Source organism: Rhinoraja longicauda, chromosome 33 (assembly GCF_053455715.1).
Source record: "Rhinoraja longicauda isolate Sanriku21f chromosome 33, sRhiLon1.1, whole genome shotgun sequence".
NCBI classification, from domain to species: Eukaryota; Metazoa; Chordata; class Chondrichthyes; order Rajiformes; family Arhynchobatidae; genus Rhinoraja; species Rhinoraja longicauda.
In genome coordinates this window covers 26,866,370-27,383,098 of record NC_135985.1, presented here as the reverse complement: position 1 = coordinate 27,383,098, position 516,729 = coordinate 26,866,370, and the positions used below count along the sequence as shown (strand labels likewise).

At 46.5% G+C, this 516,729-nt stretch overlaps 1 protein-coding gene and 1 long non-coding RNA gene across 2 annotated transcripts; one reads left to right on the top strand and one right to left on the bottom strand.

Annotated features, from left to right (window-relative positions):
- The first annotated feature begins 120,368 nt into the window (after positions 1 to 120,368).
- Positions 120,369 to 432,751, top strand: agbl1 (AGBL carboxypeptidase 1). The gene is made up of 23 exons (XM_078427109.1): positions 120,369 to 120,434; positions 138,864 to 138,927; positions 142,239 to 142,385; positions 143,444 to 143,575; positions 149,089 to 149,182; positions 172,595 to 172,632; positions 173,696 to 173,904; positions 178,929 to 179,103; positions 181,646 to 181,728; positions 185,949 to 186,065; positions 198,201 to 198,826; positions 205,176 to 205,253; positions 207,680 to 207,772; positions 210,226 to 210,374; positions 215,188 to 215,275; positions 222,124 to 222,268; positions 228,659 to 228,809; positions 254,058 to 254,238; positions 331,715 to 331,844; positions 332,999 to 333,130; positions 336,842 to 337,018; positions 360,136 to 360,290; positions 429,573 to 432,751. Exons 1-23 carry the CDS (start codon positions 120,369 to 120,371, stop codon positions 429,709 to 429,711), a joined length of 3,369 nt encoding a protein of 1,122 aa, XP_078283235.1. The 3' UTR covers positions 429,712 to 432,751.
- Positions 350,825 to 414,271, bottom strand: LOC144608892 (uncharacterized). Its single transcript, XR_013549251.1, has 3 exons — positions 414,203 to 414,271; positions 402,562 to 402,692; positions 350,825 to 350,864 (listed from the first exon to the last, which is right to left on the bottom strand). It is a non-coding gene; the product is annotated as an uncharacterized LOC144608892 (long non-coding RNA).
- Positions 432,752 to 516,729: the final 83,978 nt, after the last annotated feature.

The following is a 516,729-nucleotide window of genomic DNA, read 5'->3' as shown; positions in this document are numbered from 1 at the left end:
GACGGAAATGACGACCTCTCCCCTCCCCCCAACTGCGCACGCGCAGTCACCCAGCGGCCATCTTACGTAAGTGTAGGCTCTGGTCTGACGGCCATCTTACATGAGGACCAGCCACCAACTGCGCATGCGCTGGTTTTAAAAACCTTAAATGTGAATAACTTTAAAAATATAACACCAATTTCAATAAAACTACCATTTTTACCATTAAAGTGACGACGGTGAGTAAGGTTTTAGATTTTTAGATTTAGAGATACAGCGCGGAAACAGGACCTTCGGCCCACCGAGTCCGCGCCGCCAGCGATCCCCGTACATTAACACTATCCTACACCCACTAGGGACAATTTTTACATTTACCCTGTCAATTAACCTACATACCCGTACGTCTTTGGAGTGTGGGAGGAGACCGAAGATCTTGGAGAAAACCCACGCAGGTCACGGGGAGAACGTACAAACTCCGTACAGACGGCGCCCGTAGTCAGGATCGAACCTGAGTCTCCGGCGCTGCATTCGCTGTAAGGCGAATTTTAGGTGGGCCTAAAATTGTCGCGCTATCGTGTACCGTTATGGCTGAAGTTCAGTCACAAACAAGATAACAAACGAGAGTTTTAGTATATAGATAGATGGCGAAACTGATGGGCTGAAGTGTGTTTACTTCAATGCAATCAGTATAGAGGGTAAAGCAGATGAACTTGGAGTCTGGACCAGTGCTTGGGACTGTGATGTTTTGGCCATTATAGAAACATAACCATGTCGGAGGGAAGAAATGGCAGCTTGAAGTTCCACAGTTTCAATGTTTAGACGTACAGAGAGGGAAGTAAGAGATGGAGGGGATGGTTTACAAGTCAGAGGGAATGTCATGGCAACATTCAGAGGGTACATATGGGAGACTTGGTCCACTGAGGCACTTTGCATGGAGCTCAAAAATGGGGAAGGCGCAATCACTCTAATGGGATTATACTATGAACCTCTCAGTAGCCGGCGGGAGATAGGGGAACAAATATGTCAATAGTCAATAGTCATTTATTTGTCACATACACATAAATGTGTAGTGAAATGAAAAAGTTACCGAATAGAGAGATATAAAAGTAAATCGAATAGAGAGATATAAAAGCAATTTTCCCAACATAACATAACATGTAGAATAGCATAGCAGGGGAAACCGGTCCTTTGGATGTTCATGCAGAACATGATGCCAAGTTGAAGTGATAGCTTCTGTCTGCACATGATCCATATCCCTCCATTCTCTGATATCTTTGTGCCTTTCTGAGAGCCACTTAAATGCCACTATTGTATCTGCCTCTGTCAACACCTATGGCAAGGTATTGCAGGTACTCACCACAGACTATTTGTCCCACACACTTCCTTTAAACATTGCCTCTCTCACCTGAAAGTCATCTTTTAAAGGCTAGCTGATCAGAGTCCGGGACCAACTGATCAGAGTTAAGGAGGAAGGATGAGAGACTAGTGAGGTAAGGGAATGTTGAATGACCAGAAGTTGTAAATTTGGACAAAATGGAAGTGCATGTAAGGTATAGGGATGAGGTTGTGAAGAGTGAATATCCCACCCCTTGACAGGTGCCATTGTAACAACTTATTCAATGTTATTCACTTTACCCGTCAGTGGTCATAATGTTAAGGCTGATTGGTGTATATACATACGTATCTGAGATTTGGTTATGGAAATACAGCTAAAATGTCGCGCTTCTCTCCCCTCCCCACTCACCCAGACCCACCGCCGCCCACTTCGAGTAGTCCCACCTCCGCTGCCCGACTCGATAGTGTCCCACCTCCGCTGCCCGACTCGATAGTGTCCCACCTCCGCTGCCCGACTCGATAGTGTCCCACCTCCGCTGCCCGACTCGATAGTGTCCCACCTCCACTGCCCGACTCGATAGTGTCCCACCTCCGCTGCCCGACTCGAGTAGTCCGGCGCTCCCTCCTCCTCCCTGCACGCTCAGTAAGTGCCTTTCGCCGCCAACGGCTTCACGGAGGGGAGTGGACGTGGGGGCTGAGTGGGTGGAAGGAAGGGTGAGGGTGTGAGGGGGGGTGAGGGTGGGAGGGGGGGGTGAGGGTGGGAGGGGGGGTGAGGGTGGGAGGGGGGGTGAGGGTGGGGGGAGGAGAGAGTGGGGGAGGCGGGGGGTGCGGGAGGAGAAAGAGGGGGTGGTGGGGAAAGGGGGAGTGGGGGAGAGTGAGAGTGGGGCTGGGGGAGGAGAGAGTGGGGAGTCTGGCGGGAAGTGGGATGACGAAAATGACGACCTTCCCCCCCAACTGTTCACGCGCAGTCACCCGGCGGCCATCTTACGTAAGTGTAGGCGCTGGTCTGGTGGCCATCTTAGATGAGGACCAGCCCCCAACTGCGCCATCCTTCTGGAGACCTCTGAGGTCATGCAGACCTGTGAACCCTTCTGAATTTGGTAGAAAGCTTCTGCCTTCTTATTTCATTTCCATTCTGATTTTGCCTCACATTTTTCTGGAAATCACATGCCTTGACACTTGCCTCGCCGCGCCTGTTGCCTTGCCTCGCCGCTCGCCCAGCGTCACCAGTCCGGGCCGGACTTCGCCGTTCACCATGCCTCTCTCGCCGTTACGCTTGCGGGGCCGGGCCTTGCAGCTCGCCGGGCCTCAAGTCGCCTCGCCGCTCGCCTGCCAGGCCTCACCTCACCTCACCGCATGCTGGGCCTTGCCTCGCCGCTCGCCGGGCCCTGCCTTGCCGCCTGACAGGACTCTCCGCTCACCGGGCCGCACCTCGCCGCTCGCCGGGCCCCTGCCTCGCCTTGCCTCGCCGCTCCCCAGGCCCCTGCCTCGCCTCGCCTCGCCTCGCCGCTCCCCGGGCCTGGCCTCGCCGCTCCCCAGGCCCCTGCCTCGCCTCGCCTCGCTGCTCTCCGGGCCTAGCCTCGCCGCTCCCTGGGCCTCGCCTCGCCGTTCCCCGGGGCCTCAACTCGCCGCTCCCCGGGCCCCTGCCTCGCCTCGCCTCGCCGCTCCCCGGGCCCCTGCCTCGCATCGCCTCGCCGCTCCCCGGGCCCCTGCCTCGCCTCGCCTCGCTGCTCCCTGGGCCTCGCCTCGCCCCTCCCCGGGCCCCTGCCTCGTCACTCCCCGGGCCTCGCCTCGCCTCGCCGCTCCCCGGGCCCCTGCCTCGCCTCGCTGCTCCCCGGGCCCCTGCCTCGCCTCGCCGCTCCCTGGGCCCCTGCCTCGCCTCGCCGCTCCCTGTGCCCCTGCCTCGCCTCGCCGCTCCCCGGGCCTCGCCTCGCTGCTCCCCGGGCCTCGCCTCGCCGCTCCCCGGGCCCCTGCCTCGCCGCTCCCCGGGCCCCTGCCTCGCCTCGCCGCTCCCCGGGCCTCGCCTCGCCGCTCCCCGGGCCCCTGCCTCGCCGCTCCCCGGGCCCCTGCCTCGCCTCGCCTCGCCGCTCCCCGGGCCTCGCCTCGCCGCTCCCCGGGCCCCTGCCTCGCCTCGCCGCTCCCCGGGCCCCTGCCTCGCCTCGCCTCGCTGCTCCCTGGGCCTCGCCTCGCCCCTCCCCGGGCCCCTGCCTCGTCACTCCCCGGGCCTCGCCTCGCCTCGCCGCTCCCCGGGCCCCTGCCTCGCCTCGCTGCTCCCCGGGCCCCTGCCTCGCCTCGCCGCTCCCTGGGCCCCTGCCTCGCCTCGCCGCTCCCTGGGCCCCTGCCTCGCCTCGCCGCTCCCCGGGCCTCGCCTCGCTGCTCCCCGGGCCTCGCCTCGCCGCTCCCCGGGCCCCTGCCTCGCCGCTCCCCGGGCCCCTGCCTCGCCTCGCCGCTCCCCGGGCCTCGCCTCGCCGCTCCCCGGGCCCCTGCCTCGCCGCTCCCCGGGCCCCTGCCTCGCCTCGCCTCGCCGCTCCCCGGGCCTCGCCTCGCCGCTCCCCGGGCCCCTGCCTCACCTCGCCTCGCCGCTCTCCGGGCCTAGCCTCGCCGCTCCCCGGGGCCTCGCCTCGCCTCGCCGCTCCCTGGGCCCCTGCCTCGCCTCGCCGCTCCCCGGGCCTCGCCTCGCCGCTCCCCGGGCCTCGCCTCGCCGCTCCCCGGGCCCCTGCCTCGCCGCTCCCCGGGCCCCTGCCTCGCCTCGCCGCTCCCCGGGCCTCGCCTCGCCGCTCCCCGGGCCCCTGCCTCGCCGCTCCCCGGGCCCCTGCCTCGCCTCGCCTCGCCGCTCCCCGGGCCTCGCCTCGCCGCTCCCCGGGCCCCTGCTTCGCCTCGCCTCGCCGCTCTCCGGGCCTAGCCTCGCCGCTCCCCGGGGCCTCGCCTCGCCGCTCCCCGGGCCCCTGCCTCGCCTCGCCTCGCCTCGCCGCTCCCCGGGCCCCTGCCTCGCATCGCCTCGCCGCTCCCTGGGCCCCTGCCTCGCCTCGCCCCTCCCCGGGCCCCTGCCTCGTCACTCCCCGGGCCTCGCCTCGCCGCTCCCCGGGCCCCTGCCTCGCCTCGCCGCTCCCTGGGCCCCTGCCTCGCCTCGCCGCTCCCTTTTGGCGGCATTCTTACCATTTGTTGTAGCGATATTCAACAACTCCTTCCTGTTGTGAAAAGGGGAAATGATGCTGATGTTGAAATTTCCTGCATCAAGAAATCCTATTAACGTTCAAATTGTTATATTTTGTTATTCACATTTTAAACTTTAATAAATCCCTTTTCCACTTGCTGTGCCCGTCAGCCGCCCATGCGCAGTAATACCTCCATGTTCCACGTCACAATGGAAACCCGATGGGCGGGAATGGCGGCGCCGCTAGAGAGCCCCTAAGAATGGAGGGGGGGATAAGGGGGGATGGAGTGGGTGACTGGGGGGGGGGGGGTGGGAAGGGGGGAGTGGGTGGGGAAGAAGAGGGATTGTGGGGATGGAGTGACGGAGGGGAGGATGTTAGACCAATGCATAAAAAACCCACCATGAGATGGGTTTTTTAAAGCCATTTATTTTAAAGAAAAAAGTGCCATTTTCCCACATCACAATGTCAACCCAGTGAGTTGTGGGCCCAACGGGTCCACTTGGTCTAGTATTCCTTAACACCTCCTTGCCAGTCCCTCCTTGTGGAACAGAGCTCTGGGGCTGAGGGTGTGGGATGGCTGTAAGGCTGTAAAGAATTGGAGGCAGGCACGGTGGGGATGGATAGAGTTAAACCTGAGAACGGGAATTTTAAATGAAAGGAGCTGATGGTCCTCAATGAAGAATGATCGTGATGTTCTCAGAGGGACAAGGAGGAATTCAAAAGCAATGCTGATAATAAATTATTTTAACCTCCTTCTAAATTCAGGATGTGCAAGCCAAAATTAAATCACATGGTACTTTCTTGTTGATAATATTCGTGTTTACTTCTGGTCAACGGAATGATCTCAGAATAGTTTATGTATCGGTGTAATGGAATAATGTGTTAAGAACTTTAGACCACAAATTACCCTGACACTACTAATCCTCTCCATCTTTGGTCATTATTTTAATATCTGCTGCCTTGGTTTCAATTTCATTGACCTGAAGTTCACCCACACACAGCACGATGTGAGTAGGTGAATAATACAGAGAGTGAATTTTAATGGGTGATGGTCAGGAAAACATAATGTATCTAGTGATCTGCAGTTTGCACTGGTCTGTTCCTCTACCCACTGAGGTCATAGAGTCATATAGTGTAGCGACCATAGAAAGTGGTCCTAGTTGTCGAACCCTCAGATTGGCCAGCAAGGTCACGTGTGGGTGCGACCGTAGGGATTGGTCCAGAGAGCGACACCGCTGATTGGACAGCATGGTCATGTGCGCTTTTGGCGCCCAAAAAGAGTCAGTTGGGAGACGTCTTCGAAGAGAACAGTGAGTTTTAATGGTTGTCTGTAATCTTGTTAAGAAAACTTTGTAATCGAATATTGCTGTCACAATAAACTTCTTCAACAAAAACAAGTTTCCAGACTCGCCATATTGGTGACCCCGACGTGATCCAGCCGATCACTTACCATGAGTGAATCAAACGCCTCGTTGATGGTTCCTACGCCCAGCACACCGGAGCTAAGCACGGTCAGCATTCCCCTTCCGTCGTTTTGGATAGATCAACCACAATCTTGGTTTGTCCATACCGAAGCCCAGTTTCACTTAAGAAACATCTCAGCAGACGCAACAAGGTATTACTACCTCGTCAGCGCTCTACCGCCGGAGACGACCGCGCGGGTGATGCGGTTCATCATCAATCCTCCGGCAGAAAACAAGTACGAGGCCATGAAGGCACTGTTGTTACGGACCTTCGGGTTCAGCAGGCAGGACCGAGCTAAGCGTCTTATGTACCTACCGGATCTCGGAGATTGGCTGCCGTCCGTTCTCATGGCTGAAATGTTAGCGCTAGCAGGTGAACACACGGAGTGCCTCATGTTCGAGCAGGCATTCCGAGAGAAGCTTCCCGAAGATGTCAAACTTATGCTCACGGATTGTTCTTTTAAGGACCCCGTGGCATATGCAGAAAAAGCTGATGCGCTCATGGCGTTCAAATCGAAAGAAAGAGGTTCGATCAACAAGGTCTCGACATCAGCGGCCGCGCCACAGCGACATCAAGATGGCGCCGCGTCTCCCGCCATTTCTCCAAAAGCCCGCCAAAAGGATCCGCACAAGCGCGGCTGGTGCTATTACTATCTACGATGGGGTGGAGAATCCCGCAACTGCCGCTCGGCTTGTACCTTCACGGGAAATGCCTCGGCCGATCATACATAGAGGCAGTTGCGATTGGCCAGAACCGACGCCTCTACGTCCGAGACCGATTCACGGACACAGAATTTTTGGTTGACACGGGAGCCATTGTCAGTATCGTACCGCCGACCGACCTTGAGACCAGATCGGGTAAGACAGGTCCTACCCTCATCGCGGTTAACGGCAGCCCCATCCACACGTATGGTACGCGGAAAATGTCCCTGGTTTTAGGCCTCCGCATGTATGAATGGCCATTCATTATAGCAGACGTCAGCCAGGCGATCCTAGGCGCAAATTTCCTCTGGGCCTTTTCACTAGTCCCCGATGTCCGCGGTAACGACCTCCGACCCTCCACCAGCAACGATGAGCCCGCCGCTCCGACAACCGCCACCCCGCCCAGCCCGACTGTCCAGGCCGTCGTCGCGGCCCCCGACTCGTATGCTGAGGTCCTGGCGGAGTTTCCAGAGCTGCTCATCCAGCGTTTCGACGCCCCTTCGGCCAAGCACGGCGTTGTCCACCACATCCGCACCGAGGGCCCCCCCGTTTTCGCTCGGGCCCGGAGGCTACCGCCCGGCAAGCTGGTGGTGGCGCGGGCGGAATTTAGGAAGATGGAGGAAATGGGAATTGTCCGTCAGTCCGATAGCCCGTGGGCCTCGCCGTTGCATATGGTCTCCAAAGCATCTGGGGGGTGGAGACCATGTGGCGATTATTGGCGTCTCAACACTGTCACCTCGGCTGATCGCTACCCCATACCGCACCTGCAGGACTTCTCGTCTGGGCTGGAAGGTGCGGTGGTGTTCTCCAAGATCGATTTGGTACGGGGATACCACCAGATTCCTGTGCGGCCGCAGGACATACCAAAAACTGCCACGATCACTCCGTTCGGGTTGTTCGAATGGTTGCGCATGCCTTTCGGTTTAAAGAACGCGGCACAGGCTTTCCAGCGACTGATGGACCGTGTGGGTCGGGATTTGCCTTTAGTGTTTATTTATTTAGATGATATCCTGGTCGCCAGCCCCTCAGTGCAGGAACACCGGGCCCACTTGCGGGCCGTATTCGAGCGGCTCCAGGCACACGGGCTCGTCATCCAACCCTCCAAGTGTCAATTCGGCCTCCCTTCTCTCAATTTCTTAGGGCACAGAATCACCCCTGCCGGCGCCACCCCTTTGCCCGAGAAGGTGGAGGCTATCCGGGCGTTTCCGCGGCCCACCACAGTGAAAGGTCTGCAAGAGTTCGTAGGCATGGTTAACTTCTACCATAGGTTCGTCCCGGCAGCAGCGCGGGTCATGCGCCCGCTCTTCCAGTGCCTTGCGGGTAAACCTGTAGAGTTGATGTGGTCCCCGGCCGCTAAGGCGGCTTTGGCAGACGCCACCATGTTGGTCCACCCGAGCCCCTCCGCCCCCACAGCCCTGACGGTTGATGCCTCTGACGTGGCGGTGGGTGGGGTTTTGGAGCAGCAGTTGGGTGGCTTTTGGCAGCCCTTGGCGTTTTTCAGCCGGCAGCTGAGTTCGGCTGAGCTGAAATATAGCGCTTTTGACCGAGAGCTTCTGGCCCTCTATTTAGCTGTTCGTCACTTCAGGTATTTCCTTGAAGGCCGCCCGTTTGTGGCCTTTACGGACCATAAAAGCATGCCTAATCAGCCGTTGTCCACCTAAATGCATGAATATCCTATCCCTCAGAATACTCTTTAATAACTTTCCGACCATAGATGTTAAATTCACTTGCCTATAGTTCCCTGCATTTTCCCTGCAGCCCTTCTTGAATAGAGGCACAACATTTGCTTCCCTCTAGTCTCCCAGCAACTCTCCTATATTTAAGGGCAACTCATAAAATTTAGCGAGGGCTCCTGCAATTTCCCTCTGGTTTCCACAGTGTCCTCGGATATATCTGATCAGGCCCGGCAGATTTGTCTATCTTCATACACGTCAGGACCTTCAGCATCTCTTCGACCATAACACTGACTGCTCTCAAGACACTTCCAGTGACTACCTTGTGATCCCCTTTCCTCCTGTCTTTCTCCATGGTAAAAATGGAGCAGAAATGCTCATTGAGGACCTTGCCCATCTCCTGTGGTTCCACACAGAGTTGACTGCTTTGATTCCTGAGGTATCCCAATTTCTCTCTGGTTACCCTTTTTCCCTTCATGTGCCTATAAAATCTCTTGGGTTTATTCCTTGAGCTATCTCCTGTCCCCTCTTTACCCTTGTGATTTTGTTTTTTAGCCTACTCCTTCGTTCCCGAAACTCCTCCAGGGATACACTTGATCCCAGCTGCCTATACCTATCTCATGTCTTACTCTTGACCAAAACCTCAATTATCAAAGTCGATAATCTCACAAAGGTCCCCTTGTAGAACCATTGCATGAGGCTTGGCTATGACTGGATCATTGGGGCCCTGACATTTACAAACATTCACAAAACTGTTCAAAATGCAATATACCATGAATGAAAAATTTAAAATTAGCAACAATTAAAGACTCTAGATGACATGTTGTAACCTTTTGAATGGAATCATTCGGAGTCATTGGTTGAATTAAGTCTTTATTCAAGGAGAAACATATTCTCTTGGAGACTCTCACTGTAGAATCTCCAAACTCAAGGTACATTGAGGTTACATATATTTTAAACACAGAATTAACAAAAAAATGATTAACTAAAAACCAGAGAGTAACCAAGGAGAAGGTAGGACTTGAGTATAAAGGAGGGAATTTGTGCTCGGAGTCAGAGGATGCAGGTGAGATATTAACCAAGTGCTTTGCATCTGTATTCACCAATGGGAAGGACATGGAGGACATGGGACTTGAAGAACATTAAGGCGAGTGAATCCCCAGGGCCTGGTGGGTTCTCCCCCGTAATTAAAAGAGACAAGAGAGGAGATTGCAGAAGGTCTATGCATCTTCGCAAGTCGTAGGCGAGGTCCCAGAGGATGGAAACACAGCCAGTGTTCTTTTATTTATGAGAGAATCTGGAGAATTATAGGCAGTGGGCTTCACATCAGTGGTAGGGATGCTTTGGGATAGGATTTACTCACATTTAATAGAGAATGGGCTGATTAGGGACAGTCAGTGTGGCGTAGTACACAGCAGGTCTCACTAACGATCAAGTTTATTGAGGAAGTGATGCAGGTGATTGATGACGGTAGGATGGAGGATGATGTCTACGTAGATTTCAGTGAAGCATTTGATAAAGTCACCCATGGTAGACTGTGTAAAGAGACGTCCTTTGCACACAGAGTCTTTTACTGGATATTGTTTATTAATTTCACTACACACATGTTGTGCCCTAGCTGTCCGTGGTCATCACTGGAACTAGAGAGCGAGCTGGAGGTGGGGAAGCTACAATTATACAAGAGACAATGGGGAGTGGTTAGTAGTGGTGAGGTCACTATGTTAAAGGAACATGCACTGATCTACATCCTTCCTCTTGGAAACAAAAGTGACCACGGCTCATGCGCTAGGCTCAAACTACAAGCAGGGAGCAGATAGAATGCAGCACAACACAGACTACTCGTACACACCGTACCGGACAGGCGGCCTGACCACTCTCCCAGAGCGGGTGCGCAACGCACCATCCCCTCCGGTCGAAGGAACAGCATGGACGGGTGCGGGTACAGAGGCTGGGGAACCAGGGGAAGGAGGAGGACTGGGAAGCGATACACGCGCAGGCAAGGGAGGGGAAGGGGGCTGGGGCGACTGCGGATGTACCGGAGCAGGAGGCACATCAGGCACCGGGGACTGGACGGGAGGTGAATACGGGACCGCGGGAGGCGGTGCAGGCTCGTTTACCAGCATCAGGTGCTGGCGGGTACGACGATACACGGTGCCCTCGTAGTTGACCAGGTACGACCGTGGAGAGTCAGCATTGCCGACGACCACGGCCAGCCGGTGGTGACCGGAGGTGGACTCCATCCGGACAACCTGGCCAGCGAACAGAGGTGGAAGGGGACGGGACGATTTGTCAAAGGAGCGCTTCTGAATGAGCTGCTTTTCAGTGAAGCGCTCCCTGACAGCGGCAGGGCTCCGAGCCGTGGGTTGCAGGGATTGCTGGGAGACGGGGATAGGGGGTCTAGTGGTGCGGGACATGAGGCGCTGGGCAGGGGAACCGAGCGCGGGGTCCCGGGAGATGTTGCGGAGGTTGAGGAGGGCAAGGTACAAGTCCGAACTGTCAAGCCGGCAACGTTCCATCAGTTCCTTAGCGCTGCGGACAGCGCGCTCTGCAAGTCCATTGCTTTGCGGGTACTCGGGGCTGCTGGTGATGTGGCGAAAGTTCCACCGGGTGGCGAAAGCAGCAAACTCCGCGCTGGTAAACTGGCTGCCGTTGTCGGACTGGAGGGATGCCGGGGAACCAAAGGTAGAGAAGTGGCGGCGAAGCTTCCCGATGACGGCAGCAGACGTGAGGGACGGCAGCAGGTCCACCTCGAACCAGCTGGAGTAGGAGTCCACCAGGACCAGGTAGTGTTTGCCACGCCACTCGAAAATATCAGCGGCAACAGCCATCCACGGCAACTCGGGAGCCGGCTGCTGCAGGAGAGGCTGGCGCTGCTGATGAGGTAATAGGCTGTTGCAGGCAGCGCAGGCGGAGACCCTGTCCCGGATGTCCTTGACCATGCCAGGCCAGTAAAACTGTGCTTGGGCCTGGGATAACGTGGCCTCCACCCCTGGGTGTCCATTGTGGGCAGTCTGGAAGTAGTGATCTCGCAGCGCAGCCGGCACCACAACCTTGTGACCCTTCACCACCACGCCCGCGTGCAGCACCAGTTCATCCCGAACCAGGAAGTAGGGCACGGCACCAGCCGGCAGGGAAGACCGTCGTTCAGGCCAGCCACGGCGGATGACGCCCTCAAGCTGTTGAAGGTTCGGATCAGCGGCAGTGTGTGTGACCAGTGACTGCATCTGCCAAGATGGAACGATGTTGACGTTCAACACCATCAGGTCAGCCGATTCGTACGGATGGCGGGAAGTGGAAGGTAGTGGGGCACGGGACAAAGTGTCTGCCACGAACATCTCCTTGCCTTTGCGGTACACGATTTTGAATGTGAAACGCTGCAGCTGCAGCATCATTCGCTGCAAGCGGGACGAGGCTGCGTGGATGGGCTTGTTTAAAATAGAGACCAGCGGCTGGTGGTCAGTTTCGATGGTGAAAGTTTTTCCAAGAACGTAGTCTCTGAATTTGGAGCACGCGAACACCACGGCAAGGAGCTCCTTTTCTATCTGGGCGTAGCGCTGCTCAGCAGGGGTCATTGTGCGAGAGGCATAGGAGACGGGCAGCTGTCGGTCGTCGTAGAGCTGCAGGCAGGCAGCACCAAGGCCGAACCGAGATGCATCGCAGGTGAGGACGATTGGCCTGTTCAGGTCGAAGAACTGCAAAGTGGGGGTCCGTGCGAGTCTGGACCTCAGGGCCACGAAGGCCGATTGGTGGTGCGGGAGCCAGACCCAGGCATTGTCCTTCTTGGTCAGCTCCCTCAGGGGGGCACTCAGTTCGCTGAGGTCGGGTATGAACTTACCCAAGTAGTTGACCATGCCCAGGAAGCGCTGCAGGCCGGGCACGTCAGTGGGAGCGGGCATTTTGGTGATCGCCGCCGTCTTCTCGGGGTCTGGCTTCAGGCCCCCCGCCGTGAAAACGTGGCCGACGTAGGTGACTTCCTCAACGCGGAACCGACACTTCCTTCGATTAAGCTTGAGGTTGATCTCACGAGCCTTGTCCAGGACTTGGCGGAGGTGTCGGTCATGCTCAGCGACGTCCCTCCCGTACACCAGGATGTCATCCACAATGATGGCGCACGGCAACCCAGCAAACAGCTGCTCCATCGTACGCTGAAAAACCTCGCTTGCCGAGTTGATCCCAAAAGGCATGCGGAGGAAACGGAACCTGCCGAACGGTGTGCTGAAGGTGGTCAGGAAGGAGGAACGTGCATCCAGCGGGATCTGCCAAAAGGAGCTCTTGGCATCCAGGACCGAGAAAACTGTGGCTGGACCGACCTGTGCCGCGACGTCCTCCACCGTCCGCATGGGGTAGTGCGGGCGTTTAATAGCCAGGTTCAGGTCCTTGGGGTTGATGCAGATCCTGATCTCGCTCGCGTCCTTCTTGGCAGCGACCACCATGGTGGAGACCCACTGGGTGGGGGCACTCACCTCCTTGAGGATGCCCATGTCCACCATGCCACGTAGTGTGGACTCCACGCGGCCCTTCATGGCAAAAGACACACGGTGGGCCGGTCTGACCACTGGGTCGACCCCCGGGTCCACAACGATCTTGTAGGCACAGGGCAGCTTCCCCAGGACGTCATCAAATCGGTCAGGGTACTCGATCAGGGGGTCCATGGGGGCCTGCACCAGGTGGATGTCGCGGTGGAATGAGACCAAACCAAAGTCCTGGCATGCACGGGCGCCCAGCAGGGTGACGTTGTCGGATGCTAGCAGGAGGAACGTGAGGGGCCGAGAGGTCTCCAGAACAGTACAGATAACCGTTGCCTTTCCCACGGCAATCAGAACGCCTCCCCCATAGGCATGGAGGCGGGAGTTGTCAGGAGTAACCCTCTCCCCCGAGCTTATCTGCTCGAAGAGGCCCACAGACATAACATTTGCAAAAGCCCCAGTATCGACCTTGGCAGGGAAGGAGTGTCCATTGACTGTAACATGCACGGATGGATCCGTTATCAATGCAGGTGCACCCAAAAGCGAAAACAGCATAGAGTCTCCATGGGAGGAAGTCGTATCTGAGCCATGGAGTTCCTCATGTTGGTACCGGGAACCGGTTGCGCTATCATCGGTCGCAAGGTTGTTTAGACTCCTTCTAGGAGCAGGGACAGGTCTCCCACGAGAACGACAAGCTGCAGAAAAATGGTTCTGCCTCCCGCAGGAATTACAAGTTTTGCCCTGCGCTGGGCAAACGTTATACCTGTGTGACGAGAAGTTGCAGTTTGGGCATCTGCGAGGGGTGACCATAGTGGGCGCGGAGGGGGTGACCCTGGTCTGCGGGTCATTCAATCGCCGGCGGCCGGTGAAATTTATGTCCTGGGGCGCCGGCCGAGATACTGAGCCAACAGCAGAGGCCATGCGTGCGGCATGTATGGCGTCCGTTAGCGACAGGTCAGGCTTCATCAGGAGCTCATCCCGCAGCTTAGAGTTTAGGAGACCGTTGACCAGGACGTCCCTGATCATCTCGTCGGGTGTAATCGTTTGAAGGCGGCACCGCCGAGCCATATGTCTTAAGGATGCAATGAAGGCGTCAACGTGCTCCCCTGGAGTCTGACGCCGCGAGAAAAAGTTGAAACGTTCGATAATGTTATTGGTGGGTATATCGCACAGGGCAGTGAACTTAGCCATGAGACATACCGGGTCGTTGCGGTCCTCCGGAGGGACGAATTCGAACGACGCATAGCGTTCCATTGCCTCCGGACCAGCCAGGTTGAGGAGCAGGTGAGCTTTTATCGCAGCAGTTGCATCAGGATGGGCAATCGCTATATAGTGCTCGTAGTCCCGCTGGAAGACAGTCCAGCGGTGCACTATGTCCTCATCAAAAACAAGCGTGTCCGGACGACGACACGAGGGAGCCATGGCAAAGTGGAAGGATGGGACACAACTGGGACGAACAAATGCTAAAAATAAAAACCCGATAAACAGGAGACGCAAGTCTACCGCTCTGACACCATGTAAAGAGACGTCCTTTGCACACAGAGTCTTTTACTGGATATTGTTTATTAATTTCACTACACACATGTTGTGCCCTAGCTGTCCGTGGTCATCACTGGAACTAGAGAGCGAGCTGGAGGTGGGGAAGCTACAATTATACAAGAGACAATGGGGAGTGGTTAGTAGTGGTGAGGTCACTATGTTAAAGGAACATGCACTGATCTACAGACTGATCCAGAAGATTAAGTTGCATTGCATTCACAGTCAAGTCAAGTCAAGTCAAGTCAAGTCAATTTTATTTGTATAGCACATTTAAAAACAACCCACGTTGACCAAAGTGCTGTACATCTGATTAGGATTCCAATGGGAAAAAAAAATGAAACAGTGACATGGTCATATGGATCAAGAATTGGCTTCTTCATAGGTTGTGGTGGAAGGTCGTTATTCTGGCTGGAGGTCTGTGCCTAATGGAGTTCAGCAGGGATCTGTGCTGGGACCTCTATTGCTTGAGATATATATAGAACATTTAGCATAGAATGATACAGCACAGGAACTGTACTGAATGATACAGCACAGGAACTGTACTGAATGATACAGCACAGGAACTGTACTGAATGATACAGCACAGTCCAATGTCTGTACTGAATGATACAGCACAGTACAATGTCTGTACTGAACATGATGCCAAGTGAATCTGCTCATTTGACAGTGACTCTCTGCCAATTCTCTGAATGCATTCAAGAGAGAGCTAGATAGAGCTCTTAAGGATAGCGGAGTCAGGGGGTTTGGGGAGAAGGCAGGAACGGGGTACTGATTGAGAATGATCAGCCATGATCACATTGAATGGTGGTGCTGGCTTGAAGGGCCGAATGGCCTCTTCCTGCACCTATTGTCTATTGACAGTACATAATCCACATTCCTGTTACTTGCACTTCAATGTGCTTATCTAATAGCCTCTTATGTGTCACTATCATAACAGTAGCTGAAACCCTCTAATCCTGGCAGCATTCTGGTAAACCTCCCCTGCACCCTCTCCAAAGCCTTCACATCCTTCCTGTATAGGGTGACCAAAACTGCACACATACTCCAATTGTGGCCTAACCAAAGTCTTATAGAGTTGCAACATGACTTCCGGTCTAACATTTGCATATGGCTTGGACATGTGTAAATTATGAAAGTGATTGATGAGGGTAAGATGGTGGATGTTGTCTACTTGGATTTTAGTAAGACATTTAATCAAGAAACTGAAGATGAATAGAATTCACAGTGACTTAGTCTGGACTGGAATCAGAACTGGCACACTGATCGAAGACAGAGGATTGTGGTGGAGGGGCTTTGTTCAGGCTAGACATCTGAGACCAGTGGAGTTCCTCATGGACTGTGCTGGGACCACTGCTGTTGGTGATATATGTCTATAGATGGGTTGGTTAGTAAGTTGGCACATGACCCCAAGATTGTTGGAGCTGCGGACAATGAGGAAGGTTGTCAAAGTAAACAGCAGGATAGCGATCAGCTACAGAAATGAGTGGAGAAATGGCAGATGAAGCTGGTGTGAAGTGTTACAACCTTGGGAAGTCAAATATAAGGAAAAAGTGTGCAGTTAATTGCAAGACCCTAAAGAGCTTTGATGTACAGATGGACCTGGGGTCCAATTCCATATCACCCTGGAATTGGCAACATAAGAATATAGAGTCGTAAAGAAGGCTCAAGTCAAGTCAAGTCAAATTTATTTGTCACATACACATACACATACACGATGTGCAGTGAAATGAAAGTGGCAATGCCTGTGGGTTGTGCACAAAAAAGAATTACAGTTACAGCATATAAATAAAGTTAATAAGTTACTATAGTGTAGACAAAAATGTAGTCTCTGGGGTTATAAAAGTTGACAGTCCTGATGGCCTGTGGGAAGAAACTCTGTCTCATCCTCTCCGTTTTCACAGCGTGACAGCGGAGGCGTTTGCCTGATCGTAGCATCTGGAACAGTCCGTTACTGGGGTGGCAGGGGTCCCTCATGATCTTGCTTGCTCTGGATCTGCACCTCCTGATGTATAGGTCCTGCAGGGGGACGAGTGTAGTTCCCATGGTGCGTTCTGCCGAACGCACTACTCTCTGCAGGGCCATCATGTCCTGGGCAGAGCTGTTCCCAAACCAGACTGTAATGTTGCCGGACAGGATGCTCTCTACAACCCCAGAGTAGAAGCAATGAAGGATCCTCAGAGACACTCTGAATTTCCTCAGTTGTCTAAGGTGGTAAAGGCGCTGCTTTGCCTTACCCACCAGTGTGGCAATGTGCATTGCCCACGTCAGATCATCTGTGATGCGGATTCCCAAGTATTTAAAACTGCTCACCCTATCCACAGTAGACCCATTTATCTCCAGTGGCGTGTACGTCCTTGGATGTTTAGCCCTTCTGAAGTCCACAATCAGCTCCTTCGTTTTAGTGACATTCAAGAGGAGGCTATTGTCCTGACACCAGAGTGCCAGATCAGCCACTTTATGCTTGCATGCATTGGTTGGGCCATTGAGTGCAAAAGTCAAGTAGTCATGACACAGCTCTACAAGACGTTGAGAAGGACACATTTGGAATATTTCTGCAGCTCTGGTTGTTTCATTACAGGAAAGATGCGGAGGCTTTGAAGAGGGCGCAGATTTACCAGAATTACTGCCTGAATTAGAAGGTACTAGCTGGAAGAAGAGGAATGATTTCTCTGAAACACCAGAGATTGAGAGTATATTAAATTATGAGAAGCATAGAAAGGGCTGACTGACTTCCCAGGGTGGATATGCTAAAGACTGGAGGGCTGAGCTATAAGGTGAGAGGAGCAAAGTTCAAAGGAGATTTGCGGGACAAATCTTTCTTAATTGCACAAGGAATGGTGGGGACCTGGAACACACTGCCAGGGATGGTGAAGGTTGACACGACAATAATGGTGTTTGCGAGGCTTTTAGATAGGCATATGGATGCGCAGGAAATGAAGGGATATGGATCCTATGCAGTCAGATGAGATTAGTTTACCATGACATCATGTGCCGAAGGGCTTATTCCTGAGCTGTTGTGTATTCTATGTACATTTTCAGAGGCGCACAAAGCCAATTATAAGCAATTAACTAGTTTAATTGGCCACAATTATAGAAACATAGATAGAAACATAGAAACATAGAAAATAGGTGCAAGATGGCTGATCATCCACAATCACTAACCTGTGCCTACCATCTCCCCATATCCCTTGATTCCGCTAGACCATAGAGCTCTATCTAACTCTCTTTTAAATTCATCCAGTGAATTGGTCTCCACTGCCCTCCGTGGGGCAAATTCACAACTCTTTGGGTGAAAAAGTTTTTTCTCACCTCAGTTTTAAATGGCCTCCCCTTTATTCTTAGACTGTGGCTCCTGGTTCTGCACTCCCCCAACATTGGCAACATTCCTGCATCTAGCTTGTCCAGTCCCTTTATAATTTTATACGTTTCTATAAGATCCCCTCTCATCCTTCTAAATTCCAGTGAATACAAACTCAGTCTTTCCAATCTTTCCTCATATGACAGTCCCACCATCCCAGGGATCAATCTCGTGAACCTACGCTGCACTGCCTCAATAACAAGGATGTCCTTCCTCAAATTAGGAGACAAAACTGCACACAATACTCCAGATGTGGTCTCACTAGGACCCTGTACAACTGCAGAAAGACGTCTTTACTCCTATACTCAAATCCTCTCGTTATGAAGGCCAACATGCTATTAGTTTTCTTCACTGCCTGCTGTACCTACCTACATGTTTACTTTCAGTGTCAGGTATACAAGAACACCCAGGTCTCGTTGCACTACCCTTTTACCTAATCTGACATTGAGATAATATTCTGCCTCCTTGTTTTTTTCCGCCAAAGTGGCTAACCTCACATTAATCTACATGACACTGCATCTGCCATGCATCTGCCCACTCACTCAGCCTGTCCAAGTTACCCTGCAACCTCCTAACATCCTCTTCACAGTTCACACTGCCACCCAGCTTTGTGTCATCTGCAAATTTCCTCGTATTACTTTTAATTCCATCATCCAAATCATTAATATATATTGGAAATAGTTGCAGCCCCAGCACCGAGCCTTGTGGTACTCCACTCACCACTGCCTGCCATTCTGAAAAGGACCAGTTTATTCCGACTCTTTGCTTCCTGTCTGCCAACGAATTCTCTATCCATGTCAATACCCTACCCCCAATACCATGCGCTTTAATTTTGTCCACTAATCTCCTGTGTGGGACCTTAAAGTCTTTCTTAAAGTCCAGATACACTACATCCATTTTACTTGTCACATCCTTAAAAAATTCCAGATGATTAGTCAAGCAGGATTTCCCTTTCATAAATCCATGCTGACTTGGACCAATCCTGTTACTGCTATCGAAATGTGCCATTATTACTTCTTTAATAATTGACTCCAGCATCTTCCCCACCATCGATGTCAGGCTAACTGGTCTATAATTCCCTGGTTTTTTTCTCACTCCTTTCTTGAAAAGTGAGATAACATTAGCTATAAAATAAAATTTTATAGATATGTGAAGAGAAAAAGACTAGTTAAGACAAATGTAGGTCCCTTGCAGTCGGAAACAGGTGAATTGATCATAGGGAACAAGGAGATGGCAGACCAATTGAACAACTACTTTGGTTCTGTCTTCACTAAGGAAGACATAAACAATCTGCCGGAAATAGCAGGGGACCGGGGGTCAAATGAGATGGAGGAACTGAGGGAAATCCAGGTTAGTCGGGAAGTGGTGTTAGGTAAATTAAATGGATTAAAGGCAGGTAAATCCCCAGGGCCAGATAGGCTGCATCCCAGAGTGCTTAAGGAAGTAGCCCCAGAAATAGTGGATGCATTAGTGATAATTATTCAAAACTCTTTAGATTCTGGAGTAGTTCCTGAGGATTGGAGGGTAGCTAATGTAACCCCACTTTTTAAAAAGGGAGGGAGAGAGAAAACGGGGAATTATAGACCAGTTAGCCTCACATCAGTAGTGGGGAAAATGCTAGAGTCAGTTATTAAAGATGTGATAGCATCACATTTGGAAAGTGGTGAAATCATTGGACAAAGTCAGCATGGATTTATGAAAGGCAAATCATGTCTGACGAATCTTATAGAATTTTTCGAGGATGTAACTAGTAGAGTGGATAAGGGAGAATGTGTTATATCTAGACTTTCAGAAGGCCTTCGACAAAGTCCCACATAGGAGATTGGGGTACAAACTTAAAGCACACGGTATTGGGGGTTCATTGTTGAGGTGGATAGAGAATTGGTTGGCGGACAGGAAGCAAAGAGTAGGAATAAACGGGTCCTTTTCGGAATGGCAGGCAGTGACTAGTGGGGTACTGCAAGGCTCAGTGCTGGGACCCCAGTTATTTACAATATATATTAATGATTTGGACGAGGGAATTGAATGCAACATCTCTAAGTTTGTGGATGACACGAAGCTGCGAGGAGGATGCTAGGAGGCTGCAGAGTGACTTGGATAGATTAGGCGAGTGGGCAAATGCATGGCAGATGCAATATAATGTGGATAAATGTGAGGTTATCCACTTTGGCGGCAAGAACAGGAAAGCAGAGTATTACCTGAATGGTGGCCAATTAGGAAAAGGGGAGATGCAACGTGACCTGGGTGTCATGGTGCACCAGTCATTGAAAGCAAGCGTGCAGGTGCAGCAGGCAGTGAAGAAAGCGAATGGTATGTTAGCATTCATAGCAAGAGGATTTGAGTATAGGAGCAGGGAGGTTCTGCTGCAGTTGTACAGGGGCTTGGTGAGACCGCACCTGGAGTATTGTGTACAGATTTGGTCTCCTAATCTGAGGAAAGACATTCTAGCCTTGGAGGGAGTACAGAGAAGGTTCACCAGATTGATCCCTGGGATGGCAGGACTTTCATATGAAGAAAGACTGGATAGACTAGGTTTATACTCGCTGGAATTTAGAAGACTGAGGGGGGATCTTATAGAAACATATAAAATTCTTAAGGGGTTGGAGAGGCTAGATGCGGGAAGATTGTTCCCGATGTTGGGGAGGTCCAGAACCAGGGGTCACAGCTTAAGGATAAGCGGGCAGTCTTTTAGGACCGAGATGAGAAAACATTTCTTCACACAGAGAGTGGTGAGTCTGTGGAATTCTCTGCCACAGAAGGTAGTTGAGGCCAGTTCATTGGCTATATTTAAGAGGGAGTTAGATGTGGCCCTTGTGACTAAAGGGATCAGGGGGTATGGAGAGAAGGCAGGTACAGGATACTGAGCTGGATGATCAGCCATGATCATATTGAATGGCGGTGCAGGCTTAAAGGGCCGAATGGCCTACTCCTGCACCTATTTTCTATGTTTTCTGTTTTCCCTCCAATCCATAGGAACTGATCCTCAATCTATAGAACATTGGAAAATGATCACCAATGCGTCCACGATTTCTAGAACCACCTCCTTGAGTACTCTGGGATGCAGACCACCAGGCCCTGGGTATTTATCAGCCTTCAGTCCCATCAGTCAACCCAATACTATTTCTCACCTAATGCAAAATTCTTTCAGTTCCTCTATCTCCCTAGATCCTCTGTCCTCTAGTACATCTGGAATGTCGTATGTTGAAAGGCTGGAGCAATTAGGCTAGTATACTGGAATTTAGAAGGATGAGGGGGGATCTTATTGAAACATATAAGATAACTAAGGGATTGGACACATTAGAGGCAGGAAACATGTTCCCAATGTTGGGGGAAGTCCAGAACAAGGGGCCACAGTTTAAGAATAAGGGGTAGGCCATTTAGAACGGAGATGAGGAAGAACTTTTTCAGTCAGAGAGTGGTGAAGGTGTGGAATTCTCTGCCTCAGAAGGCAGTGGAGGCCAGTTCGTTGGATGCTTTCAAGAGAGAGCTGGATAGAGCTCTTAAGGATAGCGGAGTGAGGGGGTATGGGGAGAAGGCAGGAACGGGGTACTGATTGAGAGTGATCAGCCATGATCGCATTGATTGGCGGTGCTCGCTCGAAGGGCTGAATGGCCTACTCCTGCACCTATTGTCTATTGTCTATTGTCTATTGTCTATTGTCTATTGTTTATGTCTTCCTTAGTGAAGACAGAACCAAAGTACCTGTTCAACACTTCTGTCATTTCCTTGTTCCCCATAATAATTTCACCTGTTTCTGCCTTCAAGGGACCCACATTTGTCTTTACAAATCTTACTCTCTTAACATACCTAAAGAAGCTTTTACTATCCTTCTTTATATTCTTGGCCAGCTTACCCTCGTACTTCATCTTTTCACCCTGTTTTGCCCTTTATGTTACTTTTTGTTGTCCTTTTTATAGTTTCCCAATCCTCTGGCTTCCCGCTACTATGTTATACATCTTTTCTTTTAGTTTTATTCAATCCCTAACTTCCCTTGTCAACCATGGTTGCCTCCTACTCCCCTTGGAATCTTTCATTCTCTTCCTCTTCCGGATTATGCCCAGAAATTCCTGCCATTGCTGTTCCACCGTCATTCCTGCTTGCATCCTTTTCCAGTCGACCTTGGCCAACTTCTCTCCGATGCCTTCATAGTCCACTTTGTTCAACTGCAACACTGACACTTCTGATTTAACCTTCTCCCTCTCAAATTGCAGATTAAAACTTATCATATTATGGTCACTACCTCCTGGCGGTTACTTTACCTTGAGTTCCCTTCTTAAATCTGGTTCATTGGACAACACTAAATGTCACAGTCTGTCCAGTTCACTCACCTGCCAGCCACGCCCACCACGTTAAGCCACGGCCACCACGTTAAGCCAACTCCCCTCACCTGTTCACTCACCTGCTCCAGATCACCAATCAAGCTAGCTTATAAGCCTCTCCTGCACACACACACTCTTTGCCAGATTGTTCTTAGCCCTGATGCAAGACTCTCCAGCATTCTCTATCGGACTGATTTCCCGTTGCCGACCCTGCCTGCTCCATACCTTCATGCCTCGTCGTCGCCCTGGTGAACGCCTCAGCCTTCTGTCCTCGACCACAAGCAGGTAGAAAGAAAGCTCTTTCTAAAAACTATTTCATTGGTTCCGTGTGCTGCATTTGGGTCTACCTGCGGTCCGTTACATAACCGCTCCAACAGCAGCAGGAGGGTTTTACCAACGCTCTCGCTGATACTCGCCGGCGTGTTTCCGTCTTGGAGCACACAATGACCACATTAGATAACCAGATGCAGCAGTTGACCGCGGCACTAACGCAGCTGATAGCTGCAGCTTTAACGGCTGCTCCTCTGCCACCTGCACCTGAGCCCTCACCACCCAGGGACACCCCTGAACCCATGGTGGGGCTGCCGGAACGCTATGCCGGAGATCCTGAAGGCTGTGGACCTTTTCTCACAAACTGTTCGATCCTGTTTTCCCTACAACCCCGTACCTTCGCCACGGAGGAGGCGAGGGTGGCCTTCGCCATTATCCACCTGACAGGCAGAGCACGGTTGTGGGGAACAGCCGAATGGGATCGTGGGACGCCAGCCTGTTCTTCCTTTCGGGCTTTCTCTGAGGAGCTTCGCAAGGTTTTCTGCCTGGGGCCTGAGAGCTCGGACGCGGGTCGAGGCCTTTTTCACCTGTGTCAGGGGGTTTGGACCGTGGCTGACTACTCCATTGATTTCCGTACACGGGCTCGTCGGAGTAACTGGAACATTTCCGCTTTGTGTGACACTTTCCTGCATGGATTAGCTGACTATGTTAAAGACGAGCTGGTCTCCTATGAACTACCTGCCACGCTCGATGAGGTCATTGAGCTCGCCACCCGGGTTGACCTCCGGATTCAGACACGGAGACGGGAGAGGCGTCAGGGGCCCGCAGAACATCATCCCCGGGGCCGCCCCTGGGTAGCCGCTGCCTCAGCCAGCACAGCCAGACCAGCCCAACAACTGCCTGAGGGGGCAGAGCCGATGCTGCTGGGTTGTTCCCACCTGTTTACGGAGGAACGACAGCGCTGGCACCGGAACAACCTCTGCCTCTACTGTGGCCAGGGCGGCCATTTTCTCGCCAGCTGTCCGATAAAAGGGAGGGGTCCTGACGCCCTGTCCCGCTGCTTCCCAGATGAAGAGGGGCCTTCCCCGGAGCCCGACCTCATCCTTCCTGCTCCGTGCCTGGTTGCTGCAGTTTTGCGTGTGGCGGACCGCTACACGGTAGCAGCCAACAGACGCTGCTCTCCAGGCCCCACCTACCAGATTGGCCAGAAGGTTTGGCTGTCCACCCGAGACCTCCTTCTTCAGGTGGAGTCCAAAAAACTGGCACCCAGGTTCATCGGTCCCTTCGAGATTGAGAGGATCATCAACCCAACGGCGGTGAGACTGAAGCTTCCTCGGACCATGAGGGTCCACCCGACGTTTCACGTCTCCAAGGTGAAGCCGGTCCAGGAGAGTCCCCTTTCACCAGCAGCTCCGCCACCTCCACGCTTCATCGATGGGGGCCTTGTCTACACGGTTCGTCGCCTGCTGCAGTCCCGCTGCCGAGGGAGGGGCCTGCAGTACCTTGTCCACTGGGAGGGGTATGGTCCAGAGGAGAGGTCCTGGGTCCCTGCTCGACACATTCTCCACTCCCGACTCATCAAGGCCTTCCATCTTCAACACCCCGACCAACAGGCTATGCCCACTACATCTTCCAGAGGGGCACCCACGGATAACCTCGCCGTCTGTTGCTCCAGATTCTCCGGAGGAAGAAGACTCATCTGGTGACGAGGAGATTTCCAGTCCCGGGCACACTAGTGCTGGAAGTCTCGAGGGGCCATCCTCTGATGAGGATGATTCCCCCCACCAGTCACCTGCCTCCCACCCGGTTGAGACTATGGAATGGGATGGTGTCTCCGAAGAGTATTAGCCCACCTCCAGCGCCCCTCCTCCCACCCGGTTTCTGTTTATTTACTTTTGGGGACGTCAGGAGCTGTCCCTTGAGGGGAGGGTTCTGTCACAGTCTGTCCTGTTCATTCACCTGCCAGCCACGCCCATCATGTTAAGCCAACTCCCCTCACCTGTTCACTCACCTGCTCCAGATCACCAATCAAGTCAGCATATAAACCCTTCCTGCACACACACTCTTTGCCAGATTGTTCTTAGCCCTGATGCAAGACTCTCCAGCATTCTCTCTCGGACTGATTTCCCGTTGCCGACCCTGCCTGCTCCGGACCTTCATGCCCTTCGTCGCCCTGGTGAACGCCTCAGCCTTCTGTCCTCGACCACGAGCAGGTAAAAATAAAGCTCTTTCTAAAAACGATTTCATTGGTTCCGTGTGCTGCATTTGGGTCTACCTGCGGTCCGTTACACTAAATCCGAATTGCATTCTCTCTGGTAGGCTCCAGTACAAGCTGCTCTAAGAATCCATCTCGGAGGCACTCTACAAACTCCCTTTCTTGGGGTCCAGAACCACTCTGATTTTCCCAGTCTACCTGCATATTGAAATCTCCCATAACCACAGTGGCATTACCTTTGTTACATGCCAACTTTAACTCCTGCTGCAACTTACACACAATATCCAGGCTACTGTTATAACAGCATGGATATAGGGTGCAAGTTGCAGCAGGAGTTGCAGCAGGGGGCTGAGGATAACTCCCATTAGTGTCTTCTTACGTTTACAATTCCTCAACTCTATCCACAGCGACTCTACATCGCCAGTCTCTATGTCACCCCTCGCAAGGGACTGAATTTCATCCCTCACCAACTGAGCTACCCCACCTCCATTGCCCACCTGCCTGTCCTGTAGGATATATAACCCTAAATATTCAGTTCCCAGGCCCGATCTTCCTGCAGCCATGTCTCTGTAATCCCCACAATGTCATATCTACCAATCTCTAACTGAGCCTCAAGCTCATCCACTTTACTTCTTCTACTTTGGGCATTCATATACAATACTTTTAATCCATTACTCACTATGGGGTGTGTTAGTTGGCCTACATCAAACCAGAAATCTGCAGTTTGAGTTATTTCACACCATTGTGATAGAGATGACGGCTTTCTGACCAGACTTACTTTACACTTGGCACATCAAACATGGTCACACACATAATGTCTATCAATATTTGTGTACTGCTGAAAACTAGCCCCACATCGGTTCCTATTTCACTTGGCCAATCTCTCCTATCCATTTGTAAGCTTTCTGTCCCATTAATTTTGGGGTCTTTCTTAACTTTTCCTATACTCTCTTTCCCTTTAACTCCATCCTTGTCTTTTCCATTTGTCTCCTCCCCCCACCCCCACCCCACTCCACTATTTATTTTAAACCCACCCGTGTAGCAGTGGCAAACCTGCCTGCCAGAATGCTGGTCCCCCACCTGTTAAGGTGCAACCCGTCCCTTTTGTACAATTCCCCCTTACCCCAAAACAGATCCCAGTGATCTAAGAATCTAAATCCCTGCCCCCTGCACCAGCTCCTCAGCCACACATTCAAATCCCCATCTCCCTGTTCCTGCCCTCACCAGTACGAGGAACTGGAAGCAATCTTAATTATTTATTAAGGTTTAACATTACGAGTGTAGACAAGAACCTTTGCAGAATTACATGTTTACAATGAGACACCTCTGAATATTCGCACACCCTTTCTGGGACTTCATAATTCAAATGGATGGTATAAAGGCTTTTGAGGACAGGGAACCCAGACACCCACCATTACTGGTGAGGGCTAGCTTTCAGGAGTACACAAATATTGATAGACATTATGTGTGTGACCATGTTTGATGTGCCAAGTGATAAAGTAAGCCTTCATCTCTATCACAATGGAGTGAAATAACTCGAGCTGCAGATTTCTGGTTTGATGTAGGCCAACTAACACACCCCATAGTCTTACCTTCAGCTGATGTAAACAACCACAGGTCATGGCCATGTGAACAGATAATCTGTCTGTTTGCAAATCTGTAGGAACGAATTGCAGATACTAGTTTAAACCAAAGATAGACACAAAAAGCTGGAGAACTCAGCAGGACAGACAACATCTCTGGAGAGAAGGAATGGGTGACGTTTTGGGTCGAGATCCTTCTTCCCGATGATGCCGAGAGACTGGAAATACACGCTTCAGCAAAATCTGGACTGCACTCGTGCATGGGGTTATACAAGCAAACAATATTCCTACTGCCAGGTGTGAAGCAACAACCTGCTGCCCCAAGAGGAATCAAATCATCTGAAATGGCAACCAATGTTATTACCATCACTGAGTTTCCTGCCATTAACATGGTGGGAGAGTACCACTGACCACTGACAGACAATCATGTACCAAAACACTGGGCTGGAAAGAGCCCTGTGAAAAATAGTCCAGAGGCTCCCCCTTTTCCATCATCCACAGAACATGGCAGGAGTGACAGGAACTGCCCATTACCTTGTGGAGTGCAGCTGCTGTATGAAACCAGAGGCTGAACAATTTCAGTACAGTCACTAATTTGATGGGTACTAACATTCCCTCCAATGTCAGTGCACCATATGTGTATGTACAAGGTACAACATCTCCATTGGACTTCCTGTAGCAGCAACTCAGAAAGCTAACCTCTACCATCTAGAAGAGGAAGGAAGGCAGGAACATCGATCACTGTAACCTCCAGGGTACCTATAACCCTGATATTAAAGTGTGTATCAAATCTTTCATTATTTTTTGGTAAATAGATGGGTAACAGTACTGCAACAATGAGATATTTATCCAAAGAGGAAGACAGATTCCAAGGGGAGAATAAGACAACCATGGCTGACAAGGTAGGTCAAGGCCAACATAAAAACAAAAGAGAAGGCATATAACATTGCAACGATTAGTGGGAAGCCAGAGGACTTGGATGTTTTTAAAGAACAACAAAAGGTAACTAAAAAGACAACACGGAGAGAAAAGATGAAGTACGGATGTAAGCTAGTCAAGAATATAAAAGAGGATAGAGGGTCTCTACGGATATATAAAGAGTTAAAAAAATGGAGTGGATGTTGGGCCGCTGGAGAATGATGCAGGAGAGGTGATAATGGGAAATCAAGAAATGGCATAGGAATTGAAGAACTTTTTTGCATCAGTCTGCACAGTGGAAGACAATAGACAATAGACAATAGGTGCAGGAGTAGGCCATTCAGCCCTTCGAGCCAGCACCGCCATTCAATGCGATCATGGCTGATCACTCTCAATCAGTACCCCGTTCCTGCCTTCTCCCCATACCCCCTCACTCCGCTATCCTTAAGAGCTCTATCCAGCTCTCTCTTGAAAGCATCCAACGAACTGGCCTCCACTGCCTCCTGAGGCAGAGAATTCCACACCTTCACCACTCTCTGACTGAAAAAGTTCTTCCTCATCTCCGTTCTAAATGGCCTACCCCTTATTCTTAAACTGTGGCCCCTTGTTCTGGACTCCCCCAACATTGGGAACATGTTTCCTGCCTCTAATGTGTCCAATCCCCTAATTATCTTATATGTTTCAATAAGATCCCCCCTCATCCTTCTAAATTCCAGTGTATACAAGCCTAATTGCTCCAGCCTTTCAACATACGACAGTCCCGCCATTCCGGGAATTAACCCAGTGAACCTACGCTGCACGCCCTCAATAGCAAGAATATCCTTCCTCAAATTTGGAGACCAAAACTGCACACAGTACTCCAGGTGCGGTCTCACCAGGGCCCGGTACAACTGTAGAAGGACCTCTTTGCTCCTATACTCAACTCCTCTTGTTATGAAGGCCAACATTCCATTGGCTTTCTTCACTGCCTGTTGTACCTGCATGCTTCCTTTCAGTGACTGATGCACTAGGACACCCAGATCTCGTTGAACATCCCCTCTTCCTAACTTGACACCATTCAGATAATAATCTGCCTTTCTATTCTTACTTCCAAAGTGAATAACCTCACACTTATCTACATTAAACTGCATCTGCCATGTATCCGCCCACTCACACAACCTGTCCAAGTCACCCTGCAGCCTTATTGCATCTTCCTCACAATTCACACTACCCCCCAGCTTAGTATCATCTGCAAATTTGCTAATTTGACACCAGCAGTGAGCCTGCAAGCCTAGAGAGTCAGGGGGTGGAACGTAGTGGAGTGGCGATTAGTTTTTTGAGGATGTAACTAGTAGAGTGGATAAGGGAGAACCAGTCGATGTGTTATATCTGGACTTTCAGAAGGCCTTCGGCAAGGTCCCACATAGGAGATTGGGGTACAAACTTAAAGCACACGGTATTGGGGGTTCACTGTTGAGGTGGATAGAGAATTGGTTGGCGGACAGGAAGCAAAGAGTAGGAATAAACGGGTCCTTTTCGGAATGACAGGCAATGAATAGTGGGGTACCACAAGGCTCAGTGCTGGGACCCCAGTTATTTACAATATATATTAATGATTTGGACGAGGGAATTGTATGCAATATCTCTAAGTTTGCGGATGACACGAAGCTGGGTGGCAGTGTTAGCTGCGAGGAGGATGCTAGGAGGCTGCAGAGTGACTTGGATAGATTAGGAGAGTGGGCAAATGCATGGTAGATGCAATATAATGTGGATAAATGTGAGGACTCCTAATCTGAGGAAAGACATTCTAGCCTTAGAGGGAGTACAGAGAAGGTTCAACAGATTGATCCCTGGGATGGCAGGACTTTCATATGAAGAAAGACTGGATAGACTAGGCTTGTACTCGCTGGAATTTAGAAGACTGAGGGGGGATCTTATTGAAACATATAAGGGGTTGGAGAGGCTAGATGCGGGAAGATTGTTCCCGATGTTGGGGAAGTCCAGAACCAGGGGTCACAGCTTAAGGATAAGGGGGAAGTCTTTTAGGACCGAGATGAGAAAACATTTCTTCACACAGAGAGTGGTGAGTCTGTGGAAATCTCTGCCACAGTAGGTAGTTGAGGCCAGTTCATTGGCTATATTTAAGAGGGAGTTAGATGTGGCCCTTGTGGCTAAAGGGATCAGGGGGTATGGAGAGAAGGCAGGTACAGGTTACTGAGCTGGATGATCAGCCATGATCATATTGAATGCCGGTGCAGGCTCGAAGGGCCGAATGGCCTACTGCTGCACCTATTTTCTATGTTTCTATGTTTCTATGTAAGGAGAAGGTGCTAGGAAAACAAAGGTCTGAGGGTAGATAGTACAGAAATAAATAAATAGAGTACAGAGGAGATTTACTAGAATGTTGCCTGGGTTTCAGCACTTAAGCTACAGAGAGAGGTTGAACAGGTTGGGTCTTTATTCTTTGGAGCGCAGAAGGTTAAGGGGGACTTGATAGAGGTTTTTAAAATTAAGAGGGACGGACAGAGTTGACGTGGGTAAGCTTTTCCCTTTGAGAGTGGGGAAGATTCAAACAAGGGGACATAACTTCAGAATTAAGGGACAAAGGTTTAGCGGTAACATGAGGGGTAACTTTTTTACTCGGAGGGTGGTGGCTGTATGGAATGAGCTTCCGGTGGAAGTGGTGGAGGCAGGCTCGGTTTTATTATTTAAGAGTAAATTAGATAGGTATATGGATGGGAGGGGATTGGAGGGTTATGGTCTGAGAGCAGGTAGATGAGACTAGGTCGGAAAAAGTGTTCGGCATGGACTAGAAGGGCCAAACTGGCCTGTTTCTGTGCTGTAATTGTTATATGGTTTATATGGATAAGTCACCTGGACCGGATAGACTGCAGCCCATGGTTCTGAAGGAGGTGGCCTCAGAGATTGTGGAGGCATTAGTTGTGATATTTCAAGAATCACTAGTTAGGAGTGGTTCCTGAAGATTGGAAAATTGTGAATATCACCTCGCTGTACAAGAAGGGAGCAAAGCAGAAGAGGGGAAACTATAGGCCAGTTATCCTGACTTCAGTGGTTGGTAAGATTTTAAAGTCAATTATAAAGGATGAGGTTATGCAGTACTTCGAAGTTCACAATAAAATAGGTCGAAGTCAGCATGGCTTTGTGAAGGAAAGATCTTGCTGGACAAATCTGCTGGACTGAAGGGAGGCTGTTGATGTTGTTTACCTAGATTTTCAGAAGGCCTTCGATAAGGTGCTAGTGAAGATGAGAGCCCATGGTATTAAAAGGAAGATACTAGCATGGGTAGCAGCGCGGCTGGATGGCAGAAGGCAAAGTGTTGCAATAAAAGACGATTTTTCTGGTTGGTTGCCAGTGAGGGCGGAAGTGTCGGCGCCTAACGGCTGCGGCTCGCTAGCAGTCTGTTCGTCTTTTTTCCTTTTTTTTTGTTGTGTGTCGGTGTTGGGATGGTTTTTGTATTTTTTTTTGGTTGTGTATGTGTTGGGGGGGGGGGGGGGGTGGTGCAGTGGGTGGGGGAAACTTTTCTCTTCCTCACGGCGCGGGGTGCGGCTCGGCTGCGGGGCCTAACATCGCCCGGTGCGGCTCGGCCGCGGGACTTTACATCGCCCGGTGCGGCTTGGCTGCTGGACTTAACAGTGCCCGGTGCGGCTCGGCCGCGGGACTTTTCATCGCTGGTGCGGCTCGGCCGCGGGACTTAACATCGCCCGGTGCGGCTCGGCCACGGGACTTAGCTGCGCAAGGCTCGGTCGCGGGGCCTTTCATCGCCCGGCTCGGCCGCGAGACGTTTCAGCGCCCGGTGCGATTCGGCCGCGGGGACTTCCATCCCCTTGCGGGGACTGTGCGGGTCGGTCGGGGACGAGCTGTCTGTCCGTGGGCGAGGGGAAGAGAGTGGAAGTTTTGTTGCCTCCATCACAGTGAGGAGGTGTTTGGAGTCACTGATGGACGTTTGTGTTGGGGCTATGTGTCTTGTGTTCTTTTTTTCTATGACTGCTATGTAGTTTCGTTTGGTACTTCGGTACCGAATGACAAATAAAGCTCTGTTATACTGTTATATTGTTATACTGTTATAATAGTGGAGTTCCGTAAAGGTTGGAGGGCCGCTACTCTTCACGTTGTATATTAATGATTTGGATAAGGTGGTTGAAGGCTTTGTGGCCAAGTTTGCAGATGATGCTAAGATAGGTGGAGGGGCAGGCTGTGTAATAATAATAATAATAATAAGCATTTATTTTATATAGTGCCTTTCCAGAAGCTCAAAGCGCTTTACATAAACAATCATAACATAAAAACAAACAGACAAACTATCCTAACGGAGAAGCGGCGAATAAACAGCGCCAGCGTCCTCTCACGTCAGGGTCCGGCAGTAGACAACAAAAAGCACAGGACACAGATACAATTTTTACACAAACAGCCATCACAGTGATTGCTCTAGGCACACCCTCACTGTGATGGAAGGCAAAGTCTTATCTCCTCCTCATTTCTTCTCACGTGGTGCCACGAGGTGATCGAGGCTCCCAACTTTTTGAAGCCCCCACCGGGCAATGGTAAGTCCCAGGGCCGAGCCAAGCAGGCCGATGAAGGTCCTGAGGAAGCAAGGAATCTACAGAAGGACTTGGACAGGTTAGGAGAGTGGCCAGAGAAGTGGCACATGAAATTCAGTATAGCAATGTGCAGAGTCATGAATTTTGGTAATAAGAATAAAGGCGCATATTGTTTTCTAAATGGAGAGAGAATCCAGAAATTAGAGATGCAACGGGACTTGGGAGTGCTGCTGCAGTAATCCCCAAAAAATATTCTGCAAGTCGAATTGTTTGTAAGGAAGGAAAATTGAACCTGGCTTTGATGCACAACGAGTAAGGGTGAAGTGAGGCAGAGTGATAATGATAGGAGTCTTGTTACTTAGGGCACAGACTGGAGATCCTGTGGCTGTAATTGAGACTCCAGGATAGTGCGCTGCCCCCTTGATGCCTCAGAGCGGCTGCATGACCTTCTCAAGGGGGAGGGTGATAAGCCAGAAGTCGTTGTGTATGTTGACACAAATGATATGGATAGGAATAAGGATGTGGTCATGCAAAATGAATGTAGGGAGTTACGCAAAATATTTAAAAGCAGGGCCTCAAGGGTAGTGATCTCTGGATTGCTCCTGATGCCATGTGCTAGTGAGGGTATAGACAAGAAGATACGGCAGATGAATGCATGGCTAAGGAGTTGGTGCAAGGGGCAGGGATTCAGAATTTTGGACCATTAGGATCTGGGGCAGAGGTGACCTGTACAAGAGGGATGGGTTGCATCTGAACTGGAGTGGGACCAATATCCTGGACGGCAGGTTTGCTAATACTGCATGGGTGGGATTAAACTGGATTGGCAGGGGGTTGGGATCCAATGCAGGTCTAAGGCAGATGAGAAGTTAGAAGTTGGAATGGAAAATGGTAAAATACATTTAAGTAGACAGGATAGCCTGGAGCTTGACAGCAAATGAGGAAGGACTGTTGGATTGAAATGCATTTGTTTTATTATGAGAGGCCTGACAAGTAAGGCAGTTGGACTCAGGGCATGGATAGGTACGTGTGACTGGGATGTTGTAGCTATTATGAAAACCAGGCTAAAAGAGGGAAAGGACTGAGAACTTAATGTTCCAGGGTTCATAAGACATAGGAGAATGTCAGAATTAAAGGGCGCTCTTTTAGGAAGGAGGTGAGGAGGAACTTCTTCAGTCAGAGGGTAGTTAATCTGTGGAACTCATTGCCACAGAGGGCTGTGGAGGCCGTCAGTAGATATTTTTAAGGCAGAGATCGAAAAATTCTTGATTAGAACAAGTGTCAAGGGTTACGGGGAGAAGGCAGAAAAATGGGATTGGGAGGCAGAGATCGGCCATGATTGAATGACAGTAGACTAGATGGGCCGAATGGCCTAATTCTATTCCCATAATGTGAACGTTGTAGCGACCATAGGGATTGGTCCAGAGAGTCGAACCCTCGGATTGGCCAGCAAGGTCACGGGGTGGTTTTGGCGCCCAAAACCAGTTAGTTGGAAGAGGACTTCGATGTGAATAGTTTAAGTTTAATGGTCGTCTGCAATCTCGATTGTTATCTTTGTAACTGAATATTGCTACCGCAATAAACTTCTTTGACAAAGTTACAAGCCTTCAGACTAGCCATAACGTAAGCAGAGTTAGGCCATTTGGCCCATTATGTCTACTCTGCCATTTAATCATGGCTGATCTATCTTTCCCTCTCAACCTGCCTTCACCCCATAACCTTTGACAACCTTGTTAATCACCTGCTGACCCACTGAGTTACTCCAGCATTTTGTGATACCTTGTTAATCAAGTACCTGACAATGTCCACTTTAAAAATACCTAATGACGGCCTGGTTTAAACCGAAGAGGCAGAAAATGCTGGAGTAACTCAACAGGGCAGGCAGCATCTCTGGAGAGACGGAATGGGTGACATTTCGGGTCGAGACCCTTCTTCCAAAGTGGTCAGTCAGGAGGTGCAATTGGACGCACCTCCCACAGGTGTAGTACACGGGGACACTGGAAGTCTTCCTGACCTCCCATGGCCTCACAAAGGAGCACAACACAGCCCTAACTGCCGTCTTACCCTGCTCAAGACCAGGCCTTGCCTTATCTTGCCATCAACCTTTGCTCGGCCTCCGTGTTGAAGCCTCTCAGGCCAAAGCATCTACACTCACGCACAACACCCATCATTAACGCACAGCCTCTCCTGGCACGGTCACTCCCAAATGACCACTCCACTACTGCCTGCCTTCCTCTATTCACCATGACGAGCACTCACACTGATGCTGCTGTTTTTATCACCCGCCCTGCACCTCCTCTCGGGTGCTCACTCCAACTTTAGTGACACTAAACTAGTGTGATACTAAGGTGGCAAAGGTAATCCTTTGCCATCTTCTCACGGGTGTTAGGGAAACACAATAAAAGACAGACTTCCTAATGACACGTGTCCTAATAACTGAAAGCAAAAATAGATAATGAGAGTGGCTGGTGGAAAATATAAGATTGGACACGAGAAGGTAGGGATTAACACGATCAAGGAAGGATTAATTTATTTTACTGCTCTTGTAACTGAACCTATTCTCATTGATGTGATTGAACCTTTGCCATTTTTAACCTGACCATTTAGAGTCATAGAGTGATAGTGTAGAAACAGGCCCTTCAACCCAACTTGCCCACACCAGCCAACATGTCCCAGCTACACTAGTCTCATCTGCCTGTGTTTGGTCCATTTCCTTCCAAACCTGTCATACATATTTGAAGTAAGATTGCTGTCCTGTTTCTCATCAGCTGTGGGGTGATCTTACAGAGGTGTATAAAATTGAAGTGAATAGATAGGATAAACCCGTAGTCTTTTAGCGAGGGTAGGGCCATCAAGGGCAAGAGGTCATGGGTGTAAGGTCCCAGGAGCAAGATTAATAGTGTAATACTTGACAGTTCTGACGGTAGATTATTAGCCCAACAAGGTGACCCATCCTTGCTCCACAGATGTTGTGGGTGTTTCCAACATCCAGTTGTCTTTGTCTGGGTCCTGCAGAAGCAGCAGTACTTTATTTCCAGATTGACCTTTCGTGTCTCCCTGCTTTGCAACTTCCTTTCCTGTTGGGTTGAAGATTGACAGGGGCAGGCCTTGGTTGATGACAGTAATGGATTGTGAAAAACGATTAAAACCATCTCTGGTCCGTATTCATTTCCACTAGTAGCTTGAATTACTTGGGAATAGGTCAAAAATCTCGGGTTGTACATTAATCTGCATGTAATGTATGCCTGTCAAATGTCCCCGCCTATATATTTATCCACTTTAGAATCCTTCTGATGTAGACTTCTCTTACAGTTTGCTAAGGACAACATTTTATTAAAGGCTGGATAGTTTATAAATGGGACACAGTTAAAGTTTGAAAGTCATCAATATGATTTAGTTAATTACATTTCTCCTGAGCATTCATTTCATGCATTTCTAAATCAAGGAATTTGCAAGGGCACCATTGTTTAGCTTAGTTTAGTTTAGCGATAGTGCAGAAACTGGCCCTTTGGCCCTTCGGCCCGCTGAGTCTGCACTGACCTGTGATCCCATTAACGCTATCCTAAACACTAGGAACAATTTTACACATACCAAGCCAATTAACCTACAGACCTGCACGTCTTTGGAGCGTGGGAGGAAACCAAAGATTTCGGAGAAAACCCACGTGGTCACAGGGAGACCGTACAAACTCCGTACAGACAGCCCCCTTACTTGGGATTGAATCAGGGTCTCCGGCGCAGCAATTGCTGTAAGGCAGCGACTCTACTTCTGCGCCACCGTGCTGCCCTAACTAGTAATTCAAGCTGCTGATGGAAATATACTTGGAAAAGAGATGAAAATATAGAGTAATAAGAAATATTTTCCTAAGGTTAAGACAGGCAAAACTGGTGAGGAGTTTGGTGTTCACATTCTTTGCAGAAATAAGATTCTGATAAAGCACTTGGGCTACAGGTTCATATGTGCCTTGTTTCATCTGTGTGTTGGGCATTTGTGTGCTAATTGGAAGGCCTAAACATTGTCCATTGGCTGATAAGAAGTTAGATCATGAACTTAAACAGTGTGCCCTTTGTTTCGTTGATTGACAGATCCAGCATGAAAACAGGCCATTCGGCCCCATGAACCTTAGACGGGTCAATAGACAATAGACAATAGGTGCAGGAGTAGGCCATTCGGCCCTTCGAGCCAGCACCACCATTCAATGTGATCATGGCTGATCATTCTCAATCAGTTCCTGCCTTCTCTCCATACCCCCTGACTCTGCTATCCTTAAGAGCTCTATCTAGTTCTCTCTTGAATGCATTCAGAGACTTGGTCTCCACTGCCTTCTGAGGCAGAGAATTCCACAGATTTACAACTCTCTGACTGAAAAAGTTTTTCCTCATCTCCGTTCAAAATGGCCTACCCCTTATTCTTAAACTGTGGCCCCTAGTTCTGGACTCCCCCAACATTGGGAACATGTTTCCTGGGTCAGTGGCATAGTGTTGCTCTCCCAAGGTTATGGTGTGTATTCCTTGGGTCTTTGAGGCAGGATGGATGGTGTTCAAAGCTGTTGACATTGATCAGCAAAGAGGAATGGCATTTGGCAGAGTGTTGGACAGATTGAATTGCAGAGCTTTTAGAGAAATACATGGCAAATAGCATGCTTATTAATGAAAATTGGACCATTGTCATCGCTAATAAATGACACTTGGGCCATCATATTTTATTGTAAGAATAACAAAGTGCAAGCTCCATGTTTATTAAATCAATAAAAGCAATTACTGGGGTAAGTTTCCTTCTAAAGAGTGCCCTTGAACATTTTACTCAGCAAATGCAATTGTATTGCAGAAGTTTGAATGGCCAGAATAAATGAAGCTGCTTCAAACACCCTTCCTATTCTGGCTGCATGTCATTGATCTGGAGTCTTTCTATGCCTAAGCAGCTGTGGTGAGGGGCAGCAGCAGTAAATGGATGTTTGTAGCCTTCCACTACTGGGGCACTCTACAATTAGTTGCACCAGTGAGGTCCTGACTTGGTTTTGCTTTATTTGTTTTTAGTGTTTTTAGTTAGAGTCAGAGCCTTACAGTGTGGAAACAGGCCCCTTGGCCCAACCTGCCCACACCGGCCAACATGTCCCATCTGCACTGGTCCCACCTGCCTGTGTTTTGCCCATATCCCTCTAAACCTGTCCTGTTTGCAGATGATGCAAACCTAAACCTGTTGCAGATGATACAAAGCTGGGTGGTAGTGTGAACTGTGAGGAAGATGCTATGAGGTTGCAGGGTGACTTGGACAGGTTGTGTGAGTGGGCGGATGCATGGCAGATGCAGTTTAATGTGGATAAGTGTGAGCTTACTTTGGTGGTAAGAATAGGAAGGCAGAGTATTATCTGAATGGTGTCAAGTTAGGAACAGGGGACGTACAACGAGATCTGGGTGTCCTATTGCATCAGTCACTGAAAGGAAGCATGCAGGTACAGCAGGCAGTGAAGAAAGCCAATGGAATGTTGGCCTTCATAACAAGAGGAGTTGAGTATAGTAGCAAAGAGGTCCTTCTGCAGTTGTACAGGGCCCTAGTGAGACCGCACCTGGAGTATGTGTGCAGTTTCGGTCTCCAAATTTGAGGAAGGATATTCTTGTTATTGAGGGCGTGCAGCGTAGGTTTACTAGGTTAATTCCCAGAATGGCGGGACTATCATATGTTGAAAGACTGGAGCGACCAGGCTTGTATACACTGGAATTTAGAAGGATGAGAGGGGATCTTATCGAAACGTATAAGATTATTAAGGGGTTGGACACGTTAGAGGCAGGAAACATGTTCCCAATGTTGGGGGAGTCCAGAACAAGGGGCCACAGTTTAAGAATAAGGGGGTAGGCCATTTAGAACTGAGATGAGGAAAAACTTTTTCAGTCAGAGAGTTGTGAATATCTGGAATTCTCTGCCTCAGAAGGCAGTGGAGGCCAATTCTCTGAATGCATTCAAGAGAGAGCTGGATAGAGCTCTTAAGGATAGCGGAGACAGGGGGTATGGGGAGAAGGCAGGAACGGGGTACTGATTGAGAATGATCAGCCATGATCACATTGAATGGCGGTGCTGGCTCGAAGGGCCGAATGGCCTCCTCCTGCACCTATTGTCTATTGTCTATTGTCCATGTACCTGTCTAAATGTTTCTTGGACGTTGCAATAGTACTTGCTTCAACTACCTCCTCTGGCAGCTCGTTCCATATACCCACCACCCTTTGTGTGAAAATGTTAGCCCTCAGATCCCTATTTATCTTTCCTTCCTCATCTGCAAGCTATATCCTCTGGTTCTTGAATCATCTATTCTGGGCAAGAGACTCGGTGCGTCCACCAAATCTATTCCTCTCAATTAAACTGGCGCAAGTCTGTTTAGTAATGTTCTGCTCATAATGGAGGAGCATTTTATGGAACTGCCTGGTAACCCTGATGTACCCAGAGCAGCTCTTTGTGGCTTAATGACAACATTCACTTAAAGATTCAGTGGTGAACACAGAAATAATATGGCGAGTCTTTGTGTATTTTTCAATGTGCAAATAATGGCATAGTGGTAGAGTTGTTGTCTTGCAGTTCCAGAGACCCAGGTTCGATCCTGACTATGGGTGCTGTATGTAGAGAGTTGGTACATTCTTCATGCATTTACTCCAGGTGCTGCGGTTTCCTCCCACGCTCCAAAGACATACAGGTTTGTAAGTTAATTGGCAGTAAAATGGTCAATTGTCCCCACTGTGCATAGGATAGTGTCAGTGTGCGAGAATCAATGGACGGTGTGGACTCGGTGGCTGAAGGGTCTGTTTTTGTGCTGTATCTCTAAACTAAACTAACTTAAACTAAATCAAACTGCTACGCCATTGATGGATGATAGTGAGCGGTGTTTGCTTAATCCTTGGACTTCCAACAAGCACGAACCATTCTGGAAAATGAGCAGAAGTCACGTGAGCCCTTTTCTAACTAACAGATATTGTTACCAGCGACACTTAAAAGAAAGAGATGAAACTTATGGCATATATATTAAAACACACCAGTCCTTCCTTGAACAGAGACCCACTCAGTTCCTCTCTACTCACACTCTCCACTGCATGGCAGAACTTGGCCTCTCCCCCAACTTCTCTTTGGACTCCCCTCACTTTCTTCAAGTCAAAGATGAAGCCATTGACACCAACTCCGCTTGACATTTTGTTGGTTATGTTGGTTATGCAAACTCCTGCATCATGGCAGAACTTGTTGATGTTATAAACAAACTTTAACCCTGCCCTCAAATCTACTTGGACTATCTCTTCCTTTCTTGATCTGTCTCCATCACATGGAACAAACTATCGCCTGACATCTACTGCAAACGTACTAACTCCCACAGTAATGTAGACTCCTCCTCCACCTCCTCCACCTCCTCCCTGCCTTGCCTCTTACAAGATGTCATCCCACTCTCTAAATGTATCCGTATCCGTCACATCTGCTCCCAAGATGAGTCTTTCTGTTCCACAACATCCTAGATGTCCTTGTCCTCCACCAGTAAATGTGGAATCTCCCTTTTATTGCAGATGGATCCCTCGCCTGTTTCTTTTGTATCCTGTAGTTCTGATTTCACTCCTGCCTCTCGAACCCCCAACGGAACAAGGATAGAGGTTCCCAGGTCCTTGCCTTTCACCCACTGGTCTCTACATTCAACACTTTCTCCAGCATTTCTACATCCAGCATTTCTACATCCACGCATCTGCCCACTCACTCAACCTGTCCAGGTCACACTGCAACCTCCTAACAGCCTCTTCACAGTTTACACTGCCACCCAGCTTTGTGTCATCCGCAAACTTGCGAGTGTTGCTTCTAATTCCCTCTTCCAAATCATTGATATATATGGTAAACAGTTGCGGCCCCAACACCGAGCCTTGCGGCACTCCACTCGCCACTGGCTGCCATTCTGAAAAGGACCCGTATACTCCTACTCTTTGATTCCTGTTTGCCAACCAATTTTCTATCCATGTCAACACCCTACCCCCAATACCATGTGCTCTAATTTTACTCACCAATCTCCCGTGTGGGACCTTATCAAAGGCTTTCTGAACGTCTAGATACATTACATCCACTGGCTCCCCTTCATCCATTTTACTTGTCACATCCTCAAAAAATTCCAGAAGATTAGTCGCATGATTTCCCCTTCATAAATCCATGCTGACTTGGACTTATCCTTTTACTGCTATCCAAATGCACCATTATTACCTCGTTAATAATTGACCCCAGCATCTTTCCCACCAGCGAAGTCAGGCTAACTGGTCTGTAATTCCCCGTTTTCTCTCTCGCTCCTTTCTTGAAAAGTGGGATAACATTAGCTACCCTCCAATCCACAAGAACTGATCCTAAATCTATTGAATATTGGAAAATGATCACCAATGTGTCTTTCTAGAGCCACCTCCCTGAGGACCCTGGGATGCAGACCATTAGGCCCAGGGGATTTATCATCCTTCAGTCCCATTAGTCTACCCAATACTATTTCTCGCCTCATGCAAATTTCTTTCAGTTCCTCTACCCCCCTAGAACCTCTGTCCTCTAGTACATCTGTGAGATTGTTTGTGTCTTCCTTAGTGAAGACAGATCTGAAGTACCTGTTCATCTCTTCTGCCATTTCCTTGTTACCCATAATAATTTCACCTGTGTCTGCCTTCAAGGGACCCACATTTGACTTTGCTACTCTTTTTCTCTTAACATATCTAAAGAAGCTTTTACTGTCCTTCTTTATATTCTTGGCCAGCTTCCTCTCGTACTTCATCTTTTCAGCCCGTATTGCCCGTTTTGTTACCTTCTGTTGTCCTATCAAAGTTTCGCAATCCTCTGGCTTCCAGCTACTCTTTGCTGTGCTATACATCTTTTCTTTTAGTTTTATTCCATCCCTAACTTCTCTTGTCAGCCACGGTTGCCTCCTACTCCCCTTTGAATCTTTCTTCCTTTTTGGAATGTCTTTCCTATAACATGGTGACTGAAATTAAACACAATACTCTAAATAAGGCCTCACCACTGTCATGCATCTGCAATATGATCATGACCTCCGAACGTCTATACTCAATAATCTGCTGAATGCCAATGTGCCAAATGCCTTTTTAGCATCACTACCTACTTGCGATGCGACTTTCAGGATTTTTTTACCTGCACTTCTAGATCCTTCTGTTCTACAACACTCCCCAGAGCCCTACCATTCACTGTGTTTTTGCCCATGTTTGACTTCCCAATGTGTAACACCTCCATATAAAATTCCATCAATCATTCCTCAGCCCACCTGCCCCACCCAAACAAGATCCTGCTGCAATTTTTCACAACCATCTACAATACCACCCACTTTAGTGTCATCAGCAAGCTTGCTAGTCTTGCCATGTATGTTATCATCCAATTCATTAATATAGATGACATACAGTAGCGGGCACCGAACCCTGAGGCACACCACAGCACCGAACCCTGAGGCACACCACTAGTCACAGGCCTCCAGTCAAAGAAGCAACCTTCCACCATCGCCCTCTGCTTCCTTCCATGGAGCCAATTTTCTATCCATTCAGCTCCATTGCTTGGGTCCCATGCAATCTAATCTTCCAGAGCAGCCTACCATGCAGAACCTTGGCGAATGCGTTACTGAAATATATGTATACAACATCCACAGCTCCTCCATCATCATCCTTTTTGGTCACATTTTCAACAAAAAAAACTATCAGATTTGTGAGACACTACCTTCCAAGTACAAAATCATGCTATCCCTCATCAGCCCTTGTTTTTCTAAATACACATAATCAGAACCCACAGAATACACTTTAGTGACTTTCTGACATTGACCTGTAGATCTCAGGCTGCAACTCTTCTTAAAGAGAGGCACAACATTTGTCACCCTCCAGTCTTCTAGTACCTCACCCGTATTCAATGATGACTGATATATTTTAGCCAGGGCACCTGCAATTTCATCTCTTCTCTTCCCACTGTGTCATCGGATATATCTGATCAGGCCCGGGAGACTTGTCTCCATATGTGTCAAGACCTTCAGCACCTCCTTGACCATAATACTGACTGCTCTCAAGATGCTTTCATTGATTGCCAGGAGTTCCCCAGTTCTCCTTTCTCCACGGTAAAAAATAGAGGAAAAATACTCATTGAGGAACTTGTCCATCTCCGATGGCACCACACAGAGGAGAATACTTTGAGAAATCAGAGAGGAAATTGCTGGACCCCTGGTTGAAATTTATGAGTAGTCTTTAAATACAGGAGTGGTGCCGGAAGATTGCAGGGTGGTAAATGTTGTGCCTCTATTCAAGAAGAACTGCAGAGAAAATGCTGGGAACTATAGGCCGGTGAGCTTAACATCTGTGCTTGGAAAGTTACCAAAGAGTATTCTGAGGGAACGATTCTACAGACATTTGGATGGACAAGGGCTTTGGATGGACATGGACAAGTCAAGATAGTTTTATACATGGGCGGTCATGTCTCACAAATCTGATTGAGTTATTTTAAGATGTGACCAAAAAGAACGATGAGGGCAGGACTATAGATTCAAGATTTGACGATTTCAAAATCTTGCAATCTCTTGAAATTTTGAAATCTTGATTGACTTATTTCAACACGTGATCAAAAAGGTCGTTGAGGGCAGGGCTGTAGCTGTTGTATACATGGATTTCAGGGGTCTGCTGGCTCAGCGTATCATAAAGTGGCACAGGCACTTTGGCCCGGCTGATTCTTGCAGGATACCTCATCTAGGCTAGTGCCAGGACTGTCACTGGAGCTTGTACAGTCTCCCTCTGACTACATGCTTATCCCCGCAATGCTCATTTTCCCTCCTGCACTCCAAGGATGTGCCAGATAGTAAGTTGATTGGTCACTCTGAGTTACCCCTAGTGTAGGTGGCATTCAGTGAGAAAGGCAAAGTTTAAAGGAGACTAGACCAAGTGGACCCATTGGACCCAAACCACTCTTGCATTGGTACACCACCCTCTCCTCCCCCACCCCTCTCCCCCCATACCCCATCCCCCCCTCCCTCCCCCCCTCCCTGCCCCCTCTCCCTCCCCCTCTCCCCCTCCCCCTCCCTCCCCCCTCCCTCCTCCCTTCCCTTAAGAGCTCTATCTAACTCTCTCTTAAATACATCCAGTGAATTGGCCTCCACTGCCTTCTGTGGCAGAGGATTCCACAGAATCACAACTCTCTGGCTGAAAAGGTTTTTCCTCATCTCAGTCCTAAATGGCCTCCCCTTCTTCTTAAAGTGTGACCACTGGTTCTGGACTCCCCCAACATGGTGAATATTTTTCCTGCATCTAACCTGACCAATCCCTTAAGAATGCTCTATGTTTCTCATCCTTCTAAATTCCAGTGAATATAAGCCTAGTCGTTCCATTCTTTCATCGTATATATCAGTCCCGCCATCACGGGAATTAACCTGGTGAACCTACGCTGCTCTCCCTCAAGAACAAGAATGTCCTTCCTCAAATTAGCAGACCAAAACTGCACACAATACCCCCGGTGTGGTCTCGGCAGGGCCCTGTACAACTGCAGGAGGACCACCTTCACTCAAATTCTCTTGTTATGAAAGCTAACATGCCATTAGCTTTCTTCGCTGCCGGCTGTACCTGCATGCTTACTTTCAGTGATTGATGTATAAGGACACCTAGGTCTCGTTGCCCCAACCAAGACCATCACTTGTCTACCTGCACATAACCCGTATCCCTCCGTACCCTGCACATCAATATGCCTATCAAAAAGTATTTTAAATGCCACTAAGGTATTTGATTCAACCACCTTCGGCTGTGTGTTCCAGATACTAACCACCCTCTGTTGTCCTACATACCTCCTTTAAACTTTGCCCCTCACATTTTAAAGCAATGAAAAAGTGGTGTTTAAGCTGTTTTTAGATAGGCACATGGATATGCAGAAACCTGAGGCATTTGGATCATGTGCAGACAGAAGAGGTTAGTTTATATTGGCATGATATTCACTACATTGTGGGCTGAAAGGCCTGTTCCTGCGTGGTACAATTCTGTTTTATGTTCTACGCGACCAAGTGGACCCGTTTGGCCCAAACCTCTCCTGCATTGGTGCAGCACCTTCTCCTCCCCCCCTCCCCTCTCCCCTCTCCCCCTCCCCCCCACCCTCCCTCCTCTCCCTCTCCCCCCCACCCTCCCTCCTCTCCCCTCCCTCCCCCCTCCCCACCCCCCTCCTCCCCACCCCCCTCCCCCTCACCTCCCCTCCCCTCACTCCCTCCCCCTCCCCCCTCCACCCCCTCCCCTCCCCTTACCCCTCCCCTTACCCCTCCCTCCCTCCTCCCCTCCACCCCCTCCCACTCCCCTCCCCTTCCCCTCCCTCCTTCCCTTCCCCCCCTTCCGCTCCACCCCACTTCATCCCCCTCAACCCCCCTTATCCTCCCCCCCTCTCTCCACCCCCCTCCCTCCCTCCCTCCCTCCCTTCCTCCCTCCTGTAAGAAGTGTAAATGGATCAATCCGCCTAGGGGATTGATCTACACCTCCCTCCACCCTCCCTCACTCCCCCCCACCTCCACCTCCCTCCCCCCTCTCTCCCTAGGAGATAGGGTTAAACTTTAAAATGTGAATAACTTTTTAAATATAACACCAATTTCAATGAAACTTCTTCCATTAGCACCAAAGGGACAACGGTGAGTAAGGTGGGCCTAAAATTGTCACGCTATCGTGTACCGTTTTGGCTGTAGTTCAGGAATAAACACACAAACAAACAAGAGATTTTTAATATAGATATCACAGGAAAGGGGGTACCAAACTGCAATTGTAAAGTTTCAAAAAACCATTCTTAAAAATATAGAAGCAATGACCTGTTTTGTTTTATTTCAAGCATATGGTGCAAGCTCTTTTTGCAATATACTTGGTGGAATGCTCCTTGGATTGTATGTGGGCGTTAATCTGATCCCTGAAAGCATTGTATTGTATAAAAGCACATGCTCAGCTGTGTGCCCTGTTCTATTATTGTAAGGTTATTGTCAACTGTTATTGTTTCACTTATTCTGTTCCATGATTTGTCATTAAAACCAGCTCAGCTATTCCAAGGATGGTAAGTGCTCCGCTAATATAACATCTATGGCTGATGGACAGATCACAACTCATTCTCACAGGTCTGCATCTGTGGAAAATATCATTGCAATTTCCAACTGGATTACATATCAAAGACTATCTTGCAATACAACTTTCTCTGTTTCATCTTGACAGGGACAAATTGTGTTTACTCAGTTGTTCAGGTTCCAGTAGTTGACTTTAATTGACCTGTGCTAGTAAATCTACTATAAAAATGCCCCTGCATGGAAATACCTACAGGGCCGAGATCAGGCAACGTTAACCTTTACAATGTATTATATATCAGCTCTCATAAATAACAAAACATTTTGTAAGTTATTAATTTCAATGGAGTCTTGCATTGTTATCAGAGCAGCTGGTAACGGGGCCTCACCCAACACTATTCCTATTACTGGGCATACCAGACTTCATTCCCACCATGTCTGTGTTTATTTTATTATTTTTATTTATTATTATTTTTTTTTAATATATTTTTGTTAGAAGTAAGTACAATAGTGTGGTACTTGAGTACCTAATACATAAATACATATTTCCATTCTTGTACAACTTCATACTTTTGATTTAATAATAAAAGAACAGTGAGAGAAGAAAGAAATAAGAAATAAAGAGTGTCGGAATAGATAGTCAAGCGAGTAGAAACAGAAAGCAAAAGAAATAAAGGATAGAGATGAAAAGTTAAAAGATTGAAAGAAAAGAAGACAGTAAAGAAAAGAAAGATTAGGGGAGATCTACCTATCTCGTATTTTTGCCCATCCGTCACCCGGTTCTAAACCGTTTAATTTCTAAGGTTATGTTATGTTGCACCATATGCTTGCAAAAAATTGATAAAAGGAGACCAAATCTTTAAGAATTGGTCTACTTTGCCTAATAGGAGGAATCTCATTTCTTCAAAATGTAACGTTTCAGACATGCTTGAAATCCACATTTTGAATGTTGGCGTAGGTGCGTTTTTCCAAAATTTGAGTATTAGTTTTTTTGCTGTTATTAGACCGTAATTAAGAAAAGCTTCTTGGAATATAGTTAGTTTACTTCCCTCTTCCATTGATCCAAAGATAATCAATTCTGTACTGGGGTTCAATTTTGTGTTAAATAGTTTTGTAAAAATTCCAAAAATTTCATTCCAAAATTTATACAGTTTTGTACAATAGACAAAGGAATGTGCTATAGTGGCTTTTTGAGTTAGACATTTGTCGCAGATGGGGGAAACATTTGAAAATATTTTATTCAGTCTAGTTTTCGAATAATATAATCTATGTAAAATTTTAAATTGAACTAGGTTGTGTCTTACATTCATTGAACATTTATTTACATATAATAAATTTTTATCCCATCTATCGTTCGGAATTTTTATCAATAACTCTTGTTCCCAGTCCCTTCTAATTGCCTCTGTCGTTGGTGTTTCTATATTTAGAATTATATTATATAAGTAAGATATTAAATTGCTTGATTCTGCCTTTCTATTCATTCCTTCCTCCAATAAGTCTGGGGTTGAGGTTTGATATCCTTGTATATATTTTTTCAAATAATCTTGAATTTGAAGGTATTTGAAATATTGATTACTTTTCAAATTATATTTTAATTGTAATTGTTGGAATGGTAAAAAAATTCCCATTTCATACATATCTCCCATCGTTTTGATTCCTATTCTTTCCCAATGGATAAACGTTGTATCAATAATAGATGGTTTGAATGAAGGATTATTAGCTATTGGAGAAAGAAACGATAATTTTCTTAATTTTAAAGTTAGTTTTATTTGTTTCCAAATTCGTATTATACTATGAATAATTGGATTCTTCTTATATATTATATTGTTCAGTTTTATCGGGGAAAGAAGGATCGCTCCTATATTGTAAGGGGAACAATCCTCTTTCTCCATTCTTATCCAATCTACCTGTTGGGCAGAACTGTCCAACCAGTAGATTATATTTTTAATATTCACTGCCCAATAATAATACAATAAGTTAGGGAGTGTCAGTCCCCCTGATTCTTTAGATTTACACAAGTGTTTTTTTTTAATTCTGTGTGATTTATAATCCCATATAAAATTTATAATATCAGAATCCAATTTTTTAAAGAATTTTTTAGGTAAGTATATTGGTATTGATTGAAATAGGTACAATATTTGTGGTAAGAAGATCATTTTTATCGCGTTTATTCTGCCTATTAGAGACATTGGCAGTGTTTTCCAAAATTTAATCAACCCATTTAATTTAGTTAATAAAGGCATATAATTTGCGTTAAGTAATGATTTATAGTTCCTAGTAATTTGGATGCCCAAATACTTAAATTTTTCTGTTGTAATTCTAAAAGGAAATTTCAGCAAATGTGTCGACTCTTGAGGTTTTATCGTCATAATTTCGCTTTTGTTCCAGTTTATTCTATATCCTGAAAAAGAACCAAATTCCTCTATTAAATTTAGTATATTTGGTATGCTAATTTGCGAATTTGTAATATATAATAATATGTCGTCTGCATATAATGAAATTTTATTATTTGAGTGTTTGGTATTATATCCATAAATATTCGGATGACTTCTTATACTTTCAGCTAAAGGCTCTATCACTAGTGCAAATAGCAGGGGCGATAACATGCACCCCTGCCTATTGCCCCTTGCTAATTGGAATTTCGGGGATAATATATTATTAGTCAGTATTCTAGCCGTCGGCTTATCATATAATAATTTTACCCATGAGATAAAATTATCTCCCGTGTTAAATTTTTCCAATACTTTAAATAAATATTGCCATTCTACTTGATCGAAAGCTTTTTCTGCATCCAATGAAATAATTGCTAGTTCTTCTTCAGTATTATGTGAGTACATTATATTAAACAGCCGTCTCAAATTGTTAAATGAGTATCTCTTTGGTATAAACCCTGTTTGGTCCGGATTTATTAATTTACTAATATATTTACTCAATCTTCTCGCTAGGGTCTTTGCTAATATTTTTTGGTCTGTATTTAGGAGTGCAATAGCTCTATATGAGCCTGGGTCTTCTAGATCTTTATCCTTTTTTGGTATAAGTATAATAGTTGACTCAGTTAGTGTTTCTGGTAGTTTATTTTCTTTAAAAGCGTATATATATAAATCTTGCAACCGTGGAGAAATTATCTCGTAGAATCTTTTATAGAATTCATTACTAAAGCCATCTGGTCCTGGCGTTTTGCCATTTTTCAACGAACTTATTGTTTCTTCTATTTCCTGTAGTGTAATCTGAGCTCCTAATCCCTCTTGTTCCACCATATTTAATTTTGGAAGATTACAATTGTCTAAGAAATTTGTAATTTGAGTATTATTTGCAGAGGTTTTCGATGTGTATAAGTTTTGATAAAATTGAGCAAATCTTTTATTAATATCTTTAGGTAATGTTAGTAATTCCCCTTTGTCTGATTTAATTTTAGTAATTGTATTTTCTGTTTCCCGTTTTTTCAGTTGGCGTGCTAGGAGTTTATGTGGTTTATCACCAAATTCAAAATTTTCTTGTTTTGTAATTTGAAATAATCTTATTATTCTGGCCGATAAAATTTTATTTAATTTATATTTTAGTATTGTTATCTTATTATGTTTATCTATAGTTGGCTCTTTGGCATTTTCTAAATCTAGTTGTCTAATTTCTTGTTCTAACTGCGATTGTTCAGTATTATTCTTTTTATTTTGGAAAGCTTGATATGAGATTATAGTTCCTCTAATAAATGCCTTAAAGGTTTCCCATAATAAGGAGGGTGAAATATCTGGTGTATCATTTGTCTCAAAGAAGAATATCATCTGCTCTTTTAAATATGTACAACCTTGTGTGTTGTTTAAAATTTGGGGGTTAAACCTCCAAAACAAATTTTTATCAGGCATTCCTTCTAATTTTAAAGAAAAAGTTAACGGGGAATGATCAGAAATAATACTATTATGATATTTAGAATTATATGTATATGGAATTAGTTTTGTATCCACTAAGAAATAATCTATACGTGAATATGTTTTATGTACTGTTGAATAAAATGAATATTCCCTACCTACTGGGTTAGCGATCCTCCATACATCTGTTATATTAGTATTTTTCATATATGTATTTAGGAGTTCACTAGTTTTAGATTTTATGTTAGTCCTTTTTTGTTTTGCTGATTTATCCAAATATGGATCTAAAACACAATTCAAATCTCCCCCTATTATCACATTTTGATGGTTAAGTTCTGAAATTATATCCAAAATTTTACTAAAGAATTGGGGGTTGTCAAAATTAGGAGCGTAAATATTTATCAAAGTAAGCGAAGTAGAATAAATTTCTCCCGTAACTATGACATACCTCCCCTCTTTATCTGCTATTGTATTCTTTAATTTAAATGGTATACCTTTACGAATGATAATAGCCGTGCCTCTAGATTTAGAAGTAAATGAAGAGTAGTATGTTTGCCCAATCCAATTTGCCTTCAGTCTTATCTGTGTTTGATATTTCAGATGCGTCTCTTGTAAAAAAATAATGTCACTGTTTAAGGCTTTTAATTGGGCAAAGATCTTACCCCTTTTAATTGGTTCATTAGCACCCCTTGTATTCCAACTACAAAATGTGATTCCTCCAGTTTTCTTTTGTTTATCGTCTTGTATTATGAATCATGTTAATACCTTTACTTCATATGGTGCAACCAAAAACCTTATAACTCCAGATGAAGGATGGTCATCCCCAACTGTTACGTTTTGTTGGCATCTCCCCTTCAGAATAAACCTTGAAAAAGACCAGAAAGTGTAAAGTCGTGGAAAGATAATTAACAAACAAAAAGTGATATTATAATATCCAAAAATAAAGATATTATAATTAAAAACAGACCACCAACAGGTGGTAGAAAAATTCTTGTTGACTTCCGTAGATGTTTTTATATGTTTCGCTCTGCCCCCTTTACCAATTATTATTAATTGGAAGAGAGAGCGATACAAAGTTCAAAAATATATATATAAAATAAAACGCACTCCAATAGCTAGATTAGAATGTATCTTCAAAGAGGTTTCCAACATTGAGTATATACTTAGATATAACAGTAATTATATTATTTATATATCCATATCTATCAGTATACCTAGATTTATTACCATTAAGTCTCAAACTTTTGTATCAGACAACAGCGGGTTCCAAGGGGTTAACCAGATTCAGACCCTTGGATGTCTTCCAAGTATCTGAGTCTCCTCCCCCCCTTTACGCACAATCTAGACTAAGTCTACTATATCCATAAAATATGTTAGCATGTTATTAATACTTATCAATCATATTTAACTCGTTATTCTTATTAGCAAATAATTAACATCATGAAATATACATCATCTATAGTTAAGCTATGCCTTAATATTACAGTTTTATTAATTATATTCTATGTTAGTATGTTAGTATGTAATTATATGTTTCTTAAATCATAATTTTCTATATGCAAGTCCACTAATAGTATTCTATATTACACTATATTCTCAATTTATTCTCAATTCTCAATTTATTTTCCCCGCCACAGTTTCTCGTCCTCGTCTATCCTTTATTAAAATGAAACATAAAATCCGACCTTGAATTAACATTCCAAAGATAAAATGTCTAGACAATGCCTCGAGGAAGAATCACCATTTTAACAAGAGCAGTCTTTTTTGTATGTTAAAAAAAAGTAAAAACAGAAACACAATCCTTTCTTTGTCGTTTCTCCTCGGTGTTATTGTAGGAGACCAACTCATAATGATCAGTAGTCCTCCTTTGTGATACTTTGTGCATATTTAAATGCCTCTTCTGGATCCGTGAATGCACGTTCAACATGGTTATAAGTAATTCGCAATTTTGCAGGATATACTATCCCATATCTCACTCCCTTAACCTCTTTCAGTAGCCTTCTCGTGTTTGTAAACTTGTCCCTCTTTTCCATGACTTCGGCTGGCAAATCACGGAAGAATCTTAATTTGTCTTCTCCAAACATCAAATTCACCCCATATGGAATCTTTTTCATAATTCCTTCCAGGGTTGAAATGTCATAGAATTTCAGAATAATCTGTCTTGGGGGGGAAGTTAAGCTTGCTTGAGCCTTACGTCGGACCCGGTGAACCATATCTATTCTCGGGGCTTCAGACAGATCAAGTACTTGTTTGAGTAAATTGGCAGCAAACTCCTGAAAGTTTTGTCCAGTCTCCTTTCCCTCTTTTACTCCAATTAACCTCAAATTTTGTCTCCTTGATCTTGCTTCCAAGTCCGTACATTTATACTTCATTTTAGCAAGCTCCCTCCCAGTACTTTCTTGTTCCTTTTTTAATCTCTTTATCTCCTTAGCCATCTCAATTATCATATTGTCCATTCCTTCCATAGACGCCTCAGTAGATTTTAGCATTGCATCCAGTTTTTTATTACAATCCTTATCAACCCGCTTAATCTTCTTGTTTAAATCCTCCTCAACTTCGACCACACGTTTGGTTAAGCACCAATTTTCCCCATCAGCGTATCATTACCTTGTTTAATTTTTTCAGAGAGGCTTTTGTCCAGCGCGAGATTCTCCTCTCGTATCACTTTAGAGATAACTTCAGTGACTGAAGCTAATACTGACTTTTCCATTTGTTCCCTGTGTTCCTCCATTAAAGGCAATTCTGTAGAAGGATTTCGGAAATCAACTTCTCCTTCTGAACTTCCAGCTGATGTTTGAGGGGATTGAGGAGTCTTTTCAATTTTTTTTTTCAAGTAGGTTCTTGTAGCAGGTCTTGAAGCGGCTTTTGCAGGTTTCTGGCGAGATTTCTGTTTTTTCATTTAAAACTGCAATTATTCCCTGTTATCAGCAGGGTTTCTGATAACACACAATTAAATAGCAGCTCCGGTAGTTATTTTCAGAACTCCCCCTGTCTTCCAACTCATATTTTAGCACATTTTAAACATTCTTTGGGAGCAGAGCGAAACAGCGACGTCCTCACACCACCATTGACGCCACCATTGTCTGTGTTTATGATGGTCATCGCTAATTAGCGGGTCAATATGAAAAAAGTTGATGTAAAAGCTTATGGCTTTCTTTGTTAACCTTGCTGCATCCATAAATAAAGCAGATTTGCCAGCCAAGAGAAGGTGCCATTGTCATGCCTCTACTGCCCAGGTGATAGTGGGTCGTCTGAGAGTACTGTTAAACACAGTGTGAACAGGAGAAACTGTCCTATAAATACCTCAACCAGTAACAGAACAGCTCCGTTCCCACTGTCATCACTGCAATCTCTTGAATGGACCTCTCACAAACTAGGGAATGTCTCTGACTAACTCTGTGAGTCTTGCACCTTCTCTGTACCTGTAACACTATAACACTCTTTGCCCTAACTGTGTGGTTTTCATTGAAATCATGTATGATCAGTCCTGGATGTTCAGTGCTTGTGATAATAAATCCAAAAACAAAGCAATACTAATAATCCACATGGTCGATCTTTAGTGTGGATTAGAATGGGTTAAGTTTTAGGGTGGATTAAGTTTCTAGACAACTAGGAAACAGAAATGAAAATAAAATAATGGACCGGGAAAGACTCAGCTGGTCAAGCAGCATTAGAGGGATTGAAAACGGGGTTAACATTCCAGGTTTATGAGAGAAAACAGGCAACTTTAATTTACAAATGGATCAACAGAGCTTGTACAGAAACTTTCATGCAGCAAACTTTTCGAGGTCGGGCAGTTATTGAACGTGTTGCATAGCAAACCATGTAAGGAGATGTTGGAGCTGCTGGTTAAACATTTGCTCATGGTCCAAACAAATGATAAAAGAAGAGAGAGGGAGGGTGAGACGTTTAGGGAGAAAATTGCAGCACAAATCGAGGGCTCAGTTTCTGTTGTGTTATGTTACTACTTTTCTTGCTTAAGAAAATGGTGTGCATTTCTTCTTTCAGACTTGGTATAGTTTTGAGAATGCCCAGCATCTCAGCTGTGATACCATTGTTCCACAAGATACAGCATCTGCACTTTCTGGTGTTGCCATCATCGCTGGTAGAAGTAGCATTGACTCTGTCCAATTAGAAATTAAAATTAAGTTGTGGCAGATATCTTGCAGGGTTTAGGTTAGTTTAGAGACACAGAGATTAAAAGAAACATGCCCTTCACCCCTCCCCCCCTCCCCGTCCCCCCTCCCCTCCCTCCTCCTCCCCTCCCTCCTCCCCTCCCTCCTCCCCTCCTCCCCTCCTCCCCCCCTCCCTCCTCCCCTCCTCCCCTCCTCTCCCCCTCCCCCCCCCCTCCACCCCCCTCCCTCCCCCCTTCCTCCCCCCTTCCCCTCCCCCTTCCCCCACTCCATCCCCTTCAACCCCCCCTTATCCTCCCTCCTCCCCCTCTCCCTCGTTCCCTCTACTCCTTCCTTCCCTCCCTCCCTCCCCCTCCCTCCCTAGGAGATAGATTTAAACTTCAAAATGTGAATAACTATAAAAATATAACCGATTTCAATGAAGCAAAACAGGATAATACGGATGAAACGCAGGTCTGTATACACGCAGCAGCTCAGCCAGCGAAAATGTTTAGCACGAGTGACCTATGACCTGGGCATGCGCAGTCGAGATACCAAACTCACTTTTCCAATCATACAATACTTTAGCACAGAGACCCTTCATCGGTTCCTGCATGCCCTGAGCCTGTGTTTTCTGACATTGATTTACAATTACATCAAGAGTTTATTTAGTATTCTGCACAGAAATTGTTTTGATTGGCAGGAATTTCCAGATTACCTTTCAGAAATGATTTTGAATGACCACAAGGTGAGAGTGAGAATGTGCGAACCCAGGTCTCTGGTGCTGTGAGGCTGCAGTTTTACCAGGTCTGCCACTGTGCTGCTGCCCTGGTTGCCTCCCAAGACGTGTGGGTTTGTCGGTTGATTAGCTTCTATACATTTTCCCTAATGTTTAGGGAATTGATGAAAAAGTGGGATAACATAGAACTGGTATTCATGGATGAAGATGGTTGGTGTGGAATAGATGGATCAACAGGCCTGTTTCCATGCTGCACTAAACTATGACAACTGAGAAACCGTGTAGACAAAAGGAACTAAAGATGCTAGTTTACCAAGAAAGATCCATAGTGTTGGTGTAATTCAACGGGTCAGGCAGCGTCTCTGGATAACAAGGATGAGCAATGTTTCGGGTTGGGACCATTTTTCAGGTTGATTGTAGTATGGGGGAGATAGCTGGAAGATGGAGGAGGTCCAGGGCAAAAGGGCAGTATGGGAATGGGAATGGGAATGGGAGTTGTTTCAGGTTTCAATTTATTATTGTCACATTCGCCGAGGTACAGTGAATAGCTTTATATATTTCTCAGCATTGCAGCACATCTGTTTAGTTTAGTTTTAGTTTAGAGATACAGCGCAGAAACAGGCCCTTTTGGCCCATTGGGTCCGCGCCGACCAGCGATCCCCGCACATTAACACTATCCTATACCTACTAGGGACAGTTCCACAGTCCAATATCCGCAATGGTGCAGCGGTGAATTGGACAGAACCCTAACTTGTGGTAGGACGGTTCAGAAGCCGGATAACACAGGGAAAGAAGCTGTATTTGGGTGTGTGGTACATGCTTTTTAACCTGTGTACTTTACATAGAAAATAGGTGCAGGAGGAGGCCATTTGGCCCTTCAAGCCAGCACCGCCATTCATTGTGATAATGGCTGATCATCCACAATCAATAACCCGTGCCTGCCTTCTCTCCATGTCCCTTAATTCCACTAGCCCCTAGAGCTCTATCTAACTCTCTCTTAAATCCATTCAGAGATTTGGCTTCCACTGCCCTCTGTGGCAGAGAATTCCACAAATTCACAACTCTCTGGGTGAAAAAGTTTTTTCTCACCTCAGTTTTAAATGGCCTCCCCTTTATTCTAAGACTGTGGCCCCTGGTTCTGGACTCACCCAACATTGGGAACATTTTTCCTGCATCTAGCTTGTCCAGTCCTTTTATAATTTTATATGTTTCTATAAGATCCCCTCTCATCCTTCTAAACTCCAGTGAACCCAAGCCTAGTCTTTTCAATCTTTCCTCATATGACAGTTCCGCCATCCCAGGGATCAATCTCGTGAACCTACGCTGCACTGCCTCAATTACAAGGATGTCCTTCCTCAAATTAGGAGACCAAAACTGTACACAATACTCTAGATGGGGTCTTACCCGGGCCCTAGACAACTGTAGAAGAACCTCTTTACTCCTGTACTGAAATCCTCTTGTTATGAAGGCCAACATCCCATTAGCTTTCTTCACTGCCTGATGTACCTGCACACCAACTTTCAGTGACTGATGTACAAGGACACCCAGGTCTCGCTGCACCCTTACCTAACCTTATTCTACTGAGATAATAATGTGCCTCCTTGTTTTTGCCGCCAAAGTGGATAACCTCACATTTATCTATATTATACTGCATCTGCCACGCATCTGCCCACTCACTCAACCTATCCAGGTCACCCTGCAACCTCCTAACATCCTCTTCACAGTTTACACTGCTAGCCAGCTTTGTGTCGTCTGCAAACTTGCTAGTGTTGCTTATAATTCCCTCTTTCAAATCATTGATATAAAACATAGCACAAAAAGTAAGGAAATTTGTGTTTGGTAGATTATTTCTTTGTTGTAACAATGCTTCTTGGCAATAAATCTTATACCGTTGGAAAGCCTGTTTATTTCCCTTTTAAATGGTGCCACATTTGTAAGGAACATGCATTTGTGGGATGAGCAGCAGAGCTGAGTATATGGGTTGCGCCCATGAAAAATTTGCCAAATCTTCTCTGCCAATGCCAAACAGCTTATTCTGCTGTTGCTATTGACTCTTGTTTTGAGCTTCTGGTACCCCCAGGTGCTGACAATCAGGTGCCTGATTGGCACCTGATTGGCAGCATCTGTGAGCATGGGCCCTGCTACAGTGGTCAGTAGGTGTCTCCTCCAAGAATCGGCATGCCACGTTTGACTGATCTGGATAGGGCCCGTGCGATAGGGCAACTTCAAGCTGGTGTTCCGCAAAACCAAGTTGCGGCATTATTTGGAGTGAGCCCTAGTACCATCTCCAAAGTGAAGGCCAAGTTCCATATAACGGGGGATGTCAGAGACAGGCCGCGAAGTGGGCGTCCCAAGAAGACGACCCCCGAAGAAGACCGTTTCCTCACCCTGTCAGCACTTAGGAACCGTAGGCTGTCTTCTACAGATTTGCAGTCAAGGTTGGCAGGACGATATGGCCGACGGCTCTCTGCCCAGACAATTCGGAACAGACTGCACGCAGCCGATCTCCGGTCTCATAGGGCTGCCAGGAGGCCTGCCATGACTGCCCTTCACCGTCAGGCCCGTTTGCGCTGGTGTCGGCAACACGTGCACTGGAACTGTCGTTCGTGGTTACCGGTGTTCAAAATGAAGCAGATGACACAGAGAATTCTTCAAGAAGTTAAAAGCCTTTATTTGCAAACAACGGCTGGAACAATCAGGATGTCAACCATCTGACTGCCCACTTAGTACACCGGGCAGCCTATTTTTATAGGATTCTTCCAGCCTTATCTTCTTTTCCTTGTCTCGCCCTCATACTCCTCTTTACAGTCATTCATCTCTTTGCAATCACCCTGTTTACCCTGCCACCATTAAACCCCACTCATTGATGAATGTCTGTATTTCTTCACATGTTGCCTTCCACTCTGCCACCATTAAACTTTCAAGTAATCACCCCACCACTCATTGATGAATGTCTGTATCTCTTCCCATTCTGCCACCCTTGTCTTCTATCCTGGTTCATCCATCAATGTTTCTCCTCCTCCTGAGCAGCAGTTACAGACACATGTCAATAGACAATAGACAATAGGTGCAGGAGTAGGCCATTCAGCCCTTCGAGTCAGCACCGCCACTCAATGCGATCATGGCTGATCACTCTCAATCAGTACCCCGTTCCTGCCTTCTCCCCATACCCCCTCACTCCGCTATCCTTAAGAGCTCTATCCAGCTCTCTCTTGAAAGCATCCAACGAACTGGCCTCCACTGCCTTCTGAGGCAGAGAATTCCACACCTTCACCACTCTTTGACTGAAAAAGTTCTTCCTCATCTCCGTTCTAAATGGCCTACCCCTTATTCTTAAACTGTGGCCCCTTGTTCTGGACTCCCCCAACATTGGGAACATGTTTCCTGCCTCTAATGTGTCCAATCCCCTAATTATCTTATATGTTTCAATAAGATCCCCCCTCATCCTTCTAAATTCCAGTGTATACTAGCCTAATTGCTCCAGCCTTTCAACATACGACAGTCCCGCCATTCCGGGAATTAACCTAGTGAACCTACGCTGCACGCCCTCAATAGCAAGAATAAGGAATGTCTAGAGCGCCTTAATTAGTTACAGAGAGGCGCCTAATGCCTAAGTAGTTACAAACCTTAAACAACAATGTCTAATGTATAAAATAATATCGTATTATCTCCCATAGAACCTGAACATGTGGAGGAACGTTATGTTCAGCGATGAGTCCAGATTCTGCCTACGGCAGTTGGATCATAGGGTCAAAGTGTGCAGAAGACGCGGAGAACGCTATGCTGATTGCTGCACCGATAGAGTAACATCTTTTGGTGGAGGCAGTGTGATGGTGTGGGGCGGCATCTCCCTCACTGGAAAAACGAGGCTTGTCATCATTGGAGGCAATCTCAATGCAGAGAGATATCGAGATGAGATTCTGCAACCAGTGGCAATCCCATATCTCCACAGTCTGGGACCGAACTCTATCCTCCAAGATGACAATGCTCGCCCCCACAGAGCAGGGTTTCTCAGAGACTGCCTCCAGAATTTGGGAGTGGAGAGGACGGAATGGCCTGCCAGCAGTCCTGACCTCAACCCCATTGAACACTTGTGGGATCAGCTTGGGCGTGCTGTTCGTGCCAGAGTGACCAACACAACCACGTTGGCTGACTTGCGACAAATGCTGGTTGAAGAATGGGATGCCATCCCACAACAGTGTGTGACCAGGCTGGTGACCAGCATGAGGAGGAGGTGCCAGGCTGTTGTGGCTGTGTATGGTTCTTCCACACGCTACTGAGGCTCCTGTTTATTAAATGAATAAATTGTTAAATTGCCAATATGTCTTGTTTCTTCAGACTTCAATCATCCAATCCACCAAACAACACCGAACAAGAGTCAATGGCAGAATAAGCTGTTTGGCATTGGCAGAGAAGATTTGGCAGATTTTTCATGGGCGCAACCCACATACTCAGCTCTGCTGCTCATCCCACAAATGCATGTTCCTTACAAATGTGGCACCATTTAAAAGGGAAATAAACAGGCTTTCCAACGGAATAAGATTTATTGCCAAGAAGCATTGTTACAACAAAGAAATAATCTGCCAAACACAAATGTCCTTACTTTTTGTGCTATGTTTATATGGTAAACAGTTGCGGCCCCAACACCAAGCCTTGCATCCACTATTTCTGGAGCCATGTCCCCGAGTACCCTGGGTTGCAGAACATCAGGCCCTGGGGATTTATCAACCTTCAGTCCCATCAGTCAACCCAATACTATTTCTCGCCTAATGTAAATTTCTTTCAGTTCCTCTATCCCCCTAGATCCTCTGTCCAATACTATTGGGACTCGGTGGGCTGAAAGTCCTCTTTCCGCACTGTTTCTCTAAACTAAACTAAACTAAACTAAACTAAACAAACCACTATACACTTCTTTGGAAACACAGCCACATAATTAAGGATGTCCCAGTGTCAGTCATTCTTCCACCTACATGCATCCCTCTGGCGGAAAGTATTCATAACGAGAGGATTTCAGTATAGGAGTAAAGAGGTTCTTCTGCTGTTGTATAGGGACCTGGTGAGACCACATCTGGAGTATTGTGTACAGTTTTGATCTCCTAATTTGTGAAACGACATCCTTGTAATTGAGGCAGTGCAGCGTAGGTTCATGAGATTGATCCCTGGGATGGCGGGACTATCGTATGAGGAAAGATTGAAAAGACTAGGCTTGTATTCACTGGAGTTTAGAAGGATGAGAGGGATCTTATAGAGACATATAAAAGGACTGGAGAGCTCTAGGGGCGAGTGGAATCGATGGATATGGGGAGAAGGCAGGCACGAGTTACTGATTGTGGATGATCAGCCATGATCACAATAAATGGCGATGCTGGCCGAATGGCCTTCTCCTGCACCTATTTTCTATGTTTCTATGTTTCTATATTTCTATGAATCCGTGCCAACCAGCAATTCTTACACATTTACACTATTCCACACACACAAAGTACAATTTACATTTATTCCAAGCCAATTAACCTACAAACCTGTACGTCTTTGGAGTGTGGGAGGAAACCGAAGATCTTTGAGAAAACCCAAGCAGGTCGCAGGCAGAACGTACAATCTCCATCCAGACAGCAGCCAATCTGAAGAAGGGTCTCGATCCGAAATGTCACCCATTCTGAGGTACTCCAGCATTTTGTGTCTATCCTCCTAACATAGGATCCATTGTAGGAGACCTTGTTATCTAATTGTATCTGAGATACTTTTTGGGCCAGGGAGATGGTGTCTGCTGTGGACCTGTTGTAACGTAAGCAAACTGCATTGGATCGGTGCTGGCTGGGAGGCTGGAGTTAATGGTCCAGGATAGGATGATAGTGGTCCATTTGAAGTAGGTGGACACCTCAGATTGAAACAATGAGAGGTTAAAGATGTCCGTGAATACTTCTGTCAGCTGATCTGCACAGTAACCCACGGTACTGGCGCATCTGAGACTGGCAGGGCAGGTGGCATTCCACCACCCACCTTCTGATCAAAGTGGGTGTGGAATACCTGTTGTTGCCAGCGATACTGCCCGCCTTCACTTTGTAGCTCGTTACAGGGTGCAGACCCTGCCACAATCTATGGGTTTCCGTCTCATTGCCTCGAGATCCCAGCTGGGGCCGGAATTCCCTCTTGGCTCTGTGAAGGCCGTAGATAGATGTCTTGCATGCTCAGTGTTGTTTAACTTGAACGCTGCTGACTTGGACTTCACCTTGGAGTGGACCTCATGGTTCATCCATGGTTTCCGGTTGGGGAACACACATATCATCTTTGGTACAGAGTCCTCTACACACTTGCTGATGAAGGCTGTGACAGCACTGGCATATTCATGTAGGTTAGCCACACAATCCATGAATCCTTACCCATGTGAGGAGACGGCCCCACCAAATCCAAAGCAGTCACAAAGGATTAATTTGTTTCCTCAGACCAGCACTGTACAACCACTGTACCAGATCCTCCCGCTTCAGTTTCTGCTTATAAGCAGGGAGAAAACGCACAGCCAGATGATCCAATTTACCAAAGTGTGGTCTGGAAATGGAGCAGTATGTGTTTTTGATGGTGGTGTAATAGTGACAATGATGTGCTAGATGTGGACGGTCTAGGATAAAAGATAAGGACCAGAGGAATTCTATCTTTGATCCATTAGGGGGACAGGGGATAAAGAGAAAAACTATGGAAGACAAGGGTGAGAGATCTATCTGTGAAAGAAAGACGTTTACTAAAGAAAGAGGATATCTCCTATGTTCCTGAATGAAAATGCTCTTTGTGGGAGCAGATGCAGCAGAGATGGAGATATTGAGAGGAGGTGGTGGTTAATAAAATCAAAGAGGTTCTTCACATGCAGGAGGCAGTCCCAATGCAGTCATCGTTATAGCGGAGATAGAGTTAAAATCTGGCTTAAAATATTTGCCAGTGTAATTCAGCCCATTGCGCTTTATGGTAGTGAAGTATGGTCACCACAGCTATACTAAATGGGAAAAACACACAACAGAGGCCCTACATGTGGAATGTTGTCGGAACATCCTCCGCATCCAAAGGAAAACACCAACAAACGCATGTAGGGCGGAATTAGTTAGATACCCACTGATTATAAATATCCAGAAACGAGCATTAAATTTTTGGAATCACCTTAAATCTAGTCCCCCAGACACCCTCCAGTTCAAAGCCCTCCAAACCCAAGAGGGGAACTCAGAAAAGAGGTCCCTGTGTCAGTTGGTACTGAGACTAACTACCCCTATTCAGCTAAACCTTGACCAGTCTCAGATCAACACTGTTAGAGTGAACCAAATTATTAAACAATGCAAAGAAACCTATTTGGAACATTGGGATAAAGTAACCAAAAGCCAAAGCAGATTAGAATGCTACCGTGCCCTAAAAAGAGATTATATAAATTGGCAGACTATCTCTCAACTGGTAGAGATATAAAGCAGAGACAGACCCTCACCAAGTAGAGTTGCTGCCTTACAGCGAATGCAGCGCCGGAGACTCAGGTTCGATCCTGACTACGGGCGCCGTCTGTACGGAGTTTGTACGTTCTCCCCGTGACCTGCGTGGGTTTTCTCCGAGATCTTCGGTTTCCTCCCACACTCCAAAGACGTACAGGTATGTAGGTTAATTGACTGGGCAAATGTAAAAATTGTCCCTAGTGGGAGTAGGATGGTGTTAGCGGGGATCGCTGGGCGGCACGGACCCGGTGGGCCAAAGGGCCTGTTTCTGCGCTGTATCTCTAAATCTAAAAAAAAAAATTCAATTTGCACTAAGAAAATTAATATTGATCTGCTAAACTTGCTATACTGCTTACAACTGCAAGAACGAGTAGCAATCGATAAAAGGCTATAAATGTATTGCGTGTATATACATATATATGTATATGTACAGGGGCATATCTACCCATGCATTGTATACTTGTATTTATATTCATGCATTTTAAATATGTATGTTATGTTCTATACTTTACGATGTATCTTATCATGCCAATAAAGTTTTTAAATTGAAAATTGAATTGAATTGAGTCGGGTGATGGTGCCAGTGTACATTTGAAATAAGGACTGTTTCTCTTAACCAACAAAAAGCCAAACGTAGCTGGGGCCTCTATGAATGCCTATGGCTACTCTTTTAACTTAAAGTAAGTGGAAGGAAACAAATGAGAAGATGTTGTGGATGAGGACAACTTCAAGAAGGGTCTCGGCCCGAAGTGTCACCCATTCCTTCTCTCTAGAGATGCTGCCTGGTCCACTGAGTTACTCCAGCATTTTGTGTTTATCTCCAAGGATGAGGACAAGTTCTGCCAGGCAGAGGAGAGTTTTAGTGGAGGCAAACTGATTGCGTCTCTACTCACAGAAGAACAGTGGACTTCGAGATCTGCCCGGTGGGGAATGGAGGTGTCGGAGAATTTGACATCCATAGGAAAGATAATAGACAATAGGTGCAGGACTAGGCCATTCGGCCCCTAGCCAGATGAGGTGATAGGGGCTGAAAAATTGAAGATTATTAAAGTTGAATGGCGTTTGAGGTGTCTCGGATGTAAATGGGGATGGGCAAGTGGTGATAGATGGGATTAAAGTATTTGGAGATCAGTGGGGCAGGAACAAGCAAAGATGATGGGTCAATAGACAATAGACAATAGGTGCAGAAGTAGGCCATTCAGCCCTTCGAGCCAGCACCGCCATTCAATGCAATCATGGCTGATCACTCTCAATCAGTACCCCGTTCCTGCCTTCTCCCCATACCCCCTCACTCCGCTATCCTTAAGAGCTCTATCCAGCTCTCTCTTGAAAGCATCCAACGAACTGGCCTCCACTGCCTTCTGAGGCAGAGAATTCCACACCTTCACCACTCTCTGACTGAAAAGGCAGCTCAGTTTGTGGATTTTGGGAAGGAGATGGAAGTGGCCAGCATGGGGCTGAGGAACGATAAGGCTGGAGGCCGTGGAGGGGAGATCACTAGAGGAGATGAGTCTGGAAGATGATGGCCTGGTGTTTGACAGTGGGGGCATTGTCAAGGAGTAAGTTTGAGGAGGTGTCCGAGAACTGGTCTGCCAGACCACCAGGGCACCTCCCTTGTGGGCAGGTTTATTAACAATGTTGGGATGGTTATTGAGTGAAGGGATTGTGCGTTCGGAGGCCATGAGGGATTGTGCATTTAGAGGGGGTGAGATTGGAGGGGTTAAGGGGAGTGGAGAAGACAAGATGGTTGATGTTGTGTCGGCCGTTGGGGAGTTCCAGAGAGGTTAGATAGCTGGCAGGGAGAGTCCAAGAGAGGGTGGAATGTTGGAAATGCGAGAAGATGTCGTCGCTGGGAGGTGGGAACTCCTTACCACAGAAAAAGGCCCGGAGGCGAGATGCAATGGAAGACAAGCTCAACGCCTTGGCAGGCCCGGAACTTGTTGAGGTGTGGGCATTGGGAAATAAAGTGAAGGCATCTGCTGACTGTTCTGCATCGGAACGGGGGAGGTCAGGGGGATGGTGAAAGGGCAAGAGTGACGAGGGCTTGGGGGAGGGCAGGGGGTGTGGGGGATATTCTCTGGGAGAGATTGGGGACCGGACAGGATGGGGTTATAAGAGCTAGTGTAGGAGAAGTGGCTGAGTTGGTATAGGGGGACGGCAGCAGTACTCAGTGGTGCTGTTATTGAGAATCCCTGTTGGAAGGGGGTCAAGTCAAGTCAAATTTATTTGTCACATACACATACACGATGTGCAGTGAAATGAAAGTGGCAATGCCTGCGGGTTGTGCACAAAAAAGAATTACAGTTACAGCATATAAATAAAGTTAATAAGTTACTATTAGTGTCGACAAAAATGTAGTCTCTGGGGTTATAAAAGTTGACAGTCCTGATGGCCTGTGGGAAGAAGCTCCGTCTCATCCTCTCCGTTTTCGCAGCGTGACAGAGGAGGCGTTTGCCTGATCGTAGCATCTGGAACAGTCCGTTACTGGGGTGGCAGGGGTCCCTCATGATCTTGCTTGCTCTGGATCTGCACCTCCTGATGTATAGGGCCTGCAGGGGGATGAGTGTAGTTCCCATGGTGCATTCTGCCGAACGCACTACTCTCTGCAGGGCCATCCTGTCCTGGGCAGAGCTGTTCCCAAACCAGACTGTAACATTGCCGGACAGGATGCTCTCTACAGCCCCAGAGTAGAAGCAATGAAGGATCCTCAGAGCCACTCTGAATTTCCTCAATTGTCTACGGTGGTAAAGGCGCTGCTTTGCCTTACCCACCAGTGCGGCAATGTGCGTTTCCCACGTCAGATCCTCTGTGATGCGGACTCCCAAGTATTTAAAACTGCTCACCCTGTCCACAGTAGACCCATTTATCTCCAGTGGCGTGTACGTTCTTGGATGTTTAGCCCTTCTGAAGTCCACAATCAGCTCCTTTGTTTTAGTGACATTCAAGAGGAGGCTATTGTCCTGACACCAGAGTGCCAGATCAGCCACCTCCTCCCGGTAGGCCTTCTCATCGTTGTTGGAGATCCGGCCCACCACCACAGTGTCATCAGCAAACTTGATGATGGAGTTTGAGCTGAACCTGGCCCCACAGTCATGTGTGTACAGGGAGTACAGTAGGGGGCTAAGGACGCAGCCCTGGGGGGATCCTATGTTCAGGGTGAGGGAGCTAGATGTGTGTTCCCCCATCCTGACCACTTGGGGCCTGGCAGTGAGAAAGTCCAGGACCCAGGCACACAGAGGGGTGCTAAGCCCCAGTTCCAGCAGCTTCTCAACCAGTCTGCTGGGGACTATTGTGTTGAATGCTGAACTAAAGTCAATGAACAGCATCCTCACATAGCCCCCCTGGCTGTCCAGATGAGAGAGAGCGGTGTGTAGAACCTGGGAGACCGCATCATCCGTGGACCTGTTCGGACGGTATGCGAACTGTAGTGGGTCCATGTTGCGAGGAAGGAGGGCGCAGATGTGCTTCTTGACTAGCCTCTCAAAGCATTTCATGACAACCGAGGTGAGGGCCACCGGTCGGTAGTCATTTAAACACGCTGGAGAGGCATTCTTTGGCACCGGTACAATAATGGATCTTTTGAAGCATGCAGGGACCACGGACTTTGCCAAGGAGAGGTTGAATATTGTGGTGAGCACTGGAGCAAGCTGAGTAGCACAAGACTTTAGTACTCGCCCAGATATACCATCTGGGCCTCCAGCTTTCCTCGTGTTCACACGCGTCAGAGCCCACCTCACCTCATGCTCGGACACCGAGAATGTGTGCACATCCCCGGGGGTGGATCCCCCTCCAGCCTCGCTAGCCAGCGCCCCTTCGGTGCTGTTTTCAGACGGCGAGCTGGTGGTGTTACCCGTCTCAAACCGTGCATAAAAAGAGTTCAGGTCATCAGCTAAGGAGGAGCCGGCACTTCCGGTTGAGGGGGTGCTGGACCTGTAGCTAGTTATAGTCCGTAGCCCCTGCCAAAGGCGCCTGGTGTCCTGCTGCTCCATCTGTGACTCCATCTTGTCCCGGTACCTCCTTTTTGCATCCTTCACTGCCCTTCGCAGTCGGTAGGACTCTCCCTTGTAGTGGTCCATGTTGCCGGATGCCAGACCGGAGTTGTAAGCAGCGGTGCGAGCATTCAAGGCCACGCGAATAGACCTGTCCACCCAGGGTTTTTGATTAGGGAAGATACTGACCCTTACCGTGGGGATGATGGTATCGGCTATTGTGGCAATGAAGTCCGTAACCGCTTCCGCAAACTCATTTACGTCTCTGGAACTTGCTTGGAACATGTTCCAGTCGACTTCGCTCAGTGCATCCTGCAGCATGGCCTCTGAATGGTCAGACCACCGCTTTATGTCCCTCGTCACTGTCGCTTCCCGTACTATCCGTTGTTTGTACTCCGGCAGCAGGAAAATGGCAGCGTGGTCAGATTTCCCAAAAGGAGGGAGAGAAACGGCCTTGTAACCTTTCCTGAACGGCGTGTAGCAGTGGTCCAAAGTTCTTTCCCCCCTGGTGACACACGTGATGTGTTGGTAGAAGTTGGGCATGACCTTTTTGAGATTTCCCCTATTGAAGTCTCCAGCCACCAGCACAGCCGCATCAGGGTTCTTGTTTTGGTGTTGACACAACACATCGTGTAGGGTCGACAGTGCCACGTCGGTGTCCGCATGCGGTGGGATATAGACGGCTGTGATGATCACCGAGCTGAACTCCCGGGGTAGGTAGAATGGTTGGCATGAGATAGTTAGATGTTCCAGGTCCGGCGAGAAGGAACGAGAAAGCGTCTTAATATTTCCAGGATTACACCAGTTATTATTGGTCAAGAAGCAGACTCCTCCGCCCTTGGATTTCCCGGATTCTTCCGTTCTGTCCGCCCGGAAAACAGTGAAGGACTCGGATGGGCAGATCACCTGGTCAGGCACCAGTGGGGTCAGCCATGTTTCAGTCAGACAAAGGATGTTACAGTTCTTTATGTCCCTCTGGAATCTGATCCTTGCCCTGAGGTCATCCAGCTTGTTCTCCAGGGACTGGACATTGGCCAGAAGTATGCTGGGCAGAGGTGGACGTAAGGCTTGGGCTCTCAGCCTGTTCCGAATCCCCCCTCGCTTCCCTCGGTGTTTTTTCCGACTTTCCCCACTGACCTGCGGCCCCCACTGACCTGCCGCCCCCACTGACCTGCCGCCCCCACTGACCTGCGGCCCCCACTGACCTGCGGCCCCCACTGACCTGCCGCCCCCACTGACCTGCCGCCCCCACTGACCTGCGGCCCCCACTGACCTGCCGCCCCCACTGACCTGCGGCCCCCACTGACCTGCGGCCCCCACTGACCTGCCGCCCCCACTGACCTGCGGCCCCCACTGACCTGCGGCCCCCACTGACCTGCGGCCCCCACTGACCTGCGGCCCCCACTGACCTGCCGCCCGCGGTGCGCTCCTTTGATGATCTCTATCGGCCACGTTGATATATCGGTGAGTAGTGTACTGTTTAATAGTGCTCCGGTAGCGTTCGAGTTTAATTTTACGAGCGTTTCCCGGTCGTACATTGGTTAATGCTAAGTGCTAGCACACGCTCGAGCACTTAGGGATAATTTTAAAGTAAACATACCAGTTGAAAACGCACAGTTCCCGCAGAGCTACCACGACTGGACCGCGCCACCGGCTCAATCTGGGTGCAGTAGGACCCAGGAGAGTGGGCAATGGGCAGTGGGCAATGGGCAATGGGCAATGGGCAGTGGGCAATGGGCAGTGGGCAGTGGGCAATGGGCAGTGGGCAATGGGCAGTGGGCAGTGGGCAGTGGGCAATGGGCAGTGGGCAGTGGGCAGTGGGCAGTGGGCAATGGGCAGTGGGCAGTGGGCAGTGGGCAGTGGGCAGTGGGCAATGGGCAGTGGGCAGTGGGCAGTGGGCAGTGGGCAATGGGCAGTGGGCAGTGGGCAGTGGGCAGTGGTCCAAGTGATGTTGTTGCAGCTGACAGTGTGGAACCCGGTAAGTCGACGACCCCAGCCTGCCGTTGGGGGGGGGCATGGGGTGGGGGGAGTTGAAGGTGAGGATCAATGGAGTCAGTGGTCCTTGCCTGGAACAGTGTCTGAAACCCATGTGAGGAGACGGCCCTCCTGGTGGGGAGGCTATGAGGTGCTGGTGGGGAGGCTGTGGGGAGGCTATGAGGTGCTGGTGGGGAGGCTGTGGGGAGGCTGTGAGGTGCTGGTGGGGAGGCTGTGGGGTGCTGGTGGGGAGGCTGTGGGGTGCTGGTGGGGAGGGTGCTGGTGGGGAGGCTGTGGGGAGGCTGTGAGGTGCTGGTGGGGAGGCTGTGGGGTGCTGGTGGGGAGGGTGCTGGTGGGGTGCTGGTGGGGAGGCGGTGGGGTGCTGGTGGGGAGGGTGTGGGGTGCTGGTGGGGAGGGTGTGAGGTGCTGGTGGGGAGGGTGCTGGTGGGGTGCTGGTGGGGAGGCGGTGGGGTGCTGGTGGGGAGGGTGTGGGGTGCTGGTGGGGAGGGTGTGAGGTGCTGGTGGGGAGGGTGCTGGTGGGGTGCTGGTGGGGAGGCGGTGGGGTGCTGGTGGGGAGGGTGTGGGGTGCTGGTGGGGAGGGTGTGGGGAGGGTGTGGGGTGCTGGTGGGGAGGCTGTGGGGAGGGTGTGAGGTGCTGGTGGCAGTGGTCCTGGCGTGTGAACATCCGGGGAGGCAGTGAACGTGGGCCCGGCATCTCCCGGTGGCAGGGGGGCTGTGGGTCGCAGCCTCGTGGCGGCTGGCCGGGTCCAGCGGGTCCAGCGGGTCCAGCGGTGAGCCGCAGAGTCAGAAGCTTTCTCCCAGAATGTAAATATCAAATACAAGAGAGCACAGCTTTAAGGTGAGAGGGCAAAGTTTAAAGGGAATGTGCGAGGCACATGTTTTGCAGAGAGTGGTGGGGACCCAGACAGAATGCGCTGCCACAGGTACTGGTGGGGTCTAAGAGGCTTTGTGATCGGCACATGGATATACAGCAAATGGAGGGATATGGATTATGTGCAGACCGATACGAGTTCACCTCGGCATCATGTTTGCAACAGACATTGTGGGCTGAAGGATTGGTAGATGGGGAGAGTCGGTGGAGGAACCGGTCTGGAGGTGAGCAAGCTCAGAGAAGGTCAGGTAGGTGAAGAGGCCTTGATTGATGGTGTGGATTGAGCAGGGGGGAAATAGAGCAGAGGTCCATTGTTGGTATGGGGGAGTGACCTAGAGCTGCTGGAGAGACCAAGTGGTCTTTGAGCAATGCAGTGGAGTTCTATGATGCTGAACAGGACTAGACAGAGACGCCAGAGACTCAGGTTCGATCCTGACTACGGGTGCTTGCCTGTACGGAGTTTGTACGTTCTCCCCGTGACCTGCGTGGGTTTTCTCCGAGATCTTTGGTTTCCTCCCACACTCCAAAGACGTACAGGTATGTAGGTTAATTGACTGGGTAAATGTAAAAAATTGTCCCTAGTGTGTGTAGGATAGTGTTAATGTGCGGGGATCGCTGGGTGGCACGGACTTGGTGGGCCGAAAAGTCCTGTTTCTGCACTGTATCTGAAATATGAAAATAAATAATATGAAATATGAAAATGCCACTTCCATCCTTCTGCAGGATTCAACTACGCACCTCCTGTCCGTTCTCCATTCCTGCAAGTAGCCTATCCCCATTGAACCTGCCACCTGTCAGTACAACCTATAAACACTGGGTCTTGGAACCCTACTTGAAACCTGCTACCTCATAGTACACATAACATAGAACAATACAGCACAGGACAGGTCCTTTGGCTCACAATGTCTGTGCCAAACATGATGCCAAAGACCAACTCTTACCTATCTGCACATAATCCATATCCCTTCATTCCTTATCCCTTCATTCCTTATCCATATCCCTGTGCCTATCCAAAATTCTCTTAAATGCCACCTCCACCCCTGGAAGTGCGTTCCAGGCACTCACTACTCTATGTAAGAAAACTTGCCTCACACATCTCAATTAATCTTTGCCTTTCTCACCTTAAAGCTATGCCTTCTAGTATTTGTTCTTTACATTCTGGGTTCTATCTACCCCATCTATGCCTCATAATTTTATATACTTCTATTTGGTCCCCCCTAACTTCTGGCGTTCCAAAGAAATGTTCCAAAGAAAATTAATCCATTTGTGTCATCTTTCTCTGCAGCTATTACCCATAATGCAGGCATCTTTCCAGTGAACCTTCACCCTTTCCAAAGCCTCCACATCCTTCCTGTAATGGGGTGACCAGAACTGCAAGCAATACTTTAAATGCAGCCTAACCAAAGTCTTATAAAGATGCATTATGAGTTCCTGACTGTTCTACTCGATGATCTGACAAATGAAGGCAATCATTCTGTATGTCTTCTTTACTACACAAGGTAAAAGATTTAAAATGTAAGTCTTCTCTTCCATGGATAAAGGGAAGGCAAAGAAAACCAATGTGACAGAGAAGTGCACTTATCTACTTGCAGATTTAGAAACTAGCCTGGTGTTTGTGCAAGATAGTTATTGTGTTGAAGTATTCTGATGTGATTCATGTTGAACATGTTCATTTAGCAGGAACCTGTTACTTGTGGGGATACACTGCATCACCATGCAGTCACCACATGATGCTGAGTGGCTACAATTGGAAATAAACATGGGGTGTGAGCAAAGGTTCGTATGTTTCAGAGCTCACAGTGTATGTGACCTTCCACTCGTGTATGTAAGCTTCCTGCTAGTCCAGTGACAAAGAGCTCAGCGTCCAAGCTGTGAGTGACTTATGTCTGAAGATAAATCGGTTGCCAGTATATAATAGGTATAATAGGTGTGTAAAATCATGACAGTTGTATATTGGTATAATAGGTGTGTAAAATCATGACAGTTGTATATTTTGGGTGGATGCACAGTCTATTGCCCAGAATGGAGGAAACGAGAACCAAAGGGTTTAAGGTAAAAGAGGAACGATTTTATAGGAATCTGAGGGGTAACGCAAAGGGTGATGGGTGTATAGAACGAGTTGCTGGAGGAGTTAGGCTGGGACTATCACAACGTTTAAGAAGCAATTAGACAGGTACATGGATAGGACTGGTTTAGAGGGATATGGGCCAAATGCAGGCAAGTGGGACTAGTGTAGATGGGATATGTTGGTCGGTGTGGGAAAGTTAGGCCGAAGGGCCTGTTTCCATACTGTATGACTATGACGCGTTATGACCGGTGAAAATGAAATGCAGTATTTCTATTGTGCTTGTAGTTTTGCGATGACCTTTTGTCGAGATCCTATGGACCTTATCATTAGTGGCAGCTTGACAAAGGTACCGATTCATGAAGCTGATGTTAGAAACTCTGAGCATTGTCTTCTAGCTTCAGGAGGCCAAGTGAGTCCAGTTGGACTACAAGTTAGGGTATTTCCCAGAGCTTCCTCTACAGCCACGGCAGGCTCAGGGTGACACAGTGATGCACAAATAGAGCCACTGCCTCACAGCGACCCATGTTTAATCCTGAATTATATGCTGTCTGTGTAGAGTTGGCCCGTTTTCCCTGTGACTGTGTAGGTTTACTCTGGGTGCTATAATGTCACAAAGACATGCAGTAGAAAGGCTGATTGACCACTGTGAATTGGCCCACATACAGGCAGTGGTAGAATCTGGGGGATGTGATCTGAATGTTGGGAGAATTTTTTTTTAAAGGATTGATGTAAATTAGTGTAAATGGATGGCTAGTGGTCAGCAAAGACTTGATGGGCTGAAGGGCCTGCTTCCTTGACGCATCTTGCTATGACTCTAATTAATGTCATGTGATCTTTCATAAAACTTTTCCAGAGAAATATTAGACTTAGTTCAAAATGAACACCAAATCTGCACACAAAAGAGAATGAAATAAACAGATTTATATTGTGTTCCTGTCGAACAGCAATTTTCATGAATTCTGTTTGGTATGTATTATTTATACAGGAGAACTTTATATATGCATATTCAATATAAAGGCTCAGTAGAAATGTGTAGGAAGGAACTGCAGATGCTGGTTTAAACCAAAGATAGATACAAAAAGCTGGAGTAACTTAGAGGGACTTCTGGAGCAAAGGAATGGGTGATATTTCGGGTCTTAACCTGAAACATCACCCATCTCTCCAGAGATGCTGCCTGTCCCGCTGAGTTACACCAGCTTTTTGTGTCTATCTAAAGGCTCAGTAGAAATGGTTAATTACCTATTGTTTTTTAAATTGCAGAGAAAAATGGGTAAGTAGGTCTCTCAATGATACAAGGCTTTGCCCAGAGCACTGTGAACTATTTAGTTTCCTTGTGTTCGTGCCTTGGAGCCCACTGAATTGATTCTTGAGATACGACGTCTATCTGACAAGGACAACGTGAGTCAAAAGGGCCATTATACTTATTTCTGTCTTGGGTCTCCTCCATTGTCTGAGTGAGGCCAAACACAAATTGGAGGAACAGCACCTCATATTTTGCTTGGGCAACTTACAACCCAATGGTATGATATTGATTTCTCTAACTTCAAGTAACTCTTGCATCTCCGCTCTCTCCATCCCTCTCCCACCCAGTTGTTGTACCAGTTTCAGTCATCTTGTTGAGTCTCATTGTAACTCAGTTTCACCTAGCCCACAGCTAACAATGGCATATTCCCTTTATCCAGGAGCTAGATACAGCTCTTAATGATAGTGGAGTCAGGGAGTATGGGGAGAGGGCAGGAATGGGGTACTGATTGTGAATGATCAGCCATGATCACAGTGAACGGCAGTGCTGGCTCGAGGGGCCGAATTGTCTATTGTCTATTGTCTATTGTCTATCATCATTACTTTTTTGCTTATCTTTCTTTCATTTGTTCTCATCTCTCTACATCACTATATATCTTTATTCCCTTTCCCCTGACTCTCAGACTGAAGAAAGTTCTCGACCCAAAACATCGCCTATTCCTTTTGTCCATAGATGTTGTCTACACCACTGAGTTACTCCAGCCTTTTGTGTGTATCCTCAGTTTAAACCAGCATCTGCAGTTCCTTCCTGCACAAAAGGAAGGGAAGGATTAGTGGAGCAGCCAATTGGGAGTGGCCTTATTGAGGTGAAATGCTGTGTTGAGGCTAAGTGCAGAACTGTGGTTTTGGCTGAGGTTTTGGCGAGACGAGTTGAGGAAAGGGGAACAGCAGGTTGAGATAAGGACCGAGTTTCTGTGTAAGTCTGTTAGTTTGGATGTTATTGAGACTGCAGGTGGGATAGTGGAATGTTCTTCCTGCAGGATGTGGGAAGTCAGGGGGATTTCCAGTGCCCATGTGGACTGTCCCTGCAATGTGTGTTCAGCTGCCGCTCCTTAAGGACTGCGTTTGGGAACTGGATCTGCAGCTGGATGAGCTCAGGATTATCGGGGGGTGTGAGAGTGTCATAGACAGGAGTTACAGTGAGGACATCATGTCTACGATACAGGCAGCAAGTAGATGGGTGGCCGCCAGGTAAGGGAGTCGGCAGAGAGTGCAGGTCTCCCCTGGGCCGCTCCCCTCCACAACAGGCCTGCTCCCCTGGACAAAGACGGACAGACTGCTAGTCAGCCGCTGCCGTTAGGCGCCGCCACGTGAATATAGTGTTGTGTAGGATGCCTAGGATAGTAATCTCTGGATTACACCTGGTGCTACATGCTAGTGAGGGTGGGAACAGGAAGACAGGACAGATGAATGTGTGACTTGGGAGCTGGTGCAGGGAGCAGGGATTCAGCTTTTTAGATAATTGGGATCTGCTCTGGGGCAGTGGTGACCTGTACAAGAGGGATTGGTTGCATCTGAACTGGAGGGGCACCAGTATCCTTGCACGGAGGTTTGCCAGTGCTACTCAGGAGGGTTTAATCTAGAAAGGCAGGGAACCTCTAGAGAGGTTGGGAACCAGAGTAGCAGATCACAAATTGGAGGGAGTGATGAGAAGGTTCAGGTTAGGGCCATAAAGTGTCAACGGAAGGATGGGCAGGGAGAGGTGAAGGAATATGCTGAAGCTGATAGGCTGAAGGGTGTTTATTTCAATGCAAGGAGTATTGAAAGAAAGCAGATAAACTTACAGCCTGGATCAATAATTCAGACTTTGATGTTGTGGCTATTATGGAAGTGCAGTTGTAAGAGGGTCAGCTTAATGCTCTGGGGTTTCATTGTTTCAGATGTGATTGTCGTGATTTGAAGTTGCACCTGCACTTCTTACAGGAAAAGTGTGAAGGCTTTGGAGAAGATATAGAGGAGGTTTACGAGAATGCTGCCTGGATTAGAGGGTATCAGCTACAGAAAGAGGTTGGGTAGACTTGGATTGTTTTCTCTGCAACATCAGAGGTTGAGGGGAGACTTGACAGAAGTATATAAAATTATGAGGGACACAGAAAGGGTAGATAGTCATAGCCTTTATCCCAGGGCGGTGCAGCGGTAGAGTTGCCGTGGGTTTTCTCCGAGATCTTCGGTTTCTTTCCACACTCCAAAGACGTACAGGTTTGTAAGGTAATTAGCTTAGTATAAGTTTAAATTGTTCCTTGTGTGTGTAGAATAGTGTTAGTGTGCGAGAATCACTGGTGGGCCGAAGGGCCTGTTTCCACGCTGTATCTCTAAAACTATAACTAAAACTAAAAACTAGAGGGTACAGCTATAAGGTGAGGGGAATGTTTAATGAGATTTCCAGGGCGTCTTTTTACGCAGTGATGCAGGAAAGTTTGAAAATTATAAGGAAGATGAGTAGTTTGTAACCTGTTTTAACGTTTCCAAACACTCCACATCCTTCTTGTAATGGGCCAACCAGAACTGCACGCCATACTCCAAATGCGACCTAACCAATAGCCTACAAAGATACATCATAACTTCCTGACTTATACTCAATACCTCACCAGTGAAGGCAAGCACACCGTACACTATTGGGAAGTTATGGATTTGAACCTCAAGATTCCTCCGTACATCAATGCTGTTAAGGGTCTTACCATTAGCTGTATACTTTCCCCTTACATTCAACCTCCCAAATTGCAACATCTCACACTTGGACAGGTGAAATGCCATTTGCCATTTCTCCACCAATTTGGTAACTAATTTATATCCCATTGTTTACTTTGACAACCTTCCTCCAAGACCACCAATTTTGATGTCTTCTGCAAATTTACTCACCAACCCATCTGTATTTACATCCAAGTATTTTATATATAGCAAAAACAACAGAGGTCGCAACATAGATCCCTGTAGAACTCCACCAGTCACAGACCACCAGACAGATTAACATCCTTCCTCCACAACCCCTGTCTTCTATGTGTTAACCAGTTCTGAACCCATATGACCAGGTCACTGGACCCCATGAATCCTAATCTTCTGCATCAGCCTACCATGTGGAACTTTATCGACTGACTTACTAAAAATCCATTTAGACAACATCTATGCCATACTCTCTTTGATCACCGTCATCACTTCCGCAAAAACCCAAATCACGTTGGTATGACGTGCTAGTATGACACAAAGCCCAGCCTTCCTGATTAGCCCATTCGCTCCTAAATATGAGTAAAGCCTAACGAAAAGATAGCTTCCCTGCCCATGATATCAGACTCACCGGCCTATAATTCCTGGATGTTCTCTACTTTCCTCTTGAACAAAGGGACAACATTGGCTTCTCCGTTGTCCCTTATTCCGAGTGATCTTCACCCCCCTCGTTGTCCTCTTGTTTTTAGAAACAGAAACATAGAAAATAGATGCAGGATGAGGCCATTCGGCCCTTCAAGCCAGCACCACCATTCATTATGATCATGGATGATCATCCACAATCAACTTCTCCCCATATTCCTTGATTCCACTAGCCCCAGAGCTCTATCTAACTCTCTCTTAAACCCATCGAGTGATTTGGCCTCCACTGCCCTCTGTGGCAGAGAATTCCACAAATTCACAACTCTCTGGGTGAAAAAGTTCCTTCTCACCTCAGTTTTAAATGGCCTCCCCTTTATTCTAAGATTGTGGCCCCTGGTTCTGGACTTGCCCAACATTGGGAACATTTTTCCTGCATCTAGCTTGTCCAGTCCTTTTATAATTTTATATGTCTCTATAAGATCCCCTCTCATCCTTCTAAACTCCAGTGAATACAAGCCTAGTCTTTTCAATCTTTCCTTATAGGACAGTCCTGCCATCCCAGGGATCAATCTCGTGAACATACGCTGCACTGCCTCAATTACAAGGACGTCCTTTTTCTTACTTATTCTGAAAAACCCAAAGTGGGTCATTAAAAATAAAAAACAATATCTTAAAAATCTTAAAGGTTAAGGTATGATACCATCATATTAATATTCTGAAAAATAACAATATCTTAAAAAACGGAAAATTTAAGATATGATACCATCATGTTAATGTTCCAAAAAATAATAAAAAATAACTCATCAGGTTAAATTCTTAATTATTTATGAAATCAAACAATTGAAAAAAGGATAACTATAATAGTAAGAGAAAGAAGAAACTAAAATATAAAATCGTAATAAACATCCAATGCAGCAATCTTCGCATCTCTTTCCTGACCCAGGATTAGCAAATTAGCAATTTATTCTTTCTGTTCGCGAGACTCGGCTTGTAACACACTCAGTTTGTTTTCAACTTCTTTCAGCTTGTTTCCAACTTCTTTCATTGCTTGCAAGCCGCAGAAGCTTTTATCTAGTTTATCACTCAGTGTCGCTATTGCTTCTAAAGTACTGGGATCTGACGCCATGCCTTCACCACGGTCTTTTTTTGGAGAACCTTTTTTACCTCTTGTCTCCATCCTTTGTAAGGTTAAAATGTATAAAAGTGTTATCAACACTTTAAAAAAAGTTATTCCGTTTCTTGAAATCAAGTAATATTGAAAGAGTGGTAAAACAGGGTTAAAAGTTAAGGGACCAAGCAATATGCAACCTTACTACATGCTGCCACTAGAGACACTTGTTGAGAATCCTATGGTCGTACAGTACATCCATTTGTCCCACTGAGTCCATGCTGAATCAAACTAAAATCCAGACTAATTCTATACTCATCCCTTTTATTCTCCCCACATTCCCATCAGTCACCTCCCAGTTCTAATACTCACTCACGTAGAACATAGAACAACAGGCCATTCAGCCCATAATGTCTGTGCCGAGCATGAAACATAGAAACAGAAAATAGGTGCAGGAGGAGGCCATTCGGCCCTTCGAGCCAGCCAGCATTGTGATCATGGCTGATCATTCACAATCAATAACCCGTGCCTGCCTTCTCCCCTTATCCCTTGATTCCACTAGGCCCTAGAGCTCTATTTAACTCTATTTAGCTCTATTTAAATCTCTCCATCCAGTGATTTGGCTTCCACTGCTCTCTGTGGCAGAGAATTCCACAAATTCACAACTCTCTGGGCGTAAAAGTTCCTTCTCACCTCAGTTTTAAATGGCCTCCCCTTTATTCTAAGACTGTGGCCCCTGGTTCTGGACTCACCCAACATTGGGAACATTTTTCCTGCATCTAGCTTGTCCAGCCCTTTTATAATTTTATATGTTTCTATAAGATCCCCTCTCATCCTACTAAACTCCAGTGAATACAAGCCTAGTCTTTTCAATCTTTCCTCATATGACAGTCCTGCCATCCCAGGGATCAATCTCGTGAACCTACGCTGCACTGCCTCAATTACAAGGATGTCCTTCCTCAAATTAGGAGACCAAAACTGTACACAATACTCCAGATGTGGTCTTACTAGGGCCCTATACAACTGCAGAAGAATATACAACTGCAGAAAAACTGCATGATGCCGGGACCATCACTTATCTATCTGCACATACAGCATATCTCTATATTTCCTGCATATCTATCTGGCTATCCAAAAGTCTTTTTAATGCCACTAATGTATCTGCTTCAATCACCACCCCCGTCAGTGTGTTCCAGGCACCCACCTTCTGTGTAAAAACTAAACTTGCTTCACACATCTCCTTTACACTTTGCACCTCTCACCTTAAAGCTATGTCCTCCAGTTTTTGATTTTTCCACACTAATAATGCTTCACATTGTTATATATACTTTTATCATGTTCACCCGCAACCTCCAGCATTCCAGAAAAACAATCCAAGTCTGTCCAACCTCTCCCTGTGGCTGATGACCCCTAAGTCAGGATAATTCTGGTCTCCCATTTACCTTCAGCAAAGCTACCTAAAATAATTCTATGTAAATGTGCATCATGGATTTAAATGCAATGTAGTATGACACCAGCCATTGCTGTTGATTGAGAGTTCTATACCTTCAATAACAGTTGCTTCATTCAGAGGTTCACTTGCACCTCCTCCAACCTCATCTACTGTTTCCGTAGTATCCGCTGTTCCAGGTGTGGACTCCTATACCTTGGCGAGACCAAGCCCAGACTGGACGATCGTTTCTCTGAACACCTCCACTCAGTCCACCTTGGACAACGCAATCTCCTGGTTGCCAAACTCTTTAACTCCCCCATTCCCACACTGACCTTTCTGTTCTGATTACACCCTAGCAGTATGAATATTGATTTCTCTAACTTCAAGTAACCTTTGCATCCCCTCTCTCTCTGTCCCACCCCCACCCTAGTCATCGGGCTAGTTTCACTGTTGTCTGTTAAGTTTCACTGGCTGTATAATTTGTTACCACCAACAGCCAACAGCCAACCTACAGCCACCATTGTGGGTTCCAACTTTCTTTGATATTCGTTGCTTTTGGCATATCTTTCATTCATTTGTTCTATTTACCTACTATATCTCATGTTTTCCCTTCCCCTGACTCTCAGTCTGAAGAAGGGTTTCGACCTGAAATGTCACCTATTCTTCTCCAGAGATGCAGCCTGACCCGCTGAATTACTCCAGTATTTTGTGTCTAGCAACACAGAGATTGCAGACACTATAATGAGGGTGTGGCATGTTGATCTTGAGTTAATCTAGTTTACAAAGGTCAGTTGGATGATATCTCTTCTAGGTGGTGTAGATATCCAAGTCACCAGTAACAGTTGGGTTTGCAAACATGGCAGCGGAGGTGAGCCCAGAAACCAGAAAACCTCGTCACCATGATGAGTTGCTGCCTCACAGTGCCAGAGACCCAGGTTCGATCCTGACTATGGGTGCTGTCTGGGTTGTACCTTCACCCCGAGATCTTCGGTTTCCTCCCACAGCTTTGTAGGAAAAATAACTGCAGATGCTGGTTTAAATCGAATGTAGACACAAAATGCTGGAGTAGGTTTGTAGGTTAATTGGCTTGGTATAAATGTAAATTGTCCCTAGTGTGTGTAGGATAGCGTTCGTGTGCGAGGATTGCTGGTCGGTGCAGACTCGGTGGACCATAAGGGGCAGTTTCCACGCTGTATCACGAAACTAAACTAAACATGCTGGAATCCTTTCCCTGATCATCAGTCTCTTCTTAACACAGGTGATGGGGTATGTTCAAGGAAAGGACACTGCACAGTCAAGAAATCACAGAATTGTGGGTATCACAAAATGCTGGAATAACTCAGCGGGTCAGGCAGCATCTATGGAAAGAAGGAATGGGTGACGTTTCGGGTCGAGACCCTTCTTCTGACTGATGTCAGGGGGGGCGGGATAAAGAAAGGATATAGGTGGAGGCAGGAAGACAGTGGGAGAACTGGGAAGGGGGAGAGAAAGAGAGGGACAGAGGAGCTATCTAAAGTTAGAGAAGTCATACCACTGGGCTGTAAGCCGCCCAAGCGAAATATGAGGTGCTGTTCATCCAATTTGCGGTGGGCCTCACTATGACACTGGAGGAGGCCCATGACAGAAAGGTCAGACTGGGAGTGGGAGGGGGAGTTGAAGTGCTCAGCCACCGGGAGATCAGGTTGGTTAAGGCGGACTGAGCGAAGGTGTTGAGCGAAGCGATGGCCGAGCCTGCGTTTGGTCTCACCGATGTAGAGAAGTTGACATCTGGAAGAGCGGATACAATAGATGAGGTTGGAGGAGGTGCAGGTGAACCTCTGCCACACCTGGAAAGACTGTTTGGGTCCTTGGATGAAGTCGAGGGGGGAGGTAAAGGGACAGGTGTTGCATCTCCTGCGGTTGCAGGGGAAAGTGCCTGGGGAGGGGGTGGTTTGGGTAGGAAGGGACGAGTGGACCAGGGAGTTACGGAGGGAACAGTCTCTGCGGAACGCAGAAAGGGGAGGGGATGGGAAGATGTGGGGTCCCGTTGTAGGTGACGGAAATGTTGGAGGATGATTTGTTGGATCCGCTGGCTGGTGGGGTGGAAGGTGAGGACAAAGGGAATTCTGTCCTTGTTACGAGTGGGGGGAGGGGGAGCAAGAGCGGAGCTGCGGGATGTAGAAAAGACCCTAGTGAGAGCCTCATCTATAATGGAAGAGGGGAAGCCCCGTTTCTTAAAGAATGAGGACATCTCTGATGCCCTAGTGTGAAACACCTCATCCCTGGCGCAGATGCGGCGTAGACGGAGGAATTGGGAGTAAGGGATAGACTTTTTGCAGGAGACACGGTGGGAAGAAGTGTAGTCCAGATAGCTGTGGGAGTCAGTGGGTTTGTAGTAGATGTCGGTCACTAGTCTGTCTCCTGTGATGGAGATGGTGAGATCCAGAAACAGTAGGGAGATGTCGGAGATGGTCCAAGTATGTTTAAGGGCAGGATGGACATCTACTACTGGATATGGATCAAACACTGGGGGTGGCAGCTGTGTTGATAGGGCCTGTTGGTCGGCATAGGCAAGTTGGGCTGAAAGGCCTATTTCCATGCTCCATGACTCTAATGCTTCTAAAATCGTCCTTGCCTTAATTTAGGACCTTAACATGGGCCAGTGTCTTCATAACTAAAACTAATTGAATCACAAAGAGGTGGATATCAGACACGTGCCACAGACCAAGTGTAGTCTCCTAATCAAAAGAAATTTGAGGGCAGCACGGTAGAGTTGCTGCCTTACTGCGCCAGAGACCCGGTTTTGATGCAGACCACGGGTGCTGTCTGTACAGAGTTTATACATTTTCCCTGTGACTGTATAGTTTTCTCCGGGTGCTCTGGTTTCCTCCCACACTCCAGAGATGTACAGGTTTATAGGTTAATTGGCTTCGGTAAAAATTGTAAAATTGTCCCAGTGTGGGATAGTGTTAGCGTGCGAGGTGATTGCTGGTTGGTGCGGACTCAATGGGCCGAAGGGCCTGTTTCCATGCTGTATCTCTAAAGCAGCTGTGGCCCTCATTCATAATAGAAACCACTGACAAACTGAAAGTTTAAAACAAATTCCAGAGGCAACTAACGTTGAAGAGACAATATAAAGAACATGAATTATGGGATTGGTGTGGGGAATCTAAAACCGCAACATCAATGATGGCCGTGATGTACTGAATCTAAACTTGCCAGTATGAATGATAGCATTGGTATGGTGAATATGAATATCATGATGGCTACAGTACAGAGAATTTGAAATTTCAGCATGAAAAATGACATGTGGGATCAAAGCTGTGCTAGAACGTGGAAACATAGCGTCACCCATTTGGTGGTGGGCACTGCAACGCACGATGATTGCAAACACATTCTTGTCTTTGTAAGAAGTTTTCCATATTTATCTGTACTGTGAAAGTGAGCAGACACTCGCAATCTATTGAAGCAAACAGGACTGCAGGCGCAGCAGTAGGGATTGTCAGATGGCTTAGACTGCAGAGAGCAATGAGTGAATATCTTAATCGTGGCACGCATCTCCAGTCCCGTACCAGATCAGAATGTGAGCCCAGCCCACACCATGTGTGCCTGAAACTGCTCTGGAATCTTTCCTGCTTAATATTTTTAGCTACAGAGATTAAATGGTCTTCATCCCACAAATCTCCACTGCAAACATATACACATGGTGTAGAATTAACTGATATAAAAAGAAGCGTTTGAGTCTCTAATGCATATTTAACATTGCGTGCATGTTTTTTGACCTCTATAAATATATTATAAGCCTCTATCTGCTGGAGTTGGCTATTTGCATTAATTGTAAGAAAAATATTTTAATTCGTCCTAGATTTCTAATTTAATAACAGCAGAATGTTTTTAAAAAAATAGAAATTGAACTCCTGCGATTAGAAAGTGGAGCATTTTACCCTGAAAGATCTTGTTTTCATTTTTGACCTTGCAATTGCAGCATCAACCACCAGAAATTTAGCACAAAATGCTTGTCCATCAGGAATGACGTGGCCTCCTGAGTTTGTAAAGGGTAGTTTTCACTCACTATTAGTGCAAAAGGAGACCATTCAGCCCATCAAATCTATCCTGGCTCTCTATGGATCAGAATCCATTCCATCACTCACGATGGCTCTGTAGGTTCATTCTCCTCAAGTGCTCATTCCGTTTCTTCTAGAAATCCTTGATCATCTTTTTTTTCCTGCTGAATTCCAGGTCAATGCCAGTCACTATGGACAAAAAAAGATTAAAACTCCTTAAATCTAAATCAGCTAATGGGACCTGATTGACCTTGTCTACCTTATCTAACCTGTCATAACCTTTGTCAAATCTCATCTCAACCTTCTTTGCTTCAAAGATGAGCTGGCATAAAATGGGATGATTTGAAAATACAACTTAAGGTTGTGGATACCGATGGAGGATCTGAAACAGGAGAGGCGGAGTTGAGACCATACCCATGGCAGACGCATCAATGTATTCATATAGCATCTTTAATGATCTCAGGACATCGTAAAGGGCCAATGTTGTACATCTCGTATGAATACCTATACTTGGAGTGCATTTGGAACCTTCCACCCCTTGTTGATTTGTGAGGAATGAGCTCTACATTTGACGCCATTTGAAATTGTCTGATTTGGCTAATTTTGAACTTGATTGGTGTACTGGATGTTGTGTTGGTTGGGTGGGTTTTATTCATTCATCAACAGAACCTCCAAGAGTCAAGAGTCAAAAGACAAGCATCAAGTGTCCAGAGGCAGGAAGGAAGAGGAAAGAGACAGAGTGTTCTGAGCTATAGAGAGAGGTTGAGCAGGCTAGGACTACATTCCTTGGAGTGCAGGAGGCTGAGGGGTGATCTTATAGAGGTGTATAAAGTCAGGATGAATGCTTACAGTATTTTACCTAGGGTAGATGAATCATGATCTAGAAGATATATGTTTAAGGAAAGAGAGGCAAGATTTTACAAGAACCTGAAGGGCAATATTTTCACTGTTTGTGGTAGGTATATGGAACCAACTGCCAGAGGAAGTAGCTGAAGCAGGTACAATAACAACAGTTAAAGTGCACTTAGACAGGTAGATGGACAGAAAAGTTTTAGAGGGATATGGGGCAAATGGGACCAACTTTGAAGGGGCATCTTGGTTGGCATGGACAAGTTGGGCTGAAAGCAATGAAAAAATTAAATTCTTACTTACAGTAGCAGGTCTATTTAACAGGCCCGTTAACACAACATGCAAATAAATACACAATAACCAATAATACGATACATGAATAATTAGTTATAAGTAACCATAATAGTGCAAACCAAAGTATGTAGAGTCAGAGAGTGATACAGAATGGAAACAGGCCCTTTGGCCCAACTTGCCCACATCGACCAACATGTCCAGGCTACACCATTCTCATCTGCCTGCATTTGGCCTATATCCCTCCAAACCTGTCCTATCCATGTATCTGTGTAACTATTTCTTAAATGTTGCAATTGTCACTGCCTTAACTACCTCCTCTGGCAATCAGATGTGCAGCACTTTGGCCAACGTGGGTTGTTTTTAAATGTGCTATACAAATAAAATTGACTTGACTTGACTTGACTTGACCCATCGCCCTTTGTGTGAACAAGTTACCCCTCAGATACCTGTAAAATATCTTAAATGTTGCAATTGTCACTGCCTTAACTACTTCCTCTGGCAGCTGGTTCCATACACCCATCGCCCTTTGTGTGAACAAGTTACCCCTCAGATACAGGCGGCACGGTGGCGCAGCGGTAGAGTTGCTGCCTTACAGCAAATACAGCGCCGGAGACTCAGGTTCGATCCTGACTACGGGCGCCGTCTGTACGGAGTTTGTACGTTCTCCCTGTGACATGCGTGGGTTTTCTCCGAGATCTTCGGTTTCCTCCCACACAAAGACGTGCAGGTTTGTAGGTTAATTGGCTGGGCAAATGTAAAAATTGTCCCTAGTGGGTGTAGGATAGTGTTAGTGTGCGGGGATCGCTGGGCGGCGCGGGCCCGGTGGGCCGAAGGGCCTGTTTCTGCGCTGTATCTCTAAATCTAAAAATCATACCTGTAAAATCTTTCCCCCTTCACCTTAAACCTATGCTCTCTGGTTCTCGATTCTCTCACTCTGGGCAAGAGACTGTGCGTCCATCCAATCTATTCCTCTCATAATTTTATACACCTTTATAAGATCACCCTTCAACCTCCTGCGCTCCAGGGAATAGAGTCCTAGCCTACTCAACCTCTCCCTTTTGGTCAGACCCTCGAGTCCTGGCAAAATCTTTGCAAATCCTTTCTGCACCCTTTCCAATTTAACATCTTTCCAACAATGTGCAGCCTAGAACTGAACATAATACTCAGTGTGGTCTCACCAACGTCTTACACAACTGCAATATGACCTCCCAACCTCTGTACTCTTTTCTCTGACTCTTGTGCCAAAACCTTTTAAACTACCCCATTTACCTGTGACGCCAACTTCAAGAAACTATGTATCAGCACTCTTAGATCCCTCTGCTCTACAATACTTTCCAGAGCCCTACCATTTACTGTGTAGGTCCTGCCCATGTTAGACTGGAGCCCTTCTTGAATAGAGGCACAACATTTGCCACCCTCCAGTTTTCCGACACTTCACCTGTATTTAATGACTCATAAATCTCAGCCAGCTCACCTGCAATTTCCTCACTAGCTTCCCACAGTGTCCTTGGATAGTGCAGCCAAAACAAAGTCCACAGTACTTTGAGGCTGTGTGGAAGAAAATATTAATATCCTTTCTTACTTAATTTTGATTGGAATTGAACAAGGTAACGAAAGGGTGCTTGGATGTGATCATTGGCATCTCTCGCTCACCAGGTGCAGAAGAGGTTCGTGGGAATCGGAAAAGTAAGATTAGACATATTACCTCTTGTCTAGGAATGTGTTGAAGGGTGTTGAAGGGAGGATGGTAAATGTAAACATGAAATATTGGAGGAGATAACGAAGCTTGTTTTCCTTTGTGAGAAGTTACAGTACCGCTAGTGGCATAGAAATGTTACTGTAAATGGGGAGGGGATGGTGAGATAGAATATTGTCGTTGCCCTTGTATTGTGTTTGACTTGCCTTAACCATCTGTTGTTGAATAATAGACATAAACAAAAAGAATGTTATGACTAATATTATGACAGTATATTTTCGTAAAGTTGTATCTACCAAAAATCAAAAGTTGTTTACTGCACAGTATAACTGTCGGCTAATTCTGCTGTGAAATCAGAGACCAGGTGGGCAGTTTACTGCCGCCATCTCTCCATGATATCATGCAATAAAGTCTCTTGAAGCAAACCTGCAAAGTCTCCTCTTTTCATTTTCCTTTAATTTCCCTCTAAATTAATTTCTTCCACAGAATTTGGCGCAGTCGGTAGGATCCCAATTGTAATGTGATTCGAATAAATACAAGTGGGCAATAAAAGGGAATGATAAAATAGTCCTAACTGAAAGGGGACAGGAGGGCTTGTCAGAGAGGAGGGAGAGCCCCCAGGCAACCTAGCTTATCTTGCTGGTGACTCACGCTGAGCCCCCAGACAACCTAGCTTATCTGGCTGGTGACTCACGCTGAGCCCTGTGGGGTGAGGCCAAATAGCGGAGAAGATTAATTTACTCATGCTGGGCGTAGAAGATAAATTGAAGCAGGTGCTGTAAAGCGTGCTATAGAAATTGAAAGGTGACTTCGATGTTTGCGGATGGAGTAAAACCTGTGAATAGAATATTATAAGACATTGCTCGCGGAAACCTAACTTTTCTTTTACAGACTTATGAAAAGAATACGGGAGACAACAGTAGTTAATCGGAGAAATCTGATGGTCCAGGAGGGAAAGATGCAGATAAGAGAACATTGCCAAGGTGATAAAAAATACCATAAGACACCGGGAAGAGGTAGGAGATCCCATTGTTCCACCGGTATCGCCAGCAAATGTAGTCATCAAAAAGAACGAAGATGACCAATGTGGGGTAAATTTTTGTGGTAATCTAACTGATCAATCAAACGATTGGCCGGATGGGGGAAGTTATAAGCTGTCTCTGTCCTCCTCATCTCTAAAAAAGATCTCTAAAAAAGAAATGGTTTGGTGAGATGGGAGCACAATTAATATTTGCAGTGGCAGTGTTATTAGTTATAGTTGGAGTGCTGTGTATAACTTTAAAATTGATGGAAATAATAAGGAAATGGGTGGGGATGGAAAGAAGACACCAGCTGAAAAAAAAGCTGAAGGACAAACAATCAATTCATGTTTTAAAGTTACCAATGGCAAAAGGAGAGGTCCAGATTGACTTCTTTAATGACACAGAAGGAAAGATCACATGGGTCAGAAAGGAATGGGACACTATTTTTGAAAAGCAACAGCCGTCTACTGAGGATCTGTCAAGGTTACCAATGGCTCTGGTCCAAGTGCCCTCTGAACTATGAAAAAGACCGGTAGCCTATAATTCCGCGGCTTTACTAGCTGTAGTAAATGGCATGCCAGCCTGCCCGTGAGCTGTAGTGGCAACAGCTATGATGATAGAAAAATCAATCCCTATCGTTCTTCATCACCCGTTCCTCATGTTCCTCATGCCATGATGTTATTATTGAACTCAGCAGCTACACAACATTTCACAGCCACTAGAAGAACAGGATATGAAGTTATCCTTTTATCACATCCGAACTATACTTATCAGCGATCACCTGCTATAAACCCAGCTACCTGTACCACTGCCAGAAGAAGGATGTGACCAAGATTGTCTATTGCTTGTGGAAGCCACTGCCATTCCCCGGCTCCCCAGAGTAATCCGATTGATAACCCTAACCTGGTCCTATTGGCTCTTCACACCGACCTAGCGATGATCGATTATCAGCGGGATATGCGGTGGTCACGTCACACCAAGTGCTGGAGGCAGATACTTTACCACCTGCTCAGGCAGCTGAGCTGTATGCCCTGACTCATGCCTGCATATTGGCAAAAGATCAAAGTGCTAATATCTCCACCAATTCTCGCTATGTGTTTGGGGTTGTACATGACTTTGGGCAGTTATAGAAAAATAGAGGGTTCATCACATCAACACGAAAGACTATTGAGCATGATAAACTGGTCTTACATTCATTGGATCCCATCCAATTGACAAATTGCAGTTATTAAATGTGAAGCTCATGCATCATCGGATGGTGATGTAGCAAAGGGAAACAATATTAAAATCCTTTCTTACTATAATATAAGTGTTGATCATAACCATCAACAAGGAGGGATCTGTGGAAGAAAATATTAATATCCTTACTTAATTTTGATTGGAATTGAACAAGGTAACGAAAGGGTGCTTGGAAGTGACAATTGGCATCTCTCGTTGATCAGGTGCAGAAAGGTTCGTTATATAGACAGCTCCTTTATTCCTATGGTTAAGAAAATTGAATATACTCCCATAGTAATATCAGGTCACTCGCCTGTGATACTGGACCTAGATTTTCCTTTAAACATTAGAGAACGACCTCTTTGGAGACTCAACTCCTTTTTGCTTTCCAATGAGAAATTCTACAGTTTTGTATTGGCTAACATAGACACATTCCTTGAGACTAATAAAACCGAGTCGGTATCATGCTCTTTACTTTGGGAAACTTTAAAAGCTTATTTGAGAGGTCAAATCATATCTTATACCTCATACGCCAATAAAGAACGTAAGAGGGAAATGCAAATCCTGTCACAATCCATCTTGGTTCTGGATAAGCAATACTCTGAGCAACCCACTGCTGAATTATATAAAAGCCGTGCTGATTTACAAGCAAAATTTAATTTTCTATCTACTAACCAATCAGAGCAACTAATTCTCAGGACTCGTGGTCTCTATTATGAATATGGTGACAAGGCGAGCCGGCTTATGGCTCACCAGCTGAAACGACAAGCCACATCACGACTTATTCCTCAGATAAAAGACACACACCAAAATATAATAAGCAATCCAAAAGAAATTAATAATAATTTCACAGCCTTTTATTCTTCTCTTTATACCTCAGAATTCCCCTCAGACACAACGAATATGGAACGTTTTTTAGATGATTTGGAAATACCCACTCTTGAACCAGGAGAGGCAGAAGATCTAGATCAGGCTCTTGGGCAGGAAGAGATTAATAATGCCATTATGGCGATGCAGAGTGGTAAGACCCCGGGCCCTGACGGCTACCCATTAGAATTTTATAAGAAATTTAAGGATAAGCTCACACCAGTTCTTTTAAAAATGTTTCAAGAATCTTTGGAAAATGGTTCCTTACCCCCCACCCTTTCACAGGCATCTATTTCATTTCTTCTCAAACAAGACAAGGATCCGACTGTGGATCATATCGCCCTATCTCACTTTTGAATGTAGATGTAAAGATTTTGGCTAAGGCACTGGCTCGCCGTTTAGAACGCCAACTTCCCAAAATAATCTCAGAAGATCAAACAGGTTTCATTAAAAATCGTCATTCCTTTTCTAATATCCGTCGACTGGCCAGTGTGGTTTATTCGCCCAGTGCTTCTCCGCGTCCGGAGGTTGTTATTTCTTTGGACGCGGAGAAGGCGTTTGATCGAGTGGAGTGGCCATACTTGTTTAGAGTCTTGGAGAGGTTTGGACTTGGTAAAAAATTTGCAGCCTGGGTCGAGCTATTATATCACTCACCTTTAGCATGTATACAGACAAATTATTGGCGATCTGAGTATTTTCCATTAACACGGGGCACTCGCCAAGGCTGGCCACTGTCTCCACTTCTTTTTGCGATTGCAATTGAGCCTCTTTCTATTGCACTTAGATCAACCACAATATTTCAGGGCATTAGGAGAGGAAACATGGAACATCGTGTGTCTCTATACGCCGATGACCTTCTTCTTTATGTGAGCGACCCTGCAGCTAGCATCCCTGCAATTGTGTCATTGTTAGATCAGTTTGGAACTTTCTCTGGCTATAAACTAAACCTCCAAAAAAGTGAATGCTTCCCCATCAACCTAGCCCTACAGATCTGACAGGAATCCTTGCCTTTTCCCTTATCTCAAGATGGTTTTGTATATCTAGGAATACGCATTACCCGCTCTTTTACATCTCTGTTTGAAGCTAATTATACGCCTCAAGTTAGCCAAATGAAGGCTGACTTTGAGATTTGGCGTAGTCTACCACTTACTATGGCTGGGAGAGTACAGTCGATGAAGATGACAGTACTTCCCAGATTTCTTTATTTGTTCCAGTGTTTGCCAGTCTTCCTATCCAAGTCATTTTTTAACAAAGTTAACCAATCTATAACCTCCTTTATATGGGGCATAAGGTTCCAAGGGTTAATAAGTGTACTCTCCAAAGAGGTCGTGAAGTAGGTGGACTGGGCCTTCCCAGTTTTATTCATTATTATTGGGCATCTAATATCCAAAAGATATTATTCTGTCTCCACCGACCAGATGCAGACTGGTGTCTGCTTGAGTCAGTCTTGTTACTCCTCGTCTCTTCCAGCTTTAGTATATTCCTCCCAGCCATTGAAATCCTCTCGGTTCACATCCAATCCTGTCGTACTATCCACCCTCAAAATTTTTAATCAATTTCGCTGTCACTATAAGTTCACATCAGCTTCAGTTCTGGGTCCCGCTCACAGTAACCATTTATTCTCCCTCTCTACACTTGACTCAACCTTTAGACAATGGGGTTTGAATGGTCTTAAGTGCATTAAGGATTTATACACTGACAACATATTTGATAGTTTTGATAACCTGTGCAGAAAATATAACCTCCCACATAATCATTTCTTTAAATATCTTCAGATCCGCCACTTTGCCATGAAAAAATGTCCTTCTTTTCCTGATCTCCCGTCTGTCACAGGGTTGGATAAACTCACTCTTACCTTTGCAAATAAAGGACTGATCTCTGTATTATATTCTCAATTGATGTCTTTAGGGGATCAAAACCTGAACAAAATTAAAACTAGGTGGGAGGATGACCTTGGTATGGATCTGTCTGAGGAATGCTGGACAGAAGCACTGAAAAGAGTTAATTCCTCATCATCATGTGCAAGATTGGGGCTTATATAATTTAAAGTTTTACACAGGGTTCATTTAAGCAAAGCTAGGCTTGCCGACATATATCCGGGGACAGACGCTGGCTGTGACAGGTGTTCCTTCTCTCCAGCCAATCTAGCTCACGCATTCTGGTCATGCCCCAAACTTGGTGACTACTGGACAGTGGTTTTTAAAACCATGAGTGAAGTCCTTGGGGTGACAGTGAGGTTTTGCCCACTTGTAGCAGTATTCGGCGTAACAGATGGAACTTTGGGTTTAAATGCAAACCAATCTGACATCATTGCATTCACATCACTTTTGGCCCGTAGGAGAATTTTGCTGGTCTGGAAATCTACAACTCCTCCATCAGCTGCCGCTTGGCTAGAGGACGTAATGTTTTTTCTAAAACTAGAAAAGATCAAATTTACACTGAGGGGGTCTGTGAAAAAGTTTTATTCGGAATGGGAACCTTTTCTGTCATACTTTGAGAATCTAAAAGAACCACCCACTGACTGAGGGCACTTGATTGTAGTTGGGGATCTGCCTTTAATTATGTTTTACTTTTATTTATTTACTTATTTTTGTTTACACAATTGCCGATTACCTCACAGGATGGCTGATGCATAATGAATGAGAGAATCCTGAACCATCTGACATGTTGTAGATATGTATGGGCCTGCGCCTTGGAAGAATGTAGAGGTTTTGCTGTCAAATTGTGCATTTGTATTTGTAATATGATGTATTGTGAACACATCAGCTGCAAAGGGTTATTTTTGTTGTTATATATAAAGAACAAAATAGAGGGGAATGTAATGCATTACGTTTTTCGTATTGTATCTTTCCTTCAATAAAAATAAATATTAAAAAAAGAAAGGTTCGTGGGAATCGGCAAAGTAAAATTCTTGTCTAGGAATGTGTTGAAGGGTGGATGGTGAACGTAAACATGAAATAGTAGAAGGAGATAAGGAAGCTTGTTTTCCTTTGTGAGAAGTTACAGTGGACCAACCGCACCCCCTATCGCTAGTAGCATAGAAATGGTACTGTAAACGGGGGCTTATGATTGGCTTGGAGAGGGGATGGTGGCGCGGTCCGCTTAAAAGGTGAGATAGAATAATGTCAAGTTGCCCTTGTATTGTGTTTGACTTGCATTAGCCATCTGTTGTTGAATAAGATAGACATAAACAAAAAGAATGTTATGACCAATGAAATAATTGGTACCCATGTAGTAGATAGTAATTTTCGTAAAGTTGTATCTAACAAAAAACAAAAGTTGTTTACTGCACAGTATAACTGTCAGCTAATTCTGCTGTGAAGTCAGAGAACTGGTGAGCAGTTTACTGCCGCCATCTCTCCATGATATCATGCAATAAAGTCTCTTGAAGCAAACCTGCACAGAACATAGAACAGTAAAGCACAGGAGCAGGCCCTCTAGCCTGAAATGTCGGTGCCGAACATGATGCCAAGATAACCAAATCTCATCTGCTCAAGCATGACCCATATTCTTAAATGTGTGGGAAGGAACTGCAGATGCTGGTTTACACCGAAGATAGACACAAAATGCTGGAACAACCATACTGGAATAATTAGAGATTGGCGGCATCCCTGGATAGAAGGAATGGGTGATGTTTCGTGTCGAGAAGGGTCTATCTTCTTAAAGGTGTGGTCACGATTTTCAGACTCCTGTACCTTCTTCCCAATGGTAGCTGCGAGATGAGAACTTGGCAAGGTTAAATGCAAGTTTGCAGATGACACAAAGCTGGGTGGCAGTGTGAACAGCGAAGAGGTTGCAGGGTGACTTCGACAGGTTGAGTGAGTGGGCAGATGCATGGCAAAAGCAGTATAATGTAGATAAATGGGAGGTTACCCACTTTGGCGGCAAAAACAAAGAGGCAGATTATTATCTCAATGGTGTCAGATTAAGTAAAGGGGAAGTGTAACGTGACCTGGATGTCCTTGTACACCAGTCACTGAAAGTAAGCGTGCAGGTACAGCAGGCAGTAGAGAAAGGTAATGGCATGCTGGTCTTCATAACGAGAGGATTTGAGTATAGGAGCAAAGAGGTCCTTCTGCAGTGGTATAAGGTCCTGGTGAGACCACATCTGGAGTATTGTGTGCAGTTTTGGTCTCCTAATTTGAGGAAGGACATCCTTGCTATTGAGGCAGTTCAGCATAGGTTCATGAGGTTAATTCCTGGAATGGCAGGACTGTCATATTGAGAAAGATTGGAAAGACAGGGCTTGTATTCAATGGAGTTTAGAAGGATGAGAGGGGATCTTATAGAGATGTATAAAATTATAAAAGGATGATGCAGGAAAAATCTTCCCAATGTTGGGGGAGTCTAGATCAAGCTAGATGCAGAAAAAATGTTCGTAATGTTGGGGGATTCCAGAACCAGGGGCCACAGTCCAAAAATAAAGGGAAGGCAATTTAAAACTGAGGTGAGAAGATTTTTTTTCACCCAGAGAATTGTGAATTTGTGGAATTCTCTGCCACAGAAGGCATTGGAGACCAATTCACTGGATGAATTTAAAAGAGTTAGATAGAGCTCTAGGGGCTAGTGGAATCAAGGGATATGGGGAGAAGGCAGGCACGGGTTATTGATTGTTGACGATCAGCCATGATCACAATGAATGGCGGTGCTAGCTCGAAGGGCCGAATAGCCTCCTCCAGCACCTATTTTCTATGTTTCTATATTTCTATGTGTACTGAGGTACAGTTAAAAGCTTTGGTTAACATGCTATCCAATCAAATCAGATAATCCGATGAATAAATGTAATCAAGGCAAACCCGAGTATAATAGGTAGAGAATGACAGAGTGCAGAATGTAGTTCTCAGCATTTTAACAGTTCCAGAGACAAAGTCCAATGCTCGCAATGAGGTAGAATATTTTCAGTTTATGGTCATGCGTACAATGAAATGTTTTTGTTGTGTGCTAACCAGTCAGCAGAAAGGCAATATATGATTACAGTCCAGCCTACCACAGTGTACAGAGAATACTGTGAATAACATTTAGTGGGAGAGGCAGAGCTGAATTGGGCAGTGTCCTAGCTTGCTTATGGAAGGACCATTCAGGATCCTGGTAGTAAAGGGGATGAAGCTGTTCCTGAGTCTGGTGGTTCGCGTTTTCAGGCTTCGTATCTTCTGCCTGATTGGAGCGGGGAGAAGAAGGAATGATCAGGGTGGGAAAGGTCTGATTATGTTGGCGGCTTTCCCGAGGCAGTGTGAAGTGCAGATGGAGTTCATGGCGGGAAGTCTGGTCTTTGTGATGGACTGGGCTACATTCGCAACTCTTTGTAATTTCTTGAAGTTGTTGACTCTCTGCATAGCTGTCTCAACGATAAAGACAGGTTGGTGGATCCTCAGCTTTGCCTTCCTGAAGTCATCAAACAACTCCTGACGTGGAGAGCAAGGTTGTTGTTCTGGCAACATTCAATCGGATTATCGATCTCCCTGTTTAGTCTGTTTCATCATTACCCTCTATTCATCCAACAATTCTAGTATCGACAGTGAATTTAAAGATGGCATTGGAGCTATATCTGGCCACACAGTCAGGGCTATTGAGAGAGTAGAGCATGGGTCTGAACACAGTCCTGCATTCTACTGTGTTGATGTATCGAGGAAGTGTGGTTGCCAACTCATGCTGACCGTGGACTGCTGATGAGGAGATCGAGGATTCAATTGTATTGGGATGGGCAAAAATCCAGATTTGTGTTTGATGATGTTTAGAGGGGATGATGGCATTGAGCTTTTGTTGATGAACGCTTCCATGCGTCCGTCTGTCTCATGTCCGCACGTCCACGTGTCTCGTGTCCGCCTCCGCATGTCTGCTGCAGATTGGAGAGTAAACGAGATTGCATTCCCTGTTGATCAGCTGTGCTGGGAGATGAATTGTAGAGGACACGATGGCTGTTTAGATCCTGTGTTATTTAATTCAATTTTTCATAAAGTCATATAGTAGTACAGCACAGAATGGGCTCCTCACCACACGACCTCCACACCAACCTTTTTTTAGTACAGGTCCACTACCGATTTTCCAGCTACTGGTGGTATGGCACCTCTTTTAATCCGGACAAAATTATGAGAGTGCACTTGAAATCCCCCAAAAATGTGGCGTCTAGGCTGGGTGAGGCGGCCGATCTCAACTTCATCGGGTAAAATCGCGTTGATCGGCGGGTTGAATTTGCCCCTGCGACCAGCAGTGGCAGATCCGTTCTCATTGCCGACTCAGCGGGCCAGTATCTTGGCACCTTCATGGCCTCGGCAGACCGTGGCAGTACCGTTAGACTCCTCTTAGAGGCCATAAACTCTCTTGGTCCAGCAAAACATAATCAGAAAGTCTCTGGAACCAAGGGTGCCGGAACATCTGCGGTGGACCTATATATACTCCTCTCATTGATATGTATATAATTGTCACCTGTACTGAGATGCAGTGAAAAACCTATGCTTATGTTTAAAGACACAACGTGGAAACAGGCCCTTTGGCCACTGAACCTACACACCTGCACGTCTTGCGATGTGGGTGGAAAGCGTAACACATGGAGAAAATCCACATGGGCCATAGAAAGAACATGCAAACTCTGCAAAGGCAACTCCCAAGGTCGGGATCAATAGACAATAGACAATACGTGCAGGATTAGGCCATACGGCCCTTCGAGCCAGCACCGCCATTCAATGTGATCCTTAAGAGCTCTATCTAACACTCTCTTGAATGCATTCAGAGAATTAGCCTCCACTGCCCTCTGAGGCAGAGAATTCCACAGATTCACAACTCGCTGACTGAAAATGTTTTTCCTCATCTCAGTTCTAAATGGCCTACCCCTTATTCTTAAACTGTGGCCCCTTGTTCTGGACTCCCCCAACATTGGGAACATGTTTCCTGCCTCTGACGTGTCCAACCCCTTAATAATCTTATACGTTTCGATAAGTTCTCCTCTCATCCTTCTAAATTCCAGTGCATACAAGCCTAGTCGCTCCAGTCTTTCAACATATGACAGTCCCGCCATTCCGGGAACTAACCTAGTAAACCTACGCTGCTCGCCCTCAATAGCAAGAATATCCTTCCTCAAATTTGGAGACCAAAACTGCACACAGTACTCCAGGTGCGGTCTCACTAGGGCCCTGTACAACTGCAGAAGGACCTCTTTGCTCCAGAAACCTGGGTCTCTGGTAACAGCTCTACCTGCTGCATCACTGTGCTGCCATTGTGTCTTATCCAGTCAAATCATACCTTTCATAAGTAAAATCAAGCCATACACAAGTCCCTGGTGTTTCCACATTCTTTATGTATCTCTCTGTCTGTACCAGTAATATACAATGTTATTACTCACTACCTTTCCCTTTCCTTTGACCTCAGCATCACCTTCTCGTTTAATGAAGAAAATTATAAAGTCGCTACATCATCTGGCCACACACAAACTGGAGGAACAGCACCTCATATTCCGCTTCGTTAGCTTCCAACTCAACGGCATGAACAATGAATTCTCCAATTTTAGTTAACTTCTACCTAGCCCATCCCCTTCCCTCGCCCCCCCCTTCACCTTCTCCCACATACCTTCCCTCGCCCCTTCCTCTCCTGTGCCCCACCTAGGCTCGCACCTATTTCTCCTATCCACATCCCTCGCCCCCTCCAGCTACTTTCCTCCCCCTGGCTTTACAATGCACAACTCTTCAAAACTGTCTCACATCTTTAGTTCTTATCACTGGCCTTTGTCCAACCATTTGCCTGTCAACCATGCCCCTCGCCTGCACCACGCTTTACCCTGCTTCTCCCCTTTTCCAACTTTCTTCTCCCCCCCCTCTACCATTAATCTGAAGAAGGGTCTTGACCCAAAACGTTACCTATTCACATTCATATCATATCATCATATCATATATATACAGCCGGAAACAGGCCTTTTCGGCCCTCCAAGTCCGTGCCGCCCAGTGATCCCCGTACATTAACACTATCCTACACCCACTAGGGACAATTTTTATATTTACCCAGCCAATTAACCTACATACCTGTACATTCTAGAGAGATGCTATTTGGCCAGCTGAGTTACTCCAGCACTTTGTGTCTGTTTGTTTATTAACCAGCATCTGCAGTTATCTGATTCTAGAAAAAGAAGCCCTTCTGTCCCAACACCATCTTGGAAGATGTGGTCCATCTTTCCGGCTCTGCACCCCTTTCCTCCACTACTATTCGCCCAGGTTCTTGAACCGACCTGCAAAACCCAAATCCATCTCTTGCGCTACCATGCACCTGTTTAACTATTGTAATTTGTAATTATGCAAAGATGCATAAATTATGATGACTTTATGTATGCTTTGCATGTAGTTTGCATATAGTTTTGCATAGTTTGTATATAGTTTTGGTACTTACAGGGCAAGGAGAATGAAGGAACACGGTCACTTTCTCATCTTCAAGCATAGTTTGCGTAAAGTTTGCGTATAGTTTGCGTATAGTTTGCATTCAGTTTGCGTACAGTTTGTGTACAGTTTGCATATAGACCGTACAATTTGTGTATAATTTATGCATTGTTTGCGTACTGTGTGCGCACTGTTTGCGTGTAGTTTGCTTAGTTTGCGAGCTGATTGCGTACAATTTGCATACAATTTGCGTAGTCTGTGTATAGACTGCATATAGTCTGCATGTAGACAGCATAAAGTTTGCGTATAGTTTACGTATTGTTTGCGTACTGTTAGCGTACTGTTTGCGTGCAGTTTGCGTATGGTTTGCGTATAGTTTGCGTACTGTTTGCGTACTGTTTGCGTACAGTTTGCGTATAGTCTGTGTATAGACTGCGTATAGTTTGCATCTAGTTTTCGTATAGTTTGCGTACTGTTTGTGTACTGTGTGCATGCTGTTTGCGTGCTGTTTGCGTGCAGTTTGCGTATAGTCTGCGTATAGTCTATAGACTGTGTATAGTCTGCGTATAGACTGCGTATAGACTGCATATAGTTTGCACATTGTTTGCGTGCAGTTTGCATAGTCTGCGTATAGTCTGCGTATTGTTTGCGTATAGTTTACGCATTGTTTGCGTGCAGTTTGCATATAGTCTGCGTATAGACTGTGTATAGACTGCATATAGTTTGCACATTGTTTGCGTGCATTTTGCATATAGTCTGCGTATAGTCTGCGTATAGTCTGCGTATTGTTTACACATTGTTTGCGCACTGTTTGCGTGCAGTTTGTATGTAGTCAGCATATAGTTTGGGTATAGTTTGCGTTTAGTCTGCGTATAGTTTGCGGATAGTTTGCGTATAGCTTGTGCAATGTGTGCGTACTGTTTGCATGTAGTCAGCATATAGTTTCCGTATAGATTGCGTATAGTTTACGTACAGTTTGCGTTTTCTGTGTTGTACGAGTGCCTGTGATGCTGCTGCAACAAGATTGTACCTGTACCTCGCCGTACTTGTGCATTTAACAATAAACCCAAGGACTTGGTCTGCACCCTGTACCCTTTAATACCTAAACATCTACCAATCTCTAATCTGCTCTCCTTTCTGCAGTTTACATATTTGATAGAGATTTGAAGGGTCCCACCTTCCCCCTCATTAGAATGTCTCTTCTACACCCAAACTCTGAGATTTGATGGCCTCATATTGTTTGCAAAGTTGAATCTGTTGCTCTTTGATCCCAGGCCAGGATATGGATATCCTGGCCTGGGATATATGGACAGTACATGGATATCACCACTCTTTCAGTTGACTCTTTTCACATTTGTTTTTTTTAACCTTTTCCATAATGGCTTGGACCCCACAATCCCTCTGTACATCAATGCTCATTCCATTAGTTGTAGGAAGTGAGGGGGGAGAAAGCTGGAAGATAGGTGGGCTGGACAAAGCCGGGCAGGTGGATACTGGTGACGGGTTGTTCTTGGTAGGCAGATGATTGGACAAAGGCCAGAGATGAAAAGTCAGAAGGTGTGAGACAACAGGATTGAAGAGTTGCAAATTGTGAAGCGAGAAGGAATGTAGGTGGAAAGGGAGGGTGTAAGCCCAGCTGGGGCACAGAATGGGGGGGATGGGACAAGGGGGAGGGTTGTCGTTACCTACATTTGACATTCATACCACTGGGTTGTATGCTACTCAAGTAGAATATGAGTGACTGTTTTTAGATTTAGATTTAGATTTTAGAGATACTGTGCAGAAACAGGCCCTTCGGCCCACCGGGTCCGTGCCGCCCCAGTGATCCCCGCACATTAACACTATCCTACACCCACTAGGGACAATTTTTACATTTGCCCAGCCAATTAACCTACAAACTTGTACGCCTGTGGAGTGTGGGAGGAAACCGAAGATCTCGGAGAAAACCCACGTAGGTCATGGGGAGAACGTACAAACTCCGTACAGTGCAGCACCTGTAGTCCAGATCGATCCTGAGTCTCTGGCGCTGCATTCGCTGTAAGGCAGCAACTCTACCGCTGCACCACTGTTCCTCCAGTGTGTGTGTGTGGCCTCACTCTGGCAATGGAGGAGGCCCAGGACAGAAAGGTCAGCAGTTTTGCTTTCAGTCAAAGGCACAAATAATCTTACACTTACTTGGATTAAACTCCATCTGCCATTTGTCCGCTCATTCCTGCAGCTGATCTATATACCGCTGTATACCTTGACAGGCTTCTGCACAGACCCCAACGCCAGAAATGTAGGCGTCATCTGCAAATTTACTCACAAACTTGTCTACGTTTATGTTTGTAATTTCTATATATCACAAATAGAGAGGTCCCAGCACAGATCCCTGTGGAACTCCACTGGTCACAGACATGCAGCCTGTGTACTGTCCTTCCACCAAAACCCTCTGTCTTCTGTCGGAAAGCCAGTTCTAAATGCATTCGGTCGAATAGGAAATTTTTAAGAGGCTTTTAAATAGGACATGGACATACAAGGAATAGAGGGGTGAGGATCACGGACAGGCAGAGAAGATTAGATTAACTTGGCAACATGTTTGGCATGAATATTATTGGCTGAAGGAAGCATTTCTGTGCTGTCCTATGTTAAATCAGTTAATCCCGTGCATCCTAATCTTCGGGATTAGCCTACCCTGGGGACTTTATAAAATGCCTCCATATGGACAGCATCCATCCTACCCTTATCGATCACTTTCATAACCTTCTCAAAAAACTTGATCAAGTTAGTAAGGCACAACCTGCTGTGTGCAAAGCTATGCTGACTTTCCGTAATTCCCTCATTCTCCTCCAAATGAGAGTAAATCCTATCCTCTCCAATAGGTTCCCTACCACTGACGTGAGGCTCACCAGCCTATAATTCCCTGGATTCTCTCTACTTTCTTTCTTAAATAAACGTTTGCTATTCTCGAGTCCTCCATTAGCTTACCTGTGGCTAGCAAAAGCGTAACTTTCTTCATCAAGGCTCCCATAATCTTCTCTCTTGCCTCATTCAATAACCTAGGGACTTATTCATTTTGGTGCTCTTTAAGAACCCCAACACCTCTTCCTTCTTAATCTCAAACTGCCCATTCATATTAGTGTTCTCCACACTTACCTCACTGTCCTTCATTTCTTTCTCCTTGGTGAAAACAGATGCAAAGTACTTGTCTTGTACTTCCCCTACATCCCCAGACTCCCAGCACAAATTCCCTTCTTGATCCTTGAGTGGTCCTATCTTGTCTTGATTTTAATATCGGTAAAAATGCTTCGAGATTTTCATTAATCTGACTTGCCAAAGCCTTTTGTGGCTGCATTTGCCATTCTAATTCCCAGCTTGACTTCTTTCTTTATATTCCTCATCAGCCCTATCTGATTCTATCCTCTTAAATCTTGCTTGTGCTCCCTTTTTCTTTTTCACCAAATTTTGAACCTCTTTGGTCATCCAAGGTTCCCTTACATTGCCATCCTCATCCATCCTCTAAATAGAACATGCCTGTTCTGAACTTCAATAAACTCATCTTTAAATAACTCCCACGTCAAATACGATACGATACGATACCATCGACGACTACGAACTCGATGCCGTCCATCAGTTCACGTACCTCGGCTCCACCATCACCGACAACCTCTCCTTGGACACAGAGATTGACAAGAGGATCGGGAAGGCAGCTACAACTCTCGCTCGCCTCACAACTCGAGTGTGGACCAATCCAAAGCTGACAGTGAAGACAAAGATAGATGCCTGTGTCAACAGCACAATGCTGTACGAAAGTGAGGCATGGACTACATATGCCAGACTGGAGAGAAGACTCAACACCTTCCACCTTAGAAGCATCCGCCATATCCTGGGTATATCCTGGCAAGACAGAGTGTCCAACACCGAGATTTTGTCTACTCAGGCAGCGCAGGCTGCGATGGCTGGGCCATGTCCACTGCATGGAGGATGGCCGTATTCCAAAAGACATCCTCTATGGCGAACTGACATCTGGGAGGAGAACCATCGGCTGCCCCCAGCTACGTTACAAGGATGTCTGCAAGAGAGATTTGAAGACACTTGACATTGATGTAGAGTCCTGGGAGAGCCTTGCAGCTGACTGTACGAGGTGGAGAGGTACCCTGAACCAACAGCTCTAAACGGGGGAAGAGAAACTGATGAATGCAGCGGCGGACAAACGGGCACGCAGAAAGGAGCGAAGCAACTTCAACAGACCAGAGACCACACACAAATGACCTTTGCGATAGAGACTGTCACTCGCGCATTGGTCTCTTCAGCCACAAGCGACGCTGCTCTAGCTGAGGTGTGGAGCAAACAGCAAACAACTGGGATGAATCACCCATGGTCAGCCATGACCGAGGGGGCCTTAGAACTTCAGGTAGCCCTGGCATTCCCTCTCTCTTGAGCCCTTACCCACCCAAGTCACACCAGCTTCTTGTTTTCACCCAACAAAATGGACTGTTTCCTTTATCATCGTTACTTTTTTGCATATCTTTCATTCATTATTCTTTATCTCCCTATATCATTGCCTATATCTCTCATTTCCCTTATCCCTAACCAGTCTGAAGAAGGGTCTTGACCTGAAACGTCACCCATTCTCTCCTGAGATGCTGCCTGTCCCGCTGAGTTACTCCAGCCTTTTGTGTCTATCTTCGGTTTAAACCAGCTTCCGCAATTCCTACCTATACCTATTCCATTTAGTTTAGTTTAGTTTAGAGATATAGCGTGGAAACGGGTCCTTCGGCCTACCAGGTCTGTGCCGACCAGCGATCCCCGCACATCAACACTATCCTACGCACACGAGGGCCAATTACCAAGCCAATTTACCTACAAACCTGTACATCTTTGGAGTGTGGGAGGAAATTAAAGATCTCGGAGTAAACCCACGCAGGTCACGGGGAGAACTTACACACTCCGTACAGACAGCACCCGTAGTTGTGATTGAACCCGGGAGTCTGGCGCTCTGTGCTGTAAGGCAGGAACTCTAATGCTGCGCCACCATGTAGCCCTTTTTTCCAAGATGCTGAGATACTCCAGCTTTTTGTGTCTACCTTAAGCTTAAAACTTAGTTGTAATCACCCTCCCTGAAATGCTCTTCCAGTGAACACGTCACCTTGCCAGGCTCATCTCCCAACAGAGTGTCCTGTATGGTCCCTTCATGGATTGGACTATCCATATACTGTTTCAAAAAAACCTATTTTTCCCCATCTACAAACGTTTGTCACTGAGCAAGTCCCAGTCAATGTACCGGAAGTGAAAGTCACCCACTAAAACAACCCTGTTGCATTGGCATCTTTCAGAAATTTGCCTACATATCTGTTCCTCCATCTCCATTGTTATTTAGGGGTCTATAGTACAATCCCATCAGTACGCTTGCTCCTTTGTTATTTCTAAGTTCTACGCGGCCGTGACCGTCACCCTGATTAGTAGCACAACTCCTCCACCTCTTCTGCCTCCCTCTCAATCACGTCTGAAACAAAGAAGCCCCCAAACATTCAGCTGCCAGTCGTGCCCCTCTTGCAACCACATTTCCACAATGGCCACAACATCACAGTCCCAAACATAAGTCCAGGCTCTAAAATGATCTGTTTTCTCAACACGACATTGAAGTAAACACACTTCAGCCCACCAGCAGCACGATATTCCTTCATCTCTCCCTGCCTGTCCTTCCTTTGCATCTTACAGATCTGAACCTCCACTTTCCCATCGCTCCCTCCAAGTACTGACCCACTACTCTGGTTCCCACCCTTCTGCTTCTCCAGTTTAAACCCTCCTGAGTAGCACTAGTGAACCTCCCTGCAAGGATATTCGTCTCCCAACAGTTCAGATGCAACCCATCCCTCTTGTACAGGTCACTGCCCCAGAAGGGATCCCAATGGTCTAAAAATCTGAATCCCTGTCCCCTGCAACAGCTACCTTACTACGCTTGGGGTCCTGCTTTTCAATCTTCTGCCAAACTCATTATAGACAATAGACAATAGACAATAGGTGCAGGAGTAGGCCATTCGGCCCTTCGAGCCAGCACCACCATTCAATGTGATCATGGCTGATCATTCTCAATGAGTACCCCGTTCCTGCCTTCTCCCCATACCCCCTGACTCCGCTATCCTTAAGAGCTCTATCTAGCTCTCTCTTGAATGCATTCAGAGAATTGGCCTCCACTGCCTCCACTGCAAGCAGTGAATTCCACAGATTTACAACTCTCTGACTGAAAAAGTTTTTCCTCTTCTCCGTTCTAAATGGCCTACCCCTTATTCTTAAACTGTGGCCCCTGGTTCTGGACTCCCCCAAATTTGGTAACATGTTTCCTGCCTCTAACGTGTCCAACCCCTTAATAATCTTATATGTTTCGATAAGATCCCCTCTCATCCTTCTAAATTCCAGTGTATACAAGCCTAGTCGCTCCAGTCTTTCAACATATGACAGTCTCGCCATTCCGGGAATTAACCTAGTAAACCGACGCTGCACGCCCTCAATAGCAAGATTTATATTTACTTTATAGTACCTCTTCCCTTTCCTACCCATGTCATTTGTGCCAACATGCAGAATGACTTTTGTCTGCTCGTGTCCCCCCCCCCCCACAACCCCTTGAGAATGTTCTGGAACCTCTCCAAGACATCGGGACCCTGGCATCAGGGAGACCGCAACATTCTGGAGACCCGTTTACTGCCACAGACCCTCCTGTCCGTGCTGCTAACTGACGAGAGCCATACCTCCATCGCTCTGCCTGATGTTTCCCTTCCCGGCTGAGCCTGAGAGCCAGGCCTGACATCGCCGTCCAGACCCCTGCCTCTCTCCCCCCCCCCCCCCCACAACAGCATCCAGGGGAACAGACCTGTTGTGAAGGGGAGTGGCGGCCACCCATCTACTTGCTGCCTGTACCGTAGACGTGATGTCCTCACTGTAACTCCTGTCTATGACACTCTCACTCCCCCCATAATCCTGAGCTCATCCAGCTGCAGCTCCAGTTCCTAGACAGGAGTTACAGTGAGGACATCACGTCTACAGTTCCTTAAGGAGCGGCAGCTGAAAGCACATTGCAGGGACAGTTCCCATGGGCACTGGAAATCCCCCTGACTTCCCACATCCTGTAGGAAGAACATTCCACTATCCCACCTGCAGTCTCAATAACATCCAAACTAATGAGGAATTACGCAAAAAAGCACAGTAGCTCAAACTGCTGTTACCCTCTCTTCAGCCCTGCTCGCCAAAGTATCTTAAGCAAAGCCCCAGCTCCACGCTCAGCCTCAACACAGCACCCTAGCCCCTCCCACCCCCCTCCTCCCCATCCTTTTCAAATTAATCTCATCTGCCCACACGTGATCCATAACACTCCATTTCCTGCATATCAATATGTCTATCTAAAAGCCTCTTAAACACCATTTATCATATCTGCCTCCACCCCACCCTGGCAGTGTGTTCCAGGCACCCACACACTTACCCCACATGTCTCCATTAAAATCCCTCTCCCCCCCCCCCCCACCTCCCCTCCCCCTCCCCCCACTATAAAGCTATGTCTCTAGTCATGGAATGATAGAGCCTGGAAACCGGCCCCATCGGTCCAAAGTTGAGAATTATCAAAAAGATTGTCATGTTGTTATGTGTAGGACATTGTCGTAGACTCCAAAATTAGTACCATTGATTGATTTCTGGACATTGAGTCGGCATGTTTAATTTAAAGATTTAGTATGGATGAGGTGAAGGTGCCAATTAGCCTGGAGAAGATGCTGAGCCAGCTGAATACATCAGTTTGTTGTTTACTTTGGTTCTCAAACACACTTGAGTCAATAACTTATTAAACTGTCTTCTCTATAGAAAAAAAAAGGTTTGGGGGATGTATATCTTGCACTGGGCGGCACAGTGGTACAGCGGTAGAGTTGCTGCCTTCCAGCGCCAGAGACCCGGGTTCGATCCTGACTACGGGTGCTGTCTGTACAGAGTTTGTGACCATGTGGGTTTTCCCCGGGTGCTCTGGTTTCCTCGCGCACTCCAGGTTTGTAGGTTAATTGGCTTGGTAAAATTGTAAATTTCCCTAAAGTATGTAGGCTAGTGTTGGAAGGAACTGCAGAAGCTGGTTTAAACCGAAGATAGACACAAAAAACTGGAGTAACTCAGCGAGACAGGCAGCATCTCTGGAGATCTTGCCTGTCCCGCTGAGCTACTCCAGATTTTTGTGTAGGATAGTGGTGGGGTGCAGGGATCACTGGTCGGTGCAGAATCGGTGGGCCGAATAGCCTGTTTCTGCACTGTATCAAACCAAACTAAACTAAACACTGAGTTAATCGCTGTTAAAAGCTGGTCACAACTGACAACATCTGGGCCATAAGGTGAGGTATGACCAGAGACATCTTCACACTGAGACCAGCGTCCTCACTGGAACCAATATCACCAGCAGTGATTCTCAGAACATTGGTCTGCTGCACAGCGCATTGTGTGAGGATGTCAGAATTACATTTCCCTAAACTCACTCGCTCATCATTGGTGGGAGAAATGAGAAACTAATTGAGTTCACTTTAATGCTTTTGATTTTTTTTCAAAGTGCATATCTGTTATTTAATATTTTTATCACTACCAAAAGTTTGGTGTTTTCAATCAAAACCAAAAAATGCTGGAAACCAAGCATGTCAGCATGCCAAGCATGTAGCATCAGTGGAAAGAGCAACAATTAAGGGTTTAGCGTAGTTTTTTAGTTTAGGGATACAGCATGGAAACAGGCCTTTCGACCCACCGGATTCGCATCCACCAGCGATCCCTGCACATTAACACTGTCCTACACACACTAGGGACAACTTACATTGTAACCAAGCCAATTAACCTGTACGTCTTCGGAGTGTAGGAGCAAACCGAAGATCTCGGAGAAAACCCCTGCAGGTCATGGGGAGAACGTACAATACTCCGTACAGACAGCACCCGTAGTCAGGATCGATCCTGGTCACTGGTGCTGCAAGTGCTGTAAGGCAGTAACTTTACCGCTGCACCACCGTGCCACTTCAGGAACAAAACCCTTTCTTTTTTTAGTATTTCAGATTTCCCGTGCAGGAGGTTTCTGATTTTCAACAATTTTCTTGTGTGCTTCTGATTACTGGACCTCCACAATATTGAATGCTCTCCCCTCTCCCATCGGGCAAAAGGTACAGAAGTGTGAAAATGCACACCTCCAGATTCAGGGGTAATCACTTCCCATCTGGTATCAGGCAACTGAACCATGCTACCAACAACTAGAGAGCAGTCCAGAACTACTATCTATCTCATTGGAGACCCTCAGACTATCCTTGATTGGACTTTACTGGCTTTATCTTGCACTAGATATTATTCATGTTATTCCCTTTATCATGTATCTGCACATTATGGATAGCTCGATTGGAATTATGTATTGTCTTTCCACTGACTGGTTAGCACGCAACAAAAGCTTAACACGTGACAATAAAGTAAAATAACTAATGACTAACAACTGCTTGCTGTAGAGCTTGCCCATAAGAGCGATGTGCAATTCTGGCTGGACGGTATAAATTGGCCAAGCATCAGTGTCGCTATGCTGCCCGAATGACACTGCATGGCTATGTCTTAATTACACATTAATTTCCTCACATCAGATGTTGAGCTTTGCGGAAATCAGGCAAATATGAACAAGTCATCCTTCGATTCTGTTCAGACATAATCAAGTGCCACTGTTAAAGAGCAGAAGTGTGCGGCGCGGTGGCGCAGCGGTAGAGTTACTGCCTTACAGCGCCAGAGACCCGGGTTCGATCCTGGCCTCACTCTGACAATAGAGGAGGCCCAGGCCAGAAAGGTCAGATTAGGAATGGGAGGGGGAGTTAAAGTGCTGGCCAGTATGGACTCGGTGGGCCAAAGGGCCTGTTTCCACGCTGTTTCTCTAAACTAAACTAAAGTAGTGGACATTTCAGTTGGAGTTGAGGTTGGAATATATATAATTCATTCTGACAAAATTGATGTGTATTTGAGGTTGACCCTGTTGTTGCAAAACATATTATTGTTCGGGAGACTTGTATATTAGGAAAGATAGTATAGGGATCAACTGACATTACATAGACAGCAATATGAGAAACAGCTAAAACACTTCACCCATATTGTATGCCGTTTCATGACTCTCTGCCCTATCACAATGCTATATCTGTCCATCGGCAGCAAGATTAATCCCTCTTAGAGATCACAGCGTGGCTGGAATTTATTTGAGCGCTGCTCATTTGCATGGTGTCTAAAGATTACATGACTTCATCATTAGTACACACCTAAAACAAAAATGTAAGTAATATTATCTCTTTTCAAGCTTGTAAAAGCCTTTGAAGATGATTGTGCTATTTGTGAACCAACTTGAAGTTATATAACTGCACAGCTACAATCAACATCGAGCTTTCTATTGCAATGCGCTGACACAAACCTTTATTTTGGCCCCATTTGATGACTTTGCTTGTTTCTTCATTGAACTGCTTGTGAGTTCTTACATCAGATCAACACACTTTTTCAGCAGTTTATCTTGAATATAAAGAGGGAGACTGTTCCCATTTAGGTAAAGTTTCAATGATCAGAGGAGACAGATTTACAATTTTGAGCAAAAGTTACAGTTTGATTGATTGAATGATTGAAAGATACAGCGTGGTTACAGGCCCTTCAGTCCATTAAGTCCACACCTACCATCGATCACCCATTCACAGTAGTTCTATATTATCCCACTTTTATATCCACTCCCTACACTTTAGGGGCGATTTACAGAGGCCAATTAACCTACAAACCCGCACGGCTGATAGATGTGGGAGGAGTTTGAAGCACCTGAAGGAAACATGCACACAGGGAGAACCTGCAAACGCCACAAAGACAGTACCCAAGGTCAGGATCAAACCGGATCTCTGGAGTTGTGAGGCAACAGCACTACCAGCTGTGCCCCTCACTTTTTTGATACATGGGAACCTTTTGGTTTGGAACAGTGCGAGTAATAATGATCCGGAATTCACTGCCGGTAAAGATATAGACACTAGGTGCAGGAGTAGGCCAATCGGCCCTTCGAGCCAGCACCGCCATTCAATGTGAAGATGAAGCAAATATTTTCATTGAGGGTCTATGAGAAGGGAGTGCATGAGTGGAAATAACATCCAGGCACATGAGGAATGGGACTCCTGGGATTGGTGCAGTTGGAGCCAGAATGGAGTTGATGGGTTGAATGGTCGCTTATTCAGCTGGGAAACAATGCCAATGCAATGTTGAGAAGCAGACTGAGATGTCATGATTCACTCCACAGCTGTGGCACTTGAATATGCAGCTGGCATCGTGCCTGTGATCAGCTGCTGCCCGCGTGTACACAGACTGCCCAGAGGGAATGATTCATTTAAGTTTAGTTTAGTTTAGAAATACAGCGCTGAAACAGGCCCTTCACCAAGTCCGTGCCGACCAACAATCCCCACACACTAGCACAATCCTACACACACTTGGGACAATTTACAATTTTACTGAAACCAATTAACCTACAAACCCGAATGTCTTTGGAGTGTTTAACGGACAAAGTTAATCAGAAATCAGAGACTGGGAAGCAAAACTCTGGGGACTATTACACTCAGTTGTAGTGACTTAAGTTCACCTTTGCAGCACAGTTGCAATAAATAAGCATCGGTCCACAATCAAGAAGCATATCTGGATCAGCTTCCTCTCTTATATCCCTCTGAAAGTTACGTGCAGTAGGCAGCTTCTTGGGGCATGGCGAGGGTCATTGTTGGATGATGATGTGATCATCAGCTTGTACTGGAGCCGACCAGACAGAAGGCAATTCTGGATTTAGTGTTGTCTAAAGAACCAGATTTAATAAGGGAACTCAAGGTAAAGGAACCACTTGGTGGTAGTGACATAATATGATTAGTTTTAATCTGCAATATCAGAGGGCATGAGAGAGGAGCTGGCCAAGGTCGACTGGAAAAGGATGGCAGGAATGACGGTGGAACAGCAATGGCAGGAATTTCTGGGCATAATCCAGAAGATGCAGAATAATTTCATTCGAAAGAGGAAGAAAGATTCTAAGGGGAGTAAGAAGCAACTGTGGCTGACATGGGAAGTTAGGGGTGGAATAAAACTAAAATAAAAGGTGTATAACATAGCAAAGAGTAGTGGGAAGCCAGAAAATTGGGAAACTTTCAAAGGACAACAGAAGGTAACAAAAAGGGCAATATGGGGTGAAAAGATGAAGTACGAGGGTAAGCTGGCCAAGAATATAAAAGAAGAATAGTAAAAGCTTCTTTAGGTATATTAAGAGAAAATGATTAGTAAAGACAAATGTGGGTCCCTTGAAGGCAGAAACAGGTGAAATTATTATGGGGACAAGGAAATGGCAGAGGAGTTGAACAGGTACGTTGGTCTGTCTTCATTAAGGAAGACACAAACAATCTCCCAGATGTACTAGAGGACAGAGGATCTAGGGAGATAGAGGAACTGAAATAAATTTGCATTTGGCGAGAAATAGTATTGGGGAGGCTGATGGGACTGTAGGCTGATAAATCCCCAGGGCCTGATAGTCTGCATCCCAGGGTACTCAGGGAGGTGGCTCTAGAAATCGTGGACACATTGGTGATTATTTTCCAATGTTCTATAGATTCAGCATCAGTTCATGTGGATTGGAAGGTAGCTAATGTTATCGCACTTTTCAAGAAAGGAGCAAGAGAGAAAATGGGGAATTATAGTCTGACATCGGTGGTGGGGAAGATGCTGGAGTCAATTATTAAAGAGGTAATAACGGCGCATTTGGATAGCAGTAAAAGGATATGTCCAAGTCAACATGGATTTATGAAGGGGAAATCCTGCTTGACTAATCTGGAATTTTTTGAGGATGTGACAAATAAAGTGGATGAAGGAGAGCCAGTGGATGATGTGTATCTGGACTTTCAGAAAGCCTTTGATTAGGTCCCGCTCAGGAGATTAGTGGGCAAAATTAGAGCACATGGTATTTGGGGGTAGGGTATTGACATGGATAGAGGATTGGTTGGCAGACAGGAAACAAAGATAGGAATAAACGGGTCAATGTCAGGATGGCAGGCAGTGACGAGTGGAGTGCCGCAAGGCTCGGTGCTGGGGCTGCAACTATTTACAATATTTATTATTGATTTGGATAATGGAATTAGAATTAAGACTAGCAAGTTTGCAGTTGACACAAAGCTGGGTGGCAATGTGAACTGCAAAGAATATGTTAGGAGGTTGCAAAGTGACTTGGACATAGTGAGTTAGTAGGCAGGGCAGATGCAGTATAACATGGATAAATGTGAGGTTATCCACTTTGGCGGCAAAAACAAAGAGGCAGATTATTATCTCAATGGTGTCAGGTTTGGTAAGGGGGAAGTGCAGCGAGACCTGGGTGTCCTTGTACACCAGTCACTGAAATTTGGCGTGCAGGTACAGCAGGCAGTGAAGAAAGCAAATGGCATGTTGGCCTTCATAACGAGAGGATTTCAGTACAGGAGTAAAGAGGTTCTTCTGCAGTTGTATAGGGCCCTGGTAAGACCACATCTGGAGTATTGTGTGTGGTTTTGGTCTCCTAATTTGAGGAAGGACATCCTTGTAATTGAGGGAGTGCAGAGTAGGTTCACGAGATTGATCCCTGGGATGGCGGGTCTGTCATATGCGGAAAGATTGGAAAGACTAGGCTTGTATTCACTGGAGTTTAGAAGGATGAGAGGGGATCTTATAGAGACGTATTAAATTATAAAAGGACTGGACAAGCTAGATGCAGGAATAATGTTCCCAATGTTGGTGGAGTCCAGAACCAGGGGCCACAGTTTAAGAATAAAGGGGAGGCCATTTAAAACTGAGGAAACTTTTTCATACAGAGAGTGAATTTGTGGAATTCTCTGCCACAGAAGGCAGTGGAGGCCAATTCACTGGATGAATTTAAAAGAGAGTTAGATAGAGCTCTAGGGGCTAGTGGAATCAAGGGATATGGGGAGAAGGCAGGCACGGGTTACTGATCGTGGATGATCAGCCATGATCGCATGATCGAAGGGCCAAATGGCCTCTTCCTGCACCTATTTTCTATGTTTCTGTTTCTATCCCCAAGGGATAGAATCATAGAAACACTGGCTGCATATTCTCCTGTGAAGAAATGTGAGACAATAGCAAAATCAGAAGCCCACAGATAGTCTTTGATTTTTTTGTATTGTTTAAGGCAAACAAAGATCGCTAGATGTCAATTCTTCTTTAGTTGTGGTAGTCTACTTAATTGATTGAAAGGTACAGCAAATAAACAAGTCCTTCAGCCCACCGAGGCCATGCCAACAGGTAGTGTACTGTAGTGTAATAACTGCAGATGCTGGTACAAATCGAAGGTATTTATTCACAAAATGCTGGAGTAACTCAGCAGGTCAGGCAGCATCTCAGGAGAGAAGGAATGGGTGACGTTTCGGGTCAAGACCCTTCTTCAGACTGAACGATCGATCACCCATTCCCACTAGTTCTATATTTTCCTCTTTTCTCATCCACTCTCTACACCCTCGGGGCAATTTACAGAGGGCCAATTAACCTCCAAACCCGCACCTCTTTGTGATGTGGTAGGAAACCGGAGAACCCAGAGGGAGAACATGCAAACTACACAGACAGCATCTGAGGTCAGAATTGGCACCTGGTTTCTGATGCTGTGAGGCAGCAGCTCTACTATAATGCCCTCTAATTTAGAAAAGTTAGAAAATACCACATTGTGCATGAGGTTAATTCTGGTGTGGATACTATAGCAATACTCAAATGTGAATCTTGGACTGAGTTCACTCGCACCTGACATAACATCATGAGCATTCCCTTGCTCTGCAACTGCATCTTATAGCTGCAGTGCATAATCAGTCTGAAGAAGGGTCTCGACCCGAAACTTCACCCATTCCTTCTCTCCAGAGATGCTGCCTGTCCTGCTGAGTTACTCCAGCATTTTGTGTCTGGTATCTTCGATTTAAGCCAACATATGTAATTCCTTCACACACAGCTTAAAACCTGCTGTGGCAGCTCACCAAGGCATCTTTGGCAGCCGTCTTCCGACCTGAAGTAGCGAAAGCCACACCTGTCAACCTTCGTAGCTCCGTGTGATGTTGGCTGGATATCCATAAGGCAGGGACAGTCAATCCACATGCTCTGGATCTGAGGTTGCCGAACTAGCAGAGTTACTGCACTGTCCGATGTTACTCCTAACAATGTTCTAGCACCCTGTTAATTCACCTTTTATAGATGTTGCACCATCTCAAAAAAAAGTTTCCAATGAACCTGCTACTTTTACAAGGAGTGTGGGAAACAAAACCGGTGAGTTTGAAGGGAGTGCTGAAAACAACACCAGGTGAAGTTTACGTGGGTGTGGAAACTGGGGCTCCAGAATGTGAAAGAGAATGTGGGGACCCACCCCAGTGTGTGATACAGGTAGTGGGGACCCACCCCAGTGTGTGATACAGGTAGTGGGAACCCACCCCAGTGTGTGATAGTGGTAGTAGGAACCCACCCCAGTGTGTGATACAGGTAGTGGGAACCCACCCCAGTGTGTGATACAGGTAGTGGGAACCCACCCCAGTGTGTAATAGTGGTAGTGGGAACTCACCCCTGTGTGTGTAGGGATAGTGGGAATGTCACCCTTGTGTGTGATAGAGGTAGTGGGAACCACCCCAGTGTGTACAAGAGAATGAGAGTTGGGGTCCTGGTGTGCTAAAGGGAGTGCAGGAATATGCAAGCATTGAACCAGGTGTGGAACCAGTTGAATTTCCAATAACGAGAGAGTGGATTATAAGGGTTTTACTGTTCCACAGGAGATCCTTCTTTCCTGTGGCTATCAAACTGTACAACTTCTCTCCCTTCTGTCATGGGATAGACAGACTGAGACTGACTCCTCCCCCCCCCCCACACCCAATCTTTGTACATCCCCAATCCTTTCCACTAGTCCCAATTTAATTTCATGTTTCATGTATGTTTTGTTTTTATAATTATTGGCAGATCAATTTCCCTCCTGGGATAAATAAAGTTCTATCGTATCGTATCGTATCCTTCCTTCATAGCCAAGTGATAGTGGATTTTGTCAGAACGTCTTCCCACTTTGGCATAACTCCTCTGAGTTCTTGTTCATTCCAGTAGTATGTGGAGGGAGTTGTAGTTCTTACCCTTTCGGATAGGCACATGGACATGGAGGGACAGGCAGATAGGTCATAGTCTTGGCATCATGGAGAGCTTACGTTGCACATACATTGTGGGCCGAAGGGCCTGTTCTTGTGCTGTACTGTTCTATGTTCTATGTTCTATGTTTGTCACGACTTAATGAAGCCAATTGTGGAACAGACTCTAACAGAAGTCTGACTTCACGGTCAGATGGTGCCACATGCGATGTACACCTTATGGACAGGCGGCTGAGGATAAAATTACCTTTCACTGGATGCTATAAGGTCTGATACACATCTGCTGTGTACAGAGAGCACAGTGAGTTGGGTGTCAGAACCCCATGTACTGCCCGATACATTTAGTTTTGTTTAGTTTAGAGATACAGCACGGAAACAGGCCCTTTGGCCTACCGAGTCCCTGCCAACCAGCGATCCCCACACACTTGCACTATCCTACACACGACGACAATTTACAATTTAGAATTTTACCAAAGCCTATTAGCCTACAAACCTGTACCTCTTTGGAATGTGGGAGACAACCGGAGTACCCAGAGAAAACCCACTCGGTCACAGGAAAAATGTACAAACTCCGTACAGACAGCTCCCGTAGTCGGTATCAAACCCTGGTCTCTGGCGCTGTGATGCAGTAGCTTTATTGCTGCACCATTGCGCCGCCCCTTAGCTGTGTCTGCTAAGGACAGAAGGCAAAGAATACTGGACAGCAGAGCCCACTGATGCCTGCAACACAGGTCTGCTGGGTATAGGGCACAATGTCTGCTGACATTCAGCATGTCAGGAGAACATGCATGACAATGTCACAGGGTGGGAGCCTTCTTCACGCTTGACCCAAAACGTAAGGTATCCATGTTCTCCAGAGATACTGCCTAACCTGCTGTTTATACTTTAGACTATAGATTTTAGAGTTTAGAGACTTTAGAGTTACTCCAGCACTTTGTGTCTTTCTTTGTTAATCAGCATCCGCAGTTCCTTGTGTCTGTTAAACATTACCCGAGCAAATAAGTAAATTACAATCAAAATTCATATTTAATTGATTTATATTTTTGTTGATCTCCTCAGCTTTACCTGTCCCTGTAATGAGAAACTTTAATCTCCTCATGTAAGTGCAGGTACAGCAGGCAGTGAAGAAAGCTAATGGAATGTTGGCCTTCATAACAAGAGGATTTCAGTATAGGAGTAAAGAGGTTCTTCTGCAGTTGTATAGGGCCGTGGTAAGACCACATCTGGAGTATTGTGCACAGTCTTGGTCTACTAATTTGAGGAAGAACATCCTTATAATTGAGGCAGTGCAGCGTAGGTTCACGAGATTGATCCCTGAGATGGCGGGACTGTCATATGAGGAAAGATTGAAAAGACTAGGCTTGTATTCACTGGAGTTTAGAAGGATGAGAGGGGATCTTATAGAAACATATAAAATTATAAAAGGACTGGACAAGCTAGATGCAGGAAAAATGTTCTCAATGTTGAGCGAGTCCAGAACCAGGGGCCACAGTCTTAGACTAAAGGGGAGGCCATTTAAAACTGAGGTGAGAAAAACTTTTTCACCCAGAGATTTGTGAATTTGTGGAATTCTCTGCCACAGAGGGCAGTGGAAGCCAAATCACTGGATAGATTTAAGCGAGAGTTAGATAGAGCTCTAGGGGCTAGTGGAATCAAGGGATATGGGGAGAAAGCAGGCATAGGTTACTGATTGGGGAATTGATCAGCCATGATCACAATGAATGGCGGTGCTGGCTCAAAGTGCCGAATGGTCTCCTCCTACACCTATTTTATATTAAAAAAGTAATTTTAAAAAAAGGTCAAGTTTTTAAAATATCAAATCAACAAATATTGAATAAAAAAATATCTAATGCCACCCGTGTGTCTGAGTCTCCATATTTTTATATGGAGGACTATAATTAGATCTAAGATGTTCTGTCACTCATCTTAAAGGAAGCAATTCATTTTAAATTTATAAGCAAATGCTCTGTATCACCATTTCCCCAAATATGCATTTTGTTCTTATCTAAAATTCAGTGTTAGGTTGTGATTGCTGGTGGGCAGCTCTAGACTGCATGGGTGGGCAGCTCTAGACTGCATGGGTGGGCAGCTCTAGACTGCATGGGTGGGCAGCTCTAGACTGCATGGGTGGGCAGCTCTAGACTGCATGGGTGGGCAGCTCTAGACTGCATGGGTGGGCAGCTCTAGACTGCATTGGTGGGCAGCTCTAGACTGCATGGGTGGGCAGCTCTAGACTGCATGGGTGGGCAGCTCTAGACTGCATGGGTGGGCAGCTCTAGACTGCATGGGTGGGCAGCTCTAGACTGCATGGGTGGGCAGCTCTAGACTGCATTGGTGGGCAGCTCTAGACTGCATGGGTGGGCAGCTCTAGACTGCATGGGTGGGCAGCTCTAGACTGCATGGGTGGGCAGCTCTAGACTGCATTGGTGGGCAGCTCTAGACTGCATGGGTGGGCAGCTCTAGACTGCATGGGTGGGCAGCTCTAGACTGCATGGGTGGGCAGCTCTAGACTGCATGGGTGGGCAGCTCTAGACTGCATTGGTGGGCAGCTCTAGACTGCATGGGTGGTGGGCAGCTCTAGACTGCATGGGTGGGCAGCTCTAGACTGCATTGGATGCCCTAGCAGCTGCGGCTCACCTGCAGTCCGTCTGTCTATTGTGTTTTATGTTGTTTATTTGTCTTGATTATAGTGTTTAGATGTGATGTAGTTTTTTGTGGTTGTGTACTATGTGTGGGGCGGACTGTAAAATTGACTTTTCCGAAAGGAGACCCGACCTTTGTTTTCTGGGTGGTGTCTCCGTTCTCGCTGCTGCCTACCATCGGCGAAACACCTGGAGCTGGCGGCCTCCACCTGGGACCACCTGGGTTCTGGTTTGCAGAGCCCGCGGACCGGACTTACCATCTGCGGAGCTGGCTGCCTTCGGAGGCTGTGGTGGCGCTGCGGGAACGGCTGCGACTCGCCTTCAGAGGCTTCGGCCGCGGGCCGCGTGGACGTCGGAAGCTCGCAGGCCCTGCCCTGCCCTGGGTGGGGGCCGACTTTGGGAGCAGCGGCAGCGGAAGCGTCTTCGCCCGCCCCGGATCGTGGGGCTTAGGTCGGCCCAAAATAGGCCTAAAATAGGCCGCGGGATTTTTCTCTGCCCGGCGGGGCCTTCAATGTCGGGAGCCACGACCGCCCCGACGTGCAGCGGCAGCGTCTTTGCCCACCCCGAATCGCGGGCCTTGGGTCGGCCCGCTGCGGACCTTTCACCGTCCGGCGCGGCCTGGAACGCGGCAACTTCAACAGCCTGACCGCGGGAGAAGACGGTAGGGGAAGAGAAAAGATATTCTGGCCTTCCATCACAGTGAGGAGGTGACTGGAGGAGACTCACTGTGATGGATGTTTCTTTTTTTTGGTTGTTTTGTGTTGGTTGTGATTGTGTGTGAAATTGTTTATTTTTATTGCTCTATTGCTGGACTGTGGGTGACCTTTCATTTCACTGCACATCTTATATGTGTATGTGACAAATAAACTTGACTTGGTGGGTAGCTCTAGACTGCATTGTACTCATGCAGAAAGGGAGTGTGTCGCTGTCAAGAAACTTGAACCTTGGTAAGGAAGGTCAGATGCAGAATTATTTGGACAGTTTGTAAATCTGCTGCTTAGCATTGCAACTCCATTCTGTCCCTGTGTGTAAGATGAGTAGGTTACATCAGAAACTGTACACTAGAGGATGAAGTTCCTTGGGATATAGGGATTTAGGAATTGTCTTTTCAGTCCCATGCTTTATTAAGAGATGCTACTTACAGATGTCAGCTTTCAAATTAGATATTTTAACACAAATTTGGCCCATCAAGTCTATGCCAGCTCTTGGAACCGTGCCACCAGTCTCATTCTCCCTACTATTTCCATCTGACCCATGGCGGCACGGTGGTAGAGTTGCAACCTTACAGCGCCAGTGTCCCAGGTTCAATCCAGACTATGTGTGCTGTCTGTTCAGAGTTTGTACGTTCGCTCTGTGACCGCGTGGGTTTTCTCCGGGTGCTCTGGTTCCCTCCCACACTCCAAAAACGTACAGGTTTGTGGGTTAATTGACTCCAGTAAGTTGCATAATCATACTTCGTTTGTGTAGGTTAGTGTACGGGGAATAGGATGATCACTGGTCGGCATGGACTTGGTGGGCTGAAGGGCCTGTTTCGGCTCTGTAACTGAAGTCTAAAGTAAAGTAATTCTCTCTCACATGCTCATCACCTCCCTCCTGAGTCTCCCGCCATGCATCGGCACACTAAGGGCAATTCAAAGATAAGTAACCAACCAACCAACCTCCAAGTCTTTAGGATGTGGGAGGGAAGGGAAGCACCTGAAGGAAACCCTCATGGCCACAGGGGGAACATGCAAACACAACACTGGCAGTCAGGAATGTGGCAGCACTGAGGCGGCAGTAGTATCCGCTGCATCACTGTGGCATCCTATTAAACTCAGAGACACTGAATGTTGATGTAAAAGGAGGTTCCATGTCACTTCTTGATATTCTGTTCTCCAAAGCTAAATCGCCAAGCAAAGCTATTGATGGTTATCTAGTAACTTAGTTAGGTGGGATCTACCTCCAAACAATGCTTTATCTCTCAATATAAAACACAGCCATCACTGATTGGGAAGTATTTTCGTCACCCATTCCTTCTTTCCTGAGATGCTGTCTGACCCGCTGAGTTACTCCAGCATTTTGTGTCTACCTTCGGGAAGTATTTTGAGATGCTATAAGGTCATGTATAATACAGTATGAAATGCTAATTTTTCTTTTGATCTTAAACCAGTCACTTTTTCTTTTGGAGCACCAATCACACACGATGGGAAACATTGTTTTGTTTGTTAGTTAGTTAGTTAGTTAGTTCGTTCATTAGTTTTGTTTATTGTCACATGTTCCATGGTACAGTGTTAAGCTTTTGTTGCGTGCTAACCAGTCAGCAGGAAAACAATACATAATTACAATCGATCCATTTACAGTGGATAGATACATGATAAGGGAATAATGTTTAGTGCAAGGTTAAATTAGAACAGAAAATAGGTGCAGTGTAGGCCATTAGGCCCTTTTGAAACATAGAAAACAGGTGCAGAAAGCCATTTGACCCTTCGAGCCAGCACCGCCATTCATTGTGATCATGGCTGATTATCCACAATCGGTAACCCGTGCCTGCCTTCTCCCCATATCCCTTGATTCCACTAGCCCCTGGAGCTCTATCTAACTCTCTCTTAAATCCATCCAGTGATTTTGCCTCCACTGCCCTCTGTGATAGAGAATTACACATTCACAACTCTCTGGGTGAAAAATGTCCTTCTCACCTCAGTTTTAAATGGTCTCCCCTTTATTCTAAGACTGTGGCCCCTGGTTCTGGACTCCCCCAACATTGGGAACATTTTTTCTGCATCTAACTTGTCCAGTCCTCTTATAATTTTATGTGGCTCTATAAGATCCCCTCTCATCCTTCTAAACTCCAGTGAATACAAGCCTAGTCTTTTCAATCTTTCTTCATGACAGTCCCGCCATCCCAGGGATCAATCTCGTGAACCGACGCTGCACTGCCTCAATTACAAGGATGTCCTTCCACAAATTAGGAGACCAAAACTGTACGCAATACTCCAGATGTGGTCTCACCAAAGCCCCATACCACTGCAGAAGAACTTCTTTATTCCTATACTGAAATCCTCTCGTTATGAAGGCCAACATGCCATTAGCTTTCTTCACTGCTTGCTGTACCTGCTCGCCAACTTTCAGTGACTGGTGTACAAGGACACCCAGGTCTCGCTGCACTTCCCCCTTACCTAACCTGACACCATTCAGATAATAATCTGCCTCCTTGTTTTTGCCGCCAAAGTGGATAACCTCATTTTTGAGCCAACACCGCCATTCAATAAGTTCATGGCTGATCATCCAAAATCAATACCCTGTTCCTGTTTTTTCCCTTCATCCCTTGAATCAAGGCCAGCAAAGTCCTATCAAGGGTAGTCCGAGGGTCACCAAAGAGATGGATAGTAGTTCAGCACTGCTCTTTGGTTGTGGCAGGATGATTCAGTTGCCTGAAAACAGCTAGGAAGTCATTGAGTCAAAAAGGGAGGGGGGTTACTGTTTCTGTTGGAACATTTTATTTCAAGCTAGCATTTATTTCAAGAGGGCTAGAATACAAAAACAGAGATGTAATGCTGAGGCTCTATGAGGCCCTGGTCGGACCGCATTTGGAGTACTGTGAGCAATTCTGGGCACCATAACTGAGGATGTGCTGGCTCTGGAGAGGGTCCAGAGGAGGTTTACAAAAATGATCCCAGGAATGAGTGGGTTAACATATGATGAGTTTTTGACGGCACTGGGCCTGTACTCGCTGGAGTTTAGAAGAATGTATTCTAGCTCATTTAAACACGGTACGGTAGCGCAGCGGTAGAGTTGCTGCTTTACAGCGAATACAGCGCCGGAGACTCAGGTTCGATCCTGACTACGGGTGCTGCACTGTAAGGAGTTTGTACGTTCTCCCCGTGACCTGCGTGGGTTTTCTCCGAGATCTTCGGTTTCCTCCCACACTCCAAAGACGTACAGGTATGTAGGTTAATTGGCTGGGTAAATGTAAAAAATGTCCCTAGTGGGTGTAGGATAGTGTTAATGTACGGGGATCGCTGGGCGGCACGGACTTGGAGGGCTGAAAAGGCCTGTTTCCGGCTGTATATATATGATGATGATATGATGAAACCGAATAATGAAAGGCTTCGGTAGAGGGGATGTGGAGAGGATGTTTCCACTAGTGGGAAAGTCTAGGACTAGAGGTCACAGCCTCAGAATTAAAGGACGTTAGTTTGGGAAGGAGATGAGGAGAAATTTATTTTGTCAAAGGGTGGTGAATCTATGGAATTCTTTGCCACAGAAGGCTGTGGAAGCCAAGTCAATGGATGATTTTAAGGCAGAGATAGATAGATTCTTGATTAGTACAGGTGTCAGGGGTTATGTGGAGAAGGCAGGAGAATGGGGTTAGGAGGGAGAGATAGATCAGCCATGATTGAATGGCGGAGTAGACTTGATGGGCTGAATGGTCTAATTCTGTTCTTTTCACTCATGACCTTATGACCGAATGTATCCAGACATATATGGACATGGCTGGCATTGGAAATATTTGCGATCCATCTACAATTGCTCCTGAAAGGGCTGCAAGAAGGTGCATTGAATGTGTACCAGGGTAGGAGGAAGGGTTCTAGTGATACGTTACATTGACCAGAATCCAGCCACTGATTTGCCTCAGATGCAGGTGGCAGTATGTTCAGACGTGAATCAAGCCTCCACTGATGTTCATATAGGAAGGAACTGCAGATGCTGATTTACACCGAAGATAGACATGAAATGCTGGAGTAACAGCTAGTCAGGCAGCATCTCTGGAGAAAATCAATGGGTTAAGACATCGGGTCAAGACCCCGGGTTTGATGTAGGGTCTCGACCTGAAACATCAGCTATTGTTTTTCTTCACAGCTGCTGCCTGACCCGCTGAGTTACTTCAGCGTTTTGTGTCTATCACTGATGTAAGTTTGACAGGGTCAGAACCCCAATGCAAACCCAAGGCAGTGGAATTCCTTTTGGTTGTGAAGTGTTCAAACAGGGCATACAAAGTGACTTGCCTCCTGGACTCTGGTGGGCCCTGCAATCCCGGCATCAAAGTTGGGACATTACGTTGCAATTGTACAAGATGTTGGTTTGGCCACATTCAGAGTATTGTGTTTGGTTATGATCTTGGACAGGTATATCTTTAGGAAAGAGTTAGAGGGTTGTGGGCTAAACGCAGGAAAATGGGATTTGCATGGATGGGGCATCTTGGTCGGCATGGACAAATTGGGCCGAAGGGCCTGTTCCTGTGCGGTATGACTCTATGACACTTATCAGTCCTCAAAGATCTTGCATGGATATGGCCTCTTATTAACTGTTCATCTCCTCTCCTACTCTTGGATCACTTCTGGCATTTCATCTTATCTTCTGCTTATTCCTACATTATGCTATTTTCCAGGACGTGCCAAATAACAGGAGTGAGTGGAGGAGCATTACCCTATTCTGGAGGTGCACCGCTCCTGTAGACTGCAGGAACAGAGTCAGGGACACTGCTCACACTCGGACTATCATGGCACCAGCCAGGAGAAATCAATCAGCAACTCAGCCAGAAAGTAGTTGACAATTTCTTTAAATAGCTCCGGGAGGGGGATCCTTGCTCCAGCTGTGCACGGCCAAGAGGGGGAATTAGCGGGAGCATTGGGCACTGAAATATCACTCTGGTATCAAGTCGTCATTGATGGTAATTGATGTCACAACCTACGCACTCTAACAGACTCTGGGCTAATGCCCTCACAGGTGATGGGGTTGATACATCTCAAATCACTGTGTGGATCTGGTGCATTTTCTAAACCAATTTGGCACCGGGGAACCTAAAGATTCACGTTGCTGATCCCGAGGCCATTTTCCTCTTAGAAATCACTTACTATTGCTTTTGTCTTTTTGCTTGTAACATGGTTTCAGTGAAAGCTCTTTATCTTATCCTCTGCCACGCAGCACATTCCACGATTTAAAAGGCAATAACATTCTCTGAGACTTATCTATGACTCTACTGGGTATTCAAATCCGCAGTGGTTTCTCTGGTTTAACAAGAAGCAGGGTTAAAGGGGCAGGGTAAGTAAACTTTGACATTAACTCTCCCTTAAAGACAACATTGCAGAACTTGTTGCGTTTAATTTCATTTGGAGGCACTGATGGAAAAGTGTCAACACTCTTTCCCTTTGGGATTGATAAACAGCTCAGCTGGGAATGTGGTGAGCTTGCCAGCTCAGCTTTCATGCCCTTCTCTTGTTCCTTGTTGGGACCGCCCCTTGGTGTCCACAACTAGCTGTTTAGTGCTCAGCTATTTGCTAGTTTGTGACCAGTGCTCATCAAATTTTTTTTTACAGCAGAAAATTGATACCTCCCACTCTGCCAGCGACAAGTAAATGATGCCAACCTCTGGTGTGTCTGCAGTGTAGTCAATGTTGAACACAGCAATCAGTGCTCTCTGCACTTTCAAACGAGAGAGAGCTCTCACACTTCTGCCTGAAGTCAGTCAGAAGTCATGGCAGAGGTGAATGCTGCTTCGGAAAACACAACAGGCTTGGAAGTTCTGCTATCAACACTCAAGGTAAATTGGGGGAATGACACCATGAATTTTGGAGTTCCCAATTTTTTTTCATTCAATGTCTGATTTATTGAAGGTGGTTTTTCTTGGTAATTTCAGAGGATGGAAAGATTGTTATTGACATCTCCTGGGCTGGGTCATGCTTTAAATTAAAGGGACTCTGCTTAAATTAAATCAAATCCAAATTCTGTTCCTACAGATGATTCATCTCTGAAATGAAATAAACTGGTTAGGAATGGTTCAAAATTCCTATTTACTGTTAAAAAAAAATTATAATCTCATGTAGAAAGAAAGAACTGCAGATGCTGGTTTATACAAAAGGACACAAAGTGCTGGAGTGACTCAACAGGTCAGGCAGCATCTCTGGAGGACATGGCTAGGTGATGTTTCAGGTCGGGTCTGAAGAAGGGTCTGGACCGAAACATCACCTATCCATGTTCTCATGAGATGTTGTTTGACCCACTGAGTTACTCCAGCACTTTATGTCCTGCCATTCTCATCTCATGTTTGCTGAATGAAGTAGTACTTCTTTTGCATGTAAAAAATATCTAAAATAGCATTCACTACGTACTTTTAATCTGATTGTTCTTAGTTTTGCCTGAATGTCTTTGCTATTCCTACCCACAAACGGAAGTGTTAGAAATGTTTTTGAACTATTTGTCAACATTTTAGATGAAATAAGGGTTAAATAACCCTAATTAACCAGCACTAACTTTAAAAGCGAGTACAGCCAAACATTGTTGCCACAGAAAATAGGAAGTGTTTGTGGGAGTTGTTCCTCATGAACAAATCTTAATAATAATAATAGTAAATGCAAACTCAGCGGGTCAGGCAGCATCTCTGGAGAAAAGGAGACTCTTTTTCATACCACTAATAATAAATCAGAAGTAATATTGTTTAAGTGAGATTAATGATCGGGTGGACTACAGTAGTGAATAAGCAGAGTTGGTTGAAAAAGAGATATGCTAGTAGTTAGTGAGAAGGGAATAGCTAAAGCACTGGAGGTGGCGAGGCAGAGGTGAAGGACAAAAATATATATTGGAGCTGTGAGTTTAGCAAACAGGAAGGACTTAATATTCAGAGAAGTGAGCAGGATTAGTAATGACAACAAGAATGCAATGGTTGGGAAACATCTGGTGAGCTTTTAAAAAAAGAGGAATCAAATGGCGCAGCGGTAGAGTTGCTGCCTTACAGCACCAGAGACCCGGGTTCCATCCTGACAATGGGCGCTGTCTGTACGGAGTTTGTATGTAGGTTCATTGGCTTTGGTTTAAATGTAAAATTGTTCCTAGTGTGTGTAGGATAGTATTAATGTGTGGTGATCGCTGTTCGGCGTGGACTCAGTGGCCTGAAGGTCCTGTTTCCACGCTGTTTCTCTAAACTAAACTAAACTAAAAATGCTGGAACGTATTAAATGTAATGGAGAAGGTGTCTAATTAAATTAATTATTTCTGTAGGGACTGGAGGCAGAGGGATGGATACAGCCAAACAAAAGAAGGAATGATTGAAAAAGTAATCAAATAAAAATTGTATTAAAAGTTGAGGTCAGACTTTTGGTCTACAGTTAACAAAATAATTACTGGAAAAGAAAACATCAGTTCAAGAAATATTTTAAATGACCAAATAGTGGCCCTTGGGGCAAATACATGTCAGGAGGACAGAGGCTGTGGAAAGGAGCAGACAGTCACAGGAGGCTTGAGACGTATTGGGGGGGGAGGAGTCAGAAAAGGCGGGAAATAGGATGAGAGAAGCTATGAAGAGCCGCGGAAAACATGGTCCCAAACAGCAAGTAGTCAGTACATTGAACAGTACAACACGGGAGCTGTGTAGGAAGGAACTGCAGATAGATGTTGGTTTAAACCGAAGATAGACACAAAATGCTGGAGTAACTCAGCGGGACAGGCAGCATCTCTGGAGAGAAGGAATGGGTAACGTTTCGGGTCGAGATCCTTCTTCAGACTGGTTATGCACTGCAGCTAAGAGATGCAGTTCTTCAGAGTAGTGTCAGGAGAAAGGGAAACGAGAGATATGGTTGATGTAGATATAGAACAAATGAATGACAGATATGCAAAAATGTAACGGTGATAAAGGACACAGGAGCAGGCTCCTCAAACCCGCAATGCCTGTGCCAGACATGATACCAAGTTAAACTAGTCTCTTCTGCCTGAACATGATCCATATCCCTCCATTCCCTGCCATATTCATGTGCCTATCCAAAAGCCTCTTAAATATGTATTCTATCTGCCTCCACCACCACCTCAGGCAGCGTGTTCCAGGCACCAACTACTCTGTGTACAAAAACTTGCCCCGCATATCTCCTCTAATCTTTGCCCCTCTCAGCTTAAAGTTATGCTCCAGTCATTGATGCTTCCACACTGGGAAAAAGGTTCTGACTGTCTACCCTATCTATGCCTCTCATCTTTACATATTTCCATCAGGTCTCCCCACAATCTCGGTTTCTGCAGTTCCTCGTGTCATCATGGTAATCCAACCTCTCCTGATAGCTAATAGCTTCTGATCCAGGCATCATTCTGGTAAACCTGTTCTGCATCCTCTCCAAAGGTACCATATCCTTCTGCAATGAGGCAACCAGAGCTGCAGACAATACTCCAAATGCCACCTAACCAAAGTCCTATAAAGCAGCAATATGACTTCCTGACTCTTGTACTCAATGCCCACCCAAAGAGCACTCTCGGCAGTCACGCTACTAAATGACCGTGGAATGGCCATAAGGACAATTGCAGGAGAAGTAGGAGAAGATAGACACAAAAAGCTGGAGTAACAGCAGGACATACAGCATCTCTGGAGAGAAGGAATGGGTGACGTTTCAGGTCAAGATCCTTCTTCAGACTGCTCTGAAGGCGTCTTGTAAAGCGATGATTCATAGAATTTTAAATAATCTTGCAGAGATTAATCAAGATTCTTTCACTCTGTTCCTGCAAAAAAAATTGTGAATCTTTATGTGAATTTAGTTTGACAGGATTATGGTTAAATTATTTAATTGGCGGCCAGCAATCCAAGCAAAAAAGTTCACCCTCTGGTTAATCTTTAGAATTTTACATCCCAAAGGTTTGTGAAGACTCAGTTCGTGAGTATATTCAAGATAAAGATTGATAGATTGTTTTGATATTGTGGGTTTCTAAGGGAATGTGCAGCTTATGGGGGAAAGTGGTATTGAGGTAAAATATCAGCCATGATCTTGTTAAATGGGGGAGCAGGTACCAGAAACCCAATGATCCACTCCTGTTTTTCTTTCTATATATATTCTCACAGCAATATACACAACTCCCTTTCTTGTTCCTACCTGCCTTTATTTGAGAGTGTTATTGAGATCAATGGAGTCATACAGGTCCTTTGCCCAATTTGTCCACAGCGATCGAGATGCCCCATCTATGCCAGTCTCACCTGCCCATGTTTGGCCCATATCCTTCCTATCCATGTACCTATCCAAATATCTTTGAAATGTTGTTATAATACCTGCCGCAACTACCTCCTCTGGCAATTTGTTCCATTTACCCACCACCCTCTGTTTAAAAATGTTGTCTCAGGTTCCTATTAAATCTTTAACCTCTCACGTTAAAACTATGGCCTCTGGCTCTTGATTCCCCTATTCTGGATAAAAGACTGTGCATTCACCTTATCTATTCCCCTCATGATTTTATACGCCTCCATAAGATCACCACTCAGCCTCCTGCGCTCCAAGGAATAAAGTCCCAGTCACCCCAACCTCTCCCTATAGCTCAGGCCCTCAAGTCCAGGCAACATCCTCATAAACCTTCTCTGCACCCTTTCCACCTTAACAATATCCTATCACCGACGTCTTTTACAATGTTCCAACTCCTATACTCAGTATCCTTGACCACAGTACACCTTGACACCTGTGTCGCCACTTTCAGGGAACAATGTACCTGCACTCCTAGATCCCTCTGGTCTACAACACTTCCCAGGGGCCTGCCATTCACTGTGAAGGTCTTCCCCTGGTTTGACTGCCCAAAATGCAACACCTCACACTCACCTGCATTGTGCAGCATGGCGGCGCAGCGGTAGAGTTGCTGCCTTCCAGCGCTTGCGGCGCCAGAGACCCTGGTTCGATCCTGACTATGGGTGCTGTCTGGTTCTGGGTTTGTACATTCACCCCGTGACTGCATGGCTTTTCTTCAAGGTCCTCGGTTTCTTCCCACACTCCAAAGATGTACAGGTGCAGAGAGCACAAGTCTGAAGAAGGGTCTCGACCCGAAATGTCACCCATTCCTTCTATCCAGTGATGCTGCCTGTCCCGCTGAGTTACTCTAGCATTTTGTGTCTATCTTCCCTGTGGGACTCCACTGGTCACAGGCGTTCAGCTAGAATAACACCCTTCCACCATCACTCTCTTCTTTCTAGGAATAATCCAGTTCTTAATCCATGCAACCAAATTACCTTAGATTCCATGCATCTTAATCTTCTGGATCAGCCAATCATGAGGGACTTTATCCAATGTTTTACTAAAATCTACATCTACTGTCCTACCCTCATAAATCACGTCCGTCACCTCCTCAGAAACCTAAATCAGGTTCGTAAAACAAGACCTGCCACAAACAAAGCCCTGCGAACTGTCCCTCATTTACTCATTCTCTTCCAAATGCGAGTAAATCCTATCCCAAAGAATCCCCTGTAATAGCTTCCCCACCACTGATGTGAGGCTCATCTGCCAATGATTTCCTGGATTATGGTCTTGGAGGGGATGCTGCTCCTCAAACTGCAGAGCATCTTGGACAATGCAGCTCACCATGACACACTAGTCAGCCTGAGGAGCACCTTTCAGCAACAAACTGGTTCCACCAAGATGCAGCACAGAACGCCACAGGAGATCCTTCTTCCCTGTGGCTATCAAACTGTACCACTCCTCCCCCTTCTGTCGTGGGGTAGACTGACTTCACTCCCCTCCTCCCCCTCCCCAAATCTTTGCACATCCCCAATCCTTTCCACTCGTCACTTTAATTTCATGTTTCATGTATCTTATGTTTTATGATTGTTGGCAGATCAATTTCCCTCCTGAGATAAATAAAGTTATATTGTGTTGTATCGTACCCTATTGTATCTTTACTATCCTTCTTAAACAAAGGAAGAACATTGTCTGCTCTCCAGTCCTCTGGGACCTCTCTGCGGTTGGAAAAGATACAAAGATCTTAGTCGAGGCCCCTGCAGACTCATCTCTTGCCTCTCTCAATAACCTTTTTTATCCTAACCAGTCCCACCTTTTCCTGGTTACCCTCTTCATTTTAATGTATCTATAAAAGGCTTTGGGATTTTCTTTAATTTGACTCACCAATTATATTTAATAACTCAAGTGAGTTATATCTTGCTTTTTGATTGACTTTATTATCACATGCGACATGTCAAATTAATTTATTTGTTTTTTAAACCGTTCACAAAGTATGCAAACAGTCACCATGTATAGGGCGCTGACAAAGTTCCAAAGTATTCATTATAATCCCTCTTTGTTCTTGGTGGCCCCCCAACGACGGGTCCCTCTTTCTTCTCAGCGCTACCCCCCCTTGGGGGTCCCTCTTTGTTCTCAGTGGAGTTTCCCCTTCCGACCATCAACACTCACTTGCTTTATAGTCCACAGAAGCTCCATCTAATTTCATTTTTCCAAACCGGACATACGCATCCTTTTTCTTTCTTAACAAATTTGTAACAGCTTTGGCTTTTTGACTAAGGATAATCCCAAGAGATTTTACATGGACACAAAGGGAATGGTTAGAAGAGAGAGAATGGAACCTCTCAGGAATCAAAACGATCAACTTTGTACGGAGCCAAAAGAGATGGGCAAGGTCCACAATGAGTATTTCTCCTTTGTTTTTATCGTGGAGAAAGGCCTGAGGACCAGGGTGCTTGGAGCAGTCAATGGAAGTGTCTTGAGGCAGTCAGTATTACGGTTGAGGAGGTGCTGAAGGTCCTGATGCTTATGAAGATCTTTGGCCAGAGTTGGGGAATCGAGAACAAGAGAACATAGGTTTAAGGTGAGGAGGGAAAGATTTAATAGGAACCTTAAGAGTAACTTTTTTACGCAAAGGTATATGGAATGAGCTGCCGGAGGAGGTAGTTGAGGCAGGCACTATCATAATATTTACAAGACATTTGGACAGGTGCATGGATAGCATGGGTTTAGAGGGATATGGGCCAAGCGTGGGCAGGTGAGACAAGTGTAGATGGGGGCATGTTGGTCAGCTTGGGTATGTTGGGCCAAAGGGCCTGTTTTGGTGCTGAATGACTCAAAGTGAAAGACAATAGGGTTGGACAGTTGAAATTTGTGAAGTTTGAAGAAGAAATGTAGTGGAAGGGGAGAGGATGGGAGAAATAGGCGCATTCAAGAGGAGAGAGGGGGGTGGAGAAGACAGGGGACGGGGAGGTTTGTAAGTGTCTAAAATTGGTGAATTCGGTATTCATGCCATTGGGTTGTAAGCTACCCAGGCAGAATACGAGGTGCTGTTCCTCCAGTTTGTGTGTGGCCTCACTCTGGTAATTGACGAGGCATATGACGGAAAACTCAGTGTGGGAATGGGAAGAATTATTGGACTTACCCAATAATACTGCTTCCAATTTACTGTCGCTAGGTCCGGCCTAATAATGCCTTATTCCGATTTAAACCCTTCCCTGAAGGTCCAGACATCCTTATTCATAACTATCCTAAAACATATGCATAGGAGTGAGTAGGAAGGAACTGCAGATTTACACCGAAGATAGGCACAAAATGTCAGAGTAACTCAACGGGTCAGGCAGCATCTCTGGAGAGATGACGTTTTGGGTCGAGACCCTTCTTCAGACTGCGAGTCAGGGAGAGGGAGACTTAGAGATATGGAAGGGTAAGGTGTGAAAACAAGAGATTAAAAGGGACGATGTTCAAGGAAAATATAGAATGGAACATTGTAAACCAAGAGAAGTTGACAAGGCATACAACCAGGAAATTGTAATCAGGAGGACAGTCAAACTAGTCGCTGAACTGGGATTGGTGAGGAATGGAGAGGGGGAAAGCAAGGGTTACTTGAAGTTAGAGAAGTTAGGGCGGCACGGTGGCGCAGCGGTAGAGTTGCTGCCTTACAGCGAATGCAGCGCCGGACACTCAGGTTCGATCCTGACTACGGGTGCTGTACTGTACGGAGTTTGTACGTTCTCCCCATCACCTGCGTGGGTTTTCTCCGAGATCTTCGGTTTCTCCCACACTCCAAAGTACAGGTTTGCAGGTTAATTGGCTGGGCAAATGTTTTAAAAAAATTGTCCCTAGTGGGTGTAGGATAGTGTTAATGTGCGGGGATCGCTGGGCGGCCGGACCAGGTGGGCCGAAGGGCCTGTTTCTGCGTTGTATCTCTAAAAAAAAAGTCGATATTCATACCATTGGGTTGTAAGCTACCCAAGCGAAATATGAGGTGCTGTTCCTCTAATTTGCATTGGGCCTCACTCTGACAGTGGAGGAGGTCCAGGACAGAAAGGTCAGTATAGTGGAGGTGCAAGTGAACGTCTGCATAACCTGAAAGGACTGCCCCTCATATTCCTATTAAATCTTTTTTGCTTCACCTTAAACCTGGGCAAGAGACTTGGTGCATCTACCCGATCTGTTCCTTTCATGATTTTTATACACCTCTAGGCCAGTGAGCCTAACATTTGTGTTTGGAAAGTTACTGGACAGTATTCTGAGGGATAAGATATATTTGCATTTAGATGGACAAGGGCTGATTAGAGATGTAGAGTATTGTGTTCAGTTTTGGTCACCGTGTTGTAGGAAAGAGGTTGTCAAACTGGAAAGGGTACATCAAAGATTTACAAGGATGTTGCTAGGACTCAAGGGCCTGAGCTATAGGGAGAGGTTGAGTAGGCAAGGATTTTATTCCTTGGAGTGCAGGATGAGGGATGATCTTATAGAGGTGTACAGGATCATGAGAAAATAGATTACAGTCTTTGGCTCAGAGTAGGGGCATCGAGAAGCAGAGGACATAGGTTTAAGGTGAGGGGGGAAAGATTTAGTGGAAACCTAAATGCTGTCATGCATCCAAATACGATGTTTTCTGTGGTGAGTTTGTGGAATGGAGGTAGATGGAGTTAAATTAACGGAGCAAGTGTTTTTTTTGTTGTTTTTTTTTTGTGTGTTTTTGGGGTTGGGTGGTTTGAGTGCCTGTTTGATGCTTTTATTGTTGGACTGTGTTTTGGGGGGTTTTGGGGTGTGTGATTTGAATGCTTATTTAATGCTTTTATTGTTGGACTGTGTTTTGGGGGGTTTTTGGGGTTGGGTAATTTTGGGTGCCTGTTTAGTGCTTTTATTGTTGGACTGTGGGTGATTGAATTAACATTTTGTTCAAGATGGCCGCGCCGTTGTGTTTGGCTGCCTGCCACTGTATGTTTCTTTTTTTTTCCTGGTCAGATGTGCAGCACTTTGGTCAACGTGGGTTGTTTTTAAATGTGCTATACAAATAAATTGACTTGACTTGACTTGACTTATATTTTGGGAGGTCAAACGCAAGGGGATAATGACAATTAATGACAAGATGTTAAACACTATTGATGTACAGAAGTATTGGGTCTAAGTTGATGTCCCTGAAAGTGGCAACATGAATAGATACACTTTTAAAGAAGGCGTATGATGTGCTTCCGAGCATAGGCGGAACATTGAGTATTGAGCATTGAATATGAGAGTACAACAGTCAGGAATTCACAATGTTGCCCCATTACAGGATAGATGTGGAGGCTTTGGAAAGGGGGCAGATGAGGTTTACCAAAATTCTGGAGGCAGGTATCATAGTGCTGCTAAGGAGACGTTTGGATCGGCACATGGATATGTTGGGAATGGAGTGATATGGATTATGTGCAGGCGGATAAGAGTTGATCTTGGCATCATGTTTGACACAATATTGTGGGCTAAAGGGCCTGTTCCTGTGCTGTACTCTTCTATGGTTGGTACGATGGCATAACGGTAGAGCTACTGCCTTACAGCACCAGGGCCCCAGGTTTGATCCTGACTACGGGTGCTTGGCTGTACGGAGTTTTTACATTCTCCCCGTGACCTGTGTGGATTTTTTCCTGGATCTACAGTTTTCTCCCACACTCCAAACATGTACAGGTTTGTACATCAATTGTCTTGGTATAAATGTAAAATTGTCCCTCGTGTGTAGCGTAGTGTTAATGTGCGGGGATCGCTGGTCAGTGTGGACCCGTTGGGTCATAGGGCCTGCTTCCGTGCTTTCCTTTACAACTAAAAATTAAAACTATGTTCAATGTTCTAACTGCCTGCAATTCTCTGAATGTGGCGTAAAACCAAAGTCCCATAACGCTGCATTGTGACATCAATTACATCTTTTAAGACTATGGATAGAAAGGGTTTGGAGAGCCATGACCAAGTGCAGCAAAATGGGACTGGATCCATATGTCCACTTGCTCAACATGGACACAGTGGGCTGGTGGGCCTGTGTCTGGCTGTGACTCTATGAGACATATCCACTAGACAATAGACAACAGACAATAGGTGCAGGAGTAGGCCATTCAGCCCTTCGAGCCAGCACCGCCATTCAATGCGATCATGGCTGATCACTCTCAGTCAGTACCCCGTTCCTGCCTTCTCCCCATACCCCCTCACTCCGCTATCCTTAAGAGCTCTATCCAGCTCTCTTGAAAGCATCCAACGAACTGGCCTCCACTGCCTTCTGAGGCAGTGAATTCCACACCTTCACCACTCCCTGACTGAAAAAGTTCTTCCTCATCTCCGTTCTAAATGGCCTACCCCTTATTCTTAAACTGTGGCCCCTTGTTCTGGACTCCCCCAACATTGGGAACATGTTTCCTGCCTCTAATGTGTCCAATCCCCTAATTATCTTATATGTTTCAATAAGATCCCCCCCTCATCCTTCTAAATTCCAGTGTATACAAGCCTAATTGCTCCAGCCTTTCAACATACGACAGTCCCGCCATTCCGGGAATCAACCTAGTGAACCTACGCTGCACGCCCTCAATAGCAAGAACATCCTTCCTCAAACTTGGAGACCAAAACTGTCTCACCAGGGCCCGGTACAACTGTAGAAGGACCTCTTTGCTCCTATACTCAACTCCTCTTGTTATGAAGGCCAACATTCCATTGGCTTTCTTCACTGCCTGTTGTACCTGCATGCTTCCTTTCAGTGACTGATGCACTAGGACACCCAGATCTCGTTGAACATCCCCTCTTCCTAACTTGACACCATTCAGATAATAATCTGCCTTTCTATTCTTACTTCCAAAGTGAATAACCTCACACTTATCTACATTAAACTGCATCTGCCATGTATCCGCCCACTCACACAACCTGTCCAAGTCACCCTGCAGCCTTATTGCATCTTCCTCACAATTCACACTACCCCCCAGCTTAGTATCATCTGCAAATTTGCTAATGGTACTTTTAATCCCTTCATCTAAGTCATTAATGTATATCGTAAATAGCTGGGGTAGTGGAGGCTGGTGTGCCTTAGCCAATGGGATTGACTGTCATGGGACATTTTCCATCTACTTTACCTAGTTCATTGATTAATGCAGGCTCCCCCCCACCAACCCCCCCCCCCCACCCCACCAACCCCCCCACCCCACCCGCTCCGGCACCTCTGGTCTGAAGAAAGGTCTCAATCCGAAACATCACCTATTCTTTCGCTCCAGAGATCAGTTTCTCCAGCATTCTGTCTCTTCGGTGTAAATCAGCATCTGCAGCTTCTTCCGACACATAACTTTCTGACGGGCCGTGGCTGTGGACTGGGAATGCGGCCGGAGGCCTTCATCGCTACGCCGCGGTCTCGATGTCTTCCAGATCGCCGCGTGGAAGCCCGGGTCTGGGCTTCGCCGGGGCCTCACAGGTAGAAGCCCAGGTCAGGGCCTGGCTGGGGCCTCGCGGGCCTTGGCAGCGGTGATGCCTCGCGACGATGGGGCGTGGTGGCAGCGATGCCTCATGGGTTGACCCGCGGTCGACGAGAGCGTGGAGGATCGCAGTGAGGGGAGGGAGAGTAAGAACAATGGAGGACCCGGCGTAGGGGGATCACTGTGGGGGTGGGGGTGCAGGTGGGGAGACAAAAGGAGGAGCCGCCGTGCTTTGTAACGTCATTTTTTGTACACTGATTCAAATTTGAGATTGAAATGCATTAAAAGCTAAGATGCTTGAAGATGCGGTCCCGTATTTTGGGATAAATTGGCTTGTCCCATACGGGACCGCCTATGTCCCATATTGGGCCTTGGGTGAGCAGGCGCTCCAGGCCCGGACTACCTCCCGGCCCAGGCGGCCGCCATTGGTAGAGCGGGGAGAAAGGAAGAGTCCTGTCCCGTCCCAGTGCGGGGATGTTCGGTGCGGTGGGCAGACGGCGGCGGCTCTCCCACTAATGGCCTTCGGGTGGCCAGAGCATGTTGTCCCGCTGGACTCTGGGCAGCGTGGGGAAGGCACTGAGCCGGCCTGGGAGAGGGGGGGGGGGGGAATAGGGGAGCCGAGGGCAGGCCCTGCACCTCGGCCTCCACCTCCAGCAACAACCCGCCTCACCACTGCATCTGCTGCTGCCGCCTTTCCCCCTGGCCCACATCAGGCTTACAGTTACCCGGTTACGTTCAGGCCCTGGCTCCGGCTGCTTCCCCCGGCACTAGGCCTGACTCTCCCGCTGCTACAGAGCCGGCAAACCCCCCCCCCCCCCAAGGGACAAGCGCCTCATGGAGGTCCAGCCAGAAGATGGGTGACTTTTCGGGATGAGACACTTCAGAAGGGGAGGAAAAAAACACTGCACATGCTGGTTTAAATCGAAGGAAGACACAAAATGCTGGAGTAACTCCGCGGGTCAGGCAGCATCTCTGGAGAGAAGGAATGGGTGACGTTTCGGGTTGAGACCTTCTCCCTTTGGAAGGGTCTCGACCCGAAACGTCACCCATTCCTCCTCTCCCGAGATGCTGCCTGACCCGCTGAGTTACTCCAGCATTTTGTGTCTACTTCCAGACACTGTAGGCCCAGGCGCCGCCTAACGGAGGTTGCGTAGCAACCCGCCTCCTGACCCCCGACCCCCCTCCTCCCCCCACCCCCACTGTACCCCACCTCCACTCCCCCACCTACCGCCACCCTCCCCCTACCCCCACCCTCCACCCAGTCAGCTGCCACGCCCACTCCCCTCCGTGGAGCCGTTGGCTGCGAAAGGCACTTACCAGTGCCCGTGCGTTCATCGCTGACTGCCGACGTGCGAGTCTCTGCCGGGGCTGGGCCGGGCCGAGAGGTGAGGTAGTAGGGGGAAGGGGGGAGGGAAGAGGGAATGACTAAGCGCTGGCGGCGGCCATCTTCTTTTGCCGAGTGAGGAGCAAATGAAGTGGAACGTGGAGCATTGTGACGTCAGACGCAGAGGCGTTTCAGGCAATGGGTTAGAAAGTGAATTTTTAAACTTTAAAATGTCTGTAGCTTTAAAAATGTAGCTTCAATTTGAATTTGTTGTTACATAATGTGCCCAGGATAATGGTGAGTAACGTGGTGCAAAAAGTGTGGCGCTACGGTGTACCATTTTGGCTGTGCGAAGCACTGTTATGGTGTGCACAAACACACATACACACGGTCAGAGTTTTAGAGAGAGAGAGAGAGAGAGAGAGTTTTAGAGAGAGAGAGAGAGAGAGAGTTTTAGAGAGAGAGAGAGAGAGAGAGGTTTTTAGAGAGAGAGAGAGAGAGAGAGAGAGAGAGAGGGTTTTAGAGAGAGAGAGTTTTAGAGAGAGAGAGAGTTTTAGAGAGAGAGAGAGAGAGAGAGGGTTTTAGAGAGAGAGAGAGTTTTAGAGAGAGAGAAAGAGAGAGAGAGAAAGAGAGAGAGAGGGTTTTAGAGAGAGAGAGAGTTTTAGAGAGAGAGAGAGAGAGAGAGAGAGTTTTAGAGAGAGAGAGAGAGAGAGAGGGTTTTAGAGAGAGAGAGTTTTATAGAGAGAGAGAGAGGGTTTTAGAGAGAGAGAGAGAGAGAGAGAGTTTTAGAGAGAGAGTTTTAGAGAGAGAGAGTTTTAGAGAGAGAGAGAGAGAGAGTTTTAGAGAGAGAGAGAGAGTTTTAGAGAGAGTTTTAGAGAGAGAGAGTTTTAGATAGAGTTTTAGAGAGAGAGAGAGTTTTAGAGAGAGAGATTTAGAGAGTTTTAGAGAGAGAGAGTTTTAGAGAGTTTTAAAGAGAGAGAGAGAGAGAGAGAGAGAGAGAGAGAGAGGGGGGGTTTTAGAGAGAGTTTTAGAGAGAGAGAGAGAGGGTTTTAGAGAGAGAGAGAGAGAGTTTTAGAGAGAGAGTTTTAGAGAGAGTTTTAGAGAGAGAGAGAGTTTTAGAGAGAGAGTTTTAGAGAGAGAGAGAGAGAGAGAGAGAGAGGGTTTTAGAGAGAGAGAGTTTTAGAGAGAGAGAGTTTTAGAGAGAGTTTTAGAGAGAGAGAGTTTTAGAGAGAGTTTTAGAGAGAGAGTTTTAGAGTTTTAGAGAGAGAGAGAGAGAGTTTTAGAGAGAGAGTTTTAGAGAGAGAGAGAGTTTTAGAGAGAGAGAGAGTTTTAGAGAGAGTTTTAGAGAGAGTTTTAGAGAGAGAGAGAGAGAGAGAGAGAGAGAGAGAGAGAGAGAGAGAGAGAGAGAGAGAAATAGAGAGAGAAATAGAGAGAGAAATAGAGAGAGAAATAGAGAGAAATAGAGAGAGAGAGAAATAGAAAGAAATAGAGAGAGAGAGAAATAGAGAGAGAGAGAAATAACTGCAGATGCTGGTACAAATCGATTTATTCACAAAATGCTGGAGTAACTCAGCAGGTCAGGCAGCATCTCGGGAGAGAAGGAATGGGTGACGTTTCGGGTCGAGACCCTTCTTCAGACTGATGTCGGGGGTGGGACAAAGGAAGGATATAGGTGGAGACAGGAAGATAGAGGGAGATCTGGGAAGGAGGAGGGGAAGAGAGAGACAGAGGAACTATCTAAAGTTGGAGAAGTCGACGTTCATACCACCGGGCTGCAAACTGCCCAGGCGAAATATGAGGTGCTGCTCCTCCAATTTCCGACGGGCCTCACTATGGCACTGGAGGAGGCCCATGACAGAGAGGTCAGACTGGGAATGGGAGGGGGAGTTAAAGTGCTGGGCCACCGGGAGATCAGTTGCGTTAATGCGGACCGAGCGCAGGTGTTCAGCGAAGCGATCGCCGAGCCTGCGCTTGGTTTCGCCGATATAAATAAGTTGACATCTAGAGCAGCGGATGCAATAGATGAGGTTGGAGGAGGTGCAGGTGAATCTCTGTCTCACCTGGAAAGACTGTTTGGGCCCTTTGATGGAGTTGAGGGGGGAGGTAAAGGGACAGGTGTTGCATCTCGTGCGGTTGCAAGGGAAAGTGCCCGGGGTTGGGGTGGTTTGGGTAGGAAGGGACGAGTGGACCAGGGAGTTATGGAGGGAACGGTCTCTGCGGAACGCAGAGAGGGGAGGGGATGGGAAGATATGGCCAGTGGTGGGGTCCCGTTGTAGGTGACGGAAATGTTGGTGGATGATATGTTGGATCCGCTGGCTGGCTGAAAACGGGGCTACCCCTCCTCCATTATAGATGAGGCTCTCACTAGGGTCTCTTCTACATCCCGCAGCTCCGCTCTTGCTCCCCCTCCCCCCACTCGCAACAAGGACAGGATCCTCCTCGTTCTCACCTTCCACCCTACCAGCCAGCATACATACACACACACACACACACACACACACACACACACACACACACACACACACACACACACACACACACATACATACCCCGCACTAGCTTAATCCGGCCCTGGATTAATGCAAGATTAAAAGCACTAACAACAGGATTTAAACGCTCTTTAATTCAGAGGCACAGCACAGAAATAGGCCGTTCGGCCCACCGAGTCCACACCGACCATTGATCAGCTGTTCACGAGTTTTATGTCATCCCTTCATACTTGGGGCAATTTATTGAGGCCAATTAACCTACAAACCCAGAAATCTTTGGGACATAGGGGGAAACTGGAGGACCCCGGAGGCAACTGACATGGTAACAGAGAGAATGTGCAAACTCCACACAGACAGCACCCAAGGTCAGGATGGAACCCGAGTCTCTGCACTGCACTGCTGTGCTGTGTTGATGGAAATCCCAACATGGACCATTTAGTTAAATATCTAGATGCTGCAACTCCCATTGGTAGTGGGCTGCAGAGAGATCACTGGATTTGCCTGATACATTATCACATCTGGAACTTTTATTGAGGAGCTAATGGAAAGACCTTTCTGATGGCAGGTTGGAGATTCCAGTTAGTGTCTAACAGTTCAGACTTTATTACGAAAGCATTTGGAAAAAAACAACAGAATTTCAGATTTAAAAAAGATGCAAACACAATTTGAGCAAAAACTAATGAGTTAGGCGCCGAAGACAGACACAAAAAGCTGGAGTAACTCAGTGGGTCAGGCAGCATCCCTGGAGAAAAGGGATAGCTGACGTTTTGGGTCGAGCCCCACCTTTGCTTTTGGACCAGAGGCATCAAACATCACTCAGACTTTCTACAAGTGTGTGTACAAGAGGGGGTCCCTCTACGCAGGGATTCTGTCCCTCTACATCAGGGACCTGGGGTGGAGGGTATTGCGCTGAGCAGTCCCCTGCAAACTGTTTCTCTCACGGTTCACAGACTCGCCAGCCGCCTGCCACGTTTGCGGGCTGGAAGAGTCTGTGTACCATGTGTCTATGGAGTGTGTGAGTCTGTGTTCCACGAGTACATGGAGTGTGTGAGTCTGTGTACCACGTGTACATGGAGTGTGTGAGTCTGTGTTCCACGTGTACATGGAGTGTGTGAGTCTGTACTATGTGTACATGGAGTGTGTGAGTCTGTGTTCCACGTGTACATGGAGTGTGTGAGTCTGTGTACCACGTGTACATGGAGTGTGTGAGTCTGTGTTCCACGTGTACATGGAGTGTGTGAGGTTCCAATATCTAAAGGGGCTGCTCCTTGCCTTCTGGCTGCACTTTTCACCCACCATCCTCATCTTTGGACACCCTGTGCATAGGGGAGAGGGTAGGGCCGACGTTGTCCTGGTTGGGTTGCTCCTGGGCCTGGCCAAGCTGGCCATCTACGAGTCACGGCGCCAGGCGGAAGAGGGCTCTGCCTGAGCCAGCTGCCTGCCCCTTTTCTGGGGTTATGTCCGTGCCCGGATGGTGTTGGAGAGAGACTACGTGCTGTCCACGGGCACCCTGGGGGATATCCGGGATCGCTGGGGTGGATGTCATCCTCAATGGGGATTGTAAAATAGTTGTATAGTAGTTAATTTAGTATATTTGTTTGGCTTGTATTCTGGTGGTGGGTTTTGTTTCATTTTATATTGTACTGTAAATATCATTTTTAATAATTGATTAAATTATTTTTGGTTAAAAAAAAGAAAAAGGTTGCAGTGTGAAAAGGAATAATTTCCTCCCACTATCTATTGAACTCCCACTACCCAGTGCATTAGAGACTACCATCCTTGGGCTTGTATGCATCTGTGCATGTTGAGCTAGGATTGATCATTTAAAAAAATCAAAATAAATTAGAATAAAAAAAATTAAAAAACAAGATCTGTGCAAAACTTCTTCCGCCATTCCCTGCGTCTATAAGCATTCATGGTTGTATTTGGTTGTGTTCACAGGAATATCGTTACACCCGGCTCAGCTGCCATCATGTGCTCTGTGGGGTGATATTCCCCCCTCATTTGTGGGGCGTCTCCACCACACTCTGCCTCTCGATGTCCAGCAGCGAAGGACTGTGGTCCTCCTCCACAGAGCCTTGGCGTTGTCTGCACTTGGCGTCAGTGCGTCTCTCAGCACGTACTCCTGCAGTCTTCAGCGGGCCACATTACCCGAAGAACATCTCGCTCTGCTGGGAGGGCAACAAGTTTTGGGCAGACCAAAGAGTGTCTTTCATTAAGTTGATGACCTTCCAGCAGCACTTGATGTCTATCTCCGAATATGTGTCTGAGTCTCTGTGACGGAGCTGTTAGAATAAATCGTTACAAGGACCCAAGCAAACCTCTCCAGACCCTCTTTGCAAATCCACACTCTGTGAAGAGGTTGGCAACCTCTCCATAGTAGCCGTCCCGAGGGCAGCGTGCACTGGTAGTCAAGTTCCAACAGTGCAGGAAGGATCTGACTGGGAGTGCTCCCCTCACCGCCAGCCAAGCCAGGTCTTGGTGTTTGTTGGTGAGTTCTGGCGATGAGGCATTTCGCCAGACAAGCTGGGCAGTCTGCTCTAGGAACCAAGCCATAAGATCCATGGGGTCACTTTTGTGCAGAGCCTGCAGGATGTTCTGTTCTGACCACTGATGTGATTGCTCTCCTCTCACCAGCCCTCTCAATGCACTCCTCTGTTATTAACGTTCCCCATTCCATGAGTCAGTGTATGAGAACTAGCTGTTAATAAACTGATGCACAACCTCATCAATTCCAAACCGCAGCACTAAGGTGAGCGCAGAGAAATTTCACAGGGACATCAGGGACAACCTTTTCACCCTGAGGGTAGTCCATATTTGGTGTAGACTAAATGGATTTAATAATGGCATTTGGACTGATATATGTAGAGGAAGGGTTTAGAGGGCTAAGAGACTAAATTAAGCAAATAGCATATCCAATGTACCAGCTTGGTTGGCATGGACAGAGTGGGGCAAAGTGATATCTGTGCTGTACTCTGACTCTTTGAATCTGTTTTTATGTGAGTCTCCATCCCCTGTTTTCATGGCTACACATACTGCCAGGTTGGGCACCTTTATTCCTCCTGCATTCCTCCTGGACCCAGTGGCTACAGTAGGCAAGTAACCGGATCTGACTTTATGCACATAATTTGTGTCTAATGATCCTGTATTTGCTGTATTTTCTGGCTAAAATACCTGCCATTTGTTACGCAGTGGTTGCTGTAGTTTCAGTCGTACATACGGTTCCCTTTGTTCCTCAAGCAGATATTGCCGCTAATTAGCATGATGATGATTTCATGATATTTTATTGTCACATGTACCTGGATACAGTGAAAGGCTTTGTTTTGCATTCAACCTGGTAAAATCAAGCAGCAGAACGCACCTAGGCAGTACACAAGAGTTGTCACCTTTCTGGTGCCGAGAAAGTTACATAAAGTTCATCAAACAGTTTTATCCTTCTGCCCACCTGCTGCCACACTGGGCCCCCCTTCGTTCAAAGCGGTCCCCCCATCCTTTGTATTATCATAATGTACTTTGAGAATGAGTTTGAATCATATCTGATTAATACCTGTAAATTGTCTCTAATGTGTTGGGTGGAACTAGTGTGTGGGTGATTGCTGGTTAGCGCGGACATGTTAGTCTGAAGGGCCTGTTTCCACGTTCTATCTCTAAACTAAACTGAATGAAAAGAAATATCTGACTGCACATTGACCTGAGACAAATCTTTCATGCCATCTTTTTGGAACATTACTGTTGGAGTTGATTTTTGTTTGTCTGCCTGTCTTATTCCAGAATTCCCATGATTTGAAAAGTACGCTCAGCATCTTGCAAACCCTGGATGCACTGCTGTCAGCAGGTGAGTGTGGACACACACAACAAGTAATGGAGATGTTTAGTTCATCATGCCTCTGCAATCTCATTCACATAGTTATGCCATCAATCATACTCCCTTATTTTTCTACACACACCCTTCCAATTATGCACTTTGGAAAATCACAATTGAACCTTTCACTGGTTGTTATATTCCAAAACATAACTTCCAGTTGTTCTACTGGCACTACAGACTCTCTCCTTGACCCTCAGTACAGACTCTGCCATCAGCTCTCACATAGAGGGCAGGGTGAGTGGTGCAGCGATAGAGTTGCTGCCTCACAGCGCCAGAGACCCGGGTTCAATCCTGATGAGCGTACGGGTGCTGCATGTATGAAGTTTGTATGTTCTCCCTGTGATCTCATTCCTCCAGTTTCCTCCCACATTCTTGACGTACAGGTTTGTAGGTTAATCGACTTCTGTAAATTGTAAGTTGTCCCTAGTGTGTAGGATAGTGCTAGTGATCGCTAGTCGGCGTTGATTCAGTGGATGGAAGGGCCTGTTTCCATGCTGTATTTCTAAAGTGTAAAGATCGAGGCCTTGATCCTCAGTACAGACTGTAGGATTACTTGATTCAGTTTTCACATCAAAAAGCACAAATGTGCCTTTGTGTAGGAAAATAACTGCAGATGCTGGTACAAATCAAAGGTATTTATTCACAAAATGCTGGAGTAACTCAGCAGGTCAGGCAGCATCTCAGGAGAGAAGGAATGGGTGACGTTTCGGGTCGAGACCCTTCTTCAGACGTTGTTGTGTCTTTGATCATTTACTTATTTCCATTATTTCCAAAATTTGTGCAATTCTTTGCAAATCAGGAATAGATGTCCAGAACATATATCATTAATCAAATGTATTGATGGTATTTAGAATTTCTAGCACACTTGCATAATTTTGATGTACATCCTTTATTTTCAGAAACAAATGTGTGCTTAATACTTAAGTCACAGATTCACATGGTGACCGGCTCACACATTACAGATATTTTATTAGGATTATTTATGAAAAAATGTCAATTGGTCTACTAGTTTTTTTGGTCAATTTTCCTCTCCCTACTTCTAAAACAGAACCGGGAGACAAGAGGTCTTCATTCCTTTGAATGTGGCCTCTTAATATGCAACGTGGAACAGTTCAGCACAGGAACAGGTCCTTTGGCCCATAATGTCTGTGCCACACATGAATGCTGTGATAAACTAACTGCATCTGCCTGCATATGATCCATACCCCTCCATGCCCATTTAAAACCCTCTTAAACTATTGTAACTCTTCCTCCAACACTATTGGCAACGCATTCCAGGCACTCACCACCCACCATGAAACAACCCAGCCCACCACATCTCCTTTAAACTTCCCCCTCACACCTTAAATATATGTCCTCGAGCCTTTGACATTTCCACCCTGGGAAATAGGTTCAGGGAAATCATGCTTGACTAATCTTCTGGAATTTTTTGAGGATGTGACAAGTAAAATAGATGAAGGGGAGCCAATGGATGTAGTGTATCTAGAATTTCAGAAAGCCTTTGATAAGGTCCCGCACGGGAGATTGGTGACTAAAATTAGAGCACATGGTATTGGGGGATTGGATATTGACATGGATAGAAAATTGGTTGGCAGACAGGAAGCAAAGATTAGGAGTAAACGGGTCCTTTTCAGAATGGCAGGCAGTGGCGAGTGGAGTGCCGCAAGGCTCGGTGTTGGGGCCGCAACTGTTTACCATATATATTAATGATTTGGAAGAGGGAATTAGAAGCAACACTAGCAAGTTTGCGGATGACACAAAGCTGGGTGGCAGTGTAAACTGTGAAGAGGATGTTCGGAGGTTTCAGGGTGAACTGGACAGGTTGAGTGGGTGGGCAGATGCGTGGCAGATGCAGTATAATATAGATAAACGTGAGGTTATCCACTTTGGCGGCAAAAACAAGGAGGCAGATTATTATCTCACGTTTCGGTAAGGGGGAGGTGCAGAGAGATCTGGGTGTCCTTGTACACCAGTCACTGAAAGTGGGCGTGCAGGTACAGCAGGCAGTGAAGAAAGCTAGTGGAATGTTGGCCTTCATAACAAGACGATTTCAGTATAGGAGTAAAGAGGTTTTGCAGTTGTATAGGGCCCTGGTAAGACCACATCTGGAGTATTGTGTACAGTTATGGTCTCCTAATTTGAGGAAGGACATCCTTGTAATTGAGGCAGTGCAGTGTAGGTTCATCAGATTGATCCCTGGGATGGTGGGGCTGACATACAAGGAAAGATTGAAAAGACTGGGCTTGTATTCACTGGAGTTTAGAAGGATGAGAGGAGATCTTATAGAAACATATAAAATTATAAAAGGACTGGACAAGCTAGATGCAGGAAAAATGTTCCCAATGTTGGGGGAGTCCAGAACCAGCGGCCACAGTCTTAGAATAAAGGGGAGGCCATTTAAAACTGAGGTGAGAAAAAACCTTTTCACCCAGAGAGTTGTGAATTTGTGGAATTCTCTGCCACAGAGGGCAGTGGAGGCCAAATCACTGGATGGATTTAAGGGAGATTTAGATAGAGCTCTAGGGGCTAGTGGAATCAAGGGATATGGGGAGAAGGCGGGCATGGGTTATTGATTGGGAACGATCAACCATGATCACAATGAATGGCGGTGCTGGCTCGAAGGGGTTAATGGCCTCCTCCTGCACCTATTTTCTATATTTCTATGTTTCTATGACTGTCTTCCTCAATTCTATCATGCACTTGCTCAGCTCAATTACGCCACAGTTTGTGTCTCTACACCAGGTTGCTTAACCAACCTGATCTCCCGGTGGCTGGCCACTTCAACTTCCCCTCCCACTCCCAGTCTGACCTTTCTGTCATGGGCCTCCTCCAGTGCCATAGTGAGGCCCACCTGAAATTGGAGGAGCAGCACCTCATATTTCACTTGGGCAGCTTGCAGCCCAGCTGTATGAACATTGACTTCTCCAACTTTAGATAGTTCCTCTGTCCCTCTCTTCCCCTCCCCCTTCCCAGTTCTCCCTCTATCTTCCTGTCTCCACCTATATCCTTCCTTTGTCCCGCCCCCCTTGACATCAGTCTGAAGAAGGGTCTCGACCTGAAACGTCACCCATTCCTTCTCTCCTGAGATGCTGCCTGACCTGCTGAGTTACTCCAGCATTTTGTGAAATAGGTTGCTTAGCTTTGTAATTTCACCCCTATCCAACTGGAGGCATTCTTTAAAAGCTTCTTCAGTGTTGACCAAGTGTCTTCATTCTAACCCAGTGTTATACAGCTGTGTAATATGGATGCTGACTGTGGCTGCCTTTCTTTACATTGCTCAGGTACAGTCAAGCGGGTCAGTTACCTGATCACGAAGGGGGGCAGCGAGGCACTGTTACACACGCTGGTGAACGTGACACAAGTACTTCCACTGGATTTTGATGTCATCTTGCCTTTAATGCACTTAATCGTCAAAGTTGGACAAAGAGGTAAGGGACAGCAGTTACCATTGTACCTGAAGCTTTGGTACAGGTGCACCACTGATTATCCAGCACCCTTGGTTTCAGAGGCTTTCTGGATTATCCACTTTGCCAGACTAACAGAGGTCATGGCCTGTGAGTGGGTTCCAATGGTATCGGAGCAGTCCGCCTTGGCCACCGAGGGACCGAGATACCGGCCCGCAAAGTCACCCTCGGAAGTTGGCTATGGAAACGGATCTGCTGACTCTGGCTAGGCCGGAATTCCAGAGTCCCAGCCGCAGACAACAATTTTACCTGGCGATCAGCCACGGAAATCAGCGATGTGAAGGGTTCTGCCGGCTCCGGCCGGGCTGGCATTCCAGAGCCCCCGCCGCAGGTGTCAAATTCAACACCACTGATCGGTGCGGGACTTCTGATGAGGTTGGGATTGGCTGCCTCAAACGGCCTAGGTGCCACATTCCAGGGGAAGTTTAAGTGCGCTCTCTTAATTTTGTCCGGATTAAAGGAGGTGCTGGACCACGAGTTGCCACTAAATCGGTGGTGGAACTGTACTGTGATCAATGACGAATAACTGAACAAAGGGAAATTTCAATGAAATTGCTGGGTGAAGTTTCAACAAACCAACATTAAAGGAATGTGGGGGGCATTATGCGGGGATCACTGGTTGGCGCGGACCCGGTGGGCTGAAGGGCCTGTTTCCGCGCTGTATCTCTAAACTAAAGTAAACGTGATGAATCGTGTATTGAACCTTTGGCCCATTTGCACGCAATCTGATCCATCCCAAAGCTGCACTGACTTATGGGTGCAAAAATTCTTTATTCTTCACACAGTGAAAAGAGACCTGGATTGAGCTTTGAGATCCATGGGCTGTGCGTAGAAGTATGAAAACCATCACAGGCCACTGAACTGAAATCATTTCTTACAGTGGATTGATGGTGCAAGGTTGGCAGAGGCCAGAGTGCAGGCACACTGGGAGTGCAACTCGTTCCCATTCAACAGGGAATGCAAATACAGTGTGTTCTCATGGAATTTCTGCTGTGGTAGAAAAAACTGATATGTTGTTGCAGATAACAGATTTGGACAAAAAGCTCAAGAAATTGGAGCCTTAAGTGAGATCCTGAACTTAACGAAGTGCAGTCTACCCCAAGCCAAGTACGTCACTCCCTGCTTGTGGGCCATCAAGATCTGTGCCTCCAGTGGTAAGTAACACTCAGAATAAAAACTCCACATACTTTTGTGCGAAGTCTGGATGTTGCCTGCAGCAACGAGGGCACAGTGAATACGTTAGAACATAGAACAGTACAGCACAGGACCAGGCCCTTCAGCCCACAATATCTGTGCGAACACGATGCCATGCTAAACTAATCTCCTCTGTCTGCACATGACCCATGTATCTCTCTACCCTGCATATCCGTGTGCCTATCTAAAAACTTAAATGCCACGATCTGCCTTCGCCACCACTTCAGGCTCCATAAGGCCTCCACTCTTTGTATAAATTACATGATCTGCATATCTCCTTTAAACTATGCCCTTTTCACCTTAAAGCTATACCTTCTAGTTTAGTTTAGTTTAGAGATACAGCATGGAAACAGGCCATAGAAACATAGAAAATAGGTGCAGGAGGAGGCCATTCGGCCCTTTGAGCCAGCCATTCATTGTGATCACGGCTGATCATCCATAATCAATAACCCGTGCCTCCCTTGATTCCACTAGCCCCTAGAGCTCTATCTAACTCTCTCTTAAATCCATCCAGTGATTTGGCCTCCACTGACCTCTGTGGCAGAGAATTACACAAATTCACAACTCTCTGGGTGAACAAGTTCCTTCTCACTTCAGTTCACACTGACCATCCATCATCAATTCACAGTAGTTCTATGTTATCCCACTTTCTCATCCACTCCCTACACATAGGGAGTTTGTGTCATTTTATAGTAACCTACATGTCTTTGGGACGTGAGGGGAAACCAGAGCACCTGGAAGAAACCTATGCGGTCACAGGAAAAATATGCAAACTCCACACAGACAGCACTGAGGTCAGCAACAAACATTTCCAGCCTGGGAAAAAGGCTCTGACTGTCTATCCTATCTATGCCTCATAATTTTATATACTTCTGTCAGGTCTCCCCTCAACCTCTGGTGTTCAAGTGAAAACAATCCAATACAGATTTATCCAATCTCACCTATTATCAAACATGCCGCAACCAGGCAGCATTCTGGTAAAATCTGCACCCTCTCCATCGCCTCCACATCCTTTCTGTCACAGATTGTTGGGGGGAATTTTGTGTTTAACCTGTACCCTGTATCACGTGGGGCCCAGTTGCCCTCTTAATGAAGGACCAGATAGAGGCAGACACAGAGAACATCTCCAAGAGCAGTGGTGAGTTTTTCAAACAACGCGATTTATTCAGGGCTTTAACAATGCGCACTGCCGAACACTCTGAGAGAACGCAAAGTGTTTCAAAGATTCACAGCACCCACAGCATTTTTATATTCTCACGACACAATGTTACACGTGCGTTTTACATTTTTGAAATAATTCATCATTCATCAATATCTCTGTAGCCTTTCACTAGGGGTTTTCCCCAGAGATATCTTTAATCTTCTGCTCTCAAAACCACTCTCCCATTTGTCTAACAAATGGATGCAATAAAATACACTATTTCCTGATCAGTGTTATTGCTCTTAGCTTAGTTTACAACCCCCAATGTTTGTTTTAACTCAGTCTAGCTTTGCTGTGGAAACTAAATACCATGATAAATCTATTTATTGCTTCTCTTAACATCCTTGTTTCCTTTACTGTGTTAGCTTTTTCCATCATGATTCCCCAGTGCGTAAGCTCTTGGGTTAAAATATTACAAACTACTTATCTTTCTTATCATTTTCAGAATTTCCTACATCATGCAATAATCAGATTATTTAGGCAATATTCCAAATGCAGCTGCAACGTGACTTCCTGACGCTATTGAAGCAATACTGAAAGCACACCAATGTCTCTACGTCCTTAGAAGGCTTAGACATTGAGGCATGTCCCTCACAACCCTCACCAACTTCACCATAGAAAGCACTTGATTGGATGTGTCACAATTCGGTTTGGGAACAGCTCCATCCAAGACCGCCATAAATTGCAGGGAATTGTGGACATAGTCCAGACCATCACACAAACCAACCTCCCTTCCATTGACTCCATTTCACTTCACGCTACCTCAGCAAGGCCAGCAGCAAAATAACCATGGACGAATCTCACCCAGACACTCCCTCTACTCCCCTCTCCCATCAGGCTAGAGGTACAGAAGTGTGAAAATGCATTCCTCCAGATTCAGGGACAGTTTCTTCCTGGTTGTTAGCAGGCAACTGAACCATCTTCTCATCAAATAGAGAGCGATCCTGACCTACCATCTATTCACAAAATGACTTTTGTCTATATTCGGTATGAACCAGCACTTGCAGTTCCTTCCTACACGTTAGACCATATGTGATTGCAGACTCACTGCCAATGTAGTTGACTAACCTCTGGCATAGGATGTCCTGGGTTTGCCAATTTGTGCCTTCATAAGGTGGCATAAATCAAATCTATTTATATATATCTGTGCCATTAATTCACACATCTTGTTTTGAATGCCCTGCACACTAATATAAATTTCAGTCTGAACAAGTTCACAAGCATGGGCCTTACTCCCTGATACATAATCACCATTAAACTCTCACCTGAATTCTCCCCATGTTTTAGTTTCAAAGCCTGATCCCAGCCCTGGTTAACTTGTTTAAATAGAGGCAAACCAAGCAAACTGAACTTTCTTTCAGCAACAGCTAATGAACTGAAGCCCTTAACTGAAGCTCAGTCCGCCTGGGCCTACCTGATCTCCCGGTTGCCAGACACTTTAATTCCCCTTCCCATTCCCACACTGACCTTCCTGTCCTCTATTGTCAGAGTGAATTGGAGGAACAGCACCTCATATTTCACTTGGGCAGCTTACAGCCCAGCGGTATGAATATTGATTTATCTAACTTCAAGTAATCCTTGGATCTTCTCTCACTCCGTTTCTCCCCCACCCATCTAAGTCCTCTTATGTAAGAAGGAACTGCAGATGCTGGTTTAAACCGAAGCTAGACACAAAATGCTGGAGTAACTCAGCGGGACAGGCAGCATCTCTGGAGAGAAGGAATGGGTGACGTTTCGGGTCGAGACCCTTCATCAGACTACCTTGATGAGTCTCATTGTCTGTAACTCGTTTTCACGTAGCCCTCAGCTAACAATGGCCTTTTTCCTTCATCATTGTTACATTTTTGCATATCTTTCATTTATTTGTTCTATATCTCTCTATATCATCGTCTATAGCTCTTCTTTCCTTTTCCCCTGACTCTCTGTCTGAAGAAGGGTCACGACCCAAATCGTCACCTATTTCTTTTCTCCAGAGATGCTGACTGATCTGCTGAGTTAGTCCAGCTTTTTGTGCCTATCTTCCCTTATCTTTCAATATCTCATTGATCCAAGGAAGATTTGGGGGAAACAATTAACCCCCTAAATTGTGATGTTCTGGGGAACAGTTCATGAAAACTTTGTGCTTTCTCCTGATCAGAGCGGAGATCTTCAACAGGTGAATCACCAGTAAACACAGTGGTGCAGGTCGGCACAGTGGCCAAGCTGGTGGAGCTGCTGTCTTACAACGCCTGAGACCTGGGTTCGATCCTGATCTCAGATGCTATTTAGTTTAGTTTAGTTTAGAGATGCAGTGTGGAAAAAGGCCCTTTGGCCCACTGAGTCTGCACCGATCAGCGATTCCCGCACATTAACACTATCCTACACACACGAGGGACAATTTACACTTATACCAAGCCTATTAACCTACAAACCTGTATGTCTTTGGAGTGTGGGAGGAAACCAAAGATCTCGGAGAAAAAACTTTTTCAGTCAGAGAGTTGTAAATCTGTGGAATTCTCTGCCTCAGAAGGCGGTGGAGGCCAATTCTGTGGGTGCTTTCAAGAGAGAGTTAGATAGAGCTCTTAAGGATAGCGGAATCAGGGGGTATGGGGAGAAGGCAGGAACGGGGTACTGATTGGGAATGATCAGCCATGATCACATTGAATGGTGGTGCTGGCTCGAAGGGCCGAATGGCCTACTCCTGCACCTATTGTCTATAAAACTCTTTTGGTCACGAGGTGAATGGACAAACACCGTATAGACAGCACCCATAGTCGGGAACTAACCCGGGTCTCTGGCGCTGCTAGCGCTGTAAGGCAGCAACTCGACCGCTGCGCCACCATGCCGCCCTAACGCGCCACATGTGCCACTATTCTATCTCCTTTAATGGCCACATATTTTTACCAAGATAGAATAATCAAAAGCACTAGTTGAATGAAATGAGGCCAAGTAGCTCAGAACTAGTGATCTGGGTGTCCTATTGCATCAGTCACTGAAAGGAAGCATGCAGGTACAGCAGGCAGTGAAGAAAGCCAATGGAATGTTGGCCTTCATAACAAGAGGAGTTGAGTATAGGAGCAAAGAGGTCCTTCTGCAGTTGTACAGGGCCCTAGTGAGACCGCACCTGGAGTACTGTGTGCAGTTTTGGTCTCCAAATTTGAGGAAGGATATTCTTGCTATTGAGGGCGTGCAGCGTAGGTTTACTAGGTTAATTCCCGGAATGGCGGGACTGTCATATGTTGATAGACTGGAGCGACTAGGCTTGTATACACTGGAATTTAGAAGGATGAGAGGGGATCTTATCGAAACGTACAAGATTATTAAGGGGTTGGACACATTAGAGGCAGGAAACATGTTCCCAATGTTGGGGGAGTCCAGAACAAGGGGCCACAGTTTAAGAATAAGGGGTAGGCCATTTAGAACAGAGATGAGGAAAAACTTTTTCAGTCAGAGAGTTGTGAATCTGTGGAATTCTCTGCCTCAGAGGGCAGTGGAGGCCAATTCTCTGAATACATTCAAGAGAGAGCTAGATAGAGCTCTTAAGGATAGCAGAGTCAGGGGGTATGGGGAGAAGGCAGGAACGGGGTACTGATTGAGAATGATCAGCCGTGATTACATTGAATGGCGGTGCTGGCTCGAGGGGCCGAATGGCCTACTCCTGCACCTATTGTCTATTGTCTATTGTCTAACTACACTGCTGCAGAACTGATAGACAATGGCTGATTCCTATCTTCTTTCACCTCAGCTGCTTTGTGTTGCTACGTGTGAGTGGAAACTCCAGCGACTGAACAGTTTTGCACAGCAGTCTAGAGTATGATACATTGGATAATATGTGACATTGCTGTTTCTTTAAATGAAAATTAAATTAAGCTTCAGAAATGTGAGAAACACGGTGGGAGATCAGGCAGCAGCTTCTGAAAGAGGCTGAGCTGGTGTTTCAGCTTGAAGAATGTTTGTCAGAACTTTAAGAGATGAACCAAATTAGTTTTAAATTGCAGAGTATGATGAAGGCAAGCAGAGCATACAAGGAATATCTCAAGAGAGGGGCATGAAGTCGTTTGGTTGATGGGTTATTGAGGGTAGTCAGAGATAGTAACGGCCCAATCCCTCCCTCCCTCACATGTTCTGCAATTTAAAGCAAATTTGTTTTCTCTGTGTCTCAGTTCCACTTAAAATATTAATTCTTTCCACAGATGTTGCTTGACCTGTGAAATGTTGGCAGCATTTTCTGTTCATTACATGGTGACCTTTTCAGATTTTGTTTGCATGGCTTTATGTCTCTTATCCTTTCAGTCACAGTTGGTGCTGCACTGGGTAAGAGTGGGATCACCAGGTTCGTGCTAAATCTGCTCTCTCCCTACACGAACAGGAACACAAAGGCTATAAGGTAAGTAGTGGGAACAGCCACAATGTGATTGTACTGAAGAACAATCAGACTCAGGGCAATCTCTGTGCTCGGTGGAATGGTGTTCTTTTCAGATGATATATTGTGCTGATCGAAGAGATATTATTTTGCATTAATACCGTTTTGTTGTGCTCAAGGCAGAATCTAACTCATCTCAGCACCATATCAGTGAGTTGCTTATTGGGGAAGCCAGTTTTTCCCTTGCTTATCCTTAGTTTAAATTCTCTTGCAAAGTCCACCAGTTAATCCTGATGCTAACTGATATTTATTAGTTTCTATTGTTTCCTGGTCTATATGGCACGCAAGCAGCACAGCAGCTAGTACTATAAGAAAATAACTGCAGATGCTGGTACAAATCGATTTATTCACAAAATGCTGGAGTAACTCAGCAGGTCAGGCAGCATCTCGGGAGAGAAGGAATGGGTGACGTTTCGGGTCGAGACCCTTCTTCAGACGCTAGTACTGCTGTTCACAGCTCTCAGGACCTGGTTCAATCCTAACTGCTGGTGTTAACATGCTCTCTGTGTTACTGTGTGGGTCTCCTATAGGTACTCTGGTTCTCTCCCATATTGCAAATAAGTAGAGGCAGGTTAATTGTCAATGGTAGGTTAAGTGGGGAATATTTGGGCATCTGGCACAGATTAAGTCACAGGGTGGAGGGAAATAGTTTAGATTGGTTTATGATTGTCACCTGTACCAAGGTACAGAGAAAAGGTTTTGTGTGCGTGCTATCCAGTCAAAGGGGGAATCAGACTGAATGCATTGCTCTGCTGGGAACTGCCATAGGCTCTGTGGGCCGAATGGTCTACTGCGTTGTAATGATGGAGTGAATTCTTATGCTGATTGCTAGTTAATACTTACCAGCATATTACCAATTAACTTACATTAGTAAAGAAAAGACACAAAGTGCTGGAGTAACTCAGTGGGTCAGGCAGCTTATCTGGAAGACATGGATAGCTGGCATTTCAGGTCAGACTGAATTAGTTATAGTTGCAGGATCTGGCTGCTTTCGCTAATCAAGTACTCACTACTATAATTAGTCATAAAGTCCTAGAGACATACAGTCCTGGAGTCATAGAGTCAGAGAGCCCAGAAACAGCCCATCGGTACAGCTCGAACCAGGCTGACTAAAATGCCTTGTACTAAAACTCTCATTTGTTCGCTTGTTCCTGAACTACAGCCAAAACGGTACACGATAGCGTGACAATTTTAGGCCCACCTTACTCACCATCGTCTCGTGGTCCTATGGATGATGTTTCATTGAAATCGGTGTTATATTTTTTGTTATTCACATTTTAAAGTTTTTTAAAACGGGCATACGCAGTTGGAGCTCCGTTGATCTGGTACTTACATAAGATGGCCGCCGCATCCGCACGTGCGCAGAACAAATGCGTCCACGCCTGCACAGTTGGGGACCATTGAGCAGGGCTCGGCTGCCTGTCTCTTGGCAGCGGGAGAGCCAGGCCTGGTGCCGGGGGAAGCAGCTGGAGCCTGGGCCTGGGCCTGGGCCTGGACGTGACCGGGTAACCGCGAACCTGAGGTGGGCCAAGGGGAAAGGAGGCAGCGGCAGCGGCAGCAGCGGCGGTGAAGCCGGGCATTGGTGGAGGTGGAGGCCGAGGCATGGGCCTGGCACTGGGCCGGTTCTCAGCTCCCCTGTCCCCCCATCTCTCCCCGGCCAGCTCAACGCTTTCCCCACGCTGCCCAGAGTCTAGCGGCTCAGCAAAGTGGGAGAGCCGCTGCTGTCTACCACTGTACATCCCCACATCGAGACGGGACAGGACTCTCCTCACCCCCGCTCCACCAATGGCGGCCGCCCGGGCCGGAGGCGGGTTGTTCTGGCAACCACGGGTTGCTCCCGGGAGTGAGGGGGAAGGGAGAGGGGGGAGGGAGGGGGAAGGGAAGGAGGTGGAGGTATGGGGTGGAGCGGGAGGGAGGGGGAGGGGGATGGAGGAGGGGAGGGAGGGGGGGAGGTGGGGGGAGGGAGAGGGGGGAGGTTGGGGGGGTGGGGTGGGGGAGGGTGGGGGAGTGAGGGGGGTGGTGGGGAGAGAGGGTAAGAGGGGGAGGGTAGGAGGGGGGAGGGTCGGGAGGGGGGAGGGGAGGGAGGGAGGGGGAGGAGGTGGTGGAGAGAGGGGGTGGAGAGAGGGGGAGGAGAGGGGGAGAAGGGAGACGCTAGTGGGGGGATAGGGGTGGGGGTGTGGGGGAGTAGGGAAGGAGAGGGTGGTGCACCTATGCAGGAGAGGTAACCCTCGGGGGGGGGAGGGAGGGGAGGGAGGGGCAAGGGGGGAGGGAGGGGAGGAGGGGAGGGGGGAGTGAGGGGAGGGGGGAGGGGGGAGTGGGAGGAGAGGGGAGGAGAGGGGGAGAGGGGGGGGGAGGGGGAGTGGGGGGAGAGGGGGAGGAGAGGGTGCTGCATCCATGCAGGAGAGGTTTGGGCCCAATGGGTCCACTTGGTCTAGTATCCCTCTCTGACTAAATGTCTTTGAAATGTTGTTATTGCACCTGCCTCAACTACCTCCTCTGACATCTATATACCCACCACCATCAGTGTGAAAACATTTCCCCACGGGTTCTTATTAAATCTTTCCCGTATTAACTTAAACCTCTGCCCTTTAGTTCTTGTTTCCCTGACTTTGAGTAAAAGTCTCTGTGTATTCACCCTATCAGTCCCCCTTGTTATTTTATACACCTCTATAAGGTCACCATTCAGCCTCCTACATTTTAAGCCCAGCCCGAGTCTGCCTAATCTCTCCCCAGAGCTTATCCATCTCAGCACTCTTTTCAGCTTAATGGGATCTCGCAGCAGGGCAGCCAAAACGGAACACAATATTCCAAGTGGGGCCTCAGCAACATCTTGTATAAGTAGAACATAATGTCCCAACTTGGACACTCAATACCCTGACTGATGAAGGCCAATGTGTCAAAAATGTTCTTCACCACCCTACCTAACTGCAGCATCACATTCAGAGAACCATGTACCTGGACTCCTAGATCCCTCTGCTCTACAACACTCCATATAGTTCACTGTGAAGGTCCTGCCCGGTTTCGACTTCCCAAAAGTTGATGTCTTAGAGTCGTAGAGTCATACAGCATGGAAACAGGGCCTTCGGCCCAACCTGCCCAACCAAACAACATGTCCCATCTACACTAGTCCCACCTTTGGCCCATATTCCTTCCTATCCATGTACCTGCTCAAATGTTTCTTAAACATTGCGATAGTTCCTGGCTCAACTACCTCCTCTGGCAGCTCGTTCCATAAACCCCCCACTCTTTACGTAAAAAAGTTACTTCTCAAGTTCCTATTAAATCGTACCTTAATCCTATGTCCTCTGGTTCATAATTCACCTAAGGGCCAGAGACTGTGGATTTACCCGATCATCTCACGATTTTGTACACTTCCATAAGATCACCACTCACCAGAGAAAACATAGAAAATAGGTGCAGGAGAAGGCCATTTGGCCCTTCAGGCCAGCACACCCATTTATTGTGATCATGGCTGATCATCCACAATCAGTAACCCGTGCCTGCCTTCTCCCCATTTCCCTTGATTCCGTTAGACCATGTCTAACTCTCTTTTAAATTCATCCAGTGATGAATTCTCTGTGGCAGAGAATTCCACAATTCACAACTCTCTGTGTGAAAAAGTTTTTTCTTTCCTCACTTTTAAATGGCCTCCCCTTTATTCTTAGACTGTGGCTCCTGGTTCTGGACTCCCCCAACATTGGGAACATTGTTCCTGCATCTAGCTTGTCCAATTCTTATAAAATTTTATACGTTTCTATAAGATTCCTTCTCATCTTTCTTCCAGTAAATACAAGCCCTGTCTTTCCAATCTTTCCTCATATGACAGTCCCGCCATCCCGGGGATTAACCTCGTGAACCTACGCTGCACTGTCTCAATAGCAAGGATGTCCTTCCTCAAATTAGGAGACCAAAACTGCACAAAATACTCCAGATGTGGTCTCACCAGGGCCCTATACAACTGCAGAAGGACCTCCTTACTCCTAGACTCAAATCCTCTCGTTATGAAGGCCAACATGCCATGAGCTTTCTTCACTGCCTGCTGTACTTGGATATTTACTTTCAGTGACTGGTGTACAAGGACACCCAGGTCTCGTTGCACTTCCCTTTTACCATCTGACACCATTGAGATAATAATCTGCCTCATGGTTTTTGCCGCTAAAGTGGATAACCTCACATTATCTACATTATACTGCATCTGCCATGCATCTGCCCACTCACTCAAACTTTCCACGTCACCCTGCAACCTCCTAGCATCCTCTTCGCAATTCACACTGCCACCCAGCTTTGTATCATCTACAAATTTACTCGTTTTTAGCTTTAATTCCATCATCCAAATCATTAATATTTATTGTAAATAGTTGCGGCCCCAGCACCAAGCCTTGCGGCACTCCACTCGCCACTGCCTGCCATTCTGAAAAGGACCCGTTTATTCCTACTCTTTGCTTCCTGTCTGCCAACCAATTCTCTATCCATGTCAATACCCTACCCCCAATACCATGTGCTCTAACTTTGCCCACTAATTTCCTGTGTGGCATCCTATCAAAGGCTTTCTGAAAGTTCAGATACACTACATCCACTGGCTCTCCTTCATCCATTTTACTTGTCACATCCTTTTACTGCTATCCAAATACGCCGTTGTTACCTCTTTAATAATTGACTCCAGCACCTTCCCCAACACTGATGTCAGGCTAACTGGTCTATAATTCCCCGTTTTCTCCCTCGCTCCTTTCTTGAAAAGTGGGATAACATTAGCTACTCTCCAATCCACAGGAACTGATCCTGAATCTATAGAACATTGGAAAATGATCACCAATGCGTCCATGATTTCTAGAGCCACCTTCTTGAGTACCCTGGGATGCAGACCATTAGGCCCCGGGGATTTATCAGCCTTCAGTCCCATCAGTTTACCCAATACTATTTCTCGCCTAATGCAAATTTCTTTCAGTTCCTTTGTCTCCCTAGATCCTCCGTCCTCTAGTACATCTGGGAGATTGTTTGTGTCTTCCTTAGTGAAGACAGAACCAAAGTACCTGTTCAACTCTTCTGCCATTTCCTTGTTACATATAATAATTTCACCCGTTTCTGCCTTCAAGGGAGCCACATTTGTCTTTACTAATCTTACTCTCTTAACATACCTAAAGAAGCTTTTATTATCCTTCTTTATATTCTTGGCCAGCTTACCCTCGTACTTCATCTTTTCACCCCGTATTGCCCTTTTTGTACCTTTTGTTGTCCTTTGAAAGTTTCCCAATCCTCTGGCTTCCTGCTCCGCTTCATTATGTTATACACCTTTTATTTTAGTTTTATTCCATCCCTAACTTACCTTGTCAGCCACGTTTGCCTCTTGCTCCCCTTAGAATCTTTCTTCCTCTTTGGAATGAAATGATCCTGCAACTTCTGGATTATGCCCAGAAATTCCTGCCATTGGTATGTTCTACTGTCATTCCTGCTAGGATCCTTTTCCATTTGACCTTTGTCCAGCTCCTCTCTCATGCCTTCATAGTCCCCTTTGTTCAACTGCAACACTGCCACTTCTGACTTAACCTTCTCCCTCTCAAATTGCAGATTAAAACTAATCAAATTATGCTCACTATCTCCTACCTTGAGTTCCCCTATTAAATCAGGTTAATTGGACAACACTAAATCCAGAATTGTCTTCTCTCTGGTAGGCTCCAGTACAAGCTGCTCTAAGAATCCATCTCGGAGGCACTCTACAAACTCCCTTTCTTGGGGTCCAGAACCAAACTGATTTTCCCAGTCTACCTGCATATTGAAATCTCCCATAACCACAGTGGCATTACCTTTGTTACATGCCAATTTTAACTCCTGCTGCAACTTACACCCTATATCCAGGCTACTGTTTGTGGACCTGCAGATAACTCCCATTAGTGTCTTCTTACCTTTACAATTCCTCAATTCTATCCACAGCGACTCTACATGGTCAGTCCCAATGTATGTCACCCCTCGCAAGGGACTGAATTTCATCCTTCACCAACAGAGCTACCCCACCTCGTCTGCCCACCAGCCTGTCCTTTCTTTAGGATGTTTAACCCTGAATATTCGGTTCCCAGTCCAAATCCTCCTGCAGCCATGTCTCTGTAATCCCCACAATGTCATACCTACCAATCTCTAACTGAGCCTCAAGCTCATCCACTTTACTTCTTATACTTTGGGCATTCATATATAATAGACAATAGACAATAAACAATAGGTGCAGGAGCAGGCCATTCGGCCCATCGAGCCAGCACCGCCATTCAATGTGATCATGGCTGATCATTCTCAGCAGTACCCCGTTCCTGCCTTCTCCCCATACCCCCTGACTCCGCTATCCTTAAGAGCTCTATCTAGCTCTCTCTTGAATGCATTCAGAGAATTGGCATCCACTGCCTTCTGAGGCAGAGAATTCCACAGATTTACAACTCTCTGACTAAAAAAGTTTTTCCTCATCTCAGTTCTAAATGGCCTACCCCTTATTCTTACACTGTGGCCCCTTGTTCTGGACTCCCCCAACATTGGGAACATGTTTCCTGCCTCTAACGTGTCCAACCCCTTAATAATCTTATACGTTTCGATAAAATCTCTCATCCTTCTAAATTCCAGTGTATACAAGCCTAGTCGCTCCAGTCTTTCAACATATGACAATCCCGCCATTCCGGGAATTAACCTAGTAAACCTACGCTGCACGCCCTCAAAAGCAAGAATATCCTTCCTCAAATTTGGAGACCAAAACTGCACACAGTACTCCAGGTGCGATCTCACTAGGGCCCTGTACAACTGCAGAAGGACCTCTTTGCTTCTCTACTCAACTCCTTTTGTTATGAAGGCCAACATTCCATTGGCTTTCTTCACTGCCTGCTGTACCTGCATGCTTCCTTTCAGTGACTGATGCACTAGGACATCCAGATCTCGTTGTACGTCCCCTTTTCCTAACTTGACACCATTCAGATAATACTCTGCCTTCCTATTCTTACCACCAAAGTGGATAACCTCACACTTATCCACATTAAACTGCATCTGCCATGCATCCGCCCACTCACACAACCTGTCCAAGTCACCCTGCAACCTCATAGCATCTTCCTCACAGTTCACACTACCACCCAGCTTTGTATCATCTGCAAATTTGCTAATGGTACTTTTAATCCCTTCATCTAAGTCATTAATGTATATTGTAAATAGCTGCGGTCCCAGCACTGAGCCTTGCGGTACCGGTTCAACTCGTCTGCCATTTCCTTGTTCCCCATAATAAATTCCCCACTTCTGTCTTCAAGGGACCCACATTTGCCTTGACTATTTTTTTCCTCTTTACATACCTAAAAAAGTTTTTCCTATCGTCCTTGATATTATTGGCTAGTTTACCCTCGTACCTCATCTTTTCTCCCCGTATTGCCTTCTTAGTCATCTTCTGTTGCTCTTTAAAAGAGTCCCAATCCTCTGTCTTCCCACTGTTTTGTTGTACTTCTTCTCTTTTATTTTTATGCTGTCCTTGACTTCCCTTGTCAGCCACGGGTGCCTCTTACTCCCCTTGGAATCTTTCCTCCTCTTTGGGATAAATTGATCCTGCAACCTCTGCATTATTCCCAGGAATACCTGCCATTGCTGTTCCACCGTCTTCCCTGCTAGGGCCTCCTTCCAGTCAATTCTGGCCAGCTCCTGCCTCAGGCCTCTGTAATCCCCTTTGCTATACTGTAATACTGACACTTCCGATTTTCCCTTCTCCCTCTCAATTTGTAAAAACTTATCATATTGTGATCACTGCATCTTAATGGCTCTTTTAACTCGAGTCCCCTTATCAGATCAGGTTCATTACACAGCACTAAATCCAGAATTGCCTTCTCCCTAGTAGGCTCCAGTACAAGTTGTTCTAAGAATCCATCTTGGAGACACTCCACAAACTCTTTCCTGAGGTCCATTACCAACCTGATTTTCCAAGTCTACCTTCATGTTGAAATCTCCCATAACCACCGTAGCATTACATTTGCGACATGCCAATTTTAGCTCTTGATTCAACTTGCACCCTATGTCGAGGCTACTGTTTGGGGGCCTGTAGATAACTCCCATTAGGATCTTTTTACCCTTACAATTTCTCATTTCATTCCATACTGATTCTACATCTCCTGATTCTATGTCACCCCTTGCAAGGGAGTGAATATCATTCCTCACCAACAGAGCGACCCCACCCCCTCTGCCCACCTGTCTGTCTTTTCTATACATTGTGTACCCCTGAATATTCAGTTCCCAGCCCTGGTCCTCTTGTAGCCATGTCTCAGTGATTCCCACAACATCATACTTGCCAATGTCTAACTGAGCCTCAAGCTCATCCACTTTATTTCTTATACTTCGCGCAATTAAATACAACACTTTAATTTTGGTATTCACCTCCCCTATCACACAGGGTCACAATTGGCCCTGACCGTACTCTCTTATCCCTTCTAGAACTTCCCTCCCCATTCATTTGAGAGTCCTTTGCAATTTCTCCTGTAATCGCTTCCCCTTTAACTCCATTTTCATATTCCCAGTTTGTCAACCCCTCCCCCCCACTACTTAGTTTAAAGCCACACTTGTAGCTTTTACAAGTACTCACCTCATCTTTCACATCAATTCCTATTACACTTGGCCATACTCATCCTCCTGCGCTCCAAGGAATAGAGTCCCAGCATACTCAACCTCTCCCTGTAGCTCAGGCCTCTCAGTCCTGGTGACATCCTCGTAAATCTTCTGTGAACCCTTTCCAGCTTGACAATACCTTTCCTATAACATGGTGCCCAAAACTGAACACAATACTCTAAATGTGGCCTTACCAACATCTTATACAACTGCAACATGACCCCACAACCTCTATACTCAATACTCTGATGTGCCTAAAGCCTTTTTTGACCACCCTATTTATGTGTGGTGCCACTTGCAAGGAACTATGCACCTGCACTCCTAGATCCCTCTGCTCTTCAACACTCCCCAGAGAACCTGCTGTTCATAATGTAGGTCCTGCCCATGTTACACTTCCCACCTGCCTAGCTGATCGATCGTGCTGTAATTCTTCACTGATAACCATCATCAATGTCTACTATGGCTGTGTGAGATGCAAATGTAGAACATATAAACTGTTTCTTTAAAAAGGACATTGAACTATACAGCACGGAACAAACCCTTCAGCCCTCAATGGTTTGTGCCGAACATGATGCCAAGATCAAACGTAGCAGCCTGCATATAATCCATATCTCTGCATTCCCTACATATCCGCGTGCCTATCCAAAAGTCGCTTAAATGCCACTATTGTATCTGTCTCAACTACCACCCAGCCCTGCCTTTCGCCCCTCCCTGCCTCTCACCTCACGCCGCTGGCCTTGCCCAGCCCCGCCCTGCCTTTCGCCCCGCCCTGCCGCTCACCTCACGCCGCTGGCCTTGCCCAGCCCCGCCCTGCCGCTCACCTCATGCCGCTGGCCTTGCCCAGCCCCGCCCTGCCGCTCACCTCACGCCGCTGGCCTTGCCCAGCCTCGCCTCGTCGCTGGCCTCGCCTCACCTCACCGCTGGCCTCGCCTCACCGCTGGGTGGGGGTGGGGGAGTGGAGGTGGGGGGAAACGGTGGGGAGGGGAGGGCGGGAGTAGTGGGGAAAGGGGAGAGGGGAGTAGGGTAGGCGGTAATGGGGGGGCGGGATTCGGGAGTGGGGGCAAGGGCGGGAGTTGGGGGGAAAAGGGGGAGAGGAGTAAAGGGGAGTTGGGAATGGGGTAGAGTGGGAGTGGGGGGGGGGGGTAGTCAATTCAAGTCAAGTCAATTTTATTTGTATAGCACATTTAAAAACAACCCACATTGACCAAAGTGCTGTACATCTGATTAGGTACTAAGGAAAAAAATGAAACATACAGTAGCACACAAACATAACAGCACATACAAAACAGTTCACAGCGCCTCCTCAATGAGCCTCAAACGCTAGGGAGTAGAAATAGGTTTTGAGCCTGGACTTAAAGGAGTCGATGGAGGGGGCAGTTCTGATGGGGAGAGGGATGCTGTTCCACAGTCTAGGAGCTGCAACCGCAAAAGCGCGGTCACCCTTGAGCTTAAGCCTAGACCGCGGGATAGTGAGTAGCCCCAAGTCGGCCGACCTGAGGGACCTGGAGTTAGAGAGGTGGGTTAGAAGATTTTTGATGTAGGGGGGGGAATGTCCATTTAGGGCTTTATATGTGAATAGGAGTAGCTTGAAGTTGATTCTGTACCGTACAGGGAGCCAGTGGAGAGAGGCCAGAATTGGCGTGATGTGGTCCCTTTTACGGGTACCCGTCAGGAGTCTCGCTGTGGCGTTTTGGACCAGTTGCAGGCGGGACAGGGAAGATTGGCTGATCCCAGTGTATAGGGAGTTGCAGTAGTCTAGGCGGGAGGAAATGAAAGCGTGAATGATTTTTTCAGTGTCGTCGAATTGGAGGAAAGGTTTGATTTTAGCTATGGTACGAAGTTGGAAGAAGCTGGCTTTTACCACAGCGTTGACTTGCTTGTCAAATTTTAATGCAGAGTCTTGACGTGACGTGAGAGGACGCTGGCGCTATTTGTTCGCCGCTTCTCCGTCAGGATAGTTTGTTTGTTTTTATGTCTTGACTGTTTTTGTAAAGCGTCTTTGAGCATTTGGAAAAGCGCTATAAAAAATAAATGTTTATTATTATTATTATTATTATTATTATTATTATTATTATTATTATAATTATTATTATTATTATTATTAAATATCACGCCGAGGTTTTTGACATGCGGTTTGACTAGGCAGGATAGGCTTCCAAGACTGCCTGTTATCGATTTGATGGAGTCGGGGGGGCCGAATAGGATGACCTCAGACTTGCTCTCGTAGTGGGGCGGTGTGGGTTGTGGGGAAGAGTGGGGGTGACATGGACTGTTGTGATTTGCTGTTGAAGACCACTGGAGCAAGTATGTCTTCAATGAAATTAGGTATGTGCATTTTTAAATGAAACTTTCTTCATAACTTAGTCATACATTTTGTGTAAGGAAAAAGCAAAATAGAGAAAACAAAACAAAACATTTTTTTCTTTGTGTTGTAAAAAGTATTTCTGCTCAATAACCTTTCTATAAATAGCAGAATATACTCATGGTAGGCCTGACATTGTACATGTAGTCCGAGAACTACAGACTGTTGGAAATAATAGTTGTTTTTCACCCATGAATGTAGCGCAACGCGCATTACGCGCCATATTATGAATTTTGATGTAAAATTCTGATTTTTGGATATCAAAATTCTGAGTCTAAAGTCTAAAATTTAATGTGAAGTAGAGTGCGGTCTTAAGCTTTAGCCTTCCTTAATTTTATATACTTCAATCATCTCTCTGCAACCTCTGGTGTTCCATAGAATACCATCCAAGTCTGTCCTTTAGTTAATGCCCTCTAATCCAGGCATCGTTCTGGTAAACCTCCTCTACACCCTTTCCAAAGCCTCCACATCCTTCCTGTAAAAAGGCGAACGGAACTGCACACAATACTCCAAATGCGGTCTAACCAAAGTCCTATAAAGCTGAATCATTACATGCTGAGCAGTGGCCCAGGAATTGTAAATCCTTTTTGCCTCTGGGTACGTCTCTTGACTGACTCCATTGACTTTATGCTATTACCTTAAGGTTAAAATTAATGGGCTAAAATTCATGAGGTGGTTGTATATTTTCAAATATACGAGGCATAACATTGATTTCTGAATGCTATGTCAATGATTTTCTCTATGAAAGCAGTATTTAATAAAAACAAATCAACAAAAATAATAAAAATCACTAAATAACTTCTCAAAATTTAGTTTATATTTTATTCAAAATCTTAAAAAATTCTTAAACATATAAATATGCAGTGGCATAAGTGAGTGACTAAAATGCATCTTCAATTTGCAATTTTAAAAAAAATTATTATATTGTGCAATAAACTACAAATAGAGTTGTGAATTTGTGGAATTCTCTGCCACAGAGGGCTGTGGAAGCCAAATCACTGGATGGATTTAAGAGAGAGTTAGATAGCAGTCTAGGGACTAGTGGAATCAAGGGATATGGGGAGAAGGCAGGCACGGGTTATTGATTGTGGACGATCAGCCATGATCACAATGATTGGCGGTGCTGGCTTGAAGGGCCGAATGGCCTCCTCCTGTACCTATTTTCTATGTTTCTATGTTAATTCCAAAGACGTACAGGTTTATAGGTTAATTGTCTTTGGAAAGAATTGTAAATTGTCCCTAGTGTGCAATATACTACGAGTGTACGGGGTGATCACTGCTAGGTGTGGAGTCAGTGGGCCGAAGGGCCTGTTTCTGTGCTGTATCTCTAAACTAAACACCAAGTCTGCGCTGACCAGTGATCCCCGCACCGTAACACTATCCTACACACACGAGGAACAATTTACAATTTTTCCGAAGCCATTTAGCCTACAAACCTGTACATCTTTGGAGTGTGCGGGGAAACCGGAGAAAACCCATGCTGCTCACGGGGGAAATGTTCAAACTCCGTACAGACTGCACCTGTAGTCGGGATCGAATCCTGGTCCCTGGTGCTGTAATGCAGTAACTCTACCGCTGCGATGCTGTGCTGCTCCTGTCAGGCCTTATCCTCCTGCCACACTTCCCAGACGACAATCAGTCTGAAGTGAGCCCACACTGTCTGGCAGGACCTCTCCAGTGGCCAGCATGAAATTAGCCGTATTACACTCAGTAAGTCCACCTCACATGCATTCCACTAGCTTCATTGAGCTGACACTTGCTGCGCTACTGTCTGGGAATGTCATTCCAGACAAGAATTTAATTTCTAATTTCCTGCCAATTTCCAATCAGACGAATAGAGGCAGCTGGATACTTTTCTACTGATGCACTTGTTAGAAGCTGAGAGAGTCTGCAACTTGCATTGGCTTATAACAAGCTCTCTCTTACTTTAGTTTAGTTTAGAGATACAACGCGGAAACATCGTGCCGACCAGCAATTTCTGCACACTAACACTAACACACGAGGGAAAATTTGCAATTATACCGATCCAATTAACCTACAAACCTGCACATCTTTGGAGTGTGGAAGGAAACTGAAGTTTCCCGGAATAAACCCACACATGTCATGTCACGGGGAGATCGTACAAACTCTGCACAGACAGCTCCCGTAGTCAGGATCAAACCTGGGTCTCTGGCGCTGTGAGGCAGCAACTCTACTGCTGTGCCACAGTGCTGCCCCATTGAGATAAAAACTATAACAAAGCCCTGACTTTATGAGAAAGACTGATTTCCCGAAATATAATAAAAGGCACATTTAATACGTGGATATGCTTGCTATTTGTCTTCAATTGTGTTATTTTCACAAGGCACAAGACACAAGGGTCAAGAGTGTTTAATTGTCATATGTACAGGCAACAGAACAATAAAACTCTTACTTGCTGCAGTTTTACAGCCCTTTACATTTCCGTTAGTTTATTTTGTTTACAGCCATATGCTGGGTATTTGAAATTTCAAATGTAAAGACACAAATAGCAGCGAGGTCTTTTCAGAAAGTATTTTTCTAACTCAATAACTTGGTCAATGCCAGATTATTGCATTGTAAACCACAATGTGATTTTACATAGTCTCTCTGTTGTAAGTATTTATGTAAGCAGTTTTTATTTCAACGATTATCAAAGCCATGATGCAGAAAGGCAGTTTTGTAGAAAGAATATGTTTCCTGTTGTCTAATTTTAAAAATAATGTTTGTAATCACAGGCAGAACCAGGTGCGTTCCACCCAAATCAGTGCCAGCTTTGCCAGGTGCGTTCCACACCAGTCAGTGCCAGCTTTGCCAGGTGCGTTCCACACCAGTCAGTGCCAGCTTTGCCAGGTGCGTTCCACACCAGTCAGTGCCAGCTTTGCCAGGTGCGTTCCACACCAGTCAGTGCCAGCTTTGCCAGGTGCGTTCCACACCAGTCAGTGCCAGCTTTGCCAGACTGAGTTCAGAGACAGTGTGGGGACATTCACTTTTCCCTGCTCACCTGCGGCTTTCTGTCCATTTCTTCCCAAGATACTTTGGGGCCAATGATAAATACAATTGAGCTAACAACTTGTCTGTTAGTCTGGAGGAACTGTACAGGAAGGAACTGCAGATGCTGCTTTAAACCAAAGATGGACACAAAAAGCTGGAGTAACTCAGCAGGCCAGGCAGCATCTCTGGAGAGAAGGAATGGGTGATGTTTCAGGTCGAGACCCTTCTTTAGGTCTGAACATCGGTCTTGACCCAAAACATCACCTATTCCTTTTCTCCAGAGATGCTGCCCTGACCCACTGAGTTACTCCAGCTTTTTGTGTTAGTCCTGAGGAGATGATGTCTGACTCCTGCTAGTTTCATGAAGGCATGTCGCACCAATGCTGAAGTGTTGCAAGATGAAGCCCAGGGACACAAGGAACTGCATCTGCTGGAACCTTGAGTAAAATACAAAGTGCTGGAGGAACTCAACAGGCCAGGCAGCTTCTGAAGAGGGGATGGATAGGTGATATTTTGGGTTGGCATTGTTCTTCAGACTGATGGTAGGACAAATCTTGGCAAGGGCGGCATGGTGGCGCAGCAGTAGAGTTGCTGCCTTACACCGCCAGAGAGCCAGGTTGATCCTGACTACGGGTGCTGTCTGTATGGAGTTTGTATGCTCTCTCTGTGACCTGCGTGGGTTTTCTCCAGGAGCTCCGGTTTTCTCCCACACTCCAAAGACGTACATGTTTGTAGGCTAATTGGCCAGGTAGACTTATAAATTGTCCCTAGTGTGTGTAGGATAGTGTTCGTGTGCTGGGATCTCTGGTTGACATGGACTCGGTGGGCCGAAGGGCCTGGTTCCACACTGTATCTCTAAATTAAACTAAACTAAACTGTGATAAGTGGATACAGGGGAGGGGGGTGGGGATGATTGCAGATGCGTGGACAAAAGCTCGAGGTTGAAAGGAGACAAAAGGGTGTCAGAGAAAGAGAGAAGAGGAGTGAAATGTAAAGATGGAGGGAGGGATATGGATGAAAGAGACAGGGACGTGGGGGGATAAAAGGGGAATGAGGGAAGGGGCGATGGGAGATTAGTGTCTGCAGGAGGGGAAAGGGGAAGGGTGACTGCGGGGGTGGGAGATGATGGGAGAAATGGGTACACACCATGGTGGGTGATGGAGGGGGGGGGCAGGGAACGGAGGGGGTGGGGTGTGGAGAGCAGATTGCTGCAGTTTCTACAAAAATCCAGTAGAAACATGAATGTGTTTGAAGCGTGGTGGGGCCGGCCTCCTTTGGCTTTTCTCAATGATCAGAGACATTCTTGTTCTGTACGCAGAATGCCTGGCATCTGAGAGAAGCTGTTGGGCTCACTTTGCAACGGCACTAATGACTGGTATTTGACCCAAGGCTGTAACATGACCACTCTCATTGTGCAGATGATCTGACATCTGCTGGCCCCACAGTTTGCTGAGAGGAATGATCCAAACACAAGGAAATAAATGATTAGGCTCTGGGATTCTGTGAGGCAAAGCAAGTCAGCAGTAGGAGCCTTGCACCTCCTGCTTTGGAGTGCTACAATTTTAATAATCAGGATTGAGTAACATAGTGTAAAAATAGACTCATTCAGGCAGAAGGCACACTGCTCTGTGCTGCAAAAATAGAGCCAGGGCTGACCTATCAGGAAACTAGTGGGCACTTTAGGTCCAAACCTCTTGCATGAAGAGGCTGCTGGCAAACTGAAATACTGAGGAATTTGATCCTGGAAGCTGATGTTGGTGTTTGCTGATATAACTGAAACATAAGCTGTGTTAGAGATGTTTCCTGCTGCTTGCCTCTGAGATATTATTGAGCCCATACCTGAGGCAGTACCAATATGTTTGTTACTTGGATTGTTATTACAATACACACACTTGTCCCATTGTCCTCCTGCAACCATGGGCCTGGGCATGAGCAGAGGGACAGTGAGGAAATCTGTGCAGAGTTGCCTTGATGAGTAGCGTTCAGCCATTATCTCAGCTCTGTTTGAGATGTGAGTGTGTCTGTGTTCTCTCAGCATCATCCACTGTTCAGATGGGAGCTGGGAGAGAGTTATTGGCAAACAGTGGCATTCAGTTGGAGACAAGATAAAGGAGAGCTTGCCTGTCCAAGGAATCCTTTGCAATCTTGGGATGTTCCAAAAGTTCCAAAAGGGCAGCATGATGGGGCAGCGGTGGAGTTGCTGCCTTATAGCGCTTACACCGCCAGAGACCTGGGTTCAATCCTGACTACGGGTGCTGTCTGTACAGAGTTTGTACGTTTTCCCCGTGACCGCGTGGGTTTTCTCCGAGATCCTCAGTTTCCTCCCATACTCCAAAGACATACAAGTTTGTAGATAAATTAGCTTGGCAAATGTAAAAATTGTCCTTAGTGTGTGTAGGATAGTGTTAATATGCGGGGGTCGCTGGTCGGTGTGAACCTGGTGGGCCAAAGGGCCTGTTTCCATGCTGTATCTCTAAAACTAAAACTAAAGAAACTAAAAGTTAATTATGAGTTGTTCCAAAATGCATAAAGGCTGCAGAGATACAGTCAACAGTCAACAGTCAACAGAGCTTTATTTGTCATTCGGTACCAAGGTACCGAACGAAACTACATAGCAGTCACACAAAAAAAAAGAACACAAGACACATGACCCCAACACAAACGTCCATCACAGTGACTCCAAACACCCCCTCACTGTGATGGAGGCAACAAAACTTCCACTCTCTTCCCCACGCCCACGGACAGACAGCTCGTCCCCGACCGACCCGCACAGTCCCCGCAAGGGGATGGAAGTCCCCGCGGCCGAATCGCACCAGGCGCTGAAACGTCTCGCGGCCGAGCCGGGCGATGGAAGTCCCCGCGGCCGAGCCGCGCCGGGCGATGTTAAGTCCCGCGGCCGAGCCGCGCCGGGCGATGGAAGGCCCCGCGGCGAAACCGCACCGGGCACTGTTAAGTCCAGCGGCCGAGCCGCACCAGCGATGTTAGGTCCCGCGGCCGAGCCGCGCCGGGTGATGGAAGGCCCCGCGGCCGAGCCGCACCAGGCACTGTTAAGTCCAGCGGCCGAGCCGCACCAGCGATGAAAAGTCCCGCGGCCGAGCTGCGCCGGGCGATGTTAGGTCCCGCGGCAGAGCCGCGCCGGGCGATGGAAGGCCCCGCGGCCGAGCCGCACCCCGCGCCGTGAGGAAGAGACCTAAAAGAGAAAGGTTTCCCCCACCCCCCCACCCACACCACCACCCCCCACACATACACAACCAAAGAAAAAACAAAAACATCCCAACACCGACACACAACAAAAACAAAAAAAAAGGAAAAAAGACGAACAGACTGCTAGCGAGCCGCAGCCGTTAGGCGCCGCCACCACGAACTTTAGTAGTGTAGAGATGGCTGCAACACAGGAAGCATGGCAGGCTAATGCCCCATACACCTCTACAAACAACAATGTGTAATAAGGAGATCATAGTAAACATTGGCCAGGGCATTACTGTTAACACCTCTGCTCTGCTTCCATTAGTGCTGACACTGAAAATGTTCCCAGTTATTCAGTGGCCATGGTTTGTGGGGTTTTCTTTTGCCAATAAACCATGTACACAGAAGTAACTTTCAGATCACAAAAATATTCCTCAGTCCTAAAGGTTTTAGTTCAGCACTTCAGCAGGTCCAGCACATGGAGGTACATTTTTAAGACAAGAATACATTGTGTTTAAATGGTAACATCATTCAAGCATTTGATAATATAGTCTACAATATTTAATACTAAGGAGACATTAGCAAAAGTGACTAAAGGCTGAATGATTGAGAAACAAAAAAGTCTACAGATGTAGTAAATCTGAAAAAAACACAAATTGCTGGAAACATTCAGCAGATTAGGCAGCATCTGTGGAAAGGGAAACAGAGTTAATATTTCAAGCTGAAGACTTGTCCTGGGCCAGCCACATTGAAAGCACAGCAATGCCTCTACTTCCTTAGAAAGCTAAGGAAGTCAACATGTCTCCAACAACCTTCACCAACTCTTGAGAAACGCCGTAGAAAATATTTTATCCACAAGAAATGCAGAGTTGTGGACATAACCTAGACTATCACACAAACCAGCCTCCCTTCCATTAACTTCATCTACACTCCACACTGCCTTGGCAAGGCCACCAGCATAAGGTCATAAGGGATAGGATTAGAATTAGGCCATTTGGCCCATCAAGTCTACTCCGCCATTCAATCATGGCTGATCTCTTCCTCCTAACCCCATTCTCCTGCCTTCTCCCCATGACTAATCAAAAATCTTTCTATCTCTGCCTTAAAAATATCCACTGACTTCACCTTCACAAAGAATTCCACAGATTCACCACCCTCTAACTAAAGAAATTTCTCCTCATTTCCTTCCTAAAAGAACGTCCTTTAATTCAAGCATAATCAAGGACTAGTCTCACACAGTCCTTCCCTCTTCACTCCCTCTTCACCCCTCTCCCATAAGGCAGAAGATACAAAGTTTGATAACGTACCTCCAGGTTCAAGGACAGTTTCTTTCCAGTTGTTAACAGGCAACTACATGGTCCTCTCATCAGCTAGAGTGTGATCCTGACCTCTCAGCTACTTCAATGGAGACCTTTGAACTTTCTTTAATTGGACATTATCAGACTTCAATGTTATATATTTGCATTAAATGTTGTACCCTTTATCTTTATCTTTATCAGTGCATGGTGGAAGGTTTGATTAGATTAATGTACAGTCTTCTTTGATTGAATAGCACACAAACAAAAACAGGCTAGAGAATTCTTGAGAGGGACTTTTGGAACATTTGGGCCAGATATGGAATAATAATGAGATGGAGTACAGAAAAGATTGTGTGAACCTATGGAATTCTTTGCCACAGAAGGCTGTGGAGGCCGTCAATGGATATTTTAAAGGCAGAAGTAGATACATTCCTGAGTAGTACGGGTCTCAGGGGTTATGGGAGAAGGCAGGAGAATTGGGAGAGATAGATCAGTCAGGATTGAATGGCGGTGTAGATGATGGCCAGATGGCCTAATTCTGCTCCTTTCACATGACCTTATGACCTTTTCATTGTACCTCGGTACATAAAACAATAATAAACTAAACTAATCTTTGTTAGTTCACTAACTGAGGTAATTAAGTTCATGGATGACCAATCCCCAGGAGTTGGCAAATACAGACCAGTCTGAGTGTGGGGAAGGATCACTCCTCTGCATCGTCAGATGCTGGAAATAATCAACTTATGAGGCCCATCTGTGCAGTAGAAACTGTCTACATTCCAGCTCAGTGACATCTTGTCAGAATAGTTTTGATGAAACATGAAGTTGGAACTCAGCTTCTCTCTCCACAAGGACTGCCGGCTCTGTCGTTCCACCATTTTACTTTTATTTCAGATTTCCAATATCAGCAGTTTTGTCCTTCCAGTCCCAGTGACTCACTGTCAACATCTTTCCCACAACCCCAGCACCTGCAGACCATGCTGGATAGTAGTCTTCAGTCTACTTCAGTCTGAAGTAGCCTTCTTCAGTCTGAAGAAGGGTCTCGACCCGAAACGTCACCCATTCCTTCTCTACCGAGATGCTGCCTGACCTGCTGAGTTACTCCAGCATTTTGTGAATAAATGCTGGATAGTAAGGTACTTTCCACTGACCTTTTGCATGCTGCCCCTCAGCAACATCATCGGACAGCAACAGCAGGGGAGCCAGGTACCTGGTAGAACGGGGACTCCAGCAACACCCCACACGACCCCCTCACCCGTGTCTCCACTCCATCTCCACACTGACGTATCACAGCCATCTATTTGCTCCATCTGAGGTTCTCCTCTCTCCTTCACCAACTCCATTCCTCACACATGACATTCTCTGGAAGAAACTGAACTAATGGGTATTTTTGTTAGGAGACACAGAGGTAGGAAGAGGTTTAAGCAATCTTAACTGGAAGCACAACAGGGACTAACGTTCAAGATCAAGCTTGGAGGGAAAGGCATGGCAGCAGACAGCCTGACAATGGAGTGGGAGGGAGAGATCCAGGGCGGTGTATATGAGCACAAGTCATGGTGATGCATGGTGCAACGGTAAAGCTACTGCCTCATAGCACCAGGGGCCCGGGTTCAACTCTGAATGTGGATGCTGTCTGTACGAAGTTTGTATGTTCTCCCCATGACCTGCGTGGGGTTTCTCAAGATCGCCGGTTTCCTACGACACTTCAAAGACGTACAGGTTTATTGACCGTAAAATTATGAATTGTCTCTAGTGTGTGTAGGCAGTGTGAACTGTGAGGAAAATGCTATGAGGTTGCAGGGTGACTTGGACAGGTTGTGTGAGTGGGCGGATGTATGGCAGATGCAATTTAATGTGGATAAGTGTGAGGTTATCCACTTTGGTGGTAAGAATAGGAAGGCAGATTATTATCTGAATGGTGTCAAGTTAGGAAAAGGGGACGTACAACAAGATCTGGGTGTTCTAGTGCATCAGTCACTGAAAGGAAGCATGCACGTACAGCAGGCAGTGAAGAAAGCCAATGGAATGTTGGCCTTCATAACAAGAGGAGTTGAGTATAGGAGCAAAGAGGTCCTTCTGCAGTTGTACAGGGCCGTAGTGAGACCGCACCTGGAGTACTGTGTGCAGTTTTGGTCTCCAAATTTGAGGAAGGATATTCTTGCTATTGAGGGGGTGCAGAGTAGGTTTACTAGCTTAATTCCCGGAATGGCGGGATTGTCATATGTTGAAAGACTGGAGCGACTAGGCTTGTATAAACTAGAATTTAGAAGGATGAGAGGGGATCTTATCGAAACGTATGATTATTAAAGGGTTGGACACGTTAGAGGCAGGAAACATGTTCCCAATGTTGGGGGAGTCCAGAACCAGGTGCCACAGTTTAAGAATAAGGGGTAAGCCATTTAGAACGGAGATGAGGAAAAACGTTTTCAGTCAGAGAGTTGTGAATCTGTAGAATTCTCTGCCTCAGAAGGCAGTGGAGGCCAATTCTCTGAATGCATTCAAGAGAGAGCTAGATAAAAGATAGCGGAGTCATGGGGTATGGAGAGAAGGCAGGAACGGGGTACTGATTGAGAATGATCAGCCATGATCACATTGAAGGGCCGAATGGCCTACTCCTGCACCTATTGTCTATTGTCTATTGTAGGGTAATGTTAATGTGTGGGGATCGCTGATTGGCATGGACGGTGGGCCGAAGGGCCTGTTTCCGGGTTGTATCTCTAAACTCGTCATTGGAACCTGCCTAGAGAATGACTGTGTTTAGATGATTCTGTTCTAGGTGTAGGGTGGATCCAGAGTTGTTGGGGTGGGCCTAGAGTGGAGGGAGGTGTGGGGGGAGGGGGATGGGGGAGGGGGATGGGGGAGGGGGAGAAGACAAGTTGGCTTGTTTCAGTCAGCAGGAAGAAAGATGAGGATGGAAGTCGGGGTGCAGGCCACTGTGCTGGAGGATGGTACAGAGATGGGCATGGATAGCATGGGCAATCATGTCAAAGACTGCAGTCTGGTTGGAAAGAAGGGTTGGATGATCTTTGCCACAGTAACACAGGGCAGTGGGGATGACCTCTGTGTGGTCAGCATGAACTTTCCCCTGCACCTCCTTGGGACTTACCCAAGCTAACCTCCTGGTGTTGGAAGGCCCAGCGATGTTCCATATCTTGCCTTGTTAACATGGGGCTGTCTCACACCACGGCCTTGCTGCCTTGACCTGTCGCTATACAGTGCAATCATGGCTCAATTGAAAATCAGAGTGTCAATTCAAATCCTTGTCACTTCTGAGTCATAGTCCCCTGCTAGTGTGGCAGGGTCTCTGGTCGCCAGCACTGGCACCTGACTGGAGGTAACCACAGACAACTCCACTGCCCACTGCTCACTTGTTCTCAGTCTCCTCCCCACAAGGTTTTGCCACAACCACCTGAATCATTGTTGACATTTCCCCAACCATTTAAGGGTGGTGCAGCGGTAGAGTTGCTGCCAGAGACCCGGGTTTGATTCTCACTTACGGGTGCTGTCTGTACAGAGTTTGTACGTTCTCCCCGTGACTGCATGAGGTTTCTCCGTGAGCTCTGGTTTCCTCACACATTACAAAGATGTACAGGTTGTAGGTTAATTGGCTCAGTAAAATTGTAAATTGTCCCTCGTGTGTGCAAGATAGTATTAATGTGGTGGGATCGCAGGTCGGCGCGGACCAGGTGGGGTGAAGGGCCTGTCTCTGCGCTGTCTCTCTAAACTAAACTAAACTGCACTAAAACCCATTTAAAAATATTCATTTTCAGTATCTGGGTGAGCCACTATTTACTGACCATGCTGGAAATGCCATTGTGAGCCACCTTGTGACCTGCTGTTGTCCTTTGTGAAGCTGCTCCCACAGTACTGTTGAGCAAGGAGTTCCAGGGCTTGGTCAGTACAATGATAACTGACTGGTTCCAACATGTTTCCAAGTCAGCATGGTGTGTGACTTGGAGAGGAAGCTCCATTCCCTGTACCCCGTGCCACGCCGAGAGATAGGCCCTGCATGGTATCTGCCACATACCCTTGCACTTCCACCCCACTATGTGGTTGGAGTTACAGAGCAGGGATCACTTGGTCACTGACTCTGGGAATTCTACTTCGTGGATAGACACAAAATGCTGGAGTAACTCAGCAGGTCAAGCATCCTCTCTGGAGAGAAGGAATGGGTGACGTTCCGGGTCGAAACCCTTCTTCAGACTCTACGTACCAGTTTGAACTTTCTCACTTGGTTACACAAAGACAAAAGTGTATCACATTCAAGATTAAACTATTAGTTTCATTTTGAGCAAACAGGAAGTAATTTATTGTATAATAGGAAGATGAGACAAAGTCAAGCAGGAGATCTCATTTGACTCTAGATTTAGGTTTAGTTCAGTTTAGAGATACACCATGAAAGCAGACCCTTCGGTCCACCGAGTCCACACCGACCAGCGAGCCCTGCACATTAACATTAGGGGAAATTTACATTTTTACCAAAACCAATGAACCTACAGACCTGTGCATCTTTGGGTATGAGAGGAAACCGAAGCACCTGAAGAAAACCATGTAGGTCACAGGGGGAACGTACAAACTCCATACAGACAGCACCTGGATTCGGGATGGAACCTGGGTCTCTGATGCTGAAAGACAGCAACTCTATCGCTGCGCCAAGGTTCTGGTTAGTCACTCTAATTTTAATTCAATATTTAAGAGCATGTCCTCTGAAATGTCTTCTTGGTGGCAGGCACGGGTTACTGATTGTGGATGATCAGCCATGATCACAATGAATGGCGGTGCAGGCTCGAAGGGCCAAATGGCTTCCTCCTGCACCTATTTTCTATGTTTCTATGTTTGAATAGTGACTGGAATGTTTTAAAGACGGAAGATATATATTTGAATGCATTTATATATTGTAGTGCATGCTGAATAAAATATAAATTCTAATTTCAGAGCTGCCACAGAAGCTCTTTCATCTTTACTGAAGTCGAGTAAGTTTCTATTCATTTCACGTTTGATTATACTTTTATAAAACCTATGATTTAAAATCTGCAAACATTTGTCTTCTGCTGTAAATCAACACATTTATCTGAAATAACATTTGTTCTTTCTATTAGCCTGCTTAGGTAGCAACCAAATTAATTAAAAATGAAAGCAAAAGTTATTCATATGTTGGTTGTTTTTATTTTAGAGTTCATTTGATGTAAATTTTTATAACTGGCTTTTTGAATCTTCGGCTCCATTTTACAACTGTACCTCATCATCTACCCCCGCAATCTGACTGCTCTCCCATGTTTCCCTTTATAACTTTGCTATTAAGTCCTGTTCTAAGGCTGCACCTTTCCTTTATCTCTTTGTGCTCTGAGCTCAGTTCAGTCTCCCAGAGGACAATACCCTTCAGAGATAAATAATTAGTTGTAAAGTCTCTAGGGACATGCTGAAATCTAGCAAAATTCTTTTTTAATCTCCTCACCTTGATCCATACCTTTGCTTTGAATCTTCTGCACTATGACTGCACTACTAATATCGCCGGCTAGTGTCTCTGCTTTGAATTTCTCCATAACATTCACCTGATTGCTATTCCAGTTTCCATTCAATCATTCCTACTCCTTTTCTTTGTATCTGTGCTTCTGCATTGGTAGTAGTCCAGTTGCACAAACAAATTAAGACCGGACATGATTTTGGCTTCTCCTCTCTTTGATTGTCGGTATACTATTGGTAAAAATAATTATTTTGATTGATTGCAAACCAGTTCATATGCTGAGTTTGTAGTCAAGTGGATGCAGAAATATAAAGATCATTGGTATTTCAGCTCTGCTATCTGGTGTTGTGTGGGAGATGTTAGTGCTCAGATTATAATGGCATGAATTGTATTATAATCCGTACCAGGATGTGTTACGAGGTTCGAGGCGCAGCTATAGAAGCATTCCACAGGGGGCCACTGTTGTCCATTCATTGTGTGTAAGGGAAAGGTTCAGGATACAGCACTCACTCTGCACTCCCTCAGGTGTATGAAGGGTGATCTGATGGCCCGTTGTTGACCATATATTTCAGAATGGAACAGCAGGCGAGCTGCGGACAGTGGCTACATCCACAGGCTCTTGAAACTATTTGAGGACTGGCATCAGCGAGACACAGCAAACCACTATGTTCCCATCCAGAGGGCTCTGCTCAAATGCATCAACAACATCACCAGTCTCCGCAAGGGAAAGAAAACCTTTCTCGAGGCTGATGGGATGAGAGTCTTGCTCAACACCTCACGGGTAAGTTTCTTCAGCCCCAAGGTAACACAAAATGTCCACAGCTTGTGCCATTTGGATCATCTTTGTCCTTGTACCACATTGTGGGGAGTTTCAGAAAACAGTATAGGTCATAGAGTCATAGAGTGATACAGCAGGGAACCAGGCCCTTCAGCCCAACTTGCCTACACTGGCCAATGTGTCCCATCTACACTAGTCCCACCTGCCTACATATGACCCATATCCCTCTAAACCTGTCCTATCCATGTACCAGTCTAAATGTTTTTTAAACATTGCGATAGTACCTGCCTCAACTACCTCCTTTGACAGCCTGTTACATACACCAACGACAAGATCATTCTCTTAGGAGACTTCAATGCCAGAGATCATAGGCTCTGGACCGGAATAATCGGCAAGGAACACTCTTCCTCACCTAATGTGCCCAACACAACCTGGTGATTACAAATACCTTATTCTGCCAGAAAAACAGGCACAAAGTCTCCTGGCAGCATCCACGTTCTAAACACTGGCACCTCATCGACTACATCATCGTACGATCCTGTGACCAACAAGATGTACTGAAAACAAGAGCTGTTACTGGTGCCGACGAGTGCTAGACAGACCATCATCTCATCTCGTCCACCATAAGAATGAAGATTCGGCCCAAAAGGAGACATCAAAACCAGAACACTATCAAGAAATTCAATGTTAGCGTCATTCAAGACATCAACTATGTACAGAAGTTTCAACAAAAACTTCAAGAACAACTGCCCCAACAAATCCCACCATCTGTCGAAGAACACTGGAATCGATTGAAGAACGCGATCATTGCCTCCTGCAAGGAAACAATTGGGTTCAAGTTAAAAAAACATCAGGATTGGTTCGATGATAATGACAAACAACTCCAACAACTCATCGATGTAAAGAGAAAAGCTTTCATCACCTTACAAAATAACCAAGAGTCGGCTACCAAAAGGAAGTGCTAGCAATGCTAGCAGGCACAAAACCTGAAAAACCAATGGTGGGGGGAGCCAGCTCAGGAAATCCAACAACTAGCAGATGCCAACGCCACTCCAGGCTTTTTCAACGCAGCTAAAGCCATTTTTGGCCCTTCCAGTCACGGTCAAGTCCCTCTCAAAAGCAAAGATGGGGTCCACCATCCTGAAGAGCAATGTTGACATCAATTCTCGATGGAGGGAGCACTTTGAAGATCTCCTAAATCAAACCGCCTCATTTGACAGGATTGTGATCAACAACATTCCAAAGCAGCCCACTGACGACTCCCTAAGCAGAATACCATCACTTGAAGAAATCAAGGAAGCCATCAAAACCTTGAAAAATAACAAGGCAGCTGGACTCCACGGAATACCAGCCGAGGTCTACAAAATTGGAGGTAACCTGCTCCATTACCAACTGCATCAACTTCTCATCAAGATCTGGGTAAATGAAGACCTACCAGGAGACTTTAGAGACTCAGCAATCATTACCATCTACAAAACGAAAGGTGATCGATCTGACTGCGGAAACTATCGTGGAATTTCCCTGTTAGCAACAGCAGGCAAGGTCCTTGCCCGCATCATAAACAACCGACTCAAGCCTTTAGCCAAGAAGATCCTTCTCCGGAAACACAAGCCGGTTTTAGACCATCACGTGGAACAGCCCACATGATCTTCACAATGCGTCAACTATAAGAAAAATGTCATGAACAACTTCAACCCTTGTACATGGCATTCATCGATCTCACTAAGGCCTTTGACTCGGTATCAAGGCAACTCTTATGGAATGTCCTATCCGCCTATGGATGTCCTGAAAAGTGCATTTGAATCCTGAGACTCCTCCACGATGACATGCTTGCCACGGTCATGGCCAGCAACAGCAAGTGTGAGCCATTTCAAGTCAGATCAGGAGTGAAACAGGAATGCGTGATTGCCCCAACACTCTTCACCATCTTCATTGCAACAACCATCTACATCATCAAGGACGACCTACCCCCAGGGATCGAAATCGTCTACAGAACAGATGGCAGACTTTTCAATCTTGCCCGTCTCAAGTCCAAGACTAAGACATCTACGAGCTCCCTCATCGAGTTTCAATATGCAGACAACATGTACACATGACCTGTGGGAAGTAAGGATGAGTATCAGCAAAAGTAGGTGAGGAGTGAGGGGCGGCAGATGGGAGGCAGGAAGGGTAATGGGAAATTTCAGTCACTATGATTACCTCAAAATGAACTCAAAACTATTTTGGAATCAGACTTCACAGCAGGTAATCAGTACCTTGAAACTGAGGAAATTATGGAGTGTTCCGACCCAAAACATCATCCATCCTTTTTCTCCAGAGATGCTGCCTGACCCACTGAATTACTCCAGCACTTTGTGTCTATCTTCAGTGTAAACCAACATCTGCAGTTCCTTCCTGCACATTGTGTCCCACAATGAGAGGCGGGTGACTCAGTTGCAGCTTAACCTGTGACGAGTCCACTGACGGTCAGACATGTGGTCTCTGCAGAGTCTCTGTCTCTGGTCATGTCTCTGGTCATGTTTCAGATCAGTCTCTTCACACAGTGGGTGGATGTCACAGGAATCTGGATGCAGAGGGTCAGTATGTTCTGTCTGCAACCCGAAAGGTTGGTACTGCAACCCGAAGGTCTCGACCCGAAACGTCACCCATTCCTTCTCTCCTGAGATGCTGCCTGACCTGCTGAGTTACTCCAGCATTTTGTGAATAAATACCATTTACAAGATAGTTGGACACGTACAGAGATAGGAAAGGTTTGGAGGGATATGGGTCAAATGCAGGCAATGGGACTCGTGTAGGTAGGGTGTCGGTCAGCATGGGTGAGTTGGGCGGAAGGGCCTGATTTCGTGCTCTCGTGACTCTTTGAATCTGTGGAAATTAAAGATGGATGGAACTGCCTCCTGTTAATCCCATGGACAAACCCCTGACATGAGCTTGTACAAACCTGGTCCTGGACCAGCTTGTGCAAACCTGGTCCTGACATGAGCTTCAAACCTGGTCCTGACATGAGCTTCAAACCTGGTCCTGACATGAGCTTCAAACCTGGTCCTGACATGTGTTTGTGCAAACCTGGTCCTGACATGTGTTTGTGCAAACCTGGTCCTGACACGAGCTTGTGCAAACCTGGTCCTGACATGTGCTTGTGCAAACCTGGTCCTGACATGTGCTTGTGCAAACCTGGTCCTGACATGTGCATGTGCAAACCTGGTCCTGACATGTGCTTGTGCAAACCTGGTCCTGACATGTGCATGTGCAAACCTGGTCCTGACATGTGCATGTGCAAACCTGGTCCTGACATGTGCATGTGCAAACCTGGTCCTGACATGTGCATGTGCAAACCTGGTCCTGACATGAGCTTGTGCAAACCTGATCCTGACATGAGCTTGTGCAAACCCTTGACATGTGCAAACCTGGTCCTGACATGTGCATGTGCAAACCTGGTCCTGACATGTGCTTGTGCAAATCCCTGACATGAGTTTGTGCAAACCCTTGACATGTGCAAACCTGGTCCTGACGTGAGCTTGTGCAAATCCCTGACGTGAGCTTGTGCAAACCCTTGACATGTGCAAACTTGGTCCTGACGTGAGCTTGTGCAAATCCCTGACGTGAGCTTGTGCAAACCTGGCCCAGGGGTTTAGAGTCAGTGAATTTACCTGCCTATGTCAGAGCTGAACTATTCAGGAGTTTTGTATTGGTATCGGTTTATTATTGTCACATGTACAATGAAAACCTTTTGTATGTGTGCTATCAGATAACACTATGCATAAATACAATCAATCCATAGGTATAGATTTCCAAATGGAATAGAGATTTAAAAGAGTGGAGTGACAGTATTGGATGTCAGTAGATCCTCTCCTGGGATGAGCAGGCAATGTGCCACCACACTCCAGTGCCATCCTGTTATTTGTGCTGGGTCTTCATCGTTTGATCTGATTGATTTTTTTACAAGTTTTCTAGTTGTACAAATAATTAAGAACTCCTGATCGTGGATGTTAACAGCAAGAATGCAAGTGGCCACAGGACATAACTTTAGCCTGAATGAAAATGAAAACATGCTGGAGTTTAGAAGGAAAATATCCCCAAATGTTTCCAAGTTTAGGGCGGCACAATGGCGTAGCTGGTCGAGCTGCTGCCTCACAGTGTCAGAGGCCCGGGTTCAATCCTGACTTCAGTTGCAGTCGGTGTGGAGTTTGCACGTTCTCTTTGTGACCTTGAGCTCACGAATGCCCCATCCAGTTTCTTCAGGGTGCTCCGGTTTCAATAGTAATAATAATAATAATAATAATAATATTTCCAAGTTTAGGGCAGCACAGTGGCACAGCTGGTAGATCTGCTGCCTCACAGTGTCAGAGACCCGGGTTTGATTCTGAATTCAGCAGCTGTCTATGTGGAGTTTGCACATTTTCCCTGTGTGGGGTTTCCTTTGGGTGCTTTAGTTTCCTGCCACATCCCAAAGACGTGTGGGTTCGTAGGTTAATTGGCCTCTGTAAATTGCCGCTAGTGTGTAGGGAGTGTATGACAGAGTGAGTTAACATAGAGCTAGTGTGCTCGGGTGATCAATGGTCAGTATGGACTCGGTGGGCTGAAGGTCCTGTTTCAGTGTTGCATCTTCCAATCATTCATTCCATCAAGATTCAGTAATGAGATAGGTGGTGCAGTGGTAGAGTTGCTGCCTTACAGCGAATGCAATGTCGGAGACTCAGGTTCGATCCCGACTATGGGTTTGTACGTTCTCACTGTGACCTGCGTGGGTTTTCTCCGAGATCTTTGGTTTCCTCCCACACTCCAAAGACATACAGGTATGTAGGTTAATTGGCTTGGTAAAATGTAAAAATTGTCCCTAATGGGTATAAGATAGTGTTAATGTGCGGGGATCGCTGGTCGGCGCTGACCCGGTGGGCCGAAAGGGCCTTTTTCTGTGCTGTATCTCAAAACTATAGAGATGGGGTCTCTGAGCCGAGAGGTCAACATGTTATAATGAATTAACTTGAGGGTCCCAGGGGCGACTAAACTGTTCCTTCCTTCTCCAGGCATGTGGCTCCAGCCCAGACCTACACCCAGTTATCAAGTTAACTACACAAATTATGCGGAAGTGTCATCCAAAACAACACCTCCCTTTGTCCAAGCTGCAAAGCTGCTATTCATTTGCACCACCAAACGCAGCCCACTTCCAGGTGCAGGAGGGTCCCAGCGACACTGTGCAAGGTGAGATCCATAGATCTACTTGAGTTTCTGCTGCCTTACTCACTGTGAAAGGGGAAATAGAGCTAATATATGTTGTCCCTTTGCATCAGTTTTCCATCATTGCAGTGTACCTAGGCAGTTAGGCTGGTGATGGTTGATGTAAATATTCCAGTATTAAGGTCATGCCTTGGGTTGATTTTGCGTTGCAGCTTCATTGGGCAGAGATCCAATCTTGCATGCCATCTATCTGCAAATATTCAATGAACCATTGGATATTAGAGGCTCAGATTGAGGCAATCAAACCTTAAATATAAAATCTCGTAAGTGTAGAAAGTAACGAAGAATGCTTTCACTTGAAAAGTGGATGCCCACACAAATAAAATACTGCAGATGATGAAAATCTGAAATGAAACCAATGAGGGAGAGTGGGATGGAAGGTTGGGGACGAGAGTGTCAGCAATGATGACCAGGGGAAATCTGGCAGATGTGCTTCTGGGCAGGACATCTACAGTTCCCTCTCAGTCCGGTCTTCATGTGGCTCCAATACCACTGTCTGCCTTCTGAAACAGTCCAGTCAGCCACTATGCCCAAGGGGCAATCAGCTTTGAACAATAAACTGGCATTGAATAGCGAGCTGTCCGTGGGGGAATGTTGCCGCCTGGCCCACTGCAGACTGCAGGAGTACGTGCTGAGGGATGCAGCCAACGCCAAGACTCTGTGGGGGAGGACCACAATCTAGGGTCCTTCCGCTGCTGGACATGGGGGGGCAGGGTGAGGTGGAGCCCCCCCCACCTCAAAATAAGGGAAGGGATTCCACGCCAGCGGGCCACATGAGTGGCAAGGGTGGGGGTAAAACTGTGTAATTTGTGTAAACAGAATTGAATGTATGTACAGGCTCCGTGAATGGCGGATGGAGTCTTGTAAGGATCATGTATTGTATATACTCGGGGCAAGCTGCCCAGGCGAAATATGAGGTGTTGTTCCTCCAATTTCCGGTGGGCCTCACTATGGCACTGGAGGAGGCCCATGACAGAAAGGTCAGACTGGGAATGGGAGGGGGAGTTGAAGTGCTCGGCCACCGGGAGACCTGTTTTGCCAACGCGGACCGAGCACAGGTGTTGAGCGAAGCGATCGCCGAGCCTGCGCTTGGTTTCGCCGATGTAAATAAGTTGACATCTGGAGCAGCAGATGCAATGAGGAGGAGGTGCAGGTGAACCTCTGTCTCACCTGGAAAGACTGTTTGGGTCCTTGGATGGAGTTGAGGGGGAAGGTAAAGGGACAGGTGTTGCATCTCGTGCGGTTGCAAGGGAAAGTGCCCGGGGTTGGGGTGGTTTGGGTAGGAAGGGACGAGTGGACCAGGGAGTTATGGAGGGAACGGTCTCTGCAGAACGCAGAGAGGGGAGGGGATGGGAAGATATGGCCAGTGGTGGGGTCCCGTTGTAGGTGACGGAAATGTTGGCGGATGATTTGTTGGATCCGCTGGCTGGTGGGGTGGAAGGTGAGAACGAGGGAGATTCTGTCCTTGTTGCGAGTGGGGGGAGGGGGAGCAAGAGCGGAGCTGCGGGATGTAGAAGAGACCCTAGTGAGAGCCTCATCTATAATGGAAGAGGGGAAGCCCCGTTTCCTGAAGAATGAGGACATCTCTGACGCCCTAGTGTGAAACACCTCATCCCAGGCGCAGATGCGGCGTAGACGGAGGTCTCCCGGTCTCCTGCAAAAAGTCTATCCCCTACTCCCAATTCCTCCGTCTACGCCGCATCTGCACCCGGGATGAGATGTTTCACACTAGGGCGTCAGAGATGTCCTCATTCTTGAGGAAACGGGGCCTCCCCTCTTCCATTATAGATGAGGCTCTCACTAGGGTCTCTTCTACATCCCGCAGCTCCGCTCTTGCTCCCCCTCCCCCCACTCACAACAAGGACAGAATCCCCCTCGTTCTCACCTTCCACCCCACCAGCCAGCGGATCCAACAAATCATCCGCCAACATTTCCGTCACCTACAACGGGACCCCACCACTGGCCATATCTTCACTGAAAACAAACGACAAAACGGTTTAGTTATATCTTTTTCTTATCAGTGAATGATGTGACACGACTCACATCATGCCCATACAAGCTAATAAAGGAAATAAGACCATGTCCATATAAGGTATTAAAAGGTCATCAGTAGGTCAGTTGTTTTTCGTAATAAAGCAATCTCAGCTTATTCTTTTTTGCAGCAAAGCCAACTAAAGGTCAGTTTTTTAAATGTAGAAGTACATGCTGTACTTCTCAAGGTTAAACACAGTTTACCTCCTTTCTGCTTAGCTAAGCAGAACAATGTGCAAGAAGAAGCAGGCATCCATTTTGTGACCTGTTTCTTTTGTAATTACTTTAACTCTTTTACTTATGATTACACAGAATGACAGGGTTCCCATAAGCACAGGGCACCATGCATTTGCCCAAAACCTCACTATTGGACCAATGGTATGATTCTCATAAAGCAAGGTAGAGGCCAAGTAACATAAGCATCAACATTGCATTGTAGAGATGGAACTGCACTGACAGATCTGTCTTTGTACAGAGGATGTCACAGCTGAAGAAAATGAAGACCAGGATGATGATGACGATGTGAATGAGAATGAAGAACCTGGGTGCAGTGAAGATGTAAGGAAATGTGAAGCCTACAAACCCTGCACCGTGTCCAGTCTGGCAGTAGCTGATATTTCCATTCCGCAAGGTCGCCTCTCTAATTCCACTCAATGGCTGCAGGCCATTCTGGACGGGTAGGGGGAGAAGTAAGAAGTTCAGACTGGTGCCTCGTTGTAGGTAGAAGAAGAATGAGGTCCCGCAGAGTGGTGGGAAAGGGGGAAAGGCTGTCATTTCTCGATTACTAAAACAGAGGAATGGGTGACTGGAGTGACGGTGAAGGAGGAAGTGATTTAGACCCCTGAGGAATCTGGGCCATTTTCTGAGGAAGGTGGAACATGTACAGGCAGTTGCACCACATGAATGGATGGGACTAAGAGATTCTTAACAATTATTTTGGTTTGTTCTTCATTCATAGAACAGGCCATTCTAGACTGGGTATTGAGTAATGAGGAAGGGTTAGTTAGCAGTCTTGTGCGAGGCCCCTTGGGCAAGAGTGATCATAATATGGTAGAGTTCTTCATTAGGATGGAGAGTGACAAAGTCGATATAGAAACAAGTGTTCTGAACTTAAAGAAAGGTAACTTTGAGGGTATGAGGCGTGAACTGTCCAAGATAGACTGGCGATTGATGCTGAAAGGGTTGACGGTGGACATGCAATGGAAGGCATTTAAAGGTCGCATGGATGAACTACAACAAGTGTTCATCCCAGTTTGGCAAAAGAACAAACCAGGAAAGGTAGTGCATCCGTGGCTAACAAGGGAAATCAAGGATAGTATTAAAACAAAAGATGAAGCATACAGATTAGCCAGAAAAAAGTAGCATACCAGAGGACTGGGAGAAATTCAGAGTCCAGCAGAGGAGGACAAAGGGCTTAATTAGGAAAGGGAAAATAGATTATGAGGGAAAACTGGCAAGGAACATAAAAACAGACTGCAAAAGCTTTTATAGATATGTCAAGAGAAAAAGATTAGTTAAGGCAAATGTAGGTCCCTTGCAGTCGGAAACAGGTGAATTGATCATAGGGAACAAGGAGATGGCAGACCAATTGAACAAATACTTTGGTTCTGTCTTCACTAAGGAAGACATAAACCGTCTGCCGGAAATAGCGGGGGACCGGTGGTCTAATGAGATGGAGGAACTGAGGGAAATCCAGGTTAGTCGGGAAGTGGTGTTAGGTAAATTAAATGGATTAAAGGCAGATAAATCCCCAGGGCCAGATAGGCTGCATCCCAGAGTGCTTAAGGAAGTAGCCTCAGAAATAGTGGATGCATTAGTGATAATTTTTCAAAACTCTTTAGATTCTGGAGTAGTTCCTGAGGACTGGAGGGTAGCTAATGTAACCCCACTTTATAAAAGGGAGGGAGAGAGAAAACGGGGAATTATAGACCAGTTAGCCGAACATCGGTAGTGGGGAAAATGCTAGAGTCAGTTATTAAAGATGTGATAGCATCACATTTGGAAAGTGATAGCATCACATTTGGAATCATCGGACAAAGTCAGCATGGATTTACCAAAGGCAAATCATGTCTGACGAATCTTATAGAATTTTTCGAGGATGTAACTAGTAGAGTGGATAAGGGAGAACCAGTCGATGTGTTATATCTGGACTTTCAGAAGGCCTTCGACAAGGTCCCACATAGGAGATTGGTGTACAAACTTAAAGCACACGGTATTGAGGGTTCAGTTTTGAGGTGGATAGAAAATTGGTTGGCGGACAGGAAGCAAAGAGTAGGAATAAACGGGTCCTTTTCGGAATGGCAGGCAGTGACTAGTGGGGTACCGCAAGGCTCAGTGCTGGGACCCCAGTTATTTACAGTGTATATTAATGATTTGGACAAGGGAATTGAATGCAACATCTCTAAGTTTGTGGATGACACGAAGCAGGGTGGCAGTGTTAGCTGCGAGGAGGATGCTAGGAGGCTGCAGAGTGACTTGGATAGATTAGGCGAGTGGGCAAATGCATGGCAGATACAATATAATGTGGATAAATGTGAGGTTATCCACTTTGGCGGCAAGAACAGGAAAGCAGAGTATTACCTGAATGGTGACCGATTGGGAGAAGGGGAGATGCAACGTGACCTGGGTGTCATGGTGCACCAGTCATTGAAAGCAAGCATGCAGGTGCAGCAGGCAGTGAAGAAAGCGAATGGTATGTTGGCATTCATAGCAAGAGGATTTGAGTTTAGGAGCAGGGAGGTTCTGCTGCAGTTGTACAGGGCCTTGGTGAGACCGCACCTGGAGTATTGTGTGCAGTTTTGGTCTCCTAACCTGAGGAAAGACGTTCTTGCCTTAGAGGGAGTACAGAGAAGGTTCACCAGATTAATCCCTGGGATGGCGGGACTTGCATATGAGGAAAGACTGGATAGACTGGGCTTGTACTCGCTGGAATTTAGAAGACTGAGGGGGGATCTTATAGAAACATATAAAATTCTTAAGGGGTTGGAGAGGCTAGATGCGGGAAGATTGTTCCCGATGTTGGGGGAGTCCAGAACCAGGGGTCACAGCTTAAGGATAAGGGGGAAGTCTTTTAGGACCGAGATGAGAAAACATTTCTTCACACAGAGAGTGGTGAGTCTGTGGAATTCTCTGCCACAGAAGGTAGTTGAGGCCAGTTCATTGGCTATATTTAAGAGGGAGTTAGATGTGGCCCTTTTTGCTAAAGGGATCAGGGGGTATGGAAAGAAGGCAGGTACAGGCTACTGAGCTGGATGATCAGCCATGATCATATTGAATGGCGGTGCAGGCTCGAAGGGCCGAATGGCCTACTCCTGCACCTATTTTCTATGTTTCTATGTTTCTAAGGGAGGAACGTGATACTTGACATGATACAAAGTAGGTGGGTCAGCAACTGGCAAGGACGACATAAAAAAGACATCCAGGTGGACAGATCTGCCAGTACAGTGCCATCACTCATCTCTACAAAGGAGTACAGATAGATGTGGAGAATGGATAAGACTTTGGTAGATGGAGTAGGATGTGAGAGAGCTCTTCACTTTGGAAGGAAGAATGATAAAGGAAACTATTATTTAAATGAAGTGAGACTCCAAAATGTTGTGGACAAAATGGATCTGGGATCTTGGCAAAAACATTAATAAGTAGAACATTAGTAACATTAGTAAATACAGCAGGCCTATTCACCGGGTCCGCACCGACCAGCGATCCCTGCACATTAACAATATCCTACACACACTCGGGGCAATTTTTTACATTTACCAAGCCAATGTACCTACATACCTGTACATCTTTGGAGTGTGGGAGGAAACCGTAGATCTCGGAGAAAACCCACGCAGTCATGGGGAGAACATACAAACTCCGTACAGATAGCACCCATAGTCGGGATCGAACCCGGGTCTCTGATGCTGCAAGCATTGTAAGGCAGCAACTCTACCGTTGCACCTCTGTGCCACCCACTGAATATTGTTCTCACTACTGCAAGGGATGTGGGGAATAAAAGTCGGGTAGGTTTGATTCCACCCTACAGAACCCTGGTGAGTATGTATCCAGGGTACAACATTTTGTTTGGACTCTATCATCAGGGATGGACATTGGAGATAGAGCAGAGGGGAATCACAAGATTGATTTTACCTACACTGAGGCACGTCTGATCATCCACCTCATGCTGCTCCCCCTCCCCCTCCATAATGCCCTAGAGCCATTGAAGTGGATAGGTAATTTGGGTTCATATTCATTGGAGTTTAGACCAATGAGAAGTGATGTTATGAGATTGTCAGGGGGAACAACAGGGTTGATGCTGAGTGGCCACTTCCCCTCGTGGGGCATCTAGAACAAGGTGAACAGTTTCAGAATCAAGAGTTACCATTTTAGATGGAGGAGAGATGACTTTTCTCAGTATCACCACTGTGGAGAGGCAAGGTAATCAGAGAAGAAAACTGAAATCTATTTATTAAACTAAGACTGATAGGGACAAAATATAATTGAAAATATTTGTCTTCAGATGAGACTTAGAGCCCAGAAATGCCACATCCCGCAGGTGCCATGGCTGGTAGATAGCCCACATCATTGTGTGCAAGTAAGCAGGAAGTTCTAGTCTTGAGCAAAACCACAGCCATCATCCAACTGTTGACCTTGTGGCATCTGCCTGTCTCAGTTCTTGTGATGGCCACTGTCACAATTGCACCAAGCGCTTAGTGTAATCTCACCAATCTTAGTGTAATGAGGTGCTAGAGAAGTGCCAGTATTCAGCTCAATCCTGAAATTATGTCCTCTTATTTAAGGAAGATGATCTAGAGATAGATCTATCAAGACTGCAACCCAATCCTGAGCTTGACAGACCTGTGGAGGAGTTGAAACAGTATGAACAACTTTGTCCAGAACTTGTTGGATATTTTCAGGTGAGTTATTGGAGCCTCCTGGCATTCAATTGTTGCTTTTAATATTAAATTATGTTGTGAAATAAATATATCTTGATGATCCAAGTTAATAGTGACGTGAATATCTGCAGCTTTAGTCACACTCCAATGCGATGATCAGAAAGGAAAGGTTTAGAGGGATATGGGCCAAATGCAGGAAGATAGGACCAACATGGATGGTGCGTCTTGGTCGGCATGCACACGTTGGGCTGAAGGTTGTGTTCCTGTGCTGTATGACTCAATTATTTTATCTGTTCTTGTGAACAGTATGAAACCTAGAGGGATAATGAAGTTGTAAACTCTGCCAATTTTAGCCCTTGTAATAATACTTAAACCCATTGTTACTCAGTAAAATGGAATCTATCTCTGCGTTTTATTGCCTTGCAGTTCACTGTCCATGTTCACGAATAAACTCGGTGTTCTTAAAAAGGATGTGTGTAGAGAATTATGAAAGTGAACATAGTAATATAACAAAACAACTCTTCAGAAGTTAATCAGCCCTCATTCTTCCCTCTGCCTCTCTCACCACTCACCTCTCTGTACACCGGCTACCTTAGAGTCAGAGAGTGATACAGTGTGGAAACAGACCCTTCAGACCAACTTGCCCACACCGTCCAACATGTCCCAGCAACACTAGTCCCACCTACCTGCGCTTGGTCCATATCCCTCCAAACTTGCCCTATCGATGTACCTATCTAACTGTTTCTTAAACGTTGGGATAGTCCCTGCCTCAACTACCTCCTCTGGCAGTTTGTTCCATACACCCACCACCCTTTGTGTGAATCTCCATCATAGCCCTGATCCAGCATTTTGACCTGAAATCAGAAAGTCCAAGTGAATTTGAGGGCAGGATGGAAGTTAGTGGTGAAGATAATGAAATCGATGTGTTCTGCACAGGTGTGGGAGGCAGCCCTGATGCAGTCATCGGTGTAAACATAGAAACATAGAAAATAGGTGCAAGAGGAGGCTATTTGGCCCTTCGAGCCAGCACCGCCATTCATTGTGATCATGGCTGATCATCCACAATCAGTAACCTGTGCCAACCTTCTCCCCACAACCTTTGATTCCATTCGACCCTAGAGCTCTATCAAAAATCTCTCTTAAATTCACCCAGTGATTTGGCCTCCACTGCCCTCTGCGGCACAGAATTCCACAATTTCACAACTTTCTGGGTGAAAACATTTCTTCTCACCTCAGTTTTAAATGGCCTCCCCTTTATTCTTAGACTGTGCCCCCTGGTTCTGGACTCCCTCAACATTGGGAACATTTTTCCTGCATCTAGCCTGTCCAGTCCCTTTTTAATTGTATACGTCTCTATTAGATCCCCTTACATCTTTTTAAACTCCAGTGAATACGAGCCCAGTCTCTCCTCATATGAGAGTCCCGCCATCCCGGGGATTAACCTCGTGAACCTACGCTGCACTCCCTCAATAGCAAGGATGTCCTTCCTCAAATTAGGAGACCAAAGCTGCACACAATACTCCAGATGTGGTCTCAACAGGGCCCTATACAATTACAGAAGGACCTCTATAGAAACATAGAAAATAGGTGCAGGAGGAGGCCATTCAGCCCTTCGAGCCAGTACCACCATTTATTGTAATCATGGCTGATCATCCACAATCAGTAACCTGTGCCCAACCTCTCCCTATATCCCTTGATTCCACTAGCCCCCAGAGCTCTATCTAACTCTCTCTTAAATTCATCCAGTGATTTGGCCTCCATTGCCCTCTGTGGCACAGAAATCCACAAATTCACAACTCTGGGTGAAAAAGTTCCTTCTCACCTCAGTTTTAAATGGCCTCCCCATTATTCTAAGACTGTGGCCCGTAGTTCTGGACTCCCCCAACATTGGGAACATTTTTCCTGCATCTAGCTTGTCCAATCCTTTAATAATTTTATATGTCTCTATAAGATCCCCTCTCATCCTTCTAAACTCCAGTGAATACAAGCCTTTTCAATCTTTCCTCATATGACAGTCCCGCCATCCCAGGGATCAATCTCGTGAACCTACGCTGCACTGCCTCAATTACAAGGATGTCCTTCCTCAAATTAGGAGACCAAAACTGTACACAATACTCCAGATGGGGTCTTACCAGGGCCCTATACAACTGCAGAAGAACTTCTTTACTCCTATACTGAAATCCTCTTGTTATGAAGGCCAACATGCCATTAGCTTTCTTCACTGCCTGCTGTACCTGCACATCAACCTTCAGTGACTGGTGTACAAGGACACCCAGGTCTCGCTGCACCTCCCCCTTACCTAACCTGACACCATTGAGATAATAATCTGCCTCTTTGTTTTTGCCGCCAAAGTGGATAACCTCATATTTATCTACATTATACCACATTTGCCATGCATCTGCCCACTCACTCAATCTGTCCAGGTCACCCTGCAACCTCCTAACATCCTCTTCACAGTTTACACTGCCACCCAGCTTTGTGTCATCTGCAAACTTGCTAGTGTTACTTCTAATTCCTTCATCCAAATTATTAATATATATGGTAAACAGTTGCGGCCCCAACACCGAGCCTTGCGGCATTCCACTCGCCACTGCCTGCCATTCTGAAAAGGACCCGTTTACTCCTACTCTTTGCTTCCTGTCTGCCAACCAATTTTCTATCCATGTCAACACCCTACCCCCAATGCCATGTGCTCTAATTTTTCTCACCAATCTCCACTGCGGGACCTTATCAAAGGCTTTCTGAAAGTCCAGATACACTACATCCACTGGCTCCCCTTCATCCATTTTACTTGTCACATCCTCAAAAAATTCCAGAAGTTTAGTCAAGCATGATTTCCCTTTATAAATCCATGCTGACTTGGACTTATCCTTTTACCGCAATCCAAATGCACCATTATTACCTCTTTAATAATTGACTCCAGCGTCTTCCCCATCACCGAAGTCAGGCTAACTGGTCTGTAATTCCCCGTTTTCTCTCTCGCTCCTTTCTTGAAAAGCAGGATAAAGATTTGGAGAAAGATTTGGGGTATGGTGCCAGTGTGCACTTGGAACATGGATCGTGTGGTGTAGCCCAGAGCTGGGTCCCATACGAGTACTCATGGCTGCACCTTTAACGTGGAAATAGTGAGAGGAGTCAAAAGAGAAGTTATTGACGGTGAGAACAAGTTTCACCAGGCGGAGGAGAGTGTTCACCAGGCGGAGGGGAGCCTTCACCAGGTGGAGGAGAGCCTTCACCAGGCGGAGGAGAGCCTTCACCAGGTGGAGGAGAGTGTTCACCAGGTGAAGGAGAGGGTTCACCAGGTGGAGGAGAGTGTTCACCAGGCGGAGGAGAGGGTTCACCAGGCGGAGGAGAGGGTTCACCAGGTGGAGGAGAGGGTTCACCAGGTGGAGGAGAGGGTTCACCAGGTGGAGGAGAGGGTTCACCAGGTGGAGGAGAGTGTTCACCAGGCGGAGGAGAGGGTTCACCAGGCGGAGGAGAGGGTTCACCAGGTGGAGGAGAGGGTTCACCAGGTGAAGGAGAGGGTTCACCAGGCGGAGGAGAGGGTTCACCAGGTGGAGGAGAGTGTTCACCAGGCGGAGGGGAGCCTTCACCAGGCGGAGGAGAGGGTTCACCAGGTGGAGGAGAACCTTCACCAGGTGGAGAAGAGGGTTCACCAGGTGGAGGAGAGGGTTCACCAGCTGGAGGAGAGTGTTCACCAGGCGGAGGAGAGGGTTCACCAGGCGGAGGAGAGGGTTCACCAGGTGGAGGAGAGTGTTCACCAGGCGGAGAAGAGCCTTCACCAGGCGGAGGAGAGGGTTCACCAGGTGGAGGAGAGTGTTAGTAGATGGAGCTTGGTTGGCTCTCTTTTGAAGGAAGAAACAGAGGGCTTGAAACCTTGTTGGTGGGGCATGAAGGTGTCGAGGGTCTAGACATCCATGGTAAAGATGTGTGAATGGGGGCCTAGAAACTGAACGTTATTAAAGTGTTGAAGTGCGTGTGAGGTAGACAGTCTGAACCTGTTCCACAGTAGAAATGTTAAGGAATAAAGGGCACATCTTCAAGGTGGGAGGGGCAAAGTTTAAAGAAGATGTGTGGGTAGGATTTTTACACAGAGAGTGGCCTGGCACGCGTTGTTGGATTTGGAATGAGCTACTGGATTTTAGATAGGCACAGATATGTAGTGAATGGAGGGATATGAGATGATGTGAAGGCAGATGAGATTAGTTTATCTTGGCATCATGTTCACGTTGTAGGCTGAGGGCCTGTTCCCATGAAGTACTGTTCGATGTTCTTTGAAATTTTCTTTTAATTCCTTTTCATTGTACACACCATTGTATGTAATTGGCATGAGATTGCAACTGTTAAACCACACAATTAACATTTCAATTTTTTACCGCAGTGTAGGATTTAATTGGTATTATGCACAGTTGCACCAATCCTGAAGAAGGAGATGCTGTATATGTGGAAAAGAAAATAACCCCAATTTAAAAACTGATATTCATTAAACAGAATAATTAGGTTTAATTCAATCGGGAATGTAAAATGTTATAACATTCATCTGTTGAGTTTGATATCTTTTGAATTCCTAGATTATATTCTCATTCATTCACAATTTATGATTAGGGACTTATTACTTTATTGAAATGAATTAAAAGTTGAGGAGTTGCATGCGTGTGTGTGTAGGCGTCAGTACTGTAATCCCTGCCTTGTCCCAGAGGGACTGTCCCAGCTTCCTTCAAAGTCTCGACCCGTAATAAGACTCAAGGACTCGAATCATTAACTGTCAGTAGTTGGTTTATTTTACTTGCGCTAGGGGGAGATGCTTCTCCAAAGCTGTGATCACATCTCCAACGTTAGTCGGCACAACAGGATATTTATACACCAAGCCAACTATTGTCGGTTTAGTAGATCAGTGTGTTAATCAATAGACAATAGACAATAGGTGCAGGAGTAGGCCATTCGGCCCTTCGAGCCAGCACCGCCATTCAATGTGATCATGGCTGATCATTCTCAATCAGTACTCCGTTCCTGCCTTCTCCCCATACACCCTGACTCCGCTATCCTTAAGAGCTCTATCTAGCTCTCTCTTGAATGCATTCAGAGAATTGGCCTCCACTGCCTTCTGAGGCAGAGAATTCAACAGTTTTTCCTCATCTCCGTTCTAAATGGCCTACCCCTTATTCTTAAACTGTGGCCCCTTGTTCTGGACTCCCCCAACATTGGGAGCATGTTTCCTGCCTCTAACGTGTCCAACCCCTTAATAATCTTACACGTTTCGATAAGATCCCCTCTCATGGTCTGGACGTAATGCTCAAAGAAGACAACTTTTGATGGTCTGGACATAATACACAAAGACGAGGGCTGAAGGCGATCAACGTGTTAATCGGGTTGCTGAGTGTGCACCAAGCACACAGGTTGTACCATATTGTGTCAAGTATCCCGTGACACGTTGCGATACTTACTACAAGTTTTACTTTTACACTTTGCCTGTCTTTGGCTTGTCAAAGGGATGTGGCTAAGAAGCTCAAGCTTCATATCAGAAACTTACCTGGAAGATAATGGAGATTATGTGGCTGGGAACTTATGTCCTATTGTTGCTTGTCAGACTGCACACGGGAACAGACTTGGCAAAAGAAACCTCAACTGGGATGGACAGTCAGGTCATAGAGTCATAGAGTCATACTACAAGGAAACATGCCCTTCAGCCCAACTCGTCCATGCTGACCAAGGTGCCCCATCTAAGCCAGTCTCATTTGCCCGCGTTTGGCCAATATCCCTCGAAACCTTCCTCATCAATGTACCTGTCCAAGGATCCTGACCACTTCTGTAGCTCCAGCTGCTGGGACTAGAATGAGTAGCTGTGATGGTCAGAGGGATCTCTGATGTGCAGAGGGATCTTGGGGTCCAAGTCCATAACTCCCTGAGTGGCAACACAAGAAGGCATGTGGTACAGGAAGGATGCTGGTTTAAACCAAAGATACACACAAAATGCTAGAGTAACTCAACGTGGCAGGTAGCATCATGGATAGGAATGAGTGACACTTTGGATCGAGACCCTTCTTCAGACTGAGTCAGGGGATAGGCAGAGATAAGGAAGTGCAAGATGTGAAAACGAGACATAGATGATGGAGATCAAGGAAAATGTAGAATAAATCGTTGTTAGCTAGGAGATGGTAATCAGCTAGGTTTAGGTGGACTAAGCAGAGGTGTTCAGCAAAACGATCACCGAGACTGCTCTTGGTCTCGTATAAAAGTCCATACCTGGGACAACGGATAGAAACATAGACATAGAAACATAGAAAATAGGTGCAGGAGTAGGCCATTCGGCCCTTCGAGCCAGCACCGCCATTCAATATGATTATTGCTGATCATCAATAATCAGTAACCTGTTCCTGCTTTTTCCCCATATCCCTTGATTCCTTTAGCCCGAAGAGCTAAATCTAACTCTCTCTTGAAAACATCCAGTGAATTGGCCTGTGGCAGAGAATTCCAGAGCAGAAAAATTCAGTGGATGAGGTTGGAGGAGACACAAGTGAACCTCTGCCTCACCTGAAAAGACTGTCGGGGTCCTTGGATGGAGTCGAGGGGGGAGGTATAGGGACAGGTGTTGCATCTTCTGCGGTTGCAGGGGAAAGTACCTGGGACCAAAACTTTAAGGTGAGAAGGGGAAAGTTTGAAGGAGACATGTGAGGCAAGTTTTTTTACACAGAGGATGGCGAGTGCGTGGAATGTGTTGCTGGGGGTAGTGATTGAGGCAGATATAATAGTAGTATTCAGGAGGCTTTTGTAAAGGCACATGGATGTGCAGCGAATGGAGGGATAGGGATTATGTGTAGGCAGATAATTGATCTTGGACTCATGTTTGGCACAGATGTTGTGGGTCTCAGGGCCTCTGATGCAGTATTGTTCAATATTCTATGTTCTATGATCACAATAGGAACTTCATCAGCTGGGCAAGTGGGCTGGAGGAATTGCGTTTAATTCAAGTTAACGTCAGATGTTGCATTTTGGGAAGACAAACCAGGGCAGAACCTTCACTGTGAGCAGTAGGGGCCTGGGTAGTGTTGCAGAGCAGAGGGATCTAGAAGTGCAAGTGCCTGAATGAACAATGAACAGGGTGGTGAAAACCATTTTTGACATGTGGGCCTTCATCAGTCGGTGTACTAGGGGTAGAATTTGGGATGTTATGTTACAGTTTACAAGCCTTTGATGGAACTGTACTTAAAACCTTGTCTTCAGTTTTGGTCACCCAGCTATAAGAAAAATAGCATTAAGCTAGCAAGAGTGCAGGAGAGATTTATGAAGATGTTGCCAGTACTCATGGGACTGAGTTACAGGTTGGGTAGGCTAGGACATCGTTCCTTAGTGCGCAGGAGACGGTGGAGCAATGCAGAGGTGTATAAAATCCTAAGGGTGAATACAGTCTTTTACCCAGGTAGGGTAATCAATAACCAAAGGACATAGGTTGAAGGTGAGAGGGGAAAGATTTAAACTGAACCTGACGGGCGACTTTGATGCCTTTGTGGCCAAGTTTATGGATGATATGAAGATAGGTAGAGGGGCAAGTATTGTTGAGGAAGCAGGGAGTCTGCAGAAGGACTTGGACAGGTTGGAAGAGTGGGCAAAGAATGGCATAGCGTAGAATACAGCGTAGCAAAGAGTGTGGTCATGCACTTTGGTAAAATGAATAAGACAAAGACTATTTTCTAAATGGGGAGAAGATTCAGAAATAGAAGGTGCAAATGAACTTGTGGTTGTTGTTGGTGAAGGTACTAGTTATTGGGATTCAGGATTTCAGACCCAGCTCTGATGAATGGAGGCGATGTGTCTCCATATCAGGAAGCTGGAGGTGCTACTGATTCCATGTGCCTATTGCCCTTGTGATGGAGCTCACTATTTGGGAGGTTCTGTCATCTGCATGTAATTATGGGCACTCTCTTGTGGTTCACATCTGGAATATCACAATTAGAGGAAGTGCAAAGAAGCTTCTTCCATGCACGGTGAATGAGTCTTTTACAAAAGGGTAAAGGAATCGAGAACCGGAGACATACGGTTTAGATTTAATTGGAACCAGTTTAGTTTTGTTTAGAGATATAGCGTGGAAACAGGCCCTTTGGCCCACAAAGTCCACGCCGACCAATGATTACCCATATACTACTTCTAGCCTACACTACGGATGATTTACAGAAGCTAATTAATCTACAAACATGCATGTCTTTGGAATGTGGGAGGAAACCGGAGCACCCAGAGAAACCCCACATGGTCACGACTAGTGCAGCTTGCATGGAGTTTGTAGGGAGAGGGTATAAACTACATACAACCAGCACCGGTAGTCAGGATCAAACTTGAGTCTCTGGCGCAGTATAGCAGCAACTCTACCGCTGAGCCACTGCCGCCCTGAGGGGCAACATTTTCACGCAGAGGATGTGAAACGAGCTGCCAGAGGAGGTGTTTGAGGCAGTTACTAGAACACCATTTAAGAGACATGTATCGTGGAGAGGTACATAGAGTGGAACGGCTTAGAAGGATATGAGCTAAATGCGGGCAAATGGGGCCAGCTTACATGAGGCATCTTGGTCAGCATTTTGAGCCGAAAGGCTTGTTTCCCTGCTGTATGACTCTATGACTAGGCTACGACAACGATATCCTGCAGGATTCCAGCCATGAGACTAAACCTGCGACCTGTGTAAGCAGAGCAGCGATTTACTTGCGACATTGAAGCATTGGTGCCTAGGTGAAGGTACCAATGTTCTGATGACTGACATCTGCTGGATTTGTCACCAGAGGCACTGAGCATGCCGTGACGCAGCAAGCACAAATCCGGGCACAATAAAAGAGGATTGTTTGAACGAGATGTAAATTTCACAATCCTAGCAGGGTTGAAATTGTACGGAAGTGAATAATTCTGAATTGTCTGTCTTTGTCTTGGGATCACACAACAGTAGCAAGGGTTGACCTGCTGACTGACGTCTGTTGCCAGGGAACTATTCCACTGCCCATTGTCTTGTTATCTTGCAAATGATAATGTTGAGTAAGTGTGAGATGTAGGTACTTTATTTTTAAATTAATGAATAATATAGGAATCTGCTCGAGCAAAATGTCATTGAGTTGGAAATTAATTAGTCCAATGGGGAGTCTGTGATGAGGATTCTGTCAAATTCATTTAAATAGTTCTCCTGATTAGTTTCACTGTTGTCTGGAAAAACATTTATTCTTAAATTAAGTGCTTGCCATACTGCTTTATAATGAATCCAAGTAGCATAATTGTGGAGTCCGTTAATCAGAATTAATTAGATTAAATTAAATGAAAAAAGGTTAGTGGGATTTTATTGACAATTTCTTATTCTAACAACCATAGTAAAACATCGACATTTCTGCACCAGATACTTCAGAGAGACTGTCCCCAGTTGGTTAAAAGCATGTTCATTTCATTATTGTCTGGTAAAATATTTAGTCTGCAGCAGGAAGGCGGGCTTGGAGAAGTTGTGTGTGCTCTGGCACTGTGCACCACGCGCTCTCTTAGCAGAGGGAGAGTGGAGATGGAGAGGTTGTGTGTGTTCTGGCACCTCTCTTAGCAGAGGGAGAGTGGAGGTGGAGAGGTTGTGTGTGTTCTGGCACTGTGCACCACGTGCTCTCTTAGCAGAGGGAGAGTGGAGGTGGAGAGGTTGTGTGTGCTCTGGCACTGTGTACCACGCGCTCTCTTAGCAGAGGGAGAGTGGAGGTGGAGAAGTTGTGTGTGTTCTGGCACTGCACCATGTGCTCTCTTAGCAGAGGGAGAGTGGAGGTGGAGAGGTTGTGTGTGTTCTGGCACTGCACCACGTGTTCTCTTAGCAGAGGGAGAGTGGAGGTGGAGAGGTTGTGTGTGTTCTGGCACTGCACCACGTGCTCTCTTAGCAGAGGGAGAGTGGAGGTGGAGAAGTTGTGTGTGTTCTGGCACCTCTCTTAGCAGAGGGAGAGTGGAGGTGGAGAGGTTGTGTGTGCTCTGGCACTGTGCACCACACGCTCTCTTAGCAGAAGGGAGAGTGGAGGGAGAAGTGTCACATCCCAAAGGCATGCGGGCTTGTAGGTTAATTGGCCTGTGTAAATTGCCCCTAGTGTGCAGAAAGTGGCTGCGAAAGTGAGATAACATAGAGCTAAAGTAAAGATAGACACAAAATGCTGCAGTAACTCAGCGGGACAGGCAGCATCTCTGGAGAGTAGGAATGGGTGATGTTTTGGGTCGAGACCCTTCTTCAGATTGAAGAAGGGTGTCGCCCCCAAAAGTCACCCATTCCTTCTCTCCAGAGATGCTGCCTGTCCCGCTGAGTTACTCCAGCACTTTGTGTCTATCTTTGGTTTAAACCAGCATCTGCAGTTCCTTCTTACGCATAGAACTAATGTGGACGGGTGATCGATGATCAGAGTGGACTTGGTTAGTCGAAGGACCTGTTTCAATCAATTCCAGTCTGCTTTCTCCCTAGGTGATCAAGATCCCACACATCCCATGTTCTGGCCAGCAATTTACTTTGGAAATTCCAAAATGAATTTGGGAGAGATCATGTGATGGAAGTATAGATACATATCTATACATGTATCTATACATAAGTATAGATACATATCATAAAAAGTATACATATCTATACTTCCATCACATGATCTCTCCCAAATTCATTTTGGAATTTCCAAAGTAAATGTGAGTATATCTTTTTAAAAGCTGAGTGAAAGGTGTGGTATGACGTCTGTTACATTGTTGTACCACCCACTGCTGTTAGCTGCTTGTCAACTGCCTTCAATAAAGAATGTTTGCAGGTTGGTCATTCCTGTCATGCTGCCTTTGTGAGTAAGAACACTAAATAGTGTACCAAGACGACAGAGCTATTTTCTGGATATAAAGTTTGGATATTGCAAATATTGTTATAACCGTGCAATCAATCAAACTTCAACAACTTTCTCTTGATTCCAAATAAGTAACTAACAAATATTTGGTGAATCTGTGAAATCTATTGCCACAGAAGGCTGTGGAGGCCAAGTCAATGGATATTTTTAAGACGGAGATATATAGATTCTTAATTAGTACAGGTGTCAGGGGTGATGGGGAGAAGGCAGGAGAACGGGGTTAAGAGGGAAAGATAGACCAGTCGTGATTGAATGGCGGGGTAGACTTAATGGGCCGAATGGCCAATTCTACTCCTTTCGCTTATGAACTTATAATAATATAATAATAATAATAAACATTTATTTTTTATAGTGCTTTTCCAAATGCTCAAAGACGCTTTACAAAAACAGTCAAGACATAAAAACAAACAGACAAACTATCCTGACGGAGAAGCGGCGAACAAATAACGCCAGCGTCCTCTCACGTCAGGGTCCGGCAGTAGACAATAAAGAACACAAGACACACAATTACAATTTTTAACACAAACAGCCATCACAGTGATTGCTCCAGGCACACCCTCACTGTGATGGAAGGCAAAGAAAAGTCTTATCTCCTCCTCATTCTTCTCCCGTGGTGCCACGAGGCGATCGAGGCTCCCGACTTTTGAAGCCCCCACCGGGCGATGGAAAGTCCCAGGGCCGAGCCGAGCCGAGCAGGCCGATGAAGGTCCTGAGCCCCCACCGGGCGATGGAAAGTGCCGCGGCCAGCCCACGCAGGGCGATGAAGGGCCTGCGAGCGGGTCAATCAAACCTCGCGCTTCGGGGCGGTCGAAGCTGCTACGGCTGGAGCTCCCGAAAGCCGGTCGCCAGCCAGGGACCTGCGAACTCCCGATGTTGCGGTCTGCAGGGCCCACGGCTGAAGCCTCCGAGATGGTAAGTCCAGGCCCTGCGACCGGAGTCTTCAAGGTCGATCCCAGCTGGAGGCCGCCGACTCCACGGTGTTAGTTCATAACACGGTTCCCCCACCCCCCCGTGTTATGAACTTAAAAAAAGTGCTGGAGTAACAACAGATCAGACAGGATCCCTGGAGAACATGGATAGGCGATGGTATGGGTCGGGATCCCTGGAGAACATGGATAGGCGATGGTTTGGGTCGGGATCCCTGGAGAACATGGATAGGCGATGGTTTGGGTCGGGATCCCTGGAGAACATGGATAGGCGATGGTTTGGGTTGGGATCCGTCCTCAGATTAATTGTAGTGGGGGGGGGGGGGGGGTGGAGAAATCTAACTAATTTATATTTACATTTTGATCACTTCAGGATTCAGACACGGACGACCAAAGTCTCCAAGGTGAGGACGCACCCTGTTCCATGGTCTTCACACCATCGGCTCCCCTACATCAGAAGGACACCAGAGTGTGGCACAAACTTGGTTTTGGGAAAGATTCACCAAAGCCACACAACCCGTTTAGAAGCAGAACTCATCGAACATCTGCATCCACATCTGGCATTGGGGGGGAAGATGGACCCAAAGGATTGCCAAATAAACATTGCACACATCCAGCTCAACCCAGCATCACGAACCATTCAAAGGATAAAATGAAACAAATGCATTTGAACATTCAGAAGGGTGGTGCAGACCTATTGAGAATAAACACAGGTTCACACAGCCCCCAAGAACAGAGTGGTGCTTGTGAGAAACATGGTGGAGCCCCCAATCCAAGTTGGGCCATTGGTGGAGAGCACGAGTGTCAGAATTCTGTACATAAACTTCTAAAAATCTGCAAGAAACTAATTCCTTTCCACGACCCGTATATTTACACCATCAAGGCCCAGGAAACAAAGTCAGTGGCTAATTATAAAACCTTGGCGTTTCCAGATTATTGGGGTCATGCACCGCCACACTCTCAGGAGCCACTGGTGGGTCGGTGGTGCGGAGGTCAAAGGTAAGTCGCTGCTGTTATGAAGTTCATTGTAATGTTTGTTGAATTGTAAAGACAATTTCCACTGTTATTCTCTGTAAGAAGTTCTTAAGTGCACATGTTCTAGCAGAAGCAGAATTATGTCATTCGGCCTATCAAGTCTTCTCCGTCATTCAATCGTGGCTGATCTATCTTTCCCTCTCACCCCCATTCTCCTGCCTTCTCCCCAAAACCCTTGACACCTGTACTAATCAGGAATCTCAATCTCCACCTTAAAAATATCCATTGACTTGGCCTTGACAGCCTTCTGCGGCAATGAAATCCGCAGATTCACCATCCTCTGACTCAAGAAATTCCTCCTCATCTTCTTTCCAAAGGTACGTCCTTTTATTCTGAGGCTATGGCTAAATCCAGTTACTTGTGCTATACACAGGAACCACACTCTTGTTCCGCACATAACTAGTCCATCAGGTGTCCCAATTTCCTGTACCATGGAGCCTTGCAGGATGGAAACAGAGCCTTTGCCCACCCTTGTCCACACCAACCATAAAAAAGCCACTTACACAAATCCTACCCTGTGACATTTCAGGTTAGGACACTTATTCAGACATTTGCTTTGCTGCATTTACACCTGCCAGCAGTAATCTGGGTTGCTTTAGTAAAACAACATTTCTTCTTTTCATTGGTGAGAGGGACAGGTGGCTTCACACCAGCTCCCAAACAAAAGCAGCAGCAAGGTGTGGTGTGGAGGGAAGTGCAGCAATTCCTTCGGAGAGAGTCATAGTATCACAGAGTCACAGTGTGGAAACAGGCCCTTCGGCCCAACCCTCCCACATCGACCAACATGTCAATCTACACTCGTCCCATTTGCCTGCCATTGGTCCATATCCCTCCAAACCTGTCCTATCCATGTACCTAACTGTTTCTTAAATGTTGGGATCGTCCCAGCCTCAACTACCTCCTCTGGCAGCCCTAGCAGGGAAGACGGTAGAACAGCAATGGCAGGTATTCCTGGGAATAATGCAGAGGTTGCAGGATCAATTTATCCCAAAGAGGTGGAAAGACTCTAAGGGGAGTAAGAGACACCTGTGGCTGACAAGGGAAGTCAGGGACAGCATAAAAATTAAGGAGAGGAAGTATAACATAGCAAAGAAGAGTGGGAAGACAGAGGATTGGGACTTTTAAAGAGCAACAAAAGTTAACTAAAAAGGCAATACGGGGAGAAAAGATGAGGTACGAGGGTAAACTAGCCAATAATATAAAGGAGGATAGCAAAAGTTTTTTTAGGTACGTGAAGAGGAAAAAAATAGTCAAGGCAAATGTGGGTCCCTTGAAGACAGAAGCAGGGGAATTTATTATGGGGAACAAAGAAATGGCAGACGAGTTAAACCGTTACTTTGGATCTGTCTTCACTGAGGAAGATACACACAATCTCCCAAATGTTCTAGGGGCCGGAGAACCTAGGGTGATGGAGGAACTGAAGGAAATCCACATTAGGCAGGAAATGGTTTTGAGTAGACTGATGGGACTGAAGGCTGATAAATCCCCAGGGCTTGATGATCTGCATCCCAGGGTACTTAAGGAGGTGGCTCTAGAAATAGTGGACGCATTGGAGATCATTTTTCAATGTTCTATAGATTCAGGATCAGTTCCTGTGGATTGGAGGATAGCAAATGTTATCCCACTTTTTAAGAAAGGAGGGAGAGAGAAAACGGGTAATTATAGACCAGTTAGTCTGACATCAGTGGTGGGGAAGATGCTGGAGTCAATTATAAAAGACGAAATTGCTGAGCATTTGGATAGCAGTAACAGGATCATTCCGAGTCAGCATGGATTTACGAAGGGGAAATCATGCTTGACAAATCTACTGGAATTTTTTGAGGATGTAACTAGGAAAATTGACAGGGGAGAGTCAGTGTACCTCGATTTTCAGAAAGCCTTCGACAAGGTCCCACATAGGAGATTAGTGGGCAAAATTAGGGCACATGGTATTGGGGGTAGGGTACTGACATGGATAGAAAATTGGTTGACAGATAGAAAGCAAAGAGTGGGGATAAATGTGTCCCTTTCGGAATGGGAGACAGTGACCAGTGGGGTACCGCAAGGTTCGGTGCTGGGACCCCAGCTATTTACGATATACATTAATGACTTAGACGAAGGGATTAAAAGTACCATTAGCAAATTTGCAGATGATACTAAGCTGGGGGGTAGTGTGAATTGTGAGGAAGATGCAATAAGGCTGCAGGGTGACTTGGACAGGTTGTGTGAGTGGGCGGATACATGGCAGATGCAGTTTAATGTAGATAAGTGTGAGGTTATTCACTTTGGAAGTAAGAATAGAAAGGCAGATTATTATCTGAATGGTGTCAAGTTAGGAGGAGGGGGAGTTCAACGAGATCTGGGTGTCCTAGTGCATCAGTCAATGAAAGGAAGCATGCAGGTACAGCAGGCAGTGAAGAAAGCCAATGGAATGTTGGCCTTCATAACAAGAGGAGTTGAGTATAGGAGCAAAGAGGTCCTTCTACAGTTGTACCGGGCCCTGGTGAGACCGCACCTGGAGTACTGTGTGCAGTTTTGGTCTCCAAATTTGAGGAAGGATATTCTTGCTATGGAGGGCGTGCAGCGTAGGTTCACTAGGTTAATTCCCGGAATGGCGGGACTGTCGTATGTTGTAAGGCTGGAGCGATTGGGCTTGTATACACTGGAATTTAGAAGGATGAGGGGGGATCTTATTGAAACATATAAGATAATTAGGGGATTGGACACATTAGAGGCAGGAAACATGTTCCCAATGTTGGGGGAGTCCAGAACAAGGGGCCACAGTTTAAGAATAAGGGGTAGGCCATTTAGAACGGAGATGAGGAAGAACTTTTTCAGTCAGAGAGTGGTGAAGGTGTGGAATTCTCTGCCTCAGAAGGCAGTGGAGGCCAGTTCGTTGGATGCTTTCAAGAGAGAGCTGGATAGAGCTCTTAAGGATAGCGGAGTGAGGGGGTATGGGGAGAAGGCAGGAACGGGGTACTGATTGAGAGTGATCAGCCATGATCGCATTGAATGGCGGTGCTGGCTCGAAGGGCTGAATGGCCTACTCCTGCACCTATTGTCTATTGTCTATTGTTCCATAGATCCACCAGGTTTCTACGAAATCTTTCCCCCTTCTGCTTAAACCTATGTCCTCTGGTTCTCGATTTCCTGATTCGGGGCAAGAGACTCTGTGGGTCTACTCGATCTATTCCTCTCATGATTTTATATATATGTGAATACTTTGTCAGAAGCTGCACTCCAGAACTGTAGCAATGACGTGTCATTACCTTAACATGAACAGCACTTTCACTTGAACAGTATTCCCATCCATTAGCTTATCTTGTAGGAAGGAACTGCAGATGCTGTTTTAAACCGAAGATAGATACAAAAAGCTGGGGTAGCTCAGTAGGAGAGGTAGCATGTCTGGAGAGAAGGAATGGGTGATGTTTTGGGTCCTTCTGCCCTGCTGAGTTACTCCAGCTTTTTGTGTCTATCATTGGCTTATCTTGTTCTTCTGAGTGCAGGAGGTAGTGGGAGAGGAAAAGTTGTGAAGAAACACTGAAGTTATGTTGTACCTCTCCTGAAGCAGGTGAATGTTTAAGCACATCGATTTTGATTAACTAGACGGCTTTGTTCCAGATGGTGTCACACATTTGTGGCATTCTTGCAGCTTTGCACAGGCAGGCACGTGGAGTTTGTGTTATCGCAGTCCTTGTAGGTGGTGGATAGGCTTTGGGAAGTCTAAGTAAGTCTCAGATGTAGACAGCCAGTCTCTGTTCCATGTTGGTGGCATTGGTGGTCTCTCTAGTTATCTGGACAGTGTTAGTATTGGCAATGCAAGTATTGAATTAATTACAGTCTGTTTTGCTGGAGATAGTCGCAGTCTGCCTCCTGCCATTTATCAGCCCCACACCAGATGTGACTTGGGTCTAGCTGATAGTGGGCACACTCTATTCCATTGTCTGAAGATTAGCGAATGGATCTGAACTCAGTATTCACTGACCTTACAGTGGAGGCAAGATTATTGAAGGGCACCTCTAGCTACGTCAATGCAGCTGCCCTTGTCACCTATGTAACAAACTGGGAGGTGAAAGTGATTAACCTGCAACACCCACAACTTCCTTCTTCCAGTTAAACATGACTCCAGTCTCTCGAGCACATCCACGTTGGCCTCAGATTTTTCAAAGAGTTCGTGCAAAAGTCATCAAAAGCAACACTGTTGTTAAAAACAATTAATTTCATCTCAGATCTTGCCTGATTAAAACTGCAATACATTGGGACTGACTGGTTTTCTGCATCAGTAACCAGGTTGTTGGGAACATAGGCTCCCCCTTTCATTGTCTGCTGAAAGGCATCAGTTGACTTGCTCTGTTTGTTGATTACCAGTTTGCCAGGGTGGAATTCTCTGCCACAGAAGGCAGTGGAGGCCAATTCACTGGATGTTTTCAAGAGAGAGAGCTCTTAGTGCTAAAGGAATCAAGGGATATGGGGGAAAAGCAGGAACGGGATAGTGATTTTAGATGATCAGCCACAATTATATTGAATGGCTCGAAGGGCTGAATGGCCTACTCCTGTACCTATTTTTCTATGTTTCTCTGACACCAGTTGCTCTCTTTGCGGATGTGGATTGCGGATGGAAAGGGTGCAGAGGAGGTTTACCAGAATGATGTCTGATTAGTGGCTATTAGCTACAGGGATAGGTTAGACGGACTTGGATTGTTTTCTGTGGAACACCGGAGATTACATGGAGTCCAGGTAGAAGTTTATTAATTTATAGAGGCTTAGATAGGGTACCCAGGCAGAATCTTTTTCCCAGAATGTAAAAATCAAATACTAGAGAGCAAAGCTTTAAGGTGAATGAGGTAAAGTTTAAAGGAGATGTGCGGGGATGCTTGGAACCCGCTGTGGTGTTTGACACGGATACATTAGTGTCTTTGTTGGATATCCATGTGGATATGCAGAGAATGGAGGGATATGGATTATGTGAGATGCGAGATGGAGATGCGACCTTTACCGTGTTGTGTCTCCGTTCGTGCTACGGCCTAACACCGTGGAGTCGGCGGCCTCCAGCTGGGATCGACCTTGAAGACTCCGGTCGCAGGGCCTGGACTTACCATCTCGGAGGCTTCGGCCGTGGGCCCTGCAGACCGCAACATCGGGAGTTTGCAGGTCCCTGGCTGGCGACCGGCTTTCGGGAGCTCCAGCCGTAGCAGCTTTGACCGCCCCGAAGCGCGAGGTTTGATTGACCCGCTCGCAGGCCCTTCATCGCCCTGCGTGGCCTGGCCGCGGCACTTTCCATCGCCCGGTGGGGGCTCAGGACCTTCATCGGCCTGCTCAGCTCGGCCCTGGGACTTTCCATCGCCCGGTGGGGGCTTCAAAAGTCGGGAGCCTCGATCACCTCGTGGCACCACGGGAGAAGAATGAGGAGGAGATAAGACTTTTCTTTGCCTTCCATCACAGTGAGGGTGTGCCTGGAGCAATCACTGTGATGGCTGTTTGTGTTAAAAATTGTAATTGTGTGTCTTGTGTTCTTTATTGTCTACTGCTGGACCCTGACGTGAGAGGACGCTGACGCTGTTTGTTTGCCGCTTCTCCGTCAGGATAGTTTGTCTGTTTGATTTTATGTCTTGACTGTTTTTGTAAAGCGTCTTTGAGCATTTGGAAAAACGCTATAAAAAATAAATTTTTATTATTATTATTATTATTATTATTATTATGTGCAGGTAGATGAGTGATGGTCTTGGCATTATATTCGGCTCAGACGTTGTGGGCTGAAGGGTCTGTTCTTGAATGAATGAATGAATGAATGAGTGAATGAATGAATGAATGAATGAATGATGAATGAGTGAATGAATGAATGAATGAATGAATGAATGAATGAGTGAATGAATGAATGAATGAATGAATGAATGAATGAATGAATGAATGAATGAATGAATGAGTGAATGAATGAATGAATGAATGTTTATTGGCAAAGTATGTGCATATGCAAGGAATGTGCCTTAGTGCTCCGCTCACAAATGACAACGCATATAGTTAACAATTAAGAATAAAGCATAACACATCAATACAATAAGGATACAACATTCCGGTCTAAACATGTGGGTGAAAATAAACCAGAGCAAAAGAGAGACGACAGACTTTGGTTATTGAGTAGAACTACTACTCGTGGAAAAAAGCTGTTTTTATGTCTGGCTGTGGCTGCTTTGACAGTCCGGAGTCGCCTTCCAGAGGGAAGTGCTTCAAAGAGTTTGAAGCACTTCCCTCTGTACTGTTCTGTATTCTATGTTCTATTTCTGTGTTTTCTTTTTAATTACTATGCTTTTGTGACTGTGCATAACTTTGATTTTAGGGCTAAAATCTTTGAAGATATTCAGCGTTTAGTCAGCTCTGGAGATGTCCTGAACAGGGTCATATTGGACATTGAAAGGTTGGTTGGTCTGTTTTACATCCTCTGTCTGATGCTTCACTCTAATCCCAAACTGCAGAGAATTGCTTCTCAAATGTAGCTGGAGTTGGCGAGGAGAGGCATCTTACAACGCGCTCCATTAGGTGAAACAAATGGGCCGATGGATCACTGGCCAATGAAGTGAGCTGAGCTGAAATAAGCCCAATTTTTCAAATTCATGGTCCATTTGAATAATTTAATGAGATTTATTAATATCCTTTTGCCTATGTTACCTTGACCCCAACACCAAAAATGAATCTAGACATAAAGTGCTGGACTAACTCAGTGGGTCAGGCAGCCTCTCTGGAGAAAAGGAATACGTGAAGTTTTGGGTCAGAACCTTGCACTCAAATTGAGGGAAACAGCACTTCATATTTTGCTTGGACAATTTACAGCCCAGCGGTATGAATGAGGGTTTCTTTAATTTCAAGTAACTCCTACATTCCATCCCCTATCATCTCTCCTCCCCTCCCCCACCCGTCGCCCTTCCATCTCTCCTCCCCTCCCCTCCCCCACCCCAGTCACCCTACCATCTCCCCTCCCCTCCCCCACCCCAGTCACCCTACCATCTCTCCTCCCCTCCCCTCCCCCACCCCAGTCACCCTACCATCTCTCCTCCCCTCCCCTCCCCCACCCCAGTCACCCTACCATCTCTCCTCCCCTCCCCCACCCCAGTCACCCTTCCATCTCTCCTCCCCTCCCCTCCCCCACCCCAGTCACCCTACCATCTCCCCTCCCCCACCCCAGTCACCCTACCATCTCTCCTCCCCTCCCCTCCCCCACCCCAGTCACCCTGCCATCTCTCCTCCCCTCCCCTCCCCCACCCCAGTCACCCTACCATCTCTCCTCCCCTCCCCCACCCCAGTCACCCTGCCATCTCTCCTCCCCTCCCCTCCCCCACCCCAGTCACCCTACCATCTCTCCTCCCCTCCCCCACCCCAGTCACCCTACCATCTCTCCTCCCCTCCCCTCCCCCACCCCAGTCACCCTGCCATCTCTCCTCCCCTCCCCTCCCCCACCCCAGTCACCCTACCATCTCTCCTCCCCTCCCCCACCCCAGTCACCCTTCCATCTCTCCTCCCCTCCCCCACCCCAGTCACCCTGCCATCTCTCCTCCCCTCCCCCACCCCAGTGGCCCTACCAGTTCCACTGGTTGCATCCTTACCTCCATCTTGTTATCACATCTTCCCCAGCCAACAATGGGCCATTATGGGTTCCACCCTTCCTGCCACCCCTGATTTGGATCTGGCCTTTTCCTGCCTCCAGTTTATTCCACCCACCCCCCACTGCACCTGCTCCCCCTCCCCCTCCCCCTCACCCATCGGCACTTTCAGTCAGAAGAAAGAATCTGAACCTTAAACATCACCCATTCCTTTTGTCCAGAGATGCTGCCTGACCTGCTGAGTTACACCATCTGCAGTTCCTACACTCTACAATGGCATATTCTCCTTGAGGTTCTTGGCGACACAAACTAACTTCCCTTCATCACTGAATCTTCAGTAGGCAATGGATACCAAGGCAGATGCCAAAGCATTCTGCAAAGTGGTTAGCTGTTTAAATTGATGACTTAGAAACATAACTAAGCAGCACCCATTATATTTGGGTGGTGAGTTGTGGCTAAACGTCAAACATGGCCACCGGCAACATTTCACCATTATGACCATTCTGTTCAATTCAATGATTCAACGATACATCATTGTCACAGGTACCTAGGTACAGTGAAATGCTTGGTTTTGCAGACAACCGGTAAAATCATATAGCTGACCTCACCTAAGCAGTACACAAGTGTCACTACGTTTCTGTTTAGTTTAGTTTAGAGATATAGTGCGGAAACAGGCCCTTCGGCCCACCGAGTCTGTGCCAGCGATCCCCGCACACTAACACTATCCTACACACTAGAGACGATTTACAATTTCACCAAATCAATTAGCCGACAAACCTGTACATGCTTGGGGTGTGGGAGGAAACCGAAAATCCTGGATAAAACCTACGCAGGTCATGGAGAGAATGTACAAACTCTGTACAGACAGCACCCATAGTCAGGATCAAACTTTGGTCTCTGGTGCTGTTAGGCAGCAACTCTACCGCCACCGTGCCACCTTTTGTCATTTCTGACGTCAACAAAGTTACAAAGCTACATGTCATTTTGAAAAGCTAAAGATCTGTGTGCAGAACCCGTGCTCGTAGTTAGTGCCCCCTTGCGTGGACAATACCTTAAACCCCTCATTACTTTTTGCACAGATAGAATTTGGGCTTAAAATTTAGCTCCAAATATTGGTTTTACACAGAGCCTTTAAAGCACAAGTTAGGTGGTGCAATGAGATGTGATGGTGGAATCTGTGGATTTCTTAGTTGCTTTCAAATAACTTTCTTGACAATATTTGCTGTTCTTTTTCTGCCAGTCCCAGCCCTTCATTGGTCACGTCAGGAGATGAATCTTCCCTGAAATTCTTTTCAAACTTTGAGTCAGGAAATCTTCGAAAAGCTATTCAAATTCGCAAGTAAGTGTAAAAAGTGTACAGTTCAATCTGATCCACATTCTGCATGGACTCTGTGATACTTCAAAAGAAAGAATGCAGATGAACACTTGCAATGCGAAGGGTCAGAGGAGCAAGACCAAGTGCCAAGTGCTGGTGACTGGGATGAATGTAGGTTGGTACTTCATGACCAGTGTGGGCATGATGGGACAAAGGGTGATGCTTCTATGCTTCTCATTACATGCTTCTATGTAATGTAAAATCCCTACATGCCCTAAGTAAGATCAATTAATTTAACCTAGCCCAGGAAAGGAAACTGCAACATTCTGGCTTAACTGATTTACTTTGTTACATATTGGAGTACAAAATGTAATTTACCATCATCTTGCTTCATCTAAAAATATGAATCCTCAGAAGATGTCTGTGTATATTCAGCGAGAGTTTTCTCAGACCTTTTGGACCAATTTGTACAATTAGCAATGTGTCCATGGCCAGGAAATCTACACTAATGACGTTGATCAGGGACCAGGTTTCTCCTGCACAATGCAGATATCTCCCTACTTTTCTATGAGTAAGTTGTGTTGGAAGGAACTGCAAATGCCAGTTTACACCGAAGATAGACACAAAATGCTGGAGTAACTCAGTGGGTTAGGCAGCATCTCTGGAGAAAAAAGAATAGGTGACATTTCAGACCATCTGAAGAAGGGTCTCGACCCAAAATGTCACTTATTCCTTTTCTCCAGAGATGCTGCCTGACCCACTTTGTTACTCCAGCATTTTGTGTCTATCTTCAATTCATGAGTTCCTTTCTGTCCTCCTAAGAGGATAGATAATGCCTTATCTCAGTATCTTACCTGCAACACAGGAGGGTCACAGTGCAAAGGGACTTGTGAGGGACTTGTGACCCTCCAGAGGAGCATGGGAGTACTGCACTGCCAGGTACTCTGAGTTCCAGGTAAGATACTTACATTTTTAACTCAAGAGTGCTTCCCTTAGTGACACGACTGGAATGAAGTCTCATGTTGCCACCATAATGTTATGTGGAAGAATGTTATGACAATCTAACAGTGACTGCAGCCACTTTCAGACATGTCACTATTGATCTTTGCTTCATCTTTAAATTAAACATCAGAATTGCAGCCCTTGAGAGCTTTTACTCCATGCCGTTGGAATATGAATGACACGGAATACTCAGTCTCTGAAGAACTTCTTTGTTATAACTTATCAGTGGGGAAATTGATTTTGATTGAAGAGGCCAGACCAAACTCTTATCCCTCAAGGTTGATTTACAAGAAACAGAGATATTTGCGATGCAAAAGCAGGATCATTGTGTTCATGCCACCAAAATAATTCCACTTCCACCAAACTTTCCAGCTCAAAAAACAAAGTGCTGGAGGAACTCAGCGGGTCAGACAGCATCTCTGGAGAGAATGGACTGATGACATTTTGGGTCAGGACCCTTCTTCAGATGAGTCTAGGAGTCTGAAGAAGGATCCTGACCTGAACCATTATCTGCCTATTTCCCCTCCACAGACGCAGCCTGGCCTGCTGAGTTCCTCCAGCACATTGTTTTTGCTCAGGTTTTCAGCATCTGTAGTTCCTTGCATCCCCAATTTCTAACTCTCAGTTTGCAGGACATTCAGTAGGATCTCAAGTACTTGGGATCTGCTGATAAGTGATCTGAGATCCTGCCTCTTCCATTCCTTCAAGCAAGGAATTCCAGATCCCCAATCATTTTTCTCAATGGATAAATTCCCTTCTGACCTTTCTGCCAATTACATCCTGCATTATTCCAGCTTGGGTCATCTTTTGAGTGGCACAGTGGCGCAGCTGGTAGAACTGCTGACTTCACAGTGCCAGAGACCAGTGTTCAATTCTGACCTTGGATGCTGTCTGTATGGAATTTGCACTTTCTTTCCGTGACTGTTTCCTCCGGGTGCTCCGGTTTCCTCCCATATCCCAAAGACATGCATATTTGTAGATTATTTGCCTTCTGTAAGATTTCCACTCCTGTGCAGAGAGTGGGATAACATACAGCAAAAGTGGGATAACATAGAACTAGTGCGAACGGGTGATAAATAGTCAGCATGGACTTGATAGGCTGAAGGGCCTGTTTCCATGCTGTATCATTCCATCAATCAACTTTGTTCTTGAACGCATGAGAAATTTGGGAGGTGCCAAGATCAAGACTGCACATGGGAGCCCACTTCAAGCTGAGTGCCAGGACTGGATTAAAACCGATTACATTAAGTTTCCAATCATACTGAAATTTAAGTTATTTGAATTAGTTTTCAGGAAACAATAATCCTGTTTAATTTGTTACAGGTTTTATAATCTGCTGTTGTGTTTCTTATAATGATATCAAATGACCAAATAAAACTGTTCCTCAGTTGTTTAGTGTCCGGGTTAGATTTATATTGTTGACCAGAAGTATTTTGGCTGTTCTTTAAATATCATTCATTCCTATTCCTGTCCAGGTATGAATATGATCTGGTAATGAATGCTGACATCAACACAACCCTTCAGCAGCAGTGGTTCTACTTTGAAATCAGCGGCATGAGAGCAGGCATCTCGTATCGATTCAACATTATTAACTGTGAGAAGACAAATAGTCAGTTCAACTACGGTAAGGAGTTGAGGACACAGTGAAATTCCAGGCACATTAGAGTAGACAGAATCCACTGTTTCACATGACATAGGCTATTTGTTGTAGCTTAAATTGCCAAACAGCCGAAGTACTACAAGGTTACAGACCATTGAGTTCCCAAACTCCAGCTTCAGTAGCTATCTGCTTCTGTTGATGTTTATTGGACTAGCGACCGGAGCCTGGAGCATGATTCCAGGTCAAATCTCATTGTTGCAACTGAGCAACTTAACATTCAAGTGATTCAACAAGTTTGGATAAAATGTCTTCATTCACTGATGAGAAATGAAACCTTTGGGTTGCTGTAAGAAGAAGGGTCTCGACCCAAAACATCACCCTTTCCTACTCTCCAGAGATGCTGCCTGTCCCGCTGAGTACTTCGGCTTTTTGTATCTATCTTTAAGAAAACTACATGCATTATTATCAGTTGCACCTTCAGTGCCTTGTGTCTTCACTTTACTAAACTGCCTCCAGGGAGGGAATCTGTTGTCATTACCTGGTATAGTGTCCAGATTCACCACTCTTATCTGTCCTCTGAAATGCCCCTGAAATCCTGCCATATTAAGCGGCAATAGGGAGAGGCAATCCATATCGATCTTCCTACAGGAAATAATTTAATCAAAGATATTGCGGTTTAGGTTACATTGAAGAAGGAGGCATTTTCTTGTGATGGATCTCTGACCTGAAACATTAACCGTTTCTTTCTCCACAGATGCTGCCTGACCTGCTGTGTGCTTTCAGTACATTCTGTTTTTATTGCAGAAGTTCATATTCATAATTTCTAGGAGCAGAATCAGGCCATTTGGCCCATCAAGTCATTCAGTCATGGCTGAGCTATCTTTCCCTCTCAACCCCATTCTCCTTCCTTCTCCCCATAACCCCTGACACCCGTACTAATCAAGAATCTGTCAATCCCTGCCTTAAAAATATCCACTGACGGCCTCCACAGCCATCTGTGACAGTGCATTCCACAGATTCGCAACCCTCTGACTAAAGAAATTCCCCCTCATTTCCTTTCTGAAGCTTTGTCCTTTCATACTAAGGCTATGGCCTCTGGTCCTCGAGTTTCCCACTAAGACCTGGGCATTTGGGACATCGGATCGCTGGCATGGACTGTGCAGGGTGTCCAGTATCCTGCTCGCTCCATCTCTCTCTCTTTCCCAACACGATGCAATTCACTGTCTTCAAACATTTATTCACTTCCATTTTGAAGGCTGCAGTTGAATCTGCACCCATAGGCAGTAGATCCTGGACATGTCTACTTGATGAGACTGACCACTGCCTCATTCACCTGTGGACCTTTCAACCTGTCTCCTGGGGGCTTTTAGCTGTTTGCCAATAGGAACAGTCTCTCCCTTCATTCTGCCTCAATAGACAATAGACAATAGGTGCAGGAGTAGGTAATTTGGCCCTTCGAGCCAGCACCACCATTCAATGTGATCATGGCTGATCATTCGCAATCAGTACCCCGTTCCTGCCTTCACTCCATACCCCCTGACTCCGCTATCCTTAAAAGCTCTATCTAGCTCTCTCTTGAATGCATTCAGTGAATTGGCCTCCACTGCCTTCTGAGGCAGAGAATTCCACAGATTTACAACTCTCTGACTGAAAAGGTTTTTCCTCATCTCCGTTCTAAATGGCCTACCCCTTATTCTTAAACTGTGGCCCCTGGTTCTGGACTCCCCCAACATTGGGAACATGTTTCCTGCCTCTAACGTGTCTAACCCCTTAATAATCTTATATATTTCGATAAGATCCCCTCTCATCCTTCTAAATTCCAGTGTATACAAGCCTAGTCGCTCCAGTCTTTCAACATACGACAGTCCCGCCATTCTGGGAATTAACCTAGTAAACCTCAATAGCAAGAATATCCTTCCTCAAATTTGTAGACCAAAACTGCACACAGTACTCCAGGTGCGGTCTCACTAGGGCCCTGTACAACTGCAGAAGGACCTCTTTGCTCCTATACTCATCTCCTCTTGTTATGAAGGCCAACATTCCATTGGCTTTCTTCACTGCCTGCTGTACCTGCACGCTTCCTTTCAGTGACTGATACACTAGGACACCCAGATCTCGTTGTACGTCCCCTTTTCCTAACTTGACACCATTTAGATAATACTCTGCCTTCCTATTCTTACCACCAAAGTGGATAACCTCATACTTATCCACATTAAACTGCATCTGCCATGCATCCGCCCACTCACACAACCTGTCCAAGTTACCCTGCATCTTCCTCACAGTTCACACTACCATCCAGCTTTGTATCATCTGCAAATTTGCTAATGGTACTTTTAATCCCTTCATCCAAATCATTAATGTATATTGTAAATAGCTGCGGTCCCAGCACCGAGCCTTGCGGTACCCCACTCGTCACTGCCTGCCATTCTGAAAGGGACCCATTTATCCCCACTCTTTGCTTTCTGTCTGTATGCCTATATATATATATATATATATATATATATATATGTGTGTGTGTGTGTGTGTGTGTATATATATATATATATATATATGTGTGTGTGTGTGTGTGTATATATATATATATATATGTACATTGATTAGCAGCTTGCTTGGGCAGATAATCCTTGACTCGAATTGAAAGTCTGCAGCTTTATACCTGAGACCTTATTTAGTTTGGCTTGAGGGACATGTCGTACACTGTTTATCTTCCCCGAAGCCTTCTTATTGTAGCTACACCATAATACTTTTATATTTTGATTCATGTGTTTGCAAGTATAATGCTTCCTCCGAATACAGTTCAGTATGAATTATTATGATAAATATTTATACACTGTAACACTAAGACACTTACACAACACAAGCACCTCTTTATAAATAAAACACGATGTGAATCTGTGTATGGCTTCTGACTGTTCACGATTCATATTTCACACTGAGTCAGGCAGCATGGCAGTTTCATAATTCAACAGCTTGAGGGGATTTTGCTGTGAAAATGAATTTATATTCATGTAATTCAACTGTTTGGACAATTCCACAGTTTAAATGTTGAACCACATTTAACATCGAATCATAGCACTTATGTTTTTAATGGGTCTCATAGATATTAGTGTTGATGACAATTAGTGTCATTGCCAATAGCAGCAGGAACTTCAAGATTCTTTGTAAAATAAGGTGGTTTCAGAACGAATATAATTTCAGAACAAGCCAGAGAGTTATCAACAAATGCATTGACTCACATGAAGTTGGAATTCTTAATACTGTGCTGACTTTCATGGAGATATCTGCAGAAGTGTTATCAGTGATTGGATTGGGTCTGCGCCAGGTTTTAACACAAATCGAAAATCTAATCCCACAGCACTTGTGCTTAGTTCTAGGTGTACGTGTTTCCCTCTGTCTTAAAGTCTGTCAGTGAGTTTCACACAAGTATACATAGAAATTCATGCCTCTTATCTCCTTATTTCACACCCCTTTGTCTCAGTTTCTTCTGTGGCCTTTATCCACCCATCTGCCAATCAACCTCCTCAGCTGTATCCACCTATCACATGCCAGGATTTGTCCCGCCCACACCTCTCCTCCAGCTTTCTTCCCTTTACTACAATCAGTCTGAAGAAAGGTCCCGGCCTGAAACATCAGCTGTCTATGCTCTCTGGAGATACTACTTGACCTGTTGATGTTTTCACAAAATCTGCCAGAGAATGGATCATGCAATTAAAAAAATACATTTGCTTATCCATGCGTCACATGCATTGCTGCCTAAACTTGCATTTGTTGTCTGTCTGTGACTCCCTAGGGGTGTCTTGGCTACCCATTTTGAAGGGCAATTAAAAAATAAGTTATTTTTGTGGGTCTGTGGTCACCTGGGCAAGGACTGGACATTTCCTTCTCCAAATGAGAGAACTACAGAGAAACAAAGTAGAATCCAAACATGTCTTCATATCAATAATACAGGTATTTGGGTCCCAGTCCAAGAGCTTAATTTATCAAACTAATGCACAGGTATTTTGGAGAAAGTACTATAAGTGATTGCAATTCTAGTTCTAAAAGAATAAACTTTATCTTAGTTTAGTTCAATTTAGTTTAGAGATACAGCAAGGAAACAGGCCTTACGGCCCACCAAGTCCGCACCGACCAGTGATCCCCCCACACTGACACTATCCTACACACACTAGGGACAATTTACTATTTTACCGAAGCCAATTACCTTTGGAATATGGGAGGGAACCAGAGCATCCGAAGAAAACCCACGTAGGTTACGGGGAAACTCCATACAGGCAGCACCTAGTCAGGATCAAAGCCGGGTCTCTGGCGCTGTCAGGCAGCAACTCTATCGTTGCACCACTGTGCCGCCCCTAAAGATAGACATTAACATTAATTGAGAAAATAATGATCTTGCTTTTATGTACTGAGCATTGTCTTTAAACTTCACCGTTAATGCAGAGTCACAGTGTGGGGTCTGAGACTCTACAGGGGCAACAGGGGCATAGAAACAGAGAAACATAGCAAATAGGTGCAGGAGTAGGCCAATCGACCCTTCAAGCCAGCATCGCCATTCAATATGGTCATGGATAATCATCCAAAATCAGTACCCTGTTCCTGCTTTCTCCACATATCCCTTGATTCCGTTAGCCCAAAGAGCTATATCTAACATCTAAGTAAGTGAAGATACCAGGAGCAAAGAGAGTATCTGAACATGCTCAGATTACGTTGAGCTAACCTTTTGATTAAGTAAGGAATCTAAATCTATCGGAGAAATTTAGAGGAATAAGAATGAATTGTCTCTTCATAGATGGAGTTATGTTGACAGGAAAACATAATTTTCTGTGCTTCCTTATTGCAGGGATGCAGCCAGTGTTGTATTCAGTCCACGAGGCATTATGTGGAAAGGCTCAGTGGGTCCGCGCAGGCACAGATATCTCCTATTACAGGTACGTTTTCCTCATTTGTTATCTGTTATTATGTTTGGGTTGGTAAGAACAACAGAAGCTCAGTGTCGCTATGTGTGATAGCTGGCCTGCTGAATATTGGGCGAATGGGATGAGAAAGGATGGTCTGGTCTTTATATTGACTTTTATCCCAACTCCAGCAGTGGTTTAAGAATGTAATTAAGGAGATGGGTTTAGTGGTATTGAATGTGTGATGTCACCACAGTGCTCACTCCCACTATGATCACTCTGTCAGCTCTGCCCACTCCTGTTATGATCACTGCCAACTGCCTACAGAAATGTAAGCACGGAAACAGATTATTTTAACTTATTCTTGCACCATTATGAGACCTAACCATTTAATCCAATTTCTCTGGCTTTTTTCCAGCTCATTACTAACAGCATATTTAATGGTCAGTACTGAGTAACACGTTCTTCTCCGAGATGCTGGCCCAGCGGTAGAGTTGCTGCCTTACAGCGCCAGGGACCCGGGTTCCACCCTGACTGCGGGTGCTGTCTGTATGGAGTTTGTACGTTCTCCCCGTGACTTGTGTGGGCTTTCTATGGGTGCCCCAGTTTCTTTCCACACTCCAAAGACATACAAGTTTTTGTAGGTTAATTGGCTTTGTAAAAATGGTAAAAATAGTCCCGTGTGTGTACGATAGTGTTAGTGTGCGGGGATCTCTGGTCGACGCAGACTCGGTGAGGTGAAAGGCCTATTTCGGTGCTATATCACTAAACTAAACTAAACTATGCTGGACTGGACAGGACTGGACCAGACCGGACCGGACCGGACCAGACTGGACTGGATGTCTTTCTGTAACTATTCCTTTACAATCTTGCATCTTCTGTCAGCATGACCTACAGTGACAGAACAACAGTCTGTGAGGGCTATCTATTCTAAGGTTACTGCAGTATCATTGAATTCCCAATGATTTACCGAGTCTAGTAGTGGTGTTTTAAAACTTTTATTCAAGCACAACGGTTATACGGCATCAGAACAAAGCATTAAAATACCTAAAAACTGAACTTAGCAGCCAGAAGCAGCGAGAGCAAGTATTGGCTGGAAGTGGGTGAGTCAGAGGGAAAGAAGATTTAAAAAGAGTGCCAAAGGCCCAGGTTCGAGTAATTTACAAAATAGCCCTAAAGTAGTTGATTAGGTAACAGATAAAGAAGTGCAGCTGTAGCAGAGCAGCCTTGTTGGGAGTGGCCTTGTTGAGGTGAAGTGCCTTGGTGAGTAAAGTGCGAGTCTTTGGTGAGGAGGCTGAGGCAAGGAGGCTACACTTGATTCGAAAGCTGTGATTTCTTTGTCCATTGAAGAAATGACAGGCAAGTTGGTACAGTGTGTTTCCTGCAGGATGTGGGAAGTCAGGGATATTTCTGGTGCTTCTAGAAACCGCACCTGCAGAAATTGTGTCCAGGTGCAGCTCCTGAATGAACGTGTTGGGGAACAGCAGCTGGATGACCCCAGGGCCATCCGGGAAAACGGGTTTCCTGGACAAGACCTACAGTGAGGTTGTCACACCAAGGATACAGGAAGAGCGAAGGTGGGTGACTGTGAGAAAGAGGAGTAAACATGGAGTGCAGGAGACCCCAGTGGCTGTACCTGCTGAAAACAGGTAACCCTCTTGGGAGCGGACGACACGACAAGATTGAGTGGTAGCCAGGGCAGTGATTCCAACCCTGGTGCTGAGGCTCAACGGGGAAGAGTGACATCAGGCACAGCCATAGTGGTGGGTGACTCCATCGTCAGAGGTGTGGATAGGAGATGACATCGTCAGAGGTGTGTTCAGAGGTGACATTATGGACGGTTTGTCTAGTGAGACTTCCGAATTTATTTCATTTCCGCCATTCCGATTTTGCCTCACATTTTTCTGCAAAACACATGCCCCGCCGCTCGCCCCGCCCCGCTGGCCCGGCCTCGCCGCTGTACTCGCCTCGTCTTGCCGCTGGCCCAGCCTCGCCACTGTACTCGCCTCGCAGCTGGTCTCGCCTCACCTCGCCGCTGGCCCAGCCTCGCCGCTAGCCTCGCCTCACCTCGCCGCTCGCCCGGCCTCGCCTTGTCGCTGGCCCAGCCTTGTCTCGCCTCTCGCCGCTGGCCCGGCCTCACCTCACCTCTCACCGCTGGGCTCACCATACCTTGCCTCGCCTCTTGCCCAGCCTCGCCTCGCTATGGAACGTGAGGCCCGTTGATGTTGAGAGGGAATGGGGGAGTGGGGCAGTGGAGTGGGAGGAGTGGGGGTGGGGGGTTGGAGGAAGGGAGGGGGAGAGTGGGGGTGGGAGGGGAGTGGGGGAGGAGGGGTGGGGGAGTGGATTTGTGGGGAAAGGGGGGTGGGGGGAGTGGGGGGGGGAGTAAGGGGGGGAGAGGGAGAGGGATGGGGGGAAGTAGGGTTGGGGGGACATGGACCGTTGTGATTTGCTGTTGAAGACCACTGGAGCAAGTATGTCTTCAATTAAATTAGGTATGTGCAGTTTTCTAAATGAAACTCTTTCTTCATAACTTAGTCATAATTTTATGACCATTGTTCTTTTATTCAATATCAAGAGAATTGGGATGTGTAAGGAAAAAGCAAAATAGATCAAAACAAAACAATTTTTTCTTTGTTGTAAAAAGTATTTCTGTTCAATAACCTTTCTATAATAGTAGAATTTTCTCATGATAGACCTGACATTGTACATGTAGTCCAAGAACTACAGACTGTTGGAAATAATAGTCGTTTTTCACACGTGAATGTAGCACAACACGTACGAGCATTTGGCGTGCATACTTTTTTTTAACTGAAAAGTTTCATTACGGCCATATTATGAATTTTGATGTAAAATTCTGAATTTTGGACATCAAAATTCTGAATTTGTAAAATCAAATGTTGGGAGGTCTGGTTGGTGGGTTAATTAACCAAAGAAGTTTTAAGGTTAGAGTCACCCATGAACACATTAAACGGTGGAGCAGGCATAACGGATAACATAGATAACTTTCACATGTTTATTCATCCTTTACTCTTTTTTAGATTCATTATTACTGTCACATGTAGTGCAAAAAGCATGCTACCCAAACCCCCCAGATCAGATATACCACAAACAGATACAATCAGTTCAAATTTAAGTACAATAGATTACAAAGGGGAAGATCAGAGGGACAATATAGTTCTCATCATTGTAGCACAGCAGTTCCTTCAACAGAAGTACATTGTCCACAATGGGGTAGAGATGAATTGAACAGTCCCCTAGCTTGTGGAAAGACAGATAACAGAGGGGAAGCTGTTCCTGAGTCTGGTGGTGCACACTTTCAAACTTTACTTCCTGCCAGACAGGAGCGGGGCGAAGAAGGAATGACCAGGGTGGGGCAAGTCTTTGATTATGTTCCCCTTTTCTGAAAAATGTCGCACTTTTTCCTGTACTTTTACTGGCTAGTTTGCCATACAGAATAAAAATCTTCAGTGTTTTGCCTGCTCCTCCTCTGATGTGTACTCTAACTGCTTCTGGAGTGTTTACCAGTCAGGTCATTCTCTCGTGTGGATCGAATGGCCAACAGGTTATTACAAGAGGGAGTGTCACTCACTGGAGCCTTTATCAAAAGAGTGCAGTGGTGGAGCTGGTGTACTTGCTGCCTCACAGTGGCACAGCGGGTGGAACTGCTGCCTCACTGGCACAGCGGGTGGAGCTGCTGCCTCACTGGCACAGCGGGTGGAACTGCTGCCTCACTGGCACAGCGGGTGGAGCTGCTGCCTCACAGTGGCACAGCGGGTGGAGCTGCTGCCTCACTGGCACAGCGGGTGGAACTGCTGCCTCACTGGCACAGCGGGTGGAACTGCTGCCTCGCTGGCACAGCGGGTGGAGCTGCTGCCTCACAGTGGCACAGTGGGTGGAACTGCTGCCTCACAGTGGCACAGCGGGTGGAACTGCTGCCTCGCTGGCACAGCGGGTGGAGCTGCTGCCTCACTGGCACAGCGGGTGGAGCTGCTGCCTCACTGGCACAGCGGGTGGAGCTGCTGCCTCCACAGTGCCAATGTCCCAGGTTTAATCCTGATCTCCAGTGCTGTCTGTGTGGGATCTGCACATTCTCCCTGTGACTGTGTGGGCTTCCTCCGGGTGCTCTGGGTTTTCTCCCACATCCCAAAGACGTGCGGGTGAGCGGTGGTTGGCCTGGGCCTAGTAGATTAAAGGGGTGAGCGGTGGTTGGCCTGGGCCTAGTAGATTAAACGGGTGAGCGGTGGTTGGCCTGGGCCTAGTAGATTAAAGGGCATCTTGCCATGTGTATCTTCAATCAATCAAAAACAGAAATGGCTTATTTTACATAAATGTTTTGCTTTCAATTTGTTTATTAAGCAAAGTTGATCTCATACAGTGTGGTATTAATGACACAGGCTGCCTGATAGCACAAGATTTAAAAGATGTTTTGGATGACAGTAAATTGCCTCTTTATTGACTGCCAGGTGGTCCTATCATTTTTTCAGTAGCAAACACAGAGTATTTGACATGCACCATATTATGTTTCTGGTTTGTAGCGGCGACTATTTGGAATGTGATTACTGCTGCCCGAGGGCACTACCTTTGTAAAGTGTGAATCTTGCAGTGTGGGTTTAGACCATTGATTCCCACCCAACAATGGGAATGAGTAATCTGAATTCACTTAGGGAGCGTTAAACTAACACTGGAATACAAATTAGTATTAATAGACCAAATGAAGCATAAAGTCCAGAACTTCTCACACATTGGTAACCTGGAGTTAAGTTACCAACAGTTGCAGGTTTCAGTGCGGCTGGTGTATGTCATCAGAGTTTGTGTGATCAGACTTCAATACTGGGCATCTTCGTAATGCATGGACTGTAACTACAATTGAATCTGTGAGTTGGGTAGACGAGTCTGATTCATGGGCGTGCTGTGGATCTGGGGACAGGATGGGAACAACATCAGACGTTGACTGCACAATGGGCAGTGGTAATGGATGGACATTATATCTGCATGGGTGGTGATTCTGCTGGGCAACTAACCTGTTTGTTTAAGATAGCTTATCTCCACTGTGAAAGTGACTTGACGAGCTCAGTGATCCTGATCCACACATGCCACACCGTGGAAATGGTACTCCTTAGTTTAGTTTAATTTGGTTTAGCTTGGAGATACAGCAATACAGCATGGAAACAGGCCCTTCAGCCACCCAAGTCCATACCAACCAGCAATCCCCGTACACTAGTACTGTCCTGCACACTAGGGACAATTTACAATCTTTACCAAGGCCAATTAACCAAAGTGGGCAGTACAGTGGTAGAGTTGCTACTTCACATTGCTAAAGACCTGGGTTTGATCCTGACGACGGACGTTGTCTGTATGGATTTTGTACGTTCTCCACATGACCTGTGTGGGTTTTCTCCAGGTGTTCTGGTTTCATCCCACACTACAAAAACGTACAGGATTGTATGTTAATTGGCTTCTGTAAAAAATGTAAATTGTCCCTCCACTTTGTGTTACTGTGCGGGGATCGCTGGTTGGCGCGGACTCGGTGGTCTGAAGGGCCTGTTTCCGCGTTGTATCTCTAAACTAAACTAAACTAAATTAACCTGCAAGCTTAGAGTGTGGGAGGTAACCGGAGAACCTGGGGAAAAATCTACGCAGTCATGGGGAGAACGTACAAACTCTGCTCAGACAGCACCCATAGTCATGATCGAACCTGGGTCTCTGGACTTTCAGAAAACCTTTGAGGTCCCACACAGGAGATTAGTGGGCACAATTGGAGCACATGGTATTGGGGATAGGGATAGAAAATTGGTTGGCAGACAAGAAACAAAGAGTAGGAATTAACGGGTCCCTTTCGGAATGGCAGGCAGTGACTAGTGGGGTACCGCAAGGCTTGGTGCTGGGAACGCAGTTATTTACAATATATATTAATGATTTAGATGAAGGAATTAAAAGTAACATTAGCAAATTTGCAGATGACACAAAGCTGGGTGGTAGTGCGAACTGTGAAGAGGATGCCTCGAGGATGCAGGGTGACTTGGGTGAATGGGCAGATACATGGCAGATGCAGTATAATGTGGATAAATGTGAGGTTATCTACTTTGGTGGCAAGAAGAAGAAGGCAGATTATTATCTGAATGGTGTCAGATTAATAAAAGGGGAAGTGCAACAAGACCTAGGTGTCTTTGTACATCAGTCATTGAAAATTCCCAATCTGACCTTTCTGTCCTGGGCCTTCTCCATTGTCAAAGTGAGGCCCAGTGCAAATTGGAGGAACAGCACCTCATATTTCGCTTGGGTAGCTTACACCCCAGCGGTATGAACATTGACTTCTCTAACTTCAAATAGCCCTTGCTGTCCCTCTCTCTCCATCCCCCCCCCTTCCCCCTTCACCCACCAGTCTTACTGTCTCCGACTACATTCTATCTCTGTCCCGCGCACTCCCCTGAAGAAGGGTCTGGACCCAAAACGTCACATTCCTTCTCTCCAGTGATGCGGCCTGTCCCACTGAATTACTCCAGCGTTTTGTGTCTATCTTCGATTTAAACCAGCTCTGCAGTTCTTTCCTACACTATTAAATTTTATGACAGTCTGGCTGCGTATTTTCATGCCAGCCAGTCACAAAATCCAATGAGTTTCACAACATGCCATGGTGTGACTACACTGCACATGGCAAGGTAAATGCTTGTGGGATATAAATACTGCAGTCACCTGCAGAGTTGAGATGTACAGTTGTGCATTGTTCATACAAAATACATATCATGTGTCACCCACATAGGCAAAATATACCTGCGTGTGAATCATAATCAATGGCTGTACTGTCATGTTATTTGAAATGCAGCATTTCTGACAAAGTAGATCAATTAGGTGCTTTGCTGAGTATTATTCTGTTCCCTCAGAAATCATTATTTCACTCATGGAGCAGAGGATAAAGGAGGAAAAGAAACAGCATTTTACACTTTGACGTTCAACATCACGTTCCCGCATTCAAAGGATGTCTGCTATCTGGCATACCACTACCCATACACCTACTCAACGCTAATGGTATGTGGCATTCTTATAAAACAGCGGAGAGGTATTGCAACATCACTTTAACAGGAATCTGAGGGGTACCTTTTTCACACAAAGGGTGGTGGGTGTATGGAACAAGCTGCCAGAGGAGGTAGTTGAGGCTGGGACTATCCCAACATGTAAGAAACAGTTAGACAGGTACATGGATAGGACAGGTTTGGAGGGATATGAGCCAAACACAGACTGGTGGGACTGGTGTAGATGGGACATGTTGGCCGGTGTGGGTAAGTTGGGCCGGAGGGCCTGTTTCCACGCTGTATCACTATGACTATGACTGTCTGATTACATCTGCAGAACATAGAGTCTTGGAGTCACAAGTTCACATGTTCACAAATTATAGGAGCAGAATTAGGCTATTCAGCCCATTGAGTCCACTCCGTCATTCAATCATGGCTGATCTCTGCCTCCTAATCCCATTTTCCTGCCTTCTCCCCATAACCCTTGACACCCGTTCTAATCAAGAATTTGTCTATCTCTACATTAAAAAATATCCACTGACTTGGCCTTCACAGCCCTCTGTGGCAATGAGTTCCACAGATTAACTACCCTCTGACTAAAGAAGTTCCTCCTCACCTCCTTTCTAAAAGAGTGCCCTTTAATTCTGAGGCTATGACCTCTGGTCCTAGACTCTCCCACCTGTGGAAGCATCCTTTCCACATCCACTCTATTATTCTGTATTCTGTGCCCCTCAACCTTGTAAACTACTACAAGTAGAGGCCCAGCGCTGTCAAACACTCATGTGCTAACCCACTCATTCCTGGAATCATTCCTGTACACCTCTGCTGGAGCCTCTCCAGAGCCAGCACATCCTTCTTGAGATATGGGGCCCAAATTTGCTCACAGTATTCCAAATGCGGCCTGACCAGCACCTTATAGAGCCTCAGCATTACATCTCTGTTTTTGTATTCCAGTCCTCTTGATATAAATGCTTGAATTTGCATCCTCATACAGCAATGAAACAGGCCCTTTGGCCCAAGCTGTCCACGCTGACCAGGATGCACCATCTATGCTCGTCCCACCTGTCCGCATTTGGCCCATATCTCTCTCAACCTTTCCTATCCATATAGCTGTCTGAACGTTTTTAAACAGTCGGCAGATGTAACGAGCAATCTATCCCATTTTAAGATGATCATAACAATTATCAAAGCCATCAAAGTAGAAAATAGAATAATAGTGGAACATGAAAGATTTGTGCAGATAGCAGTAATTAATTAACATCCTATAGAACCTGAGGCTGAGCTGAAACATATTCCACCTTGAATTTCTCGAGCTGACGATGACCCTGATGCCAGTATCTTCGCTGTCCTGGTGATCATTAGTTGACCTTGGCGATGGACATCTGAGACAGAAAGTGTGCATGTTTTATTATTGTGCCGCTCTATTTGCTAACTCCTGGTTTGTTCCTTAATTACAGTTTATTTTGTCTTGTTAATCATTCTTCCCACTTTGTAATGCTAATGAATATCTCGGATATTCAGCAACATCATGGTGGGAGTGATCACTTCACTACAGTGGGAGAGATCACTTCACCACGGTGGGAGAGATCACTTCACTACGGTGGGAGAGATCACTTCACCACGGTGGGAGAGATCACTTCACCACGGTGGGAGAGATCACTTCACTACGGTGGGAGAGATCACCACCACGGTGGGAGAGATCACCACCACGGTGGGAGAGATCACTTCACTACGGTGGGAGAGATCACTTCACCACGGTGGGAGAGATCACTTCACTACGGTGGGAGAGATCACTTCACTACGGTGGGAGAGATCACTTCACCACGGTGGGAGAGATCACTTCACCACGGTGGGAGAGATCACTTCACTACGGTGGGAGAGATCACCACCACGGTGGGAGAGATCACTTCACTACCAATGCATTTTGGTTCCAGAAAAACTGCCACCATATTTTTTGGGAAATTGCTGTCTTTGATACTGACAGTGGGCTTCCTTGTAGTATCCTCCTGAATCAGACAGCCCACCTGGATCCACAGAGAAGTGATAAATCTTCTATGGTCCATTGAGCTGAGTGTTCACACTATTTCTCTCTGCACAGATGCTGCCTCATCTTAGTTTAGTTTAGTTTAGAGATACAGCTCAGAAACAGGCCCTTTGGCCCACCGGGTCCACGCCGACCAGCAATCCCCACACATTAACACTATCCTACACATACTAGGGACAATCTGGGCGGCACGGTAGCGCAGCGGCAGAGTCGCTGCTTTACAGCGAATGCAGCGCCGGAGACTCAGGTTCGATCCTGACTACGGGTGCTGTACTGTAAGGAGTTTGTACGTTCTCCCCGTGACCTGCGTGGGTTTTCCCCGAGATCTTCGGTTTCCTCCCACTCTCCAAAGACGTACAAGTATGTAGGTTAATTGGCTGGGTAAATGTAAAAATTGTCCCTAGTGGGTGTAGGATAGTGTTAATGTACGGGGATCGCTGGGCGGCACGGACTTGGTGGGCCGAAAAGGCCTGTTTCCGGCTGTATATATATGATATGATATGATATGATGATAATTTACAATTATATCAAATCAATTAACCTACAAACCTGTACATCTTTAGAGTGTGGGAGGAAACCGAAGCACCCAGAGAAAACCCAGACGTTGGGGTTTAAAACCCAGTTAGAACGTACACACTCCGTACAGACAGCACCCATAGTCAGGATCGAACCCATATCTCTGGTGCTGTAAGGCAGCAACTCTACCGCTACACCACCCAGCATGACCTGGCAGGCATTTCCAGCACTTCCTGCTTCTATTTCTGATTTTTATCATCTGTGGGGTTTTTTTCTTTTCAATTTACTGCCCTCTGGATAGAAAAGGTTTATAGGGAATGCCAAACATTGTCCAACAAGAGCAAATTGGGCGGAACACTTTGGTCCACATGGAAGAATGGGGCCACGAGGCCTGTTTCCCTGTTAATAACTATATGACTCCCAGTCTGGCCTGCGTGTGATTTCAGGCCTAGGGCAATGTAGCTGACTGTTAATCTCAGATGTTCAGGGGCTAGAGATGGCTAATGAATCCTGGCCTGTCCATGATGTCCTCAACCTGTGATTGAATAAATAATAAATATTATCACGGTGGCGCAGCGGTAGAGTTGCTGCCTTACAGCACCAGAGACCCTGGTTCGATCCTGACTACAGATGCTGTCTGTTCGGAATTTGTACGTTCTCCCCGTGACCAGTGTGGATTTTCTCCAAGATCTTCAGTTTCTTCCCACCCTCCAAAGACGTACAAGTTTGCAGGTTAATTGCCTTGGTATAAGAAAGTAAAATTGTCACTAGTGTGTGCAGGTCAGTGCAGATCCCCGCACCTTAGTCAGTGTTAATGTGCGGGGATCGCTGGTTGGTGCGGACTCGATGGGCAGAAAGTCCGTGCTCTATCTCTAAACTAAACTAAACAATCACTTCCTGCAGCCTGGAGACCATGATGTGGTTTTATCCCCATGCTTCATAATGATCTGCTGAAAATCAAAGTTGTATCATTTAACTTTCAAACATATTGAGCACTGAGTGACACGAAAGATTTTTAATCATTCGGAAATGTGAGCCACAATGATGGAGACCAGCCAGAGTTTGGTGCAAACGTGCTTTAGATTAGATTTCCCTGTAAACTAAAATTGGATTTCTTTCTTCAAGTAAAATGCTATTGAAATGGAATCAAGTGTTGAGTTTGTTCTCAATAAAATAGTTATTTGAATAGTAAGATATTTCAGATTATTTCGCTTCCTGGTGACAAATTCTTTTGATTCCCTTCAGAGCGTGAAGCTGCTTCACCAGATATTTGATGGAACACTCATTTATAAATAATCTTTAAAGCACATGTAAAATGAACTGACACCATTGCAACCTGATCTCTAACTCAAAATGGGGCTCAAATTTAATCTGTGACACCAGTATTAACACAGCACTTCACCTCCTGCGTAATTCAATACAAAGAATCTTCGATGAGCTCACATTTCATGAAGCTCTTTACACAATATAAAGGTCTTTAACAAGTAGTCATTTGTAGATCCATTTACACCCCTCAGCAGTAACAAATTAAATATATGTTTGAGTATGGTGTTGGTTGAGGCCAGAAATATAATCTGGTCATTAAATATGAACTTTCCAAACAGAGCCATGGGACTTCTTACATGTCTCAGGCTTCAGGTCTAACCTCAGTTTGATGTGTCATGCTCGTTGAGGAACATGTCCTCTGGCCCATTCCTGCCTCCCTTAGCAAGTCGGCTGTCTCTGATATTTCTTCATTTGGCTTCTCCTATTTTTCTGAAGATGCTGAACGTTGCTGAGTGGAACTCTGCGGCGGTGTTTCCAGCTGCATCCTCCCGTGATTACTCCAGTTAGAGTGGGCCAGTCGTCATCCTCCCGTGATTACTCCAGTTAGAGTGGGCCAGTCGTCATTAGCCCGTGATTACTCCAGTTAGAGTGGGCCAGTCATCATTAGCCCAGATCCTCGCTGTTTACTGATCCAGGGTTACAAATAAACATCAGTTTGAGTTGGGAACCAGTGACTGGACATAGAACACAGCACAATACAGCACAGGAACCCACAATGTCTGTGCTGAACATGATGCCATTAAATTAATAACATATATAACAACATATAACAACTACAGCATGGAAACAGGCCTGTCCGGCCCTACCAGTCCACGCCAACCATTCTCCCTGACCTAGTCTCATCTACCTGCACTCAGACTATAACCCTCCAATCCCCTCCTATCCATATACCTATCCAATTTACTCTTAAATAATAAAATCGAGCCAGCCTCCACCACTTCCACCGGAAGCCCATTCCATACAGCCACAACCCTCTGAGTAAAGAAGTTCCCCCTCATGTTACCCCTAAACCTTTGTCCCTCAATTCTGAAGCTATGTCCCCTTGTTGGAATCTTCCCCACTCTCAAAGGGAAAAGCCTACCCACGTCAACTCTGTCCGTCCCTCTCAAAATTTTAAAAACCTCTATCAAGTCCCCCCTCAACCTTCTACGCTCCAAAGAATAAAGACCCAACCTGTTCAACCTCTCTCTGTAGCCTAAGTGCTGAAACCCAGGCAACATTCTAGTAAATCTCCTCTGTACCCTCTCCATTTTGTCGACATCCTTCCTATAATTTGGCGACCAGAACTGCACACCATACTCCAGATTCGGCCTCACCAATGCCCTGTACAATTTCAACATTACATCCCAACTTCTATACTCGATGCTCTGATTTATAAAGGCAAGCATACCAAACGCCTTCTTCACCACCCTATCCACATGAGATTCCACCTTCAGGGAACAATGCACAGTTATTCCCAGATCCCTCTGTTCCACTGCATTCCTCAATTCCCTACCATTTACCCTGTACGTCCTATTTTGATTTGTCCTACCAAAATCTCCTCTGCCTGCACATGACCCATATCCCTACATTCCCTGCATATTCAAGTGTCTATCTAAAAGCCTCTTAAATGCCACTCTACCTCCTCCACTACCCCTGGCAGCCACCGCTCACTGTGTAAAACGTTTGCCCCGCTCTCCCTCTCTCATCTTAAAGGTATCGCCTTAGTCATTGACATTTCCACACTGAGCAAAAGGATCTCAGTCTATGCCTCCCATAATTTTATAAACATCTATCAGGTCTCTCATGAGTCTCTGGCATTCCAGAGAAAATAATCAAAATTTGTCTAACCTCTACTTATAGCTAATACCCTCTAATCCAGGCAGCTTTCTGGGTAACCTCTTCTCCACCCTCTCCAAAGCTTCCTTCCTGTCTTGGGGCAATCAAAACTGCACACAATACTGCAAATGCAACCTGACCAAAGTCCTTTCAAGCTGCCATGTGACTTCCTAACTCTTATACTCAATGCCCTGACCAATGAAGCAAGCATGCCAATACTTTCTTTACATGTGATCTACTTTGCTCACTTTTAGGGATCTGTGGTAATAATCAACCTTAACTTGTGTAGGAAGGAACTGCAGATGCTGGTTTAAACCGAAGATGGACACAAACAGCTGGAGTAATTCAGCGAGACAGGCAGCATCTCTGGATAGTCTGAAGAAGGGTCTCGACCCGAAACGTCACCCATTCCTTCTCTCCAGAGATGCTGCCTGTCCCACTGAGTTACTCCAGCTTTTTGTATCTATCAACCTTAACTTACTGGCTCAGATAGAAGTTTTTAAATACCAGATTATCCCCTCAGCTGAAGAAATTCATCTTTCTCCGAGAAGTCTGGAAATGTAGTAGGAAATCCTAGGCAAGCATTTATATCAAGGAGCAAAATGCAAGTTGCTGGAGGAACTTGTATGTTACTCCAGATTTCCACTTCTGCAGTATCTCTCGCATCTCTATCTACATCAAGGTCTATTCTGTTTCCTTCAGACTCACCTGTACCTGCTGGAACAGTCGATCAATAGTGATCAGGTTTACTTCAGGTACCAAGTGTTGTGTTCCACACTGGGCGGTAACGACTGCCCAGTTATCACCATTACCGCAACCCCTGGCTCCCAACCCGAACAGCTGCAACAATTTTGTAAGTAATCTTATTTCAAGCCTTTCTTCCCAATGCATTTGGTTTCAAATCTTTGCATACCTCACCACGGCAATATGTGGGTGCGCCGTACACTGCTCTGATTGGGATTGTCTTGTATCTTCATGTAGACATGTATCTCATGGAGAGATGGGGATGATGCAACCACTATGGAGTCAGAGAGCCTGAGAGCCACAGAGAGGCTTTAGCCCACTGAGTCCACGCTGATCTTCAACTATCCATTTAGATCAATCTCCCAATGAATCCCCTTTTTCATTCCCCCACACTCCGATCAACTCCCCCCAGAGTCTCCCACTTACCTTTAGTCATTAGATATGCAGCGCGGAGACAGGCCCAAGTCTGCACCGACCAGCGATCCCTGTCCACCAGCATTATCCTACACACGAGGGAAACCGGAGCACCTGGAGAAAACCCACACGGTCACAGGGAGAACGTACAAACTCAATACAGGCAGCACCCATAGTCAGTATCGAACCCGAGTCTTTGGCGTTGTAAGGATGCAAATCTACCGCTGGGCCACCGCGATTGAACCCAGGTGTCTGCCGTTATGAAGCAGGGATTCTATCAGTCCCACTGTTATTGTTTAATGTGGGAATGAGACTAACGTTGCAGACTTGGGGGGTTGCCTGATTTATTTTCATATAATGGTTGGCAGAATTTGAAGAATCTTTGTCTGAAGGATTGGAATTTGAAGGATTGGTCTGTCCAAATATGAACGTCTTCATTAACATAATCTTTAAATGCTAAAATTATGCTGGGTTTGCTAATTTTTATATCTGTGTTCAGTTCAAACTGAAAGAGGAATTTAACATCGCTAAACAGCATCTGTCAGTTGCAAGTGAGTTAAGTGCACAACAAATCAACACTTTGACCTGTTACAATGCTTGTTGCACTTGCATTGTTGAAAGTAACTTTCTTAGTGTCCCAGGAATGAGAGAACCAAGAGAGGATCCACTATACAGCACACTATTCCCTTTATCATGTACCTGAACATTGTGAATGGCTTGATTGCAATCACGTATTCTCTATCCACTGACTGGTTAGCACACAACAAAAGCTTTTCACTTTGGTACACATGACAATAAATAAACTAACCTAAACTAAATTTCACACCTTTGTGATATCCCAGTGCATTTTGTAGCTAATTCATTACCTTGAAGTTTTCTTTGTTTCTATGTTTCAGTAACTGCTGTAATGCAGGAAATGGTGCAGCCAATTTATGTGAATGAAGATCATACAACCTGCTTCCACCTGTTGGCTGGTGTTAATCATTGGCTTGTGCTCTGGTCTCCAAAATAATGATTTGGACTTTTTCAATGATTGATTGAAATGACACATTGAGTTTGTGTGTGAGATCTCACTGAAGGCTGGCATGGCTGTGAGTGCAGCATTGCCCCAGTACCCAGCCACAGTGCTCGTGGAGATGGCCAGACAAACATCTGGACTAGCATTTGAACACTTGCCCTTCTGACATTTAGTCAGGCCAACATCTTTTCTGGGCCTGAATATAGCAGCAAATCTGCAATAGTTCCAAACACAATTTTATACAAAGAGTTTCACAGTGGCACAGCTGGTAGAGCTGCTGCCTCAGCGCCAGAGACGTGGGTTCAATCCTGGCCTCAGGTGCTGTCGGTGAGGAGTTTGCATGCGTTTACTCTGGGTGCTCTGGTTTCCTTCCACATCCCAAAGTTCAGGTTTGTAGGTTAAATTGCTCTTTGCAAATTGCCCCTGAGTGTAGAAGGAGTGGATGAGAAAGGAGATAACATAGAACTAATGTGAACAGGTGATCAATGGTTGGCGTGGACTCGGTGGGCCAAAGAGCCATGCTGTGTCTAATTGGCATCTGAATATGGGTTTCCTGTGGTGGAATAACTTTTCTAAGAAATATTGGCGGGTCTATTGCAGGTACAGCAGGCAGTGAAGAAAGATAATGGCATGTTGGCCTTTATGACACGAGGAGTTGAGTATAGGAGCAAAGAGGTCCTTCTGCAATTGTACAGGGCCCTAGTGAGACTGCACCTGGAGTACTGTGTGCAGTTTTGGTCTCCAAATTTGAGGAAGGATATTCTTGCTATTGAGGGAGTGCAACGTAGGTTCACTAGGTTAATTCCCGGAATGGCGGGACTGTCGTATTTTGAAAGACTGGAGCGATTAGGCTTGCATACACTGGAATTTAGAAGGATGAGAGGGGATCTTATTGAAACATAAGATTATTAAGGGATTGGACATGCTAGAGGCAGGAAACATGTTCCCAATGTTGGGGGAGTCCAGAACCAGGGGCCAGTTTAAGAATAAAGGGTAGGCCATTTACAACGGAGATGAGGAAAAACCTTTTCAGTCAGAGAGTTGTAAATCTGTGGAATTCTCTGCCTCAGAAGGCAGTGGAGGCCAATTCTCTGGATGCTTTCAAGAGAGAGCTAGATAGAGCTCTTAATGACAGTGGAGTCAGGGGGTATGGGAGAAGGCAGGAACGTGGTACTGATTGAGAATGATCAGCCATGATCACGGTGAATGGCGGAGCTGGCTCAAAGGGCCGAATGGTCTACTCCTGCACCTATTGTCTATTGTCTAAGATCAAATGTCTTGAAGTCCATACATTGTTGAGCAGAGCTAGAAGCAGCATACAGTTGCATCAACCTGTTCAATTCATCCCACTGGAGGATCCCCAGCCAGGGCAGATGTATGGGTGCAATCTCAACTCTGCCTTAATTTCTGCTGATTGAATATGGATGCTACTCTACCAGGGCTAGAACGTTTAGTGATTGATAGTTATTCTTCAGGAGCTCACTTCACTGGATTGAAAGATGATCAGCCTTGTGTTTCCCAGCTCCTTTCATTGTCACTTTGCCGTTCTCATGCAGAGTACACTCATGGGCGTCAGAAAGGCACAATGCTTGAACATTGACGTTTTCTCAGGTAATATTTATATAGAGACAAGAGGGAACAATAGTTCAGGCAGATTTGGAATACTGAGCAATAATTCACCAATGAAAATGCTATGATTAATTAGCTACTAGTCCAAGTGGACCCGTTGGGCCCACAACTCATTGGGTTGCCATTGTGACGTGGGAAAATGGCACTTTTTTCTTTAAAATAAATGGCTTTTTTAAAAAAACATCTCAGTGAAAATCGCGATTTTTCTTTAAAATTGTGTTTTTTTCTGCATTGGTCTAACACCTTCCCTTCCCCTCCATGCCCTCAACCCCCGTTCTTCCCCACCCACTCCCTCCTTCCCACCCACCCCCAGTCACCCACTCCATCCCTCCTTATCCCCCCCCTCCATTCTTAGGGGCTCTCCGGCAGCGCCGCCATTCCCGCCCGTCGGGTTTCCATTGTGACGTGGAACATGGAGGTATTACTGCACATGGGCGGCTGACGGGCACAGCAAGTGGAAAAGAGATTTATTAAAGTTTAAAATGTGAATAACAAAATATAACAATTTGAATGTTAATAGGATTTCTTGATGCAAGAATTTTCAACATCAGCATCATTTCCCCTTTTCACAACAGGAAGGAGTTGTTGAAAATCGCCACAACAAATGGTAAGAATGCCGCCAAAAGGCTCATCGTTCTTTTTGCATAGATCTCGAAGAGTTCTGTCCACTGCTTCAAAGCTCTCCCTCCTAATCATCGGGCACTCATCTCAAACAATCAGTCTCACACTCCTGATCAAATGAACCATGTTGGAGTTCTTCTCAATGTTGCACATTGTATTATTGGTCACTTCGAAGGGTATCTTGAATCGAGAATGTGCAGTTCTTCCACCAGGCATCAATGTAGCATGAGTATATTCTGGTGTTTATAGAAAGGTTATTGAACAGAAATGCTTTTTACAACAAAGAAAAAATTGTTTTGTTTTGTTTTTCTATTTTGGTTTTTCCGTACACATCCCAATTCTCTTGATATTGAATAAAAGAATAATGGTCATAAAATGTATGACAAAGTTAGGAAGAAAGAGTCTCATTTAAAACTGCACATACCTAACTCATTGAAGACATACTTGCTCCAGTGGTCTTCAACAGCAAATCACAATGGCCTGGCGGGCGGCAAGGAGAGACCTGGTGAGTGGCGAGGTGACCCAAGGCCCAGGGAGAGGCGAAGCAGGGGTCCGGCGAGCGGCGAGGCCAGGCATGGCAGGCGGCGAGGCCAGGCCCGGGCGGGCGGCGTGGCAAGGTGCGGGCGGGCGGCAAGGTGCGGGCGGGCGGCGTTGTCCGGGGAGCAGCGAAGCAAGGTGAGGCCCGACGAGCGGTGAGGCGAGTCCCAGCGAGCGACGAGGCGAGACCCGGCGAGCGGCAAGGGGAAAGGCAATGCGAGCGGCGAAGCCCGGTGGGCGGTGAGGCGAGGCCCGGCCTGGCGAGCAGAGGCCTGGAACAGCGAGCGGCGAGGCGACTCGAGGCCCTGCGAGCTGCGAGGCCCGGCAGGGCAAGCGTAGAGGTGAGAGAGGCCCAGTGAATGGCGAGGTCCGGCCTGGGCAAGCGGCAAGGCCAGGCAAGAGGCGGGGTGGGGTGGGGCAAGTGGCAGGGCAAGTGGCAGGGCAAGTGTCAAGGTATGTGATGCAAAATTGGAATGGCAGAAATGAAATAAGAAGGCGGAAGCTTTCTGCCAAATTCGGAAGGGTTCGGAGGTCTGCATGAGGAGAGTGGGGGGGGAGGAGGAGAGGGGGGAGGATGAGAGGGGGGGTTGGAAGAGAGGGGGGGGTATGAGGAAAGGGGGGAGGAGGAGAGGGGGGGAGGAGATGGGGGGGAGGAGGAGGGGGAGGAGTAGAGGGGGGTTAGGAGGAATAGAGGAGGGGAGGAGAGGAGGAGGGGGTAGAGGAGATAGGGGAGGAGGAGAGGGGGGTGAGGAGGAGGGGGGGGGAGGAGGAGGAGGGGGAGGAGGAGGAGAGGGGGAGAGGAGGAGAGGGGAGGGGGAGGAGGAGAGGGGAGGGGGGAGGAGCAGAGAGGGGGAGGAGGAGAGGGAGGAGGAGAGGGGGGAGGGGTCGGGCGCTGCGCGAATACAGGAGGGGTTTGGGCCCAGTGGGTCCGCTTGGTCTAATTAGTCTGACCTTTAACTGCTCGGCGGCGGCCCAGCAGTGCTGAGCGGTGAAGGAGACGTCATGGCTGAGACAGACCGTGCGACAGCAGGAGCGGCGGCGCTGAGCGAAAGTTGTCGACGAAGATGGAGACGCCCAGGATTTAGAGCGGGCAGAATCAGCAGCAGCAGCGGCGGCGGAGACGCGATGGTTCAGCAGGAGCCTGGGGGATGGGGCGGCGGCCATTATGGAGCGGGAGCGGCGGCTGCGGTGATGGCGGGGCGGGGCTCCGGGGCGGACAGGCGGGCATAATGGAGACGCCCGGCCGGGGTTTGGAGCAACGCCGGTGGCGATGGCGGGGCGGGAACTCCGGGGCCCTCTAGTGAAGGAGCCGGCCGGGGTTTGGAGCGGGAGCGGGAGCGGCGCCATGATGGAGACGCCCAGGGTTTGGAGCGGCGCGGTGACGCTCCCCCCACTTGGGCCGCGAAACCAAACGGGCGTCTGGCGAGAAGTGGAAGCTGAACGAAAATGGCGACCCTCCCCCAACTGCGCACGTGCAGTCACCCGGCGGCCATCTTACGTAAGGACCGCCCCTCCCCCGACTGCGCATGCGCGGGTTTTTAAAAACATTAAAATGTGAATAACTTAAAAAATATAACACCAATTTCAATAAAACTACCATTTTTACCATTAAAGTGATGAAGGTGAGTAAGGTGGGCCTAAAATTGTCGCGCTATCGTGTACCGTTTTGGCTGAAGTTCAGTCACAAACAAGATAACAAACGAGAGTTTTAGTATATAGATGGCCATAGGACAGATCAGAAATAAATGGATTATTTCCACTGAATCAAAAAGGGAGAGGGGAAGTTTGATATAAATGTATAATTATGAAGCGTGTTGGTGGCATGACATGGATAACTCAATTGAAGAGTCACTGTAACAGTTTAAAGTGCCCAGCAAAAATGAGAAGAAATTGGGCGCAGCTGCAGAGTTGCTGCCTCACAGCACCAGAGACACGGGTTCGATCCTGACTACGGGTGCGGTCTGTACGGAATTTGTTCATTCTCCCCGTGACATGCGTGTATTTTTCTGGGTTCTCTAGTTTCCTCCCACACTGGAAGGGGTGACCAAGGAGGTAGATGGGGGTAGTGCAGTGGATGTGGTATACATGGATTTCAGTAAGGCTTTTGACAAGGTCCCACACAGGAGACTAGTCAAGAAGGTAAGAGCCCATGGGATCCAGGGCACCTTGGCAAAATGGATAAAAAACTGGCTTAGTGACAGAAGGCAGAGGGTGATGGTAGAAGGGTGCTTCTGTGACTGGAGGCCGGTGTCCAGTGGGGTGCCGCAGGGATCGGTGTTGGGTCTCTTACTGTTTGTAATCTACATAAATGATCTGGATGTCAACGTACAGGGCATGATCAGCAAGTTTGCAGATGACACAAAGGTAGGGGGGGTGGTGAATAGCGAAGAAGGGATCTGCAAGCTGCAGGAAGATATCGATGAGATGGTCAGATGGGCGGAGCAGTGGCAGATGGAATTTAATCCTGAAAAGTGCGAGGTGATGCACTTTGGCAGAAATAACTTGGAGAGGGAGTACACCATGAATGGAAGGACCCTAGGGAAGACAGGGGTACAGAGGGACCTTGGAGTACAGGTACACAAGTCCTTGAAGGCAGCAGGACAGGTGGACAGGGTGGTTAAAAAGGCATATGGGTTACTGGCCTTCATTAGTCGGGGCATCGAATATAAAAGTAGGGGGTAATGATGGAATTGTACAGAACACTGGTGAGGCCACAGCTGGAGTATTGTGTACAGTTCTGGTCACCACATTATAGAAAGGATGCGATAGCTTTGGAGAGGGTGCAGAGGAGATTCACCAGGATGCTGCCAGGGATGAAGGGCCTCGGCTATGAGGGGAGACAGGGCAGACTGGGGTTGTTTTCCCTGGAGCAGAGAAGGCTGAGAGGGGACATGATCGAGGTGTACAAGATCATGAGGGGCATAGATAAGGTAGATGGCGGGGAACTTCTTCCACTGGTGGAAGGTTCAACAACGAGGGGACATAGATACAGGGTAAGGGGAGGGAGGTTTCGGGGGGATGTGAGAAGGAACTTTTTCACCCAGAGGGTGGTTGGAGTCTGGAACTCACTGCCTGGGGTGGTGGTGGAGGCGGGAACACTCACAACGTTTAAGAGGCATTTGGATGGGCACTTGAAATGCTACAACATTCAGGGCTACGGTCCAAATGCGGGAGAATGGGATTAAAATTAGACAGTGTTTGGTAACGGGCGGCGCGGACACAATGGGCCGAAGGGCCTCTTTCTGTGCTGTAGGACTCTATGACTATGACTCCAAACTCCTGGGGTGGATGTAGAGGGGGGTGGGGGCGTGGGGGAGCTGTAGGGGAGCTGGGGTGGTCTGGGGGGGAATGTGGGGGGAGCTGTAGGGGAGCTGGGGTGGTCTGGGGGGAAGGTGGGGGGGCGTGGGGGGGAAGGTGGGGGTGGCGTGGGGAACTGGGGTCATGTGGGGGGGATGGGGGAAGCTGGGGTGGTCTGGGGGGAAGGTGTGGGGGAGCTGGGGGGGGACGTGGGGGGGCTGGGGGGAAGGTGGGGGGGGGCGTGGGGGGTCTGGGGGGAATGTGGAGGGGGCGTGGGGGAACTGGGGTCCAGTGGGGGGGATGGGGGGAGCTGGGGTGGTCTGGGGGGAAGGTGGGGGGGGTGTGGGGGGGCTGGGGGGAAGGTGGGGGTGGGGTGGCGTGGGGAACTGGGGTCGTGTGGGGTGGATGGGGGGAGCTGTAGGGGAGATGGGGTGGTCTGGCGACGGGATAGGGGGAGCTGTGGGGGAGCTGGGGTGGTCTTGGGAACAGGTGGGGGGGGGCGTGGGGGAGCTGGGTGGTCTGGAGGAAGGTGGGGGGAGCTGTAGTGGAGCTGGGGTGGTCTGGGGGAAGGTGTGGGGGGCCTGTAGGGGAGCTGGGATGGTCTGGGGGTAAGGTGGGGGGGTGGTGGGGGCAGCTGTAGGGGAGATGGGGTGGTCTGGGGGCAAGGTGGGGGGGAGGTCCTGGGGGAGGGATGTTGGGGGAGTCTGTGGGGAGGTGGGCCGGAGATAGGCTGGAGGTGGGCTGACCACTTGCTGGCCTACACATCTTGGCTGAGAACTCTTTGTACTCAGTGTGATTAGTAATGTCGTGCTCCATAGATTGGCAGGATCTCCTGCAGTAGGACAGGCTGAGCATGCTGAATTAAGAAAGCTTGAGTGAGGTCATGGTGTAGTAGAATCATCTCTTGCTGTCTCTCACAACATGGAAACAAAGCTCGAATCAGTAAGGACAATCAGTCTCTTGGTCGACTTTGCTCTCTTGCGATGAACATCTAATTGTCAACTAAGATCAAAGTGCATAAGGAGTTGTATTCACAGCTGTGAGGCTCGGACGCTGTACAGGAGAACAAAATCCATGCAAGTGACATGGAGAACGTACAGACAACAAACTCCGTACAGACAGCACTCATAGTCGGGCTCGATCCCGGGTCTCCGGCGCTGCAAGCACTGTAAGGCAGCCATTCCACCGCTGTGCCACCGTGCTGCATCTCTGGTGAAAAGGGACGGGTGACGTTTCGGGTCGAGACCCTTCTTCAGACCGTCAGAGAAAATGGTGCAAAGTGTCCTGGATGTAGGTGGGAAGGGATTGGACAAGGGGAATAGAGTAGCATAGAGGTATGTGAGATGAGTTCAGTGGGGCAGGAGCAGGCAGAGACAATGGGTCTGCCGGGGAAGTGCTGCTCAAGGATATTCACGAGAAAGTAGAAGCTGGCTGTGCGGGGCTGCAGAACAATGAGTGTGGAAGCTGTAGAGGGCAGATCGCCAGATGCTATCTGACCCGCTGAGTTACCCCAGCACTTTGTGTATATCTTTGGCATAAATCAGCATTTGTAGTTCTTTGTTTCTCCGTGAATTGGCTGTTGAATAGTGGTAGGAATAGTTCAACGAACCACACCAGTCCCAGGTTAGAGAGTCAGAAAGAGAGATATGCTGTGGGTGCACTTAATATATGAGCAGAGCCCATTGTGTGAGAAAAAAGGAGGGTATAAACAGAGCAGTGGAGAGCATCTGCCTCATTAAAGGCATTGAATGTACCGCTTACTACCACGCCTGAACTGCACTATATATTTCATTCATGGCTCTGAGATTTGTTAGGTAATGAAAAATTTGCATGAAATTAAAATTTATTCTCTTCTTTTTACTTTGTTATTCTTGGCACTAGAATACCTAAATGCCCGATTGTCAGTGTGACACGACCACAGGTAATTCTATGGAAATTAGCTGGATTATAGTTCACAGAATTTGTCATTATTTTTTACAATAAATTACTTCTGGCTCTCTTAAATTATTGGATTTCTGTGGACTCTGGAACTGTAGTAATTTGCCTAATGATAGCAGCTACAAACACACGGGTTGGGGGCAGAAGTTGGCTGCCCAGCTATTCAATAAAATCTCAGCCATCTGAGTGCAATGGTGATTGTTTCCCTCCAGCCCAAAAACCCCTCGCCCCCTCGCTTCACCAATCCAGGTTCAGCTTTATCATTATCACATGTACAGGTACAGTCAAAAGCTTCTTTGCATGCTATCCTATCAGATGAGATACTCCGTACATAGACACAATCAGTTCAAACTCAAGTACAACAGATAGAGCAAAGGGGGAAGATTCAGAGTGTAGAATATAGTTCTCAGCATTGTAGCGCATTGTAGCGCATCAGTTCCTTAGATAAAGTCCAATGTCCTCAATCGGGTATATGTGAATCAACCAGTACCCGAGCTTGTGGAAGGACTCTTCAGAAGCCTGATAGCAGAGGGGAAGAAGTTGTCTAGTCTGGTGGTGTACACTTTCAAGCATCTGTACCTTACGCCGGACATGAGTAGGGAATAAAAGGAATGACCGGGGTGGGAGATGTCTGATTATATTGGCTGCGTTTCCGAGACAGCATGGTGTAGATGGTGAGAAGCTTGGTCAGCAAAATGGACTGGGCTACATCTACAACACTCTGCAATCTCTCTGGTCTTGGGCAGAGTTGTTCCCAAACCAAGCTGTAATTCGATGCGACATCATGCTTTCTATGGTGCATCGGTAGAAGTTTGTAAGAGTCACTGGAGACATTCCACATTTCCTCAGCCTTCTCATAAAGTAGAGGCATTGGTGTTTCGTCTTGCCGGTCGCATCTGTATGGTTGCTCCACGACAGATCATTGGTAATATTAAAGCCAGGGAACTTGAATCTTTCAACCATTTCTAGATTGGCACCATTGATATTGATTGGGGCATGTACTCCACCACGCGTCCTGAAGTCATTAACCTTCGCCTTCATCTTGCTGGCATTGAGGGAGAGGTTGTGGATATGCTAGTTGGTCTAATGTTTCCTTTCAAGACAATCACTCCATACCCCACTCTCCCCACCGCTCCATGCCCCATAGCCGGTATCAACCAAATAAATCTTCTTTCAAATATTCCAATGCATAATATCCTTTCCTAGAGGGACTGACACCGTATTTCAGATGTGATTTTAGTTTTGGTTTTAGAGATGCAACGCGGAAACAGGCCCTTCAGCTCACTGAGCTCCCACTGACTAGCGATCCTTGCACACTAATGCTCTCCAGTTCAGTTCAGTTCCTACACACTGGGGGCAATTTACAATTTTACCGAAGCCACAAACCTGTACGTCTTTGGAGTGTGGGAGGAAACTAGAGCACCTGGAGAAAACGCACACATGTCACGGGGGCAACGTACAAACTCTGTATAACACCTGTAGTCAGGATCGAACCCGGGTCTCTGGTGCTGTGAGGCAGCAGCTCAATGGACTTCTCCAAAGCCCCAGGCAATTGAACTTTAGTATTCATCTCCTCTAGAATAATTCTCAGTTATTCTGTGAGCTTTCCTAATTACTTGTTGCACCTGAATATTGTCCTTTTCTGTATCATATAGAGGTGCACTCAAATCCCTCTTACCGGATCAACAATCTCTCGCCACTTAGGTAACCTGCATTATCCCACAGAATACTACAACCTCTAGATCTTATCCAGTCATTTGACCTAATTCAAAGATAGACACAAAAAGCTGGAGTAACTCAGCGGGACAGGCAGCATCTCTGGAGAAAATAAATAGGTGGCGTTTTGGTCGAGACTTTTCAGACTGAGAGTCAGAGGAAAGGGAAACAAGAAATATAGACGGTGATATAGAGAGATATAGAACAAATTAATGAAAGATATGCAAAAATGTAACGATAATAGACCATTGTTGGCTGTGGCCTAGGTGAAAATGAGTTACATACAATGAGACTCAACAAGATGACTTTGAAGCTAGTACAATGTCTTTGGTGGGGGAGGGTTGGTGAGAGAGGGTTGCAAGAGAAATCAATATTTATACCGCTGGGTTGTCAGCTGGATTGTATCCTACTTCATATCTCTTGTAGCTTCTTTAAGTGTTTGTCACAAATAGTGGGAGGCACGGAGCCACAGGAAGGGGTTTCTGCCTTACAGCACCAGAGACCCGGGTTCCATCCTGACTATGAATGCTGTCTGAACGGAGTTTGTACATTCTCATGTGACCTGTGTGGGTTATCTCCGGGTGCTCCGGTTTCCTCCCACATTCCAAGGATCTACAGGTTTGTAGGCTAATTGGCTTGGTAAAAATAGTAAATTGTCCCTAGTGTGTGTAGAATAGTATTAGTGTGTGGGGATCACTGGTCGGCGCTGACTCAATGGGGTGTAGGGCCTATTTCTAAATCTAAATCTGTATCTCTAAACTAAACTAAACTTGTTTTCCCACCCATATTTGTATCATTCGCAAACTTAACAATCGCACCCTTTTAGTTTAGTTTAGAGATACAGCACGGAAACAGGCCCTTTGGCCCACCGAGTCCGCACCAACCAGCGATCCCCACACATTAACGCTATCCTACACACACTAGGAACAATTTACATTTATACCGAGCCAATTAACTTACAAACCTGTACATCTTTGGAGTGTGGGAGGAAACCAAAGATTTTGGAGAAAACTCACACAGTCACGGAGAGAATGTACAAACTCCGTACAGACAGCACCCGTAGTTGGGCTCAAACCCGGGTGTCTGGCTCTACAAGCTCTGTAAGGCAGCAACTCTACCAATGTGCCAGCATGACGCTCTTCATTCAAGTCATTTATTTGAAGTTGTAAAAGGTTGAGACACCAGTACTGATCCCTGTGGCACATCAATTGGTTGGTCTTTTTTATTTCTGGTTGGCAAGAGATATTTCTGCATACTCTCAGTTTCCTGTTAAGCAGCATTCCTTTATCCACATCAGAACGTTGCCTGTTACACCAACGGCTTGCATTTTGCACCACCTTTGATTGCAGCACCTTATCAGATGCCTTCTGGAAAACAAAGTATAAACATTCACCAGGTTATCCACAGCACACTATTTCTTCAACAAACTCCAATACCCTGGACAAACAAGCTTTTGCCTCAGATTTACATAGAACAGCTGCACATCTACATTGGCCAGTGCTGTCGTGCAATCTGCATGCTGCATAGTTCCACTGGCAGCAGGTGATGTGAAGAGCAACACAAGCTACCAGTTGATTTAGGTGCCTCACTCTTCCCCACATCTTTGTCCATTTCTCAGTCACCAGACACTGTCAGTGGGGCTATTTGCTAATTCCTACCGAACCCCACAAACACAGAGACATTTAAACAATTATATCCACATTGGCAATTCATTACGCTCCATACCTTTTGAAAATTGATTTTCGCTCAGCTCCTGACCTCTGTGTTTACTGAATCACCCTCTGTCACTGGGAACGATGCATAAAATTCAGGAATTTGAAAATTGAACTACTTAATCAATAGGGGAAAGATGAATGTCATAATTAATACAGAATGACTGACCATTTTCAGAAACTGTTGATCTCTTGCAGCCTACACACATCATTGTGGTATTACTAGTGTGTATGTACAGTGGTGTGTATGTCCTGTGTGGATCTATGTTGGGAATTGATACACTATTAGCAGCAGGTATTTTTGTGTTTGGACGATCAGCCATAGGCCTTGCAGTCGGCTGTATGGTACCTTGATTCTGTTCTGACTTATGGTACCAGAAATCCAAAAACAGCAGATGCTGGAAAAACTCAAGCAAGTCAGGCAGCTTCTGTGGAGAGAGGAAATTAGATGGTTCAGGTTGATGAACTTTCATCAGAATGAAGGAAAAGTTAAAAAACAAATAGATTTTCAGTTGTAGAGAAGTTGGGAATAGGTGGAGAGGACAAAGGAAATTATTCTGATTAGACAGAGACCAGGAGGGTCTAAGTAAAACCAAAGGTGGGGAGAGGGATAAAGTTGCATTCTTTGCAACTTAGAACAAGTTTGGTTTATAAATGTTCTCGATTTGATTGAAAGGTCATCAAACTAAAACAGAAATTCTGTTTCTGCAGCAAAGATTTAATGGAGCAAACAGCCTCCTTCCCGTATGAGGAAATATAAAAAATAACATGTGGTGTTAGGTTTAGTTTAGAGATACAGCATGGAAACAGGCCCTTTAGCCCACCAAGTCCATGTTGACCATCAATCACCCGTTCACACTAGTTCTATGTTATCCCTCTTTCTCATCCACTCTCTACAAACTAGACAATAGACAATAGACAATAGACAATAGGTGCAGGAGTAGGCCATTCAGCCCTTCGAGCCAGCACCGCCATTCAATGCGATCATGGCTGATCACTATCAATCAGTACCCCGTTCCTGCCTTCTCCCCATACCCCCTCACTCCGCTATCCTTAAGAGCTCTATCCAGCTCTCTCTTGAAAGCATCCAACGAACTGGCCTCCACTGCCTTCTGAGGCAGAGAATTCCACACCTTCACCACCCTCTGACTGAAAAAGTTCTTCCTCATCTCCGTTCTAAATGGCCTACCCCTTATTCTCAAACTGTGGCCCCTTGTTCTGGACTCCCCCAACATTGGGAACATGTTATCTGCCTCTAATGTGTCCAATCCCCTAATTATCTTATATGTTTCAATAAGATCCCCCCTCATCCTTCTAAATTCCAGTGTATACAAGCCCAATCGCTCCAGCCTTTCAACATACGACAGTCCCGCCATTCCGGGAATTAATCTAGTGAACCTACGCTGCACGCCCTCCATAGCAAGAATATCCTTCCTCAAATTTGGAGACCAAAACTGCACACAGTACTCCAGGTGCGGTCTCACCAGGGCCCGGTACAACTGTAGAAGGACCTCTTTGCTCCTATACTCAACTCCTCTTGTTACGAAGGCCAACATTCCATTGGCTTTCTTCACTGCCTGCTGAACCTGCATGCTTCCTTTCATTGACTGATGCACTAGGACACCCAGATCTCGTTGGCAATTTAGGGGCAATTTACTGAAGGCAAATTAACCTGCAGATCCGCACATCTTTGGTATGTGGGAGGGAACCTGAGCACCTGGAGGACATCCCCTCGAGATGACATGCAAACTCTATACAGGCAGCATCCGAGGTCAATCGAACTAGGTCCCTGGTGCCATGAGGCAGCTGCTCTACCAGCTGTGCCACTCCTCTGTCTGAGCTAGCGTACTTCAAGCATTCTCATGATATTTCCACCTATAGGTTGGGAATGCTCTCCCACGTTTGCATGTGCAGCAGGGGTAATAACAGTTTAACATTAATTCAGTTACAGCAAAGTGCTTTGTAATGCCTTTAGGATGCTGAATATGGTTTATGAATGCAGAAGGGAATTGTATTGTGGAATCTTAAATACAGAAGGAGGACATTTATTGTTAATGCTCAAGCTCCTTGAAAGATATCAGATTAGTCTCACACTTTGTAATTTACCAACCTGGGTTTTCATCAAATTATCATCGATAGTTACACTTGAATGCCCTTTCACTAACATTTCAGGCAGTGTATTCCACATTAGAATAACTTGCAGCAAAAATAACAATTTCATCATGCCCTGACTACTGCTAATTACTTTGAATTTGAATGTTTTAAATGTAATTTGGAATCTTGGTTTCGCTGGCAAGGTTGAGGTTTATTGCTCATCCCTAACTGAGTCTTTGAGCCACTGCACATCTTCAGGAGATGCCACTCCTCCAGGGCTTTTGGGCAAAAGTTACCAGAGTTACAAAGGTTTGAATAGATTCTATGTGGAGTGGATGTTTCCATTAGTGGGAGAGTTTAGGACTAGAGGCCGCAGCCTCAGAGTAAAAGGACGTACCTTTAGAAAGATGAGGAGGAATTTCTTCAGTCAGAGGGCGGTGAATCTGTGGAATTCATTGCCACAGATGGTTGTGGAGGCCAAGTCAATGGGTATATTTAAAGGCGGAGATTGCTAGATTCTTGATCAGTAAGGGTGTCAGTAGTTATGGGGAGAAGGCAGGAGAATGGGGTTGAGAGGGAAAGATAGATTAGCCATGATTGAATGGTGGAGTAGACTTGATGGGCTGAATGGCCTAATTCTGCTCTGTGAACTTATGAACATGAAGACACAGTAAAGATGAAAGGGCAACGATACATTTTCAAGTCAGGATGGTGTAGATTTGGAGGAATCTTGCAGGGGGTGGTGTTCCCATGTCCTTTGTCCTGTGTGGTTGGGGTCAAGGGGTTAGAGGTGATTATTTGGACCAACCGAGATGAGTAAAGGCAGTGTGGATTGGGTTTAGAAAATTTGTTACAGAATGCCCTTCATTTCTTGCTGCATGCTAGGATTTTAAGCAAGGTCAATTTTCTTTTCTGTAGGCCACAAAATTGCTCTGATGGTACAGCTGCCTGATCTTTTTGATATTGTTTATTTAAATGCATTCTTGCTGTGAGCTGAGCTACATACATCTCTGACCTAACACATAATGACACTAATGGGAGTTATCTACAGGCCCCCAAACAGTAGCCAGCATATAGGGTGCACGTTGCAGCAGGAGTTAAGACTGGCATGTAACAAAGGTAATGCCACTGTGGTTATCGGAGATTTCAATATGCTGGTAGACTGGGAAAATCAGGTTGGTTCTGGACCCCAAGAAAGGGAGTTTGTAGATTGCCTCCGAGATGGATTCTTAGAGCAGATTGTATTGGAACCTACCAGAGAGAAGGCAATTCTGGATTTAGTGTTGTCCAATGAACCAGATTTAATAAGGTAAAGGAACCGTTCGGAGGTAGTGACCATAATATGATAAGTTTTAATCTGTAATTTGAGAGGGAGAAGGTTAAATCAGAAGTGTCGGGTTTGCAGTTGAACAAAGGAGACTATGAAGGCATGAGAGAGGAGCTGGCCAAGGTCGACTCAAAAAGGATCCTAGCAGGAATGATGGTGGAACAGCAATGGCAGGAATTTTCGGGCATAATCCGGAAGATGCAGGATCATTTCATTCCAAAGAGGAAGAAAGATTCTAAGGGGAGTAGGAGGCAACCGTGGCTGACAAGGGAAGTTAGGGATGGAATAAAACTGAAAGAAAAGATGTATAACACAGCAAAGAGTAGTGGGAAGCCAGAGGATTGGGAACTTTCAAAGAACAACAGAAGGTAACAAAAAGGGCAACACGGGCTGAAAAGATGAAGTACGAGGGTAAGCTGGCCAAGAACATAAAGAAGGAGAGTAAAAGCTTCTTTAGGTATGTTAAGAGAAAAAGATTATTAAAGACAAATGTGGGTCCCTTGAAGGAAGAAACAGGTGAAATTATTATGGGGAACAAGGAAATGACAGAAGAGTTGAACAGGTACTTTAGTCCTGTCTTCACAAAGGAAGACACAAACAATCTCCCAGATGTACTAGAGGACAAAGGGAGAGAGGAACTGAAAGAACTTTGCATTAGGCGAGAAATAGTATTAGACAGACTGATGGGACTGAAGGCTGATAAATCCCCAGGGCCTGATGGTCTGCATCCCAGGGTAGTCAAGGAGGTGGCTCTAGAAATCGTGGATACATTGGTGTAAGAAAATAACTGCAGATGTTGGCACAAATCGAAGGTATTTATTTACAAAATGCTGGAGTAACTCAGCAGGTCAGGCAGCATCTCAGGAGAGAAGGAATGGGTGACGTTTTGAGTCGAGACCCTTCTTCAGACTGATGTCAGGGGGGCGGGACAAAGGAAGGATGTAGGTGGAGACAGGAAGACAGTGGGAGATCTGGGAAGGGGGAGGGGAAGAGAGGGACAGAAGTTGGAGAAATCAATGTTCATACCACTGGATACATTGGTGATCATTTTCCAATGTTCAATAGATTCAGGATCAGTTCCTGTGGATTGGAGGGTAACTAATGTTATCCCACTTTTCAAGAAAGGAGTGAGAGAGAAAACAGGGAATTATAGACCAGTTAGCCTGACATCAGTGGTGGGGAAGATGCTGGAGTCAATTATTAAAGAGGTAATAACGGTACATTTAGATAGCAGTAAAAGGGTAAGTCCAAGTCAGCATGGATTTATGAAGGGGAAATCCTGCTTGACTCATCTTCTGGAATTCTTTGAGGATGTGACAAATAAAATGGAGAATGGAGAGCCAGTGGATGTAGTGTACCTGGACTTTCAGAAAGCTTTTGATAAAGTCCCACACAGGAGACTAGTGGGCAAAGTTAGAGCACATGGTATTGAGGGTAGGGTATTGACATGGATAGAGAATTGGTTGGCAGACAGGAACAAAGAGTAGGAATAAACGGGTCCCTGTCAGAATGGCAGGCAGTGGTGAATGGAGTGCCGCAAGGCTCGGTGCTGGGGCTGCAACTATTTACAATATATATTAATGATTTAGATGATGGAAATAAAAGTAACACTAGCAAATTTGCAGATGACACAATGCTGGGTTCAGTGTGAATTGTGAAGAGGATGCTCGGAGGTTGCAGGGTGACATGGACAGATTGAGTGAGTGGGCAGGTGCGTGGCAGATGCAGTAGCTAAATGTGAGGTTATCCACTTTGGCGGTAAGAACAAGGAGGCAGATTATTATCTTAATGGTGCCAGATTAGGAAAAAGGGAAGTGCAACGAGACCTGGGTGTCCTTGTACACCAGTCACTGAAAGTAAACATGCAGGTACAGCCGGCAGTAAAGAAAGCTAGTGGCATGTTGGCTTTCATAATGATCATATTGAATGGCGGTGCAGGCTCGAAGGGCCGAATGGCCTACTCCTGCACCTATTTTCTATCTTTCTATGTTTCTATAATGAGAGGATTTGAGTACAGGAGTAAAGAGGTCCTTCTGCAGTTGTATAGGGCCCTGGTGAGACCACATCTGGAATATTGTGTGCAGTTTTGGTCTCCTAATTTGAGGAAGGACATCCTTGCTATTGTGGCAGTGCATCATAGGTTCACGAGGTTAATACCCGGGATGGCGGGACTGTCATATGAGGAAAGATTGGAAAGGCTGTGCTTATATTCACAGGAATTTAGTAGGATGAGAGGGGATCTAATAGAAACATATAAAATTATAAAAGGACTGGACAAGCTAGATGCAGGAAAAATGTTCCCAATGTTGGGTGAGTCACAGTCTAAGAATAAAGGGGAGGGCATTTAAAGCTGAGATGAGAAAAAAACTTTTTCACCCAGAGAGTTGTGAATTTGTGGAACTCTCTGCTGCAGAAGGCAGTAGAGGCCAATTCACTGGATGAATTTGAAAGAAAGTTAGAAAGAGCTGTAGGGGCTAACGGAATCAAGGGAGAAGGCAGGCATGGATTACTGAATGTGGATGATCAGGCATGTTCACAATGAATGGCGGTGCTGGCTTGACGGGCCAAATGGCCTCCTCCTGCACCTATTTTCTATGTTTCTATAAAGGTACCTCTGCCCTATTCATTTGCCCAGTAAATCTTTCCTCTTCTCTCTCCATCTGCCCTTAACCCTGTGACTATGAATTGAAAGTTTTGCTTAGTCTAGTTTAGTTTATAGATACAGCATGGAAACAGGTCCGTCATTCCACTGTCTGTGCTGACTATGATCACCCATACACTAGTTCTATCCTACACACTGGGGACAATTCACAGAGGTCGATTAACCTACAAACTTGCACGTCTTTGGAACGTGCGAGGAAACCGGAGCAACTGGGGAAAACCCTTGCGGCCACAGAGAGAACATGCAAACTCGTACAGACAGCACCGGAGTCAGCAATTACCGCTTACATTCATATTTTTCAAGTGTTTCTGTTTCTGAACCCCAATTTTGTTAATTCCTTTCAAAATATTATTTGCCTGCAGATTGTATTTCACAGCTCTGCCTCTGACCTCTCTGTTCGGTATTCTATGTCCACTAAATGCTCAGATTTTGAGTTATTTATAATCATCAGAATGCGCTCTGTATATCCAATGAAAGCCATTAATATGGGCCATCGTAACACTCCCCAAATACTGATGGTGCTAAGTCCACTTTGTGCTTTCCTATGGTTGAGAAACACTGCTTTCCCGCTGTTATTTGCTATAGGCAGCTTACTCAATTTCAAGGAAAGACACAAAATGTTGGATTAAAGCCCCTGTCCCAGTTCGGCAATTTTTTAGGCGACTGCAGGCAACTAGGTTGTCGCCACACGGTGGCCGGGGTGTCGCGGGCATGGTCGTGAGTCTCCAAAGAGTCAGAGCGTTTTTCTGGTCGCCGCTGGATTTTGTGAAGGTTTGAAAATTTTCGGCGACTGTTGGTTTGACGCCAATGAGCGTAGCTTGACATCTCCTGACATGGGCGCTGTCGTAGGTTGTTGCCAGGTTGTCGCTGGTGCTGACTTCGACGAATTCCAAGTGTGGACTTGGTCTGATCATCGATCAGTGTCCATAAATGATGTTAGGTTTTGTATGTTTTTGCACTTGTATTCTGTTTAAAGTTTGAATTTTGAAGTTTGAAGTTGAAATTTATTGAAGTTTATTACAATATTTTTGTATGCACTGTTGTATGTTCTTATCAACCTTTAAAAAAAATGGTTTGAATATCAATAATGGAAATTCTTGACATTTTGACGGAAAAGTTGATGTATGAAGTTATTGTATTTCAGAGTAGTTTCTCATGGCATCACTTTCAAATAGTCATGATGCAGAATGATTGGAAACCCGACCGTACACCCGCTTTTATAGGGAAAGTGGGTGAAACGTGAATTGTCTTCAGTTGTCTTCAATCTTCAGGGTCATAGCTTGTCGTAGGTTGTCGCGTGTGGACATAGGTTGTCGCGTGTGGACGTAGGTTGTCGCGTGTGGACGTAGGTTGTCGCGTGTGGACGTAGGTTGTCGCGTGTGGACGTAGGTTGTCGCGTGTGGACGTAGGTTGTCGCGTGTGGACGTAGGTTGTCGCGTGTGGACGTAGGTTGTCGTAGGTGGATGTTCTACTTGCGATGATTGGGTCGCCGGTTTTCGGTAGTTTGCCGTAGCTTGATGTCGACTAGGTGGTAGGTTGTTGTAGCTTGTCGTAGATATTGTTGAAGGGGGGTCCAGTCGCTGTTTTTTTGGCGACCTGCTACGACTATGACAGTCACCAGCAGTCGCATTAAAAAACACCTGGGACAGGGCCTTAACTCAGCGGGCAGGCAGCAATTCAGTCTGAAGAATGTGTCCTGACCCAAAATGTCACCTATAATTTTTCTCCAGTAATGCTGGCTGACCTGCTGAGTTACTCCAGCACTTTGCATTTATTCCTGGCACGGTGGCACAGCGGTAGAGTTGCTGCCTTACAGCGAATGCAGCGCCGGAGACTCAGGTTTGATCCTGACTACGGGCGCCGTCTGTACGGAGTTTGTACGTTCTCCCCGTGACCTGCGTGGGTTTTCTCCGAGATCTTCGGTTTCCTCCCACACTCCAAAGACGTACAGGTATGTAGGTTAATTGACTGGGTAAATGTAAAAATTGTCCCTAGTGTATGTAGGATAGTGTTAATGTGCAGGGAACGCTGGGCGGCGCGGACTCGGTGGGCCGAAGGGCCTGTTTCCGCGCTGTATCTCTAAATCTAAAAAAATATATAGATGGGTGATGTTTCAGGTCAGGACCCTTCTACAGACTGATTGAAAGGTCCTGACCTGAAACATCACCAATCCATGTTCTCCAGGGATGCTGCTTGACCTGCTGAGTTACTCCAGCATTTTGTTTCTTTCCTTGGTAAACCAGCACCTACAGTTCCTTGTTTCTACATTTGCATTCAATTTATATTTTGTATCCACACACCCATTGCCCCTTTAATGACACAGACTGCAATGTTGCTAAAAGTCTATGATGAGGCGTTTTATCAGATGTAATTTGAAAGTCCATATGCATAACATCAGTGGCTGCATTGATTCTCCCTCTACTTCAGAGAAACATTAAATCAAATCTGTCAGACACAATTTGCCTCTGCGGCTTCGGTTGGCTGTCATCTATTAACCCTCGTCATTCAAAGTGAAATGAATTTTGTTGCAGTTTATGGAATTTTGGAGATCATACACACCCCACACCCTAAGGTTTGGCTGCACTGTAGTTACCAGGTGTTGTGCTGCTCTGCCACTTTGGGCAGGGATGAAGTGCTGTAGTTGGGAGTCTTTTCCTTCTGCCTTCCCTGAGGGCGTGAGCCATGAGGCTTCTGTACAGCAGCTGGGAATGTTTACTAGCCGATAGCAAACATTGCCTTCATGCACTGGGGGTATTAATTTTTTATATTGCCATTGGGCTGGGCTTTGATCGACCAGCAAAATATTGGTGTTACTAAAAACGTCCAACTTTAATGTCCTTTGATTTTGACTGAGTTGTAACATGCGTGTCATGCCTGAACAGTATTGAAATGCCAATCTACAATGTGTCAAGTAGATACAAAGATAGACACAAAATGCTGGAGTAACTCCGCAGGTCAGACAGCATCTCTGGAGACATGGAATTGGTGATGTTTTGGGTTGGGACCCATCTTCAGACTGAAGAAGTGTCTTGACCCGAAACATCACCTATTCCTTTTCTCCATAGATGCTGCCTGATCTGCTGAGCTACTCCAGCATTTTGTGTCTATCTTTGGTATAAACCAGCATCTGCCGTTCCTTCCTCCACATATTTGAGTATATATTTATATATACTGATAAGTGTGAGGTGCTGCATTTTGGTAGGACAAATCAAAATAGAACGTACAGGGTAAATGGTAGGGAATTGAGGAATGCAGTGGAACAGAGGGATCTGGGAATAACTGTGCATTGTTCCCTGAAGGTGGAATCTCATGTGGATAGGGTGGTGAAGAAGGCGTTTGGTATGCTTGCCTTTATAAATCAGAGCATCGAGTATAGAAGTTGGGATGTAATGTTAAAATTGTACAGGGCATTGGTGAGGCCGAATCTGGAGTATGGTGTGCAGTTCTGGTCGCCAAATTATAGGAAGGATGTCGACAAAATGGAGAGGGTACAGAGGAGATTTACTAGAATGTTGCCTGGGTTTCAGCACTTAAGCTACAGAGAGAGGTTGAACAGGTTGGGTCTTTATTCTTTGAAGCGTAGAAGGTTGAGGGGGGACTTGATAGAGGTTTTTAAAATTTTAAGAGGGACGGACAGAGTTGACGTGGGTAGGCTTTTCCCTTTGAGAGTGGGGAAGATTCCAACAAGGGGACATAACTTCAGAATTAAGGGACAAAAGTTTAGGGGTAACATGAGGGGTAACTTCTTTACTCAGAGGGTGGTGGCTGTGTGGAATGAGCTTCCGGTGGAAGTGGTGGAGGCAGGCTCGATTTTATTATTTAAGAGTAAATTGGATAGGTATATGGATGGGAGGGGATTGGAGGGTTATGGTCTGAGAGCAGGTAGATGAGACTAGGTCAGAGAAAGTGGTCGGCGTGGACTGGTAGGGCCGAACGTGCCTGTTTCCGTGCTGTAATTGTTATATGGTTATATGGTTATATGTTTGCCTTTATCATTAATCCACAAGTGCACACAGCAGCCAGCCAACAGTCGCTTGTCTTTTTGTTTTTTATCACACTTCTAATTTAATTTTAATTTCAAGTTTTCGTCTACCTTGTTGTTTGTTGTGACTTTTGGCAGACCAATTTCCACCAGGGATGAATAAAGTTTTATCATATTGTATAGTGATGAAGGTTTTTGATGTGAAATAATAACCTGGGCGAATGGTTAGTATTCGGGTCGGCGGAGTCTGGTCGGAGACCGGATCAGCAGAGTGGCCGGCGGAGCCCACGGCTGGGGCCCGGGTCAGCACCACGGAGGGGTAAAGTGGAGCGTCAACAGCAGTGAGGCCTTGCGACGATGGGGCCTCAGTGGCGGTGATGCCTCACAGGTCGACGGTGGAATAGAGCTTGGAGGACCACCGTGAGGGGGGAGGGAAGGAACAATGGAGGACCCGGCGTGGATGGACTGCCGTGAAGGGGTAGGGATGGAACAATGGAGGACCCGGCATGGGGTACTGCCGTGAGGGAGGAGGGGAAAAACAATGGAGGACCCGGTGTGGGGGGAGGGAAGGACAATAGACAATAGGTGCAGGAGTAGGCCATTCGGCCCTTCGAGCCAGCACCGCCATTCAATGTGATCATGGCTGATCATTCTCAATCAGTACCCCGTTCCTGCCTTCTCCCCATACCCCCTGACTCCACTATCCTTAAGAGCTCTATCTAGCTCTCTCTTGAAGCATTCAGAGAATCGGCCTCCACTGCCTTCCGAGGCAGAGAATTCCACAGATTCACAACTCTGTGACTGAAAAGGTTTTTCCTCATCTCCGTTCTAAATGGCCTACCCCTTATTCTTAAACTGTGGCCCCTTGTTCTGGACTCCCCCAACATTGGGAACATGTTTCCTGCCTCTAACATGTCCAACCCCTTAATAATCCTATACGTTTCGATAAGATCCCCTCTCATCCTTCTAAATTCCAGTGCATACAAGCCTAGTTGCTCCAGTCTTTCAACATATGACAGTCCCGCCATTCCGGGAATTAACCTAGTAAACCTACGCTGCACGCCCTCAATAGCAAGAATATCCTTCCTCAATTTTGTAGACAAAAACTGCACACAGTCCTCCAGGTGCGGTCTCACTAGGGCCCTGTACAACTTTAGAAGGACCTCATTGCTCCTATACTCAACTCCTCTTGTTATGAAGGCTAACATTCCATTGGCTTACTTGACTGCCTGCTGTACCTGCATGCTTCCTTTCAGTGACTGATGCACTAGGATACCCAGATCTCGTTGTACGTCCCCTCTTCCTAACTTGACACCATTCAGATAATACTCTGCCTTCCTATTCTTACCACCAAAGTGGATAACCTCACACATATCCACATTAAACTGCATCTGCCATGCATCCGCCCACTCACACAACCTGTCCAAGTCACCCTGCAACCTCATAGCATCTTCCTCACAGTTCACACTACCACCCAGCTTTGTATCATCTGCAAATTTGCTAATGGTACTTTTAATCCCTTCATCCAAGTCATTAATGTATATTGTAAATAGCTGCGGTCCCAGCACCGAGCCTTGTGGTACCCCACTAGTTACTGCCTGCCATTCTGAAAGGGACCCATTTATCCCCACTCTTTGCTTTCTGTCTGTCAACCAATTTTCTATCCATGTCAGTACCCTACCTCCAATACCATGTGCTCTAATTTTGCCCACTAATCTATGTGGAACCTTGTCGAAGGCTTTCTGAAAGTCGAGGTACACCACATCCACCAGCTCTCCCCTGTCAATTTTCCTAGTTACATCCTCAAAGAATTCCAGGAGATTAGTCAAGCATGATTTCCCCTTCGTAAATCCATGCTGACTCGGAACAATCTTGTTACTACTATCCAAATGCTCCAAAATTTCGTCTTTTATAATTGACTCCAGCATCTTCCCCACCACTGATGTCAGACTAACTGGTCTATAATTTCCAGTTTTCTCTCTCCCTCATTTCTTAAAAAGTGGGTCAACATTAGCTACCCTCCAATCCACAGGAACTGATCCTGAATCTATAGAACATTGGAAAATGATCACCATTTTCCACAATGGAGGACCCGGCGTGGGGGACCACCGTGAGGGGAAGGGTAAAGACAATGGAGGATCCGGTGTGGGGAGAGGGGAGGAACAATGGACATTAGGGGGGAGGGGACAAAAGATAATGGAGGACCCGGTGTGGGGAACCGCTGGGGGGAGGGGACAAATGCGGGAGCCGGCGTGCTTTGTAACTTTGTCAGCGCTGTAGGTGGCTGCTATTTCTATACATTGTGTATGCAAGCAAAGAATCTCACTGTGCCTAGTCACATGTGGTACCTAGTCACAATAAGGTGTTCCTATTCCTCCTATTCCTATTCCATTCTGGTGCTATGTTGCAGGGAATCGTCAGTACATTGTCCTGACAGGACGGGTCCATCCTGGAGAGAGCAATGCCAGTTGGGTCATGAAAGGGACCCTGGAATTTCTCATGAGTAACAACCCCATTGCTCGCTGCCTACGGGATGCCTACATCTTCAAAATCATTCCCATGCTGAACCCAGATGGGGTCATCAATGGCTGGTGAGTAGAACAACTGGAGTAAGATCTGATGTCTGTGTTTATGCTGTGTCCATATTCTCTACACCATAAGAATGTGAGGCATTGTCATGGGCTGGAGAGGATGGGTACTGAGAGGATAGACGCCTTGATTGATGGCATGATCGTCTCAGGAAAACCTATTGAAACATTAAGGCTGGCATGAAGAGGAATTTCCTATAGACTCAGAGATCTGTGGATGTTGATTGTGGATAGTTCAATTTTAAATTTTTTAAAGCATATGTACAAATAATAATAAACGACAAACTGGTTATAGAATTCTTACATAGCTTCAATTTTTAAATTTTTAAAGAAAAAATAAAGATGAAAAGAGACTGGAAAAGAAGACTATAAACTAATAGAGAGAAAGCAAAGAAAAAAGATAATTACAAATATAAAGATTATGGGGATACATCCGGGAGTTAATGAGTATAGTTGTACATCCAACCCTAAACTCAAGTTTTAACTTTAGTTTTAAATTTTAGTTTTGTGACAAACCCATTTACTTTTTTAAAAATTCAATAAATGGAGACCATATTTTAAAAAATAGATCTGGTTTGTCAATTAAGGCAAACCTTATTTTTTCCAAATGCAAGGTCTCGGTCATTTCCATAATCCACATTTTAATTGTGGGGGTTACTGGTTTTTTCCAAAATTTAAGTATTAATTTTTTCGCAGTTGTAGTCAACTGTAGTCATGAAAGCGTCTCTGACTTGGCGTAAAGTTTGTAATGTGTTCTGATAATCCTAAAATTATTAATTTTGGATCTAAATCCAGTTGGTTATCGATAACTTTGGAAATGATTTTTAAAATATCAATCCAAAAATTTTGCATATTTGTACAAGTCACAAAAGTGTGAGTTAAATTGGCTTCTTGAAATTGACATTTATCACAAATAGGGGAGATACTTGGGAAGATCCTGTTTAATTTTGTCTTTGAATAATGTAGTCTGTGTAATATTTTAAATTGTATTAATGAGTGTCTAGTGTTTAACGAGCATTGATGTATGTGTTGTAAACTTTCGTCCCATATGTCTTGCGTTATGGGTTGAGCCAATTCGTCCTCCCATGCTCGTCTATATGATTCTGATGAAGGAATGTCGGTATCTAAAAGAGTATTATAAATATAAGATATTAATTTATTTGTATTGTAGTGACGGTTCAAGCATTCATCAAGAATTCCTGGGCCTCTAAATCTATATTCTTGCGTATGTGATTTTACATAATCTCTGAGTTGTAAATATCTAAAAAAATTATTAGCATGTAATCCATACTTCTGTTGTAATTCCTGAAAAGAGAGAAAAGTTCCCTTATGATAGAGGTCTCCCACCATTTTGATTCCATAACTTTTCCATTGAATGAAACCTCTATCTGAGACAGACGGTTTGAAAGAAGGGTCATTTGCAATGGGTAGGAAGAAAGATAAATTACTCAATTTTAAAGTGAGTTTTAATTGTTTCCAAATACGGATAACACTATGTATAATCGGGTTTCCTCCATATGTTTTTTTATTCAGTTATTGGGGCGAATAAGATCGCACCAATGTCAAATGGTAAGCAATCCTCCTTCTCCAACTTTAACCAATCTGGTTGCCGATCAATGTCGTCCAGCCAGAAGGTTATATTTTTAATATTAACCGCCCAGTAATAAAATAGGAAGTTTGGTAAAGTGAATCCTCCATTAGTTTTAGACTTGCATAAATGTCTTTAATTTATTCTATGGGTCTTATAATTCCAAATAAAATTATTAATAATTGAATCAATTTTTTTGAAAAAAATTTTTGGAAGGTGTATCGGGATTGCTTGAAATAAGTATAGTAGCTGTGGGAGGAAGATCATCTTTATAGCATTAATTCGACCAGCTAGTGAAATGGGGAGTGTTTTCCAAAATTGGATATTTCTATGTAATTTAGTAACTAAAGAAGGGAAATTTGATTTAAATAAAGAGGTATATTTCCTAGTCACGTAGATTCCAAGGTATTTGAACTTTTCATAGGCAATTTTAAAAGGGAATTGTTGAAGTATAGCCGGATTTTGTTCCGTAATTGGCATGATTTCGCTTTTGTACCAATTAATTCTATATCCAGAGAATGAGTCAAATTGAGTTATGAGATTTAGTAAATTCGGAATGCTAATTTCAAGGTTTGTGATGTTTATAGTACATCGTCCGCATATAAGGAAATTTTGTTAATTGTATGTTTAGTGTTATAGCCGTGAATGTCTGGGTGTGATCTGATACTCTCGGCGAGTGGTTTGATAACGAGGGCAAATAAAAGCGGAGATAGTGGACATCCTTGTCTACAACCTCTGGATAAGTAAAATTTTGGTGACAACATTTGGTTTGTCAGTATTCTAGCTGTTGGAGTTTTATATATAAGTTTCACCCATGAGCAAAGGTTTTCACCGAGTTGGAATTTTTCCATCACGGAGAAAAGATAGGGCCATTCCACTTGATCAAATGCTTTTTCAGCGTCTAGCGAAATGATTGCTAAGTCTTCGTTTAATATTCTATTTGAGTATATTATATTGAACAAGCGTCTTAGGTTATAGAAAGAATATCGTTTAGATATCATGTTTCAGGGAGGTCATTTGTCTGAAAAAAGGTTTTAATCTGCAAGTTGAGATAGTCGTAACATGCTGTTTCGTTTAAGATTTGTGGGTTGAATCTCCAATTAGTCTTTCTCCGTTACTCCTTGTAGTTTTTCCCTAAATGTTAGAGGGGAATGATCGGATATAATAATGTTATGATATTTTGAATTATACGTATAAGGAATGAGTTTGGAGTCTACTAAGAAGTAGTTAATTCTTGAATATTTTTTGTGCACTGGTGAATAAAAAGAATACTCACGGCCTGAGGGGTTTTCAATTCTCCAAACGTCTTTTATATTTGCACTGTTTATATATGAATTAAATAATTCACATGACTTGGATTTTATTTTCCTTTGAGTTGACGATCTATTCAAATAAGGATCTAATGTACAATTTAAATCTCCTCCAATTATCAAATTGTATTGTCCAAATTCTGGAATAGTATTAAATATTTTCTTAAAAAATAGCGGGTTGTCAAAGTTTGGTGCATAGATATTCACCAATATCAGTTTTGTAGAATACAGTTCACCCACTAATATGACATATCTACCTTCAGTATCAACAATAGAAGAGGTGTTTGAATGGTATACTCTTACGGATTAAAATGGCTACCCCTCTTGATTTAAGGAGAATGATGAATGAAATAATTTGTCAATCCATTTGTCTTTCAGTCTATTATGTGCTACGTTTTTGAGATGGGTTTCCTGAAGAAACATTATATCAGCATTAATTGATTTTAGATGTGAAAGTACTTTACCTCTTTTGATTGGTTCATTAATGCCCATAACATTCCAGCTACAAAATGTAATACCTTTACCCCCAGATTTCGTAGTAGTATCTTGCATCTTAAAGATTAAATGGTCTATGATAAAGTAAATGGGTTGTCACACGAACCATAGCATTCTTCTTGAGTGGAGGTTGGGTGGTCTTTTGTAGTATTCGGAGTATCACCCGAAAGTATCTCCCAAAATGATATAAATACTTAATAATAACATAGTGAAAAAAATTAGAAGTAAGATAAGAACGTAGAGAGTTAAAAGAGTGCAAGAAAAGAAAAGAAACATCTAAAACTACAACTACAATTAGTGCAGTTAGTGAAAGCCGCCCTATGGTGGCAAAAAAGTCAAGGACTTCCGTAGCTCGTGACAAAATTAATACTAGCTCCGGTTTAAAAAAAAAAAAATGTTAGAAGTAAGGGGAAATAAACAGGACAGGCCCAAAGGAATTTAATCCAAAATAGGCCAGTTTTCCCCCTAGGGTGTATTAGTTAAATGTTAAAAGTTAAATTTACATGAGTCAAGTGTTACTTGAACTTCTTATTGGTAGTGATTAAGAATAATTTTTTATTAATAGTAGTTAGTAAAGATTAATAGTCATATAGCTTGTTCACTGGTCTTGGAACTTTAAATTATAACGCCTTATAGCCCAATCAGTTCTCTGCCAGTAATTACAGCCATGGAGTGGTATTCATCCCTTCAGCAAGTTTTCAATCTCTCGGGCGAATTCGAATGCTTTATTGTGATCAGTATAAAAGGTTTCTGTCTGCTTGTAGGTGACTCGCAGTTTGGCCGGGTACAACATTCCGAATCTGAGCTCTCAGTGCTCTGTGGGCTCGATCCAGCAAAGGTTTTGTGTCCAGTTTCAAAACATCCCGTAGGGGTTCAGCAGTGAAATCACAAAGGTTTTTATCTTTCTCTTGGCCTTCTTTAACTCCAACAATCCTTAGGTTCTGACGTTTAGATCGACCCTCTAAGTCAATGCATTTTTCGGTTACTTTCGCTAGTAGATCAGATAGGCGTTGAGTCTCCGTTAATACCCTTTTTGTTGTTTCAGCGCTTGTCTCAGCTAGAACTTCCAACTCGCGTATAGCCTCGTCATGTTGATGTACCGTAGTAGTAATATGCTCCAACTTACTGGTAAAGTCAGAATCCAGCTTTTGTAGTTTAGAGTTTACTTCCACCATATGTTCGTTCATACTATCACATATTTCTTTCTTCACTGATGATAACTTCTCACTGATGATAGTTGATATTTCTCCCTTCAATCCTTTCAACGATATTAATTCATCTTTCATTTCCTGAAAATCATCCTTCATACTTGAAAGCTCCTCACCAACTATGGTTCGAAATTCCTCCAATCCAATTTTTTAGGCTGTGGTTTTCGGGGCTGTTTGGGAATTTCTTCTTGGGTCGGCACTGGAATTGAGGCTGAGGCTGATGCTTCCATCTGACCTGATTCTTCTTCCGACAGCCTGGCCTTGCCAGCTCGTTTTGCTGCGGTTTTTAACGGGGGAGTGCGACTTATCGACATATAAACGGTAGGAGTCAGGGTCTGATGACTTCACTCACCCTTCGTTGAAAGTTATCGGCAAATTTCAGTGGACCCGTCCCGTTCTTTCCCCTTAAGATCGGATTTTCTTCGGAGCTAGTTGACACGTGGCTTTATCAGAGCATAGCGCCACTGGAAGCGATTGTGGATAGTTCAAGCCTGTCCTAGACAGATTATTGAATGACAAGGTCACCGAGGTTCATGGGGATCAATAATTGAGATCAGTAATCGGTTCAACCACGATCCTATTGAATGGTGGAACATGCTAGATGTGCTGAATGACCTGCCCCTGAGGGTCAATAATGAGAAGAAGCTTCTGTTCAACCTCTTTATGTAAGTACAGCACATTGATGTCTGTAACTCAGTCTCAGTGTTTTTACATGCTCCACTGAAATGTTGTCTCCTCTAGCCCTGTGGCGCTACAAAAGACAAGGTTAAGCATTCACCCAACACCCCACATACTACCTTGTGGAGAAACATTACAACCTAGAAATCAACCAAGTTTGTGATCTGTCCAAGGCTCGCATTCTCTGATTGATTCCACAACAAGCTGGAACTGTCGACAAAGTCCAGGGGAAACTAGGCCACTATCATTGAATGGGATTTCTATTAAAGGATTTCTATTAAGATGAAAGCTCAGATGGGACATCTTGGTGGACGAGTTGGGCCAAAGACTTGTTTCTGTGCTTGATGACTCTGTGACTCCATGACTCATCCTTACACTTAATCTCAACAGCGTCATTGCTATAAACTTGGAAACGGATCCTAACTCGGTAAGTGATGGACCCAGTACTGGAACAGAAACTGCCAATTCATACTCATCTGAACCCGCCAAACCTGTGGGCAATCTACAACATTTGGGATTGGGAAACAAGCAGGCGGGCACGTCAGCAATCATGACTCGGATGTTTAAACGTACTGTGCTACATTTGGTTAAAACAGCAGATTCACGGTTTTCTTTCATCTCTACCATGTGGTATCTTGCGAGAGGAAAATAAGTCCACATCGAGTTGTTCCCAGCTCAAAGGCTGCAAACAGTCTGTAGAGTGGAGAATATTGATGAAGGTTAATCAAGCTGATAAACTGGTTAATACTAACTTTGTGAGAGTGAGCAACAGAAAATAATTCAAGAGAAATACTAACAAATTTCAGAATTATGGTGTGTGCAGATTTGTTTCTGAGAAGGATGGGAAGTTCCCAGGCTGGTTATCTCAGTCAGTCAATTTCACGAGACTGTTCTCACCATATTCATTCACGCTGCACATTTCACAGTCCACATTCAGAAACTACCAACCTTGTTTAAGGAAATAACTAAGAACATGTCCCAAACATCTTGGTTCCTGCCCATGCTGGGCGTTAACGCTCTAGACCACAGCTACACTACCAGCAAGTACATCCATCACTCCATTCCTCCCCCTTATTTCAGTTCATGGATCGTCTGTCAGTATTGCTCACAGAGACTAAACCACTTAGAAACATAGAAACATAGAAAATAGGTGCAGGAGGAGGCCATTTGGCCCTTCGAGCCAGCACCGCCATTCATTGTGATCATGGCTGATTGTCCCCAATCAATAACCCATGCCTGCCTTCTTCCCATGTCCCTTGATTCCACTAGCCCCGAGAGCTCTATCTAACTCTCTCTTAAATCCATCCAGTGATTTAGCTTCCACTGTCCTCTGTGGCAGAGAATTTCACTTCAAACATTAAATGAGAATATCTCAGTTGTAACCAATTTCAGCAAGAAATGCATTGATGACTGCATTCTAATACAGAAAATCAGGGTCTATCCTAACCAGAACATCGATGACAATAGACAATAGACAATAGACAATAGACAATAGGTGCAGGAGTAGGCCATTCAGCCCTTCGAGCCAGCACCGCCATTCAATGGCTGATCACTCTCAATCAGTACCCCGTTCCTGCCTTCTCCTCATACCCCCTCACTCCGCTATCCTTAAGAGCTCTATCCAGCTCTCTCTTGAAAGCATCCAACGAACTGGCCTCCTCTGCCTTCTGAGGCAGAGAATTCCACACCTTCACCACTCTGACTGAAAAAGTTCTTCCTCGTCTCCGTTCTAAATGGCCTACCCCTTATTCTTAAACTGTGGCCCCTTGTTCTGGACTCCCCCAACATTGGGAACATGTTTCCTGCCTCTAATGTGTCCAATTCCCTAATTATCTTATATGTTTCAATAAGATCCCCCCTCATCCTTCTAAATTCCAGTGTATACAAGCCCAATCGCTCCAGCCTTTCAACATACGACAGTCCCGCCATTCCGGGAATTAACCTAGCGAACCTACGTTGCACGCCCTCCATAGCAAGAATATCCTTCCTCAAATTTGGAGACCAAAACTGCACACAGTACTCCAGGTGCGGTCTCACCAGGGCCCGGTACAACTGTAGAAGGACCTCTTTGCTCCTATACTCAACTCCTCTTGTTATGAAGGCCAACATTCCATTGGCTTTCTTCACTGCCTGCTGTACCTGCATGCTTCCTTTCATTGACTGATGCACTAGGACACCCAGATCTCGTTGAACTCCCCCTCCTCCTAACTTGACACCATTCAGATAATAATCTGCCTTTCTATTCTTACTTCCAAAGTGAATAACCTCACACTTATCTACATTAAACTGCATCTGCCATGTATCCGCCCACTCACACAACCTGTCCAAGTCACCCTGCAGCCTTATTGCATCTTCCTCACAATTCACACTACCCCCCAGCTTAGTATCATCTGCAAATTTGCTAATGGTACTTTTAATCCCTTCGTCTAAGTCATTAATGTATATCGTAAATAGCTGGGGTCCCAGCACCGAACCTTGCGGTACCCCACTGGTCACTGTCTCCCATTCCGAAAGGGACCCATTTATCCCCACTCTTTGCTTTCTGTCTGTCAACCAATTTTCTATCCATGTCAGTACCCTACCCCCAATACCATGTGCCCTAATTTTGCCCACTAATCTCCTATGTGGGACCTTGTCGAAGGCTTTCTGAAAGTCGAGGTACACTGACTCTCCCTTGTCAATTTTCCTAGTTACATCCTCAAAAAATTCCAGTAGATTTGTCAAGCATGATTTCCCCTTCGTAAATCCATGCTGACTCGGAATGATCCTGTTACTGCTATCCAAATGCTCAGCAATTTCGTCTTTTATAATTGACTCCAGCATCTTCCCCACCACTGATGTCAGACTAACTGGTCTATAATTACCCGTTTTCTCTCTCCCTCCTTTCTTAAAAAGTGGGATAACATTTGCTATCCTCCAATCCACAGGAACTGATCCTGAATCTATAGAACATTGAAAAATGATCTCCAATGCTTCCACTATTTCTAGAGCCACCTCCTTAAGTACCCTGGGATGCAGACCATCAGGCCCTGGGGATTTATCAGCCTTCAGTCCCATCAGTCTACCCAAAACCATTTCCTGCCTAATGTGGATTTCCTTCAGTTCCTCCATCACCCTAGGTTCTCCGGCCCCTAGAACATTTGGGAGATTGTGTGTATCTCAGTGAAGACAGATCCAAAGTAACGGTTTAACTCGTCTGCCATTTCTTTGTTCCCCATAATAAATTCCCCTGCTTCTGTCTTCAAGGGACCCACATTTGCCTTGACTATTTTTTTCCTCTTCACGTACCTAAAAAAACTTTTGCTATCCTCCTTTATATTATTGGCTAGTTTACCCTCGTACCTCATCTTTTCTCCCCGTATTGCCTTTTTAGTTAACTTTTGTTGCTCTTTAAAAGAGTCCCAATCCTCTGTCTTCCCACTCTTCTTTGCTATGTTATACTTCCTCTCCTTAATTTTTATGCTGTCCCTGACTTCCCTTGTCAGCCACAGGTGTCTCTTACTCCCCTTAGAGTCTTTCCACCTCTTTGGAATAAATTGATCCTGCAACCTCTGCATTATTCCCAGGAATACCTGCCATTGCTGTTCTACCGTCTTCCCTGCTAGGGCCTCCTTCCAGTCAATTTTGGCCAGCTCCTGCCTCATGCATCTGTAATCCCCTTTGCTATACTGTAATACTGACACTTCCGATTTTCCCTTCTGCCTTTCCATTTGCAGAGTAAAACTTATCATGTTGTGATCACTGCCTCCTAATGGCTCTTTTACCTCTAGTCCCCTTATCAGATCAGGATCATTACACAACACTAAATCCAGAATTACCTTCTCCCTGGTAGGCTCCAGTACAAGCTGTTCTAAGAATCCATCTCGAAGGCACTCTACAAACTCTCTTTCCTGGGGTCCATTTCCAACCTGATTTTCCCAGTCTACCTGCATAACCACCATAGCATTACATTTTTTACACGCCAATTTTATCTCCTGATTCAACTTGCACCCTATTTCGAGGCTACTGTTTGGGGGCCTATAGATAACTCCCATTAGGGTCTTTTTACCCTTACAATTTCTAATTTCTATCCATACTGATTCAACATCTCCTGATTCTATGTCACCCCTTGCAAGGGAATGAATATCATTCCTTACCATCAGAGCAACCCCACCCCCTCTGCCCACCTGTCTGTCTTTTCTATACGTTGTGTACCCCTGAATATTCAGTTCCCAGCCCTGGTCCTCTTGTAGCCATGTCTCAGGGAACAGGGAACAGGGAACATCTTTCGAGAAGAATGATCCTGCGCTGTACAAGTGAGCCAAGTGTAATTGCCAAGCAGAATATGAGGTGCTGTTCCACGGGTTTGTGTGTGGCCTCACTCTGACAACAGTGGAGGCCCAGGACGGGAAGGTCAGTGTGGGAGTGGTAAGAGGAGTTAAAATGGTTAGCAACCGGGAGATCCCGTTTGTATTGGCCAATCGAGCACAGATTTTCAGTGAGTCGGTGAGTCTACACCTGCTCTTGCCAATGTACAGGAGGCCACATTGGGAACAATTCCACTTCCCATTCCCACACTGACCTTTCTGTCCAGGGCCATCTCCATTGCAAGTGTGAGGCCACACGCAAACTGGAGGAACAGCACCTCCTATTCTGTTTGAGTGGCTTAGAAACATAGAAAATAGGTGCAGGAGGAGGCCATTCGGCGCTTCGAACCAGCACCGCCATTCATTGTGATCATGGCTGATCATCCACAATCAATAACCCGTGCCTGCCTTCTCCACATATCTCTTGATTCCACTAGCCCCTAAAGCTCTATCCAACTCAGGCTTACAACCTAATGATATGGGTATTGAATTCTCCAATTTTGGTTAATCTCTAACAAATTTGTTAACCTCTTCCCCTCCCGTTTCTCCCACGCACCCCTTTCTCTGCATGTACTCCCACCTATTTGTCCCCTCCCCAATCCCACTCCTCCTACATTCCCTCCTCTGGCTTCACACTTCGCAACTGTTCAATCCTGTCTCAAACCTTGTGCTTTTATCTCTGGATTTTGTTCCAACCATCTGCCCATCATTTCCCTCTCACCTGTGTCCACCTATTACCTGCCATGCTTTGTCCTGCCTCTCCTCTCTTCCAGGTTTCACCCCCCCCCCCCACCCCCTACAATCAGTCTGGAGAAGGTTCCCGAGACAAAATGTCACCTATCCATATTCTCCAGAGATGCTGCCTGACCTGCTGAGTTACTCCAGCATTTTGTGTCCTTTCATTCATTTTCATAGGCGTCTGAGAAGATTCAGCATATCCACGAGTGTTATATATAACATATAACATATAACAACTACAGCATGGAAACAGGCCTGACCGGCCCTACCAGTCCACGCCGACCATTCTCCCTGACCTAGTCTCATCTACCTGCACTCAGACCATAACCCTCTAATCCCCTCCTATCCATATACCTATCCAATTTACTCTTAAATAATAAAATCGAGCCAGCCTCCACCACTTCCACCGGAAGCCCATTCCATACAGCCACCACCCTCTGAGTAAAGAAGTTCCCCCTCATGTTACCCCTAAACCTTTGTCCCTCAATTCTGAAGCTATGTCCCCTTGTTGGAATCTTCCCCACTCTCAAAGGGAAAAGCCTACCCACGTCAACTCTGTCCGACCCTTTCAAAATTTTAAAAACCTCTATCAAGTCCCCCCTCAACCTTCTATGCTCCAAAGAATAAAGACCCAACCTGTTCAACCTCTCTCTGTAGCCCAAGTGCTGAAACCCAGGCAACATTCTAGTAAATCTCCTCTGTACCCTCTCCATTTTGTCGACATCCTTCCTATAATTTGGCGACCAGAACTGCACACCATACTCCAGATTCGGCCTCACCAATGCCCTGTACAATTTTAACATTACATCCCAACTTCTATACTCGATGCTCTGATTTATAAAGGCAAGCATACCAAACGCCTTCTTCACCACCCTATCCACATGAGATTCCACCTTCAGGGAACAATGCACAGTTATTCCCAGATCCCTCTGTTCCACTGCATTCCTCAATTCCCTACCATTTACCCTGTACGTCCTATTTTGATTTGTCCTACCAAAATGCAGCACCTCACACTTATCAGCATTAAACTCCATCTGCCATCTTTCAGCCCACCCTTCCAAAAGGCCCAAGTCTCTCTGTAGACTTTGAAAATCTACCTCACTATCAACTACTCCACCTATCTTAGTATCATCTGCATATTTACTAATCCAATTTGCCACACCATCATCCAGATCATTAATGTAAATGACAAACAACAGTGGACCCAACACAGATCCTTGGGGTACTCCACTAGACACTGGCCTCCAACCTGACATACAATTGTCAACCGTTACCCTCTGGTATCTCCCATTCAGCCATTGTTGAATCCATCTTGCAACCTCACTATTAATACCCAACGATTTAACCTTCTTAATCAACCTTCCATGTGGAACCTTGTCAAATGCCTTACTGAAGTCCATATAGACAACATCCACAGCCTTGCCCTTATCAATTTCCCTGGTAACCTCTTCAAAAAATTCAAGAAGATTAGTCAAACATGACCTTCCAGGCACAAATCCATGTTGACTGTTTCTAATCAGGCCTTGATTATCCAAATAATTATATATATTGTCCCTAAGTATCTTTTCCATTAATTTTCCCACCACAGACGTCAAACTAATAGGTCTATAATTGCTAGGTTTACTTTTAGAACCTTTTTTAAACAAGGGCACAACATGCGCAATGCGCCAATCTTCCGGCACCATCCCCGTTTCTAATGACGTTTGAAATATTTCCGTCATAGCCCCTGCTATTTCTGCACTAACTTCCCTCAATGTCCTAGGGAATATCCTATCAGGACCTGGAGACTTATCCACTTTTATATTTTTCAAAAGTGTCCGTACCTCCTCTTCTTTAATCCTCCTAATTTCCATCACTACTCTACTTGTTTCGCTTACCTCACATAATTCAATATCCTTCTCCTCGGTAAATACCGAAGAAAAGAAATTGTTTAATATCTCCCCCATTTCTTCCGGCTCAGCACATAGCTGTCCACTCTGACTCTCTAATGGACCAATTTTATCCCTCACTATCCTTTTGCTATTGACATATCTGTAGAACCCCTTGGGATTTACTTTTACATTACTTGCCAAAGCAGCCTCATATCTTTTTTTCGCTTTTCTAATTTCCTTCTTAAGATTCCTTTTACATTCTTTATATTCCTCAAGAACCTCATTTACTCCCTGCCGCTTATATTTATTGTATATCTCCCTCTTTTTCCGAACCAAGTGTCCAATTTCCCTGGAAAACCACGGCTCTTTCAAATTATTATTCTTTCCTTTCCACCGAACAGGGACATAAAGACTCTGTACTCTCAAAATTTCACCTTTAAATATCCTCCATTTCTCTATTATATCCTTTTCATAAAACAAAAATTTCCATTTCACTCCTTTTAAATCCTTTCTCATCTCCTCAAAATTAGCCTTTCTCCAATCCAAAATCTCAACCCTTGGTCCAGATTTGACCTTCTCCATAATGATATTAAAACTAATGGCATTGTGATCACTAGACCCAAAGTGCTCCTCAACACATTCCTCCGTCACCCGACCCATCTCATTTCCTAACAGGAGGTCCAACACTGCCCCTTCTCTGGTAGGCACCTCTACGTATTGCTGCAAAAAACTATCCTGCACACATTTTACAAACTCCAAACCATCCAGCCCTTTAACAGAATGCGATTCCCAGTCTATATACGGAAAATTGAAATCACCCACAATCACCACTCTGTGCTTACTACTAATATCTGCTATCTCCTTACATATTTGCTCTTCCAATTCTCGTTCCCTATTTGGCGGTCTATAATACACCCCTATGAGTGTTGCTAAACCTTTCTCATTTCTGAGTTCCACCCAAACAGCCTCCCTAATCGAGCCTTCTAGTCTGTCCTGCCAAAGCACTGCTGTGATATCCTCCCTGACAAGCAATGCAACACCCCCACCTTTTGCCCCTCCGATTCTATCACATCTGAAACAATGAAATCCTGGAATATTTAATTGCCAATCGCAACCCTCCTGCAACCATGTTTCACTGATCGCCACAACATCATACTTCCAGATGTCAATCCAGGCTCTAAGCTCATCCACCTTTCTTACAATGCTCCTAGCATTAAAATATACACATTTAAGGGACCCATCATTTCTTATTCTCAGTTTATTTCTTTTCCCTTCTTTCTCTCCTACATATTGGGTCTGAGTGTTTCCCTTTTCTGCCTCCTGCCTCACACACTGCCTGTTAGCTATCTGTGTTTGAGTCCCTCCCCCCAACCGTACTAGTTTAAAGTCTCCGCAATTATTTTAGCAAATCTCCCCGCCAGGATATTGGTTCCCCTCAGGTTCAGATGCAACCCGTCCTTTTTGTACAGGTCATACTTCCCCCAGAAGAGGTCCCAATGATCCAGAAACTTGAAACCCTGCTCCCTGCACCAGTTCCTCAGCCACTTATTTATCCTCCACCTCACTCCATTTCTATTCTCACTATCGCGTGGCACAGGCAGTAAGCCTGAGATTATTGCTTTGGAAGTCCTTTTTTTTAACTCTCTTCCTAGCCCCCTAAATTCTCCTTTCAGGACCTCTTCCCTTATCCTACCTATATTGTTGGTACCTATATGTACCACGACCTCTGGCTCCTCTCCCTCCCCTTTCAGGATATCCTGGACACGCTCAGACACATCCCGGACACCGGCACCAGGGAGGCAAACCACCATCCGGGTCTCCCGACTGCGTCCACAGAAACGCCTATCTGACCCCCTCACTATAGAGTCCCCTATTACTATCGCTCTCCTCTTCCTTTCCCTACCCTTCTGAGCAACAGGGCCGGACTCCTTGCCAGAGGCCCGGGCACCGTCGCTGCCCCCAGGTAGGCTGTCCCCCCCAACAGTACTTAAACAGGAGTACTTATTTCCAAGGGGTACAGCCACCGGGGTACTCCCTAGTCCCTGCCTCTGCTCCTTGCCCCCCCTAACAGTGACCCACTTGTCTACCTCCCGTGGTCTTGGAGTGACCACCTCTCTGTAACTCCTATCTATAACCTCCTCACTCTCCCTGATCAGACGGAGGTCATCAATCTGCCACTCCAGGTTCCTAATACGGTCCCTTAGGAGCCCCATCTCGTCGCACCTGGCGCAGATGTGGATGTCTGGAAGACTATCAGACTCCCAGATTCCCCACATCCGACACCCAGAACAAAAAACTGCCCTGGCACTCATACTCTCCAAACAAAGCCCCGTGCTCGGTTACTAAACCTACCGCCCGGCCGCTACTCCAACCGCTCCAACCGCCCACCCAAAAGAACTGAGTGATCTCCTGGGAGAGGCGAAAAACCGGATAAAAAACCCAGGCCAATTTGGGAAAAAATCCGGGAAATTCCTCTCCGACCCCAAGCTAGGCGATCGAAACTTGTCCGGGAGATCACACAGGTCTTACTCCTTACTATCCCCACACAATCCCCACACACTACTTCCCAAGCAACACAGCTTGGTGCTGCTTGCTGCTGCTGCTGCTTGCTGCTGCTACTGCAGTATTTCTAATTCTACAGATACATTATGAAGAGTATTCTAATAGGATACATCTCAGCCACGTGTGGCAACTGCTCTGCTCATGACTGTCTGGCCCTGCAGAGAGTGGTGAACACAGCCAGAGACCATTATTAGCTACGAGAAGGTGACAATAAAGCAAACAGAGATACAATGTAATCAGGGGGACAAACAGGCTAGGAAGGGGGAGGGATGGAGAGAGAGGCAAAGCAGGAATTATTTGAAGTTAGCAAAGTCATTATTCACACCGCTGGGTTGTAAACTGCCCAAGATACATTGTATCTCGGTTTGCTTTGTCATCACCTTCTCCCAGCTAACAATAGTCCATTCTACATTTTCCTTCATCCCATCTCTTTTGATCTCTTACACTTCCTTATCTCTCTCCCTCTCCCCTGATGCTCAGTCTGAAGAAGGATCTCGACCCGAAACATCACCCATTCCTTCTATCCAGACATGCTGCCTGACCTGCTGAGTTACTCCAGCATTTTGTGTCTATCTTCGTTGTAAGCCAGCATCTGCAGTTCCATCCTAAACGTAATTCTACCTCATTCTGTTATTCTGTTGTCCTTTAATCCTTTTTTGCACAACTTTGATTTTGACTATAATCGTGCAGTGTTCTGCTGCTTTCCACTGGTCATTGTATCGACTTTTGTATTAGTTGTTACTCCGTATACTGTTTGCACTGAGCTTTATCTGAGCAAGTTATTTCATTGCACCCTGGAGTTATAAACTAATCTGAAATCCCACTGCACCACTGGAGTTGACTAGCATATTATCTTTCATTTGTGAAACTGGATTTCGGATAAATCTGTAATCCTTCAGCTAATGATGAAATGTGGCATTGGCATTAAATCATAGACTAGTTATGTCACAGGAAGCCCTCGGGTCTGTTGAGGAGTTCATTGCAGAAGCAAGGTGTTGAAAGAATGAGTTATAGCTCGGAAACTGGTCATTGGTCTCCTCGAGTAGCTACAATCCATTGATATTCATGATGTGAATTAAAACAATCGATCAGGTCCCTGAAGACAGACACAAAATGCTGGAGTAACTCAACGGATCAGGCAGCATCTCTGGAGAAAAGGAACAGGTGACGTTTTGGGTCGAGACCCTTCACAGTTTAAGGATAAGGGGGAAGTCTTTTAGGACCGAGATGAGAACGTTTTTTTTCACACAGAGAGTGGTGAATCTGTGGAATTCTCTGCCACAGAAGGTAGTTGAGGCCAGTTCATTGGCTATATTTAAGAGGGAGTTAGATGTGGCCCTTGTGGCTAAAGGGATCAGGGGGTATGGAGAGAAGGCAGGTACGGGATACTGAGTTGGATGATCAGCCATGATCATATTGAATGGCGGTGCAGGCTCGAAGGGCCGAATGGCCTACTCCTGTACCTATTTTCTATGTTTCTATGTTACAGACTGTTTCCCCCAGCTCAGACTTAGAAACAGCCCTACAATTTGTGCCTTTCCACTGAATTCCCCCCCCCCGCTCCTCTCTCCCTCGCCCTGCTCCTCCCCCTCCCTCTCCCCTACTCCCCCCCTTCCCCTGCTCCTCCCCTTCCCCCTCTACTGCTCCTCTCCCCTCCCCCTCCCTCCCCATGTTTCTCTCCCCCCTCCACCTCCCCTACTCTCCCCCTCCCCTGCTCCTCCCCTCCCCTCTCCCCCCACTGCTCCTCTCCCTCCCCCTGCTCCTCTCCCTCTCCCCCGTCCACCTCCTTCTGCCGCCTCTTCCTTTCCCGGCTCCTCCTCCACTCCTCACCTCCTCGACTCTCTGTCTCCCCATCTCTCCTCCACTCCCTCCCCCAACCAATTTTAACCTTCCAGTAACGTTAATGGACTTTTTACTGACAAGCAATTACAATGTAGCCAATTAATCAAATCATTGCAATAATTTCTGCAATCAGTTTTGTTTACCATTTTCATTATTTAGTCAGAGAAAGCTCACATTTGTAACATGCATGAACAATTCTGAAAAATGAAGCCAAAACAATGACATTTGTATTTTAGTGCGCTAGAAGTTTCTCCTACTGCAAAGAATTTGTGGAAATTTAATGTTTTGGATTACTAGCGTCAGCAGACATATTTTGTCACTAGGGGACAGAGAAATAAGCATTGTGCACGATTTCCTTATGTAGGATGAGATATCACACAGTGTTGTTGGGAAAATCAAATGTCACAAGAATTGGTGGCACTGTGGGGCAGCGGTAGAGTTGCTGCCTTACAGTGTCAGAGATCCTGACTGTGGGTGCTGTCTGTACAGAGTTTGTACATTCTCCCCGTCACCTCATGGGTTTTCTCAATGTGTGGTTTCCTCCCACACTCCAAAGGCATAAAGGGTTGTAGATTAATTGGCTTCAGTAAAATTGTTAATTGTCCCTAGTGTGTGTAAGATTGTGTAAGTGTGCAGGGATCACTGGTCGGCGCGGACTCGGTGGACCGAAGGACCTGTTTTCGTGCTGTTTCTCTAAACTAAACTAAACTAAATTGATGGAAAACTGGTAGTTGCCAGGAGTTGCATGTTCTCCACATGTGAAGGGCATTCGGGTTTATACTTTAAAGGACAACGTTAAAGGAGCAAAATTTCACGTTTTAGCAATTTATTTAATTGTCATGAAACAAAAATACCGAACTTTGCAGTTTTGCTTATGAAGAAGACCTTATGAGTCACAAAGGGAGTTTGCTACTTGTACTTGAATCAGTGCACTTGCCTGTGAGCTTCCTCAGTGACTGTTTTTGGACATTGGCCCTCTTAAGCCATCCAGGCACACACCACCACATTGCTTTATCAATGATGAATGAAGATGTCTCCTTGCCCACTTCAGCGGAAATACTTGCTTCACCTGTGAAGCCACCTCTTCACCTGGGACTACAGGGAAAAGAGTGATAATACCTTTATTAAAAGGGCAGGTGGTGTGGAAGAACACACCAGACAGCAGAAAGCAAAGAGGGAATGAAGGGCCTTTTTCAGTTGGCCACCGGTGAGTAATGGTGTACTGCAGGGGTCGGTGTTAGGGCTGCGATTTTTCACGTTATGTGTTAATGACCTAAAATAATAATGGAATTAATGGCTTTGTGGCCACGTTTGCAGATAATATATATGTAAGTGGAGGGGCAAGGTGTCTGCAGAAGGATTTGGATGGGTTGGGAGAGGGGGCAAGGAAGTGGCAAATAGAATTTAGTTTAGAGATACAGCGCAGAAATAGGCCCTTCAGCCCACCGGGTCCGCACCGACCTGCAATCCCCGCATATTAACACTATCCTACATCCATTAGGGACAATTTTTACATTTACGAAGCCAATTAACCTACAAACCTGGACGTTTTTGGAGTGTGGGAGGAAACCGAAGATCTTGGAGAAAACCCACGCAGGTCACGGGGAGAACGTACAAACTCCGTGCAGACAGCACCCGTAGTCAGGATTGATCCCTGGTCTCTGGCGCTGCATGTCCTGTAAGGTAGCAACTCTACCGCTGCGCCACCGTGACCGCCCTAATACAGCGTAACAATGTGTATGGTCAAGCATTTTGGTAGAAGGAGTAAAGACGTATTCTTTAAATGGGGAGAGGATTCAAAAATTGGAGGTGCAAAGGGACTTGGGAGTGCAAGTGCAGGATTTCCAAAAGGTTAATTTGTAGGTGGTGTTGGTTGTAAGAAAGGGAAATGCAATGTTAGCATTCATTTTGAAGGGACTAGAATATAAAAGCAAGGATATAATGTTATGGTTTTATAAGTCATTGGTCAGGGCACATTTAGAATATTATGAGCAGTTTTAGGCCTCAATGTGCTGGCATTGGAGAGGGGCCTGAGGAAGTTTACGTGAATGATCCCGGGGATGGTTGGGTTAAGTGATGAGGAATGTTTGGCGGCACTGGGCCTGTACTCGCTGGAGTTTAGAAGGAAGGGGTGGGATCTCATTAAAAGGCCTGGATAGAGTGGAAGTGGAGAGGATCTTGCCACTAGTGGTAGAGTGGAGGACCAAAGGGCACAGCCTCAGAATTAAAGGATGTAGCTTTTGAAAGATGAGGAGCAATTTCTGTAGCCAGAAGGTGGCAAATCTGTGGAATTAATTACCACAGGTGTATGTGGAGGCCAACACTGGGCATTTTAAAAGTGAAGATTGGTAGGTTCTTGATTAGTTGGGGCATCAAAGGTTTGGGGAGAAGGCAGGAGAATAGGGTTGAGAGGAAAAAGTAGATCAGCCATGATCGAATGGTGGAGCAGACTTAGAGTCATAGAGTGACAGAGTGACACAGTGTGGAAACAGGCCCTTCGGCCCAACTTGCCCACACCTGCCAACAATGTCCCAGCTACACTAGTCCCACTTGCCAGCACTTGGTCAATATCCCTCCAAACCTGTCCTATCCATGTACCTGTCTGTTTCTTAAATGATGGAATATTTTCAGCCTCAACTACCTCCTCTGGCAGCTTGTTCCATACACCCACCACCCTTTGTGTAAAAAGGTTACCCCTCGGATTCTTATTAAATCTTTTCCCCTTCACCTTGAACCGATGTCCTCTGGTCCTCGATTCCCCTAATCTGGGCAAGAGACTGTGTATCTATCCGATCTATTCCTCTCATGATTTTGTATACCTCTATAAGATCCCCCCTCATCCTGCTGCGCTCCATGGAATAGAGACCCAGCCTACTCAACCTCTCCCCATAGCTCACACCCTCTAGTCCTGGCAACATCCTAGTAAATCTTCACTGAACCCTTTCAAGCTTGACAATATCTTTCCTATAGCATGGTGCTCAGAACTGAACACAATATTCTAAATACAGTCTCACCAACGTCTTATACAACTGCAACATGACCTCCCAACTTCTATACTCAATATTCTGACTGATGGCCAAAGTGCCAAAAGCCTTTTTGACTACCTTATCTACCTGCGACTCGACCTTCATGGTACCATGCACCTGCACTCCTAGATCCCTCTGCTGTACAACACTCCCCAGAGGCCTACCATTCACTGTGTAGGTCCTGCCCTTGTTGAACGTCCCAAAATGCAACACCTCACACTTCTCTGTATTAACTTCCATCAACCATTCCTCCGCCCACCTGGCCAATTGATCCAGATCCTGCTGCAATCGTTCACAACCATCTTCACTATCTGCAAAACCACGAACTTTTGTATCATCAGCAAACTTGCTAATCTTGCCCTCAATGTTCTCATCCAAATCATTGATGTAGATGACAAACAGTAACGGGCCCAGCACCGAACCCTGAGGCACACCACTAGTCACAGGCCTCCAGTCCAAGAAGCAACTTTCCACCTTCACCCTCTGCTTTCTTCCATGGAGCCAATTTTCTATCCATTCAGCTATCTCTCCTTGGATCCCATGCGATCTAACCTTCCAGAGCAGCCTTCCATGCAGAACCTTGTCGAATGCCTTACTGAAGTCCATGTACACAACATCTACAGCTCTGCCCTCATCGACCTTTCTGCTCACGTCTTCAAAATATCAATCAGATTAGTGAGACACGACCTCCCACGTACAAAACCATGCTGACTATCCCAAATCAGCCCTTGCCCATCCAAATGCCTGTATAACCTCAGAATACTCTTGAGTAACTTTCCAACTACAGATGTTAAGCTCACCGGCCTATAGTTCCCAGCATTTTCCCTGCAGCCCTAATTGAATAGAGATACAACATTTGCCACCCTCCAGCCTCTCCTGTATTTAAGGAAGGCTTGTAAATTTCAACCAGGGCTCCCACAATTTCCTCTCTAGTTTCCCGTAATGTCCTCGGATATATTAAATCAGGCCCTGGAGGTTTATCTACCTTCACACATGACAGTACTTTCGGTGCTTCTTCGTCGGTAACACTGACTGCTCTCAAGACACTTCCATTGACTGTCCTAAGCTCCTCCATCCTACTGTCTTTCTGCTCGGTAAATACGGAGGAGAAATACTCATTGAGGACCTTGCCCATCTCCTGTGGCTCCACACAGAGGTGACCGCTTTGATTCCTGGGAGGTCCCACACTCTCTCTAGTTACCCTTTTCCCCCTTATGTATTTATAAAATCTTTTGGGATTGTCCTTCATGCTACCCGCCAGAGCTATCTCCTGGCCCCTTTTTGCCCTTCTCATCTCATTTTTTCAGTATACTCCTTAGTTTCCAAAACTCCACCAACGATGCACTTGATCCCAGCTGCCTATACCTGTCCCATGCATCCTTCTTGTTTTTGACCAACGCCTCAATTTCCCTCGTCAGCCAAGTTTCCTTACGTTTGCCTGCTTTGCCCTTCACTCTAATGGGGACATACATTTGCTGAGCTTTCGTCAGCACATTTTTAAAAACATCTTACTTGGCCAATATTCCTTTCCCCTCAAATAACCTGCTCCAGTCAACTTAAGCGAGACCTTCTCTCCTACCCTCGAAGTTGGCTGTACCACGGTTGAGCATTTTTACACGTGGACCCTCTCCGTCCGTATCCATAACTATCTTAAACCTAATCAAACTGTGGTCATTGGGAGACCAGTTTGGCCAACGAGGACCGAGCGCACGTGTTGAGCGAAGCGATCGCCGAGCCTGCGCTTGGTTTCGCCGATGTAAATAAGTTGACATCTGGTGCAGCGGATGCAATAGTTGAGGTTGGAGGAGGTGCAGGTGAACCTCTGTCTCACCTGGAAAGACTGTTTGGGTCCTTGGATGGAATTGAGGGGAGAGGTAAAGGGACAGGTGTTGCATCTCGTGCGGTTGCAGGGGAAAGTGCCCGGGGATGGGGTGGTTTGGGTAGGAAGGGACGAGTGGACCAGGGAGTTACGGAGGGAACGGTCTCTGTGGAACTCAGAGAGGGGAGGAGATGGGAAGATATGGCCAGTGGTGGGGTCCCGTTGTAGGTGACGGAAATGTTGGCGGATGATTTGTTGGATCCGCTGGCTGGTGGGGTGAAAGGTGAGAACAAGGGGGATTCTGTCCTTGTTGCGAGTGGGGGGAGGGGGAGCCCTTTTTGCTAAAGGGATCAGGGGGTATGGAGAGAAGGCAGGTACAGGTTACTGAGCTGGATGATCAGCCATGATCATATTGAATGGCGGTGCAGGCTCGAAGGGCCGAATGGCCTACTCCTGCACCTATTTTCTATGTTTCTATGTTTAAGAGCGGAGCTGCAGGATGTAGAAGAGACCCTAGTGAGAGCCTCATCTATAATGGAAGAGGGGAAGCCCCGTTTCCTGAAGAATGAGGACATCTCTGACGCCCTAGTGTGAAACACCTCATCCCGGGCGCAGATGCGGCGTAGACGGAGGAATTGGGAGTAGGGGATAGACTTTTTGCAGGAGACCGGGTGGGAAGAAGTGTAGTCCAGATAGCTGTGCTATCTAGATAGGGGGGAGGGGAGTCAGTCTACCCCATGACACAAGGGGGAGGAGTTGTTCAGTTTGATAGTCACAGGGAGGAAGGATTTCCTGGGGTGTTCTGTACTGGAGACCCTTCCTCCTTGCATCACTGTCCAACTTTCTGTTATTTGTGTGGTCTAACGCTCCAGTACCAGTGTGGTCTCCCATCCACTCAGCTAGTCAGTGAGACATCCAGGCCAGTGCACTGCAGCCACAAGGTTCATAGTGGACATGGAATGCATCAAGCTGAGGGCGTGACATAAAAACAGTGTTTGCAAACCGATTGCAGGAATTGTCAGCGAAGAAGCTTATTATAAACGTGTTTGGAAAGTTGTAGTAAAGCTCTCAGCAATTGTACTTCCGACGCTGCTGTCGCTTGTGAAAGTTTGATCGAGGAAGCGTATTAGATGTTTCTCAGTTTCCTCGTTACAGCGCGGCTGCACTGTGTAGCAATCCCGCGGTGACATTCAATCACCACCCATCAGTAATTAGCAGTGGATAGAGCACCAATCTCGGCAGCGCTTAGACAGAGTCTAATCAAATCTTAAATTACGTGCATTTCATTAATTGGTGTTCAGTATTGTTCATGTTACTATTGATGTAAAATCATTTTAAGGTGAATTATAGAAATTGAAATTCGATCCCTGACGTTATCCTAAGGCTGAAGGTTCCATTTGATCGTACCAGTATTCATTTTAAAATGATTTCACCCTTATTATGAACAGCTAATGTTGCAGCATCCATCCCACCAGGAAGGTGGTCTGCGATCTGCAACCTTTAATTTAGTTTAGAGACACAGCGTGGAAACAGGCCCTTCGGCCCATCGAGTCCACACCAATCAACGATCCCCTCACACTAACAATATCCAACACACACTCGGGACACTTTACATTTATACCAAGCCAATTAACCTACAAACCTGTACATTATTGGAGTGTGGGAGGAAACCGGAGCACCCGGAGAAAACCCACACAGACAGAGGGAGAATGTCCAAACTCCATACAGACTGCACCCGTAGTCAGGATCAAACCCGGGTCTCTGGCGTTGTAAGGCAGCAACTCTACGGCTACACCACCTTTAGTTAGGTATAATAGAAAGTTCTGGTTTCAGGCGAATAGTCTGCTTTTTAACCTACCTTTATTGAAAAAGAATGCAAGTTATTATTTTCTTTAATGTACATTTACACAATGTAAAGTTTCTGCACCTCTTTGTTCTGGATCCCCAAAATCCTGCACTTTTACAACTAGAAAGACAAATGTAATAAGCCCAATGCACTGGAGCTTTTTCAGTAAAGATTATAAATTGTCCCCAGTGTGTAGGATGGTGCTAGTGTCCGGGGATCGCTGGTCGGCGCGGATTCAGTGAGGCATAAGGGCTTGTTTCCGCACTGTATCTCCAAACTAAACTAAACGAATCAAACAACAAAGCCCTTTGGTCTTTTGTGCCAACAAGAGAGACTGTAGTTGCAATCCCCAGGTACGTTTCCCATTATAATTCCTAATATCATCGTGTGGGCTGGAATTCCTTCTACTTTCTCCACAGCGGTCTATAAATGTACCTGAATGAAACTTCTGTTTACAATTCCCATCCATCTTTTCAAATCAGTTTATGAATTCTTTCATCTCAATCTGTAATTTTCCCCAGTCCCTGGCCATTTAATTTTGTGTAGGAAGGAATTGCCTTATGCCGATTTACACCGAAGATAGACACAAAATGCTGGAGTAACTCAGCGGGTCAGGCAGTATCTCTGGAGAAAAGGAATAGGTGACATTTCCGATCGAGACCCTTCTTCAGACTCAGGGGAGAGGGAAAGGAGAGATTTGAAAGGTACATCGAACAAATGAATGAAAGGTATGTAAAGGACGTCAAATCCAGCAACGATGACCAAGGAAAGGTGGAGCCCACAATGGTTGTATGGCAGGTGAAATTGACCTTTTCATGCATCCTAAAACCCCATCGCATCATCATTTAAAGCTGGTTGCCACTGACATAACTTTAGCCTATAATTGTGAAATTCTTTCTCTCAACTGACATTTATCTTCCTGTAACTATTTTTTAACATTCATCTTCTAAACCATGAGACTGTTGCATAATGTTTCTTCCACTGGGTGTAAACAATTTGCTCAGTGAGAATTCAGTGGGGGGAGGGGGGAGGGGGGGGAGGGTGGATGGGGGGGGAGGGAGGGGGGGGGGAGGGAGGGGGGGGGGGGAGGGTGGATGGGGGGGGAGGGTGGAGGAGGGGGAGGGTGGAGGGGGGGGGGGGAGGGTGGAGGGGTGACCACAGACACTTGTCTCCAAAACTAACAGCACAATTTGCAAATTAATGCCAATAATAGTTACTTGTGCTCAGCATTGCAGTTCTCAGTGTAGGCTGGCCTGTTTATTAAATAATGATAGATTAGATCAAAGCAAGGTGGGCTGTATTTTTTAACTGTAGAAGGTGAAGTTGTTATTGTCCATGGAGATGTCTACAGTAGATGTCTCTGTCCCTTCAATTCAGAGCTGTTGAGTAAAACTGCAAGGTAAGGCTGCTCTGACTGACAATGGAGGGCAATACGTACTAGGCAGTTTGCTTCTTAGTTATGGACCAGAAGAGACTTAAGGTACTGGAATCTGGGCCAGAAAAGGGAGCATAACTGGAGGGACTAAATAAGGAGGGATGGAGGCAAATGGGAATAAGAGAAGGGAGGGGGTGGGGTAGTGTGCGGTAGAAACATAAAGACATAGACAACAGGTGCAGGAGGAGGCCATTCGGCCTTTCGAGCAAGCACCGCCATTCAATATGATCATGGCTGATCATCCAGAATCAGTACCCCTTTCTTGCTTCCTCCCCATATCCCTTGATTCCATTAGCCCTAAGAGCTGCATCCAACTCTCTCTTGAAAACATCCAGTGAATTGGCCTCCACTGCCTTCTGTGGCAGAAAATTCCACAGATGAAAAAGTTTATCCTCATCTCAGTCCTAAATGGCCTACCCCTTATTCATAAATCAGGTTGGAAGGGATCCATTTGGAGTTGTATGTGGAGAGAGGGAGGGGAAACAGGCTGATTGGAAGCTGGGAGTGAGGGCTAGGGTGGGAAAAGGTGTGTGAAAGGACCAGGGCAGACAGGAAATTAGGGAAAAGAGAGCAGTGCCATGCCACTCCTTGTTCACTCCCACTCCACACCTTCCTTTCCCAACAGATTGCAGAATCTGCAACCTTTTGTTTTCCATATATTCTAGTCAGAGTATTCAGTATACAAATTGGGACTGGGAGCTCATGCTGCAGTTATAGAAGCAGTTGGTGTAGATTTAGAGTATTGTGTTCAATTGTCAGCGAAGAAGCTTATTATAGACGTGTTTGGAAAGTTGTAGTAAAGCTCTCAGCAATTGTACTTCCGACGCTGCTGTCGCTTGTGAAAGTTTGATCGAGGAAGCGTATTAGATGTTTCTCAGTTTCTTCGTTACAGTGCGGCTGCACTGTGTAGCAATCCCACGGTGACATTCAATCACCACCCATCAGTAATTAGCAGTGGATAGAGCACCAATCTCGGCAGCGCTTAGACAGAGTCTAATCAAATTCTTAAATTACGTGCATTTCATTAATTGGTGTTCAGTATTGTTCATGTTACTATTGATATCAAATCATTTTAAGGTGAATTATAGAAATTGAAATTCGATCCCTGACGTTATCCTAAGGCTGAAGGTTCCATTTGATCGTACCAGTATTAATTTTTAAATGATTTCACCCTTATTATGAACAGCTAATGTTGCAGCATCCATCCCACCAGGAAGGTGGTCTGCGATCTGCAACCTTTAATTTAGTTTAGAGACACAGCGTGGAAACAGGCCCTTCGACCCACCGAGTCCACACCAATCAGCAATCCCCGCAAACTAACAATATCCAACACACACTCGGAACAATTTACATTTATACCAAGCCAATTAACTGTACATTATTGGAGTGTGGGAAGAAGCCGGAGCACCCGGAGAAAACCCACACAGACAGAGAGAGAACGTCTAAACTCCGTACAGACTGCACCCGTAGTCAGGATCAAACCCGGGTCTCTGGTGTTGTAAGGCAACAACTCTACGCCTACACCACCTTTAGTTAGGTATAATAGAAAGATCTGGTTTCAGGCTAATAGTCTGCTTTTTAACCTACCTTTATTGAAAAAGAATGCTGTTATTATTTTCTTTAATGTACATTTACACAATGTAAAGTTTCTGCACTTTTTGTTCTGGATCCCCGAAATCCTGCACTTTTGTAACTAGAAAGACAAATGTAATAATTGAAAATTTGTTTCAGTGATATCTCCAATGGTTCTGAACATCGATGAGTGGCACGGTGGCGCAGCGGTAGAGCTGCTGTCTTACAGCGCCAGAGACCCGGGTTCCATCCTGACTACTGGTGCTGTCTGTACGGAGTTCGTATGTTCCCTCTGTGACAGCATGGGTTTTCCCTGGGTACTCCAGTTTCCTCTCACACTCTAAAGACGTGCAGGTTTGTGGGTTATTTGGCTTCGGTAAAGATTGTAAATTGTCTCTAGTGTGCAGGATGGTGCTAGTGTCCGGGGATCGCTGGTCGGCGCCGACTCGGTGGGGCATATGGGCTTGTTTCCGCGCTGTATCTCTAAACTAAACTAAACTAAACTAAACTAATCAAACAACAAAGCCCTTTGGTGTTTTGTGACAACAAGAGAGACTGTAGTTGCAATCCGGTACGTTTCCCATTATAATTCCTAATATCATGTGGACTGGCATAAGCGAGTTCGGTATCTCGACTGGGGGTCATAGGTTGCAAGGGCTAAACATTCTCGCCGGCTAATCTGCTGCGAGTAAACAAACCTTCGTTTCATCCGTATTTTCCAATTTTGCTTCGTAGAGGTAAGAAAATACTGCTTTAAAAAAATATTATTTAGGTGTATTTATGGTTAATTAGTACCAAACTACGATGATTTTGCAGATTTTATTGCTTTATGCTTCGGTGAGTGAGCGAGATCGTTACGATTTTCTTTTGCATCGTAACTTGTATCGGAGCTGCTCCTCAAGCGGGAATATGTCGTACTTCCCAAACCAGGAGTTATTCTTGGTTTTACGGATTGTCGGCGATGCAAAAGAAAAGCAAACGTTTGAGTGAATGAATTGCTGCTTTGTGCAGGCGGTGGCTACAGTCCGGAATGTCAATGGATGACCACTGTAAACTTGAAGCTGCTGTTCGTGCAACGATTAGACAGCTGCAGAGGTCAGCATCCAGCGGAGTGGTTTGTCTGATCAAACCCTCCCTATATTATCACCCAGAAAAACATCACTCCGGTAGACACAAACTGCTGGAGTAACTTACCAGGATAGGCAGCATCTCTGGAGAGAAGGAATGGCCAACGTTCCAGGTCGAAACGCTACTGGGAGGGTCTCGACCTGAAACGTCACCCATTCCTTCTCTCCAGAGATGCTGCCTGTCCCGCTGAGTTACTCCAGCATTTTGTGTCTATCTTCGTTGTAAACCAGCGGCTACAGCTCCTTCTTACACGTTAAAAAATCCCCACGCTTGGTGCTTCATTGCAGGTAACAGAAGTCACTCCCACCCCAGACAATGTCATTTGTGCCGCTGCCCAGAGTAGACACGGGTGCTGCACAAACTCACCCTCATTCCACACAAACCTCGCTCCTCTTCACCCCGACACCGCTCCCGGGGATGGCGGTGCCAGCAGAGCCTGTGTTCGCCAGCGCTGGCTCCCTGAAGCCAGTTGTCTGGGTCTTGCTCCCTCGATCACACCCCCGCTGCGGGTTTCTGATTGCAACACACTGTAACCTGACGGAGCGGCACCCGACAGGTAGATGCCCGCCTGTCCCGGGGACCGCTCTCACGGCAGCGCTGGCTGAGGATTGAGCCTATCAGTGCCGCACCGTTACACGCAGCAGATCAGCTGGAGAGAATGTTTAGCTCTTGTGACCTATGACCTGTGCATGCTCAGTCGACACACTCGCTTATTCCTTCTACTTTCTCCGCAGCCCTCTATAAATGTACCTGGATCAATCTGTAATTTCCCCCAGTCCCTGGCCATTTAATTTTGTGTAGGAAGGAAACGCTTATGCCGATTTACACCGAAGATAGATACAAAATGCTGGAGTAACTCAGCGGGTCAGGCGGCATCTCTGGAGAAAACGAATAGGTGATATTTCCAGTCGAGACCCTTCTTCAGACTCAGGGGAGAGGGGAAGGGGAGATATGAAAAGGTACATCGAACAAATGAATGAAAGGTTGAATCAGTACCCCGTTCCTGCATTCTCCCCATATCACTTGATTCCGTTAGCCCTAAGAGCTACATCCAACTCTCTCTTGAAATCATCCAGTGAATTGGCCTCCACTGCCTTCTGTGGCAGAGAATTCCACAGATTCACCACTCTCTGGGTGAAAAGGTTTTTCTTCAGTCCTAAATGGCCTACCTCTTATTCTTAAATAAGGTTAGGAGGGGATCAATTTGGAGTTGTATGTGGAGGGAGGGAAGGGAAACAGGCTGATTGGAAGCTGGGAGTGAGGGTTCGGGTGGGAAAAGGTGTGTGAAAGGACCAGGGTAGACAGGAAATGAGGGAAAAGGGACAGAGCAGTGCCATGCCACTCCTTGTTCACTCCCACTTCACACCTTCCTTTCCCAACAGATTACAGAATCTGCAACCTTTTGTTTTCCATAACATAACATAACATAACATAACAACACTTTATTGTCACTCGGCTTTTTACACCGAACGAAATTTCAGCAGTCACACAAAACACAGCAAAAAAGAAAAGAACACAGGACACCCGACCCCAACACAAACATCCATCACAGTGACTCCAAACACCCCCTCACTGTGATGGAGGCAACAAAACTTCCCCTCTCTTCCCCCCACACCCACGGACAGGCAGCTCGACCCCTACCGAGGCAAACGACAGGCACAGCCCCCGCAAGGGGATGGAAGGCCCCGCGGCCGAGCCGCCCTGGGCACCGAAACGTCCCGCGGCCGCACCGGGCGATGTTAAGTCCAGCGGCCGAGCCGCACCGGGCACCGAAACGTCCCGCGGCCGAGCCGCACCGGGCACTGAAACGTCCCGCGGCCGAGCCGCACCGGGCACTGAAACGTCCCGCGGCCGAGCTGCATCGGGCGATGTTAAGTCCAGCGGCCGAGCCGCACCGGGCACTGAAACGTCCCGCGGCCGAGCCGCGCTGGCGATGTTAAGTCCAGCGGCCAAGCCACGCCGGGCAACGAAACGTCCCGCGGCTGAGCCGCACCGGGCACTGAAACGTCCCGCGGCCAAGCCGCGCTGGCGATGTTAAGTCCCGCAGCCGAGCCGCGCCGGGCACCGAAACGTCCCGCGGCCGAGCCGCGCTGGCGATGTTAAGTCCCGCAGCCGAGCCGCGCCGACGATGGAAGGCCCCGCGGACGAGCTGCACCCCGGGGAAGAGACCTAATAAAAGAAAGGTTTCCCCCGCCCCACCCCCACACCCCACACCCACACCCCACCCCCCCCACCACACATACACAGCCAAAAACAGAAACAAAAACCATCCCAACACCGACACAAACAAAAAAAAAGAAAAAAAGACAAACAGACTGCCAGAGAGCCGCAGCCGTTAGGCGCAGCCAACTCCTCCCATATATTCTAGTCAGAGTATTCAGTATACAAATTGGGACTGGGAGCTCATGCTGCAGTTATAGAAGCAGTTGGTGAGGCCACATTTAGAATATTGTGTTCAGTTTTGGTCACCATGTTATGGGAAAGATGTCAAACTGGAAAAGGTGCGTAGAAGATTTACGAGGATGTTGTCAAGACTCAGGGCCTGAGCTGTTGAAAGAGGTTGAGCAGGCTAGAACTTTATTCCTTGGAGCACAGGAGTTTGTGGGATGATCTTATAGAGGTGTACAATATCATGAGAGGAATAGATCGGGTAAACACACAGAGTCTTTTGCCCAGAGTTGGGGAATCGAGAAACAGAGGACAAAGGTTTAAGGTGAGGGGGGAACAATTTAATAGGAACGAGGGGTAATTTTTTTACACAATGGATGATGGGTGTATGGAACGAGCTGCCAGAGGAGTTAGATGGGGCAGATACTATCGCAATATTTAAGAAACATTTAGACGGGTACATGGATAGGATAGGTTTAGAGGTATATGGGCCAAATGCAGGCAGGTGGGATTAGCATTGTTAGGACATGTTGGAGGGTGTGGGCAAGTTGGGCTGAAGGGCCTATTTCCATGTGGCATGACTTTGACTGTTTCACCCCTCAGCCTCGGCTAACATGTCCACCCTTCCCTGCCCCACTGTCCATCAACTCCTCCACACCTAGATCCACCTCATGCTTGCTGGCATTTGCCCCACGATTCCTGCTCTCCTCTTTCCACCAGCTACTTCCTCTCTCTTCTTTCAACCATTGAAGGGCCTTAGCATGAAACGCATCTGTCCATTTCCCTACACAGATGTTGCCTGAGCTGCTGAGCTCCAGCTACTCTCATTTTATCTCAGTTCCCTTTCCCCTGACTCTCAGTCCGAAGAAGTGTCTCGACCTGAAACATCACCTATTCCTTTTCTCCAGAGATGCTGTCTGACCCGCTGAGTTACTCCAGCTTTTTGTGTCTACTCTTTAGTTTAGTTTGATTGAGTTTATTTTCACATATACAGTGAAAAGCGTTTGTTGCGTGCTAACCAGTCAGCGGAAAGACAATACATGATTACATTTGAGCCATTCACGGTGTATATATACATGATAAAGGGAATAACATGAATAACGTTTGATACAAGGTAAAGTCCGATTAAAGATAGTCAAGGGTCTCCAATGCAGTAGATAGTAGTTCAGGACTGCTCTCTAGTTGTTGGTAGAATGGTTCCGTTGCCTGATAACAGCTGGGAAGAAACTGCCCCTGAATCTGGAAGTGTGCCTTTTCCTACTTCCTTACCTTTGCCTGATGGGAGAGGGGAGGAGAGGGAGTGACTGGGGTGTGACATGTCCTTGATTATGCTGCTGGCCTTGCTGAGGTATAAATGGAATCAATGGAAGGTTTGTGTGATGGTCTCTGCTGCGTCCACAATTCTCTCAGTCATATTTCTTAGCAGAGTGGTAGATCAGAATGAGGTGGGAATGCCTGGTAGTTTATAAAGTAACGGGCATGCAAGTGTGATGCAGAATGTAGAACCACAGAAATAAAACTCTCAGCCATGTGTTACTTGCTACGTTGGTAAGTTGGTAAGTAGTTGTCTGTGGCATCTTAGAACAGAAGATGAAGGGAGATGGGTTCCATATTCAGGGCCTATCATGACAGCCTTTGTAAGCACCACTGAGGGTCCTATGTGGTGTGTTGATCACATCTTGACCTACACTTTGAACTGCCTGAAAAGATGGTAAGTTGGAGAGGGGCTAGAGCAAGCCAATGACTCCAATAACTTACCAACTTCTACAGATGCACCATAGAAAGCACACTGCATCTCAGCGGGGTTTGGGAACACTTTGGCCAGGATTGTAAGAAATTGCCGAGAGTTGAGAGTTGTAGATGTAGCCCAGTCCATCACACAGACCATACACCCCACCAATGACCATCTAGATTTCATGCAGCCTCAGGAAATTAGCCAACATAATCATGGACCTCTTCCCCCTCCAGTCATGCCCACTTCTCCCTGCTCCCGTCGGGCTGAAGATACAGAAGCTTGAAAACACACACCACCAGTCTCAGGAAGACCTTCTTCCTCTCTGTTATCAGATTTCTAAATGATATTCCATAAGCTAGGGCACAGAATCCAACCTACCTCTTTGGAGGCATTGGACAATTTTTCTCGGGAACTGCTCTGCTACAATGCTGAGAAGCTATAGTCTGTACTCCAGTATTTTGCTCTGCACTCTACCAGTTGTACTTGTGTTTGGCTAGATTGTATTCATGTATCGTATTATCTGATTTGATTGGATAAAATGCAAACTGAACATTTTTACTGTACCTTGGTACATGTGACAATAATAAACTTATTCCAAAACCTAAACTATTGGTCCATTCTGGACCCCAAAGGAAAGATTGAGCAAGATCATCTTGCAGAGAAACTTCTTGCAGATGTCATGTTATAATGTTTTGATAATGTCTGGTAGAGTTTCTGCTTCACAGCACCAGAGACCTGGGTTCCATCCTGACATTTGGTGCTGTCTGTAGGAAGTTTGTATGCTCTTCTTGTGACCACATGGGTTTTCTTCTGGGTGCTCTGGTTTCCTCCCACATTCAAAAGACGTGTGGGTCCATAGGTAATTGGCCCCTGTAAATTGCCCCTTATGTTAAGGAGTGGATGAAATAGTGGGTTAACTTAAAACTAGCTTACATAGAACATTACAGCACAGGAAAAGGCCCCAATCGGCATTTGGGGCCTAGACCAAACATAGACACAAAAAGTTGTAGTAACTCAGCGGGACAGGCAGCATCTCTGTAGAGAAGGAATGGGTGATGTTTCGGGTCGAGACCCTTCTTCAGACTGAAGAAGGGTCTCTTGTCCCTTCTCCCAACAAGCTGAAGATACAGAAGCTTGAAAGCACACACCTCCAGACTCAGATGTTTCAGGTCGAGACCCCTTTGTTTGTGAAGGGCCTAATGTTCAGCTTTGATGTTCCCTCTTGTGGAACACTTGGAGTCCTTCTCCAGAAAGGAGTGATGTACAGTGCTCAGTGTCTCCATCCGTAGTCCCTTCACTGGGTGTAGAGATGTTGTCTGTGAAGGCCATGAATGGCTATTGATGTCAACTCATGGGAAGCGCATGTTTCACATTGACTGTGGGAGGTAGATTGAAGAACTAATGCAAATAGACACAAAAAGCTGGAGTAACTCAGCATCTCTGGTTAGAAGGAATGGGTGACGTTTCGGGTCAAGACACCTCTTCAGACTTAGAGTCAGGGGAGAGGGAGATACAGAGATAATGAAGTGTAAGGTATGAAAACAAGACATGAAGGGGGCTGGAGATCAAGGAAAATGTAGAATAGATCATTGTTAGTTAGGAGAAGTTAACAACATCTCCTGCGGTTGCTGGGGAAAGTACCTGGGAGGGTTGGACAGCCCCAGAAGCAGTTGACCATCTCCTCAAGCATGGATCATAAAGTCTCCCACAGAAAACCACTGGTCAGATGGTGCCACTAAGAGTCATAGTCAAAGCTTCATAGAGTGTCGAAACAGGCCCTTCGGCCCAACTGACCAACATGTCCCAGCTACACTAGTCCAACCTGCCTGCGTTTGACCCATATCCCTCTAAACCTGTCCTATCTTAAACCTGTCTGTTTCTAAAGCATTGCGATAGTACCTGCCTCAACTACCTCCTCTGGCAGCTCGTTCCATACACCTACCACCCTTTGTGTAAAAAAGTTACCCCTCAGGTTCCCTTTAGTGTCCTATTAAATCTTTCCCCATCTTACCTTAAACCTATGTCCTCCTGTTCTTGATTCCCTTATTCCAGGCAAGATACCCAATCTATTCCTCTCATAATTTTGCACACCTATATACAATCACTCCACATCCTCCTGCACTCCAAGGAATAGAGTCCTAGCCTGCTCAACCTCTCCCTATATCTCGGGCCCTGAGTCCTGGCAACATCCTTATACTTTTGTCGCTCTCTGTCCCCTTTCAAGCTTGTCAACATCTTAACACCATGACATGGTGCCCAGAACTGAACACAATACTCTGACCAATAAACTGAACACATTGCGGCCTTACCAATGTCTTGTACAACTCTAACTTGGCCTCGCAACTTCTATACTCAATACTCTGACGAATGATGGCCAATGTGCCAAAAGCCTTTTTGCAGTTACAGGATGTGTATTGTCACATGTACCGAGGTATAGTGAAAAGCTTTTGTTGCGTGCTATCCAGTCTTGTCTTTTCCTTTTTCTTGCTGACACTGAGAGAAAGGTTTTGTCTCAATCCCAGAACACGAGGTTCTGGATCTCCTGCCTGTACTACCCCTATCTACCTGTGATGCCACTTTCAATGAACTATGTACTTGCTCTCTCTGGATCGACATTGACTGCCTTGGTACATCTGTCAGTGACCACATCTTTTTCCCATAATGAGCAATAGTTCTTCAGAGGGGTAGGTCCTATGTCCAGTGATAGGTCAAGGAATTACAAGCCCCCCCCTCCCCGTTCCCATTGGGCACTGACATTATGGAAGCTCCTTCAGTGATGGGAGGAAACAGCTCAGTTGATGCTTCACCCTCTGCTCCAACCTGTTGTGTGAGCATCTCCTGGTGTGCCACAAAGGGATTCAGCTCATGGGGAACTAGCACATTACTGAAGAAAGAGCAAATTGTTCCTCTCAGATGGGAGCAATCAAATAACTCTGCCTTTGAACTACAAGTGGTGGGGAGTGCTTAAGACCTGTGGCACCGTTTTAGTGCGTGACTGAATTTCCACTCCATGAGTGACTGTGCCAAAAGCACCTCCCTGAGGTTGGAGGAGAGGCAGCACCTGACCCAGTCATTGCCATAGAAGGGACCAGATCCGAAGCATCACCTATCCAATCCATGTCCTCCAGGGATGCCGTCTGACCCACTGTTACAGCAGCATAAATCAGTTTTCCCATAAATCAACATCTGCAGTTCCTTGTGGCTGCCATATTGCACTCTGTCTTTGCAAAAACTTGAATTGAAATGAGCTATTGAAACTGTAACCATGACTTCAGGTTTTACTGAAGTAGAAAGAAGAATATCAGAAACCAGAGGCAGAGGGTAGATTCATCCTCCCATAATTATCATCTTCAGAAAAAGTGTCTGTAGTTGAGAAGTGTTAGTGCCGCTGCATGAGTCCAATTAATTAATGTCAATCTTCAGCAAGGGTTTGGTTTTCCTGCTGCCAATTCAAATCTATAACTTGTTATTTATGTTGATGTTTTTTCTCGTGAAAATCCCATATTCCTGGAGGCCTCTTATCACTGAATCATCGTGTGGAGAAGTTAATCACATACTTCATGGATGGTCCCTAGGCTACATGAATAATTCCTGCACCTTAACTATTAAAAGTCTCCGAAATCTCCCATGCATGATGTGTAGGAAAGAACTGCAGATGCTGGTTTAAGCCTGGAATAACTTAGCGGGTCATGCAGCATCTCTGGAGAAAAGGAACAGGTGACTTTTAGGGTCAAGACCCTTCTTCAGACTGAGAGGAAGGGAAAGGGAAACGAGAGATATAGACGGTGATATAGAGAGATATAGAACAAATTAATGCAGTATAAATATTGATTTCTCTAATTTCAAATAACCCTTGTATCCCCACGCTCTCCATCCATCGCCCACCCAAATCGTACCTGCTTCAGTCGTCTTGTTGACTCTCATTGTCTGTAACTCATTTTCACCCAGCCCCTAGCTAACAATGGCCTGTTTCCTTTATCATCGTTACTTTATTGCATATTTTTCATTTATTCGTTCTATATTTGAAAGATAAATGTGGGCCCCTTGAAGGCAGAAACAGGTGAAATTATTTTGGGGAACAAGGAAATGGCAGAAGAGTTGAACAGGTATTTTGGATCTGTCTTCACTAAGGAAGACACAAACAATCTCCCAGATGTACTAGAGGACAGAGGATCTAGGGGGACAGAGGAACTGAAAGAAATTTGCATTGGGCGAGAAATAGTATTGGGTAGATTGATGGGACTGAAGGCTGATAAATCCCCAGGGCCTGATGGACTGCATCCCAGGGTACTCAAGGAAGTGGCTCTAGAAAGTGTGGACACATTGGTGATCATTTTCCAATGTTCTATAGATTCAGGATCAGTTCCTGTGGATTGGAGGGTAGCTAATGTTATCCCACTTTTCAAGAAAGGAACGAGAGAGAAAACAGGGTATTATAGACCAGTTAGCCTGATATCGGTGGTGGGGAAGATGCTGGAGTCGATTATTGAAGAGGTAATAATGCATTTGGGTAGCAGGAAAAGGATTGGTCCAAGTCAGCATGGATTCATGAAGGGCAAATCCTGCTTGACTTATCTTCTGGAATTTTTTGAGGATGTGACTCTTTGCAATCTTTCCTCATAAGACAGTCCCTCCATCCCAGGGATTAACCTCGTGAACCTACGCTGCCCTGCCTCAATAGCAAGGACGTCCTTCCTCAAATTAGGAGATCAAAACTGCACACAATACTCCAGGTGCGGTCTCACCAGGGCCCTATACAGCTGTAGAAGGACCTCCTTGCTCCTATACTTAAATCCTCTCGTTATGAAGGCCAACATGCCATTAGCTTTCTTCACTGCCTGCTGTACCTGCACGCTTACATTCAGTGACTGGTGTACAATGACACCAATGTCTCGTTACACTTCCCCTTTACCTAATCTGACACCATTGAGATAATAATCTGCCTCTTTGTTTTTGCCGCCAAATTGATAACCTCACATTTATCTACATTATACTGCAACTGCCATGCATCTGCCCACTCACTCAACCTGCCCAAGTCACCCTACAACCTCCTAACATCCTCTTCACAGTTCACACTGCCACCCAGCTTTGTGTCACCTGCAAACTTGCTAGTGTTACTTCTAATTCCATCATCCAAATCAGTAATATATATGGTAAATAGTTGCGGCCCCAACACCGAGCCTTGCGGCACTCCACTCGCCACTGCCTGCCATTCTGAAAAGGACCCGTTTATTCCTACTCTTTGCTTCCTGTCTGCCAACCAATTCTCTATCCATGTCAATACCCTACCCCCATACCATGTGCTCTAATTTTACTCACCAACCTCCCGTGTGGGACCTTATCAAAGGCTTTCTGAAAGTCTAGATACATTACATCCACTGGCTCTCCTTCATCCATTTTACTTGTCACAAAATTCCAGAAGATTAGTCAAGCAGGATTTCCCCTTCATAAATCCATGCTGACTTGGATCAATCCTTTTACTGCTATGTGGCCAAAACTCCTCACAATACTCCAAATGTGGTCTGACCAGTGCCTTATTAAGCATTAGCATTACATACCTGTTTATATAAAATGTTGTCCTTTCGAAATATTTGCATTCACCTTCCTTACTACTGATTCGACTTGCAAATGACCTTTTTGGGAATCCCGCACCAGCACTCCCAAGTCCGTTTGCTTCTCCGACTTCTGGATTTTCTCCCCATTTAGAAAATAGTCTACGCCTTTATTCCTACTACCAAAATGCATGACTTCACACTTTGCTACGCTGTATTTCATCTGCCACTTCTCAGCTCACTCTCCCAACCTGTCCAAGTCAGTTAGTGGGGTACCGCAAGGCTCAGTGCTGGGACCCCAGTTATTTACAGTGTATATTAATGATTTGGACGAGGGAATTGAATGCAACATCTCTAAGTTTGCGGATGATAGGAAGCTGGGTGGCAGTGTTAGCTGCGAGGAGGATGCTAGGAGGCTGCAGAGTGACTTGGATAGATTAGGCGAGTGGGCAAATGCATGGCAGATGCAATATAATGTGGATAAATGTGAGGTTATCCACTTTGGCTGCAAGAACAGGAAAGCAGAGTATTACCTGAATGGTGACTGATTGGGAGAAGGGGAGATGCAACGTGACCTGGGTGTCATGATGCACCAGTCATTGAAAGCAAGCATGCAGGTGCAGCAGGCAGTGAAGAAAGCGAATGGTATGTTGGCATTCATAGCAAGAGGATTTGAGTTTAGGAGCAGGGAGGTTCTGCTGCAGTTGTACAGGGCCTTGGTGAGACCGCACCTGGAGTATTGTGTGCAGTTTTGGTCTCCTAACCTGAGGAAAGACGTTCTTGCCTTAGAGGGAGTACAGAGAAGGTTCACCAGATTGATCCCTGGGATGGCGGGACTTTCATATGAAGAAAGACTGGATAGACTGGGCTTGTACTCGCTGGAATTTAGAAGACTGAGGGGGGATCTTATAGAAACATATAAAATTCTTAAGGGGTTGGAGAGGCTAGATGTGGGAAGATTGTTCCCGATGTTGGGGAGTCCAGAACCAGGGGTCACAGCTTAAGGATAAGGGGGAAGTCTTTTAGGACCGAGATGAGAAAACATTTCTTCACACAGAGAGTGGTGAGTCTGTGGAATTCTCTGCCACAGAAGGTAGTTGAGGCCAGTTCATTGGCTATATTTAAGAGGGAGTTAGATGTGGCCCTTTTTGCTAAAGGGATCAGGGGGTATGGAGAGAAGGCAGGTACAGGCTACTGAGCTGGATGATCAGCCATGATCATATTGAATGGCGGTGCAGGCTCGAAGGGCCGAATGGCCTACTCCTGCACCTATTTTCTATGTTTCTATGTCTATGTTTCTAAGTCCTTCTGCTGTGTCCCTGCTTTCTCTACACTACCTACACCTCCACCTATCTCTGTATCATCTGCAGAGTTGGCCACAAAGACTTAGTGGCCGAAGGACCTGTTTCCAAGTGTAATGTCCATAGTAAAGATGAGGGAGTGGGGGCCTGGAAGTCACTGAAGAGTTGAAGGGTTGTATCTCTAAACTAAATATAAATAAGTGAGTGAAGAATTTGCCATTCAAATTCCTGTTAAATTTACTCCTGTCACCTTAAACCTATGCCCTGAGATCTTCATTTCCCTTCCCTGGTGGGTGAAAGGCCTATTCCTGTTCTGTTCTATGTAAGCTCAAGTGAACTGCATACACCAATACAGACTGAATGTTATGTTTGTGTTATATATGATCCTATGCTGTCCAATGATTAATATTGCGATGAAGAACAATTTCTTCCATTCAAAAATTGGGCAGACCAAGTATATTTGGCCTTAAACATTAAACACTCCTTCCCTGCCCAAAACATAGTTGGGGTCAATTATGATATATTGAAATAATAACTGCCAGCCAATGTACTCCCAGTTTCAACAGAGGAGGGGGGACAGAGGTAACCAGTCTGTTTCCAGCAGGTTCACATCTAAATGCTCCACTTGGCCAGTGCCCTGTCATCTTTTTCTTTAAACCAGACAACCGTTTGGCAGTTCAGTTGAGTTGAGTTTAGTTTATTGTCACGTGTACCCAGGTACAGTGAAAAGCTTTTGTTGCGTACTAACCAGTCAGCGGAAAAACAATACATGATTACAATCGAGCTAGTCACTGTGTACAGATTACCTGATAAGGAACTAACATTCAGTGCAAGATAAAGCCAGTAAGGTCCAATCAAAGATAGTCCGAGGGTCACCAATGAGGTAGATAGTAGTTCAGGACCGCCTCTGGTTGTGGTAGGATAGTTCAGTTGCAGTCAGGAAGAAAGCTGGCACCAGCTGGGTTTTCAAAGCTTCGGGAAACATTATAGCTAAAGGGAGGTTAATGCTACCTGTGGGCAAAATAGACCAGGGATCATTTCCCCCAAGACCTGTTACCTACTCCACCTATCTGAACCTCCACCAACTGCCGCTCTGTTATCAGAGGACACCCCCCTCCAAACTCACCGCCTCCTGCTCTTCCTCCCCACTCATCTCCCTCACTGCTCCTGTGATTTGATTTTTTCTCCCGCTATTGAGATTGCTCCCTGTAATAGTCATAGACGTAGCATCATACAACATTTAAACAGGCCTTTCGGCCCAATCCGACCACGATACCAGTCCAGTAGGTGTGCAGACCTGTGGGGAGTGAGGGAGCAGCGGGTTCCCAGTATTACCCCTCAATCCACACCACTGAAGGAAAACGTTCTGATCATTATTAATTTGCTGTTTGTCAAACCTTACATTAACTGGATGTTATGTTTCCAACATAGCAACACTGTCTACATTTCAAAGTTACCTGTAAGGTTGTGTGAGTGAGATAATTGAAGCCTTTCTTTCACCATCAGCATCATCATAGTCACGGCCACCTTCCCCGGGATTAAATGTCCATTTCCGCTCCTACATCTGGTTATCTATTCAATTGGATTGCAGGAGGATGAGGGGTGATCTTATAGAGGTGTTTAAAATTGTGAGAGGAATAACTTGGGTAGATGTACAGAGTCTCTTGCCCAGAGTGGGGGAATCGAGGAAAAGAGAACGTAGGTTCAAGGTGAAGGGGAAAAGATTTAATAGGAATCTGAGGGGTACCTTTTTCACATTAAGGTTGGTGGGTGTGTGGAACGAGATACCGGAGGAGGTAGTTGAGGCTGGGATTATCCCAACGTTTACGAAACAGACAGGTACATAGATTGGACAAGTTTGGAGGGGTATGGGCCAAATGCAGGCAGATGGGACTAGTGTAGCTGGGACATGCTAGCCGGTGTGGGCAAGTTGGGCCGAAGGGCCTATTTCCACACTGCATCATTCTATGATTCTGTGACTCTAAATCCCTTTTCTTCCAATGTCTGCAATACAAAGACCAGTCACATGATGGCAGCAAGCATCAATAATTTAATTTTACACAATCTATTTTGACAAAACATTTATTGTTTCTGTCAGTGGAGATTTTGCCAGAGTCTACAATGTACGATGTAGTTGCCAAAATGACCATGTCTCAATGATGAAGGCTGAGGGGTTCATTCTGATTGTAGACAATAGACAATAGGTGCAGGAGGAGGCCATTCGGCCCTTCGAGCCAGCACCGCCATTCAATGTGATTATGGCTGATCATTCTCAATCAGTACCCCGTTCCTGCCTTCTCCCCATACCCCCTGACTCCACTATCCTTAAGAGCTCTATCCAGCTCTCTCTTGAATGCATTCAGAGAATTGGCCTCCACTGCCTTCTGAGGCAGAGAATTCCACAGATTCACAACTCTCTGTGAAAACGTTTTTCCTCATCTCAGTTCTAAATGGCCTACCCCTTATTCTTAAACTGTGGCCCCTTGTTCTAGACTCCCCCAACATTGGGAACATGTTTCCTGCCTCTAACGTGTCCAACCCCTTAATAATCTTATATGTTTCGATAAGATCTCCTCTCATCCTTCTAAATTCCAGTGTATACAAGCCTCGTCGCTCCAGTCTTTCAACATATGAAAGTCCCGCCATTCCGGGAATTAACCTAGTAAACCTACGCTGCACGCCCTCAATAGCAAGAATATCCTTCCTCAAATTTGGAGACCAAAACTGCACACAGTATTCCAAGTGCGGTCTCACTAGAGCCCTGTACAACTGCAGAAGGACCTCTTTGCTCCTATACTCAACTCCTCTTGTTATGAAGGCCAACATTCCATTGGCTTTCTTCACTGCCTGCTGTACTTGCATGCTTCCTTTCAGTGACTGATGCACTAGGACACCCAGATCTCGTTGTACGTCCCCTATTCCTAACTTGACACCATTCAGATAATACTCTGCCTTCCTATTCTTACCACCAAAGTGGATAACCTCACACTTATCCACATTAAACTGCATCTGCCATGCATCCGCCCACTCACACAACCTGTCCAAGTCACCCTGCAACCTCATAGCATCTTCCTCACAGTTCACACTACCACCCAACTTTGTATCATCTGCAAATTTGCTAATGGTACTTTTAATCCCTTCATCCAAGTCATTGTAACTGGTACCTTGACATCTGAAGAAGGGTCTCAACCCGAAATGTCACACATTCTTTCTCTTGAGAAATGCTGCCTGTCCCGCTGAGTTACTTCAGCTTTTTGTGTCTATCCTTGATGCTGGAGTTGCCTGTGGCAGGAGTCTTGGTTCTGGGATCTAGTGGCTGTGTATAAAGATAAAGCCAACACTGAGACTGTTGCAAAATACAAGCTGCTGGAGGAACGCGGTGTCTCGGGCAACACCCGTGGAGGCTGAGCAGTGCTCGATGTTATAGCTGGACACCCTGCATCAGCACCCTGCTGTCTGTACCGAGTTTGTACATCCTCCCCGTGACCACGTGGGTTTCTCCGGGTGCTCCGGTTTCCTCCCACACTCCAAAGATGTACAGGTTTGTGGTGTAATTGGCTGAAGTTGTAAATTGCCCCTAGTGTGTAGTATAATGCTGGTCTTCCTCTTTCCATGTCCACACATGCTAGATATTGTGTTTCAGCCAAAACTCTGAGCAATATCATTGTTCTCTGCGAGGCCCTCAGCTTTCCATTCGTGCTCCAATAGAGGCCATCTCAATAGGTGCTCCATAGTTTGTGGTTCAGTGCCACATATGCAGATGATGTCTTCAGTGTTTACATAACCCCACGTCTTGAGAGTGGCTTTACAACGACCAGTACCAGCTCTCAGTCTGTTGAGACATTTCTATTCAGCCCAGCTTGATTCGGCCCCAGGAGAAAGTTCTTCTTTGGCACTTATGGACATGGATGTTGTTGATGGGAGATTAGCTAATCTCTCTTCCCATAATGCAATTCTAGTACCTTCAGCTTCAGCATTTGGTTCAACTTCATCGAGGAAGCATTTCCTGGACTGATGTAGGACTCATATAATGCTGGTGTAGGGGAATCATTGGTTGCGGTAGACGTGATGGGCCGAAGGGCCTGTTACTGTATTGTATCTCTAAACTAAACTAAACTAAACTAAACTGTGAGATATTTGGCTGAGCTCTATCTGAGTAATCTTTGCAAAGATTGAAATGCACAGTGTAAATATAAACAGAGGTTTTGCGAATGTTACCAATAATCTGATTCCCAAACAATTGGGTTACGGTCCAAATGCGGGAAAATGGGATTAAAATTAGACTGTGTTTGGTAACGGGCGGCGCGGACACGATGGGCCGAAGGGCCTCTTTCTGTGCTGTAGGACTCTATGACTCTAATTGAAAATAGGCCCTCATAAATTTAGCAGATTGCTGCTCAAAATGTCTGAACTGAACATGATGTGAAGATAAACCACTGTCTCTGTCTGCACATGATCCATATCCCACCATTCCCTGCATTTCCATGTGCCTTTCTCAAAGCCTCTTAAACAGCCCTGTCATATCTACTTCCACCAGCACCCCTGGCAGCAAGTTCCTGCCACTCAGTGCCCTCTATGTAATAGAATTGTCTTGACATAACCTTTATACTTTGTCCCTCTCATCTTAAAGCTATGGCCTCTAGTCTTTGACATTCAACTTCAGAAAATGGTTCTGACTGTCCACACTATCTATGCTTCTCGTCATTTTATACTTCTCTCAGGTCTCTCCTCAACCTCCAGCTTTCTGGAGAAAACAATCAGAGTTTGTCCAACCTCCTTATAGCTTATACACCCTAATCCAGGCAGCATTCTGGTAAACCTCCTCTACACCCTCTCCAAAGCCTCCACATCTTCCTGTAACGGGGCAACCAAAACTGCCCACAATACTCCAAATGCGGTCGAACCAACGTTTATGGAGCTGCATCAGACATCCTGACACTTATTCTCCATGCCCCAACTAATAAAGACCAGCTTACCAAATGCCTTCATTACCACTCTGTCTATTTGCCTTGCCACGTTCAGGGAGCCATGGAGCCCAAGGTTCCTCCATACTTCAATCATGTTCAGGGTCTTGCCATCAATGTATACTTCCACTTACATTTAACCCCTCAGAATGCAACACCTCACACTTGCTCGGATTAAACTCTATCTGACTTTTCTCTGCCCATTTCTGTCCATTGTTGATCTTTTGCCTGCTGTAATACATTGATAGCCTTCCTCGCTGTTCCCACTCCAGCAATCCTGGTGTCATCTGCAAACTTAATAATCAGCCCATTTACATTTATGTCCAAGTCATTCATACATGTCACAAACAGCAGAGGTCCCACCACAGATCTCTGTGTAACTCCACTGGTCACAGACCTCCAGCTTGAATAACACCCTTCCACCACAATCCTCAGTCTTCCATGAGTAAGCCAGCTCCGAATCAATACGATAAAGTCACTGTGAATCATGCACATCTTAATCTTCTGGATCTGCTTTTATCAAATGCCTTGACCTCTGTTGATCTCCACCTCACTGGCAATTAATGACCAAGGATGGGAAGTGAAAGCCCTAAGGAGAGTGGGATAGATGCCCTTTAAGATATTCCACTCATTGTATCTTCTAACTCCCTCTAGTCATGCAATCAAGAATTTTTCCAAGATCCACTGAAAATAGACTTATCCAAAACATCTAAGTATCTGCTTTTGTCTCTGCACTTGATCCCTTAATGTTTCTGCATCTACATGTTGGTGTTCAAGCACATTCCTTTAGCGAATCTATCACCTTTTAAAAAACACTCTGCTCTTCCTGTTTTGTGAAGCAAAATGGACAACTTCACAGTCTCCGCATTGTATTCCATCTGCCCTGTTCTTGTGCAGTCATTCAGCTTGTCAGCTGGAAGCCTCTCTACGTGTTTCTCCATGTTCACCATTCGATCTTGTTTTGTCGCAACAGGAGTCCTTGAAAAAGGGCATTCAGTCCATTCAGTGAAATTGTTGAAATGGATTGTGTTTTGTGCTTCCCTTCATTTCTCCACTAATCACAGGAAAAGCAATCTATGTTTCATCATGTTTTATCATCCAAGCAGTATGTGTGTCTCTGGGAAGGCTAGTGCTGGGTTCCCATCCTAAATTGGTCTTGAGAAACTGATGGTGAGACATCTTAGACTTCAGAGATACAGTGTGAAAACAGGCCCTTTGGCCCACCGAGGTCAATGCCTACTAGCGACCACCTATACACTAGCACTATCGTACGCACTAGGAACAATTTACAATTTTACCAAAGCTAATTAACCTACAAATAACATATATAGATATAAATATGTATATATACATACATATACATATGTAAATATAAATAAACAAACAAACAAAAATAGTGGCAGGAGTGAAATGAGAGCGTGGCCAGGGTGGTGTGGGTCCCTGATGATGCTGGCTGTCTTTGTGAGGCAGCGATTCTTGTAGATCCTTTTGATAGTGGGGAGGTCAGAACCAATGATGGGCCAGGCAGTGTTCCCCACTTTTTTGTAATCTTCCTGTGTGTTTGAGTTGTCTAACTGGTCCGTTATTGCAACAAGTCAACATGCTCTCTACTGTACGGCTGCAGAAGCTCAAGAGAGTATTAGTTGAGTATTATTTCTTTAAGATTGCATCAATGTGCTGGGTCTGGTACAGATCTTCAGAGATAGGCCCACCCAGGAATTTTAAGCTTTTAAATCTCTCGACCAAGGTTCCATCGATGAAGACAGGTTTGTGTAGGAAAATAACTGCAGATGCTGGTACAAATCGAAGGTATCACAAAATGCTGGAGTAACTCAGCGGGTCAGGCAGCATCTCTGGAGAGAAGGAATGGGTGACGTTTCAGGTCGAGACCCTTCTTCAGACTGACCCGCTGAGTTACTCCAGCATTTTGTGATACCTTCAAGACAAGTTTGTGGATCCTCATCCTTCCTCTTCCAACGTCAACAATCAGTTCCTTGGTTTAACTGATGTTGAGAGCAAGGTTGTTGTGCTGGCACCATTTGGTCAGTCGATCGATCTCCTCCTATACTCTGACTCATCGTCATCTGTAATTTGTCCAACAATGGTGGTGTTATTGGCGAACTTGGAGATGGAATTGGAATTGTATCCAGATACACAGTCATGAGTACAGAATGAGTGGAGCAGGGGGCTCAAGGCTGTGTGCTGATGGTTATGGAGGAGGAAGTGTTGCTGCCAATTCATACAGATTGTGATCTGTAGATGAGGAAGTCGAGGATCACATTGCAGAAGGATGCGCACAGACCCAGTTCCGGGAGCTTGGTAACCAGCTTCTTTTTAATTAAAAATTTATTCAATTATTTAAAAAAATATTTACAATGCAATAAAACAAAACTGAACCCACCACCATAATACAAAACAACCAAATATACGAAATAAACTACTATACAACTATGTTACAATCCTTGTCAAGGATGCACTCAACCCCTCATGGTGCCCAGCGGTCCCGGAAATCCCCCAGGATGCCCGTGGACAGCGCATAGTCCCTCTCTAACACCACCCAGGCGTGGACATAACCTGGGTAAAGAGGCAGGTAGCCGGCTCGGGCAGAGCCCTCTTCCGCCTGGAGCCATGACTCACAGATGGCCAGCTTGGCCAGGCCCAGGAGCAACCCAACCAGGACATCTTCGGCCCTACCCTCTCCCCTATGCACAGGGTGTCCAAAGATGAGGATGGTGGGTGAGAAATGCAGCCAGAAGGCAAAGAGCAGCCCCTTTAGATATTGGAACAGGAGCTGCAACCTCATATGCATGTGGTGCACACAGGGCCGGATTAAGCTAGTGTGGGGGCTATAGCATATGCTACCTTTGCCACTAGGTATGGAGACCATCCCATCTCACCCAGCAACCGGGCGACAGACCCCCACCCCCTCACACCCAGTAACACTGACCTGCTGCCGCTGCCGGTCTCTGTCTCTCTGTGTCTGTGTCTCGGGGTTGGCAGTTGGGCCATGACGTACCGGCTACATTGGTCCGTGCCGCCCCGCCCCGCCAACACATTCAAACCGCGGTAGTTGGGGATTAATTCCTTTAGCCCAAAGAGCTAAATCTGAAGGGCCTGGCCCACAGGCGATTTTAAGGCGACTGCCAGTGACTAGGCTGTCGCCGACAGTTCGCTGGGGTGTCGCGGGCATGATCATGAGGAGTCTTCCAAGGATCGTAGTGGATCTCCGCGCGTCGCTGAGAAATCATCCGGTGAAATTTCTCGGCAACAGCTGGCTTGTCGCCAGGTATCGTTGCTTATTGCGGGCGCTATCGCGTTCCGTCCCCAGGTTTGCTAGTTTCTCTTGGATGCATTTACAAGCGCATAATATTAAAATAAGTAAAGTCATTTCAAGATACCATAAAATACTTCTGTTTAACCAATTTATTTACCGTCAGGACATTTGACAGGTAGATTGGAGGCGACAGTTTGATGATCAGGTAAGCGTGGGAATTTTTGCGATGTTTATGGCCATCAGCGATCACATTTAAAGTGGGCTCCCAACTAGATATGCAACCCAGAAACCAGATATGCATCTCCCGTACATTTTCAAAGAATGCCCACACGCTTTTCACAAAAATCCATTTAACCACTTTTAAATTAAATTTCTTAATACTGCCATTAGTAAACTGGAAGTCAATCCAGTTTATGCCTTGTTACCGTGAAGCTTGGTTTTTAAGTAACCCATACAAGATGTTACCGACTTGTCAGTGATTTCAGCAAAAATCAGGATGCCGGAGAAGCGTGGGAATTTCGCGATGTTTCCGAAGACGCTGTAATCTCGACCTGACTCGGCATTGTCGTGGTCATTGTCGTCGGGTAAAAGAAAATTTCGGTGATCTGCTACGACTTTGACAGTCGCCGCAGTCGCCTAAAAAGTCGCCTAAGTGGAACAGGCCCTTAACTCTCTCTTGAAAACATCCAGTGAATTGGCCTCCACTGCCTTCTGTGGCAGAGAATTCCACAGATTCACAACTCTGGCTGAAGAGGTTTTCCTCATCTCATTCCTAAATGGCCTCCCCTTCTTCTTAAACTGTGACCCCCTGGACTCTGGAGTCTGGACTCCCCAACAATGGGAACATTTTTCTTGCATCTAGCCTGTCCAATCCTTTAAGAATTTTATATGTTTCTATAAGATCCCCTCTCATCCTTCTAAATTCCAGTGAATACATGCCCAGTCGACCCATTCTTTCATCATATGTCAGTCCCGCCATCCCAGGAATTAACCTGCAGTACACTCCCTCAATAGCAATAATGTCCTTCTTCAAATTAGGAGATCAAAATTACACACAATTTTGGTGAGACCGTTCTCCAGGTGCGGTCTCACCAGGGCCCTGTACAACTGCAGTAGGACCTCCTTGCTCCTAAACTTAAATCCTCTTGCAATGAAGGCCAACATGTCATTAGCTTTCTTCAATGCCTGCTGTACCTGCATGCTTACTTTCAGTGACTGATGTACAAGCACACCCCCTTTTCCTAATCTGACACCATTCAGATAATAACCTGTTCTCGCCACCAAGTGGATAACCTCACATTTGTTGGGCCGAAGGGCCTGTTTCCACACTGTATCAATCTATGACTATGACTTTATTTATCTACATTATATTGCATCTGCCGTGCATCTGCCCACTCACGCAACCTATCCAAATCACCTCATAGCATCCTCATCGCAGCTCTCACTGCCATCCAGCTTTGTGTCATTCGCAAACTTGGGGATGTCACATTTAATTCCCTTATCTAAATCGTTAATATTTATTATAAATAACTGGGGTCCCAGCACCGAGCCTTGCGGCATCCGACTAGTTACAGCCTGCCATTCTGAAAAGGACCCATTAATTCCTACTCTTTGGTTCGTGTCTGCCGACCAGTTCTCTATCCATGTCAACACCCTACCCCCAATACCATGTACTCTCATTTTGAACACTAATCTCTATGTGAGACTTTGTCAAAAGCTTTTTGAAAGTCTAGATACACAACATCCACTGGCTCTCCCTTATCCATTCTATTTATTACATCCTCAAAAAATTCCAGAAGATTAGTCAAGCATGATTTCCCCTTCATAAATTCATGCTGACTTTGACCAATCCCATCACTGCTTTCCAAATGTCCCATTACAAGATCTTTAACAATCGACTCCAGCATCTTCCCCACTACTGATGTACGGCTAACGGGTCTATAATTCCCCGTTTTCTCTCTCTTAAAAAGTGGGGTTACATTAGCTACCCTCCAGTCCACAGGAACTGATCCAGAGTCGAGAGAACATTGGAAAATGATCACCAATGCATCCACGATTTCGTGAGCCACCTCCGTGAGTACTCTGGGATGCAGACCATCAAGCCCTGGAGATTTATCTGCCTTCAGTCCCAACGGTTTAGAGATAGAGCGCGTAAACAGGCCCTTCAGCCCAACGAGTCTGCACCAAGCACTGATCCCTGCACACTAACACTATCCTACACACATTAGGGACAATTTGCAATTTTACCACAGTCAATTAACCTACAAACCTGTAGGACAATGGAGTGTGGGAAGAAACCGGAGCACCTGGAGAAAACCCACGCAGGTCACGGGGAGAATGTACAAACTCCATACAGACAGCGCCCGTAGTCAGGATCGAAGCCAGCTAACTTGATCGGTAAAGCAGCAACTCTACCGCTGCCGCCCCGCACCGCCCCGTATCGCTGGAAGCGATGTGGAGAGGTCTGGTCCCACAACCTGCACACTGACAGTGCTAAGTACATGCTTCTCAATAGCACTGCTGGCAACTCTCTCCATTGCCCTGAAGACTGAGTGTGCCAGTTTGGGTGGAAATCAGCTGGAGTGGGGTTTGTGTACACTCTTGGGCAATGTTCAACGTTGTTGAGCAGGTCCCAGTGTTGCTTGCTCAAGGGAACATCTTGGCTGGAGATCCTGGTGCAATGGAATGTTGCCCTGACCGGCAAGTTGCACTGCATCTCGATATTACTCAATATTTTAGTCTTTAGCTAGTGAAGTTTTGAGATACAGCACGGAAACAGGCCCTTCGGCCCACCGAGTCTGTGCTGACCAGTGATCCCTGCACACTTACACTATCCCACATACACTAGGGAAAATTTACAATTATAAAAGCCAATTAACCTACAAACCTGTATGTCTTTGGAGTGTGGGAAGAAACCGGAGATCCCAGAGAAAACCCCACAGGTCACGGGGAGAACGTACAGACAGCCCCCTTAGTCAGGGTCGAACCTGGGTCTCTGGCGCTGTAAGGCAGCAACTCTACCGCTGTGCCATCCATGGTTTCCTGATGTCAGTACAAGTGAACAAATTGGTTCAAGTCTTTTCCTTCTGACTCCAAAATGGAAAACTCACTCTAAACCTCTGGTTTAATATGGTTGCAAGCTCTCTTACCTGATCCATTCCAGCCAGCGGCAATGTGCATGATGCTACCTCACCACCTCCACTCACCGCCGACTCGAGGGCATTGATGTAACTTGTTCACTGTGGATCAATCAGGTGATTGCATTCTGTTTTCAGTGTTTAGCATCATGGGGACTGGAGTTGCATCTTCATAGTTTGCCAGCCACACCCTACACCTCCTGGCATCACCCCAAAGCCACCATTGATCCAGAATAGGCCCTCCTGGCTAGATGGTATTGCTTGAGTGATGGGCACATTGAATGATATGGTCACAGGTGGTGAACAGAGCCAGTCCTGCTGCTAAGGGTGCAAAGACCCCCTTGAATGCTCGTTTGAACTCCCAGATCTATTTCAAATCTATCCCATTTGGCACACTGGTAATTTGTAGGTCTTGGTATTGTTTTATTATTGTCATCTGTATGCTCAAAAACTTTGTTTTGTGAGTTATCCAGGAAGCTCATTCCATACATGAGTGCGTCAGTGCAAAAGACCAAATAAGCAAAGTGCAGAATATGGTGTTGGAGCCCCGGGGCATCGCGGGGGCGCAGCGGTAGAGTTGCTGCCTCACAGCACCAGAGACCCGGGTTCCATCCTGACTACGGATGCTGTCTGTACGGAGTTTGTACATTCTCCCTGTTTGTGGGGGGTTTCTCCAGGTTCTCTGGTTCTCCCCACACTCCAAAGATGTACAGATTTGTAGGTTAATTGGTTTTGGTAAAATTGTAAGTTGTTGCTAGTTTGTTGGATCGTGCTAGTGTACGGGGTGGTCATTGGTCGGTTCGGCATGGACTCAGTGGGCTGAAGGCTCTGTTTCTGCAATGTATCTCTAAAGTAAAGTCTAAAGACACAGAGTAAGTGTAAATTTATAAAAGGTAGATTGGAAGATTGGGAATTCATCCGTAAGGTTCTATCAAAAGTATGATCACAGCTGGGAAGAAGCTGTTCTTGGATCTGGTGGTACATACGTTCAAGTTTTTGTATCTTTTGTCCAATGGGAGAGGGGAGAAGACGGGATGAAGGAGATGTGAGTGTGGTCCTTGGTGGTGTTGTCTGCTTTCCCAAGGCATCGTGAGGAAGCGATGGCGCCCATGCCATCCATTTTACCTTCCCCGGGAGTTTAGCTCGGTGATCATCACAGCCGTCTATATCCCACTGCATGCGGACACCGACGTGGCACTGTCCACCCTACACGATGTGTCGTGTCGACACCAAAACAAGAACCCTGATGCGGCTGTGGTGGTGGCTGGAGATTTCAATAGGGCAAATCTCAAAAAGGTCATGCTCAACTTCTGCCAACACATCACGTGTGTCACCAGCGGGGAAAGAACTTTGGACCACTGCTACACGCCGTTCAGGAAAGGCTATAAGGCCGTTTCTCTCCCTCCTTTTGGAAAATCTGCCATTTTCCTGCTGCCGGTGTATAAACAACGGATAGTACGGGAAACGACAGTAACGAGGGACATAATGCGGTGGTCTGACCATTCAGAGGCCATGCTGCAGGATGCACTGGGCGATGTCGATTGAAAGATGTTCCAAACAAGTTCCAGAGACGCCAGTGAGTTTGCGGAAGCGGTTACGGACTTCATCGCAACAATAGCCGATACCATCATCCCCACGGTAAGGGTTAGTATCTTTCCTAATCAAAAACCCTGGGTGGACAGGTCTATTCGCGTGGCCTTGAATGCTCGCACCGCTGCTTACAACTCTGGCCTGGCATCCGGCAACATGGACCACTACAAGGGAGAGTCCTACCGACTGCGAAGGGCAGTGAAGGAAGCAAAAAGGAGGTACAGGGACAGGATGGAGTCACAGATGGAGCAGCAGGACACCAGGCGCCTTTGGCAGGGGCTACGGACAATAACTAGCTACAGCTCCAGCACCCCCTCAACCGGAAGTGCCGGCTCCTCCTTAGCTGATGACCTGAACTCTTTTTACGCACGGTTTGAGACGGGTAACACCACCAGCTCGCCGTCTAAAAAACAGCACCGAAGGGGCGCTGGCTAGCGAGGCTGGAGGGGGATCCACCGCCGGGGATGTGCACACATTCTCAGTGTCCGAGCATGAGGTGAGGTGGGCTCTGACGCGTGTGAACACGAGGAAAGCTGGAGGCCCAGATGGTATATCTGGGCGAGTACTAAAGTCTTGCGCTACTCAGCTTGCTCCAGTGCTCACCACATTATTTAACCTCTCCTTGGCAAAGTCCGTGGTCCCTACATGTTTCAAAAGATCCATTATTGTACCGGTGCCAAAGAATGCCTCTCCAGCTTGTTTAAATGACTACCGACCGGTGGCCCTCACCTCGGTTGTCATGAAATGCTTCGAGAGACTAATCAAGAAGCACATCTGTGCCCTCCTTCCTCGCAACATGGACCCACTACAGTTCGCATACCGTCCGAACAGGTCCACGGATGATGGGGTCTCCCAGGTTCTACACACCGCTCTCTCTCATCTGGACAGCCAGGGGGGCTATGTGAGGATTCTGTTCATTGACTTTAGTTCAGCATTCAACACAATAGTTCCCACCAGACTTGCTGAGAAGCTGCTGGAACTGGGGCTTAGCACCCCTCTGTGTGCCTGGGTCCTGGACTTTCTCACTGCCAGGCCCCAAGTGGTCAGGATGGGGGAACACACATCTAGCCCCCTCACCGTAAACATAGAATTCCCCCAGGGTTGCGTCCTTAGCCCCCTACTGTACTCCCTGTACACACATGACTGTGGGGCCAGGTTCAGCTCAAACTCCATCATCGTTTGCTGATGACACTGTGGTGGTGGGCCGGATCTCCAACAACGATGAGAAGGCCTACCGGGAGGAGGTGGCTGATCTGGCACTCTGGTGTCAGGACAATAGCCTCCTCTTGAATGTCAAAAAAACTAAGGAGCTGATTGTGTGCTTTAGAAGGGCTCAACATCCAAGGACGTACACGCCACTCGAGATAAATGGGTCTACTGTGGATAGGGTGAGCAGTTTTAAATACCTGGGAGTCCACATCAATGAGGATCTGACATGGACAAAACACATTGCCGCACTGGTGGGTAAGGCAAAGCAGCGCCTTTACCACCTTAGACAACTGAGGAAATTCAGAGTGTCTCTGAGGATCCTTCATTGCTTTTACTCTGGGGATGTAGAGAGCATCCTGTCCGGCAACATCACAGTCTGGTTTGGGAACAGCTCTGCCCAGGACAGGAAGGCCCTGCAGAGAGTAGTGCGTTTGGCAGAACGCACCATGGGAACTACACTCGCCCCCCTGCAGGACCTATACATCAGGAGGTGCAGATTGAGAGCAAGCAAGATTATGGGGGACCCCTACCACCTCAGCAACGGACTGTTCCAGATGCTACGGTCAGGCAAACGCCTCCGCTGTCACGCTGTGAAAATGGAGAGGATGAGACGGAGTTTCTTCCCACAGGCCATCAGGACAGTTAACTATTATAACTCCAGGGACTACATTTTTGTCTTTTCTGTATTAACTTTAATTTATTTGCTGTAACTGTAATTCTTTTTTGTGCACAATCCACAGGCATTGCCACTTTCATTTCACTGCACATCGTGTATGTGCATGTGACAAATAAACTTGACTTGACTTGATGGCACGGAGGCTGATTTGTGTCACAGACATAACAACATTTAAAGGACACTTGGACGGGAAAGGTTTAGGGAAACCTTTTTGTAAATAGGAATGGTTTGGAGGGATATGGACCAAATGCAGGCAAATGGGACTAGTTTAGCTGGGGCAACTTGGTCAGCATGGATGAGTTGGGCCAAGGGCCTGTTTCTGTATGACTCTTCAACTCCATGACTGGGCTGTCTTCACAACTCTGTGATTTCCTGCAATCTTGAGCAGAGCAGTTGCCATACTGATTGTGATGCATGTGGATGGGGTGCTTTCTATGGAACATCTGTAGACATTAGTAAGAATCACTGGACTGAGTCATGATGCAGCTCTACAACACTTTGCTTCACCCACGATTGGAATATTGCATGCCATTCTGGTCACACCATTTCTGGAAGGATGTGGAGATTTTGGAGAGGGTGCAGAGGATGTTGCCTGGATTAGAGGATTCCAGCTACAAGGAGAGTGTTGATAAGCGTGGGTTGTTTTCTTTGCAATGTCAGAGATTGAGGGGAGACTTGATAGAAGTATATAAAACTAGGCCGGACCCTGACGTGAGAGGACGCTGGCGCTGTTTGTTCGCCACTTCTCCGTCTGGATAAATCTTTTGTTTGTTTATTTGTTTTTATGTTTTGTTTGCTCTGTAAAGCGTCTTTGAGTTTCCAGAAAAGCGCTATATAAATTAAATGTATTATTATTATTATTATTATTATTATTATGAGAGACATAAGGAGGGCAGACAGTCAGCACCTTTGTCCCAGGGTGGAAATATCCAACACTGGAGAGCACAGCTATAAGGTGAGAGGGAGAAAGTTTAATGGAGATGTGTGGGGCAAGTGTTTTACACAGAGAGTGATGGGGGCCTGGAACGCATTGCCAGGGGTGGTGGTGGTGGAGGCTTTTCGATAGGAACATGGAAGTGCAGGAGATAGAGGGATATGGATCATGTACAGGCAGACAAGATCAGTTTAACTCGGCATCATGTTCAGCACAAACATTGTGTGCTTTAGGACCCGTTTCTGTACTGTCCTGTTCCATGTTGTATGTACTGGGTATTGAATGTGTTGTCTCTGGATCGCTGGGCCTGTCCTCAGGATGACTGGTCCAGTGGCAGACCTCCCACATCACCAAGCCCCTAATGCTACAGCATCCTTCCTGACTACCTTTGGCTGTTGGGGCCTTTCAGTTTCATTCTCAACAACAGTTTAACGAGTCTCCTGAGCTTCCCTTTATGCTGATATTCGAAATGCACCATTATTTTACATAAAGCCAGTAATCTTTGATAGTGGGCCACAGTTTTCAGATGAAAGTAATGCCCCTTTGTTGCTGAACAGGAAGTATTGGATCAACACTGATGAAGGGTTGGTGATATATTTTCAGGTCAGGATGTGCATGGCTTGGAGGGAGAGCTGCTTTGTGGTAGACCCTTGGCTTTGAGAGGTGCTACCAGGGTGGCCTGGGTGAGTAAGTGCAGTGCATTTTGTAGATGATACACTGTACGTTGATAGTGGAGGAAACAAAGGGTTAGAGTGGTGGATTAGGTGACATACTGGCAGAATGGGGTGAGGAGGGAGATAGATCAGCCATGATTGAATGGCGGAGTAGACTTGGGCAGAATAGCCTAACTCTGCTCCTATGACTTATGAATACTTTTTCCAGGATGGTGTTGAACTTCTTAACGGTTGTGTGTACTCCATTCATCCAGGCATGTAGATGGCACCTCAAGGCACACAGACTCTCACTAGCTCTTATAGCCACATATGGCTGGTCAGTGGTGACCCCCCCCCCCCCGGGGTACTGGTGTCAGAGGACCAAGTGATGGTAATACCATTGTGCCAGTGGTGATGGTAATGCCACTGTGCCAGTGGTGATGGTAATGCCATTGTGCCAGTGGTGATGGTAATGCCATTGAATGCCAGTGGTGATGGTAATGCCATTGAATGCCAGTGGTGATGGTAATGCCATTGTGCCAGTGGTGATGGTAATGCCATTGAGTGCCAGTGGTGATTAGATAGCTCCTTGTTGGACATGGCCACTGCCTGTCACTGTTGTGGTCTCATGTTTTACTTGTTTCTCATCAGCCCATGCCTCAATATTATCTAGATCTGGCTGAGGAGCAGCAAATGGAACTGAACATTACACAATCAATAGCAAACTGTAGGGGAGGGAATCAAGAACTAGAGGGTATCGGTTTAAGGAAAAAGGGGAAAGATTTAAGAGGAACCCGAGGGGAAATCTTTTCATAGTGAGCATGGTGGATATATGGAGCAAGCGGCCAGAGGAGGCAGGTACTTTAACAGCATTTAAAATACATTTGCACAGATAGAAGGAAAGGAGGATATGAGCAAATGTGATGAGCTTAGTTGGGGCATCTCGGCCAGCATTACAAGTTGGACAAAGGCCCTGTTGCCGTGCTGCATGACTCTATAAATTTATGATGGAAGGAATGTCATTGATGAAGCAGCTGAAGAAGGCTATCTCTCAGACATGATCCTGGGGAACTATTCCTGGAATGTCCTGGGACTGGGGTGAATGACTTCCATTGACCAATAGACAATAGACAATAGACAATAGGTGCAGGAGGAGGCCATTCGGACCTTCGAGCCAGCACCGCCATTCAATGTGATCATGGCTGATCATTCTCAATCAGTACCCCGTTCCTGCCTTCTCCCCATACCCCCTGACTCCACTATCCTTAAGAGCTCTATCTAGCTCTCTCTTGAATGCACAACCAGTGGAGATGAGTGATGCATTGTGAGGCACCATTCTGACCATTGGAGTGTTCTCCACTTGATGTCCATTATGTTTTGTTTGACTCGAGTGGTTGGATTGTTGCACCCTGTCAAACACTGCCTTGATTTCAAAGCCTCTCACTCTCTCCCCACCTTCAGAATCCAACTCTATGGTCGACATTTGGACTGAGGCTCTGATGGAGCCTGGAGCTGAGCAAAGCTCAAAACTGTGCATTGATGAGCAAGTTATGAGCAAGTGCAGCATGGTGGCGCAGCGGTAGAGCTGCTGCCTTACAGCGCCAGAGACCCAGGTTCAATACTGACTATGGGTGCTGTCTGTACAGAGTTTGTATGTTCTCCCTGTGACAGCGTGGATTTTCTCCACACATGTACAGGTTTGTACGTTAATTGCTTCTGTAAATTGTAAATTGTCCCTAGTGTGTAAGATAGTGTTAGTATACGGGGTGATCGCAGGTCAGCGTGGACTAGATGGGCCGAATTGTAAATTGTCCCTAGTGTGTAAGATAGTGTTAATATACGGGGTGATCGCAGGTCAGCGTGGACTTGATGGGCCGAATTGCCTGTTTCCATGCTGCTTCTCTAAACTAAACTAAACTAAGATGATTGTTGATGAGAGCCAACTTGGGGGCACCATCGATAATGGCCTACCACTTTGCTGATGATTGAGAGTGGACTGAGTGAGTGGGTAATTAAAAGGCTTAGATTTGTTCGGCTTTATGTGAACACAATGTACTCGGGCAATTTCCCATTTTGTTGTGTCGAACAGCTACAGGTGCAGCAGGTTTTGGAGCACGGGTATTCAGATATTGTCCGGACCTGTAGCCTTCCATTCATTCCATACTATCTGCCAACTCATGCTCTAACAGTGAGTCAAATAGCTGCAGGTTGGTTCTGTGATGGAAGTGATATCATGGAGTCACAGAGTCTTACAGTGTGGAAACAGGCCCTTCAGTCCAACTTGCCCACACCGACCAACATTTCCCATCTACACTAGTCCCACCTACCTGCATTTGGCCCATATCTCTTAATGATAGCAGAGTCAGGGGGTATGGGGAGAAGGCAGGCACAGGTCACTGATTGAGAATGATCAGCCATGATCACATTGAATGGTGGTGATGGCTCGAAGGGCCGAATGGCCTACTCCTGCATCTATTGTCTATTGTCTATAAACCTGTCCTGTCCAAATATTTCTTAAACGTTGAGATAGTCCCTGCCTCAACTACCTCCTCCGGCAGCTTGTTCCATACGCCCACCACCCTTTGTATAAAATAGTTCCCCATCAGGTTCCTATTAACTCTTTACATGCTCACCTTAAACCCATGTCTTTTGGTTCTCGATTCCTCTACTCTGGGAAAAAGACTGTGCATTTACTCAATCTATGCATCTCATAATTTTGTACACCTCGATAAGATTGCCCCTCATCCTGCTGTGCTCTAAGGAATAGAGTCCTAGACTGCTCAACCTCTCCCTATAGCTCAGGCCCTCGAGTCCTGGCAACATCCTCGCAAATCTTCTCTTCACCCTTTCCAGCTTGGCAACATCTTATAACATGGTGACCAAAACTGAACACAATACTAACTGTGGCCTCAGAATGTCATTGTGACGGTCTCCATAAGAGTGAAACAAAAAACTGCAGGTGCTAGAATCCTGAGCAAAAGTCAAAGTACTGGAGGAACTCATTGGGTCAGAGAGTATAGATGATGTCTTGGGTCGGGACCCTTTTTTGAAGAAGGGTCCTGACCCAAAACATCGCCTATCCTTTACCCTCCACAGATGCTGCCTGACCCAATGAGTTCCTCCATGGCAAAATGATCATTAAGTAAAATTTGTGCCTCAAGTATTTCTGGTGCTATCTACAATGTGTGAGCTGGCGCCAGTGGAGTATGATACTTCAATACAATATTCCAATTATACTGCCACAAGGATAAAACTTGTTATTGCTCTTTGTATGAAGCTGAACTTTTACATCGGCACTTGCAGCCCAAAGGACAACGAGTCTCCACTCACTCTCTCTGCACTGTATTCAGTAGGATGTCCTGTATCCTCAGCAGTAGGGTGCCCTGTAACTGCAGCAGTAGGGTGCCCTGTATCTTCAGCAGTAGGGTGGCCCTGTATCTTCAGCAGTAGGGTGCCCTGTAACTGCAGCAGTAGGGTGCCCTGTATCCTCAGCAGTAGGGTGCCCTGTATCTTCAGCAGTAGGGTGGCCCTGTATCTTCAGCAGTAGGATGCCCTGTAACTGCAGCAGTAGGATGGCCCTGTATCTTCAGCAGTAGGGTGGCCCTGTATCTTCAGCAGTAGGATGCCCTGTATCTTCAGCAGTAGGGTGGCCCTGTATCTTCAGCAGTAGGGTGGCCCTGTAACTGCAGCAGTCGGGTGCCCTGTATCTTCAGCAGTAGGGTGGCCCTGTATCTTCAGCAGTAGGGTGGCCCTGTATCTTCAGCAGTAGGGTGCCCTATAACTGCAGCAGTAGGATGCCCTGTAACTGCAGCAGTAGGATGGCCCTGCGTATTCTCTTGACCTCACCCTTTGACTTTCTCACAGTAGAGTTTATTTCAGCGATTCGTACAAAAGCTGCCAGGAGTGAGCAACTTTCTTTCAGAGTCCTGCAGCTTTGCTGGAAAGCTCTGCTTGAGCTTAACATTCAGCTCCACTTTTCCTTGCACTCAGGATTCCGTACAATTGAGAGAAGGGCCCTTGTGTTAATTCACATCACAGCATGTCCTCGCTGCCCTGGCGTGGATGGACTCGACAGGGCTGCCATCCAAACTCCCAGTTGGCAGCTCCACGTTTCTGAGGCGCATATGTCAAATTTGCTTTTGTCAATAAAGCACCAACTGTCTCTTTAGCACATTGCATAGCTGAGACCCCCTCACTGTTTTAATCAGGCTTCTACTCCATCCCTCCCTGCACAAGCATTTCCCACTCCAATCTCTCACAGTTCACAGCAGGAGAGTGCCATTTGTCCTTGTCGACCCGAGCTGAGGGTTTAACAGGAGTTTGCTCTCAAAGCCTTGGAACGGAAAGGAATTACCATAATAAATTTGAATACTTGATTTGCAAGCTTGGCTTGTGCACTTGCCCCTCATTATGAAGGAAGTATCAAGGTTGAAGCAGCAAGCATGGAGAACACAAAGGTGTCAGCTGCCGAGAACCAGGAGCGAGCAGGGAACAGCTCTCACATGCTGACAGTGGGAGAAAAGCTGAGACTAGATGGCACAACTGCTCCGGTTCCCATTCGGATGCTGTGACCACAGGGAATGCCATTGCTTAATTACAGGTTGCAGGGAATGTTTCACAGAGCCTCCCTCCTGATCCGAAGTGGAAATCAGTTTAACTTTAGCTCCGTGCACTGAGGTCGCGTATTTGTTGAGATAATTCCGGTGCACTGCTGGAGATGCGGTGGTTTTCCTGATTAATGGTACAGACGACATCTGTTCTAGAGTCTGTCAGTCGATCTGCCACTTGCAATTTCTCAAATCAATTGTCAGCAGTTTCTCAGCAGAGCCTCAAAGGTAAAGGAAGTGGTCTTTTAAATACTGGCAGGTGTGGTAAGTGGGCAAAAGAACACTTTAATTCTCCTTCCCATTCCCACACTGACCTTTCTGTCCTAGGTCTCCTCCATTGTCAGAGTGAGGCTAAACGCAAATTGGAGGAACAGCATCTCATATTTTGCTTGGGCAGCTTACAGCCCAGTGGTATGAGTATTGATTTCTCTCACTTCAGGTAGCCCCGGTATTCCCTCTCTCTCTATCCCTCCTCCAACCAAGTCACACTAGCTTCTCGTTTTCATCCAACAAACAGCTTACAATGGCCTGTTTCCTTTACCATCCTTACTTTTTGCATATCTTTCATTCATTGTTCTTTATCTCTCTACATCATCATCTATATCTCTTGTTTCACTTATCCCTAACGAGTCTGAAGAAGGATCTTGACCCGAAACATCACCCATTTCTTCTCTGCACAGATACTGCCTGTCTCACTGAGTTACTCGAACTTTTTGTGTGTATCTTCGGTTTAAACCAGCATCTGCAGTTCCTTCCTACACAAAGAACAGGAGGGATGGGTCCACACTCAGGGCGCAGCGTGGCGCAGCGGTAGAGTTGCTGCATTACAGCGAAAGCAGTGCCGAAGACCTGGGTTCGATCCCGACTACGGGTGCTGTCCGTACGGAGTTTTGTACGTTCTCCCCGTGACCTACGTGGGTTTTCTCCAAGATCTTCGGTTTCCTCCCACACTCCAAAGACGTACAGGTTTGTAGGTTAATTGGCTTGGTAAATGTAAAAATTGTCTCTAGTGGGTATAAGATAGTGTTAATGTGTGGGGATCACCGGTCGGCGCGGACCCGGTGGGCTGAAAGGACCTGTTTCCGCGCTGTATCTCTAAACTAAACTAAACTAAACTCCTTGATCCTTCTCTGCCATTCAGTTAGATTGTGGCGGAACTGGTAAAAAGGAACATTCGTATCCAGAGATGCTGCCGGTCCCACTGAGTTACTCCAGCATTTTGTGTCTATAATTTATCTTCCTTGGTCACCTATCCCATGATCCCTATACAGTCTAAAACACCATCAATCTTAGCTTTAGTCCCTGGTTACAGAATCTCTGGTTACTCTCCAACTCTTTGCTTAAAGAATCTTAAACATTCCTAAAACTCTGATTAGAATAATAGATTCATCGTCATGCAGCTCGGAAACAGGCCCTTGGGGCCAATTCGTCTATGCCGGCCGAGATTTCCCATCTGAGTTTGTCCCATTTGCCTGTATTTGATCAATATCCTCTAAACCTTTCCTATCCATGTACATGTCCAAATATATTTTAAATATTGTTATTTTGACTGCCTCAACTAGTTCCCCTGGCATCTCATTGCACCACCTGAAAAAAATGCTCCTCAGGTTCCTATTAAATCTTTCTACTCTCACCTTAAACCTATACCGTCACTTTCTGCTTTTCCCTACCCTGAGTAAAAGTCTATGTGCGTTCACCCCATGCCCCTCATAATGTTATACACCTCCTAAGATCAAAAGATAGGCCTGGCCTTGGGTTGACATTGACTTGAAAGGCCAAATGACCTCCTAATACTTGGCAGGTTTTGTGTGATTATCTAGGTTATTCCTGCAGTCAGTTGCTCATTCACCCATTGATTTTATTTTCATTTGTTGACAGATGAATTGCACAATGTGAACACTTTCCTGTGATATTTGCCGCACTCTGATCCTAAGCTGCCGATGCTAGGCTCTTGTCCTCCTCTTTCTCATTTGGAGTCTTGCATGTAATTCTGGTTGCCCCATTACTAGAAGGATGTGGTGGCTTTGTACTAGAAGGATGAGGATGCAGAAGATGTTTACCAGAATGATGCCTGGATTTAGGGCTACTAGTACAGGGAGAGGTCGGACAGGCTTGGATGGATTTTTCTGGAATATCAGAGGCTGATGGGAGACCTGATAGAAGTATAGAAAATTATGAGAGGCATAGATAGGGTAGACAATCAGACTGACACTTTATCCCAGAGTAGAAATGTCTAAATACTAGTGCATTTAGATAGGTGTGTAGATATGCAGGGAATGGAGGGATATGGGTTATGTGCAGGGAATGGATATGGGTTATGTGCAGGGAATGGAGGGATATGGGCTATGTGCAGGGAATGGATATGGGTTATGCGCAGGGAATGGAGGGATATGGGTTATGTGCAGGGAATGGAGGGATACGGGTTATGCGCAGGGAATGGATATGGGCTATGTGCAGGGAATGGAGGGATATGGGCTATGTGCAGGGAATGGAGGGATATGGGTTATGTGCAGGGAATGGAGGGATACGGGTTATGTGCGGGGAATGGATATGGGTTATGTGCAGGGAATGGAGGGATATGGGTTATGTGCAGGGAATGGATATGGGTTATGTGCAGGGAATGGATATGGGTTATGTGCAGGGAATGGAGGGATATGGGTTATGTGCAGGGAATGGATATGGGTTATGTGCAGGGAATGGAGGGATATGGGTTATGTGCAGGGAATGGAGGGATATGGGTTATGTGCGGGGAATGGATATGGGTTATGTACAGGCAGAGGAGAGTGTCTTAACATGATGTCCGGCATAGATATCGTGGACTGAAGGGCCTGTGCCTGTGCTGTGTTGTTCTACGTCCTGTTTTTCCCTCTGTCCTTATTGCCCAAAGTAATGTTTTCTATCTGTGATTTAGAGTGGTGGAATGGGAGACTGCAATTCAGCTCACCATGTCAGCGGCAACTCTGAAATCAACCAGTCCTGCTACTTGGCATAATCTCTAATCCAGCACCTCATATTGGGTAGCTTGGGTAGCTTACAACCCAGCGGTATGAATATTGAATTCTCTAGTTTGAAGTAACTGCCACCTCCACTCCCCTACAAAATCCCCATTCTGTGTCTATCTTTGGTATACACCAGCATCTGCAGCTCTTTGTTTCTACATGAAAACAGGCCCTTTGGCTCAAATCAATCATGCCAACCATATCACTCTAATCCTTTCCGATCCGTGTACCTATCCAAGTGTCTTTTAAATGTTGTTATTGTACCTGCCTAAACTACTTCCTTCAGCATCACATTCATTATACCCAACACCCTGTGTGAAAAAAGTGACCCTCGGGTTCTAGTAAATCTTTCTCCTCTCACCTTCAACATTTGTCTTATGATTCTTGATTTCCCCTACTCTGGGTAAAAGACAATCAACCTATCAATTCCCCTCATGATTTTATACACCTCTGTAAGATTACCCCTTAGCCTCCTGCTTTCCAGGTAATAAAGTCCGAGCCTGCCCAATCACTTCCTCGAGTCCTGGCAACAATGTCGTAAATCTTGTCTGCACTCGTTTCAGCTTAAGGACATCCTTCCAATAGTAAGGTGCCCAAAACTGAACACAATACTGCAATTACTGTCCCACCAACATCTTGTACAACTGTTACATAACAATCCAACTTCTATACTCAATATATAATAAAAAGGAACTGCAAATGATGGTCTATTACATCACTGCTGAACAGAGAGCTCTTCTTATGCTAGTTCTAGAGGAACAGAAGGTGATCAGGAGGGGAGTTGGTCTGTTGATCTTCATTGTGAGGGAGCTAGAGGACAAAAACAAGGCAGTCTTGCTATGATTAGCAAGGGCTAGAATTAAGATGGGGTTAGGAGAGAGAGAGAGATAGATCAGCCATGATTGAATGGTGGAGTAGACTTGATGGGCTGAATGACCTTATGATTATATATGATTGTATAGTTTGTTGCTGAAACCTTTTTTCAAATTAGCTTGAAGTTTTGATACAATGGTTCAGTGGTTCAATAGTGCTTTATTGCCACACGTACATGTACATGTACAGTAAAATTCCTTTCCTCCATATGGTGTAATAAAAATCAAACTATATATAGGCACAATCATACTTACATACTGTGCAGGAGAACGACGTTAAGCGCGTGCTCAGAGCAGTGAATCCCAGGAAAGCTGCAGGCCCCGATGGTGTGACGGGAAGAGTGCTGAGGGAATGTGCAGACCAATTATCTGAGGTCTTCACAAAAATCTTCAACCTGTCCCTTTTAAAATCCACCATCCCTCCCTGCCTGAAGTCCGCCACAATCATCCCACTGCCGAAAAAGTCTGTCATCAGCGGCCTTAACGACTACCGTCCGGTAGCACTCACACCGGTCATCACAAAGTGCTTCGAGAGGCTGGTCCTGCAGCACATCAAAGCCAGCCTCCCACCCACCTTCGACCCACACCAGTTTGCCTACAGAGCAAATAGGTCTACAGGGGATGCTATCGACACTGCTCTTCACACTGCACTGAACACCTTGAACACCAGGGGAGCTATGTGAGGATGCTTTTCCTAGACTTCAGCTCTGCCTTTAACACAGTCATCCCGAGCAGACTGGTCACCAAACTTTCTGACCTTGGATTTTCCCAAACCATCTGCCAATGGATCAAGGACTTCCTGACCAACCGCCCCCAGACCGTCAAAATAGGCCCTCACCTCTCCTCCACCATTACACTGAGCACCGGCTCACCACAGGGCTGTGTGTTGAGCCCCATCCTTTACTCCCTCTATACTCACGACTGCGCCCCCACCCATCCCACCAACACCATCATCAAGTTCGCGGATGACACGACTGTGGTTGGACTCATCTCAGGAGGAGATGAGACAGCCTACAGGGATGAAATCCAAAGGTTGGCAGCATGGTGTTCAGTGAACAATCTTGTCCTGAACCCCTCCAAAACAAAGGAACTTATAATAGACTACAGGAAAACCAGTGCAGAACACGACCCACTCTACATCAATGGGGTCTGTGTGGAAAGGGTACCCGCTTTCAGGTTCCTGGGTACGCACATCGCAGAGGATCTTACCTGGTCTACCAACACCATTACCACAGTGAAGAAGGGACAGCAGAGACTCCACTTCCTGAGGATCCTCAGGAAGACCAACCTGCAGGAGAAGCTCATGATGTCCTTCTATCGCTGCTCCATCGAGAGTGTGCTGGCATACTGTATAACCACATGGTATGCCAGCTGCTCAGAAAAGGACAGGAAGGCCCTTCAGAGGGTCATCACGATGGCACAGAAGATCATCGGCTGCTCACTGCCCTCCCTGGAGCACCTGTTCAGCCTACGCTGCCTCAGTAGAGCAGGCAAAATAATAAAAGACCTATCCCACCCCGGCCACCGTCTGTTTGTTCTTTTGCCCTCTGGTCGACGTTTCAGGTCGATCAAATCCCGAACAAACAGACTTAAGAACAGTTTTTACCCCAGGGCCATACGATAACTGAACACTACTTTCTGCACTAGGTCACACTGTTAAAACTTTTGTATTTAATATATTTGTATTTATTTGTTTTGCATTTATTGCATATATGTTTTTACGCACCGTCAGGATTGCTATTTTTAATTTCGTTGTACTCGTTGCAACGACAATAAATGAATATTATTATTATTATTATATTTAAAAAAGAGTGTAGGAATCGTAGATTACACATATGACAGTCTCGCCATTCTGGGAATTAACCTAGTAAACCTACGCTGCACGCCCTCAATAGCAAGAATATCCTTCCTCAAATTTGGAGACCAAAACTGCACACAGTACTGCAGGTGCGGTCTCACTAGGGCCCTGTACAACTGCAGAAGGACCCCTTTGCTCCTCTTGTTATGAAGGCCAACATTCCATTGGCTTTCTTCACTGCCTGCTGTACCTGCATGCTTCCTTTCAATGACTGATGCACTAGGACACCCAGATCTAGTTGTACGTCCCCTTTTCCTAACTTGACACCATTCAGATAATACTCTGCCTTCCTATTCTTACCACTAAAGTGAATAACCTCACACTTATCCACATTAAACTGCATCTGCCATGCATCCGCCCACTCACACAACCTGTCCAAGTCACCCTGCAACTTCTCCTCACAGTTCACACTACCACCCAGCTTTGTATCATCTGCAAATTTGCTAATGGTACATTTAATCCCTTCATCCAAGTCATTAATGTATATTGTAAATAGCTGCGGTCCCAGCACCGAGCCTTGCGGTACCCCACTAGTTACTGCCTGCCATTCTGAAAGGGACCCATTTATCCCCACTCTTTGCTTTCTGTCTGTCAACCAATTTTCTATCCATGTCAGTATCCTACCTCCAATACCATGTGCTCTAATTTTGCCCATTAATCTCCTATGTGGAACCTTGTCAAAGGCTTTCTGAAAGTCAAGGTACACCACATCCACCGGCTCTCCCCTGTCAATTTTCCTAGTTACATCCTCAAAGAATTCCAGAAGATTAGTCAAGCATGATTTCCCCTTCGTAAATCCATGCTGACTCGGAACGATCCTGTTACTACTATCCAAATGCTCCGCAATTTCGTCTTTTCATATCATATCATATATATACAGCCGGAAACAGGCCTTTTCGGCCCTCCAAGTCCGTGCCGCCCAGTGATCCCCGCACATTAACACTATCCTACACCCACTAGGGACAATTTTTACATTTACCCAGCCAATTAACCTACATACCTGTACGTCTTTGGAGTGTGGGGGGAAACCGAAGATCTCGGAGAAAACCCACGCAGGTCACGGGGAGAACGTACAAACTCCTTACAGTGCAGCACCCGTAGTCAGGATCGAACCTGAGTCTCCGGCGCTGCATTCGCTGTAAAGCAGCAACTCTACCGCTGCGCTACCGTTATAATTGACTCCAACATCTGCCCCACAACTGATGTCGGACTAACTGGTCTATAATTTCCCGTTTTCTCTCTCCCTCCTTTCTTAAAAAGTGGGACAACATTAGCTACCCTCCAATCCACAGGAACTGACCCTGAATCTATAGAACATTAGAAAACCAATGCGTCCACAATTTCTAGCGCCACCTCCAGTGACTAGTGGGGTACTGCAAGGCTCGGTGCTGGGACCGCAGCTATTTACAATATACATTAATGACTTAGATGAAGGGATTAAAAGTAACATTAGCAAATTTGTGGATGACACAAAGCTGGGTGGCAGTGTGAACTGTGAGGAGGAAGCTATGAGGATGCAGGGTGACTTGGATAGGTTGTGTGAGTGAGCAGATGCATGGCAGATGCAGTTTAATGTGGATAAATGTGAGGTTATCCACTTTGGTGGTAAGAACAGGAAGGCAGATTATTATCTGAATGGTGTCAAGTTAGGAAAAGGGAAGTACAAAGATATCTGGGTGTCCTTGTTCATCAGTCACTTAAAGTTCGCATCCAATGAAGAAAGCTAATGGCATGTTGGCCTTTATGACAAGAGGAGTTGAGTATAGGAGCAAAGAGGTCCTTCTGCAGTTGTACAGGGCCCGAGTGAGACCACACCTGGAGTACTGTGTGCAGTTTTGGTCTACAAATTTGAGGAAGGACATTCTTGCTATTGAGGGCGTGCAGCATAGGTTCACTAGGTTAATTCCCGGAATGGCGGGACTGTCGTATGTGGAAAGACTGGAGTAACTAGGCTTGTATACACTGCAATTTAGAAGGATGAGAGGGGATCTTATTGAAACATATAAGATTGTGAAGGAATTGGACACGTTAGAGGCAGGAAACATGTTCCCAATATTGGGGGAGTCCAGAACCAGGGGGCACAGTTTAAGAATAAGGGGCAGGCCATTTAGAATGGAGATGAGGAAAAACCTTTTCAGTCAGAGAGCTGTAAATCTGTGGAATTCTCTGCCTCAGAAGGCAGCGGAGGCCAATTCTCTGGATGCTTTCAAGAGAGAGCTAGATAGAGCTCTTAAAGATAGCGGAGTCAAGGGATATGGGGAGAAGGCAGGAACAGGGTACTGATTGTGAATGATCAGCCATGATCACATTGAATGGCGGTGCTGGCTCGAAGGGCTGAATGGTGTACTCCTACACCTATTGTCTATTGTTTATTTATAGAGACTTAATTTTATTGTAAAGATCATTTGTGTTCTTCGATTGAAATAACAAGAACTTGCTAAATGTACCAAAGTTGTGTTCAACTTTGGTACGTAAGTTTGAGCAATGTACAAACCTTTAGTCAGAACAGTTGACGACTTATTTGCTGATGACCCAATATTCCATCGTCCAAATGGAAACCTGGACTTTTATATTCTGGACAGTTTTGAGTTGGAATCCAATTTAATTCCTTTTAGATTAAAGATTTTGATGTTCAGCAAAGAGCCTGTTCATTAATTAGGGATTGCAGTAACATGGCTTTAGTTGGCTCAGTAACTCTACACTTCAGTAACTGTGTATCCAAAAAGACAGAAAAATAAGGAAACTTCAATCAACTTGAATCGGAGCCAGTGAGGTAATTATCAATTCCAGAAATCTCCACCGATGCATATTCTTACACAAGCATGGGACAATATGAATGCTGTCACAAGACACTTGAGCAAAACATAAGTGCTGGAGTAACTCAGCGGGTCAGGCAGCATCTATGGACAGGCAACATTTTGGCTGATTGTAGTAGAGGGGAGAGAGTGGGATAAACATTGTCTATCCATCCCCTCCACAGATACTGCCTTATCTGCTAGTTACTTCAGCACTTTGTGTTCTGCAAAATGAATCCCGTGCTTTTTTATACAAAAAGCAAGGTTGGGAATGTTCGAGTAATTATTGCGACCAGAGAGCTGGACATACGGTGGAGCTGCTGCCTCACAGTTCCAGAGACCCAGGTTCGATCCTGATCTTGGGTGCTGTCATATCATATATATATAGATATATATATACAGCCGGAATCAGGCCTTTTCGGCCCACCAAGTCCGTGCCGCCCAGCGATCCCCGTACATTAACATTATCCTACACCCACTAGGGACAATTTTTACATTTACCCAGCCAATTAATCTACATACCTGTACGTCTTTGGAGTGTGGGAGGAAACCGAAGATCTCGGAGAAAACCCACGCAGGTCACGGGGAGAACGTACAAACTCCTTACAGTGCAGCACCCGTAATCAGGATCGAACCTGAGTCTCCGGCGCTGCATTCGCTGTAAAGCAGCAACTCTACCGCTGCGCTACCGTGCCACCCACGTCTTTGTCGAATTTGCAGTCTCCCTGTGACTGCATGGTTTTCCTCCAGATGCTTCAGTTTCCTCCCACATCCTGAAGACATGTGGGTTTGTAGGTTAATTGTAATTAACCCAAGTGTAAATTGCCCCAAGTTTGTAGTGTATGGGTGTGAAATTGGGATAACAGAACTGATGTGAACAGGTGATTAGCATGGACTCTGTTTTCATGCTGTATCTTTCAATCAAGAGATCTCCGAGGCTCTGACTTTGAAGAGAAACTTTCAGAACTTACAGCTATATTGTACAGCAATAAGGAATAATCCCCTGACAGCCCCAAAGCTAAAACATTAATAAACATGTGCAACAGCAGAATGCTTCATTTACGAGCTCTCTGGGATCATTTTAGAGAATAGTGACCTGCAAGTGATTAAATTATTACTTGCAGCATGTATGCCAAACTACTCAGTGTGTAGGAAAGAACTGTAGATGCCTGTTTAAATCAAAGATAGACATAAAATTCTGGAGTAACTCAGCGGGAGTTACTGAACAACTTGAACAACTTGACTGAACAAGGGTCTCAACCCGAAACATCACCCATTCCTTCTCTCCAAAAATGCTGCCTGTTACTCCAGATGCAGATGCAGGTTTATTTCAAAGGCAGATTCATTCTGCTTGCCCCGTCTCTAAGCTAAGAAAAGAATTGGACATTTAGTCCATTTCACAACCTCAGAACATTCCAAAGTACGCCACCTAATTAAGTATAAATCTGTTTCTATTTTCAGAGAGAAGAGTACTTAGTTGATGTGTACCACACTCATGAAAGGACCAATGCATTGATGACTATGTCTGTTCTTGCCATGTTAATTGAGGAAAAAGTATTGACTCAGGCAGTGGGAAGAATTGACATCAATACTTCAAATATCATCACATTTGATGCCTTTTAGCTCTATTTCTTGATTCCAATCTGTTGTCCTGACTCTCAGTCTGAAGAAAGGTCTCAACCCGAAATGTCATCTATTCCTTTTCTCCAGAGATGCTGCCTGATCCGCTGAGTTATTCCAGCACTTTGTGTGTTTCTTTGGTGTAAACCAGCATTTGTAGTTCCTTTCGGTACATTTTGCATGTTGTGTTTGTGATACAAAGACTGATCCAAGCATTCTGATCCAGGGTTGCTGGGTAGCCCGTGGTGCCAGGCTGTGCTTACTACCATGAGCTGCCATGCCCATCTCTGCAGGACCAGCTTTCTTGGATCCATTGTTTGTGACCTTCAGAGTTGAGGCTTTATGCAGCAGTACAGCTAGAGGCAACATAAGGCAGGTGGATGCTTCATTGGTGTCCTGGATCACCAACTACCTGACTGGACGACCACAATTCACTTGCACCTCCTCCAACCTCATCTACTGTATCCGCTGTTCCAGGTGTCAACCTCTCGACATTGGTGAGACCAAGCGCAGGCTCGGCGATGTGTGTATGTGTGTGTGTGTGTGTGACAAGGTAGTGAACGACAGAGGGGCAACACAGGAGTTGGTCCTTTCTCCATTCCTGTTCCCCATCTACACCTCGGACTTCAGATATCACTCGGACTCCTGCAGAAGGTTTTGGATGACTCTGAAATTGTGGGCTGCATCAGTGAGGGGAGGGAAGCTGAATGCAGAGGTGTAGTCAGCGACTTTGTTGAGTGGTGTGGGCTGAATCACCTGCAGCTCAACACCGACAAGACGAAGGAGATAGTGGTGGAATTTCGGAGGAGAGGAACACCCCTGTCTCCATCTGCAGTTTACCAAGGAGTACAAGTACCTGGGACTGGTCCAGGAACGCTGAGGTCCTGTACAAGAAAGGGACAGAGCGTCTGTACTTTCTGAAGAGACTCCGCTCTTTCAACGTCTGCAGTAAGATGCTGCAGATGTTCTATCAATTGGTGGTGGCCAGTGCCATCTTCTTCTCTGTTGTGCGTTAGGGCAGCAGGGTGAAGGCCATGGACACCAACAGAATTAACAAGCTCATCAGGAATGCTGGCTCCATCCAGGGGCGGAGTTGGATTCATGGGAGGTGGTCTTGGAGGGCAGGATGTTCCTCAAACTGCAGAGCATCCTGGACAATACGGCTCACCCCCTCCATGACACACTGATCAACCTGAGGCGTACCTTCAGCAACAGACTGGTTCCACCAAGATGCAGCACAGAACGTCACAGGAGAAAAAGTCCCTATGGCTATCAAACTGTACAACTCCTCCCCCTTCTGTCGTGGGGTAGACTGACTCCCCTTCCCCACCTCTTCCCCCCCCCCCCAATCTTAGCACATCCCCCAATCCGGGACTTTCTACTCGACACTTTAATTTCATTTTCCATGTTTCTTGTTGTGTTTTATGACTGTTGGCAGACCAATTTCCCTCCTGGGATAAATAAAGTTCTATCATATCACATCGATTTGTATCATATCATATCGTATCATATCGCATCGTATCATATCATATAAAACCTGCATTTCCATGAGCCAGGGCACACACAGTGCATGACATAGTGAAGATAACCTTACCCACCAGCATGCCGAGACCCACACATCGTCAGCTCCCAAGATAACCATACCCACCAGCATGCCGAGACCCACACATCGTCAGCTCCCAAGATAACCATACCCACCAGCATGCCGAGACCCACACATCGTCAGCTCCCAAGCTCACCACCATTTTTGAATGTTGCGCATGCCTTGAAACACAGAAATAGTTGAAAATAATTAAAAATCAATAATCCAATAAAACATGGAAATTCTTGAAAATTTAAAGTTGTCGTACTTCAAAAATGCTTAAACGTTTTAAATTTTATTTTTGTGTTCCAACTTGCTTGAAATAATGTGAATGTAAACCAGCTTTTCCCCACATCACCACTGCTCTCCATTGAAGCAGAGAGATGAGTGTGCAGTTGGCAGGAAAAGGCTGGGTAATTCTGAGAATTGAGACTCAGGAGAGCTTCAGTCTGTAAAGATGGAAGTTATGGACAATACAGGACCATGGACAGCAATGTGCTGCTCCAGAATAGTCCTCATCTGGAACTCAAGCAAAGGATCAAAGCTACACAGACCCCATCTTGTCCCACCATGCTATTGTAAGATGGATGTATTCTACCTCTGTTTATCTGTGTTTGATCCAAATGTTTCAATGGACACAACTTCCACAGTCTTCATGTGAGAGAGTTTCTGATTCCTTTAACTATGGTCCTTGATTTTATTCTGGAATGGGGAGGCCATTTAAAACTGAGGTGAGAAAGAAAAAATCACCCAGAGAGTTGTGAATTTGTGGAATTCTCTGCCACAGAAGGCAGTGGAGGCCAATTCACTGGATGAATTTAAAAGAGAGTTAGATAGAGCTCTTGGAGCTAGTGGAATCAAGGGATATGGGGAGAAGGCAGGCACGGTTTACTGATTGTTGATGATCAGACATGATCACAATGAATGGCGGTGCTGGCTCAAAGGGCCAAATGGCCTCCCACTGCACCTATTTTCTATATTTCTATGTTTTTATGTTTCTAATGGCCTGACTATTGTTTTAACATAGTGCCCCCTGCTCTAGATTGTCCAGCATTTGTTATCCATTTGAACCTCCTTGATTTATGATTGTTCATATTAAGAATTCAATTGAGTCAAATCTAATCTTCACAAAATGCTGGAGTAACTCAGCAGGACAGGCAGCATCTCTCTCTCTCTCTCTCTCTCTCTCTCGAAAGAGAGAGAGAGAGAGAGAGAGAGAGAGAGAGAGAAGGAATGGGTGACGTTTCGGGACGAGACCCAAAACGTCACCCATTTCTTCTCTCCAGAGATGCTGCCTGTCCTGCTGAGTTACACCAGCAGTTTGTGTCTATGTTTGGTGTAAACCAACATCTGCAGTTCCTTCCTACACTAATCTTCACACTCAGGTTAACTTCATATTCTTGAATCCCACATAGATTACACTGATCTAGATCATTTCTCCCAGCAATATTACAGAAGAGTAACGTTCTCCCCTTCAGCTTTGGTAAGTTGAGGCCAATATTCAATGAGCTTCTTCTAGTTTGTTACTGGTCTACAGGCTGATAGGGGATGACAGGGAAAGAGGTTGAAGTTGGTTGAAGAATAGCATATTGCAGTTAAAAAGCATAGACCCAGTGACTGTGGATGGACAATGTTGAAACGCCAGTGGGTGAGATAAGATCAGTGTTGAAACTGGCTAATCAGACCAGACCTTCAGCTTATGACTGGGTTGGGCATGTTTGAGTTTGAGTGTAGTTTATTGTTACAGTGAAAAGCCTTTGTTGCGTACTAACCAGTCAGCGAAAAGACAACACATGATTACAATCGAGCGATCCACTATGTACAGATACATGATAAAGAGAATAACGTGAATAATGTTTCGGGCCAGATAAAGTCCAGTAAATTCCGCTCAAAGATAGTACGAGGGTCTCCAATAAGGTAGACAGTAGCTCAGGGCTGCTCTCTAGTTGTTGATAGGATGGTTCAGTTGCCTGGGAAGAAATTGCCCCTGAAGGTGTGTGTTTTCACACTTCCATACCTCTTGCCTGATGGGAGAAGAAGGCGTGACCCAGGTACGACTTGTCCTTGATTATACGTGGCCTTGCAGAGACAGCATGAGATATAATTGAAGTCAATGGAAGGGAGGTTGGTTTATGTAATAGTCTGGGCTGCATTCACAATTCGCTGCAATTTCTTGTGGTCTTGGATGGAGCCCAAACCAAGCTGTGATGCATCCTGATAAAATGCTTTCTATGGTGCATCTGTAGACATTGGTGAAAGTTGTTGGGGAAATGCCAAACTAACAAAGCCTTCTAAGGAAATAGAGGCATTAGTGTGGCTTCTTGGCCATTGTTTCAACATGGGTGGTCCAGGACAAGTTGTTGGTGATATTTATTCCTGGGAATTTGAAGTTTTCATCCATCCCTACTTTGGCACCGTCAATGCAAACTGGGGTATGTGTACCGCTTCACTTCCTGAAGTCAATCACTATCTCCTTTGTCTTGCTGACATTGAGAGAAAGGTTGGTGTCTCGACACCAGGGCAAGAGGTTCTCAATCTCCTTCCTGTCCTCCGTCTCATCATTATTTGACATCCGGCCCACAATAGTGGTGTCATCTGCAAATTTGAAAATTAAATTGGATTTCTACACGGCACATAGTCCTGGGTGAACAAAGAGTAATAAAAGGGGCTGAAAACACAGCCTTTTGAGGCACCAATGTTGAGGATTATTGTCGAAGGTGATTTGTGCCGGTCCTCACTGAAGAAGAGCTTCCTGTGTGGTTCATTCCTACGATTTTATTTAAAGTGTGCAGAGAATCTATGACAAAGGATGTATTGGGAAGATCCGGCTAGAGTGGGTCTGGTGGAGGGAGAGTTCAGAGTGGGTCTGGTGGAGGGAGAGCTCAGAGTGGGTCTGGTGGAGGGAGAGCTCAGAGTGGGTCTGGTGGAGGGAGAGCTCAGAGTGGGTCTGGTGGAGGGAGAGCTCAGAGTGGGTCTGGTGGAGGGAGAGCTCAGAGTGGGTCTGGTGGAGGGAGAGCTCAGAGTGGGTCTGGTGGAGGGAGAGCTCAGAGTGGGTCTGGTGGAGGGAGAGCTCAGAGTGGGTCTGGTGGAGGGAGAGCTCAGAGTGGGTCTGGTGGAGGGAGAGCTCAGAGTGGGTCTGGTGGAGGGAGAGCTCAGAAAGTATCACCTTCAGTGGTACTATTGTATGCAGAATCACCGAATGGTGGGCCGAGGGTCCTGTTTCCGTGCTGGATCTCTAAAGTAAAAATTAAACTAAACTAAACTAAAGTGAAACTGCTCACTAAATCTCTTGTGTATCTGTGCATTTGATACACAGAACTGGATACTTTAGGTGTCTGAAGGAACTGCAGATGCTGGTTTAAAAGATTGACACAAAAAGCTGGAGTTACTCAGCGGGTCAGGTAGCATCTCTGGAATGAAGGAATGGGTGACGTTTCGGGTCAATTCCCTTCTTCAGACTGAAAGTGTGAAAGACTAATGTATCCACTGGATACATTTCTCCGATTCTAGCCGAACCAATGTATTCCTGTTTTATTTTTCTTGTTGTAAGAGTTCATACAATAGCTATCTCTGTATTAATCATAGTGTGCAATGAATATTATGGAAGGATATTATAAAGGAGGTCTTTATTCATAGTACATTGGTAAACGTTACCGCACACATCGTAAATTGCATGTGTGTGGAAAGAAAGGCTTAATTGGAATTTGCATAATTGCCCAAAATTGATTGTGAAGCTCTTGCTATCTCTGCACTGAGCCCGTGCATGGGATAGTCTCTTGGGGTGACACTGAGGTTCAGGGCACTGTTGCTGCACATTGTGGGTGCTTTGAAGATGCATTCACTCTCCCTTTCACCTATGGCACTGCGCCATGTGGAAAGAACTCCATTAAAACCCTTTTATTACATTTTTAAAACCCTCTAATTATTAATTTAAATTGGTTTGAAGAGTAGAAATAATTTAATTAGAAAGTCAGATTTCTCAAAGCGAGAATTATATTAACCATTTTGTCTGGGGAACTTTGCTACTGGCTTCATATATTTGTAAACAGAAAGCAATCTAAGCAAAGATTTAAAAAATTGTAAACAGAAAGCAATCTGCACAAAGATAACAAATCTTTTTCTGACAACTGGATTCAAAAGATTTATATAGATTTGACACAAATGAAGAAATGTTCTGAATATCCAGCTGGTTGTGAGTGCAGAAGCTAGAAGCTCTCTGCAGACAGTCACTGATGTGATCCCAAACTGGGGCCATCATTGAGAGGGAGCCAAGCGACACGCAGAGACACTACCCTCTGCTGAAACGTGCATGAATGTGGCTTCCACTGGGGAGAAAGGAATTGATGACAAATATCAACAGACTGCAAACTTCTCGCATTTAGCATTGGGACAGAGGGCCGGCGATCCACTTTGGCTGCATCTCCACATGGAGTGGACCAGGTAGTACCGGCCACATTGAGCCCCAGATCAGGACTGGTGCATACACAACCTCACCAGTGAGTGGGACCCTGCTCAGTACCTCCATTCTGCAGTTCATTAAGAGTATGTGCTTTCCCCAATCCCTCCATTGCTTAACTGTTCTTCATAGAAGGGTCTCAACCCGAAACGTCACCCGTTCCTTCTCTCCAGAGATGCCGCCTGGCCCGCTGAGTTACTCCAGCTTTATGTGTCTATCTTTGGTTTAAACCAGCATCTGCAGTTCCTTCTTATATATTCCTCATACATTCACTGGCTGAATACCCACTGGATTAAGCTCAGCAACACAGCTGGACCAGCCTGTGTCAAGTTCATAAAGTCATGTGATAAGATCAGAACTAGGCCATTCGGACCTGCAAGTCTACTCTGCTATTCAATCATGGCTGATCTATCTCTCCCTCCTATCCCCATTCTCCTGCCTTCACCCCATAACCCCTGACACCCGCCTCTGCCTGAATCTGCATGGATTAAGCACTCTGCCTTCTATCCATTACCTCATACATTTGATACTGGAGATTAGGATAGTTACTAACTGGTAAATCTCATGGATCTATTAGGGGGAAAGCATGCCCCTTATTTTAATCCATACATTCTCTGAAGGCATTTACTGGGCATGGAGGAATGAATAATATTGTTGGCCTTTTTGTGTTATTTGATACTGATGAGTAGTGTAAGAAAATAACTGCAGATGCTGGTACAAATCGAAGGCATTTATTCACAAAATGCTGGAGTAACTCAGCAGGTCAGGCAGCATCTCAGGAGAGAAGGAATGGGTGACGTTTCGGGTCGAGACCCTTCTTCAAACCATGACTCTCAGGGTTGTGTATGGAACATCGCAAAGTACAGGACAGTGCAGGCCCTTTTACCCACAATGTCTATGCTGAACATGATGCCAAACTCAGCTATTCTCATCTACCTGCATATGTTTCACATTCTTCCATTCCCTGCATATCCCTGTGCCCATCTAAAAGCCTCTTAAACACCGCTTTGGAAAGGGTGCAGAAGAACATACAGAAGGTATGTAGGTTAATTGGCTGGGTAAATGTAAAAAAAAAAAAAATTGTCCCTAGTGGGTGTAGGATAGTGTTAATGTACGGGGATCACTGGGCGGCACGGACTTGGAGGGCCGAAAAGGCCTGTTTCCGGCTGTATATATATGATATGATGATATGATATGATGATGATGATAACTAAACTGAACTAAGAAGATGTTTACCAGGATGCTGCCTGGAAAATCGTATATTAGCAACAAGGTTATCTTGGACAGACTTGGATTGGGTTTTTTGGGACACCAGAGGCAGAGGAGAGACCTGATAGAAGTTTGTAAAATTGTGAGAGGCACAGATAGGGTAGACAGTCAGAACCATTTCCCCAGAGTGGAAATGTCAACGACAAGGGGGCCAGGCTGCAAGGTGGGAGAGGGAAGTGTAAAGGATAAGTGCGGAACAATGTTTTACATTGAGTGTGGTGGGTCTGTAACAAGGCCAGAGGTGGCGGTGGAAACAGATACCATAGTGGCATTTAAGAGGTTTTAGATTGTGAGTGAAAATAGAGGGAATGGATCACATGCAGGTAGAGGGGATAGTCTAAGGAGGCATGGACATCATCAGTTGAAGGGCCTGTTTGTTTGCTCCTGTTGTATGTTCCATGCTCCATGTTAGAATACAGGTTGCCTCTGAACAATCTCCTGATACTGTTGGACAATTATCTTTTTGAGGTAGTCTTTCACTATTTCACGGGATTGAATGGCTTTACAAACTTTGATGCTTCTTTCATTTGTTTATGTTTTTTAGCTGCCGCTGTTCTTTGAGTGGAGAAGATCTGAACAGACAGTGGTCGGAGCCAAGTCCTGAACTCCAGCCAACTATTTATCACACAAAGGGACTCCTCAGCTACATGAAGAGCATTGGCAAGACCCCGCTGGTGAGTGTCAGAGTCTCGGGGGAAGAGTCAGAAACCAAAAGGTTGAGAAGCTCAGAATTCACTGGAACTAACGTGCTCCATCTTATATCTGGGAAACACAACGTTCAAGCCATTGAGTCACACAGCACAGAAAATACCAAGCTATGGATGTTCGGAATTATAGGAAATTGCAACTACCATCTCGGTTCATGGGACTTTGTGCTTAATTTGCTACACTGTCCCATTCCAGCGATACAGGAAGCCCTTGTTTTTATGGACCTCTTTGTAATGCATTTTGGTTATTGCTGATACTGACCTTCATTGCCAGGCTGGGCAGCCAGATCCTCCCCAACCCCACCCACACCCTCACCCCAACCCCCACCCCCACATTCACCCCCACCCTCACCCCAACCCCCACCCCCCCACCCCCACATTCACCCCCACCACCACCCACACCCACTCATTGCCAGTCTGGGCAGCCAACCCCACCCCACCCTCACCCACACCCTCACCCCACCCCCCACCCCTACCCACACATCCACCCCCACCATCACCCACACCCACATTGCCAGGTTGGGCAGCCAGCCCCACCCCGGCCCCTGCTGCCTATAGGGCCACCTGGCGGGGCACCTACCTGGGCCGCTGCCACCCTGACCCCCACCCTCACCAACACCCCCACCCTCACCCCCACCCCCACCCCCACCACCACCCCCACCACCACTACCATCCCCACACCCACACCCAAACCCCCCTATCACCACCCACACCCCCACCCACACCATCACTACCACCCCCACACCCACCCCCACATCTACACCCCCCCACCCCCACCATCACTACCATCACCCACACCCAAACCCCCCCCACCCCCACCCCCACCATCACTACCATCACCCACACCACCACGCACATCCCCACCCCCACCCACACCATCACTACCACCCCCACACCCACCCCCACATCTACACCCCCCCACTCCCACCCCCACCCCCACCATCACTACCACCACCAACCAATAACAGTGACAATCCTTGCCCCCCCCCACTATCATCTCATCTGGATGCACTCTGCTCCATTATAACGAGGGTTTACTGTATTTAAAAAAACAATCCTTCCAGTACACTGGATATTTACATAAAGCCTCTTGATTTTTGTTTTAATTTGCTTTGCACCAGGTTTTCTGTGACTTCCATGGACATTCAAGGAAGAAGAATTCGTTCATGTATGGGTGCAGTGTGAAGGAGACACTGTGGCAGTCGGACTCCTGCATTGACACAGCAACTCTGAAGGAGGACATTGGCTATCGAGTGAGTGCCCCCTGGTGTATTCCTGTACAGTGAGCCTGCTGCAACTTCCCCTCTCTTGTGGTCAATACGTTACCCTTTTCCAGAAATGTTGATGTGCGTGAAGATACAGAATCATTGCTATTCATTCTTAAACTTCTACGACTATTGAGTTTAGTTTATTGTCACAGATACAGTGAGAAGCTTTTGTTGCATGCTAACCAGTCAGCGGAAAGATAATACATGATTACAATGGAGCCATTCACAGTGTACAGACACATGACAAAGGGAATAATGTTTAGTGCAAAGATAAAACCAATAAAGTCCGATCAAAGTCACAGGGTCTCCAATGAGATAGCTAGTAGTTCAGGACCACCTTCAAAAGTGTTCAGGAGAGTTTCTTAAACAGTTTGTGGAGGCCCCCACATGTGAGAGGGCAACGCTGGATCTAGTATGGGGAAATTGGGAAGGGCAAGTTCATGAAGTGTGTGTGGAGGAGCCTTTTGGGACCAGGGACCACAGTTCGATTAGGTTTAAGATAGTTATGGATAGGGACAGAGAGGGTCCATGTGTTAAAATGCTCAACTGGAGTAAGGCCCTTCCTGAGGGGATGAGAGAATGTCTCGCTCAAGGTGACTGGAGCAGGTTATTTGAGGGGAAAGGAACATCGGCCAAGTGGGATGTTTTTAAAAGTGTACTGAAGAAAGCTCAGAATGTGTACCCTGTACGTCCCCATTAGAGTGAAGGGCAAAGCAGGCAAACGTAAGGAAGCTTGGCTGATGAGAGAAATTGAGACATTAGTCAAAAACAAGAAGGATGTATGGGACAGGTATAGGCAGCTGGGATCAAATGCCCCATCCCTGAAGGAGTTTCGGGAAATAAGGAGCAAACTAAAAAAGGGAATCAGAAGGGCAAAAAGGGGGCAGGAGATACCTCTATAAGAAGATAACTGCAGATGCTGGTACAAATCGAAGGTATTTATTCACAAAATGCTGGAGTAACTCAGCAGGTCAGGCAGCATCTCCGGAGAGAAGGAATGGGTGACGTTTCGGGTCGAGACCCTTCTTCAGACTGAAGAAGGGTCTTCACCCGAAACGTCACCCATTCCTTCTCTCCGGAGATGCTGCCTGACCTGCTGAGTTACTCCAGCATTTTGTGAATAAATACCAGGAGATATCCCTGGCGGGTAGCATTAAGGACAATCCCAAAAGATTTTATAAATACATAAGGGGGAAAAGGGTAACTAGAGAGAGAGTGGGACCTCTCAGGAATCAAAGTGGTCACCTCTGTGTGGAGCCACAGGAGATGGGCAAGGTCTTAAATTAGTATTTCTCCTCCGCATTCACCGAGGAGAAAGACAGTAGGACAGAGGAAATTGGAGCAGTCATTGGAAGTGTCATGAGAGCAGTCAGGGTTACTGTCAAAGAAGTGCTGAAGGTACTGTCGTGTGTGAAGGTAGACAAATCTCCAGGGCCTGATCAGATATATCCGAGGACATTGCGGGAAACTAGAGAGGAAATTGTGGGAGGCCTGGTTGAAATTTACGAGTCGTCCTTAAATACAGGAGAGGTGTTCAACAAGGTTCTGCATGGGAGGCTGCTCTGGAAGGTTAGATCGCATGGGATCCAAGGAGAGATAGCTGAATGGATAGCCAATTGGCTCCATGGGAGGAAGCAGAGGGTGATGGTGGAAAGTTGCTTCTCAGACTGGAGGCCTGTGACTAGTGGTGTGCCTCAGGGTTCGGTGCTGGGCCCGTTACTGTTTATCATCTACATCAATGATTTGGATGAGAACATACAGGGCAACATTAGTAAATTTGCTGATGATACAAAAGTTAGTGGTTTTGCAGATAGTGAAGATGGTTGTGAACGATTGCAGCAGGATCTGGATCGATTGGCCCGGTGGGCGGAGGAATGGTTGATGGAATTTAATACAGAGAAGTGTGAGGTGTTGCATTTTGGGGCATCGAACAAGGGCAGGACCTACACAGTAAATGGTAGGCCTCTGCATAGTGTTGAAGAGCAGGGGGATCTAGGAGTACAGGTGTGTAGGAAAGAACTGTAGATGCTGGTTTAAATCGAAGGTAGACACAAAATGCTGGAATAACTCAGCGGGTCAGGCAGCATCTCTGGAGAGGAGTATAGGTGCATGGTTCCTTGAAGGTCGAGTCGCAGGTAGATAAGGTTGTCAAAAAGGCTTTTGGCAGTGACTCCTGGCCATGGATAGGACCTGATCATTTTGTTCACCTTTACTGCTATGATGCGGATTAAAGTTCAAACCATTCCGTGACTGCAACACCCCTGCATCACTGCAGCTCCACCCCTTGACTATCTGCAGCTGGAGACTGGCACTGAGATCAGTCTCTGCACCAAGGCTCCACTTGTCAACTGGATCTTTCTGCAATGCGGTTGTGAAAGTTTCCAAATATCTTGCACTGACTCTACAAATCAAGGCAATTCATGAGATGCGGCCAGTGCCTGCTGATTCCTGTTCCAGACAGTGATTAAAATGAGAATTCAATATATTCTGCTGTGGTCTCAACACAGATCTCTCATCTGCCCTCTCCCACGTCTGACTGATGGGCATGGCCCTCTCCCATGTGTGACCGACGCGCACACACGCATGACTGACGGGCACGTTCCTCTCTCACGTGTGACTGATGGGCATGTTCCTCTCCCACACACATGACTGATGGGCATGTTCCTCTCCCACACACATGACTGATGGCCACTGCCCTCTCACACGCGTGACTGATGGGCACTGCCCTCTCACAAGCGTGACTGTCGGGCACTGCCCTCTCACATGCGTGGCTGATGGGGTCTGCCCTCTCACATGCGTGACTGTCGGGCACTGCCCTCTCACATGCGTGACCAATGGGCGCTGCCTCCTCTCACCACATGACTGCCCGGCGCTACCCCTCTTGTTACTGGGCTGGTGAACACCCACACCTTCTCACGACTGGGCTGTTGGGACATTCTCCTCCCCACTCTTCACTGTCACCTCTGTTTCGATGCACTATCTCCTCGCTGGTACTGCAGCACGCTTATTGTCAAACGCAAGCTTCCCTGGTGTTTTACTGCAAGTACTGAGCCCCTGTAGTTCCGGTGCTCCACTCAGGCTGCTGTGCTGTCTCCACTTGCCTCCCAGGCCCTGTTGACTTCATTTCCCTCTCTTGTTCATCCATTGACAACAGCTAACCTTTCACACTCTGACTGAAAGATGTAAAAGCTGATGGAAATTCTGCATCATTAAGTTATGCTTTTAGAACGTTTTTATTAAACATCGCTGTGCCAAGCCATCAGAGCAAGTGAGCAGAAATCCTTATTAAACCCTTCACGATGAATGCAAACTGTAAATTGACCGCGTGCCTGCTTGGTCAACGCTAGATTAAATCAGAACATCACTTTAGTTTAGTTTAGAGATACGGCATGGAAACAGGCCCTTCGGCCCACCAAGTCTGCGCTGACCAGTGATCACCCGTTCACAAGTTCTATCCAACACACTAGGGCCAATTTGCAGAAGCCAATTAACTTATAAAACTTTAGAGTGTGGGAGGAAACTGGAGCCCCTGGAGAAAACTCACATGGCCACAGGCAGAACGTACAAATTCCGTACAGACAGCACCAATAGTCAGGATCGAACCTGGGTCTCTGGCGCTGTAAGGCAGCAACTCTACCATTGTGCCACTGTGCCGCCCTATTTTTTAATAATATGTCATCTAATTTTTTTCTGTAGACCATCCCCAGAATTCTGGAGAAGATTTGCCCAACGTTCGCCATCAATCGTTGCTGTTTCTTGGTGCAGAAGTCACGGGAGGCCACGGCTCGGGTGGTGGTGTGGAGAGAGATCGGCGTGCTTCGCAGTTACACCATGGAGAGTACCTACTGTGGCTGTGATCAGGGCAAATACAATGTGAGTGAACCTTCCCAGCAGCTTACCCACTCGCATTAACGCACATCTACTCACCCAATGCAGTTTCAGCAGTGGAATAGAATATGTTGAAGAATGAGTAGAACTAAGAAAGAAAAGTGAAGGGACATAATGGGAGAAGAATAGTAAATTAAATAGGATGCGGACAAATAGAAAGGGAAACGGTTGGAATGAGGCATGTTAATGGTTAAGAATTATATAAGAATCATGGTCATAAGGCACAGAAGCAGGCTCTTTGGTCCAACTAGTCCAGGACAATCGAGATGCCCTATCTAACAGTCCCATTTGTATTTGCTTAGCCTATTTCCCACTAAACCTTTCTTATCCATGTACCTGTCTATGTGTCTTTTACATGCTGCTATAGTACCTGCCTCAACAACCTCCTCTGGCAGCTCATTCCATAAACCCACCACCCTCTGAGTGAAAAAGTTGCCCCTCAAGTTCCTATTAAACCTTTCCCCACTCATCTTAAACCTGTGTCCTTTGGTCCTTGATCTTCCTACCCTGGGAAAATGACTGTGTGCATTCACCCTGTCTATACCCCTCATGATTGTATACACCTCTATTACATCACAGTCTGCTATGCTTCAAAGAATGAAGTTCTAGCCTGCCCAACCTTGTCTTACAGGTCAGGCCCTCGAGTCTTGGTAACATTTTTGTAAATCTCTGCACTCTTTCCAGTGTTATAACATCATTCCTATATCAGGTGGCCAAAACTGAACACAATACTCCAAATGCAGTCTCACCAACGTCTTGAGCAACTGTAACATAACAGCCCAACTTCTATACTCAATACCCTCTAACTGATGAAGCACAATGTACCAAAAGCTTTCTTTATCACCTTATCTACACTGTGATACCATTTTCTGAGAACGAGATACTTGTACTTCAAGATCCCTCAGCTCCTCGACAGAGGGCCTGCGATCATGGTTAGTGCAATGTGAGTGAACAGGCAGCACGGTGGCACAGCGGTAGAGTTGCTGCCTTCCAGAGCTTGCAGCGCCGGAGACCCGGCTTTAGATGGTTGTTGGGAATGTCCACAGAGACAGAGCAGACTGCAGCAGTAAAGCAGACCATTCGGCCCACTGAGTCAGTGTTGATCATCAAGCTCCTGTTTTTACATTAATACTACCATAATCCATTTTATTCTTCCCATCAGCGCCCCACCAAATCGACCACAAGTGAAGGATAGTTTACATTAGTCCATTAGCCTCCTGACCTGCATGTTTATGGGTTGTGGAAGAGACTGGGGCACAATGTGGAAATGGATGCATGACAAGTTCCACACAGACAGCACCCAAGGCTGGGATTGAACCGTGGTTGCTGGAGCTGTGAGGGGGCCACTCTAATAGCTACCACCCACTGTCACGCACCTGTCACATCTGCTGATGTGTTTGGATAGATGACAATTTAAACATCACTTTCCCCTTGATATTTTAACTTAATTTGGAGAAGAAATCTTTGCCGCTGGCTGCAGCTGAGGGAGTTAAAGGGAAACCGGAAGGGATTCTCGCTCAGTGATGTAAATGAGCTCAGTGTGTGAGCTCAGTGACAGGTAATCTGTGGGGTTAAACCATTGTGGCCAAGTCTACACATCACCAAGGCCCATCTCACATGCTGTTTATTTGAACAGTTAATATATTTAGTTTGTTCATTGAAGTATGTTGGACAGATACGTGACTGTGTGGAATGTGTTAGCTTTCATTTCGAGAGGACCAGAACATTAAAACAGGGATGTAATGCCTTTATAAGGCACTGGTCAGACTGCATTCGGAATATTGTGAGCAGTTTTAGGCCCCATATCTGAGGAGGGATCTGTTAGCATTGGAGAAGGTCCAGAGGAGGTAGACAATAGACAATAGATGCAGGAGTAGGCCATTCGGCCCTTCGAGCCAGCACTGCCATTTACCGTGATCATGGCTGATCATGCACAATCAGTACCCCGTTCCTGCCTTCTCCCCATATCCCCTGACTCCGCTATCATTAAGAGCTCTATCTAACTCTCTCTTGAAAGCATCCAGAGAATTGGCCTCCACTGCCTATGATACAAAGCTGGGTGGTAGTGTGAAATGATACAAAGCTGGGTGGTAGTGTGAACTGTGAGGAAGATGCTATGAGGTTGCAGAGTGACTTGGACAGGTTGTGTGAGTGGGCGGATGCATGGCAGATGCAGTTTAATGTGGATAAGTGTGAGATTATCCACTTTGGTGGTAAGAATAGGAAGGCAGAGTATTATCTGAATGGTGTCAAGTTAGGAAAAGGGGACGTACAACGAGATCTGGGTGTCCTAGTGCATCAGTCACTGAAAGGAAGCATCCAGGTATAGCAGGAAGTGAAGAAAGCCAATGGAATGTTGGCCTTCATAGCAGGAGGAGTTGAGTATAGGAGCAAAGAGGTCCTTCTGCAGTTGTACAGGGCCCTAGTGAGACCGCACCTAGAGTACTGTGTGCAGTTTTGGTCTCCAAATTTGAGGAAGGATATTCTTGCTATTTAGGGCATGCAGCGTAGGTTTACTAGGTTAATTCACGGAATGGCGGGACTGTCATATGTTGAAAGACTGGAGTGACTAGGCTTGTATACACTGGAATTTAGGATGAGAGGGGATCTTATCGAAACATATAAGATTATTAAGGGGTTGGACACGTTAGAGGCAGGAAACATATTCCCAATGTTGGGGGAGTCCAGAACAAGGGGCCACAGTTTAAGAATAAGGGGTAGGCCATTTAGAACGGAGATGAGGAAAAACTTTTTCAGTCACAGAGTTGTGAATCTGTGGAATTCTCTGCCTCAGAAGGCAGTGGAGGCCAATTCTCTGAATGCTTCAAGAGAGAGCTAGATAGAGCTCTTAAGGACAGCGGAGTCAGGGGGTATGGGGAGAAGGCAGGAACGGGGTACTGATTGAGAATGATCAGCCATGATCACATTGAATGGTGGTGCTGGCTCGAAGGGCCGAATGGCCTCCTCCTGCACCTATTGTCTATTGTCTATTGTCTATTGCCTTCTGAGGCAGAGAATTCCACAGCTTCACAACTCTCTGAGTGAAAAAGTTCTTTCTCATCTCTGTTCTAAATGGCCTACCCCTTATTCGTAAACTGTGGCCCCTGCTTCAGGACTCCCCCAACATCAGGAACATGTTTCCTGCCTCTAGTGTGTCCAATCCCTTAATAATCTTATATGTTTCAATAAGATCCTCTCTCATCCTTCTAAATTCCAGAGTATACAATCCCAGTCGCTCCAATCTTTCAACGTACGACAGTCCCGCCATTCCGGGAATTAACTTTATGAACCTACGCTGCACTCCTTCAATAGCAAGAATGTCCTTCCTCAAGTTTGGAGACCAAAACTGCGCACAATACTCCAGGTGTGGTCTCACTAGGGCCCTGTACAAGTGCAGAAGGACTTCGTTGCTCCTATACTCAACTCCTCTTGTTATGAAGGCCAACATTCCATTGGCTTTCTTCACTGCCTGCTGTACCTGCATGCTTCCTTTCAGTGACTGATGCACTAGGACACCCAGATCTCGATGTATGTCCGCTTTTCCTAACTTGACACCATTCAGATAATAATCTGCCTTCCTATTCTTACCTCCAAAGTGGATAACCTCACATTTATCCACATTAAACTGCATCTGCCATGCATCCGCTCACTCACACAACCTGTCCAAGTCACCCTGCAATCTCATAGCATCTTCCTCACAGTTCCCACTGCCACCCAGCTTTGTGTCATCTGCAAATTTGCTAATGTTACTTTTAATCCCTTCATCCAAGTCATTAATGTATATTGTAAATAGCTACGGTTCCAGCACAGAGCCTTGCAGTACCCCACTAGTCACTGCCTGCCATTCTGAAATGGACCCATTTATCCCCACTCTTTGCTTTCTGTCTGTCAACCAATTTTCTATCCATGTCAGTACCCTACCCCCAAGACCATGTGCTCTAATTTTGCCCACTAATCTGCTATGTGGGACCTTGTCGAAGGCTTTCTGAAAGTCAAGGTACACTACATCCACCGGCTCTCCCCTTTGTAAATCCATGCTGACTTGGAACAATCCTGTTACTGCTATCCAAATGCTCCGCAATTTCGTCTTTTATAATTGACTCCAGCATCTTCCCCACCACTGATGTCAGACTAAATGGTCTATAATTTCCTGTTTTCTCTCTCCCTCCTTTCTTAAAAAGTGGGATAACATTAGCTACCCTCCAATTCACAGGAACTGATCCTGAATCTATAGAACATTGGAAAATGATCACCGATGCATCCACGATTTCTAGAGGCACCTCCTTAAGTACCCTGGGATGCAGACCATCAGGCCCTGGGGATTTATCAGCCTTTTTCTTTTACAATAGGTGCAGGAGTAGGCCATTCGGCCCTTCGAGCCAGCACCACCATTCAATGTGATCATGGCTGATCATTCTCAATCAGTACCTCGTCCCTGCCTTCTCTCCATACCCCCTGACTCCGCTATCCTTAAGAGCTCTATCTAGCTCTCTCTTGAATGCATTCAGAGAACTGGCCTCCACTGCCTTCTGAGGCAGTGAATTCCACAGATTTACAACTCTCTGACTGAAAAAGCCTTCAGTCTCATCAGTCTACCCAACACCATTTCCTGCCTAATGTGGATTTCCTTCAGTTCCTCTGTCACCAGATGATCTCTGGCCACTAGAACATCTGGGAGATTGTTTATATCTTCCTTAGTGAAGACAGATCCAAAGTACAGGTTCAACTCGACTGCCATTTCCTTGTTCCCCATAATAAATTCACCTGCTTCTGTCTTCAAGGGACCCACATGAGATTTATGAGAATTATACCAGGAATGAGTGGGTTAACATATGATGAGCGTTTGACAGCATTGGGCCTCTAATCTCTGGAGTTTAGAAGGATGAAATTAATGAGAACTCATTGAAACTTAGCGAGTAGTGAAAGGCTGGATAGAGTTGACAGAGTCTAGGACCAGAGGGCGTAGCCTCAGAATAAAAGGATGTACCATTAGAAAGGAGATGAGGAGGAATTTATTTAGTCAGAGGGTGGTGAATCTGTGGGATTCATTGCCATAGACCGCTGTGGAGGTTTAGTGTTTGGGTATTTTTAAAGCGGAGATTTGTAACGGTGTCAAAATTAGGGGGAGAAAGCAGGAGAATGGAGTTGAGAGGGAAATCCTAGATCAGCCTTGATTGAATGGCAGAGCAGACTTGATGGTTGAATGCCCTAATTCTGTTTGTTTGTCTTATGGTCCAACAAGTTTTTTAAATAGGCAGTTTGGGCAAATGTTGCAAATTTGGAATGCAAATTAAAAAGTAAAATACATTATCCAAAAGATCTGGCTTTGATATTTTGTAGAAGAGAACATGACATGTACATCCTATGTTTCATGGGAGATAAATAACAAACATCCTTTACATTCTTCACACATCATAAAACCTAATGATAGATTAGCCGTGATGGAATGGCAGATTAGACTCGATGGGCTGAATGGCCTAATGACATGAATTTATGAAATCAGTGGTTCAACAGAACATAGACCTGCATTGCACTCCCATCAGACAATGCACACAATACATTGTAAGAGGATGCAAGGGTGGTAAATTGTGCGAAGGAACTGCAGATGCTGGTTTAAACTGAAGATGGGTGACATTTCAGGTCGAGACCTTTCTTCAGACTGAAGAAGGATCTCAACCCGAAACGTCACCCATTCCTTCTCCCCAGAGATGCTGAGTTACTCCAGCAATTCGTGTCTATCTTTGGTAAATTGTAGAAGTGGGGTGAACAATATCTCTTATCAACGCAGGGTGGCCCACCCTGGCATGTGGACTGAGGTTCCTGTGGGATTGCAGTCCGGGAAAAGCTCACAGTTTGTGGAACCCGATCACATGTCAAGTCAAGTCAATTTTATTTGTATAGCACATTTAAAAACAACCAACGTTGACCAAAGTGCTGTACATCTGATTAGGTTCCAATGGAAAAAAAATGAAACATACAGTAGCACGCAAACAGTTCACAGCGCCTCCTCAATGAGCCTCAAACGCTAGGGAGTAGAAATAGGTTTTGAGCCTGGACTTAAAGGAGTCGATGGAGGGGGCAGTTCTGATGGGGAGAGGGATGCTGTTCCACAGTCTAGGAGCTGCAACCGCAAAAGCGCGGTCACCCCTGAGCTTAAGCCTAGACCGCGGGATAGTGAGTAGCCCCAAGTCGGCCGACCTGAGGGACCTGGAGTTAGAGAGGGGGGTTAGAAGATTTTTGATGTAGGGGGGGGAGTGTCCATTTAGGGCTTTGTACGTGAATAGGAGGAGCTTGAAGTTGATTCTGTACCGTACAGGGAGCCAGTGGAGAGAGGCCAGAATCGGGGTGATGTGGTCCCTTTTACGGGTACCCGTCAGGAGTCTCGCTGCGGCGTTTTGGACCAGTTGCAGGCGGGACAGGGAAGATTGGCTGATCCCAGTGTATAGGGAGTTGCAGTAGTCTAGGCGGGAGGAAATGAAAGCGTGAATGATTTTTTCTGTGTCGTCGAATTGGAGGAAAGGTTTGATTTTAGCTATGGTTCGAAGTTGGAAGAAGCTGGCTTTTACCACAGCGTTGACTTGCTTATCAAATTTTAATGCAGAGTCAAGTATCATGCCGAGGTTTTTGACATGCGGTTTGACTAGGCAGGATAGACTTCCAAGACTGCCTGTTATCAATTTGATGGAGTCGGGGGGGCCGAATAGGATGACCTCAGACTTGCTCTCATTTAATTGGAGGAAGTTCTGTGCCATCCAACATTTTATGTCCTCAAGGCAGTGTAAGATGCTGTTTAAATTTGACTGGTTGTTGGGTTTCAGGGGGAGGTAAAGCTGAGTGTCATCGGCATAGCAGTGGAAAGAAATGCCGTGCCTTTGAATGAGCTTCACATAATCCCTGAAGCTCGCTTTGGCATTACGTTGCCTCCATCGCTTTCACTGCAGGATCTCAAAGTTGCCGCTGCATCCTCCTGGTGTTTCCTGAGCACAGAATTTGGAGACCAAATGAATTATAGAAACATAGAAACACAGAAAATCAGTGCAGGAATAGGCCATTTGGCCCTTCGAGCCAGCACCACCATTCAATAGGATCATGGCTGATCATCCAAAATCAGTACCCCGTTCCTGCTTTCTCCCCATATCCCTTGATTCCGTTAGCACTAAGAGCTAAATCTAACTCTCTCTTGAAAACATTCAGTGAATTGGCCTCCACTGCCTTCTGTGGCCAGAATTCACAGCTTCACCACTCTCTGGGTCAAAAGGTTTTTCCTTATCTCAGTCCTCAATGGCCTACCCTTTACTCTTAAACTGTGACCCCTGTTCTAGCCTGTTCAATCCCTTAAGAATTTTACATGTTTCTATAAGATCCCCTCTCATCCTTCGAAATTCCAATGAATATAAGCCCGGTCGATCCATTCTCTGATATAAGCCCAGTCGATCCATTTTCTGATATAAGCCCGGTCGATCCATTCTCTGATATAAGCCCAGTCGATCCATTCTTTCATTCTACCTTCATGGGACTTCTGCAGACTGTTGGGGCAATTGAATATTAACAACTTGCTTCACAGGAACTTGATTTCCGTTCCCAAGTTTGTAGTGTTGTTTCAGGTCCCGATCACCAGCAAAAGCAGCTGGACTTTGCACCCACATTTAATCAGCTGCATCTGATCGTATTCTTCCAATAGTGCTGTTAGATAATGTGCCAGTGTTTACTAACAGCTTCCAGTATTCACAATTATAATTGCGGGTTGATGAACTGGCAGCATAACAGCCACTGAGTTGCTGGCAACAGCATTTGGCAGAGCTAATGGCTCCGGAGGTGGGAACTCTGGGAGCTGCTTGGGAACCATAGAACGATGATATCTCTTGGAGCAGAAAGTAATCTCTTTGACAAGGCTGCTGCCATCTTTTCCCACTGGATCGCCTTTCCAACTATTTAAACAAATCTGGATTGCTTTCTCTCAAACTTGGACTGTTTTCTCTGGAATGTGGAGGGTGAGAGGAGACCTGATAGAAGTATATAAAATTATGAGAGGTATTGATAGTGGAGATAGAACCCTTTTCCCAGGGTGGAAATGGCAAAGACCAGAGGGCATAGCTTTAAGGTGAGAGGGGCAAAATTTAAAAGGAGATGTGCGGGGGAAGTTTCTTTGCACAGAGGGTGGTGGATGTCTGTAACACGCTGCCAGGGGTAGTGGTTGAAGCAGATACGATAGTGGCATTTAAGAACCTTTTAGATAGGAACAGAGTATAGAACATAGAGCAGAGAACAGGGAGATGTGGATCAGTTGTAGGAAAAGGGGACATCATTTTTGGCATGGAACATTGTGGGCCGAATGGCCTATTCCTGTGCTGTACTTTTCAATGTTCTATGTTCTAATATATTTAAGGCCAAAACTTGTGCTCCTCCCCTAAGGCTTGAAATCTTCTGCATGTCACTCCAGCCCATAACCCCCTGTGCTTCCAAAGAACAGAATAGTAATTGTTTAAATTACAACTTCACAAACACAGAAGAGATTTGCTTGATGTGTTTCCATTACAAGATACATTGATGTAAAACTGGACTTGACACCAGGGTGCTCTAGATCAAAACCAACTCAGCTTCTCATCAAGTCGTCTCTATTGTCCTGCTACATTACCACATCCACCACTCCCTCTCCCAATGCTCACACTGAGCGTGCCGATCAACAAAATAATACTGCTTTTATTTTACGACTTTAGTACACCAGTGTTTATCTTATAGCAGTTTATCCCAGATTAACTTACCACAATTTTATCATTTGTTAAAACAGCAAAGCTGTCTTAATTCCATCCCCAATTCCTTCTCCCAATTATTATCCAAAAGGGTAATAGTTCTCCTACTACTTAAGGGTGACACGGTGGAGAAGTGGTAGAGTTGCTCTTACAACACCAGAGACCCGGGTTCAATCCTGACTCTCGGTGTCGTCCATAAGGAGTTTGCATGTTCTTCCCATGACCCATGTGGGTTTTCACCAGGTACTTCGGTTTCCTCCCACATTCCAAAGAAGTACAGGTTTGTAGGTTAATTGGCTTCTGTAAATTGCCCCGAGTGTGTGGGATAATTCTAGAATATGGGGATCGCTGGTCGGTGTGGACTTGGTGGGCCAAAGGGCCTGTTTCCGCGCTGTATCTCTAAACTAAACTGAACCTGGACCCACTTTGATTTCTACTATCAATAAAGACATATATTGTGAATAGACATAAAGTGCTGGAGTAATTCAAAGGGTCAGATGTTGTTTCAGGTCCGTGACCCTTCTTCAGTCTCGACTCGAAACATCACCTATTCCTTTTCTCCTGACCCACTGAGTTATTCCAACATTTTGTGTCTATCTTAGCTATAAACCAGCATCTGCAGTTCCTTCCTACACCTCCTACATACATTGTGAATTAGTAGGAAATAAATATGATTTACTTCTTGCTCATTTAATTCAGACTAAAATCCATCAAATCACACCAATGGCTTTTCACCTCATTATTCTCAAAGCCCTCTCACATTCAACGGGTTAACACGATGTTTGGGCGCTCACTATTGATGTATTGCATTTCTTTGTTATTTAAGAGTTAGATTTAGCTCTTAGGGCTAACGGAATCAAGGGATATGGGGAGAAAGCAGGAATGGATTTTGGATGATCAGCCATGATCATATTGAATGGCGGTGCTGGCTCGAAGGGCCGAATGGCCTACACCTGCACCTATTTTCTATGTTAACAAACATGAAAGGAAATCCCCTACAAGGCTTTTTGGTTCTTTCTGTGGGCACACAAGTAAAAGTATAGAAAAAGAATAAAGCGCAGGACTGATCTTTGGTCTGGGAGCCTCAACAGAAGAGTGTTCATCACCTTCTCCATCTAGAGGGCTAGGGTCCAGACTCACCACATTCATTGTGCTCAACAGCCACTGCTGTGGAGCCCCTCACACCTGCTGAATGAAGGTTGTTCGGGCAGCAGCTCCACAAATGAAACCCGCAACTAACCTGTCTTCATATCACAGTTTGCACATTGGTCATACAGTCATAGAATCATAGAGTGATACAGTGTGGAAACAGGTGCTTCGGCCCAACTTGCCCACACCGGCCAACATGTTCTAACTACACCAGTCCCACCTGCCTGCGCTTGATCCATATCCCTCCAAACCTGTCCTACCTATGTTCCTGTCGAACTGTTTCTTAAATGTTGGGATAGTCCCAGCCTCAACTACCTCCTCTGGCAGCTTGTTCCATACACCCACCACCCTTTGTGTGAAAACATTACTGCTCAGTTTCCTATTAAATCTTTTCCTCTTCACCCTGAACCTATGTCCTCCGGTCCACGATTCCCCTACTCACAGAGTCTTAAGTCATACTGCACAGAAACAGGCTAATTGGTCCAATTCATTCCTGCCAATGAAGATGCCCCATCTAAGCTTGTCCCATTTGCCCACATTTGATCTATATCCCATTAAACCCGTCCTATCCATGTACCTGCCCAAATGTCTTTCAAATGCTGTTATTGTACCTGCTTCAACCACATCCTCTGGCAGCATCATAATGACGTGATACCCATCGTTGGGTATTTTAAAAGTGGAGATTGGTAGGTTCTTGATTAGCAAGGATGTCAAAAGTTACGAGTACAAGGAAGGGGAATGGGTTTGAGAGGGAAAGATAGGTCAGCCATGATTAAATGGTGGAGCAGATTCGATGGGTCGAATGGGCCAATTTTGCTTCTATGTTTTATGAACTTTATACCCACCATTCTCTAAAAAGTTGTGCCTCAGGTTCATACTAAATCTTTCCCCTCTCACCTTGCACCTAAGTCTGTTTTTTGATTCCGCTACCCTCGACATTCACCCTAGCTATTTCTCTTACCTGAAAGGCGGGTTTAATTAAACGGGATGTAATTAGGGTTGTGGGTTTTGTTTCCATGTCTAACCATTTTATCCTGTGTGTATCAATTTGTGCAATGTGGCTGGCGGAACTGATTCTATTTGATGGCTTGCAAGTAAGTGATTTTGCCTAATCAATACAAGGTTGCCTGTGCATGTGAATTAGTGCTTATATGTTCTTAACAGACAACATTTTAAATTGAAACTTTGGGCTGGTTCAATGACTTCAGTTAGAATGTAGAATATAGAGAAGAACAGCAAAGGAACAGGCCCTTCAACCCACAATATCTGGGCTAAAGATGTTGCCAAGATAAACCAATCTCCTCTGGCTGCACATAATCCATATCTCTCCATTCCCTGCATATCCATGTGCCCATCCAAAAGCCACTTAAATGCCAATAACCTATCTGCCTCCACCATCACCCTTGGCATCACGTTCTGGAGACTCACTGCCCTCCGTGTAAAAAACTTGCCCACACAATTCCTTTAAACGTTGCCCTTCTCACCTTAAAGCTGTGTCCTCTACTCTTTTACATTTCCACCCTGTGTAAAAGGTTCCAACTGCCTACCCTATCTAAGGTATTTATTCACAAAATGCTGGAGTAACTCAGCAGGCCAGGCAGCATCTCAGGAGAGAAGGAATGGGTGACGTTTCGGGTCGAGACCCTTCTTCTACCCTATCTATGCTCCCATGATTTTATACACTTAGTTCAGTTTAGATACAGCATGGAAATAGGTCCTTCAGCCCTCTGAACCATGTCGACAATCAGTCACCTGTATACTAGTTCTATGTTATCTCACTTTCACATACTACACACTAGTGGCAATTTGCAAAAGCCAATTAACCTACAAACCTGCACATAATTACAATGTGGGAGGAAACTAGAGCACCCGGAGAAAGCCCACGCGGTCACAGGGAGAATGTACAAACTCCGTACAGACAGCACCCGTAGTAAGGATTGTACCCAGGTCTCTGGTGCTGTAAGGCAGCAACTCTACTGCTGTGCCACCATGCTGCCCCTAGCAGAGTCTGAAGAAGAGTCCCGGCCCAAATATTCATGTTCTCCAACAATGCTGCCTGACTCGCTGACTTACTCTAGCACTTGATGTCAGGGAGGTAGTTGTGGCAGGTACTGTCACAACATTTAAAAGAAATATGGATCCATGGATAGAAAAGGTTTGGAGCGAGATATAGACCACATGTGGTACTAGTTTAGATGAAGCACCTTGGTCGGCATGGACGAGTTGGGTCAAAGGGCCCGCTTGACTCAATGACTCTTCTTAGAGTTAATACCTGATAATCCAGGCTGATAGACCTTCTGGTAAACCTCCTCTGCCCAATCTCCAAAGCCTCCAAATCCTTCATGCAATGGGGCAACCAAACTGCACCCAATGCGAAACAAGCAACGTGACTTCCTGACTCTTCAACTCAATGCCCTGACCAATGAAGGCAAGCATACCATATCTCTTCTTTACTATTCTAATCTGCTTGTATTGCCACTTTCAGAGAGCTGTGGACTTGGAAAGGTCAGGTTTGAGTTTAGTTACGTGTACCAAGCTACAGTGAAAAGCTTTTGTTGCGTGCTAACCATTCAGCAGAAAGATGGTTACAATCGAGCCATTTACAGTGTATAGATACATGATAAAGGGAATAACATGAATACGTTTTAGTGCAAGATAAAGTCCAGTAATGTCCAATCAAAGATAGTCCGAGGGTCTCTAATGAAGTAGATGGTAGCTCAGGACAGCTCTCTAGTTGTTGGTAGGATGGTACAGTTGCCTGATAACGATTGTGAAGAAACTGCCCATGAATCTGAAGGTGTGCATTTTCACACTTCTATGCTTCTTGCCCGATGGGAGAGGGAGTGGCCAGGGTGTCTCATCCTTGATTATGCTGCTGGCCTTGCTGAGGCAGCATGAGGTGTAAATGGAGTCAATGGATGTTGGTTTGTGCGATGGTCTGGGCTGCGTCCACAATTCTCTGCAATTTTTTGTGGTCCTGCGGAGCTGTTCCTAAACCAGGCCGTGATACATCCCAAAGGTGCTGAGGTAACTACTATTACTGACCCTCAGTGGGCCAGTTAGTGCTCTTCAGCATAACCCAACAAGTATTTCCAGCACATTACATTTTTTTCAGATTTCAAGCATTTGTAGTTTTTTTTGCTTCTTAGTAAATCATGTTTTGCACGTTGGCAGAATTTGTAAAAGTTACCACAGCAGTTTGAATCTGACACTTTCTTTAACGCCTACACCTTATTGGAGAACTTATGCAGAAACAGAAGTGTCAACATATGGAGAGATGACTTAATAAACAGCTTGGCACATTTCAACATGAAACAGATAAATTAACTGATACACTTTGACAGATTTTTTTTTGAAAAAAGATAAATAAAGTGGAAGTGATTATTCTTCAGTGAGGAATAACCTTGATAACCTGGTTATTCTTTTTATGAAATCAGCACAATTGGAGCCAATGGGATCTACTTTGATCCTGAGTATTGGATTTTGGGAACAAAATCAACATGAGGATACTGTGCTGTTAACAAGTTGCAATGGTATGACAAAAATGAAGATAGACACAAAATACTGGAGTAGCTCAGCGAGACAAGCAGCATCTATGGACAGAAGGAATGGGTGACATTTCGGGTCGAGACCCTTCTTCAGTCTCAGACCAAAATGTCACCCATTCCTTCTCTCCAGAGATGCTGCTGTCGCACTGAGTTACTCCAGCATTTTGTATCTATCTTCGGTGTAAAGCAGCATCTGCAGTTCCATAATACATATGAAAAAAAGGAAGGTTTTGTCTCATGTATGGGTTTATTGGCTCCTCTCCACACATGATACAGCTGTAAGTAACAGCTCCCTTTGATTCAATCACTGTGATACACCCGATGGCATGTCTTCAGTTCAAATTTGCAATCTAAAGGAAGTTGGTGCTTGACTCCGAGCATTTCCTGTACATAAATAGAGAAAATTGTTGTCAGTACAAAGTTGTTATGAAAGATTCTGTCTTCATTTTCTTGCATATCTTTCTGAAAATAGAAGAAATGTTCTCTTCTGTTTTAGAAGAGGTGGCGCAGTTTTTCCTTATTTGGCGCATGGACTACATGCTGGAACACCGGGCAATTCTATCAGTTCCTTTCCCCTGCATCTCCTTGTAATCTCTTCTCCCCAACATACCCAACAATTCCCTCGACCTATCCACATGAGGAGTAGGTTACAGTGACCGTTTAATTCACCTCAGCACATGTCCCTTGGTGTGTGGGAGTAAACGGGAGAATACAGGGAAACCCACGCAGTCACGGAGAACATGGGGACTCCACACTGACAGCAGTAGACTTTAGACTTTAGAAAGTTTAGACTTTAGAGTTACAGCGCAGGAACAGGCCCTTCAGCCCACCATCTCCATACTGACCAACAATCCCCGCACACTAGCACTGGGGACAATTTACTGAAGCCAATAAACCAACAGACCTGTTCATCTTTGGAGTGTGGGAGGAAGCCGGAGCAGCCGGTAAATAAACCACGCAGGTCACGGGGAGAACGTACAACTCTGTACAAACAGCACCCATAGTTAGGATCAAACCCGGGTGTCTGGCAGCAACTCTACTGCTGCACCACTGTGCTCAAGACTGAATCAACATCACTGGAGCACGCACCTGTCATACCACTGTGCTTCCTGGCAGAGATCTTTGGAATTATGGAAAGGTTTGACAAGATAGATATGGAGAAAATGTTTCCAATGGTAGGCGAGGTCATGGCTCCAGTAACCCAGGTTTGGTATTGACCTCCAGCGCTGGCCTTAGAGGTTGCACAAGATCTCACTGATTGCGTGGGTTCCTCTGGGCACCCTGGTCTCATCCCGTGTCCCAGAGTTGTGCTGATTGTGGGGTTAGCTGACGAATGTAAACTTCACATAGAGAGTGGAAGAACCGGGCAAGTGGCATGGGCAGGTGTGCAGAAATAGTTTATGGGGAAATCAGTGGAGGAATGGGATGAATGTGACTGCTCTGGGAGACAGCATGGACACCAAGCTGAACATCTCAAAGTTATTAGTTCATAAGTTCAACATGGAAGATAGACACAAAATAATGGAGAAACTCAGTGGGACAGGCAGCATTTCTGGAGAGAAAGAATAGGTAACATTTCAGGTTGAGACCTTTCTTCAGACCCATTCCTTCTCTCCAGAGATGCTACCTGTCACGTTGAGTTACTCCAGCATTTTGTGTCTATCTTGGGTGCAAACCAACATCAGCAGTTCCTGCCTACACAGTTTATAAGTAGCAGGAGCCTCAAAGACAGTCTGGAATTTAGGAGAAACATCCTCACTTGGAGGAAAGAATATATGAACACCATCACGAGAGTCACCAGGACAACTAGTGTTAGATGAGGCTCTCACTAGGGCCTCATCTACATCCCGCAGCTCCGCTCTTGCTCCCCCTCCCCCCATTCGTAACAAGGATAGAGTCCCCCTTGTCCTCACCTTCCACCCCATCAGCCAGCGTATCCAACAAATTATCCTCCAACAATTCCGTCACCTCCAATGGGATGCCACTACTGGCCACATCTTCCCATCTCCTCCCCTTTCTGCTTTCCGCAGAGACCGTTCCCTCCGTAACTCCCTGGTCCACTCGTCCCTTCCCACCCAAACCACCCCCTCCCCAGGCACTTTCCCCAGCAACCGCAGGAGATGCAACACATGTCCCTTTACCTCCCCCCTCGACTCCATCCAAGGACAAAAAACAGTCTTTCCAGGTGAGGCAGAGGTTCACCTGCACCTCCTCCAACCTCATCTATTGTATCCGCTGTTCCAGATGTCAACTTCTCTACATCAGCGAGACCAAACACAGGCTCGGCGATCGTTTCGTTCAACACCTTCGCACAGTCCGCCTTAACAAGAGGAACAAGATAGACCACTCTATCCTAAAAACTGTAGTATGCCTTGACATCATTTTAGTAGGCAGAAACGTGCAGAAACATTTAAAAAGAAAATTAACAAAAATCTGTGAATTGATAGATGAGATATATTCTGCATTTTAATGGTATCATCATACATACTGTTCCCCAAAACACTGATTACACTACGAGAGGCATAGCGAACGGTGGGTTTTGCCTACTAAAATGGCTCTTTTGCGTACTACACTTCAGTATAGGCAATTTCAACGGAGTGGTCCATCTTGTTACTCTAGTATCTTTGGGCTTAACTAACCTGATCTCCCGGTGGCTCAGCACTTCAATTCTCCCTCCCACTCCAGTCTGACCTTTCTGTCAAGGGCCTCCTCCATTGTCATAGTGAGGCCCACCACAAATTGGAGGTACAGCACCTCATATTTCGCTTTGGCAGCTTACACCCCAGTGGTATGAACATTGACTTCTCTAACTTTTGATAGCTCCTCTGTCCCTCTCTTTCCCCTCCCCCTTCCCAGTTCTCCCACTGTCTTCCTGTCTCCAGCTACATCCTTTCCTTGTCCCACCCACTCCCCTGACATTAGTCTGAAGAAGGGTCTCGACACGAAACGCCACCCATTCCTTCTCTCCTGAGATGCTGCCTGACCTGCTGAGTTACTCCAGCTTTTTGTGATACCTTTGATTTGTACCAGCATCTGCAGTTATTTTCCTACATTACTAGGACAACTAGTGTTGAGTGTTGTCACATTAAACAATATCTGGTTTCTTGCACTTATAATGAAATCAGTATGTCCATTGAATCCATTAGTAATACATTACATGTGGTGTATTAACAAGAGTAGGGCCAGCAGTAGAGCTGCTGCCTCACAGCACCTGGGACCCGGTTCGATCCTGACTATGGGTGCTGTCTGCACAGAGTTTGTACGTTCTCCCTGTGACCACGTGGGTTTTCCCCGGGTGCTCCGGATTCCTCCCACACTGCAAAGACGTACAGGTTTGCAGGTTAATTGGGTTCGGTAATATTGTAAATCGGTCCTAGTTTGTGCAGGATTGTGCTGGTGTAGGGGATGATCGCTGGTTGGCACGGACTCAAAGGGCTGATGGTCCCGGTTCCATGCTGTATCTCGAATGGCTAAAGTAAAGTAAAATGGAAATCAGTAGTTTAATAATTAGAACAATGTTCTTTGATTTTGCAGTACTTACAAAAGTGTGCATTGTGTGTGATCCTACAATGGAATTAATTATGAACCAGAATTCAAGTAATTCTATTGCATGACCCATATCTCTTTCAGGAGTCTGCTCTGGCTCTCCTGGTCTATTGACCTTTCACTACTGAAGTGAATCAGTGGTTTTGAATGAAGTGTTAATTAGGATGTTATGAACAGCTATATGAAATGGTGCCTCTTGTTTCTGTTAAATGTGTGTCTGACTGCGCTTGAAACAGAATACTGATGTGCACCTTGAAAGGAAATCTGCCCTTCGCCCTAAACCACCAAGCCACAGCCTGCACTGGAAGATGAGGCATTTAAGTGGCTATCACAACTGTGTCTTTTATTTGGATTAAAAAGCTGTAAAATGGAAAATTTCACAAGCTATTAGGCTTTGAGTTTTAAACTTAATTATTACGCCTGAATAGAAGATACAAAAGCCAATGGACAAAAACTACACCCGAAGATCAAATATGTTAATCCGGGGTAACTTGTGATGGAGTCAGCACAATGACTTCACGTTTCTGTGACTTTGTTGAGCGCAAGGCTTTGGAATGTGGACTGGAGGTTTATGTATGAAGGAAGCACAAAGCAGTCCACAGCTCATTACATTCCATGCCCAGTTTTCTCTGCCATTATCATGAAAAATCATATCTGGTGTAAAATGGATTGTCAGTTTATAATGAACTAATGTTGCGCTCCTGCCATTCATCAGTTTCATGCCCCTGGCCTTTATTCTCGTGGCTGCACACATTCCTGTTGGAGACTGAGTCCTTTGTCATCTGGTTGTGAGACTGGAAATTGTGGCATTGTTACTGCCTGTTCGTTATCAGCAAAAGTCTTCCTTCAGCTCTAGTTGGAACCTGCATCCCTAATGAGAAAGAGCACAAGTGTGGCTGGTTTACCTACCATCTGAAATAAAATATGTGATTGGATAATATGGAACTGATCACATGAACTGTGGATTTAGCATCACCAATATTCTGCATTCCAACAGAGAATGAGAAGCAGTATCAGTTTTTAACTGAATGAGTGCTCACTTGTTTCTACACAATTGACAGGCAGCATTGGAAGTAATTGAGCCGTGTTTTCAGTCCGTTTATGGATAGTTATTTTATTTTTGCATTTGCATTCTCCACAGTGGTGCAGACGTAAAGTCAGTGCCAGAGACCAGGGTTCAGTCCTGGCTACGGGCACCTTCTGACTTCTTCAGACGAAGGGTCTCGACCCGAAATGTCACCCATTCCTTCTATCCAGAGATGCTGCCTGTCCTGTCGAGTTACTCCAGCTTTTTGTGTCTATTTTGTTATTGGGCACGTAGTCTGAGGCGTGAATTCCAATCCCATGATGAAAGCTCAGGAAGCTAATTCAAGTAAATAAATAGTAAAATAATAAATTTAATGGAAAAGCACATCACCATAAGCAGGAAACGATCAGATGGTTGTAAAACCCTCTTTGCTGCCAGAGTGTTGTTGTCAAGCTGGAAAGGGTACAGAGAAGATTTATGAGGATGTTGGCAGGATGAGAGGGTGTGAGCTATAGGGAGAGGTGGAGTAGGCTGGGACTCTATCCCTAGGAGCGCAGGAGGATGAGGGGTGATCTTACAGAAGTGTACAAAATCATGAGAGGAATAGATCGGGTAGATATACAGTCTTTTGCCTAGAGTAGGGGAATCGAAGACCAGAGGATATAGGTTTGAGGTGAAGGGGAAAAGATTTAATACGGATCTGAGGGATAATTTTTCACACAGGGTGCTGGGTATATGGAACAAGCTGCTAGAGGAGGTAGTTGAGGCTGGGACTATCCTGATGTTTAAGAAACAGTTGGACAGGTACATGGATAGGACAGGTTTGGAGGGATATGGACCAAATGCAGTCAGTTGGAACTATTGTTGGTGGGATATGTTGGCCGTTGTGGGCAAGTTGTGCCAAAGGGCCTGTTTCCACGCTGTGTCACTTTATGACTCTATGTCAGGCATGGTTGATATGTAACTTTAGGCTGAACAGTTGTAGACACCTGAGAATGGGCAATAGTTGGCAGATTTAGCAGGGATGTCCTCATGCTATTAACAAAAAATAAATTTCCCAGCAGATAAAGGGGCATCTCTGGAAAACGTAGCTTAATGGAAATGGGCCCTCCGGTCCAACAAGTCTCGGCTGACCATTGATCACCCGTTCACACTAGTTCTCTGTCATCCCACTTCCTCATCCACTACCTACACATGATAGGTAATTTACCAATCAACCAACAAAACCCACTCGCCTTTGGGATGTGGGAGGAAATCGGAGCACCTGGAGGCAACCCACATGGTCACAAGGAGAACGTGCAAACTCTACACTAACAACACTAACAGCACCCGAGGCAAGGTTTGAACCCAGGTCTCTGGTGCTATGAGGCAGCAGCTCTACCAGCTGCATCACTGTGCCGCCCCAAAGGCAGTCATCAAGTATACAACATGGAGACAGGTCCTTTGGGCCAATTTGCCCATGCCAACCAAGATGCCTCATCACACTAGTGCCACTAGACACAGTGGCACAGCAGTAGAGTTGCTGCTTTACAATGGCAGAGACCTGGGTTCAATCTTATCTACGGGTGCTGTCTGTACAGAGTTTGTACATTCTCCCTGTGACTGCTTTTCTCCAGGTGTTTTGGTTTCCTCCGATATTCCAAAAATGTGCAGGTTTGTAGGTTAATTGGCTTCTGTAAATTGTTTATAGTGTGTAGGATAGAACTATCCTACAACTATAGGATAGTGTATGGGTGATCATTGGTCGACATGAATTCAGTGGGCCGAAGGGCCTGTTTGCACTCACTTGAAAGTGCGTGAAAAACATAGGCAAGGGATGTGCACAGGTACAAGGAACTGCAGCTGTTGGAATCTTGCGGAAAACACGAAGTGCTGGAGTAATTCAACGGGTCAGGCAGCGTCTCTGGAGGACATGGATAGGTGAGGTTTCAGATCGGGACCCTGAAGAAGGTCTCGATCCAAAACGTCACCCATTCCTTCTGTCCTGAGATGCTGCCTTACCTGCTGCGCTACTCCAGCATTTTGTTGGACCCTTCTTCAGATGTCTTCATAGGTTGCACGTCCGTGCACTAATGTCAATTGGTTGTGAAGTAAATATTGACATCATCCTGTGGTAAAAACTATGAGGAATCTCTCTCATTGTGACGTAGAAGTCATTCTGACTTCTGTAATCCCTTGATTGGTGGAACATCAACTAGGTGGTGCAGCGGTAGAGTTGCTGCCTCACAGTGCCAGAGACCCGGGTTCGATCCTGACCAACGGTGCTGTCTGTCTGGAGTTTGCATGTTCTCCCTGTGACTGTGTAGTGTTTTCTCTGGGTACTCCAGTTTCCTCCAACACTCCAAAGATGTGTGGGTTTGTAGGTTAATTGGCGGGTTTGTAGGTTAAGTTGTAAAATTGTGCCTAGTGTGTAGGATAGTGTTAGTGTATGGGGTGATCGCTAGTGTGTTGGATAGTGTGTAGGATACTGTAGGATCACTAGTGTGTAGGATAGTGTTAGTGTATGGGGTGATCGCTAGTGTGTTGGATAGTGTGTAGGATACTGTAGGATCACTAGTGTGTAGGATAGTGTTAGTGTATGGGGTGATCGCTAGTCAGTGCGGATCCGGTGGGCTGAAGTGTCTGTTCTGAGGTGTATCTCTAAAATCTAAAGTAAAGTCTAAATCATGTTTCAAATGAGCAAAATCATTCTCATGCACACTTTGGCACAAAAAATAGGTGCAAATGAATCCAATGTTTTGGGATAACTCTGCAAGGTTTTATATCTGTGATCTGCTGCCCCTTTGTTTCTTTGTATCTTGTGCTCTGGAATGGGAATTGAATTTAAACATTAAAGTCTTGTGAAATTTTCCATTTTGCTGCTTTTTATTAGAAGGAGCACTGGATGAGCAGTAAATACATTCACAGATCTGTAAAGGGACGCTGTGACTGGTGGAAACAATTCACTGAACTGTCAGTGCAACAACACAAGAGTAAAATAAAGTGACAGATCTTTAAAAATAAATAGAAAAGGAGAAGACAGTGAGAACAGCATCAGAGCAAACATTAATCACCCTCATTAACCGTCAAAGGTTGGCACAATTCCAAATAATCACCTCATTCCAAATGTAGGTTCAAGAATCTGAACAAAACGTCTCATCAGGCAGGAGCAAAAATCAATTTGTATTTTCAGCCGATGCAAAAAGAAATAACAATAAGAAATGTGTAGCAAGGAACTGCAGATGCTGGTTTAAACCGAAGATAGACACAAAAAGCTAAAGTAACTCAGCGGGACAGGCAGCATCTCTGGGGAAAAGGCATAGGTGACGTTTCGGGTCGAGACCCTTCTTCAGACTGAGAGTCAGGGGAAAGGGACACAAGAGACATAAAAGGTGATGTAGAGAGTTGTAGAACAAATGAATGAAAGATAGGCAAAAAAGTAACGATGATAAAGGAAATAGGCTATTGTTAGCTCGGGGCTAGGTGAAAACGAGTTCAGACAATGTGACTCAACAAGAAGACTTTGAAGCTAGTACAATTTGGACAGGGGAGGGATGGTTAGAGAGGGGATACAAGGGTTAATTGGTTGGAGAAATGACAATAGGAAATGACAGTCCTCCTGCTCAAATGTTCACAATGCATTTTCTTAACTCAAAATTGCACTAGGCCGATCAACCTCTAATGTGGCTGCAGATTGTAAATCCGAGCTTGCTGATGTCGGATGTCGGACACGTGACAATAACTAAACTAAACTAAACGGTGATGGATGCACTTTATATCTGGCCCCTCCACCTGTTGCCAACCCTGCCTGGTGTACCAGCACTGTGCCTTCATGGGCTGCTGACCTAGTAAAAAGTCATATTTCAATTCTGGTCATGTTTTCATTTAGTTTTCTTTATTTTGCTTTTCATTTGCTTTTAACCATTTTACAATGGGTTAAAGTTTAACTGAATTTATTATTGTTTTCTTTTTAACACTTTTGAAGGCTGGTGCCACTAGTAGAGCTGCTGCCTCACGGTGCCAGAGCTCCAGGGCCTGACCTCGGCTGCTGTCTGTGTGGTTTCTACGTTCTCCCTTTGACTTTGTGGGTTTCCACTGTGTGCTCCGGTTTCCTCCCACATCCCAAAGACGTGTGGATTTGTCGCTTGGTTGGCCTTTGTAAATTGCTCCCAGTGTGCAGGGAGTGGATGAGAAAGTGGGATAACATAGAACTTATGTGGACAGGTAATCGATGGTCGACATGGACTCAGTGGGCTGAAGGGCCTGTTTACCTTCTATATCTCTAAACTCTAAACTAAACTAAACAATAGTCATGTTTTACATTTATTTAAATCCATTCACATTGTTTTTTGAAATATCTGATCATCAGAGACATTTTAAGGCAGTGAAGGATATGGCTTTACGATGAGGGGGGAAAGATTTAATAGGAACCTGAAGGGTAAACGTCATGGTGGAGGGTGTATGGAACGAGCTGCCGGACAAGGTAATTGAGGCAGGTACTATCGCAACGTTTAAGAAACATTTAGACAGGAACATGGATAGGACAGGATTGGAGGGATATGGGCCAAATACAGGTAGGTGGGACATGTAGATGGGACATGATGGCTGGTGAGGGCAAGTTGGGCTGAAGGGCCTGTTTCCACGCTGTATCACTCTATGACTCAATGACTGTTCCTCTGTCAGCAGTAGGGTGGTGGGGGTCGCTGGGTCCTGAGGCCAGACTGCCACTTGGCCCCTTGAGGAGAGGGAGGGGAGAGGAGACCCTAGTGTAGCGGATGGGGTCACCTCATGGCAGTGAAGTCACGTGGGACCTGGCATGGAGAGGGCTGGTGGAATGTTTGATCCACCATCAAACCCTCCCAGAGAGCGTGCAGAATGGTGGCACTGGGGCACCAGCCAGCCTCACCAACGGTGCCCACCACATCACTGGGGCAATACCAGCCTCACCAACGGTGCCCACCACATCACTGGGGCAATACCAGCCTCACCAACGATGCTCACCACATCTCTGGATCTAGTAAGGAGATGAAAGCAGCATTGAAACTGCTGAACCATGCTGCAAAGATCCACGCGAGTCATTGATCAATCCTTTGTCTTGAGCAGGGTCTGCAGATCGGAACCAAGGAGCTGGAGGAGATGGGAGGCAAGTTCTGCACGGCACTGCTGAAGCTGTCACCCAACATGCCACTGATGTGCCAGGAAGCTGCCCTGCTCAATCTGGATAACGAGCTGAATAGTGACAAGAACGTATCACACGAGTAAGTCAGAGTTGTTCATTGTACAGTTCTGGAATGATTTATAATGTTCATTGTCAGTGAAGGACTCATAGAGCTGTACAGCACGGGAACAGATCAATCAGCCAACCTTGACCATGTTGACCCAGTTGGCACACTGTGTTGGTCCTAATTGCCTGCGTTAAGCCCATAACTCGCATAGATCTGTATTCAAAAAACCCTCAATCTATGTTCCTGTCCAAATTTCTTTTAAAAGTTGAAATTGTATCTACTTCTAGTGCTTCATTTATCATCTGGACCAGATGTGGACTAGGTCTGTGTGAAAAGGTTGCCCCTGTCCCTCTCACTCCCCTCACTTTGAGCTGATGTCCTCTAGTTTTAGAATTCTCCACCTAAATTGTATCTGTGATGTTCCTGGTAACTGACGGTACAAATTCAATATTTCAGAAACATATCCAGTACCCACCAGGACAGGACAGGATGGGGGGGGGGGGGGAGAGAAGATGATGTCCAGCAGTGAGCAGTGAGTGGACAGTCAGACCTGGTGTTTGGGTTGTAAAGGAGGTCCACCATTGTGTGAGGGAATGGTAGATGGAGCACAGACTCTGGCCTGATGGGATGGAAGCCCCAAGCCCAGGCACCCCCTGGGGCAGCCAAACCCAAACTCAGACCCAGACAATCTCAGACGCAATCATATCATATCATATATATACACAGCCGGAAACAGGCCTTTTCGGCCCTCCAAGTCCGTGCCGCCCAGTGATCCCCGTACATTAACACTATCCTACACCCACTAGGGACAATTTTTACATTTACCTAGCCAATTAACCTACATACCTGTACGTCTTTGGAGTGTGGGAGGAAACCGAAGATCTCGGAGAAAACCCACGCAGGTCACGGGGAGAACGTACAAACTCCTTACAGTGCAGCACCCGTAGTCAGGATCGAACCTGAGTCTCCGGCGCTGCATTCGCTGTAAAGCAGCAACTCTATCGCTGCGCTACCGTGCCGCCCTAGACAACCCACACTCAATCCCAGACTCTCAGTCTCAGACTCAATCTCAGACTCAATCTCAGACTCAGTGCCAGACTCAATCTCAGACTCAGTGCCAGATTCAATCGCAGACTCAATCTCACTCAGACTCAGACTTTGTCTCAGACTCAGATCCAGACCCAGACTGTCCCAGTCCCAGACTCAGACAGTCCTAGACTCAGGCTCAGACAGACCCAGACTCAGACCTAGACTGTCCCAGACTCAGACAATCCCAGTCCCAGACAGTCCCAGACCCAGACTCACACTGTCCCAGACTCAGGCTCAGACAGTCCCAGACTCAGACATGGACTCAGGCAGTCCCAGACAGACTCAAACAGGCTCAGACTGTCCCAGTCTCAGGCTCAGACAGTCCCAGTCTCAGGCTCAGACAGTCCCAGACTCAGACCTAGACTCAGGCAATCACAGACTCAGACTCGGACAGATTCAGACAGTCCCAGGCTCAGACAGACTCAGACAATCCCAGACTCAGACTCAGACAGTCCCAGACAGACCCAGACTCAGACCCAGACTCGGACTCAATCTCAGTCCCAGACACAGTCCCAGACTCAGACCGCCCCGATCTCAGCCACCATCTTTCAGTGCCTACAAACGTTTATTTACCATATCATATCATATCATATCATATCATATCATATCATATATATACAGCCGGAAACAGGCCTTTTCGGCCCTCCAAGTCCATGCCGCCCAGCGATCCCCGTACATTAACACTATCCTACACCCACTAGGGACAATTTTTTTACATTTACCCAGCCAATTAACCTACATACCTGTACGTCTTTGGAGTGTGGGAGGAAACCGAAGATCTTGGAGAAAACCCACGCAGGTCACGGGGAGAACGTACAAACTCCTTACAGTGCAGCACCCGTAGTCAGGATCGAACCTGAGTCTCCGGCGCTGCATTCGCTGTAAAGCAGCAACTCTACCGCTGCGCTACCGTGCCGTGCCGCCCATAGAACCTAATGCCAAAGATTATTGCAAAATGCAACCTATCTCTCCCTCCAGAAACCAGAAATGAATCTGATTTCTGTTTAGTAGGTAAACTGCCACAAGGAGCTGATGGATGAATCTTGTATTCAGCATTGTTGCCAATATCGTGTCCTCCTGACCTGTTCGACACTTAAAGCAGTTTTCTGTAAATTCACTTTGTACTAATGCAGAACCCACTCACCTACAGACCTACACAGTCTACCTATCAGAGATGTTGGTTGTGTCCAGCCTTTGCAACATATGGTAGGCCATGTAACCTGCATGTTGAGCCCATGCCTGCTCCACACAATGTACAGTCGATAGCTTGTGTGTCAGTACAATTGCCTCAGCTATTACAGTAGCTATGAGCCACATGTGCCTCATTCAATGTGGCTAATTAGATTTTTGATTAGAAAATAAAAGTGAAGTAGGAGATGTCTTTGGAGGGCCATTGATGTAATGTGCATGCCCGCTAATTCAGTGTCTGTTGTAAAACAATCGGATGGCAGATTTTTTATTGTTCTATTGCGATTTTTATTTCCTTGTATTCTAGTTATTGACTGTTGCTTAAATGGTGTGCAGCGTAGGGGGAAATCACAGACTCACGTCCACAGGACTAACATTGGCCCAGCGGTCAGAATGACCAATGACCAACGGTCAGCATGGACCAATGACCCAGTTACTGGAGAGATGCAGCACAGCACAATGGAGCTGTGGTGGAGGTGCTGCCTCACAGCGCCAGAGACCCGGGTTCCATCCTGACTACGGGTGCTGTCTGTACGGAGTTTGTACATTCTCCCCGTGACCACGTGGGGTGTTTCCGGGTGTTCTGATTTCCTCCCACACTCCAAAGATGTGCAGGTTTGTAGGTTAATTGACTTTTGTAACATAAAATTGTCCCTAGTGTGTGTAGGATAGTGTTAGTGTGCGGGGATCACTGGTCGGCGCGGACTCGGTGGGCCGAAGGGTCTGTTTCCGAGCTGTATCTCTAAACTAAACTAAACTAAACTAAGCAGCAGCTGACCAGCTGGGCAAAGGCCCAGTAATGGCCGCCCGTGGTGTCTGTGGAAATGGAGGCCTGGGTCTGAGCGAATGAGAGCAGTCACGGTGCAACTGTGAGACTAAACCAAATCAAAGAAACAAAGTGCTGGAGGTCAGGTGGAGAACATAGAGAGGTGAAGTTTCGTGTCAGAACCCTTCACAGACAGCCTGACCCGCTGAGTTACTCCAGCATTTTGCACAATGTCTGCCTTATTGACCAGGAATGAGTGGGTTAAGGTATGATGACCATTTGACAGCACTAGGCCTCCACTCGCTGGAGTTTAGAAGGATGAGGGGGGACCTCATTGAAACTTACTGAATAGTGAGCGGCCTGGATAGAGTGGGTGTGAAGAGGATGTTTCCACTGGTGGGAGAGTCCAGGATGTGAGGTCACAGCCTCAGGATTAAAGGACATTCCTTTAAGAGGGAGATGAGGAGGAATTTCTGTAGTCAGAGAGTGGTGAATCTGTGGAATTATTTGCCACAGAAGGATGTGAAGCCCGTCAATCGATATTTTTAAGGCAGAAATAGATAGATTCTTGATTAGTATGGGTGCCTGGGGTTATGGGAAGAAGGCAGGAGAAATGGGTTAGGAGGGAGAGATAGATCAGCCATGATTGAATGGCGGAGTAGACTTGATGGGCCGAATGGCCTAATTGATGACTTTGTGTATTAGCACCCAATGGGTATCAGTCAGTGACTCGGCTGTGTGAAGGAAGGAACAGTGAGTTGGTGGTATTTTACAGTTAATCCCTGATCGAGATCCTTCTTCAGACTGACCCGAAACATCACCCATTCCTTCTCTCCAGAGATGCTGCCTGTCCCGCTGAGTTACTCCAGCATTTCGGTTTAAACCAGCATTGCAGTTCCTTCCCACACAGCTAGTTTCTGATGTTTTTTGAAGGCCATTGTTTACATGTGCTCCTGGTGCTGCTGCTGATGTTATTGTTTGGTTTACAAGGCATTGTGTGTGTAACCTGCATGCAGACAGAGATGCAGAAACATTGATTCATCTCAACCCATCTGAATCAACATGGCAAGTGATATCACAATGCAATTTAAATAGAACACGATTCATCTAAACAGCAGCACCAGACTAGCTTCAATGGTACATTAGGGAGGCAATGAGAAGTATTCTGTGATGGTGTTTGAGATTGGATTTTTAAAATTGTTCACAGGCAGGTCAGGTCAGTATTTGCTGCCAATTCTAAGCTCCCTCTGAGCTTAACGACTTGCTAACTGGTTTTGGAGGGCGGTTAAGAGGCAGCTCAAAAGCTTCTGGACTGGGGTTGCAGGTTGGCTGATGAGTCAAGAGTGTCTCATTGTCATGTGTCCCAGACAGGATAACGAGCACCTTACTTGCAACAGCACAACAGAATATGTAAACATAGTCCACTGTAAACAATATAATAAATAAGAAAAAAAGTTCAGTGTGTGTGTGTGTGTGTAGGAAGGAACTGCAGATGCCGGTTTAAACTGTAGATAGACACAAAATGCTGAAGTAACTCAGCGGGACAGGCAGCATCTCTGGATAGAAGGAATGGGTGATGTTTTGGGTCGAGACCCTTCTTCAGACAGAGTCAGGGTGGAAGGAGATACAGAGATAAGGAAAACGAGAGAAAGGGGATGGAGATCAAGGAAATTGTAGAACAGATCATTGTTAGCTAGGAGAAGGTAACAACAGAGCAAACAGAGATATAATGTAAACGAGGACAGTCAGAGTGGTCGGAAAATTGGGAAGGGGGAGGGTTGGAGAGAGAGGGAAAGCAAAGGTTACTTGAAGTTAGATGGCACGGTGGCGCAGCACTAGAATTGCTACCTTACAATGCTTGCAGTGCTAGAGACCCGTGTTCGACCTCGACTACGGGTGCTGTCTGTACGGAGTTTGTACGTTCTCCATGTGACCTGCGTGGGTTTTCTCCGAGATCTTTGGTTTCCTCCCACACTCCAAAGTTGTATAGGTTTTCAGGTTAATGGTAGGAGTGTAAATTGTCCTTAGTGTGTGTAAGATAGTGTTAATGTGGAGGGATCATTGGTCAGTGCGGACTCAGTGGGCCGAAGGGCCTGTTTCCGCGTTTTATCTCTAAACTAAACGAAACTAGATGTCAATGTTCACGCCACTGGGCTGTAAGCTGCCCAAGTGAAATATGAGGTGCTGTTCCTCCAATGTGCTTTGGGCCTCACTATGACAATGGAGAGGGCCCAGGACTGAAAGGTCAGTGTGGGAATGGGAGGGGGTGTTTAAGTGCTGAGCAACTGGGAGATCAGGTAGGTTATGGCGGACTGAGCGGAGGTGTTCAGCGAAACGATCGCCGAGCCTGCGCTTGGTCTTGCCGATATACAGGAGTCCACACTTGGAAGAGCGGATACAATAGATGAGGTTGGAGGAGGTGCAAGTGAGCCTCACCTGAAAAGACTGTTGGGTTCCTTGGACAGAGTCGAGGGGGGAGGTGTAGCGACAGGTGTTCCACCTACTGCGGTTGCAGGGTAACGTACCTGGGGAGGGCATGGTGTGGGTGGGAAGGGATGAGGTGACCAAGGAGTTGCGGAGGGAATGGTCTCTGCGGAAAGCGGAAAGGGGTGGAGATGGGAGGATGTGACTAGTGGTGGAACTGCCTCCTGGCAATTGTAACGTTCAAAAGCAATCTCCATTGGTATTGAGCTCAGAACCATTCCCTTCAATCCCAGAGCAGTCCACTCCTACTTTCATTCAAGCTTCCGCTCCAATCCTCACACCCACCCCAAAATCCATCCCTAACTCTTACTCGCTTTCATCAGCAGAATGACGAGAAACGTTCAATGTGATCACCAGTTAAACTGCTTCCACCAAGACGTCCTCCCAGTCTGGGCCCTGAATGCAGTGAACCTGCCACATGTTCACGCCACATTCGTAGACCTGGCAGGAATGATTAAATGTACAAATTATGTGCATCTCACTTCTTTTGGATTAATGATACAAATCGACCATACTTATTAACTTCAAAATGCTGGAGTAACTCAGCAGGTCAGGCAGCATCTCAGGAGAGAAGAAATGGGTGACGTTTCGGGTCGAGACCCTTCTTCAGACTGATGTCAGGGGGGCGACACAAAGGAAGGATATAGGTGGAGACAGGAAGATAGAGGGAGATCTGGATATGAGGTGCTGCTCCTCCAATTTCCGGTGGGCCTCACTATGGCACTGGAGGAGGCCCATGACAGAAAGGTCAGACTGGGAGTGGGAGGGGGAGCTGAAGTGCTCGGCCACCGGGAGATCAGGTTTGTTAAGGCGGACTGAGCGAAGGTGTTGAGCGAAACGATCGCCGAGCCTGCGTTTGGTTTCGCCGATGTAAATAAGTTGACATCTAGAGCAGCGGATGCAATAGATGAGGTTGGAGGAGGTGCAGGTGAACCTCTGTCTCACCTGGAAAGACTGTTTGGGTCCTTGGATGGAGTTGAGGGGGAGGTAAAGGGACTACGCCGCATCTGCGCCCGGGATGAGGTGTTTCACACTAGGGCGTCAGAGATGTCCTCATTCTTCAGGAAACGGGGCTTCCCCTCTTCCATTATCTTCCATTATAGATGAGGCTCTCACTAGGGTCTCTTCTACATCCCGCAGCTCCGTTCTTGCTCCCCCTCCCCCCACTCACAACAAGGACAGAATCCCCCTCGTTCTCACCTTCCACCCCACCAGCCAGCGTATCCAATAAATCATCCGCCAACATTTCCGTCACCTACAACGGGACCCCACCACTGGCCATATCTTCCCATCCCCTCCCCTTTCTGCGTTCCGCAGAGACCATTCCCAACGTAACTCCCTGGTCCACTCGTCCCTTCCTACCCAAACCACCCCATCCCCGGGCACTTTCCCCTGCAACCGCACGAGATGCAACACCTGTCCCTTTACCTCCCCCCTCAACTCCATCCAAGGACCCAAACAGTCTTTCCAGGTGAGACAAAGGTTCACCTGCACCTCCTCCAACCTCATCTATTGCATCCGCTGCTCCAGATGTCAACTTATTTACATCAGCGAAACCAAGCACAGGCTCGGCGATCGCTTCACTCAACACCTGCGTTCGGTCCTCATTGGCCAAACTGATCTCCCGGTGGCCGAGCACTTCAACTCCCCCTCCCATTCCCAGTCTGACGTTTCTGCCATGGGCCTCCTCCAGTGGCATAGTGAGGCCCACCGGAAATTGGAGGAACAGCACCTCATATTTCGCCTGGGCAGCTTGCAGCCCAGTGGTATGAACATCGACTTCTCAAACTTTAGATAGTTCCTCTGTCCCTCTCTTCCCCTCCCCCTTCCCAGATCTCCCTCTATATCCTTCCTTTGTCCCACACCCCTGACATCAGTCTGAAGAAGGGTCTCAACCCGAAACGTCACCAATTCCTTCTCTCCTGAGATGCTGCCTGACCTGCTGAGTTACTCCAGCATTTTGTGAATAAATACCTTTGATTTGTACCAGCATCTGCAGTTATTTTCTTATACTTATTAACCTGTTCCGTGCCACTCCTGAGTATACTCAGGTCATGGCCAATAGTAAAAGATTCTTGGCAGTGACCAGGTTAAAGTCAGCTCCCTTCTTCTGAAGAAGAGTCCCAACCCGAAACGTCACCTGTCCGTTCCTTCCACAGATGCGGCCTGACCCATTGAGCTCCTCCAACACACTGTGTTTCACTCTGGATTGCATCATCAGTAGTCCCTTATGTCTCAATACTTATTCAAATGTAAGGCATTGGGTATTTGTACTGCAATCTAGTCGGAATGTTAGAAGATAGACACAAAAAGCTGGAATAACTCTGGAGAAAAGGAATAGGTGATGTTTCGGTTCCAGACCCTTCTTCAGACTGAGAGTCAGGAGAGAGGGAAACTAGGTATGAAAAGGTTCAGAACAAGGGCGGCACGGTGGCGCAGCGGTAGAGTTGCTGCCTTACAGCGCTTGCAGCGCCAGAGACCCGGGTTCGATCCCAACTATGGGCGCTGTCTGTATGGAGTTTGTACGTTCTCCCCGTGACCGTGTGGGTTTTCTCCGAGATCTTCGCTTTCCTCCCACACTCCAAGATGTACCGATTTGTAGGTTAATTGGCTTGGTATAAATGTGAGGAGGAGCAGGACAAAGCCTGGCAGGTAATAGGTGAACACAGGCGAGGGTGGCTTTTGATAGGCGAGTGGTTGGACAAATGCCAGAAATTTAAAAAGCAGGTGTGAGAGAAAAGGATTGAAGAGTTGTGAATTGTGAAGCCAGAGGAAGGAATGTAGGTGTAGGGAGAGGGTGAGTGTAGAAATGGGTGTGAACCCAGGGAGGGTGAGTGTAGAAATAGGTGTGAACCCAGGTGGGGCACAGGGACATGGGGGGGGTGGTTAAGAAAGGGGGTTGTGGGGTAGAAAGGGAAGGGGGACTGGGTGGGAGTTGGTTAAGTTGTCAAATGTTGGATAGTTTTTGAATCTGAAGAAGGGTCCTGACCCGAAGCGATACCTACTCATGTTCTCCAGAGATGTTGCCTGACCCGCTGCGCTACTCCAGCACAATGTGTCTTATTGTACAAAAAAAGCATCTGGAGTTCCTTGCGTCGACATTCTTCTCCATCAATAGTTAGCGCGGAATAGAGGAGAAAGTATGTAGGGTGATCACTGTGGGAATAATAAGATGGTATGACCAGGTGATTTCACCTTCCTGACATTGACCGGCAGTGCCACACTGTGAAGCATTGGGATGGGATTTGTTCAATGCATCCAGAAAGTTTTCTCAAGCAATTAGTAGATGAGTCCACTCCACAGCGGTCAACAGTCGACCTCTATTGGCAATGAGGCGGGACACATGGCTGTGAAGTGGAGTATTCTAGGCACAGGGTGGCGGTGCAGTGGTAGAGGACATAGTTTAAGAATAAGGGGTGGGCCATTTAGGACTGAGATGAGGAAAACACGTTTTCACCCAGAGAATTGTGAATCTGGAATTCTCTACCACAGAAGGCAGTGGAGGCCAATTCACTGGATGTATTCAAGAGAGAGTTAGATATAGCTCTTTGGGCTAACGGAATCAAGGGATATGGGGGGAAAGCAGGAACGGGGTACTGATTTAGGATGATTAGCCATGATCATATTGAATGGCGGTGCTGGCTCAAAAGGCCAAATGGCCTCCTCCTGCACCTATTTTCTATGTATCTGTGATCCTGACTACGGGCACTGTACTGTGTGGAGTTTGTACATTCTCCCCATGACCTGCGTGCGTTTTCTCAGAGATCTTCAGTTTCCTCCCACACTCCAAAGATGTACAGCTTTGTAGGTTAACTGGCTTGGTATGAATGTCAAATTGTCCCTAGTGTGTGTAGTGTAGTGGTAATGTGCAGGGATCGCTGGTTGGTGCGGACTCGGTGGGCCGAAGAGCCTGTTTTCACGCTATATCTCTAAACTAATCTAAGCTAATCTAAACTAAACAAAATAGTGACCATAACTCTATTTGCTTTAAAGTAGCTAAGGATAGACTGGAGAGGCTGGGACTGTCTTCCACAACGTGTAGGAGGCTGAGGAGTGACCTTGCAGAGGGTTATAAAATCATGTGGCTCATGCATAAGTCAGATTATCACAGGCTTTTTCCCAGGGTAGGGGTCAATAATTAGAGGCATAGGTTTAAGGTAAAAAGGGAAAGATTTAAAGGGGGCTAGATTTCCACACAGATGGTGGTGGATATGGGAATGAGCTGCCAGAGGAAGTGGCAGAGGTGGTTTAACAACAATATTTAATGGACATTTAGACGGGTACATGGATAGGATAGGTTTAGAGAAATATGAATTAAATGCACGCAAATAAGACCGGCTCATCGAGACACTTTGGTCATACCAAAAGGAGGTCATACCAAAAGGAGAGATTTTGTGCCATACCTGCATCCTAAATCTGATTTTACTTGGGACCCAGCTAAGATAGGCACAGACAAAATAAACCATCACACTGATCAGTCGTGAATCTCTCAAACAAGTCGGTTTATTGATGGCCTTAACAGTGCGCAGTAACACTTTGAGAGAACCCAAAATGTTTCAAAGAATCAAAATACCTACGGCATTCTTATATTCCCACAAAAGAATTGCTATTTGTGAATTCTACATTTTCGAAATGTCATCATTGATCAATGTCTCTGTAACCTTTCACCTTTGTCTTTCTTCAGAGTTATCTTTAACCTTATATTTCCTATTATTTTTAAAACCTTTCTCCCATAAATCTAACAAATGGACAAAAGACCCAATCCCTGGGCATTTTATTACTCTCAGCTGTTTACAGCCCCATGTGTTTATTTTAACTAAACTAGCTGGGCTGTGGAACCAAAACACCAGGACATCTATCCATTGCCTGACTGACATCCTTAGGTTCCCTCTGGCCATTTCCCCATCAGCTTCCTCAATATGTAAGCTCTTGCATTAAACACATTACAAACTACTCATCTTCCTTATAACTTTCAACATTTCCAACACCAGATTTGGTGGGCTGAAGGGCCTGTTTGTGTTCTGCATAATTATGTATTAGTTTAGTTTAGTTTAGAGGTACTGTGCGGAAACAGGCCCTTCGGCCCACCGAATCCGCACCAGACGCATTAACACTACCCTACACACTCGAGGGACAATTTTACATTCATACCAAGCTAATAAAAACTACAAACCTGTAAATCTTTGGAGTGTGGGAGGAAACCGAAGATTTCAGAAAAACCCCACGCAGGTCACAGGGAGAAGGTACAAACTCCATACAGACAGCACCCGTGGTTGGGATCAAACCTGGGTGTCTGGCACTATAAGGCAGTAGCTCTACCGCAGAGCCACCCTAATCACAAACCTATATCCAAATTCAATAGTGTAACCATGAAATATCGTGAGTTGTGATAGCTTCTCATCCTGAGCCTATGACTGTGTACTGGGAAAGGGATGGTGGGCAGAAGGAGCTCGGTGGGGGAGGGGGAGTGGTGGAGTTAGGACAGAGGAGGTGGGTGAGAGATGTAAGATGTAAGGAATAAAAAGATGGTCAGGTGGGGAAAGGGGAGAGCGAAGGTGGAGACAGAGGCTGGTGAGTGGTGAGCGAGATAACCACTTATAAGGTGTTTGCGTTGCAATCAACCAGAACCAGAAAGGTAACGCTTGCTGGAGTCTCAACATGAGACAGGTGATAATAGCAACCAGGAACGGGGGAGGTGAGGGGCAGATGGAAGCAGAGGGGGGCATGTGGAAGCGGAGAGGAGAGAGGATACGGTGGGAAGTGTACGGGGAATAGGTTGATGGAAATGGAGGGGGGTGGAGGTGGGTGGATAAAGGATTACAAAAAATGGTGATGGGAGGCTGTGGGGGAGGAGGTATGGGGACAGGAGCAAAGAGGGGGAAAGAGAGGGAGAGGGTGGGGGAGAGGGTGGGGGAGGGGGAGAGGGTGGGGGAGAGGGAGTGGGAGAGGGAGAGGGTGGGTGGGAGGGACAGAGGGAGGGAGAGAGAGCGAGAGAGACAGACTGATTGACAGACAGAGAGAGAGAGAGAGACAAGGGCTAACTTATTGTTGAAGATAGTAAATGTTGTTTAAGAACACGATCTGATTTTGTCAAAAAATAAGTTTTAGTCTTTATAGTTTCGTCAGTTGTTTGATACAGTGATTTATTTCTGTGCTCCTGCTTTACCAGTGGAGTCAGTGCCTCGTACTGCTTGCTCTGTCTATTGTGTAGGCAATCCCAGCTCTGCCATCTATTACCTCATTGATCACCCACCCTGGCAGCAGATAAATGATATCCACGCTATTTGCATGCACTGAGTTGCAGATGGATAGGACCGGGCTTCATTAATCAGCTTCAGGCTGTTTGAGGTGTGATCAATTTAAGGGGTGTGATTGATTTATCTGACACCTTGCTGGAGTCGTGGTAATGCCAACATCTGTCTTGCACGCTGTCTTAAAGGCACAGTAGTTGTGTTGTGTTCCTGAAAGACTGGATCTTAAAGGGACTGATGCCTGTGAATTCATGGCTGCTGTGTTAGCTTTACATAAACGCATCATGCACACAGGAGTAAACTATTGGACTCCTCACACCTGCTCTGTCATTCAGTGGGATTACACATAATCTTTCACTGTACATTCCTACACTACAGGAGAGCCGCTACCTCACAGCACCAGAGATCTTTGTTCGATCCTGACTGTGTGGAGTTTGTACGTTCTCCCTGTGACTGCATGAATTTCCTCCAGGTGCTCAAAGATGTGCGGGTTTGTAGGTTAATTGGCTTCTGTAAACTTGTAGGGAGTGGATGAGAAAGTAGGATAGCTTAGATGCCATGTGAATGGTTGATTAGTGGTCAGCATGGATTCAGTGGGCTGAAGACCATGTTTCCGTACTCTAACCTAAACTAAACTGAAGTAACCACATATGTTTGATGCATTTATCAGACAAATTCTATTGCTCCCTCCCTTGAAGAAACTCAGAAACTGAGATTTCACCCACCTCTTGGTAGAACTTACCAAAGGTTTAATAACCTTTGAGTGCAGGAATTCGTTCTCATCTTAGTACTGAATAACCAAGTCTGTATTCTGAGACAGATGCAAAGTGCTGGATTAACTCAGTGGCTCAGACAGCATCTCTGGAAAAAATGAATGGGTTACGTTTTGTGTCAGAACCCTTCTTCAGGCTTCTTCAGTCTGAAGAAGGGTTTTGACCTGAAACGCCACCTATTCCATTTCTCCAGAGATGCTGTTTGACCTGCTGAGTTACTCCAGCACTTTGTGTCTATCTTCAGAGTAAACCAGCATCTGCAGTTGTGAGGAAGGGTCTGGACCCGAAACATCGCCCATTCCTCTCCAGAGATGCTGCCTGAGTTACTCCAGCATATTGTGCCTACCTTCTGCAGTTCATTCCTACACTGTATCTGAGACTGTGACTCCTGGTTCTACATATCCCAGTGAGGTGTGACATTATCTCAAAATCCATCCTGTCAAGTCCTCAGAATATTTTGTACATTTCATTGAGATTATCTCTCATTCTTCCAAATTTTAGCGATTACGATCCCAATCTGCTCCATCTCTACAAAGGATTCTACCTTGGAAACATGCTTCAGTGAGAGCTGTTGGAACAATGAAGACCAGGCTTTCTGGGCATCCTGAAGGTGTTTACCTGTAGGGTCCCTCTGTTATCCATCATGTTGTGCTAACAGAAGAGGGTGGCACAGTAGTGCAACGGTGGAGTTGCTGTTTATCGTGGCTACAGGTGCTGTCTGTACGGAGTTTGTATGTTCTCTCTGTGACTTGCATTGGGATTTCTCCGAAAATGCCACTTTCCTCCCACACTCTAAAGACGTACAGGTTTGTAGATTAAATGGCTTGGCATAAATATTTTTAAAATGTCCCTTGTGTAGGATAGTATTAATGTGTGAAGATCGCTGGTCAGTGCGGACTCGGTGGGCCGAAGGGCCTGTTACCACGCTGTATCTCTAAACTAAACTAAACAAAACTAAACTAAACAAACTAAAAGACAGGCTTGTTGACGAGCAAGAGACTGTTTGATAATATACAATAGACAATAGGTGCAGGAGTAGGCCATTCGGCCCTTCGAGCCAGCACCGCCATTGACTGTGATTATGGCTGATCATTCACAATCAGTACCCTGTTCCTGCCTTCTCCCCATATCCCTTGACTCCGCTATCTTTAAGAGCTCAATCTAACTCTCTCTTGAAAGCATCCAGAGAATTGTGAGAATGGACAAGCCTGCTGTGGCCGTCCTGGTTCCAATGTGGATGGGTCTTGATTGCAGGAGGTTTCCTGACCCTGGAACAGGTTGGGATGAAGGAGTTGTGGGGCGGAGGAGACGTTTGGAGTGTATGATAATGTTGGAGGAAGCAACTAGTCATTCAGTTGTCATTGTTGAGAATAAGGACTGACCAATGGCACAGTGAGGGGGGCAGTAGGCTTTCATTGGGAATGCCTGTCTGTCCCTACACACACTGTCCACGGGCACTAACTGTGGAATCGGCCCATCTTTCACCTGTTGGGTTTGCTGTAGCCAGAGAACCTTGGCTGAGACACAACGATAGAACTGACACACAGACACAAAATGCTGGAGTAACTCAGCAGGACCGGACAGAACTGACAGACTCCTGATGTTAGTTTCAGTGAGCCCTACAGGCAGGCTGGGGATCTGTACCTGGCCCTGGCTCTGCCAAAACCAAAGCTGAGCACCAACATGCCTGGAGACTCTGGCTCACCTGGTGGGAACTCCTCAGTCCCATTAACTGCGTGCTCCAGGAAATGTACATAAACGGGCAACAAAAACGGCTTCCCTTTGCACAACCGTCTATCGGTCACGTGGTCCATAAGACAAATAGTGCACAGAACACACTGCGCGGTGACCAAATGTCCCCAGTACTGCAGTAAATGATAGCAAAAGCACACAAAACCCATGAGAAACATCAATTACTGAGAGCGGAAAGAGAATAAACTATGTGTAGGAAAGAACTGCAGATGCTGTGTTCCCAATTTTGGGCGAGTCTTAGAATAAGGGCCACAGTCTTAGAATAAAGGGGAGGCCATTTAAAACTGAGGTGAGAAAAAACTTTTTCACCCAGAGAGTTGTGAATTTGTGGAATTCTCTGCCACAGAGGGCAGTGGAAGCCAAATCACTGGGTGGATTTAAGAGAGAGTTAGATAGAGCTCTAGGGGCTAGTGGAATCAAGGGATATGGAGAGAAGGCAGGCACGGGTTATTGATTGGGGACGATCAGCCATGATCACAATGAATGGCGGTGCTGGCTCAAAGGGCCGAATGGCCTCCTCCTGCACCTATTTTCTATGTTTCTATGTTCCTATGCTGGTTTAACTCGAAGGTAGACACAAAATGCTGGAGTAACTCAGCGGGACAGGCAGCATCGCTGGAGAGAAGGAATGGGTGACATTTTGGGTCGAGACCCTTCTTCAGACATGAATCTGAAGAAGGGTTCTGTGCACTATTTGTCTTACTCTCGAGTCTGAAGAAGGGTCTCGACCTGAAATGTCACCCATTTCTTCTCTCCAGAGATGCTGCCTGTCCCGCTGAGTTACTCCAGCATTTTGTGTCTACCTTCGAGAGAATAAACTAGTTCTGTTGCTCGTATGAACAAACGTGCCTCAGACTTTTGAAATTAGGGATATAATGGGAGCTTGTTCAGTGCTAGGGTGTACGTGAGTCAAGCATTCTTAACCCCGTGATAGTCTCCACACAAGTAAGCCAAGAGTCAAGAGTGTTTTATTGTCATATGTACCGGCATGGAACAACGGCGAGATAGAGCTCTTAAGGATAGCGGAGTCAGGGGGTATGGGGAGAAGGCAGGAATGGGGTACTGATTGAGAATGATCAGCCATGATCACATTGAATGGCGGTGCTGGCTCGAAGGGCCGAATGGCCTACTCCTGCACCTATTGTCTATTGTCGAACAATGTCCTCACTTGCAGCAGCAGAACAGGCTTGCAAACACAGTACTCAATAAAGGCGGCACGGTGTCGCAGCGCTGGAATTGCTGCCATACAGCGCTGGGTTCAATGCTGACTACGGGTGCTGTCTGTACGGAGTTTGTACGCTCTCCCTGTGACCTGCGTGGGTTTTCTCATAGTTCCTCCCACATTCCAAAGCCGTACAGGTTTGTAGGTTAATTATCTTGGTATAATTAATGTAATTTGTCCCTGATGTGTACGATATGTATCTCTGTATCTCAAAACTAATCTAAACTAAACTAAACTAAAATAAAATAAAATAAAATAAAATAAAATAAAAGAATATAATAAATAAACAAAATGAAGTTCCATAAGTTAAAAAAAAATTATAGTGCAAAAACAAACTCAAGCCCAAAGTTCTGAGTGCAACCCAGTTTGTAGTTTATTTGGAGATCAAAAGCCTGATGGTTGTTGGGAAGAAGCTGTTCCTAAACTGGACGTTACATTGTTCAGGCTCCTGTACCTTCTTCCCAATAGCAGGGATGTAACGAGTGTGTGGCCAGGGTGGTGTGGGTGCCTGATGATGCTGGCTGCCTTTTTGAGACAGCGAAACTTGTAAATCGCTTGGATGGTGGAGAGGTCAGTACAGTGATGGAGTAGGCAGCGTTCTAGAGCACCTTGCTGGAATGTGCAGCTTGTTTAGTACCATCTTATTATGTGTCAAAGGTGATTTTGTAATTTAATTTCAAAAATAATCTTTGTTCCGAGTAAAAAAATATATACAAAAAGAAAAACGATGCATTCTTAGTGTGATACTCAGTAGTGTTAGCACATCCCTTTTCCTTACACATTATCACTCATGTAGCCCCTTGGGGTGACATCCCTTCCCTTGTTTGAGGGGTGACCCCACTGGACTCTGCCCCCCAATGTCCAGCAGAAGGACTGTGGTCTTCCCCCACAGAGGCTTGGCGTTGGCTGTGGAGGTGGGCAATGGTCTCCTCTCTGTAGCAGCCGTACCAAGGGCAGCATGCATTGGGAGTACGACTCCAGCAGTGCAGGATGGATCTGACTGGGAGGGCCCTTCTCACTGCCAGCCAAGCCAAGTCTTGGTGCTTGTTGGTGAGTTCTGGCGATGAGGCATTTCACCAGATAAGCTGGGCAGTCTTCTGAGTGAGCAACACCACAGGATCCATCGAGTCCTTGTCTTTCAGTCCCTCCAGAATATTCCGTGCTGACCACTGGCCAATAAACTTGCAGTCAAAGGTGTTGTTCTGGAAGAACCTTTCCACAAATGAGAGGTAGTGTGGTAATGTCCAGCTGACTAATACATTGTGGGCCAGGCCCATCCTTCGCAACACCAGGGACACCTGGAAACTCAGCAGATAGTGACACTACGCTCCGCCTGATGCAGCCACACACGAAGGTGGCCATCAGGGTGAGGGCGACGTTGGGCACGCTTTTACCCCTGTCGACTGCAGACTTGTGCATTGTGGCCCGTCGCACCCAGTCCATCCTCGACCCCCAGATGAAATGGTGATCCCTGTTACATAGGAGGGAGGGACGGGCCACACTTGTGCCAAGTACATCAGCAACGGAAAAAACGGAATGCAAACTAGAGTAGACACAAGGAACTGCAGATGCTTGTTTACTGAGGAGATACAACGTGCTGGAGTAAGTCAGCGGGTCAGACAGCATCTCTGGAGAGCATGGATCAGCAACGGTTGAGGCTGGGACTCTTGTCTGGACTGATTGTAGTAGAGTGGAGAAAGCTGGCAGAGAGGTGGGTGTGGGACAGTCTGGCGAGTGATAGGTGGATACTGGTATGGACTGGCGGGTGGTTGGACAAAGGCCAGAAATGAAATGTCAAAAAGTGTAAGAGAAGGAGATAAGGAGAGAAGAGGCATGAAATGAAAAGCCAGAGAAATCAAACTAGAGGGCTGGTCCCAAAAAACAAAAAACCTCACACTGCCAATTATTGCGACCGATTTGTGTCTTTAGTTTCAAACAAGCTATAAATGGCTGAACCTGTAGGAGACCATGCTAAATAAGCACAGATTGCATTGAATCCTCAGGTGTGAGATGATTAGCATGATTACTCCCAGCAGGAGATGCAGAACGGGTAATGTTCACACAGGTAATTGTGAGTCTTACCTACAGCTTATCTGATTTTTAACATGATCATCCTGGGCTACACATGATGATGTGTGGGAAGGTAGCACGGTAATTATATTGCCCGGTGAGTAATCATAGGGCAGCAAGACGCCTCATAGTTCAGAGTCCAAAGCCCACCATCATAGCAGGGAAGTTACATTCATTTAAATTGGCATGAATAATTGCAAGCGTACTTCTACCAGATCTCAATAAAAACTCACCCTGCTCTCTCTGGCAAAGGAAATCAAATGCTCTTTAAGTGGTGTCAGAAGGAACTGCAGATGTGGTTTGCAAAACAACAAACACAAAGTGCTGGAGTAACTCAACGAGTCAGGCAGCATCTGTGGAGGGAATGGATAGAAGTCGTTTTGGACTGATGGAGTAAGGGGGACAAAGCTGGAAAAGAGGTGAGGGTTGGACAAAGTCTGCCGTGGTGCAGCGGCAGAATTACTGTGTTACGGCACCAGACTCAGGTTCAATCCTGACTATGGGTGCTGTCTACGGAGTTTGTACATTCTCCCTGTGACCTGCATGGGTTTTCTCCGAGATCTTCAATTTCCTCCCACACTCCAAAGACGTGCAGGTTTGCAGGTTAATTGGCTTCGGTAAAATTGTAAATAGTCCCTAGTGCGTGTAGGATAATGTAAGTGTAAATAGTCCCTAGTGCGTGTAGGATAGTGTAAGTGTAAATAGTCCCTAGTGCGTGTAGGATAGTGTAAGTGTAAATAGTCCCTAGTGCGTGTAGGATAGTGTAAGTGTAAATAGTCCCTAGTGTGTGTAGGATAGTGTAAGTGTGCAGGGAATCACTAGTCGACACGGACCCGGTGGGCCGAAGGGCCTGTTTCCGTGCTGTATCTCTAAACTAAACCAAACTGAATGATAGGTGTCAGATGAGGAGAAGATTGAAATGTGAAGCCCAACCAGGGATATAGGTGGAAGGAGATGGGGAGAGGTCAGAAGTGATAGGTGCAGAATTAGGCCATTCGGCCCATCAAGTCTACGCCGCCATTCAATTATGGCTGATCTATCTCTCCCTCCTTACCCCATTCTCCTGCATTCTCCCCAAAACCCCTGACAAACCGTACTAATCGAGAATATATCTATCTCTGCCTTAAAAATATCCATTGGTTTGGCCTCCATAGCTTCTGTGGCAATGAATTCCACAGGTTCACCACCCTCTGACGATAGCAATTCGTCCTCATCTCCTTCCTAAAGGGACGCCCTTTATTAATTCTGAGACTTTGACTAGTCCTAGATTCTCCCACGAATGGAAACATCGTCTCCACATCCACGCTGAAGGAACTCAGCAGGTCAGGCAGCATCGCTGGAAAACATGGATAGGTGACATTTTGAATCGGGACCTTATTTCAGATTGTTTGCGGATGGGATGGGGGGGAAGGTGAGGGGAAGGGATGGACAAAACTGGAAGAGCAGAGGGGCAGGACAGAGCCTGGTGAGTGATAATGGGAAGAGTGTGCGTGGACCAGGGAGGAACACAGGAAGGAGAGGAGGGTAAAAGCCGTGGTGGAGGAAGAGTCGCCTAAAGTTGGAGAATTCAGTGTTCATGCCGTTGGGTGTATCCTACCCAAGTGGACTATGAGATGCTCCCTCTCCCCCCAGAAATCCTCTGTGTCCCGCAGTTCTGCTCTCACACTCTCTCCCCTCAGAACATGCTCTTGCCCCACTGAACTCATCCCCAAATAGCTCGATCCTATTTGGTCCCACTCTACCCTTTCCAACCTTGTCCAATCCTTTCTGACCTACATCTGAGACACCTCACAAGCTCTTCAATACTTCAAAAACTTTTAATTCCAAGACTCCCATTGCCTCATCTTTGCCAGGGACATCCAATCGCTTTATACCTCCAGCCCCCACCAGGAAGGTCCAAGATCTTTGGTTTTCTACCGCACTCCAAAGACATACAGGTTTATAGGTTAATTGGCTTGGTAAATGTAAAAATTGTCCCTAGTGAGTGTAGGATAATGTTAATGTGCGGGATCGCTGGTCAGCGCAGACCCGGTGGGCTGATGGGCCTGTTAATGTGCGGGATCGCTGGTCAGCGCAGACCCGGTGGGCTGATGGGCCTGTTTCTGCACTGTATCTCTAAACATCATTCTCCACAATTTCCAACACCTTCTATAATCCCAGCACCAGTCACATCTACCCTTTCTTTCCCCAGAGATTGTTCCCTCTACAATTCTATGATTCACTCATCCCGTCCCACTCAAACCAACCCCTCCCCAGATACTCTACTGCAACCGCAGATGTAACCTTCTCCCTCTACTTCATCCAAGGATCCCAGCAGCCCTTCCTGTTGAGATAAATGTTCACGTGCACCTTCTCTCACCTCATGTACTGCATCCAGTGTGCCCGATGTGGCCTCCTGAACATCGACGAGACCAAGAGTAAAGTAGGTGACATTTCGCCAACACTTGCCGAGGCCTGTAGGATCTCCCAGTTGATAACCATTTTAACTTCCCTACCCATTCCAAGTGCCTTGAGCATCCTCCAGTGCCAGAGTAAGGTTACATGCAAACTCGTATTCCTCTTGGGTAGGTTACAACCCAATACTATCTATTGATATTAATTGATTGATTAAAAGTTACAGCATGGGGACAGGCTGTTTTGCTCATCAAGTCCAAGCCAACCATTGATCACTGCTTCACACTGGTTCCATGTCATACCATTAAGCATCCTGTCCCTACCACTCGGGGCAATTTACAGAGGCCAATTAACCGACATGTTTGCACATCTTTGGCATGTGGGAGGAAACTGGAGCACCTGAAGGAAACCCACATGGTCATAGAGGGAGAATGTGCAAACTCCACACAGACAGCAGCCTTAGGTCTCTAGCACTGGGAAGCAGCAATTCTACCAGCTGCATACTGTGTTGCCCATGCATAAACATTGAGTTCTCCAATTCAAGGTAATATCCCCTCTCTTCCCCACTGTCCTACCCAGGTGTGCATCCATTTCTCCCACTTATATCTCTCCCTCTGGCTTTCCATTTCATTCCGACTCTCTCTCCTTATATTACACCCTTTTATCTCCTTTACATCTCTGGTCTTTGTCGACCCATCTCCCAATCAAAACTCGCCTCACCTGTATCCACCTATCAATTGCCAAACCGTGTCTAAAGAAGGGTCCCGACCCGAGACGTCACCTGTGCATGTTCCCCAGAGATGCTGTCTGACTCGCTGAGTTACTCCAGCACTTTGTGTGTTTTTTCAATCTCTTGCCAGGCTTTGCCCCATCTCCACCATTTTACCAGCTTTCCTCCCTCTCCTACAATCAGTCTGATGAATTGCCCATACCTGAAATGTCACCGATCCATGGCCTCCAGAGATGCTGCCTGACCCGCTGAGTTACTCCAGCAATTTGTGTCGTAGAGTCATAGATTTTTACAGCGTGGAAACAGGCCATTTGACCCAACTTGCCCACATAGGCAAACATGTCCCATCTACACTCATCCTACCTGCCTGCGTTTAGCCCATATCCCTCTAAACCTGTCCTATCCATGTAAACCTATCCCTTTGTACTAACCAGCAGCTGCAGCCTTGTTTGTACACTGTTAGGACAGGTAGTCCTGATGTTTATATCAGTGTTATTTAGATTGATTGTGAACAAAGACATTGTCAGCCAATTCCAATTTCCCTTCACATTCAGCGAGCCAGGCTTGTTTCTATCTGTACACCTCAATGGAACAATTAGAGATGTTACCCTGAACCAGACTATATGTTCTATTGATAGTACATGCGTGCACATTATTATTACTTTATAGATTTATACATTTTAATTAATTTATTTGCATGTGTAAAAAGCATGGATGCACAATCTTATTATTCCAGCTAGCTTTCAGAGACAAGAATTTGTAAAGGGAATTGAATATTTCCTGTAATGTGAGGTAATTCTCAATGACAGTGGAATAAATATGAAGCCTCCAGGGAGTGAGGATAAATGGAATCATGAGGAGGTTGCCCAGGGTCCACTGCCATCTGTAACACTGCGCAGAGTTGGTGCCAATGATCAAGATAGTGTCTGTCGGCACTGGGCATGTACTCGCTGGAGTTTAGAAGAATGAGGGGGGACCTCATTGAAACAGAATAGTGAAAGGTTTGAGTGGATGTGGAGAGGATGTTTCCATTAGTGGGAGAGTCTAGGACTAGAAATCACAGCCTCAGAATGAAAGGTTCTTTTAGGAAGGAGATGAGGAGGAATTTCTTTAGTCAGAGGATGGTGAATCTGTGGAATTCTTTGCCACAGAAGATTGTGGAGGCAAAGTTAGTGGATATATTTAAGGCAGAGAGAGATAGATTCTTGATTAGTGTGGCTGTCAGAGGTTATGGGGAGAAGGCAAGAGAATGGGGTTAGGAGGGAGAGATAGATCAGCCATGATTGAATGGCAGAGTAGACGATGGGTTGAATGGCCTAATTCCACTCATCAGTTATGATCTTATGATAAACACAGCCCCATGGAGGACTTCCCAGGGAACAGTTAACACTGTTACCACCACTTCCGTAACACCATCTACACCATCTCAGGCGTTTGAGACATTGAGGACAACCGTCCAGAATGTACATGAGCTCATAGAGTTGCGATTGATTAATAACAACATGGAATAGTACAGCACAGGAAAGGACTTGGGCCCACATTGTTTGTGCCAAACATGATGCTAAGTTGCCATGAATGCCAACTGATCACATCTGCCTGTACATGATCCATATCCCTATCTGCCCTCCCGTGTGCCTCTCTAAGAGCCTCTTAAAACACCACTATCATATCTGCCTCCACCATCACCCATGGCAATGCGTTCCACTACTCTGTGTAAAAAACTTTCCCCACACATCTCCATTAGACTTTCCCCCTCTCACCTTATAGCTGTGCTCTCAAGTGTTGGATATTTCCAATCTGGGAGAAAGGTTCTGGCTGTCAACCCTATCTGTGCCTCTCATAATTTTATTTACTTCTGTCAAGTCTGCCCTCAACCTCCGATGGTCCAGAGAAAACAATCCAAGTTTATCCAACCTCTTCCAATAGCTGAAACCCACTAGCAGGCAGCGTTCTGGGAAACCTCCTCTGCACCCTCTCCAAAGCCTCCACATCTTTCCTGCAATGGGCCGAGTAGAACTGCACGCAATACTCTAAATGCAGCCTAACCAAAGTCCTGTAGAGCTTTAGAGTTTAGAGTTTAGAGATACAGCGCGGAAACAGGCCCTTTCGGCCCACCGGGTCCGCGCCGACCAGCGATCCCCGCACATTAACACTATCCTATACCCACTAGGGACAATTTTTATATTTACCAAACCTGTACGTCTTTGGAGTGTGGGAGAAACCGAAGATCTAGGAGAAAACCCACGTAGGTCACGGGGAGAACGTACAAACTCCGTACAGGCAGCACCCATAGTCGGGATGAAACCCGGGTCTCCAGTGCTACATTCGTTGTAAGGCAGCAACTCTACCGCTGCGTCACCATGCTGCAACTACCCTCCGCATTCCCACACAAACCTTTCTGTCCAGGGCCTCCTCCATTGCCAGTGTGAGGCTACATGCAAAGTGGAGGAACAGCGCTTCATATTGAAGGTATTTATTCACAAAATGCTGGAGTAACTCAGCAGGTCAGGCAGCATCTCAGGAGAGAAGGAATTGGTGACGTTTCGGGTCGAGACCCTTCTTCAGACTGATGTCAGGGGGGCGGGACAAAGGAAGGATATACGTGGAGACAGGAAGATAGAGGGAGATCTGGGAAGGAGGAGGGGAAGAGAGGGACAGAGGAACTATCTAAAGTTGGAGAAGTCGATGTTCATACCACTGGGCTGCAAGCTGCCCAGGCGAAATATGAGGTGCTGTTCCTCCAATTTCCGGTGGGCCTCACTATGCCACTGGAGGAGGCCCATGACAGAAACGTCAGACTGGGAATGGGAGGGGGAGTTGAAGTGCTCGGCCACCGGGAGATCAGTTTGGTCAATGCGGACCGAGCGCAGGTGTTGAGCGAAGCGATCGCCGAGCCTGCGCTTGGTTTCGCCGATGTAAATAAGTTGACATCTAGAGCAGCGGATGCAATAGATGAGGTTGGAGGAGGTGCAGGTGAACCTTTGTCTCACCTGGAAAGACTGTTTGGGTCCTTGGATGGAGTTGAGGGGGGAGGTAAAGGGACAGGTGTTGCATCTCGTGCGGTTGCAGGGGAAAGTGCCCGGGGATGGGGTGGTTTGGGTAGGAAGGGACGAGTGGACCAGGGAGTTACGGAGGGAACAGTCTCTGCGGAACGCAGAGAGGGGAGGGGATAGGAAGATATGGCCAGTGGTGGGGTCCCGTTGTAGGTGACGGAAATGTTGGCAGATGATTTGTTGGATCCGCTGGCTGGTGGGGTGGATGGTGAGAACGAGAGGGATTCTGTCCTTGTTGCGAGTGGGGGGAGGGGGAGCAAGAGCGGAGCTGCGGGATGTAGAAGAGACCCTAGTGAGAGCCTCATCTATAATGGAGGAGGGGAAGCCCCGTTTCCTGAATTATGAAGACATCTCTGACGCCCTAGTGTGAAACACCTCATCCCGGGCGCAGATGCGGCGTAGACGGAGGAATTGGGAGTAGGGGATAGACTTTTTGCAGGGGACCGGGTGGGAAGATGTGTAGTCCAGATAGCTGTGCGAGTCAGTGGGTTTATAGTAAATGTCCGTCACTAGTCTGTCTCCTGTGATGGAGATGGTGAGGTCCAGAAACGGGAGGGAGATGTCGGAGATAGTCCAGGTATATTTAAGGGCAGGATGGAAATTGGAAGTGAAGTGTATGAAGTCAGTGAGTTCTGCATGAGTACAAGAGGTAGCACCAATGCAGTCGTCGATGTAGCGGAGGTAGAGTTCGGGGATGGGGCCGGCGCACGCCCATTGTACCAGCATCTGCAGTTATTTTCTTAAACAGCGCTCATCTTGCACTCTCTTCCCCTTCCTTGCCCCCATTACTCCACCCTAGTCATTTTGCCAGTTCCGCAGTTCTCCTGAGATCACATTGATCTCTTGAGATCCCACCTTCCCTCGCCAACAAGGGGCCAACCAGGTACCAGGCCCCTGCCTGAGGTGATATGTAGCTGGCCCTGATTGGTCTTGGTCTTTGCTTGCCTCCAGTTCTTCACCTCCACCCCCACCCACACCCCCACCCCCCCCCCCCCCCCCCCGTACGTTCAGTCTGAAGAAGGGTCATCTATCCTTTTTCGTCAGATGTGTTGCCTGACCTGTTGAGTTAGGCCTGCACATTGTGTCTATCTTTGGTATAAACCAGCATCTGCAGCTCTTTGTTTCTACACTGCCTTTTAAAGGTTGTTATAGTTCCAGCTTGAACTACCTCCGGTGGCAGCTTGTGCCATATACCCACCACCCTTTGTGTGAAAAAGACCCCCTCAGGTTCCCCATTCATTTTTTCCACTATCACCGTAAACCTGTGCCCTCCAGATCTCATCGATACAAGGAACTGCAGATGCTGGTTTACAAAAAGACACAAAGTATTGGAGATGCTGTCTGACCCATTGAGTTACTCCAGCACTTTGTGTCTTTTTTCCCCCTTTAGCTTTCGATTCCTCTGCCCTGAGGAAAGGCCTCTGTCCATTTGCCCTGTCATCAGCTTATTGACAGTTTCTCCCCATGTCACCGAGTTTATTCTTTAGTTTTTGGTTGTTTAGAGATACAGCATGGAAACAGGCTCTTCGGCCCACCAAGTCCGTGCCGACCAGCGATCCCTGCACATTAACACTATCCTACACACACTAGGAACAATTTCCACTTATAGCAAGCCAATTAACCTACAAACCTGTATGTCTTTCGAATTCTATCAATGACATTCCCCTCCCCTCCCCTCCCAGCGGCATAACCAGGTTATTTTTGCTCTTTCCCATCTGTCATCGGGTCAGTGACATGAAAAGTTGCTTTTCCCACAGATCGAGCCTGACATGCTGAGTATTTCCCTCAGCCTGACCCTGAGTATTTCCCTCAGCCTGACCCTGAGTATTTCCCTCAGCCTGACGCTGAGTATTTCCCTCAGCCTGACCCTGAGTATTTCCCTCAGCCTGACCCTGAGTATTTCCCTCAGCCTGTCCCTGAGTATTTCCCTCAGCCTGTCCCTGAGTATTTCCCTCAGCCTGTCCCTGAGTATTTCCCTCAGCCTGACCCTGAGTATTTCCCTCAGCCTGACCCTGAGTATTTCCCTCAGCCTGACATGCTGAATATTTCCATTTTCTGTTTATATTGTGAAGCATTAACCCACCTACTTTCACCTTGGATTGATGTTCAGTCAGTTAATACCATAGGTTCCAATAGGGTGAGCTTCTGCCTAAAATATAAATGAGTCTTTTTAACAGCAAATCATTCCTATTGTTGCTTTACTCAGAAGGACGTAAAAACTACCAGAGATGCAAAGAGATTTCTTGCCTACAGAAGCATTTTCTGAGCATGCATGATCCATTTTAATGACAGCATTATTGTTTCACACGAACGTGATACTTCTTAAATTTGATTTTTTTAAATTGCAAATATGACGCAAGAAAAGAGTTGCATTTGCTGCTTTTGAATCTTAATGTCCATCAGTTTCAGGCTTACTTAAATCCTTCTGTAATAGCAGTACATACATTTCTGGGGCAATTAAATCTTAGATCTAAGTTTCATGTGCTTAATATTTTGAAACATGATATTTGTGCGTATGATATATATCATACTTCATATTCATACTTGCGCCATATAGCAAACGGGGTGGTGCAAATCTAGAATGAGGAAGTGGTAGAAGTGGGCACAATTATGGGCAGTCACAGTGGCACAGTTGCTGTCTTACACCGCTTGCAGCACCGGAGACCTGGGTTTGATCCCAACTACGGGTGCTGTCTGTGGGGAGTTTGTACGTTCTCCCCGTGACCTGTGTGGGTTTTCATCGAAATCTTCAGTTTCTTCCCACACTCCAAAGACGTACAGGTTTCAAAACGAGAGGATTTTGAGTATAGGAGCAAAATTAGCAAATTTGCAGATGATACAAAGCTGGGTGGTAGTGTGAACTGAGGAAGATGCTATGAGTTTGCAGGATGACTTGGACAGGTTGTGTGAGTGGGCGGATGCATGGCAGATGCAGTTTAATGTGGATAAATGTGAGGTTATCCACATTGGTGGTAAGAATAGGAAGGCAGATTATTATCTGAATGGTGTCAAGATAGGAAAAGGGGACGCACAACGAGATCTGGGTGTCCTAGTGCATCAGTCACTGAAAGGAAGCATGCAGGTACAGCAGGCAGTGAAGAAAGCTAATGGAATGTTGGCCTTCATAACAAGAGGAGTTGAGTATAGGAGCAAAGAGGTCCTTCTGAAGTTGTACAGGGCCCTAGTGAGACCGCACCTGGAGTACTGTATGCAGTTTTGGTCTCCAAATTTGAGGAAGGATATTCTTGCTATTGAGGGCATGCAGCGTAGGTTTACTGGGTTAATTCCTGAAATGGTGGGACTGTAGTATGTTGAAAGACTGGAGCGACTAGGCTTGTATACACTGGAATTTAGAAGGATGAGAGGGGATCTTATCGAAACATATAAGATTATTAAGGGGTTGGACATGTTAGAGGCAGGAAACATGTTCCCAATGTTGGGGGAGTCCAGAACCAGGGGCCACAGTTTAAGAATAAGGGGTAGGCCATGTAGAACGGAGATGAGGAAAAACTTTTTCAGTCAGAGAGTTGTGAATCTGTGGAATTCTCTGCCTCAGAAGGCAGTGGAGGCCAATTCTCTGAATGCATTCGAGAGAGCTAGATAGAGCTCTTAAGGATAGCGGAGTCAGGGGGTATGGGGAGAAGGCAGGAACGGGGTACTGATTGAGAATGATCAGCCATGATCACATTGAATGGCCGTGCTGGCTCGAAGGGCCGAATGGCCTACTCTTGCACCTATTGTCTATTGTCTATAGGAGTAAAGAGGTCCTTCTGCAGTTGTGTAGGGCCCTGGTGAGACCACATCTGGAGTATTGTGTGCATTTTTGGTCTCCTAATTTGAGGAAGGACATCCTTGCTATTGAGGCAGTGCAGCGTAGGTTCATGAGGCACAGGTTATTGATTGTGGATGACCAGCCATGATCACAATGAATGGTGGTGCAGGCTCGAAAGGCCGAACGGCCTCCTCCTGCACCTATTTTCTATGTTTCTGTGTTTCTATGTTTGTCGGTTAATTGGCTTGCTATAAGTGTAAATTGTCAGTAGTGTGCGCAGGATAGTGTTAATATGCGGGGATCACTGGTCGGTGCGGACATGATGGGCTGAAGGGCCTGTTTCTGCGCTGTATCTCTGAACTAAACTAAAACATTAAGGCATTTAAGACATTTGGACAGGTACATGGATAGGAAAGGTTTGGAGTGATATGGGCCAACCCAGGAAGTGCGTTAGTTTGGTTCAGCACCTTGGTCAGGATGGACAAGTTGGGCTGAATGGCCTTGGTTCCAGACTGTATAGCTCTATGACTGTATAAAAGCAACAGACTGCATAATCCCTGAGGGTAGGGAGTAGATAGCTGCTTTGATGTGCTTAACTCAATCTTTATTGTTTCATTCAAAGGTTGGTTACACTGTGAAGCATGCATCAGTGCTTTGATTAGAAAGTTTTTATAGTTCTAAGCCACATTATTGATTTCATGTCAAACTATTGTCTGGTAACTACAATGACCGAGGTATTTGCTGCTGTGTAGCTTTGGCCTCCAGCTCCACAATTGCCAGGTGCAGGCACACACTGAGTATTGATATGTTAATACCACATCCAACTTAACTTGCTCCCGATGTCATTAAGATTTAACTCATCAAAGGATCTGAGGTCTTCCTTAGCATGACCTCACCCTCAGTGTCTCACGTCATGGTCAGGCTATTAAATGTTTCTTATTGTTCATTGTAGGTAAGTACATGAACATTTCAATGAGAAGACCATCTTAATGGTAATGCAAATAACGTGCTGGTTTACAAATAACGTGTTGGTGTAATTCAATGGGTCAGGCAGCCTTTGTGGAAACATAGAAACATAGAAAATAGGTGCACGAGGAAGCCATTTGGCCCTTCGAGCCAGCATCGCCATTCATTGTGATCATGGCTGATCATCCACAATCAGTAGCCCGTGCCTGCCTTCTCCCCATATCCCTTGATTCCACCAGCCCCTAGAGCTCTATCTAACTCTCTTTTAAATTCATCCAGTAAATTGGCCTCCACTGCCTTCTGTGGCAGAAAATTCCACAAATTCACAACTCTCTGGGTGGAAACATTCCTTCTCACCTCAATTTTAAATGGCCTCCCTTTTATTCTTAGACTGCAGCCCCTGGTTCTGGACTCCCCCAACATTGGGAACATTTTTCCTGCATCTAGCTTGTCCAGTCATTTATCATTTTATACGTCTCTCAAATCCCCTCTCATCCTTCTAAACTCCAGTGAATACAAGCCCAGTCTTTCCAATCTTTCCTCATATGACAGTCCCTCCATCCCAGGGATTAACCTCGTGAACCTACGCTGCACTCCCTCAATAGCAAGAACGTCCTTCCTCAATTTAGGAGACCAAAATTGAACACAATCCTCCTGCTGTTGTCTCACCAGGGCCCTACACAACTGCAGAAGGACCTCTTTGCTCCTATACTCATATCCTCTCGTTATGAAGACCAACATGCCATTAGCTTTCTTCACTGCCTGCAGTACTTGCACGCTTAGTTTCAGTGACTGCTGTACTTCCCCTTTGCCTAATTTGACACCATTGAGATAATAATCTGCCTCCTTATTTTTGCCGCCAAAGTGGATAACCTCACATTTATCCACATTATACTGCAGCTGCCATGCATCTGCCCACTCACTCAACCTGTCCAAGTCACCCTGCAACTTCCTAACATCTTCTTCACAGTTCACACTGCCACCCAGCTTTGTGTCATCTGCAAACTTGCTAGTGTTACTTCTAATTCCATCATCCAAATCATTAATATATATTGTAAATAGTTGCGGGCCCAGCACCGAGCCTTGCAGCACTCCACTCGCCACAGCCTGCCATTCTGAAAAGGACCTGTTTATTCCTACTCTTTGCTTCCTGTCTGCCAACCAATTCTCTATCCATGTCAATACCCTACCCCCAATACCATGTGCTCTAATTTTGCTCAACAACCTCCAATGTGGGACCTTATCAAAAGCTTTCTGAAAGTCTCGATACACTACATCCACTGGCTCTCCTTCATCCATTTTACTTGTCACATCCTCAAAAAATTCCAGAAGATTAGTCAAGCAGGATTTCCCCTTCGTAAATCCATACTGGCTTGGACCAATCCTTTTACTGCTATCCAAATGCACCGTTATTACCTCTTTAATAATTGACTCCAGCATCTTCCCCACCACCGATGTCAGGCTAACTGGTCTATAATTCCCTGTTTTCTCTCTTGCTCCTTTCTTGAATAGTGGGATAACATTACCTACCCTCCAATCCACAGGAACTGATCCTGAATCTATTGAACATTGAAAAATGATCACCAATGCATCCACCATTTCTAGAGCCAACTTCTTGTGTACCCTGGGATACAGACTATCAGGCCCTGGGGATTTATCAGTCCCATCAGTCTACCCAATACTATTTCTCACCTAATACAAATTTATTTCAGTTCCTCTGTCTCCCAAGATCCTCTGTCCTCTTATACATTTGGGAGATTGTTTGTGTCTTCCTTAGTGAAGACAGATCCGAAGTACCTGTTCAACTCTTCCACCCGTTTCTGCCTTCAAGGGACCCAACATTTGTCTTTACTAATCTTTTTCTTTTAACATACCTAAAGAAGCTTTTACTGTCCTCTTTATATTCTTAGCCAGCTTCACTTCTTACCTCATCTTTTCAGCCCGTATTGGCCTTTTTGCCACCTTCTGTTGTCCTTTGAAAGCTGCCCAATCCTCTGGCTTCCCACTACTCTTTGCTGTGTTTTACATCTTTTCTTTTAGTTTTATTCCATCTCTAACTTCCCTTGTCAGCCACAGTTGCCTCTTACTCCCCTTGGAATCTTTCTTCCTCTTTGGAAGACATGGACAGACAATGTTTGTTCAGTCTGAAGAAGTGTCCATCCATCCATTCCCTTCTTAGATGCTGCCTGATCCTCTGAATTACTCCAGTATTTTGTGTTTTTAGTTGAAGACCATCTTTACCTGTTTCCCCACATCCACGAGATTCATGCACTTTTATTCAATTAGAATCCATTGATGAAATGTGGCCAGCAAATTATGTTTCCCTTGGGTGAAATCGATAATAAGCAAACTGCTGGAGGATTGAAGAAGGTCTCAACCAAAAACATCTATTCTTTTGCCCCACCGATGATGCTTGGCTCACAGAGTTTCTTCAGCATTTTTTATATTTGGTTCCAGACTATAGTATTTCCAGTCTAATTTCAATGGATTAGTTCTTTGTTTTCATTATCACCCAAGAAAACAATTTCCATAGAGATACAAGGGGCTGCAGATGCTGTAATATTGAGCAAAGTACAAAGTGCTGGAGGAACTCAGTAGGTCAGGCAGCATCCTTGCAGGGAATGGAGGGATTTCCCTCACAGATCTGAATGACCATTGAGTTCATCCAACAGTTTGTGCTTTGCTAAAATGACTTATATTATGCCATTTAAATTTCCTTATCCTCTCCTATACCCACAATCAATTAATCTCATGCATTCACTTGAATCCTTGAAAAACTCTTGTCTTCAATCATGTTATGATTAGTTTAGTTTGGTTTAATTTAGAGATACTGAATGGAAACAGCCCTTCTGCCCAATGAGTCAATGCTGGCCATTGGTTCTCTATTCACATTAGTTCTACGTTGTCCCACTTTCTCATTCACCCTACACACTAGGAACAATTTTATAGAGGCCAATTAACCTACAAACCTACATGTCTTTGGGATGTAGGAAGAAACCGGAGCACAGGAAGAACATGCAAACTCTACACAGATAGCACCTGAGGTCAGGATCGAACCTTGGTCTCTGGCGCTGTAAGGCAGCAACTCTACCAGCTGTGCCATTGTACCACAAACATTGCCCCAGTGTTTCCAATTTAATCCTGGTTATTAACAAATCTTTGTTTATATCACCCAATCTGAGGGTTCTTTGAAAAACCAACCTTACTTTTCTGGAAATAAAGAAACAAAGCGCTAAAGTAATTCAGTGGGTCAAACACCATGTCTGGAGACCATGGATAGGCTATGTTTTGGGTTGGGAAAGTCACCTATCCATGTTCTCCAGGGATGTTGCCCGACCCACTGAGTTACTCCAGCACTTCGTGTCTTACTTTTCTGGAGTCAGTTTTATTATTCCAAATACGATAGACATAACTTAAAAATGTTCTGTTTTATTTCAACTGAAACTTTCTCTCTTGACACATTACATTTGACAGTAACCACTTAGAATAACACTACTCATTTAAAAAAAAAAGATTTACCCTTTAAACGTTCACAAGTGCTTGACCAACAGCTCCATATCAATTTATGCCACCAGCTTACTGTCCTGAAATATATCATACTCAAACTTGAAAGACACAAAATGCTGAAGTAACTCAGTGGGTCAGACTGGAGAAAAGGAATAGGTGATGTTTTGGGTCAAGACCCTTCTTCAGACTTCTCAACCTGAAACATCAGCTATTCCTTTTCTCCAGGGATGCCGTCTGACCCGCTGAGTTATTCCAGCTTGTGTCTATCTTCGGTTTAAACCAGCATCTTCAGTTCCTTCCTACACCTACTCAAACTTGATGTGTTTTTACAGTTTGTTTCTAAAGAAGACTGAAAGAATTAAATCTGACTTTTCAAGATGCAACGTTGTGGTGCAAATTGAAACCATGCTATGAAATTTGCTATCTGCAGATGTTTTTAGATAAACCCTTCAGTTCCTTTTGCCATAATTATCTAGTGAGTCCAACATTTCTGCAGCAACCATTATTTTGTGACACCATGAATCCTCTTATGGTCCCGAACTTCGATAACCTCTGCATCATAGAAAATAAATCCTGTGATAAGATTAATTTGCCAATTCCTTTTCTTTTGTGCAAAAGTATATGACCAAACAAAACCATTTACATTTTAATAATTTTCAATACACGTTCAGCTTCATTAGTGCTGGAGTTGTTTTGTTGTGAAGATTGTAATAGATATAATCTGACTGCTTCACGCTGCCTCGGAAAAGCTGCCCTCATTATCAAAGATGACCCACCACAGTCATTCTTTCTTCTACCCGCTCCCGACAAGTAGAAGATATGGATGCAAGAAAGTGCACAGTACCCAACTGAAGAACAGCTTCCTCCCCTCTGTGATCAGGCTTCTGAACAGTCCTTCCATTAGCTGGGGTACTGTTTGATTCACCTCTACCCCTTTGCAGAAATTGGACTTTGTCTGTGGAACTGATGCACTACCACACTGAGAACTATAATGAGTTGAGTTTGAGTTCAGTTATGTGTACTGAGGTACAGTGAAAAGCCTTTGTGGCATGCTAACCAGTCAGTGGAAAGACAATGCATGATTACAATCGAGCCAACCACAGTGTACAGATTAAACGAGTGGAGTGATTGTAATGCGTGATTGCAGATCCACTTCTGTGACCAGCACACAGAGTGGCTGGGGTTGGACCCCATCCATCTATCCATCTATTCTGTGCTCTGTACCTTGGCTCTACCTAATGTCCTTGAGTTTGGCTTGATCTTAATTATGTATAATATTCTCTGATCTGATTGAACAGCACACAAAACAGAGCTTTTCACTGTACCTCGGTACACTGGTCAAAGGTAAACCTAAAGCTAGAGCATCCCCAATCCTTGCGCAGTCTAAAGAGAGACCTATGCAGTAGCTAGCTCCACAGCACGAGCAGAGAACAGGGAGCAAAAACACAGCCATCACATGCAGCATTCCAATTGCTGCATGTTATTCTTTACTTTCTAAATTAAGAAGGATTCTCTTCATGGAAATTATTCATGTTGCCAAATTAAACTCTGGTGGATCTATTTGTTCGTCAGTGCGCGTCCCTCAGTTACGTCCAATCCATCTTTCTTGACGCCGGAGCCATTACTCTCTGCACCTGCACAAGCTCTGAACACCTCAGCAACAAATACGTTGTGTAATATTCCGTACCCACTGTGCTGCTCAGGGACTTCACATCAATTTTGTTCAACTACTTTTATACTATCACCAAAAATAGGTTTTGTTACTGGTGCACCAATGCCTCCAAATTACACAGAGTTTAAATCTATTGTAGTGTGGCAGGTCCAGCCAATGCCCGTGTTGTGTGCTGCAGAACATTGCACTTGTGATGCCCCAGTATCTGTCTGGTGGGATAGATCTGAAGCCTTGATTAGTGACCTATGAAGAAATTTCTCTACGCATAGATTTAGGATTGGCTATGATGTAGTGGGGGGGAGGGGAGGGGGGGTGCGGAATTAGTGTGTTATCAATGATGCTACAGTTCAGTGCATTCAGAAAGTATTCAGACCCCTTCACCTTTTCCACATTTTGCTACATTACAGCCTTATTTTAAAATGGATTAAATTCATTTTTTTAATCATCAATCTACACACAAAACCTCACCAAAAAAAAGCAAAAAACAGGTGTTTAGAAATTTTGGCAGAGTAATTAAAAAGAAATAACTGAAATGTCACATTTACATATGTATTCAGACCCTTTACTCAGTACTTTGTTGAGACACCTTTAGCAGCGATTACATAGAAACATAGAAAGTAGGTGCAGGAGGAGGCCATTCGACCCTTCGAGCCAGCCATTCATTGTGATCATGGCTGATCATCCACAATCAGTAACCTGTGCCTGCCTTCTCCCCAAAACCCTTGATTCCACTAGCCCCTAGAGCTCTATCTAACTCTCTTTTAAATTCATCCAGTGAATTGGACTCCACTGCCCTCTGTGGCAGAGAATTCCACAAATTCACAACTCTTCTGGGTGAAAAAGTTCCTTCTCACCTCAGTTTTAAATGGATTCCCCTTTATTCTTAGACTTCCCCTTTATTCCACTGCTACTGCTACATGGGTGGTTTTAAACTAAATAAGGGGTGGGGGTGTGGGGTGTCAATTGGGATAGTCAAGGATGGAGTTAAAGTGAAAGAGAGTAAAGGGATAGTTAATGATCCCAGAATTAACGGGAAAGTGAGCTCACAAAGGGATAGGAGAGTATGGCCAAGTGTAATAGGGATTGATGTGGAGGGTGAGATGAGTAAGGACTTAAAAGTATTGTATATGAATGTGCGAAGTATAAGAAGTAAAGTAGATGAGCTTGAGGCTCAGTTAGAGGTTGGTAGATATGACATTGTGGGGATTACAGAGACGTGGCTGCAGGAGGATCGGGCTTGGGAACTTCATATTCAGAGTTATACATCCTATAGAAAGGACAGGCAGGTGGGCAGAGGCGGTGGGGTAGCTCTGTTGGTGAAGGACGAAATTCAGTCCCTTGCGAGGGGTGACATAGGGACTGACGAGGTAGAATCACTGTGGATTGAGTTGAGGAATTGTAAAGGCAAAAAGACACTAATGGGAGTTATCTATAGATCCCCAAATAGTAGCCTGGATGTAGGGTGTAAGATGCAGCAGGAATTAAAACTGGCATATAAGAAAGGCAATGCCACTGTGGTGATGGGGGATTTCAATATGCAGGTAGACTGGGAAAAGCAGGTTGGTTCTGGACCTCAAGAAAGAGAGTTTGTAGAGTGCCTCCGAGATGGATTCTTAGAGCAGCTTCTACTGCAGCCTACCAGAGAGAAGGCAATTCTGGATTTAGTGTTGTCCATTGAACCAGACTTGATAAGAGAACTCAAGGTAAAGGAACCGCTTGGAGATAGTGATCATAATATGATTAGTTTTAATCTGCAATTTGAGAAGGAAAAGGTTAAATCGGAAGTGTCAGTGATGCAGTTGAACAAAGGGGACTATGAAGGCATGAGAGAGGAGCTGGCCAAGGTAGACTGGAAAGGGATCCTAGGAGGAATAACGGTGAAAAAGCAATGGCAGGAATTTCTGGGCATAATCCGGAAGATGCAGGATCATTTCATTCCAAAAAGGAAGAAAGATTCTAAGGGGAGTAGGAGGCAACCGTGGCTGACAAGGGAAGTTAGGGATGGAATAAAACTAAAAGAAAAGATGTATAACACAGCAAAGAGTAGCCGGAAGCCAGAGGATTGGGAAACTTTCATAGGACAACAGAAGGTAACAAAACGGGCAATACGGGCTGAAAAGATGAAGTACGAGGGGAAGCTGGCCAAGAATATAAAGAAGAACAGTAAAAGCTTCTTTGAATATGTTAAGAGAAAAAGAGTAGCAAAGTCAAATGTGGGCTCCTTGAAGGCAGACATGGGTGAAATTATTATGTTAACAAGGAAATGGCAGAAGAGTTGAACAGGTACTTTAGATCTGTCTTCGCTAAGGAAGACACAAACAATCTCCCAGATGTACTAGAGGACAGAGCATCTAGGAAGGTAGAGGAACTGAAAGAAATTTTCATTAGGCGAGAAATTGTATTGGGTAGACTAATGGGACTGAAGGATGATAAATCCCCTGGGCCTGATGGTCTGCATCCCAGGGTCCTTAAGGAGGTGGCTCTAGAAATAGTGGACGCATTGGCGATCATTTTTCTATGTTCAATAGATTCAGGATCAGTCCCTGTGGATTGGAGGATAGCTAATGGTATCCCACTTTTCAAGAAAGGAGTGAGAGAGAAAACGGGGAATTACAGACCCCCAGTTAGCCTGACATCGGTGGTGGGGAAGATGCTGGAGTCAATTATTAAAGAGGTAATAATGGTGCATTTGGATAGCAGTAAAAGGATAAGTCCACAAAATGCTGGAGTAACTCAGCAGGTCAGGCAGCATCTCGGGAGAGAAGGAATGGGTGACGTTTCAGGTCGAGACCCTTCTTCAGACTGATGTCAGGGGGGCGGGAGAAAGGAAGGATATAGGTGGAGACAGGAAGATAGAGGGAGATCTGGGAAGGAGGAGGGGAAGAGAGGGACAGAGGAACTATCTAAAGTTGGAGAAGTCGATGTTCATACCACTGGGCTGCAAGCTGCCCAGGCGAAATATGAGGTGCTGTTCCTCCAATTTCTGGTGGGCCTCGCTATGGCACTGGAGGAGGCCCATGACAGAAAGGTCAGACTGGGAATGGGAGGGGGAGTTGAAGTGCTCGGCCACCGGGAGATCAGTTTGGTCAATGCGGACCGAGCGCAGGTGTTGAGCGAAGCGATCACTGAGCCTGCGCTTGGTTTCGCCGATGTAAATAAGTTGACATCTAGTGCAGCGGATGCAATAGATGAGGTTGGAGGAGGTGCAGGTGAACCTTGGTCTCACCTGGAAAGACTGTTTGGGACCCGGCGATCGCTTCGCTCAACACCTGCGCTCGGTCCGCATTGGCCAAACTGATCTCCCGGTGGCCGGGACGGGCGGCTGTGTTCCGGGGGGGGGCGGGGGAGTGCATTAGTGAAAGGTCCGGGGGGGGGAGCGCATTAGTGAAAGGTCTGGGGGGGGAAGCGCATTAGTGAAAGGTCCGGGGGGGGGGGGGGGCGCGGGGGAGCGCATTAGTGAAAGGTCCCGGCGGGGGGGGGGGATCAGTGAAAGGTCCCGTGGGGCGGGGGGGAGCGCATCAGTGAAAGGTCCGGTGGTGGGGGGGGGGGGGAGGGGAGCGCATCAGTGAAAGGTCCGGGGGGGGGCGGGGGCGAGAGCGAGCTGATCTGTTGAAGACGTGCGGGTCGCATTGCATTGTGACGTCACACGATGAACACCGGCGGGGAGCGCGAGCTGATCTCTCATTGGCGCACGGGTGCCATTGTGACGTGACACGCTGAAGCCCTTCAAGAAATGGGTTAGAAATGAAAATTATAAACTTTAAATCTCTCTAGCTTTAAAAATGTAGCTTCAAGTTGAATGAAAGTAATTGTAATATATGGCCAGGATAATGGTGAATATGGTGGTGCAAAAATTGTAGCGCTATTGTGTATCGTTTTGGCTACGCGAGCGTCAAAAGTGAAGCTGCCCACATACACACATACGGACATACACACATACACACAAACACACGGAAACACACGGAAACAGAGTTTTAATAATATGTAGATTCTGAATTTAGAGATATTCTGAATTAATGGCTGCTGGAGGATATTGGTGGAACTCATGTTTGGAGCAGTGGGTGGGTTTCTAGCCTGGTGAATACATGGCCTGCAGTTGAATTTAGGGCCGAGTTCTCACATTCCTTCTGATTATCAGGGGCTGCTGTTGATTAAATCTTATTTAAAGTGATGATAAGGAGAGGTGAAGTAAGCTTTATCTCCATTCAGCTCACCCTCTCATGCCCATCGACCTTCTAGGTATTAATCGTTCTTCAAGACCTAAGTGCTGTCTGACATCAGTTCCCAGCTCTCCTCTCACCTATTTACAGTACATGCACGTCATCCTGTCTTGAAAGAATGCTCACGTTTATCTTTTCTAATCCGCTGAGTATCACATACACTCCGATTCATCACCTTTGAAGACTGAAACATTCACCATTTTATTTATCTTGCTCTCTACACTCCGACATTAACAGCTTCCTGCTGTTGTCTACCAGTACACAAAGGCTTCTCCGGGCCTTGTTTGGTTGCACAGAACTTGAAATGTAAGTTTAGGTTTAGGTTTATTATTGTTACGTTTAGTTTAGTTTTAGAGGCAAGGCGCGAAAACAGGCACTTCTGGTAACCGAGCCTGCACTGACCAGCAATCCCCGCACACTAACACTATCCTATGCACATGAGGGACAAATTTTTTAACATACACCAAGCCAATTAACCTACAAACCTGCATATCTTTGGAGTGTGGGAGGAAATCAAAGATCTCAGAGAAAACCCACGCAGTCTTGGGGAGAACGTACAAACCATATCGACTCCATAGTCGGGATCGAACCTGGGTCTCCGGCGCTGCAAGCACTGTAAAACAGCAACTTTATCGTTGCACCACCGTGGCCGCACGTATATCGAGGTACAGTGAAGAGCTTTGTTTTGCATGCAATCCAACAAAGCAAATAATACTACACATAAATACAATCAAGCCAAATTCAAGCACAATAGGTAGAGTGCAGAGTACATTTGCCAGCATTGTCATGTGATCAATCCAGAGATAAAAGTCCAATGTCCACAGTGGGGTTAAGGAGCATTGGACAGGACCTTAACCTATGAAAGAACTGTTCAGAAGCCTGAGAAAAAAGGGGAAGAAACAGTTCCTGAATCTGGTGGTGTGCTTTCAAGCTTCTGTACCTTCTGCCCAAAGGGAGTGGAGAAAAGAGGAAATGACTGGGGTTGGACAAGTCTTTGATTGTGTTGAACAAAAGGCACAAAGTACTGGAGTAACGCAGCATCTCAGGAGAACATGGAGAGATGATGATTTAGGTCAGACGTCCTTCAGACTAATTGTGGTGGTGGTGGTGGGGGGGGGGGGGGAGCAGAAAGCAGCAGGGGAGGAGGGACAGGGCAAAGCCTGGCAGGTAATAGGTGGATACAGGTGAGGGGGGTTTTGATAGGCAGATGGTTGGACAAAGGCCAGAGTTGAAAAGACAAGGTGTGAGACAAAAGGATTGAAGAGTTGCACATTGTGAAGCTAGAGGAAGGAGTGTAGCTAGAAGGAGAGGGAGAAGGGAGAAATAGCCACGTCCAGTTGAGGAACAGCGGAGAGAGGGCGGGGTTGAGAAATGGGGGAGTAGTTACCTAAAATTGAAGAATTGAATGTTCATACCGTTGGGCTCTAAGCAACCTGAGGTGTTGTTCCCTCCAGTGTGTGTGGCCTCACTCTGGCAATGGAGGAAGCCCATCACAGAAGATCATTATGGGAATGGAAAGGAGAGCTAAAGGGGTCAGCAACCTGGAGATTCTAGGCGGACTGAGCGCATGTTCAGTGAAACAATGGTCGTCTGCGGTTGATGTTGCCGATTAATAGGAGGACACATCAAGAACACCGGATGCAGTAGATGAGGTTCAATGAGGTGCACGTGAACCTCTGTCTCACCTGCAAGGACTATCAGTGTCCCTGGATGAAGGTGAGGGAGGAGGTATAGGACAGGTGTTGCATCTCCTATGGTTGCAGGGAAGGTAGCTGGGGAAGTGGTGGTTTGGGTGGGAAGGGATGAGTGAACCAAGGTTATGGAGGTAACAGTCTCTGGGGAAGGTGGAAAGGGATGGGGGTGGGAAGGTTTGATTGGTGGTGGGATCACGTTGGAGATGGTGGAAATGTTGGAGAATGATGTGTTGGGTGTGGGGGCTGGTGGGGTGAAAGGTGAGAACCAGGGGAACTATCCTTGATCCATCTGATGGTCTTGTCGAGGTTTATAAAATCATGAGGGGGGTTGTCACTGTTTTGTTCTCAGGGTCAGGGTGTCTATAACCAGTGGGCATAGGTTGTGAAAAGATTAAAAAGACTAGGCTTGGGTTCACTGGAGTTTAGAAGGATGAGAGGAAATCTTATAGAAACATATAAAATTATAAAAGGACTGGACAAGCTAGATGCAAGAAAAATGTTCCCAATGTTGGGGAAGTCCAGAACCAGCGGCCACAGTCTAAGAATAAAGGGGAGGCCATTTGAAACTGAGGTGAGAAAGCTTTTTCACCCAGAGAGTTGTGAATTTGTGGAATTCTCTGCCATAGAGGGCAGTGGAGGCCAAATCACTGGATGGATTTAAGAGAGAGTTAAATAGAGCTCATGGGGCTAGTGGAATCAAGGGATATGGGGAGAAGGCAGGCACGGGTTATTGATTGTGGACGATCAGCCGTGATCACAATGAATGGTGGTGCTGGCTCGAAGGGCCAAATGGCCTCCTCCTGCATCTATTTTCTATGTTTCTATTAATTTGAGAGGAGAAAGATTTAAAGGGGGCCTGATAGGCAGACATTTTACAGAGAATGGTGGATATATCGAATGTGTTGCCAGAGGAAGTGGTAGGTGCTGGTAAAATTACAACATTTAGAAGACATTTGGACAGGTACAGTACATGGATAAGAATGGTTTCGGGGGATATGGGCCAAATGCAGGCAAATTGGACTCACTCAGGAAGACACCTTAGTCTGCATAGACAAGGTGGGCCTTGTGACTTTAATTCTAAATTAAATAAAAGTGGAATATATCATTAACAATGATTGGATTATTGTTAAAAATCTCATCTAGTATATTGATCTGCTTAGACACAAAAAGCAGGAGTAACTCAATGGGTCAGGCAGCATCTCTGGATGGAAGGAATGGCTGTTTCAGGTTGAGACCCTTCTTCAGTCCCGAAATGTCACCCATTCCTTCTATCCAGAGATGCTGCCTATCCCGCTGAGATACTCCAGCATTTCATGTCTCAGTGTAAACCAGCATCTGCAGTTCCTTCCTATACAAGCACACTGTATCTGCTTCCATTGTCTGATTTTTACTCCAGTAAAAATTCCATTCCCACCGCTGTAGTTGTATGTTAAATGCCTTCCAAAATTATTGCAGTGAGCTCGTCTAAGTGGGTGACAAGTCCAGATGGACGATAATTTCCAATCTTGCCATTGATGCGACATCCTGTGAATGAATACATTTCTAAAAGGCTTTACTTTATGGGGAATTGTTCACACGTTTGTTATGGTTGTAATTTGCATTTCTCCTTTGGAGAACAGTAAATAGATTCATGGCTTGTTTGATCGCCTGACAACAAGAGACTCTGATTCATCACCTCCAAAGACTGACGAATCCAACGTTCTGTTTTAATCTTGCTCTCCCTCCTCTGACACTGATCAGCTTTCTGCTGGTGTCCCCGTGAAAGCTTCCTTTGGCTTTGGTGTCTGAGTGTCTAAGCTGATATTTGTGCTTCTCACACCAGAGTACTCAATCCTCACAGCAACAGAATACGCTCCACCTGACGATAAAGCATGGCCACATAACAAAGATGGCAGAGATTCATCATTACCACTCAGGTGGTTGTGGGCCTGCGAGAGGGGATTACTGGGTTTCCACCTCATAGAACGGCAATGATGTGCTTCAGAGAGATCCCTTCACAGTCCCCAACAACAGCAGGAAGATGTTTTGGCCCATCGAGTCCATGTGGTTCATCCCATCCCTGACTACTTCTATTCCCTGTGATCCATTCCCCTCATATTTCCCCAACTCCCCACAGATCCCACCACTCCCTTATGCACTAACGGCAATTTATAATGGCCAATTAACCTACCAATGTGCACATCACTGCCACTCCTACATAAGGGTCTCGACCCAAAAGGCCACATTCCTTTTCTCCAGAGATGCGGTTTGATCCGCTGAGTTACTCCAGCTTTTTGTGTCTGTCTTCAGTTTAAACCCGTATCTGCAGTTCCTCCTTACACACCCTGGGTATTAAAGGTTATGGGGAGAAGGCAGGAGAATGGGGTTAGGAGGGAGAGATAGATCAGCCATGGTCGAATGGCAGAGCAGACTTGATGGGCCGAATGGCCTAATTCTGCTCCTATCATTTATGACCTTATGACGCTTGTCATCTGGCTGGATGCAGCTACTTAACTCAGAACCTGAGTGCCAGCCAGCACTTGCTGAAATTGGGCAAAATGATCTGCAAGTCCCACCCTTTCTGATATTGAAGAGAGAGTCCCGAGACCAAGGTATCTGCTCACCGCTGTTTAAGTACCACTGAGTCACTTTCAACACCAATGGGAAATGCTGGAACAAGCAGACAGCAAGTCCATTCAATATCTGATCTGAAAGAACCCACCCCAATAACACAGTACGCGGCCTCCTTCCCACCCGTCAGCCAAGATCACAGATCTTGCCATCGCTGTGAACTTTTGTAACTTTGTGAAACGTGGTCCAGGTGAGGTCTGCTGCATGATTTTTCCAGTGTGTCTGCAAAACAAAGCATTCCACTGTATCTAGGTACATGTCACAATACAGTATCATTCAATAATTGAATCACAGCCCATTGCAAAGTGGTCTTTGGCATAGCCCACACCAAGCTTGATCAGTGCACACATTGTCTGCTGAAGGGCTTGTTCCTTTGCTCTTCTCTGTTCTATCAAAGTTCTATCTGTCCTTGTGGAACAGATGACTCTAGATGCCAGATTTGGGTGGAGAGGTGGTTAAGACCCTCATCCTAGTTCAACCCCACAACTGTGAGCAGCCAGTTTGAAGAAGGGTCTCGACCCGAAACGTCACCTACTCCTTTTCTCCAGAGAGATGGCCATGGTGGCACAGTGGTAGAGTTGCTGCCTTACAATGCCAGAGATCCAGGTTTGATCTTGACTACGGCTGTTGTCTCCGGTTTGTTTGTTCTCCCCGTGACCTGCGTGGGTTTTCTCCAGGAAACTCAGGTTTCCTCCCACACTCCAAAGATGTAGAGTTTTGTAGGTTAATTGGCTTGGTATAATTGTAAATTGTCCCTAGTGTGTAGGATAGTGTTTGCGTGCAGGGATCGCTGGTTAGCGTGGACTCAGTGGGCCGAAGACCTGCTTCTTTACAGTATCTCTAAACTAAACTAAACTAAAAATGCTGCCTGTCCCGCTGAGTTACTCCAGCTTTTTTGTGTCTATCCAATAGTCCTGGCTGGCCCTGCAGTCCTGAGCAAGCTCCCTTGTGCCTTTGGAGTATACGTGTGGCACTGTGAGCAAGTGGAGTGCTCCGTGCTTGAAGCCTGTCTCTAGCTGAGGTCATCTCTACCACTGCTCCTGGAAAGGCAAATGTCCAAACTGTGTTCATGTGTGGAAGTGCGAGCGCTCATGTTTGGACAGCAGAAAGGTTGGGATAGGAGGAAGCAATCAGGGGATGTGTGTTCAATGTGCTGTCACCCTGCCTCAGGGGCACCTCCCCTCAGCCACTCTGCTATCATGCAGGCACTTTGAATCAGTAGATGGAGACACAAGGAATTGCAGATCCTGGAGTCTTGCGAAAAACACAAAATGCTGGAGTAACTCAGTGGGTCAGGCAGCAAAGTTACAGATCCAAAAGCATAATCATTAACTGTATCACACAAGGCCTACAAATGATTACAGGCTCCTTAATGCAATTGGCTGAAGAACTTTTACTTGACTAACAAATGACCTGATTGAGCTGCATTTAATCAGTACTAGACCAAGTGGACCCGTTGGGCCCAAACCTCCTGCATTGGTGCAGCACCCTCTCCTCCCCCACTTCCCCCCTCCCCCACTTCCCCCTTCCTGCCTCCCCCCTCTCTCCCTTCACCCTCCCTCCCTCCCTCCCTTCCTCCCTCCCTCCCCCTCTCTCCCTAATAGATAGATTTAAACTTTAAAATATGAACAACTAAAAATATAACACCGATTTCAATGAAACTTCTTCCATTAGCAACAAGGGGATGATGGTAAATAAGGTGGGCCTAAAGTTGTCGCAGTATCGTGTACCATTTTGGCTATAGTTCAGGAACAAACAAACGAGAGTTTTAGTATATAGATATTAACAGCATGACATTCTCTCGGTTTTGCTTAATAGCCGAGCCATCCTGGTTTACAAACGATATTGTAAAGTAATGTGCAGCATCTTGTAGATCTACGGACAACTGTCGCATTTTCCCCAGAGGTGCCGGCACATTTGGGATTTCCAGATGTGTGTGCACACATTTGCAGCTGTGTATGGGCGCTTTCCCAACTCTCTTCCAAAGCTCTAAGCAGTGTTTCCTTCAATTCCACGTGAAGTCCTGCAGCAAAGCACACAATCCTGAGGGGCAGCACGGTGGCGCAGCAGTAGAGTTGCAGCCTCACACCACCAGAGACCAGGGTTTAATCCTAACTCCGGGTGCTGTCGGTATGGAGTTTGTACGTTCTCCTTGAGACTGCGTGCGTTTTCTCCAGATGCTCCGGTTTCCTCCCACACTCCAAAGACGTACAGCTTTGTAGGTTAACTGCAGTAAAAATTGTTCCCCGTGTGTAGGATACTGTGAGATGTGGGGATCACTGGTCGGCACAGATTCGGTGGACTAAAGGGCCTGTTTCCGTGCAGTATCTCTAAACTAAACTAAAAGCACAAAGTGGCAGACAATCCTTGCCCTTGCTCCAGGAGTCCTGCTCCTGACAGGAGCAATAGTGCTCGAATATCCTACATATACAAACTTAGAATCTATATACAAGATTCTCTAATTCTAAAGAGATATTTATGTCACTTTAAATATCTTTAAAGCTTGTGTTTCATAAAATATACGTTTTTTTATTAGATTAATTTTTAATATCAAGATACCAACTCCATTTCAAGACCATAGAATGATACAGCGTGGAAACTTAACTTGCCCACATTCAGCTTAACTTGCCCACATCGGCCAACATGTCCCAGCTACACTAGTACAATACACAACTTGCCTACATCGCCTGCCCATGTTTGGTCCATATCCCTCCAAATCTCTCCTGCCTAACTGTTTCTTAAATGTTGGGATTGTCCCTGCCTCAAATACCTCCTCTGGCAGCTTGTTCCATTACCAGATGATAGAAATGGAAATTGAAGATTGAGGAAAACATTGGAACAGCGAGGAACAGAAAGTAAATTCCGAGCAGTATTGGGACAGGGAGTGTGTTGGACTCCATTTGGATAAGGAGTATGCAGGAAGGAACTCCAGATGGTGGTTTACATCGAAGATAGACACAAAATGCTGGAATTGCTCAGTGGGTCAGGCAGCATCTCTGCAGAGAAGGAATGGGTGATGTTTCGGGTTGAGACCTTTCTTCAGACAGGGAACAAGCCTTAATTGCTCACAGTGCCCATGGGACGGTGAGTGACACAGTGGTGGAGCTGCTGCATCACAGTGTGACCGTGTGGGTTTCCCCTGGGTGCTCCGGTTTCCTCCCACTCTCCAAACATGTGCAGGTTTGTAGGTTAATTGGCCTCTGAAAATTGCTCCTAGTGTGTAGGATGTGTAAGTGGGATAACATGGAACTATGGTGGGCTGAAGGGCCTGTTCCCATGCTGTATCTCTGAACTCTAAACTATTAATGTTGGAATTCTCCACCCAATGTAAAAAATGCAAGGTTTGAAGCGGGCTACAGATGGCCACAGTTATTGGGGGTCAGACTACTGCCTGAACCCCCAGAGACCAAGCTGGAATGAGAGGGAGAGAGAAGGATAGGGAGAGTTATGGGAAGTCATATTGCAGTTGCATAAGATGTTGGTGAGACCGCATTTAGAATAGTGTGTTCAGTTCTTGGCACCATGTTATAAGAAAGATAGTGTCAAGCTTGAAAGGGTTCAGAGAAGATTTATGAGGATGTTGCCAGGACTGGATGGTCTGAGCTACAGGGAGAGGTTGAGTAGGCTGGGTCTCTATTCCATGGAGTGCAGGAGGATGAGGGGTGACCTTATAGTCTTTTACCCAGAGAAGGGGAATCGAGGACCAGAGGACATAGGTTCAAGGTGAAGGGGAAAAGATTTAATAGGAATCCGAGGGGTAACTTTTTCACACAAAGGGTGGTAGGTGTATGAAACAAGCTGCCAGAGGAAGTAGTTGAGATTGGGACTATCCCAACGTTTAAGAAACAGTTAGACAGATACATGGATGGGACAGATTTGGAGGGATATGGTCCAAGTGCAAGCACTAGTGTAGCTGGGACATGTTGGCCGGTGTGGGCAAGTTGGGCTGAAGGGCCTGTTTCCACACTGTATCACTCTGTGACTCTATAACTCTAGTTGCTATTTCCTAAATCTGCCATCACCCAATTATACTTTAGTGTGCGTGAGACTGAGTTGAGAGAATGGATGCAACTACAATTATTCAAACATTGCAAAATTGCTTCTCACATGCCATCTGAAATTAAGCATCCAAGTCAAGTCAAGTCAAGTCAAATTTATTTGTCACATACACATACTCGATGTGCAGTGAAATGAAAGTGGCAATGCCTGCGGGTTGTGCACAAAAAGAATTACAGTTACAGCATATAAATAAAGTTAATAAGTTACTAAACATAGCACAAAAAGTGTCGACAAAAATTTAGTCTCTGGGGTTATAAAAGTTGACAGTCCTGATGGCCTGTGGGAAGAAGCTCCGTCTCATCCTCTCCGTTTTCACAGCGTGACAGCGGAGGCGTTTGCCTGATCGTAGCATCTGGAACAGTCCGTTACTGGGGTGGCAGGGGTCCCTCATGATCTTGCTTGCTCTGGATCTGCACCTCCTGATGTATAGGTCCTGCAGGGGGACGAGTGTAGTTCCCATGGTGCATTCTGCCGAACGCACTACTCTCTGCAGGGCCATCCTGTCCTGGGCAGAGCTGTTCCCAAACCAGACTGTAATGTTGCCGGACAGGATGCTCTCTACAGCCCCAGAGTAGAAGCAATGAAGGATCCTCAGCGACACTCTGAATTTCCTCAGTTGTCTAAGGTGGTAAAGGCGCTGCTTAGCCTTACCCACCAGTGCGGCAATGTGCGTTGCCCATGTCAGATCCTCTGCGATGCGGACTCCCAAGTATTTGAAACTGCTCACCCTATCCACAATAGACCCATTTATCTCGAGTGGCGTGTACGTCCTTGGATGTTTAGCCCTTCTGAAGTCCACAATCAGCTCCTTTGTTTTAGTGACATTCAAGAGGAGGCTATTGTCCTGACACCAGAGTGCCAGATCAGCCACCTCCTCCCGGTAGGCCTTCTCATCGTTGATGGAGATCCGGCCCACCACCACAGTGTCATCAGCAAACTTGATGATGGAGTTTGAGCTGAACCTGGCCCCACAGTCATGTGTGTACAGGGAGTACAGTAGGGTTGCTAAGGACGCAGCCCTGGGGGGATCCTATGTTCAGGGTGAGGGAGCTAGATGTGTGTTCCCCCATCCTGACCACTTGGGGCCTGGCAGTGAGAAAGTCCAGGACCTAGGCACACAGAGGGGTGCTAAGCCCCAGTTCCAGCAGCTTCTCAACCAGTCTGCTGGGGACTATTGTGTTGAATGCTGAACTAAAGTCAATGAACAGCATCCTCACATAGCCCCCCTGGCTGTCCAGATGAGAGAGAGCGGTGTGTAGAACCTGGGAGACCGCATCATCCGTGGACCTGTTCGGTCGGTATGCGAACTGTAGTGGGTCCATGTTGCGAGGAAGGAGGGCGCAGATGTGCTTCTTGACTAGCCTCTCAAAGCATTTCATGACAACCGAGGTGAGGGCCACCGGTCGGTAGTCATTTAAACACGCTGGAGAGGCATTATAACATATATAACATATAACAACTACAGCATGGAAACAGGCCTGTCCGGCCCTACCAGTCCACGCCGACCATTCTCCCTGACCTAGTCTCATCTACCTGCACTCAGACCATAACCCTCCAATCCCCTCCTATCCATATACCTATCCAATTTACTCTTAAATAATAAAATCGAGCCAGCCTCCACCACTTCCACCGGAAGCCCATTCCATACAGCCACAACCCTCTGAGTAAAGAAGTTCCCCCTCATGTTACCCCTAAACCTTTGTCCCTCAATTCTGAAGCTATGTCCCCTTGTTGGAATCTTCCCCACTCTCAAAGGGAAAAGCCTACCCACGTCAACTCTGTCCGTCCCTCTCAAAATTTTAAAAACCTCTATCAAGTCCCCCCTCAACCTTCTACGCTCCAAAGAATAAAGACCCAACCTATTCAACCTCTCTCTGTAGCCCAAGTGCTGAAACCCAGGCAACATTCTAGTAAATCTCCTCTTTACCCTCTCCATTTTGTCGACATCCTTCCTATAATTTGGCGACCAGAACTGCACACCATACTCCAGATTCGGCCTCACCAATGCCCTGTACAATTTCAACATTACATCCCAACTTCTATACTCGATGCTCTGATTTATAAAGGCAAGCATACCAAACACCTTCTTCACCACCCTATCCACATGAGATTCCACCTTCAGGGAACAATGCACAGTTATTCCCAGATCCCTCTGTTCCACTGCATTCCTCAATTCCCTACCATTTACCCTGTACGTCCTATTTTGATTTGTCCTACCAAAATGCAGCACCTCACACTTATCAGCATTAAACTCCATCTGCCATCTTTCAGCCCACCCTTCCAAAAGGCCCAAGTCTCTCTGTAGACTTTGAAAATCTACCTCACTATCAACTACTCCACTTTGGCATTCTTTGGCACCGGTACAATGATGGATCTTTTGAAGCATGCAGGGACCACGGACTTTGCCAAGGAGAGGTTGAATATTGTGGTGAGCACTGGAGCAAGCTGAGTAGCACAAGACTTTAGTACTCGCCCAGATATACCATCTGGGCCTCCAGCTTTCCTCGTGTTCACACGCGTCAGAGCCCACCTCACCTCATGCTCGGACACCGAGAATGTGTGCACATCCCCGGCGGTGGATCCCCCTCCAGCCTCGCTAGCCAGCGCCCCTTCGGTGCTGTTTTTAGACGGCGAGCTGGTGGTGTTACCCGTCTCAAACCGTGCGTAAAAAGAGTTCAGGTCATCAGCTAAGGAGGAGCCGGCACTTCCGGTTGAGGGGGTGCTGGACCTGTAGCTAGTTATAGTCCGTAGCCCCTGCCAAAGGCGCCTGGTGTCCTGCTGCTCCATCTGTGACTCCATCTTGTCCCGGTACCTCTTTTTTGCATCCTTCACTGCCCTTCGCAGTCGGTAGGACTCTCCCTTGTAGTCGTCCATGTTGCCGGATGCCAGGCCGGAGTTGTAAGCAGCGGTGCGAGCATTCAAGGCCACGCGAATAGACCTGTCCACCCAGGGTTTTTGGTTAGGGAAGATACTGACCCTTACCGTGGGGATGATGGTATCGGCTATTGTGGCAATGAAGTCCGTAACCGCTTCCGCAAACTCATTTACGTCTCTGGAACTTGCTTGGAACATGTTCCAGTCGACTTCGCTCAGTGCATCCTGCAGCATGGCCTCTGAATGGTCAGACCACCGCTTTACGTCCCTCGTCACTGTCGCTTCCCGTACTATCCGTTGTTTGTACTCCGGCAGCAGGAAAATGGCAGCGTGGTTAGATTTCCCAAAAGGAGGGAGAGAAACGGCCTTGTAACCTTTCCTGAACGGCGTGTAGCAGTGGTCCAAAGTTCTTTCCCCCCTGGTGACACACGTGATGTGTTGGTAGAAGTTGGGCATGACCTTTTTGAGATTTCCCCTATTGAAGTCTCCAGCCACCAGCACAGCCGCATCAGGGTTCTTGTTTTGGTGTTGACACAACACATCGTGTAGGGTCGACAGTGCCACGTCGGTGTCCGCATGCGGTGGGATATAGACGGCTGTGATGATCACCGAGCTGAACTCCCGGGGTAGGTAGAATGGTCGGCATGAGATAGTTAGATGTTCCAGGTCCGGCGAGAAGGAACGAGAAAGCGTCTTAATATTCCCAGGATTATACCAGTTATTATTGGTCAAGAAGCAGACTCCTCCACCCTTGGATTTCCCGGATTCTTCCGTTCTGTCCGCCCGGAAAACAGTGAAGGACTCGGATGGGCAGATCACCTGGTCAGGCACCAGCGGGGTCAGCCATGTTTCAGTCAGACAAAGGATGTTGCAGTTCCTTATGTCCCTCTGGAATCTGATCCTTGCCCTGAGGTCATCCAGCTTGTTCTCCAGGGACTGGACGTTGGCCAGAAGTATGCTGGGCAGAGGTGGACGCAAGGCTTGGGTTCTCAGCCTGTTCCGAATCCCCCCTCGCTTCCCTCGGTGTTTTTTCCGACTTTCCCACTGACCTGCGCTCCCACTGCTGCTGCTGCTGCTGCTGCCGCTGCTGCCGCCGCTGCTGCTGCTGCTGCCGCTGCTGCTGCTGCTGCTGCGGCTCCCACTGCTGCTGCTGCTGCTGCTGCTGCTGCTGCTGCTGCGGTGCGCTCCTTTGATGATCTCTATCGGTATATCGGTGAGTAGATTTCTGTTTAATAGTGCTCCTGTAGCGCTCAAGTTTAATTTTACGAGCGTTTCCCGGTCGTACATTGGTTAATGCTAAGTGCTAGCACACGCTAGAGCACTTAGGGATAATTTTAAAGTAAACATACCAGTTTAAAACGCACAGTTCCCGCAGAGCTACCACGACGGCGACTGGACTGGACCGCGCCATTTCAGGCTCTATATTTCAATCAATTCAATCAACGGAGAGATGTCAGAAACATTCTTGTTTAGGTCGAAACATACACACGCACGCACACACACGCAATAATGCAAAGAGACAAAACCAATGTCCCTAATTCTGTGTAGTTCACAGCTATTTAAGGTTGTGGTGTTTAATAGCCTGGTGGCTGTAGGGAATAAGCTGTTCCTGAACCTGGACGTTACAGTTTTCAGGCTCTTGTATCTCCTTCCCGATGGCAGGAGTGAAAAGAGAGTGTGGCCAGGGTGGTGTGGCCCTTCGATGATGGGGAGGTCAGAACCTGTGATGGACTGGGCAGTGTTCACCATTTTTTGAACATACTTAGAACATGGAACATAGACCAATCGCAAAGGAAAAGGCCCTTTGGCCCAAGATATCTGTGCTGACCATAATGCCAATCAAAACAATCACCCCTATTCATTGCTCATGTAAATAATACTTCTATATTACAATGGTATTTGCTTCTACCGCTTCCCCTGGGAGCTGTTCCAAGCACTAACCACACTCTGCAAAAACAAACTTACCATGTACGTCCCCTTTAAACTTTATTCACAAAATGCTGGAGTAACTCAGCAGGTCAGGCAGCATCTCCGGAGAGAAGGAATGGGTGACGTTTCGGGTCGAGACCCTTCTTCAGACTGACCCGAAACGTCACCCATTCCTTCTCTCCCGAGATGCTGCCTGACCTGCTGAGTTACTCCAGCATTTTGTGAATAAATCGATTTGTACCAGCATCTGCAGTTATCTTCTTATACCCTTTAAACTTTACTTTTGCCGCTCACCTTGAAGCCATGTCCTCCAGTATTTAACATGTTCACCATGGATAAAAAGACTGACTGTTTACTCCATACCTCTCATAATTCCATTTACTTCTATCAGGTTTTTCCTCAACTTTCTGACACTCCAGAGAAAACGATACCAGTTTGTTCAATCTCTCCTCATAGATAATACACTCCAAACCTGTCAGCATTCTGGATAAACAATTCTGCACCCTCCAAAGCCTCCACTTCCTTTCTGTCATGCAGATACCTGAACTCCAAACATGGCCGAACCAAAATGTTATTGAAACTTACCAAACAGTGAAAGGCCTGGAAAGAGTGGATGTGGAGAGGATGTTTCCACTAGTGGGAGAGTCTAGGACCAGAGGTCATAGCCTCAGAATTAAAGGGAGTTCCTTTTGGAAGGAAATGAGGAGGAATTTCTTTCGTCAGAGGGTGGTAAATCTGTAGAATTCATTGCAACAGAAGGCTGTGGAGGCCGTCATTGGATATTTTTAAGACAGACATAGATAGATTCTTGATTAGTATGGGTGTCAGGGGTTATGGGGAGAAGGCAGGAGAATGGGGTTGAGAGGAAAAGATGGATCAGCCATGATTGAATGGCGGAGTAGACGATGGTCTAATTCTGTTCCTATCTCTTAGGAACTTATGCAGCTGCAACATGACTCCCCAAATTTTATACAATAACCTGACCTTCTATTGGAATATTCAAATGATCACATAAAGATTCAAAACTAAGAAAAAACATTGTTCACTCATCTCCGATCCCCGAGTCCTTTTCATCTCTGATCTTTCTCACTCACCCACCCATCTGCCAATCACCCACCTCGTATCTAACCTGTATCCACCTATCACTTGCCAGGCTTTGTCCTGCGTCCACCTCTCTTCCAGCTTCATCTGCCCCCCTCCCCCACTGTGATCGGTCTGAGGAAGGCTCCTAACCCAAAATGCATCTGTCCATTTCCAAACCTGCTGAGTCCCTCCAGCACTTTGTCATAGAGTGCAGAAACAGGCCTTTAGAGATACAGTGCATAAACAAGCCTTTTCGGCCCACCAGGTCGGCGCCGACCAGCGATCCCCACACATTAACACTATCCTATGCCCACTAGGGGCAATTTTTACATTTACCTGTACGTCTTTGGATTGTGAGAAGAAACCGAAGATCTCGGACAAAACCCACACAGGTCACAGGGAATACGTACAGACTCCGTACAGTCAGCACCTGTAGTCGGGATTGAACTGGGTCTCCGGCGATGCGCCACCGTGCCATCCCAGTCCTGGCAACATCCTCGTAAATCGTCTCTGTACCCATTCGAACTTGACAACAAAGTGAGTTTTACAACCATATGATAATTTCCTGCTTATTGTGGTGTGCTTTTCAATTAATATTAGGGCATAATTTTTTATGCCCTAAAAAATGTTTTAATTTAGGGCATAACTTTAGTAAATTACTAGACCAAGTGGACCCGTTGGGCCCAAACCTCTCCTGCATTGGTGCAGCACCCTGTCCCCCCCCCTCCCTCAATCTCCCCTCCGTCCTCCCTCGCCCCTCCCTCCCATACTTTTAAACTTAAAAATGTGAATAACTTAAAAAATATAACACCGATTTCAATAAAACTACTTGCATTATCACTAAAGTGACAATGGTGAGTAAGGTGGGCCTAAAATTGTCACGCTGTCGTGTGCCGTTTTGGCTGAAGTTCAGTCACAAACAAGATAACAAACGAGAGTTTTAGTATATAGATTCTTCTCAGAGCAAGAAACTATCAGCTGGGGGAACACTGAGCATTGGGGGAGGGAGGGTGTGGCGGCAGGGGCTGGGAGGGGAGCTGGGGGGGGGGGGATTACATAGATACAGAAATACATAGACAATAGGTGCAGGAGTAGGCCATTCAGCCCTTCGAGCCAGCACCGCCATTCAATGTGATCGTGGCTGATCATCCACAATTGGTACCCCTTTCCTGCCTTCTCCCCATACCCCTTGATTCCGCTAGACTCTCTTTTGAAGGCATCCAGTGAATCGGCCTCCATTGCCTTCCGAGGCAGAGAATTCCACAAATTCACAACTCTGCGTGAAAAAGTTTTTCCTCGTCTCAGTTCTAAATGGCCTACCCCTGATTCGTAAACTGCGGCCCCTGGTTCTGGACTCCCCCAACATCGGGAACATGTTTCCTGCATCTAGCCTGTCCAATCCCTTAATAATTTTATATGTTTCTATAAGATCCCCTCTCATCCTTCTAAATTCCAGTGAATACAAGCTGCCGCTCCAGTCTTTCATCATATGACAGTCCCGCCATCCCGGGAATTAACCTCGTGAACCTATGCTGCAATCCTTCAATAACAAGAATGTCCTTCCTCAAATTAGGAGACCAAAACTGCACACAATACTCCAGGTGTGATCTCACCAGGGCCCTGTACAACTGCAGAAGGACCTCTTTGCTCCTATACTCAACTTCTCTCGTTATGAAAGCCAACATGCCATCAGCTTTCTTCACTGCCTGCTATACTGACGATTCCGGTTCTTTATGTCAAACTAGTTTTATAATCATTGGTCCAAACACTTGTTCTTCAATTCAAACCTTAATGCAGCTCTGCAATGATTCCTCCAGGTCTGCTCCTACAGAGCCCACAGTCTCCGGAACAGGCTGGGACAATCATACTCATACATACCAAGTCAATGTTTATATAGTTTCCAAATAACAGAATGGAGGGGGCACAATTCAGGGGCATGGCAACATGTTCATCCAATCACTTCCCAGTCCCCAGTTATGACCAATCCCGTACATCCTATTGTTGTATCTGCTGGAACATTCTGTGATTAGGATGTTAATCACTTCTCAACCGTCCATGGTTTCATAACCTCTAGCTAACGAGTAGAGATATATCACACAATAGCAAAGCAAGCAGTGATAATTATTTCTAATTAACCTTTAACCCAGAGGGCTATCTTTTAGTCCTTGACTCAATCACCATTAATTGTTTCTAATTAACCCTTACCCATACGGCTATCTTTATAGTCCTTGACTTGATCAAACTTACTTCGTATTTTACCTTGTAAGAAAATAACTGCAGATGCTGGTACAAATCGAAGGTATTTATTCACAAAATGCTGGAGTAACTCAGCAGGTCAGGCAGCATCTTGGAGAGAAGGAATGGGTGACGTTTCGGGTCGAGACCCTTCTTCAGCAGCTCACTAGGGTCTCGTCTACATCCCGCAGCTCCGCTCTTGCTCCCCCTCCCCCCACTCGCAACAAGGACAGAATCCCCCTCGTTCTCACCTTCCACCCCACCAGCCAGCGGATCCAACAAATCATCCGCCAACATTTCCGTCACCTACAACAGGACCCCATCACTGGCCATGTCTTCCCATCCCCTCCCCTTTCTGCATTCCGCAGAGACCGTTCCCTCCGTAACTCCCTGGTCCACTCGTCCCTTCCTACCCAAACCACCCCATCCCCGGGCACTTTCCCCTGCAACAGCAGGAGATGCAACACCTGTCCCTTTACCTCCCCCTCAACTCCATCCAAGGACCCAAACAGTCTTTCCAGGTGAGACAGAGGTTCACCTGCACCTCCTCCAACCTCATCTATTGCATCCGCTGCTCCAGATGTCAACTTATTTACATCGGCGAAACAAAACGCAGGCTCGGCGATCGCTTCGCTCAACACCTGCGCTAGGTCCGTGTTGGCCAATCTGATCTCCCGGTGGCCGAGCACTTCAACTCCCCCTCCCACTCCCAGTCTGACCTTTCTGTCAAGGGCCTCCTCCAGTGCCATAGTGAGGCCCACCGGAAATTGGAGGAACAGCACCTCATATTTCACCTGGGCAGCTTGCAGCCCAGTGGTATGAACATTGACTTCTCCAACTTTAGATAGTTCCTCTGTCCCTCTCTTCCTCTCCCCCTTCCTAGATCTCTCTCTATCTTCCTGTCTCCACCTATATCCTTCCTTTGGCCCACCTCCCTAGTGAGAGCCTCATCTATAATGGAAGAGGGTAAGCCCCGTTTCCTGAAGAATGAGGACATCTCTGATGCCCTAGTGTGATGAAACACCTCATCCCGGGCACAGATGCGGCATAGACGGAGGAATTGGGAGTAGGGGATAGACTTTTTGCAGGAGACAGGGTGGGAAGAAGTGTAGTCCAGATAGCTGTGCGAGTCAGTGGGTTTATAGTAGATGTCAGTCACTAGCCTGTCTCCTGTGATGGAGATGGTGAGGTCCAGAAACGGGAGGGAGATGTCGGAGATAGTCCAGGTATATTTAAGGGCGGGATGGAAATTGGAAGTGAAATGTATGAAGTCAGTGAGTGCTGCATGGGTACAAGAGGTAGCACCAATGCAGTCGTCGATGTAGCGGAGGTGGAGTTCGGGGATGGGGCCAGTGTACGCCCGGAACAGGGATTGTTCGACGTACCCGACAAAGAGGCAGGCATAGCTAGGGCCCATGCGAGTGCCCATAGCTACGCCTCTGGTTTGGAGGAAGTGGGAGAAGTCAAAGGAGAGGTTGTTAAATGGTAATAACCAGCTCTGCTAGGCGGAGGAGAGTAATTCCTCAGTACCTTTACTTTCAGTGACTGATATACTAGGACACCTAGGTCTCATTGTACTTCCCCTTTTCCTAATCTGACACCATTCAGATAATAATCTGCCTTCCTGTTCTTGCCACCAAAGTGGATAACCTCACATTTATCCACATTATACTGCACCTGCCATGCATCTGCCCACACACGCAACCTGTCCAAGTCACCCTGCATCCTCCTCACAGTTCACACTGCCACCCAGCTTTGTGTCATCTGCAAATTTGCTAATGTTATTGTTAATTCTTTCATCTAAATCATGAATGTATATTGTAAATAGCTGCGGTCCCAGCACCGAGCCTTGCGGTACCCCACTATTCACAGCCTGCCATTCTGAAAGGGACCCGTTAATCCCTACTCTTTGTTCCCTGTCTGCCAACCAATTTTCTATCCATGTCAATAACCTACCCCCAATACCATGTGCTCTAATTTTGCCCAATAATCTCCTGTGTGGACCTTCTCAAAGGCTTTCTGAGTCCAGGTACACTACATCCACTGGCTCTCCCTTGTCCATTTTATTTGTTACTTCCTCAAAAAATTCCAGAAGATTTGTCAAGCATGATTTCCTCTTCGTAAATCCATGCTGACTTGGACCGACCCTGTTACTGCTATCCAAATGCGTTACACATCTTACATCTTTGATAATCGACTCCAGCATCTTCCCCATCACAGATGTCAGGCTAACTGGCTTATAATTCCCTGCTTTCTCTCTCCCGCCTTTCTTGAAAAGTGGGATAACATTAGCTACACTGCAATCCCCAGGAACTGATCCAGAATCTATAGAACATTGGAAAATGCATTCCAATGCATCACCAATGCATTCACGATTTCTAGAGCCACCTCCTTGAGTACCCTGGGGTGCAGACCTGGGGATTTATTAGCCTTCAGTCCCATCAGTCTACCCAACACCATTTCCTGACTATTGTGAATTTCCTTCAGTTCCTCCGTCACCCGAGGTCCTCAGTCCCATAGTCCATCTGGGAGATTGTTTGTATCTTCCTCAGTGAAGACAGAACCAAAGCCCCCTGTTCAACTCATCTGCCATTTCCTATGGCATGAACATTGACTTCTCCCACTTCAGGTAGTCCTTGCTTCCCCTCTCTATCCCCTCCCCCTTTCCAGTTCTCCCACCATTCCTCCTGTCTCTGACTACATCCTATCTTTGTCCCGCCTCCTCCCCTAACATCAGTCTGAAGAAGGGTCTCGACCTGAAACGTCACCCATTCCTTCTCTCCCGAGATGCTACCTGACCCGCTGAGTTACTCCAGCATTTTGTGTCTTTCTTCGATTTAAAACAGCATCTGCAGTTTTTTCCTATTCACTGGTTCTCGTTTGTCTGTCCTGCTATTTTCCTTCTCAAAGTATTCCAACAGGTTCGTCAGTAGATTCTGAACACTTTGGGTTTTTGTGATTCAGTTCTGAGGCGTATTTTATTTTCTGCTTTTATTGCACTCAACAAAATCACATATATTTTAAATTATTCAAAGAACTTTGCAAGAGATTCTCAGTCACTGCAAAATGCAACCAAATTGAAATCCGTAACAATAACAATCACAGACCAGATCCCATTCACCTCAATTACTTCAACAAAACCATTTGTTTTTATCTACGCCTTCCGTTTTCTGTCCCGCATTTACTTCCCCCTTATCTTACATCATAGTCATGTCACGACAAGTGCATCTTACAAAACAAATTAGATTATTCAGTAGGTTGTGTTAGCAATCAAACAGTTGTATCTGGCATTCTTAAAGCACAAGAGGTAAAAACAAACTCCTTGTGGCTGACATTCAGTTTAGTTTAGAAACCGAGTTCGGTTAGCCCACCGAGTTCGTGCCGACCAGCGATCCCCACCCAATTACAATTATACCAAGCCAATTAACCTATGTAGTGCGGGAGGAAACCAGAGCACCTAGAGAAAACCCACGCAGGTCACGGGGAGAACGTACAAACTCCGTGCAGATAGCATCCGTAGTCAGGATCGAACCCGGGTCCCTGGTGCTGTAAGGTGGCAATTCTACTGCTGCACCACCATGCATAATATTTTATCAATACAGATGTGCCTAATTTTCCATGTAAGCTTTTGTTTTGAGGTGAGGCCACATTTGGAGCATTGTGTTCATTGTTGCTCTCCCTGCTGTGGGAAGGATGGATGTCATTGGAAGTCCTAGTCTCTCTCGGTAGCTCATGCCCACAAGTCTGTCAACAGTCTTGTCAATGTTCTCTGCATGCTTTCCAGCTTAATGTCATCTTTCCTGCAACTGGGTGACACATTCCAAATATGTGTAGGTTTGTAGGTTAATTGGCTTCTGGAAATTGTCGTTATTATGTAGGATAGAACTAGCTGGTCAGTGTGGACTCGGTGGGCCACAGGACCTGTTTCCATGCCGTATCTCTAAAACTAAAAATAAAAACTAAAGTTATGCTATAAACCTACCAATAGTTTTTTGTTTTGTTTAGAGATACAGCGCGGAAACAGACCATTCGGCCCACCGAGTCTGCACCGACCAGCGATCCCCGCATATTAACACTATCCTGTACACACTAGGGACAGTTTTACATTCATACCGAGCCAATTAACCTACAAACCTGTATGTCTTTGGAGTGTGGGAGGAAACTGAAGATCTCAGAGAAAACCCACACAGGTCACGGGGAGAACGTACAGACTCCGTACAGACAGCACCCGTAGTCGGGATTGAACCCGGGTCTCTGGCGCTGTGAAGCAGCAACTCTACCACTGCGCCACCCTGCTGCTCACATAGCGGAAATCTGCATTATACAAAGATTTAGAACATTTGCTGATTGCAGTCATACATACCAGACTGTATCCAGGCATTGCTCTCAGATGTTCTCTTTCACCTTCAAGCTTTCCCCGGGATACATGTGTTACTTCAGAGATTAGTACACAGGGATTTCATGTCTGCTAATCTTATTTCAAAGTTGCCTCTTACTTAAACAGAATTTGCATTGTTGAAGGAGTTTGAAGTGAATGACTTGAATGTAATAGCACCCTCAGGCATTCTTGAAACACATAAAAAGATCAAAGCAAGCACTGAAATGCAGACAGTCAAAGTAGAGTGCTGTCTAAACTATGCAGTAAATTCAACGTCTTTGCAAAACGCTCAGTGAAGTTTGTGTGCTTTGATCAGCTGGTGTCACTTTTGTCTGAAAGATTGTTGGTTTTGCTCAGCACAGGTCCCATGACAAATCCTTCGATGTTGTCACCCTTTCAGCAGCAGGCAGATATAAGTGGAAGCTGTATGTGTAGCAAGGAACTGCAGCTGCTGGTTTAAACCGAAGATAGACACAAAAAGCTGGAGTAACTCAGCGGGACAGGCAGCATCTCTGGAGAGAAGGAATGGGTGACGTTTGGGTCGAGACCTTTCTTCAGCTGCAGTCTCCCAGTGTTACAGTACCCCTGCTTCCTCTTGCCCCATTCCTTCAGTGAGCTGTCCGTCAGGGAATGTGTCGACCGGCTTGCTGCAGACTGCAGGAGTACGTGCTGAGCGATGCACTGAAGCTTGGTGCAGTCAACAACAAGGCTCGGTGGACTAGGACCACAGTCCTTTCGCTGTTGGACATTGGGGGCAGAGTCCGTCCGGTGTGGACACCGCTGGAACGAGGGAAGGGGTATCACCCCAGGGGCCACATGAGTGGCAATGGTGCAGGTATAACGATATTTGTGGGAACACTATGACACCACGCTAACCAATGTATGTATAGCCTCCGAGAATGTCAGAAGTGTTTTTGCACAGTTCGTGTTTTGTATATATTTTTTATCCTGAAAAAAAGTTTATTTTGAATTAAAATAAAAGATCACCAACTTCATTGGTGATCGGTTTCCAGACAAGGATGAACTTGGTGAACAGTAGCGAGGCAAAATTAGTGCAGGAGTGAATCATCACAAGAGAGAAACCATGGTGGTGCAATGATGTTCGACTTTCACTAATGCTGTTTCCATTATCGAACACTCAGCCTTCTTCACCAATGCTGGATTAAACTGAAACCTCTCAAACAGTGTCAGAAGGCAGTGCAGATTCTGGTTTAAATAGAAGATAGACACAAAAAGCTGGAGTAACTCAGCGGGACAGGCAGCATCTCTGGAGAGAAGTTTCTCTGGGTGACGTTTCAGGTCGAGACCCTTCAGATTAGTCAGGGGAAAGGGAAACGAGAGACCGCGAGAGAAGACGGCAGGGGAAGAGAAATGACATTCTGGCCTTCCATCATAGTGAGGAGGGGACTGGAGGAGACTCACTGTGATGGATGTTTCTTTTTTTTTGGTGTGTTTTGTGTTGGTTGGGGTTGTGTAATTTGCTTATTTTATTGCTCTTATTGTTGGACTGTGGGTGACGAAATCGCGTCCAAAAGACTTGTTTTTTGGATGACAAATAAAGATATCTTGTATCCTGTATATAGACGATGATGTAGAGAGATCATATCGAGTCCACATCACAAGATTAGAAATTGTTCATCCAGAGCTGAACACACTTCTCGGCATCTGCATACAATGGCCTTTTGCCCTCCTTGTGCTTCATGCGTGTGGTGGTGGAAAGATTGGTGGAAACAGGACCGCGATGTGAATTCTCTTTCCTTGACCCCATGTAGAGAGATAAAGAACATTGAATGAAAGATATGAAAAAAAAGTAACGATGATACAGGTTAGCTGTTTGTTGGGTGAAAAAGAGAAGCTGGTGCAACTTGGGTGGGGGAGGGATAGAGAGAGAGAGAGGGGGAATGCCGGGGCTACCTGAAGTGAGAGAAATCAATATTCATACCACTGGCCTGTAAGCTGTGTCGGTCAGAAGGGACTTCATTCATTTGAGGTTTGTTGACAGGTGCTGATGAAGATAACACATCAGTCACACTGGATACACCTGAACTTAAAATTAATTTGCAAATAGGACTAGATTAGATGGGGTCATGGTCATGGTGAGCGTGGATGAGTTGGGTCGAAGGGCCTGACTCCATGCTCTGGCTGATTCTGTGACTTGAACCTTTGGTATCAGTGATGGAAGAAAGGGCCTGATATGGACCAAGCCTTCCATATAAAAAGCTTTCATTTGAAGTTGAAGTTGTCAGTAAGCAATAAGACTGAGGCTGTTGGGAGTAGCAGGAGTTCTTGTTCCCCTCAGGGTCAAACTTCACCTTCCTACAAGTTTCCATGTCTGTTTGGGCCCTCCCTCAAAATCCCCATCCCTTTTATGTCACTAAACTACAAACATTTCTAGTCGACTTCAAAGTTTCTTTCACCTCTGCATGTATGTTTCCCAGTTTTTCATTTCAGTGACCAAAGCTTAATGTTAAAATAACAGACCCGCCGCTACTCCCTTTGGGCAGAGCATGTTGAACAGAATGATTCCTGCATCAGTAATCCCGGCACAGTGAGGTAGTGCCGGAGTGACTGAGAGAGTCACACATCATGGAAACAGACCCTTCAGCCCAACTTGCCCATGCCGACCAACATGCCCCATCCACACTAATAATAATTCTAATAATTCAACATTTACGCCAGCCGTTTAATATTAATGAAATACAGAATGCCCCTGCTACACCCGACATTTTAATACAGAGCAAAGATCATGTGATTAGTCACTGGTCTCTGAATGACACTGCAACCTCCACAAAGGTTCATTGCTGTTAAATGCTGAGTGTGTATGGGGACTACCAGATTGGCAGGACACAGCATATTTACTGCTACACTCCTACGCACAACAAAGTCAATGCATGGCACGATGACTTCCCTTCCTTCCTGAGTCCTGATGCTGAAAATTAATAAAGGGGCTGTCAGGAGTGAGTTATGTTCATGCTTTGCATTGTCAGGGGGTCTCTGGCTTTACACGGGTCCTGCCCCACTCCCTGCACCCAGGCACTTTGCTGGCATGAGCTTGGAAAGCACAGTCATAACAAAGGCTGCATTTACATAGTTTCAACCATTCATGCATCAGAAAACAACATTTTGTGGACGCAGCCCAGACCATCACACAAACCAACTTCCCTTCCATTGACTCCATTTATGCCTCACGCTGCCTCGGCAAGGCCAGCAGCAGAGTCAAGGACGGGTCACATCCTGGCCACTCCCTCTTCTCCCCTCTCCCATCAGGCAAAAGGTAGAGAAGTGTGAAAACGCACAGCACCAGATTCAGGGACAGTTTCTTCCCAGCTGTTATCAGGCAACTATCACAAAGCGAGAGCAGTGCTGAACTACTATCTAGCTCATTGGTGACCCTTGGACTATCTTTGATTGCAGTTTGCTGACTTTTTTCTTGCACTACACGTTATTCCCTTATCAAGTGAAGTGGATGAAGGGGAGCCAGTGGATGTAGTGTATCTAGCCTTTCAGAAAGCCTTTGATAAGGTCCCACACGGGAGGTTGGTGAGCAAAATTAGAGCACATGGTATTGGGGGTAGGGTGTTGACATGGATAGAGAATTGGTTGACAGACAGGAAGCAAAGAGTAGGAATAAATGGGTCCTTTTTCAGAATGGCGGGCAGTGGCGAGTGGAGTGCCCCAAGGCTCGGTGCGGGGACTGCAACTATTTACAATATATATTAATGATTTGGATGATGGAATTAGAAGTAACACTAGCAAGTTTGCAGATGACACAAAGCTGGGTGGCAGTGTGAACTGCGAAGAGGATGTTAGATTTTAGTTTTTAGATTTAGAGATACAGCGCGGAAACAGGCCCTTCGGCCCACCGGGTCCGCGCCGCCCAGCGATCCCCACACATTAACACTATCCTACGCACACTAGGGACCATTTTTTTTTTTTTTAACGTTTGCCCAGCCAATTAACCTACATACCTGTACATCTTTGGAGTATGGGAGGAAACCGAAGATCTCGGAGAAAACCCACGCAGGTCACGGGGAGAACGTACAAACTCCGTACAGACAGTACCCGTAGTCAGGATCGAACCTGAGTCTCCGGCGCTGCATTCGCTGTAAGGCAGCAACTCTAATGCTGTGCCACCGTGCCTCCCTTAGGAGTCATGTTAGGAGGATGCAGGGTGACTTGAACAGGTTGAGTGAGTGGGCAGATGCATGGCAGATGCAGTATAATGGAGATAAATGTGAGGTTATCCACTTTGGCGGCAAAAATAAGGAGGCAGATTATTATCTCAATGGTGTCAGTTTAGGTAAGGGGGAAGTGCAACGAGACCCTCGTTTCCTTGTACACCAGTCACTGAAAGTAAGCGTGTAGGTACAATAGGCAGTGAAGAAAGCTAATGGCATGTCAGTCTTCACACTGAGAGGATTTGAATATAGGAGTAAAGAGGTCCTGCTGCAGTTGTATAGGGCCTGGTGAGACCACATCTTGAGTATTGTGTGCAGTTTTGGTCTCCTAATTTGAGGAAGGACGTCCATGCTATTGAGACAGTGCAGCATATCACTGATTGGGGCCTGTTGGTCAGGAAGTCAAGGATCCAGTTGCAGAGATGAGTGCTGACTCATAATCAGATAATCTCCCTGAAGGTAATGTTTCATCTGTTACACTCTCCAGATTCTATTTGGAGTGGGCACTTGTGTAAGATATGTAGTAAGGACCCCCTCCCACCTTGCCCCCTCTCCCTCCCCCCCTCCTCCCCACCCTCCCCCCTTCCCCCCCTCTCCCCCCCCCCCCCTCTCCCCCCCCCTCCCTCCCCTCCCCTCCCCCTCCCAGGGATGTAATGCTGAGGCCCTATAAGGCGCTGGTCAAGCTGCATTTGGAGTATTGTGAGCAATTTTGGGCACCATATCTGAGGAAGGATGTGCTGGCTCTGGAGAGGGTCCAGAGGATGTGCTGGCTCTGGAGAGGGTCCAGAGGATGTGCTGGCTCTGGAGAGGGTCCAGCGGATGTGCTGGCTCTGGAGAGGGTCCAGAGGATGTGCTGGCTCTGGAGAGGGTCCAGAGGATGTGCTGGCTCTGGAGAGGGTCCAGAGGATGTGCTGGCTCTGGAGAGGGTCCAGAGGATGTGCTGGCTCTGGAGAGGGTCCAGAGAAGGTTTACAAGAATGATCCCAAGAATGAGTGGGTTAACATATGATGAGCCTATGCCTGTACTCACTGGAGTTTAGAAGAATGAGGGGGGACTTCATTGAAACAGACAGAATAATGAAAGTCTTGGAAAGAGTGGATGTGGAGAGGATGTTTCCACTTGTGGGAGAGTCTAGGACTAGAGGTCATGCCTCAGAATTATAGGACATTCTTTTCGGAAGTAGATGAGGCGGAATTTCTTTTGAAAGAGGGTGATGAATCTGTGGAATTTGCCACAGACGGCTGTGGAGGCTAAGTCAGTGGATATATTTAAGGCAGAGATAAATAGAGTGGCAGAGGTTATGGGGAGAAGGCAGGAGAATGGGGTTAGGAGGGAGAGATAGATCAGTCATGATTGAATGGCAGAATAGACTTGATGGGCCGAGTGGCCTAATTCTATCCTATCACTTATCATCTTATGACTTTGGTACTACAAGTTTCATGCATTCCTACCCTGAGAAGTCTTCAACAGAATGCAGTTGATCTTAACATGGATATGAAAGATATAATGCTTGGGTTTCTCTGCATGTTCAGGGTTATTATTGCAAGTCTGATGCCTTTGGTACTTTTTGTTGAGGACAACATTGTTGACAACAGCACGCCGTGGTTAATCGTAGGCGATGGCCCTTAACTCTACGATTTTTCATAGCTTTTGGGGAACAGGTGATGCAAATTCTGAAGCATAAATTTTTGAGGGTGATGGAATTGGAAAAGTTGTGTGCCCCGCATCTCTTCCTGATGTAAGACACCAGTTCTAACGTAGAAAATAAAAACTGCAGATGCTGATTTAAATCGAATGCAGACACCAGTTCTAACATGTTCCTTCTGAAACAATGTTGGGTCAGCTTTCCTCCTACCCTCTGAGTACCACAATGTAGCTGGAGGAGGGTGGCACTCTTGGATCTGCGGACTTCTGCATGCATCTGATGCCAGGGAAGGGGCACCTGTGCCACCCACAGACACAAGAGTGGTATGGAGCACTAGGAGCCTGGGTTGTATTCAGAGGCACAGGCAATAGTTATCTGCCAAAAACATTGAAATATTAAATCATAACTTTACTTTAATTTAGTTTCGAGATACAGCGCCGAAACAGGCCCTTCAGCCCACTGATTCCACGCCGACCAATGATCCCTGCACATTTACACTATCCTACACCATCCGGACAATTTACAATTATAGCAAGCCAATTAGCCTACAAACATATACATCTTTGGAGTGTGGGAGGAAACCGGAAATCCCAGAGAAAACCCACACAGGTCACGGGGAGAACGTACAAACTCCGGGCAGATAAGCATCCAGAGTCGGGATAGAACCCGGGTCTTTGACGCTCCTTAAATATCCTGGAGAAACTTAATATTGTATTGGTGTTTTGGCTAGAGGAGATCACTATTAATGAGGATTGGAACTTAACACATTAGTAAAACTTGAGGTCAATGGGGATTTGATGTTGAGCATCTGAAAAATAGTGGGACATTCCCCCTCCACCTTTCTAAAAAGAAATACAAAATGCAAGGAAGTCTCATTTGCTCTTAAATGATTAAAGACTACTCTTCCATCACCGTTCTCTACCAATCTGAGTAGGTGAACTGGAATGGGACTCCGATATAACTGCCTCGACCTGGATTTGTCGGTTGGGTCTCAATGGTATTGATATTGTTTTCGTATTGTCACGTGTAGCAAAATACAGTGGAACCTTTGCTTATGTTCTATCCAGTCACATCATAGTGTGCGAGTACAATCACGTCATACACAAGTACAACAGGTAATGCAAAGAGAGAAATACCTGCGTGCAGAATATAATGTTACAATGTGATGGCATTACAGTTAGAGACAAAAAGTTCAAGCTCAGTAGTGAGGCAGGTTGGAAGGTCGGGACTGCACCTTAGCTAATGGGAGGACCGCTCAGTAGTCTGATGACGGCAGGCCAGAAGCTGTTTTGAATCTGGTGATACACACTTTCAAGCTTTTGTATCTTTTCCGCAATGCGAGGGGAGAAGAGATAATGAAGTGTGAAAAAAAGTCCTTGATTATGAAGGTAGACACAAAATGCTGGAGTAACTCAGCGGGTCAGGCAGCATCTCGGGAGAGAAGGAATGGGTGACGTTTCGGGTCGAGACCAGACCCTTGATTATGAGGCAGTTTGAAGTGGCGATGAGGTTGATGGTGGGGAGACTGGTCTGTGTAATGGACTGAGCGACATCCACAACTGTGTAATTCTATGTTAAGCCAAGTTATGATGAATGGTGATAGGATGCTTTCTATGTGTGGAAGCTGGTAAACTCATTGGGGACATGATGTTGATGATACTTTATCGTCACTTGTACCGAGGTACAGTGAAATTCTTTTTGCATACGAAGTACGAAGCTACTCACTATCCCGCGGTCTAGGCTTAAGCTCAGGGGTGACCGCGCTTTTGCGGTTGCAGCTCCTAGACTGTGGAACAGCATCCCTCTCCCCATCAGAACTGCCCCCTCCATCGACTCCTTTAAGTCCAGGCTCAAAACCTATTTCTACTCCCTAGCGTTTGAGGCTCATTGAGGAGGCGCTGTGAACTTTTTGCGTGCTACTGTATGTTTCATTTTTTTCCTTAGTACCTAATCAGATGTACAGCACTTTGGTCAACGTGGGTTGTTTTTAAATGTGCTATACAAATAAAAATTGACTTGACTTGACTACACAAAAGAGTCGCCACAATATTACAAGAAGTACTCATCCCTCCTTGGTCCCCTCCCCCACGCCAGGTCCCTCTTTGTCCTCGGCGGAGTGGCCCATCCCCCTTGGCTTGTATACACTGGAATTTAGAAGGATGAGAGGAGATCTTATCGAAACGTAAAAGATTATTATGGGGTTGGACACATTAGAGGCAGGAAACATGTTCCCAATGTTGGGGGAGTCCAGAACAAGGGGCCACAGTTTAAGAATAAGGGGTAGGCCATTTAGAACTGAGATGAGGAAAAACTTTTTCAGTCAGAGAGTTGTGAATCTGTGGAATTCTCTGCCTCAGAAGGCAGTGGAGGCCAATTCTCTGAATGCATTCAAGAGAGAGCTGGATAGAGCTCTTAAGGATAGCGGAGTCAGGGGGTATGGGCAGAAGGCAGGGGCGGGGCACTGATTGAGAATGATCAGCCATGATCACATTGAATGGCGGTGCTGGCTCGAAGGGCCGAATGGCCTCCTCCTGCACCTATTGGCCCGACTCTGACCTCCCGGCTCCCACCTCTAGGTTCTCACCTCGAAGTCGAACTTCCAAACATGCCGAACATCCTTAATCTTATAGATTCATAGAGTCATAGAGTGATACAGCATGGTAACAGGCCCTTCAGCCCAACTTGCTCACACTGACCAACATGTTCCATCTACACGAGTCCCACCTGGCTGCGTGAGGCCCATGGATGATACGATACGATAGAACTTCATTTATCCCAGGTGGGAAATTGATCTGCCAACAGTCATAAAACACAAGATACAAGAAACATGAAATTAAAGTGACAAGTGGAAAGGATTGAGGATGTGCAAAGATTAGGCGGGGGGGGGGGGGGGGGGTTGGGGGAGGGGAAGGGGAGGGGAGTCGGTCTCAATCTATCCCAACAACAGAGGGGGGAGGATTGTACAGTTTGATAGCCACAGAGAAGAAGGATCTCCTGTGGCGTTCTGTGCTGCATCTTGGTGGAACCAGTCAGTTGCTGAAGAAACTCCTCAGGTTGACCAGTGTGTCATGGGGGGTGAGGTGTAATGTCCAAATACTCTGCAGTTTGAGGACCATCACCCATGAATCCAACTCCGCCCGCAGGACGGAGCCAGCCTTCCTGATGAGTTTGTTGATCCTAATGTCATCCACTGCCTTCGCCCTGCTGCCCCAGCACATGGCAGCGACAAAGATGGCACTGGCACCACCGATTGGTAGAACATCTGCAGCATCTTACTGCAGATGTTGAAGGAGTGGAGCCTTCTCAAAAAGTGCAGCCGGCTCTTTCCCTTCTTGTACAGGGCCTCAGCGTTCCTGGACCAATCCAGTTTACTTGGATATTTCCAGGATACTTGTACTCCTTGGTAAACTGCGCATCCACACCATTGATGGAGACAGAGGACAGGGGTGTTCCTCTCCTCCTAATGTCCGCCAATAACTCTTTAGTCTTGTCGATGTTGAGCTGCAGGTGATTCAGCCCACACCACTCAACAAAGTCGCTGACTACACCTCTGTATTCAGCTTCCCTCCCCTCACTGATGCAGCCCACAATTGCAGAGTCATCCAAAAACATCTGCAGGGGGCAGGAGACCGAGTTATATCTGAAGTCCGAGGTGTAGATGGTGAACAGGAAGAGAGAGAGGACCATCCCCTGTAGGGCCACGTGTTGCTCACCACCATGTCCGAACGAGACACTGTTCTGTAGCCTGACATATGGTGGTCGTCCAGTCAGGTAGTTGGTGATCCAGGACACTAATGGAGCATCTACCGGCATCTTCGTCAGTTTGCTCCCTAGCAGCACAGGCTGGATGGTGTTAAAAGCACTGGAGAAGTCAAAACACATGACTCTCACAGTGCTTCCCGGCTTATCCAGACCCAGCATCAGGATATAGTGAAGGTCTGGAGGTTTGAGGGAACTCAGCATTGTCACACCTTGGCCCCATTAAGCACAAATTGTCTTTCCCTGGCACCCATTGTAAAACCACATCTTAAAGATCAGCTCACAGGTGATCAGCTTTACTGTGCAAACTAGTGCAACTTTACTGACAAATGTTCTGCTTGATGAATTAGAAGGTGGGAATGTCCCATGTACATAGCAGTGGTGTGTGGGTGTGTGTGTGTGTGGTGTCATCACAGGTGTGTGGAACCAGCTGCCAGAGGAAGTAGTTGAGGCAGGTTCTATAACAACATTGAAAATACATTTGCACAGGTTAGGGTTAGCAACAGCAATTCACTCTACCTTGGTACACATGACGATAAACTAATCTCAACTCTAGAGGATAGACACAAAATGCTGGAGAAACTCAGGCAGCATCTCTGGATAGAAGGAATGGGTGATGTTTAGAGAGATTTAGAGGGCTAAAGTGCAAATGGGACAAACGGAAATCAGAATGGCGTATATGGAACATCTTGCATGGATGAATTGTGCTGAAGTGCCTGATTCTATGCTGCATGACTCTATCACTCGCGGCCCACACACCCAACTACCCCCCTGGGAAACAAAGACAGGAGCTATTGCATCTTGAGATTGACCATCATATCAGTGACCTGACCATTTGAGATTGACCATCATATCAGTGACCTGACCATTTGCAGGAAGCTTCACTGGAGATTTCACACAATGCAATTGTCTTTAATTGAGAAGGAAACTAATGGCTCTTTGTTTCTTCTTCCTGTGTGCAGTGACACGAGTGTCGATGATGAGCCTCCATGCCCAGAGGACATCGATTACTTCACGGACAACTGCACCGAGGATGAAGATGATCCTATTGATCTCCGGCCCGAGGTGACCAACTGCTGTGAGGATGAACTCCAGTGCTGAGATGTGATGCTCATTACAGACGGTGCCCCACTCTGAGTGAAGGGACAAGGCCCTGCATTATACCAGTGACACCAAACGCATGGAGAATGGGGACTGAGCAAAAGCCTGCTGAATGCAGTTTATACCTCTCACCTTCCAGGCGAACTGAATATTATCTACAGCGACTGCATCACCCGTGATCTTGCTCAGTGTTTCATTATCCTTCAATGTCTAATTACATTGCAGAATCCTGCTTACCCTCGTACTCCACTGAAAGTAGTCCTAGGACATCCACCGTGGATCACTGAACCCGCATTGCTGGAGGACCTCCCTCCAGGATGTATCAGGGAGTGGATCTTGACATGGATGCACCCATCACGTCTCCCCGCAACCATCCACTAAGCTTCCGTAGATCCATGAATCTAAATCATATCAATATAGTCAGAGCCATGGAGTGATGGAGTCGAGACACAGGCCCTTTGTTCCACTGAGTCTGTGGTGACAGGTTCTTGGCCAAAGGTATTCCACGAGGAGCTCACAGTCACTTGACCACGACTGGTGTGGGCAAGAACCCTGGTGCATCCAGAGTGTGGGACTGTGCCGAATGCTAAATACTCTTCTTTGGCCATTGTTTGGACATTGGTCAATAAATCAGAGACACAAGAAAGATTACAGATGCTGGAATTTTTAAACAACACACAAGCTGCTGGTCTGTGTCTGTGGCAAAGAGATGGTCAACATTTTGAGTTTTTTAGTAAATAATCCAAGTGATTTCCTGGACATGGCTGAAGGTAGTGTAGCGTTTGGGTGGTTATTGGAGTCTGTGAGCTTGGTGCCAGCCGATCCCTGGTTATGGCATTTCATCAGGCCCTATCAGAGGGGTGGTTGGAGTCCTTGAGGATACTGTTTGATCAGAGAGATGAAACCTAGCCCATTCATTTCTGATTTAATTGTGTCCTTGTACTAACAGACCATCATCTGGAAACATCATTGAATTTGAAATAGTTCCTTCAATAAATATTAGTGACTGACTGTTTCACATAATACTTCATCATACGTGTCTGGCCTCATCCTGAAGTTTAGTTTAGAGGTACAGCACTGAAACAGGCCCTTCGGCCCACTGAGTCCACATCAACCAGCAACCCCCGCACACTAACACTATCCTACACACTAGGGACAATTTACATTGATACCAAAGCCAATTAACATACAAACCTGTCCATCTTTGGAGCATTTGGAGAAAACTCACATGGTCACAGAAAGAAGGTACAAACTCCATACAGACAGCACCCATTGTCAGGTTGGAACCTGGGTCTCTGGCTGTGTTGAGCAGCAACTCTACCGCTGCGCCACCATGCCACACTTGTTGAACGTCTTGCGCTGACGTTACGCCGATTGAAAATGGAGCTGTGGAACTGCTGTGGAACTGCCCAGGAGAGTATTTTGTAGGTTGCACCCAGATGGATCTATATGATGGAAGGATCTGAAGAAGTGTCTCGACCCAAAACGTCCTGTGCAACGCGCTTCCATTGATAAAATGCAGGAAGCTCAACTATAAAAGCTGCCCTTCTGTTTCTGAACACCATGATCTCTGCTCATAGACACAAAATGCTGGCCGGACAGGCAGCATCTCTGGAGAAAAGGAATGGGTGACATTTCTGGTCAAGACCTTTCGTCTGAAGAATTCCTTCTCTCCAGAGATCTGCCTGTCCCGTGAGTTACTCCAGCATTTTGTGTCTATCTTTGGTGTAAACCAGTATCTGCAGTTCCTTCCTGCACATGATCCTGCTCGTCAGCACCGACACCTTTCCTTGACTGTAGAATGTCTGTAGTTTTTACTGTCTGTTAGCAATTGATGCAGAAACCATGTCAAGTTTGCAATGGGTAGGTTGTTGAGGGAAAACTGAATGAATAATCACGTGCTTACCATGAGGGTCAACACTAACCTGAAGGAAAGTTAGTTTAAAGAAAAGTACAGACAGTGCTGGAGTAGCTCAGCGAGTCAGGCAGCATCCGTGGTGAGGTCTCTCAGGTGTGTTCGCCTGTTCTGAATCTCACAGGAAGAACGTACAAACTGTACAGACAGCATCATATCATATCATATCATATATATACAGCCGGAAACAGGCCTTTTCGGCCCACCAAGTCCGTGCCGCCCAGCGATCCCCGTACATTAACACTATCCTACACCCACTAGGGACAATTTTTTACATTTACCCAGTCAATTAACCTACATACCTGTACGTCTTTGGAGTGTGGGAGGAAACCGAAGATCTCGGAGAAAACCCACGCAGGTCACGGGGAGAACGTACAAACTCCTTACAGTACAGCACCCGTAGTCAGGATCGAACCTGAGTCTCCGGCGCTGCATTCGCTGTAAAGCAGCAACTCTACCGCTGCGCTACCGTGCCGCCCAATGTCAGGATCGAACCCGGGTCTCTTCTCACTCACTAAGTGCTCCCATTCCCCCATGCTCTAGATCACCTTGTTTCCGTGTATCCACAAGGGCACTCCAGCTTTACCCTGTCCCAGGCATTCCCCACCTCTATTCCTGCTGCACTTTCACAAGCTTCTCCTTCAAATATCTTCATCCTGAAAGTTTAGCCCTGTTTCTCTCCCCATGGATGCAGCCTGACCTGCTGAGTATTTCAACATCAATTTTTTTTGTCTCTATATTTCCAGTGTCTGCAATAGTTTTGCATTTCATTTGCTAGTTGGGTTAAAAGCTCACCCTTCATGCAATGCCCTCTGTCTGCTACTCCTTCAGTTTCTGTGCCAATTCCATGAATCTATCTGACTCTCTTAATTATTTTATAACACGTACATTGCCTGTATCATCTTTAAGTATCACCGAACACGTTCTGATCTTGGCGTACACTACTTTCAATCCTTTGGAATCCAAATAACAGCCATGTTTCTGCCTATAAACTGGGAGCTCTGACAAATTCTGAGTAAACACTTTATTGAAAAGCTTCGATGTCGTGCTACATCTGTTCCACTCTCTCTATCTAATCCTCATTTCTTCAAAAATCTGTCGTACTTTTCAGCAAATTTGTGCCATGCTCCCTGTTTCCTCAAAATAAATGATAAAATAAAAGAGTTTGACAAAAACGATGTGATCTGTGGATGCCAAACTTACACGTGTGACTTTCTTGAATAAATGTCTTCTGTTGCACCAATAACAGTAGACATGTATGAGTTGGATAGAAAACCTGTAGTCATAGGGAGATACAGCACAAATACATTGCCTTTGGGCTAACGAGTCTATGCCGACCATCCAGGTTATACTAACAGCTATTTATTTTACTCACATTCTCATCACCTCCCCACTCACCATCACTTTAAAGGCCATTTATTTTAGTTTGGTTTAGTTTAGAGACACAGGCCCTGTGTACGTGCCAACCAGCGATCCCCGCACGCTAACACTATCTTACACACACTAGGGACAATTTACAATTTTACCAAAGTGAATTAACTTACAAATCTGTATGTCTTTGGAGTATGGGAGTAAACCACCCAGAGAAAACCCACGCTGGTCACGAGGAGAACGTACATACTCTGTACAGACAGCACCCGTGGTCAGGATTGAACCCGTGTCTCTGGCACTGTAAGGCAGCACCTCTACCGCTGCACCGCCATGCTGCCCTGGGGTCAAATAACTAACCCGCACATTCTTTACAAAATTGGAGGCAACAGGAGCTCCCAGAGGAAGCCCACATGGTGGGTGGGAGAAGGTGCAAACTCCACACAGACAGCACCCATGGTCAGGATCAATTCCAATGTGTCAGCATCTCTGCCAGTTATCCCACACTGCCACCCTGTGATCAGACCATCGCAGTGCTGCCAGGCCAGGTCTAATTCAGATCTCTGACTTGGTACAAATTATTTTCCTATATCTGTCATATACAGTACTCTTCCACTAATGCAGGTAGATTGAGCGGCATGGTGGCGGAGCGGTAGAGTTGCTGCCGTTTTGCACCATAGACCCGGGTTCAGTCCTGACTATAGGTGCTGTCTGTATGGAATTTGTATGTTCTCCCTGTGACCTGCATTGGTTTTCTCCGGGATCTCTGGTTTCCTCCCACACTCCAAATACATGGTGTTTATAAGTTAATTGGCTTCCGTAAAATTGTAAATCGTACCTAGTGTGTAAGATAGTGTTAATGTGTGGGGATCGCTGGTCGGCACTGACTCAGTGGGCCGAAGGGCCTGTTTCCGCTTCGTATCTCTAAACTAAACTAAGATGTCAATAGTGTCACTCGATGTCCTCATATTTCTCCAGCGACCTGTCAATAGACAATAAACAATAGGTGCAGGAGGAGGCCATTCGGCCCTTCGAGCCAGCACCGCCATTCAATGTGATCATGGCTGATCATTCTCAGAGATGTCATTCAGGGGTGGAGGGAGGGGGCGAGGTGGAAAAGGTCAGGCAATGTAGGGATCACTGGGTCTACCACAAAAGGTCAGGCAATGTAGGGATCACTGGGTCTACCACAAAAGGTCAGGCAATGTAGGGATCACTGGGTCTACCACAAAAGGTCAGGCAATGTAGGGATCACTGGGTCTACCACAAAAGCGGCACGGTAGCACAGCGGTAGAGTTGCTGCTTTACAGCGAATGCAGCGCCGGAGACTCAGGTTCGATCCTGACTACGGGTGCTGCACTGTAAGGAGTTTGTACGTTCTCCCCGTGACCTGCGTGGGTTTTCTCCGAGATCTTCGGTTTCCTCCCACACTCCAAAGACGTACAGGTATGTAGGTTAATTGGCTGGGTAAATGTAAAAATTGTCCCTACTGGGTGTAGGATAGTGTTAATGTACGGGGATCACTGGGCGGCACGGACTTGGAGGGCCGAAAAGGCCTGTTTCCGGCTGTATATATATGATATGATATGAAAAGGTCAGGCAATGTAGGGATCACTGGGTCTACCACTGACTCTGGAAGACTGGGAATTTCCAATAGGGATGGTTCGAATATCCATCAAAAGGTCAGCAGAGCAGGATACCCTAATGTGTCACGTGGGGATTTGCAGCAGCACCTTCCTGCTTTACCCTGGTACCGGGAGTCAAGTAAATAAACAGCAACTGCTTAGCCCAGGATGTGCTCCAGAACTGGCCATGAGAGTGGATGGATTTGGACTCTTCCTCTGTTGCAACAGTTGACCCTGTCATTATCATGACCCTGGCTCAGGGTGAGTGGCACTCCTGCTTTGTTCATCCTCCGCTATTAGATGTCTGGGGCATATCTACACTGGACTATGTTTACTTGGGTTGCAACCCCCTGGCTGACACCAAAGGCTCAGACTTGGATCATCATTCCTCTTCTGCTGACATGGCTCCCTGGATATTCCTGCCTACCCCACATCTCCACCCAGAGATATTTCTATATCCATCAAACGCACCCCCCTCTTTTTTATGTTCATTACTTTTATGGCAATGGAAAGAGATTTGAGAGTGTCCATGAGACCGAACACGGATGATGGGCCGAATGGCCTTCTAATGGATCATTCTATGATCCAATGAAGAATGGGCACTTCCTTTTTTTTCTGTGTTCCTGTTTACCTTTTCCTCCACTCTATTTAATCCTCGCTAGAAGTGTCCACCTCATACTATGCTGGTGCTGTTCCCTTCCATTTCTTTTGGATGTCTCCAGATTATCAATCAGTTGGGTTCTAGTTTCTGCACGTTAAGATAGTTCTGTAACATGCTCATATCCTCCTCACAGTTACACTGTTACATTGTTCATCTAATTTTTGAAGCTTCTCTCCTACTTATAACTTGATTTATTTCTTAGTTTTACCAGCCTTGGGAAATAGAACACAAGCTACATGTATAAAGGGATTGATAACACTAAGAATATTATAACAATAAAAGCAGGCTAGACCAAGTCAGTGCCAACTAGTGGGCATACACACTTACACTCTCCTGCACACACTTGGGACAATTTACAATTTTACGAAGCCAATTAACCTACAAACCTTTGGAGTGTGGGAGGAAACGGGAGAAAACACACATGGTCATGGGGAGAACATACAAACAAACTCCTTACGGACAGCACCCGTGGTCAGGATTGAACCTGGGTTTCTGGCGCTGTAAGGCAACAACTCTACTGCTGCACCACCACGCTGCCCCCGTTAGCATAGCTGCAATATTGTATTGGAAATTCTATTACATAACAGTACAGCGCGTATTCAAAAACAGGGTAGTCCTATCCTGTCCAGCTCACTTGCCTTTATGAGCCCCGCACATTAGTGCCCAGGAAGTTATCAACCTCAGCTTTGAATATGGATGATGAATGAGTAGAGAATTCCAAAAATCCACAATATTCCTCATTTCAGTCCCACTTGGAACATTCCTTATCTTGTTCCTAAATTCTTGACTCATCAGTTAGAGGGCACAGCCGCCATCTCAACTGTAATCGATCCCCAAATATCATGTGTAAGAAGGAACTGCAGACACCAAAAGCTGGAGTAAAGGGCCTGTCCCACTTCGGCGATTGTTGAGGCGATTGCCGGAGACGAGGCTGTCGCCGCACGGTCGCCGCAGGGCCGCCGCCGGTGTGTCGCGGGGTGTCGCGGGCGTGGTCGTAAGTCGTCTCCAATGTGTCATAGCTCTTCTTGGGTCATCGCAGAAATTTCTCTCTGCTCGAAAATTTTCGGTGACAGCTGGCTTGACGCCAATGATGGTAGCTTGTCGTATCCTGTCGTGGGCGCTGTCGTAGGTTGTCGTCAGGCTGTCGCCAGGTGACTTTGGTTGTCGCCGGTGCTGATCCACCATTTATAAGAATTTTGTTTGTTTGAATAAAGTAAATTTTGGACCTTTTGACCAAGATTGATGTTTGAAGTTATTGTATTTCAGATTAGTTTCTCATGGCATCTCTTACAAATTTCTTAATTTAATTTATTTTGACCAATAAAACAAACTCAAACACCCACATTGCACTGCGTTGAAAAGCGAACTCTTTTCATTTATTTTGACATTGCGCTGCATTGGGTCTCTTCAGGGACAAGGACCAACCACACAGACCTCTTCTTGGGCTTCTTCTTCCCCATACCGCCTCTGTTAGCGTAGCTACAGTGAAGAAAGCCAATGGAATGTTGGCCTTCATAACAAGAGGAGTTGAGTATAGGAGCAAAGAGGTCCTTCTGCAGTTGTACAGGGCCCTAGTGAGTCCGATATGATATGATATGATACTGTGTGCAGTTTTGGTCTCCAAATTTGAGGAAGGATATTCTTGCTATTGAGGGCGTGCAGCGTAGGTTTACTAGGTTAATTCCCGGAATGGCGGGACTATCATATGTTGAAAGACTGGAGCGACTAGGCTTGTATACACTGGAATTTAGAAGGATGAGAGGAGATCTTATCGAAACGTATAAGATTATTAAGGGGTTGGACACGTTAGAGGCAGGAAACATGTTCCCAATGTTGGGGGAGTCCAGAACAAGGGGCCACAGTTTAAGAATAAGGGGTAGGCCATTTAGAACAGAGATGAGGAAAAACTTTTTCAGTCAGAGAGTTGTGAATCTGTGGAATTCTCTGCCTCAGAAAGCAGTGGAGGCCAATTCTCTGAATGCATTCAAAAGAGAGCTGGATAGAGCTCTTAAGGATAGCGGAGTCAGGGGGAATGGGGAGAAGGCAGGAATGGGGTACTGATTGAGAATGATCAGCCATGATCACATTGAATGACGGTGCTGGCTCAAAGGGCCGAATGGCCTCCTCCTGCACCTATTGTCTATTGTATATTCTTCTTGTCCTTCTGTCTTGCAGAATTTTAAGCATGACAATAGACAATAGACAATGAGTGCCGCTGCAAGCAGCAGGGCTTGCATTTGATGTAAGAGCAATGTCGTCATATGTTGCTTCCTGGCAGTCATGATGCTGAATGATCGGAGACCCTACCCAAACCCATTTTTGTACCAAAATTACGTGAAATGGCTACCGTTGTCATCAGTTGTGACCTGACAGGGTCATAGCTTGTCGAGGGTGGCAATAGGTTGACTTCAGTTGTCGTAGCTTGTCGTAGTCGCTGTCGTAGGTGGACGTCCTAGGTCGCGACGACTGGGTCGCTGGTTGTCGGCAGCTTGCCATCGACTAGGTGGTAAGTTGTCGTAGCTTGTCATAGGCATTGTCGTAGGGTTAAAAAAATCAAAGGTTTTTCGGCGATCTGCTACGAATTTGACAGTCGCTGACAGTCACCTTATAAATCGCGTAACTGGTACAGGCCCTATAACTCAGCGGGACAGGCAGCATCTCTGGAGAGAAGGGATCGGGAACGTTTCGGGCCTCGACCCGAAATGTCACCCAAAATCTCGTGTGTTTCCATTAGATTGCTTCTCATTTTTCTAAAATCCTTTGAGTAACAGGTCAATTCTATTCATTCTCCCTTATTCCTGGAATCAATCTTGTGTAGGCACATTGACCTGACTCCAAAACAAGTGTAAATTGCCAAAGGTACAGGGAGTAAAGTTGGGCATGGTGCTCCAGTGAAAGACTCATTACTCTTGTGTCCAACTCCCATTTCTGCTTCCAAATGTGCATTTTATGGACCAAGGTATCGATCCCACAATCCACCAACATTTCCACGATTCAGTGATTCAATGATACATTAGTTTAGTTTAGAGATGCAGCGTGGAAACTGGCCCTTTCACCCCACAAAGTCCGTGCCGACCAGCGATCCCCACACATTAACACTATCCTAAAACCACTAGGGACATTTTTTACATTTACCAAGCCAGTTAACCTACAAACCTGTATGTCTTTGGAGTATGGGAGGAAACCGAAGATCACGGAGAAAACCCACGCAGGTCACGGTGATAACGTACAAACTCCGTACAGAGAGTGTGCTTGATGGCAAATTCAGTCTTCAAATGGCAGCGGTGTTGTGGGAATTTACCACAGTGTAGCAGGACGATTGTGAAAGTGGCTGAGTCTACCTGCTTCTTGTATTCCAGATTTATTTAATTAGAATTTGGAATGTGGATGAAACTGGAGTAGCTGGTGGATACCCATGTGGTCATTGGGATAACTTGCAAACTCCACACAGACAGAATCAGAGGTCAGGATGGAACCTGGCTCACTGAGCAGCTCCACAGTGCCACCCAATGAAACAAAGCAGTCATACCACCTGTGGCCAAGGAGAGAGGTGAAATTAAGGGCTAGATTAACAGAGATGTGGAAATGATGGGAACTTGAACTCTGGGAGGTGGGTGTGGGTCATAGGGCCAGCAGTGGTTTAATAACAGACTGGATAGCAGAGACTTCTGAGCAGTCTGAAGGGTAACTCATTGTTGTGTGAACAATTCAGGAGGTGTTGGGAGGAATGGTGACTCTTCAGGAATATTTTGGAGAGGTAATGGTTGAGTTGGCCAGTGTTTGTCTATTTTTTAAGATTAAAAATCAATGAATTGTGAAATAGCTTATTAAAATGAACCAGAATCCATTATCTTTTAATATAAAATTTCAATATTTCCAATGGAAGCATGCCCTTGAATGACCCTGCCCCCACCAGCTCCTGCCCTTGAATAACATAACATAACATAACAACACTTTATTGTCATTCGGCACAACACCGAACGAAATTTCAGCAGTCACAAGACACAGCAAAAAAGAAAAGAACACAGGACACCCGACCCCAACACAAACATCCATCACAGTGACTCCAAACACCCCCTCACTGTGATGGAGGCAACAAAACTTCCCCTCTCTTCCCCCCACACCCACGGACAGGCAGCTCGACCCCTACCGAGGCAACCGACACGCACAGCCCCCGCAAGAGGATGGAAGGCCCCGCGGCCGAGCCGCACCGGGCACTGAAACGTCCCGCGGCCGAGCCGCACCGGGCACTGAAACGTCCCGCGGCCGAGCCGCACCGGGCACTGAAACGTCCCGCGGCCGAGCCGCGCCGGCGATGTTAAGTCCCGCAGCCAAGCCGCGCCGGGCGATGGAAGGCCCCGCGGGCGAGCTGCGCCCCGGGGAAGAGACCTAATAAAAGAAAGGTTTCCCCCCGCCCCACCCCCCCCCCACACCCCCACCACACATACACAGCCAAAAACAGAAACAAAAACCATCCCAACACCGACACAAACAAAAAAAAGAAAAAAAGACAACAGACTGCCAGAGAGCCGCAGCCGTTAGGCGCAGCCAACTCCTCCCTGAATGACCCTGCCCCCACCAGCTCCTGCCCTTGAATGACCCTGCCCCCACCAGCTCCTGCCCTTGAATGACCCTGCCCCCACCAGCTCCTGCCCCCACCAGCTCCTGCCCAGGAATGCACCAGCAGTTTCCTGATTTCATTGTTTATAATTTCTCCTTCAAACTTTCATTCCTGAAATAAATGAAGGAATATTTTGCCTTGCTGCCACTTCAGGATCAGCTCATTTAACCACTTAGTTTAATGTAGTTTAAAGGTACAGTGCGGAAACAGACCCTTTGGCCCACCGGGTCCATGCTAACCAGTAATCACCCCGCACACTAACACTATCCTACACTCACTAGGGACAATTTACAATTCTTACCAAAGCCAATTAGCCTACAAACCTGTATGTCTTTGGAGTGTGGGACGAAACCCGAGCACTGGGAGAAAACCCACGCAGGTCACGGGGAGAACGTACAAACTCCGTACAGACAGTACCGGATCGAACCCCGGTCCCTGGCGCTGTGTGGCAGCAACCCTACTACTGCGTCATCGTGGCACCCATGAACTTGGTTTCGCTGGCCTCGACTTTTTGTGGTATTATTTTTACAGAGACCATGGGCCCAGTTCTTTGGACGATTGCTCAGCATTTGCCAATAGTTTCATCAGAGACATAGATCATCTGCCTGGAATGGGTAGCTCAATGACACAGTGCAGAAACTTTAACAAAGATTCAAGACCATTGCCCGATCTCCCCTCAGACAACACACGTAATCAGGATCAAACCTGGGTCCCTTGTGCTCCAACTCCACTGCTGTGCCATCATGCCGCTAAAAGTGTTTTAAATCTGATCACCTCCACTTCCTCTGGCAGCTCGTTCCATATACTCATCACCTTATAGTGTCATGGAGCACATAGATACCTGAGGTACACCTCCAGTCCACAAAATAACCTTCCACCACCTCCCCCTGCTTCCTATCATGACCAGGTAAATGATATGTATGTTGGAAGGAACTGCAGATGCTGGTTTAAACCAAAGATAGACAAAAAGCTGGAGTAACTCAGCGGGACAGACAACATCTCTGGAGAGAAGGAATGGATAAAGTTTCGGGTCGAGAAGAAGGGTCTGGACCCAAAAGATGACCCATTCCTTTTCTCCAGAGATGCTGCCTGTCCCGTTGAGTCCTAGACATGTAAAAGTCTAATTGTTTCTTAAATGTTGTGATAGTCCCAGCCTCAACTAACTCCTCCAGCTGCTCGTTCCATACACCCACCACCCTTCGCGCCGTTGTGTTTGGCTGCCTGCCACTGTATGTTGTTTCTTTTTTTTTTCCTAATCAGATGTGCAGCACTTTGGTCAACGTGGGTTGTTTTTAAATGTGCTATACAAATAAAATTGACTTGACTTGACCCTTTGTGTAAATATTTGCCCCTCAGGCTCCTATTAAATCTTTCCCCCCCCCTCATCTTAAATCTATTGGTTCTTGATTCCCCTACTCTGGGTAAAAGACTGTGCATTTACCCTATGTTTTCCTATCATGATCTTATACACCTCCATAAGATTACTCCTCATCCTTGTGCCTACCCAACCGCTCCCTGTAGCTCAGCCCCTCGAGTCCCGCAAACATCCTCATAAATCCTTTCTGCAGTCTTTCCAGTTAAAAGATTTCCCATAACAAGGACCAAAACTGAACACAATACTCTAAATGTGTCCTCACTAATGTCTTGTACAACAGTAACATGACCTCCCAACTTCCATACTCAATATGCCAAACAATTTATCACCACCCTATATACTTGTGTCAACACTTTCCAGGAACTATGTACTTGCTCTCCGAGATCCCTCTGCTTTACAATGCTCCTGACAGCCCTGCCATTCACTGTGTCCCTGCTTTGAATTCCCAATTTGAAATTCACCTCACATTTCTCTGCATTAAACACGATTACCCATTCATCAGCCCACCTGCCCAACCGATCAAGATCCTGCTGCAATTTTTGACAACCATCTTTACTATCTACAATACCATCGACTTTAGTGTCAACTCCAGGCCAGTGCGTCAAACATCTGTGGTCGGAAAGTCACTGGAGAGAATGCTGAGGAAGGATCACAGATGTTCAGCTCACTGGCCTGTAGTTCCCAGCATTTTCCCTGCAGCCCTTCTTGAATAGAGGCACATTTGCCTCCCTCCAGACTCCGGCACTTTACACATATTTAACGATGACATAAATTACACTCTGTGTAACTCTGTGAGAGTGCACTGGTTTAGTTTAATTTAGTTTAGAGATACAAAGCGGAAACAAATCCTTCAGTCCACTGAGTCTGCGCCGACCAGCGATCCCCGCACACTAATACCATTCTACATCGAGTAGGTATAATTTTACATTTATACCAAGCCAATTAACCTAAAACCCTGTACGTCTTTGGAGTGTGGGAGGAAACCGGAGATCCCGGATAAAACCCACGCAGGTCACGGGGAGAACGTACAAACTCCATGCAGACAACTCCCGTAGTCCGGATCGCTGGCACTGTAAGGCAGCAACTCTACCGCTGTGCCACCGTGCGGCCTCTACTTCTGGTATTTCAGACGCTTGGTTCAGAGGCTCAGATATTATTATGGGACACACTTGTGTTAGACTTCCAGTCAGCCTGAGGACTGTAGTTGGCTCTGGAGACATGGTCATGGGCGGAGGGAAAATGTGAAGACAGACAGCTGTCGGAACAGATACAGACAATTGACGCAAAATGGCAGAGACGGAGAACTGGCTCATAAACCCTGTCAGGTGGAGACTGCAAAGTCAAATCATTCAGATTTTATTTTAGTTGACATTGTTTAAAAATATAAACTACTTTCTCCAAGCACCCATTGACAACCGAAGTGTGTGGGTTAACACAGGCATGTCTGAGGGGCCCGATTACTGAATAAATTATGGTAAAGTGAAGGAGCTCCAATTATTTTGATCCAGGGCCCTCAAGGATTGAGAACATCCATTAGGAGGTAATTTGTCTGTTTGGGACAGGGAAGGATGTGTTTCCTTGATCAAGTGCTGGCTAATTAACCGTAAATGAAGCAGGAACTGCAGTCACTGCTCCTGGCTGGTATGTCATTAACACAAGAGGCAGTGGCACAACAGGCAGTGATATCCACAGGGAGAACTCCGCAGTAACCAACGGAAATTATTGGAATATCGGCTGATTTTCCAGAAAGCTTCTTCATCTTTATTCTCCACAAACCCGTCTGTCATGGTCCAGTGTGTCTGTAAGGTCCAGTGTGTCTGTCGTTGTCCAGTGTGTCATCATCCAGTGTGTCTGTCATGGTCTAGTGTGTCTGTCATGGTCCAGTGTGTCTGTCATGGTCCAGTGTGTCTGTAAGGTCCAGTGTGTCTGTAAGGTCCAGTGTGTCTGTCATGGTCCAGTGTGTCTGTCATGGTCCAGTGCATCTGTCATGGTCCAGTGTGTCATGGTCCAGTGTGTCTGTCAAGGTCCTGTGTGTCATGGTCCAGTGTGTCATGGTCCAGTGTGTCTGTAAGGTCCAGTGTGTCTGTAAGGTCCAGTGTGTCTGTCATGGTCCAGTGTGTCTGTCATAGTCCAGTGTGTCTGTCATGGTAATGTGTCTCTGTCATGGTCCAGTGTATCTGTAAGGTCCAGTGTGTCTGTCATGGTCCAGTGTGTCTGTCATGGTCCAGTGTGTCTGTCATGGTCCAGTGTGTCATGGTCCAGTGTGTCTGTAAGGTCCAGTGTGTCTGTCATGGTCCAGTGTGTCATGGTCCAGTGTGTCATGGTCCAGTGTGTCTGTCATGGTCCAGTGTGTCTGTCATGGTCCAGTGTGTCATGGTCCAGTGTGTCTGTCATGGTCCAGTGTGTCTGTAAGGTCCAGTGTGTCTGTCATGGTCCAGTGTGTCTGTAAGGTCCAGTGTGTCTGTCATGGTCCAGTGTGTCTGTCATGGTCCAGTGTGTCTGTATGGTCCAGTGTGTCTGTCATGGTCCAGTGTGCCTGTAAGGTCCAGTGTGTCTGTCATGGTCCAGTGTGTCTGTAAGGTCCAGTGTGTCTGTCATGGTCCAGTGTGTCTGTCATGGTCCAGTGTGTCTGTCATGGTCCAGTGTGTCTGTAAGGTCCAGTGTGTCTGTCATGGTCCAGTGTGTCATGGTCCAGTGTGTCTGTCATGGTCCAGTGTGTCTGTTATGGTCCAGTGTGTCTGTCATGGTCCAGTGTGTCTGTCATGGTCCAGTGTGTCTGTCATGGTCCAGTGTGTCTGTCATGGTCCAGTGTGTCTGTCATGGTCCAGTGTGTCTGTAAGGTCCAGTGTGTCTGTCATGGTCCAGTGTGTCATGGTCCAGTGTGTCTGTCATGGTCCAGTGTGTCTGTATGGTCCAGTGTGTCTGTCATGGTCCAGTGTGTCTGTCATGGTCCAGTGTGTCTGTATGGTCCAGTGTGTCTGTCATGGTCCAGTGTGTCTGTCATGGTCCAGTGTGTCTGTCATGGTCCAGTGTGTCTCCACCAGGACGATAGTGGAGAGAGTCAAATGCTCCAAATTCCTGAGCGTGCATATTTAGTTCAATTCAGAAATACAGCGTGGAAATAGGCCACCATGTCTGCACCGACCATTAACACTATGCGATCCCCGCACATTAACACTATCGGACACACACAAGGGACAATTTACACTTATACTAAGTCAATTAACCTACAAACCTGTACGTATTTGGAGTGTGGGAAGAAACCGAAGATCTCAGAGGAAACCTACGTGGTCATGGGGAGAACGTACAAACTCTGCACAGACAGCACCTGTAGTCGGGATGGAACCCGGGTCTCCGGCGCTGCAAGCGCTGTAAGGCAGCAACTCTACCGCTGCGCCACCGTGCCGCCCTCTCAAGATCTTTCCTGAATGTGAAAACTGTAACGTCTAGGTTCAGGAATAGCTTCTTCCCGACAGCCATCAAACTTTTAAACGCTACATCCTCCAAGATGAAGCTCTCAACTAAATAGACCCGGGGGCATTGGTCTCGTCTTTTTGCTCTATTATTGTTTGTTTGCTTTTATGCGCAAGTAAGAATCTCAGTGCTTTGTCTGGGACATATTACAATAAAAGACCCTTAACTCTTGACCTTACCTTTGCCTATGTTTAGGGATTGGTCAGTTCACTCGGCATAAGTTGCAAGGGTGGTGCTGGATTGATAGAGAGGCCGGATCCTAGTTGTCAAGAGGTGAGTCCAAGACTGACTTAACACAATGAACCTGCCTGCAATGACTGCAAAGCAGCACTGCCAGGCCCAGCTGGTCCAGTTGTTGAGCCAGGCCCATCCTTCTGTACACAAACAGTACTGTCCTCAAGTTGCAGGGCTTTTCTCACCCACATGGTCCCAGCCCGAAACATCACTTATCCATGTTCTCCATAGATGCTGCCTGGCCCACTGATTTACTCCAGCACTTTGTGTCATTTTTTGTAAACCAGCACCTGCAGTTTCTTGTGTCCACATTTGGTCGATAAACAATAGACAATAGACAATAGACAATAGACAATAGGTGCAGGAGTAGGCCATTCAGCCCTTCGAGCCAGCACCGCCATTCAATGCGATCATGGCTGATCACTCTCAATCAGTACCCCGTTCCTGCCTTCTCCCCATACCCCCTCACTCCGCTATCCTTAAGAGCTCTATCCAGCTCTCTCTTGAAAGCATCCAACGAACTGGCCTCCACTGCCTTCTGAGGCAGAGAATTCCACACCTTCACCACTCTCTGACTGAAAAAGTTCTTCCTCATCTCCGTTCTAAATGGCCTACCCCTTATTCTTAAACTGTGGCCCCATGTTCTGGACTCCCCCAACATTGGGAACATGTTTCCTGCCTCTAATGTGTCCAATCCCCTAATTATCTTATATGTTTCAATAAGATCCCCCCTCATCCTTCTAAAACCTTGGGTTCTTTGCATCTGTTCCCATCACTGTCTTGTCATCACTCCTGATCCCTCCTCCTCACTTCTCGTTAGCTCCTTGCTTACTCAAATTACACAAAGGAACGGCATTTGTTAGATTCATCTTCTAACATTTTGCAGCTTTCTCCCTCCAGACCTTCAAGGTCGTCAGAGGAGCAGCAGCTAAAGGAGTGAGTGTGGGGCATTGGCTGAGCGGGTAATCTCTCACGTTGTTGTCAGGAGCGGGTGATTTAAAACCCATTCTGAGCCAGCCTACAACATGTCTCCTCAAGGTCGGCAGAGGAGCGGCAGCTGAAGGAGTCAGTGCGGGGCATTGGCTGAGCAATTAAATGAGCAAATTGGTAAGTTAGAGAATTAATCAATAATTTAACAACTAATATAAGCAAGGCTTGCTCTCGGGGAGCGGCCTTGCGAGGGAAGTGCCTTGTTGAGAAGCGTGCCAGTCTTTGGCGTGCCAGTCTTTGGCGTGCGAGTCTTTGGCGTGCGAGTCTTTGGCGTGCCAGTCTTTGACGTGCCAGTCTTTGGCGTGCCAGTCTTTGGCGAGGAGATTGAGGGAGGAGGCCACGCCAACAGTTGGAGAGGGTGAGACGCTATAAGAAAATGACAGGTAAGCTGAGTCAGTGTGATGTTTGCAGGATGTGGGAGGTCAGGGACACTGCTGGTGCCTCTGGCTGCTACGAATGTGGTAAGTGTGTCCAGGTTCAGCTCCTGAAGGACCGTGCTGGGGAACTGGAGAGCCAACTGGATGACCTCGGGATCATCCGAGAAAATGAGACGTTCCTGGACAAGACCTTCAGTGACATTGTTACACCAAAGGTACAGGAAGAGAAAAGGTGGGTGAAGGTGAGGAAGGGAAGGAAGATTGGAGTACAAGAGACCCCTGGTGTGTACCTCTTGAAAACAGTTTCACCTTGGAAGCTGTCGGGACAGAAGACACTGCCAGTCTGAGCGGCAAAACGTGGCGCTGAGGCAAAGCCGAGAGACTGACGTCAGGCAGAGCCGTGGTAGTAGGGGACTCCATCATAAAAGGAATGGACAGGGGTTTCTGCGGCAACAAGGGGGATTCAAGGATGGTGTGTTGCCTCCCTGGTGCCAGGATCCAGGACGTCACGGACTGAATGCAGTGCATCCTCAAGGATGAAGGTGAGCAGCCGGAAGTGGTGGTGCATGTCAGCATAAACAACGTTGGGAAGAAGAGGAAAGATATTCTGCAGCGTGACTTTAGAGAGCTCGGAAGCAGGCTGAAAAGCAGGACCTCCAGGGTGACTATCTCCGGTTTGCTTCCAGTTCCTCGTGCTGGTGAGGGCAGGAACAGGGAGATATGAGACCTGAATGTGTGGCTGAGGAAATGGTGCAGGGGGCAGGGATTTAGATTCTTAGACCACTGGGATCTGTTTTGGGGTAAGGGGGAATTGTACAAAAGGGACGGGTTGCACCTTAACAGGTGGGGGACCAGCATTCTGGCAGGCAGGTTTGCCACTGCTGCACGGGTGGTTTTAAGTGGGGGGGGGGGTTCAAATGGAATAGACAAGGATGGAGTTAAAGGGAAAGAGAGTAAGGGAAAAATTATGAAAGACCCCAGAATTAATGGTTCAGAAAGCTCACGAAGGGATAGGAGAGAATGGCCAAGTGTAATAGGGATCGATGTGAAGGGTGAGATGAGTAAGGAATTGAGAGATGAGTAAGGTATTGTATATGAATGCGCAAAGTATAAGAAGTAAAGTAGATGAGCTTGAGGCTCAGTTAGAGGTTGGTAGATATGACATTGTGGGGATTACAGAGACGTGGCTGCAGGAGGATCGGGCTTGGGAACTTCATATTCAGGGTTATACATCCTATAGAAAGGACAGGCAGGTGGGCAGAGGCGGTGGGGTAGCTCTGCTGGTGAGGGATGAAATTCAGTCCCTTGCGAGGGGTGACGTAGGGACTGATGATGTAGAGTCACTGTGGATAGAGTTGAGGAATTGTAAAGGTAAGAAGACACTAATGGGAGTTATCTATAGGCCCCCAAACAGTAGCCTGGATATAGGGTGTAAGATGCAGCAGGAGTTAAAACTGGCATGTAACAAAGGTAATGGCACTATCGATTTATTCACAAAATGCTGGAGTAACTCAGCAGGTCAGGCAGCATCTCGGGAGAGAAGGAATGGGTGACGTTTCGGGTCGAGACCCTTTCAATATGCAGGTAGACTGGGAAAATCAGGTTGGTTCTGGACCCCAGGAAAGAGAGTTTGTGGAGTGCCTCCGAGATGGATTCTTAGAGCAGCTTCTACTGCAGCCTACCAGAGAGAAGGCAATTCTGGATTTAGTGTTGTCCAATGAACCAGATTTGATAAGAGAACTCGAGGTAAAGGAACTACTTGGTGGTAGTGACCAAAATATGATTAGTTTTAATCTGCAATTTGAGAGGGAGAAGGTTAAATCGGAAGTGTCAGTGATGCAGTTGAACAAAGGGGACTATGAAGGCATGAGCAAAGAGTAGCCGGAAGACAGAGGATTGGGTAACTTTCAAAGGACAACAGAAGGTAAAAAATGGGCAATACGGGCTGAAAAGATGAAGTACTTGGGGAAGCTGGCCAAGAATATAAAGAAGGACAGTAAATGCTTCTTTAGATATGTTAAGAGAAAGAGAGTTGTAAAGACAAATGTGGGTCCCTTGAAGGCAGACACGGGTGAAATTATTATGGGTCACAAGGAAATGGCAGAACAGTTGAACAGGCACTTTGGATCTGTCTTCACTAAGGAAGACACAGCAATCTCCCAGATGTACAAGAGAACAGAGGATCCAGGGAGACAGAGGAACTGAAAGACATTTGCATTAGGCGAGAAATAGTATTGGGTTGACTGATGGGACTGAAGGCTGATAAATCCCCAGGGCCTCATGGTCTGCATCCCAGGGTACTCAAGGAGGTGGCTCTAGAAATCGTGGACTCATTGGTGATCATTTTCCAATGTTCTATAGATTCAGGATCAGTTCATGTGGATTGGAGGGTAGCTAATGTTATCCCACTTTTCAAGAAAGGAGCGAGAGAGAAAACAGAGAATTATAGACCAGTTCGCCTGACATTAGTAGTGGGGAAGATGCTGGAGTCAATTATTAAAGAGGTAATAATGGTGCATTTGGATAGCAGTAAAAGGATAAGTCCAAGTCAACATGGATTTATGAAAGGGAAATCCTGCTTGACTAATTTTCTGGAGTTTTTCGAGGATGTGACAAGTAAAATGGATGAAGGGGAGCCAGTGGATGTAGTCTATCTAGACTTTCAGAAAGCCTTTGATAAGGTCCCACACGGGAGGTTGTTGAGCAAAATTAGAGCACATGGTATTGGGGGTAGGGTATTGACATGGATAGAGAATTGGTTGGCAGACAGGAAGCAAAGAGTAGGAGTAAACGGGTCCTTTTCAGAATGGCAGGCAGTGGCGAGTGGAGTGCCGCAAGGCTCGGTGTTGGGGCCGCAACTGTTTACCATATATATTAAGGATTTGGATGGTGGAATTAGAAGTAACACTAGCAAGTTTGCAGATGACACAAAGATGGGTGGCAGTGTGAACTGCGAAGAGGATGTTAGGAGGTTGCAGGGTGACTTGGACAGGTTGAGTGAGTGGCCAGATGCATGGTAGATGCAATATAATGTAGATAAATGTGAGGTTATCCACTTTGGAGGCAAAAACAAGGAGGCAGATTATTATCTCAATGGTGTCATTGGGCCCTGTGAGACCACATCTGGAGTATTGTGTGCAGTTTTGGTCTCCTAATTTGGGGAAGGACGTCCTTGCTATTGAGGCAGTGCAGCGTAGGTTCACGAGGTTAATCCCTGGGATGGCGGGACTGTTATATGAGGAAAGATTGGAAAGACTGGGCTTGTATTCACTGGAGTTTGGAAGGTTGAGAGGGGATCTTATAGAAATGTATAAAATTATAAAAGACTGGACAAACTAGATGCAGGAAAATTGTTCCCAATTATGGGGGGTCCAGAACCAGGGGCCACAGTCTAAGAATAAAGGGGAGGCAATTTAAAACTGAGGTGAGAAGGAACCTTTTCACCCAGAGAGTTGTGAGTTTGTGTAATTCTCTGCCACAGAAGGCAGTGGTGGCCAATTCACTGGATGAATTTAAAAGACTGTTAGAGCTCTGGGGGCTAGTGGAATCAAGGGATATGGGGAGAAGGCAGGCACAGATTACTGATTGTGGATGATCAGCCATGATCAAAATGAATGGCGGTGCTGGCTCGAAGGGTGTAATGGCCTCCACCTGCACCTATTTTCTATGTCAATGTCTATGTTTACCCTCCTGCAGATTGTCTGAAGAAGGGTCCTGACGCGAAACATCATAGAAACAGAGAAATATAGAAAATATGTGTAGGAGTAGGCCATTCGGCCCTTCAAAATGATCATGGCTGATTATCCAGAATCAGTACCCTGTTCCTGCATTCTCCCAATATCCCTTGATTCAGTTAGCCCTAAGAGCTATATCTAATTCTCTCTGGAATGCTTCCAGAGAATTGGCCTCCACTGCCTTCTGTGGCAGAGAATTCCTCAGATTCACAACTCTCTGGCTGAAAAAGTTTTTCTCATCTCAGTCCTAAATGGCTTATACCTTCTTCCTAAACTGTGATCCCTGGTTCTGGACTCCCCCATCATTGGGAACATTTTTCCTGCATCTAGCCTATCCAATCCCTTAAGAATTTTTATATGTTTCTATAAGATCCCCTCTCATCCTAATTTCCAGTGGATATAAGCCCAGTCGATCCATTCTTTCATCATATGTCAGTCCCGCCATTACGGGAATTAACCTGGTGAACCTACGCTGCACCGCCTCAATAGCAAGAATGTCCTTCCTCAAATTAGGAGACCAAAACTGCACACAATACTCCAGGTGCGGTCTCATCAGGGCCCTGTAGAAATGCAGTAGGACCTCCTTGCTCCTCTACTCAAATCCTCTCGCTGTGAAAGCCAACATGCCATTTGCTTTCTTCATTGTCTGCTCTACCTGCATGCTTACTTTGCTTTCTTCATTGCCTGCTCTACCTGCATGCTTACTTTCAGTGCCTGATGTACAAGTACATTGCACCTCCCCTTTTCCTGATCCTAAATTTCTCAGACTATTTTGAACATGTAAAAACAGCTGAAAAGCCTTTGACAGCTGGGTAGCTACCAGAGGATGCTGGGAAAAGACTCCATGATAGAGTAGTTCAGGCCTTCTTGATGGTTGAAGCCTTTTCCAACCAACAGCAGCTTGTCCAGTCTTCTGCAACCAAAATAAATCAGCATGGGCAGGAGGGGGCTTGGGCCAGATTTAAAATGATCTGGACCACCCTGAAATAGAACAGAAACACTCCAGGGCACTTTAAGGCAGCACCGTGGTGCAGTGGTAGAGTTGCTGGCTCAGAGTGCCAGAGTCCTGAGTTCAATCCTGACTATGGGTGCTGTCTATACGGAGTTTGTACGTTCTCCCCATGACAGCATGAGTTTTCTCTGGGTGCTCCGGTTTCCTCCCACACTCCAAAGACTTAGGGGAAATTGGAGTTAACTAGCTTCTGTAAAAATTGTCAATTTCCCCTAGTGTGTGTAGGGTAGTGTTATTGTGGGGTAGTGTTATTGTTATTGTCCCACTGGTCAGCGCGGACTCGGTGAGACAAAGGGCCTGTTTCCGCATTGTATCTCTAAAACTAAAAGTTAACAAACTTCAACAATTTTTTATTTGAAGAACTCAGACTAGATTCCATATATGGGTTTACACCGAACTCCTAAATATCAAACGGCATCACTATCGTCCACATCCAGGATAGGAATAGTACCATAGACTGCTGGTTTTGCAAAACTGTTTCACACGTTTGATTGTCATGTGGATTAGCTTTGCAAATATCACCATCTCCGAACAGGACAGAAGGGTCTCGACCCGAAACGTCACGCATTCCTTCTATCCAGAGATGCTGCCTGCCCCGTTGAGTTACTCCAGCATTTGGTGTCTATTTTCAGACATGTCAAGAGGTATACAAGATCGTGACTGGTTTAGACAGGGTAAGAGGGAGAATTTTGTCACATTAGCAGATGATTCCAGCACCAGGGTATGAATGTAATAAGAACTGTATTAAGAACATATTGTAATATTGTTCTGTAATAAGAACAAGAATGTAATAAGAACATATCAAGGGACCTGTGAAGAAATGAAGAACATGGTGTAGAAACAAGGATCATCCAATGTCTTAATGACTAGCCTCAATGGGCTGTCTCCTGCTCCTTTCTCAATGTTTATAATAATTCCATGATTTGGTGATTACAATGCAGCAATCTTATTCTCCCACCAGAGAATCCAGGGGCTGTCCTTCACTATCACCCTGGGCCATGCCTAGAAACATAGAAAATTGGTGCAGGAGTAGGCCATTCGGCCCTTCGAGCCAGCACCGCCATTCAATACGATCATGGCTGATCATCCAGAATTAGTACCACATTCCTGCTTTCTCCCCATAACCCTTGATTCCATTTGCCCTAAGAACTATATCTAACTCTCTTTTGAATACATCCAATGAATTGGCCTCCATTGTCTTTTGTGGCAGAGAATTCCACAGATTCACAACTCTCTGGTTGAAAACATTTTTCCTCATCTCAGTCCTAAATGGCCGACCGCTTCTTCTTAAACTGTTCAGTAATCAGACCAGTCTGATCATGTTATGTGTAAAGCCCATATTCTGGGCATGCAGCTGTGCCACCACAAGGTTCGTATGTTTCTCACAGCCACAGGTTGTTTCATCTCTTATTCTTTTAAATGCTGGTATTATTTTCCGTCCATGATCCATTTACCTCGCTGCAGTGACATTTCCCTGGTGTATGAGTCAGGCCTTCCTCCTGTTCAGTGATCAGTGTACTCTCATTCTCGCTCCACACACCTCTGCTGTTGGATTGCAGTTTGATCAGCCAGAGACCCAGCCTTTACTTATTTCTCCATGAAACCCTGTCTGCCTGTCTCAGTGGCCAGAGACATGGGCAGAGTGTTGCCCTGTTGTGAGTCTGTCAAAGGTGGTTCAGCCAATGATGACAGCAGATTTACTGGTCTGCGCTAATTCCTTTCGACTTCGATGAGCTTGCTTACACCATGAAATAACCGTTCAGAACCCCAAGGGCAGCCCCAGCAGTGGCAGTGTGTGCATTAGTGTGTGCTTTTGGTGTTCCTTGTAATGCAGTAATAAATAATGGTTCAATAGCTTTCTTAATTAATGCAAACTATTCCCTTTGGAACCGTTTACAAAGTCATTGACTAGGAAACTTCGGCAGAATTTGCAAGAATGTTACCAGTCACTAATTAGAAGGATAGATGAACAGTGTACTCAAACCTCTCAGATATATCATTGTGCAGCATGTTTAATACCCGTTGGAAAGACCACTTGTCTACCTACTGTCGCTTACCTTATTCAGCTCAGGAGCAACATTTTTCAAGCATTATTTCACTGAACATTGTAACATTAATGAGAGGGAAAGACTGAAATGAGCCTGGAAATTAGATTTTGGATAATGAATTCCCTTTATATATGTAGCACCTTCCAAATCCTTACAGCATCCCAATCAATACAAGTGACAGCCTCAGTAATGAGGAAAGCAAACTAGTTAATTTGGTTTGAGAACATAGAACATAGAACAGTATAATATGGGAATGAACAGCAGATGCTGGTTTACACCGAAGATACACACTAAATACTGGAGTAACTCAGCGGGACAGGTAGCATCTGGAATGGGTGACGTTTCGGCTCGAGCCACTTGTTCAGACTGAGAGTCATGGGAGAGGGAGACACGGAGATAAGGAAGGGTAAGGTGTGAAAACGAGAGATCAAAGGGGGCGTAGTTCAAGGAAAATGCAGAATAGATTAATGTTAGCTCGGGGAAGGTGACAATGAAGCATACAAAGATAACATTTAATCAGGAGGACAGTACAGCACAGGATTGGGCCCTTATGCCCACAATGTCTGTGCTGAACATAGAAACATAGAAAATAGGTGCAGGAGGAGGCCATTCGGCCCTTTGGGCCAGCACTGCCATTCAATATGATCATGGCTGATCGACATGATGCAAAGACAAAGTCTTATCTACCTGCACATAATCTCTGGCGCTGCAAGCGCTGTAAGGTAGCAACTCTACCGCTGCGCCACTATGGCCGAGTCATGAGTATGACTCTTATACTCATTGCCTTGACTAACTAAGGATTTGTAGCATCTTGTGGAGTGATGAGTAATTGCTAGATTACCATGCTCTTTCCTGAATGGTTCTTTGGGATCATTGTCCATCCTGATCGATAGCCAAGAGGAACTCAGGTAAATACATCCACTAATTGGTGACCCCCTTCAGCACTCCAGAAGCAGCCCAATACTGAACTTAAGTGAACATAATGAAGATTATGAACAAGCCTTTGTGATCATAGTCTACATTCCTTGCTCTGAGCCCACTGGTATTATGTTGCACTGTAGGAATCTTGCATTGACTGCCTAGGTGGCTGCATCCCAGCTTCACTGCAGCTTTGCAACATCATTGCACAGAGGCATTGCCAGCAAGCTCCACTGCACAGCAATGATGTTGATGCATGCTCCCAATCAGCCTGCACTGGCGCGTATATCATCTCATTCAGTGAGAAGCTGATAGAGTTGGATTGAAGTGAACTTTCTCATGTTGACAGATGCAATAAGTGGATGGGGGTGAGCGATGTCGCCTGCAAGATCTGCAGACGTTTGCAATGAAATCTCTCTGTTCCAGGTGGAAAGCTGCATGCTACTGCGATCTGTCAGTCAAGGTGAGTGGGGGAAGTGAGAAATGAGAGCTGACAAATCAAAGCCTCGTCATCAGTGATGCCCAAGGAAGAAACCTCTTCCTTATCCACATGAGGAGAAGCTGAGAAACCTCTTCCTTATCCACATGAGGAGAAGCTGGAATCATTCCGTTCCTGCTCGATGAACGTCTTTCCTACTCAGTGGATCGGTTCAAGGTCCCGACAGATCCTTTATCTCCCAGTTTAGAGGCATAGAGTCTTATGGCGTGGAAACAGTCCCTCCAGTCCAACTTGCCAGTGTCACACCTACACTTATAATGTCATAAGGAAATAAGGAATGGGAGTAGAATTAGGCCATTTGGCCCATCAAGTCTACTCCGCCATTCAATCATGGCTGATCTGCAGTATCTCTCCCTCCAAACCCCATTCTCCTGCCTTCTCTCCATAACACCTGCACTAATCAAGAAATTAGTAGTTGTCCCACCTACCTGCATTTGATACAAAATCCTCCAATGTCCTATAAACCTGTCCTATGTACCTGTTTAAAGGTGTCATAAATTGTGATAGTACCTGCCTCAACTACCTCCTACAACACAAACCACCCTTTGTGTGAAAAAGTTACTCCTCAGATTCTTATTAAATCTTTCCCCCCTCACCTGAAACCTATGTCCTTGATTTTCCTACAATGGGTAAGAGACTCTGTGCATCTTCCCGATCTATTCCTCTCATGTATACACTATAAGATCACTCCTCATCTTTCTGCGCTCCAAGGAATAGAGTCCTAGCTTGTTCAACCTCTCCCACTATCAACGGGGACAGTGTGGAGAGAGTGTCCAGCTTCAAGTTTCTGGGCACTCACATTTCGGAGGACCTAACATGGTCCAATAACACTGCTGCGCTGGTCAAGAAGGCACAACAAAGACTGTTCTACTTAAGAACACTGAAAAAGTCTGGTCTACCCCAACAGCTGCTGACGACCTTCTACCGCTGCACCATAGAGAGCATCCTAACGCATGGCATCCCTGTGTGGTACCTCAGCTGCACGGAGGCAGAAAGGAAAGCTCTACAGCTCAGAGGGCCATCGGAACACAGCTACCAGACTTGGAGGGCATCTACAACACACGATGCCTCAGAAAAGCCACCAGCATCCACAAAGACTCTTCACACCCCTGCAACAGTCTGTTCGAACTCCTTCCATCGGGCAGACGATACAAGGCCTTCTACGCCCGCACCTCCAGACTCAGGAACAGCTTCATCCCCAGGGCCATAGCTGCTATGAACCGGTCCTGTTGAGCCGGATGGCCACAACGCATAGATCAACTTGCACTTTACCCTGTCTAAAAACTGTTACAATTGTTTCGTTTCGTTGGGTTGCTGTTAATTACTTAAATTATTGCATCGTATGGGAGGCGCATTCCCAATCTCGTTGTACCCCTGGGTACAATGACAATAAAGATATATTGTATTGTATTATTGTATTGTATAACTCTGGCCCTTGAGTCCTGGCAACATCCTCGTAAATTTTCTCTTGCACTCTTTCCAGCTTCAGACAACAAGCTTCTTGAACTGACTTTCTCAACCCTAATCCTATCTCAGCAACAGAACACTAGGGTCCACCTCTTGTACTACCAGAGACTTATTTCCTAATAGTGTACTTTCACACGAATATCTTGCTATTTTTGCACAGTCATTTTCAGTACACTCTTGTAGAAGTTACATATTATTTATTCTAATTTATGTTTTGATTTTTATGTTGTGTGAGTCTGTCTGTAGACCCATTGTGGGGCTTTTCATTATTATTTGTGTCTTTTATCCCTCTAAACCTTTTCTATCCACGTACCTGTCGAAGTGTACATTAAATGTTATACCTGCCTCAACTAACATCTCTGGCAGCTCATTCCATGCACCTACCACCCTCTGAGTGAAAACTTAGGTTGTTATAAATCTCTCCCCTCTCACCTTAAACCTATATCCGCTGGTAAATGACTCCCCCACATTGGGTAAAACACTCTGCATTCACCCTATCAATGCTCATTATCATTTTAAACCCTTTATAAGATCACACCTCAGCCTCCTGGGCTCCAAGGAACAAAATTCTAGCTTCCCCAACCTATAGTTCAAGCCCTCAAGCCTTTCTTGTATAACATCTCTGCACTCTGTCCAGCTTAATGATGTTTCCATTTGCAGGGTGACCAAAACTAAGCAAAATACTGAGATACAATTGTGGCCTCACCAACGTCTTACACGATTATAACAGAACGTCCTAACTTCTATTCGCTGTTCCTTGATTGACAAAGGCCAATGTACGAATAGTCTTTTTTTTAACCGCCCTTTTGTGGCCTCACCCCATTATGCCTTCTCCCCCTAAAACCCTTGACACCCATGCTAATCAAGAAGTTATCTATCTCTGCCTTAAAAATACCCATTGACGGCCTCTACGGCCTTTCGTGGTAGAAATATCCCCTAATTTCCTTCCTAAAGGAACGTCCTTTACTTCTGAGGCTATGACCTCTAGTCCTAGACTCTCCCACTAGTGGAATCATCTCCTCCACATCCTCTCTATCCAAGCCTTTCACTATTCGATAAGTTTCAATGAGATTTCCCCATTCTTCTAAACTCCAGCGAGTACAGGCCCAGTGCTGTCAAACACTCATCATGTTAACCCACTCATTCCTGGGATCATTCTCGTTCTCCCCCTTCACCCCCTCCCCCATTCCCCCTCCCAGCAGTTCCCCCACGCTGGGTCCACCTCTGTTCTTGGCAGCGTGCCCGTCCTCTACACCCAGGTGGCCCGCCCTCGACCGGCAGCCCTATCCTTGACAACAACTGCCGGCACCTCAGCAACCCCCTCTGATCTCCCAGTACTGCTCTACTTTCCCTCTGCCTATAGGCTTGCTTGCCCTGCAACTGATGCAAAAGATGTGATGCCAGTGTTGGGAATATTGGGTTACATCACAGCTTGGGTTGGCAACAGCTCTGTGCACGACCACAAAACGAGTTGTGGATGTGCATCACACAGACCAGTCCCCACCCCACTCACCATCTGCACTTCACCCTGCCTCAGGACACAGCCAAATAAACAAGGATCTTTGCAACACAGTCATTCCCTCTTCTCACCTCTCCCATTGGGCAGAAGATATTAAAGCCTAAAAGTACATACCACCAGATTCAGGGATAGGGCATCACGGTGGCACAGTGGTAGAGTTGGTGTCTTACAGGGCCAGAGACCCGGGTTTGATTCTGATTATGGGTGCTGTCTGTATGGAGTTTATCTGTTCTCCCTCTGACCAGGTGTGTTTTCTCCAGGTGCTCCAGTTTCCTCCCACACTACAACGATGTGTGGGTTTGGAGGTTAATAGGCTTTTATAAATTGTCACTAGTGTGTAGGATAGTGTTAGTGTGAGAGGATCGCTGGTCGGCATGGACTTGGTGGGCTGAGGGGCTGTTTCCATGCTGTATCTCTAAACCAAACTAAACAGCTTCTTCCTGGTCGTCAGCGGACTATTGAATGGTCCTGCCATGCTAGATTGTAGTACTGACCTCCCAACCTATTTCATTTTGAACCTTGGACATTTCTTCTGTAACTATAACACTATAATTACCTAACACTATCTTGCGTTATTTTTCTCTGTAAACTACCTGTTGTGCTTGTGTGTGGTTGATTGGACTCATGTAGAGGATGATGTGACTGGGGAGCAAGTAAACAGAGCATTTTTCACTGTATCTTGGTACATGTGACAATAATAACCCAAAGGCAACAGCTTGCTGTTGATCCCCTTTGTCACTGAACAAAATCCTCAGCAGTCTCTATCTCCACAGGTTTAAATTCCTTCAGGATAAGAAACTGTAGATGCTGGAATCTTGAGTAAACGCAAACTACTCGACAGGTCAGGCAGCATCTGAGGATGGAAATGTACAGCATCATGTTGGGTCAAGACCCTTCTTCAGACTGATGGGTTAGGGAGAAAGCTGGAAAAGAGAGGTGGGGTGGGATAAAACCTGGCATGTGATAGGTGGATACAGGTGAGGGGAGGAGGGTTTGTTTGGCAGATGGGTGGAGTAAGTTATTTGTACTTTTGGGCGACACGGTGGTGCAGCGGTAGAGTTGCTGACTTCCAGCACCAGAGACCTGGGTCTTGATTCCAGGTGCAGTCTGCATGGAATTTGTATGTTCTCACGTGACCTCATGGGGTTTTTTCTGGGTGCTTTGGTTTCCTCCCATGTCCCAAAAATGTACAGGCTTAAAGGTTGTGTGGGAAAGAACTGCAGATGCTGGTTTAAATTGAAGATAGACACAAAATGCTGGAGTAACTCAGCAGGACAGGCAGCATCTCTGGAGAGAAGGAATGGGTGATGTTTCGGGTGGAGACCCTTCTTCAGACATTCAACACAGTAGACCAGGTTTAAGGTGCATGTGAACCTCTGTCTCACATAGAAGGGGTGTTGTGGCTTTGGATAGACGTGTGGTTGAAGGTATAGAGGCAGGTGTTACATCTCCTGTGGCAGCAGCAGAAAGTACCTGGGGAGGGGGTGGATTGTGTGGGAAGGGATGAGCAAGCAAGGGTTTGGGGGGTGGGGGGTTGCTGCAGAAAGCGCAGAATGGTGGGGATGAGAATTTGTTGCAGGTGGTGGATTCTTTAGACATTAGACTTTAGCGATAAAGCACAGAAACAGGCCCTTCAGCCCACCGAGTCAGCACCAACCAGCAATCAGGCATGTCCACTAGCGCTATCCTACACACTAGGCACAGTGTACAATTTTTACTGAAGCCTATAAACCTGTACGATTTTGGAGTGTGGAAGTCAAAGGGAGAACGTGGTCAAAGGGAGAACGTGCAAACTCCGTACAGACAGCACGCATAGTCAGGATCAAACCTGGTCTCTGGTCTGTGAGGCAACAACTCTACCGCTGTGCCACTGTGCTGCCCTGTTAAAAGTGGTTCGTGTTAACGATGGTAGGAAGGTGGGCTTCTTGCTTTGCTCAGCCCCTCCTATTTATGCTGTGTGCAATAAATGCAGTGTTTCTAATGAAGGGATGTTGCATCGTCCTGTGTCTGAGCCAAGGTTGTCACTCCACTGGGAATAGTGGACTGCTAGAGTTTAGTGGTGTTTGTAGCCTGCAGGCTTCAGAGCTCGTCAGAAGTCCTCCTGAAAATATTTCATGAAAATATGCAATGTGTATTAACAGTAGTCTTGGAAAAGGAGCAGAGTCTGAATAGTATATTCATGCCATGAATAATGTATGGCTGTGGCATATTGTGTGTGTTGTTAATGAGGCTGAGAGAGTGTGTCTACACCTTCTTGCTACCTAGGGAGGCTATTAGAGCTAACCTTGCTCTCAATGTTATTGGTGTTAATGTAAGAGCTTTCTTTGGCTTTAAGATATTAATTGACAGATATTTTCAAATAAAATACGATTCGCCTGATATTATACTTGATGTTTTATCAATGTGTGTGGATCACGAAAGATTTCAGTGGGATTTTGATCCGTGTTTAAAAAAAGCACAGAACCACCGGGCATTTTGACTTCCACCCTCAAAGCAGGAGGTCCACTTGAGATTGCTCTGGCCACTGGATGTCATGTCCTCTCAGATACACCACTAGTCACATTTCACACACACACGTGAAATGCCAGAACCTTGCTCCATTGAACTACCGCGATGCAAACATTACAATTCATTATTCATTCATGTTGAAAACACTTGCAAATTTAACCCGAACCGACTGACAAACACTAGGTGGGTTCCCATTAAAATGGCACATGTTCCACAGGGCTTCCAGAGGTGAAGGTAGCTCCTTCACCCCACTGTCTTCAAAGGACACCTTTAGTTTAGATTAGTTCAGTTTAGAGATATAGCGCGGAAACAGGCCCTTCGGCCCACCGAGTCCATGCCGACCAGCGATCACCCACACACTAACACTAACCTACACACTGGGGACAATTTACAATTTTCACGAAAGCCAATTAACCTACAACCTGTGCGTCTTTGGAGTGTGGGAGGAAACTGGAGCACCTGGAGAAAACCCACGCAGTCACAGGGAGAACGTACAAACTCCTTACAGACAGCACCCGTAGTCAGGATTGAACCCGGGTCTCTGGCGTTGTGAGGCAGCAACTCTACCGCTGCACCACCGTGCTGCCCTGTGACACTTGCTCACAGTTTGTGAGGTATTAAGTTTACATAGATACATAGATACAGACAATAGACAATAGGTGCAGGAGGAGACCATTCGGCCCATCGAACCAGTACTGCCATTCAATGTGATCATGGCTGATCATCCACAATCTGTACCCCGTTCCTGCCTTCTCCCCTTGACCCTTGTTTCCGCTATCTTTAAGAGCTCTATCTAACTCTCTTTTGAATGCATCCAGTGAAGTGGCCTCCACTGCCTTCTGTGGCAGAGAATTCCACAAATTCCAGAGAATTCCACTAATTCATAACGTTCAAATGTGTAGGAAGGAACTGCAGATGCTGGTTTACACCGAAGATAGACACAAACTGCTGGAGTAACTCAGTGTACCATGCAGCATCCCTGGGGAACATGGATAGTTGCGTTTCAGGCCAGGAGCCTTCATCAACCTGAAGGGTGCCATCCAAAATGACCCCTAACCATGTTCTTCAGAGATGCTGCCTGACCCACTGAGTTACTCCAGCATTTTGTGTCTATCTTCGGTGTAAACCAGCATTTGCAGTTCCTTCCTACACATTTGGAGTTCCTTGTTTCTACATATTGGTTCAGAGTCCCTGGTTTACAAGAACGTCTGGGATTGACAACTGTTTAAATAGTTGCTGGCAGAAATCTCCATGATTGGCGCACCCCTCCTGCTGCACTGCCACTCAGATGTGGGAGGGTGACAGCTCTGCTTTGTACTGGGTACTTGGTGTACAGCTTCCACTCCTCTCCTGTGACGTTGCACTTACACCTCAGAGATACAACCAAATTTGTGGCAGTTTTGGTCAAAGGGGAGCAGTTATGACAAATGGTCACTGAGCACACGGTGACTTCTGATTCGCAGCGTCTCCAGCACAGGGCTTGCTTCAGTGCGTTTGTTAGCAACCCATTACATGATCATAGAAACTGATGTACGTAATAGATTTTATAAATTTAAAACTGCATTAGAAAGAATTGATGAAGAAAGGCCGTGAGACAGCTGCCATGGCAACGATTAGGCAGGCTTGTCAGCTACAAACCCTGATCCTTGGCTTGATCCATGGTCCTTGGCTTTGTTGATGCTGAATTTCATTAGTTTATAATTCATGGTTGCAACATCGAGCGAGGGCAGCAGAGGCAGACTTGTTAAAGGCTCCCTGTGTAGGTGTTCCTGAACACTAAGCCCCTACACTGCTGGAGATGAAGGCTTCCATACTTTAAGCACAGAAACATTTCAGCATGGTTATGGATCATTCCAGCCACAAAGGTAATATCTAATGGAAGGCTTAACGTGATGAATTGCAAACCCATAAACTCTAATCACTGAAGAAGATTCTGAAGAAGGGTCTCAACCCGAAACGTCACCTATTCCTGCTCTCCAGGGATGCGGTCTGACCCGCTGAGTTACTCCAGCATTTTGTGTCTAACTCTAATCACAGCAAAGTGCAATGCCAATTTCCCTCGACCTTGCCCCATATCACTTCCCTCAACAACCCCTCCTCCGGGAATCTTTCAAATCCCACTTCCCGAGCCGGCCAGCCGGAAGCCCCCGAAGGCCCAACCCACCCGGACCTCGTTCCACTGTCGGAAGGCTGGACGCGTAGGGAGACTGAATGGGCAGAGGTGGCTGAACGTGCATGGGAGACATAGAAACATACAGTGGAAACGTAGAATCAGAGAAACATACAGTGGAAACGTAGAAACATAGAAACATAGAAACATAGAAACATACAGTGGAAACGTAGAAACATAGAAACATACAGTGGAAACGTAGAAACAATGAATCATAGAAACATACAGTAGAAACGTAGAAACATAGAAACATACAGTGGAAACGTAGAAACATTGAAACATAGAAACATCGAAACATACAGTAGAAACATAGAAACATAGTAGAAACGTAGATACATAGAAACTGAGAAACATACAGTAGAAATGTAGAAAAATAGAAACATAGAAACATACAGTAGAAATGTAGAAATGTAGATAAATAGAAACGTAGGTATTCCAGGGAACAATGCTGAAGAATCTTCTTCAGAAGTTGCAATTTATTCCAAAGAGGAGGAGAGATTCTAAGGGGAGTAAGAGGCACCCGTGGCTGACAAGGGCAGTCAAGGACAGCATAAAAATAAAAGAAAATAAGTATATCATAGCAAAGAAGAGTGGGAAGCCAGAGGATTGGGACTCTTTTAAAGAGCAACTGAAGATAACTAAAAAGGCAATACGGGCAGAAAAGATGAGGTACGAGGGTAAGCTAGCCAATAATATAAAGGAGGATAGTAAAAGCTTTTTTAGTATGTGAAGAGGGAAAAAAATAATCAAGGCAAATGTGGGTCCCTTGAAGTCAGAAGCTGGGGAATTTATTATGGGGAACAAGGAAATGGCAGACGAGTTAAACCTGTACTTTGGATCTGTCTTCACTAAGGAAGATACAAACAATCTCCCAGATGTTCTAGTGGCCAGAGATCCTAGGGTGACAGAGGAACTGAAGGAGATTCACATTAGGCAAGAAATGGTGTTGGGTCGACTGATGGGACTGAAGGCTGATAAATCCCCAGGGCCTGATGGTCTGCATCCCAGGGTACTTAAGGAGGTGGCTCTAGAAATTGTGGATGCATTGGTGATCATTTTCCAATGTTCTATAGATTCAGGATCAGTTCCTGTGGATTGGAGGGTAGGTAATGTTATCCCACTTTTTAAGAAAGGAGGGAGAGAGAAAACGGGGAAAAAAATGGGTTAGTCTGACATCAGTGGTGGGGAAGATGCTGGAGTTAATTATAAAAGACGAAATTGCGGAGCATTTGGATAGCAGTAACAGGATCGTTTCAAGTCAGTATGGATTTACGAAGGGGAAATCATGCTTGACTAATCTTCTGGAATTTTTTGAGGATGTAACTAGGAAAATTGACAGGGGAGAGCTGGTGGATGTGGTGTACCTCGACATTCAGAAAGCCTTCGATAAGGTCCTACATAGGAGATTAGTGGGCAAAATTAGAGCACATGAGGGTAGGTTACTGACATGGATAGAAAATTGGTTGACAGACAGAAAGCAAAGAGTGGGGATAAATGGGTCCATTTCAGAATGGCAGGCAGTGACTAGTGGGGTACCGCAAGGCTCGGTGCTGGGACCGCAGCTATTTACAATATACATTAATGACTTGGATGAAGGGATTAAAAGTACCATTAGCAAATTTGCAGATGATACAAAGTTGGGTGGTAGTGTGAGCTGTGAGGAAGATGCTATGAGGTTGCAGGGTGACTTGGACAGGTTGTGTGAGTGGGCGGATGCATGGCAGATGCCGTTTAATGTGGATAAGTGTGAGGTTATCCACTTTGGTGGTAAGAATAAGAAGGCAGATTATTATCTGAATGGTGTCAAGTTAGGAAAAGGGGACGTACAATGAGATCTGGGTGTCCTAGTGCATCAGTCAATGAAAGGAAGCATGCAGGTACAGCAGGCAGTGAAGAAAGCCAATGGAATGTTGAGTATAGGAGCAAAGAGGTCCTTCTGCAGTTGTACAGGGCCCTAGTGAGACCGCACCTGGAGTACTGTGTGCAGTTTTGGTCTCCAAATTTGAGGAAGGATATTCTTGCTATTGAGGGCGTGCAGCGTAGGTTTACTAGGTTAATTCCCGGAATGGCGGGACTGTCATATGTTGAAAGACTGGAGCGGCTAGGCTTGTATACATTGGAATTTAGAAGGATGAGAGGAGATCTTATCGAAACGTATAAGATTATTAAGGGGTTGGACATGTTAGAGGCAGGAAACATGGTCCCAATGTTGGGGGAGTCCAGAACAAGGGGCCACAGTTTAAGAATAAGGGGTAGGCCATGTAGAACGGAGATGAGGAAAATAGGTGGAAATATAGAAATGTAGAAACTTAGAACATAGAAAATAGGTGCAGGAGGAGGCCATTCGGCCCTTCAAATCAGCACCGCCATTCAATATGATCATGGCTGATCACCCGCAACCAGTACCCCGTTCCTGCTTTCTCCCCATATTCCTTGATTCCGTTAGCCCTAAGCGCTAAATCTAACTCTCTTCTGTGGCAGAGAACTCCACAGATTCACAGATCTGGCTGAAAAAGTTTTTCCTCATCTCAGTCCTGAATGGCCGACCCCTTATTCTTAAACTGTAAGCCCTGGTTCTGGACTCGCCCGACATCGGGAACATTTTTCCTGCATCAAGCCTGTCCAATCCCTCAAGAATTTTATATGCTTCTTTCAGATTGCCTCTCATCCTTCTAAATTCCAGTGAAGACAAGCCCAGTCGACCCGTTCTTTGGATTCCCGTGGTGCCCTGCGGCTGGAAATAACAGTGCTGCGTTGAACAGAGCCAGAGGTTGCCCTCTGGGAACATAGTGGACCCTGCGTGGGGTGACCGCCGTGAGGGGGAGGAGGGGAGGGGTGCAGAACAAAGGGGGATCCGGCATGGGGGGACTGTCATGAACGCGGGGGGGGGGGAGCGGAGTTGGTGAGAACAAAGGAGGACCCAGCATGGGGGGACCGCCATGAATGGGGGGGGGGGGGGGGAGAGGAAGGGGTGGAGAACAAAGGTGGACCCTGCATGGGGGGGACCACCATGAACGGTGGGGGGGGAGCGCGGAGGGGGTGAGAATAAAGGAGGACCTGGCGCAGGATACCTTTTAACTTTGTCAATGCCCTTTATGTGGTGATTATTTGTATACCTTGGGTATGGAAGCAAAGAATCTCACTGTGGCTTGTCACATATGACAATAAAGATTCAAATACAAAGTAATCATAAATCAGAATTTTAAAAGCGGATGCAGGAAATGAGGAATAAAAATCAGAAAATGCCAGAAATACCTAGAGGGTGAGGTTGCTTCTGTGGTTAGAGGAACAAAGCAACAGTTTCAGATCAATGACCTCTCTGAGATGAAGCTTTAAACTATTTGTCTCTCCACAGATACAACTTGACAGATGCTGAACATTTTCACATGTTTCTCTTTAAAAATACTCACTGTTCTGATATCTGTGAATTCAGTGTAAGTCCTTGCCAGACCATAAGATATAGGAGCAGAATTAGGCCATTCGACCCATTGAGTCTTGTCCGCCATTCCACCATTTCTCTCTCACCACTCTCTCCTGCCATTCCGTAACCTTTGATGCCTATACTAATCAAGAACCTATATCCGCTTTGAAAATACCCAATGTCTTGGCCTCCACAGCCATCTGTGGCAATGGATCACACCGATTCACCACTCTCTGGCAAAATAAATTGCTCCTCCTCTACATTCTAAAGTATGTCCTTTTATTCAGAGCTGTGCCAGCAATGGCTGCCTCGCCAGCAGTCTGTCTCCCCCTTCCTTCTTCGTTGTTTTTTCGTATGTGTTAAATGTATGTTTTTAGTGTTCTATAGCTTGTTTTATGTGGGGGTTGGGGGAAACGTTTTCTATTCTCTTACCTCGACGGAAATGCGATTTATATTTCTGTATCATATCTCCGTCCGCACTGCGGCCTAACATCGAGGAGTTGGCGGCTTCTGCTGGAGACCGACTTCGAGAGCTCCATTGCAGAAGCCTGCAGGACTTAACATCGTGGAGCTGGCAATCCCTTTGCCTGGGATCGACATCTGAGCTCCAACCACGGAAGCCTACAGACTTTAACATCATAGACCGACTTTGTGAACTCCAAACCGCAGGAGCTTCGACCGCCCCAACGTGGGAGCTTTGATCACCCCGACGTGTGGGCTTCGACCGCCCCAACATGGGAGCTTTGATCACCCCGACGTGTGGGCTTCGACCGCCCCAACGTGGGAGCTTTGACCGCCACAATGTGGGAGCTTCGATCGCCCCGACGTGTGGGCTTCGACCGCCCCGGCGTGGGAGCTTCGATCATCCCGACGTGGGAGCTATGACCGCCACAATGTGGGAGCTTCGATCACCCCGATGTGTGGGCTTCGACCACCCCGGCACGGGCGCTTTGATCACCCCAACGTGGGAGCTTTAACCGCCACAATGTGGGAGCTTCGATCACCCCGACGTGGGAGCTTCGACCGCCCCAACGTGGGAGCTTCGACCGCCCCGGCGTGTGGGCTTCGACCGCCCCGGCACGGGAGCTTTGACCGCCACAATGTGGGAGCTTCGACCGCCACAATGTGGGAGCTTCGATCACCCCAACGGATGGTTCGACTGCCCGACCACGGGAGAAAATTGAAGGAAGGAGATTAGACTTTATTGGCTTCCATCACAGTGAGGAATGTGGGGAATCTGCTGTGGTGGATGTTTATGTTAACTTTTATGTAGTTGTGTGTCTTGTTGCTTTTTTAGTATGGCTGAGTGGTAATTCACATATTAATTGGTACACATGATAAAAGACCTTTGAAACCTTTGGTCCTAGACCCTCTCATTATTGCAGGTACTATCGCAAAGTTTAAGCAGGGACTATCGCAGCGTTTAAGAAACATTTAGACAGGTACATATAAAGGACATGTTTGGAGAGATATGGGCCAAACACAGACAGGTGGGACTAGTGCAGCTGGGACACGTTGGCTGGTGTGGGCAATTGGGCCGATGGGCCTGGTTCCACTCTATATCACTTTATGACTCTATCTTTTCCACGCCAACTCTAGGCCGTTCGTTATTCTGTAGGTTTCAGTGAGATCCCCACTCATCCTTCTAAACTCTAGTGGCTACAGGGACAGAGCCATCAAATGTTCTTCACATTAATCCAATCATCCCCAGGATAATTCTCAGAAACCTCTGGACCATCTTCCACATCAACAAATCATTCTCCAGACATGGGGCCCAAAACTGCTCACAATATCCATTGTGATTTTGCTTAAAACATTACCCAGCACATATTGAAAGAGACATTAATTTTGTGATGGGACTTGTTTCAGTCAAAACCTGCTTATAATTAGAGGCACAAAAGTAGGCCAAGTGCTGCAGTGCCTCAGTGGGTCAGGCAGCATCTCTGGAGAAAATGGATAGGTTTAGTGTTTTGGGTCAAGTCTCCTATGGTTGGAACAAAAGCCATTTGTCGACCTATTACTGCCACACTTTGTCCTACCTCTCCCCTTTTCCAGCTTTCTTCTCCCCCCCTGACAACAGTCAGTCTGAAGAAGGGTCCTAACCCATAACGTCACCCATCCATGCTCTCCAGAGATGCTGCAAGACCCGCTGAGTTCCTCCAGCACTTTGTGTTCTTATGTGTATTGAACAGCATCTGTAGTTCTTTGTTTCTCTATAATTAGTAAGTTGCGACTAAAATATTTGTTGAAGTGATTTATTAAACTGTAGGAGCAGCATTGTGATCCATCAGACTGTGAAGGTGAAGCATTTACAGATTTTCCTTCCCTTTGTTGCAGTAGGCTCCCCATGGGCTTTGCTGGCTTCAGGCTTAGTCAAACATTTAGTTCTCATTCTATTAATGTTCACATTTTATGTTGCTAGAGTTTGAAGTTTTGAGTCAAAATAACAATGCAGGATTTTCTACTCATGTTCAGGAGCCAAGCACACTAAATCTAGACTGGGTTGAATGGTTTGTTTGTCTAACTCACTGGAGAATTAACCAGGTTTAGTAATGCCTTATCCCTCCTTATCCTCTTTTCTTTTCCAGCTTTCTTCTCCCTCGGGCGGCACAGTTGTCCAGCGGTAGAGTTGCTGGCGTACAGCGCCAGAGACCCAGGTTCGATCCTGACCATGGGTGCTGTCTGTACAGAGATTGTACGTTCTTCCCGTGACCTGCATGGATTTTCTCCGGTATCTTTGGTTTCCTTCCACACTCCAGACATACAGGTTTGTAGGCTAATTGGCTTGGTATAAATGTAAATTGTCCCTACTGTGTGCAGGATAGTGTTATAAGAAGATAACTGCAGATGCTGGTGCAAATCGAAGGTATTTATTCACAAAATGCTGGAGTAACTCAGCAGGTCAGGCAGCATCTCGGGAGAGAAGGAATGGGTGACGTTTCGGGTCGAGACCCTTCTTCAGACTGATGTCAGGGGGGCGGGACAAAGGAAGGATATAGCTGGAGACAGGAAGATAGAGGGAGATCTGGGAAGGAGGAGGGGACGGGAGGGACAGAGGAGCTATCTAAAGTTGGAGAAGTCGATGTTCATACCACTGGGCTGCAAACTGCCCAGGCGAAATATGAGGTGCTGTTCCTCCAATTTCCGGTGGGCTTCACTATGGCACTGGAGGAGGCCCTTGACAGAAAGGTCAGACTGGGAATGGGAGGGGGAGTTGAAGTGCTCGGCCACCGGGAGATCAGTTTGGCCAAAACGGACCGAGCGCAGGTGTTGAGCGAAGCGATCGCCGAGCCTGCGCTTGGTTTCCCGATGTAAATAAGTTGACATCTAGAGCAGCGGATGCAATAGATGAGGTTGGAGGAGGTGCAGGTGAACCTTTGTCTCACCTGGATAGACTGTTTGGGTCCTTGGATGGTCCTTGGATGGAGTTGAGGGGAGAGGTAAAGGGACCGTCCCCATCCATTAACTCTACCTCCGCTACAGCATTGGTGCTACCTCTTGCACCCATGCAGAACTCACTGATTTCATACACTTCACCTCCAATTTCCATCCTGCCCTTAAATATACCTGGACTATCTCCGACATCTCCCTCCCGTTTCTGGACCTCACCATCTCTATCACAGGAGACAGACTAGTGACTGACATCTACTACAAACCCACTGACTCGCACAGCTATCTGGACTACACTTCTTCCCACCCGGTCCCCTGCAAAAAGTCTATCCCCTACTCCCAATTCCTCCCTCTACGCCGCATCTGCGCCCGGGATGAGGTGTTCCACACTAGGGATGTCCTCGTTCTTCAGGAAACGGGGCTTCCCCTCCTCCATTATAGATGAGGCTCTCACTAGGGTCTCTTCTACATCCCACAGCTCCGCTCTTGCTCCCCCTCCCCCCACTCGCAACAAGGACAGAATCCCCCTCGTTCTCACCTTCCACCCCACCAGCCAGCGCATCCAACATATCATCCGCCAACATTTCCGTCACCTACAACGGGACCCCACCACTGGCCATATCTTCCCATCCCCTTCCCACTCTGCGTTCCGCAGAGACCGTTCCCTCCGTAACTCCCTGGTCCAATCGTCCCTTCCTACCCAAACCACCCCAACCCCGGGCACTTTCCCCTGCAACCGCACGAGATGCAACACCTGTCCCTTTACCTCCCCCCTCAACTCCATCCAAGGACCCAAACAGTCTTTCCAGGTGAGACAAAGGTTGACCTGCACCTCCTCCAACCTCATCTATTGCATCCGCTGCAGGATAGTGTTACTATGTCGGGATCGCTGTTTGGCACGAAGGGCCAAAGGGCCTGTTTCCACGTTGTATCTCTAAACTGAACTAAACTAAACTTATCTGCCGCCAAATTCAAGTCCAGTCGAGTCATAAAAACATAGAAACAGAAAACATAGAAAAATAGGTGCAGGAGGAGGCCATTCAGCCCTTTGAGCCAGCACCACCATTCAATATGATCATGGCTGATCATCTAAAATCAGTACCCCGTTTAGTTTGCGTCGAGTTGATTCTCACCCTGACCAGTACTGGGAGGTACAGGTAGAATGAAGATCTTGCTGACAGCTGCATGACAAGCACATAGACTCTAACACACAAAATATAAATTATACCAGACAGCAAAACAATAACTGCATAAACAAGACATCAGGGCAAAGCACGGGCCCAAAGTACACAGTACCCCTGCTGTGGAAGTGGGTGGAGTAATGGCAGATGGAGTGTAATCTGAGCAGGTGTGGAAGGTGGAAAGTAATGGAAAGGTGCACTGTATAATGACAAGAGTTTTTGTACACAAAACTAGAAAAACAATCCATGGTAGTTGTCCATTGTCCATTGTCACGTGTACAAACTTGATTTACCATACAGCCATACTAAATAAGCAACAAGACACACAACTACATAAAAGTTAACATAAACATCCACCTCAGCGGATTCCTCACTGTGATGGAAGGCAATAAAGTCTAATCTACTTCCCTCCTTTTCTTCCACGTTGGGGCGATCGAAGCTCCCATGTCGGGGAGGTCGAAGCTCCCACATCGGGGAGGTCGAAGCTCCCACATCGGGGCGATCGAAGCTCCCACATCGGGGCAATCGAAGCTCCCGCGTTGGGGAGGTCGAAGCTTCCACATCGGGGCGATTGGCTTGAAGCTCGCGGAGTCGGTCTCTAACCAGGGGCCGTGAGCTCCACAATGTTAAAGTGCGCAGGCTCCCGCGGCTGGAGCTCCGAGGTAGATCCCCGACAGGGACCACCAGTTCCACGATGTCAAGTCCTGCAGGCTCCCGCAGTTGGAGCTCCCAAAGTCGATCTCCAGCAGAGGCCGCCAGCTACACATTGTTAGGCCGCAGTGCAGATGGAGATACGATACAGAAAAAAAAATCACATCTCCGTCTTCCCCCACCCCCCACCCCCCACTCTCACCCCCCACCTCAGTGGTGGGATTGCTGTGCCCATGATGGGTCTAGCTCTCTCTGCAGCCTCTTGCATTCCTCTGCATTGGCATTGTGTAAAACACTTGGCCTGCACATCTCCATTAGACATTCTCCCTCACACCTTATAGCTGTGCCATCTTGTGTTGGACATTTCCACCCTGGGACAAAGGATTCTGACAGTCTACCCTATCTAAGCCTCTCATAACTTTATATACTTGTATCAAGTCTCCCCTCAACCTCTGACATTCCAGAGAAAAACAATCAAATCCATCCAACCGTGCAGCTGAAACCCTCCAATCCAGGCAGCATTCTGGTAAATTTCCTCTGCACCCTCTTCATAACCTGCACATAGAGTCAGAGAGTCACAACTCGCCCACACCGGCCAACAATGTCCCAGCTACACTAGTCCCACCTGCCTGCGCTTGGTCCATTTCCCTCCAAACCTGCCCTATCTATATACCTGTCTAACTGTTTCTTAAACGTTGGGATAGTTCCAGCCTCAACTACCTCCTCTGGCAGTTTGTTCTACACACCCATCACCCCTTTATGTGAAAAAGTTACCCCTCAGATTCCTATTAAATCTTTTCCCCTTCACCTTGAACCTATGTCCTCTGGTCCTCAATTTCCCTACTCTGGGTAAAAGACTCTGTGCATCTACCCGATCTATTCCTCTCATGATTTTGTATACTTGTATAAGATCTCCCCTCATTCTCCTACACTCCATGGAATAGAGACCCAGCCTGCTCAACCTCTTCCTATAGCTCACACCCTCTAGTCCTGGCAACATCCTTGTAAATCTTTTCTGAGCCCTTTCAAGCTTGACAATATCTTTCCTATAACATGGCGCCCAGAACTGAACCCAATATTCTAAATGCAGTCTCATCAACATCTTATACAACTGCAACATGACCTCCCAACTTCTACACTCAATACTGACTGAAAGGCCAAAAGCCTTTTTGACCACCTTATCTACCTGCGACTCGACCTTCAAGGAACCATGCACTTGCACTCCAAGATTCCTCTGCTCCACAACACTACCCAGAGGCCTACCATTTACTGTGTAGGTCCTGCTCTTGTTGAACGTCCCAAAATGCAACACCTCACATTTCTCTGTATTAAATTCCATCAACCATTCCTCCGCCCACCTGGCCAATCGATCCAGATCCTGCTGCAATCGTTTACAACCATCTTCACTATCTGCAAAACCACTAACTTTTGTATCATCAGCAAACTTGCCTATCTTGCCCTGAATGTTATCCAAATCATTGATGTAGATGACAAACAGTAACGGGCCCAGCACCGAACCCTGAGGCACACCACTAGTCACAGGCCTCCATTCTGAGAAGCAACCTTCCACCATCACCCTCTGCTTCCTTCCATGGAGCCAATTTTCTATCCATTCAGCTATCTCTCCTTGGATCCCATGCGATCTAACCTTCCAGAGCAGCCTACCATGCGGAACCTTGTCGAATGCCTTACTGAAGTCCATGTACACAACATCTACAGCTCTGCCCTCATCGACCTTTTTGGTCACGTCTTCAAAAATTCAATCAGATTTGTAAGACATGATCTCCCACGTACAAAACCATGTCCCTAATCATCCCTTGCCCATCCAAATGCCTGTATATCCTATCCCTCAGAATACTCTCCAGTAACTTACCAACTACAGATGTTAAGCTCACTGACCTATAGTTCCCACCATTTTCCCTGCAGCCCCTCTTGAAAAGAGGCACAACATTTGCCACCCTCCAATACTCTGGCAGCTCTCCTGTATTTAATGTCGACTCGTAAATTTCAACCAGGGCTCCCGCAATTTCCTCTCTAGTTTCCCGCAATGTCCTCAGATATATCTGATCAGGCCCTGGAGATGTGTCTACCTTCAAACATGACAGTACCTTCAGTACACCTTCGATGACAACCCTAACTGCTCTCATGACACATCCAGTGACTGCTCCAATTTCCTCCATCCTACTGTCTTTCTCCTCAGTAAATACAGAGAAATACTCATTGAGAACCTTGCCCATCTCCTGTGGCTCTACACAGAGATGACCGCTTTTATAACTGAAAGGTCCCACTCGCTCTCTAGTTACCCTTTTCCCCCTTATGTATTTATAAAATCTTTTGGGATTGTCCTTAATGCTACCCGCCAGAGCTATCTCCTAGCCCCTTTTTGCCCTTCTGATCTCCTTTTTCAGTTGCTCCTTAGTTTCAGAAGCTCCTCCAGGGATGCACTTAATCCCAGCTGCCTGTACCTGTCCCATGCATCCTTCATGTTTTTGACTAATGTCTCAATTTCCCTTGTCAGCCAAGCTTCCTTACGTTTGCCTGCTTTGCCCTTCACTCTAACGGGGACGTACACATCCTGAGCTTTCTTCAGTACACTTTTAAAACCATCCCACTTGGCCAATGTTCCTGTCCCCTCAAATAACCTGCTCCAGTCACCTTGAGCGAGACCTTCTCTCACACCCTCAAAGTTGGCCGTACCACAGTTGAGCACTTTAACACGTGGACCCTCTCCGTCCCGATCCATAACTGTCTTAAACCTAATCGAACTGTGGTCACCTGTCCCAAAAGGCTCCTCCACACACACTTCATTAACTTGCCCTTCCCAATTTCCCAATACTAGATCCAGCGTTGCCCTCCCATGTGTGGGGGCCTCCACATACTGCGTAAGAAAACTCTCCTGAACATTTTTGAGCAATGCATCCCATCTGAACCCTTCACATTATGATTTTCCCAGTCTATATTGTCCTGGGAAAGTTGAAATCCCCTACTACAACAACCTTATTTGACCTGCAGCTGTCAGCAATCTCCTGGCACGTTTGTTCTTCTAATTCCCATTGACTATTCGCGGGTCTGTAGTGCACCCCCAACAAGGTGCCCATCCGCAGCTCCACCCATATAGTCTCACTAGACAAACCATCCGTAATGTCACCTCTGAACACAGCCGTGACATCCTCCTTAACCAACAATGTAATCCCCTCCTCTTTATCCCTCACCCCTGTCCATCCTGAACCTCCTGTACCCCGGGACATTGGGCTGCCAGTCCCGCCCCTCCCTTCACCAGGTTTCAGTCATGGCTACAATGTCCCAGTCGCTCGTACCTATCCATGCCCTGAGCTCATCTGTCTTACCCGTCAGGCCCCTAATCTTCCTATTCTTACCTTCACTAGCACGAGGTACAGGAAGCAATCCTGAGATCACTCTGCTGCAGGTTTTGCTGCAGGTTTTGCTTTTCAGTCTTCTGCCCCATTCCATAAAATCTTGTTGCAGAACCTCCTTCCTCTTCCGACCTATATCATTTGTACCAACATGCACAACAACCTCCGGCTGCTCCCCCTCACTCTTGAGGATGCCGTGCAGCCACTCTGAGACGTCTTGGCCCCTGGCACCTGGGAGGCAACACACCATCCTGGAGTCCCGCCTGCTGCGGCAGAATCTCCTATCCACACCTCTGACGATGGAGTCACCCACCACTATGGCTCTGCCTGATGTCACTCTTCCCCGTTGAGCCTCAGCACCAGGGTTGGAATCACTGCCCTGGCTACCACTCAATCTCGTCGTGTCGTCCGCTCCCAAGAGGGTTATCTGTTTTCAGCAGGTACAGCCACTGGGGTCTCCTGCACTCCATGTTTACTCCTCTTTCTCACAGTCTTCCTGTATCCTTGGTGTGACAACCTCACTGTAGGTCTTGTCCAGGAAACCCGTTTTCCCGGATAATCCTGGGGTCATCCAGCTGCTGTTCCCCAACACGTTCATTCAGGAGCTGCACCTGGACACAATTTCTGCAGGTGCGGTTTCTAGAAGCACCAGAAATGTCCCTGACTTCCCACATCCTGCAGGAAACACACTGTACCAACTTGCCTGTCATTTCTTCAATGGACAAAAAAAATCACAAATTTGGAATCAAGTGTAGCCTCCTTGCCTCAGCCCCCTCACCAAAGACTCTCGAGCCAAAGACTCGCACTTTACTCACCAAGGCACTTCACCTCAACCACGCCGCTCCCAACCAGGCCGCTCCCAACTACAGCTGCACTTGTTTTAACCTCTTACCTAATAACTACTTTAGAGCTAATTAGTAAATTACCTGAACCTGGGTCTTGGCGCTCTTTTTAAACTGTCTTTCCCTGTGACTCATCTTCTTTCTCATGGACTTTCAAACCACTACTCTTCTCTCTGCTTCTGCTTACTGCTTCTCCAAGCCCCACATCTTTCCTACAATGTGGCGTCTAGAACTGCAATACTCCAAATACAGCCGAACCAAGGTCCTATAGACAGCACTATGGCTTCCTGACTCTTATATTCAATGCCCCTAGCAATGAAGGGTAACATACCAGATGCCTTCTTTACCACCCTACTTACGCTGCCACCTTCAGTCAGCTATGAACTTGGACTAAAAGATCCCTCTACACATCCATGATGTTAAACATCTTCCCATTAACTATATAGTCTTGTTACATTCAACCTCATAAAGTGTAACATCTCACACTTGCTTAGGTTCAACTCCATCTGCCATTTCTCTGCCCATTTCTACAGTTGATCTATATCCCACTGTATAGGATTCCTCACTGCCTACAACTCCTCCCATTTAAGTGTCATCAGCAAACTTACTCACCTACCCATTAATATTTAATCTATGTCATTTATAGATATCACAAATAGCAGAGGTCCCAGCACAGATCCCTGCAGAACTCCATAGTCACAGACCTCTAGCCAAAATATCTATCTTCCACAACCCTCTGTCTTCTATGAATAAGCCCGTTACGAATCCATACGATCATCATCGTAAATCCCTTACATCTTAATCTTCTGGATCAGCCAACCATGAGGGGCCTTATCAAAGCTTTATTAAAATCCATGTACACAACATTCACTGCCTTACCTTCATCAATCTCTTTTGCCACCTCCTAAAAAACACAATCCAGTTAGTGAGACATGACCTACTATGTACAAAGGCTTGTGGGAAGGAACTGCAGATGCTGGTTTACACCAAAAATAGACTCAAAATGCTGGAGTAACTCAGCGAGTCAGGCAGCATCTCTGGAGAGAAGAAATGGGTGACGTTTCGGGTCGAGACCCTTCTTCAGACTGAAGAAGCGTCTCAACCCGAAATGTTACCCATTTCTTCTCTCCAGAGATGCTGCCTGTCCTGCTGAGTTATTGGAGCTTTTTGTGTCTATCTTTGATTGAGGTTGACTGATGGGGGAAGTCAAGGATCCAGTTGCAAAGGTGGTGCAGAGGCCGAGGCTTGGAGTTTGGTGATGGGTTTGGTGGGGTTGAATGCCGAGCTGTAGTTGAGGAACAGCAGCCTGATGTATGAGTCCCTGTAAAGCAGATGGTCCAGGGCTGAGGGGACAGCCAGTGAGATGTCATCCACCGTTGACCTACTGTGGTCAGAGGCAAACTGTCAAGGATCCAAGTCAGTTCTGAGGCAGGGGTTGATTCACACCATAACCCACCATTCAAAACACTTCATTATGTGGCCATTGATACAGGTCACCTTGCCCTTCCTGGGCATCGGTAAAATGGATGCCCTTTATTTGTTCAGTATTTCAAGTTTCTACCTTTAATTTCACACATTTAGGATTACTAACCACATCAAAATGTACCATTCTACAGGATTACAGAAATACGCTTCGCAAAGTATAATCCCTTCTTCGGCACCCCACCCCTTCCTCACTCCTGTGTAAGGCTCTGCAAGTAGACCACAATTAAACTCTCTCCTGGACCCTATCCAAGATAAGCCAGATCTGATTGTGGGCAGCACAGTGATGCAGCCAGTAGAGATGCTGTCTCACAGCGCCAGAAACCCAGGTTCCATCCTGCCTTCAGGTGCTTTCTGTGTGGAGTTTGCATGTTCTTCCTGGGAACACGTATGATTTCTCTGGATGCTCCGGTTTCCACCCACATCCTGAAAATGTGCAGGTTTGTAGGTTAATTGGCTTCTGTAAATTGCTCCTCGTATGTAAGGGATGTGAAAGTGAAATAATCAATCACAATCACAATCAGTCTGAAGAAGGGTCTCGACCAGAAACGTCACCCATTCCTTCTCTCCTGAGATGCTGCCTGACCCGCTGAGTTACTCCAGCATTTTGTGAATAAATACCTTCGATTTGTACCAGCATCTGCAGTTATTTTCTTACACATTCACAATAATAGTTTATTAGCCAAGTATGTTTCGCAACATACGAGGAACTTTATTTGCTGTACAGTCATAACAATAAAAAGGAACAGGACACGCAAAATACATTTGAACATGGACACCCACCACAGTGACACCTCCACATTCCTTACTGTGATGGAAGGCGAAAAAAAGTTCAATCTCTCCCTTCTTTGTTCTCCCGTGGTTGGGGGCCATCAACCCCTCCGTTGATGGGATGATCTTGACTCCCCTAGCTGGCGGTGGGCCTTCCTCGTCAGGGCGATCAAGCTCCTGCATCGGGGGGGGGGGGGGATCTCAGCTCCCCCGCACAGGGATATCTACCCTGGGTCAGGGCTCATCGTACCTCGTGCAGATTGGAGCTCCTGACCAGCCTCAACCCGAGACTGCGAGCTCCATGATGTTAAAGTCCGCAGGCTGTGTTGAGGCGTCGATCCCAGGCAAGGAATTGGCTCAGATGGTAAGTGCACGCCCCCGCAGGGGCTCAAAGTCAGTCCCAAACAAGACCTCCAGCTCCACGATGTTAGGCCGCAGAGCGACCGGAGATACGACCCGCAAAACAATCGCATCTCCAGCAAGGTAAGAGATTGAAAAAAAGTTTCCCCCGACCCCACATAAAATAAACCAGAGAACATTTACGCAAACGTTTAAAACACACTAAAAATAACAAAAGGAGTTTGAAAAGGACAGACAGACTGCAGGCGAGGCAGCCATCGCGCGGCGCCCCCTGGTGGCTAGTGGGATAACGGGGGATCGATGGTCAGGATGGACGGTGGAATGAAGGGTCATAGAACCATAGAACCATAGAAAATAGGTGCAGGAGGAGGCCATTCAGCCCTTCAGGCATTCATTGTGATCATGGCTGATCATCCACAATCAGTAACCCGTGCCTGCCTTCTCCCCATATCCCTTGATTCCACTAGCCCCTAGAGCTCTATCTAACTCTCTTTTAAATGGTCTATTTCCATGCTGTTACATAGCAAAATAAGCAAGATTTGAAGAAACTTGCCAATCATTTTCGACATTTTCAGTTTAGTTTAGTTTAGAGATACAGCATGGAAACAGGCCCTTTGGCCCATCGAGCCCGCGCCGACCAACGATCCCCGGACACTAACGCTATCCTGCACACACTGTAGGACAATTTAGAATTATACCAAGTCAATTAACCTACAAACCTGTATATCTTTGGAATGTGGGAGGAAACCGGAGCACCAGGAGAAAATCCACACTGGTCATGAGGAGAACGTACAAACTCCGTACAGACAGCACCCGTAGTTAGGATCGAACCTGGGTCTCTGGCGTTGTAAGGCAACAACTCTATCGATATGCTCTCAAGTAATTTACTAATTAAATAGTGATTGAATTAAAGTATTCCCAAAGTAATAGTTTCAATGCCAAGCGATCAGTGTAATCAGACTGTTTGCCACTCAATAGTCAATAGTCAATAATCGTTTATTTGTCACATACACATAAATGTGTAGTGAAATGAAACATTACCCGCAGTTGAAACACTAAGACCAATAAGAATAATCAATAAAAATGCAATAACACATACAATCATACACTAACACCAAACAAAAGAAACATCCATCACAGTGAGTTTCCTCCAGTCCCTTCTCACTGTGATGGATGTTTCTTTTGTTTGGTGTTAGTGTATGATTGTATGTGTTATTGCATTTTTATTGATTATTCTTATTAACATATAACATATAACAACTACAGCATGGAAACAGGCCTGTCCGGCCCTTCCAGTCCACGCCGACCATTCTCCCTGACCTAGTCTCATCTACCTGCACTCAGACCATAACCCTCCAATCCCCTCCTATCCATATACCTATCCAATTTACTCTTAAATAATAAAATCGAGCCAGCCTCCACCACTTCCACCGGAAGCCCATTCCATACAGCCACAACCCTCTGAGTAAAGAAGTTCCCCCTCATGTTACCCCTAAACCTTTGTCCCTCAATTCTGAAGCTATGTCCCCTTGTTGGAATCTTCCCCACTCTCAAAGGGAAAAGCCTACCCACGTCAACTCTGTCCGTCCCTCTCATAATTTTAAAAACCTCTATCAAGTCCCCCCTCAACCTTCTACGCTCCAAAGAATAAAGACCCAACCTGTTCAACCTCTCTCTGTAGCCTAAGTGCTGAAACCCAGGCAACATTCTAGTAAATCTCCTCTGTACCCTCTCCATTTTGTCGACATCCTTCCTATAATTTGGCGACCAGAACTTAGTGTTTCAACTGCGGGTAATGTTTCATTTCACTACACATTTATGTGTCTGTGACAAATAAACGATTATTGACTATTGACTATTGAGTGGCAAACAGTCTGATTACACTGATCGCTTGGCATTGAAACTATTACTTTGGGAATACTTTAATTCAATCACTATTTAATTAGTAAATTACTTGAGAGCATATCGGTAGAGTTGTTGCCTTACAACGCCAGAGACCCAGGTTCGATCCTAACTACGGGTGCTGTCTGTACGGAGTTTGTACGTTCTCCTCATGACCAGTGTGGATTTTCTCCTGGTGCTCCGGTTTCCTCCCACATTCCAAAGATATACAGGTTTGTAGGTTAATTGACTTGGTATAATTCTAAATTGTCCTACAGTGTGTGCAGGATAGCGTTAGTGTCCGGGGATCGTTGGTCGGCGCAGGCTCGATGGGCCAAAGGGCCTGTTTCCATGCTGTATCTCTAAACTAAACTAAACTGAAAATGTCGAAAATGATTGGCAAGTTTCTTCAAATCTTGCTTATTTTGCTATGTAACAGCATGGAAACAGACCATTTAAAAGAGAGTTAGATAACCACAATGTCTTTTCTCTTCCCTGCCGTCTTCTCCCGAGGTCAGGCTGTTGAACTTGCCATGTCGGGGCGGTCGGGGCTCCCGACATTGGAGCGCCGCGCCGGACGGTGAAAGGTCCACGGCCTATTCCAGGCCGCGCCGGACGGTGAAAGGTCTGCGGCGGGCCGACCCAAGCCCCGCGATTCGGGGCGGGCAAACACGCTGCCTCTGCCGCTGCCGGTGCTCCCGATGTCGGCCCCCACCCAAGGGCCTGTGGGCTTCTGACGTCCACGCGGCCCGCGCCGGAGCCTCCGGAGACGAGTCGCAGCCGCTCCCGCAGCATCCGCAGGCAGCCAGCGCCGCAGGTGGTGAGTCCGGGCCGCGGGCTCTGCGAACCAGAGCCCAGGTGGTCCCAGGTGCATGGTCGGTGGTAGGCCGCAACGGGAACGGAGACACGACACAGAAACAAAGGTCGCGTATCCGTTCAGGAGAGAGAATTTTTTGCAGTTCCCGTTCCCTCCCACCCCCCCTCCCCACACATAACATACAAACACTACACCATATTAAAACTACAACTCATACAAATTCATACAAAAACAACAAAAAACACAAAAGACAGACGGACTGCAGGCAAGCCGCAGATGCGACGGCAGCGCTGGCCTCTCCCTCTCCCACTCCCACTCACCTTAGCCCCAGTTCTGGAGGGCACAATAAGTCTGCAGTCTTCATGCAAGTGAGTGGAATAGCAGTACAGGGCTCTCGAGATGAGAAAAGGCAGTGTGAACTCAAAGGCAGGGTGAAGGAGGAGTTAATGTGAGTTCACAACAATTATGATGTGATAGTGACTTTTAAAAGGTTTTAGATAGGGACATGGATATCCAGGGGATGGAGGGATTTAGATCATGTACAGGCAGAGGAGAGTAGTTTAACGGCATCATGTTAGGTGATGCAGACAAGGTGCAGACATAGTGGGCCGAAGGGCCTTTTCATCTGCTGCACTGTTCTATGTTGAGGTCCACCACCGATTTTCTGGCAACTGGTAGTCCAGCAACTGATAGTCCTCTTTTAATCCGGACAAATTTCTGCCCAGACGCCACCCCCGAAAGTGGCACCTAGGTCGGGTGCAGTGACCGATCTCAATCTCATTGGGGCTTCCATGCCGATCAGAGGGTCAAATTTGCCGGCTGCGGCCAGGACTCTGGAACTCTGGCCCGGCTGGAGCCAGCGGATCCGTTCCCATAGCCACCATAGCTAGCTTCGCAGGCCGGTATTTCAGCCCCCCCAAGGATGTGACCTCTGCCGGTCCAGCTAAATAGATAATCCAGAAAGGCTCTGGAACCAAAGGTGCTGGAAAATCAGTGGTGTAGGATGGAACTGCTGGTTTAAACCGAAGATAGACACACACAAAACTGGAGTAACTCAGTGGGTCAGGCAGCATCTCTGGAGAAAAGAATGGGTTGTAGTGAGTCCAAAACGAGCGTTAGTATCAAAAGACTTTATTCTTGGTAAAACCGTGACAAGGCGCAACGCACTTACTTTGGACACACACTACTTAACTACCAATATAATCTAATCTCATCTCTCCAGTTTGGCGCCAGACACAACTATACCTCGCGCTCCCGCACCACGTGACCCGTTAGCCCAACCGAGGGTTCGAGACCCCCCCGCTAATCCGTATGTCCCTACATGACCCCCCCCCCAGAACCCTCGAAACCATACCTCACGGGTGCCCGGACCTCCCTCCCGGAACGCGTACGGAGGGGGTAAACCGATACCGCCAATGTGACGGGAGGCGGGGAGCCCGCCGCCGCCGGAGGCGATGGAGGGGCCACGGAAGCAGAGGGCGTAGGCGACGGAGAGCGCTTGATCGGGAATGGCGGCCCGGGCCCAACCATAGGCAGCGGGGGACCGAGACAGTGGCAACGTGGCAACGTGGCAAACAAGGCGCCGCTGGCGGGACCAGTGGGGCGGCCATAGGCCGGCCCCTGCGCGGCGGCTGGGCCACCGACACCGGGAGGTCCTGGTCCAAATGGGCCGGCTTGAGCCGGGATACCGAAACGAGTTCCTGGCGATTACCCACCTGCAAGGTGAAAGTGACAGCCCCTCTCTTAAGTACCTGGAACAGGCCCTGATAAACCGGCCGAAGAGGGGGGCGGTGGGAATCTTTCCGAAGGAAAACGAAATCGCAGTCCCACAAGTCCGACGGGACGTGGACCGCCGTGCTTCCGTGCCAGGAGGTCGGGACTGGAGCCAGAGAACCCACCCGTGCCCGGAGGGAACCCAACATCGACGTAACAGGCGGTGGCAAGACGGGGGCGGAAGGGAAACGTCACACCACAACTTGGTACCTGTGGGGCCATACGCCACCTGCTCCAAATGCAGTCCCGTGGCTGTGGAGGCGTACACCTCGGCCGTTTTTTCCAGGCGCTGAGCCTCCGCTAGCTCCTGGAAATCCACCTGTCCGCCTACCACGGCCACGGAGGGAATTGCTGGCCGGGACAGGGCATCAGCAACAGTATTAAGCCTACCCGCAATATGACAGACATCGGTGGTAAACTCCGAAATTAGGGTGAGGTGCCGCTGCTGGCGAGCTGACCACGGATCAGAAACCTTAGCAAAAGCGAATGTCAGAGGTTTGTGAACCGTGTAGGCCACGAAAGAACGGCCTTCCAAAAAATAGCGGACTGCTAAATAGAGGGCCAGGAGCTCCCTATCAAACGCACTATATTTGAGCTCGGCTCGCGAGAGCTGCCGGCTGAAAAACGCCAGGGGCTGCCATTAACCTTCGACCTGCTGCTCCAAAACCCCACCCACCGCCACGTCTGAGGCGTCCACTGTCAGCGCCGTGGGGGCGGAGGAGCGCGGGTGCACCAGCATGGTGGCATTGGCGAGGGCCTGTTTGACCGCGACAAAAGCCGTCTCTGCAGATGCGGACCATACCAACTCTGCGGGGTTACCCGCGAGGCATTGAAAAAGGGGGCGCATGACCCGAGCTGCTGCAGGCACGAACCGGTGATAAACGTTCACGATGCCCACGAATTCCTGCAATCCCTTGATGGTAGTAGGACGTGGAAAAGAGCGGACCGCCTCCACCTTAGCTGGCAAAGGAGTGGCTCCGGCCGATGTAACCCGGTGACCCAAAAAATCTACCACCGACAGGCCGAATTGGCATTTGGCCGGGTGCAGAATCAGGCCGTGGTCCTGCAGCCTCTGGAATATAGTGCGGAGGTGGACTAAGTGCTCCTGGACCGAACGGCTGGCAATCAAAATGTCATCGAGATAAATAAACATGAACGGCAAACCTCGACCCACACGGTCCATGAGACGCTGAAATGCCTGAGCTGCATTTTTAAGGCCGAAAGGCATGCGGAACCACTCAAACAATCCGAACGGAGTAATGGTAGCCGTCTTTGGGATGTCCGGCGGATGGACCGGGATCTGATGATATCCCCGCACTAAATCGATCTTTGAAAAAATTGTAGCCCCCTCCAGGCTAGCTGAGAAGTCCTGTATGTGCGGAATCGGGTAGCGGTCCGGCCGTGTTGCCGCGTTAAGTCGTCGGAAACCCCACATGGTCTCCACCCCCCAGATGCTTTGGAAACCATATGCAAGGGTGAGGCCCACGGACTACTTGAAGGCCGCATAATTCCCAGCCTCTCCAAGTTCAAGAACTCCTCTCGAGCCATGGCCAGCTTGTTGGGTGGGAGGCGCTGTGCCCGGGCAAAAACCGGTGGCCCCTCGGTCGGAATGAAATGCACCACCCCATGCTTCTCGGAAGGTGCATCGAACCGCTGAACGAGGAGCTGCGGGAACTCCGCTAGGACCGCATCGAACTGACCGGGGGCCGTGATGGCCTGGAACGCTGAACTGGGTGGGGCGGCGCTTGGAGGGGCCGCAGGCCCCGTACTTCGGGGCCATACGTCGGCCGAGGGCTGCAGGCTGCTACCGTGGATGTCTACGACCAACGAAAACGCCCATAGAAAATCCGCACCCAAAATGGCCTGGCCCACATCCGCCACGATGAAATCCCAACGGTAGGTCCTGGACTCGAAGGACAGGGACATAGCCCTTTTAACGTAAGTGCGGATGGGGCTACCGTTCACTGCAATAAGGGGCGGCCCCTTCCCCCCCGCTTGAACTTCACAGCCGTAGGGGGGTACAATACTCACCACCGCTCCCGTATCCACCAGAAACACGATCCCGGTCTCTTGGTCCGTCATGTAGAGGCGGCAATTACGGCCAATCGAAACTGCCTCTACGTTCGATCGGCCCAGGCATTTCCCGGAAACACACATGGGGCTCTGCAGCTTCGGGCTTCACCGCCCCACCGCCGATGGAAGAAACACCAGCCGTGCCTATTCGGCCCTGTTGCTTGAGCCCGCGACCAATAAACATGTTCCGCAGCCCCTTCTTGGCTGGCTGACTGCGAAATAGCGGCCGATGTGTCGCTCTCTCGGCCGCTCCACCGACTGCCACTGGGCCTCGAGACCCGATTAACCGAGTCGTCTCGAGTGTGCCGCTCCCTGACGAGCGCGTCGGCTTTCTCGGCGAACGCTACCGGATCTTCAAACGAGACGTCGACCAACACTAGCCTGACGTCCCGGGGTAGTTTCTCCCGGAAAGCCGCTTCAAAAACCATGCACGGCTGATGGTCGCCCACCAAGGTCAGCATCTCGGTCATCAACTCCGACGGTAGCCGCTGCCCCAGCGCTGGTAGATGGAGCAGCTTCAGAGCCCGCTGGTTCTGGCTCCAGCCGAAAGTCCTCAGTAGGAGCCTCTTGAGCCCCACGTACTGCTCCGTTTGGGGTGGACTGGTCAGATACTGACTGACCCGTGCAGCCACCTCCGCCTGCAGACAGCTCACCAGGTGGTGGAACTTCTCCTGGTCGCTCTCCACCTTCTTAATATGGAACTGTGATTCCGCCTGTACAAACCACAGGTGCGGCTGATGGGCCCAGAACGGCGGTAGGTGAACCTCGCCCGCGCTCGCTCCCACCTGTGACATTCTGCGTCTTACGTTCGGGGTCACCAATGTAGTGAGTCCAAAACGAGCGTTAGTATCAAAAGACTTTATTCTTGGTAAAACCGTGACAAGGCGCAACGCACTTACTTTGGACACACACTACTTAACTACTAATATAATCTAATCCAATCTCTCCAGTTTGGCGCCAGACACAACTATACCTCGCGCTCCCGCACCACGTGACTCGTTAGCCCAACCGAGGGTTCGAGACCCCCCCGCTAATCCGTATGTCCCTACAGGGTGACGTTTCAGGTCGGAACCCTTCTTCTAACTGACTGGCATGTACGAACAATAGTACAATGAAATTCTTATTTGTTGTAGACATAATAACACACAGCTAATGCATAATAAAAATACAATAAATTAATAAGCACTATTAAGGTAACTAAATTAATAACCATAATAATAGTTATCCAATTAATAACCATAGACCTCCAAAGACGTACAGGTATGTAGGTTAATTGGCTGGGTAAATGTAAAAATTGTCCCTAGTGGGTGTAGGATAGTGTTAATGTACGGGGATCGCTGGGCGGCACGGACTTGGTGGGCCGAAAAGGCCTGTTTCCGGCTGTATATATATGATATGATATGATATGATATGATATGAGAGGCAGCAGTGAACCTGGAGATAGTGCTGGAGTAACTCAGCAGGTCAGGATGGGTGACGTTTCAGGTCAGGATCCTTCTTCAGACCGCGGGTCCCTACTCGAAATGTCATCCATCTTTTTTCTCCAGAGATGCTGCCTGGCCCGCTGAGTTACTCCAGCACTTTGTGTCTATCTGCGGTATAAACCAGCATCTGCAGTTCCTGGAGGAATCTGGAGCCTGGGTAATCCTGGGTTTGTCAGGAAGGTCCTTCCATGTTGAGTAATGGATGTCACTCTGAATAGGATTGTCCATATATATATATATAATTTTCTGGCAAATGGTAGTCCAGCAACTGGTGGTCCTCTTTTAATCCGGACAGATTTCCGCCCAGACGCCACCCCCGCCTGTGAGTTCCGCATGAAAAATAGGTTTTCCACATATATATCTGATAAAAAAACAGATTTAATTTTTCAGGCTATTATAGCAAATGCTTTCTGTAATAGAGCTGGAATCAAATACTCTGGGGTTATAGACACTGCAGCGAGACTATCTTGTAAAGGAAGACTTGTCAGAGCTGCATGAGAAACCTTTCTCTGAACATTTAGCTGACGAAAATGTCTTGTCTCCACCAATGTGTTTAAAACATGTTTGATTGCAGTATTTTCACCCTCATTTTTCCTAACAATTCCTCACTTATTTCCGAAAGTGATGTGAGTTCAAGCTATTCAAAGAGAAACCAAAACTCTGTTCATTTCTTTTCGCATCAGACAGGAAGAAAGTTGGAGCAAATATCTTCTGGGACACATCACTGAGAGTTTTGACCGAAGAATCATAGAACTATTCTGGCATGGAGGGAGATAATTTGACCGTCTGAGTCTTTCAGCTATTAGAAGAGCAATCCCATGAGCCCGAGCCCCACCCTCTCCCCACACCCCTCAAGTGGCCATCAGTTCTCTTTCTAGTGATGTCCTTCCCACCGCCTCCGCACTCAGTACGTTCCAGTTCATAATTACTCTCCACATAAAAAACTCTTCTCCTTCACAATCTTATTTCATCTTCTGACCAGTTCTTCATCTGTGCTGCCTCGTCCTTCATCCATTTAGTGATGAGAACCCCCTCCAGTAACCTTTTCCGAAGACACTGTCAAATGTGCTCTCAAGCTTAGAGTGAGAGAGACTAGTATAGCATGCAAACAGGCCCTTCGGCCCAAGTCGTCCCAGCCGACCATAATGAAGTGAGTCCCATTTGCCCACATTTGGCCCATATCCCTCTAAACCTTTCCTATGCAAGTCCAAGCATCTTTTAAAAGTTGTTATTGTACCCACCTCAACTACCTCCACTGGCAACTCATTCCATACACCCATCACCCCGAGTGAAAAAGTTGCCTCCTACGTTCCTATTAAATCTTTCTTCCCTCACCTTAAACCATTGACTCCATTTATACCTCACGCTGCCTCGGCAAGGCGAGCAGCACAATCGAGTCACACCCTGGCCACTTCCTCTTCTCCATCGGGCAGAAGGTATAGAAAACGCACACCTCCAGATTCAGGGACAGTTTCTTCCCAGCTGTTATCAGGCAACTGAACCATCCTACCTCAACCAGAGCACAGTCCTGAGCTACTATCTACCTCATTGGTGTCCCTCGGACTATCTTTGATTGGACTTTACTGCCTTTACCTTGCACTAAACGTTATTCCCTTATTATATATCTGTAAACTGTGAATGGCTTGAGTGTAATCATGAAGAAGGGTTTCGACCCGAAACGTCCCCCATTCCTTCTCTCCAGAGATGCTGCCTGTCCCGTTGAGTTACTCCAGCATTTTGCGTCTACCTTAGATTGTAATCATGTATTGTCTTTCCGCTTACTGGTTAGCACGTAACAAAAGCTTTTCACTGTACCTCAGTAAACGTGACAATAAACTAAACTGAAGCGAACCATAGCCTCCAGTTGATGATCACCCTACTCTGCGTAAAAGACTTGGTGCATTCAGCCCATCTGCTCCCATCAGGATTCTATAAATTACTTCTAGGAGGCTGAAGGCTGGACTTACATCACCAGGACAATCAGTAGGTTAGATAGTCACAGCCATTTCCCCAGGGTAGGATAGTCTAAAACTAGAGGGCAAAGGGAAAACCGGATCTGAGGGGTATGTTTTGCACACAGAGGGATGTGTGGAATGAGCTTCCACAGGAAGTGGAAGCAGCGGGTACAATTACAATTCTTGAACGGCATTTTGACAAGTGCATGGAAAGGAAAAGTGTAGAGGAATGTGGGCCAAAATGCAGGCAGACTGAACTAGTTTATGGAGGCACCTTGGTTAGCTTGGATGAATTGGGCCGAATGGTCTGCTTCTATGCTATGTAACTATAGCTGTATTATCTTTCCTCATGAGGCATCACGATCAACAATGCTTGCTGCACCTCCACTACAAAGCTTCCAATCATTAACTGGAGTACATTCCTTGGGCCATCTAGGCTCAAAGACATGGAATCTTTTCCCTGAACTCCCCTGTTTTAAAAATCACTCTCGCCAGCCTTCCTCTTTGCCACAAATCTCTATTTTTGCACAGAGCCACATTTTCTCCCATGACGTGCTTCGCAATGTTATTTCTGTTTTGAAGACTCAGAAATAAACACAAGTTGTTGTTTTGTAAATGCCACTGAATATGGTGTCAATATTCCTGGAACTCAGTAATTTCCTGGTGTCATTTAATTTGGAGCAGGCTCTGAGAATGGAACCAGTGGCTTTGGCTGTGTGGTGCCTTCCTAACAGTTTAGTTTAGTTTAAGGATACAGTGCGGAAACAGGGCCTTCGGCCCACCAAGTCCACGCCGACCAGCGATCCCCGCACACTTACACTATCCTACACAGGCACACACAATTTACAATTTTACAGAAGCCATTTAACAAACCTGTACGTCTCTGGAATGTGGGACGAAACCGGAGATCCTGGAGAAAACCCCCACAGGTGACAGGGGGAGCATACAAACACCGTACAGACAAGCACGTAGTCAGAACCGAACCCGGGACTGTGGCGCTGCAAGGCAGCAACTCTACCGTGCTGCCCTGGGGCCAAGTAACCAACCCGGGAGGAAACAGGAGCTCCCAGAGGAACCCCATATGGTGAGAGGGGGAACGTGCTGACTCCACACGGACAGTTCTGACTGCTGGCTCTCTGGGGGGGTGTATTCGACCGGGCAGAGTGTATTCTCTCTGTCACCCCTCCCATCGACATGGTCCCGGGTCAGAGTCAGTGGGCACGGCCCTGAGATGCTGCCCATTACGCACATACTATTCCACAGCCTGAAACATGCCTGATTGGTGGAGTAGACTTGATGGGCCAAATGGCCTAATTCTGCTCCTATCATTCATGAAGTTATGAAATTATGAACACCACCGGAAAAACACTCTCCACGCCTCCCAAAAATAGAGACTTTGCGGAAAACTGTTAAGTGTGAAGTTCTTTGCAGTAATTTTCACAGCTTTTTCCATGGGACACTCTCTATGTATAAATGCTCCCTGATAAAGTATTGGCATAATACATTTCCTATCTTTGACAGGTAATCCAGCGACAAATCTAGTAATGGAACAACATTTTATAAACTCTCTCTACTCTACTGCACTGGAGCAACATTCATTGTTATGAATTGGCGGCAGCATATTTCTGATTGCAGGTAATTAGGTTTGTAAATTTGCACCCACTTGGATGATCATTATTGTTCACAATCCTTCTTTATCTCTACTTTGTCCGAACCTGAGTAGATTTAAGCTTCTCAGTTGAAGTCAATGTACATGTATACAACAGCCTTCACTATCTCCTTCACTATAACAAGTAGACCAGCTCATTTGCTTACAATCTGTTTGGGTGTCACCAGTTCTTTATTCTCAAACATCCCTTCCACGAGAGGTTTCGTTTATTTTAGTTTTACTTTAGAGAGAAGGGCCTGTTTACTTTAGGAAACAGGCCCTTTGGCCCACTGAGTCCGCACCGACCAGCGATTAACACTATCCTACACACACAAGGGACAATTTTACATTTATATCAAGCCAATTAACCTACAAACCTGTACATCTTTGGAATGGGAGTAAACCGAAGATTTTGGGGAAAACGCATGCAGGTGACGGGGAGAATGGGGATGTTGTGTGTACTGGGCATATGACAGCACTGGGCTGCTTGCGGGAGGGGCCCAGGCTGATGGCAGTGTGGCACGTCGATGAGCTCCCACCTTCCTCACCACATCCTCCTGCTCCTCAGAGGCACACAGGGTTTGAGGGTGTTTCCCAATGCGGGCGCGCAGTGCCCGGTGAACCAGACAGTGAGAACGGAAGATTCCCTTCTCTCCCATGGACATTGGTGAGCTAGATGGACATTCACAATTATCTTAAGAAAATAACTGCAGATGCTGGTACAAATCGAAGGTATTTATTCACAAAATGTTGGAGTAACTCAGCAGGTCGGGCAGCATCTGGGGAGAGAAGGAATGGGTGATGTTTCGGGTCGAGACCCTTCTTCAGACTGATGTCCCTCTATCTTCCTGTCTACACCTATATCCTTCCTTTGTCCCGCCCCCCGACATCAGTCTGAAGAAGGGTCTCGACCCGAAACGTCACCCATTCCTTCTCTCCCGAGATGCTGCCTGACCTGCTGAGTTACTCCAGCATTTTGTGAATAAATACCTTCACAATTATCTTTTTACATCAGGTTTATTTAAATACATTAATAGCCCAGCTGCCATGGAAGGGTTATTGTAGAACAGAGTGGAGCTGGACTGAATGGTGACCTGCTGCTGGGAATGTAGGGGGTGTAAACAAAGATATTGTGGGGGTGGGAGTGGTGAGCTGGTGGGCGGTGGGGTTGGGGAGGGGTGGTGGTGTTGAGGGGTGGTCTTGTTGAGGGGTGGTCTTGTTGAGGGGTGGGGGTGTTGAGGGGTGGTCTTGTTGAGGGGTGGTCTTGTTGAGGGGTGGGGGTGTTGAGGGGTGGGGGTGTTGAGGGGTGGGGGTGTTGAGGGGTGGGGGTGGGGAGGGGTGGGGGTGTTGAGGGGTGGGGGTGGGGAGGTGAGGTGTCAGAACTGGGTGGTGGGAAGTGGGGGGTATACGAGGTTGGGGGGGGGGGGGTGGGGTGAATGGGGTTCCTGACCTGGGTGGGGCAAGCCATTAATGGTGAAGGTGAGAATCATAGCCAGAGGTGTCCTCATTCGTTAGTGAACATGGGTTCCCCCCTACTGTCATAGATGAGGCCCTCACACGTATCCTGCGTGTCCCGTGGTTCTGCTCCTGCTCTCGCTCTCCCTCTCCCTAGATGCAACAAGGACAGAGTTCCCCAGGTCCTCTCCTTTCACCCCACCGGCCTCCACATCTCACACATTATCCTCCAATATTTCCGTCATCTCCTACGGGATCCCATCGCTAATCACATCTTCCCATATCCACCCCTTTTCGCCTCCCTCTGCAACTCCCTGGTCCACTCGTCTCTTCCCACCCAGACTACCCCCTCCCCAGGTACTTTCCCCTGCAACTGCAGGAGATGCAACACCTGCCCCTATACCTCCCCCCTCGACTCCATCCAGGGACCCCGACAAATGACCTCTGACAAAAGAAATTCCTCCTCATGTTCTTTCTAAAGGCACGTCCTTTTATTCTGAGGCTGTGGCCTCTAGTCCTTGACTCTCCCACTGGTGGAAACATCCTCTCCACTTCCACTCTTTCCAGGCCTTTCACTATTCGGTAAGTTTTAAATGAGTGGTCTCCCCTCATCCTTCTAAACTCCAGCAAGTACAGGCCCAGTGCCGTTAAACGCTCATCATATGTTAACTCAATCTTGCCTGGAATCATTCTCGCAAACCTCCTGTGGACTTCTCCAATTAAATCACATTCTTCCTCCGATATGGGGCCCAAAGCTGTTCACAGTACTCCAAATTCAGTCTGACCAGTGCCTTATAAAGACCCAGCATTACATCCTTGTTTTGTATATGGTAGTGCTCGCTTATTGCTTACTACCAATTTGACTTGCAAATCAACTTTTTGGGAAACCTGTACCAGCAATCACAAGTTCCTTTGCATTTTTGACTTCTCTCCCTATTCAGAAAGTAATCTACGCCTTTATTCCTACTACCAACATGCATGACTCCACGCTTTGCTACATTATATTCCATCTGCCACTTCTTTGACTATTCTCCCAACCTGTTCTGACCTCTCCTTCTGCAGAGCCCCTGCTTTCTCTGCACTACCTGCCCCTCCACCTATCTTTGTATCATCTCCAAACTTGGTCACAAAGCTTCAATTCCCTCATCCAAATCATTGATATGAAGAATAGTGGCCCCAACACCGACCCCTGCGGAACTCCAACCAGGATAAGTCACTTTATTGCCACTCTTTGCCTTCTGCCATCCGGTCAACTTGCTATACATGCATGTATCTGCTCTCTGAGAGCTCTGAGGGCTCTCTTCTTCTTCAGCAGCCTCACCTTATTGAAGGCTTATATTCAGCCTTCTGCAAAATTGTCAGATCAATCAAATTGGATTTATAAAATAACTGCTTGAAATATATGCAAATATATTCAGTGACTTGGTGTCCTTGTACACCAGTCACTGAAATTAAGCATGCAGGTACAGCAGGTAGTGAAGAAAGCTAATGGCATGTTGGCCTTCATAACGAGCGGATTTGAGTATAGGAGCAAGGAGGTCCTTCTGCAGATATAGGGCCCTGGTGAGACCACATCTGGAGTATTGTGTGCAGTTTTGGTCTCCTAATTTGAGGAAGGACTTCCTTGCTATTGAGGCAGTGCAGCATAGGTTCACGAGGTTGATCCCTGGGATGGAGGGACTGTCATATGATGAATGATTGGAAAGACTGGGCTTGAATTCACTGGAGTTTAGAAGGATGAGAGGGCATCTTATATAGATGTATAAAATTATAAAAGGACTGGACAAGCTAGATGCAGGTAAAATGTTCCCAATGTTGGGGGAGTCCAGAACCAAGGGCCACAATCTTAGAATAAAAGGGAGGCCATTTAAAACTGAGGTGAGAAGGAACTTTTTCACCCAGACAGTTGTGAATTTGTGGAATTCTCTGCCACAGAGGGCAGTGGAGGCCAAATCACTGGATGAATTTAAGAGAGAGTTAGATAGAGCTCTGGGGGCTAGTGGAATCAAGAGATATGGGGAGAAGGTTGGCACAGGTTACTGATTGTGGATGATCAGCCATGATCACAATGAATGGCGGTCCTGGCTCTAAGGCCTAAATGAATGAATGAATGAATGAATGAATGTTTATTGGCCAAGTATGCATATACAAGGAATGTGCCTTGGTACTCCGGTCACAAATGACAACACAAACATGCTGTTAACAATTAGGAATAAAGCATAAACACATCAAAACAATAAGGATACAACATTACGGTCTAAACATGTGGGTGAAATAAACCAGAGCAAAAAAGAGACTACAGACTTTGGTTCTTGAGTAGAACTATCACTCGTGGAAAAAAGCTGTTTTTATGTCTGGCTGTGGCTGCTTTGACAGTCCGGAGTCGCCTTCCAGAGGGAAGTGCTTCAAAGAGTTTGTGGCCAGGGTGAGAGGGGTCAGAGATGGTCTTGCCCACTCGCTTCCTGGCCCTTGCAGTGTACAGTTCGTCAATGGGGGGAAGGTTGCAGCCAACAACCTTCTCAACTGTGCGGACGATCCTTTGCAGCCTCCGGATGTCGTGTTTGGTGGCTGAGCCAAACCAGACCATGATGGAGAAGGTGAGGGCGGACTCAATGATAGCAGTATAGAATTGGACCATCATTGCCTGTGGCAGATTGTGTTTCCTCAGTTGCCGCAGGAAGTACATCCTCTGTTGGGCCTTTTTGACTGTGGAGTCGATGGTGGCCCCCCCATTTAAGGTCCCTGGAGATGATGGTTCCAAGGAACTTAAATGACTCCACAGATTTGACTGTGATGTTGTTGATGGCGAGTGGGGGAAGGAGAGGGGGAGTTCTTCGAAAGTCTACAATTAGTTCCACTGTCTTAAAAGCGATGGCACCAGTACGCCAGCTGTGTCACTTCCCGTCTGTAGGCAGATTCCTCCCCCTCCTGGATCAGTCCAATCAGGGTAGTGTCATCCGCAAACTTGTGGAGCTTGATAGAGGAGTCTGTGGAGGTGCAGACGTTGGTGTAAAGGAGAGGGGAGAGTACGCAGCCTTGCGGTGCTCCTACGCTGAGGGTCTGTGGGTCCGAGATGTGCTTTCCCAGCCTCACATGCTGCTTCCTGTCTGTCAGAAAGTGGCTGATCCACTGACAGATGGGTTCAGGCACAGTCAACTGGGAGAGTTTGGAGTGTTGAGCTTACAGGACTTGATATTACAATCCCTACTATAACTGGCACCTTCTTAATATCTTGAGTGGTCTTCAGAGGTAAAGACTTCATTGGGTTCATCAGGTGGGCACCCTCTTTCCTTGGTGTGTTGTTGATAGGCCCATGACACCTCCAGAGGGCTCAACAGCAACACCTGGCATCCCAGGTGCGCTCCCCTCCATTTTTACCCCTCTTGCTGGTCATTTTGCAGCCCAGTTGGAGTCCTTCCTCTTCAGCCACAGCCAGTTGCTGCTTCGCTCGGCAGCCTCTGACAGTAACCTGACGGCTTGCCGGAAGGCCTGTCCTCGGACTCCCATTCCCTTCAGGAGTCTGGTTGTTGACATGGCTACAAACCCTCGACAACCAACCTCTACAGGGAGCACTTGGGTACGCCAGCCGCGTTGTTCTGCCTCGGCTGCTAAGTCTGAATACTTCAAGCATTTTCGTTCATGCACTTCACCAACTGCAGCCTCCCAAGCTTGCTCCTCAGCTTCTCAGAGTACCTTTCCTTGGCAGCTCTGATTCTTCTTCTCAGCTTGTACTTGGCCTGCTTGTAGAGGTCTGTATCCCCACTCCTGTAGGCCTCATCTTTTGACTGGCGGCCACTTCCTGCACCTATTTTCTATGTTTCTATCTTCAGTCCCTTTGCCGCTTGACTTCTGGCGAAGGGTTAAAAGTTTTTAAAAGTGTTAAATTATTCATGCAGTGTCGACACTGACATCACAGGACTCATTTAAAATCTTTGGAATACCAGAACTCTATGGTCGAGCTGCTGCCGCACACCACCAGAGATTTGGGTTTGATTCTGACCCCAGCTGCTGAATGTGTGGAGTTTGCATCTTTTCCCTGTGACCACGTGGGTTTCCTCCAGGTGCTCCGGTTTCCTCCCAAATCCCAATGACATAGGGGTTTGTAGGTTAATTGGCTCTCTGTAAATTCCTTTTGTGTGCAGGGAGTGGAGGCGCAAGTGGGTTAACAGAGAACTAGTGTGAATGGATGATCAATGGTCGGTATGGACGGTGATCCAAAGGGTCTGTTTCCATGCTGTATCTTTCAATCAATTTAATCAATTTAATCCCTCCCCATTCATCTCCCCATCCATCTCTTTCGAGTGCCCAGGTTGGCAGTGAGAAGATTGTGCTGTGCTCTCCTATGTTTGACCTGGGAGCACAGGTCAGTAACCTATCTCCCCCAGCACTGGCATCCAACCTGTGACACCTTGCTGTGAAAAATATCCAACATCATTGGAGAACTTCAGACTATCTCTGATCGGACTTTACTGGACATTATCTCGCACTAAACGTTAATCACGTTATTCCCTTTATCCTGGATCTGTACACTGCGGACGGCTCGATTGTAATCAAGTATTATCTTTCCGCTAACTGGTTAGCACGCAACAAAAACTTTTGCCAATTGAAGTAATTCCTGATGGCTAGTACCGGTGCTATAAAGCTCACAACCCCACGCACCAGGGCAGAGCTGCTAATTGTGGATCTGACATTCAGCATCCTGATTCAACACACATATTTTATTGGGCTCTTTAACCAACCGGAGTGGAAGCTGATACGTATCATTGGGAACCAAAGAGCCTGGATCAGATGACTAGACTTTAATGTCAAGTGCCTCATTTATCCTGGTGCTGCACAGGAAGTGAAAGACATGCCATGTGTGGGTGATTTAGGTTGAAATATGGGCTACAACCTCAAGACAATATTTGCAACTCAGTAAGTATTTACAACTCAGGTGAAGGAGAACAATTCATGGAGATCCATGGAGACACAAGGAACTGCAGATACCTCAGACTATCTTTACTCGGACTTTATCTTGCACTAAACGTTATTCACTTCATCCTGTACACTGTGGACAGCTTGATTGTAATCATGTATAGTCTTTCCGCTGACTTGGATATCACACAACTGAAAAGCTTTTCACTGTACTTCAGTGCACATGATAATAAACTCAACTCAACTCGTCGTAAGAGTAAAAAAATGTAAATACGTAGCACAGAACACATTTCCAATTATGGATGGTCCAAATGCACCAAGCAAAATGCAGAGTCAGTAGGTTACATCGCACTCAGAATTACATAAGCCAGGACTCCTTTGTTACAAAGCAACATGGTGTGCTGCAAGTCCCTGAGATCAACATCTCAGGAGATGGACCTAATTGTAAAAGCGATGGTCCTCACACGGCCTTTAGCCCTCACACTCCAGCATGCTCACACTTAAGCATCCATCGCAATGCCCACACGCAGCTTATTGGTCAAAATGTCACCCTGTTGGAGGGGGCAGAGAATGAGAGCATCTTCCTGTTGGATGATCTCTGAAAGAGTCATTTACTTTCCCCTGCCCCTGCACCCTTTCACATATTTGCTCATCAAATATTTATCCACATTTTTAAAAGCCATTATGGACTCAGCTTCCACACATTTCCTGTAAGGCACCCACAGACTTTCATTAATCTGATCATTCACTTGCCAGTGATATCGAATCTAGGACCTCCAGTTACTGCCTTGCTGAGAGTTACCATATTTACTTGAGGAGGTGCTTGGAGGAACTCAGGACTGTTGAATGGGAAGGGGAACAGGGGGAAGGGGGGATCCATGGCTCACAAGGATCTGCTAAGCTTTCTTCACAAAGCCCGTGTTGAGATGACCGACGGGGTCGAGTGCTTGAAATCTGAAACCTGAAACCTCACCGATTTATTTTCGCCAGAGATGCTCCCTGCCCAGCTGAGGTACTCCAGCACTCTGTCTTTTCGCCAGAGATGCTCCCTGCCAGCTGAGGTACTCCAGCACTCTGTGTCCTACTGTTCATTTAGTGCACAGATTTTCACAGATATCTCATGACAGATGATTTGCAAAGCGGGTGGGCAGGATGCAATCACCGGGTCAGGCGATAACTGCAACATCCTGTCTACAAGCATCCAGAACAATGCCAACATTTCCTCTCTTCATCCCCAACATTCGGGCCATCTTGAAAGGTGATTGTAGAATTTAGTTAATTTACTTTTGAATAATTATCTTAACTAGGGTGTAGTTAGCTGGGCCAGAGGAATGCTTTGCGATTTAATTCATTTGCAGAACGTATGAATGTGGTCATTAGCCAAGCAGGCTAAAGCTATCAGAGCTGCGGCCAATGATGGGTGTGTGGGGTACCTGCCTAACGAGAGCATTGTGATGAATCAGCATTGAATTGTGAAGCAGTGACTGAGGTTAGACGATGCATCTCCAAAGCATTACACTTCAACTTTATTTATATTGGGATAGATATAGATAGTATAAATATACAATTAAGAAGTTCCATTAGCGTGTGTGTACAGCAGCCAGTCCAATTAATTGTCTGGATGTAAAAGATTAAAGGCATTGCCCATGGGATAGATGTGGCCAATTCCCAGTGTATCTTCACCTATCATTATGGCAGCTTCATTATATTAATTGGATATTTAAATGAGTTTCCGAAAGAGTTTTTAATTGCGTGCAAAAGGAATTAGTGATGAAGCTGGTAATAATGCTGCAGCACATCGTGTTGGGTCTCAGCTCTGTGGGGAAGCTCACTAACAACACTCATTACTTTGCTCAAACACATTTGAGTTTCCAATCTCTTTTATCTGATCATCAGAGAGTGAGGTTATGAATAGTCATCAGGTACCACTGTGGGGACAGTCCTTGCCTGATCACCAATGTGCTCGTCCTTTCCCTTGCATTCATTCAAACCAAATGACGTGGGGTGAAGGCAGAGATGATGATGGAGAGGGGAAAACACCCTGTGGGTGAGACCTTCATTGACTTTCATTCAATGGAATCGACGAGCTCTGACTCGTGGGGAAGATACAGAGGCACCAACTTGCACATGCCAAGAAGTGTAAAGGAATGGGTGACGTTTCGGGTCGAGATGAGTCTGAAGAAGGGTCTCGACCCGAAACGTCACCCATTCCTTCTCTCCTGAGATGCTGAGAATCGGCTCAGTTTAGATTAGTTTAGAGATACAGAGAGTGGTGAGTCTGTGGAATTCTCTGCCACAGAAGGTAGTTGAGGCCAGTTCATTGGCTATATTTAAGAGGGAGTTAGATGTGGCCCTTTTTGCTAAAGGGATCAGGGGGTATGGAGAGAAGGCAGGTACAGGCTACTGAGCTGGATGATCAGCCATGATCATATTGAATGGCGGTGCAGGCTCGAAGGGCCGAATGGCCTACTCCTGCACCTATTTTCTATGTTTCTATGTTTCTATGTTTCTATGTTTCTATGTTTCTATGTTTCTATACTGTGCGGAAACAGGATCTTTGGCCCACCGAGTCCGCACTGACCAGTAATCCCCATTCATTGGCATTTTCCTATGCACAGTTGGGACAAAATTAAAATTTTCCCCGAAGTCAATTAACCTGCAAATCTGTACGTCTTTGGAGTGTGGGAGGAAACTAAAGATCTCGGAGAAATCCCACGTGATCACGGGAAGAATGTACAAACTCCATACAGACCACACCGGTAGTCAGGATGGAACCCAGGTCTCTGGCGCTGTGAGGCAGCAACTCTACCGCTGCACCACCGTGCCAACCAACAAGCGAGGTAGAAAAATTATATATGTGTTTAAAGCTTCACTTTATAAAAGAAAGAAAATAGTGGGGGAGGCAGGGACGAGTTGTTCTGCAGAACAATAAGGAGAGGATAACAAAGAGATTTTCCATTGTGTTATAACCATAGGCATCACACAGTGTAAAGGGCAGTATAGGTGGTGGCAGGAGTGAATCATTACCAGAAGCAGAGATAAATAGGATGGTGTGATCAAATCATTTGTTCTGTCATTTATGGCTTGGGATTATTTCGAGTGTAAGTGAGATTGATTTTCTCGGGAAAGAATGCTGGCTCCATAATCATATCAGCACTGGTGAAATTCATCACTAAAATTACCTGCGGCTGTAAAGGAGACTAGAAACCACTTGGTAATAGAGGGAAAACAAGGTTTTAAAGGTATGGATAATTGTTTTTATCGTTTGCATACTGTTGACTTGAAATCCCTGTGTACAAGGATAGAGGGGTCAGACTGAGCCACTCCAAACTGCAGCCGCACTGGAGTTGCTGGATACACACTGTGACCACAAGACTAAGTAAGAGGCTGGCGATCCTGTGGTGAGTAACCAACTCTCCAAGGCCCGTCCACCACCAACAAGCCTCGTCAGCAGTGCCACGGAAAACTCTCCATCTTAGTTTAGAAAACAGGCACTTCGGCCCACCAGGTTCATGCCACTAATTCTACGTTATCCCATTTTCGCGGCCACTCCCTACACACGAGGGACAAATTTACAGAGGCCAATCAACCTGCAAACCTGCAAAACATTTGTGGGAGGAAACCGAAGATCTCAGAGAAAACCCACGCGGTCACAGGGAGAATGGACAAACTCCACACAGACAGCACCTGTGGTCAGGATCGAACCTGGGTGCTGTGCGGCAACAACTCTACCAGCTGTGCCACTGGGCTGCCCACCTGCTTAGGCAAGTGTAGTTTCAACAACACTTCAGAAGTTCAACACCATACAGATCAAGTCAAGTCAAGTCTATTTGTCACATACACATACACAATGTGCAGTGAAATGAAAGTGGCAATGCCTGTGGATTGTGCAAAAAAAAGTTACAATTACAGCATGTAAATTAAATTTAATACAGAAAAGAAAATGTAGTCCCGGGAGTTATAATAGTTAACAGTCCTGATGGCCTGTGGGAAGAAACTCCATCTCATCCTCTCCGTTTTCACAACGTGACAGCGGAGGCGTTTGCCTGACCGTAGCAGCTGGAACAGTCCGTTGCTGGGGTGGCAGGGGTCCCTCATAATCTTGCTTGCTCTGGATCTGCACCTCCTGATGTTTAGGTCCTGCAGGGGGGCGAGTGTAGTTCCCATGGTGCATTCTGCCAAACGCACTACTCTCTGCAGGGCCTTCCTGTCCTGGGCAGAGCTGTTCCCAAACCAGACTGTGATGTTGCCAGACAGGATGCACTCTACAGCCCCAGAGTAAATGCATTTAAGGATCCTTAGAGACACTCTGAATTTCCTCAGCTGTCTAAGGTGGTAAAGGCGCTGCTTTGCCTTACCCACCAGTGCGGCAATGTGTGTTGTCCATGTCAGATCCTCTTTGATGCGGACTCCCAAGTATTTAAAACTGCTCACCCTATCCACAGTAGACCCATTTATCTCCAGTGGCGTGTAAGTCCTTGGATGTTGAGCCCTTCTAAAGTCCACAATCAGCTCCTTTGTTTTAGTGACATTCAAGAGGAGGCTATTGTCCTGACACCAGAGTGCCAGATCAGCCACCTCCTCCCGGTAGGCTTTCTCATCGTTGTTGGAGATCCGACCCACCACCACAGTGTCATCAGCAAACTTGATGATGGAGTTTGAGCTGAATCTGGCCACACAGTCATGTGTGTACAGGGAGTACAGTAGGGGGCTAAGGACGCAACCCTGGGGGGGATCCTATGTTCAGGGTGAGGGGACTAGATGTGTGTTCCCCCATCCTGACCACTTGGGGCCTGGCGGTGAGAAAGTCCAGGACCCAGGCACACAGAGGAGTGTTAAGCCCCAGTTCCAGCAGCTTCTCAGCAAGTCTGGTGGGGACTATTGTATTGAAAGCTGAACTAAAGTCAATGAACAGCATCCTCACATAGCCCCCCTGGCTGTCCAGATGAGAGAGAGCGGTGTGCAGAACCTGGGAGACCGCATCATCCGTGGACCTGTTCGGACGGTAAGCGAACTATAGTGGGTCCATGTTGCAAGGAAGGAGGGCGCAGATGTGCTTCTTGATTAGTCTCTCGAAGTCTCATTTCATGACAACCGAGGTGAGGGCCACCGGTCGGTAGTCATTCAAACAAGCTGGAGAGGCATTCTTTGGCACCGGTACAATGATGGATCTTTTGAAGCATGCAGGGACCACGGACTTGGCCAATGAGAGGTTAAATATTGTGGTGAGCACTGGAGCAAGCTGAGTAGCACAAGACTTTAGTACTCGCCCAGATATACCATCTGGTCAAACCAGGGCAAAAGCTTCACAGTGAATGGTAATGTTGTAGAGCAGAGGGATCTGGGAGTGCAGGAACATCGTTCCCTAAAAGTAGCAACACAGGTAGATAGGATGGTTAAGAAGACTTTTAGTGCATTGGCCTTCATCAGTCAGGGTATTGAGTATCGAAGCTTGGATTTTATGTTGCAGTTTGTCAAAACATTGGTGAGGACACACTTTAGTTTTGGTCACCCTGCTATAGGAAACATTTGATTAAACTGGAAAGAGTGCAGAGAAGATTTATGGGGATTTTGCCAGGAGTCGAGGGCCTAAACTTTAGGGTAAAATTGGGCAGGGCAGAAGCTAAGAGGTGATCATATCGAGCTGTTTATATCATGAAGGGAATAGATAGAGTGAATACACGGCGTCTTTCCCCAGGGAAAAGAATGAAGAACCAGAGGACATAGGTTTAAGGTGAGAGGGGATACATTTAATAGGAACCTGAGGGGCAACATTTTCACACAAAGTGCGGTGGGTATATGGAACGAAATGCCAGAGGAGGTAGTTGAGACAAGTTCTATAACAACATTTAAAAGACATTTGGACAGGTACGTGGATACGACAGGTTTGGAGGGATATGGGCCAAACGCAAGCAGGTGGGGTGATGGGGCATGTTGTTCAGCATGGGTAATAATTTACATTTACACCAAGCCAAATAACCTACAAATCTGTCTTTGGAGGAAACCCATGCAGGTCAAGGGGAGAGCGTACAAACTCCGTACAAACAAGCACCTTTAGTCAGGATCGAACCTGGGTCTCTGGCAGTAGCTGTTAGGCTGTAGCTCTACCGCTGCGTCACCGGGCCGGTCTCTACTCCACCCTGTATCGAAACTGAACAGTACCATTTTTATAGACAATAGACAATAGACAATAGACAATAGGTGCAGGAGTAGGCCATTCAGCCCTTCGAGCCAGCACCGCCATTCAATGCGATCATGGCTGATCACTCTCAATCAGTACCCCGTTCCTGCCTTCTCCCCATACCCCCTCACTCCGCTATCCTTAAGAGCTCTATCCAGCTCTCTCTTCAAAGCATCCAACGAACTGGCCTCCACTGCCTTCTGAGGCAGAGAATTCCACACCTTCACCACTCTCTGACTGAAAAAGTTCTTCCTCATCTTCGTTCTAAATGGCCTACCCCTTATTCTTAAACAGTGTCCCCTTGTTCTGGACTCCCCCAACATTGGGAATTATTTATTTGCAGCAGCATAACAGTTCTGCAAACACAACATTCCATAGATACTTCCTTGTATCGATCGAGTCGTGGAGTCGTGGAGTCATTGAGTCATACAGCAAAGAAATAGGCTCTTCGGCTCCACGTCCCTGTGACCACGATGCTCCATCTAAGCCACTCTCAATTACCTGCAATTGACCCAAGTCCTTCTGAACCTTTCCTATCCATGTACCTGTCACTCATTAGGACATGCATTTTAAGAAAAAGGAGCAGGTGGGACAAGAACAACAATCTGATTCAAATCAGCTCAGCAAGAAGCTCAATTGCAGCATTTGGCTCAAACAGCTCTGACATGTCTAGGTATCATGGCACCTCTTTGCTGTAAATGACTAAAATGATGGAAACAAACAGAGGTCCAGACTAATTAATCTAGGAGACATCGAGGCATAGAATGATACAACATAGAAACAGGCCCTTCAGCCCAACTCAGCGATGCTGAACATGATGCATCGCCTACGCTTGCCCCAGTTGCCTGTGTTTGGTCCATAAGCCCCTAAGCCTTGCCAATCCGTAACATATAGTTTAATGATCTCAGAGGAACCAGTGATAAAGATTGAAGGGATTGGTGGATTTGTTGAAGATTTGCTTTAACCCAAAGCCAAACAAGACCCTGCCAAGGTTTACATTTGCTCTAAGGTTAATAAAACACAACAAGTAGCTGAACACACAGCAGAATTGAAAAAGTTATCACCAAACTACAACAGGCGCTCTCAGATGTTGAGAGACAGATTCGTGTGTGAAATCAAAGATTGGATTCAGAGCTGAATCTGACTTTTGAGGATGCACTGAAAATTGCCCAAACAGCAGTGTGAACAAGTGAAAAACATGCACAACTTGCAAGTGAGACTGTCTGTGCATGTAGCAGCATGCCCCTGGGACATACTGTAAAACACTGGTCCAAGGCAAGCCAAGCATCAAACGGTAGGTAATGCCTGCTGCTGCTGTGGAGGGAATCAGACATCTGCAGAACGCTGGTCTGGGCAAGTGCAGGAGTAACTCAGACTGATGATCCCACCAAATGCTGCCTGACCCATTCGGTTACTCCAGCACTTTGTCTCTTTTTCATGGACCAGCATCTGCAGTTCCCTGTGTCTCAGAGAAAAGTGTTATATGTTTGGGTTAAAATGGCCACATTGTAGAAATAAGCAGAAGGTAAAGTGGAGTAAACAAAGTGAAAGAAAAAACTAAAGGAAGGTGCTGAGGATTTCTGAAATGTCCACCTTTCTCGGCACATAAAGGGTGTTCCCAAACGAGGGAGTGTTTCACCACCTTTATTGAAAAAGCTGCTGTGTGAATAAATGTAGAACCACCGATTCTGAAAATGAATGTGCGAGAACTAACATTTGTGCTTGACTCAGGACCGAATGTTACGCAACGTTGCTCAGCCAACGGCCTATGCAGTGGGGTGACCAGGAAACACACAACCAAACGTAACGACAGTGGGGTGACAGTGGGGTGACCAGGAAACACCAAACAACAGTGGGGTGACCAGGAAACACACAACCAAACGTAACAACAACCTAAACAGGCAAATTTGAAAACCAATATCGGTGAACACAACAAGTAGTTGGAGTGGCTGATGGGACAGTGACATACCAAAGACAGTGTATGACAAGCAGTTCATTGAAAGGAACAGCATGGAAACTGGCCTTTTGACCCATCGAGTCCACGCCAACCATTGATTACCATTTTCACACTAGTTACCCCACGTCAGTTACTCTCATTCACTCTCCAAATACTATAGGCAATTTACAGAAGGTCAATTAACAATAACAATAATATATTCCATTATTCGTTCCACACCAGGGAAATTTACAGTGTTGCAGCAGCAAAGTGGATAGCATTATTAGTTTTCTGTGTGTTCTTAGCTGTTATTGTTGACTGGTCTGCTGGGAGCAGTGCTGGTTGTGCAGTCTCACAGCAGCAGGACCTTCTATATCTCTCCTTCACACACTTGGGGTGAAGGTGTCTGTCACTGAAGGAGCTAGTCAGTGCAGTGACAGTGTCCTACATGGGGTGGGAGTCGTTGTCCAGCAGCGATGTTAGTTTTGCCATCATCCTCCTCTCTCCCACCGCCTGCACTGAGTCAAGGGGGCAACCCAGGACAGAGCCGGCCTTCCTGACCAGCTTGTCGAGTCTCTTCCCTTCCGCCGCTGAGATGCTGCTGCTCCAGCAGACCACTCCATAGAAAATGGTCGATGCAACTACCTTGTAGAAGGTCCTTAGGAGTTCCCCCTGCACGCCAAAGGACCTGAGTCTCCTTAGCAGATAAAGTCTGCTCTGGCCCTTTCTGTATAACGCATCGTTGTTTTCAGTCCAGTCCAGTTTATTGTTGAGGTAGACACCCAGGTACTTATAAGAGTCCACCTTCTCGATGTCCATTCCCTGGATGTTCACCGGTGTCGGGGGGACCTGGCTGTGCCTGCGGAAATCTACCACCATCTCCCTGGTTTTCCCCGTGTTGATCCGGAGGCAGTTCCGCTGGCACCAGTCCACAAACTCCTTGATCAGTTCTCTGTACGCCCTGTCCTCATCGCCCGTGATGAGACCAACGATGGCAGAGTCGTCAGAGAACTTCTGTAGATAGGAGTCTGCAGAGCTGTGCCTGAAGTCCTCAGTGTACAGGGTGAACAAGAATGGAGCTAGCACTGTTCCCTGCGGAACCCCAGTGCTGCAGACCACCCTGTCCAAGACCAGGTCCCTTGTCCTCATACTGTGGTCGGTTGATGAGGTAATCCAGAATCCAGGATGTGAGGTGGTGATCCACTCCTGTGCGCTCCAGCTTGTCCCCCAGAAGCCCCGGCCGGTGTTGAATGCACTGGAGAAATCAAAGAACATGATTCTCAGTGTTATCCGGCTTCTCCAGGTGTGAGAGAGCTCTGTTCCGCAGGTAGATGATGGCGTCCTCCACCCCGATGCGAGTCTGGTAGGCGAACTGCAGCGGATCCATTGATGGTCTCACCAGGGGGCGGAGATGGGCGAGGACCAGACGCTCCAGTGTCTTCATCAGGTGTGATGTCAGTGCCACCAGCCTGTAGCTCTTGAGTTCCTTCAGGTGCGGCGTCTTTGATACCGGTACCACGCAGGATGTTTTCCACAGCTGTGGAACTCTCCCCGGTTTCAGGCTCAGATTGAAGACGTGCTCCACTATCCCACACAGCTGGTCTGCACAGGACTTGAGGAGCCTCGAGCTGATGCTGTCTGGACCAGCCGCCTTCCTCACATTGATCTTCCTGAGCTCATTCCTCACCTGGTCTGTGGAGAAAGACAGATTAGAGCACAGGGGCTGGGTGCTCACGGGTGTAGGAGGAGGGGGTGGGGGTGGGGGGGGGGGGGGATGGTGTGGGGGGGGGGATGGTGTGGGGGGGGATGGTGTGGGGGGTGGGGTGGTGTGGGATGGTGTGGGGGGAGGGGGGGTGGTGGGGTTGGGGCAGGAGAAGCAGGAGCAGTGGGTGGTGACTGTGACCCAAGTGCTGTGGTAGGGGGGGAGGTGGGGCAGTGTACTGGACGTGCAGACAAGGGGGGCTGCAGCAAGGGGTGACTGGACCGGGGGAGGGGGAGGTGACTGATCGAACCTGTTGAAGAAAAGGTTCAGATCGTTCACCCACTCCTGGTCCCCCATGGCCCGGGAGTCCGGTTCCTTGTACCCAGAGATGGTTTTGAGGCCTCTCCAGACTCCACTGATGTTGTTCCTCTGCAGCTGGTCCTCCATCTTCTTCCTGCAGCTGTTCTTCCCCTCCTTCAGCTCCTCCTTATTTCCCGACTTAAAGCCCCTCTTTTTCTCCTTAAGGAGATCCTTTATGTCAGGGTTGACCCAGGGTTTGTTGTTGGAGAAACACCGTACAGTCCTGGTGGGTCCAGTGTTGTCCACACAGGTTAATATAGTCCGTGATGCACTGGGTTAAACTGTCAATGTCCTCCCCATGGGGATCACAGAGTTCCTCCCACACAGTTGTTTCGAAACAGTCTCTCAGAGCCCCTTCGGCCCATCCTCTAACTGTGCGGGTCACGGCTGGTTGCCTGTGCACGAGAGGTTTGTACACAAGCTGGAGATGGATCATGTTGTGGTCAGATCTCCCGGGGGAGGGAGTTATATGTCTCCTTGGTGTTGGCATTGAATAAGTCCAGTATCTTGTTGTCTCTGGTGTGGCAGGTGATGTACTGGGTGAACGTGGGCAGAGTGGATGATGGGGGTGAACTTGGGCAGAGTGGATGATGGGGGTGCCTGGTTGAAGTCCCCGGAGATTAGAAAGAGGGCATGTGTTTGCAACCTGCTCACAGCTGAGTGCAGGACATCACAGGCCGTGTGGCCATTAGCAGAGGGGGGGAATATATGTTACTATCACAACAACATGTGAGAATTCCCTCGGTAGATAGTAAGGCCTCATGCTAACAGCTAACAGCTCGATGTCCCTGCAGCAGAGCTGCTCTTTAACAGTGATGTGCCCAGGGTTACACCATCTATCATTTACAAACACAGCCAGCCCTCCTCCTTTTCTCATACCACTCTCCACTGTTCTGTCCGCCCGCCTCAGGTGAAAACCGTCCAGTGAGGCATTCGTGTCCGGAGTTAACATGTTCAGCCAGGTCTCTGTAAGCAGCACGATGCTGCACTCCCGATATTCCCTCTGTCCCAGGTCAACCATGTTCAGCCAGGTCTCTGTAAGCAGCACGACGCTGCACTCCCGATACTCCCTCTGTCCCGGGTCAACCATGTTCAGCCAGGTCTCTGTAAGCAGCACGATGCTGCACTCCCGATATTCCCGCTGGTGCCAGGTCAACACTGCCAACTCGTCCATCTTGTTGGGGAGAGATCTTACGTTTCCCATAACGATGGACGGGAGCACTGGTCTGTAGCGTCTCCTCCCGACTGGACGCTGGATTCCAGCACGGCCCCCTCGTCTCCTCCTCCTCAGCTCACGGGGAACGTCGGGTCTCTCCTGAGGCAGCAGCGCTGGGTTACGGAGCGCTAACAGCTGCTCCCTCGTGTGGCCACAGGGCCCTGGCTGTGTGTGGGATCTCCGCACACGGTAGGTGAAAGAAATAGTGCAAAAACGGCGGCTTTAGTCTCCATACCGCGCTAAAGTTACACAAAACTAATACACAAGAATAGTGAGAGAAATAACTTAACTAACTACTAAGAAAGAGAAAAAACGCTCAGCAGTGAGCAGGAGCAGCTGCAATGGCTCCCACACAGCGAGGCGCCATCTTGAAACCTGTAAACCTTCATGACTGGGATTTGGGATGAAAGCAAAGCAGCTAAAGGAAACCCATGATAGACACAAAAAGCCGGAGTAACTCAGCGGGACAGGTAGCACCTCTGGAGAGAAGGAATGGGTGACATTTCACGCCGAGGCCCATCTTCAGACCCGGAAACCCACGCAGTCACAGGGAGAATGTACAAACTCCACACAGACAACACCCGAGGCCAGGATTGAACCTGGGTCTCTGGCGCCGTGAGGCAGCGGCTCTACCAGCTGCACCACTGTGCCAACAGCAGCTTTAGTTGTTGCAAGCTCCAGACGTAAGCTAACGGGAAGCTGTGGGCTGAACGATATTTCTCTGGATTGCATTCCTTGTATTAAGATGGGCAAGACTGGAATTAGCAAAAGGTGCTGCAGACACTTGAGGAGTATTATAAAGATGAATGGAGCAAGTTGAAGGACAGCTAATCCAAAATTCACATTGATCCCAATTTCCACCACAGTTCTTCAAGCCATGTTTATTGTTTTGTACAATGAATCTAAAATTAAGGCAGAAATCAATAGGATTAATAGAATTAATCTCAGTGGGAAAGTGATTGAATGCTAAATAGTCTGAATGGTCAGTTTAAAAGTCCATTAGATCCATCAGAATTTGTGGAGACTGCAAGCTGATTATTAATTGAGTCTTGTCTCTGGAATTGGGTTTGGAATTGCTTTAGTATTGTCTGTACAGTGAAAAACTTTGCTTGGGTAATATCCAGGCAGATCAACCCACCAAACCATACAAAAGTACAACAAATAGTACAAAGAGAAAGAAAATAGAGTGCAGAATAAATGTTACAGCTACAGAGAAAGTGCAGATCAAAAAAGTGCAAGGGCCACATTGAGGTAGGTTGGGAGATCGAGTATGCTTGAACTTATGAGAGGACTATTGAATAGTCTGATAACAGTGGGAAGAATCTGGTGCTTTCGTTTTTATATCTTCTGTCTGATGGGTGAAGGGAGAAGAGGCAGTAACCGGGGTTTGAGTGGTCACTGATAATGTTAAATAGGAAAGGAAAAAAAACCTGTGGATGCTGGTTTAAAAAGGTAGACACAAAATGCTGGAGTAACTCAGCGGGTCAGGCAGCATCTCGGGAGAGAAGGAATGGGTGATGTTTCGGGTCCAGACCCTTTGGATCTGAAGAAGGGTCTCGACCCGAAACATCACCCATTCCTTCTACCATTAGAAGGACCATTAACATAATCTATTCTACCTTTCTACCATTTTGTGTCTACCTTCGATGTTGAATAGTATCCCAATTGTGAATAGTGCTCCTTTCTATTCGCGACACCAGCTCGCTTGGTTGGATATCAGTCATGCATGTGTAAGAGGAATGGTGAAAGAAGTTGATATATAGATAGGAAGGGTTTAGAGGGATACGAGACCAAGTTGGGCCCGTTCCTCGTAGGGTTTCCATTGTGACCTGGGGAAATCGCGTTTTTTCTTTAAAATAAATTGTCTCTTAAAAAAAAAAAAAAGAATCTCAATGGGGGGGGGGGGGGGGGGGGGGGGGGGGTGGAGAAGGGAGGGGTGGAGAAGGGAGGGGTGGGTGAGGAGGGGGGAATGAGGTGGGGAGGGGAAAGGGGAGAGGGAACCACTGACACCGTCTTGTTAGCGGCCATCTTCTTTCTCCTTCACTGTGGTGCCGTGCTCCTCCAGGGGAGGGGGAGCACAATTAAAGGCGGTACAGGGAAGGGGAGAGGGTGTGACCGAGGAGCCTTGGACCCAAAGCCTCTCCTGTATTGGTGTAGCATCCTCAACCCCCTACTCAATCCCCCTTATCCCTCCTCTCCCTACCCCCCACTCTCCCATCTTCCCTGACCCCCACTGCCCCCCTTCTCCCCCACCCCCACCTCCCCCCACCCCTGCTGCCCCTTCCCCACCCCTCCTCCCCACCCCCACTCTTCCCTCCTCCCCACCCCACCCTGCCTTCCTCCCCAGTCCCACTCTCCCTCCCACCCCCACTCGCACTCTCCTCCACCCCCCATTCCTCACCACCCCCCTTTCTACCACTCTCCCCTCCCCCATCCCCCATTCTCTCCTCCCCCAGCCCCACTCTCATTCTCCCCCACCCCCCTCTCTCCTCCAACCCTCCTCACCCACCCCCGCCTCCCCCACTTTCTCCTCCCCACCCTCATCCCCCTCCTACCCCTACCCTCCACCCACTCTCCCCACCCGCATTCTCACTGTCCCCCTCCCCCCACTCTCCCCCACCCCCTCTCCCCTCTTCCCTACCCCCACTCTCCCCTGACCCCCACAGTCCCCCTCCCCCCCTACCGCCCACTCTCTTCCCCCCACCACTACCCCCTTCCCCCCACACCCTCCCCTCCTTTCACTCTCACTGTCCCCTACCCCCCACCCACCTTCCCCCCTTTCCCTCCCTACCTCACTCCCTCACTCCCCCCCACTCTCTCTTCCCCTCACCACCATCCCCCCTCCCCCGCTGTCCCCCTCCCCAGTCCCACTCTCCCTCCCACCCCACTCTCTGCTCCTCCCAACCTCCCCCACCCCCCCCACTCTCCCCTGATCCCCACTGTCCCCCTTCTCCCCCCACCACCACTCTCGCATCCCCCCACCACCCCCCCTCCCCTGCTGTCCCCTTCCCCCCACCCCTCCTCCTCCCCACCTGCACTCTGCCCTCCTCCCCAGTCCCACTTTCCCTCCCACCCCCACTCGCACTCTCCCCCACCCCTCTTTCCCCACCACCCACCTTTCCCCCACTCTCTCCTCCCCCCACCCCCTCATTCTCTCCTCCCCCAACCCCACTCTCCCCCACCCCCCCCTTTACCCTCCACCCCCCTTTCCACCACTCTCTCCTCCCACAGCCCCACTCTCACTCTCCCCCATCCCCCACTCCTCTCCTCTCCCCACCCTCACCCCTTCCTACCCACACCCTCCACTCGCCCCACCCCCATTCTCACTGTCCCCCTTCCCCGCACCCCCACTCTCCCCTCTTCCCCACCCTCTTCCCCACTGTCCTCCTTTCCACCCCCACCCCCACTGTCCCCCCTTCCCCGCACCCCCTCTCGGCCCCCATGTCCACTCCCCTCTGTGGAACCGTTGGTGGCCAAAGGTACTTACCGAGCGTGCAGGGCCCCTGAAGTACAACACCCAGTTCAGGAGAAGCTAAAGACCATTACCAATAGGGCGGCGCTGTGGCGCAGCGGTAGAGTTGCTGCCTTACAGCGCCAGGGACCCAGGTTCAATCCTGACCACGGGTACTGTCCGTACGGATATTGTACATTCTCCCCGTGACCTGTGCGGGACTTATCCAAATGCTCAGGTTTCCTTCCACACTCCAAAGACGTGAAGGTTTGTCGTTTAATTGGATTCTGTAAAAATTGTAAATTGTCCCCAGTTTGTGTGTAGGATAGTGTTAGTGTGCAGTGATTGCTGGTCGGCACGGATTCGGTGGGCCGAAAGGCCTGTTTTTGCGCTGTATCTCTAAGCGTAACTACCAATGTTCCTGCCCCAATTAATGTAAGGGGTTAAATGGGACTGCTTAATTATTCTTATAAATTCTTCTGAATCTCATAATAACCTGAGATCTGCTGCATCTATTGGTGCAAGGGAACTGACACTGAGTAAAGGACTATTGTGAAATGGTAAGGACTGCCTCAGTCTGTTGGTATGCTCGTTCATTACCCAACAGACAGTGAGGTCATCTCATGATGGATCACCAGGGAAACCTGTTGTTGAATTGACCCATGCAGTGCAATGTGCTTCTGAAAACCCAATAGGTTTTCTGCTCAGGGTGTTGACAGCAGCTGAGCAAAATGCCTCTCCGCTGGATAAAGAAGGTTTAAACATCATGCTCTGAGTACAGCGACTCCATGAGCACATTTGTAGACGTCATTTCACAATAGATCACACTTGCCTGATTTCTCTGCTCCATTAGGTGAAGCCTGTGTCTCAAATGGTTTCCCCATGAGTTCAAAGATGGGTTGTGACCTTGAGACCATTGGAACATAATTGTTTTCAAAAGGAAAAGATGCCGGAACGGATTTTACTCTCAGTTGCCTTGCCTGCGGTAACTGCTGATAAAGGAATACAGGGCCAAGTACTGAGTGAGGGTGGATCAATCAGGCACTGTTTGCTGGTGAGTTCTGTCCAAATTAGACAGTGGACAGCAAAAGATCCTGTTCTGCTTCAGCTGAAGGTCACAAGATCTGATGGCCAGAGGAGATATCCAGCATAGTCGAGATAGTTTGTTAAATAATGTTGAATTTAATGGAGAAAATGGTAATTGTAGAAATGTATAGAATTTATTGTGTATGCATTGTTCTCCTGTAAGCCTTCAAAGTCATGGTGCCTTTGGGACTTATCTTGCATCACAGTTTTGATCTTTGATAGACACCACTGTGCTCGATCTCTGTTCGGGTTGTGTTTGTAGACATATGCCCTCAATAGGCTTCAAGAAAATACATCAACATCCTAAGGGATGAAATTCTGCCTCCAACCCTTGTGTTTATATGAAGATAAAACAACCAGGCTCCCTGATAGAGGCTTGGGTATGAACTGCTCTGCATCTTCAATGGAGTTGTAATTCTTCCATCCAGTAAGTCCTGCTTTCTTTCAAGGAATGGAAACACAAGGAACTGCAAATGATGGTTGACACAAAAACACGCAGAGCTAGAGTAACTCAGGGGGTCAGGCAGCATCTGTGGAGGACATGAATAGGTGATGTTTTGGGTTGGAGACCTTCTATGGACATTGTGGGGGAGGTGGGGGTGAGGGGGGGGGGGGAGATAGGTGCCAGTGGGACAAATTCAAGAAAGTGAAAGGTGGATCAAGGTGAAAGGGGTCAGTTAGCTGATGGTTGGACAGGGGACAGAGATGTAGAGTCAAATGGATATGGGTTAAGGAGTAAAGGAGCGAAGAGGCGTGAAACGTGAAGACCCAATGAGGGGATGTAGGTGGAAGGGGAAAGGGAGAAATGCGTCTGCCTCTAGGTGGGGCGCAGCGAAGGGAGGGGGCTGGAGATGGAGTAGTTTGATCGTAGGTTATTTAAAATTGGAATATCCAATTATTATACTGCTGGGTTGTAAGCTATCCAAGGGGAATAGGAGATGCTGTTTGCGTGTGGCCTCACTCTGGCATGTGGGGAATGGGAAGGGGAGTTAAATGTTTAGGAACTGGGAGACAGAGTCAAAGAGTCATAGAGTGATACAGCTTGGAAACAGGGCCGTCGGCCCAACTTGCCCACACTGGCCAACATGCCCCAGCTACACTAGTCCCATCTGCCTACGTTTGGTCCATATCTCTCCAAATCTGTCCTATCCATGTACCTGTCTAACTGTTTCCTAAACGTTGGGATAGTGCCAGCCTCAACTACCTCCTCTGGCAGCTTGTTCCATACACCCACCACCCTTTATGTGAAAAAGTTACACCTCAGATTCCTGTTAAATCTTTTCCCCTTCACCTTAAACCTATGTCCTCCGGTCCTCAATTCCCCTATTCTGGGCAAGAGACTGTCCATCTATCCGATCTATTCCTCTCATGATGTTATACACCTCAATAAGATCACCCCTCATTCTCCTGTGGTTCAGAGAATAGAGTCCCAGCCTACTCAACCTCACCCTCTAGTTCTGGTGACATCCTCGTAAATCTTCTCTCACCTTTTCCAGCTTGACAACATATTTCCTATAACATGGTGCCCAAAACTGAACATAATACTCTAAATGCAGCCTCACCAATATCTCATCCAACTGCAACATGACCTCCCAGTACTCAATACTCTGATGAAGACCAATGTGCCAAAAGCCTTTTTGACCACATTATCGACCTATGACTCCACGTTCAAGGAACCTGCACTCCTAGATCCCACTGCTCTACAACACTCCCCAGAGGCTTACCATTCACTGCGTCGGTATAAAATTCCATCAACCATTCCTCAGCCAAGCTGATGTTGGAGGGATCGAGCAGAGTACTACTACAATGGTGCATCAATGTGACAGCCATGCATTCAAATGTGCAGAGTGGTGCCATGCAGGTGTTGGTCAAAAACAAGAAGGATGCATGGGACAGGTATAGGCAGCTGGGATCAAGTGCCCCATCCCTGGAGGAGTTTCGGGAACTAAGGATTAACTGAAAAAGGAGATCAGAAGGGCAACAATGGGCCAGCAGATATCTCTGGCGGGTAGCGTTGAGGACAATCCCAAAAGGTTTTAATAAATACATAAGGGGGGGAGAAAGGTAACTAGAGAGAGAGTTGGACCTCTCAGGAATCAAAGGAGCCACAGGAGATGGGCAAGGTCCTCAATGAGTATTTCTCCTCTGCATTTACCAAGGAGAAAGAGAGTAGGACAGAGGAAATTGGAGCAGTCACTGGACGTGTCTTGAGAGCAGTCAGTGTTACCATCAAAGTACTGAAGGTACTGTCGTGTGTGAAGGTAGACATCTCCAAGGCCTGATCAGATATATCCGCGGACATTGTGGGAAACTAGAGAGGAAATTGCGGGAGCCCTGGTAGACATTTACGAGTCGTCCTTAAATACAGGAGAGGTGCCGGAAGACTGGCAAATGTTGTGCCTCTATTCAAGAAAGGCTGCAGGAAAAACGGTGGGAACTATAGGCCGGTGAGCTTAACATCTGTAGTTGATAAGTTACTGGAGAGTATTCTGAGGGATATGATATACAGGCATTTGGATGGGCAAGGGCTGATTAGGGACAGTCTGCATGGTTTTGTACGTGGGAGGTTGTGTCTCACTAATCTGATTGATTTTTTGAAGACGTGAGCAGAAAGGTTGATGAGGGCAGAGCTGTAGATGTTGTGTACATGGACTTCAGTACGGCATTCAACAAGGTTCCGCATGGTAGGCTGCTCTGGAAGGTTAGATCGCATGGGATCCAAGGAGAGATAGCTGAATGGATAGCACATTGGCTCCATGGGAAGAAGCAGAGGGTGAATGTGAAAGGTTGCCTCTCAGACTGGAGGCCTGTGACTAGTGGTGTGCCTCAGGGTTCGGTGCTGGGCCCGTTACTGTTTGTCATCTACATCAATGATTTGGATAACATACAGGGCAAGATTAACAAGTTTGCTGATGGTACAAAAGTTAGTGGTTTTGCAGACAGTGAAGATGGTTGCGAACGATTGCAGCAGGATCTGGATCGATTGGCCAGGTGGGCGGAGGAATGGTTGATGGAATTTAATACAGAGAAGTGTGGGGTGTTGCATTTTGGGACGTCGAACAAGGGCAGGACCTACACAGTGAATGGTAGGCCTCTGGGTAGTGTTGTAGAGCAGAGTGATCTAGCAGTACAGGTGCATGGTTCCTTGAAGGTCGAGTCGCAGGTAGATAAGGTGGTCAAAAAGGCTTTTGGCACTTTGGCCTTCATCAGTCAGAGTATTGAGTGTAGAAGTTGGGAGGTCATGTTGCAGTTCTATAAGACGTTGGTGAGACCGCATTTAGAATATTGTGTTCAGTTCTGAGCACCATGTTATAGGAAAGATATTGTCAAACTTGAAAGGGCTCAGAAAAGATTTACAAGGATGTTGCCAGGACTAGAGGGTGTGAGCTATAAGGAGAGGTTGAGTAGGCTGGGTCTCTATTCCATGGAGCACACGAGGATGAGGGGAGAACTTAGAGAGGTGTAAAAAACCATGAGAGGAATAGATCGGGTAGATGCACAGAGTCTCTTGACTCTATGACATCATGAACACAATTTCACATTGCGTATTTGCCAGAAGTCACAATGAATTCATTTGAAATTTTAAATACATGGTGCCACACATGAGTTGCGGGACCACAACTGTGTAGTTAATGGATCAGCAACTTGAGATCTGGGTGATTAATCCAGAGACACAAGCTCCAAACTCAGCATGTCAGCTGAGAAATTAAATTCGAAAAATATAACTTGAAATTAAAAAAATACGTTTGCCTTAGTAATGGTAACCATTAAACAACAGGGAACAGCAGGGCACGGGCTCCATCACCATAGCTGGAAGTGTGCTCCAGGCATCCACCACCTTCTGTATAAAACCTTCCCCGCCTCTCTCCGTTAAACTTACTCCCACTCACCTGAAAACTATGCCCTCTAGTATTTGATTTCTGGGAAAATTATGGTGAATGTCTGTCTACCCTATCTGTTCATAGAGTCATAGAGTGGAACAGTGTGGAGACAGACCCTTCAGTCCAACTTGCCAACAAGATCCCAGCTGCATTAGTCCCACTTGCCTGCGCTTGGTCCATATCTCTCCCAACCTGTCCTATCCATGTACCTGTCTAACTGTTTCTTAAACGCTGAGATAGTCCCAGCCTCAACTACCTCCTCTGGCAGCTTGTTCCATACACCCACCACCATTTATGTGAAAAAGTTAACCCTCAGATTCCTATTAAATCTTTTCCTCTTCACCTTGAACCTATGTCCTCTGGTCCTTGATTCCCCCACTTTGGGCAAGAGATTCTGTGCATCTACCCAATTTATTCCTCTCATGATTTTATACACCCCTCATCCTCCTGCGCTCCATTGAATAGAGACCCACCTACTCAACCTCTCCCTATAGCTCACACCCTGTAGTCCTGGCAACATCCTTGTAAATCCTCTGAATCCTTTCCAGCTTGACAATCTTTCCTATAACATGGTGCCCAGAACTGAAAACAATACTCTAAATGTGGTCTCACCAACGTCTTATGCAACTGCAACATTCCTCTCATCATTTTCTAAACTTCTATCAGGTCTCTCCTCCAACCTGTGGTGTTCCAGAGAAAACAATCCCAGTCGGTCTAACGTCTTGTTGCCAACGTGCCCTAATCCAGGCTTCATTCTGATAAACCTCCTCTGCACCCTCTCCAAACCCACATCCTTCTTGTAATGGGACAACCAGAACTGAGCAAAGTGGCCTGAGCAAAGTCCTTTAAAACTGCATCATGACTTCCTCACTCTTATATTCAATGCCATGACCAATGAAAGCAAGCATAACATATGCTTCTTTACCACTCTATCTAGTTGTGTTGCTACTATCAGGGAGTTATGGTCTTGGAACCCAAAGATGCCTCTGCACATTAATGCTGTTTAGGGGCATGCCATTAATTGTATATTGTCCCCTCGCATTTGATTCATAGGGAAGCATAGTGGTGCAGTGGTAGATTGGCTGCCTTACAGCACCAGAGACCCGGGTTCCATCCTGACTACGGGGTGCAGTCCGTATGGAATTTGTACATTCTCCCCGTGACCTGAGTGGGGTTTCTCCGGGTGCTCCGGTTTCCTCCCACACTCCAAAGACATAC

What these genes read in the sequence shown, in the direction of transcription:
- agbl1 (XM_078427109.1), top strand. Translation starts at nt 120,369, where the DNA reads ATGGCAGAGGTGAATGCTGCTTCGGAAAACACAACAGGCTTGGAAGTT. An exon ending in CAAGATCTGTGCCTCCAGTG is followed by an intron (nt 143,576 to 149,088) that starts GTAAGTAACACT and finishes TTATCCTTTCAG; the next exon opens with TCACAGTTGGTGCTGCACTG. An exon ending in AACTTGTTGGATATTTTCAG is followed by an intron (nt 186,066 to 198,200) that starts GTGAGTTATTGG and finishes TGATCACTTCAG; the next exon opens with GATTCAGACACGGACGACCA.